The 497,261-nt window shown below is 51.5% G+C and overlaps 189 protein-coding genes and 1 non-coding gene across 190 annotated transcripts in view; 97 read left to right on the top strand and 93 right to left on the bottom strand.

Moving 5' to 3' along the window:
• Positions 1-819, bottom strand: part of BJX68DRAFT_234152 (uncharacterized protein) — a 1,461-nt gene extending 642 nt beyond the window's left edge. The window contains exons 1-2 of the mRNA XM_071039708.1: positions 561-819; positions 1-498 (exon numbers count right to left, since the gene is read on the bottom strand). The exon at positions 1-498 is cut by the window's left edge and continues 642 nt beyond it. Coding sequence (XP_070900819.1) covers positions 1-498; positions 561-639 — 577 coding nt within the window. The 5' untranslated portion in view covers positions 640-819. The remainder of the gene's footprint in view (positions 499-560) is intronic.
• Positions 820-1,942: 1,123 nt separating this feature from the next.
• On the bottom strand, positions 1,943-3,034 carry BJX68DRAFT_265400 (uncharacterized protein; the record flags this gene model as incomplete). Its single annotated transcript, XM_071045237.1, has 5 exons — positions 1,943-2,390; positions 2,471-2,559; positions 2,649-2,717; positions 2,786-2,883; positions 2,998-3,034. 5 exons carry the CDS (start codon positions 3,032-3,034, stop codon positions 1,943-1,945), a joined length of 741 nt encoding a protein of 246 aa, XP_070900818.1.
• A 106-nt stretch (positions 3,035-3,140) lies between these two features.
• Positions 3,141-3,465, bottom strand: BJX68DRAFT_265399 (uncharacterized protein; the record flags this gene model as incomplete). The annotated part of the gene is made up of 2 exons (XM_071045236.1): positions 3,141-3,282; positions 3,335-3,465. 2 exons carry the CDS (start codon positions 3,463-3,465, stop codon positions 3,141-3,143), a joined length of 273 nt encoding a protein of 90 aa, XP_070900817.1.
• A 405-nt stretch (positions 3,466-3,870) lies between these two features.
• Positions 3,871-5,717, top strand: BJX68DRAFT_254375 (general substrate transporter; the record flags this gene model as incomplete). The annotated part of the gene is made up of 6 exons (XM_071042876.1): positions 3,871-4,075; positions 4,133-4,528; positions 4,575-5,063; positions 5,113-5,334; positions 5,402-5,510; positions 5,561-5,717. The coding sequence occupies 6 exons, from the start codon at positions 3,871-3,873 to the stop codon at positions 5,715-5,717; spliced, it is 1,578 nt and encodes a 525-aa protein (XP_070900816.1).
• An 881-nt stretch (positions 5,718-6,598) lies between these two features.
• Positions 6,599-10,434, top strand: BJX68DRAFT_265397 (glycoside hydrolase superfamily; the record flags this gene model as incomplete). The annotated part of the gene is made up of 6 exons (XM_071045235.1): positions 6,599-6,780; positions 6,829-7,861; positions 7,921-8,556; positions 9,205-9,382; positions 9,449-9,813; positions 9,895-10,434. The coding sequence occupies 6 exons, from the start codon at positions 6,599-6,601 to the stop codon at positions 10,432-10,434; spliced, it is 2,934 nt and encodes a 977-aa protein (XP_070900815.1).
• A 1,050-nt stretch (positions 10,435-11,484) lies between these two features.
• Positions 11,485-12,934, top strand: BJX68DRAFT_52840 (uncharacterized protein). Its single transcript, XM_071049338.1, has 3 exons — positions 11,485-11,581; positions 11,658-11,936; positions 12,069-12,934. The coding sequence occupies exons 1-3, from the start codon at positions 11,506-11,508 to the stop codon at positions 12,689-12,691; spliced, it is 978 nt and encodes a 325-aa protein (XP_070900814.1). The 5' UTR covers positions 11,485-11,505; the 3' UTR covers positions 12,692-12,934.
• BJX68DRAFT_265395 (FAD-dependent oxidoreductase) lies at positions 12,836-14,249 on the bottom strand (the record flags this gene model as incomplete). Its single annotated transcript, XM_071045234.1, has 2 exons — positions 12,836-14,167; positions 14,232-14,249. The coding sequence occupies 2 exons, from the start codon at positions 14,247-14,249 to the stop codon at positions 12,836-12,838; spliced, it is 1,350 nt and encodes a 449-aa protein (XP_070900813.1).
• A 1,288-nt stretch (positions 14,250-15,537) lies between these two features.
• BJX68DRAFT_52814 (uncharacterized protein) lies at positions 15,538-16,870 on the bottom strand. Its single transcript, XM_071049337.1, has one exon. It carries the CDS (start codon positions 16,622-16,624, stop codon positions 15,848-15,850), a length of 777 nt encoding a protein of 258 aa, XP_070900812.1. The 5' UTR covers positions 16,625-16,870; the 3' UTR covers positions 15,538-15,847.
• Positions 16,871-18,414: 1,544 nt separating this feature from the next.
• Positions 18,415-19,421, top strand: BJX68DRAFT_52794 (uncharacterized protein). The gene has a single exon (XM_071049336.1). It carries the CDS (start codon positions 18,743-18,745, stop codon positions 19,262-19,264), a length of 522 nt encoding a protein of 173 aa, XP_070900811.1. The 5' UTR covers positions 18,415-18,742; the 3' UTR covers positions 19,265-19,421.
• Positions 19,422-22,058: 2,637 nt separating this feature from the next.
• Positions 22,059-22,565, bottom strand: BJX68DRAFT_265392 (uncharacterized protein; the record flags this gene model as incomplete). Its single annotated transcript, XM_071045233.1, has 1 exon — positions 22,059-22,565. The coding sequence occupies one exon, from the start codon at positions 22,563-22,565 to the stop codon at positions 22,059-22,061; it is 507 nt and encodes a 168-aa protein (XP_070900810.1).
• Positions 22,566-24,018: 1,453 nt separating this feature from the next.
• Positions 24,019-24,582, bottom strand: BJX68DRAFT_265391 (uncharacterized protein; the record flags this gene model as incomplete). Its single annotated transcript, XM_071045232.1, has 2 exons — positions 24,019-24,117; positions 24,199-24,582. The coding sequence occupies 2 exons, from the start codon at positions 24,580-24,582 to the stop codon at positions 24,019-24,021; spliced, it is 483 nt and encodes a 160-aa protein (XP_070900809.1).
• A 655-nt stretch (positions 24,583-25,237) lies between these two features.
• Positions 25,238-29,164, top strand: BJX68DRAFT_265390 (RNA dependent RNA polymerase-domain-containing protein; the record flags this gene model as incomplete). The annotated part of the gene is made up of 4 exons (XM_071045231.1): positions 25,238-26,734; positions 26,795-28,167; positions 28,221-28,541; positions 28,603-29,164. 4 exons carry the CDS (start codon positions 25,238-25,240, stop codon positions 29,162-29,164), a joined length of 3,753 nt encoding a protein of 1,250 aa, XP_070900808.1.
• A 670-nt stretch (positions 29,165-29,834) lies between these two features.
• Positions 29,835-33,221, bottom strand: BJX68DRAFT_52771 (SLC26/SulP family anion transporter). Its single transcript, XM_071049335.1, has 3 exons — positions 32,540-33,221; positions 32,329-32,474; positions 29,835-32,268 (listed from the first exon to the last, which is right to left on the bottom strand). The coding sequence occupies exons 1-3, from the start codon at positions 32,826-32,828 to the stop codon at positions 30,205-30,207; spliced, it is 2,499 nt and encodes an 832-aa protein (XP_070900807.1). The 5' UTR covers positions 32,829-33,221; the 3' UTR covers positions 29,835-30,204.
• A 3,554-nt stretch (positions 33,222-36,775) lies between these two features.
• BJX68DRAFT_265388 (uncharacterized protein) lies at positions 36,776-38,779 on the bottom strand (the record flags this gene model as incomplete). Its single annotated transcript, XM_071045230.1, has 2 exons — positions 36,776-37,805; positions 37,872-38,779. The coding sequence occupies 2 exons, from the start codon at positions 38,777-38,779 to the stop codon at positions 36,776-36,778; spliced, it is 1,938 nt and encodes a 645-aa protein (XP_070900806.1).
• An 898-nt stretch (positions 38,780-39,677) lies between these two features.
• On the bottom strand, positions 39,678-42,120 carry BJX68DRAFT_234140 (type I HSP40 co-chaperone YDJ1). Its single transcript, XM_071039707.1, has 4 exons — positions 41,523-42,120; positions 41,391-41,460; positions 40,505-41,323; positions 39,678-40,446 (listed from the first exon to the last, which is right to left on the bottom strand). The coding sequence occupies exons 1-4, from the start codon at positions 41,556-41,558 to the stop codon at positions 40,133-40,135; spliced, it is 1,239 nt and encodes a 412-aa protein (XP_070900805.1). The 5' UTR covers positions 41,559-42,120; the 3' UTR covers positions 39,678-40,132.
• A 930-nt stretch (positions 42,121-43,050) lies between these two features.
• Positions 43,051-43,642, top strand: BJX68DRAFT_265386 (cytosine deaminase; the record flags this gene model as incomplete). The annotated part of the gene is made up of 3 exons (XM_071045229.1): positions 43,051-43,209; positions 43,278-43,543; positions 43,621-43,642. 3 exons carry the CDS (start codon positions 43,051-43,053, stop codon positions 43,640-43,642), a joined length of 447 nt encoding a protein of 148 aa, XP_070900804.1.
• A 47-nt stretch (positions 43,643-43,689) lies between these two features.
• BJX68DRAFT_265385 (uroporphyrinogen decarboxylase HEM12) lies at positions 43,690-44,977 on the bottom strand (the record flags this gene model as incomplete). Its single annotated transcript, XM_071045228.1, has 4 exons — positions 43,690-43,763; positions 43,809-44,732; positions 44,826-44,867; positions 44,926-44,977. The coding sequence occupies 4 exons, from the start codon at positions 44,975-44,977 to the stop codon at positions 43,690-43,692; spliced, it is 1,092 nt and encodes a 363-aa protein (XP_070900803.1).
• A 688-nt stretch (positions 44,978-45,665) lies between these two features.
• On the bottom strand, positions 45,666-46,716 carry BJX68DRAFT_265384 (60S ribosomal protein uL10; the record flags this gene model as incomplete). Its single annotated transcript, XM_071045227.1, has 3 exons — positions 45,666-46,366; positions 46,420-46,489; positions 46,543-46,716. 3 exons carry the CDS (start codon positions 46,714-46,716, stop codon positions 45,666-45,668), a joined length of 945 nt encoding a protein of 314 aa, XP_070900802.1.
• A 334-nt stretch (positions 46,717-47,050) lies between these two features.
• trm82 (putative tRNA methyltransferase) lies at positions 47,051-48,667 on the top strand (the record flags this gene model as incomplete). The annotated part of the gene is made up of 3 exons (XM_071045226.1): positions 47,051-47,463; positions 47,515-48,210; positions 48,259-48,667. 3 exons carry the CDS (start codon positions 47,051-47,053, stop codon positions 48,665-48,667), a joined length of 1,518 nt encoding a protein of 505 aa, XP_070900801.1.
• A 286-nt stretch (positions 48,668-48,953) lies between these two features.
• On the bottom strand, positions 48,954-51,670 carry BJX68DRAFT_265382 (putative GARP complex subunit Vps53; the record flags this gene model as incomplete). Its single annotated transcript, XM_071045225.1, has 3 exons — positions 48,954-49,676; positions 49,731-51,526; positions 51,592-51,670. 3 exons carry the CDS (start codon positions 51,668-51,670, stop codon positions 48,954-48,956), a joined length of 2,598 nt encoding a protein of 865 aa, XP_070900800.1.
• A 250-nt stretch (positions 51,671-51,920) lies between these two features.
• BJX68DRAFT_234123 (mRNA export factor mexA) lies at positions 51,921-54,679 on the bottom strand. The gene is made up of 3 exons (XM_071039706.1): positions 53,961-54,679; positions 52,256-53,773; positions 51,921-52,206 (listed from the first exon to the last, which is right to left on the bottom strand). The coding sequence occupies exons 1-3, from the start codon at positions 54,402-54,404 to the stop codon at positions 52,156-52,158; spliced, it is 2,013 nt and encodes a 670-aa protein (XP_070900799.1). The 5' UTR covers positions 54,405-54,679; the 3' UTR covers positions 51,921-52,155.
• A 242-nt stretch (positions 54,680-54,921) lies between these two features.
• Positions 54,922-56,748, top strand: BJX68DRAFT_52579 (retrograde cargo receptor ERV46). Its single transcript, XM_071049333.1, has 4 exons — positions 54,922-55,059; positions 55,165-55,437; positions 55,517-55,697; positions 55,748-56,748. Exons 2-4 carry the CDS (start codon positions 55,245-55,247, stop codon positions 56,682-56,684), a joined length of 1,311 nt encoding a protein of 436 aa, XP_070900798.1. The 5' UTR covers positions 54,922-55,059; positions 55,165-55,244; the 3' UTR covers positions 56,685-56,748.
• Positions 56,749-57,455: 707 nt separating this feature from the next.
• Positions 57,456-61,512, bottom strand: BJX68DRAFT_52525 (PH domain protein). Its single transcript, XM_071049331.1, has 4 exons — positions 61,368-61,512; positions 60,981-61,295; positions 60,777-60,934; positions 57,456-60,729 (listed from the first exon to the last, which is right to left on the bottom strand). The coding sequence occupies exons 1-4, from the start codon at positions 61,381-61,383 to the stop codon at positions 57,682-57,684; spliced, it is 3,537 nt and encodes a 1,178-aa protein (XP_070900797.1). The 5' UTR covers positions 61,384-61,512; the 3' UTR covers positions 57,456-57,681.
• A 1,494-nt stretch (positions 61,513-63,006) lies between these two features.
• BJX68DRAFT_52556 (uncharacterized protein) lies at positions 63,007-63,988 on the top strand. The gene is made up of 2 exons (XM_071049332.1): positions 63,007-63,568; positions 63,635-63,988. The coding sequence occupies exons 1-2, from the start codon at positions 63,210-63,212 to the stop codon at positions 63,840-63,842; spliced, it is 567 nt and encodes a 188-aa protein (XP_070900796.1). The 5' UTR covers positions 63,007-63,209; the 3' UTR covers positions 63,843-63,988.
• Positions 63,989-67,176: 3,188 nt separating this feature from the next.
• On the bottom strand, positions 67,177-68,483 carry BJX68DRAFT_234116 (aldo/keto reductase family protein). The gene is made up of 3 exons (XM_071039705.1): positions 68,267-68,483; positions 67,788-68,193; positions 67,177-67,736 (listed from the first exon to the last, which is right to left on the bottom strand). Exons 1-3 carry the CDS (start codon positions 68,391-68,393, stop codon positions 67,277-67,279), a joined length of 993 nt encoding a protein of 330 aa, XP_070900795.1. The 5' UTR covers positions 68,394-68,483; the 3' UTR covers positions 67,177-67,276.
• A 2,111-nt stretch (positions 68,484-70,594) lies between these two features.
• On the top strand, positions 70,595-72,133 carry BJX68DRAFT_265377 (uncharacterized protein; the record flags this gene model as incomplete). The annotated part of the gene is made up of 3 exons (XM_071045224.1): positions 70,595-71,180; positions 71,232-71,994; positions 72,058-72,133. The coding sequence occupies 3 exons, from the start codon at positions 70,595-70,597 to the stop codon at positions 72,131-72,133; spliced, it is 1,425 nt and encodes a 474-aa protein (XP_070900794.1).
• A 1,201-nt stretch (positions 72,134-73,334) lies between these two features.
• On the bottom strand, positions 73,335-75,341 carry BJX68DRAFT_52506 (C2H2-type zinc finger protein). Its single transcript, XM_071049330.1, has 2 exons — positions 75,199-75,341; positions 73,335-75,138 (listed from the first exon to the last, which is right to left on the bottom strand). The coding sequence occupies exons 1-2, from the start codon at positions 75,275-75,277 to the stop codon at positions 73,514-73,516; spliced, it is 1,704 nt and encodes a 567-aa protein (XP_070900793.1). The 5' UTR covers positions 75,278-75,341; the 3' UTR covers positions 73,335-73,513.
• Positions 75,342-75,626: 285 nt separating this feature from the next.
• Positions 75,627-76,347, top strand: BJX68DRAFT_265375 (DNA-directed RNA polymerase core subunit RPO26; the record flags this gene model as incomplete). The annotated part of the gene is made up of 4 exons (XM_071045223.1): positions 75,627-75,661; positions 75,779-76,069; positions 76,141-76,260; positions 76,314-76,347. 4 exons carry the CDS (start codon positions 75,627-75,629, stop codon positions 76,345-76,347), a joined length of 480 nt encoding a protein of 159 aa, XP_070900792.1.
• Positions 76,348-77,359: 1,012 nt separating this feature from the next.
• Positions 77,360-79,573, top strand: BJX68DRAFT_52283 (MCT family MFS transporter). The gene is made up of 2 exons (XM_071049325.1): positions 77,360-78,197; positions 78,259-79,573. Exons 1-2 carry the CDS (start codon positions 78,016-78,018, stop codon positions 79,385-79,387), a joined length of 1,311 nt encoding a protein of 436 aa, XP_070900791.1. The 5' UTR covers positions 77,360-78,015; the 3' UTR covers positions 79,388-79,573.
• A 5-nt stretch (positions 79,574-79,578) lies between these two features.
• On the bottom strand, positions 79,579-80,688 carry BJX68DRAFT_234108 (peptide alpha-N-acetyltransferase complex B subunit NAT3). The gene is made up of 3 exons (XM_071039704.1): positions 80,315-80,688; positions 80,000-80,231; positions 79,579-79,913 (listed from the first exon to the last, which is right to left on the bottom strand). Exons 1-3 carry the CDS (start codon positions 80,481-80,483, stop codon positions 79,742-79,744), a joined length of 573 nt encoding a protein of 190 aa, XP_070900790.1. The 5' UTR covers positions 80,484-80,688; the 3' UTR covers positions 79,579-79,741.
• BJX68DRAFT_52285 (uncharacterized protein) lies at positions 80,679-82,948 on the top strand. The gene is made up of 2 exons (XM_071049326.1): positions 80,679-81,694; positions 81,743-82,948. The coding sequence occupies exons 1-2, from the start codon at positions 81,003-81,005 to the stop codon at positions 82,311-82,313; spliced, it is 1,263 nt and encodes a 420-aa protein (XP_070900789.1). The 5' UTR covers positions 80,679-81,002; the 3' UTR covers positions 82,314-82,948.
• Positions 82,949-83,378: 430 nt separating this feature from the next.
• On the bottom strand, positions 83,379-86,728 carry tif32 (putative eukaryotic translation initiation factor 3 subunit EifCa; the record flags this gene model as incomplete). The annotated part of the gene is made up of 4 exons (XM_071045222.1): positions 83,379-83,883; positions 83,941-86,315; positions 86,382-86,606; positions 86,687-86,728. 4 exons carry the CDS (start codon positions 86,726-86,728, stop codon positions 83,379-83,381), a joined length of 3,147 nt encoding a protein of 1,048 aa, XP_070900788.1.
• A 1,152-nt stretch (positions 86,729-87,880) lies between these two features.
• Positions 87,881-89,071, top strand: BJX68DRAFT_234103 (guanine nucleotide-binding protein subunit gamma). Its single transcript, XM_071039703.1, has 3 exons — positions 87,881-88,415; positions 88,483-88,540; positions 88,599-89,071. Exons 1-3 carry the CDS (start codon positions 88,264-88,266, stop codon positions 88,659-88,661), a joined length of 273 nt encoding a protein of 90 aa, XP_070900787.1. The 5' UTR covers positions 87,881-88,263; the 3' UTR covers positions 88,662-89,071.
• Positions 89,072-89,459: 388 nt separating this feature from the next.
• Positions 89,460-90,605, top strand: BJX68DRAFT_234097 (SelT/SelW/SelH family protein). Its single transcript, XM_071039702.1, has 3 exons — positions 89,460-89,889; positions 90,013-90,196; positions 90,288-90,605. The coding sequence occupies exons 1-3, from the start codon at positions 89,722-89,724 to the stop codon at positions 90,470-90,472; spliced, it is 537 nt and encodes a 178-aa protein (XP_070900786.1). The 5' UTR covers positions 89,460-89,721; the 3' UTR covers positions 90,473-90,605.
• A 351-nt stretch (positions 90,606-90,956) lies between these two features.
• pdeB (3',5'-cyclic-nucleotide phosphodiesterase PDE2) lies at positions 90,957-94,689 on the bottom strand. Its single transcript, XM_071049328.1, has 5 exons — positions 94,231-94,689; positions 93,573-94,167; positions 93,445-93,507; positions 93,223-93,389; positions 90,957-93,171 (listed from the first exon to the last, which is right to left on the bottom strand). The coding sequence occupies exons 1-5, from the start codon at positions 94,421-94,423 to the stop codon at positions 91,208-91,210; spliced, it is 2,982 nt and encodes a 993-aa protein (XP_070900785.1). The 5' UTR covers positions 94,424-94,689; the 3' UTR covers positions 90,957-91,207.
• On the top strand, positions 94,563-95,250 carry BJX68DRAFT_52267 (uncharacterized protein). The gene has a single exon (XM_071049324.1). The coding sequence runs from the start codon at positions 94,702-94,704 to the stop codon at positions 95,155-95,157; it is 456 nt and encodes a 151-aa protein (XP_070900784.1). The 5' UTR covers positions 94,563-94,701; the 3' UTR covers positions 95,158-95,250.
• Positions 95,251-96,147, bottom strand: BJX68DRAFT_52304 (uncharacterized protein). The gene has a single exon (XM_071049327.1). The coding sequence runs from the start codon at positions 95,872-95,874 to the stop codon at positions 95,344-95,346; it is 531 nt and encodes a 176-aa protein (XP_070900783.1). The 5' UTR covers positions 95,875-96,147; the 3' UTR covers positions 95,251-95,343.
• A 1,048-nt stretch (positions 96,148-97,195) lies between these two features.
• On the bottom strand, positions 97,196-102,641 carry BJX68DRAFT_52133 (DNA-binding E3 ubiquitin-protein ligase SNT2). Its single transcript, XM_071049322.1, has 3 exons — positions 101,773-102,641; positions 101,248-101,725; positions 97,196-101,198 (listed from the first exon to the last, which is right to left on the bottom strand). The coding sequence occupies exons 1-3, from the start codon at positions 102,521-102,523 to the stop codon at positions 97,421-97,423; spliced, it is 5,007 nt and encodes a 1,668-aa protein (XP_070900782.1). The 5' UTR covers positions 102,524-102,641; the 3' UTR covers positions 97,196-97,420.
• Positions 102,642-104,014: 1,373 nt separating this feature from the next.
• BJX68DRAFT_52069 (uncharacterized protein) lies at positions 104,015-104,790 on the top strand. Its single transcript, XM_071049321.1, has one exon. The coding sequence runs from the start codon at positions 104,125-104,127 to the stop codon at positions 104,578-104,580; it is 456 nt and encodes a 151-aa protein (XP_070900781.1). The 5' UTR covers positions 104,015-104,124; the 3' UTR covers positions 104,581-104,790.
• A 2,211-nt stretch (positions 104,791-107,001) lies between these two features.
• Positions 107,002-111,039, top strand: BJX68DRAFT_234077 (DEAD/DEAH box helicase). The gene is made up of 9 exons (XM_071039701.1): positions 107,002-108,311; positions 108,368-108,550; positions 108,605-109,088; positions 109,136-109,307; positions 109,360-109,521; positions 109,574-110,020; positions 110,078-110,498; positions 110,544-110,652; positions 110,719-111,039. The coding sequence occupies exons 1-9, from the start codon at positions 107,466-107,468 to the stop codon at positions 110,748-110,750; spliced, it is 2,856 nt and encodes a 951-aa protein (XP_070900780.1). The 5' UTR covers positions 107,002-107,465; the 3' UTR covers positions 110,751-111,039.
• Positions 111,040-111,379: 340 nt separating this feature from the next.
• Positions 111,380-116,697, top strand: BJX68DRAFT_52045 (CORVET complex membrane-binding subunit VPS8). The gene is made up of 3 exons (XM_071049318.1): positions 111,380-112,012; positions 112,073-112,508; positions 112,564-116,697. The coding sequence occupies exons 1-3, from the start codon at positions 111,716-111,718 to the stop codon at positions 116,583-116,585; spliced, it is 4,755 nt and encodes a 1,584-aa protein (XP_070900779.1). The 5' UTR covers positions 111,380-111,715; the 3' UTR covers positions 116,586-116,697.
• A 1,120-nt stretch (positions 116,698-117,817) lies between these two features.
• On the top strand, positions 117,818-119,234 carry BJX68DRAFT_52048 (glycoside hydrolase family 16 protein). The gene is made up of 3 exons (XM_071049319.1): positions 117,818-118,286; positions 118,359-118,782; positions 118,872-119,234. The coding sequence occupies exons 1-3, from the start codon at positions 117,937-117,939 to the stop codon at positions 119,127-119,129; spliced, it is 1,032 nt and encodes a 343-aa protein (XP_070900778.1). The 5' UTR covers positions 117,818-117,936; the 3' UTR covers positions 119,130-119,234.
• Positions 119,235-119,471: 237 nt separating this feature from the next.
• Positions 119,472-123,375, bottom strand: BJX68DRAFT_52034 (putative capsular associated protein). Its single transcript, XM_071049317.1, has 7 exons — positions 123,052-123,375; positions 122,736-122,794; positions 122,359-122,675; positions 121,898-122,302; positions 121,698-121,841; positions 121,213-121,634; positions 119,472-121,165 (listed from the first exon to the last, which is right to left on the bottom strand). Exons 1-7 carry the CDS (start codon positions 123,093-123,095, stop codon positions 119,599-119,601), a joined length of 2,958 nt encoding a protein of 985 aa, XP_070900777.1. The 5' UTR covers positions 123,096-123,375; the 3' UTR covers positions 119,472-119,598.
• Positions 123,376-123,941: 566 nt separating this feature from the next.
• Positions 123,942-127,555, top strand: BJX68DRAFT_234068 (ribosome biosynthesis protein KRE33). Its single transcript, XM_071039700.1, has 2 exons — positions 123,942-126,994; positions 127,102-127,555. The coding sequence occupies exons 1-2, from the start codon at positions 123,990-123,992 to the stop codon at positions 127,304-127,306; spliced, it is 3,210 nt and encodes a 1,069-aa protein (XP_070900776.1). The 5' UTR covers positions 123,942-123,989; the 3' UTR covers positions 127,307-127,555.
• Positions 127,496-129,162, bottom strand: BJX68DRAFT_234065 (putative disulfide isomerase). Its single transcript, XM_071039699.1, has 3 exons — positions 128,898-129,162; positions 128,829-128,836; positions 127,496-128,762 (listed from the first exon to the last, which is right to left on the bottom strand). The coding sequence occupies exons 1-3, from the start codon at positions 129,048-129,050 to the stop codon at positions 127,559-127,561; spliced, it is 1,365 nt and encodes a 454-aa protein (XP_070900775.1). The 5' UTR covers positions 129,051-129,162; the 3' UTR covers positions 127,496-127,558.
• A 275-nt stretch (positions 129,163-129,437) lies between these two features.
• On the top strand, positions 129,438-130,958 carry BJX68DRAFT_254351 (F-box protein; the record flags this gene model as incomplete). The annotated part of the gene is made up of 1 exon (XM_071042875.1): positions 129,438-130,958. One exon carries the CDS (start codon positions 129,438-129,440, stop codon positions 130,956-130,958), a length of 1,521 nt encoding a protein of 506 aa, XP_070900774.1.
• Positions 130,959-131,628: 670 nt separating this feature from the next.
• BJX68DRAFT_51979 (DnaJ domain protein) lies at positions 131,629-133,928 on the bottom strand. The gene is made up of 2 exons (XM_071049316.1): positions 133,474-133,928; positions 131,629-133,398 (listed from the first exon to the last, which is right to left on the bottom strand). Exons 1-2 carry the CDS (start codon positions 133,636-133,638, stop codon positions 131,809-131,811), a joined length of 1,755 nt encoding a protein of 584 aa, XP_070900773.1. The 5' UTR covers positions 133,639-133,928; the 3' UTR covers positions 131,629-131,808.
• Positions 133,929-133,932: 4 nt separating this feature from the next.
• Positions 133,933-135,431, bottom strand: BJX68DRAFT_234059 (F1F0 ATP synthase subunit gamma). The gene is made up of 6 exons (XM_071039698.1): positions 135,251-135,431; positions 134,554-135,128; positions 134,382-134,494; positions 134,307-134,327; positions 134,214-134,248; positions 133,933-134,162 (listed from the first exon to the last, which is right to left on the bottom strand). The coding sequence occupies exons 1-6, from the start codon at positions 135,304-135,306 to the stop codon at positions 134,072-134,074; spliced, it is 891 nt and encodes a 296-aa protein (XP_070900772.1). The 5' UTR covers positions 135,307-135,431; the 3' UTR covers positions 133,933-134,071.
• A 302-nt stretch (positions 135,432-135,733) lies between these two features.
• BJX68DRAFT_234054 (DNA topoisomerase 1) lies at positions 135,734-139,295 on the top strand. Its single transcript, XM_071039697.1, has 6 exons — positions 135,734-136,129; positions 136,258-136,475; positions 136,552-138,054; positions 138,108-138,347; positions 138,407-138,856; positions 138,904-139,295. The coding sequence occupies exons 1-6, from the start codon at positions 136,075-136,077 to the stop codon at positions 139,036-139,038; spliced, it is 2,601 nt and encodes an 866-aa protein (XP_070900771.1). The 5' UTR covers positions 135,734-136,074; the 3' UTR covers positions 139,039-139,295.
• Positions 139,296-139,873: 578 nt separating this feature from the next.
• BJX68DRAFT_51747 (NAD-dependent epimerase/dehydratase family protein) lies at positions 139,874-141,333 on the bottom strand. Its single transcript, XM_071049314.1, has 3 exons — positions 141,119-141,333; positions 140,890-141,051; positions 139,874-140,815 (listed from the first exon to the last, which is right to left on the bottom strand). The coding sequence occupies exons 1-3, from the start codon at positions 141,159-141,161 to the stop codon at positions 139,905-139,907; spliced, it is 1,116 nt and encodes a 371-aa protein (XP_070900770.1). The 5' UTR covers positions 141,162-141,333; the 3' UTR covers positions 139,874-139,904.
• Positions 141,334-141,389: 56 nt separating this feature from the next.
• Positions 141,390-142,234, top strand: BJX68DRAFT_51772 (uncharacterized protein). The gene is made up of 2 exons (XM_071049315.1): positions 141,390-141,750; positions 141,816-142,234. Exons 1-2 carry the CDS (start codon positions 141,506-141,508, stop codon positions 142,186-142,188), a joined length of 618 nt encoding a protein of 205 aa, XP_070900769.1. The 5' UTR covers positions 141,390-141,505; the 3' UTR covers positions 142,189-142,234.
• A 1,799-nt stretch (positions 142,235-144,033) lies between these two features.
• On the bottom strand, positions 144,034-145,436 carry BJX68DRAFT_265356 (uncharacterized protein; the record flags this gene model as incomplete). Its single annotated transcript, XM_071045221.1, has 2 exons — positions 144,034-144,787; positions 145,090-145,436. The coding sequence occupies 2 exons, from the start codon at positions 145,434-145,436 to the stop codon at positions 144,034-144,036; spliced, it is 1,101 nt and encodes a 366-aa protein (XP_070900768.1).
• A 279-nt stretch (positions 145,437-145,715) lies between these two features.
• On the bottom strand, positions 145,716-147,655 carry BJX68DRAFT_234044 (uncharacterized protein). The gene is made up of 4 exons (XM_071039696.1): positions 147,456-147,655; positions 147,291-147,391; positions 147,084-147,211; positions 145,716-147,028 (listed from the first exon to the last, which is right to left on the bottom strand). Exons 1-4 carry the CDS (start codon positions 147,556-147,558, stop codon positions 146,149-146,151), a joined length of 1,212 nt encoding a protein of 403 aa, XP_070900767.1. The 5' UTR covers positions 147,559-147,655; the 3' UTR covers positions 145,716-146,148.
• BJX68DRAFT_234037 (calpain-like protease PalBory) lies at positions 147,652-150,857 on the bottom strand. Its single transcript, XM_071039695.1, has 4 exons — positions 150,462-150,857; positions 150,025-150,401; positions 149,735-149,960; positions 147,652-149,682 (listed from the first exon to the last, which is right to left on the bottom strand). Exons 1-4 carry the CDS (start codon positions 150,519-150,521, stop codon positions 147,787-147,789), a joined length of 2,559 nt encoding a protein of 852 aa, XP_070900766.1. The 5' UTR covers positions 150,522-150,857; the 3' UTR covers positions 147,652-147,786.
• Positions 150,858-150,942: 85 nt separating this feature from the next.
• On the top strand, positions 150,943-152,717 carry BJX68DRAFT_51729 (putative peroxisomal carrier protein). Its single transcript, XM_071049313.1, has 4 exons — positions 150,943-151,380; positions 151,447-151,997; positions 152,054-152,291; positions 152,342-152,717. Exons 1-4 carry the CDS (start codon positions 151,280-151,282, stop codon positions 152,463-152,465), a joined length of 1,014 nt encoding a protein of 337 aa, XP_070900765.1. The 5' UTR covers positions 150,943-151,279; the 3' UTR covers positions 152,466-152,717.
• Positions 152,718-152,897: 180 nt separating this feature from the next.
• On the top strand, positions 152,898-154,097 carry BJX68DRAFT_51724 (thermonuclease family protein). Its single transcript, XM_071049312.1, has 2 exons — positions 152,898-153,415; positions 153,522-154,097. Exons 1-2 carry the CDS (start codon positions 152,996-152,998, stop codon positions 153,975-153,977), a joined length of 876 nt encoding a protein of 291 aa, XP_070900764.1. The 5' UTR covers positions 152,898-152,995; the 3' UTR covers positions 153,978-154,097.
• Position 154,098: 1 nt separating this feature from the next.
• BJX68DRAFT_51709 (adenylate kinase ADK2) lies at positions 154,099-155,196 on the bottom strand. The gene is made up of 2 exons (XM_071049311.1): positions 154,849-155,196; positions 154,099-154,777 (listed from the first exon to the last, which is right to left on the bottom strand). Exons 1-2 carry the CDS (start codon positions 155,015-155,017, stop codon positions 154,245-154,247), a joined length of 702 nt encoding a protein of 233 aa, XP_070900763.1. The 5' UTR covers positions 155,018-155,196; the 3' UTR covers positions 154,099-154,244.
• A 494-nt stretch (positions 155,197-155,690) lies between these two features.
• Positions 155,691-157,530, top strand: BJX68DRAFT_234030 (DNA primase subunit PRI2). Its single transcript, XM_071039694.1, has 3 exons — positions 155,691-155,951; positions 156,002-156,552; positions 156,602-157,530. The coding sequence occupies exons 1-3, from the start codon at positions 155,762-155,764 to the stop codon at positions 157,361-157,363; spliced, it is 1,503 nt and encodes a 500-aa protein (XP_070900762.1). The 5' UTR covers positions 155,691-155,761; the 3' UTR covers positions 157,364-157,530.
• Positions 157,531-157,768: 238 nt separating this feature from the next.
• Positions 157,769-161,017, top strand: sec23 (GTPase-activating protein SEC23). Its single transcript, XM_071039693.1, has 7 exons — positions 157,769-158,167; positions 158,224-158,354; positions 158,405-158,699; positions 158,762-159,241; positions 159,294-160,391; positions 160,441-160,634; positions 160,683-161,017. Exons 1-7 carry the CDS (start codon positions 158,075-158,077, stop codon positions 160,705-160,707), a joined length of 2,316 nt encoding a protein of 771 aa, XP_070900761.1. The 5' UTR covers positions 157,769-158,074; the 3' UTR covers positions 160,708-161,017.
• Positions 161,018-161,250: 233 nt separating this feature from the next.
• BJX68DRAFT_254343 (60S ribosomal protein uL11) lies at positions 161,251-161,962 on the top strand (the record flags this gene model as incomplete). Its single annotated transcript, XM_071042874.1, has 4 exons — positions 161,251-161,254; positions 161,315-161,348; positions 161,406-161,526; positions 161,597-161,962. The coding sequence occupies 4 exons, from the start codon at positions 161,251-161,253 to the stop codon at positions 161,960-161,962; spliced, it is 525 nt and encodes a 174-aa protein (XP_070900760.1).
• Positions 161,766-162,702, top strand: BJX68DRAFT_51652 (uncharacterized protein). The gene has a single exon (XM_071049310.1). The coding sequence runs from the start codon at positions 162,019-162,021 to the stop codon at positions 162,601-162,603; it is 585 nt and encodes a 194-aa protein (XP_070900759.1). The 5' UTR covers positions 161,766-162,018; the 3' UTR covers positions 162,604-162,702.
• Positions 162,703-165,271: 2,569 nt separating this feature from the next.
• Positions 165,272-170,914, top strand: BJX68DRAFT_51536 (UDP-N-acetylglucosaminyltransferase). Its single transcript, XM_071049308.1, has 4 exons — positions 165,272-167,057; positions 167,109-167,417; positions 167,464-170,074; positions 170,126-170,914. The coding sequence occupies exons 1-4, from the start codon at positions 165,724-165,726 to the stop codon at positions 170,753-170,755; spliced, it is 4,884 nt and encodes a 1,627-aa protein (XP_070900758.1). The 5' UTR covers positions 165,272-165,723; the 3' UTR covers positions 170,756-170,914.
• A 241-nt stretch (positions 170,915-171,155) lies between these two features.
• BJX68DRAFT_234021 (NCBP3 domain-containing protein) lies at positions 171,156-173,090 on the top strand. The gene is made up of 2 exons (XM_071039692.1): positions 171,156-171,460; positions 171,514-173,090. The coding sequence occupies exons 1-2, from the start codon at positions 171,389-171,391 to the stop codon at positions 172,849-172,851; spliced, it is 1,410 nt and encodes a 469-aa protein (XP_070900757.1). The 5' UTR covers positions 171,156-171,388; the 3' UTR covers positions 172,852-173,090.
• Positions 173,091-173,378: 288 nt separating this feature from the next.
• On the bottom strand, positions 173,379-176,870 carry BJX68DRAFT_234020 (uncharacterized protein). The gene has a single exon (XM_071039691.1). The coding sequence runs from the start codon at positions 176,098-176,100 to the stop codon at positions 175,618-175,620; it is 483 nt and encodes a 160-aa protein (XP_070900756.1). The 5' UTR covers positions 176,101-176,870; the 3' UTR covers positions 173,379-175,617.
• Positions 176,871-180,098: 3,228 nt separating this feature from the next.
• Positions 180,099-180,681, top strand: BJX68DRAFT_51433 (uncharacterized protein). The gene has a single exon (XM_071049307.1). The coding sequence runs from the start codon at positions 180,291-180,293 to the stop codon at positions 180,585-180,587; it is 297 nt and encodes a 98-aa protein (XP_070900755.1). The 5' UTR covers positions 180,099-180,290; the 3' UTR covers positions 180,588-180,681.
• flbD (putative MYB family conidiophore development protein FlbD) lies at positions 180,629-182,535 on the bottom strand. The gene is made up of 2 exons (XM_071039690.1): positions 182,107-182,535; positions 180,629-182,013 (listed from the first exon to the last, which is right to left on the bottom strand). Exon 2 carries the CDS (start codon positions 181,967-181,969, stop codon positions 181,076-181,078), a length of 894 nt encoding a protein of 297 aa, XP_070900754.1. The 5' UTR covers positions 181,970-182,013; positions 182,107-182,535; the 3' UTR covers positions 180,629-181,075.
• A 6,869-nt stretch (positions 182,536-189,404) lies between these two features.
• Positions 189,405-191,923, bottom strand: BJX68DRAFT_51381 (putative glycosyl hydrolase). Its single transcript, XM_071049306.1, has 2 exons — positions 190,865-191,923; positions 189,405-190,808 (listed from the first exon to the last, which is right to left on the bottom strand). The coding sequence occupies exons 1-2, from the start codon at positions 191,775-191,777 to the stop codon at positions 189,706-189,708; spliced, it is 2,016 nt and encodes a 671-aa protein (XP_070900753.1). The 5' UTR covers positions 191,778-191,923; the 3' UTR covers positions 189,405-189,705.
• A 295-nt stretch (positions 191,924-192,218) lies between these two features.
• On the bottom strand, positions 192,219-193,570 carry BJX68DRAFT_234008 (60S ribosomal protein eL29). The gene is made up of 4 exons (XM_071039689.1): positions 193,496-193,570; positions 193,341-193,392; positions 193,051-193,153; positions 192,219-192,983 (listed from the first exon to the last, which is right to left on the bottom strand). The coding sequence occupies exons 1-4, from the start codon at positions 193,500-193,502 to the stop codon at positions 192,948-192,950; spliced, it is 198 nt and encodes a 65-aa protein (XP_070900752.1). The 5' UTR covers positions 193,503-193,570; the 3' UTR covers positions 192,219-192,947.
• A 745-nt stretch (positions 193,571-194,315) lies between these two features.
• Positions 194,316-195,194, top strand: BJX68DRAFT_254340 (F1F0 ATP synthase subunit delta; the record flags this gene model as incomplete). Its single annotated transcript, XM_071042873.1, has 6 exons — positions 194,316-194,447; positions 194,520-194,542; positions 194,633-194,763; positions 194,867-194,955; positions 195,018-195,107; positions 195,162-195,194. 6 exons carry the CDS (start codon positions 194,316-194,318, stop codon positions 195,192-195,194), a joined length of 498 nt encoding a protein of 165 aa, XP_070900751.1.
• Positions 195,195-195,549: 355 nt separating this feature from the next.
• Positions 195,550-196,944, top strand: BJX68DRAFT_265342 (uncharacterized protein; the record flags this gene model as incomplete). Its single annotated transcript, XM_071045219.1, has 1 exon — positions 195,550-196,944. The coding sequence occupies one exon, from the start codon at positions 195,550-195,552 to the stop codon at positions 196,942-196,944; it is 1,395 nt and encodes a 464-aa protein (XP_070900750.1).
• Positions 196,945-197,458: 514 nt separating this feature from the next.
• On the bottom strand, positions 197,459-200,156 carry BJX68DRAFT_51318 (uncharacterized protein). Its single transcript, XM_071049304.1, has 3 exons — positions 199,866-200,156; positions 199,449-199,816; positions 197,459-199,402 (listed from the first exon to the last, which is right to left on the bottom strand). The coding sequence occupies exons 1-3, from the start codon at positions 200,014-200,016 to the stop codon at positions 197,609-197,611; spliced, it is 2,313 nt and encodes a 770-aa protein (XP_070900749.1). The 5' UTR covers positions 200,017-200,156; the 3' UTR covers positions 197,459-197,608.
• Positions 200,157-200,656: 500 nt separating this feature from the next.
• Positions 200,657-201,723, top strand: BJX68DRAFT_265340 (putative L-cystine transporter; the record flags this gene model as incomplete). The annotated part of the gene is made up of 4 exons (XM_071045218.1): positions 200,657-200,697; positions 200,783-200,800; positions 200,860-201,298; positions 201,367-201,723. The coding sequence occupies 4 exons, from the start codon at positions 200,657-200,659 to the stop codon at positions 201,721-201,723; spliced, it is 855 nt and encodes a 284-aa protein (XP_070900748.1).
• Positions 201,724-204,249: 2,526 nt separating this feature from the next.
• On the top strand, positions 204,250-205,708 carry BJX68DRAFT_51206 (putative C2H2 transcription factor). Its single transcript, XM_071049303.1, has 2 exons — positions 204,250-204,428; positions 204,478-205,708. Exons 1-2 carry the CDS (start codon positions 204,339-204,341, stop codon positions 205,369-205,371), a joined length of 984 nt encoding a protein of 327 aa, XP_070900747.1. The 5' UTR covers positions 204,250-204,338; the 3' UTR covers positions 205,372-205,708.
• Positions 205,709-205,749: 41 nt separating this feature from the next.
• On the bottom strand, positions 205,750-207,780 carry BJX68DRAFT_51116 (uncharacterized protein). Its single transcript, XM_071049302.1, has 3 exons — positions 206,550-207,780; positions 206,295-206,492; positions 205,750-206,246 (listed from the first exon to the last, which is right to left on the bottom strand). Exons 1-3 carry the CDS (start codon positions 207,671-207,673, stop codon positions 206,129-206,131), a joined length of 1,440 nt encoding a protein of 479 aa, XP_070900746.1. The 5' UTR covers positions 207,674-207,780; the 3' UTR covers positions 205,750-206,128.
• Positions 207,781-211,572: 3,792 nt separating this feature from the next.
• BJX68DRAFT_51084 (phosphotransferase family protein) lies at positions 211,573-213,112 on the bottom strand. The gene is made up of 3 exons (XM_071049301.1): positions 212,851-213,112; positions 212,504-212,799; positions 211,573-212,451 (listed from the first exon to the last, which is right to left on the bottom strand). The coding sequence occupies exons 1-3, from the start codon at positions 212,947-212,949 to the stop codon at positions 211,752-211,754; spliced, it is 1,095 nt and encodes a 364-aa protein (XP_070900745.1). The 5' UTR covers positions 212,950-213,112; the 3' UTR covers positions 211,573-211,751.
• A 403-nt stretch (positions 213,113-213,515) lies between these two features.
• BJX68DRAFT_254337 (dUTPase-like protein) lies at positions 213,516-214,117 on the top strand (the record flags this gene model as incomplete). The annotated part of the gene is made up of 3 exons (XM_071042872.1): positions 213,516-213,726; positions 213,791-213,963; positions 214,031-214,117. 3 exons carry the CDS (start codon positions 213,516-213,518, stop codon positions 214,115-214,117), a joined length of 471 nt encoding a protein of 156 aa, XP_070900744.1.
• Positions 214,118-214,272: 155 nt separating this feature from the next.
• Positions 214,273-216,126, bottom strand: BJX68DRAFT_233968 (pyridoxal kinase). The gene is made up of 6 exons (XM_071039688.1): positions 215,728-216,126; positions 215,652-215,662; positions 215,520-215,599; positions 215,252-215,464; positions 215,074-215,191; positions 214,273-215,022 (listed from the first exon to the last, which is right to left on the bottom strand). Exons 1-6 carry the CDS (start codon positions 215,776-215,778, stop codon positions 214,377-214,379), a joined length of 1,119 nt encoding a protein of 372 aa, XP_070900743.1. The 5' UTR covers positions 215,779-216,126; the 3' UTR covers positions 214,273-214,376.
• A 405-nt stretch (positions 216,127-216,531) lies between these two features.
• On the top strand, positions 216,532-218,080 carry BJX68DRAFT_51040 (uncharacterized protein). The gene has a single exon (XM_071049300.1). The coding sequence runs from the start codon at positions 216,653-216,655 to the stop codon at positions 217,697-217,699; it is 1,047 nt and encodes a 348-aa protein (XP_070900742.1). The 5' UTR covers positions 216,532-216,652; the 3' UTR covers positions 217,700-218,080.
• A 1-nt stretch (position 218,081) lies between these two features.
• BJX68DRAFT_51039 (AFI1/MesA family protein) lies at positions 218,082-220,904 on the bottom strand. The gene is made up of 3 exons (XM_071049299.1): positions 220,164-220,904; positions 220,052-220,112; positions 218,082-219,998 (listed from the first exon to the last, which is right to left on the bottom strand). Exons 1-3 carry the CDS (start codon positions 220,799-220,801, stop codon positions 218,322-218,324), a joined length of 2,376 nt encoding a protein of 791 aa, XP_070900741.1. The 5' UTR covers positions 220,802-220,904; the 3' UTR covers positions 218,082-218,321.
• A 468-nt stretch (positions 220,905-221,372) lies between these two features.
• Positions 221,373-222,563, top strand: BJX68DRAFT_233964 (putative calmodulin). Its single transcript, XM_071039687.1, has 3 exons — positions 221,373-221,426; positions 221,475-221,940; positions 222,017-222,563. The coding sequence occupies exons 1-3, from the start codon at positions 221,424-221,426 to the stop codon at positions 222,415-222,417; spliced, it is 870 nt and encodes a 289-aa protein (XP_070900740.1). The 5' UTR covers positions 221,373-221,423; the 3' UTR covers positions 222,418-222,563.
• A 121-nt stretch (positions 222,564-222,684) lies between these two features.
• Positions 222,685-225,161, top strand: BJX68DRAFT_51030 (rab-GTPase-TBC domain-containing protein). Its single transcript, XM_071049298.1, has 3 exons — positions 222,685-223,387; positions 223,450-224,246; positions 224,486-225,161. Exons 1-3 carry the CDS (start codon positions 222,947-222,949, stop codon positions 224,607-224,609), a joined length of 1,362 nt encoding a protein of 453 aa, XP_070900739.1. The 5' UTR covers positions 222,685-222,946; the 3' UTR covers positions 224,610-225,161.
• A 909-nt stretch (positions 225,162-226,070) lies between these two features.
• Positions 226,071-228,096, bottom strand: BJX68DRAFT_51001 (RNA-binding protein). Its single transcript, XM_071049297.1, has 4 exons — positions 227,639-228,096; positions 227,423-227,579; positions 227,169-227,364; positions 226,071-227,115 (listed from the first exon to the last, which is right to left on the bottom strand). The coding sequence occupies exons 1-4, from the start codon at positions 227,714-227,716 to the stop codon at positions 226,257-226,259; spliced, it is 1,290 nt and encodes a 429-aa protein (XP_070900738.1). The 5' UTR covers positions 227,717-228,096; the 3' UTR covers positions 226,071-226,256.
• Positions 228,097-230,675: 2,579 nt separating this feature from the next.
• Positions 230,676-231,283, bottom strand: BJX68DRAFT_50962 (uncharacterized protein). Its single transcript, XM_071049296.1, has one exon. It carries the CDS (start codon positions 231,101-231,103, stop codon positions 230,792-230,794), a length of 312 nt encoding a protein of 103 aa, XP_070900737.1. The 5' UTR covers positions 231,104-231,283; the 3' UTR covers positions 230,676-230,791.
• Positions 231,284-235,314: 4,031 nt separating this feature from the next.
• BJX68DRAFT_50912 (6-phosphogluconolactonase) lies at positions 235,315-237,076 on the top strand. Its single transcript, XM_071049295.1, has one exon. The coding sequence runs from the start codon at positions 235,736-235,738 to the stop codon at positions 236,534-236,536; it is 801 nt and encodes a 266-aa protein (XP_070900736.1). The 5' UTR covers positions 235,315-235,735; the 3' UTR covers positions 236,537-237,076.
• Positions 237,077-237,197: 121 nt separating this feature from the next.
• BJX68DRAFT_265328 (uncharacterized protein) lies at positions 237,198-238,655 on the top strand (the record flags this gene model as incomplete). The annotated part of the gene is made up of 2 exons (XM_071045217.1): positions 237,198-237,245; positions 237,333-238,655. 2 exons carry the CDS (start codon positions 237,198-237,200, stop codon positions 238,653-238,655), a joined length of 1,371 nt encoding a protein of 456 aa, XP_070900735.1.
• Positions 238,656-239,562: 907 nt separating this feature from the next.
• On the bottom strand, positions 239,563-240,708 carry BJX68DRAFT_50838 (uncharacterized protein). Its single transcript, XM_071049294.1, has one exon. The coding sequence runs from the start codon at positions 240,441-240,443 to the stop codon at positions 239,835-239,837; it is 609 nt and encodes a 202-aa protein (XP_070900734.1). The 5' UTR covers positions 240,444-240,708; the 3' UTR covers positions 239,563-239,834.
• BJX68DRAFT_50665 (WD repeat-containing protein) lies at positions 240,546-244,464 on the top strand. Its single transcript, XM_071049293.1, has 5 exons — positions 240,546-240,805; positions 240,881-243,639; positions 243,702-243,949; positions 244,038-244,136; positions 244,256-244,464. The coding sequence occupies exons 1-5, from the start codon at positions 240,648-240,650 to the stop codon at positions 244,262-244,264; spliced, it is 3,273 nt and encodes a 1,090-aa protein (XP_070900733.1). The 5' UTR covers positions 240,546-240,647; the 3' UTR covers positions 244,265-244,464.
• A 1,357-nt stretch (positions 244,465-245,821) lies between these two features.
• On the bottom strand, positions 245,822-246,108 carry BJX68DRAFT_50651 (uncharacterized protein). The gene has a single exon (XM_071049292.1). It carries the CDS (start codon positions 246,046-246,048, stop codon positions 245,863-245,865), a length of 186 nt encoding a protein of 61 aa, XP_070900732.1. The 5' UTR covers positions 246,049-246,108; the 3' UTR covers positions 245,822-245,862.
• Positions 246,109-247,866: 1,758 nt separating this feature from the next.
• BJX68DRAFT_265326 (major facilitator superfamily domain-containing protein) lies at positions 247,867-249,495 on the bottom strand (the record flags this gene model as incomplete). Its single annotated transcript, XM_071045216.1, has 4 exons — positions 247,867-248,037; positions 248,097-248,350; positions 248,404-249,093; positions 249,156-249,495. The coding sequence occupies 4 exons, from the start codon at positions 249,493-249,495 to the stop codon at positions 247,867-247,869; spliced, it is 1,455 nt and encodes a 484-aa protein (XP_070900731.1).
• Positions 249,496-250,807: 1,312 nt separating this feature from the next.
• On the top strand, positions 250,808-252,550 carry BJX68DRAFT_265325 (putative MYND domain protein; the record flags this gene model as incomplete). Its single annotated transcript, XM_071045215.1, has 1 exon — positions 250,808-252,550. The coding sequence occupies one exon, from the start codon at positions 250,808-250,810 to the stop codon at positions 252,548-252,550; it is 1,743 nt and encodes a 580-aa protein (XP_070900730.1).
• Positions 252,551-252,596: 46 nt separating this feature from the next.
• BJX68DRAFT_233953 (uncharacterized protein) lies at positions 252,597-255,493 on the bottom strand. The gene has a single exon (XM_071039686.1). The coding sequence runs from the start codon at positions 255,302-255,304 to the stop codon at positions 252,719-252,721; it is 2,586 nt and encodes an 861-aa protein (XP_070900729.1). The 5' UTR covers positions 255,305-255,493; the 3' UTR covers positions 252,597-252,718.
• Positions 255,494-255,635: 142 nt separating this feature from the next.
• On the top strand, positions 255,636-255,933 carry BJX68DRAFT_265323 (dolichol phosphate-mannose biosynthesis regulatory protein; the record flags this gene model as incomplete). Its single annotated transcript, XM_071045214.1, has 2 exons — positions 255,636-255,692; positions 255,748-255,933. 2 exons carry the CDS (start codon positions 255,636-255,638, stop codon positions 255,931-255,933), a joined length of 243 nt encoding a protein of 80 aa, XP_070900728.1.
• Positions 255,934-256,730: 797 nt separating this feature from the next.
• BJX68DRAFT_233947 (uncharacterized protein) lies at positions 256,731-261,066 on the top strand. The gene is made up of 3 exons (XM_071039685.1): positions 256,731-257,177; positions 257,253-257,595; positions 257,661-261,066. Exons 2-3 carry the CDS (start codon positions 257,405-257,407, stop codon positions 260,767-260,769), a joined length of 3,300 nt encoding a protein of 1,099 aa, XP_070900727.1. The 5' UTR covers positions 256,731-257,177; positions 257,253-257,404; the 3' UTR covers positions 260,770-261,066.
• On the bottom strand, positions 260,930-262,390 carry BJX68DRAFT_50427 (HD domain-containing protein). Its single transcript, XM_071049290.1, has one exon. It carries the CDS (start codon positions 261,843-261,845, stop codon positions 261,090-261,092), a length of 756 nt encoding a protein of 251 aa, XP_070900726.1. The 5' UTR covers positions 261,846-262,390; the 3' UTR covers positions 260,930-261,089.
• A 656-nt stretch (positions 262,391-263,046) lies between these two features.
• On the bottom strand, positions 263,047-263,745 carry BJX68DRAFT_265320 (uncharacterized protein; the record flags this gene model as incomplete). Its single annotated transcript, XM_071045213.1, has 3 exons — positions 263,047-263,204; positions 263,264-263,566; positions 263,619-263,745. The coding sequence occupies 3 exons, from the start codon at positions 263,743-263,745 to the stop codon at positions 263,047-263,049; spliced, it is 588 nt and encodes a 195-aa protein (XP_070900725.1).
• An 812-nt stretch (positions 263,746-264,557) lies between these two features.
• Positions 264,558-269,229, top strand: mph1 (3'-5' DNA helicase; the record flags this gene model as incomplete). Its single annotated transcript, XM_071042871.1, has 8 exons — positions 264,558-265,589; positions 265,629-267,432; positions 267,466-267,689; positions 268,069-268,133; positions 268,277-268,656; positions 268,728-268,997; positions 269,056-269,103; positions 269,156-269,229. 8 exons carry the CDS (start codon positions 264,558-264,560, stop codon positions 269,227-269,229), a joined length of 3,897 nt encoding a protein of 1,298 aa, XP_070900724.1.
• A 172-nt stretch (positions 269,230-269,401) lies between these two features.
• BJX68DRAFT_233942 (mediator of RNA polymerase II transcription subunit 11) lies at positions 269,402-270,234 on the bottom strand. The gene is made up of 2 exons (XM_071039684.1): positions 270,116-270,234; positions 269,402-270,027 (listed from the first exon to the last, which is right to left on the bottom strand). Exons 1-2 carry the CDS (start codon positions 270,197-270,199, stop codon positions 269,581-269,583), a joined length of 531 nt encoding a protein of 176 aa, XP_070900723.1. The 5' UTR covers positions 270,200-270,234; the 3' UTR covers positions 269,402-269,580.
• Positions 270,235-270,375: 141 nt separating this feature from the next.
• Positions 270,376-273,167, top strand: BJX68DRAFT_233939 (putative transcription initiation factor TFIID subunit). Its single transcript, XM_071039683.1, has 5 exons — positions 270,376-270,685; positions 270,804-270,942; positions 271,008-271,051; positions 271,102-271,916; positions 271,966-273,167. The coding sequence occupies exons 1-5, from the start codon at positions 270,506-270,508 to the stop codon at positions 273,020-273,022; spliced, it is 2,235 nt and encodes a 744-aa protein (XP_070900722.1). The 5' UTR covers positions 270,376-270,505; the 3' UTR covers positions 273,023-273,167.
• Positions 273,138-274,941, bottom strand: ppe1 (putative ribosomal protein/carboxylic ester hydrolase (Ppe1)). Its single transcript, XM_071049288.1, has 5 exons — positions 274,666-274,941; positions 274,096-274,592; positions 273,955-274,045; positions 273,643-273,896; positions 273,138-273,562 (listed from the first exon to the last, which is right to left on the bottom strand). Exons 1-5 carry the CDS (start codon positions 274,848-274,850, stop codon positions 273,330-273,332), a joined length of 1,260 nt encoding a protein of 419 aa, XP_070900721.1. The 5' UTR covers positions 274,851-274,941; the 3' UTR covers positions 273,138-273,329.
• Positions 274,942-275,051: 110 nt separating this feature from the next.
• BJX68DRAFT_50356 (uncharacterized protein) lies at positions 275,052-277,053 on the top strand. Its single transcript, XM_071049289.1, has 2 exons — positions 275,052-275,390; positions 275,439-277,053. The coding sequence occupies exons 1-2, from the start codon at positions 275,253-275,255 to the stop codon at positions 276,849-276,851; spliced, it is 1,551 nt and encodes a 516-aa protein (XP_070900720.1). The 5' UTR covers positions 275,052-275,252; the 3' UTR covers positions 276,852-277,053.
• Positions 277,054-279,532, bottom strand: npl4 (nuclear protein localization protein 4; the record flags this gene model as incomplete). Its single annotated transcript, XM_071047744.1, has 4 exons — positions 277,054-277,629; positions 277,701-279,153; positions 279,218-279,348; positions 279,434-279,532. The coding sequence occupies 4 exons, from the start codon at positions 279,530-279,532 to the stop codon at positions 277,366-277,368; spliced, it is 1,947 nt and encodes a 648-aa protein (XP_070900719.1). The 3' UTR covers positions 277,054-277,365.
• A 446-nt stretch (positions 279,533-279,978) lies between these two features.
• Positions 279,979-280,049, top strand: BJX68DRAFT_t64. The gene has a single exon. It is a non-coding gene; the product is annotated as a tRNA-Gly (tRNA).
• Positions 280,050-280,505: 456 nt separating this feature from the next.
• Positions 280,506-281,434, top strand: BJX68DRAFT_233907 (GPALPP motifs-containing protein 1). Its single transcript, XM_071039682.1, has one exon. The coding sequence runs from the start codon at positions 280,521-280,523 to the stop codon at positions 281,328-281,330; it is 810 nt and encodes a 269-aa protein (XP_070900718.1). The 5' UTR covers positions 280,506-280,520; the 3' UTR covers positions 281,331-281,434.
• A 7-nt stretch (positions 281,435-281,441) lies between these two features.
• On the bottom strand, positions 281,442-282,789 carry pst2 (putative NADH-quinone oxidoreductase Pst2). Its single transcript, XM_071039681.1, has 4 exons — positions 282,505-282,789; positions 282,354-282,439; positions 281,889-282,288; positions 281,442-281,829 (listed from the first exon to the last, which is right to left on the bottom strand). Exons 1-4 carry the CDS (start codon positions 282,529-282,531, stop codon positions 281,728-281,730), a joined length of 615 nt encoding a protein of 204 aa, XP_070900717.1. The 5' UTR covers positions 282,532-282,789; the 3' UTR covers positions 281,442-281,727.
• A 23-nt stretch (positions 282,790-282,812) lies between these two features.
• Positions 282,813-284,587, bottom strand: yth1 (cleavage polyadenylation factor RNA-binding subunit YTH1). The gene has a single exon (XM_071049287.1). The coding sequence runs from the start codon at positions 284,260-284,262 to the stop codon at positions 283,498-283,500; it is 765 nt and encodes a 254-aa protein (XP_070900716.1). The 5' UTR covers positions 284,263-284,587; the 3' UTR covers positions 282,813-283,497.
• Positions 284,588-286,161: 1,574 nt separating this feature from the next.
• On the top strand, positions 286,162-287,954 carry BJX68DRAFT_274878 (glycoside hydrolase family 18 protein; the record flags this gene model as incomplete). Its single annotated transcript, XM_071047743.1, has 4 exons — positions 286,162-286,817; positions 286,858-286,921; positions 287,008-287,242; positions 287,296-287,954. Exons 1-4 carry the CDS (start codon positions 286,600-286,602, stop codon positions 287,952-287,954), a joined length of 1,176 nt encoding a protein of 391 aa, XP_070900715.1. The 5' UTR covers positions 286,162-286,599.
• Positions 287,955-288,904: 950 nt separating this feature from the next.
• On the bottom strand, positions 288,905-290,576 carry BJX68DRAFT_49747 (asparaginase ahrA). The gene is made up of 3 exons (XM_071049283.1): positions 290,045-290,576; positions 289,291-289,991; positions 288,905-289,218 (listed from the first exon to the last, which is right to left on the bottom strand). The coding sequence occupies exons 1-3, from the start codon at positions 290,223-290,225 to the stop codon at positions 288,961-288,963; spliced, it is 1,140 nt and encodes a 379-aa protein (XP_070900714.1). The 5' UTR covers positions 290,226-290,576; the 3' UTR covers positions 288,905-288,960.
• Position 290,577: 1 nt separating this feature from the next.
• On the bottom strand, positions 290,578-292,380 carry BJX68DRAFT_50077 (DUF3712 domain-containing protein). Its single transcript, XM_071049284.1, has 5 exons — positions 292,186-292,380; positions 291,849-292,117; positions 291,368-291,786; positions 291,189-291,310; positions 290,578-291,133 (listed from the first exon to the last, which is right to left on the bottom strand). The coding sequence occupies exons 2-5, from the start codon at positions 291,995-291,997 to the stop codon at positions 290,855-290,857; spliced, it is 969 nt and encodes a 322-aa protein (XP_070900713.1). The 5' UTR covers positions 291,998-292,117; positions 292,186-292,380; the 3' UTR covers positions 290,578-290,854.
• Positions 292,381-294,602: 2,222 nt separating this feature from the next.
• On the bottom strand, positions 294,603-296,896 carry BJX68DRAFT_233877 (uncharacterized protein). The gene has a single exon (XM_071039680.1). It carries the CDS (start codon positions 296,728-296,730, stop codon positions 294,676-294,678), a length of 2,055 nt encoding a protein of 684 aa, XP_070900712.1. The 5' UTR covers positions 296,731-296,896; the 3' UTR covers positions 294,603-294,675.
• Positions 296,897-298,080: 1,184 nt separating this feature from the next.
• Positions 298,081-300,304, bottom strand: BJX68DRAFT_50261 (DUF1776 domain-containing protein). Its single transcript, XM_071049286.1, has 4 exons — positions 300,111-300,304; positions 299,715-300,057; positions 299,500-299,663; positions 298,081-299,442 (listed from the first exon to the last, which is right to left on the bottom strand). The coding sequence occupies exons 1-4, from the start codon at positions 300,141-300,143 to the stop codon at positions 298,585-298,587; spliced, it is 1,398 nt and encodes a 465-aa protein (XP_070900711.1). The 5' UTR covers positions 300,144-300,304; the 3' UTR covers positions 298,081-298,584.
• On the bottom strand, positions 300,305-301,140 carry BJX68DRAFT_50260 (uncharacterized protein). The gene is made up of 3 exons (XM_071049285.1): positions 301,036-301,140; positions 300,422-300,986; positions 300,305-300,369 (listed from the first exon to the last, which is right to left on the bottom strand). The coding sequence occupies exons 1-2, from the start codon at positions 301,039-301,041 to the stop codon at positions 300,519-300,521; spliced, it is 474 nt and encodes a 157-aa protein (XP_070900710.1). The 5' UTR covers positions 301,042-301,140; the 3' UTR covers positions 300,305-300,369; positions 300,422-300,518.
• On the top strand, positions 301,110-303,340 carry BJX68DRAFT_233862 (uncharacterized protein). Its single transcript, XM_071039679.1, has 5 exons — positions 301,110-301,132; positions 301,188-301,654; positions 301,706-301,945; positions 301,998-302,986; positions 303,043-303,340. Exons 2-5 carry the CDS (start codon positions 301,324-301,326, stop codon positions 303,094-303,096), a joined length of 1,614 nt encoding a protein of 537 aa, XP_070900709.1. The 5' UTR covers positions 301,110-301,132; positions 301,188-301,323; the 3' UTR covers positions 303,097-303,340.
• Positions 303,341-303,716: 376 nt separating this feature from the next.
• BJX68DRAFT_265303 (metalloendopeptidase WSS1) lies at positions 303,717-305,025 on the top strand (the record flags this gene model as incomplete). Its single annotated transcript, XM_071045212.1, has 2 exons — positions 303,717-304,000; positions 304,056-305,025. The coding sequence occupies 2 exons, from the start codon at positions 303,717-303,719 to the stop codon at positions 305,023-305,025; spliced, it is 1,254 nt and encodes a 417-aa protein (XP_070900708.1).
• An 832-nt stretch (positions 305,026-305,857) lies between these two features.
• BJX68DRAFT_233858 (snoRNA-binding rRNA-processing protein DIP2) lies at positions 305,858-309,038 on the bottom strand. Its single transcript, XM_071039678.1, has 3 exons — positions 309,007-309,038; positions 308,687-308,941; positions 305,858-308,630 (listed from the first exon to the last, which is right to left on the bottom strand). The coding sequence occupies exons 1-3, from the start codon at positions 309,021-309,023 to the stop codon at positions 306,017-306,019; spliced, it is 2,886 nt and encodes a 961-aa protein (XP_070900707.1). The 5' UTR covers positions 309,024-309,038; the 3' UTR covers positions 305,858-306,016.
• Positions 309,039-309,182: 144 nt separating this feature from the next.
• BJX68DRAFT_233856 (actin-related protein 2/3 complex subunit 2) lies at positions 309,183-310,697 on the top strand. The gene is made up of 5 exons (XM_071039677.1): positions 309,183-309,307; positions 309,391-310,061; positions 310,111-310,211; positions 310,270-310,318; positions 310,371-310,697. Exons 1-5 carry the CDS (start codon positions 309,246-309,248, stop codon positions 310,445-310,447), a joined length of 960 nt encoding a protein of 319 aa, XP_070900706.1. The 5' UTR covers positions 309,183-309,245; the 3' UTR covers positions 310,448-310,697.
• Positions 310,698-312,134: 1,437 nt separating this feature from the next.
• BJX68DRAFT_265300 (F-box protein) lies at positions 312,135-313,349 on the top strand (the record flags this gene model as incomplete). Its single annotated transcript, XM_071045211.1, has 2 exons — positions 312,135-313,136; positions 313,203-313,349. The coding sequence occupies 2 exons, from the start codon at positions 312,135-312,137 to the stop codon at positions 313,347-313,349; spliced, it is 1,149 nt and encodes a 382-aa protein (XP_070900705.1).
• A 609-nt stretch (positions 313,350-313,958) lies between these two features.
• Positions 313,959-320,643, top strand: BJX68DRAFT_254317 (uncharacterized protein; the record flags this gene model as incomplete). The annotated part of the gene is made up of 9 exons (XM_071042870.1): positions 313,959-314,213; positions 314,278-314,481; positions 314,536-315,536; positions 316,216-316,749; positions 316,822-317,489; positions 317,553-317,584; positions 319,529-319,628; positions 319,720-319,809; positions 319,868-320,643. The coding sequence occupies 9 exons, from the start codon at positions 313,959-313,961 to the stop codon at positions 320,641-320,643; spliced, it is 3,660 nt and encodes a 1,219-aa protein (XP_070900704.1).
• Positions 320,644-320,765: 122 nt separating this feature from the next.
• On the bottom strand, positions 320,766-321,437 carry BJX68DRAFT_49633 (COX assembly mitochondrial protein). The gene is made up of 2 exons (XM_071049282.1): positions 321,235-321,437; positions 320,766-321,166 (listed from the first exon to the last, which is right to left on the bottom strand). The coding sequence occupies exons 1-2, from the start codon at positions 321,266-321,268 to the stop codon at positions 320,889-320,891; spliced, it is 312 nt and encodes a 103-aa protein (XP_070900703.1). The 5' UTR covers positions 321,269-321,437; the 3' UTR covers positions 320,766-320,888.
• A 36-nt stretch (positions 321,438-321,473) lies between these two features.
• BJX68DRAFT_49593 (rRNA-processing protein PWP1) lies at positions 321,474-323,355 on the top strand. The gene is made up of 2 exons (XM_071049277.1): positions 321,474-321,878; positions 321,945-323,355. The coding sequence occupies exons 1-2, from the start codon at positions 321,631-321,633 to the stop codon at positions 323,311-323,313; spliced, it is 1,617 nt and encodes a 538-aa protein (XP_070900702.1). The 5' UTR covers positions 321,474-321,630; the 3' UTR covers positions 323,314-323,355.
• BJX68DRAFT_49594 (uncharacterized protein) lies at positions 323,356-323,748 on the bottom strand. The gene has a single exon (XM_071049278.1). The coding sequence runs from the start codon at positions 323,622-323,624 to the stop codon at positions 323,397-323,399; it is 228 nt and encodes a 75-aa protein (XP_070900701.1). The 5' UTR covers positions 323,625-323,748; the 3' UTR covers positions 323,356-323,396.
• A 1,201-nt stretch (positions 323,749-324,949) lies between these two features.
• Positions 324,950-325,488, bottom strand: BJX68DRAFT_49621 (uncharacterized protein). Its single transcript, XM_071049281.1, has one exon. The coding sequence runs from the start codon at positions 325,390-325,392 to the stop codon at positions 325,105-325,107; it is 288 nt and encodes a 95-aa protein (XP_070900700.1). The 5' UTR covers positions 325,393-325,488; the 3' UTR covers positions 324,950-325,104.
• Positions 325,324-326,832, top strand: BJX68DRAFT_49614 (uncharacterized protein). Its single transcript, XM_071049280.1, has 2 exons — positions 325,324-325,525; positions 325,591-326,832. The coding sequence occupies exon 2, from the start codon at positions 325,648-325,650 to the stop codon at positions 326,404-326,406; it is 759 nt and encodes a 252-aa protein (XP_070900699.1). The 5' UTR covers positions 325,324-325,525; positions 325,591-325,647; the 3' UTR covers positions 326,407-326,832.
• On the top strand, positions 326,798-329,464 carry BJX68DRAFT_49599 (rDNA-binding RNA polymerase I transcriptional factor). The gene has a single exon (XM_071049279.1). The coding sequence runs from the start codon at positions 327,188-327,190 to the stop codon at positions 329,327-329,329; it is 2,142 nt and encodes a 713-aa protein (XP_070900698.1). The 5' UTR covers positions 326,798-327,187; the 3' UTR covers positions 329,330-329,464.
• A 24-nt stretch (positions 329,465-329,488) lies between these two features.
• Positions 329,489-331,573, bottom strand: BJX68DRAFT_254314 (beta-lactamase/transpeptidase-like protein; the record flags this gene model as incomplete). Its single annotated transcript, XM_071042869.1, has 8 exons — positions 329,489-329,529; positions 329,677-329,861; positions 329,958-330,352; positions 330,404-330,545; positions 330,593-330,848; positions 330,909-331,028; positions 331,078-331,287; positions 331,336-331,573. 8 exons carry the CDS (start codon positions 331,571-331,573, stop codon positions 329,489-329,491), a joined length of 1,587 nt encoding a protein of 528 aa, XP_070900697.1.
• A 458-nt stretch (positions 331,574-332,031) lies between these two features.
• BJX68DRAFT_233839 (alpha/beta hydrolase) lies at positions 332,032-333,592 on the bottom strand. The gene has a single exon (XM_071039676.1). The coding sequence runs from the start codon at positions 333,238-333,240 to the stop codon at positions 332,224-332,226; it is 1,017 nt and encodes a 338-aa protein (XP_070900696.1). The 5' UTR covers positions 333,241-333,592; the 3' UTR covers positions 332,032-332,223.
• Positions 333,577-337,275, top strand: erdS (aspartyl-tRNA synthetase, cytoplasmic). Its single transcript, XM_071049276.1, has one exon. The coding sequence runs from the start codon at positions 334,098-334,100 to the stop codon at positions 336,972-336,974; it is 2,877 nt and encodes a 958-aa protein (XP_070900695.1). The 5' UTR covers positions 333,577-334,097; the 3' UTR covers positions 336,975-337,275.
• BJX68DRAFT_49574 (uncharacterized protein) lies at positions 337,191-338,368 on the bottom strand. Its single transcript, XM_071049275.1, has 2 exons — positions 337,920-338,368; positions 337,191-337,857 (listed from the first exon to the last, which is right to left on the bottom strand). The coding sequence occupies exons 1-2, from the start codon at positions 338,205-338,207 to the stop codon at positions 337,408-337,410; spliced, it is 738 nt and encodes a 245-aa protein (XP_070900694.1). The 5' UTR covers positions 338,208-338,368; the 3' UTR covers positions 337,191-337,407.
• A 158-nt stretch (positions 338,369-338,526) lies between these two features.
• BJX68DRAFT_233836 (tubulin alpha chain) lies at positions 338,527-340,851 on the top strand. The gene is made up of 7 exons (XM_071039675.1): positions 338,527-338,665; positions 338,776-338,920; positions 338,998-339,038; positions 339,146-339,172; positions 339,282-339,357; positions 339,430-340,384; positions 340,447-340,851. Exons 2-7 carry the CDS (start codon positions 338,896-338,898, stop codon positions 340,667-340,669), a joined length of 1,347 nt encoding a protein of 448 aa, XP_070900693.1. The 5' UTR covers positions 338,527-338,665; positions 338,776-338,895; the 3' UTR covers positions 340,670-340,851.
• Positions 340,852-341,092: 241 nt separating this feature from the next.
• BJX68DRAFT_49481 (EF hand domain protein) lies at positions 341,093-345,911 on the top strand. The gene is made up of 5 exons (XM_071049273.1): positions 341,093-341,777; positions 341,862-341,985; positions 342,074-342,265; positions 342,325-345,581; positions 345,650-345,911. The coding sequence occupies exons 1-5, from the start codon at positions 341,484-341,486 to the stop codon at positions 345,674-345,676; spliced, it is 3,894 nt and encodes a 1,297-aa protein (XP_070900692.1). The 5' UTR covers positions 341,093-341,483; the 3' UTR covers positions 345,677-345,911.
• Positions 345,912-346,141: 230 nt separating this feature from the next.
• Positions 346,142-349,574, bottom strand: BJX68DRAFT_49554 (plasma-membrane proton-efflux P-type ATPase). The gene is made up of 4 exons (XM_071049274.1): positions 348,977-349,574; positions 348,680-348,910; positions 346,521-348,621; positions 346,142-346,470 (listed from the first exon to the last, which is right to left on the bottom strand). Exons 1-4 carry the CDS (start codon positions 349,415-349,417, stop codon positions 346,313-346,315), a joined length of 2,931 nt encoding a protein of 976 aa, XP_070900691.1. The 5' UTR covers positions 349,418-349,574; the 3' UTR covers positions 346,142-346,312.
• Positions 349,575-350,060: 486 nt separating this feature from the next.
• On the top strand, positions 350,061-352,347 carry BJX68DRAFT_49451 (uncharacterized protein). Its single transcript, XM_071049272.1, has 11 exons — positions 350,061-350,199; positions 350,254-350,346; positions 350,408-350,511; positions 350,570-350,831; positions 350,889-350,919; positions 350,977-351,058; positions 351,117-351,154; positions 351,213-351,310; positions 351,382-351,764; positions 351,816-351,981; positions 352,058-352,347. Exons 2-11 carry the CDS (start codon positions 350,316-350,318, stop codon positions 352,249-352,251), a joined length of 1,389 nt encoding a protein of 462 aa, XP_070900690.1. The 5' UTR covers positions 350,061-350,199; positions 350,254-350,315; the 3' UTR covers positions 352,252-352,347.
• A 2,541-nt stretch (positions 352,348-354,888) lies between these two features.
• On the bottom strand, positions 354,889-359,960 carry BJX68DRAFT_233825 (putative RNA-binding protein). The gene is made up of 5 exons (XM_071039674.1): positions 359,039-359,960; positions 358,287-358,717; positions 357,788-358,031; positions 356,793-357,726; positions 354,889-356,724 (listed from the first exon to the last, which is right to left on the bottom strand). Exons 1-5 carry the CDS (start codon positions 359,309-359,311, stop codon positions 355,613-355,615), a joined length of 2,994 nt encoding a protein of 997 aa, XP_070900689.1. The 5' UTR covers positions 359,312-359,960; the 3' UTR covers positions 354,889-355,612.
• A 3,521-nt stretch (positions 359,961-363,481) lies between these two features.
• Positions 363,482-363,909, top strand: BJX68DRAFT_233818 (uncharacterized protein). Its single transcript, XM_071039673.1, has one exon. It carries the CDS (start codon positions 363,526-363,528, stop codon positions 363,742-363,744), a length of 219 nt encoding a protein of 72 aa, XP_070900688.1. The 5' UTR covers positions 363,482-363,525; the 3' UTR covers positions 363,745-363,909.
• Positions 363,910-364,737: 828 nt separating this feature from the next.
• On the top strand, positions 364,738-370,755 carry BJX68DRAFT_274870 (DNA-directed RNA polymerase III core subunit RET1; the record flags this gene model as incomplete). Its single annotated transcript, XM_071047742.1, has 6 exons — positions 364,738-365,039; positions 365,086-365,611; positions 365,668-366,178; positions 366,714-366,754; positions 366,811-367,613; positions 367,665-370,755. The coding sequence occupies 6 exons, from the start codon at positions 364,738-364,740 to the stop codon at positions 370,474-370,476; spliced, it is 4,995 nt and encodes a 1,664-aa protein (XP_070900687.1). The 3' UTR covers positions 370,477-370,755.
• Positions 370,756-370,781: 26 nt separating this feature from the next.
• Positions 370,782-371,838, top strand: BJX68DRAFT_265282 (uncharacterized protein; the record flags this gene model as incomplete). Its single annotated transcript, XM_071045210.1, has 2 exons — positions 370,782-370,848; positions 370,961-371,838. The coding sequence occupies 2 exons, from the start codon at positions 370,782-370,784 to the stop codon at positions 371,836-371,838; spliced, it is 945 nt and encodes a 314-aa protein (XP_070900686.1).
• A 283-nt stretch (positions 371,839-372,121) lies between these two features.
• BJX68DRAFT_49319 (uncharacterized protein) lies at positions 372,122-373,385 on the bottom strand. Its single transcript, XM_071049271.1, has 3 exons — positions 373,273-373,385; positions 372,588-373,203; positions 372,122-372,400 (listed from the first exon to the last, which is right to left on the bottom strand). The coding sequence occupies exons 1-2, from the start codon at positions 373,285-373,287 to the stop codon at positions 372,592-372,594; spliced, it is 627 nt and encodes a 208-aa protein (XP_070900685.1). The 5' UTR covers positions 373,288-373,385; the 3' UTR covers positions 372,122-372,400; positions 372,588-372,591.
• An 824-nt stretch (positions 373,386-374,209) lies between these two features.
• On the top strand, positions 374,210-375,921 carry BJX68DRAFT_49290 (TMEM53 family protein). The gene has a single exon (XM_071049270.1). It carries the CDS (start codon positions 374,876-374,878, stop codon positions 375,779-375,781), a length of 906 nt encoding a protein of 301 aa, XP_070900684.1. The 5' UTR covers positions 374,210-374,875; the 3' UTR covers positions 375,782-375,921.
• Positions 375,922-376,601: 680 nt separating this feature from the next.
• On the top strand, positions 376,602-379,082 carry BJX68DRAFT_265279 (uncharacterized protein; the record flags this gene model as incomplete). The annotated part of the gene is made up of 1 exon (XM_071045209.1): positions 376,602-379,082. One exon carries the CDS (start codon positions 376,602-376,604, stop codon positions 379,080-379,082), a length of 2,481 nt encoding a protein of 826 aa, XP_070900683.1.
• Positions 379,083-379,693: 611 nt separating this feature from the next.
• Positions 379,694-380,910, top strand: BJX68DRAFT_265278 (putative alpha/beta hydrolase; the record flags this gene model as incomplete). The annotated part of the gene is made up of 6 exons (XM_071045208.1): positions 379,694-379,884; positions 379,935-379,974; positions 380,031-380,155; positions 380,229-380,424; positions 380,500-380,803; positions 380,879-380,910. The coding sequence occupies 6 exons, from the start codon at positions 379,694-379,696 to the stop codon at positions 380,908-380,910; spliced, it is 888 nt and encodes a 295-aa protein (XP_070900682.1).
• A 211-nt stretch (positions 380,911-381,121) lies between these two features.
• On the bottom strand, positions 381,122-383,860 carry BJX68DRAFT_49277 (uncharacterized protein). The gene is made up of 2 exons (XM_071049269.1): positions 383,697-383,860; positions 381,122-383,624 (listed from the first exon to the last, which is right to left on the bottom strand). The coding sequence occupies exon 2, from the start codon at positions 383,594-383,596 to the stop codon at positions 381,290-381,292; it is 2,307 nt and encodes a 768-aa protein (XP_070900681.1). The 5' UTR covers positions 383,597-383,624; positions 383,697-383,860; the 3' UTR covers positions 381,122-381,289.
• Positions 383,861-383,980: 120 nt separating this feature from the next.
• On the top strand, positions 383,981-385,842 carry rvb2 (RuvB family ATP-dependent DNA helicase reptin). Its single transcript, XM_071039672.1, has 3 exons — positions 383,981-384,039; positions 384,097-384,543; positions 384,603-385,842. The coding sequence occupies exons 1-3, from the start codon at positions 384,031-384,033 to the stop codon at positions 385,551-385,553; spliced, it is 1,407 nt and encodes a 468-aa protein (XP_070900680.1). The 5' UTR covers positions 383,981-384,030; the 3' UTR covers positions 385,554-385,842.
• On the bottom strand, positions 385,832-387,322 carry BJX68DRAFT_233802 (GYF domain-containing protein). Its single transcript, XM_071039671.1, has one exon. The coding sequence runs from the start codon at positions 387,232-387,234 to the stop codon at positions 385,891-385,893; it is 1,344 nt and encodes a 447-aa protein (XP_070900679.1). The 5' UTR covers positions 387,235-387,322; the 3' UTR covers positions 385,832-385,890.
• A 52-nt stretch (positions 387,323-387,374) lies between these two features.
• BJX68DRAFT_49203 (polyubiquitin-binding protein UFD1) lies at positions 387,375-388,850 on the top strand. Its single transcript, XM_071049267.1, has 3 exons — positions 387,375-387,547; positions 387,616-387,933; positions 387,996-388,850. The coding sequence occupies exons 1-3, from the start codon at positions 387,545-387,547 to the stop codon at positions 388,770-388,772; spliced, it is 1,098 nt and encodes a 365-aa protein (XP_070900678.1). The 5' UTR covers positions 387,375-387,544; the 3' UTR covers positions 388,773-388,850.
• On the bottom strand, positions 388,851-390,680 carry BJX68DRAFT_49234 (NADH:flavin oxidoreductase/NADH oxidase). The gene is made up of 2 exons (XM_071049268.1): positions 390,378-390,680; positions 388,851-390,316 (listed from the first exon to the last, which is right to left on the bottom strand). The coding sequence occupies exon 2, from the start codon at positions 390,276-390,278 to the stop codon at positions 388,929-388,931; it is 1,350 nt and encodes a 449-aa protein (XP_070900677.1). The 5' UTR covers positions 390,279-390,316; positions 390,378-390,680; the 3' UTR covers positions 388,851-388,928.
• Positions 390,336-391,667, bottom strand: BJX68DRAFT_233797 (uncharacterized protein). Its single transcript, XM_071039670.1, has 3 exons — positions 391,210-391,667; positions 391,103-391,152; positions 390,336-391,050 (listed from the first exon to the last, which is right to left on the bottom strand). The coding sequence occupies exons 1-3, from the start codon at positions 391,340-391,342 to the stop codon at positions 390,874-390,876; spliced, it is 360 nt and encodes a 119-aa protein (XP_070900676.1). The 5' UTR covers positions 391,343-391,667; the 3' UTR covers positions 390,336-390,873.
• Positions 391,668-392,123: 456 nt separating this feature from the next.
• BJX68DRAFT_274868 (putative MFS transporter) lies at positions 392,124-394,128 on the bottom strand (the record flags this gene model as incomplete). The annotated part of the gene is made up of 6 exons (XM_071047741.1): positions 392,124-392,427; positions 392,480-393,156; positions 393,207-393,373; positions 393,434-393,678; positions 393,731-393,813; positions 393,871-394,128. 6 exons carry the CDS (start codon positions 394,126-394,128, stop codon positions 392,292-392,294), a joined length of 1,566 nt encoding a protein of 521 aa, XP_070900675.1. The 3' UTR covers positions 392,124-392,291.
• Positions 394,129-394,379: 251 nt separating this feature from the next.
• Positions 394,380-395,066, bottom strand: BJX68DRAFT_49166 (uncharacterized protein). Its single transcript, XM_071049265.1, has one exon. It carries the CDS (start codon positions 395,006-395,008, stop codon positions 394,631-394,633), a length of 378 nt encoding a protein of 125 aa, XP_070900674.1. The 5' UTR covers positions 395,009-395,066; the 3' UTR covers positions 394,380-394,630.
• Positions 395,067-395,161: 95 nt separating this feature from the next.
• Positions 395,162-398,219, top strand: BJX68DRAFT_49130 (C2H2 type zinc finger domain protein). Its single transcript, XM_071049263.1, has 7 exons — positions 395,162-395,372; positions 395,444-395,459; positions 395,538-396,064; positions 396,111-396,289; positions 396,372-396,447; positions 396,499-396,600; positions 396,660-398,219. The coding sequence occupies exons 1-7, from the start codon at positions 395,295-395,297 to the stop codon at positions 397,842-397,844; spliced, it is 2,163 nt and encodes a 720-aa protein (XP_070900673.1). The 5' UTR covers positions 395,162-395,294; the 3' UTR covers positions 397,845-398,219.
• Positions 398,200-399,899, bottom strand: BJX68DRAFT_49153 (uncharacterized protein). The gene has a single exon (XM_071049264.1). It carries the CDS (start codon positions 399,675-399,677, stop codon positions 398,595-398,597), a length of 1,083 nt encoding a protein of 360 aa, XP_070900672.1. The 5' UTR covers positions 399,678-399,899; the 3' UTR covers positions 398,200-398,594.
• Positions 399,900-400,121: 222 nt separating this feature from the next.
• BJX68DRAFT_265268 (uncharacterized protein) lies at positions 400,122-401,612 on the bottom strand (the record flags this gene model as incomplete). Its single annotated transcript, XM_071045207.1, has 3 exons — positions 400,122-401,261; positions 401,317-401,425; positions 401,476-401,612. The coding sequence occupies 3 exons, from the start codon at positions 401,610-401,612 to the stop codon at positions 400,122-400,124; spliced, it is 1,386 nt and encodes a 461-aa protein (XP_070900671.1).
• Positions 401,613-403,132: 1,520 nt separating this feature from the next.
• Positions 403,133-404,226, top strand: BJX68DRAFT_233790 (uncharacterized protein). The gene is made up of 3 exons (XM_071039669.1): positions 403,133-403,390; positions 403,456-403,903; positions 403,965-404,226. Exons 1-2 carry the CDS (start codon positions 403,292-403,294, stop codon positions 403,765-403,767), a joined length of 411 nt encoding a protein of 136 aa, XP_070900670.1. The 5' UTR covers positions 403,133-403,291; the 3' UTR covers positions 403,768-403,903; positions 403,965-404,226.
• A 904-nt stretch (positions 404,227-405,130) lies between these two features.
• Positions 405,131-405,821, top strand: BJX68DRAFT_265266 (uncharacterized protein; the record flags this gene model as incomplete). Its single annotated transcript, XM_071045206.1, has 3 exons — positions 405,131-405,202; positions 405,356-405,569; positions 405,640-405,821. 3 exons carry the CDS (start codon positions 405,131-405,133, stop codon positions 405,819-405,821), a joined length of 468 nt encoding a protein of 155 aa, XP_070900669.1.
• On the bottom strand, positions 405,689-409,084 carry abp2 (putative ARS binding protein Abp2). Its single transcript, XM_071039668.1, has 2 exons — positions 408,102-409,084; positions 405,689-408,032 (listed from the first exon to the last, which is right to left on the bottom strand). The coding sequence occupies exons 1-2, from the start codon at positions 408,726-408,728 to the stop codon at positions 406,356-406,358; spliced, it is 2,304 nt and encodes a 767-aa protein (XP_070900668.1). The 5' UTR covers positions 408,729-409,084; the 3' UTR covers positions 405,689-406,355.
• A 179-nt stretch (positions 409,085-409,263) lies between these two features.
• BJX68DRAFT_233787 (uncharacterized protein) lies at positions 409,264-412,062 on the top strand. The gene has a single exon (XM_071039667.1). It carries the CDS (start codon positions 409,476-409,478, stop codon positions 411,579-411,581), a length of 2,106 nt encoding a protein of 701 aa, XP_070900667.1. The 5' UTR covers positions 409,264-409,475; the 3' UTR covers positions 411,582-412,062.
• BJX68DRAFT_49025 (uncharacterized protein) lies at positions 411,708-412,097 on the top strand. The gene has a single exon (XM_071049262.1). It carries the CDS (start codon positions 411,833-411,835, stop codon positions 412,049-412,051), a length of 219 nt encoding a protein of 72 aa, XP_070900666.1. The 5' UTR covers positions 411,708-411,832; the 3' UTR covers positions 412,052-412,097.
• A 129-nt stretch (positions 412,098-412,226) lies between these two features.
• On the top strand, positions 412,227-414,241 carry BJX68DRAFT_233781 (class I SAM-dependent methyltransferase). Its single transcript, XM_071039666.1, has 10 exons — positions 412,227-412,584; positions 412,641-412,675; positions 412,750-412,842; positions 412,899-412,940; positions 412,990-413,056; positions 413,106-413,146; positions 413,198-413,404; positions 413,464-413,800; positions 413,858-413,940; positions 414,008-414,241. The coding sequence occupies exons 1-10, from the start codon at positions 412,501-412,503 to the stop codon at positions 414,039-414,041; spliced, it is 1,023 nt and encodes a 340-aa protein (XP_070900665.1). The 5' UTR covers positions 412,227-412,500; the 3' UTR covers positions 414,042-414,241.
• Positions 414,242-414,843: 602 nt separating this feature from the next.
• Positions 414,844-415,329, top strand: BJX68DRAFT_265262 (uncharacterized protein; the record flags this gene model as incomplete). Its single annotated transcript, XM_071045205.1, has 3 exons — positions 414,844-414,879; positions 414,944-415,016; positions 415,139-415,329. The coding sequence occupies 3 exons, from the start codon at positions 414,844-414,846 to the stop codon at positions 415,327-415,329; spliced, it is 300 nt and encodes a 99-aa protein (XP_070900664.1).
• Positions 415,330-415,772: 443 nt separating this feature from the next.
• Positions 415,773-416,747, bottom strand: BJX68DRAFT_265261 (uncharacterized protein; the record flags this gene model as incomplete). Its single annotated transcript, XM_071045204.1, has 3 exons — positions 415,773-416,509; positions 416,585-416,651; positions 416,712-416,747. 3 exons carry the CDS (start codon positions 416,745-416,747, stop codon positions 415,773-415,775), a joined length of 840 nt encoding a protein of 279 aa, XP_070900663.1.
• A 602-nt stretch (positions 416,748-417,349) lies between these two features.
• Positions 417,350-418,205, top strand: BJX68DRAFT_265260 (uncharacterized protein; the record flags this gene model as incomplete). Its single annotated transcript, XM_071045203.1, has 2 exons — positions 417,350-417,424; positions 417,480-418,205. 2 exons carry the CDS (start codon positions 417,350-417,352, stop codon positions 418,203-418,205), a joined length of 801 nt encoding a protein of 266 aa, XP_070900662.1.
• Positions 418,206-418,637: 432 nt separating this feature from the next.
• Positions 418,638-419,429, bottom strand: BJX68DRAFT_265259 (uncharacterized protein; the record flags this gene model as incomplete). The annotated part of the gene is made up of 2 exons (XM_071045202.1): positions 418,638-419,258; positions 419,307-419,429. 2 exons carry the CDS (start codon positions 419,427-419,429, stop codon positions 418,638-418,640), a joined length of 744 nt encoding a protein of 247 aa, XP_070900661.1.
• Positions 419,430-420,697: 1,268 nt separating this feature from the next.
• On the top strand, positions 420,698-421,585 carry BJX68DRAFT_265258 (uncharacterized protein; the record flags this gene model as incomplete). The annotated part of the gene is made up of 2 exons (XM_071045201.1): positions 420,698-420,906; positions 420,976-421,585. The coding sequence occupies 2 exons, from the start codon at positions 420,698-420,700 to the stop codon at positions 421,583-421,585; spliced, it is 819 nt and encodes a 272-aa protein (XP_070900660.1).
• A 796-nt stretch (positions 421,586-422,381) lies between these two features.
• On the top strand, positions 422,382-424,038 carry BJX68DRAFT_233780 (ketohexokinase). The gene is made up of 6 exons (XM_071039665.1): positions 422,382-422,499; positions 422,556-422,952; positions 423,019-423,177; positions 423,226-423,287; positions 423,337-423,447; positions 423,505-424,038. The coding sequence occupies exons 1-6, from the start codon at positions 422,453-422,455 to the stop codon at positions 423,674-423,676; spliced, it is 948 nt and encodes a 315-aa protein (XP_070900659.1). The 5' UTR covers positions 422,382-422,452; the 3' UTR covers positions 423,677-424,038.
• A 122-nt stretch (positions 424,039-424,160) lies between these two features.
• On the top strand, positions 424,161-425,637 carry BJX68DRAFT_48974 (putative mitochondrial carrier protein (Rim2)). The gene is made up of 3 exons (XM_071049261.1): positions 424,161-424,403; positions 424,459-425,185; positions 425,259-425,637. The coding sequence occupies exons 1-3, from the start codon at positions 424,285-424,287 to the stop codon at positions 425,472-425,474; spliced, it is 1,062 nt and encodes a 353-aa protein (XP_070900658.1). The 5' UTR covers positions 424,161-424,284; the 3' UTR covers positions 425,475-425,637.
• BJX68DRAFT_274864 (Brix domain-containing protein) lies at positions 425,620-428,654 on the bottom strand (the record flags this gene model as incomplete). The annotated part of the gene is made up of 4 exons (XM_071047740.1): positions 425,620-426,916; positions 427,099-427,267; positions 427,514-428,359; positions 428,419-428,654. The coding sequence occupies 4 exons, from the start codon at positions 428,652-428,654 to the stop codon at positions 425,801-425,803; spliced, it is 2,367 nt and encodes a 788-aa protein (XP_070900657.1). The 3' UTR covers positions 425,620-425,800.
• A 911-nt stretch (positions 428,655-429,565) lies between these two features.
• Positions 429,566-432,100, top strand: BJX68DRAFT_274862 (GH92 family glycosyl hydrolase; the record flags this gene model as incomplete). Its single annotated transcript, XM_071047739.1, has 3 exons — positions 429,566-430,663; positions 430,722-431,396; positions 431,461-432,100. Exons 1-3 carry the CDS (start codon positions 429,570-429,572, stop codon positions 432,098-432,100), a joined length of 2,409 nt encoding a protein of 802 aa, XP_070900656.1. The 5' UTR covers positions 429,566-429,569.
• Positions 432,101-433,331: 1,231 nt separating this feature from the next.
• Positions 433,332-433,790, bottom strand: BJX68DRAFT_233772 (uncharacterized protein). Its single transcript, XM_071039664.1, has one exon. The coding sequence runs from the start codon at positions 433,772-433,774 to the stop codon at positions 433,445-433,447; it is 330 nt and encodes a 109-aa protein (XP_070900655.1). The 5' UTR covers positions 433,775-433,790; the 3' UTR covers positions 433,332-433,444.
• On the top strand, positions 433,775-434,144 carry BJX68DRAFT_233771 (uncharacterized protein; the record flags this gene model as incomplete). Its single annotated transcript, XM_071039663.1, has 1 exon — positions 433,775-434,144. A coding segment is annotated over exon 1 (221 nt), but the record flags the coding sequence as incomplete, so codon positions are not given.
• A 442-nt stretch (positions 434,145-434,586) lies between these two features.
• On the top strand, positions 434,587-435,257 carry BJX68DRAFT_265252 (uncharacterized protein; the record flags this gene model as incomplete). Its single annotated transcript, XM_071045200.1, has 3 exons — positions 434,587-434,670; positions 434,734-435,087; positions 435,153-435,257. 3 exons carry the CDS (start codon positions 434,587-434,589, stop codon positions 435,255-435,257), a joined length of 543 nt encoding a protein of 180 aa, XP_070900653.1.
• On the bottom strand, positions 435,177-437,014 carry BJX68DRAFT_233765 (Rab family GTPase). The gene is made up of 6 exons (XM_071039662.1): positions 436,964-437,014; positions 436,709-436,861; positions 436,630-436,642; positions 436,133-436,522; positions 435,992-436,072; positions 435,177-435,929 (listed from the first exon to the last, which is right to left on the bottom strand). The coding sequence occupies exons 2-6, from the start codon at positions 436,727-436,729 to the stop codon at positions 435,802-435,804; spliced, it is 633 nt and encodes a 210-aa protein (XP_070900652.1). The 5' UTR covers positions 436,730-436,861; positions 436,964-437,014; the 3' UTR covers positions 435,177-435,801.
• A 386-nt stretch (positions 437,015-437,400) lies between these two features.
• On the top strand, positions 437,401-440,569 carry BJX68DRAFT_265250 (putative Chromo domain protein Chp1p; the record flags this gene model as incomplete). Its single annotated transcript, XM_071045199.1, has 4 exons — positions 437,401-438,630; positions 438,695-439,582; positions 439,633-439,967; positions 440,032-440,569. 4 exons carry the CDS (start codon positions 437,401-437,403, stop codon positions 440,567-440,569), a joined length of 2,991 nt encoding a protein of 996 aa, XP_070900651.1.
• Positions 440,570-440,743: 174 nt separating this feature from the next.
• Positions 440,744-442,952, bottom strand: BJX68DRAFT_48888 (putative ATP-dependent Clp protease). The gene is made up of 2 exons (XM_071049260.1): positions 442,397-442,952; positions 440,744-442,329 (listed from the first exon to the last, which is right to left on the bottom strand). The coding sequence occupies exons 1-2, from the start codon at positions 442,839-442,841 to the stop codon at positions 440,918-440,920; spliced, it is 1,857 nt and encodes a 618-aa protein (XP_070900650.1). The 5' UTR covers positions 442,842-442,952; the 3' UTR covers positions 440,744-440,917.
• Positions 442,953-442,999: 47 nt separating this feature from the next.
• On the bottom strand, positions 443,000-444,350 carry BJX68DRAFT_233757 (FAM207/SLX9 family protein). Its single transcript, XM_071039661.1, has 2 exons — positions 444,141-444,350; positions 443,000-444,086 (listed from the first exon to the last, which is right to left on the bottom strand). Exons 1-2 carry the CDS (start codon positions 444,141-444,143, stop codon positions 443,577-443,579), a joined length of 513 nt encoding a protein of 170 aa, XP_070900649.1. The 5' UTR covers positions 444,144-444,350; the 3' UTR covers positions 443,000-443,576.
• A 511-nt stretch (positions 444,351-444,861) lies between these two features.
• On the top strand, positions 444,862-446,216 carry BJX68DRAFT_265248 (glycerol-3-phosphate dehydrogenase family protein; the record flags this gene model as incomplete). The annotated part of the gene is made up of 3 exons (XM_071045198.1): positions 444,862-444,923; positions 444,976-446,108; positions 446,161-446,216. 3 exons carry the CDS (start codon positions 444,862-444,864, stop codon positions 446,214-446,216), a joined length of 1,251 nt encoding a protein of 416 aa, XP_070900648.1.
• A 354-nt stretch (positions 446,217-446,570) lies between these two features.
• On the top strand, positions 446,571-451,760 carry BJX68DRAFT_233754 (putative glycogen debranching enzyme Gdb1). The gene is made up of 3 exons (XM_071039660.1): positions 446,571-447,117; positions 447,176-451,505; positions 451,579-451,760. The coding sequence occupies exons 1-3, from the start codon at positions 446,903-446,905 to the stop codon at positions 451,645-451,647; spliced, it is 4,614 nt and encodes a 1,537-aa protein (XP_070900647.1). The 5' UTR covers positions 446,571-446,902; the 3' UTR covers positions 451,648-451,760.
• Positions 451,761-451,898: 138 nt separating this feature from the next.
• BJX68DRAFT_233750 (putative DUF221 domain protein) lies at positions 451,899-454,926 on the top strand (the record flags this gene model as incomplete). Its single annotated transcript, XM_071039659.1, has 3 exons — positions 451,899-452,332; positions 452,398-452,562; positions 452,630-454,926. Coding segments are annotated over exons 1-3 (2,054 nt in total), but the record flags the coding sequence as incomplete, so codon positions are not given.
• A 192-nt stretch (positions 454,927-455,118) lies between these two features.
• Positions 455,119-456,176, bottom strand: BJX68DRAFT_233749 (uncharacterized protein). Its single transcript, XM_071039658.1, has one exon. It carries the CDS (start codon positions 456,041-456,043, stop codon positions 455,435-455,437), a length of 609 nt encoding a protein of 202 aa, XP_070900645.1. The 5' UTR covers positions 456,044-456,176; the 3' UTR covers positions 455,119-455,434.
• Positions 456,177-458,770: 2,594 nt separating this feature from the next.
• Positions 458,771-460,428, bottom strand: BJX68DRAFT_48751 (3-deoxy-7-phosphoheptulonate synthase). The gene is made up of 4 exons (XM_071049257.1): positions 460,295-460,428; positions 460,184-460,238; positions 459,216-460,118; positions 458,771-459,164 (listed from the first exon to the last, which is right to left on the bottom strand). Exons 1-4 carry the CDS (start codon positions 460,298-460,300, stop codon positions 459,016-459,018), a joined length of 1,113 nt encoding a protein of 370 aa, XP_070900644.1. The 5' UTR covers positions 460,301-460,428; the 3' UTR covers positions 458,771-459,015.
• Positions 460,429-460,525: 97 nt separating this feature from the next.
• On the bottom strand, positions 460,526-462,069 carry BJX68DRAFT_48799 (uncharacterized protein). Its single transcript, XM_071049258.1, has 2 exons — positions 461,072-462,069; positions 460,526-461,015 (listed from the first exon to the last, which is right to left on the bottom strand). The coding sequence occupies exons 1-2, from the start codon at positions 461,981-461,983 to the stop codon at positions 460,812-460,814; spliced, it is 1,116 nt and encodes a 371-aa protein (XP_070900643.1). The 5' UTR covers positions 461,984-462,069; the 3' UTR covers positions 460,526-460,811.
• Positions 462,070-464,817, bottom strand: BJX68DRAFT_48803 (uncharacterized protein). Its single transcript, XM_071049259.1, has 4 exons — positions 464,398-464,817; positions 464,188-464,343; positions 464,054-464,139; positions 462,070-463,999 (listed from the first exon to the last, which is right to left on the bottom strand). Exons 1-4 carry the CDS (start codon positions 464,758-464,760, stop codon positions 462,157-462,159), a joined length of 2,448 nt encoding a protein of 815 aa, XP_070900642.1. The 5' UTR covers positions 464,761-464,817; the 3' UTR covers positions 462,070-462,156.
• Positions 464,818-465,452: 635 nt separating this feature from the next.
• BJX68DRAFT_48712 (uncharacterized protein) lies at positions 465,453-467,037 on the top strand. Its single transcript, XM_071049256.1, has one exon. The coding sequence runs from the start codon at positions 465,675-465,677 to the stop codon at positions 466,815-466,817; it is 1,143 nt and encodes a 380-aa protein (XP_070900641.1). The 5' UTR covers positions 465,453-465,674; the 3' UTR covers positions 466,818-467,037.
• Positions 466,889-468,680, bottom strand: BJX68DRAFT_233730 (ubiquinol--cytochrome-c reductase catalytic subunit CYT1). The gene is made up of 5 exons (XM_071039657.1): positions 468,480-468,680; positions 468,221-468,369; positions 468,041-468,103; positions 467,575-467,972; positions 466,889-467,523 (listed from the first exon to the last, which is right to left on the bottom strand). Exons 1-5 carry the CDS (start codon positions 468,552-468,554, stop codon positions 467,258-467,260), a joined length of 951 nt encoding a protein of 316 aa, XP_070900640.1. The 5' UTR covers positions 468,555-468,680; the 3' UTR covers positions 466,889-467,257.
• Positions 468,681-469,490: 810 nt separating this feature from the next.
• Positions 469,491-472,517, top strand: BJX68DRAFT_48700 (exocyst complex component Sec10 family protein). The gene is made up of 2 exons (XM_071049255.1): positions 469,491-472,120; positions 472,168-472,517. Exons 1-2 carry the CDS (start codon positions 469,872-469,874, stop codon positions 472,436-472,438), a joined length of 2,520 nt encoding a protein of 839 aa, XP_070900639.1. The 5' UTR covers positions 469,491-469,871; the 3' UTR covers positions 472,439-472,517.
• Positions 472,518-472,742: 225 nt separating this feature from the next.
• Positions 472,743-473,849, top strand: BJX68DRAFT_233721 (putative extracellular SCP domain protein Pry1). The gene has a single exon (XM_071039656.1). The coding sequence runs from the start codon at positions 473,085-473,087 to the stop codon at positions 473,505-473,507; it is 423 nt and encodes a 140-aa protein (XP_070900638.1). The 5' UTR covers positions 472,743-473,084; the 3' UTR covers positions 473,508-473,849.
• A 209-nt stretch (positions 473,850-474,058) lies between these two features.
• Positions 474,059-476,903, bottom strand: EifCb (translation initiation factor eIF3 core subunit b). Its single transcript, XM_071039655.1, has 4 exons — positions 476,695-476,903; positions 476,432-476,624; positions 474,837-476,361; positions 474,059-474,788 (listed from the first exon to the last, which is right to left on the bottom strand). Exons 1-4 carry the CDS (start codon positions 476,765-476,767, stop codon positions 474,360-474,362), a joined length of 2,220 nt encoding a protein of 739 aa, XP_070900637.1. The 5' UTR covers positions 476,768-476,903; the 3' UTR covers positions 474,059-474,359.
• Position 476,904: 1 nt separating this feature from the next.
• Positions 476,905-479,036, top strand: BJX68DRAFT_233717 (SWIB/MDM2 domain protein). Its single transcript, XM_071039654.1, has 5 exons — positions 476,905-477,441; positions 477,526-477,662; positions 477,746-478,201; positions 478,258-478,311; positions 478,367-479,036. Exons 1-5 carry the CDS (start codon positions 477,435-477,437, stop codon positions 478,550-478,552), a joined length of 840 nt encoding a protein of 279 aa, XP_070900636.1. The 5' UTR covers positions 476,905-477,434; the 3' UTR covers positions 478,553-479,036.
• Positions 479,037-479,107: 71 nt separating this feature from the next.
• BJX68DRAFT_233714 (E3 ubiquitin-protein ligase HEL2) lies at positions 479,108-482,467 on the top strand. Its single transcript, XM_071039653.1, has 3 exons — positions 479,108-479,823; positions 479,884-480,122; positions 480,187-482,467. Exons 1-3 carry the CDS (start codon positions 479,374-479,376, stop codon positions 481,796-481,798), a joined length of 2,301 nt encoding a protein of 766 aa, XP_070900635.1. The 5' UTR covers positions 479,108-479,373; the 3' UTR covers positions 481,799-482,467.
• On the bottom strand, positions 481,960-484,966 carry BJX68DRAFT_265237 (MutS family protein MSH4; the record flags this gene model as incomplete). The annotated part of the gene is made up of 7 exons (XM_071045197.1): positions 481,960-483,539; positions 483,590-483,677; positions 483,736-483,855; positions 483,904-484,053; positions 484,097-484,137; positions 484,194-484,512; positions 484,562-484,966. The coding sequence occupies 7 exons, from the start codon at positions 484,964-484,966 to the stop codon at positions 481,960-481,962; spliced, it is 2,703 nt and encodes a 900-aa protein (XP_070900634.1).
• A 300-nt stretch (positions 484,967-485,266) lies between these two features.
• BJX68DRAFT_265236 (WD40 repeat domain-containing protein) lies at positions 485,267-486,948 on the top strand (the record flags this gene model as incomplete). Its single annotated transcript, XM_071045196.1, has 3 exons — positions 485,267-485,491; positions 485,553-486,637; positions 486,705-486,948. 3 exons carry the CDS (start codon positions 485,267-485,269, stop codon positions 486,946-486,948), a joined length of 1,554 nt encoding a protein of 517 aa, XP_070900633.1.
• Positions 486,949-487,007: 59 nt separating this feature from the next.
• BJX68DRAFT_48648 (putative IgE binding protein) lies at positions 487,008-488,072 on the bottom strand. Its single transcript, XM_071049254.1, has 2 exons — positions 487,611-488,072; positions 487,008-487,542 (listed from the first exon to the last, which is right to left on the bottom strand). Exons 1-2 carry the CDS (start codon positions 487,860-487,862, stop codon positions 487,210-487,212), a joined length of 585 nt encoding a protein of 194 aa, XP_070900632.1. The 5' UTR covers positions 487,863-488,072; the 3' UTR covers positions 487,008-487,209.
• Positions 488,073-488,534: 462 nt separating this feature from the next.
• Positions 488,535-490,547, bottom strand: BJX68DRAFT_48034 (velvet factor family protein). The gene is made up of 4 exons (XM_071049252.1): positions 489,948-490,547; positions 489,814-489,893; positions 489,270-489,758; positions 488,535-489,219 (listed from the first exon to the last, which is right to left on the bottom strand). The coding sequence occupies exons 1-4, from the start codon at positions 490,185-490,187 to the stop codon at positions 488,928-488,930; spliced, it is 1,101 nt and encodes a 366-aa protein (XP_070900631.1). The 5' UTR covers positions 490,188-490,547; the 3' UTR covers positions 488,535-488,927.
• Positions 490,548-497,261: the final 6,714 nt, after the last annotated feature.

Below are 497,261 nucleotides of genomic sequence, written 5' to 3'. Positions count from 1 at the left end.
ATGTATGCTTAAGGCTGAGGTCGGAATAGTCGAGTTTCCCGGATCCGCCAAGGCGTACTGCGACGTGTGGATCGAGCACTGAGACGACGCGGGATAGTCGGTTCCTCTTTGGCTCCGTATCTTTTGCAGCAGCAGTTAACAGCGGAAGCAAGTTGGAAACAAAGCGCATCCGCGCATAATAATGCAGTACGAATTTCCGATCGAGTCCCTCGGCCGTCTCGTCTCGTCCCTTCCAGGTCATATAACCCGGCGTCATAAACAGTAAATTCACTTTCTGTTCTCTGGCGGCGATATCTGCGCAGACGCTGTCGACATTCTTTAGTAGGGAGATGTCACTCTTTAGGAATGTCGGTGTTGCAGATGGATTGATGGATTTGATTGTGCTGATTGCGTCGTCGGCTGCTGGTTGGCTGCGCCCGATCAGGTAGATTTTCGGGGAGACGGTGTGTCGTGCAAGGGCGAGGGCTGTGCTGAGGGCTATGCCGGATGTGCCGCCGACTGTTGATGTATTCGTTAGTCTTGAATAGCTGAGTTTTTGTTTTATAGAGAGTTAGTCGTACCAAACACTGCGACGAGGCCTGGCGCGAGGGTGGATTTTAGCGTCGCGTTGTGCGCTTTGACGGCGTTGAGCGTGACCATTTTGTCTTCTCGGGATGAAGTATTGATGCGACTCTTAGGTAGATCAGCCAGATAATATCGATCCGCGATGTGGGAGGTTGACTTTGATGGAAGTAAGTAGAAAGTATTCCAAAGGAAGAGCCGGGAATGGAAGATTAAAAGCTTGTGGTGAGATAATGTACAATATCTGTGAAATAAAAGATAAGAAAAGAGGATTAAACCCACGTTCACGCTGGCAATGCGCTCTTTATAAGGGGCCCACATTCTTAACGCCGCAAACAGCTTAACCCCGCAAGGGTCCGAGCTTAATGCAATCTGGCCAATCATATGTGCACCATCTGTGGCTGACAGGCCCCACTGCTTACAGCTGACGAGGCCCACATGGATGGATTTAAGAAGCCGACAGGGACATTGTGAGGTCATAACACCATATATCCTTGATTGTGATCACTGCACCCCTCTCACAAATAGAGGTAATCCTAGACTATTTATCCAATACCCATCGAGATTGTTAGACTCGGCCTTAGAGCAGAGCAAGGAAATGTACATAGTATCGACAACAACACACTGCGATTGTATACATAATATCGCCCGCAATTCATATAGTATAGACTAAGTAATATGCCCATCCAGTGGTATGCTAGTCCCTAGTCTTCATTGATATGATACGAATCACGATCGAGATTATTCCAAACATGGTAGCCAGGCCGCCAACAGAGGGCCTTCGCTGCTATCTCCGCAGCGAACGCCGGCGGGATGACGTCCGTCCCCTCTAACAGCCACGAAGGATCCCAAAATACGTCCACATATCGACAAGCATCGTGCAGATAGGCGCACCCTCCGCTGTGTGCTGGTACACATAGTCAACCACGCTGACCGTGGGGCAAAATCTTCTCGCGCTCCAGCTGTCAATAAGTGTTCCAGTTCTTATTATCATAGTGCCGAGGACTGTGTTCTGAAACTTTGCATCCAATGCTTCATCACCGAAGACGTAGGCCTTTGCTAGATCAAGATACCGGCAGGCATTGTTTTGTAGTAGAACCAATGAACATATACTCCAATAGCCGCGTGTCCGTAAGCGAGACCACTGAGCATACGTTGTACAATCAAAGGTAGGGTCCTTGCGGAGTTAGTATGTCCCCATAGATTCCTCCCGTGCGAGGCCTGCATTGATTACCTTCATAAAGCCCATGTCTCACTCTAGCCTGTATACTTCGTTTCAATGTTCCTCCGTCCCCAGGTAATGAAACTTGACTTATCACTCGCTCGGCCGCGTCAATTATCACTCAGCACAACGCCATTAACCTCTTCGAAACAATCCCCTTCATCGGTCTCTTAATGGAGACCTCGTAAGATCCCTCATCCGCCTGGACCTGTACACCCCGATTCTCGAAGGAAAGTACTTGAATGGCTGCGGCGGGTCCACGTCTCGCGAGATCACTGTCCCGTCTCGGGAGAAGGATACTGCTAGGACGTGTGTCTCGTTTGTCCGATTGTCAATTTGACCAGTAATTGCGGTAACGGAGCCGTTGTCAGGCATGGTCAGACCGGCTTTTGTGATGGCCGGCTTGATATCCTCCCCCGAGTCGATGGATACAAAGCGCAGCCCAACATCAAGCGTCGAGCCCCGTCTCAGCGAGCTAGTAACACAAACACTATATTTCGATACCTTAGCCGGCCGCGCATGGCAGACACTCCAATCATGGTGCTCGCGCTGCACACCAGCCACAAGCGGCTGCGGCGCCCTTTTGACAGTGTAGAAGGCGGGTTTCCTGCGCGGGTGGTAGTCGACTATTACCCACGAACTCGTGGGCCAGTAGTCATTCATCTGCCAGACGAGTGCGCCCCGCACCGCCGCTCCTCGCCCCATTGGCGGCGCCAGCCGCGGTATGCGTAGAGCATGGCTTCGCTTTGGGAGAGTTGGGTTAGGTAGACCCAAGACTGTCATAATCGTGGAATCGTTAGCTTAGCCTCACCAAAGGCACATCATAATCTGTATACGGATGGGGATGGAGAAGGACAATACTAACCCCAAGCCCCGGCACGATCCGAAGCTTCTCTGCAATATACGTCGCAGTCCGCCTCTCATGTCCATCAGCCTTGTTTTGTAAGTCGAGAACGCGCGACTGCGGATAGGGATCTTGCGATCTGTCACCATTGCCCGTACGGTTTCGAGGACGGGGAACGAGGCGAGGCCAAACTCCCTGTTGAACTGGCCGCCGATTTGGCCGTAGCGTTGGTATTTCTCTTGCGTGCCGTGCCATACTAGCCATCAAAGATAAATATCGGTTGGGTGGTGAGAGGCTATGCAGGTAGGGACAGAGTAGGTCACGTACCATTTCACTGGTGACGTATTCCTTCCTCCAGCAAAAGGCGAACTAGCCCAGTATGCCACTGAAGGTGATTCCTCCTTCATGACTGCCGGTAGTAGATGTTCATAGTAATATCTAGCGGGGAAACGACCCCTTGAGCCACGACTCCGGATTCTTGTTCTCATAGTCGTAATCGAGCTTATACTCCTCCTATATCTGATGGTCCTCATTATTCCCAGCCCACAGGATAATCGAGGGATGGTGGCGGATGAAGGTCGTCTGGTATGTCCATGAGTGCTCGCAGATCCATTCGATGTCGAGTTCGTTGGTGTCGATGAACGGGTCAGGAATCCTGTAGGTTTCCCAGGTTAGGGGCTGAACTATTGGGGAGAGGGGGCGCTAACTTCTTGTTGTCCAGCAGGTCCATGTGTACAACGGTTGGGACACAAGCTACTGGCGCCCAAGAATCGTCTCCCTCCTCGTTTCGCTTGAAGCTCCATCCGGTCTCGAGCGTCGTTCTTTGAGCAGCGGCCATTGTGCAAATCTGGAACTGTAGTTGAAGACGACTCTAGGATGCTCCATTGCCACGAAAGGGCCGTAAGAGGGGTGCGTTAAATACATCACAAGTGATATCCCCACAGGAAGACATAATACTGGTCGCAGATGTCGCTCTTTTGGAATCCCGCATCAAATGCGATTGTCCTCACGAGTTGTCGCCGGAAGTGGCCAGTCTGCCTGTTCCTTCACGCTAAGACGGGATTACAAGGGACCGTCTTAGCGGCCCCCAGATTGGACTTCTCGCCTCTTCTCGTCGCACTTTCTCCACAATACTGAGCGTACGGCCTCAATTGGATGCAAAGTATAAATATGGAGCCGTTTCCCAGCTTGGATCGGCACTGTGATAGTCCATCCATCGTTCCGCTTGAACCCCCGCATCATCATGTCTAACAAAGTTCAGTCCGAGTCCCATCCTGGTTTTCGCCATGACGAAGAAATCAACATGGAAAAGAATAAGCAGGATATCCGACCAGGTGCTATTGTGCATACTTTTGATGCTCTAGGTGGTACCCCAAGCCCCTGGGGTCGGGGTCATCTGGAGCTCTACGCAGCCTGTTTGGTTATTTATCTGTGCTCTACAATGAATGGTACGCCGGAATCCTGCAATGACGGACAAGATCTATCACTAAAACCTGAATCTGTAGGATACGACGGCTCCTTGATGGGCTCAATCAATGTCCTCCCAGAGTACCAATCCTACTACAACACCAGCGGTGCATCCGCGACGGGCCTCGTATTTTCAATCTTCAACATCGGCCAGATGGCAGGTGCACTCTTCGTCTGGGTAAACGACGTGTGTGGACGAAGAATGACTCTGCGTGTCACAGCGTTCCTCATCTGCTGCTCTGCTGTCTTTACCGCACTCGCGCCAACATTGCCGGCATTCATTGCAGCCAGATTCCTTCTGAGCTTCTTTTCCACCATTTGTTGCGTGGCGGCCCCAATGCTTCTCGTTGAGATTGCGCCGCCTCTTCACCGGGCCACTGTTGCTGGGATATACAATACCCTGTACTATGTTGGGAGCATTATTGCCACATTCAGTAAGCCATTTTGCCCTGGATGACTACCTCAACTAACTATTGCCAGCGATGTACGGAGCCAACATCCACCTCACAGGAAACATCAAATGGCGACTCCCCCTGTGGCTGCAAATCCTCTGCCCCGGCCTCGCCTGCCTCGGAAGCTGGTTCCTCCTCGAAAGCCCCCGCTGGCAAATCGCGCAGGGAAAACAAGAAGAAGCTCGGGAATTTATCGTCAAGCACCACGCCAATGGAGACGCAGACCATCCCATTGTTGCAATCGAAATGCAGGAAATCGAAGAGTCCCTCGCAGAAGTCCGTTCCCGATCTGCCTGGGCGTGCTTCGACCTGCGCAGCCTGTTCAAGTCTCGAGCTCGACTGTACCGTGTCATGCTGGTTATCACCATGGGATGGTTTGGTCAGTTCTCTGGAAATAATGTGGTTAGCTACTATCTACCTATCATGGTGGAGAATGTCGGGATTACAGAGACGAATATGGTTCTGCTGCTCAATGCGATCTATGCGGTTACGGGGTGGATTGCCGCGACTGCTGGAGGTAAGACACCCTTGGCCTATACTGCATATTTTCTAACTTGGGATATCAGCCCGCCTGCACGATATCGTCGGCCGCCGCAAAATGCTCATGGGCTCCTGCCTCGGCATGTCTGTCGCACTGGCGGTCGTCGCTGGTACGGCTGCAGCATACGAACAAACCGGTAGTGTTTCGTCAAGCTCAGCCAGCATTGCGTTCATCTTCATCTTTGGTGTCGTCTTCGCGGTCGCATTTACGCCAATGCAGCCGATATATCCTGCAGAGGTTCTATCTAGTAAGACTCTTCTCATTTGAACTATCCTTCTCGCTACGAGTTACCATACTAAAACTAACTGCGTTAGATGACATGCGCGCAAACGGTATGATGGTCTTCCAAATCACAGCGGGGTGCGCCAGCTTCGTGAATACGTTTGCTGCGCCGATTGCCATGGAGAATATTCGGTATTGGTTGTAAGTCAAGCCCCCCCTATGGCATTTATATATATACTAACGGTACACAGCTACGTCTTCTTCGTCTTCTGGGATCTGTTCGAGTGCGTATTCATTTACTTCTTCTTTGTGGAGACAAAGGGGCGCACACTGGAAGAGCTAGATGCTGTTTTCGAAACGAAGAACCCAAGGAAGGCCAGTATTCGTAAGCTCGCTGCAAATGACTAGACTATTTCTGCCTCAGCGTAGGGCATATACGACCATACAAAGAGTCCTAGGATCACCTCAATGATCGTATTATATAGCAGACTCAGAGAGCCGGGTATTACAGTGGTCGAACGTGCCCTAAGCGCCACTCGTACATGTTTCATTGTAACCGAAATTGAAGATAGATGCTTTTTCATGAGGTTAATACCCATCTGCACCATGCATATATCAACCTTTCCAAGGATACGCACTTCTCCCGCGTGACCTTGGACAGGGCAGCGGACGTAAACTGACTTGATTTCCCACTATTGCGCACGTAGCTGATCATAACCTCTTCGAGAACGGAGGAGAATTCGGATGCACGTCACTTTGATCAAGTCATCGTGCGATCCTCATACTAGGGCGGGACATCGAAACCCCGTGCTAGCCTCGGTTATACTATGGCCTAGTACTGTCACCTATCAACAGTCTCTGGGGTAAATTGCTTGTTTACCAACCCCCATTATTGTTACTGGCTCCCCCACGGTAGTATCATGGATGGCCGTTTCCGTGCCCCATTCCATAGGGCTGTCTCGGAAGGAGCGGGGCACTGCTCAGTGCAGGTGCCGGTGTCCCACCCACATTCGCTCGTATGTCGCAGAGCTCCGCCTCTCCATCAACCTTTTGGGCCATCGAAACCGTCGGCTTTGCACACAGGAACTTCACACAGGCCTCTTGGTCTAGACATCAACACCACCAGCCTCTTTCAGAGGTTTTGCTATGACGGCGGCGATGCGACATCTAGATCGGGGTTGTCGGAGGTCTCTCCACTTTTGGCCATTACCCCGCCAGCCGCCTCTCTCCCATTTTCCCCTGCGTAGGAACCTCAATGCTCCGGACGCAGACTCTTGCCTGCAACCGAGATGGAGCAACCAACGCGGACTAACCGGACTTCTGGGCGGGCTACTTCATCCTGTGCAGAGTGTCGTCGCCGTCGTATTCGATGCGATGGCTTCACGACTCCTTGTCGGCAATGCGTCTATTACCAAGTGCCCCATCTGTGCAATTATCCTCCTCGCAAGGCCAGGCGTAATGCCGCGTTGAGGTACACTATAATATCATGTGAAGCTTATCTAGTGACTAATAAATGCAGGTCTCACGCCGAGCTCTCGGACGCCCAGATCAAGTCGCAGAAAATCATCGAGACGCTTTTCCCATCAGTGTCGCTCGACGAGCTTGCGATGATGTCTCGCCCTGCTCTTGTTGCGAAGGCTCAAGCAATGTTACGGTCATCATTCGCCACAAGTGTAGACGAGCGACCCGACAACGACCTTCAAGATCTGGAGGCCCCACCTGAGCGAGACTTTACCTGGGATGAAGTCTCCAATGCAGACAGTGACGGTTCCCGCGTGGCCGACGATATCAATGGTATTGCGGTGTCGCTGGATTCGCTCACCCCGGCGAATGCCTCGTATCTTGGTTTTTCATCTGTACCGACAATATTACGTGTCATTGCGCATTTGTCGCCTCGCGTCCGCCAGGCAGTTCCTACAAGTCCCGAGGCGTGGAAAATATTGAGTGTCCATGAGCATGAGAGCCCCGGGTCGTCAGATATCGACGAACTGGCCATGATCAACGCCTACTTTACGCACGTGCACCCTATAACGCCCATGGTCGATGAGGTCGATTTTCGACAGCGGTATACCGAGGGAGGTGTGTCGGGTACCTATGCGAGTTCGTGGCTCGCATTGTTTAACATGGTCCTTGCCATGGGATGTTTTGCTTCAGATACCCAGTTTAACAAGCGCCACACACTATACAAGCGGGCTTTATCCCATCTCAGTCTGTCCTCTCTGGGCTCTGGTCATCTGTACACAGTCCAGGCTCTAGCACTCTACGGCGGGTATTTGCTCCATTATCTCAACAAGCCGAACACAGCTAGTGCGATTATTGGTGCGACGATTCGGATGGCGGTTGCAATGGGTCTGCATAGAGCTCGGATACCCAAGTATAATGACTGCGAAATCTCGCAGGAAGCGCGAAGCTCGATCATGACCCGTGTCCGGACATGGTGGTCGATCTTCTGCTTAGACACATGGGCTGCAGCAACACTAGGTCGGCCAGGTCTAGGGTACTGGAGCCCAGAAACTGTGCTGACATCGCCGACATTAGCCTTGGCTAGTTTGGTATGTCCTCCAATGCCCCGTCATATTTCACTTGACCCGTAACTGACACTGTCCTATAGGACTACGGAACAATCTCACTCACCGCGAGCGAACACTTTTGCAAAATCGCCGCGCGCATCCAGGAAAGACTCGCTCAAACGCCGTTGATAACCACCGATGAAATCACTGCATTCGACCACGAACTCCTAGAGTGGCAGAGTTCATTACACATGTTCCTCGCTCACGAGGATCACTGTCCGCCGAATCTCCGCGTTGCGCGAGGGCTACTCCGGTGCCGCTACATAACAACCCGGCTGGCACTCTACCGTCCGTACCTTCTAAGCACAGCACTTCACCGCAGACAATGGTCCGATGGCAGTCGAAACCCACAAATGAGCGAAGCATTCAAGTGTGTGCAAATTGCCCGCGAAGGCATCGACATGATCTCGCAAGACTGGTTTCCGAACCACCTCCTAACCTGGAATGATGCCTGGCATCTCTTTCAGATTTGCCTTGTATTGGTCCTTGCCCTTGTATCCGATAGAGCTGGGGCAGAGAGGGAACTGTGTGAGGAGTATATCAACAAGTCGCTGGAGCTCTTCTCGCGCATGGGGCCATATGACGCCGGTGCTATACGGAGTGGCTGGAGGATTGAGATTCTGTACCATCATATTCGGAACCAGGATAGTGCGGACCATGTTGCCTCGCTTGATGCTGTAGGCTCGTCGGTTCTTGACTTTCTAGACTTGGATATGCCGGAGGGTGATGCGGACTGGTTGGGTTACTTGTTCAACTATAATGAGTGATATATGTGGAGGGTCTGAGTGTCTATATCATAGATAGTGGAGCTGCCATCAAGATATAAACACAAGATGCACATTGTGAGGTCTGAACATCCAAGACGCTGTCAGATACTCGAAAGTCGGACGCTCACGTTGGCCGACAGCCTTGGGTGACTGTAGATTTGGTCAAGGTCTTGTTTGATCTAAAGTGTCACATCAAAGTAGACCCCCTAGACATCAAAATATTACAGCCAGTCACATGTAAATACCTGTTAGGCCGATCGGCGATGCCGAATCTCCGGCGGCGCGCCAGACCCTGAACTGGAAGGCGGAGTCACTCCCAGACACGGGTTTTGGAATCTCCGTCCTAGCGCGCATTGAATGTGGGGTTGAGATGGGATGGACTACATTCAATGGCTGGAACACGAAAAGAGATCGAGTAGTCCGTTTCATATTGTGCTGAGGTTACATGTAGAGCATTCATGGACGGAGTCCGGTAAGGAGGGGTCGCAGTATAAAGGTTGAGTTGGGCATAGCAGCAGACATCGCGACAATCAACGCAGATAGATACTAAAGATGAAGCTGTTTTCGCTTGCCTCTATCCTCGTTGGCTTGTCATACGTGACATCAAGCCTGGCTGCCAACTCCTTCTCCGCATCAAACCTCTACTACGCCGCTGGCCTCACCGATGCGCAATCCACGACCCTGCTTGAAGGCCTTCACAGCGCCGGTGTAAAGGTCCTGCGCGTCTGGCTCGATGGTATGCACTCCTTTTCCAGATCCCAACCCTGTTACCGAACTATCAAGGAGAAACTAACCATCACAGGCCAATCCCGAACCGTCAAAGGAACGCCCATCAACGCCTTCAACAGCCTCCAAGGCTCGAGCCCCGACGACTGGGACGACACCGTGTTGAACCGCCTCGACGGCTTCATGGCCAAAGCACACGGGTACGGAATCAAGCTTCTCATCTCAATCCACAGCTACAATGCCCTCGAGGCCGCGAACGACTTTTACGGCCAGTGGTATGGCACGGGGGATTTCTATACCAACGCACAGGCGAAGGGGTACTTCAAGGATCGCATCGCGCATGTCCTTGCGCACGTGAATCCGGCGAATGGGAAGACGTGGGCGCAGAGCGAGGAGTATATTTTTGCGTTTGAGGCGCAGAATGAGGCGATGCATCCTCAGGTAGGTACCTCCAGCCGCTGCATCAGTTCCAACCCTACTACCCCGAGACGGCAGAGCAAGGCTAATGTCTTGTTTGACAAGGGAAACCCCACGGCCCTAACAACATGGCAATGCGAAATGGCCACGGCGATAAAAGACAACATGTCGCACAACCCGGCCATCCTCGTCTCAACCGGCGGCGGCGCCTACCTCGACAACTCGCTGCTGAACGGGTACTTTACCTGTGCAGCCCTAGACGTATTAGCAATTCACGCATACGGCGTCGCGGATTTCGCGACGGACAAACTAACCCCCTACGTTGACCGCGCCCTGGCCAGTGGTAAAAAGCTTATCATGCAAGAATGGGGCGCGTGCTATACGACGGCCTCGAACCACAATTGCAACGGCGGGGGCCCGCTCGATGTGAATGTCCGCGATGCGAATATCAGGACCTGGGCAGCGAATATTGATGCAGCGGGGATCCCGTGGTTCTATTGGCAGATTCTGCCGAATGCTGATCCGCATCAGGGGTGGGATTATGAGGTGGGCATTGGGGATGTTAACTGGGAGAGTCTCAAGGAGGCGGGGCTGGCTGCGGGGAGGGCGCAGTCGAGGTTTGATTTTGATGCGTTTCTCCTTTGAGTGGCTGGTACTGTCATTCTGGATAGCTGTTGGGGTTTTGACTCTGTGCGTGGGCGATGAGGCCTATACGGGTGTAGATCTTCTATTCGCGCATTCTACTTACCAGTTTTGGCGCGAACTAGTAAGAAAGGAATCGTTGAGAAAGTCTCTGGGGGAGCAATGAGGAAGGCTGAAGGTCTAATTTCATTGGATATCTAAGCAATGACTGCGCTGAATGGTCGAACGACCAAGCTCGTAAAAGGCAGCAGAGGTCTGTGAGCAGGGACTGCAGAGGATATCACTGTATTACAGCAGAAGCTCGATGTGACACTATTTGCATCAGCGAGTAATATGAAGAAATGTCAAGCAGTCGCTGTATGCAGGTTCCTGGTGATACCAGAGGTATGCATGAAGATAGGGGTTGTACGACCCTGGACGAAGATGACTCCAAGCGCTTTGACAAGTATGTGTATACATACATCCAGTAAGGGTGATGCCAGATATGACAAGGATAACATATGAATTGGGCTCTGTTCTCTATGCATATAGGAAGACCCGATCTTCATCTGTCCAAGTAAGTTCACGCTCTTACGTGTGCCACTTTGTGAGTGGTTAGAAGGCGATTCGGGGTGAACGCCTTGACAATGGGCTCCTCTAGACAATTTCGATGGATTTTACTTGCAATCTGCGTACTCTGATCCTTTCAGACAAAAGAGAGTAGCTGGGGTGGTGGGCGAGGGATGTAGGTGCGGTTGGGTTGGGGCTGCCAAGGTGGTGAGCACGGGGATGACAGATTTAGGGCTGGTCCGGCCGAAGGCACGACTTCAAAATCCCTCTGAGCAACAGATTAGGGCTTCAGAGTTCGTACCAAGTATTCCATCCGGAGATATCAGCGACCCCCGCGCCCCCGGTTCTCCGATCTGTCATGTCCAGCTAGAAAGGATCGGCAGCGACCTTTTCCCAAAGCAGCGACGTGCAGCAAACCAGTTGGAGCGCCGATCCCATTCGCCCACGCGCCGACACGACCCAACCTTCTCGCCTCGGATTTCTGACGAATTCCCCACATCAACCACCAAAACCTGCACCGCGACGATGGTCTCGCTCGACGCCGTCAAGCAGAGCAACGCCGACCTGAAAGATTACGGGCCGGGTCTCGTCGGCGTTTTTGGTGCGCTCCGCTCCGCTCCCAGATTCCCCAAGTTTATCCTCGAGAGAGGGAGGTGAAAGCTAACAGTCGTGGACAGTCGGCGGAACAAGCGGCATCGGCGAAGCGACCGCGCGCTCGTTTGTGAAATATGCCATTGCTCCGATCGTGTATCTCATCGGACGGAATGAGACGCAGGCAGCGGAGATTATCGAGGATCTCCAGACGCTGAATCCGGAGAGTAGAGTGAGTTTTGTGCAATGCGACGTGTCGCTTCTTCGCCGCGTCGACGAGGCGTGCAGGACGATCCAGGAGAAGGAGGACAAAGTCAATGTCCTCGTGCTGAGTTCGGGGATTTTTACGACCAAGGGAAGAGATGGTATGTTTATGGTTTGCATTTTACATTTGATAGATTGGATGTTGTGCATTTTGCTGTGTTTATTTTTGTTTTTGTTTTTTTTTTTTTCGATCTGCCATCGCGACTATCGACCGTTGGACTAATAGTCGCCAGAAACCTCCGAGGGCCTCGATAAGAAGCTCACCCTCCACTACTACGCGCGCATGCGCTTCATCTCAAATCTCCTGCCGCAGCTAATCTCCGCCGGAACATGGCTCAACGGCCTCGTCGCGGGCAAAAGCCGCGGCCTCGCATCCGTCGTGTCCGTGCTGGAAGCCGGCGGCGAAGGCCCGCTGATCCTCGAAGACCTCGCGCTAAAGGAAAACTACTCGCTAAAAAACTGCGCGAAACACGCCATCACCATGACCTCGCTGTCGCTGGAAGAACTCGCAAAAGCGAATCCGGCCATCTCCTTCGTCCACACGTACCCCGGTGTTGTCAGGACCGGCCTCTTGCGGGACTTTAATCCCGTCACGCAGTTCCTTATGAATGTGCTGCTCTTCATCGCGAAGCCGTGGACCGTTCCGCTGGAGGATTGCGGCGAGAGACACCTGTTTGCTGCGACGGGTGTGCCCAGGGCCCGCACGATCGGCGAGGGGTCGGGCAGGCCGTACCTTGTTAGCTGGGACGGGGAGCCGAGGGGGAATCAGAATGTGCTTGGCTTGTATCGGGAGAAGAAAATCGGTCCTGTTGTGTGGAAGCACACGCAGGATGTCTTTAGGCGGATTTGCAGTTGATTTTTGGACTTGCTATGCTTTCATGTTGGGTTGGGTTTGTCATTTCGGGTTTCCCACTCTTTACTAACCTCCTTTCCTTCCCTTGCTCATTTCCTTGTGTCTCTATGTCTCTACTCTCTCTCTCTCCACCCTCTTTCGGTCTCTCTATATTTCCTTCTCAATATCATATACAATATACCCCTGTCCGAACCCCCAGCTCCCCAACCCAAGTAGCCAATACACCCACATCCCTACCATAATGCCCATCTCCTTGACCCAAAGCCCCCACCGCCCAGTCTTGTTGCGCACCTTGCGATTGGTCTCTGATTTGCCCGCAATCGCCTCAACCCTCGGCCGTCGCACCGCTTCATACCTGTCCCACACTCCTTCCAACGTTGTCTCTCGGGCAAGCAGACCCGATAGTGCAAACGCATCCTCCAACGCCATCGAAACCCCCTGCCCCGCATGCGGCGGCATAGCATGCGCGGCGTCACCAAGGAGAATGCATCTCCCTCGTGTCCAGCGCCCGCCAGAAGGGAGGCGGTGCACGGGGTAGAACTGGATTGAGTCCGTCGCGTTGATTATGGCGCGGAGAGTGGCGCCCCAGTGGCCCTGGACTTCGGAGACGGTGTCGAGGAGGATGGTTTTGAACGAGGAGACTTCGTTGCGGCGGCGCATTTCCCAGCCGTCGCGGGAGTCAGACCCGGATTGCGGTTCGGACTCGGACTCGGATGTGGCGGAGGATGTTGCGGTGGCTATGGCATTGGCAGGAAGCGGCGTCTCGCGCGAGAAGAACCAGAAGAGTTCGTTGCCGGAGGGTGTGCAGGGTATGACCGCGAAAAGGCCCTGCGTGGTGAGGACGCTGTGCATAGCGAGATCCTTTGGACATAGATCCGGCGGTAGAGACTCTGTCTTTACACTCGAAAACGTCGCCGCGATCCCCGTGTACTCCTCCCTCACCTCAGGATCCACATACAGATTCCGCACGGCGGAATGAATCCCGTCGGCGCCGATGAGTATGTCCGCGGTATCTTCTGTCCCGTCGTCGAAGCGTACAGTGATTTTGCCCTCGGGAATCCCCTCTTCATCGTCGTGGATCGATACGACCTTCTTCCCGAAATGGACATCGATATCGCTCTCGCGGACAGCATCGAGCAAAACATCCATAAGATCCGTCCGTTTGACACGCATATACCCGAACCCGGTCTCGCGCTCGGTATAGACAGTCCAATCCGCTTCGCCCAGAACGGACCCCTTACTCGCAGAGTGCAACACGAGTTTCGGGACAATGGGTGCCTTCTCTGCTAGGGCGGCGTAGATCCTCCCATCAGCGTTGAGCCGACTGAGTAGGCGCGTCCCGTTACTCGGGATGCCGATTGCGCCGCCGATTGTGGCTGGTGCAGGGCGGACCTCGTAGATTGATACGGAGATGTTGTTGCGGTTGGCTAGCAGGAGGGCCGTTGCGAGGCCCGTTGGGCCTGCGCCGAGGATTATTGCCTGTGATGTGGAGCGTTAGATGTAAAGCGGAATGTGGGATGGTAGACCTGGCTGCGTTGCGTACCTTTTTTATACCGGGCATGGTTGGATTGGTTCTTGCTGTCCTGATATTGCGTGAGTGCCAGTTGACACGTAAAAGTACATTCCGCAGATGATCTCAGCGAGGGGGTTACCGCATTATATACACGGGGTAGCCAAGCAAGCTAAGCTTTTCGGACCGGGTACCTCGTGCGTGTTTGTCTTACAGTATCAGTAGGCAGCACTTTATTCGGCCTCGGGGGCTCGGATAAGCGTCCATGGTGCGTCCATGCCAGTCAATGCGATCAGATCCCTGCGTGGCGCGAGTCGGGGTTTTCCTTGTTCGGGTTATCTCCGAGCGGCGTCTCTGGCCGCTAGACCGCTCATACCCTGGCAGTCTGAGTAAGAGTTTGCTGATCGGAGCTGAGATGGCGTAGTTGGGATGAAGGATTACCGTTAGGATATATAGCAACCTGGCTGGGAGCTTGAGAATCATGGCTCTGAGGTCCAAGTATGGAGGATATGAATCACCACGAGGTTGCAAATTGTTAGTATCTTGTTGAAAGGAGAGAAATGGAGCAGGTTAGGGGCTGATTTATTAAGTATCCTAGTAAGCAAGCAAGTTAAAACTATAGCGAGAAACGGAATCTCTCAACTAAAACAGAAAGTAATGGTCCATAGGCAGTAACTCTAATACTCATAGATCTTGCTGTATTTAGCAGAACAGAGGCAAACATAATTAGGGCAGCTGAGAGAGGACTACACTGGCACTACCGACTACCCAGCGGTTGGCTCGACATGTTGATCCTGGGACATGTAGCTGGAGGGCTCCCTGAGTCCTCCCGAACCCTGCTCGGCTGCGTATGATGGGGGTGTTGTGGCAGGGGGTCCCTGTGACCTTACTATTGCGTGGGCATGACCATACTCAACTAGTTCTTGTCTAGCCGGGCGTGCGGCCGGTGCGAGGATCTGAGTGAACCATTTTCTATTGCGGTTCTGGTAGGTTTGATAATGGAGTGTCCCGGGGCGCTTTTCTGCAGGGTCATAACTCGTCATTAAGCTCCAGTCTTTGCTACATGATCTCAGAATTACCCTTGCTTTTTTAGAAGGAGATTCCAGATTGATTGTACAGATACTTGCTATATCATATTCCGCTCGACTATATATTGGCCATCTTCCGGGGAACCCTGTTCTCATGGATGCCCCGCATGTCTGGGGCATTCGGCCAGTAATACCTATTTAGCGCTGCGCCAACCCCAATGCGAACAACTTTGCATCCTTGATTCCCAGGCATGCCCCTCACAGCAAGTGGTTAGAGAGTGGAAGACGCATTGTGCGTGGTTTCTCAAGCCGGTGGATTTCAGGCGTAGGGTGAAGCGACGGGGGTACATGGGATAGGAGGGTACGCAAGATTCGTCACTCGATGAGTCAGTGTCCGACACGTCATGGAGCTGCTCGATGGCGATTCAGGGACACCCGCATCAGAGCTCTAGCGTCATATAGAGAGCTGATAGCATGCTTGGCTATTTGTCTCGGCTCGAGGAGAGCATACCCATTCTACAAATCAGGTCCTTGTAACCGCAATTAAGGAAAGCATTTCATTATTACCACATACACCGCACACCCAAAACACCAACTAGGATTCTCTCTCAGACATCGGCCCTAACGAAGAAGTAGCATCCCACCTCCAATCACAGCAAGAACCCAGACAGCCAAAACTCCGTTTGGAGAAACGATACCAGCACCATCCTCGTTGTTATCACCCGTAATCTCATCCGACGCCTCATTGAGCATATCGTTGATATCGTCCAGATTGAGATCCGAGCCTCCGGTCGCAGTCGGCTCGCTGGTACCAGTCTGATCATCGACGTCGTCCTCGTCGCCAAAGTCGAAGCCGGCCGTTGAAGTGGGAGCCTCGGTTGTCGTCTCGTCATCATCCAGGGCAGTCGTGTCGGTGTCTTCATCATCGCTTGTAGGAGACGCGGTCAGAGACCTCGTCGAGGTAGTCTCGTCGTCAAGTGTCAGAGTCGGGAAGTCAGAGGTAAGGGCATCCGTATCGGTAAAGTCATCGAGATCGGTGGTGAAATCATCGAAATCGAGCCCAGGAGTAGTGTGCAGGCAAATGTACCCACCCGCCGAGCTCGTGCAGAGCGCGTCACAGCACAGACCCGCCTCGCCGCAGGGGACGCCATTGCACTCGCCCGTGTCGCAGGCGGCCTCGCCGCGGATCGTTGTGCAGGGGGCGCCAATCTCGCAGCAGCCATAGCCGTCGTCGCACATGGTGTAGGGGCCTGGTGGGCATTCGTCGATTTGGCGGCGGAAGAGCTTGGGGATCGGGGCCGCGGTTATGCGGGCGCCGGCCGGGTGGGCAGGTTCTGGAGCTGCGGCTGCCAGGTGCAGGCTCGCGAGGGCGAGGAGGGATGTAGAGAGGATGTACATCGTGCGTATTTTTTTCAGGTGTGGTATTTCAGATGATAGACTGAAGATGGGTTGAAATGAGCAGCGAGGTGCTGGGGATTAAGGGTCCTTTTAAAAGATTTTGCTGAACATGAGAAGTCTCTCCCTCTCTTCAGCTTCAAAACGCCTGAATGTGAAGCTCTGCTTTGCCAAGATGCCCAGACAACTTTGCGCCCCAACTATTGAGATGGTTTTGTGGAGCGATTGGCGGAGTCCGATGTGGCTCTTCAGCCGAGGAATCCTGAGACAGCTCCGGGCCAATCGATAGCGAATGTGTAAATTGCCCATCTTGCTTCGGTCAATATAGACGAGGGCACTTTACTTGGCAACAGCCCAGAGAGCCGCATTTCTTTTGCTGCTGAACCCTACCCTCGTGTTGGAAATCCTGTCAAGTCACTTGTGCAGACGACAAAGCGTCAAACAAACGATTGGTCGTCCGCAAGAGTTGATTCTCGTCTTCTCCAGACTGAGCACCTCAAGGAACACAATGGTATAGTGTGACGCAGGGTCTAAGGAGCGGTGTAACCAGATGTTTGTTGGCCGGTACCAATCTTCTCTGTGCAACCCAACCAAAGCGAAACCAAGCCACCGCCACCGCAGCCATACTTTGCTGTGTAAGAGGACGGTAGACCCTGCGGCTGAGCGTTTTCCAGGGAAATTGACTTCTGCGAACCTTAACTTCAGGCACTCCGCCCTGCTGTTTCCCGCGGCTCTGGGGCTGAATACGAGGGTTCTGCACCGTGTTGCTATTCCTGTCGTTCGGTTGACTTTGAATTCCAGGAGGTCTCAGGAAGCTGCCCAAACCTCGGCGAGAGATTGCCTGACTCTTAAAGGGTGATCTCATGCTCGCTGACATTTTGATTGGGGTCATAAGCATCTGACTTGAGCGGGGCTCTTGAGGCTAAGCGACGATCGGTCAGCAATCCCACGGCCCACATAATAAGCAGTCTGTGTGATCTCCTTTATCCGATCAAGCAGTGCCGTTGACAGAGTCTGAAGTATGAAGGGCGTGAATCATCTTTTTACACGACTCAAAACGCGCCTGTTGGGCCCGTTTCCGCTCGTGGTCCGCACTGAACCCCGGCCCAGGAGATGACTGAGCCAGCACAAGCGAATGCACAGAATTTCTCGTCCGGTTTCACAAAAGCGCGATAGAAACATTATGCCCACGCCGGGAGATGGTACGCAGCAGTCGTTGAGCCCTGCGACTCTCAGGATTTCGAGACCTGCTTGTCGCGCGAAACTGACAGCCAAGATGTCTCAGTGCTCACGGAATCCTGCGCGCAAACGCTGCAGCACGAGTGGCTCCAAGCGAACCAAAATCTTGGTTTCGAACAGGATAAATATCTCGGCAGCCCTTCGCGCTCCTTTTATGTTTCATGACCTGGGGTGAGTTCTGTTGTCCTGCTTCGAGATGTCTACTGTCAGTCCTTTCTGTATTTCTCCTGAGACAGGGTTATGTACTTCGTACAGTGCGCTTTAGTTGCTTTCTCGAGAGTGCGAGAGGCTTGACACTGGATAGTCACTATGTTCCCAGGCTGGGCTTGGACGATCAGGGCTAGGCGCAATCAATCTCGCCCCATCGGCAAAGGATTCTGCTGTAACCGCCGTAAAGGGAAGCAAGGACCCTTTTCTTCTCCTCCCCCGCGACCCCCTCTTCTCGAAAGAAAATTCCTCATTCTTAAGGTCAGGTGTAGAATATACACCCTCTCGCAAGCATGAGCTCATCGACGACAGTCTTACCGACTCTGTACTACCAGTTCCAGGGGTATACAACCTTGATCTCCGCGAGCGTTATCGGTCGATAACGAGCCCGATTTGACGACAGTCGTTTTGCATTGCGCGATCCCTGAGACCGCGTCCGATTTCACTCGATGCACGACATTAGGTATCCCCTTCGTCATAACAGCTGGCCCTTCGACAATGGAGTATGTCTACACCGCGGCCGTGATTATACCAGGCACTTCGACCTTCTAGCGGCATGCGACGGTCGATTGCGATCTCGGATCAGGAGAAACGATTCGGTGCGACGAGACAACCAGCGACCTTTTCGGAGAAGTTCCGACATACACGAATTACACATGGACGACGGCACGGACGATGACAGATCGGACGTGGCTTGGATCGACGGTTACGGGTGGGTTGGATAAGTTGCCGGATCCGACGAGTGTTATCACGACCACAACCACGGACGAGGAATGCGATCCTGCGACAGTCACAATAACCCTAACATCAACTGAGACCGTAACGAATGCGTTGCCGTCGGAAACAGGATCCGATGGAGTGAGCCCGTCGGAGACAACAGGGTCCGACAAGGGCGGGAAAGACTCGGGCGGAGGGTCGTCAAGAGCGTGGGTGGCCGGTCCCGTACTTGGAGGCTTAACCGGAGTCCTCTTGGTAGTCTTTGCGGTGTTCTGGACTCGGCGGCGTCGGCGCAGCCAGAAACCAGCAGGTTCAAAAGTCTTCAGTAACGCCCAACACGCCGACCTTGAGGCGAGAAGTAAAGCGGAGAAGCACGAGCTCGAAGCGAGAAGTAAGCCGGAGATGGAGGCAAACGAAGCTGCGACGGCCGAGTTAGCTCCCCCTGGTAGGAGTCGCGATAGCGTACATGAAATGCTATGATCCTAACCGTGGCTTTGCGTGACATATTATACGGGCTTGCGGTATAATAGGGTAATTGTGCCGTTCTCGTGGCTTAAGCGCCTGGATACTCAAAGAGCCACATAGAAGCTGCTTCTCAGTGGCAGCGTTCCCAAGTCCTATATGTACTACGAGACAGTGACCGCGGGCCAGTCAGATGCGGGCTGGCCGGCTGACATGCTCCGTGCCCATGTTCCTTGCGGGGATCTTGTCCCTTCCGGATCTGTGAAGATGCGAAGCTGAGCCGAAGTGAGACTTCTGTACTTGACCAGTAGGCACAGCCTTGGCCTGTCTCATTAGAGAACGATGTGTTTAGTGGAGCAAAATAGGCACGCCGTTTGATGGCTATTTGGTCGCTGTTTCCTTTGCAACATTCGATTGTGCATCATTCGATTAAAAAGCTTCTTAGAAAGTTCAGAAAGGTCAGCGAATATTTGACTCTGGTGTAGAGCAAGTCTCTCCAGCTTGCCTGTAATTTGGGGATGCCGAGGCTGGGCTGACATACCAGGTTACACGGTGAATGTATACGGATCCCCTCGGACTAATCTGAGGCCGCAACAAGATGTCCATGTGATAGATACTTGAGCGGGAAATTGCCGGATCAAGCGGGTCCAACCCTGCGACTCCTCTACTTGGCCGCCAAGTGTAGAAGCAAAAGCGGAGAACATGTTGGTGTCAAAGCCCGCCAGCGCGACATCGCGACGCATGTAAGCACTTGGCTCTCGCTATCCACAGGTAGCCTTGTAGAACACTCCGTCGATGGTGAATGATTTCTTCTGAATCAAGTTTAATTCACCTCCACATCTGGGAGCTTGACGAATGCCGGCGTTGAGTCGACTGAAGAGGATTCCAGTAGTAGTAGTAAGGTTGTTGGCAAAGAGTCTGGGGCTGAACTGTAGAGCTGCGGGCCATAGGGCCTGTCTAGATGAAGCAATCTCCGCTCAGGGTCTTGGTGCTTTTTCCGCTGTTTCCGGTGACCAGACCTAATCCTGTGGAAACCCCTCGTTCAAGGTCTGCAAGGCTCAAACACTTGCTGCGAGTTCGCACATTTCTGTAACGCAAGCGAGCAATAAATGATTGGGCCAAGAATTAGGTTTGCAACAAGATGAGTGATGGAAAGGCTGTGTGTCGCAAAGAGGCTCAGAACACTTAGTGCTCAGTGATCAGCGGTGGATCTGTGCTTCACAGAGGTCAATAATGGCGCTTCTGTATGTGATGGCTTGTCAAATATGTAGAACGAGTTATCGACGTGGTAAGACAACTCATGAAGAAGATCAGACACACAGGTCGCAGAGGAGTCTGTGTTGTCCAGACATACACAACGCGGCAGAATTGCCGTCGCTTTTCATTGCAGAGCATGAAGCTCAATCACTCAGGTCTAATAGTCCATTCATTAGCAGGCCGAAGTCAGTAAGGGTTCAGCATCCGGCAGCGTTGTTCCGGTATACCTACCCAGGGCTTATGGCCTCACGCCCTACCACTTACCGAGCTCCACCAAAAGATCCCTCACTTCTCAGTCGTAGATAGTTGCTGATTGTAAGTACTGTCTGGTGTAACTTTGTAGGGCCCAAGTAATATTCTGTGTGAAACCCAATGCGTGATGCATTTTCAATGACCATTTGACCCCTCGTCTCACTTGTCAGCTTACTCGAGAATGAAATGCATCGCTGCGCCCGAAAGAAGCCCCCAACCGAGGGGGAGAGGGATATAAAAAAGCGATATCTTTGATGGATGATCCTGATTAGCACGACAATCATCAGAATCCGAAACTTTCCACATACCTCATCTCCATACTACCATTACTACCACCGACATCAACACTCGCCGTCAAAATGATCTTCTCCAAGGCGACCACTCTTCTCACCCTCCTCGCTACCTCCACTGCCGTCTTGGCCTCTCCCTTCGACAAGCGTTATCCTCTAACATGCAATGGTGTCAACCGCCACGTCCCTGTCAGCGAAGCCCAGGCTTACGTTGACTTCCTCCGCAACAAGCACAACAGCCTGCACGGTCTCAGGCGAGAACGTCGTCTTCTGCACCTCCGGTTCGACCAAGATCTATGGAAGTAACCCCAACAGAAAGCCTAACCCGACCTCGCAGTGGTATGTCTTTTGTTGCTCCGCTTGAAGCCGTGGATCGGATATGTGCAGCGGCTAACCATGTCATTTCGTGCAGCTCGGATGTTGCAGCAGGTGCTCAGGCCATCATTGATAGTTGCAGGCAGGGAAGTACTGTTGGAGGCTGGTCTTTCTTTTCTCTCGTTGTTCTTCCATATAAGCGGAGATGCTGGTAAACATACAGGCTCCAATGCTGCCAGGGGAAACGGTGACATCGTTATCATCATCGCGCGCTAATTTTTAGAGAAGTGAGATATGTACGGCTGGAACATGGTCGAGACAACCGTTTGTGGAATTGGAATTTTGTACCTAGTACATGATGAATGGTTATAACCTGGTGTTTATGCCGAGTTGTCGATCACGCGATCTCATTCCGAGATTATAATCATGGCTCTTTCCGCGAACCTTTTAAGACTGGTCGAGGTGCGATCCAGATCCATTGGTTCCTTTTATATAAATGCAGTGGTGTATGGAGCACGTGCGACCCATGGAACAACAGATGGCGGGCCCTCTGTGGATCATGACGTTCCTCGGTGATCGGCGATCTTGCGAGTTATCGGAGGCAGCTGCTTAGCCCAAGATGCATTAAAGTTCGTTTGCGATAGAGAGCGTGATGCTGCCCACATCCGGAATTGAAGTCCCATCACCGTCTCTTCCCATTACCCGTCAGTACTCTTCGCTTCGGTCGCTTTATCGTCGAGGCCGACTCCGGAATCTTCATGCTGCCCCATCCGAACCCCGTTCGGGGTTTTGGTCGACGCCGCCGTCCGAAGCAGTACCAAGCCGTCTATCGTTCGCAGAAGTCTCGATGTAATATTCCGGACCTCTCTATCATGTTTAATTCCTGATATCGCGCGTCGAACTCGATTGCGCTTTGAATTTGCCTGGTTTGTTGTTTGGGCGAGAACATCTTCAAGCTTGCAAATGTCGGCCGTGGATTCATCAATCAGTTTTTTCAAGGCAGTGGAGGTTTGTTCGCTGTACAGTTCGCTTTCAATATCGAGCCTGGTTTGTTGCAACGTCGCTATTAATAACGGTAAGTGAAGGTGGATTTCGCGGAGATGCTCTGGTACTTCGCCGGTGTTGCTCACGGAGTTCTTCACGCGACGAGCGACCCGAGTGGTGAAATCGACAAGCTGGATCACGGCAACTGCGCTGTCCGCCATTATGAGAGGCAGTGGAAGATGTAAATAAGAACGAGAGCCGTAAACCGATAGAAATGGTGCATTGAGGTAATAGGAGATTGCGGTGGAAGTCAAAGTCAGAGGTAGCCTTGCCCCGCGTCTCGACATTTGGGAGCTGACCAAGACAAACGGGCATCGTCATCCAAACTCAACACCTTTCCTCCCATCGTCCAACAATTTGTCTGGCATACGCTGTTTTGTGCTAATTTCTAGTTGCTCTGGGTAATTCCTCTCTAAAAATCTTGCTTCTGCAGAGCGCACCACTTTGCAAGGCTTTTCTATATATTGTCGCACTACCCCAAGCCGCCAAACACCAAACCACTGTTTGCCTTCACAGCATCCAAAAACAGCAAGCGAACGCCGTCTCCAAGCAGAACGTATACCGAATAGACATCATGCGAAACATAGAAAGGATTCTCAAAGCCCTGTTTAGCATTACTCCTTCCTTAAAGCATGCTTGGCCCAGAACTCCCCGGATCCGTTCCGCATCTAAGCTCAATGGCTTTAAGATATGCCGATACTCGTCCCCATCCCCGTGAGGCAGTCTACCTTGGGCTCCTGAGACCCCTTCTGAGTTCTTTGCTAACGATGCTACGACTCCGTAGGGCTGTGAGTGATAAACGATCCCTCCTTCCCTCTCGCCAAATACTTCCTACCATACTATGCTCTCTACGGCTCGTTGCTAAAACGATATACTACGAGGTCCTGGTGGTATCCTATTGGGTGCAAGAACAAACGTTGCATGTAGCAAGCCTTTGGCTCATCTACCGCAAACTACACGTTGAATGCTGAAGCTACACTGTCCATATCTCGTTGGAAATTTCGAGCATTCCACATGCAATGTCTAAATTCGAGTGCAGTTAAAACTAACTGCACATTACTTCCCAATCACTTAATACAATACTCAGAATAGAAAGCGTTAAAACCCCAACCATGCAGCATGCCATCGCCCTCGATTTTAGCCTCCGCTGAAAGCAGAAAGCAAATTTCTACACTAGATCCTAAGAACAAACCACTGCATCATTCCTCGGAAGAGGGAGATAGTCGCATCAGGTCATACTTTCCAATTGACCTCCTCGAAGAAGACTTAACTCGCCTTGGGCCCCTATCGAACCTTGCGATCGAACACGCGTCGTTTTCCAGGTGGTTGAACATTCCATCCAGGCTAGAAAACTCTTTTGCGCAGTTCTCGTTAGAGCAGTGATAAATTCGCTGGCCATGCGCCGACGAGTTCAGATGATTTCCCAAACCCGCACGCCTCGGAAACTCCCTGTGGCACACGTAGCATTCCCACCCATATCCATTCCAGGCTTTGTAAGTCGCTAGGTACTGTCTATTCTCGTCGTCTCGCCAATGGCTTTGATGTGTGAGCAGCCTCTGGGTATCAATGTAACTGGCCACGCGTTGGGTGGTTTGCCGATTAATCCTCGTAGCGTCAATGCTGGATCCGGTCTCGAGATGATGTATTGAGCCAGTCGTGATGGTGTTGTCGTTTTGGGAATGGCGCCAGGCCCTGTTCGAGCCCTGATGGGTCCTAGACGACTTAAAGTGCTAAGAATCGCGTTGTCAGCCGTGGTACTCAAGATGATCACTCCAGGTATAAAGTATAGTATACCTTTCTCAGATTGTTCTCGTTGTCAAAGAATCGATCGCAGCTCCTGCAGTAGTTCCCGTAGTGTCCAAGCGTTCTCATATGCTGCTCGGCGAGGGGTTGGGTATGGAATTTTTCGTCGCAGGTTTCGCATAGGACAGTTGGCGGCCAATGGCCCAGATCGTTAATGTGTTCCTCACAGGCGCTCCATGTCCCAAAGAGACGCTTGCAGATTTCGCATATTGGCCAGTGCCCGAGATCATGCATGTGCTGTTCGCAAGCGCTTAAGGTCTGGAACGTCTCATCGCATGTATCACATCTCGGCCAGTGCTCTTCATCGTTCATGTGGTTGTCACGCGCCCATTGGGTGTAGAAGCCGTCCGTACAGGTCTCGCACTTGAAAAACATTGTGGCCCGTTGCTGATCAATGTAGGTTAATATGTTGACTGAAAGTGCAAGAAAGACTGAAGGAGTAGTAAACACTGTAGTATAAGAGAAAGAAGGAACTGTAGGAGAGAGTAGGGGAAGGAGAAAGGATTAAAAGACGTCTGATGCAGGAATGTGTTGGAGAAAAGGTCAAAGAGCAGAAGGAAGACATCAGGAGGGTGAAAGGACCCGTGGACATTGCGGGGCGGCAGTTGGCAGAGGAAGAGGTCATAGGAGGATGAGGAAGTTGATCAAGTTGATTTGCTGTGAGCCAAATCTGGTGCATATTGACTCTGATACTTTGTTCCCCAGCATCCACACCCCTGGTAGCTTCCATGACTGCGCCAATTGCTGTGCCTGTGCCTGAGCCCCGCTCAGGCTGTTTGCTTCCTTCAACTTGGGCTCCATCTCAACCACCACCTCTCTTTCAACTTCTCAGTAACACACCACTCATTCATGTAAGCTCCAGTAGCTCTCTATTAGGGAAAGGCCCTGATTGTCTTTTTTTTTTCTCGCTGAGCCCATTACCCACTTTACTCGTCTTTGTTTTTGATTTCATGATACCCATCCAGCCATCCAGCCACACCGTTATTATCTCAAGTCAGCTACTCAGACAACTTCATCTCTATTTATCATAATGGAGGTTTTCCTTCATAATCTCCCTATTGATCTCACCGAAGATGGATTGAAGCAGCAGCTCTCGGAATTCATGAAGGCGCTCGGGATTCAAGACTACTCCTGCGACAAGCCAAGGAAGAAGCGCTTCGGTAACATCACTTTTCTCAATATCTCTGATGGCAGGAGGTTTCTGTCTACCCATGGCGAGACTTTTCCGCAAGGCCAAAGGCGCCCAATCTCAAATCTGAGGCTTCTGGGCACACCCGTCTTTTGCAAGGTCAGCAAACGAGAGCCACTGGACTACGCCCTGAGGAGCCTTGCGCACAATGCCAACGAGCGACATCACCCCACTCATGTTGTCGAAGAGCGAGGTAATCCGATAACCTTCACAATGTTGAGATCTAGCTGTGGCTACACTACCTTCTTTAACGACAAATTCCTGTACGTCCCCGAAGTCCAGTGGGAAAAACCGGGAATTGTCACCTTTAAGAAGCGCATGCTCGAGGTGAGTATGGAAAATACTCGTCTGATCAAGATCCCCTTCAATACGATCTTTGAGATTGTGTGGACCAGCTCCGGCTCGTTACTTGTCACCTTGATGTCCGTTCCGCTTTTCTTTCATAACAACCCGGGTGATGTAACTCTAGGTTTGGATCTCAAGGCCGCCACTTGGGCATCACGTTCACGTCCAACTCGCTCTCGTCTCTCTTCACTTGGAAACGTTCACTCTGAAATAGTGGGCCAATGTTTGGTCTATAACTTCCAAATCATCCCTTCCAATCTGCAGCCGAAAATAGATCTACTCAAGGAGTGTGGTTTGACAATGAACCCGTACAATTTTGAGTCCATGTATGAGGGAACCTTCCGGGATCAGCTTACTTTACTCAAGGCAGACCTGGCACAGCATACAAGGAACGGCTCACTCCCATTTGCGATCTCTTTCCAACTACAAGCGCTCGCCTACAACGCATATCTCTCGCCCGTCAAGATTTGTGCCCTTGCCAAGGAATTGGCAGGCATCTTCAAGAGCAGGAAACAGGCAGGGAAGAGACAGATCTCTGTCAATTCGATGAAGAAGCTTTTCAATCTAATTGACTGGCCATCCCCGCAATGCGACCCGAAGGACTTCAGTGTCGACAGCTTGATCGATGCTGTGCTCGAGAGTGAGCAGGATCTTCATGACGGGATTATTCAAGCCGATGGACTCTCCCGCCCTAGTCCGAACCTAGCCCAGATCTTCAGGATACTGGTTACCCCATCGCGGATAACTTTGCACGGTCCAGAGGTGGAGCCCATGAATCGGATTCTACGAAGGTTTCCCAATCATCACGAGTACTTTGTGCGGGTGCAGTTCGCCGACGAGAATGGACAGGACATACATTTCAGTCCTCAGGTCAACAACGATGAGGTGTTTGCTCGGTTCAAAGATGTTCTGAAAAAGGGATTTCAGATTGCCGGTCGGCAATACACATTCCTGGGCTTCTCGCATTCGTCGTTGAGATCCCATTCGGCTTGGGTACGTACATCACACTTCCTAATGAACAGGGTGTCAACTAACCTGCGTTTGCATTCTTAGTTCTCGGCCCCATTCATCGACGATCAACAGAAACTCCAGACTAACCTCACCATCATCGACGGGATTGGCAGCTTTAAGAATATAACGTGCCCTGCAAAGTGTGCAGTTAGAGTTGGACAGGCATTTTCCGAAACGCCTTTTGCAGTCAATCTGAAGGAAAGCGGTCTTTCGGTCTGGAAGATAAAGGATGTCGAATCTGACGATCACACTCGGGTGTTCAGTGACGGCGTCGGGACTCTTTCTTGGGATGCCGTCAAGGCTATACGCACCGTCCTACCAATGAAGAAAGGGCTTCCCACCTGTTTTCAGATCCGTATAGGAGGAGTCAAAGGTATGCTGGCCCTCGACAGTAAACTGAAGGGCTCGCAGATTCGCGTCAGGCCATCGATGATCAAGTTCGAGAGCAAAGACATGGCGAATCTCGAGATTTGCGACGTCGCGTCAAAGCCAATTCCCCTTGTGCTGAATCGGCAGGTGATCAAAATCTTAGAGGATATGGGGGTACCCGATCAATGGTTTTCGAAACTGCAAGGCCTTCGTGTTGACGAGCTGCGGAAGGCCACCGCGACCACCAAGAATACGGCAAAGTTTATCAGAGGGCAGGATGTCGCTGAGTGCATCAAGCTCTACCGCTTCTTCCTTCTTATCAACCGCCTCCAGCTTAATTACAAGGAAGACCCTTTTCTCCGCGGAGTGGTTGAGGCCATGGTTCTACGCGAATTACGACTCCTGAAACACAAGGCACGAATCCCAGTACGGAAGGGTATAACTCTCTTTGGCATCATGGACGAAACCGGCTTCTTAGAGGAAAAAGAGGTCTATGTGACCTACGATACAATGGAAAACAGATTCGCTCCTCCCCCAGGATACTGCCGACTGTTCGTGACCCGTTCCCCGGCTCTGCACGATGGCGACATCCAATACGTCTACAATAGGCGCCCTCCAAGTGACCATCCTCTGACCAATCACAAGAACTGTATTGTCTTTAGCCAAAAGGGCCAACGAGACCTACCGAGTCAGCTTAGCGGAGGTGACCTTGATGGTGATCTCTACAACATCATATGGGATCCCGAAGCCACTCCAGAACGAGTCTTTGCTCCCGCTGACTATCCAAGAGTGGACCCTGTTGATATCAAACGAGAAGTGACAAAGAATGACATGGCCGAGTTTTTCGTCGACTTTATGCAGTCGGATCGTCTCGGTGTCATCGCAACGAAGCATATGATCCTTGCAGACCAAATGGATCTTGGAACTTCACACTCCGACTGCAAGGAGCTCGCCGAGCTCCATTCAACAGCTGTTGACTTTTCGAAGACGGGTGTTCCGGTCAAGCTTGAAGATATGCCCTCGATGAGCAAGTACCGACCTGATTTGTAAGTTGAATTCGTCGTCGATTATCCAACAAGCGATACTAACAAACGCATAGCCTAGCACCCGGTCCCTTAGCCTACGTCCACGACAAGCAAGAAATCAAACTCGAACCCTACTACATACGACCCAATCCAGAAGATGACGAGGATTCAGGACCCGTACACAAATACTACCGCTCCGAGAAGATCCTCGGTAAACTCTACAGGGCAATCGACGAACACAAGATCTGGAGCCAGGAAATCCACACGACAACGCCACCGAATCCGAAAGCATTCTGGAAGAAAGTTATCGACTCCCTAACGGCGAGATGCGTTGCCCTCGGCACCTCGCCCATCTGGCAACATCACGCAGAAACTGCAAGGCAGATCCGCGCAAGGTACGTTCTTGACTACCTACTTCTAGCTTCCATTACGCTAACTTGTTACTCTCCAATATAGTTACGAATATGCAATCTACGGTGCGATGAAAGACTTCTCTGAACACCCCATAAACCTCATCACAGAACTTGAAGTTTTCATCGGCCACATTCTCAACAAAACCGGCGTCCAAACCCACCGTCAGCGCGAACGCTCCATAAAACTAAAGGACGAATTCGACCGCATTGCCTCTTGGGTCCTAACCCAGATGCGTCCCGCGGGCCCTATAACCGGGTACGCAAGCGAATTCGATAACCTCGAACGCTGTCTCGCCTGCGTTCATATCGCTGGAGAACCTGATACAAGGGACCCGGGACATCGACGCGGTAGGTGGACGGGGCTAGACAGCTTCCGGGTCGTCGCTGCTTGTGCCCTTCTGATGGAACTTGAGGAACACGAGAGGCTTGTACAGGGCTTTTACAATGATTTTGAGATGTCACTAGGTTTAGAAGATGAGATTGTACCGTTACCCAAGATCCGAAATGGGCTGGTGATGAGACGGCCGGACGGAAGCGATGTCGCTGACCATTTTTCGGTCGTGGAGCTTTTGGAGGCACTAGCAAACGCGGGAGCGGGATTTTGAGCAGAGACTATATCCAGGATTTCGGCGACTTTATGGTGACATACTCCTGCCATGTACGGACATGATAAGACACTTTCGGTTCTCTCACTTTTGCTCAATGCGAGACGTGCTGCAGGCAAAATATAGACAGAAAATCTGCAGGCAGATGGCTGCGTGAGATTCCGTCAAATCTAGATCTTGAAACATGCACTCCAAGGTATGTTCACGAGGATATAGAGATCGCCAGTATAAACGTGAATGCCAATGACGATAATTTTCTAGTCCGGAGACGACGCCGAAGCCCTCCCTTTAGCAGAACAAGATATCCAAGAAAGTGAGAAGCCCGAGTTAGCAATAATAACAGTCCAAATTTATAAGGAAAAGCTCATGAGACGAGGCAATGTGTGCCTGATATGGCCCAATCCATCCCCCGTACCGTGGCAGGCCACTGCGGTCGCGCCGGGAAGATCTTCCCATGCATAATGCACGATCAGCTCCTACGATCGGAGATCATCGGCCGCGCATGTGGCAACAAGGGTACGAAGTTCGGAACTCGCAGGCCATGTGCGTGCCACGAGGGGTAGGTAGATCATTTCGATTCAATCGGTGAGATCTCGGAAATGGTCGAATCGGGGATATCATTGCACCCTTCTAGCTCGATCTCAAAGTTAGATCCGGATAGATTCCGAATGCGCTGGTGAGATGCAGCGAAGCCAGATGAGACCATGAGCTATTTCATACGGAGAAAAATAAGGAGGAAGCTTTGTGCAGGAAGAATGCAGTAGGATGCATTAGCATCAATCTAACAATCAATCTATATACATCGGCTGAGACTGCAGGGGGTATTTGTAGCGACGGTCCGATCCGAATTCGACCATGAGAATTATAATAAAGATCCAAGAGTAGAAAAAACCAACAGGTGACTCGCTTCAAGGGAAATCCAACAGATAGTGTGCGAGTCAGGTAGAACGTGCAACAAAAATAAGTGTAGATGGTGGGATTAAGATCTTAAGACGCTCCATCCAGGGAGTTTAGGTATAGCGATGCTGCAGACGCTAAAATCACGCATTCTGGTTTGGGTTTTCATGGATAGGCTCCTCTTCCGGCGAGTTTGCCAACGCACTCTCCAAGGCACTCGTGATGTCGATGTGGAAAAATGGCCGGTTGACACCCTGCACCACAGCCACCTTTCGGCGATTCCGGTACGCCTTGCTATCCTTCAGGTCACGGTTGAGCTTGTCGTCATCGCCGATGCTCGAGTTGGATGATTCTTCGATGCCGTGCGTCTCGCGTTCGACCGTATGTGAGTCGCGCTTGAGACCGCTTTCGATGTCCGTACCGTGGGCGCTTGCCTGGCGTGTTTGCTCGTTTGTGACGATTTGAGCATGAGCCGCGGCCGATGCTTGTCCTTCAATCTCGGTGACGCTGTAGATGGGCTTCCATCGCTGGAACCCATCTTCGGATGTGGGAGTAGCATTGCCGAAGCCAGCGGCGGCAAGAGCACGCTTGGTCCAGCGGTTCTTGACGTGAGCAAAATGCCATTGCACGGTGCGAGGTGAAGCATAGATATCGAGCTGATTGCGGACATCGATCAGGTTCTGAACTGATGTGACATCGACATTGTTGACAGACGAGAAATCAAGGATGACAGCTCTAAGGATGGGAAGATGCGATTTGTCCTCCTCCTGCTGGCCCTTGCGGGGTCCAGGGTTGTTCCACGGGCGGTCGCCAGGTCGGCCGTACGAGAAGGGATTCGTGCGGCGAGTCTTCTTGAAGATGGTAGCAACAAGAGGGTCGGTGTAGTGATTGGCGTTCGGGTAGTTGAATCCCTCGGAGAAGCGGTAAATGAAGATACCAGGGAAAGGCTGCTCGACCTCAATTTCGGGGTTCGATCCATCGGTGTGGTCAATGGGAAGGAAGATGGACCGCTTGTTGTCGGTATCGCCACCAAGTGCTGGTCGGGCCTCTTCCAGGTGGTGATCACCAACAACCGAGTGGATAGTAACACGGCCGAGGAACTCACCGCGAGCTTTCGCAACGCGGAACAGAAGAATTGCAGCTGAGATGGAGACTGTGCAGTAAACGCCAATCTCAATCGATGTGAAAATCGTGACAATGACACCAACGAAGAAGATTAGGCAGTCAAAGGGCGACACGAGCCAGAATTGGTAGACGACGTTGGGAGGAGTGATCAAGTCACCGACAGCGTGTATAATGACACCAGCCAGAGAGGCATCGGGGATGTACCAGAAAAGAGCAGGCAAGGCGTAGATGGCGAGAAGGACGACAATGGCTGTAATAACACCGGCCAACGGGGTACGGACACCAGCCTTGGACTTGATAGCCGTTCGCGAAAATGAGCCAGTAGCGGGATAACCACCCAGGAACGGGCCTAGCAAGTTCGTCACACCAATAGCTACCAATTCCTGCGACGGGTCAATGGTGTAGTTGTTGACTCTTCCGAACGACTTGGAAATGGCGATATGCTCGATGAGGAGAACAATCACAGCAGCCGGTAATTCGCCCGCAAAGGTCTTGATGACTTCGGCATTGACAGTCGGAACAGCAGCGTGTTGGAAACCCCGAGGTACGTTTCCGAGGACGCTAAATGCAGGGTTGTCTCTCCGGTGCAGGTTTACAGCCGCGCTGATCATGGTGTAGAATAGAATGACAAAGGCAGTGCGCAGAGTAGAGATGAAAAACCACATCTTGGCGCGGTGCGGCTGCTTCTTCGCGGCGAAGTTGCATGCAGCACGGATGATGTACAGCATTGCACAAGCGGTAACACCCATGGCAGCGTCAAGTGTGGCAGTGGGAAGGTACTTGAGAGTGTTGATGATCGTCAGGTAGGTAGCTCCTCTGGTGCTGAAATCACCAGTCTCGCCAAGCATCTTTTTGCACTGGCCGGCAATGATGTTGATGGCGGACCCCGTCATGAAGGCTGTAATCGCGGGGAGGGGGATGAAGTCGACGATGAATCCGAGACGGGCAAGACCCATGAAGGTAACGATACCACCGCAGATGATTGCAAGGGCCGAGGCGATAACATGACCTTCAACTCCTGGAAGCTTGTCCTGAGCGTCGCTAACGATATTTCCGACAAGAGTGGACATGACAGCGACAGGCTAATAAAATCGTGGCTCAGTGGACTGCAGGGAAGACTAAGACTTGAGACTGCTACTCACACCAATAGTGATATCTTTCGAGGTGGCGAAAAACCAGTAAATGAGGACTCCCATAAAGGAAGAGTAGAGACCGTACTCGACAGGAAGTTGAGCCAGCTGGGCATAGGCCATTCCTTGAGGAACGACGACAGCACCAACGGTGATACCTGATTTTCTCGTCAGCAATGTTCCACGAACCAGGTCAAAAAAAGTGTGCAAATCGGCAGCATACCAGCAACAAGATCTCCAATCAGCCATTGCACGTTGTAACGCGTGATCCAAGCGAGGAAAGGGAAAAGCCTGTAGAAGTAGAGGCCGACTTCTTGCCAGGAAGGCAAAATCTCTCCGAGCCATTCAGCTGCAGTGGGTTCGGGTTCGACATAAGAGTATGTCTCGTAAGTCCCAACAGAGAAAGTCGACTCTCCCCGGGTAACAGGGTCGTGTTGCTCTTTTGCAGGCACTTTTAGGCGCAGCACCTTGGCCACGCCGTGGCCGACTTTTGAGCTGAGATCGCCAGACATGATGGGTTGCTGAGAGGGCGGTAACTTGCGGGCGAAACAGTAGGCAGCGCGCGGTACTTGTATGGTGAGCACCGGCAAGGACCCTACTTTGCTCGACTTTCAAAGAGTCTAGCGACGAGAACGCAATCAGGCGATAGATGGCGGAATGCAAGGACGGAGAACAGGATGAATCCGGACAAAGTGCGAATGGGCTAATATATATCCACGAGTCGGTCTAAGCGAACTGACTTGCCATGCCTGAAGGATGAATAAGAGGTGATGAGGTTGCAAAGACGGGCTCTTAAATGAACCAAGAGCGGCCAAGGCGATGTCGTGATTGAGAGCTGTGAGTGCGAAATCAAAATCAGGGTTCCCCCACGAAGTATCACCTAGGGCCAAGTATCCGAGAGTTGATCAAGCCACCGTGCTAGGAGATTAAAGAAGCGAAGAAGATGGGATGGAAGGATGGACCGGCGCAACCTAAGAGGATGAGAGGAATTCGAACACGGTTTGTGGCGCACAGCGTGGTGAGGGATGACAGAAAGTACCAAAGCGGAGGCTCAGGCGCAAGAGGAGAGCAATGAAGGGCCAAATGTCAAAGGGAATTGAGTTGGAAAAAGAAAAGAGAGGAAGAGATGAAGCTACGAGGAGAGTTTGATGTATTATTTTAGCGTTGGTAGAGGGGATCTTGCGAGATGCGAGACGGCAGTCTGTGGGGTGGGAGGAGCTATAGGCAGGCCGATCAAATCAGCGCGAAGGATGAGGCGAATGCATTTGATAACGGGAGAATCCTGATCGAAGCAGCCCTTGCGCCCACTCGTCAGCAGAGCAAAATCGACCGGTGGAGGGCGCCGCACAATGTGGTTGATGGAAGCATCTGCGCGGATGACCCACTGGGATAAACCTGGCAAGAAACGCACAGTTCCGCGCCACGCAGGCGTAAAAAAAGCAAGGCCTGAAGAGGGAAGAGAAACAGAAAGGATCAGCTGCGGTCTGCAACCGAGCGTTGGCACTGGCCACAGGTGGTTTAAGCTTGACGGAGGACGCTGGCGTAATAGGGCCCAGTACGCTCATTTTTAGTGGGATTTTCGCCGCTGGTCTGGAAGGCCGCTCAACCCATGGTTCCGTGCCCTGTGGCTCCTAAATCTCGGCCAGGAACTCGGCTTGCCTCTCGCATGAGCACTGCAAAAGGTTGAGAAAAGGGCAAACAACTCATGGTAGCAAAACTAATGCAATCGTGGTGGAAACTGCGGATTCCGAGGACAAGGGAATGAAAACACAGCTTGATACTGATGGGCATTCTCTGATACTGCCCTGGACGACCGCCAACCCAGAGCATCGGGCCTGAAGTCCACTGGGGCCAGAGCCGATGGCTGCAGCCAATAAAATTGGTGAAATACACGCCATTTTTGAGCCAGATGGTGAAAGACGCTCGGCTCCACATGTGGATCGCTACTTTTATTTTTCGAATTATCAATCGCTGCCGATGAGATAATCCGCAGTATAATGAGGCTATCCCCCGGATGCTATCAAGCCATACTGGCTATTTGCTGGGGATGGAACAATACAGCTTGGTAATGTCGACTCTACCCTTTTCGAGGCAAAAATGCGACCAGACACGGTTTTTTGAGTGTTGCGATAGTCTTCAAGCTAACGAGGCTCCTGCGTGCCGCGGGGCTTGGCAGCTGCAGCTGTGACTCTGGGGTTCTTCCTGCAACGCGGCATCCGAACACGACGCAGGCCATCGCAATAATGAAACGGCCGTCGTCACTCGAATGGAGCCATCTGTACTTTTTTCTTTTTCACGATGCTGATACCTCTCGTGCCCGGCCAAGATGCAGGCCTTCAGCCAAGTCAACAAACCCTGCAGGATTCTCCACCATTTGGGATAACATCATCAAGGTTAAAATCGCGTCATCAATCTTATCCTTCCTGCTCTCGGGTTGACTGCCCCAGTTGGCGCTGCAAAAAAAAATAGAAATAAAATTCCCAAGACTTCAGCGACAATCAGTCCATCGGTACACCGTATGACAGTGTCTTGGACGTCTTCTGGAACTCTTCTCCGGTGTCGCTCATAAGCAGAGGCTGCAAGATGTGCGACTGTCATGCATCTCGTCCCAAGGGACCACCACTGTGATCAACATCCTGGGAGCTGCAGCCACACGAGGTCTTGTCGACTCCTCCCAGTCTCTTACCTAAAGCCATCGCTTCCACGAACCTATCAGCTCTCAATCTCAGCCTCCCTCAACCCGACGGCCAAGAACGAGCAAGACAAACAAGAGACTCAAGACAATTCGCAGCGCAACACGCGGATGCGCCACACATAGCAACTCCATCGGACATCCCTGTCCCATCTAAGAAAATGCCCGACATGCAAGCTGCTGCAACTAGTCCCCCACGAAGGAGTCCACTGCTGCGTCCTTCTAGAAGGGTTCGAATTTAACCTCGATCTCGTCATTTTAGTCACATATGAGCCATCGCAGGCCGCCAGCCACGCACCCTCTCACATCGCCTTATTTTGCCCAGTGCTGTGGGTAGATCAGCAGTCAAGAACGCCCTGGAAACGCAAGCACCAGGGAGGAGTTTATTGGCATGCTTCGCAACCTTGGACAAGGAGGCTTATCTCAATGACCGTTCTTGGTGGTGAGGTTCGAGACGGAATCCTTGCCTTCTGATGCCTCGTACAGACCTGTCCATAAAGGTTCACAACAGCGTGGGTAGCGGGCTTCATTCTTCAGCTGTTGGGCAGATCGCAGCGTGCCCCTGAATTGCCTGGGCGCCTTCCTTCTGGACCTCTTCGACCAAGGAATCTGTTTTTTCAGGTGGTCTCGTGCTTCGATCCATCGAGCAGCATCGAACGCCATCGTCCCTTGCGAACCGCTTGAGACTTCCCAGTTGAACCCGCTTGTTTATGGCAAGCGAGGAATCCTTCGAGTCCAATCTCAAGCACTTCGCCCACTCATTTCACTCATTCGTCCGGCTACACCTCTGTTCAATTCCTCCTCCAGCGGTGGCGATATCATGTCCCTCGCAGGCCCTCGAATGCTAATGTTACGCAGGTCTCACCAAAATCAACCCAATTCGTTGCCTGAACCCGAGATGCAGCGCAGCAGCGCAGCAGTGTAACGACACCTGCACGGGACTTGTGCCCCCTCGCAGCACAGCACTTCGTCTACCCTTGAGGAATTACCCTTCCTTCTTCCTCCGCGACTAACGGACGGACGGCTCGAACCTCGATGTCTCCCGGCGCCTGCTGACACACCCATGCACATACGCCCCTTGCGGCATGCCGATGGTCTAGCCCGAACACTCTGGTCCAGAACCAGGTCACTTTCGGCTTCTCAATCTCCCCGGGGCATCCTGTGTACCACCTCGTGACCTCGGTGCTATCTAGGGGCAGGTTACAGAGGGCAACGGCCAGCCAGTGTAGCCTGTGCATGTCACAGATATGCAATGCAGTACTCAGCATGATTGACCTGGTACAGGAGTCGAGAGAAAACATACCCAGGGTATAGCTTCTATTTGCTAGTGCCTGGCCAGATTCTCGGTCGGGGCACCTGGTATGGTTCAGGTGAAGTAGGATAGACGGCGGAACATTCCTATACTTCGGTCACTTTGCTACGGCTCAATTGACATGCCTAGGATGGGATTCTCTTGGTTGCATTCGCTCAGCTGATTCTCACTCTTGCCCGTAGACTACTAGGGTCAATGACCAAGTATCCCTGCAGGTATCCCGATAGAGGCATCGGCGTTCCTCAAATATGATCATGTGCTGTGATGACTGCCTTGGTCTGACGACTGCATGAAGCCCAGATAACGTTCTGCGTTGTTTTTCGCAGCTACCCAGAACTAAACTCACATGCTACTTAAAGCAAAGCAAGAAATCATCTTATTCCAATAACAAATCCCATCACACAAACCAAACAGCAACAGCCCTGACAGCCCTGACATTCTGTAATTCCCACCAGTCACCAACGCGGATCGACTGCCACACTCTCGAGGTACGTGTTGCAAGAGTGGCAGCTCTCATCGGAAAAGTGCTCTCGCCATTTGGGGCAGTGCATAGGGTAAATCTTGTCCGAAGAATCATATGAAGCCGGGTCGGGCTTCCAGCTATCCTTCTCATTCTCATCAGAGGTCATCTCAGCACCCGAGGATAGTGTCAGCTTGGCTTCCTCGGATGGCTCTTGCTCTTCTGTCTCTGGCTTTTGTTCGGCCTCCTGGTCATTGTTGTCCTGTTCGTCCTTCTTATCCTCGCTACTGTCGTTCTCGTCCTCGTCCTCGTTCTCGTAGGCCGAGAGCTCCTCCCAATCTCGCCAGACGTCTTCTCTCGACTGGGCTTCCACGATTGCCGAGTGCGCCTCGTCTCGAATCGAATCTAGTTTCGTCTCATATGCCTTGGCCATAACCTGGGCAAGGAACTTGTCAAACTCAACGGCCTGCCCAAACATTTCCAAGAACTTCTTGTCCATGAAAATCCCCTCGTCTTCCTCGGATCTTTCGATGATCCTGTCAGTGAGGTAGTTGGAGAACCACGCGTCGTCGATTGTGGCGAGGGTCCTCCGACCCAGCGAGAGGATGTCGAAGATGGGGATATGATCATAGAGAAGGTACATGCGATCCTTGGCATGTTCGGCGAGTCCCTCAAGCCCCGAGCCGCAGCTTATCGCAGCCTGGTACGCCAGGACACTCCGGTTGTATTCGGTTTGGGCGTCGGTGGTGTCGTCTGGGGCTGTAGCTGATGCTGTAGCTGATGCTGTAGCTGATGCTGTAGCTGATGCTGTAGCCGAGGGTGATTTGGCGGTCTCGTACTCGCCCGAGTAGAGGAAATGCATGAATGTGTGTCCAACATCTTCGTTGACATTGGGCAGGTGCACTATCCCATTGAATTCACAGCCGGGTCTGAGGCAGGGAATCTGGCGGGCTAGGTTGCTGGGAACGATATATCGCTCCCGTTTGCGTCCAATCAGGACTTCGATTGCTCTGCCGCCGTAGGGGCTGTGGATTCCACGGTTAGCTGCTCTGTTGGGTATATAGCCGGTGTGGACATTTGTTCTCACGTACCTGGTAGCTGCCTGGCAGGGTTCTTCTCTAGGCTCGAGGGTAGCGGGTCTGTTGGTAGCCTCAGTCTGTGCGGATGCAACGGGCTCAGTAACCTCGCTTGAGGCTTCTTCTCGAGCAGTAACCGCCTCGGCCTTTCGAGGCGTCCATTTACTAGCGGAAGTCCATGACTGCATTTGGGTATCATGTTCTCTCGCGGCCGCCCTAGATCTCCACGAAGGATAAGGCTGATAACTGGGGTTCTCGAACTCCGCCCACCCGCTGAGACTTCCCTCTTGGTCTGAAGAAGGCAGTACAGGTAATCCAAAGGAATCATAAATCATCGCAACGTGCTCTTTATCCTTTTGGCACCTCACACGACCCGTGTCAGGGCTGTAAGGAGGCTCGTACTCTCGAAGAGCACGAACATAACCGCTAGGTAAAGGTCTCTGGTACGGATAGAGTGGTGGACTTTGTGCAAAAGAATCAGTATCCGCGGCGTTCTCTTTATCTTTGCGAGCAGGAGCAGGAGGGTCACATCTCTGGCTCGGAGACTGTGACGGACTTGACTCAAATCGATCACGAATCTCCGCAGCAAGCTCTTTATCCCTTTGGTTCCTCAGGTGAGGAGGGATGTACCCGCCACGAGCAGGAGCAGGAGACTCGCACTTCTGGCTTATAGACTGTGGCGGATTCGATGAAAAGGAATCATCAATCTCCGCAACGAACTCTTCACCCTTTTCCTTTGGGTTTCTCCTCCCGCGAGGTATCCATTTGTCACGACCAGGAGCGATAGGCGCAAAGGATGCCGAACCGGATACCACAGGACGGGGCTCGCTAGGCTTGGGCTCTTGATGTTTGAAGAAACCAGGGTGGTAACCGGGAGGGAATTTAGGAAAGCCAGAGTGACGGGGAGTGTTGGTGTCCTGCATTGTAGAGTCGGTTTTCTTTCCGCGCCTTCCACGGCCTCTTCTCGGCATTGCTTGTTGATCCCGATGGGGATGGGTTGAAGATGAAAGGGCGAGTGTAGGGTAGGGTGGGCTGAACGGGAGATGAATGAAGTGTCATGGGAGAGGCCTGGGCAGCAAAGAGACTTGGAATATATGGCTCTATCATGACAAATGCCGGAGGTTACTTTACTCGCATGACTTGAAGTGTGTAGGTTATAGGAGGCGTTGGCAAAGTCTAAAGGCGCAATCAACCCTGGATGTCCAGAACGGCTGACGTGCCCTAACCTTGCTTTATTTGGTGAAGAAACCACTGCTATCAAGTGAAATAGTATCAAAAATCCTTATTCGCTTCTATGATGAACCCCAATCAAACATAGTCTTTGGGAATCCTGTTTAGCTTTCTTTTTTGGGTTGCATGGCGAAGGTATATATCACTGGACGATGAACCGTCTTTCAAGCCAAGACAGCAGCAGATACTTCTTAATGGACAACATTAGATTCAATGACCAATAATGCTGGCTAGAGGTATTCTAATGGCAATAAGATTGACGATGGAGATTTTTGTTGTTTCCCGGAGACTCGGAGCTCTTCGAAAGTTGATGAGAGGTTCCTGACAATACCGTAAACCGAGCAGGAGGAATCAACTTCTTACTTCCATCAACGTGTGTGGTTAGACCGTTGGGTGGATGTCATGCCACAGTCCATGTTAGCTTCAAAGGTTTGCTGCTGCGCGCCGGAACCGAGGCATTGAATGTATAGTCATCAGAATGCTCCAGGCCTGATCTTCGTCCGGTCCTCAAGGTGCTTGCAGAGGCTTCCAGGGTCCTCAGCAGACTACAAAGGTAGATCGACCGCACTTTATAAAGCACTAAGGACCGTAGCCAAGGACATGCTACAAAATTATCAGGCGAATCCGATCACGATCAGAAATCAGTACCCAAAGTTCATGCAAAGTCTATAATATTGGTAACCACCCGGGAACAACTACCCCCTCCAGCCAACCAAACCGAGCATTCGAGGTTGACCCGCGTCACAACGCTCCGCTGCCCTAGATCCCCTTTGACAAAAGGAAGAGAAAACTGAAGGAGATTATGTATACGAATCAAGCGGGTGGTGAGGTACCGCAGCAGAAAAGGTGAAAGAGAAGCAAAAAAATCTCCCGTCATCATCCGTGTCTTCGGTGCAAAACGCCATCGCAAAGCATGTATCGAAATAACAAAAACGAAACCGAATAGTACCAAGGGCTAAACCTTCAACATGGTATCATAAGCGAAGTTCATGAGGCCCTGGCACGTCAAACAAGATAAAAGTCCACAGTCATAACTCCCTCATGGCTTACTGAGAAGCGCACTGCACCCTCTCAGCTCCAGGAGGAACATCGTCATCATCTTCGTCCAGGCCGGCAGCGCCGTGAGCGCGCGCTTGTGAGCGCTCGTTCTGTTCAACATCTTCCAGCTCATAGTCTTCAACCATGGCATCTGAAGGAGGCTGGGTCTGCTCCTTCCTGGGGGGTAGAACCTGCTCCAACAGGTGCAGGTTCTGAAGCTCGTCCTTCTCGGGGAACTTGACATCGAATTGGATGTAGAGATTGCCATAAATGTGGTGGCGGAAAGAGGGCATACCCTGGCCCTTGATCACCTTGATAGCACCTATCATACCAGGTTAGCTTTATTCTTCCTCAACAGACATCGCTCAAGCTTAACGTACCAGGAGTGATAACCTCGCCAGGAGCGATTTTTACAGACAACCACCGGTCATCCAGGTGCTCAATGTTGATGGATCCACCGGCGAGCGCAGTGAGAAGGTCAATCTCGGCTTGGTAGAAGAGGTCGTCGTCCTTGCGCTGGAATCGGGGGTGGGGCTTCTGCTCAATTTCGAACACGACATCACCAGGCATGACACCAGGCAACTGATCACCCTCACCGCGGAACTCAATCTTGTGGCCGTTCTTGACACCCTTATCGACGTGAACGTGGAGGACCTTGCGCTCGACAACGGTCTTCTTTCCTTGGCATTGTCGGCAGCGGTCGCGCTCGCGGATAATCTCTCCTTCACCATTGCAGTCGGGGCAGACAGTCTGGAAGCGCTGGATCATAGGACCCATCTGGCGCATCATGGTCTTCATACCGCTACCATTGCAGCCGGTACAAGACTTGACGGCGCCTTCCTTACCACCACGGCCATCGCAAGCCGGGCAAATGACGGACTTTTGAAGAGCCAGTTTCGAAACCTTTCCACGGTAGATATCTTCGAGATTGACCTTGTGAACGTGGTGGATGGTCCTGGCCTTCTTCGGGCCCTGGTCGCGCATGCCACCGCCGAACATTCCACCAAAGCCGCCTCCGCCGCCGAAGAACTGAGCAAAGAGATCCTCAGCGCCCATTCCGCCGGCGCCGCCGCCACCCTCAAGACCCTCCTCACCAAGCTGATCATAGATACCGCGTCTTTGGGGGTCGGAGAGAACTTCGTACGCTTTGGAAATCTCCTTGAATGTCTCGGCGGCCTCTGGGTTGTTGGGGTTCTTATCTGTACGAATAAAAGGTCAGATAAGTGGTCGCGCACTTGTATCCAAGCTTGCCAGAGTATCACATACCAGGGTGATACTTGAGGGCACCTTTCTTGTAGGCCGTCTTCAGTTGAGCCTCAGTGGCCGTCGGGGCAACCTATGAGTGACACCGTTAGTTTCAATGCGGATGAAAATTCAGAATTCTGCGTGTGCACTAACCCCGAGGATGTCGTAAAACTTCGTCTCCTTGACCATTGTGATCTAACTCTAGCGAAAACTAAAAGGAGGGGTGACAAGGAAGGATTCGCGGGGAATAGCGAAAGAGAAGATTCGTAAACAAGAACTTTTGAACAGAAAAGAAAAGCGGTGTTCAAGCTCGGATTTCAAGGAGAGGAAGGAGAGGAAGAGAGGTGAGAGAGGTAGAATCGCCGGACCTGGGTGTAGGAGCAGTCTCAAGAGAAAGTCGGCGGTGCCTTCAGTGAGGAGGAGGAAATTATCGGTGTTGAAGGGAGGGTTTAAGAAGGATGTGGAAGGCGGCTTGAAGGAAGAGATGGGGATGATGGTAAAGGGCTGGTAACTTTGGTAATTGGAGGTATTTTGATACACAGACCAGGCACCGACACACCTGCTTTCCCACAGTGGAATCTGTCAATCCTTCAGCGATCGAGGTATCAGCTTTACCGGAGATACGTTCCAGGAGCGGGTTTAAAGCTGAGAAGCTGGCGCAGCAACAAGAAGATGATAAATTTGAGAGGATTTTGAAACAGGAGATCAATGTCACTTTTCAAAGAGAGGACGCTCCGCCCGGCAGCCTCAGCCTGTCATGGAATTCTATCTTTGTCTTTCTCGTCGTTTCGACAGCACCGGCCGCCCGCTGGTTTCGCCGCCAAGCGGATTCGATCTGCTTCTGTGCTCTTCCATGGACTTCTTGGAATTTCTCTTCTGACGTCGGTAATTGCATGACAAAGACCCGGCTTTTCCTCACACGAACTGCGGTATTTTATGTATCATTCTTAGCTTCCAGTATAGTTTGCATTCCCAGTCCTTGGTTCAAACAAAAAGTCTTCCATCAAAGGATTGAAATTTCCAGCAAGTGGAGCCTACTTTTTGCCTCAGGCGGCGCCTGGGATTACCAATGTCTTATCGATAAGGATTCTGCCCAAACAGGAAGGATGGGGTTATCGAGCCTCCTTTGTTCTTCCCTTGCAAACAGCAGTTGGTTTATAATTAGAGGATGCAGGGGGGTTTCTCCCTGAGATTCTTCGTTCCAGAAGCCAAGCGGTCGGCGACATGCACCGCTTCTGTCTGACCTTTTTCTCAATTGCATTTCTGATGAAGAAAATGAAGCACCAGTGCCTTACTCTAAGCCTCTTAAGGCTCTCGAGGCTCAGCTTACTGCGTATCAATTGATCAGCAATGCTGATGCAGTCTCACTTCTCCAATCTCACTTGGTCATTCCAGGCTTAGAGCCTTAGCTAGCCATTCGATCTCCGATACTCGCCCGACCCCAACCTGTTTCGATACCTCGCTATCATCCTACGTAGCTGGAACCGCTTGGACCCAACAGCTATTCTCCAAAATGCGGGTCAAGCTAGAGCCAGAACGGCAGTCAACCACACATCCGTCCTGATTTTCAAGCTCTGCACAGAAGCTCTTATCGCAGTCTCGTATACATATAATCAGCGTCTTCTCCAATTCGTTTCAATTGGATTACTTTGCCTCGCCTCCGGCTTACTATTAATACGCCATGGAAAGCGATCCTGGATTCGTCGCGGCTGTTGAGGAGGCGAGAAAAGGCGCGGCCGAGGGTGGTGTGCCTATCGGCGCGGCGCTGGTAAGCAAAGACGGCACTATCCTTGGCCGTGGTCATAATATGCGTGTGCAGAACGGGAGTGCAACATTACATGTTAGTTTAACGTTTCCCATGTTGTGCACTGCAAGAAGATGCACTGACTCGCTTGTCTAATTTCATAGGCCGAAATGTCGGCTCTCGAGAATTCTGGCCGACTCCCGGCCTCGGCTTACGCGGGCGCTACGATGTACACCACACTATCGCCCTGCGATATGTGCACTGGCGCCTGCATCTTGTACAAGATCAAGCGCGTGGTTATCGGCGAGAACAAGAACTTCCTAGGCGGAGAGGAATACTTGAAGAACCGCGGCAAGGAAGTGGTGGTCTTGGACCACAAGGAGTGCAAACAGATGATGGAGAAGTTTATCAAAGAGAAGCCTGAGCTTTGGTAAGTGGCGTTGTCTTTTTACTCTTGCTTTTGGGCTTCTTCCATAGGAACATCTTGCGCTGACCGGAATGTCACAGGAATGAGGATATCGGCGTCTAGTGCCCGAACATATGTATGAATATAACTTTATATCACCTCGAACACCTTTAATCGGCTGTCAACCGGTGAATTTCCTCAAAGAAGAATTTGAGATCATCGGGTTTCACAAATGGAGTTACACCTATACCGTTAGCACGTGTATTGCGTAAAGAGCGAGAATACTTACCATGACCCAAGTTCGCAATCCACCCTTGCTTGCCCTTCTTGAACCCTTCAGCCATAGTCTCGACAGCCTGCGTAATGGCCTCACGCCCTCCGTAAAGAACGCCAGGGTCAGCATTACCCTGGATCGTCACCCGTCCATTGGCAATCCGGAAGGCCTCGGCGGGATCATGCAGCCAGTCCAATCCAACAACGTTATATCCGGACTCGCACAGATCCTCAAGAGCATACCAAGCACCCTTGGCAAAGACAGTCATAGGGACCACTTCAAGGCCCATCTCCTTCAACCTCCGCGGCAGATTCGCCGAGATATACCGCAGGTACGGCAGGGAGAATGACTTGAACGAAGCCGGACTCAACTCCCCAGCCCAAGAATCAAACACCTGAACCAACTGCGCACCCGCCGCAACCTGCAACGCCAGATACTCGACACAGATCTCCGCAATCTTCTGCAACAGAGCCTGCGACTCCTTTCCGTATTTATACACCCACGTCTTCGACTGCACAAACATCTTACTGCCACCACCCTCAACCATATAGCACAGCAGCGTCCACGGCGCACCGCAGAACCCAATAAGCGGAACCCGGCCCTCAAGCTTCTGCCTCGTCAGCGTAATCGCCTTGTACACGTAGTCCAGCTCGCTCTTCACATCCACATCCCGCTTCATGATCTCGGCGTATTGCCCGTCGTCCGGGGAGCACAGGGGGTTGGGGAAGTGGGGGCCCTTCTTGTCGACCATTTCGACGGTCATACCCATCGCTTGCGGGATGACGAGGATGTCGGAGAAGATGATGGCGGCGTCAATTAGGCCGGCGTACCGTTCGACGGGCTGGATAGTGATGACGCTGGCGATTTCGGGGTTCCGGCAGCATTCGAAGAAGTCCCGGTTGCCCTTAGCTTCGTGGTATTCGGGGAGGTAGCGGCCGGCTATTGAGGAAATGAGTTAGCATCAGGTATATGCTGCAATCAAGCGGGTAAGAACATATTGCAGGGGAATTGGGGACATGGAGGTTTCGTTACCCTGTCGCATAACCCAGATCGGCGGGCGCGGGACCTTTTCGCCTGGTAATGTTGTTAGCCTGAAGCAATTCAAGACTGAAAGAACGGAACTAGAAAATACCCCGAGCGGCCCTCAGCAGCAAATCATTCTTCAATGGCGCGAATTGTGTCATTTTGCAGGCAGGTAGATAGTTGTCAGAGGGGGAACTTGGTCGCCGGAGTCTACGATGATATTCTTGCTCGCAGGGTGCCTCGGGCCGTCCATCTGCCCCGCGCTCCACTCTTATATTTTCCTCTGCAGTGCACATGAGCTTTCCGCCTTGAGAGCTACGATTACAGGTTGTTTCAAGTAGGATGAAGAGACGTTCAAAGTTGTCTGTATTTGATTCATAGCTAATGTCTGCAACGAGGCTTATCGTAGATAACCCTGAAACCAATCCCGATATTCTGACAACTACGAAGGCCGATCCAGATCAGTCTACAAACAGAAACCTATGCAAGCAGTTAGCATATGAAAGCCACATCGCAGGAGTGATAATCAAGTGAGATGATGGATGTGGCGTCAGCAAAAAATTAGAGTGTTGTTGTTGCGATTTTAATCTTCAGCACACCGAAGTGTTACGAGTTAAAAATGGGATCATCCTCCGCCAGGATATGAGTGGTAAGAGAAAAAGAGAGAAAAGAAAGCAGAATCCAACGTACCTTGATGGTTCATAAGAATATGAAACGTGACTACGTTCATATCTTACTACAAGAACCACTTGTTCACCATGATATCCATTTCATTACCCAACCAGCAGGATCGGTCATAAAGAGTATCTAATACATGGCATTCATATCCCGTGCGGCAACACGAGACGCTTAGTCGAAGAGGCCGAAGCCCATGTCCTCGTCGGACTGTTCCTCCTCCTCAGCGGGAGCAGCCTCGGCAGCGGCGGCAGGGGCAGCACCACCGGCGGCAGCACCAGCAGCGGGAGCGGCGGCAGCGTAAGCCTCGGGGTTGGCGATACGGTCCTTGAGCTCCTCAATCTCGGGCCAGCTGTACTCGGTCTCAACAGCAACGGACAGAACGTTCTTGTAGCTGTTGAGAACGGAGTGGATGACCGAGGGGAGGGTGGGGTAGTTGACGGCCAGAGAGATGGTGGTGATGGCGTTGATAGCGCTGCTGAAGGCGTCGAGGAGCTGCTTCTCCTCGATGTCGAGAACGCTAGCGGGGAAGGTCTGGCCGTTGTCGTACACCTGGGCGATGGTCATACCGTAGGTGAAGGGAGAGATGTTAAGCATGTTGAGCAAGGTGGCCTCGGAAGGACCAACCTTGGAGCCCTCCTCAACGAGCTTGAGATCGGTGGTAATTTCAATGGTACCACGAGCAATCTTGGTGGGGACACCGAGAGCCTGGAAGAAAGAGGTCTTACCGGGTTCCATACCAGTGTTTCCGGCAGGAATCCAGACGTCGAGGGGCGCGATGGCACCAGCACGAGCAGGAGCAGCCACGCGGTTAGCGAGGATGGTCTCCTTGGTCTTCTTGAGGTCGCCGTTGGTGAAAATGAAACCAACGTTGCCTGAAATCAAGTCAGCACAAACTCCGTCATCGTCTTCTCATTATTGTACGCACCCTTGACGTGAGGAAGGAGACGTTCGTACTCGGGGTTGTCGTTGATGAAGCCCTTGAGAGCACGGCGAACCTGGAAACGAGTCAATTGCAATTCACAGCCATATCAAAGGACTCAGAACGTACCATGGTGTTCTTGCCCATCAGGACAACACCCTCACCACGGAGGGCGATACGGATCTCGTGCATCTGCTGAGAGCTGACATTGTCGACACCCACGATGAACACAGTCTTGTAGTCATCGAGAAGGGTCTTGAGCTTCTCGAAGTAAGCGGCCTTGGTAGCTGACTTGCCCCCCATTTCTCCTTATTTCACTGAAGATAGGATGTTTAAGGGCAAGGGAAAATTCGTGGATGTTGTTGTGTCGAATGCGACTGTTGGAAGAAACTTCGGATTTGTGCGTTTGGCGATTTTTGTTTCTTGTGTTCTGCTCGCTAGCCGATCACGTGCGCCCCGCTCAAGCTCCGCCCATACCAGCGCAAAGCTCACGACAATGATACGGCCATGGAGGCTTGAAGATCCGGGGATTTATCATCTAATAGGAGTCGGAGGTCTTGTTGGTCTCGTTAACGCTTTCTTCCCTTTTTTGGTCACTCCTGTTGCGCTACAACGTGTTCCGCGCTCGACCATCGCAATGGCGCAAAACTTCGAACATCCATTCCAAGGCCTTCAATTCGTCCAGAGGGTATCCGGAGGTCCTAGGGATGTACTCGTAGCATCTTCCGGCGCGAAGCTTTATACCTTCTCCGTGGACTCTGGACAGCGCCTCTCCGTCTGGCCGCAAGACGGTGCGGACACTTCTACCGCCAACGAGACTGGATCTAACCCGGAGAATGAAGGTCCTCCTGAAAAGAAGCGAAAGGTTGACCCCGAGGAGAAGAAGGTCACTGCAGCACCTGAGAAGAAGAAACCCGCTGCATGGTCGCATATCCCTATCCTAACTTCCACGCCTGACGGCGAGTATGTGGTTGCGTTGACCGCTGAAGACAAATGCATTCGTGTATTCCAGATCGAGGCAGAGGGCACCTTCCTGGAACTCAGCTCGAGGTAAGTGCTCGCCTAGAATGCCAATCGGATGAAGACTTACGCGTGCCTCAGACCAATGCCCAAGCGGCCATGCTCCATCACATTCATGGACAACAACGAGATCCTGCTTGGAGACAAGTTCGGAGACGTTTACTCCATGCCATTAATACCTAGCGCTGAGCCGCGGGTCTCGAAAGCAGCAAGGGAGCACCAGAAACGAATTGCAGCAACAAATCTCACCGTGCACACCCAGCGGAACCTCAAATCACTAGAGATGCAAAAGCAGCAAGCCGCCAAGAAGGCCGCCGCAAAGGCCGACAAGGCCCCAGAAGACGGGCCCTCTTTCCAACACCAGCTGCTCCTTGGCCACGTTTCTCTGCTTACGGATGTAGCGTTCGTTTCTCTCCCCTCGCCTGACCCCTCATCAAACCGGAAGCGAGGCTACATCCTGAGCGCCGATAGGGACGAGCATATCCGCGTCTCTCGCGGCCCACCGCAGGCGCACGTCATTGAGAACTACTGCCTCGGGCATAGCTCGTTCATCAGCAGCCTCTGCATTCCACAATGGGCACCCGAGATTCTGATATCGGGCGGCGGCGACCCATACCTTCTCGTATGGAACTGGACAGCCGCTCATGTCCTGCACAAGGTGCCTCTCGTGGAAGAGACAGGTGAAGGCAAAGACGTCGCGGTTCGCAGTATTTGGGCTTCATCATTCAATTTGGATTCCTCAGACCCCACCCGACTCATCCTTGTCGCTCTCGAGGGGTACGTACCTACCCTCGATTCCGAAGAATACTCATCTAACAATTCCAGCTCTCCCACCCTTCTATCGTTCACCCTCTCCTCAGACAGCAAACTCATCACGCAAAAACCCCTAACAACAACCGGCAACGTCCTCGACGTTCAGCCCCACCCATTGGACAACACCCTCCTCGTCTCCGTCGACAGCATCCGCGAACCCGGCTCAACGCAGGACTGGCGATCTGCACCTGCGTCCTCTCAGACTCTTCTCGAGGCATTCACGCTCAAGCAAGGAGGCCAGATGCTGGAATGGGAGTCCGCCCCGAGTGCGTTTACTGATAGTATAAATGCCGCGGGGACATCGATTGTTTCCGCCGGTGCGGACAAGAAGGCGCAGACGGTGTTGAATACCTCGCTTTATGGGTTGGAGAATCTGAGGAAGAAGACGTATGGGGATGATGATGTGGGGAGTGTATTGTAGACCTCTTATCTCTAAAAAGTGAGAATTTCGTGTATATAGATGTATAGATTGGGTGGGAACAGTGGGGTAATAAAGCTGTATGGTTCTCTTTTTTCCTCATGTGTGTGATATATATATGCCACTTGCATTCCCTAAATAACCCCATAATGCTCATGCTCTCTAACAAATGAGAATAATAATGAAGAAATGGTATAATAATAAAAACGCAAACCACTCGAAATCATAAATAATCGAGTAGAGAAACCCCATTGTTGTCGTGCTAGGATATGTAGCCCTTCAACTCAGATCACCCATCATCCCCACCCCTCCCGAACCTCCCCCCAAACCCCAAATCCCTACGGAAGAACTTTCCAAGGTTTTTCAAATTCTCATTTAAATTCGAGCCGACGTCGCCGACTTGACTTTGCGTGTGCACAGAAGGCCCTGGTGTCGTTACCGGAGACAATGAAGTACCCGCGCCACCGGCAGTGGGGTTGACCGGTGTAGTCGACGAATTCATGGGCGTACCGAGTCTATCAACGCCATCTCTCGCAGCAGAGATGAGTGCTGATCCGAGCGTAGATGCGTCGAATCGGCTAGGTAGATTCGACGCGGAGACAGCTGAGGTGCTCAGATTCGCGAGCCCGAGACCCTGTGAGACAGATGCTGAGGAGGAAGTGGATGATGTCTGGAAGGCGGCGAGTATAGGATTACTCTCCTGGATATTAGACGCGTAGCGGTCAGAGGTGCGGTGGACCTGGAACAATTCGACGAGGTGGTTCTGTTCCTGCCGGCTGCGGATTCCCTTGAGGTCGAGGATTTTGCGAAAGTTTACGTTGCTGCGATCGGCGATGTGGATGAGGTAGGCTTGTACAAGGGCTTCGGGGGGTGAGGGTTGGACTTGCAGAGTTTTCAGAAGGGTCTCGATCTTTGCGAAGCTGTTGTTTACGCGTTTGACGAAGCTGGCAGGGGCAGGGGCAGGTAAGAGGGATGAAAGGCCGGTTTTGAGGGTGTATGTGTCTAGAAGCATCTGTTTCTCCAAGTTAGATCTCGTACTTCATCGACATTTCCTTTGTGGTCTTACCTGCTCAGCGCCCGTCTCCGAGACGGGTTTGCATTGGAAGATGTTTTGCAGGAAGATGTTCGAGACGAACTCCACGATGTGGTCTGCGAAAGCTCTGGCGTATTGTTGTTTATGGATCAATTGCAGAATTTCGCCCGATTTCGTGCTAGTCTTCGACAATACTTCGCCGACATAGGGACTCTGGTCGCTCACGCTTTCTAGCCTGCTCCACGGCATGTTGCGCATCTCCCGCCAGCAGGGTTCCAGCTCGGTTTCGACTTTGCGGACAAGACCGCGAACAGCAGCAGATGCAATTCCCATGAACGAGTCCGCTTGGCTTTGCAGGTCGACTGACTGCTTCAAATTCTTGTCGATGCGGCCCTTTATCTTCTCCTCCAGCTGGTTACACGTGGTGTAGCAGTAATCCGCGGTATTGAGTACGGCGATGTAGTCCTCTAGCGAAGGTACACCTAGCGGGCTATGCATAGTCGGTTGGTCACTGATATAATAGAGTAGGACTTGTTGTGCGTATTGATCGAGGTACTTTGCAAAGACTTTTGACAAGTCTGCAAGGCTTACACCCGTAGAGAGTTTCGCACATTGCTGTAGTGAGTGTCTGTAAAATGTGAAAAGCTCCATGGAGGAGGAAATAACCGAATTGGAGTCGAACTCCTCCCCAGGAGGTTTTAACGGCTGTTGACGGTATTTCGGTATGAGCGCGGCTAGCTGCTTGTCCTGAGCATTTACCCATACACTGAGATAAGGCTCAAAGGCTTCGGAGATGGCTTGACCGAATACAGGCGTTTCCGCTGAGGCAAACGTATCCGTAGACGGCCGAGAGGGGATTGAGAAACGTCGTTCAAGTGAATGCTCAAAGTCAAGCGTCTCCTGTAGGCATGAGAGCAACAGGTTGACATCGATTGTCTGACCACTGCGCGCGGAGCGGGATAGGATCCCTTTGAAGTCATCTCTCGTCCCCTCGCAGAACACATTTGCGAGCGTCTCATCCACTCTCCAAGAGGTCGGGAAGATGGCCGCATACTCCTCGTCGTATATTCGCAGTATCCGCCGAAACCATGAGTATCTGCGCGAGATGTTGTCCAGCGAGCCTGCCTCTTCATTATTACGGAAAACCTGTCGATATTCGCGCAATTGGAAGTTGCAGTACCAATTCACGACCCTTGTCTTTGCATGCTCTCCAAGCGCATCCATGACCGAACACCCCTCCGCAAGAGCAGTCTTCCGTTGGCCAACTTCACCCTTGGCGAATGCCAGCTCAAAGTCCTCACATATCTGCTCCAACAGGTCCCTTTGTATATCCGCCACATTCCTGCTCAGAAGAGCGATCTGATCAATCGACCGATATGACTTGAAGTGCGCCACGAGCTGAATCACAGCCTGCAGCAGCTGGGCACAGTCCCGGTACTGCCGCGTGCGGCTCAGGACACGCAGCTGGTCGTACGCGGTAGTCAGCATCTGAAGCCTCTTCAATGCCGTCATGGACTGTGTAAGGTTCTTCTTCGCATTGTCCAGCTGTTTGATATCGGCCGTCATCTCCGTGATGGACTGCTCCGTCTTGGATGCACGGTCGCGCACATCGTCAATCTTCTTGAATAGCTCTGTCAAATCGGCCTTAGCGGTCTGAATGCGCTCGACGCTTTCCGCATTGGATGTAACCTGGTCCTCGACCAGGGCGCCAATCTCGGTGTCGAGCTCGGCTTCATATTCCCGCAATTGGAGGGATACGTCGGAGACAGAGGAGAGGGTGGAGGGGTGCGAGAAGATGGCGTTCAGGTGATCGATCGGGTCGTAGTCCGCTGGTTAATTCAAAACTCTATCAGCAAGCTGTGCCGCAATTGCAATGGTAAACTAGCTAACCCACCTGCGTCCAAAGGGTCGGGGGGCGCGGTTCCGTTCGAAGCCATCTGGCCAGTGTTGTGTGTGGTAATCGTTGCGGGCATTCCATTAGCTCTCAGGCATTAATGCAAGGCTCATGCTGCGGGCCATGCGCCGGGAGAAGTTAGCAATAGGGGAAGCTGTCCACACGAACTGGAGTAAGAGAGTTGGCGGGAACCTGGCCTGGACCAGCTCCGGAGCGCGGTGGGCTTACAGTGCCAAGTCATCGCCCTTGTCCTTGCTGGTGGATCAGCACAACAGATCTATTTTTAATTTATCTAGATATCGAGACTTGATGAAGCAACAAATTCAATGTGTTGTTTCGTCTTCTCTATAGGACGTTTCTTCGTGATCTTTGTCTTTATAGTACATGTAGTGGGATATTGGTAGTAATATAAAAAGAATCCTGTAGCAACCATTCGCCTAAGCCATGCATCAATCAATCAATCAAATACCCAGTCAAAATAAAAAGGTGTGAATAAGTTGTCTTCTGTCGCGATCCAAGAAGGTTGTAGCGTGAGGGATTCGTGTGTATGTGTGAAGTCTGAAACTAAACGGTAGCTCCTGGAAGGAAGGCATCTGGGGGTAACGTTCCCTGGGTCTTTGAGTAATTAGTAGGAGTCCGATAAAAGCGAGCATACAAAGCATACCTTTAACTCTGCAAAGTTCTTCAGGGCAGCATCCATATTCCAACCGTTTCCTGAAAGCGCCAGTTCCGAATATTGGAAAGTCATCATAGTTTTGGCGCTCAGCTGCATGATGAGCTGCTCCTGTTGCACCTGGGTGTCGGACTTTCCTGGAGCTGGATTGCCGTATCCAGGAGGGCCAGTCGGGGCCGCCGCTGGAATTGCAACGGGGGCGCCGGCGAGTTGAGGGACTGCGGGTTGAGCCTCCGGCTGCCATGCGTCGTGGCCACCATATGCGCGCAGACAAAGTACATCGTTGATGACTCTGATTCCTCCAACGCCCGCACCGGGTCCGAGAATGAACGTGCGGTCGAAGCTTCGTGTTTCTACCTTTCCTGCATTACTCTCTTCAAACTTTCCGTGTACCATGATAAGGAAACCTCCCACACCGGTCGGACTCTGGCCCGAGATATCAGGAAGTCCAGGTATCGGGAAACATTCAATCAGCCATTGCTCGGGTTGCGTTGCGATGTCGGGGTGCCGCGTCTGCGGAAGTGTTGTCCAGAGTTCACGAATCTTCTCCGCACCGGTGGATGTGCGGGACATTCTCGCAGGGAGGTGGCTGATTTTTAGCAAATTCCTGCTTTTCTTGATATATGGATCCCAAGGGGCGGTTTCGGCTTGTGTTGCTTTCGGGGCGGATGTGTTGACATTGAGGGAGAATGTGGAGTTGTTATCGTAGAAGCCGTTGATAAGTTCGGCACGGTTGTTGTCATAGCCAGAGAAGAAGGATCGGATGAAATTCTCAGCAATCTGAGATTCATCGTGGAAATGAGGGCCTTGGACGGGAATCGGAGTTTTCTTTTGCGCAGCGATTTCTTCTTCGGTGCGCACCTGTGTGTTGTTCAGGGTTCGGAGTTCCGGATACCATTTGAGCATAGTGTCTTTGAATGTAGGATCAGCGCTGAAGGGATTCCCCGTGAGATCGAGGAATTGCAACTTTCGGAACTTCCACCGCCAAGCAATAAGAGCCTGAGCGTCTTTGAAATTGTTGTTTGAAAGGTCGAGATTCTTCAGATCAGGAAACGTTTGTGAAAGCGTCGTAACGAAAGCGACGTTAGGAAGTTGGTTGTCTGCAAGGCTAACGCTTTCGACAGCCTCGCGCCGCGCCGTTGGGTTGTCGAAATTCAAATCCCACACTTTCATGAGGGCGGGGAAGAATTTGGATTCGGTAGAAGTTGAGCCGAAGATTCCCATTGACATCAAGTCTGGATCGGTCGCCAGCTTGGACAGGTCGAGCAGTTTCGATTGCTGGTAATAGCGCCGTCCCAGTATCGCGGTCATCTTCGCTTTTGTGTCTGCAGTTGACATCGGTGCGCCGTTCTGTGTCGACATAGCCGCGTCCAGCAGAGGGGCGGAGGATTGATCGTATCTCTCAATCGCGAGAGGGGCTCCAGCAAAACTGAAGCCATCAAGTTTAAGCATTCTTTCTAGTAATTCCGGTCGGATGGACGCGATTAGAGCATCGCCTTCGACCCGCGACTAAGCAAAGTTAGCAAGGCATAAGAGACCTTGAAATCCGCAGTCATCCAAAGGAACAAGCGCCTATTGAGCTTAGGCATCCGCCGATCGTCGTTTTGTAGGTACCATCCCTGGAAACGAGAGCACATCGGAGAGGACGACGGTGGTATTTCATGTCGATGACCGCCAGTTGTAGTGTTGCACATACCTTGGATATTCTTGCGCGCGCGCCAGCTTTCGAATCGGGTGCGGTGAGTTTTTTCTCGAGAAAAGTGACCAGGCTTTCGACGCCGCCGTCGCGGTTGGAGGCTGCCTTGCTCTGCTTCCACCCAGTGACGGAGACCTGTTCTAATCCACCTCCGCGACCACCTTGTCGAATGTTCGCTTGTGAACTAGAGCCGCTAGTTATCGCCTTTTGAATAGCGTCCATGGTCTTGTCGATGGTGTGCGTTCGGGATCCAGAGAGGGCCGAGCGACCAGGGGCACCCCGCGTCTTCTGCCCACGAATGGCGCCTGCGCCTGCCCCCATCGCCAAATCACCATCCCGATCAATTTTTGTCGGTGCACCCCGCTTGCGAATGCCTCCACGATCCGAAGATCCACCACCGCGGCCTCGTGTGGTTCCGCGAGAAGCCCTGCCTCTCTTCATCATGGTTTCGGTAAAGCGACGTAGTATGTGATAAAATATGGTAGGAGGAGAGAGGAGGAAGGTCGAGGGGTAGGAGCAGGTCGGATTTCGTGTTGGGCTGCTCTCAGGCGAAACAAAGCGCTGAGCGCCTCAGTGACTCGCAGTAGTTTTATGGCATGTATCAAAGAGAAAAAGTGGACACAAGGAGTCGTCAAAGAAGACCTGAGGGTTCTTTTAGATCAACAAAGCGATGACGCGCCTCCGGTTTGCGGCTTTGGCAAGCAAAGAAAGTCCAAGGCGGGAACCAGCGCAGAAAAAGTGCCAGTGACGTTGGAATTTCTGCAGGCAGCTGTGTCACGTGCTTAGGTGGCAGCGGATAGGGCTCAAAGCACGTGACTGTGCTTCAGGAACAGAGCGGATCCCTCACTCGACCAATCGGCGACTGCGGTTTGTCCTTTGGCAGCTCGGTGTAATTACCTTACATACAACGCATTCTTCTGTGTGGAATAGATTACGAGTTACGTGTTGAGCAAAGGAATCGAAACAGCCACTCCTCCCTCGCTCTCTCCAGTTTGCGCAACACCAGGACACCTCATTTCGCAGGGTCACATCTGCGGACGAGACTGGAGACTCGCACTTGACTCCTCGCGCTGTCTCTCTTCCGGCCTCTCCAGCTCAGGTGAGTTCTCTTGCGGCGATATCTGGCCTGCATACTAGAACCTGCTGGTGCACCTCTTTCTTTGTGTACCACGTCGAGCCTAGCTGACAGTTACTTGCACGCTAGAAGCCGTCGCCCTTTGGGCCTAGCTGGTCCTAGGATCCATTCGAAACGCACAACCGTATGATCGTCGATCGATTGTAGCCATGCCGGCCAAATCACGGTTCACAAGGCTAGACGCCTTCGCCAAAACAGTCGACGAGGCACGCATCCGCACATCCTCCGGTGGTGTCATTACGATTGCCTCTCTGCTTATCGTTCTGTGGCTTGTCTGGGGAGAATGGGTAGACTACAGACGGGTGGTGGTTCTGCCGGAGCTGGTCGTCGATAAGTCAAGAGGTACCATACACCACACTGGAATCTGGCACAAGCCATGCGGGGGCTCGGTTGGCTGATCACAATGGCTGCGCTATTACAGGAGAGAAGATGGAGATCCATCTGAACATTACATTTCCCCGTCTGCCTTGCGAGCTTACGACACTGGACGTGATGGATGTCTCCGGCGAACAACAAGTTGGGGTCGCGCACGGCGTGAACAAGGTCCGCCTCTCACCTGCCTCGGAGGGAGGTCGCGTACTGGATATCCAGGCATTGGAACTGTGAGAATTGCTGCGCCCCATCCTACAGCACCAGCTAACTCATCCTATAGCCACCAAGAAGTAGCCAAGCACATGGACCCCGACTATTGTGGTGAATGCGGCGGCGCACCAGCTCCCCCCAACGCCATCAAACAAGGCTGCTGCAACACCTGCGACGAAGTCCGCGATGCCTATGCGCAACAGCAGTGGGCCTTCGGCAAGGGCGCAAACATTGAGCAGTGTGAGCGCGAAGGCTACGCACAGCGCATCGACGCCCAGCGCCGCGAAGGTTGCCGCCTCGAGGGCGTCATCCGCGTCAACAAAGTCGTTGGCAACTTCCACATCGCTCCCGGCCGCAGCTTCTCAAGCGGGAACCTCCACGTCCACGACATCCAGAACTACCTCGAAATCGACCTCCCCGCAAACGAGCAGCACACCATGACGCACACCATCCACCAGCTGCGCTTCGGCCCCCAGCTCCCAGACGAGCTCTCCGACCGCTGGCAATGGACTGACCACCACCACACCAACCCGCTCGACAGCACAAAGCAGGAGTCCACCGAGCCGGGCTTCAGCTTCATGTACTTCATCAAGGTCGTCTCAACCTCCTACCTCCCACTCGGCTGGGACCCCCTCGAATCAGCCGCCATCCACGGCTCGGCCGATTCCGCCCCGCTCGGTGCCCAAGGTCTCGGCCTCGGGCCCCAGGGAAGCATCGAAACACACCAATACTCGGTAACATCGCACAAGCGCTCGCTGCGCGGCGGTGATGCCTCGGACGAGGGCCACAAGGAGCGTATCCACGCTGCAAACGGTATCCCCGGTGTCTTCTTTAACTACGACATCTCCCCAATGAAGGTCATCAACCGCGAGGCGAGACCAAAGACCTTCACGGGCTTCTTGACTGGTGTCTGCGCCATCGTTGGTGGTACACTTACTGTTGCGGCTGCGATCGACCGAACTCTCTATGAGGGTGTCAACCGAGTCAAGAAGCTGCACTCGAATTAAACCAACTTAACAAAATCAATGCGCCTCTGTCCTTGCCCAAGTGGATAACCTCGAATCAGCGGACACACCTGTACAGAGGCTCGCGCGAAGCGAAATGAGGCGTAAAGTACTAACCGAAGTATGAAAATTAAGAAACACGGAGGTAGAAGGGGCTGTCGACTGGACGATTGATATTTTGGAAGAGGAATAAAGGATCATTGGCAATTAAGGCGTTTCGGATTTCTGTTTCATGTATATTCAGATTCGGATTCGCTTTGCTTCTTACGCATGTACTCTGGATTTTGGGATAAAGTTCTATATCAATCAATAAATGAAATAAATCATTGCTGCTTAATTACAGTGTTGAAAGAAATTCTTAAGAGCAGTAGAAAAACATGGCACAGTTCTATGGGATTAGAAGAGGCCAGACTTGAGACTTGTCCTCCAAGTCTCCAACAGCATTCATGGCTGACACAAAATCGGTTGGCAGCTACATTTACAATTTCGCAGCGATCGACGACCCAGATTCAGAACGAAAAGCAAGTATATATATTCCACTCGGGCTAGACAAAAATGTTATGCAACTGATCCGGAGAGGTTTAAATAAAACACTAATTTTTGCATCCGTCCAAAGTTTCAAAGAAGACAAGTAGATGATGATGGCAGTAATGCACAAGGATGACGGTAATCAATCTGAAAAAAAGAGAATCCTCAGCGCCGGACCCAAATCTCACAACTCCACTAATGTGCGAAGCATTTGCTATGAGGCTGAATATAAGTGAAAAAAAAAAAAGAAATGTAAACAAATGAGAGCAACCAACGATGGTAAACCTGGGATGGAAAATGAGAGATCTAGGTCTAATATGCAAAAGTTTCCTGTATGCAGACAGTCGAGAGGGTAAGGAAATGATGAATCACAGGCAGATCATAAATTGAAGAGAAAGTGGTGCAGTGTTGGTGTGAATATGTAGGAAACGGTCGGTAGAAAGGGACGGAAGGAGAGGATGAGAATGATGGCTTAGTAGTACGACGGATGGGTGGTGTTGAAATATCCAGGCTGAGGACTAGGTTGGGTTGTGGGATGCATAGATGGTGCTGTCTGCGGTGGTTGTAGCTGGTTGTACCAAGACTGGCGACGCGGCTCTTCAGGCCGGTATGACTGGTTCAAGGCGTCCCACGTGCGGCTTGCGGTAGGCATATTGTAAATGCTGTTGGCGCCTGTTTGAACTGCATAGGATTGAGGCGGGGTCGTGGGGGCAAACTGCTGATGCTGCAACTGTGGCTGCGGCTGGTGTTGCCAGTGATGCTGGCGTTGAGCAATCGCATGCTGCACCATCTGATTTGACATGCCTTCCTTCATCAGCCTCTTCTCCTGCTCACGGGCATCAATAGCTCCAACCAAACCCATGGGATTGACAGGAGGAGGTGTCTTCTTTGTTTCACTAGATAGATTGAAAAAGGACGAGCCTGTCATACGAGCAACATGCTCTTGCTCGCGGGCCGAAAGGTGAGACGCAATGTCAGTGTGGTTGATCATACTGCTAGCGCCACGAGACTTCGGCCGCGGGTGATTATCGCGGTTCAGACTCATCTGAGACGGAGACCTTGCGTGAGCCATCCAATCCCCAGACACGGGCCGAGGAGGTGGAGTTGCTGTTGAGGTTGAAGGGGATCGGTGGTGGACATGGATCGGTGGACTAGCAGCTGATCGTTGTTGCACAAATTGCTCTGGTGTGAGACCATTCCCTGGGGTTACCGGTCGTGGTACAGCCATTCCTGGCTGCCACAGCACGCTCCGACGGTACTCGTCCCGGCTTGGCGACCTTGAATGGTTACCGTCCATGTGACGAGAATACCGCTGCTTTTCCGTAGCATCGGAGCCAGTTCTGTGATGCTCAAACTTCTTCAGCGTGTCTGATGTATTGGGCCGGCCGGTAGTGGGTAGATAGGTCAAAGTCGGCCCAAAGTCGATAGCGGGGATATCCGGGTTGACCTCTGGCTTAGTGTCGAGCGAATATTGTGCATCACCGATAACCAAGTTCTTGGGCTCTTCCGTTCCCACTGTCTTCATCACACCCATTCGCTTGGGGATTGACTTCACCGAGTTCTTGCTATACAAAGATCCGTGGGTGCTGGCATAATCAGGAGACGCTGTGGACGCGTCGTCTTCGTAGACACTCCCTGTTTCTTGGCGCATCGGCGGCCGCGGTGGAGGTGAGAAGATGGCTGGACGATCAACGATACCGACTAGGTTCAATGCATCTTCATCAACAGTATGACGGAGATCGTCGAAACTCGGCTCGCTAACGGAATCTTGAGGGCTGGCGATCTGGCTTACAGGCTTCCGCTTCACAGCCTTCTCCGTATCAACGCGTATACTTTGAGTGCTCATTCTGTTCGGTCTGGGTGATGACGGGCTGACAGACCCGAAGCTATGCTCAGGCACGGGCGGACCCTGCTCTTGTGGCTCAGTCCGCGGGGTACTATAGCTAGCAAATGCAGGGCTAAGTTGTGGTGCACCTGATACTCCGTGTGATGAAAGTGACGGCGCAGAAGTGTTATTCGCGCGGTCGCTGCTGCCATGACTTGCTGACGTGGTAGGTCTGTCTGCAAAGTTCATATTGCCGGAGGCAGCGACAAGCTGAGCAAGAGTGGCATCAGACATGCGCACATTCGCTCTTCGCGCATCGGGTGACGGCTCTGGCCTAGTAGAAGGCCTCTCCCTGGGGTTATGGGTGAAGGCGGGAGGTGGAGCGACATCGGACGGAGGTGTTCGAACCGCAAATTGCTGCGTGGGTACGGGTGCTGAAGGAAGTTGTTGTTCAGAATACCGTTTCCAGTCGTCTTCGGAGCTACTCCGGTCCGGAGAAGTGCCGACGATAGGGCTCTCTGTCAAATCATGGGCCGAGGATGTCGCAGAGTCTTCCATGGCAGAGCTCTGGAGATGTTTGGGAGCAAATCCTGCAGTATCGGACATGCTTCGGGAGTGCTGAGCTTGCGGATATGATCCTTCCTTGGGAACTTGCTGAACTATAGCGTCTACAGATTGGTTGAAAGCAGGCATATATTCTGGGAAGGGGCCCTTGCGTCTGGAGGGGTCGGTGGGAACATTGCTGTATCGGCTTGGGACACTCGTGCGGAAGCGCGGCCTCGTCGCCGAGATGCTGCTTGTTCGACTGCTCGTGTTTGCCATGCGGCGTGCGGTTGCATCTTTGAGCTGCTTCCTCCACTCTGCCTCGCTCCAGTTGCGGGATTCGGGAGTCTGCATTAGATTTGCGACATCCACCAGGTCGATGTAGTCGTAGCGCTCTTGATCAGGGAAGGCGAACATTATGCTTTTGATGTGGTTTACCGCGGCAATGAGTCGCGTGGGCCGTCCATAAAGATTGAAAGTGTCGAAGGTCGGAATTAGGAAGCGAAGCATGATCTCAAAGCCACTCACAGCGGGATGAACCTCTGGCATTACGAAAACGAAGCCCTCGTTCTTTGCCTCCGACTGCGAGTGCAGGACAAAATTTCCTTCGATTTTAATCAGCGTTGACTGGTCAATCAAAGCCTTTGACTGGGGATAGATGGCATAGGCGCAGTAGGCGTCGGTGATGGTCGCAATAGGTTTCACTTTTTTTGTCTTCTTCGTCTCGTAGAACTTGATGTTGCCTATTACCAGCCTCGGCGCGCGATCGTAGGCGGATTTCTTCTTCATAGTTTTCCGCGCTTTCTGAAGCTCTTTCTCATCTGGCGGAGTAATCACAAACCAACAACGCCTCCAAGGGGTTCCGGCTCCAAACCTGACTCGGGCCCAATCCTCATGCTTGAACCGGTTGCGCTCCAAGATTGCGCTGATACCGTTGAGCTCTCTTCCCTTTGCCGCGATAATAGAACCGGTATACGCCTCGTACAGGCAAGTATGCTCATAAATCGCTAAGCGGATCGCCGCTGCCCATTGAATCAGGGTGTCCGGCGAGTCGAAATGCAAGAGGTATCGATTTTGGCCCGCCGAGCAGACGCTCAAGACGTTCTGGAGGGACTGTGCACCTGCTTGGTTTTGTGTAGGGAGGCTATCAATCTGCTTCAATCAGCATGTGTCCATTATTCTTCGAGAATAAAGCTCACCAGTTTCACGGATGCATCTGCGAGGTTGATGAATGTTGGAGGAACTTCGTCCGCATTGCCTGTTGCGTCCAGCGCAGTAGCATCCCACATAGATAAGACAGTTCCAACCAGTTGAGCATAGCATTCCACCCACTGTCGATCAGCACACGGCCGGCCATCTACCGAAGTCAGTCACGAAACTTTGGTGCAAGAAGTGGTACCCACTGTTGTCCAGATCATTTAGTTTCAGGAAATATCCCTCGTAAAACAGCTTGTTCGTATGACTGTTGAGATAGGAGAATATGCGCTGGAGTTCGGCGGGAGTGTCCTCTGCTAGGTGCATGAACGGGGGATTGTGCGAAAAGACCGTTGAGCCAGGCCGCGACATGCGACGCTCAGCTTTTGACGGGGAGCCATCGTGTGGAGATGGTGTGTCTGGAGACGGTGTATCGAATCTCGATGGAGGATTAGATGCTCGATTACTTCTGTCAGGACTTGCTTTGCGCGAAGATCCACCAAACGAAGATAAGAACGACCGCACTAGAAACGCAAGGGACGTCAGCGATTTGCCGGGAATGTCAAGGTTGATCCAATCGGAGGTGCGGGACTCACCGCGTGAGCGAACCATGCTTGCGATAACTGATCTGGTTCACACGGGGACAGAAGGCCAGCTTCTCTAGGACTTTAAAAACGAAGGACTAGCGAGCGAGTGGAAGAAAAGGAAGAAACAGAGGGGGAGGGGAACAATTGACGATGGTGTTTTGGCTTTTGGGCTCCGGCTCCTCCGCACGGAGATAGCGACAGAGTGTCAAGACCCGCCAAGGTTAAATCTGGCCGACTGAGTCCATAGATGTGGCCAAAGAATAAGCGTGTGGGGAGACGAGCGAATGACACGGAGGCAACGTAAAGATGGACGGGCGGCCAAGTTGAATTGGTCCTTGGTTCGGATGGCGCAAGACCGCGGGAGTCGTCAGCGCCTGACCAGACGAGTCAGTTGGACACTACCAAGGTCGATTGAGGGGGCAGGAGTCGGGATACCCAGCGAGGAGACTGAAGGAGAAAGAAAAGAAGAGCAGCGAGGGTGAATGAAAGAGAAGTGAGTGGCACAGGAGGCAGCGAAGAAAAAAGACAAGCAGCTTGAGGTGAGACGGGGATCCGGCGGAGGTTGAGATGATGCTCCGTGGGTCCTGAAGTGTGGAAAGTGTAACCGTTTTCCAACCGCCCAGACCGCAGTCTCAGCCACACCGTCTTGACTCGCCTGACTCTTTCTTTTGACTTTTTGAGGGGAGTTGGGCAGATCTTTGACTGAAACTTTGAATTGGAATGCAACAGAGCCCCAGTTCAAGCAGCTGAACGAAGAGCAGGAGGAACACTGAGGGCGGTAGCACAGTGGCCGGTGACTGGCGTCATCACCTGTGGCTCAACCAGACACTGCAGCAGGATCATGTACGTACGTGACTTTTAGGTGCGATTCCAAGATCGACGTTGGATCAGAGGCTTTCTGGCTTGCAGCTCTCCACCGATTCCAGATAGGGCGCCTGTTGCTTTTTTGATCTTGTCGTGTCCAACTCGCTTGCAGTCGGGTATATAATAATAGGCTATTGCGACTTAATGCCAAGCTGCCAAATTAATCCGCGCGTTCAACAGCCCTGAGCTCTTTATAATCTGGCCTTGCCAAAACTCTCGTCTGCTGGGCATCGTTGACAAGCTGACCAGGACATGTGAACACTGAGAAATTCTTCATCCCCCAACAAAGGCGAAAAGCATAACGGCAAAATACCGCCCGCAGCCAAATATAGTAACACAGGCCCTGCATGTCTTAGATGGCTTCCATCCCCTTTTTTCGAATCCATTCTTCTCCCCACGAGGCGAACCGAGACATTCAGCCAAATGGTTGTCCAGCCAAGCGTTCATCAGACGTGGTTATTAGCTTATTAATTCATCCAGACTCCATAATTCCATTTCAAGCTCGCTGCTATGGAGTGGTTAGCCTGTTATTGCAGACTAGGCGCAATAGTCTGTTTCCCGCAGAAACAGTCAGCTCTTAGCTAACAAATCATCACCACATCACCTCCTTTTCATGTTGGCCCTGCCAGCCTTACGGTGGCTGCATGGTGCCTGAGATCAATCTCACCGAAAGTGACTCTGCCAGTCATATTCTTGGTCTCTCCTGACAGAGCGCAATACTAATGCTCATTGTCTGTTCAAGTGGGAACTATCCTCTTGTGGATTTTCGCAGACATACGGAGTAGTTCACCGTCCTTTCGAAAGCATCAACCTCGAACAATTCGATAGTTGTCACTCAGCCCGATGGCCTGAGCTCTCAGCCTGATGAGCGCTCCCTGACGCGTCCTAGCAGCGATCCCTACCGGGCGAGGAACGGCAGCGGCGGGTATGACCTCAACGATTGGCGGGCCGAGTCAACCAGACAATTGATCCCAAACCGTAGCGGTGATGAGCTTGAGAGGTTCAAGCTGTGCGCTACCTTCGCTAAAGGACCCACTCCGCCTTTACTTCGACCAAGGTCAACGTCGGCAACGGTTTACTACTGTTCAATGCAGCGCTTCTCTTTGCTGTATCGACGAATCTAGGCTCCAGCCCTGCTGTTCGAGTATGCATACGATGTACACTAGAGATTTGATCTGCATTAGTGCGCAACGCCCGCATGGTCCCGAGATCTATTTTCAATTTCTCGAGCACCTTCAGTATCAGGCTGACAGCCAAGATAATGGAGAACATCCGAATGGAGTGCTCGTCAGGACCCTATACTCTGGTCTTGAGGTCCTAACCCAGATCTGGTCAAGTGATGGCCAGTATGTGAGCTGAGCTTTTCCACTCAGCCCAAGCTCTTGCAGGCACTGACCAGGAACCCCCGGCAGCATAACCTTGCTCTCCCAACTATTCAACGAAAGCACGGCCTTTCCCCAATTGACAATCCCAGCATCTGAAAGACACCGCCCAATGAACGAGCCTCTCAATGCCCGAGGCGGAACCGATCAAGCAGGTGAAACCACCATCCCCGACGTCGCCGGGCAGCATTCACCCACTCACTTTCGCCGGCCTTCACTTTTCCTTTCCCCTCTCTAAACACAGACAGAAAATTTGAAACTCTCTTAGGTTTCTTGTTGATACTGTGTGGCAATTGCAAATGCCTCGCCAACTGAAAAGGATCTGTCATCGCCGACTCCATAGCAAACATTTGGACCCGGCTTTCCGGGTCAATTTGTGCACACTGGGCTGGCATGCGCGCTATCCAGCTGAGCATCCATGCTAGACATCCGCTTTCTCCAACCCCATTAATCCAATGTATTGATGTGCCTTCCATTCAGGCATGTACTGCCCTGCAGCTGAAAATAGTGTTTCGAAGCTCGCGACCGAATGGCTTTGCGTTGTTCACGGTGCTTAGTAGGTCAAGACAGTGGGATCCAGTCATGTCCTGCATTATCCTTTGATAACAACCCTCGAGATGTTCCGGCGAGCGTGACATGGAAGAGTCTAGGCGCTATGTTCGGTACAAGGGTCCGCATGTCGGAGAGAAAACCTATATCCCGGTGTCGAGCGTCTAGCCTCCTCTGCACTGACCTGCCCGGCGAGGGATGACCAGCCACATTCCCCCTCCCTCGCGCCAAGGATACCCTCAGCCCAGATCAGAATATCTGCGCTATACTCCGTACTGTGCCTCGTTCGTGCAAACCACCATTTTACCGCCATCTTAGCCTTCCGTTAAAATGCCATTGTCTCCGCGGGACCTCGCTTACAGTCAACCAGTAGCGAGTATTCGGAATGCGAGGCATTGTGTATGAGGAGTATATCATCAACCCAAATAACTACACATCGCACAGCTAACCAAGAACACGACTAACACCAACCACCTTATCTCCAGGATGTCTAATAATCCCTTCCACATCTTCTCCTGTGCCTTCGCCCCGTTCGCACTGCGCACAAACGGAGATAATGCAAACCTTAGGTAGTTCCATTAGCTGGATACCCGACAATAACAGAAGAAAGACATACTCATCAGTTTCACTATCATTCATAGACTTCCCATGACTCTCCGCGCCCATCGAAACAGCCGCAGCAAGAGCCCTAGACCCCACCTCTGTTTTGCGCGCTATAGTCTTTGCAGGCAACGCACCTGCTGACGCCGTAACCCCGTACGCATTGTTCATGAGACTCGAGTGCGTATACCCTGACGTGAACGAGTTGACTACGACCGTTGGCTTGCCATCTGCATCCACGAGTCTCTTCGCCATGGCTCTGGCGAGCAAGATCTGCAGAAGCTTGGAGACGGGGTACCTAATCGACACCAGTGGGAGCAAGGCCATCCTTATTGGTACTGAAGGGTACGGAAGACATATCTCTGGCTCATCGTTGCCCGTTTCGGATCGTTCAGTACCCGGGCCGTATTCTCCTCCTTCCACTCGGGCAGATTGTTCATGACATGGCGATCAGACGCCACGATGCTCAGACGAGGAAGGATGCCATGGGCCTCCGCAGGCCAGCGTAGAACCGCCACGAGCAGAGCCGCTAGCAGAAACGTATTAGTCTCATTCACAGTCAGTGTACTCTCGTACCCATCCTAGGGCACGAAGTCCTAAGTGAAGATCCCAGCATTAAGCAACACGGCATCAATCCTATCAACTGCCTTCCTCCCCGTCACAGTTGCACAGAGGTATGGCTCGCCATGCCGAGCTCGTATAAATCAACTGCACCGCGTCGCCCTGTATCTCTCTCAAGAGTATCCTTTACCGCTCGACCGCTGGATACCGAGGGGACGGAGCGGCTTCATAGCCTAGACCGCGGTTCCCGCCGGTTATGGTGATTGTTTGGCCTGTAAAGTCGTGGGCTGGGAATGGCGGAGTCACGAAGAGCTGCGAGTGGAGGAAGTGTAGAGCTGCCATGTTGCCATGTCTGCTGGTGTCTCAGAAGTTCTCGATAGATATCATATCGAATCAACTGGACGTCAATCGCGTGCCTTAGATATATCTGTAGGCTCTACACACGCTGCATATTGTAGTATGTTGTTGTGATTGCTCGTATACTACCAGCGATATCTCCAGCGGTCCCTAAGCCCGTAGTACACTTGTGCCCGAACTCTAGCCTCTGCCTAGCCCCCACCTAAAGTCCTAAACCCGGTGGCTTCGATCGTTGATCATCCAATTTGAACTGAAGAATTACCCTACGCCCCATCAAGCTACGGACTGATCAAAACTGGTTTGTGGTGTGTGAGAGAATGGCCGACGCCTTGACGAACCTGAATGTGTTACATGTTCACATGGCCATTTTTGATGCGCCTATCAATCTCGAAGTCGGGGTAGTCTGGGGCACGATATAATACCCCATCAAAACGAGTGCTTACGCGAGAGATCTAATCCGTAGCGCCTCTCCAATATCTACCAGAACCATGCATATCGGAGACTCGGAAACAACTTAGCAGACTGGCTAAGCGGAGTCGATTTAGGAGCGGAGAATCATAGGGATCAGTATATGAAGAGAGCGCACTGATATTCAAGTGTTGGGCGGCTTGCAAGCCACTATGGCCCCATGATAGAATTATCTCTGAGGACCCTTCGCGATATCTCTATTGGCTTTGGCCGCGACGATATATCGCACCTAGCTTGTGAGTAGAAACAGACTCGGTCTATGTCTTATGATAACCGAATTGATCGCTTCTTTTCTGTTTGACTAAGAAACTATCAAAGAAGAAACGAGCACCTTGGGCCTCGGCGGTGCATCGTCCCTTTCTAATCCATCATAGGAAAGTGCATGGCAGGGTCGCGCCTTCCGTATCAACTTGATTTGGTATAGAAGGAAGGAGCCACCGCGATCGTTCCTTCCCTAATAAGTTGACCACTTATGAGGGAAAGAACGTCCAGCACCTTGGCCCCTGGTTCCTTCCTATTCTGATCTAGGAAGGTACATGGCAGGATCGCACCTTCCTTTTCAATATCATGTGGCGTACAAGGAAAGACGACCCATGCTTGTGCTCCTTCCCTTGCTCAGCCAGCCAATTATAGAAGGAAGGAACGAATGGCGGTTGGAAACCGTTCCTTTCTGCTTCAAGATAGGAAGGTGCGTCCACGAGTCTTACGTAGGCGGTCCCTGATTACCAGTACCTAAGCTCCGCTTGTCTGCGAGCCTATTCTGTTTGGCTTAGATCTGGATATTCACATTAGTTCTGCGCCATCGGGCGACCTCAGGCTGGTGGCTGATGCTTACTAGGATTTGCGGCTTGCGGGTCGGACTTAGGGTTAGCACCGATGCGGGAAGTTCCGAAGTGGACCCTCCAACGCATCGATTCTACATGGAGCGGTTACGAGGTGTATTTTGTTGATGATCGATTCCGGTTCACTATAGAAAGCGCTGGACTCTGTTATATCTGTTGCGCAGGGCTTGGGTGTCTGGTTGTTGTAAGCTTTTAGAGGAGAGATAGAATTATATTGCAGGTTTAAACAAGATTCGAGTAACTAAAAACCAGACGTGTAAATGCGTTGCAATTGTTGACCACTTAATGAGGTGAGCTAAGTGTTGGTCTGGATGGCAGCAGGATAACGCTCCCCCGCAGTCGTGAATCCCTTCAGAACCTCATCAATCTGCGCCAACTCCTCGTCCGAGACCTCAACAAACTTGCTATTCTCCTCAACTCTTGCAGCCGTCGACGCTCCCGGAATTGGGACAATGGTGGTGTTCAATCTCCGCGACAGCGCGATCGTCCACCCGATCGCCAACTGCGCAGGAGTGCAGCCTTTTTGCGTGGCGATCTCCTCGACTTTGTTAACCAGCTGCAAGTTCTTCTCAAAGTTTTCCTGCTGAAATCTCGGGAATCCGAATTGCAGTAGCAGTGAGTCCTTGGGCAAGTCCTCGTGTTTTTTGAATTGGCCTGTCAACAAGCCCCGTCCCATGGGCGAGTAAGCGACGATCGGGATTCCGTATTGCGCGCAGGCATCTGCGATGCCGTTGTTCAGGATATCGGGGGTGAACCTAATCAGTCAATAAGGCGCACAGATTAAGTTCGAGTTGAAAGGAACATACATGGAAAGCTCCACCTCAGCCGCAACGATCTTGGTGTATTTCACGGCCTCGTGAATCGTCTCCGCGCGAACCTCGCTCAGCGCAATACCTCCAATCTTGCCCGTCTGGACATATTCGCGCTCAACCACACCAAATGTAACCTCGAGGGGTACGTTTGGATCGCGACGCCCGAACTCAAACATGTCAATCTTCTTGCGGCCCTTGAGCTGCGCGATGCAGTTGTCGAGCGTGCGTCGGGTGTTCTCAGGCGAGCCATCGAGCTGGTGGGTATCGGGGTTCATTCCGCCCTTGATGCTGAGGACAACCTTGTCCGCGTCTTCGGGGTACTTTTCGAAATACCGCTCTAAAAGGACAAGACTGTTGTATTCGGGGGTACCATAGAATTCGGCGCCATTCCAGGAGGTGCCTAGATTCGTTTTATTGTCAGGTCTCTTGACTGTGGATGCAATGTGGAGAAATTGAGCAAGGAGTAGACTTACAGCCGTTAGCGATAGCGGCGCGGAGAGTCGCAAAGGCTTGTTCTTGGGAAGGAGGGGTTGCGCGCCAAGTGAGGCCCATCAGGCCTAGGCCGATGGGGCCGACTTCTTTACCAACGAGTTGAGGCATGTTCACAGTGGTATGTATTTGAATAGTAGCGGACGTAGTGGATTTGAGATGATGGATAATAGTTGTCGATATGGCGAATCTGAAGGTCCTTTTATAGTAGTGGACGTTGCAATGAGTTGTACAAATTGTTGTAAAATCCGTCCATTATCCCCGGGTCAGCTCCAAGTCAGCCCTGCCGCCCGGAGCAAGGCCTTAGAGGATAACGTTGTATTTTCAGCGAATCTCAGCACAGGAGTGGTTAAAATCGACCTAGTACTTTCGGAGTTCCGCTGTTATGTACGGATAATAGCCATCAGCGCCACGTTCACCTCTTGGCTCTTCCAGATGCATAAGGTGTCCGGCCACTGGTTGTTCCCACGGCCAGGTTATTACCCACTCCGCTTCAGCTCGACCTTCAGGACCAGGCCCTGTGGCCCGGCTTCCGCGCTGGTTACCCCCGGGGTCGGCTGATAGCGGGTCATAATCAGGGCCCGAGGAGATGGTGCACGTGGGTCAGGGCCGCAAACCGAAGTACGAATACCCAGGCGGCCAAGTGTATTGCGCAGTGCCAATGGAGTCTCAAAGAAACAGAGTCCTTCGACGAAAAGGATGGAAGTTCATGAACCGATCGGGCAAGGCCAGCATTCGCACCTCTAACCCGCCAGTTGCGTCGTCGAGGAACCATTATTGAAAGTGACTCTTCATGCCTTGGGACATATTGCACTCGCTGGCGTTGGACCAAAGCTTGCAAGGGTATAACGTCGCCGAGATAGAGACAAAATCGTTAGAACACCCAAGGATACCAGGTTATATTTGGGCCACAACTGCAGATGCAAATTAGCATAATTTGACATACGTGTAAGAGTTGGAACGGTGGTTTAACGTCTTACAACGTTCCAGGGCTGTAGCAAAGCTTGATACAATACCACCTGCTAGGGCTGGAATCTGTTCATGTTTGTCCAAGACGGTCGCCACAACAGCCGGCTCCGATTCTGTGATCCAGCAGGGCCAACGGTTCGTTCTAGAAGGTCTTTGAACCGTGGAGGCTAGGCCTAGGCGGATTCATTGACCTCAGGACCTTTCCTACTCCCGGACCCAATTAGAACTTCGGCATCATCACGCTTATAACAAACGATATGTATCTATGGAGGGGCAATGTCGATGTCATATCTGCAAGCTTTAGTATCCCCGCGTCGGCCGATGCATCCAGCTTCGATATATCTTCGGTGTTTCAGGGAACCGTTCTCGCTCTTTAGCATCTCGATCATAAGGAATAGCAAACCGGTGGCTGGAGTATGGATTGTCGATGTTGGGGTATAAACGATTAAGTTCAGGGAACGGGGATAAAACTGGGCCTCTGCAATCGAGATTTCATCAACTTCTCCGCCAATCATTAGGACATTGCTGCGACAACTCAGGGCATGGAAATGCAAACCAAGATTACTCGCATGGTAAAAGGTCAACAAGCGCAAACTCACCTCCGTCGTCTAGCATAAATCTTCTCAGATATTGGATGATCGACTCGCAGAGAACCCAGGAAGGGACGTTGTAACGTCGAGAGAGGAGTGTTAGGCTCACAAGCTATTCTGGAATTGCTAACAGGGCCGCGGTTTATTCCTGGCCCAAATAGGTTGAGAAATGGAGGAATACCCTTCAACTGAGGGTTCAATAGCAATGAAGGAATGGTAAGGAAGACAGCCTGTGCTGTTTCTGCGGAGGTGGGTATGATGTCTGGCTTGGCTATCACGGTAGGGTAGTCAGTGGAGGGGGCAGGGTTAATATTCCATCCGATATAATCATTCAATATCGAATAATGAGGGACAGAAGTAAACTTCGTGCCTGGGAGTCCTATTCTTCCAAATCCGGTATTGAGGGAGTTCTGAGTTGGTGTGGTGAGCCTTCCAGGTTGCTGCTGGCGATTCAATGGAAATGTTTGCTTTCACCATCCACCTGAAATGTGCTCTTTGACGCCATTGTTATTCCCAGTCATAGCCTCTCCCTCTTTTTCCTCTTCTGCTACTTTGTGTTATGCTTCTTTCACCCTTCATAGCCCTTAACCTCTATTACAACAAGGTCTTGAGGCTGAGCCTTCTGTGAGGCTCATACTCGTAACCTACTTAACCTTTCGTTCTGTCACTCCTTTTTGTTTTCTCCTATCTGTATTGTCACTTGTTTTGCTGCATTCTTCAAGTGGAACCGTCCTCGAGCTTCAACCATCCACTATGGAGGTGCTTCCCACTATTCCCGAGCCCGAAGACGGCCCTACCAAGTCGGTTGATATCCCGTTCGATGCTCAGGGCAGTCCTTATGCGCTAGTCGACGAGAAAGCCACTCAAATTGTCGAAGCTGAAAACCAGAAGCTGGATGACCTGATGGGCAAGTTCACCAAGGGCTTCGATCCCGGCTCCTTTCGCAGCGTCGTCCTCGCATCTCTTCCCAAGCTGGCAACCAACCTCTTCCCGGGCACCTACGCTCATTTTTTGCTGCTTTTGCTCCAGAGCTTTGAGCTCCTTCAGAGGATTCAACTGGACATGGAACATTGGCTTCTTGGCTGCTATAACGGCAATCAGTTTGTCTCTCCCACCGAAACGAACCTCGTCGATGAAAACTTCTTTGGCACCGAGCTGGAGATGCTGAGACAACTGCTAGAGCCCATTCGTGAAGGAACCAAAAAGTCAATCTTCTGGATGAACACTAGACGTGCGGATGCCTCCTGGACCTGTGACCAACTCGAAGCATCAATCAGTGTGATCGAGTCTTTCAAGAGCGATATTTGCGCGGCAATGACCAAATCAAGCTGCGTAGGTAGTAAGTTGAGAGCGGCTCCAAGATCTTGAATTGACGGCTAACACATCATAGAAACATTCTACAGCACTCTTCCTGTTTCGGTCGAACGAGACAGCATGCTTAGCTTGAGACAACATCGCCTAGACGCATGCAGGGCATCTTTGTACTGGGACAGCTACGGCGGCTCCGACATAGAGCTCACCTCCTTCTTCCGCTTCTACAAAGAGCATGTCTCTAAGAACGAACCTGCCAAGGCACGTGCGTCTGGATGGCTGCCTCCCAAGTCGCCCCAGACGCCTCGCCTATCGGAACAGCCAGCACTCGAAGGAGATCTAGCAAGCTGGGCTGCATTCGGCGTTGACAACGAAGTCATCGATCTCATGCTCAAAACTGCATTGTGGCTCAGTGTTGCCCGGGGTCTAGCAGCCGTGCATCTGTTCTGTGAGATTGCCCGCCTGTTTGTCTTGGACAAGCCGTCGCCAGATCTGAAGGACGAACGCCTGAAGTTTTTGTATTGTGTTACCCGCCACAGATACTCTACCGGAGGAGCCCAGTTCTCGCCATCCTTGTGTGTCCCTCAGGAAAGCAGTACTTTCCCCAGCCGCAATGTCGACTACTTCCAGGACGTTTGGAAAACTAGTTACGGGCTTGCCGATGGGCTTTACGATAACAAGACCCTGTTTGTCCAGCACAATGTTGCCAACTTTCGCCTTCATAGGGCTCCTTCGCGCCGCCGCTCTGGCCACGGAGACATGCAGCTAGTTGTTCATGCTCCTGTTCGTGAACCTTTGGCTTCCCTGCCTTGCACTCCAGATGGGAGCCTTTCAGAGACTGCGTAAGCATTCCTATCTTATTCATTCTACAGTTCAAGCTAACCCTTGTATCACTTTCTTCACAGAACATCTGACGAGTACGACTTTATCTCACTTTCCCCCGAGAGGAAGCCCGCATGCTCTCGCAGCAAGACCATCTAACTGTTCCATACCTCCTCAGCTTGATCGACACTTTCATCACTCGGGAAAAAAAAAGATCTAATGAAACGAGGTCTTACTACATGTGCGATTTACTCGAGTACCACGGTCACGAAGCATATGAATGACGATACCAAAAACTCATGAAAAACGCAAAAAAGATACTCAGCTTACATTGGGAATCTTAGACCAGATATCTATCACCTTCAGACAGACAGGATTTTTACTTCGGCTTTGGCCGGTTGGTACGAGATCTTTCTTTTTTCTCTTTTTTTCCTGTTTACGTTCCCTTACTTTCCCCTCACTCCCTCTCCGTTGATCCTTGGGTTGCAGACCTCATCGACTCAATCGTGGTTTCTCTCCTTGTAGCCTTCGAAGAATCGAAGAGCGAGCAATCGGTCAACCGAGCGGCGAGCTGGGGGTCGAATCTCAGCGCATTGCACTGCATCTGCCCAGTTACTATAAAAGAAAAAGACAAAAAGACAAAAAGACAAAAAGACAAAAAGACAAAAAGACAAAAAGACAAAAAGACAAAAAGACAAACAAAACATACTACTATCTACAAACACCTGCCTGTCCCATAATCTCCAGTCTACACTTCTTTTTGTGATTTTTTTTTGTTTGGCCTTTGTGAAGCAGAGCCCTGATAATTTTTTTTTCATTATAGAATGTTCCGGGCCTTTATAGACTTTTTCTTACATTTGCACTGAAACACAGGCTGATGTCGCCATGCAGGTCATGACTCACTTCCCTTAGCATCCTTCACTATTTCTTACTGACTTGTTATCTACCTACCATTACCTGGTAAGTTTAGGCTTGGGCATGTGCCATGGAGTGAGTTGCTTCATAGGCCCTTTCCCTGTTGAGTCATAACAGGTAGGCTCTGTGTATACATACTGGTCTCAGCTGTTCGAGTCCTGCATACCTTCTGGACCTGACCTTGCACAGTTGAGGGCTTCCCTGACGTGACCGAGCTGTGGTGGTTTGAGGCCTCGACTGAGGGGCGACGGAAACGATGGTTGTGACTGAGATTGTGTATGTGCTCTTGCCCTGATCCTCCTACTTCTCACTCTATGTCCGAGCTTCGCTCCTAAGATACGATAGTCTACATCGCACCAACCAAGGATCTAGATTCCTCCAGACTTGAAGATTTCGTAGCAATTCCTTTGTTGATATATGTAATTTAGTACGCGACGAGAAAACCATATGTTCGACATGTTCATTACTTCGTTGGCTGATTAGTGAGACTTGTCTTCGGTTCCTAGATAATATTTGAAAAGAGCAGACATGATCCAGCTAGAAAAGAGAAAGAACAGAAACAGAGAATATACGCAAACGCCATACTCAGTCAAAGCTAAGAGGATATATGAAAGCAAGCGCACGCTACGAATTAACCATGCTCATACTGTAGTCTAGGAACGGATCGATCATCATCATGTCCTCGGGGTTGGGTATTTTGGTGTCGGCAACGGAGGCAGAGGTAGACGTAGGAGCGGCCTCTTGCATCAGAAGATCAGCGTCATAGTACCCGGTAGTGGCTTGAGAAGGGTAGGTTGGGAAATCTGTGCTAATCTCCGGCAGCAGCATGGTTGGGTCCGTATGAGTCTCTGCAGGCATAGGATCACATGAAGGAGTGCCGGTATCGAATTCAAGGCCGTAAATCCCAAACACATCGCCGGGGACGGGTTCAGGGTCGTCCCCGAGCAGAGCCCGCTGGAGAAATAAGTCGCGGATGTCATCCTCCGCGTAATTATGTTTGCTGCCCATATGGACCCAAAGATCATAATTGCGGTGGAAGCGGTGTGGACACGCGTTGACGAAGCATGTAATTTGGCGGCCAGTTTCCTCGTCGTAGCCTTCGCCTGTCAAAGAAGCCAACGCGGAGAGGTTGCTGCTTTCTTGGCGTTTCTTCGCGAGACCGAGGCGCTGGCGTCGTTCAGCTTTGGAGTTCTGGAAGCCCAGATGAGCTGTGCGAATGTGTTCTTCGAGGGCGAGCTTGCTGCCATATCGCTTTCCGCACCCGCCGCCGGACCAGCCGGTAACTCGCTTTGAGGCGGAGACGTCTGTCTCGCCGCAGACGAAACGCTTCTCTCCCTCGTGGACAGTCCGGATGTGCACTGTTAGGTTTCCCTTTTTCGTGAAGCTACGGTCGCAGCCGGGTACTGTGCAGGGGAATATCCGGCGGTCTTCGAGGCTGATGTTTCCGTGGGCAACTTCCAAGTGGCGGCGGAGTTCACGCGGTGTCGAGCAGGCCACAGAACAATTAGGACATTGTGGAGGGTGTGCAGTTCGAATATGGCTCTGCAGTAGGGAGTATGTGGGAAATGTAACAGGCGGGGCCATCAATGACGGGTCCTCTTCTGCGCGCTGAGTACACTCCGCACAGCTAAATCGCTTCTGCGAGTGGACTCTGCTTTCATGCGTACGCAGATGGCCCGCCGTTTCAAACGCCATTATGCATTTCTCACCGGTTTCTGGGTCATTGTGTGTGCATTGGAAGGGCTTTTGTTTCAGATGAGCGGACAGAACATGCTTCTGGAGTGTCGAGTGCTTGCGGAAGGTCTCGTTACAAGGTGGATACCCGGTGCACCGGTATTTGTCCTGGCCATCATGTGCAGCCAAATGCCGTCGAAGCCGCGAGCCTGTCACGAAGCTCTTTCCACAACCCGGACGATCACAGACATAGTCTCGGACTCCGGTATGGGCGCTTTTGACGTGGTGATTCAAGTGCGAGGCTCGAAGGAAGGTCTTGTCACAGCCGTCGAAAGTGCAGCTAAATAGCCTTTCATTATTGTGTGAGCGCAAGTGTTCCTGTAATCGTGCGGGTCGATTAAACGCTTTGTCGCAGCCTTCGAACGGACAGCGGTGAGTTTTCAATTCCGATGGGTATCTGACCGAGGTCGTGGAAATTGGTGTGGCCGGGGTATCATTGAGGCTTCCGCTGGTGACGCTGGCATCATCGTGCAAGGAGTAATCAACGTCGGAATGTGCCTCCTCGTGGATTGGATCTGGTAGAGAGCAAAGCGATTAGCTTTGGGCCTGCCTTTGAAATTGCGACGAAGCTTTACCAGTGGAGTCCAGGGCTAAATGTTTTTGTAGTCGTTTAGGGCTTGGATAACCCCCGGACGCTTTTCTTTTTTGACCCATGCTTAAGCAAGCATACGGGCACCTCCCTCATATGTTGATCGACATGTACAGGACAAGAAACACCAGATACTCGATGAACGAGAATCCGATGATTTGGATAAATTTCTTGAGAGGTCAAGATTTTGCCGATAGGCGGTGAGAGCGGCTATGCCCAAACGAGTTAGCGGCATCAGGAACTTTTCCGCCGCCCTTTTGGTGTCGCGACAATGAAGAATTCAACAAAGCACCCCTGCCGCCTGGTCTGTCGCTCCATCCACCAAGTCCTGAGATAGAGCGCTCAGTGACCTTCATTCTCGCCTGTCCTTTGGTCTTTCGATTTGTCACATTCACCCTCCCTAACCCCGCCACAATGTCTGACTACGGCGACCACGAAGCTGAGGAAAAGTGAGAACACCATACCTTGCGACCGAACCCTCCCAATACGTCAATGGCTGGACTTTATGTCTTGATCTTGCTAGTCACTGAGGAAATCCGAGTGTTCTAACATTGTCTCCACCACAGCTACGACTACGAGCCCGAGCAGAACTACGACGATAATGAGCCCGAAGATTTCCTCGACCCGGAAGACGTTGAAGGCGAAGGTGGCGCCGATGGATACGAAGACGGCTCGTATGCGCCTGCCGTGAACGGAGATCGTGTTGTGGTTTCGGGCGACCCAAACGCAGGGTATGCGGGCAAGGTGGTCGAACAGGCACGAGCCAAGAAGATTCCCAATGACCAGCGCACGACAACCCCATACATGACCAAGTATGAGAGGGCCCGTGTTCTCGGCACAAGAGCTTTGCAGATCAGGTTAGTGCCTCCAGGGCTTGACTTGAGCACAAATGGAGAGTTCGATTGAACTTGTATTGACGTTGTCGCAGTCTGAACGCGCCGGTGCTTGTGGACCTGGAAGGGGAGACGGATCCTTTGCAAATCGCTCTCAAGGAGCTAGCCCAAAAGAAGATCCCTCTCATTGTGAGGAGGTATCTGCCGGACGGAACGTAAGCGTTTCACCATATTTCTCGAATGGACCGAAGCTAAAACTATGCATCAGCTACGAGGACTGGACGTGCGAGGAACTGCTATAAATCTAATGATGAGTTTGTATCTTACAATGGGCTTTCTATTTCTTTTCTTCTGGTCGAACTCTTCGAGTTCCCGCATAGCGTTTGGAGTTCAGGAATAGCATGGGCACCGGCTTGCGAGCCGGGCCCTGCAAAGGGAAAATACCAAAAAGATGTCAGTATTGCAGTGAATATTTGGACGCCAAAAAAATCCAAAAGAGAAAGTTTGATGTTGACTCCGCTATCCTGTAACCCAGGTAGCATTCCTAACTCGAGAGAGCTTTCTATATTAGATTCTGATTAACGATTGACCTGTCATAACTTGATATCTCTCAATCGTTCTTGGGCTGGTCTACCAAAGTAGCCTAGAAACACGGACATTTTCGTCTTTATGGCGCGATGCAGAGCTCCAATACTAGCTTGATAGATCAAACAATCGGGTCAAACCCAGCTTCTAGAATATGCACGGACTGCTGCAATCTCTTGTTTAAATCACTTAGACCTCTCGCGCTAGTCCCAGATGCTATGTATGGACATGCGTATGCGTATTCGTAGGTTATACTGGGTGTATTCCTGTCTCAACACAACCGTTGCGAAGACATATCATACGTTTTTGTCCCAAGAAATGCGCTAGATGTCTGACCCTAGAATCATCCTCTCGTCTCCGTATTCGAGGTTCCCATTTGCTTGATAATCTGAATGTAAACACCATAGCCTATGGATCTATATCCAGGTCACATGACTTGTAGTTCGGGATCGGAGTTAACGCCACCGATCTTCATCTCCGACGCTTCTCCGAAAGCTTTGAACTTGTTCCCATGCATCAACACTGTTCAAGCTTCGCGAACTCTTTCCGATAATGCGCTTCTAGCGAAAAGCCCACAGAGAAGTAGCTTGCGACAGCTGTTACATATCATGGAATTACGCTTCAAGCCGACTTCAACCTCAGGCCTAGGCTGTAATCGGGTAAGCTTCTGATTCCTTTTTCCCCGCTGGATAAGTCGGCACGCCAGGCCCGAATCCACTCCAGTGACCGCACTCTTTTTCGTCTTCCACCAATCTTTGCGTCCAAACCATCACATCAACTGTTGGTCCAGAGCTCTTATGCTGTCTCAGGAACGTATTAGCGAGTTTAGCGAGAATGGCTCATGAAACCATGACGCCTCCTGACGGTTACGGCTCTTCCACATCAGAGCAATGCCGTAGGATCAGACCCTCATACTCCCAGGCCGGTGCTGCTGGTCAGATATGATTGAATATCCACCGGTTGAGTGGCTTCTATACGGAGCAGAGACAGTATTCCGAACAGCGAATGGACCAGTCCCTGGTTCCAAATTTTCGCTTCAATATGGAATCCAGAGGCAAATCAGGCTCTATCATGTGGGCCACCCCGGCTACTGAGCTTTGCCGTTGCTCTTATTCCCAAGCTTAGCGGCTTAGTGCGCCCCGCGCAACCCAAGGATAAGGATTGCTTGCGTAAATTGAAAGAGAAATCCTTTCAACTATAAATTTTGAGGCGTCTCCATGAGGACCTGCTCGGCTTCTTTCATTTGTTCCAGGTTTTCCCAGGCTTTTCCTCTACATGCTGTGGCTTGTCTCTTGATAGCGCATTCTCCATTCATCAGACAGGAGCGCTGTAGATAGAGCTCGGCTTTCTCACTTCAGGCCCCTCAACGCAGCTGACGTCTGGAAATGGGTATGGATGTTGACACGGTAGAACGATCTGAGGCAGCATCAGCCGATGGTCAAGATGTTGAGAAAACCACGCCTCCGCCAGCTCAAACCGTCGAGAAAGTTCCCGAACCGACCTTTGATACTGGCCTTACAGCATGGCTGCAGGTCTTTGGCTCGTTCTTCCTCTTCTTCAACTCATGGTGCGTCCCATCTTAGATCCTCTTTTGATCCATTGACATACTTGACTGACCATACGTATAGGGGTGTGGTAAATACATGGGGTGTTTACCAGACATACTATGAACAAACTCTCCTGTCCGACATGTCCTCGTCAACAATAGCCTGGGTCGGTTCGTTGCAGTCCTTCCTTCTCATGCTCTTCGGCGTTGTGACCGGTCCATTATTCGACGCTGGATATTTTCGCGCTCTTCTTGGTTTCGGAACTTTCATGCTTCCTTTCGGATTGATGATGACCAGCCTATCATCTCAGTTTTGGCATTTTATTCTAGCTCAAGGTATCTGCATTGGATTAGCCTGTGGCTGCCTCTTCGTTCCAGCGATTGCTATCTTGCCTCAATATTTCCGACAGCGCAGAGGTCTCGCCAACGGAATTGCCGCCACAGGAAGTAGCATTGGCGGTGTCATATATCCGATCATGTTCAACGAGCTGCAGAAGAAGATCGGCTTCCCTTGGGCAACTCGAGCAATAGGATTCCTTGCCCTTGGAACATGCTTAATCTCCTTTGCAGTCATGCGCATGCGTTTCGTACCTACGGAGAAGCGCAAGTTGATTCAGCTCGGAGCTTTCAAAGAGCCCATCTTCGTGCTCTTCTCCATTGGCATGTTCATGGGCTTTTTAGGTTTTTACAACTTCCTCTTTTACGTCCAGTCCTACGCCATCGAAACCGGCATCGTCGACGACAACCTCGGCTTCTACTTGCTTTCAATGTTAAACGCAGGATCTACCTTTGGTCGAATCTTGCCCAACTTCATCGCCGATCATACCGGCCCGCTGAACATGCTCATACCCGCCTCGGCCATCACCGCCATCCTTTCCTACGTCTGGATTGGCGTCCATACCGTCCCCGGAATAATCATCCTCTCTGTCTTATACGGCGTCTTCTCCGGCGGTTTCGTCTCCCTCCCTCCCGTGGTAATGGCTTCATTAACCAAGGACATGCGCGAACTCGGCACGCGGATGGGCATGGTGTTTGCGATTACATCTGTGGGATTGTTGATTGGAACCCCGATTGGAGGTGCTATCTTGAGCGACTCGCACAAGTATCTTGGGGTTCAGCTGTTCACGGCCTGCGCCTTGACAGTATCAGTTGCCATCTTTTTGGGCGTTCGGCTTTCTCGCACGGGTCTCAAGGTCGCGGTTCGAGCCTGAGCTGACGTTTGTCTGACTGCTCCTTGCAGAAACCCTTGGCGTTGTGTCTCTAGCAGCGAAAAGGATATTCTATATCCCACTCATGGACACCGCGGTATGACAAAAAACTGCATCTGTTTGGTGAAAGTGCATTTACGGCGCAAATGGGCATTGAATATAGAAGGGACGTAGCGTTTAATGCATATATATTTGTACATCTCATATTTTCATCGTTGATGTATCTAGTCTAAACATCCTCTCCTAGAAGAGATCAAGGATAGCACAACGCAATCTAGGCCGCTGTAACTCCAGGGCGTTATCCCAACTCCAAACACCCATAACGCAAACGCACATTCACCCAAAACCACAATTACCTCAAGAAACATCCGTCGGACTTACCGGGAAATTCTCCCCATTCTCTCTTATATGCTCCAGCTTCTTATCCCGACTGCACGGCTTGCGCATATCAAACGCATCCTCTCCAGATTCCGACATTCCCGTCGGGTCATCGCTGTAGTAATTGACGACTCGCCGAAAGACCGAGTACCTGGAACATTGATCACACCGTTAGCACCGTCGCTCGCGGGAAGCAACCGCAAAAAAGTTATTGGTAAGTAGAAGAAGATAACGCACCCCATTCCCTTGTACATATCCACCGCTATCTTATTCCCCGCCCGCACATACAAATCCACGAACCACGCATTGTTGATATCGGACCCTTGCTCGAGACGCTCGGTGAGTCGGCGGGCGTGGCCGAGGCGGCGCCAGGCCGGCGCAACGGTTAGAACTGTGATGTGGCCGTGCCATGGGGTATAGTGTTCTGAATGGCGCATGGAGGGGTGCTGTTCTTCGAGCTTGCCCATGACTGGGATGAAGTAGTCAGTGGTTACCCGAGGTAATTGGTTTCGAATGGAGGATGATAGTGTATTCCGAGGGAAGTTCACGTACTGTATCCGACAATTCCCTCTTTGCGGTCCTTGACGCTGCTAAAGAGCGAGGGCCATCGCATCATGTAATTGAGGTAGAAGCCCAGGTCATAGTTCTCGGTGAGGGGGTCGAGGTTCGTGAGATTCAAAGACAGGAGGTCCGTCGGGGACATTCGGCGGATTGAACTCATTGTTGCGAATGACTTGGGATGATTAATTGAGGGTAATAAAGGTAAAGAAAATGTCTTGGGCACGAGCAGCTCCAAAGCGGGGAGAAAGTTGAGCAGCGCGGGACGCTCTCGTTTGGGGCTCCTGGCGGTCACGGGAATTCAGGGCTCAGGTTAACTCAAGCCAGCCCAACGGCTTTCTTCTCTTCTATGTTCATTCATCGTCCTAGACACAGGCTTTGCTTTGATACCGGTGTGACTTTCACTCTCCTTTGATTGTCTCATGGCCTTGTTTGACCCTTAGTAATGCCGTGATCTCCGCTGTTTGCAACTCCGCCGCCTGCCCAACCCCTGTCAATCACGATCTCCATTCCCCAATTTTACGACTCCGCTCGCCTTTCAGCCAGTTTACTTCTCATAACGCGTCCATTTGCGGGCAGAGGAAGAGGACGAGATACCGCGACATATTTGCAACGAGTCCCAAGTCGATCGGAGTTGACTTGGTCGGAAGCCACTCGTTCGGATCTTCTCAACCCCTGCAACATGCCGTCCAGTCCACCCTCACCCTTACGACTTTCTCACCGCTACAGTCGGAGTCGCTCATCAAACGCCGATATAGATCCCATGTCGCCAGTGACTTTCGCGCCCAATGGCTACTCCCACAGCTCTCCCAGATCCCCTCGCAGCCCTCGCCTATCCGCCCCGCCATCCCCTGTTACCCCCCGACAACATTACGCGCAGAGCATGAACGGGTCCGCGAGGATTTCGGGCGACTTTGGAGCAGCAGCAGAAGGGGGTGGAGGGCTGGGAAACCTCGCAGACGAATTAGCGGACGCGTGGGAGGAAGACGACGGTGGTTATGGATATGCATCGGGGCAGGACGCCGCCCCATCGGATTCGCAACCGCTCGAACGCATGACGACGAGAACACCTTCGCCTGGTTATTTATCAGACCGCGATTCGCTACAGCCGCCCCGGCCGAGGTTAAGAAATGGTACGAATCGGCACCGGAGGCACGAGTCGCAATATGATGGCTCTGACTATGGGAATGATTCGGATTTTGAGGAGGCCGCCGATATGTCTCCGGGGCTTGAGAACCAGATGGCGGAGATTGAGAGTCTCGCTCGGCGAGGTCTGGAAAACAATGGAAGTGAAAGTGACCATGTCATTGACCGTGCGGTTTTGGCGCTGCAAGATCTCGGGGGGCAGAGTGGGATTGAGAACAACGCTATGAGGTTCGTTTGCCCACTTCACAAAAGCATGCAGTATACTGACCTTGACAGGCTCATCACCGCGCATTCCTCCATCACATCGCATCTAACTCACCAAACACGGACCCTTCAAAACCTCACCCACCCTCTTCTCTTCGCGCCATACCCTCTCCTCTCCGAGGAAGCTATCGACGCTCTTATTCCCCTCATCGACGAGGGCCTCCTACCAAGCCTCCCTTACCCTTTCCCAGACCAACAACACCACTCCTCGCGACCAAGTACTCCCTCACAATCCGCCTCTAACCCTCTCACCTCCCTTCAAACCCTCATCTCACAAACCTCCGACATCACCATGTCTCTCCGCAGCTTGAGCGACACACTCTACGAATCCCGACAACTTACCGCAACCGCATCGCGGCGACTGCGCTCCGCACGAGAACTCGTTGCCGAGCTCCGCCGCGAAGAAGAAAGCCGCGAAGAGGGACACCGCTGGATAGAGAAGGGCGACTGGGATCGTCGGTTACAGGACCGCGAAGCAGGGCGCGAGTGCCGAGATGTCGTGGACGGCTTCGAGGCTTTCTGCGGAGAGTGGAGGGAGAAGCTCTTTGGTGCTGCTGTCGGTTCAGAAGCCGTTGCTGCTTAATCTGGCTCTCTCTTCCACGGCTCCGTTCCGCGCGCCTATTTCCTGTCTGGCGTTTCACGAAAATATCTATGGGCCATTTATCATTCATGTTCTCTCCATCACCCATACCCCCATACTCGCTTTCTTTTATTACATTTCCTTCTCGTATATAGATTTGTTATCTGGCTGTGACTTTCCTTTCTTTTTGCCATCTTTCATTCTCACAGACACTTGCATACTTCCGTGTGAATGTGTCGATCTCTGACGTCTCCTATTCCGTACCTCCACTGGTATCTCATATCATTAGACTGCGATTTTGCACTTTTTTTTTTGCTCTTGTCTACCTAGTGTTCCTCCGGGTTTATTTGGTATCTTTGTTCGCGGGTCGAGCTAGAAAAACATACAGACAGACGTATCAGGTACATTTCTCTTGCTACGATTTAGTTGGGTCCAATTGGTGTCATGAAATAAATGAGGAATTGATGGTGCAGATTACGGAGGATCCTTAGGACTCTGACAAAAGTTCTATCTGGATAGAGATATACCTCTTGTCATATCATGCCTATCCATATACCACATGTTCGGGTGACTTCGCATTAATAAACCAACTACTGTACTGCCGTTGTAACCTACCAAGCATGATGAGATAGAAGAGAAAACTGAAAGTAACGAAGTAGATCAAGTTCATTTATGACAAGAGAGACATAATGCATTTCAAACAAGAAACCATCGTGTCATGAGATGAGGGGCCGAACTACCCAGGCAGAGACACTAGCTAAAAACAACTCATCTGTACAGCCTGCCCTGGCTCGTGACCCATGGCTCATGCGTGTCGTAGCAAAAAGAGGTAGAGGGAAGGGTGAACTGTATAGAAAGATGGATAGATAGAAGAACAATGCGAAGAGAGAGAGAGAGAGAGGTTCATAGCATGAGGAAGATAGAGGGTGATGCATGGAGAGGTAGATGGGTATGGAAATGGAAGAAGACAAAAGAAGAGAATAGATTTCACACGCCCATTTGTTCTTTCAGATACAGGAAACTTTTGATAGAGAACAGGAGCTAGGTCGGATACTGATGGTGTCTACCTTACTGCTGCTGTTGCCTCCATCTGGGTACCCACTTGCCGCCGCTGCTCTTGGGTTCTTCAGGCTTGTCGGACGAGGACTGCGGCGTTTCTGTGCGAGAGGGGGGTTGGGAGGAGCGCGAGGGGGGAACGTAGCGGTCGGCAGGAGGCGCAGCAGGGGCAGCACCGGAGGAGCCACGCATATGAGGGGGGACGTAGCCGCCGGTCTTGCGCAGAGGCTGGGGTTCTTCTCTTGGAGCAGCAGCTGCGGGGGGAGCGGAAGCTTCGGGGGCGGCGGGGGCGGAGACGGGAGCGCCAGAGGCAGCAGCAGCTTCTTTGGCAGCTGCACGCTCTCTCCAGCTAGAAGCACCACCACCAGTGCGAGGAGCAAGGTTGAGACGGGGAGCGGTACGTTCAGGCTCTGCAGCGCGAGGAGCGGGTTCTGGGGCGCCTGTTCGTTTGGCGAGGCGGCGGGCCTCGGCTTCTTCTTCGCGCTGCTTCTGCTTGGCAGCCATCTCGTCGAGTTTCCTGGGTAGTGGGTCAGTAGGTGAATAATCGGAGCTAGAGAGATTTAGGGGTACTAACTTCCTCTCCTCCTCGCGCTTAGCCTTCTCCTCGGCGAGGGCGCGGCGGCGTTCCTCCTCTCTGGCGACTCTCTCTTCCTCCTCGCGAGCAGCGCGTTCCTCTTCCTCCCTGCGGGCACGCTCGGCGTTCTCGCGCTCAATTCTCTCACGGCGACGGCGTTCCTGTACTTCCTTGATGCGCTGCTTCTTCTTGGCCTCGAAGTCTCTCTCGGCGGCCTTGCGGCGCTTCTCAAATTCCTCGTGACGCTTCTCTGAGACATCCTTGCGGAAGTTGCTGAACTGGGGAACCAGACGGCTAAGGCGATGCTTGAGAGCAACAGCTTCCTTGTGCTTGACCTCGGCCTCAGCAAGAGTCTCGGCCTTTTGGCGCTCGTACAGTTCCATATCACGCTTCTTCTGGGCCTCGTAGTCTTCCGGAACGTGTTTCAATTCCTCCCGGCGGAAGGCACGCTCCAAGTGGTCGATGCGCTTGCCAGTGGTGCGAATGCGGTCATTGAGTTCGTTCTTCTCCTTCTCCAACTGGGCGAGCTTCATAGCACGGAGGCGGTTGGCATCGAGATCCTCGAGGTCAATCTCGCTGATATCAATACCCTTGACGCCACTCTTCAGTTCTTCAATCTGCTTCTTAAGCTCTGCCTGGCGGATCTTCTCCTGCTCGTCCTTGATGCGCTTCTTCTCACGCTCGCGCTGCTCCTCAGCAAGACGCTGCTTCTCAGCCTCCTGGATCTGCTGGGTGCGGAGACGCTTCCGGGTTTCCTCCTCGCGCTGCTTGCGCTGGAGAGCGTCTGTGGCAGCTTCCTTCTTCTTCTCGATGACGACGCGGCGCTCGAGAGTCTCCTCGTGCTCCTTGGCAGCACCGGCCTCGGCGCGTGCGAGAGCAGTCTGCTTGGCCTGGAGACGGGCCTCTGCGTATGAAGGGTCGACATACATGCATGAGATGTGCAGAGTCTTGGCCAGGCGGGTGAGCTGCAGACGGGCGATCTCAGCAGGGGTGTTTTGCAGACGCTGCACGGAGCCCAGCTCGCTCTCCGCAGAACCAGCAGCGCTTCCGGAGTGAAGAGCCTTGGCAGAGGAGAACACATCGGTGTCGAATGTGAGAACACCAGAGATGTGGTCCACACGGATGGCAAGGTCACCCTTCTTGCAGCCGTTCATGATGAACTTTTCGATCATGGCAGGGGTGATCTGGAAAGGATCGGGGAACTGAGCCAGCTCGTACACGAATTTGAGCTCAACAGACTCGTAAACCTGCGAGAGCTGCTGGAAAAGACGGGTGAGAATGACCTGCTGGAGAGGCACGACGTACTTCTCCATGTCGGGGTCGGCACCAATCTGCTTGAGAATGGGAGTGACCTTCTTGCAGATGGACAGAGGGTGGAAGTCAACTTCGAGAATGTTGTAGAGGTCGCGAATTTCAGGGCGAGCACGCTTGAGGAGACCCTTGTTGAGAGCATCACGGAACAAAACAGCACGAGTGGGACCCTGGGCCATGCCAAGCAAATTGGTAAGGCGGGTGTTCTTGTTCTTGCGGACCTCATCGACATCGATCAAAGCGCCACGGGAGCGAGAAGTGCTGATCACAGGAATGGAGAGAGCAGAAAGAAGCACAAAGGAGGCGGTCTTGGTCATCTCAGCCTCGGTAACTGACGGGTGTTCCTTCTTGTTGCCCTGGTTGGCGGCAAGGGTGACAGCGGACTGGCGAAGCAAGTTGTAGTAACGGCTCCAAGCCGCAGCGTGGAAGAGGTAGTTCTCGCTGACAAGGAAGATACGGGCCAGCTTCTCATAGTAGTTGGCCATCATGACGTTCTTCGCAGGGCGCTTGCTGAGGCTGAGAAGAGTGTGAATATCTTCAATGCTGCGGAAGGCCTCCTGCCAGAGTTCAAGTTCCACGGCAACATTCAGCTGCTGGAAACGGGTGTCCAAGTGGCGCTGAAGGGTGTCCGGATCACTAAGGTTGATCGCGTGCATCTGGGCGGAATACTTGGCGGCGTTCTGAACATGGTTGCGGAGAAGTTCGCAGAGTCTGCGGAACTCAGTCTTGCGGGTGTACTTTAGGCAAAACTGGAAGGCCTGCAGGGCAGTTGTCTGGTACATGACTTCCAGGCGGGCATTGTTCTTCAAGATCTCGAGAACTGTACGGTAGGTTTCCCACAAGAACTTGAGCCACGGGGTAACAACTGCACGGTCGGTTCGGTCGCGGGACTGTTCGCCAGAGACGGTAGCGAGGAGAATGGTCTCGGGGGTCTCGATGGCCTCGAGATCGTCAACATTTGATGAGGGAGCGGCGGACTCTAGGGACGATTGAATCTCGTCCGCCTTGGCTTGTGCTTCCGTCACTTTCTTCTCCGCGAGTTCGATGAACTTCTTCAGAACGACCTATGAAAAAAGACTTCCATTAGCATCATCGACCACTGCATCTATGGTGCCATGCTCCCAACATACCTCGATGGTTCCAACGTTGGTGTTCTGGGCGATGTTCTTGTACTGGTACAGGCCATCCTTGGCAGCCTTGCCTTTGCGGAGTTCGACGGAGAGCTCGACAAACAAAAGCATAACCGGTTCGAGGGAAGCGATCGGGCTGCTGCGCGTCCGTTTCGAGGTGACATGTTCGTGGAGGACGTTAAGGGCGGCCGGAGCCTGGCCCACGGCGATAAGTTCCTGAGCCCTCTGCAGGCAGGCTTTGCGTTAGTACACGCCCCAAATTTTATGTTTCCCTTTTCCATCTCGACCTCGAATTCACGACCTACCTTCAGGACATTTTCGGGTTTGATATGCGGTGGAGGCGGCATGGTGGGCGATGTGTTGCGAGGGATAAACGATGATTATTTGTATAGGGCACGGCGTGCACACAAGCGTTGAGTCGAGTCTCGACAAGGGATAGGCGCAGAGCGAGTCAAAACTGCGCACAACAGGCGGGCAGCAAGAGTCGACAGCCAAAAGTCCCTATTGAAATGAATGCTGCCACGCGACGGTCGGCGAAGACAGGTGGGAGGGGAGGCGTCGGTGGTTGTGCGAGAGCCAGAAAAAAACCCAACCCACCGCAGTTTGGCTCAGTTCCCAGTTTGGCTTAAGCGATGCGATCACGTGAGAGAACAATGAAGACCAGCTCTAGAATCCGGATTCTGCGACATTATTCACGAAACCAGATTCTGGCGTCTCTTGTCAGGCTCCGTGTCCGTGAAGAGTATCCGTGCTTCTATTCTTCAGCGGGATTTGTATGCCAGACTGCAATCCGTGCTGAAGAAGCGCTGTTGAGAAAGGCTTTCTGCGCGACAATTACGGGCTGAGGTCCTCTGTGACCACGACGGAACCATGTCCATATCCAATTGATCTGCAAGAAACTCCAGCGACATATCATCTGCGCGTCTCTCATCTCAACACCATTCAACATGCGTCTCAAGAACTTGAGATCTGTCGGAGAAGTGGTGAGGTCAATTGAGAAATGATCCATACTGGGTTGGATGAAACGCCGGGTCACTGTACGGTAAACTCTGGAAGACGGGGGACCCCACAGTACCTTCCTTGCTCCAGAGTACTATCAGAGAACGGTTCAATAGCACTTGTTGGATCATTGATGGTGCTAAAGCACAGTAAGTGTATATACTAGCGGGCTAATATTATTGTTCAATAACTGTCTATCAGAAGAGGGGAAAATACGATCGTCGACCGTTGAATATGTATCATCCTTCCGAACTTGAGCCGGCTTGGGCAGGAGAGTCTGATTCAGGGGTGGAATTAACTCTGGCTAAGACCCTAGAGCAAGTTGTTCTCCATTTTATTTCCTTTTTGAATGCTCCGTACCGAGTTTATTACTCTGCGCCCCCAAATATTGCCTGATTGCTGACCCCCCTCTGTAATTGCGCGTAACCGTACGGGGCGCCCTCCCGGGCCTCTCATAATAGCTGCGCATGGTCTGTTCGTACTCCCGGCTCTCTGGTCAGAGTCGCTTCTCTCGCTGCTCACTCGTCGCTCGCTTTCTTCATCCTGATCTTCCTTCGATTCTTCTTTTCGGATTCTAGTCGCTTTCCTTCTGACCTTCCCTCCTTCTCCTCCTTCAGTATCCCAATTCAACCTCACATTCGCTCCCTCTCTGACGCCAAAATCCCTCCCTCCACAACCGCACAGTCAACACTCTCTCTGGCTCCTTTTCCCGCCCAGCCTCGCCTTCGCCCTCCGACCAACTCTTCCCCCCTACTCTTGTCCACCCAGAACGCGCAAAATCAACTCGGAACCCCCTCTCGACCTCGCCTCTCTCCCGCACGGTCGCATACCCAGGTATAATCGAACTCCGATCATAATATCATACATCGTCGTCTGCAAAAAAATGCCTACCTACGAGCTCCGATCTGGTGGGGATGCAAGAAACAAGAAGCAGAGTGTGGCCGATCTCAAGTATCGCCGGTTGACAGAGCTCAATGCTCGGCTGAAGGAGGATCTCGACCGGCCCCGAGTCAAGGTGTCAGAAGCGGCCATGTCGTAAGTCTCGGTTATAAACAATTGGTTGTCGCAGCTCGCTGATCGCTGATCGCATTGCTTTTCCTAGGCTGATTAATTACTGCAACAACACCCGTGACTTTATGGTACCATCTGTATGGGGACAGGTATGTGTTGGTATCTGGAGGAACAGCGAGAGCACACCCAGCTAAATTCCCATCGCAGGTTGACAAGCGTGAAGACCCATACGCCCCTCAGCAACAGGGAGGTTGCTGCACAGTCATGTAATGGCCGTTATGACACTTTTCGATCCCCTCGATCCCGACAGGCTGATTTCTAATCCAAACCACGCTACTGTCGCGAGTTGGCATTTCCTATCGCTACGACCTCTACCTTCTATTCTCTAATTCCGTGCCTTCGGATTCTTTGGCTCCCTTCGAAAGCGCGTCGCTCCCCCCTCTCACGGCTTATATCAACCCGAACAACCTACCCGACAGCCGTCTCGATTGCCGCTTGCGAAGCTTCTATGGCCAACCGAAAAGCGCGCGCTGGACTTGCACGTACTTCGGTTATATCGCATTCACCTGTTGGAATTACTGTCGATGATTATTTGTCCCGCAAGATAGCCCTGATATTTTCTATTTTCGATTCCCTCTTCAAAATCTCCTTCTTCCTCTTCTTCTTCTTCTTCTTCTTCTTCATGTTGAAATTTCCCTCCATCTTGCTGGCTTTTCTTTTTCTTCTCATTTCCTTTTCTCAATGTCGAACGGTGTGGATGGGTTCTACGGGTTCCAGAACGAAACGTATAGCAAGCAAGCCTGCAACCTGGTGCGGCTGTTGATTGATTCCAGCGTCTTGATCCTTGATTTTGTTTGCGGCCCGCTTTTTGTAAATTAGATTCACTGGGTTTACTTGATAATAGCTGCTAGCTTACATGGCTGAGGCTACAGAAACCATCTAATGCAGGTACGCACACCCACTGTACTAGTAGTCAGTAGTGGCACATACGTGTCAACGGCAGAGACTCGGGAGGAGTATGAACGGAATAATAATACCTCAGGTACACACACCGTGCCCTCTCGGGCAAAATAGCAGAGCCTCGATCAACATATCTCACGACAGGCCAAAAACGACTCCCCTCTCAGCTGACATCATCCCCCTCATCCAATGGACCCCATCGTCACCCCACCTTGACAACCACAAACCAACCAGCCAGTCTACACCTCACCAAGCTCGTAACTATATTCGTCTTTTTGTATCTCATGCGGAATTATTGATACGGGGCCTTGAAACCCAAAACCGGCAGAGGAGATCTCAAAAGAAAGGAAGGGAAGAAAAGAGGGAGAAAATGACGGAACCAGTCGCACCCATCGAGTCACACCCGCCAGTATCATCAACAAATCCAGCCCCAACATCACAAGGGGAAATAGCCCCAACGCCCGAAGAATCCATTTCCGGACCTAGGATAACAATTCAATACTGCACGCAGTGTAAATGGATGCTCAGGGCTGCTTATGTACGTCCCCCCTTCACCTACCGTTCTTCATACATATATATAACTATGCGTCTCTCTCCACTTCACTTCCTGATATGCGACACAATAGTGCTCCGCTAGGCTAACACATCTAATGGAGCAAAGTTCGCCCAAGAACTCCTCTCCACATTCAGCACTGATATTGGCGAGATCGCGCTGGTGCCGAGGACGGGGGGTGTTTTCCGGGTTACGATTTTCCCATCTGCTTGGACATCTTCGACTTTACCCAGTGGTGAGGGTGAGGAGGGGGAGGTTCTCTGGGATCGAAAGAGGGATGGCGGGTTTCCTGGTGTGTATCTTCTTCTCTCTGAGGTTGGGGGTCTTGATCCCGAAGCGGGGTCGCTATGGATTTTGATGTGTGTGTATTAACCGGGTTCTAGAGGTGAAAGTGCTCAAGTCCCTTGTTAGGAATGTGATTGATCCGTCGAGGGATCTGGGGCATACGGATCGGGCGTTGAGGAAGGGGTCTACTGTCGCTACCTCTGCTCCCAAGACTGCTGCTGCTCCTACACCTTCCGCACAGACGACGGCTCCAGTAGACAAGACCTGCGAAGACTGTCGGTAAGGGTACCGCTCACGTCTCGAACGAAATCAATGTATAGATAAGGAGGAGACCATCCATGGTCTTCAATTGAATCATGTGATATTGAACAGATATAGTACGAGTGGATAGATATCTGGAAATGGCAATTACAATGACGATGAATGGCGAATGCAAGGCAGAATGGAGCGCAGCATTTGCTACACGAAGAATAAAATAAATAAACATACAGTCCGGCCGGTCAGAGCCAGAGACCATCTCAACTGAGAAAATAGAAAAACGCCAATCCACACGCCCCGACTCTAAGTTGCCCCTATAATCATAACGAAGCCCCGTAGTAGAAAGTTGTATAAAAAATGAGGTTCAAAAGAAGAAATGGAACGAAATGAAGCAAAGATGAACAAACTGCCTCCCACATCCCCTAATATCAGCGCCAGCCGCCATCTTGCATAGGAAAAAAGACCAGCATATAACTACTGCTGTGCTCATGTAATAAAAAAAAAGTGGTCCAGGGGTAGATCGTCATAGATTTCTCGTTTCGTGTCCCAAACAAGAAGCTTTTATCCAAAACCTTGCCGGCCAGGGTATCCAAGGCCTAAAGCTCGGCTTTTGTCTATCAATCGAGATCATGAAATCGTACAGTCCGTCGTATATCCAAAGGTGCCGTGAGCGGCCATCCATGAAGAATCTGTGGCCGCTCCGGGTCAGTAGAAAGTGGGCAGGTAAAAACGGTCCACTCCAAACGATCGGAGAATATGTCTATCGCGTTTCTCCATGCACTTCGTGGTGGTTGTTGTGATAGCTCTTGCGTTTCCAAAAGGCGAGGCGGAGACGGCTTCTGCGCTTCGGCAGTTTTCGCTGGCCTTGGTCAGGCCCCGAAAGGTCATCCCAATGGGGGCTGTGACCGTCGTTTTTGCTGCTCCCAGTGTTTATAGACTGGGTCGAGCTTCCAGTTCCGTTTCGCACCGTCGGGGGCATGTGGTTCTTGTCAAGGCCGTCATGGAACACATGGCTATCACCAGAACGAAGTGTGTTCTCGGACCCTCGATCTCCAGCAGGGCCATGTTTGGGCGACCCTGTTCGCGGGCTGCGGTTGTCCCAATCCGCGTAGTCGCTCCGTGGAATTTCGCGAGTGTACCCCTGTTCATCGCTGCTCGCGGAAAGGAGGCTCGTCGCGTTGGTCGAAGGTGAGATGGGCGACATGGCATTGCTGTGTGTTCGAGTACAGCTATTGCGCTGGGAGTTAGTTGGCGCGGACGTGCATCCAGAAGAAGCAGTGTTGGCATGGTGGCGACGGTACGCTCCATTGTTTCGCGGCCCGTTTGTCTTTTCAGTACCACCCCCTTCTACCGAGGCGTCATAGGCAACCGAGGTCGTCGTAGGTTCCGAGTGAATGGCGCGATCGCCGCCACTTAGATGGAGTTCAAGTGAGCCATTGTTGTCAGGCAAAGGTGGAGGCACGGGCACGGAACTGATTTCAGGGACAGCGCAGGACGACTTTCGAGACGGCTCGTCGGGCGGGAACGAGCACCCGGTGATGTCCATCGATGGACCGGGTGTGTCTGGAGAGACGACCGGGCTGATCTGGTTCTCATTGTATTCGCTGCCCACCGAAGTACGTGCCGACCTTGAAAAGTAGTCAGCCGGTTCGTCTTCTTCTTTTCGTTGTTGCCGGGGCTCCTTTGGTGGGAAAGTCTTGATGGAGGTATTGCGGTGGCCGTTTTGAGTCGGAGTAGGAGTCGAGGTCGGCGGTGTAGGCTGCGGCTCCTGGAAGCTGGCAGCAGGACTTCGGGAGCGAGGGGAAACAAGACCATCAGGGCCAGCCTCGGCCATCAGAAAGGGCTTTTTCCGCTCAAGGTCTGCAAGATAGTGCCACCTAGTATGGTTGCTGCGGATGTGCTCGACGGTGAATCGTAGACCGGGAAGAAGATCCGAGACACCTTCGAAAAGGGGCAATGCAAAAATCGACATGAAGCCCATCTGCCCGGTGGCAAGCTTGTACACGTTGCCAATCTCTGGGGGCCCACCGAAGAGGGCAGTCTCCATTCCAACCTCCTTTTCCATCTCACCTTGGTTGGCAAACTCTTCCTGTAGTATCTTGGTCCACTTCTCTGCAACCTCCCAAGGGCGCGCCACATTGCTGATATCGGCACACTTGATCAGCAAACCGCAAACCAGTGTTTTGTACAGGTCAATATCTTGAGGCTTCCAGCCATCTGTCGTCCGCTTGTTCTCGGAGTACTTTTCCTGCAGAGACCCGAGCCGTTCCATGAACTTTTGATGAACGCCCATGTCGGTTGCCAAGATGGAGCTAATGAGCAGTTTCCGGAGCTGCTTGTCTTTGAACGCGGCGGGCCAGTAGCGGCGGAGTATTTGTGAAAAAGCTGCACAGTGGAAGGCTTCGAGAACCGAGTTGTCATTGTACAGCTGAGCCAGGGGCGCGTTCAGCTTGACCAGGAAGAAGTTGTTGACACCAGGGTGGCCGACATCGTGACCGATGGCTGCGATTAGTAGAGTAAGAGCATCAAACGGTTTGAGCATAGCCGTGATTGGGCATTTCGTGTCAACCTCGAGCCCGATAGATCGATATCTCGGCAGGGCGCCAATATGGAGTAAGAAGGAGAAGAGGGATTGAAGGACGTCGATGGCATGTCGGAAATTATGGTAGAGGACGAATGAGTTGTAGGAAGCGCGACAAGCCACTAAGAATGTTCGAAGCTCGCCTATAAATCTCGTCAGAGAGACCATTATTGGCCAGATATAATTTCACTCACCTGACGTTAACCGCCACTCTTCCAACTCAGGGATCGTAAACGCATGCTGGAGCATCTCATGGGCCGCAAAAACGAGCTCGTCATCAGAAAACTCATGGGCAGCAAAGTCCCACCGCGCCAATCGCTCTCTAACAAACTCTTCGCGCTCTTCGCTGACGTAGAATTCTCTGTGACCCGTAAGCATGTAATACGCACGTACTCGTTTGTGCTTAGCTGACTTACCCGTCATACAGTTCATCAACCACATCCTCGGGATTGCAGATGCCTTTCATAAGCTTGGAGACCCTGGAGACAAACGAGGTCAGTACCTGCTACCAATCATGAACCAGCATACGGAGCGTAAGGCTTACATGGCTTCTCTTAGGTAAGAATACGGCTGCTCATCATGCACTCCCACCCACGAGTGCTTCCGCAGCTTCCTCCGCGAGAGAAACCGTGACTGTTCCTTGAGAGCCGATTTCCGTACGCGATAGGCATGGACGACCAAACCCTGAATTCTGGCCTTGTCCAAAGGCGAAGGTATAACATCCACAGCACCCGCATCCAGGCATTTCGAAAGGTGCAGAGGTTGAGGAATATTCGGGGGTTGTCGTTGGTCGAGAGCAGCAGAAGTAGGATCGCGAGGAGGAGCACGTAAGATTGCGACCGGTATGACGAGATTAGGGGCATCTTGAACCTTGATGTCGGCAGAGAGACCCGACAGTAGCCTCAAGTCTGACGAGCCGTCATTTTGAGACAAGAATGTAAATCCGCGATGCAACGGTGAAGGAGACGGCGGTTCTTGCCAAGAGCCACGACTGGTACTGCGACGGGATAACGATGGGGGGTCGTCTGTGTTGAGATCAATGTCGAAAAACGCAAAAATCGGGGTGCAGCTATTCGCAGCTGTATCACTGAGTTCTGCCAGTTTTGACACAAGAGAAGCTCCGGCTTGGCAAAGGTAGACTATAATGGGGGAAAATGGTGTTAGCGACGGCAAAATCGTGGGGAAATCATTGACAGGCATACTTCGTCTGCAGACGTCAAACAGAACCTGGACATCTGATCGGAGCGATTCCGGCTCATCGGCAAGTATCAAAGGCCCCGATGGTGTATCAGATGCACCTTGAAATACCCAACGTTCCGACTGAATGCGGGGATCAATATAGACTGCAGAGCAATCAATGTGATCCATCATGTCGACCGGATTCGGGACACCCATGGCTGGGTATCTCTGCGATCCGAACCCAAATCACGCGACAGCGATATATACGAAAAGAAACGGGGCGAAAGAGCACGCTATCCGATCTAGACCTGCCCTCATAGGTCGAGATTTCCAGATAATGCGGGTTGTCGTTTGGAGAGAGAAAAAGAGATCCGAGACAGAACGAACTGATATGGCCGGTATTAAGAGCGAAGAATGAGACAGGGGAGAGAAAGACCGAGAGAAAGAGAGAGCGGCTTCAAGGAAATAACGGGGCGAAGTGAGCGAGGTGACAGATGTGGATCTATTCAAAGTTTTGCTGGCTTTGCGTCAGTGACGATATTCATAGGGCTTGTGTCTTGAATATATGCAGGCGGCGCAAGCAAAGGACGAGGCAGGGGAGGGGGGGGGATTGTTGTTTCTGCAGGCTGGAAGGAGGCATTGGCGATGGATGGACTGCAAGTCGTCGAAGGCGCAAACTTAAAACAATGAGTTTGTTCGCTGCAGTCGCCCACGACGATGAACAGAGCCGATTGACTGTTCCTTGCGGGAAGAAAACGGCGGCCGACGCAAAAGTCCCTTTTTTTCTGAGACAAGATTCCCAAGGGTTCTTTGTACGTATGTACTCCGTACCGCCGCCCTCAAGTCTCTCCTCCGGACGGGATCGCGGGCGCGAGGCACAACGGGTGGCAGGGTGCAGTCTCACTCACACGGATAAGCCGAGAGTAGGTGGCTTCGAGAATGACAGGTAAGAAATAGAGGGTATTCGGCGAGAGAAAGGCAGAGAAGCGAATTCAATTGGTAGCGTTTCGTTTATTGCTCTGTGAGAGTAGTGTCCCACGGGGCGAGATGCGCCCGGTCAAACTCCCACCTCGAGAAGCTCTCAAAGTCGCAAGACAACCGATGGGGAAAGAGTCGAGGACGACAAAATCCAGATGTCAGAAGACAAAGCGAGGGCCTAGGGCGTCATGGTGGGCCAGCGACAGGGCCAGACGGAGAAAAAAAAAAGCCACGAGACTGAAGAGCGAGAAAGAAGGTGGAGAGGATGATGAAGATCGATCGGGAGAAGAGTCGACGGAAGTTGCACGGGTGGATGATCGGGAAGGGAGAGACGTGGAGAAGGTGACTAAAGGTTGAAAAGGACGAGGGCGCAGAATAGTGCCGGTTGAGGTAGTATTATTAGAAGCAGAGGGCGGAATAAATGGAAGGCAGAGAGAGAGGAGAAGAGGAGAAGTGAGAGCGGGAACCACAGAGAAAGGCAGAAGGGGGAAAGGCGAGATGATGCTCAGATAATGCAGGCAAGAGGGGAATGGCTTCAGCGTCAACTTGACAAGGGTCGTGGGAAGATCAGAGGCCGAAGAAGGATAAGAAGGATAATGATAATCAATGAAGAGTGTCTTCTTCAACGCGGCTTCTGCAGCGCTTCTGTGCTTCTGCCAGCCTTCCAGAAGGGCAGTCAATCTCACCATTCAAAATGCACCATGAACGTGGTCTCATATCACTGTTATTATTGCAACCTCTTTTACTCCAGAAATTAAGGCGTGGATCTGCTTAGATTACACTGTGCCCAACCGGTCGCGCGGTCGAATCGAAACCGCGACAAATTTTCTAGAACAGCGTGGGCTGAAATTAGCCTCTTGTCCTCCACTTAATTAATCTCATTCTAGGCGGATTCTGGAAGACTCTGTTGCCTGCGCCCGACTCCCGAGCGCAAGTGCAGCCGGTGCTCCTATCAAGACCTGGCGCATCCGACATCGTCGGCACCTCTGGCTTGGGGACTCGAGGTATCAGCTGCAGATGATAATCCTTTTGGCGCACGTGAAGTGGCAAGCTTTTTTTTTTTTTTAGCCCTTCCCCTATGATGTTATCGTGATAACTTTATGGCAGTGTCAGTGTGGCAACCACCCAGACGATGATCGGTCCGTCTCGCCACTTTCTCCGCCAACATTTCGTAATCCGTTACCTCAGGCTCCAACCGCGACCTTCCACGCTATAATACTCCAAAGTTTACATTTAAGCATATCTTTCTGCAGCGACAGGTGTCCAGGACAGGCCCAGAGAAACTTGAACAGCGACTCAATTTGTAATCGCATGCTGCCCCTCGAGTCAGATGCGCAGTTGCCTTGAAGGGGTCCGCGGTACCTGGTGGATTAGTAGCTCCTACGTAAGCACGCAAGGGATCATGCAGGTGGTGTTTGCACATTCCACTGGCATACTCCGTGCGTCTCCATACCTAATATACACACAAGTGACAAGATACGCATAAATATCGGGAATTAACGTTGTACCCCCTAATCAACAACGCACGAGAGACGCCTTTGTACTAGTCTTCAGCATGACCTTTAACTCCTTCCCTGGATGTTCGAACCTCCGAGTTTTGGATTTGGAAACGCTCGCCCTGGCCCAGGATCATCTTGGCGATCCTCTTGATCCTTCTTTTGAACTGCGATTTGCGCCAGGAGGTCTTGACCACATCATTCCTGAGGAACAGATATTGAGTGCCGTCCGTTATCCGGGCGCTTATCATTTAGATTCCCATGCCGAACCGCGATGCTCATTGCTGACAAGTGCCGCTGGTTTCTTTATATTTTGCTGCCGCGACAACTACATATTTACATATTCAGAGGTACTGATAGGCTCCAATCTTGTGTAAGATTGCTCCGGCCAAGGCTGGAGTTGCTTGCATCACCAAATCATTCGTATGTGAACTCCAATATCTCATGCACCTTCGGTGTCCGAAGCCAAACCACAAAAGAACCATAAGAAAACAAAAAAAAAAAAAAAAAAGATGAAAAGAAAGAGTAATCTCTAAGTCTCATGCTGAACGATATTCCAAACCCCGCTTTTCCCCATGCCAGAAAAAAAGGAAAACCCCCCGGGTGAGCACGAAAAGACGGAGGCAGATAACAACGAAACAAGAGAGAGTACAACATGGTAGAAAGAAGCTATATCATACATGCCCTTTTTTTGATGTTCTATAAGGAGTAATAAGTGTAAAGCCAGTTTGCTCAGCCTTTAGGAAAGGAGGTTCTTCAATGACGGGCTGGCACTGGCTCCAGATCCGCTGTTGGCTCCGTTCAAGGTTGCCGTGTGTCGACCGCTGCTCAGTGACATTGCGCCTGCGATTGTGTTGTCGTCCAGCTTGTTGGGCGGTGTTCGGCCCCGAGGATCCACGTGTGCTTGAGAAACAGGGGGCGAACGCGTCGATGCGCTCAAAACGCGGTCGGCGGAGAACACTCGTGGCGGCGGCGGTCCACCGTTCAACGCGCTCAGTGAATGCGGCGGGGAGTGGTGCCGTACCATCGTAGCCGGTACATCCGGCGGTGATGCGGACGCATAAGGACGTGGTCCTGGCGCTGTCGGTGGGTGCGGTGAAGACAAGGACACTGGGCCATATGGGCTTTGGTGCGCCGCATATGCCTGAGGGCCAGGAGGAGGAGGAGGAGGATGCGCCCCCGTGGAATAATGAGACTGAGCACCGAGAGCTGGAGGAGGCTGGTAGCCGTTTAATTGGCGAATCGTTGGTGGTGGGGGTTGGCTGCTGCGATATCCGGCACCGTGTATGCCATTGCGCAACTTGCTTTCGCCGTAATCCCCTGGTCTTTCATACCCCGGGTATCGTTCCGGGCTGCTGGCAGCGGAGAGACCAACAGGGCGGGATAGTCCGGTTGGTGGTGGTTGTTGTGTAGGATGACTATGAGGGGAGCCATACGGATGGCTGTGGTAGTCCGAAAGTCGAGCCGTGGGTAAGGCCGGTCGCGGGGTTTGATACGGCGATCGTCGGGGTTCTGGAGACGGCTGAGCCTTTGATTTCTTGAGATGGCACTTGTGACAGTCGAACAGCGATTTCGAATCTTCCGAGCCGTGATCTCCATTGAGCGCAGGAACGGAAGACTGCGGATGCCGATAGGGGAATGGCGGGCTCGCAGAGGATCCATTTCCATGGAACGTTTGGCCGGCAGTCGTTGGCCGCCGAGCGTTGTCGATAGGCCACCATTTCGGTGTGTACGCAGTCGAGCATGTGGCGCATTTTCTGTCATCGCTGCTGGCCTGATGACGGGTGTCGGAGTCGACCTGCATCTCATCCGCGGCGTCTTCAGATGCTGCCGGTTTGTCTTTTGTCATCACCGGCAGAGTAGTAGTACCGTTGACAGTAGACGTCCGTCGATTGACGGTAGAGTTGCCAGTTTGATTCGTGGCGGGTGTCTGATTGTAGGCGGCCCTCCGAACAGTTCCGGTTATACTGAGGTCCGCCTGCTTGTAGGTACGAGCATATAGTTGAATCGCATTGAGTCCGTCTTCTGTAAGTTGACCTGTCTCGTGGATGACGCCTGAAACCGAGTGGTGAGGACACCAGATTGCCGGAGTTGCTGCCCCAACTTCATCTCCAAGCCGAACACTAGGGGTAGTATCTCTTCGGGAGCTTTTGACGGGAGTAATGTCAAATCCAGTTTTATACCTTGCCTGGAACGCGCATCCAACGTGGAAGTGGGCGTTGCAACCGCTGAAATGACACGGGACGCATGCGCCTTTGTTGGACTTGCAGATCTTGCACGTCTCGCGGAATCGTTCAGCTGGGATGAGCCCGAATCCCTCTGCGGGCTCGAGTTCTTTTGCGTTTCCAAACTTGATTTCCGGCGTCCATATTGCGCAACCAACGTGGATCCAGTTGTTGCCGGCGGTTCGCTTGAGTGGTTCTCGAGGGCCGATCGGCTTGCCAACAGCCTCTTGTCTTTCTCGATAAAGCTTGATGGCGTCGGCAACCAGACCGCGCTCAAGCCTTTCCTTTTCGCGGTCTCTATCCGTCTTCTTCTTGTGCGTTGTTGACTTGGGCGCTTCCATCAGCTCATGTTCCGTCCAGGTCACTGGGCACAAAACGCATTCATAGGTCGTGGAGATTAGCGGACTCCGGTCGTTGGAGCAGGTATCGCATAACCATTTGACACAGTTCCGCGACGGGCTCACTCCATAGCAGTTGCGATGAACGGTAAGGCGGCAGTCTCGACAAGATAGATAGTCGTCACCCATCGGCTCAATCTTGTCGCAAATGGCGCACGGAAGTGTTTTGGCCACTGGAGGTTCCGGCTCAATTGGCGGCGGCTGTTCAGCGTTTGTATTCTTTTTCTTCGCAACGGGCTCCACCGAGGTCGCTGTTGAGGTCGCCGTACTCTCTTTCTCGTTTCGATTTCTCTTCTTCGAGTCCTGCTGCAGCGTATTTGTGGGAGTAGCAGCAGCAGCAGGAGCAGCATCAGCAGTCACTGTAGGATCCTCCACGAGAAGTTGGGTCAAAAGTTCCTCGTCCACACGGCGGCGCCACGATTTGTTGCCACTTTGACCAATCTTCTTTGCGACTTCCTCCACGTTCTCCCACTGGATTCCATACTTTCTCCAGAGAAGGGCACAGCGTAAGCAGAGGGCCAACGTAAGCTGAGGACCTTTATCTCGTTGCCGCCCGGTCGGCTCAGCGGGGACTGTGGTGCCGGGGGTCACGCCAGGAGCACGCCGCCATTGTCGCGAAGACCGTGTCGAGCAGAATTTGCACTGGAAACCACGCTTCTTCTCCATGGCTTTATCATTGTCAAAGGCCGAGTCGTCGTGGTCGTCTGCCACATCATCCACCAGCTTCGCAGAGCTGCTGCGTCTCGCCTCCTTCTTGCCCTTTCTACCTCCGTAAGAACCCCAGATTTGACGGCCACGGGGCGTCTTTTTCCACATGTAGTAGTACCGCACAATCTGGAAATGCGGGACCGTACCAACGTGTTTGGTGATGTTGCGCCATTCAGACCCATACTTTGCCACTGCTTGCTCAAAGGCCTTGACCTCGTCGGGGCGCAAACGCGGTACATCGAGATCGTCGTGTTTATTGATCCGCTTCAGCTTCGCGAGCGCGGCTTCAACGTCGAAGCTCTGTGCATACAGGAGCTCTAGGGCCTTGTCGAGGAAGTCAGTAGAGTGCTTTTCGACACCTACCTCTGGGGCTATTTGTTTTGCTCGCTCCATATATTCATCAATAAACTTTTCTCGATCTTCGGGGGTAAAACGCGGACCATCATCTTCTCCCCGAGCTGGCATCTGTTCTGCAGTAGGCATTTTGAAGAGCAGCTCTGCTGTTCGAACCTGCTTTCCTGCCAGTCCAGTTACGGGTACTGGCTCGTCTTCACCTCTGCGCATAAAGCCGGGAGGCTCTTCCATGACCCAAATCGGTCGGTTTGCCCTTTCCTTCTTCGCAGCTTCGAGGGCAGCCACGGTCTCTTTTGTGAGCCGCGAGTCTCGACGACCCCCAGAGCCCTTGAGATATTTCTTTTTGATGTCAATTGGCTTGACATATTCGATCGGGCGTCCGGGCCACTGATTCACCACTGCCTGGTGCCGAGGCCCCAGTCGCGAGCTGGCTCGAGGATATATGCGGTCATCGTAGTCCAAAGCGTCCTCCACTCGACAATGGATACCTAGATATCGGTAGGGCCATAGCTTGGCTTGCGCGATTTGTTCTTGCGTAGCCGGTCGAACGGCCTCCTCCTCGATCGGTGCCGGGGTGCTGACTGTAGTGCCGTTGGGAGCAGCGTTTGGGTCTTCTTCCTCCTCTTCGACCATTTCTTCATCCACTTCTGGAGCATCTGAAGTAGCTTCTCCAAGCATTGGGGTGTTTCGGGCCTCGAGTTTCCGCTCCTGCGCTCGGCTACATGCTGCACAGGCCCAGGCAAAACCTCGGGCTGGTTTTTTTGTCAATACTGGCTTCACACAGTGCATATGATACGTATTGTGGCAAACAGCGCAATCCACGGAGTCGGTACTATGAAGGTTAGTTCGTTATTTTTTGGAAAGGGATATTTCGATCATACTTGGCAGCGTACAGACCACATCGCTTACAGGTCTTGACCGCACTGGTCAACTCTTTTCGCTTTCCGACTTCAACAAGGACGTAGCGCCACCGTTCATCAAGAACCTTTTTGACATTGGCAGGAACATTGATTACTTTGCTCGTGGGAATCACGTCGTAGTAGCGGTGAATATATCTGTCAAACATCTTGTCATACCAGAAACAATCCCGGGTCTTCCTGTACTCGTCGAGATTCGCGATTTCCGAAGAATGCTTGATCTGGCATTTTCCACGCAGCGAAGTAAGCGGGCATGTGTCAGAGTGCATCGAAGCAAATACCAGTCGCGTATCGGCCGCGTTGCGCTGGATGTCACGTGGTCTATAATACCAGTTGACCCGGATCGCCTCGATCGGGCCAGATGTCTTATTTGGGAGGAACTCCATAATTCGCGCCAAATAGTACGGCTCGCCTGGTGGTTCACAAATAAGATAGACGTGTTCTTGATGGTGTTAGTAAGCGAAACGATCGTTTTCTTCGGTGACTGACCATTGACTGCAAAAGTAGTGCCATCATCGGCCGTAATTTTGCCATTCTTCAGGTAGGCCCCCCGGTCGTCAAAGGTGACCATATTTGAGTCACCACCAGAGTTGGCACCCGGAGCTGAAGTGAACAATTTCTTTGATGCATTTTCAGTTCCAAAAGTCGGTGTGGTAGCACTCGCGGGTTGCTTTCGTTTTCTTGATGAACCTGACGAGGAGCTGACCTCATCTGGCTTTGCTAGAAATGATGAGGTGCCGGGGATACCGTCTTTGGCGGCTGCTGTGGAGTTGGATCCGTTCGCTGCAGTTGTGCTTTTTCGAGAGTTTGATTTTTCGCCATCAATTCTGGGGGCGCCATTAGATGTGGGGGCAGCGCTACTTCGTTTGGTGGATTTCGCGTGTGGTTGCTGGACTTCCAAGTCGACATCAAGGTCACGATCCTCGGCGTAGTTGGGCCGGGGAGCATTTCGACCTCTTGACCGCGTACCGTAGGGCGCCGGGGTGGCGGATGTGCTGGGCGGCTCTGTAGCCGTAGCTTCAAAGGGGGAAGCGCTACCCGTCATGAGCTGCGGTGGGAGGGAGTCATTAACGTTGGCGGATTCCAGGAGTGTGGAGGAATCCGCGGACCCCCTCCGAGAAGACTGGCCAGGGGTAGGCATGCGGCGGTTGCCTGCGGAGGGAGTTGTATTGTTGGAAGAAGAGTCAGGCCTCACGTGGTGTAGGTGAGACTTTTGGGGCGGTGACCTATCCGAGGCCATGGCCAGCCTTCAGACGCGACAAATAAAAGAGGCGAGGCGGGCTGGGGCTGCAATGCGCCGCTGCACGAGACTGGGGGAACACCAAACTTCCTCGGGAGCGAGACGCAGATTTCAGCAACGGGCCGTGACGGGGAGGCGATCCCTCATGAGAAGTGAGTGCACGGATGGGTCGAGGTATTATTGCACGGCATCTGCCGAGTATCAAGGGGGCAAAGACGAGCGAAGACGGAAAAATGAATGCAAAGCAAGAGTAAAAAGAAGAATGGGCGGAAAACAGAAAATCACCGCTGCGCGACGGTCTACCCAAGGACCGGAGATGGGGGAGGTAGATATTCGACAAAAAGGGTTAATAAAGAAAGACGGCTTTCTAATCTCGTCAAGATTCGTGTTGCCCCTTCAGTTTTGGGGTCCCCTGTGTCCCAGCAAGGGCGTTGCAGGAATCAATGCCCTGGTGGTTATTGGAAACTTGAAAAGACTGGATATCAAGATGGCAACCTTCCAACAACCACCTTAGATACGAGGGACGTGACTCCTTGTGGCGAGGTTTATGGAGAATGCGGTGGGAAGCTTCGACGGACGCGACTTGGAATATGGGGAGCAATGCAATAGAGAGGAAGCGAAAGAAGAAAAGCAGACGGTAGATAGATGCAGGAGGGAAGAAGAAGGTCTAGGTCAGTCGGAGAAGTGAAATGAAAGTCAAGTAGCCTAGCGGCGGTGGAAAACCAACAAGAAGGCCGCCAGACCGTCGGGGGCAGTCGTGGGCGAAGGGCAATAATTAGCAGGAACAAGAGCCCGATAAGAATGTAAGTCACCCGGGGTTCAACCTGATGCACTTCCAGTGGCCGTGATCGTCGCAAGTACAAGCGATAGTAGTAGCAGCAGCCGGTAGGAGTAGTAAATGCCCTCTATCAAGCAGTCAATCCAACCCAAACGAACGGTATTGGGGGAGGGGGGGTGATTGTGTAGAGTCTGATGAAGAGGAGGAAAGGAAGAGACTACCCGAGTATCCGACAAAGGCAGACACGATGAGACAACAAAAAGTCAAGAGAATCAACCCCGAGCGGAAGCACAGAAGAATAGAAAGAGGACGAGGGAGGAAAAGCAGAAAGATTCAGTAGTCAGGAAAGCCGTCCAGGATCCCGACCAGTCCACGTCCCTCGCCCCTAGTCCCGATGTGTTAATATGACGGATCCCTCCATCCACCAAGAACCAGAGGGCAGAGGCCAGGAAAAAAGCACGATGCCTCTCTCCCCTTCCTTTTTGCCAATATCCATTATGAATATCTATCTAGCCCCAGCGTTCCGGCAGTCTGGGAACGGTCCCATCCGCCGTCGCACCCTAGTATCCCGTTTGTCTGATCCTCCTACTAGATTACAATAAGGTCGAGGTACATATAACAGTCAGATTTAGTTTGTCAATTTCTGTCCTATTCAACTTTCGATGGCAACTCTTTTGCTTGCTGAGGCGGCCTGTGGGGGATCTACGCGTGGTGACCAGATTGAGCGGCAGCAAATTGTGTGTTGTAACTTGTTGGTGCAGCGAGGGAGGGAGTGGGCCGAGCCACCCGATGTGAAGAATGGTGATGATATCGAGGAGGGGCCATGATCCTCCCCATGCTTCGACGGGAGAACGGGGCCAAGGGGCAGAAACAGACGGACGCGGGAGTTTTGAAGGAGGGAAGATCTCACGGGCCTGATCTTCTTCATGAGATTCAGACAAGCGCGACAAGGATAATGGGAAGTCCAGAGTCTTTAAGATGGTTGGTTGCCCACTCCCGCTGTGGTAAGCTGTGGTCAGGAATGCCCATGAGTGGCGCATCATGTTCTTGGGGCCCAGCGAGTCGCATCTTTCGAATGCCAAGTCTATACATCTGCTGGAAAGGGTCGCGCACCAGGACTAGCTGTGCTAATGCGGAGATCATCGGCGCCCGCCTTTCAGGTTATTCTCCAACGGAGCTCCCCATCCTGGCTCCATTCTCGCGATATTTACCTTGTCTGCTCCAGGCCACAGTGACGATGTACGGGGTCCGAGGTCGGTCCAGCCTTCTGTCTGTCTGAGGCGACTCAGGAGAGTTCGACCAGCACTTCCAGCCTAAGTGGTTGTCGGGACAAGGGATTGCTCCGCCGGGCTATTTGGGACCACCAAGTAACGCTGTGAGATTCAGTACCCGAGTGTTGGATTCGGAGAAGATTATATGCCTCGTGTGCCCGCTCATCTTTTGGTATTCAGAGCCCTGGCCAGTGCAGGGCTGAGATCGTGGTTCTGTGATATGGTTGGAAAGGAGATCACTTGGCGGGGCATATCGAGACAGTTCGGTCGTCAATATCCATCCCGAGGTAAGCGCTGAGGGCGCTTCACAGTGATGTATCGTCATGGGCACAGTGTAGTAGCAACGGAGGGGAAATTGTATGATAAAATGTAGGTAATCCATGGGCGGGGAGGACATGTGCAAACTCAAGACTGGGTTGTACGACAATTCAACCGACAAGATTTAGAGCTCCAAGTTCTTCGTCACGGTAATGGCAAGCAACGCAACGATACACTGGGGAGAAACTGGATATATTGTCACTTGAGCCACTGGCGCCCTTCGAACTGTCGATGAACTTTGAAGTATCCTGTACAAGGTGACATATATGGGGCGCGAGAAATATAAACGGTTGGAGGCGCCCGCGGATATGGAATCGCTTGCCAACCAAGGTTACCAGGCGCGGCACCATTGATAAACCGCCCTAAAAAGAGATGTACGTCCCCGCAGGTGAAATTAGTTATCGACCTTCAAGCAAGGGTTGATTTGAAAGGCGACTCAAGCGAGGAAATGTTGCACAGTGATCATTGATTGACCGTCAGTAGTAGCGGCAGACCATAAATTGGAGAATACGTTCCCCACGAAGCTGGAATTGGCTTAGGCTCGGATCTCTTGGCCTGGGCTTTTAGCGAGAGTTTGATTCTCAATACCGAGACTTTGCCGAATGGGACTGAGGTAGTACCATTGACGAGCACTCCGTCAAAGAATTATCCGATTCCCCTGTCGGTGCTCAATATCGCCCCCTGCTTACGATTTGATTCAGTATGTCGTACTCTGTAGGATCGGTACAGAAGCCTGGCAATCGTGAACGCTGCAGAAACGTTCCTCGGGATTCTGACCCCTTGGGCCTATGGTCCAATAAGCGGAGGAGACGCCTCAAAAGCATGGCCCCACAGCAGCTGGTTTGGTGGGCTTTTTAAGTTGCCAGATTAAGAGGTATCGCCACGTCTGTGTTGCCACATAATGATATACGTACGTCAATGCCGGGACACATTGATATCTAGTCCTGCCCAAAGAAATAGTTGAAGTCGAGCTCACCAGAATTCATGACAAAGGCTCCCCTCACGTTTGTCGCTCTGGGTTGGCCACGGAGCAGGTATACCTCGAACAACATCTGACCACGACAAGACACGCTCGAGAAGGCTGACAGCATAAGCGGGTGAACCTGGGCTTAACACTTAATGCAGAAATGTGTATGGAATTCAACATTCGCCAGGCAGATACTTCGTACGTATATCCGATATATGTATTATTCCCATAACCGGCAGACGAGACGAAAGTGGCGGCAAAGTACGGAATACCAATGATATTGTATGGTTGAGCAAACTTCATGGGATCCGCTGCGGTTTCCTGGGTTTAAGTTGGTGGAGGAAGACCATAAAGTTTCTGTGCTGTCCGTGATTATTCCGGATCGAATGGAATATTCGCGCACCGGCAGATCGTGGCTGATCTCCGTGAGAGGCGCGTTACCCGTGGCTGGGAGCTCGTCATTTAATTCGCGCGTAGGAACAATGGAAAGCCCAAACATCTGCGCCGGAAAGCAATCTGGAAGCGAGGGAAGACAACATTGGCTTTCTGCAACTAGGGGCATGCTGTATTGCCAATTACTCGTAGCGCACTAGAAAACTCGGAAGAACCGCTTGAGGGCAAGTCGCGGAATTTTATGTTTGAGGCTTCCTCAAACATCTATGGAAAAGAAGCAAATAATGAACGTCGAGTCACATTGATCATGGGTAAGCTTGACTGACTCGTTAGTCCTCTCGGACGCGCTCTGAAGATCAAGCACCCTTGCTCGGGCTTGCAGATGATATGATATGGGTGTTGGAAGCATGGCGTGGAACAGCGAATGCAGGTAAGGTAAATGCTTCCGATTCGAGTTGAAGTTGAGGAACTGCTCTCACGGCCAGATCTCTGGCTGTTGCCTTCATTCAGCTGTTCTCACGCGAGCAAGTTGCAGCAGGCCGTCTTTTGCGACTTGAATGGTCGTTGATGGTGGTGGAGATTGATCCCCAAAAGCAACGGTCAACGCCGCGCGATCATGGCTCCATGGCCCCTGCTCATCCTTGATCCATGTTAGGTAAGCCATCACTCGGCCAATGTGGATCCTCAAAGCCGCCAGGCAGGGCTTTATTATTGAGCAGATGATCCAGGAACGTTCCCGCACTGCGCACGGAAGCAGAGAAAAAGCAAAAAAAAACAACATTTTTCATTTGCAAGCTTCCACATTACGTATTATTAATCTTTTCGGTCGAGCTGGCTTGGATCGGCTCACTTCACTGGTTGGTCGGCTGTGGTCCACCTTTCTCGGAACCTCAGGCAACAATAAACAGAAGCCGCTGCCTCAGGCCCTAACTGGAGTCACGTCGTTCTGTGGATGGATGCATGCCCGATTTCGCGCTTCTGCTGGCTCATCAATGAGAAAGGCACGATCAGACGCAGTCATAGGGCCAGGGCCGCTCTTGCCTGATTTGCTTACTTGTTACCGACAGGTCGCGGTGATAGAGTTGATCTCGCTTTTTTTCGGTTTCTGGGAAATACGCCCGCCGGTTGATTCAACCCGACCACGAATGAGCCTTTTCCCGCCGCATCACCAATGAGCGTTCCTTAAACCCTAGTCAAATTGGACCAAGGGTCGAGATGTCTGCCCACTCTGGTCAAGGCTTCCAGACCAGTGGCTTTCAGACTTCCGTCGATATCGCCCGCAAGCAGCCTTATGTTGTAGCACCATTGGCCGGTCAGAAGCGACCCCCAAGCTGGCATGTTGATAATAATTATGGCCCTTTGCTTGGTAATGCAAAGTATCAGGCTCCCCCCCAAATAATCGATGATGATAACGCCAAAAAATCCGATCCAACCAATGCCCAACGGCTGGGCTTCATCCGTCCGCAGGTGGCACTTCCGAAAAGCCGCCTGATTGCGAGTGAGATCCGTTTTGCTGCGGGCAGCGTCCCAAGGGGAAGCGATAAGCAGCCGCGAGCAGCTTCTTTGTTGCAAGAGGCTGCACAAGGGACCCTGCCATCTTTGAGTGATCCGGCATTTGGCCTACCGGCTTCTCTTGTTGCCAACTTCGTCTCTGCTGGTGTCTGTAATATTTACCCATGGCAGGCTTCGTGCTTATCTGGCCAAGGTCTTCTCGAGGGGAAGCGGCATTTGATCTATACCGCGCCTACCGGTGGCGGAAAGTCCCTGGTGGCTGATGTTCTCATGCTGAAGCGCATCATTGAGAATCCCTCGTGCAAGGCAATTCTTGTGCTTCCCTACGTGGCGTTGGTCCAAGAGAAACTCAAATGGCTCCGACGCATCGTTCAGGATGTTGAAAAATGTCAAGATCAAGAAATCAATCACAATGACGACGACGGCTTCGGGAGCAATCATCGCTGGAGAAGAGCGCAGAGAACGATCCGTGTTTCTGGCTTCTTTGGTGGAAGCAAAATGACCGCGTCCTGGGCGGACACGGATATTGCTGTTTGCACTATCGAGAAGGTACGTTTTTTTTCGCAGGATGCTCCTGAGATCTGGGTCTGCATCTGACTAGCTAGGCGAATTCCTTGATCAACACTGCTATTGAGGAGTGCACTATTGGAGAGTTGGGAGCGGTTGTCTTGGATGAGCTGCACATGCTCGACGACGAGCACCGAGGCTACCTTTTGGAGTTGATGGTCACCAAATTATTATTACTACATCAGGATATTCAGATCATTGGAATGAGCGCTACCATATCGGTGAGTGTTTTTCGCTGAACCCAAAACAAAAGGATTTCCTGGCTAACAAAGAAGAACACGGAGCTGTTAGCAGAGTGGACAAATGCTAGATACTTTATTTCGACCTATCGGCCTGTCCCTGTAGACGAACATCTCGTCTTTGAGAACGCAATCTACCCGGCGGCAACGTCGAGGCAACTTTTTCAGACCATTTCAAAACTGGCATCCACACCAGGGCTGTCCTTTAGTGAGGCTGTGCCACCCCAGCGTATAATCCAGACTTCCACATTTAGAGAGCTTTCCAACCCCATGACGAACGCGGTGGTAGCTCTCTCAATTGACACGGTTACCGCAGGATTCGGTGTCTTGGTGTTTTGTGGTAGCAGACAAGCTTGCCAACTCCAAGCTGCATTAATAAGTGAGGCAATGCCCGACCCGTCTACCTTGGACGTAGATGATATGAATAAACGGCTCGATCTCCTCGCGGATCTCCGTAGTCTCCCTAGTGGTCTAGATCCGGCTTTGGAAACGACGCTCATCAAAGGAGTTGGCTTTCACCGTGAGTTCAGATTCAACCATAACATAACTAGACTGACCATTATCCAGATGCGGGAATGACTACCGAAGAGCGCGAGGCAATTGCACAAGCGTATGATCAGGGTGTGCTAAAGGTGCTTGTGGCCACCTGCAGTCTCGCTGCTGGTGTCAATCTCCCCGCAAGGAGGGTTATCATCAATGGTGCTCGTATGGGACGAGAGCTCGTTGGCCCGGCAATGCTGTAAGTATTCGACAACTAGAATTGAGCTGCAAACCCTACTAAAAAGTCAAAGACGACAGATGTGCGGACGGGCAGGGCGCAAAGGCAAAGATGAGGCGGGCGAGACATATCTTATTTGCGGAAAGCCCGACCTTCAAGCTGTGTGCGACCTATTGGAGGCAGATATGCCAGCTATTGAAAGCTGCTTAGCGCCGGAGAAGCGTGGACTCAAGAGGTAAGTGAGGGTGTCAACTTTTGAATTACAGCGAGTTCTCACGTGTGAGTAGAGCACTCCTGGAGGCCATCGCTACTGGTCTCGTTTCAGGTCAAGAAGCTATCAAAGAATACGTCAAGTGCACACTGCTTTATCGGACCGTTGATAAAAAGCTATCTTACAGTATCATGAGTTCTGCACTCGAAGAATTGGCAGCGGAGAAACTCATAGTCAAGACTGACGACGAATCGTTTGTGGCCACTCAGCTTGGACAAGCTGTGGTCTCTTCTGCTTTTGCGCCAGAAGATGGCCTTTTTGTCCATGAAGAATTGAAACGGGCGCTTCAGGCCTTTGTGATGGACGGTGAGATGCATATCTTTTATATGTTCACGCCTCTCCAGGTCGCGGCCACAGCCCAGATCGACTGGTCTATCTTTCGCGATCAATTAGATGAACTTGACGACAGTGGCTTGCGCGCTCTTCAATTTGTCGGGGTTCAGCCGGGTTTCGTAAACACCATGTATGGCTCTCTTTGGCTGTTGAACATCCCACGGTGCTGACTCTGTTGCTGTTGTAGGGTGCAAAGTGGCGCGGCGATGAAAGAAAACACACCAGAACAGGTGACTCTGGCCAGGATATATCGGCGCGCTTACACAGCCTTTCAGCTCCGCGATCTGAGCAATGAGGTCCCATTGCCGGTGATTGCCAACCGCTATCGGATTCCCCGGGGCGGAGTTCAGACATTGGCCCAACAGTGCCACGGATTCGCGGCAGGAATAGTCAAGTTTTGCCAACGCATGGGTTGGGGGATGCTCGCGGCCGTTCTTGATCATATGCGCGATCGATTGGAAGCGGGCGCCCGTGCGGATCTTCTCGAAATGGCCCAGGTGACCTACGTCAAGGGCTGGACAGCCAGATTATTGCGCGATAACGGATTCCGCAACCTGAGAGCATTAGCTGAGGCTAACCCGAAAGACGTCGTACCCGTGTTGATGATGGTAAGTAAATCATGAGAAAAGAGTTCAACTCTGATCTCATAATAGGTAAACCCACGCAAGAGAAACCAGCTTCCTCCCTCCGAAGTTGAACGATATACGAAAAAATTGCTCGCAAAAGCAGAGGTCATTGTTGCCTCTGCTAACAAAATCTGGGGTGAGGCTGCTCTGATGCTTAATACATACAGTGCTTGATACTAATGCCTGGCTTTGATATATGTAGAACGAGAGATGCAGCTCGATTTGGACGAGTAATGTCAAAGCTTTGAAGAGCTTTTTGTTTGTAACATGGTCGGAATATCGGTGATTGGAAGAGCGTTGGGCAGATGCATTACCTCGAATTTATATGTGATGTGCGATTCTACATCAGATTTGGCTGAATTGCAGAAAAGACATATCACGAATCGAGCAGGATTAGCCTAGATATGTTGAACACACTTCGATATCAAGACAGAAGCGGTATACATACATTGGAAGGTGATACCCTTTCCACCTGTCTTGGTGTCTGAGCATCATTAGCTTGAATAGTAGTAATATAGGATTTGTCTTTGATGTTATAGATAGATACCTCTTGCACCATCACTGCAATAGCGCAGGGGGATCAACAGCAGCAGGGGTTACCTGATGCCTTAGGCAGCAAACAGACAACTATAAGCACTGTTGAGATAGAATCTCGTGGCTACAAAATAGTAATAGTATATAAGTAAATTGTTGCCACACTGGACACATCAGTATCTCTCAATTACCAGCTCATCGGGACATTATTGTGTCCAGGTGAAATGCGATTGTTCGCCGAGACGTGGGAGAAGTTGTGGGCCCCCAGACAAACCACGGAAGTGAGACTGGAAGCAGCCGCACAGCCTCCATCCAGTGGCATCACTCTACTCCTCCGTAGACTATCTCTCCGGAGTAATCAATCTCACTCCAAACGTGGTTCTTCCTCGGTTTCGTGCGGTCATTTGTGCCTGGCGGCCGACGCCTTATTTTGATGTTCTTTCCTGCTCTGAGACTCTGACACTAGGCACTCACAGACTTTGGCTGTCCAGCACCCTCCCTCCTTCTGTGGCGCTAGTTGTCCGACATCTCGCCAACCTCCCACTCCGCCGCCCGCTCGTTCCCTTGAGACCAAGCACACATCTCGGCCCGACTGCGCACGCACGTATCAAGATACCCCTAATTTTGCGCTGGTGTGGAGAAATGAGCATTCAAACATACCGCTGATGAGCTCCACGATCGAGGGCCGTGATGATCGGGCCCGAGAGGACGACCCCGATTTGGGTCCAGCAGACGACGACGAGCAGCTCCCCGAGGCAAGCAATGGCGTCAACGGAGACGGAACGCGAGAGGAAGGCTTGGAGGACAACTCAATGGCACATATAGAGGAGGACATACCGGACTTGGCCGGCCAAAATCATGCTTCAATTGAGCTTCCAGAGTCACCGCGTGCCGCGCAGTTGGGTCCGTCGGATAGTGTCGACGAGATAGGGTCTAACCCGGATGATACGCCATCTTTGCGTGTTGGTTGATGAGAAAATACCGCTCTTAAAACAGGAGACTTGCTGATGCTTCGTCTTTAGGGGTCGATTCTGTCCACACCGAGTAGTAGCGCCCTGGCGTTTCGTGGCTCACCGCGACCAAGCCCCAGTCCGTCGCACCGTCCTTTTGACCTTCGGTTCCAATCTAGATTGTCTTCTTCATCGCCTGGCAGCATCCGACCGTCCTCGCCTTTTCTCACAAAGTTCCACTCACGCAAGTCGTCGCTCACAAGCCGGTTATCCCCGGCTACCATCGAGTCCGACCCCGACCTTCAGCAGGAGCCATGGGAAGTTGTGCGCTGGACAAAACTGAGAAAGATCACTGGTCAGGCGTTCTCAGAAGTTGGCAAGCGGAATTTTGGCTCTCCGACGTGTATGGTGGTATCTACCTCCATCGTCATTGGAACCTCTAGAGGAATCATTTTGGTTTTTGATTATCAACAGAGCCTGAGGGCTGTCATCGGGCCGGGTACAAAGGGTAAATTCAAAATTGAGGCTTTTGCGCCCGTAATTATGCTAATTCTATCATGCAGCTGTCGAATGCGGCGCCATTCAGTCGCTGGCGCTTTCTGCGGATCACTCGACTGTTGCCGGAGGCCATGATTCTGGCGACATATTCACGTGGGAGATATCAAGACCGGCGCGACCATTTCTTCATATCCAACCGATACCCGCAAACCAGATTGAGACGAGAACATCAGATGGTCATATTGCTAGATCGCCAGTCATACATTTGGGCTTTTTGGGGACGAGACGCACTGCACTTGTATCCGCCGACAAGCGTGGAATGGCCTTTTCTCACTTGGCGACTCGCGGCATGGGTGCCATGGGACGTACTGTAAAGACGACGAGGGTGTTAGGTCGCTATCCACAGCCTACAGTGGAGGCGGCCGCTCGACCGCGGAAGCCAAGCTCTGTGCTTGCCTTTGCGCCTCTCCCCTTGGGGAATGTTGAGCAGACATATGACTCTTTGGGCCTGGTCGCTATGCTTACGCCTTATCTCCTAGTCATCGTCTCTACGACTCCTGTCGCCCAGACACAGCACAAATCGGCGCGCCCGAAAGAGGTTGCCGCTCATGGAGCAATGACCGGCGCTCTAGCATGGTTCCCAGCGATAAAGCTCAAGGGAAAGGACTCGGAAACCTCAAAGACAAAGCTCGTTTATTGCTGGTCGAATGTGCTAACCGTGATGGATGTTTCTGAAGTGGAAACAGACGACGAGCCATCCAGAGATCGGCCTCCGAGTCTGGAATTCCGTCCGCGGTGTAGATGGAGGGCTGACGAGGCTATTGTTGCTGTGCAATGGTTGAGCCGATCGGTATTGGCCGTCCTTACCATTACGCAGCAGATGCTCATTCTCGAGGACCACACAATGCGCGTGACGAATGCTGTTGACTTATTAAACAGACATATTTATCATGTTGACTTATTCTCAGCACAACTCCACTCCCTGGTCGAGCAGTTCAATGAGCAAGATACCTCGATGCATGGTGTCGTGGCTGATGCTTTCTATATGAGCTTCCGCTCCTACAAGGGACGGCTGTTTATGCTCGGTCACAACGAGATGCAGATCGGTAGCCTATCAAATTGGGCAGATCGATTACTTGCACTGATGGAGGCCGGGGACTTTATTGGAGCCATCCGGCAGGCGACCGCGTACTACAGTGGGAACTCGGAGAAACTCACCGTTGGGTTGCCCGATGAGGATGCCTTGCGACAGCCGATAGTCCGTGAGAAGCTCTTGGAAATGGTGTCCGCTTCACTGAAATATGCCTTTGGACGAAATACCGAAGCATCCAACGATCGACTCGATCGACAACAATTAGAGGAGCTGGCCGAGGTTTCCCTCTCGGCCTGCGTCTGCATGGCTGAGGAGGACTTCCTTTGGGACGAGGTTTTCAACTGGTACGAAGAACATGACTCGCAGGGTATCTTCATCGACGCTCTAGAGCCTTTTATCCACGAGGGAACAGTTCTCTCGCTCCCTCCGACAGCCGTCAAAGCTCTCATCAACCACTTCATCCTTACCCATACTGCTAGCCAGTTGGAGGAGATTATCTGCCTTTTAGACACCAGCACGATGGATATCGATCAAGTGACGACACTGTGCAAACAGCACAACCTTTACGATGCATTTATATACGTCTGGAATCGCTGCCTCGGAGATTATATTGGACCACTCCAGGAGTTGATGAGGCTCATCCCTTCTCAGCACGCCGTCACCAATGGCGACTCGGTGAATGAGCTCAAGCAATACACCAACGCCATGAAAGTATTTCCGTATCTTTCCTTCATTCTAACTTCCCGTTCCTACCCCACTGGAAACGATATGGCGGAGGACGAGGCATTCCGGGCCAAAGCAACTGTTTACGATTATCTATTCTCCGGGAACCAGGCGAGTAATACGACGCATTCCCAGGCGAATGGAACTTTCTCTGCCCTCGAGGTACTCTTGCAGTTTGACACGTCTAGCTTTATGAGTATGCTCAACGAAGCGTTTGAGGATAGCTTCCTCAATGAGCAAGATCCGGACGAGGTTGTTGTTCCTCACCAGGGCGTTTCTATCAACCGACAGTATTTGATCAGCATCTTGCTCCAGACTCTGACTCCACCGACTTTTGATCCCTCTGATACCATTTACCTGGATATTTTCATTGCACGAAACCTTCCCAAATACCCGCAATACATTCTTCTTTCTGGCAGCACCCTTCACCAAGTTCTCCAGCGGCTATGTCAATACCCAAACGAAGAGATGGCAGAAGACTGTCAACTAAGTGCCGAATACCTGCTCTCCATTTACCATCCGCCAGACGTCCAGCAAATGATTCCTCTCTTCCGAAAGGCCCGCTTTTTCCGAATCCTCAAGTCTACATACAAGTCTGAGAAACAATATCCGGAGCTGATACTCACCTTTTTGGAAGACCCGAGCGAGAAAGATCGAATTTTCACCTGTCTTCAAGACTGCCTGCGCCCTGGCTCTAACCTGGGCAAGAAGCAAAGACAGGCTGTTATCAGCGTGATCGAGACCCACGCCCGTGAAATTGCAACAATAGATGTCCAAAGAGCAGCAAAGTCAATGCGGGACTTTGCGCCAGAGACCCATGGCACTTTCATCAAGGCACTGCAGGACGATACCTACGGCCAGTATGAGTATCTGACTGTGGTCGTCGAGCGAATGCAGTTTCCAACAACCGAAACACGTGAGCTCCAACCGATTGGCAATTGGATGGTAGAACGTTACGTGCAGCTACTTTGCAAGTATGAGCCTGCCCAGGTTGCAAATTTTGTGGATGCCCTCCGAGAAGGTGACATCCGCCTTGAAGAGTTGCTCCCCTCCATGGAGGAAAGTGGGGTAGTTGATGCTGCTGTTGTTCTCCTGGCCAGACAAGGCCAAGTGCGAGCCGCTATGGATCGACTCATTGCGCATCTAAAAACTCTAGAGTCAGGACTGGTGGGGATTCTGCAGAGTGTGCAGGAGACACCAGACTCGGCTAGTACGGCCGAAGCAATCGACGATCTTATGGAATCCTTGAACAAATACGCCAAAGTCGGAACATGGCTTTGCCAAGGCCAGAGCAAGACGCCCAAGACTGCACGTAACATCATCATTCAGCGAAACGGCAAGGCCGCCAAAAACAATGCTCTGGAGCAGCCGTTGTCGTTTGACGAAGAGCTTTGGCTTGACTTACTCGAGGGTGTGGTCCGCATTGCGAGCAGTGTCTTTGGGCAGATTCAGCGAGGCATTATTGCAAATGGAGAGGCGGCAGAGTCGGTGTCGCCGTTAGGAAACAACGCTTCTCAACTAGTGTCATCGTTTCGGACCCTGGTGCAACAGGTCTTCACTATACTCCTTTCGAGCACGGTTCGAACTAGCGGGCCGGCGGGTCCACCGACAGGGGGGGAACGCAACGATGTTGCATTTCTCCGCATACTACGCGCCTTTTTAACTCGGGCAGTGCGTTGGTCTCCATCACTACTTGAGCTCCGAGCTGTGTTGGCTTCTGTATTCTCTGCCTACACTTATGAAAAGTCACTGCTGTCGCTCGCCAATGGAATGCTAGATCGAGATCTGTTTGTGCATGTTGAACAAGTGACACGACTCCGGCAGCGGGGATGGCGGCCTCGTGGTCAAGTCTGCGAAGTGTGCCGGCAGCGCATTTGGGGCCCCGGAGTCGGCCCCCAACATTGGCATGCCTGGGAGACAAGGCAAAACGAACTAGAGCAGCACCGCCTCGCGCGCCAGATGGAAAGCCGAGTCGACCCTGCGTCCGCCAGAGGAAAAGGTAAAGCAGCAGCTGTTGCGCCGATCGGTCAGCCGCCGCACCATCTCGACGGGCACGTGGATCCGAGCACAAGTGATCATGGGCTGAAACCTGCAAACGAAGAACAGGCTGGCGCGACACCGGGACCCGTGGTGGTGTTCTCCTGCCGACATCTGTATCATCGCCAATGTCTGCTGGATCTTGGTCAGTCGCAGCCGCCGCGACGCCGGCAACATCACGTTGGAGAATGGGAGATGTTGGCATGCGCTGTTTGTCCTGTACATAGCGAATGAGCGATTCTGCATGATGATTTTTTGAGCCCGCTTTTCGATTCCTTGTTACATTACCATTGCCACTACTACTATATAGGCTTTACTCATTACCGGTCAGGCCGAATTTCCTCCAACCGTGCTTCTACTCCGTGCTCCTGAAGGCCATTCGGCCGGGCTCAGAAAGGCAGGTAGGTGTCTAGACTCACGGAGGAAATCATCAAGCCCTAGCAGAGTCTTCCGAGAGATGAAGAGTACATCGACTTTGATAGATCAGAAACGCCGGCGCCGGGAAAGAAGCGCCAAAGAGGAAAAGCCAGTCGAGGAGGGACGATCAGCAGGCCGAATCAGGCACACAGGCCGCCTTTTGTCGCGATCGCATGCAAAGCTTGACGCTTGCGCTTCCTCTCATCTCCCCACGCGCCAATCATTGTTGTCGCTTGCATTCTGGCGCCCTGGATCGTCGTTGAATATTTCCCCGAGTCACATTGGCCGATCTGCAGTCATTTGCAGCTCCCCACGTTACATGTCTTCTTCAAAGGTTCAAACTTCTCTGCCCTTGCAGACTCATCATTGTATCCCCGAGTATACGGAGTACCTCGAGCCAAAGTAACGCTCCACGGACAAGAGTGTTAGAGCTGGCGAGGTCAACATGAATCCGCGAATCCGCGAGTGCGCCTTGCCGGCTGAAACGCACTCATTCCCATACTGCTTCCAGACAGTTTAGAGATGATCACTCGGTTGAGCACGCTCATTGGAAGTTGGCGCTTACCTTCATCTACCGCTTCCGCTGTACGGAGTACCGGATTCTTGAAGCCTTTGCTGTCACATTGCTCTCGGCAGGCGGACCTTTCATAGAACCTTATCCCTCTGTTCTATACCCTTCTTTTCCAGAGCCAGACTCAGCCTACACCCTCGAGCCAGACTTTTCGGCCCCCGGCCGTGCTTGGGGTATGGATTCGATGGGTTCCTCCAATCACTGCTTGTTCCCCGATGGAGGATGCCTTGATTCCGTCTTTTAGATGGTTAGTCTCGCTCGCGTTCGGGCATGCCAATGCCATCCAAGAGACACTTTTTCTCGAGTCCCGAGACCGGGTCTGGTGCATGAATCGTGGCCGATGATACCTTTTGAGCATTATGGTTTATCCAAGAATTTCTCGCCAAGGGCTGCGCTGAGGTTTATATAACCTCAGGAAGCGCCCTAGATGCTATGCGCTATTCATCCGCAGGTCTTCAGTCTTCATTCCCTCCTTGAAGAGCAACGGTGTTGTGCTGTCACTCCTTTTCTCTCCCCACGCTCCTTTCTTGAATATTGCTTCTGCTGCCTCTCACGTTGTGTTACACTCTCCATAAATCTCGTCATTGATAAGTGAAAATGCGCGTTACGTCGACTTTGCTCCCTGTCCTAGGCCTAGCAGCTGGATCTGCTAGCGCTGCCTACGTGCTGCGGGATGATTACAGCCCAGATTCATTCTTCGACAGATTCTCCTTCTTCACCGACCGCGACCCGACTAACGGCTTCGTTGACTACGTGGACCGGGGAACCGCGCAAAACGCAGGCTTGATATCAGCCGGGTCATCCGTCTACATGGGCGTGGACCACACCAACATCGCCAGCTCTGGGCGCCAAAGCGTGCGCCTGTCAAGCACCCAAACATACCACCATGGTCTCTTCATCATCGACCTCGGCCATATGCCCACGGGCTGCGGTACCTGGCCGGCCTTGTAAGTTCAACCATTGATACTCCTCGACCCGAAAGTTTAAAAAAGTGTATCACATTTAACGGCACCCGTCAGCTGGATCCTCGGCCCTGACTGGCCCAACGGCGGTGAAATCGATATCATTGAGAACGTCAATGAGGCCACAAACAACCATATGACCCTCCACACCAGCGACGGCTGCTCCATCGACCCCACTGGCTTCTCGGGCTCCCTCCTCACAAGCAACTGCTATGTTCAGGCATCAGGACAAGACAACAACGCAGGCTGCGGCATCCAAGCTACGTCCTCAAACTCCTATGGCGCAGGCTTCAACGGCGCAGGCGGTGGCGTCTATGCGACCGAGTGGACCGGCAACGCAATCAGCATCTGGTTCTTCCCGCGCTCTAGCATCCCAGGCGATATCTCCTCGGGGAACCCTAACCCTTCCTCCTGGGGTATACCCGCCGCTCGGTTCGCCGGAAACTGCGATATTGACTCTCACTTTACTGATATGCAAATCGTACTCCTCCCATCCCTGCTCTCTTCCTTAAACCGTCCCTTCTCTTTCCTTCACAAACGTAGAAAAAAGACTAATACATCATCTCTTAGATCTTCGACATAACCTTCTGCGGCGACTGGGCCGGCAACGTCTGGGGCAGCGGCTCATGCTCTGCCCACGGCTCCTGCCAGAACTATGTCGCCAACAACCCCTCTGCGTTCTCCGAGGCATACTGGGACATTAACTCTCTGCGCGTGTACGAGGACTCGGCTTCCGCTAAGAAGCGTGCGTCCGAAGTAGGTAACACACCTCAAGCTCGTGAATTCCCGCGAAGATCAATGAGGACCCGCTCGGCTTCTATTGAATAGACTTCGTGACGGTGGCATTTGGAATAAAGGAGGTGGTGACCTCTTTTGTTCAGTACCTGTCTTTCAAACTCCTCATTTGAAACCTTTCTATTCCTTTTCTTTTTCTTGGATATATGCACACCATATACCCTCTTCCCATACCCATCTGCCGCTGTGTTTCGCGTGAATGTTTGGCTTCTGCCTCGGGCTGTTCGTGTTGGTATGTATATATCAGGCCTGGGACGACGATAGGTCTATGAATGAGTTGATGAATGGTACTGTAGGAGCTTCAAGTTGATTATAAAAAACGGGCATAAAAAGGGCGTAAACAGGGCGTAAAAAGGGCATGAGCAAAAGAATAAATAAAAATGAAAAATAGTGATATTCAATCCATAAACAAAATGCGTCAGCTTTGATGAAACCAGACGCCAACTATCTTCACCTGAGAAAACCAGAAAAAGAGAAAAACGCCATTGACCTGAAACAGCAATTAGGAATCAAGTGTAAAGCCTAATGAATCCCTCCTATCATCAGTCAACCTCCCCCACTCAAGCAGAAGCCGGAAGAAGTAAATCTCCATATCTTCCTTACGCAGGGCGGTCTCCGCCCATTTGCGTCCCTGCTCGGCGATCCACTGACCCTGGATATCATGGCGTCTCATCTCGATCCTGCGATTGCCATCAACTGTCGCGTCCACGCCACTAAAGTAGGCGAGTGTGCTCCATAGGCCGTGGAGACGAATATCGATGGGTGCGTAATGAAGCCAGGGGGTGACGCGGGAGTCGAACCACTGTCTGAACAGACCGGTTTTAAAGGGCAGACTGCGGCTCTGTAGGAAGGGGAGAAAGCGGCCGCTGAAGCCTGCACCGTCAGAGTCGAAGAGGTAGCGGTATTTCCAGTGGTCTTGGAACTCGACGCGGCCACCTGGGCTGAACTCGTCCTTTTGGTCGGTGCAGTCATTGTCTCGGCAGCGGACGATGGGATCTGTGATGCTGACGGAGGCGCTGAGACCAAGATCTTGGATTGGGGCTCGTCCGTTGAATACCTGGTAGGAGTATGTTTTCGGTTCTTCCGTGGGGAGAAGGACGGAGACGTAGTTGTATGTGTTGTTGTTGACGAGGTGTGCAAGACGCTGCCGGGGCATTCCTTTCCATTTGCCCTGATTGCTGACGCCTTCTGTTGTGCTTCCGATCCAGAAGAGAGTGTTCTCTTTGTCGGAATATTTGGCATCCGGGTGCTCAGGGGAAGGCCCGTAGCTTATTTTATCGACGTAATTCCAAGGGCTCGGAAAGATGATGTCGTTGAAAACAGAGACAGAACTCTGGCTAAAAACTGGTACTAGTTCCTGTGTAACTTTGAATGACGCGGGAGATAGGAGGAGACCATGCAGGTCAGCAAGATCAGGCTGATGGCAGATGTCGGTTGAAACTCCCCAATCCGTGGGAAACTGACCCATTGAGTGTGGGCGAAGACATCCGAGACACAGGTTTCGTCTGTCCCATATCCGTTGGGATCGCGCTTTTGATCCGGGTGGGCAAGCTGGAACGACATACGGGTCAAATATTCTTTGAAAAGACTTATCCGCGAACATGGTCTCGGGGGTTTGATCTGCTGGCTCCAAGGGGTCCCATCCTGTTTCACGATCTGTCGACCACTCGTTTGCGAGCTTGTCACTAGATAAAAGTGGTGGCAATTTAGCCCGGATCTGTAGTTCAGCCATTCTCTCCCAAGGCACTACAACACGAGGCTCATCGTTCAAATTGAAGGCCAAATCCATATCGGGAAGGTGCTCAGAGAACTTTTCAATCATTTTAGCCGCACTTTGAACCATCCATGCGTGTGTTGGTTTAATACCCTCCTGCACCCTGACGGTGCCATTGCGGATGCTCAGCGCGCCGATATCATTGAATGGGTTTGTGGCCAGCTTCTGGGTCAATTCTCGTATGTGTGCTGGGGCCAAGGCGCGATAGGGTAGAAGATTGCGGTGTATTTCATCAAATTCGTCTATCGTGACTGAAGACCTGCTTACGGCGTAGTCATACCATTTGTCAAAATTTCTAACGTAATTAGCACGAAACCCGTAAAGGATGACGAAAAGACATACGGTGGAGGGTGTTGTCCGTATTTGACTTGATAGTGCTGAACAGCTTCTGCCAAACCAATACTCTCTTTGGCCGTTCTCAACCATGTATCGTGATTCTCCCCGGCCTCATGGATGAGCAACTCTATTGGATGAAGATGGCTAATACTAGGCTGACTGAAGATCCAGAACAGCCCTATTCCGAACAAGGTGACAATCACGAACCGCAAAACCCAGTTAAGTCGAGTCAAGAACTGTGGCTCGTCGTCCGAGGCCGTCCTGGAGAATAGAAAAATCAAGCCTCCGATGGAACAGAATAAAAGCGCAGCAAAGGCATGAGACGGGTGTATCAGCGGGAAGGGCTCCTGCCCATTGACTATCGTCGAGAGTAAATTGAAGTAACTCGCAATGAAGCCACCCAACACACAGAGCCCAACCATGCCATACTGTGGGAGCTGCTTATCATTAGTCCTTTTGACTGTATGGGCATCAAAGTAACTAAAACTCACCATCTGAGATGCAGAAGTGATCGCAATTGCAACCAGAGCCGCCTGTCCCCACGCACTTCGGAGGTAATGGGATGTCACAAAAGTGCCACCTCCATTCTTTACGGTCAAGTAAACTGCCCAAGGTATCCAAAAAAGAGCAACGCCCTGTGTGATGCCATGGTTAGGTGCAAGTTCCAAAACGACGCTGCCACACAACTCACGAGAAGACCATAACCCCAGGAAATTAGGCCCTGCTTTCTGTTTCCGTCTCCGGGGCGGCCTCCTTCACTGGAAAGCTCGGCGGAGCCGGTTATTATTAAAAAATCCAGGAGAAGTGATAGATATCCAAAGGTTTGCTGTCGTGTATGCTCCCCGGATACTATGGGACAAATATAAGTTGATTGATCACCCTTGAATGACGCGAGAATAAGGCCGCTAAAGACCAGAAAAGTGGCTGATATGACGTATCGTAAACGACTCTGCAGAGTCAAGTAGCGAACTCGGCTGGCCAAGGAGATGAAAGCGTGTACAAGGGCATTCTGCGGGCCGCTTGGACGTACCCAACAAATGGCGGCTCTCTGATTGCGCCAACTGTCGTAGACTGCAACTAGAAATGGAACCAGATACTAGAGCAAAGTCCTTGGTCATGATACGTCTATCCAGTGCTCGTCAAAAGACTTACGGTATATCCAGTGGGAGCGCACTCAATGTTTTCGGTACTGCTGCGAAAAAGCGCAATCCGCGCGCAGGCAATTCCGGAGAGAACTCCGACCTTCAGCCACCATCTTAAAGATAGTCTATCATGCGTAGAGGGTCCATGGTTGTCGAGTCCATTAGCTGGTAGGGCTCCAGATGTGGTGTCAAGCTCCGAGAGTGGGACTGCAGAGTACTTGTCTGTAGGAAGTGAAACGTTCGATATTCGATCAGCAAATCTGCTCAGGATCAAAATCGAGACCCCGGAGAGAAAGCAGGCCAGTACAGCGGTGTGGAAGGGTTGATCTAGGATAGGAACTCTTTAGCGGAAATGCCATTACAGTTCCATATATTAGTGGTACTTACCAAAGGCAAATGTGGTGCTGTAAGAAGTAACGATAAACGTGCAACTAAGAAAAAAGGCCCTGTCACACGACAACACAACGGTTAGCGCATTGACTAGTTGTTGAGCTCGGTAAATTCCTGTTGCTGAAGCTCAATACCATGAAGTGTATGGTGATGCCTCGCGTGAAAGGTGTTTCTCATCGAGCTTCAAAATATTTGATGAAGTCACCATTGCGAGTTTCAAGCGGGCAACGCAGAGAAGGCCGTCGTCGTCCGGTAGTTGTGGAGAGCGCAGCTTCACATTGGACGTTGAAAAAAGACTATGAGATGTACTTACCCTACTACAGCTCGCAGCGCATTTTCTGTAGATAATCGAATCATTTTAACACCATTCAGGATCCTGATAACGCCAAATCCATCATCGAGAAGCTGACTCCCGGATTCCTTTGATGCATGCGATGGGAAGGCTGCGCAAGAGCGTTGAGGTGTGACAAAGTCAGATACCACGGGACTGCGGAGAGTTCAAACAGTGGAGACAAGGGAGGCATATAACGGCTGGATAACATGAGATTTGAAGCAGGGAAAGGGGGGTAGCAAGAGCCTTGAAATGCAATAGACTATCGGACCTATAATTAGGAAGCGAAAGGTTTTCTCTTGAAAAGCAGTGATTGCGTCAACCAAAAGGGAGTTTTGATGGAACCAGACCTTCCAGACCCGCGATTAAGGACGGTTGACGGGCATGATCAACGGCTAGAGGGGCTAAATCCTCCACTAAAATCCTGCCTCAGCACCTTAGCCTGACTTGCGATAAGGAATACACGCGAAAGTGGGTAACGCCAGGTCAATCCTCATCAACAAAACAGGCAGGACGGGGTCTGCTCCTGCTCGATGACGACTCACGAGCCACGACTCGGTCCCGTCTCCTGAAGACTGCCGCTGCAATGATCCGGAGTTTTCTTCAACGTTACTGCGGACTCCGTGCCAGGCTCTCAGTGGTATACTCCTACTACCTAGGTACTACTCTGAGTACCACCCTACTAGTAGTCCACAGTTGTCCTCGTCTTCTGAAAGAGGGTCTTTTGAGCGAAAGCGAAGCTGTCCAATCATGCACCCCAAGATTAGCTTGGCATATCACGTGACAGTTAGGCGGTATCTTCCTGCAGGCGGTAAACACCGGCAATTTGAACACCGCCAAAACTTTTTTTCCGTTTTGCCAAAGTGCAGAGACTTCCCCGACCAGGATCTTTGGTGAGGTACGCCTGCATCCCCGTGAAGATGCCTCGAAAAGCGATCGACTCGCGTATTCCGGCACTCATCCAGAATGGCATCCAGGAGAAGAAACGCAGCTTCTTTGTCGTTGTGGGTGACCGTGCCAAGGACATCATCGTCAATCTCCATCATATCAAGTCACAATTCGATGTCAAACAGCAGAACAAGTCCGTCTTGTGGGCCTACAAGAAAGATCTTCTGGGTTTCACCAGTCATCGGAAGAAGCGAGAGGCAAAGATCAAGAGAGAGGTGAAGCAGGGTATTCGGGAGGTGAATGATCAGGATCCTTTCGAACTGTTCGTCACTATCAACCAGATTCGCTATGTGTACTACAAGGAAACCGAGAAAATTCTCGGAAACACCTACAGCATGTGTATCCTCCAGGACTTTGAAGCCATTACACCCAACTTACTCGCACGGACCATCGAAACTGTCGAAGGAGGTGGTATGGTGGTGCTCTTGCTCAAGGGCATGAGCAGTCTGAAGCAACTGTACACATTGTCCATGGATATTCACTCGAGATACAGGACGGAAGCGCATGACGATGTGGTTGCTCGATTCAACGAACGTTTCATCCTATCCCTCGGTAGCTGCGACTCCTGCTTGGTCATCGACGACGAGATGAACGTCTTGCCAATTTCTGGTGGAAAGAACGTGAAGCCACTCCCGAAACTCGAGACGACTGATGAGAGCAATACCGGCACGCGGAAGGAGCTGAACAAAATCAAGGATGACCTGGCAGAGAATCAGATCGTCGGACCGTTGATTAGTCTTGCGCGGACGGTCGACCAAGCCAAGGCACTTCTTACTTTTGTTGACGCGATTGATGAAAAAACGCTCCGGAGTACTGTCACGCTTACGGCTGGAAGAGGTCGTGGAAAGTCAGCAGCCCTAGGTGTCGCTATCGCGACCGCAATTGCCCATGGCTACAGCAACATCTTCATCACCTCTCCCAGCCCCGAGAACTTGAAGACCCTATTCGAGTTTGTCTTCAAGGGATTCGACGCCCTCGGCTATCAGGACCACACCGACTACACCATTCTCCAGTCCACCAACCCTGATTTCAACAAGGCTATTGTCCGAGTCAACGTTCATCGTCAGCACCGCCAAACAATCCAGTACATCCAACCTCAAGATGCGCACGTGCTAGGACAAGCGGAACTTCTTGTCATCGATGAAGCTGCCGCCATCCCTCTACCCCTGGTCCGCAAGTTGATGGGCCCATACCTCGTTTTCATGGCTTCGACAATCAACGGTTATGAAGGAACCGGCAGGTCCCTATCCCTGAAGCTGATCCAACAGCTCCGCGAACAATCAAGAGGCGGCGTAAAGGTTTTGGGCCAGGATGACACTGATGTTGCTGATCGCAAAACTGGTAAAATTTCCAAGGACTCGGATAGGGGCTTGGGTGGCCGGTCCCTAAGGGAAATCACTCTCGCGGAGCCGATTCGATATGCCCCCGGCGACGCGGTAGAGAAATGGCTGAACAAGGTATTGTGTCTTGACGCCACTCTGCCCAAGTCCAAGATGAACACACAAGGCTGCCCACACCCATCACAATGCCAGCTACTTCAAGTCAACCGTGACACCCTGTTCTCCTTCCACCCTGTCTCCGAAAAGTTCCTGCAACAGATGATGGCGCTCTATGTCGCCAGTCACTACAAAAACACCCCGAACGACCTCCAGTTGATGAGTGACGCCCCGGCACATCAGTTGTTCGTCCTTGTGCCACCGATTGACGAGAATGCGGCAAAGCTACCGGAGCCGCTGTGCGTGATACAGGTTGCCTTGGAAGGTCGCATCAGCCGACAGAGTGTTCTTAACAGCTTGAGCCGTGGGCAGCGTGCAGGAGGTGACCTGATCCCATGGCTCGTCAGTCAACAATTCCAGGATGAAGACTTTGCCGGTCTTTCTGGAGCTAGAGTTGTCCGTATCGCCACAAACCCAGAATATCTGAGCATGGGTTACGGATCTCGCGCTCTGGAGCTCCTGGTGGACTTCTTCGAGGGTAAATTCACGGATCTGTCAGAGAACCTACCAGGCGCCCAAGAGGAAATGGTCAGGGTCACCGATGAGGAACTAGCCAACTCCAACCTCCTCGACGACAACATCCAAGTCCGTGATATTCGGTCCATGCCGCCACTCTTCGGCAAGCTATCAGAACGGCGACCGGATGAACTCGACTACCTCGGTGTCAGCTACGGCCTCACACCATCTCTGCACAAATTCTGGAAGCGCGCCTCCTTCTCGCCCGTCTACCTGCGCCAGACACCCAACGATCTTACCGGCGAACATTCGTGCGTGATGCTCCGCACATTAGCCACAGGCTCCAACGACGCGAGCTGGCTCGGTGCCTTCTCCCGCGATTTCCACCGCCGCTTCGTCTCCCTCCTCTCCTACCAATTCCGAGCCTTCCCGACCATCCTATCCCTCAGTATCGGCGAATCCGCAACAGCAGGCGCAAAACTTGACCCCTCCCTCACACCACCCCCTCTCCGCAAATCCGACCTCGACGCAGCCTTCTCCCCCTTTGACCTCAAACGCCTCGACAGCTACGCAAACAACCTCCTTGATTACCATGTCATCCTCGATCTCGTTCCCACCATCGCAACCTGGTACTTCTCCGGCCGTATAAGCGGCAGCGTCACCCTCTCTGGTGTACAGCAGTCTATCCTGCTCGCCATCGGTCTCCAGCGCAAGACATTTGACGATCTAGAGAAGGAACACACCACCGTCCAGTCCTCCCAACTGCTCGCCATGTTCCTCAAGATCATCCGCAAGGTCTCCACTCACCTCCGCTCCCTTGTCGAGGGTGCTGTCGCGGATACCCTCCCCGCAGAGCAAATCGCCTCGGCACAAACTGCTGGCGACGCCCACGACGAAGTCGTCGAGGAGCGCTTCAAGCCTCTCGAAACAAGTCTCGACGATGAACTGCGCGAAGGAGGCGAGGAAGTCAACGCCGAGCTCCGTGAGAAGCAGCGCGCCCTGATCGATTCTCTGCCCTTGGATAAGTGAGTTCCCCTTTTTGTCCTTTCATCTCTTCCTTTATACTCTATATACCATAATCAAGAAGACCCAGATCACGCTGAGCGAACAATAACTGATTTATAGCCTCCAGATACGAGATAACAAACGGTAACGCCGGATGGGAAGAAGCCGAGAAGCAGATCCGCACCGGTGGCGCCGCAACTGTCAGCGTCAAGTCCTCGAAGCAGAGCAAGCGCAAGAAGGGTGAGACGGCGCGCGAGTTGTACGATCAGGAGGTTGAGTCGAAGCGTCAGAAGATTATTAAGAAGGGGACGGAGGGGAGAAAGAAGAGGTAGTTAGTTAGACCACTCTGACTAACTGTGATGATATACCATGTTGGAAATGGAATCGCCCTAGAATGCATGAACCGCTGGTGTTTGTGTGTCCGGCCTATGCGTGTTTAATGTGATGTATATATGGTTGGATTTTCTTTAATCTAGGTATATCCCGCAAAAGTTCGAATATAGATTACGGATCGAATAGTGTGATGATACAAAGCGATTTCTCACATTTATTACATGATCGATAGCTAAAGTGACAGTGGCATATTACAGCTCATCGTGGTCAACCTTCTTCTCGGGCTCGTCCTTGGTGACGATGACGCCCTCGGGCAGCTTGTTCCTCGACCCCTCGCCCAATCGAATGGCGTCAATCCACGCTTCCACCCGCACAACTCCATAGTCTGCACTCTCAGAGGGGTCATATTGTCTCCACCATCTTCGTCGTGCATTTAGAGCAACGATCTCAACTGTCTCCGCGACTTCGGACAAACCAAGTCCAGCTCTGAGGGCCTTCGACGCGGTGTTATCCGCGGGGATGCTGTACAGAGGAAAGAGCTTGGTCTTCCTTTGAGCGTGTTTATGCGCAACTTCAGCTAAGCTCTCGAGGGCGTCCTTTGCGCGGCCAGTGAGTTCTACATCGGGCTCGTCGGACTGTGGCAGGAAAGCAAGCACGCAAGTACCAGACTTTGGTGCTAGACAGGCGGCTTCCAGGGCTTCCGCGGTAGCAAGAGTGTCGATAGCAGGCGCAGATGTAGGTACCTTGATTGGGATTGAAGGCTTGGATTCTTCGGTGGTTTCTTCGGATGCTATAGGTTCGCTTGGTTTCGGCCGCTCGCTTGGCTTGGACGCCTTATCCTTTGCTTTTGTGGGTGCGGGTGCAGGATCAGGGTTAGGAGACGCGGCCTGGCTGAGGAACTCGACCATGGGGCCCTTTTTCAGTTCTCCGTGGTAGATTATAGGATCTTGACCATTTCCAGGAAGCAAGACCAAGCTCGGGAAGTCTGTGATACCGAACTTTTCCACTGCGTCCGTTTCCTTGTTTCGAATTTGTGCAACCTTGATACTGCCCAGAAACTCAATCGCGAGAGACCGGATCAGAGCGCTTGTCGTCCCTTTCTCGGTGAAGAGAATGGCCTTGGGTGAGCCCTCATCTTCGGCAAGCCACTCGTCCAAGTTCTTGTCCGTAGCTCTCTTCACGTGGTTGGGAATCTTGTCAACCACTGCGTCGACGATTCCCTTAGCGGTTCTAGGTCCCTGATAATCCTCAACCCGGGGCTTGCCGGGTTTCTTGGACGGAGTCACGATCTTCAATGTCGGAAAGCCCTGGATTCCCATTTGTCCACAGAATGGTTTGTTCGCTTCGTCATCGCAGTTCACAGCGGCTACCTTGGCGAGACCGTCGAGGTTTTTCGCCGCTTTCTCGTAGGCAGGTTTGAGGTTTTGGCAGTGTCCACACCATGGGGCGTAGAACCTGGAAGAAGGAGAGGTTGCTTAGGAGCTGTTCGAAGCTTGTACAGAAGTTGGGGTTGGAGCTTACTCTACAATCTAGCTCAAGAGTCGTTAGCTCTGGTTTCGAGACGCTGGGAGCCTGAATATAAGTACTTACAGATGAGTAGTTAGAGTTAGCAATCAGCTTGTTGTATCCTTTCTGGTCCACTTGAAGGACAGGGGATTTATTAGTATAGAGGCCATCTGCGTTGACTGGCAGAGCTGCCAGAAGCGACGCGACAAGCAAAAGCGCTGAAGTCGACTGCAGCATGACGGAGTTAGTGAAAATCAGATTTGATGGGCAGCAGAAATCCCTGAAGTTAGAGAACAAAGGTCATTGCAGTCAGCAGAAATAAACTGCGCATTGACAAGGTGTTAAAAACTTGAAGCAAGGTGTCCTAAAGCTCTTGCTTGGCATGTGACTTTGGCGGGCTGGTTCCGGTTCCGCCCCCGCTTTCTCCTCCCAACTCCTGCTTGTCGTCGTACCTGACATGACCCACCAGTTTGACAGCTCCAATAGCTACCATTTCCTCTTCTGACTAGTCACGTTCTTGCTTGATTATGAGCTTTCGGCACTAAATAATATGATCTTATCCAAGTAAGATGAGCCAGTTCGGAATTGCTTTACCCCGCAATCTTCACTATGGAAGAAACTGCCATGTCTCAGTCTTCCGAGGAGCACTTGGATCTTCCTTTGCTACCACGTGAGCTCTTCTGGATGGTTGCGGACTTGCTCAGTCCCAGGGATATAGTCCGTTGCCGGCGCGTCTCGCGGTTGTGGAACGAAGCCTTCGGAGACCCAGCAAATCTCATCCCGCTTCTAAAGAAGCTGTTTCCACTAGCGAGCGAGGCCAGAGATCAATTTGCGGACCCCGCACATGCTCAACAGGACTCGAGAGACGACAAATATTGGCGTTCGCTATTTGACCAAGTCGCAGCTAGATATGACCATCTCAATCGGGGCAAACCTAGATCGATTCAACGCCACAAGTTGTGCGAGGAATTTGGTCTCAACGGAGACCGGGAATGGTTTCAGGTGCAACCCTGGGACATGCATGCCAGTCATCTGATGCAGAAGGTGGATTTGCCCTTCTCAGAGCCTTTCTGGTCGTATGAGGATGGTCTGTTGGTGTACCCAAGCGCAGACCATTCCTGCTTGACTCTTATGGATCTGAACAGCGACAGACGATTCATGGTCCCATTTATCATCACAGGAAAGGTGATTCGCAGAATTCGGCTTCAACAACGAGTACTCCTTGTGGAATGGGCCGAACCGAAAGCGTTCCATTGGTTGAATGACAGCGATGGCGTTCATCGACATTTTGCTTCCTCCTTTGATGTCACCAAGACTTCCAGTGGATGGAGCATATCCTTTCGAAATGAATGGAAGATTATGTTTCTGGGACATCCGCTCAGCGAGAGAGACAGATTCTTCTCAACTCATAGCCAAACCCACTATGCTATATACATCTGGCAACCCAATCGCAGTCTGTACACTGCAGACGACGATGCTCCGATAGAGTCGCTCTCTGTGTGGGATATCTCCAAGCCATCTTCTTACAGACCCTCGTTGGATCCAACAGGACGCCTACAGGAGGAAGGGCAAGATCTGGGACCTCACATTGTTTCGCGCTTTGGCTTCAGAGAGTTGGGATTCTACTCTGTTAGACAGCGAGGTCTCCCCGGCATACAATGGTTGAACATCGTGGATGATGATCAGGCTATTGAGATCTACGAAAACATATGCACAGGCCCCGTTGATCGGTTTGTTGGACCGGCTGAATGGACCTCGCAAGTTCGTGTGATCAGCATTCCAATCAGTGGGCTCGGTCCCTGTTGGAGGCGAAATCTTGATCTTGTACTGCCTCCTTATCGTGGAAACAGTAGCCTACAAGCCGATCCCCTTACACTTGGCGTTTGCGATGAGCCATGGTACACCATAATCTCCGAGGCAGTTGATGAAAAAGCTCAAGTGGGCTTTTGTCTCCATCTACTCCAATCCACATGGCCGTTCAACCTAAAAGCTTCATTGAGCATCCGGACGCCTTCTTCGGCTATCACCTTGAAGAACTACGAGATTTTTGAGCTCACGGGCAAAGGAAGGATATATGGAACCGAACGGTATCTGCTCGGCGAGAACAGCAACCGCGAATTGGTTATTTACCGGTTCGATAAGTGATTTTAGCATAAATCCGGTAGTGCGCTCAAGCCATGGCATGGGCATGTTCTATGTTGGCCCTGAGATACTCCCAGAAAGGCAGAAACTAGTTTCAGACGGACTCCAAGGAAGACCAAGCAATATAGTCAAACAAATCGGTCATTAGATTGGACCAGCTTTATGGCGAGTAGACCTATTCGCCTCGCTAGGTTGGGGCAGAAGGCTTCTTCTTAAACTCAGTCACGGGTCTTTCCGGATATCTTGTATGATCTTCGACCTACTGGGCATTCCTTATCAAGGTCAATGCTTACTTGGGGATCGAGCTAGATTGGCCTCCCGCAAACTTACCGAGTATGGTGGCGAAAAATGTCAGCTTAATCTCCAATCCGCTCGCCGCATTCATCCAACCCTACAGCACGCTGCAGGCGAGGTACATATCCCGGGAGAACAAGCGCTACATGATGTATTTACGACGTTGGGTCGAAGCTGGGTAATAAGAAGTGAAGGCTGAGAAGGGAAGTGAGTGTAATGGTACCGGTTAAGAACGACATGAATGGTTTATAGTTGGTTGAGGATACTGCATATGTATTGTTGGAGGGCTTAATACCCATGAGGAAGCCAGCGGAAGTGTCATGAAGCATATTATATTCTCACCTTTATCGCGCTATACCAGGAAGCTAACGAACCACTCCTCGTCTTTCGGAAGTGAGATCGAGCAATCAAGTGGACCTCTCACCAGTCTCAAACTAGTGCAAATCAAATACAAACCACGCCCTGGAAACCGGGAAAGCACTTTAGCATACATCAAACAAGCGTGCCCATTCGCGGAAATAACAACAAAAGAGAGCCAGAATACACCGTGACGCATCGCTCAAGCACCAGCATCATCAAATTTACACCCCACGCACTTCCTAATTCCGCAGCCGGGACAGACGAGAGTATATATCGGCCTCCAGAGATGGCATTCCTCGCACTCATCACGCCCATATACCTTCTCCCAGTATCCCAGATGCAGACAGTCCTGCGGAATGAGATCAAGGGTTGCCTCTCGGGACTCCGCGCCCGGGATCGTAGCACGCACTGTCTCGACCCAACCGCAGTATGTCTCCATTACCATGCCTCGGAGTTCGGTCTGGAAATCGTCCCTTGTGTAGCGGCCGTCGGTGTAGGCGAGCTTCGCGGCGAAGTAGGGAATGAAAGGGGTTAGGTGTGGGTAGACGTTTGTGGCGTTGAATTTGAAGTTGTAGGTTTGACTTTGGGGGATTGGTGGTGGGTTGAGGATTTGGCTCTCGGCGTCTTTTGGTATAGACGGGGCTTCTGGTTCGCTAAAGTCGTAGTATATCGATGATTCGCTCCCGTATTCGGCATGTGTGAGAAATGTTTTCTCTGCGTCGATTGGGGACCCGGGACTTGGGTAGCCAAGGCCGCCGCTCATCACGTAGGGGCTAGCGGATAGGTCTTGTGGGCTTCCGGAGGATGCAGTGTGATATTCTGTTGTGAGTTTCTCGGGCAATTTGGTATCAAATTCCGTGACTGTAGGCTTAACATTAGTGGAATCTTCTGCGTTCCCCTCAGCCTCGGCGATAATAGCTTCGATATCAAATTCGGCGTGGAACTCGGGCCCGAGTTCGAATCTGATCACTACTGATCCGTCTTCGGAGGTAGACTTGATAGAGCTCTTTGCTGAATCCGGGAGGGCGTGACCGTCGACATCAGCAGGGAGTCCCGTAGTGGGATCGCCTTCTTTGGTATCAGAGTGGCTGTCAAGCTCGACTTCGCCGTCACTGACAAGATCGTTTCCGGCTTCATAAGTGTTAGCACTGCCTTTGTCCTCTCCATCATCAGCATGGTTGCCATTTTCGATCTCATGATCCGGTTCAACTCCGATATCAACGTCCCTTTCTTCGTCGTAAGCAAGGTCACTGACTGCACCAGAGTCTGCTTCGGACTTGGCGCCCTTCATCTCCTTGGGTTTGGCTCCCGCCCACCATTCAGCCTCGACGTGATCCTCCTCTTCGTCTTCTTCATAGATATCACCCTCTGAAGGCCTAAACGAACGTGACCAGGCAGCGGGATTAGGCCTTCTGTTCTCAACCTCAGCCTCAAATCTAGCCCTTCTTTCCTCGGCCTCAGCCTCAAGCCTGGCTCTATTTTCTGCGTTGCGTGTCGCCAAATCCTGAAGACGCTGTCTCCACATCTCGTCCTCCTCTTCTCGAGCCCGCGCCCAACGAGCCTTCTCTTCCTGCGACTCCTTTGAATGCGGATCCATGTGAACACTATTCCCGTAGCTGTACATATATCGAGCGCTACGAGTGAGATCCCGCACATGCAGACCTGTCGATACCCAGCCATTGTAATCTGGGCTCGCGAAAAGCCGCTCATCTTCGGGTGGTGGGCCGAGATGCTTGTCGTGGGATTTGCGGGCGATTGGATCCCGGAGAATTTCGACGGCTTGTTGGATCTGTGGTTGGAATTGTTAGCGTTCCGTGTTTGAAGGAATGGAGAATGGGGTAGGCATGTAGCAAGTACTGAGTACCCTTTGAAACTGAAGGATAGCATGATCGTCTCCTCCTGTCTTGTCGGGGTGGTGTTTTAGAGCGAGAGTTTTGTAGGCGCTGTTGATGTCCTTGAGGTTGGCGTCTCGGGCGATGCCGAGGATTTTATAGCAATCCATTGTTTTGTGTCTGGATGAGTAGGACATTTTCAGACAAAGGTGAGGTTTGTCCTGATGGTGTTTTGGGCCTTTGCTGAGGAATCTATGAAGAAAAGTGTTGCTCCACAAGTGAGGGGGAAGTGAGGAGGATGTAAAGGTAAACAAATCAGCAAGTGGAGGTCTGTTGGTGTGAAGGCTCTTAGGGAAGGAAGCTGGGGAGTGGGTGAATAATGGCCTCGTTGTACCTAATTGTGTGTAAGCCGGATTGGCAACACAGACCTCGCTGAATGATTCGAGAGTCCTAGAGAGTCAATATCAAAAACAAACGTGTAACACGCATATTGCTGCTATTCTCAAACGAAGAGGAAACACATTACAAACGAAATGTATAGAGATAGATTTTACAGGTTGGTGAGAATCTAGGTATGTTCGAGTTAGTCTACATATGGCGACTCCCTCCCAAGAAATATCATAACAGCGTCTATTCAGCGCTGGCGGCGGCACCGGTAATAATTTCAACCAGTTCACCGGTAATGGCGGCTTGACGCTGACGGTTGTACAGAATCTGGAACCTAGAATAATGTCAGATAAAGCATATGTGCCAGGACACTCGCGATACTCACTTGTCGATCATTTCACCAGCGTTCTTGGAGGCGTTCTGAAGGATTGGGTTAGTCTGGCGCTACTTCTACGACACGGTCAACGAGGATACTAACCTCCATAGCGTTACGACGGGCCTAAGAAATGTTATTAGCACTAGTCGACCGAAGGTATCAAAGGACAAAGCTTACCGAAATCTCACAGGCGTGGCCTTCAGCCATAGCCCAGAACAAGCTGTTGGCAAGAGCATACTCGCGGAGGTTGGAGAGAGTCTCCTCATCGGCCTCGTAAGCGGAGAAATTGGCTGCAAGGTAATATTATCAGCATTGGCTGCGTTTTGCAGGTATTAAACGGAAGACTAACGGGACTGGGTGATGGCCTCCTCGGAGTAAGCCTCGACAGTGCCGGGCTCGTAGCTTTGGGCGTTGATGAACTTGTTGTAGATGATCTTAACGCTGGCGTAATCAGTAGGCAGCAGAGCGATCTGGTCGGCCACGGCCTGAGCGTCGGCGAAGGTAGGGATGTCCTTGCAGACGTTGGCAAAGCTCAGGACGATAGCCTCAGGGTTGGAACGAGACAATTGAGCCTTGGCCTTCTCGCCGAGAACCACGATATCGGAGTTGGGATATTCGGCAAGAACGCGACGAGTAGCCTTGCTGAGACCGGAGTGAATACCACCACAAAGACCCTTGTCGGAGCTGGCGACGACGAGCAGAGTCTTCTTGTCCTCGAGGGCCTTGGTCTCGGCCTGCTCGAAAAGCGTGTTGGAGGTCTGACCGTAGGCACGAGAGTCGGACATGGCCTTCTGAGCGCGAGTCAGACGGGTGGAGGCGATGACCTTCATCGTGTTGGTGATCTTCTTGATGTTCTTGATGGACTTGAGACGTCCTTCGATTTCACGGAGGGTCGCGAAGTTGGCGGCATTGGGAGGAGCAGTGCTTTGATATAGTCAGTAGCCATCACCAATCCTCCCAGTCAAGCAGATTTCAATCCTAATCTCTGAGCCGGAAGCATAACGTCGCGAAAGTGGTGAGCTGGCTGGGTAACCGGAAGGACTTACCGGGTGACCGCAACAGCGCCAGCCCTCACGGCCGGGCGAACAGCGCGAGAAAGCATGGTAAGATCGGACCGTAGGACTGAGGAGAGGGTATCACCGAAGATAGAAACCACAGGACGGCGGAAGGGGAGCACCACGGGGGGGGTTTCAATCGCCGGCGGAGGTGGTCAGTAGTGGATGATGGGAGGTCGACGAATTCAACTCCTGTGTCTGTTCTTCCGACAGCCGGAACACTAAACCCAGGCGGGAAGGTCCTACGGCGGGACACGGAAGACCACAGCTGCAAGTTGGCCAGTTCACGTGACATTCACTCTTGAAAATTGCCTTTCCGACTCAAAGAGGAAGCCGCCGCTCAGATGAATTCAGGCAGGGAGAAGGAAACTAAGGCACCAAGGTAAATGCTGCAACGGGAGTGGCTGGACGGTCCGGAGAAACATCCAGAGGCTCGGATCGCCTCAGGCCCCGAACCAAGACAGCATCGCTTTCCATTCCTTTCCTTTCCTCTTCTCTCCTCGACGCTCGCTTTTGCTTAACGTTCTTCTTGCGCGTGCTCTTTCCGCTTTCCTCCTAAACCACGCTCCCCTGTCAATGCCTCCCCTTTTCTAACTCTCACCCCCTTCTCGTTCACTTCGTTCCATTGAATACTCGGTTCTCTTTCCTCTCGCTTCATTGGTCAGACAATTATTGACCTCATCCTTCGTCGAGCGCCAGCTCTGTTCTGCAGACTTGGCAGGTCAACCTCGAGTCGCTCTTATCCTGCGCCTCGAGCCTATCTTTACTCAACCTTTACTCCACGATACAGTCCTATAACCCAGGACATTGCAACCATGAGCTCCTCCGAAGACGATACCCCACTCGTTAAAATGAACGGTAGATCTTCTGGTAAGTCACCGTCTGTTGTTATCGCCCTCAAACGCTCCTTGCTCGCCTCACTTCGTCTTTGACTGTGATTACTTGTCGTTCTTACTTGACAATCCTAATTCTAATCGCTGTTTTCACAATCAACACAGTGGGTCAACCCAACGGCATCACGAACGGCGCATCCAAAACCAACGGCCATGTCGACCCTGGCGTATCCATCCGATTTGGGCCCGTACAAAACGATGGCGACACCGAGATGAGAGATGCAGACGGCATCAACGGCCTTAGCAAAAGAAAGGCGCGAACCAGTGTTGGCAATGCAAAGTCGTATGCGGAGCCTGAGAGCAGCGAGGAGGACGAGCCACTAGTACGCCATCCCTCGCTTCTTAGTCTTGTGTCATTATTATCGTCGCTCTTTGTTTCAACGACTGACTGTCCGACAGAGCAAACGTCGCCGCACCTCGGTGAAACACGAGGATCCAGAGACGGACGAAGACGTGCCGCTCGCGCTCAATGGGAGAAAACTCCCCAAGGCTTCCGAAACAGCAATCGGCAACGAATCCGACTCCGATGTTCCGATTGAAAGAAAGTTGGCCGCCGAGAAGAAGAAGATTCAGATCAAGGCCGAAAAGGGCGCAGAATCAAACCGGAAAACCGCCAAACCAGCGGCAGCTCCCAAGAAAGTGGCGAACGGGGTAAAGAAGGAGCAGCCACTTAAGCAAATCAAAGCCGAGCCAAAGTCGACAACTCCGGCCAAGAAGAATGGAAAGGCGGCATCGATCAAGAAAGAAGAAAGTGCGGATGCTGAGGATGCTGAGGAAGAGGAAGAGTACCGATGGTGGGACGACCCGACAAAGAGTGATGGTACGATCAAGTGGAAGACACTCGAACACAATGGTGTTGTCTTCCCTCCTCCATATGAACCGCTCCCAAAGAATGTGAAATTGAAGTATGATGGTGTCCCTGTCAACCTTCACCCTGACGCCGAAGAAGTCGCGACCTTTTTTGGTACCATGCTAAATTCAACGCAACATGTGGAGAATCCCACTTTCCAAAAGAACTTCTTCATGGACTTCAAGGAGATCTTGAAGAAAACTGGCGGTGCCAAGGATCAAAAGGGCAACAAGGTCGACATTAAGGAATTCTCAAAGTGTGATTTCCGGCCGATTTTCGAGTTTTTTGATGCGCAACGCCAGGAGAAGAAAGCTCTTCCACCCGCCGAGAAGAAACGCTTAAAGGCTGAAAAGGATGAACAGGAGGCACCTTATATGTACTGTATGTGGGATGGCCGCAAGCAGAAAGTTGGCAATTTCAGAGTTGAACCTCCCTCGCTCTTCCGTGGCCGTGGTGAACATCCCAAGACGGGTCGTGTGAAGTCGCGAGTTCAGCCAGAGCAAATCACCATCAACATTGGCAAAGATGCCCGCGTTCCGCCTCCACCGGAAGGTCATAAGTGGAAGGAGGTGAAGCATGATCAAGAAGGTACATGGCTCGCCATGTGGCAGGAAAATATCAATGGCAACTACAAGTATGTCATGCTTGCAGCCAATTCTGATGTCAAGGGTCAAAGCGATTACAAGAAGTTTGAGAAGGCCCGAGAACTCAAGAAGCACATCGCCAGGATCCGAAAAGACTATCAGAAGAATTTGAGGAACGAGTTGATGGTTGAGCGGCAGAAAGCCACGGCTGTTTATCTCATTGACCAGTTCGCCCTTCGTGCGGGTAATGAAAAGGGTGAGGACGAGGCGGACACCGTCGGCTGTTGCTCTCTGAAATATGAGAACGTCACACTCAAGCCCCCTAATAAGGTGATATTTGACTTCCTGGGTAAGGATAGTATCCGGTTCTACGATGAGGTTGAGGTGGATGCCCAGGTTTTCAAGAATCTGAAAATCTTCAAGAAGGCGCCCAAGAAGGAAGGTGACGAGATCTTTGATCGTCTAACAGTAAGCTGGGCTTTCCATTGAGACGTATACGGACCCACTGACTTCTACTATAGACCTCTGCCCTCAATAAGCATCTCTCGCAATACATGCAAGGCCTTACAGCAAAGGTGTTCCGTACCTACAACGCCTCGTACACAATGTCCGAACTACTCAAGGACATGAACGCCACTGGTACCAACGCAGAGAAGGTCAAGGCATACAACGACGCAAACCGCAAGGTTGCCATTCTGTGTAACCATAAGCGAACAGTTACCGCTTCACATGCTAACCAGATGGAGAAAATGAGCGAGCGAGTACGTCAGCATTCTTTGAAAATTTTAGTAATGCCGGAAGCACTAATCTTCGCGTATAGATCAAGGGCCAACGGTATCAGAAATGGCGCCTTAAACAGATGATGCTCGATTTGGATTCCAGCTTGAAGAAGAAAAAGGGCGCCCAATTCTTCGAGCTAGATGAGGACATCGACAAGGACTGGATCAAAGAACATCAAGCTTTCTTGATTGAAGAGCAGCGGCTGAAGATCAAGAAGAAGTTCGAAAAAGACAACGAGAAGCTTGCAGCAGAGGGTGAGAAGGAAATGAAGGCCAGTGAACTCGAAACCCGCTTGGAAGTTGTCAAGGAAATGGAGAAGAAGTTTGCCAAGGAGAATAAAACTGGCAAGGTCGAGGTTGAAGGTCGAGGCCCGACTGTCGAGAAACTGGAAGCCGCCGTCACCAAGATCCAGCAACGCATCGATAACATGGAGCTCCAGGCTCAGGACAAAGAGGACAACAAGGAAGTGGCCCTTGGTACCTCGAAGATTGTGAGTCGTCTATCCTCGTCTCATTAGCTGTTGCTAACCTATAGCAGAACTATATAGATCCTCGACTCACAGTCGTCTTCAGCAAGAAGTTCGACGTCCCTATCGAGAAGTTTTTCTCGAAATCCTTGCGCGAGAAGTTCGAGTGGGCCATCAAGTCCGTTGATCAGGATTGGGAGTTTTAAACGAACCCGAGCAGGTTATCTTTTTGGCTTTATGGTTATTGACTTCTTCATACTCCTTTTTATTACGGTTTCAAACGTCTACGGCCGTTTTCAAAACTCTGTCATCACTATTTTTCTTGCATTTTGAGCAACCCTTGTTTGCCTTATATCGCTGCCAATTTCGCACTCCGAGCGACTAAAGAGCAGGTACACCGTGACATCATAGCATATACTATAGTACACTAAGAGAGGAATGCACCTTAGCTGTTTTACACGAGGAGAAATGATATTTTCTTCACTCTAGCTCATAGTTGTAGATGCTACATGGGGGCGGTAATTAAACGTGAGGAAGCCAGTATGTAGGCAGGTGTGTAAGTGCGTCAAAACAATGCTAATACAATTCAAATACATCGATTGAAAAGGAACATAAGAGACATGGAGCGAAAGATGTCATCCATGTATGCACTCCATTCAACCAGCCAACTCTAACATGAATCAACAATACATCAGAATCAGGATGAAATGCTTACAGAGAAGTAGAAGGGGAAAAAAACCAGAACAGGCCAGTGTTCCAAGGTGAGAAGAGAAACAAACAAAATCGACATGCAAAAAGGTATAGCTATTATAGATTACAGAAAGGGTGCCAGAGATCTGGTAGCTCGAGCAACAAACGAATGGGGTAGCGGAGAGAGAATGCGGTCTATATGTGAAAGGTTGCTTTTGATCGAGAGATGCAAAATGTCGCGTGGTTCATGCGCGGTTCCGAGTACCACGGTTTCTCGTTATCGGGAGGTCATTAACGGTTTCCACCGTACTTTGCTCTGAAGGATCGCTAAGTCGGCAATGGGGTATAGGAAAACTTGAGAGGCGGAATGGTGTGGAATCATCTATGGCCACCAGCCCATTCGCTTGTAGCTTTCAACCATATCGCGCATGCAATCAGGCGTGAAGCGCTCCCTGGACGGTTTCCAACCGGTTGTTTTCTCGAAAAGAGTGCCGTCAATCGACATATCCTGGTCACGGAGTGTGTCCTTCTCGAGGAAGGGACTAATGGGTCCAGGGCGTTCAATGCCTTTTTCTTCAATCAAGTCAGACCAGACTTGCAATGATACCTCGTTCATGTCGTCAACCACATCATCCAAGTTCAGTTTGGCGAATTGCGATGCGAGAGAGCCCAGAAAAGAGCATTTTAGCCCGAATACCTCCGTAAGAGCCTCAGCTATGTGGGCCTGTCGCGTATCATTGTGATCGACGACGTTGAAAATATTAGGAGCCGATCCATCTGTAGGGGCACTATATCTCCACTCCGCTGCTTTCCATAAGGCGCTGGCAGCATCTTTCACGTAGAGAGTGTTCACCTTAAGGTCTTTGCTGTAAAGAAGTTCAAGGTCCTTTTGCATATCCACGTACACTCGCGCAAGGCAAATTCCCGTAGAGAAGTACCCGGATTCGTATTCACCATATACGTTCGGCAGTCGCAGAGCAACATAGTGGAGATTTGGAATCTTCATCAACTCCTCGTTCGCCTTCATCCTCCATTTCGCTAATTTGTGCCATGGCTGGAGTTTATCGCTTTCTTTTCGCGGGGAAGAGCCGGATTTGTAGACGTGGGCAGTGGAGCATTCAACAAAGGAGCGAATTCCTCGACGGGCGACCTCGCGGCCCAGGGCCAAAGTCAGGTTGTAGCTTCGAACCTCGTATACATCGTCGGGTTGGGAGTACCTCGTCTCGCCTCCGCAATTGAACACGTAGTCGAATTGTTTGCCATTTGCGCGATCGAAGATGCGGGAAAAGTGCTCTATGTAAGAAATGATCGGATCAGCTCCGGGACCTCTAATGAATTCATCGAGCGCAAGTTGAGGGGATACTTACGCTCCCTGCTAGCATCAGCCTGAACAAACTTCTCTTTGGAGCAAGCTTCTTCGAATTCAGGCGACAGCCAAGCAAGCTGCGGGAGGACCTTATCAACAAGTCGAACTTCCGAGGCTAGATCGTTTTCGTGGATGTAAAGAGCTAAGTGGCGGCCGATGAATCCTACACCATGACAGTACTGTTAGTCACTGCGTGTCATCACTCATATCAAAAAGGTGCATGCACTTACCCAAGCCTCCAACAATGAGAACAGCCGGCTTTTGGTCGGCCATGGTGAAGGAGGGGTTGAAAGGTATCAAATGTAGTAGAACCGTTCTTTTTGACGAGTATATGATTTTGAGCGGCGGTTCAGAAGCAAACGACGGGACTTTAGACCTAAAATGAGGTTCAGATATGTGGAGGATCGGAAGAAGCAAGACAGGAGTGCAGTGGTGCGTGTGGTGGTGTGTGTGGTAAGAGCGCCGCGGAGGTTGTAGCGGAGACACGACGGCAGAAGGCAGAGGCTAGTATCGGCGGCCTTTCTTGAAGTCTTCCTGCGAGGTAAATCTTTCGTGCGAAATGCGAAAGGCGAAAGGTGAGGATTACTGGGGAGACGCAAGGAGAAAGAGGAGGGAAGATGGGAGAAGAAGAGAGTCGAGGAAGAGGAGAAAGTTTGGGAGTAAACCGCTTTGGGGAGACGACGATTCAGAACTCCCACAAGTCGAAACTCGAGCCCTCCCCGGACGTTCGGAGGAAAATCACTTATCGACTGAAACCTGTTATTATTATCCTCGAAAAGACATGCATAAGCAATCCCCAACGCAGTGTGGGTTGGTTTAATACCCTTGTCAGGCCAGGATCCTCAGGAATGCAATCTACTCCGTATAGTCCTGCCCCTTCGCCCCGCTGACTATGCGAAAATGGCACAGTCTAACTACGTGCACAAGGGCAAATCCTATCTATGTCCTCTCAGGCATCTATCTATTTGCCTTCAATGGCCTGCTGCCAATGCGCCTCCGATTGACTCGATTCAGCCGAAGCCTGGGCGACAAATTGCTGGGGGTGAACCGGAAAAAGCAACTCCACGACGAATATGGGGTTGACGCCCCTCCAAGCCAGCGCCGAGCGAACGCCGTTAGTGCTGCATCTAGAAATTTCGGCAGCATCTTGAAGTCTGGTCATGAGGACAGGTCAAAATGTCGTTCCCCTGCCAAGCGACGCTGTGTGGGACGTCTGCACCAACGCTCCACCCCAGGAAATTTGAGTCGGAATATCTCAGTCTCTGCTTCTCGAGAGAGGATCTCGCTTCGGATGAGCTGAAGCACTTTTTGAGCGCATGTCTAGAACGTCTAGAAAGGCAGGCCGCGCAGCACATCCCTGTTCCTTCATCCTCTGAGGAGTATGCAAAGTCTCAGCCGAGTATCTGGTCTTTCAACTCGTCAAGGGTGCGATTGTGTCGACCATCTACGACAACTCCACATACTAGAGGACACGGACGCACGAAGGGCGGCGCAATTGGGTTGACTACTGTCGATGATCTCGGCAGAGGAGCTCCTTTCGCTTGGACCTCGCGCTTATTCTTCAAAGTTTGGCGAACCCTTCTCCGCCAAAGGAGCGAACACAGCCGCAAGATTGAAAAGAAATTGTTTGTTGACTCAGATCCTCCGTGCTCTTCCTTCTTTCGTGTCATGAAATGTGCCTCTCCAAGTAGTGTGAGATTCAGCTGTCACGCAAGGCATTCGAGCGCCGGGACCAAGTGGATAAGGCAACACAACAGACTGCATATGGGAAGCTGATCATGGAAAATAATGCAATAGATGTGGTCCCCGGGAGCCCGCGCATCCCTGCAAGCGTCACTGCATAAAAAATGAGAAGTCTGGGGAGACAATCACAATAACGGGGAAAGCGTCGCTCACGTCAAGATGATCAAAAGTCAGACAGGCTGTGCTCCAGATATGTTGCTCGCAGCTGTCTATCCAGTGCACAGCTTTATCACTTACAAGTCGCCTTGATTGAACTACAGTATGTTGCACGTATTCGCAATTTCCCCTTTCCCCTGCATCTTTCTTCCCGTTTGATCATCTGCAGGGAATAAACTGGGATCTGCGGCTCGGTGGGGACTTTTAATCTAAAGTCTCCTCTACCATTTGCCTACACCTATGGCGAATTTCAGTATCAACATTTGACAAATTCCTCGAGTCCTTAGCAGCGGGAACTTCGCTTCTTTTGTGAGGCACAGACCCAAGGCTCCAGAATTGGAACCACAAAGTCATTTTACTGGAAGTTCAGTTGACGTCAGTGTTCCAGAAAATTTCCGGAGTCCGATCCCCATGAGCTTCGCATTCATAGTTCCATGGTTCGCGCTACGCCAAAAGTCCCGAACCACTTTTCTGGAGCACCTCCAACTTCGATGTCTCAGGTAATATATCATTAATACGAGCACATGTCGAGATTACTCTCTAATCTTTGTCGCGATACTCTACATAGCAGCTCTCGGTTTCGAGCCAACATATAATATTTAAGAAGGACTTCCTGTTGCTAACTTCATGACGATCGAAGATGCGGCTGAATCTGAATCTTGTACAGTAACTCGTTGAGGGTCCCGTTGAGCACCTCATTAAGGGCCTTATCGAGCCGGTGGTCCTAGTTGATATGCTCATGCAGGGCATGTTAAGGCTCCCGACGAGTTGCCTGATGAGATTCTTGATGCGCTCTCCATAGTCACCGTTGACGCGTCAACTAATCAAGTATTGATGACGGTTGAGGGGTGAGGCTACGACATTGGTTGCAGAACAAAACTAATCTCATACTCTTCAACATCTCTATTAGGCATTTTCTTAGGGTCACTAGCTTAATGTGCATTGTACTGACTAACTATCTCCTTAGGACATCCAGTGGAATCGTGTCCAAGTTTTCCCAATCAATCCGATCTCAAATTGTCCCCGTGGTCAATGCATAATTCTCATGACAAGTCCCAAGTCCAGTCCATCGGGTGCTGGAGGTACATAAGTAAAGTACATAAATGATCAGAAGATCCAACGAGCAGCGAGGTCAATCAAACCAAGCTAATAGTTATTTTCCAAAGAAGCAAGACCTTGACCTTGAAGACATCAATCATCTGGAAACCAAACTCACGGCTCATCCAGGCCGTTTGAGTTATCTGCCTCACAACTTTCCAGTCGTCTTGTTGTCCCAGCGCACAAGGACCTCTTCGCCAGACCATTCGAGCGTGACCGAGGCTTCGGAAATGACATCTTTGGCGGCGAGAACGTAGTCAGCTTCAATAGGTCCGCTCTCTCCATCGATCATCATTTGAGCTTCGGCGGTCCACCAGCGGTTCTCGAGGCCACGGGCGCGACCCATGTCTAGGAGGAACGAAGAGGCGGGGCCAAAATCCTTGTATTTATGCCAGGCTGCGGCAGTGATGTGGGGTCCGTCGGTGGTTATGAGGAAGAAGGTGTCACGACGATATTTGGCGTAAAGGGCACGGGCGAGATTGGCATCCACGAGGCTCCCGGTGGAGACGTTGGAGGAGCCACCGCAGGAAGGATTGGTAATAGGTACCGAAATAGAAGACGCCGAGCTTTCGTCGCTGGGAGGAGTCATGCGGTGCTCTATGGTGTTGCGCCTTCTGACACGGCAGGTGGCAGTGGGAATGTTGGCTGACGCAACCGGCATGAAAGCAGGCTCAGTCATGGCCATGTCCTGAGACATGGAAACTGGAAGCTGGGAAGCGGTTGCTTCTACCCCAATCTCTTCTTCGGCATCATCAATGTTGACTTCGGCCTCGGTGTCAAGTTCGGTTTCGGTTTCGGTTTCACCTTCGCCGGAACTCTCACGCTCTTCAGGGATAAAATCAAAGTCCTCGGAGGGAGGTCTCTTCTCAGGAGTGGGCTTCTTGGGAGCGGAGTATCTAGAACTGTACTTTTTCTTAGAAGTGGGCTGGGAGAGCTCGGACTGACAGGCTTCAATCTGAGACTGAGACTGCTAAGAACTGTCGCCTTTCTTGAGGATGTCGTCTGCCTTCTTCTTGAGAAGGAGAACTAGGGTCTGCTTAAGTCTGGGCCCGGATTAGTATGAGGCAAAAGGAAGGACCAGCACAAGCAACAGAAGGGAGAGAAGAGAGTAGCAATGAAGAAAAGTGAGAAGAGGATGATAAAAATGAAATCGCAGAGCAAGGCAAGGCAAGAAAAGACGAAAAGACCAGACGAGGGCACTCACTCAGTACGATTCTCAGGATACTTGACCACATCTCCGCGAGCAATGGAGTCAGGCATGAGGTACCTCCCACGCCTCTCCCTGTCACCCCAGTACTCCATTCCGTAGATATCCAGGAAGCTGTCAATACACTCTGATCTCGCGTCCTCAGACTCTTGAAGCTGCTTCCAGAGAAAACAGCTTCTATAGCCGTGCTCTCGAAGCCTTTTGAGGAAACTAGTATGCCAACAGTTCCGGAGGTCAAGGATGTTGGTAAAGTCACGATCCCTCCTGCATTGTACGAGATCCTCAGAACTTATAGCCATCACCTCAGTGGCTGGGGCACGAGCCCTTGTTTGGTGCCTGCTCATGGTGGAGTTCAGAGATGAATATGACAAAGAACGCTCATTGGGTGGGAAAGAGGTTTGAAAAGGGGGATGACGTTGAGGGGCATGGAGGGGTATTAATAAGTGAAAGGCCAAACAAGTGTCTGCTGGTAAGAGCGGGTTCTCATGCAAGAGCTTTTGAGGCAATATCAGAATGTTTACTAGGAGCCCGTGGTCGAGCCAATGAGACGGGCGAAAAGCCAAGACACAGCCTGCTCAGCTGCCGGCCAGAGTCATTCTACCTGCAGCTGGACTTTCTCAAGTGCAGGTTGGATTTCGGCGGATGCCTTTTTCTCTTCGCATCTTTGCCCATGCGGTGCCTGTCTGAGGGGGTGGCTGGGAAGGGCTCAAGTGTCATGCAAGCCGGCGAGAGAGCCTGCGATGTCAATGACATCCGAAGAGAATTGGTAGACCCTGTGTTACTGCCAGACCGCCGTCTGAGCTGTCTTTTTGAAAGTAGTCTGGAGGCTCTGGGCGTAGGTTTGAGCTCCTCCGATCGTCTTCGAATACGAACAAGTGCAGCAGCTCGTGGTATCGTGGTAGTCATTACTAGAGTAGGATAGGGAGGCAACGTTAGGATACATACACGCTTTCAAAGCACCATTACTATCTGAACCGGTTTTCAATGCAGACGCCTCCTCTACTCTTATTCCTCCATGTTCCATTAGCATCGTTCAGCTTCAGGCCTCTCTCTGGATCATTCGGCACCGAGGAGTTTCAGCGCGTTTCGCAGCTCCTTGATAGCCGTATTGACATCATCAAACGACAAGGCCGAAACAGCCCACCGCGCATGCTTCTGAGCCTGGGAAATAGCTTGATCGTCGATGTTCTCTGGGTTTGTCTGTGCAGATGGTGGGGGTGCTGCGGCGACCGGAGCAGAATGGGTTATAGGAACGGAATGCTGTGTTGAATACGACGCTACACGCCCAGGCCCGGCTGGGGGCGCAAACCCCGCGGGACCAGTTGCGCTAGGCGTATTATAAAACGAGCTTACATCATGAGAAGAAGTCGGTGGGCTTGCGGGGGGTAGAGCGGATGGCGGAGGGAAAGACTGGAATTCATTCGAGGGCGCATGGCGGTGGTGGCGCACTCCGATGTTGGTGGGTGTATCAGGGAGGTGAGGCGGTGCTGTTGATGACGAGGCGAAGGTATCCGGTGCTGAAGGAAGGTTTAGGGGTGAGTCTTGCTCATGACTTGGCGTGGTTGACGCAGCACCTTGCGGAGCGGAGGGCAGTTCGGTAAAGGTACGTGGAGTCTGTGGAATGGTAGGTTGCGATCTTGAGTACGGGGATTCATCTGGAACGTCTTCAATAGTCGGTTGCAGTGCCGCTTGCGAGGGAGCTTCGGCAGAGGGCTCGATCTCAGAAGGCTGTACCGTTGGTAGCTCTTCGGCTTCTTCCTCTTCAATCTTTGGGTTCGTTGCGTTGGGATCCTCCCCTGCCTTGATCGCTTTGACGATTCTCACAGCATGATACTTTGCGAATTTCACCTTGGCCGCAGCTTCAGGTTCGAGCGGGTTCCAGATCTGGCACAGTTCGAGGAATGTTGCTGCAGCCTGAAAGGTGTCTGCTGTTTGCCTGTGCCATCGTCAACCACAGTCCAGCTCGTGGTCGGGGAGGAAAACGCAAGTACTTTGTCACCTTGTCGGCCCGCATGGCGGCTTCTGCACGACCGAAAACTTCCAAAGCAAATTGCTCGACGTAGGCACTTGCAGCCATGGAATCCAGAATCGCATCATTGTCAGGGTTCTCGACCTTGAACTGTAGAAGGGTCGGGGTCGTCAGCATTTCAGGGGCCTTCTCCGCAGGTGTTCAACAAGGTATCATCATGTGTGCGTACTTGTTCCAGCTTTTCCATCAAGTCCACGGTGTACAGCTTGACTTCATCGTCGGCGGTATGTAATCCTTTCTCAATAATCTGGTTCGCAATCCAATAATTACCTATCATAAATAAGTGGTCTCCATCAGTCTAAAGGTCTTCCATGGGGGTATTTGCGCGACTCACACCAGTAGGCAATGATAGGCTTCGCCTTCTCGAGTTGGGCCGCTCGCACGGCGAATCGCCCAATGTCCGCTGACTTTAGGGCGGCAGGAATGTTGCTTGCCATATTTTGATGACGACCAGAGATCTCAGAGTCGCAATTGATGGACAATAGTAGAGGGAAGGGGAACACGAAATGGCGGGGATGACGTTGGAGGTTCTGCAGGTCCTCACAGGGCGCTAAACTGCGGCTCCCCGCACATTGAACGACCACTCTGTATTTACTAACGGCGCTACTATCAACAACAAACAACACCTGGTTAGGCGGACACATATAGAGTACTCCAACATTATATCATGCGTCTTCCACGATCCATTCTCCGATCTCGACTCTTTCTTCACCCAGAGCCTCGACTTCAAAGTGATCCTCCACCTGACCGCCAGGTCCTCCAATCCTCTCAAGTACAATCCAAACCCCGCCTCTTTCTTCCAAGCCTGGGCGCAGGTCGAAATCATCCACGCGTACCCCAGCTAAAGAATCACTGTGATATCCATCTTCGGAGGTTGCCAAGATCTCCTTGTAGGGTCCTTGTCCGAGCTCAATGGTCACCAGAACGGGAGAAGGCCCAACAGACCGGTTACCGATGGTAGATTGCCTGCTCCTCGCTATGAGCTTGACTCGAGTCAGTCTAGGTGTCTGCAAAGGCGCAAGCATCCTGTCCTGGCCTGGGAGTAAGACGCCAACATCAGACAATACTGCGCGCCGCCCAGCGGATTCTGAGGGGAGTTGCTTCGCTTCACACGGGATATTTGCCGACACCCAGAGAGTAAATGAGCCGAGCTGGTCTGGCGCAAATGTGGACACCACGATCGTATATTTCCCTGGCTCTAGTTCTTTCTTTTCTGCAAGAGCACCCCCACGCCGGTAGTCACCGCTATTCGCGACAATGTCGCGACTGCGGACTCGCGTTATGCGCTTTCCGTCAGAGTAAAAAAGTTTAACATGGGTAGCGAGTTCTGGGTCAGACGGCTCCAGAACAAGTGATACATCCGTAGGGTCCATGATCTCAAGGCTGAACTGCGGGTTGAGCGAGTATCGTGCCGATTCCGCGTTGCCTCCAGCTGTGGACGGTGTCCAGGAGCTCTGGATCTTGTTCACGCACATATATTTGCTTGGAGCGTGTAATATCTGCACAGGTGACGTAGAGAACGCAGAAATTGTAAAGTTCTGGCTGACAGGAGGCAAGGACTCCTCAGACACGACGACGGTATATGCCGTTTTTGGCGGCATATCCAGGCGCATCAGAGTATTGGGTGAGTCGACATATGGACCTCGATGGATCGCGCCATCACTAAGTGATACGCGTTTCCCTCCTTTGAACACGTACAAGCTTATAAACCCATTTTGTCCCATGCGGGTGTCCGAGGCGGCACAAGAGTCAATTGACCTGAAATGTTTGCCCAACAATATCCATACAGTACCACCTGTTTCACTAACAACAGCAAATTGCGGGCTTTTGACAAAGCATCCTGCCATTCCTTTACCAGTTTCCAGGTCCCAGGTAAAATGGATGTCTTCCTGGTACTTGAAGAGTGCTGGGTTCCAGTTGAGGTATAGATTCTCGAAATTCTGGAGCACCTTACCACAGTCCATCCAGAACGAGCCAGGTGAAAGGGAAGGCGAGTTGAGATGAGGCTCTGGTTCTGTGAAATAGGCTGGGTATACGACATCAGCCCCAGCCCAGGGGTTTTTCACGAGGATTTGTCGGCGTCCTTTGGTTTCCTTCATATCCAGTATGGCATAGTCATGCTCACTGACAAGTCCCTGTTCTCTCTGTTCTCTCTCTGTGAGTTTTCCTGTTCCAATCGTCAAGAGAACATCCCCGTTATGAAAGGACTTGAAAAGGCGCGACCAGATCCGGTCGGCAGTCACATCATCATTGTGAAGAAAGACTTGTTCAGGAATCCAGCCTGTCAGTACCCACAGGTCCGTCCCAGAGTTACTGCCAGGAAACTCGTATCCACCACGAAGCTTCAGATATGCCTTTTCGACCAGCGCAGGCCAGATGAAGTTTGCGCGGTTTCGATCGATCATATACAATGATCTCGAGGTTTTTGACGACGGGAGGCGGTCATCGATGACTACCTTGCGGAAACACCCGTTGAAGTAGAAGCGAAATATGTACTTTCCCGACGGCGACAGTTCGGATCTGGGTCCGTAGATGCAGGGATATACAACGGGAAGTAAATTCTATGATGTTTGAGCCATACAGAAACTTGGGCGTAGGGCTATGTCTTCTTACCTCGTCTAAGCCACGTTCTGTCCTTGAAGTGGTCGCGCAGAGGCTAGCAACAACAGAACAATCTGTCAAAACGTCTTGTACAAGGTCTGTCTTTCCAGCTATAGCCATAACTGGCGCTAACGGGGCTCCTGTCTCATCTGTATGGTGCGCGAGAAGCTCATGGGGCCGTTTCCAACCAGCAAAAATGTCTCTTTGTAGGAAAGACAAATGAAGGTCAGGTTTATCACTAAAGAACCGTTAGACGATGAGCCAGCAGCTTCCCCAAGTAACAAAGTAGGCATTGTGCATACGTAAAAAGCCCACCTCCGTCAACTGTCTTTTCAAATTCTCCCATTGCTGGGTCTGTTTTCCATGGAGGAAAAATGAAGCCATTCAGCTTTGCTCCTTCCAGGATGATGATCTCCTCGCGCGTAGTAAGTTTGCGCGCAGAGGCCAGAGGTCGAGAAACAGAGCCCTTATCTCGTGATTGTGCCGCGGATCGCCAATCATCAGCCTCCTTGATCTTTTCTGCTCTTGCGAGCCATTCTTTGCACTTTGCGTCGAGCAGAATTCTGTCTTTCGATGAGGTTGCCAGAGTCAGGGCCTTCATGTAGTGCTCAACAGCATCAATAGCGGCCTCCAGGGCCTGTGGCTGAGAGACAGCAGTAGACACATCTTGTTCAGCTTTCTAGACTACGGGTCAGTCCACTATGTAAATGACCCAGAATAAACAAAGGCAGTTGGATACCAAGGCTTGGGTTATTAGGGTCTTTTGTGTTTGTGTGGCTGCTGCACTAGGCCTGGACATCCTGACCCAGAAGCGGGACTGTCGTTTGATGAACAGCCAGGGTCTTCAAAGCGGAACTCAGCTTGTGGCCTTTCCGGAAGCCTCCGCAGATCACCCCGGATAGTGTCGGTCACACATCCGAGGTCAAGTTGAAGCCCAAAGACGACTGTTGTTTCCTCGGATCCACACAAGGTAACGGGGATCGAAACAACAATAATCCGAGAGCGAGATATATCAAAAGAAGCTAGAAAACTTGACGGTAGGGTCAGAAGGAAAATAGCGCCAGCCAAGCAAGTAATGACCTGCACTATTATTCCGGACAGGCATGAATGCAATCTGTGTTGTGTTGCTCGGCGGGGAGGGACGGGAGTGATCGCAGACCGATAAGCTGGAAAGGTCCAGGAATCGCGCACTGGACCTCGGCTCGTTTCGTCATGCGCAGAGCACCCGCGCCGAGGTGCGAAGCAGAGGAAATCCCATCTTCGCCGGATCGTCAACCGGTTTTCTTTCTGGTTGTTTGTCCCTTGTCTCTTTTCTCAGTCGCTTCTCTTCTCCGTCCTTTTTACTGGTGGCGCTCCTCTTCGACTGAGTTTTTTTGGGTATCACTTACTCTCGCCAGTGATTCTTCCTCCGTTGTCGGCCCTCAGTCTAAGCGGAGTAGAAAGTCAGACCCGGACTGCACTCAAGACAGATACTTGCGGATTCCTGCCTGTTCATCTGTCTACTTGATATAACGTCGGTCTCTACCTGTCAACCGTAGGAGTACAATATTGGGTAAAATGGCCGGTCAATCGAAGCCTGCCCTCTCTCCGTGGGGGAGCGCCGTTGCGGGTGCAGCTGGTGCCGTTCTTGCAAATACAATCGTCTACCCACTTGACTTGTATGCTGTTTTTTCTTTATCAGTGAATGGGAACTCCCTTGCTGATTGATTTCTTCTTCTTATTAGGGTCAAAACCAAGCTCCAGGTACAAGTAAGAAAGACGGCCGAGTCGGAGAAGGAAGAGTCGGATGATGCGGTCCACTACACGTCGACATGGGATGCGATTACGAAGATTGTGGATAAGGAGGGAATTGAGGGTCTCTACTCGGGAATGACTGGGTCTTTGATCGGTGTTGCCTCGACCAATTTCGCCTACTTCTACTGGTACAGCGTTGTGCGAACATTGTACATGACATCGAAGAATGTACCCAAGCCCCCGGGAACGGCTATCGAGCTCAGTCTCGGCGCAGTGGCCGGTGCTGTTGCCCAGGTGTTTACAATTCCCGTTGCGGTCATTACGACGCGCCAACAGACGCAGCCCAGGGACGAACGGAAGGGCCTAATTGAAACCGGCAAGGAGGTGGTGAACAGTGAAGACGGCTGGTCAGGTCTGTGGAGAGGTCTCAAAGCGAGCTTGATTCTTGTTGTAAATCCAGCCATTACATACGGTGCCTATCAACGCCTGAAGGACGTCATCTTCCCTGGAAAGACCAGTCTCAAGCCCTGGGAGGCATTCCGTGAGTTGGAAGAAGTCGGTGGTTGCAGGCACGTTTAAGCTAATGATCATTTATAGTCCTCGGTGCTCTTTCCAAGGCCATGGCCACCATTGCAACCCAACCACTGATCGTTGCCAAGGTCGGCCTTCAGTCACGCCCACCGCCAGAGCGCAAGGGCAAGCCCTTCAAGACTTTTGGTGAGGTCATGCAATTCATTATTCAAAATGAAGGGCCGCTCTCTCTATTCAAGGGCATTGGTCCCCAGATCCTAAAGGGACTTTTAGTTCAGGGTCTTCTTATGATGACGAAAGAGAGGTATGTCCTTTTCAGGTGCCACTTCCATGATTATATGCTGACAGTTTTAGAATGGAACTCATATTCATTGTCTTCTTCGCGTACCTTAAGAACATCAGAGATAAGAAGCTTCGCAAGGTCGCTGACGCAGCGGCAGAGACGGCAAAGACCAGCCTTCCAGTGACATTGAAGTAGAGGTGGATATACCATGAATAAGCTGGCTTGTTGCATTCTTTCCCCCTTCTGTCTCTTTCTTACACGGCGCATGGGTGTAGATCTGTCCATTTCTTTTCTATAAACCGAGGGAACAGGGTTTCCGCTTACTCCTGTACATTTTATCCTGATGTATAGACATTGTTCATTTTGCCAATGTTAATATGGTAAGGCGGGGAATTAAGTATACACCGTATAAGGCGCATCCTTCTATATAACCTTTGACAGTTGATACTTACATGGTAAGTTGCTCCTTCAAACGTTACTAGTAGTGACAACGCGGAAGACAATGTCAAGGTCTCCAGCCAACGAATCCGCAAACGTTGTAGTAATTCGGGTTAAGAGGCGAGAGCCCGCGTGACAAAAATATATATCTTGACCGCTTATCCCCACTCCGAGGCAACCAACACCTTCGCAACCCAAATAATTCGACAAAAGCCCAACTTCAACCTCGATACGCTCTTCTCCCTTCCTCATCACCATTTGAAATACACACAAGAGCATGAGCCGCCATGCGATGGCCGCCATGGTCCCCAGAATTGCAACTCCCCGGCGGCAACAATGACGATTCCAAAGACCACAACCACCACCAACAGCAACGAAGCGCTTTTACCACCACAATAACCAATGCACTGAACTCACTCACCTGGTCCTCCTTTACAAGCCCACAGACTCTCATCCCAACCGCAATTCTCACATCAGCGATCTTATCCGCTGCACGCTTCCATCGGCGCTACCTCCGCCGCTTCCCCGATGCGACGAGCATCCCGACAGCCTACTTTCGACGCCGGAGTATATTCGGAAAGGTGACGAGCGTCGGTGATGGAGATAACTTTCGGGTCTTTCATACTCCTGGTGGGAGACTTGCGGGGTGGGGGTGGATGCCCTGGAAGAGGGTGCCACGGGGGAAGAAGGAGTTGAGGGATAATACTGTGCGGACACGCCTTTCTCTCTCGTTGTTCTCTGATCGGGCTGGTGGTGGCTATACTTTGAGATTTGATGGGCTGGTAATGGCTAACGACTAGCTATGAACTACAGATTCACATTCGCCTAGCTGGCGTTGACGCGCCGGAACTCGCACACTTTGGACGCCCCGAGCAGCCGTTTGCCCGTGACGCGCACGAATGGCTTACGTCGTACCTTTTGAACAAGCGCGTGCGCGCTTATGTGCACCGACCGGATCAGTATCAACGTGCTGTAGCAACAGTGTACATCCGACGAGCGTTTGATTTCCCAATACCGTTTCGTCGGCGGGATGTTTCCTATGAGATGCTGCGGCGGGGGCTGGCGACGGTCTATGAGGCCAAGTCGGGCGCCGAATTTGGTGGTAAGACGACGGAAGAGAAATACAAAAGCGCAGAATGGTGGGCGAAGATGCGGGGCAATGGGATGTGGAAGGGATTCCGTCGAAATAAGGAGTGGGAGAGCCCCAGGGAGTATAAAACTCGAATGGGAGCGACGGAGCTGGTGAATGGTAAAGATGCTAAGAAGTAGAGTCGGCTTATGTCCGGTGATACTTTTGGATCTTTCCTATTGGGTATTGCCTTTGTTTTGAATCATGTTGTATACTTGTCTGTTTACGATATCCCGAGTTGATTTTTTTTTATTTTTTTTAAACGCCAATAGAGCGCTTTGAATGAGAGATGGCATATGATTTATATATATATGTATATAAGCCCTAGCTTCCGTGGCGATACATAAATCGCGTGTTTCATAGTAGTACATGAAGATATCTGTGGTATATCTGAAGCCACGATTGGCCTAGCAAAACTTCCGCTCGAACTCGGCGAAAAGCTTCGGTGTAATCTCGTCACTCGAGTTGCCTTCAACACGCCATAAACAGCCCTTGCGCTGATAGTGCTGGAGGAGAGCCTTGCTTGTTTCTTCGAATTTGTGAAGTCGCTGCTTCCATGTGTCGACTGAATCGTCTTCTCTCTGAGTCAAGGGCTCACCGGTCAAATCGTCCTTTCCCGGGACCTTTGGAGCGTTGAAATCTGTGTTATAAACCCTGCCGGATGGCTCGTGCACCCAACGCGATGCTATCCGCGACAGGATTATGGAAGGCGGCGTGACTAGGTGAACGACAAAGTTTATTGGAACGAGGGAATCCAAGCTCGAGGCCTGGGTAGCGGTGCGAGGGAAGCCATCTAAGATGAAGGAAGCGGAAGGGGATACCGACGGGCGTTGTGACTGTGAGAGCCAGCCTCTTGTGTTGAATTCGGAGGAGATGAGGTTGAGAATCATGGAATCGGGGACGAGGTTGCCTGCTTGGATTGTGGCTTCTGCTTCCAAGCCTGTCGCAAGTGGAACAATACATTGTTAGCGGAGCGCACACAAGACAACAAAAAAATCAAGATCGACGTACCTAACGGTGTCTTCTTTCGAACATTTTCTCGCAAAAGATCGCCTGAGCTTATCGAGGCTAGTTCGGGAAACTTGGAGAGCAGTCGTTCGGATTGCGTTCCCTTGCCCACCCCCGGCGCGCCGATGAGGATGATCCGTGCAGCCTTCTTGAGCTGCCTAGTGCGGGCCATTGCGCCCACTACCGCGTGGTTGGTGATGAATTGAATTGAGAGAAGAGCTTAGGGTGGACTTGACGGCGCTTGATGCTGTGAAGAACAGTGGGTGGTTCTCGAGTCGACTCGGCTATAAGGCCTCCATCATGTCTTCAGCAGATGTGTAGTAATGAGAAACTGAGAATGTGAAGATGAGGAAAAGGAGAGCGTGGCTGCTTTTCCGGAGCAAACCGTCAAGATCAAAATAATGGTTCCTGTTGATTGCCGAGGGGGTGTACTCCGTATCAGCGCACGAACCCGGGGAAAGCACCGCGATATACCTATACCTGCTTGTTTAGGAAGTCGGTGAGTGGATCGCTTTTCTGACTCGATGGCCTGAGGGAGACCACAAGGCTCGGAGCAGAGATCTGGCACTCGTATTGGATTATGCCGTACGTAGAGTTATTTAACAGCTCGCACTCGTGGAGTATACACCTCCAGACTTTCTCACATGCTCACCAACGACCCTTGTCGTCGCCTGACGTACGGTGCCTGGCCTCGATGGCAATCAAGCCATGGATCCCTCGGCTGGCCGTCGCCAAGCGTTTTTGGTCGGATATATTCACGTGACTTTAATCGTTCCAATGGCGCGTGGCCGTCGCGTGTCGCGTCCCCGCGTGAAATTGGTGATAACAGATGAAAAGCGGAGTGAGGCATCTTTTTTTGAACCACAAACATTACACCAACGATCGATCATATAGAAAGCGTCCGTCAAGGTCAAAAATGATTCGGCAAGAGTTCCAGCGAATTGATCCTAAGCGGAGGGCCATTCTCAGTCACAAAAAGAAGCAGTTTGCGACCCCAGCTTTCAAGCAACAGGACTATCCTCATAGATTGAACTTTTACGAGACGCCACCCACTGCAGAGATAACACTCGAGCAATTTGAGCAATGGGCTATCGATAGACTGAAGAGTATGGACTTTTTATAGCCTGGCCGTGTCATGCTATTGACTTTTTGACAGTCCTTGCCGAGATCGAGGCATGTTCTTATCGAAACAAGACTCCCGCAGAGACCACGGCGCACATCACACCCCTCCTCCAGAAATTCCTTCCTTTGTCTTCAAACACATCGTCTCGCGACGGCGCCGAGGATCCCCGGCTTAAAAATGAACGACAGAAAGATCACTATTCGCACTTTATCCTCCGTCTCGCCTTCTCGGCTACGGAAGACCTCCGTCGACGGTTCGCCAGGGCGGAGACTATGCTATTTAGATTCCGATTTCAAGCGGACGACTCCAGAGAACGACGAGCCTTTATTGACAGCCTGAGCCTTGATTGGGAAAGCGTGAGTGATGAGGAAAGGCGGGAGGTCGCCGAGCATTTGGTTGCTGCGACACCGGGCCTGCGCCGCTCGGATGAGGAAGCCTGGTATAAAGTGGATTGGGAAAAAGTGCCGGAACTCATTGAAAGACGGACCGTATTCCTGTCGAGGGGCAAAGCTTACGTACCGGAGAGGGAGCAGCTCAGTATGATTATTGCTGAATTCACGACTCGACTGGAGCGTGCTTTGGAGGTATGTGAAGTCAAATTCGAGGATTGATCGAAACTGACTCTAGAATTAGCTCACGAGTAGGGCTCTACCCCGACTTGATGAAGATGACCGCCTCTCCCCGATCCTAAACCACCTGTCGAAGAATTTTGGAAGCGCCGAGTCCGTCTACTCCGAGGGAGAAGGGTTTGTGGATGGAGCTCCAATCACTGCCAGCAGCATCGATCCTCTCTCGCAACACTTTCCGCTGTGCATGCGCAGCTTACACATGACATTGCGCAAGAACAATCATCTGAAGCATTTCGGCCGACTTCAGTATAGTCTGTTCCTCAAGGGCATTGGACTGTCTCTCGAGGAGTGTATTCTATTCTGGCGCCAGTCGTTCAAGGGCTTCACTGACGATGAATTCAATTCCCGATACAAGTATAATATCCGCCACGTCTATGGAGATGTGGGCGGTGATGTCAACCGAAGGGGCCGTGGCTACCCACCCTACTCGTGTCAGAAGATCCTCCAGGACTCAAACCCCGGGGTTGGACAGACTCATGGGTGTCCATACCGTCACTTTTCAGCTGACAACCTAATTGGGCTGCTTCAGTCGACGGGCGTCAATGACCGGGACTTGTTGCGTGGGGTACGAGAGGATGTCGAAAAAACTCGGTATCACATTGCCTGCAACCGAGTGTTTGAGTACACTCATAAAGCTGAGATCAAAAGAGCCAAAGAAGACGGTTCGGCAAGTGAAATCGACCTCGACACCATTGTTCACCCCAACACTTACTTCAAGCGCAGCTACCTGTTGAAGCAGGCTGGAAAGTCGCAGAGAAACGCATGAAAATCGCTTCAAGTTTTGCAACACAAAGATAAGCCCAAGTTTCTCACGGTATCCATGTTCTACACACAAAGGCACATGGCGTTTTGGGAGTTTGATACGGCGGGCTTGACAGTTGTTTTGGTATAATCCGGTTTGCAGCACGTATATTCAATTCAATAACATTTTTTTATCCTTGATTCGATTCTTTTATAACGAGCATAATATAATAATGCGTCGCGCAAAAGGAAGTTTTTGTGACCACAGCTGATTCCCAATTCATCCGAAAGGATCAGAATGACCTTTCAAAACCAGGTGCCCAGCAACGGGCCGTAATCGTTCTTCGCTCGACAGAAAAACAACCCCGTCACTGAGAGAGATCGAAGCTGAGTGTTGAGTCGGCGGTAGAAGAAATTTGTTAAGAAGGAAAAAAAAAGAGAAAAATACTGGTGGAGGCTGGCCTTTTTAAACAACACTAGCGTGGTTTGGTACGGTTGCCCAGAACCACCCACGGCGCTGCAACCTGGCCTCAAACAGTTCCAAACGCCCACAACACCTGCTGGAACATCCCCCGCATTAGCTTCCGGACAGCTACAGTCGTCGGCAATTCACCCTTGAAGGAAAGGACATGCTTCGAGGGGCTTCTTCTATTGCATAGTTTGGTTATCGAAGGCAGATCTTGATTCGGTTCATCGACTCGGCCAGTTCCAGCTTCTTCTCCGATTTGCCGGCAACATGGACTACGAGGCCCTCAAGGACCAGTGGAGCGACGTCGAGGATCGCGATGGAATCAGGTTGAGCTGGAATACGTTTCCAAGCTCTCGCATGGTAGGTTTGCGAAACCGGACTAATGATCAATGTCCGCATGCTAAATCTCTCGACAGGAAGCGTCCCGTCTCGTCGTCCCCATCGGTGCTATCTACACTCCTCTCAAGGAAAGGCCAGATGCTCCTCTTTTACAATATGAGCCAGTGACCTGCAAAGCCCCCTGTCGGGCGGTCTTGAATCCCTACGCGTATGGTTTCTAAGAATCAAGTATGCTGCCTTTTTGGCTAACGTACGTAGCAATGTTGACGTCCGCGCTCGCATTTGGATCTGTCCCTTCTGCCTCATGCGCAACCCCCTTCCTCCGCATTACAAGGATATCACAGAGAGCACGATACCTCCGGAGCTCCACCCCATGAGCACAACCATTGAGTACCAACTGGCTCGCCCCGCCCCCGCCCCTCCCATCTTTGTGTTTGTTGTCGACACATGCCAGGACGAGGACAGCCTGAAGGCTGTAAAGGACTCTTTGATTATGAGCTTGTCTCTGCTGCCTCCCAACGCTCTGGTCGGGTTGGTTACCTTTGGCACTATGGTAGGAATCTTACTTTCGATACAGCTCTAATTCGTTCGGGCTGTTGTTAACCCATTCTTCAGGCACAAGTTCACGAGCTCGGATACGCCGAGTGCGCCAAATCCTACGTCTTTAGGGGTAGCAAGGACTACAACGCGAAGCAAGTGCAGGAAATGCTTGGGCTGGCCTCTGGGGTCCGTCCGAATGTGCCGAACATGCCCCAACAGCCTGCTCGCCCACCACTTGGCGCTGCGGCACGATTCCTCCTCCCCGTTCAACAAGCGGAGTTCCAAATCACAAACATGCTCGAGCAGCTGCAGCGTGACCCATGGCCTGTAGCCAACGACAAACGCCCCCTGAGGTGCACTGGCGTTGCCCTCAGTGTCGCCGTCGGTCTTCTCGAATCATCCTTTCAGAATGCGGGAGCTCACATCATGCTCTTTACAAGCGGACCGGCCACTGAGGGCCCAGGTCTAGTCGTTAGCCCTGAACTGAAGGAGCCCATTCGCTCCCATCACGACATTGACCGCGATAATATCAAGTACTATAAAAAGGCATTGAAGGTGCGTGTCCTTCTCTATACCTAGATATTGTCTTGTGCTGATTTTTTTGCAGTACTACGATGCCTTGGCCAAGCGCGCTGCCAACAATGGCCACGTAATCGACGTATTTGCAGGATGCCTTGACCAAGTCGGTCTTTTGGAAATGAAGAACCTTGCTAACTACACTGGAGGTCATATGCTGCTCACTGACAGCTTCACTTCATCTCAGTTCAAGCAATCTTTCGTCCGGGTCTTTGACAAGGACGCAAACGACAACCTTCTCATGGGATTCAATGCATCCCTCGAGGTTCTTACAACAAAGGAGCTCAAGGTTACTGGGCTTATTGGCCATGCTGTTTCTCTCAACAAGAAATCGAGCTCCGTGGGTGAGACAGAGTGCGGTATTGGCAACACTTGTGCTTGGAAGATGTGTGGCATTGACCCATCATCAAGCTACGGTATCTATTTCGAAATCGCCAACCAAGGCGGACCTGCAGCTGTGCAACAAGGACCTCAGCGGGGCATGATGCAGTTCTTGACTTACTACCAACATTCGTCCGGACATTTCCACCTCCGTGTCACAACTGTCGCACGAAACCTGAGCGGTCCCGCTGGAGATCCTACCCTTGCACAGTCCTTTGACCAGGAGGCTGCCGCGGTCCTCATGGCGCGTATTGGTGTCTTCAAGGCTGAGGTTGATGACGGCCCAGATGTTCTTCGATGGGTTGATCGCATGCTCATCCGACTTTGCTCGCGCTTTGCGGATTACCGCAAGGATGACCCGACTTCATTCAGACTCGAGAAGAACTTTACCCTGTACCCTCAATTCATGTTCCACCTCCGTCGCAGCCAGTTCCTGCAGGTCTTTAACAACTCACCCGATGAGACCGCTTTCTACCGCCACGTCCTGAACCATGAGGACGTCGGCAACTCCCTTATCATGATTCAACCGACACTAGATTCATACTCCTTGGAGCACGAAGGGAGTCAACCAGTCTTGCTGGATTCGGCTTCCATCCAACCCTCACACATCCTCCTTTTGGACACATTTTTCCACATTCTTATCTTCCATGGAGAGACCATTGCCGAGTGGCGAAAGGCAGGATACCAAGATCAGGAGGGATACGAGAACCTCAAGACCCTTCTTGAGACACCAAAGGAAGACGCGAGGGTGAGCAATCCCCCTGTCTCGTTCCGAAATGACGCTAATATGAACATAGGAACTTATTTCTGATCGTTTCCCGCTGCCCCGATTCATCGTTTGCGATGCCGGTGGCTCCCAAGCGCGTTTCCTTTTGTCCAAGCTCAACCCATCCACGACACATACGACAGGAGGTTATGGTGGAGGTGTGACATCGCAGACAATCTTCACCGACGATGTTTCTCTGCAGACCTTTATGGACCACCTTATGAAGTGAGTCTTGCTACCAAAATGTTACTATCTATATCTGACTTTGAACAGGCTTGCGGTCACTGGAACGAACTAAGTGACACGAGGTAATGGCGATTACGAGAGCAATGGGCGGCCCTACGTCAGTCCTCGGATCGTGTGTATCTTTAGCGGTGATTTCTTTCGCTTTGTTACCCGAAATATATCAACTACGTACTCTTTAGATTTGAGCTCTGTGTAATATCTACTGTTGAGGAAGGAGCGAAGGGCTTTCTGAGATTTCCACAAGAGCCTCATCTTCGAAATGCTTCGTCGACCTTGAACATCCTTTTTACCGTGAATTGCCACAGTATTAGCATTTTAGTTCGATATAGAATTACCATCATTCCTTTAAGCTCGATTATGCCACTGATTGCATATCACGTGATAATGGGCTATGCCCTATGCACTTTCCAAATCGGGATGCTCGAAATTCGGCGGGATGGTCAAAATTTGGCGGGCGGCTCGCTTAGTCCCTTAGCTCCGTCCTGTCCAAACCGTTAAACTTCTGCGCCGCCGGGGAGCTTTTCTTCTTCTTCTTCTCCGTGTCAACCCCTTCAACAACAGAACCAAGGCAGATCGACAACCTTTCGCACTCGCCATGCGTAAGTATCATCTCCTTGGGTTTATTCGCCATGGCGACTAACATATTTCCCATTGGGTAGCTCCTAAGTTCGACCCCAATGAGGTGAAGATCATGTAAGTTTTGAACCCATTTTGCAAGAATTGCGATTTCGAGACTGACAACTTTGATAGCCACCTCCGTGTGACCGGTGGTGAGGTCGGTGCCCAGTCTGCTCTGGCTCCCAAGATCGGTCCCCTTGGTCTGTCTCCCAAGAAGATTGGTGAAGATATTGCCAAGAACACTGGTGACTGGGTAAGAAGCTATCCTGATGATGGATGCGCGCGAAACAGTTTGCTAATGCATGGTCTTTCAAACAATACAGAAGGGTCTCCGTGTCACTGTCAAGCTCACCATCCAGAACCGTCAGGCTCAGGTTTCGGTTGTGCCCTCCGCTTCCTCCCTTGTCATCAAGGCCCTCAAGGAGCCTCCTCGTGACCGCAAGAAGGAGAAGAACATCAAGCACACCAAGTCCATTGCCTTTGACGAGATTGTTGAGATCGCTCGCCAGATGCGCGCTCGCTCTCTTGCCAAGGAGCTCAAGGGTACCGTCCTTGAGATCCTCGGTACTGCTTTCTCCGTTGGCTGCAAGGTCGATGGCCGCAGCCCCAAGGACGTCAGCGACGACGTCAAGGCTGGCGAGATTGACGGTGAGTTTGATGCTCTTCTTGCTTGGATGGCCGCATGCTAATTCAGATACAGTCCCCTCCGAGTAAACAATGATCACGATTCGTATGGCGTTCGTCTATGTGTATTGGAAAGAATGCTAGATACAGATTAAGATCCGTTGCCCTCGGCATAAAAAAAACCTTTACGACTCATGATTTAGGATTCCCACTTGTGTTCAATTCGAGATTTTTCACTATAGTTCAATCCACGCTGCTAGTCCTCGTGTCTTGCAGCTTCATGTGGCCTGCTTCCCATGGAGCAAATTATCCCCCTCTGACCTTTGCAACACTCTGGCTCTTACCGTTCCTTCCCGCCTTCGGGCCTGGATTGAACTCTACATCGTGGTATAGGCTTATTTTGCGCAAAGAAGATCAACCGACCCTCTACTCACCGCGGTATCCTGGGAGAGGCTCTGCCTCGATCTATGGATACAGTGGTCCATTTATTTGGTCAACATCTCGTAAACCATATCCTCTGGTTTGTCCAGCAGGCTCCGTAGAAGCTCAGCTTTCATCTTATTTCCAGAAAAATGAACCAATCAAATTCCTTCTCTTCCAATATTTTCCCTTCCTTTTTTTTTGCTGTTCCTTCTCGCCCATCGCGTTCCAACTTTCACCGTCAGTGTGGCTTAGATCGCAACTGTCTGCATTTGTTCTGCATTAGTGCCGTTGGCAAGACCAGGGTTCGATGCACGCAGTGCAAGGTATGGAGAGGCTTGCATCGAATCAACGACGACATCCGGTTGGTGATGCGCCTGGGCCTCGTGCGCTTTGCCGTGGCTAACACCGGGCAACGACATGAAGATCAAGACTGACAGACATTTTAAGGATATTAGTGACAAGCTGGCAGTAGTGGTGGTGGTGAGAGTCCAAGCAAGCACACACCAAAGGCTGTAGATCCCGCGCTCTCTCCCCACGGTGATCATCATCGACGGGTTCCTGGTACGACGCGCCGAGACGCAAGTCTCCAGTCCCTACCACTCTTGCAGCCTAGCACCACTATTCTTGTTGAGAGATGAGAGAGCGCGGGGAGCATGAGACATCGTTTGAACAGAAAGCCAAGTTCCAAGTCAACGTGCTCTATCAACTCTGTTTTCGAGGCTCGTACTGATTCTCGAATCACCCTCAAAGCTAATTTCAGAGAAAGCAACGAGATGCCTTCAAACAAGCAAAGTTTGCTGATCCTTATTGATAGACCGCTCATGACGTCCACGGGTAAGCCTGATTTCCGCCTGACATGCGGGTTGATATGTTGTCTATTCACGGGGAAACTGTACGTATTGATCATATTTAAGTTGGACGCCAGTTCCCATCTTACCAAGTCGCTTAAGACTCAGGATAATAATAGCCGGAGTTGAAGGGTCACTGCTCAGTTGCTCGGCGCAGGCTCGGCCGATGCTATAAAGCTAATCTGACGTGGAGAGTGAAAGCATGGGTGGCCATCTGGTCCTTGGATGTGATGATGGATGAAAGTTGAAACTATTTTGATCCTCCCCACTTAGATTACGTGACGTGTGTCTGAGCGAGCAAGAGATACTCATCAGTTAGTCTGGAGCACTCGCAATCAGAGGATTACTCCACGTTTGTCAATTGATGATAACGCTGACTAAGTGTATACACCCTGGTTAACCACACTCTGGCTGAAGGATTTGGCACCTCCATGTTTCTTTTTTTTTTTTTTCTCGTGTCGCACTGAACGCTTACTACAGAGAAGATCACTCCTGGGCGCTCGGAACTGCGCGAGGTCGCGATGATCAGCCCGGGAGCAGCGGTCCACTGGCGTCTCTGCTCCTCCAGTTCAGCCGTTGGATCGCCGCTGACTTTGTCTTCAGTCTCTCACTCTCTTTACATACCTCGTTCGATTGCGAGACTCCTGAATATGTGGTACTATTAATCTTCCAGAGTCCAGAGTCAAAGAACAGCCGGCTAGGTAATATCCTGGTACATACGTACACTGGATCCTGGCGCCTCAGCCTCCCTCCCAAACGTCCAAATGCGGCCAGCTTGCTCGCTGGCTCCACTCCCGCTGCTGAATGGGAGCGCCAATAGCGAGCCACAGCAGGCCAGTTTCCGCAGCTGAATGGATGCTCGATCAAAAAGGTGATGGATTAAGTGGTGGATAAGAGGAGCACTGGTCACCATCCATATTTGTCCCCCCACCACCCCCCCTCCTAGGGGATCCGCCGCAGCAACTAGTCGATGCGAGCTAAGAAGCCCTGCCGGCGCCCACGCTCCAAAGTCTGGCCGCCGTCGTCTGGGAGGCTCCGCTTTGACCGAAATCTCCAAGTTCTCGACTTGGAAGTTGAGTCAACTCATCATCGTCTCTCTCTGATGAGCAGAGATAACCCAGGCTCAACGTCTCAGGCAATGGCTCAAACCCTGGCTTCGCATCCGAGACTTCCCCCGGTTCAGCTCCGGCAATCGATACTGCTTTATACCTAGGCTCGTTCTACCCCAGACTTCGCATCCTTTCCCTTTTAATCTATCAGACTTTTTTAGAGTTGCACCCCTCCCCCTTTCCTCTCCTCTCCGCTGACCGTTGGGATCATCTCCGCCCCAAAGCAGCTCCTTGCGTCCGCCTGAGCCCATCCAATGTTTGGATCCATCTTTGGATCCATAACTCTCGTCAGAAGTGTACTGCAGAAGCTTTCGAACGCAATTCGATTTCCTCCCATTTGAAATCGCTGCGACGGTAGATAGAACAAAAAGGAAAAGAGTGGAAAACAAGAAACCAGAAAAAAGTAAAAAAGAGAAAATACTAAAACAGCCTTGACGATCAGCTACTGGTGCCATGTTCAGCCTTTTCCTCCACTTTCTGAGCGTAGTCAGTCCACTTTCCTTCCTCCGATCTTCATCTTTTTTGTTTGATTTGGTTGGCATCTGGTCCTTGGTCTCTATGATTTTAGATTATATTTCTTCGTATTATATTCATCCTGGTCCTTATTGTGATTCTCCCTCTCTTTTCTCTCTTTCTTCCGATTCCTCGCCCTCTGCCTCTCTTGCCTCTGGCCTTTGAGCATTTCAGCATTCAACATTCAGCATCCACCACCATCAGCATTGCTGCCAAGCGCCTCCTGTCTTTGTTGCTGATCGTGTCTCGCGGACACCTGCGTCACTGTCTCCGACTTGGGCTGTGGCTCTGTGGCTCTTGAATCCCTTTCCACTCCCTTGCATCGCCGCTGCTCCCCATCACAGCAAATAGCGCTTCTTTGAGCGGAGCGCCTGCGTGTCTTCTCGTCGAGCTCTGGAATCCGGCGCTTACCTACAATACTACTTACTTTTCTCGCTCCGCTCCTCCACCACTCTTTCGCCTCCTCCTGACGAGTCCCTCCACCACCACTCTTTTTCCCTCCATCGCTTTTCCGCAGCTCCCTCGTACCCGCCCGCGTTCATGTCGAGCCCTGAGACGACTCGTGGGGGGCGTCATTGAGTATCCCCAGCGAGTCGGCCCGGCCCAGGATGAGGTGTAAGAAGCGTTTCAAGAAGGATGCTCGCTGTCGATAACTCCGAACTGGATGTCTCTCGACCTTTTGACCGCTATCTCTGTCTTGGGTCGTTGCCTGAATCCGAATTCAGAACGCCATTAACCCCTCCCCTTCTCTCCGCAGTGCCTCATTATTATTCCCATTATTAACCTTTTCTTACTCTCCGTCACTCTTTCACTCGCGCTGTCACCCTCCCTATCTTTATCACACTATTAGATCCCTGCGTTTGGCCTCGGGCTGCGTAAACACGGCGGATATCGCCCCGGGAACAAGGTACAGCGCCGCCGGGCGAGATCACCATGTTGCCCTCCGTGGCGCCATTTCCGCCAGTCCAACCGCATCATCACCTAAATCGTTATCATGGCACCGGACCCCTCAACGCGCCCTACGGCTTGGATTCGTCATTCGCTGCGACCCTACCTCCTTACGACCTCCCCAACAATTCGTTCCAACCCGCTCACCGCACTCGACTACAATATCCCCAGCCCGTCCAGCGCCCTGACGGTAATGATCCCGGACCGTCAAATGGAATCGGAGAGCATGCATTGAGGAGGAAAACACCGAATGGAACGCTCGCGGCGGGTTACGATGGTACACCAGGAGATATGACGATACAACCGCCGGCGACGAAACATATCCTAGTTTCCCAGCTGGAACCAGGCCAGCTGATTCCACCGCAGGCTGGCTTTCTCACAGACCCGTGGCAACAGTCCACGATGATCTTTCCGCCGATGCACAAACCAGATTCAAGTCGCGTCAATGCTACACTGGATGAGATGACGCAAGGGTTCAATGGGATCAGCTGGATACGCTCGCTGAACAATGCGCCCGGAATGGATTCGGTACTCAATCAGTCACTGCCAATGCAAGCATCTCAGCAACGTTTCTACTTGCATAACGGTGCATACGTGCCAACTGTTTTGCCAGCAACATTGCAACCGTGTGTTGGTCCAACGGCTTCAGCAGGGACTGGACCCTACGGACCGTATTGGCCAGACGGCGCATATATTCCTTATCGACCTGCCGCATTTCGTGAACCTCGTCTGAATACTCAGGCGCCCTTTCAATACTTTGATGCGGGCCATCAGCAATTCAACGCTGGGCCGACACCTACTTATCCCGAGTTGACTCCTACTCATCCCGAACTCGGGGAATGGACCCAGAGTACTGAGGGCTCAGTGAAGCCCAACTTTCCACCGCGGCATTCAGACCAGAAGCCCTTTGATTCATCAAATAACCAGCGTGTCCTCCCTTTTCATACGCGGAATAGCAGCAATTCTGGGTCTGGAGCTAGCTTTGCTTCACGCCCGCTAGCGCCTGGACACCATTCGTCATGGTCGGGCACATCTGGCAGCAACGGGTTTCAGACTACCGTATCAGCCACTACTAATTCCCGCGTCAATAATGCAGAGTTCAAGGAAAAGGTGTTGTCATGGGCGCACGGCGTTTATGTGGACTTGCTCGCATCTATCCATCGGGCGCGTCGAAACAGTGCTTCTAATGCTACTCAAGACGGCCAAAATCATCTCGTGAAACCTAGCATATACCCTAAACCACCACGCCAACCTGGGCTCGATTTCTCCAATACAAGCCCACCCGAAGTTACTCGGCACAATAGCTATCCGTCCGGCCAGTATGACTTCCTGCTTTTAGTGTAAGAAAAGACGAATGCTAACATACACAGCAATGGCCGCTACGAGCGACATTCCATGTCTCAGTCTCAACAGGTTTCGCCTGGCAACCATTTCGTCGAAAGACTACGATACTCGGGCCGTTTAAACTCCATTTCCAACTCTTTCTCCAATTCGCCAGTGAACGAGAATACGACATTAGTCAATGCAGCGTCGTCCCTAGAGTTGCTGTCGCATCTTTGCATGGAAAGTGGATGGGAATGGATCGACGGAATGCTCCTCGGCGGTTGCCTAGCCTATGGACTAGGCGACTACAACAAGGCAATGAGATGGTATTCTAGGATTATTGCTCGTGATTCATCGTAAGTACACGGAGAATTTGAGGTCCAAATATCTAACACAATCTAGTCACGTCGAAGCGATCTCGAATTTGGCGGCCACGCTTCTGGCTTTGGAACGACGGGAGGAAGCGCTGCAGCATTGGCTTCGTGCCGTTAAGCTACGTCCAAGTTATTTTGAAGCCGTTGAGCACCTCATAGGTCTTTTATGCAGCAGCCAGCGTGGCAAGGAAGCGGTGAACATCATCGACTTTGTTCAAAACTCATTGCGGTTATCCAAGAATGGCGACTGCTTCAAGGGCGACGAACATGCGAGTGAAACAGAGAGCGACGCGGAAAGTCGGATCTCTGGTGCGTCTGACCTGAGTTCATATGACAAGGCCGCTTTTGACTACGACGACGATTATGGCCAGTCCAGCTTCGCTCGTCGTCAGTCAGGGGAGAGCGCTGCTGCTGCTGGGTACGGTTCGAGTGGCTATGCTGTCCCGGGCAGCGATAACGGCCGGATGTTGGCGCTGGTCCACGCCAAGGGCAATATGCTCTATGCATTGGGTGACTACGTGGCAGCGGCTACAGCATTTGAGGATGCGATTCTGATAAGTGCAGGAAGAAGGCGGCACGGTATCCAGAGCCTGATCAAGCAGGTCTTTGCTGCCTTTTCGCAAGGGTCACACAGTGACCGCTTTGATCCGCAGGAAACGATTCTTCTGTACCCGGACAAGGCTCTGCAGACGTCAAAGCTTGTCTTTGCGCCTTGCGGAACGCCTCCAGGCATCAAGTATGTCCCTGAAGGGTTGGCAAGAAAGGCAGCTCTGTCTACAACGAGCAACTCGCTACTTTCGTTGGCCAAGATATACCAAGATGGCATGTCAAGCAGTCCTAATGGTGGGCCTCGATCTGCTGCACCAGGCGTTCGGGACATCCTCGCCCTCTACTATCTGTCTCTTTCCCTTCAGCCGAGCCCATCCACGGCGAACAATGTTGGGATCTTGCTTGCTGGCATCCATAACAATGCAACACCTGGAAAAGGTCTCGCCCGGTCGAGCGGTGAGATGCAGCACCCAGAGATCCCTGGTGTCCTTCCTGGCACCGGAGTATCTCTCGCCCTGGCTTATTACAACTATGGTCTGCATCTCGACTCGCGACACGCACACCTCTATACTAATTTGGGTAGTCTGCTAAAGGATATCGGCCAGCTACAGGCAGCTATTCGAATGTATGAGCAGGCTGTTTCGTGCGACGGCAATTTTGACATCGCACTGGCCAACCTAGCGAATGCGGTCAAAGATGCAGGCCGAGTTAACGACGCCATCTCGTACTACAAGCGCGCCGTGAAAGTGAACCCAGAGTTTGCAGAAGCAGTATGTGGCTTGGCCAATGCTCTCAACTCCGTCTGCAATTGGATGGGCCGCGGAGGTGTCGCTAATGCATTCGGCTTCCGGGACCGCTGGCATGTGGATGACCAAGGCATGCTTCGTGACTCGTACGGCGTCGGCGCAGGCTCCGGTTGGATCAAACGTGTGGTCGATATTGTCGATCGACAGCTCAAAGAAGGGGAGACTTGGGGCCGTGGCGTCCTGACCCCAAATACCATAGAGCAGTTGTGCGCGCAGCTGCTTCCTGCAATGGACGGCGGTCGCCGCCGCCAGTCCGCAGCTGGGACTTTGCTCGCGATGCTTCAGTCGTGGGCGGGACAAAAGTGGGAAGGCTCTCGCATTGTCAAACTCGTGGAACGCGTAATCAGGTCGATTACCTGGCAATGGTACCAGGACCGATACATCTATGGAAGGGACTATCCTCCAACAAAGTATCGACGCCCACAGCTCCCTCCTGGTCTCTCGGCACCAAACGCGCCCACTGTCCTCCCATTCCACACGTTCACCTGCCCTCTCTCAGCAAAGCAGATTCGGCAAATATCGCAACGAAACGGCCTTCGCATATCTTGTTCAACCCTGCGGTCTCCTTGGCTCCCACAGACGGTCTATCCTCCCCCTGCACCCCCAAAACCATACCTCAAAGTCGGATATGTTTCGTCTGATTTCAACAACCATCCCCTTGCTCATCTCATGCAGTCGGTATTCGGGCTACATAATCCGGCCAAAGTCAAAGCATACTGTTATGCCACAACAGCAAGTGACAAGTCGATCCATCGAGCACAGATTGAAAAAGAGGCCCCTGTGTTCCATGATGCCAGCGGATGGCCTGTTGAACGGCTTGTGAGGCAGATAGTTGAGGATGGGATACACATTCTCATCAATCTTAACGGGTACACTCGCGGTGCGCGTAACGAGGTCTTTGCTGCGAGACCCGCCCCTATACACATGTCTTTTATGGGATTTGCGGGGACATTGGGTGCGGAGTGGTGTGACTACATTCTTGCCGACAAATTGTCCATTCCTATGGACACACTCTCACCAGGAAACCGCAATACGCGGATCGAGGATCGCCTTTTCGAAGAGGACCACGGCGAAGATGTCGAGGACTGGGTCTACGGAGAGAAAATAGTCTTTACCCGAGACACGTTCTTCTGCTGTGACCACCGACAAAGCGCCCCAGATGCGAGAGACCCGTACATCGCTTGGGAACAAGAGCAGGCGAGACGCTGGCGGATGCGAAAGGAGTTGTTCCCCAGCCTCAGCGATGATACAATTATTCTTGGGAACTTTAATCAGCTTTACAAGGTAATTTTTTCTCCATTCAACACTGACACACAGGACTGACAAACCTTGCAGATTGAGCCTACTACCTTCCGGACGTGGCTGCGGATACTCGCGAAAATTCCGAATGCTGTTCTTTGGCTCCTTCGCTTTCCCGAGCTGGGCGAACAAAACCTAAGGGAGACCGCGGTTGCCTGGGCCGGTGAGGAAACGGCGTCAAGAATAATCTTTACCGATGTTGCTCCGAAGAATGCGCATATCGCGCGAGCAAAAATCCTAGACCTTTTCCTTGATACACCAGAGTGTAACGCTCATACAACTGCGACTGACGTTCTGTGGAGTGGCACTCCCCTCTTGACCCTCCCGCGGTACAGATACAAAATGTGTTCTCGTATGGCGAGCAGCATCCTCAGCAGCGCATTGCCGAACAACGAAAACGGTCGACAGGCGCGAGAGGAACTGATTGCCACGTCAGACGAGGATTACGAAAATAAAGCAGCCCACCTCTGCCGGGGCCTGCATTACGAAATCGGTGGACAAGGTCGAGGCATTGGCCGGCTGTTTGAGCTCCGCAGAATGCTATTCGAAGAGCGTTGGAGAAGCTCACTATTTGACACGAACCGGTGGGTTCGCGATCTGGAAGACGCCTACGAGCGAGTCTGGAATCATTGGGTGAATGGCGAAGAAGGCGATATATGGTTGTGATGCGCGCATCTTGAAATATACCCCATGAGCGTTTGATTTGATTTGGATTTCTTTCCATACCTGTGTTTCTGATAAAACCCTCATCTATGGTTTTGGTTTACGGTACTGCCTCACTTATAACTGCCCTCTGCTCTGCTCGAGGGACTGTTTTTGCATACTGGCGTTGGGAAGTCGCCGGTGATGGCTGACTGTTGGTTCTTGTTTGAGACGACGATCATGATTGAGATATTGGTATTGAATTGGATATGATAGGCGTTTGGATGGACTAGATTGTATCTCACCCAGATTACTCGGCGATGAATTAGCAACTTTCACTTGATGTCAGTAAGCACGGACTTGAGTTCAAAGTCTAAACGGCGTGAGGCGGTCTGCGCCTCTGCCGCGGAAGTTTCAGACGCTTTGTTCAAGCCGATCTACCTCAAGCTTTACCTCTCAAACTCGCTCACTTCTGCTCAACTTTATCTTTTACTCGCTCATATCTCCTACCGGTCGCTGCAATCCTATATATCTGCCTTATCTTATACCCGCCTAGTCTCACTCCGTTTTACGTCAGTAACCAGCCCACCGCAACACCAACCGTTCCACCAACCTTTCTACCCTTTCCTCTCGACCTCTCCACGATTCACCCACAACATGGACGCGTCCATGGATATTGATATGGATCTGGACCTCGGTCCTCTCCCAGAATCTGAAGTCATTGAAACGGTAAATTCGGTCCCTCACAAGTGTCAACAATGACGCAATCTAACTGATCGCAGGAACAAACCCTCCACACTTTCACGACCACAACAGACGGCTCGGTCATCGATCCACAAACAGCAGAGGCTCAATACGAAAAAGTCCACATTCGCGGTGTCGACGAGTTAGCAACGGACAATATCAAAGAATTTGTAATCTCGCACTTTCCCCTCGAGCAACCCTCTCGAATCGAGTGGATAGATGATACCTCAGCGAACATTGTCTACTCGACACCCGAGATCGGACTACAGGCCCTGGCGGCGCTTACACACGATGGCGAGCTGGAAACAAATGGCGACGGGGCGACGCCGACCGCGGCTGGGGAGATTCCAGCCCTTCGACTCCGGTCGGCCAAGGTGCTTGCTTCGCACCCGGACTCCGTACTGCAGGTGCGGTCGGCTGTAAAGACCGACAAAAAGAAGCCGCGCGCCCACGAGGCGAGCCGGTTTTACATGATGCATCCCGAGCATGATCCTCGGGAACGGGTGCGGAACGAGTTCGCGTCGGACAGGCGGCGAAGCAGCCGCTCGGGGGAAAGTGATGGGGATTATCGGCGCAGAAGATTCGACGATCGGGAACTGCGCCGGCGCCGCGACCGCGACCATGAAGACAATAATAGATTCTCGGCCAACATGTATGATGACTCGGGGCCAGCAAGTGCTGCTGACCAGTCGGACGGGGATCGTGGGCGGAGAAGAGGGAGAAGTGGGCGCCGCGAGCGCAAGCCGGACCTGTTCTCCAAAGATTCCAGCGCATCAGGGCGGTTGCGCAACCGTAGCGGGTCGCCCGGTCGCGATACACTGATGCAAGAAGGCGGATATATCGACGAAAAGCAAGAGTCGCGACGACGATTCCGCGAGCGCACACCGCGGCCGGCCCGGCGCAATCAAGGTCGCGAGCTCTTTGCTTCGGACAGTGACTCGCGCGAACTCTTCCCGAACAAGACCGCAGACACCTATCTCAAGAAAGAGCTGTTCCCTGGCAAAGTCAGCAACCACCGCCGGTCCGACGCTATCGACGCCGCCGACGAAACGGCCGACCTCTTCGCCCGGCGTATTTCTATCCCGCTTGTCGACGGCGCACACGACACCGACTCCGGACGTAACCGCAATGTCGAGCTCTTCCCCGGTTCCAAGTCTTCTGGCGTCAACATCCGCGGCTCAGCCCGCAATGAAGATCAGGGTTATGCGATCCGCGGCGCCGCAGACAACGGAATCTCCATCAAGGGACGGGGTGGCGCAGCTGTTCGCGAGCTGTTCCCGTCAAAATTCAACTCAAATGCTGGCAAGGAGCTGTTTACCGATAAGCTCGAGGGGAGGGGCGGACCGCGCAGGAGGGCGGAGGATATGTTCACTTGATGCAGCGCTTTTTCTTTTGCATACTACGGCAACGTTACTGACGCACATGCTTGAAGTATGTGGACTCGCTTCACATTTTCTATTCACATTATACATAACTAGGTCATCCTGGCGTCGCTGATGCCAGTGGTGACTGGATAATCTAATACTGATATCTGATCTTCAATACTTGATTAGATCTAGTGAAGACAATACACCTCGACTCTCTATCTGCATTATAAAGAAACGTTTCCCTTGCCTCTCTCTTCTTGCCCTTTTTTGCATTCTCAACATTCATCCTCGTCTCATGAGACCCAGAGGCCTAAAGTACCTGATCAAATCCAGACGTCAAGCGCTGTCCAGATGCAAAGAAGCGTCGATTTACCAATCCTCTCAACCACCTCGCCAAATACCCCATGCCCCAATATGGTCCTCAAAGGGAGAGGACAGCAGCAGCCCAATTCCCAATCTACACACACATAGTGTTGCGAGACGAAGTCTTCGAGCTTCGACTAGCTCAACCGACTATCGTCAGGGCATCATCTTGTCCATCACATGTCTCGACAACGGGTACCAGAATTCAGTCGGGCAACCTGTTAGACGCGGCCTATATTTTTGCTTGTCTTTGATTTCTTCTATACCCTGCCATCCTACCCCACACCTTGGCCACAAGATCAGTGACAACCTTCCTTCATGCCCCCATCGCGCCTGGCATCCGGGAAGTCCAGTCCAATGGCTGTGGGTTATCACGACAGGCGCACTCAACAGAGGCGCCACGATACTGCAAGCGGCCGGCCAAGCGTCCACCTTGTCACCTCACCTTACGCAAGCTGGAACAATACAACTTGGGCCGTAAGTGGTCTGGAAGGGATGAACACGGGAATCCCACATTTCGAAGCAGCAGCGGCATGGAGCGGTGTCCTGGCGCAGTGAACCAAAGTCCTTGGGTATTACCTAGCAATCGGCTTTCTATACCCTACGAAACAGGCCTATTCGAATACGGGAGGTACGCCGGACGTCCGACCTCAGTCGCTGATTCCTCGAGTAAGGAACTTGGTTAGCGAGGAAGGTGCAGTGCCAAAGGAAGGAACGACCATGCCCTCGCTCGTATAAGGAAGGCACAACGGGGGCCCGAACAGGGTCGTTCCTTCGTCAACCGGATTTATGAGGGATGTTACTGGGGAAGGAGCGACCCTGCTCCGCTGCGAAGCGTTCCTGCCTTGTAAAGGTGGCTACAGGTGTACCGGAAAGGAAGGAGCGACCCGTCCCCTAACGTCCCGATGCGGAAACTACGGTTGTTTCTACTCCGTGCATCCATGCAGTCGGTATATAGCACCATGCCAGGCTTTGGTGCGACATGCGGTGCTGGCTGAGAGTCTCTGAGGGCGATGTGATGTGGACGCCTCGTTGCAATGAGCCCCCATTTTATCACCACTGAGAAACGGGAGAATGAGATCAGTTGTTGCTGACGTCTTCAACGGCCCATTACTGCCGCGAAAGTGGCCTTTTTGACCAGAACGTGCTGAGAGGGCCAATCTATCGTGAGCATGCTGGGGTGACCGGTAGTGAGAGCGATGAAATCTGACGAGCTGGGCTTTTCGCGAGGTACTGGTGGTGCTGATCTAGATTGTCTGGGATGTAGGTGTGCGGACTTGCTACCTCGATCCCAGCTCAAGCACGACGAGGTTACACGTTTTGTTTTGCGAAAATGGGTTAGTATAGACTAGGTGAGACTTGGAATCGCGGGGGATAGACTTTCTTACTCTGTGCTCTTTCTCTTTGGAGTCCAGGTGAATAAGGCCAGATGAGGTCGTGAGAACGGTTAGGGCCAGTGAGCAGAGAGGTATCAGCCTGGGTTGACCAACCCGTAACGAAGTCAGAAGTAAAATACAGAGCAAATCCTATTCTATTACCCAGCAATACTCAGCAATACTCCAAGATGAGATGAAACTATAGATTCCAAACCGGCCTGGTAGAAACACCCGCATAGGGTAAGCAATAGCAACTCGTGCTTGAGCCTTGGTGGTATCCTCCAATCATCGACCTGACATACGATCTGCAATATAAAGCTCGCCTTTATGCATCGGATAGTGATTGCGGCCAGATGCAGCCCCGTTATGTACGATAGTGCGTGGTAAGACCTCGAATGCGTCGGTTGGGGCCGACGGTGAATGGAGTATGGTAGTATGACTGCGTCAAGATGCATAGGATACGCCATCAAACGCAAAACCAAGAGAGAGACGGAGGTACTCCGTAAGCATTCCGATGCCAGACTTTTCTATTCAGTGTAGAACCGAGGATATGGATGTGGGGTTGTGGGTTTTGGTGATCATCTTTAGAGTCAATTCGTACGTAGCACAAGACAGACAGGGATAGATGTGCTCTCGGATCATCCACTGCTTGGACGGGTTATTCGACTCGGGTACTGAGTACAGTTGTTGAGCTCTCCAGTGTACCCTGCAGGAGGAAAGTGCAATAGCTCCAGCTTCCACTGGCAGCTTCCAGCGGTTGCTGCGCTGCGCTCCTTCATGCGATGCGGATGGCGATAGCTGAAGCATTGGTAGGTAGGAGAGCCAGCTCAAGATGATGTGGCCTAGTGAGCCTTTGCAGCTTGCGCATCGCACGAAACGCAGGGGTTTGCATCCTGCCCCAAGGGCCAAATCCAACGGTCAGATTGCTGTAACGTAACCTCGAGGTGTTTGCTTGCTCAACTTCTTTTCTCAACTGGCTGCGTCAGCCTTATCGAACAGAGCAGAGGAAAGGGGAACTCCTCTCAGGCAATGTGCATCACACCCCTGTCCAGCGTCCGGCACGATACTCACTGGTTACAGACTCGCCTTGCTGCTGGTAGAGGAATAGAAACCCTGCGCGCGACCCTCGACAAGAGCCAAGGTACTGGCCAGGAGAGTCTGAGGCAGAAGAGCCCCGAGCGCTACGAATAAGCAAGGAGCTGTGATCGGCCATTCCTGCTGTCATGGGTTTTCCGGCCGGAGCTAGCCCGAGCGATGGCTCTTTGTTCTGGCGCATGCATGCAGCACAAGTGCGTGGCGACCCGCGAGGAGAGGGCGAAAACAGCCGGATGGTTATTCGGACAGAGAAATCATTGAGTAATTGGCAGTTGCCAAACGAAGAATGCCTCGTGAGCGTGAGTTCTTTCGGTGGATCAGTTTCGAAGAGGGAGATGCAGATGCGAGAGCATCTCCCTTGCCCCCCTTCTGACTGGGTCCTTGAATGCCGGCAGAGCGGGTACAGGGAGCGACTGATTTGCATTCGAGCTGGAGATCATGGCGTCTAACGAGCTTCTTGCATCACCACGTCCGACATCAATGGCAGCCTAGTGGTGTGCTTGTTCAGGGGCTGGCTGAGTGCCGGATTGAGGCGCTGCTGAACTAGCAAGTGACAAGCTCCAGCTGCCCTTGTCGAACCTTGCAAGCGAGTTGAGAGACCTCAACGCTTTCTCGAGGCGAGAACCGAGATGGAGGAAAAAGAAAAGAAAGCACCTTGACACCAGTGGCCAGTCTGACATCACAACCACTCCATTGAATGACTCCCAATCACCCACTAACGGTTTAGTGAGACGCACGACATCATTGGCACTCGACCTCCTTCGAACAGATCGAGTAAGTACATATGCTCCATGTGATTCACGTACAGCCTTATGCTGTATTTGAGATGATCCTCTGACTCTTGTTGCTGTGTGTTACGATTCACTGCACCCACTGTGCAGCACGTGGTCACGTTTAACAAACAAGAAATGGTTCTCCTGAGCTTAAGGATAGTTCATGCTGTATTCTCTAGTCCAAGAAACATGTCGCAAACCTGACCGGCGGACAGGCCATAAGCATGGAGACGGATATCTTCGTTTGGCGTGATGTTTAGGGACGGTGGTTTGTACAACGTGATGTACCGGTCAGTGATTAGTGACTGATTGGGAGGAGAGTCAGAGAGGGGTCTGTGCTGCGATGTAACACTAAAGTCAGTTATTGAATCCAATCCTCGCAAGACTTCTCCGGTCAAAAGCATCTCTCCAAAGATGAGGGAAAGACATCTCATATTGTGTTGCTCCTTGCCCGAGACTCGGAAAACTGCATGTACTTTCAATACAGTATCTGTATCATACCGTTTGAAATAAAAATACCTACATCCGAGACGCAAATCCAACTCTAATTACCAGTTCTTGAGCTCCAGCATTCGTGGATCGCTCGGCGGGTACGCTAGTCCCATCTCGTACTAGCTTTATCTTGACCGAGATTCTCCGTGAACCAATCAACATGCTCAATCATTGATCTGAATTTTCCTTCAAAGCTCACCGTGAGCGTTTGGTGTGGGCTCTGTGGAGGGGGGCACTGCAGGGTCCACTGGTCTGTTAGGAGATGCGAATGCACGGTTCAGACGGGTGACGACTGAAGTTGGGGTAGAATTGGTCTCTCGATCAGTAAACCATACGATGTATGGAAGAAGAGTCCTCCCGCTGCTCTGGATTGAAGGACCAGACTGATGGGATTCTGTGAAGAACCCTGGTCAGTCTGCCACTCAGCCGAGAGTCTCCAGCTGGTCGGGTCCGCCGCTGTCGAATGTGACGAGTTCTCCGGCGTTCTTTTCCAGAAAGTCGACAGGTCTCATCAACCTGGGAATCGAGAAACATCGAATTCGCTAGTGCCGCACGGATTTCGATATCTCGTGACAGGTGGGCACGAGATTGGCTTCGCGGACATCTATGTCAGACTACTGTGAGTATACGATTGGGTTTAAGACCAACACAGCATAAATTAACGACTCTTTGTACGAGTTATACTCTTTTCAGAGAATGAGGTACTCTACGTAAAACAGAACCACGGAACCAGCCTCAGGCGACCGTTTCATATCCGAGACGGGAGACTAGACCTAGACTGGACTCGACGGATTCGGAATCCTAGGCTAACCCCGCTGCTGACCTTGGTTCTGGGCCGCAAGGACCACCCGCAACCAACCGCAGGATCAAAGAGCTGTCGTCCCTTTGCTGGCCTCTGAAAGGTCCAGTGCGTTTTCCTGAAAGGGTATCGTCAACGGTGCCGTGAGCTCAAGTGGAGAGCCGGGGGCCAGATCCTTGGAAGGCCATTCTAAATCTCGCTTTTGTTTTTCTGGATCGAAACGGCGTAAACGCCCGTCATCGATCGAGTTTGATAATGATCTCGATATCAAAATCTCCTGGTAGACTGGAACCCGGCTGCTTCATTGACTGCTCAAGAGCATGCGAGGAGTTGATAGTAATGAAGACGTAACGATTATCCATACTTCAAATTTGGGTCGTTGCATTGCGGCTCCACCGCTGCACACCGTACCTACCTTCTTAAGCAAGTCAACAACTGCCAAGCGATAGATCAGAGAGTCGCAGCGGATGATGCATTGGTGAACCTCAAATTTCGCCACGCGTGTTTGGATATGCCATAGCACCGTCAACGCTAAAGTGCAGTATTTCAAATCAGATTGGGAACTTTGAAAGAAAGGAAGATGATCAGCAGCCGGGGATTGATTTTGGACGGTTGGACTTTGACATTTGTGCAACGAGATCCTGCATAGCGATGGATACGAGCGAAGACGTTTTGCTGCACCTGGAGAAAATGTAACTTGATAAGAAAATGTGAGCTCCGATTATCTCGTAGCAGTTCAAGAACCGGACCTGCTGCGATAGGTTCGAGCGTAAGTGGCGAGACTCACAAAGACTGTTCCTTGTGTTATGGCACAGCGGCATCGCAAGAGCGAGCAAGAGCAGTCTGGACCACTGTTGCGCCTATTCTTGACTCGAGCAGGATCCAGATCGCAAGGTAAAAAACGGCCTGGCGTGAGAACCAAACGCCCGATGGACAATGTTGAGCGTTGAGGGACGGATGGACGATCGGAGCATCTCCTTGATCTGGAACGTTTCCCTTGTTCCTCCGTGAACCGTGGGTCCCCGCTCGCACCGGCGCCGCCTCTCGTTGGAAGGCTGGTACCAAGCGAGGGAATGGTTGTTCAGAACCTCGTCTTCGTCATTTTTCTTTGTTCTTGTCCCCAGCAACCCAGCTGTCCCAGACCGAGCCCCGTGGCTTTGTCCCGCCCCGCGCAAAAGTTCCAACTTGCGAACTGAGCAGGGCCAGACAAAGGAAAGACGATCCTTGACTCCTGCATCCTTCAACTAAAGGGATCACTTGCGCGACATGACTCGCCGCCGTCCGGAGTAGTCCCCAGACCAGCAGTCGGTCCGTGCTCGATCCATCATTCTTAGTGTAGTATCGACTGCGAGGCTGCGAGCTTGACTCCCAGCTTACTCCTCCATGACACGAGGGGCCAACAGGGATCGATCGGACTTGAGAATCCGAGCATGAAAAATGAGAGCTTAATCGACTGGACAATACGAAACGGCTGGCACCGCAACGGCCCATCGATCGGCGCTGATGCAAGCCAGCTTGACTATCGCTGGAGAGACGTGGTGCAAGTGTGTGTGTGTGTGTGTGTGTGTCGAGCCATCGCTGTGGCGAGTCAGGCAGAAATGAATGGGCCTAAAGGATTCCCTGGGCTCCCTCAGGCTCAGGCTCAGACTTTCCGAGCCTTTTCCGCGGGGGAACAAGAGGGGCGACTACTGAGGCTATCTCCTTGTGTCGACTCCGGGAATACCGTCGAACAACGGCCAGGAGGCAGGCCAGTCGTTTTCGGAAGAAACTCGGGCAGACGTTGCGTTGACAATGAGAAATGGTAATCGAATGACTGACATATTACGTCTTCTCAGGTTCCTGCTGTGGCCTGTGGCTGCAAATTCTGTTTGCAGTCTCGCCTTGTTCTGTAGTTTCTTTTTCCTGCTCCCTGCTCAGGGTTCGAACTCCAGGATTCGCATCGCTTCCACTCGCTTGACTGGTGGATTCGCAGACTGAAACCGGTCGAACGGTCTGGATGTACATCATCGGTTGCTGGAGACACTCCATACTCTCCAGCGAGCACGTCGACAGCGTCAATAATAGCAGCAGTCGAAACTTGTCGCAGTAGGCAACTGATCTGTACTGGCCCAAGACATGGAATCGAATCCTTCCTCCCCTCACACTCTCGTCAGTCTCAAACCCCATCTATCATTCCCATCTGCCAGTCCAGGCCAATCCAATCCAGTCCAGCCTGATTCAAAGTTCGCCCAAGCAGCGAGCGGTAGCACCCCGATCTCAACCCGTCCTGCATGAACCGCCCAGTGATCACCACCCGTCAATATCATCGCCATCCACCAGCCTGGATCGAATCCCAGCCAGATTGAAAATCGACCTATCGATCCCAAGCCTTTTTCCCCTCAGTTCCCAACTCAAGAGCACGAACAGTAGCACATACTAGTAGTCGATACCCTGTACATACCTTTGTATGTACGTATGTACTAATGTTCATGCATATATGAATAATGGAGTAATTTAGTAACTCGTTACTCAACTCGCAAGAACTGGTCCGCGCTGCAAGACGCAAGTCTCATGCACGCTCTCTCTCTCCACTTTTTCGCTTTTTGCCGCCACTCACTGACGCTCGTCGGCCACTCCCCTTGCACTCGTTTACTAGCTGTTCGAAGCTCGAACGTCCCTCGTGAGCTGCAACTGGTTGTCCAGAAATGGTGGGTGGACTTGGAGGAGGGTGATGACAGCCAGCCACCAGGTCCGGTCCGTCCGGGACTAGAACGAGATCCCCTCGTATATGCACTGTTTGTGTTACCATACTACCATTATTTGGAAGTGCTGAAAGCCAGCGGAGTACTCCGTTGTGGGATAATGTAGCTGCTACTACTATGGAGGGATTTGAAGAGATGGATGGATTGGTTAGTTCATGATATTCGATGCCATTAAAGAGATGGGTATTAGGAGTATAACATAAAATAATGAAACAGCAGAAACCATGGGGTATTATTAAATCCAAGCCCAATGCAACCCAAGATCCCGGACAAAACGAATAGAGAGTATCATCATCGCTCCTTTGCTCTCTTCTCTAAAAAACACTCCAGCGCCTCGAAAGAACCAAGAAATTCAAACCATGCTTTTGCCATCCAAAATAAGAGAAAAGTAGAGATACATAAGGAAATTCTTCTGGAGTGAATGAGTGACAAGGGGTCAGACCTAGACATGTACAAGATGGACGCTGCCAGAACATCATAATAATAAGATAATACACGGCATTAAGGTATAATATAAGTGTGGTGCGGTATAGTGGTGGTATAATGGTAGGACAGAGGAGATTCGTGTGATCGTTCCGTGCAGCTCATGACGGTTCAATTGAGAAGGTTGTCGAGCCCCATTCGCGAGTCTCTTCGCGGCTCGGTCGAGTGTGATGCCTCAGTGAGCCAGTATGGCTGGTCGGCCCATCGTGGCTTTGAGGCTCCGTAGTTGAAGTACAGATCATCCGAGGTGTGTGGCCGGGGTAGCTCGTATTGTGGGCGGGAGTCCACTGGGAGGGGTAGAAGCTGCGGTGAGGCGACAGTTCGTGGCGATGCGGAAGAAATAGAGTTGTGATCCGAGATCATAGAAGGTGGGTCGAGTGACGGAGCGTTGGATGTATCCGAGAATGCAGGCGACGTCAAGGGCGCTTCGACGGGTCGGTTCAGAGAAGAAAGAGTGTAGATGGGAGTGAGGTGCCGGGAGTAGTCTGTTGAAGCTGTGGAGCAGGATTCTCTGCGGGAAGAAGCGGGCGATTTCGTCCAAGAACTCAGAGGCCTGTCGTGGGAGATGGAGTACCGAGGGCGAAGGATAGGGCTGCTGGCGACCGAGGCGCGAGCATAAGGCGCCTCGATGCGGCCGTTGGATGTGCGGGAGTGAGATGAGCCTGAACTGTGCAGGCCTCTGCGCTTGCGGTTCATGCTTCCGTTCCACCAGTTCTTGACGGCGTTGTCGCTGCGGTTCCCTAGTCGGCGTGCAATTTCGGCCCAACACTTGCCCATTTCGCTCACCATGCGCTCGATCATCAGGCCCTCTTCAGCGGAGATGGGCTCGCGGTTCAATGACGGTTTAAGGTTTTGGTGGAAGCGCTCTCGGCATTGCTTGGGAGAGCGGTAGTGCATGTGTTGTGAGATGCGGACCCAGTTGTTAGGGCCTTGTTCGCGGACCAACTGGAGGAGCAACTGGTCCTCTTCAGGTACCCAGGGTCCTCGACGGTGAGTGGGAGCCATTGCAGCTTGATTTGGATGTGACGAGAGTGAGAGAGTCAGACTGTCTATAAGACTAAGTCAGACTGTGTGAAACAAGAAGAAAGTTGGCGCTGTCAGGTGGGGGTGAAGAATGAGACAAGTCTGAGAGGAATGCTTACTGTGGGGGAGTGCCGTTAGCGCACGCAGGCTTAAAACACTGGCCGAGTAGAATGGAATTGGTAGTGTGTGAGGATTGTTGGTTGTGTTGACTATGTGGTGAGGTATAGATTGTTTGTGTTGGTGATATAGAAAAGAGCGACCCGAGAATGAGGTTCGCCCAGGGTAGATATACGGAGGGGAGAGAACGGGGCTAAGGGTGGCCGAGAATGATAGGCACGTATAGTGTTGCAGACACCAGAGCAGGAAAGGACAATAAGTAATGATGACCAGGGAGACGAGTCAGAGAGCAATGGATCCAGCTCCACACTTCGAGCACGCTATGAGAGAAGATCTGATCCAAGATCTCGGAGCTGACAGTTGTCGGAGGAATAAATAAGAGGAATGGCAGGCTCAAGTAGGAAAGGGACAATAACTCCATAGAAGTGATGGGCTAATTTCTAATTCTCTATTTTTTGATTTTTATTTTCAATTAATTCGGGGTTTATTTATTTCTTTGGGATTTACGGCTCGGTACTGAATCGGTATGTAATGTATCGCTGGACCCCACTCCTCGCGAGCACAACGCTTTCGAGGCTACCCTGGGGAGGCTGCTGCTTCAACATGCAATAGCACCATGAAATCATGACTGAAGAAAGCCATCTTGATCTTGCACTCTCTATCTCATCACCAGGCTCTCTCAACTTTTACGGTCTCTCTGTTTCAAGTGGAGTTGCCGAAAGACCCAGAAGAGCGCCAGCCTGAGGCTTTGCAGTCTCTCTTTCAGGACAGTCGGACCCATCGGTGCCGAAAAAGCAATCCTCCGACCCTGCTACGTACCAAGAAAATAGTGCTCTTGAAGACGATTCCAGAGTGTCGCCGGAATAGCTCAATGCTCATACTTGAAGAAAAAGAAAAGAAAAAGAAAGCTCCTCATACCAGCTGTCTGAGGCGCTGGCCGTCCAGATCGTGGGGAGATTTGCCACTACGCAGAAAACGGCTAGATCAGAGGATCATGTTGCACCGAAAAGGCTTTCGGTTTCCACTCTCCGTTCGGATGTGAAACGAAACTGTGCATATCTACTGTGCCAGAATGTCTTTGATCGCAAGGTTAACCTGGCTACGACAGTGCGAAAGGGATGAGAATACCTGCACACTTGACATGACAAGCGCGCGCTCGGCTCGATTGCCTCCGACCGAAGCTGAAGCCTGAGAAGTCGGCCATCCAGAGTCCACCTGGGAGGAATCCCATCAACTTGGGTGATCAACGGCCGCTTGAAAGGATTGGTGGATACATATCCAGGGGAAACCAAGGAAGAAAGCAATTGTCAAATCATGCTGCAAGACCAAGGACCAGGAACAGTGTGTGGCTTTCCACAGCGATATTAGGTGACCAGAAATGACCGACATCAGATTCAGAGAGCGAACAGCTCCGAAGGGGGTCTGCCAATTAAGGTCCAAACGTCTTCCCTTGAAGGCTCTTCTCCACCCATCATTCAGCGATCCTCAGACTAGCCATGGAGGGGATTGGCCAATGCTTTCCCAAAGTTCAAGCCCTGACAGAAACCTGGAGCGGCAGAAACGGCCTGGGTAAACCTAATGGGGAATGTGGTCGTCGTGGAGGAGCTAGGCTAGCCTTAGGGTCATTCTGGTTGAGGAGGGGCTATAATTCTGATGATATAAAGCATTACTCGGAATTAGAAATCCTGTGTAGTGCCCAGACGCGGGAAAGGAGACCTGTCAATTCAAATCATCAGAGTTGAGCACTGACCGTGGGGGCTGCGGACTCCGGAGGATTATTCTTGTTCTGCACCCAGCAGGAAGGATGAGGGTGCCATTTCAGGCTGTGCGGCTACTTTAGACAAAGAGCTCCACAGTGTCACTCAACATGACAGATGACGAGACAGGGGCTCAGCCAGCCATGTCTGAGGGGAAGCTGTCCTCGGTTGAACTGGGAGTTGTGGCAGAATGAACCATTCAGGCGGCGATACTGATGGTGCAGCTAGCGCCTCTGATGATTTGGAATTTGAATTCCAACGTCTTAACCCGAAACAGCTGCGATCGCCCTCCCCGATCGTCTGCATCTTGCACATCCACCCTCATGCGTTACCCTGTGGCTTCTCAACGCCGACGTCTTGTCAGGTACGAGATGATATATGGGGTACATAGTGGGCTCTGCAGAGTGGAGAGCATGGCGAGGCGAGGCGATGTTGATGGAGCTTCAGAGCCTCGCATAACCTTGGAACGACTTCAATCATGTACTTGGTGTGTATCAACTGATTATTACGCACAGCTGGGTTTAAATCAGATAGGCGAGAGGGACCTTCGATCATTGGCCCATAGCACTTCGGCGTTCATCCATCTCTCGCCCAGGAAGAATCCTGGATAGATTGAAGCCTCGTGTGACCTTCGATCATCAACGCACTGCAGCCGGACGACGTGGCGAGGAAGCAACAAGGAAACCGAACAGAAACATACGCGTCCAATCGTCCATTGACAATCCTATGTTCTCACACTGATTCTGCAGGGACTAGGCATGGCGGATATCTGATAGATCTCATTGTGGCTATCCCCCTTTCGTGCAATCTTCTCGAATCTAGATTTTGATCTCCTTCTTCAACTGGCAAAAAGGTTGCAGACACGCAACATTGCCCTCTTTTGCGCTGTGCACTATTGACATGTAGGAAGCCTCCCTTATCACGTGACCGCCTCATCGCATACGGAGTACATACGCCGTCTGATCACGATATCAATCACTCGGCTTGGGTTGTTCAAGGTTACCTCTTGTGCGGCGACGGCGACTCGGGGACATCGGGCACCTCTCCAGGTTCGGCTTCCCCAGTGAGGTTGCACACTGACAGGCACGACTATCATCCACCAACTGAAATGGCCCGTATCTACCTCCTCAAGCGGCGAGCCACAGCCTCGACGGCTATTAGCGTCTGATCTGATCGTATACACCTGATGGGCTAATCGACTTCTATCGTTCTGGGGCAGGCCCATAGTCTCTCCACCATTTGCGTAGTGCATATCGCTTATGCATATTTGGACCATAATGCCCAAAATTCTTCCAGAACCAGTGGGACTATCGATAGACTGCGATTTTAGAATCAAACGAACTCAAGAAATAATCTGAAGAAATCCACCGTTACGAGTTCAGCTTTCGCAAAGCAAAGTAGTATATCGAGGATGCGCTGATCAGCGCCGAGATTGTGCATGAGACTCTGAGTGGAGACTCCTGCCAAACTGTCATCTTCTGGTACCTGACAGTTTACCCCTTCCACGCCCAATTACGCGGCATATTCCTTCGCTGAAGACCGACGCGGCAGGACTCAACTTTCAAGGACATCGCCGCCGCGAGCTAGACGCCGTTGGCCCGTCGCCAAGTCGAAGCTCGAAAAGGGGAAACATGAGAGGATGAAAGAACGATCCGATCGATACAACATAAAGCCTTTCTTTTTTTTCTGGTGGATGGCGCTAAAATAGTGGAAGCACGAACCTCCATCTGCATGACGCGAGAAACGGTCGTCTCGATCCTGAATACTGATTGGCTGCCATTTTAAGGTATTTGTCATGATGAAATGAGGCTAAGCAGCTTTTGGCAAAGATAAACGGGAGATCAGAGGAGAAGTCTTGGATTTGATATTGCTTTCTCCCCACGACAACCAGTCCAAGAAGCCACGGGATATTAATGACGAAATCCTTAGTTGACTGGTAACATCTCGATATTGGTCTTGACGAGGACTCGCCCGTTCTACTCCGTACGCTATTGAGATCTCCCGCTTGTGGTTGCATGATTCCAGCGGCCAGCCGCCAGCTGAGCCCCCGGAGATGATCGGTTCACGAAGGAGGCGGCTCGCCTGCAGCATTGAGATCTCGCCAGGCACCGCATTCGGAAAAAGGGCAGTTTGTGGCAGATAACGTTGGAAAGCCTAAAAGCACTCCTTTGATGGAGTAATGCCGCTTGGCCTGGTTCCTTGACTCGTGAGGCTAAGCTGACAGCTCAAGTTTACACTTCCAGGATAGGAACGACCATCTGAAGAGGACTCTCGGGCACTACAATGTCAGAGTCATCTGTTATTGTTTGTGCGACCATGCCATGCGACGGGTACTCACGATCCAGCCTCGTGGAACGAGGCAAACCTACGGGGTACACCTACGGAGAACCCCGAGAAACGTGATTTCATATGCAGGCGTATACTTCTCTTGATTTCGGGATACCCGTACATCCACCGTTGGGTGGAACTCACTCTCCGTTGGAACTTTGAGAGCAGCGCTCCAAATGCTCTCGACCTCATCCATCATCCATGCTTCAGGTAGCGAAAACAGCAACATGATTGGATCCAGACAGGCGGAAGTCAAGACAACTATTGATTCATCACGAAGCGCCAGTGGAGTCTAGCCGAAACCTGAGCAGGGATGTTGCGGTGCGACATCTGGCCTTCGGCAGGGCACCAGGACCAAGCTGTACCTTAAGGCCAAGACCCAATCAGCGACACGGGAAGTATTTGAGATAAACCCTTGTAGTTTTGCCCTTAGCGCGCACTGTGCACGCCATGGATTGATCATCGATCATCCCATTCTCCACCGCCGCCAAAAGGGGAACACGGCTTCTGCCCCAGGCATCATGATCCGGCGCCGGAGAATTTATTTGCTTTTGGCGTTAATAACAAATTGTCGCTCGTCTGATCCTCAACCGGTGTACAGCGACCGCGTTTCTTTCCGCCTCGAGGAGAGCGTATGGTTATCCGTAGAATGATCTTTTCAAGTTCTGTACAACATCAAGAAGCGATTAGACCAGGAATCCCTGCTTGAGGTACCGAGGATGAGAACAGAGTGGAGCGAACGGCGCTTTTGCATCCGCACGTTTCCTGAGTGTCGGGCCTGCGAACTCACGCACCAGCTGTCAGCTCTGAAACTCGTATGTACAGAGTTCAAAATCGAAATTTGCGATTCATCGATTTCCAAGTCCCCACCTAAATTACCAGACACCTCCTTCTCCCCACTCAAAAGATCCCGCTCGTATGTGGTCATTCTTCATCTATTTCGGTGTTCACATTTGGCGTGTTGGTTCAACCACCAAATAAAAAAAGGGACTGTACAACCCAGCACAACACCCTTGGCTCGAACCAGGCCGTCAGAATTGAAATCCAGCTCGCCAGAAGCTCGAGAAACAAAACGGTCGTCAGCACACAAGATCTACTCCGTATGGAGCCCGTCAGCAAAGCACCTCAATCGGGGCATGACGTAGGGAGAGGAACGCCAGAGTGCAAGATTTAATTGGATGCCCTTCCATCGGGCTTCAGGAAATCCCCCTCGGGGACTTGGCCATCTGTAGTTCCCGACCAGAGAGAGCCTCTCATATTGCCTTTCTAGGCTTAGTTCTGTATTCCTTAATACCCTTGGTATCTGCGGTATGCGGTATTTCCCGTATGTTTGGCGGAAAACATTACCGCAGAACCTCACCTCGACGGCACTCCGAGCTCTGGTCATCTCCAGTTGTTGAATGAACCCCGATTCCATCATGGATGGTTCAGGTCCTTGAGTAGGACGCATCCCGCTCGTGCTACTTGTTGCGGGGTCTATCATATCCGCAGGTCGTCCACCTGAACGAGCCATCAGATGTCTCCAGACCCCCAGGTAAGTGGACCAACAAGCAGAACTATTGCTTTTTCTCTGCAGCTTTCAACCAAGTCGAACGAGACTGACAAATCGTCCCGATAGATCAATGGAAATATCTTCCTCCGTGGTTTTGGGATAATCATTTCTGGACGCGCCAATACCACGGCCCTGGATGTGCCTTTTCAATATAATTAGGCAAACTCTCCAGACTTCCGGAAACTGCAAGAGGAGGCCCTCCGGGTTTCTTTGTTGAAACTTGAAGCTTAATTGCCAGTCCACATCTCCCCTGACAAATCAGCGTGTTTTGACTTAACCAGCCATGCTGACAAGGTGTGCCACGAAACAAGGCGATCCATCCACCTCGTTCACGGAAACGTTAACCGTTCAGCCTACGGTAGCTGTCCCAAGATCTCGAGGGCGATCATGTACGGGCTACGCCGCTAGTCTCCCTCGTTGTCGGATCCATTCTCGATCAGAAGACAAAGAACCAGCGGAATGACAAAAGCCTTGAAGGCCAGTGCTCGACTATCGCCTTTCCCATGGCACAACCGAGACCCAATCACTTGGTTCGTAACGTGGAAAGCTAATCTTGCGGGCTCTTCACCCCCCTCGTTATACCTTATGCGGCCGCGTGTTGAGGATCCAAAGCTCAGATCACAGTAAGGTTGAGTTCCATCCATGGAACCAAGTTCCGGGAATCGATAATGGGTCGGGCTCATCCTAGACTGGCCTCCGCAGGCGCAGAGACTGGGGAAAAGCTATTTGAGATTCATGACCATGGCTATCGCTTCAATCGAACCTCGAGCTATTTGGTCCGATCTTACAGAGCCAGCTTTGGTTCTACAGCCTGAATCTCGGCCCTTCCGCCGCGTCTTCTACGAGATCATCATTGAGCAGTCCTGATTTCTGGGCCATCTCTCTGTCGATATTGGGGATTCTCCTGCCTAATTCTCCTAGTATTTGGAGGTGGATCCGGGGCCACATGGCTTGCATGAGTGACAAAATAGTCAAGGGTTTAGGTCGCATATACTCTACCTACGGAGAGCAGCAAAATCTGAACCAATTTGATGCCACCCGGACACAGGTAAGCCCACAGGAATCTTGAAGCTTCTCTCCACACTTTGTAGCAAATACAGTAGATACGCATACGCTCCCCTCAGTGGATTGATGTTCACCGGCCGGATTAGGCAACAGTGCAACTTTGTTCCTCAGTTCCTCAGTGGCCATTTTCGAAGGATGCCAACGGCACCAATTCAAGCTTGGTCGACGGAGTACCTCGTAGTAGTTGACCCGTACCGTGGTATTATTGACCTTGTGCAGGGCTTTGCGTTCTTCCTGTTCCATGGATCCATGGATCCATGGGTGATTCAGGTTACATCTCAGCCTGGCTAGACTAGCCCTCGACAACAATTCTTCTTAAAGAATATTCAAATCAGTAATGTCATCAATGGTATCGGTAACCGACATACAGAGTACAGAATACACACGATCATCTGGATATCCATCGCCATCATGGTGCTTGCAGTGGGGTACGTACATACGTACTCGGCCATCACATCGACGCGAGCTGCACAAGATCTTGGAACAACACCCATCACACAGACTGGAACGTGATGAGTTCCGGGATTAAGCAAGTAAGACCATGCCAATGCCAATAGAGTTTCCATCAGGACTTCCTGCCAGGTTTCCAACTGATATCATTCTTACCGGGTGGAGTTATATATGCAGGTGAGTATATATTGCTTCTTCAACGTGGTCTGATCGTGAGGATCTACACAAAGAACCATTCGTGGTCTAGAGCACGAGAGAAACCAGGCAGTGTTGCATTTGATCGTTGCATTCTATGGTTTCGAAGCAAGATATACTTGGAAGTGGTGATCTTCAGGCTAAGGTACGTGATTTTCTTCTCTGCACCAGTACAATGATCTCCCGTCGATCATGGACCTGCCAGGGAAATCATGACTTCACTCCATCCATCTACGCGCATATGTACGGACCTCCTACACCCTGACAAAAACCGGCATCGACTCAATAGGACAGTCGACCTCGATCTCCTGGCCTCCATGGTGTGTCACACCTCCGCCCTCGCCCTCTCGATCACCATTCCAGAGTCTCCAGCTCGCACCCTTGGGCAAATACACACAGATTTTCCGCTGCCCTGCCTCGAGCACCGGCGCAACAAGGTACCGTGACCCGTACAGATACTCCGAGTCAACCTCCCAGGCCCTCTGGTCATCCGGAAATTCATAGAACAGAGTTCTAATTACGGGTGATCCGCGCTCATGCGCCTCCTTCATCAGCGAACGGGTGTACTCTCTCAACACCTCTCGAATCGTGATATACCGCTTGCAGATCTCATACACTTCCTCGCCGTATGACCATATCTCATTATCGGCTCCCGGGGCAGTCGGCTGCCCCTCTGGTTTGGGCTCCCGGTCCCCGTGGAGTCTCATGACAGGACAGAACGTGCCCCATTGGAACCAGCGTGTGAAGAGTTCACGGAATGCAGGGTCATCGGGGTTTCCACCGTGAAAGCCGCCGATGTCCGTTGTCCACCACGGAATCCCTGCGATACCCATGTTCAGGCCGGCTGAGAGCTGGTTCCGGAAGGAAGACCACGAGCTCGCGATGTCGCCGCTCCAGACGAGCGCTCCGTATTTCTGGCTACCCGCCCATGCACAGCGGAGCAGGTTGACGATGTTCCCTTGTCCCTCCCCTTGCATTCCTTCGTAGAACGCCCGGGCATATTCCTTAGGATAGATGTTTCCAATCTGCACGTTGCTCCCCGAGTGGTAGCGGTAGATGTCAAAGTCGTAGATAGAGTATTCCGGTTCTGCCTCGTCGAGCCAGAAGATCTTGATGCCCTTGGCGTAGTAGTTTTTCTTTGCGGTCTCCCAAACGAACTTGCGTGCGGCAGGGTTCGTTGCGTCAAAGTGCGTGATGTCGCCGTCACATTGCATCGCGATGCGGAGCCCACGGTCGTGTCGGATTAGAAGGCCGTTTTCAAGCATGGTTGGGTAGTTACTTGAGGCTGTTTCGACAGTAGGCCAGATGGAGACCATTAGTTCGATTTTGAGGGATTGGAGTTCCTTTACCATGGTGTCTGCATTTGTTAGTTTCGTTTCGGTGTTGATGAAGTAGCGATTCGTGGTGGCATACCAGGATCAGGCCAGAACTCAGGGTCAAACGACCACTCCCCCTGATGCTTCCAGTGGAAGAAATCAACCACAATAACATCGATAGGGACATTCCTTCGCTTATACTCCCTCGCCACATTGAGCAGCTGTTCCTGATTCCAGTACCGCAGCTTGCACTGCCAGAAGCCAAGCCCGTACTCTGGCATCATGGGCACATACCCAGTCACGCTGGCATACGCTTCCTCAATCTCCGCAGGCGTATCGCCCGCAACCACCCAGTAGTCCAACGCCTTGGTCGAGTACGCCTCGAAGCTCATCGTATTTGTTCCCAGCACCGCACGTCCAATACCCGGGTTATTCCACAAGAGTCCATACCCACGGGATGATAACGCAAAGGGCACACTCGCCTGGGAGTTACGATGCGCCAGCTCAATATCGCTCCCCTTCAGGTTCAACCCGGGCTGCTGGTACTGCCCCATTCCAAAGATCTTCTCGCGCGGATCCAGCGACTCGAAGCGCAGCGTAAGATGGTAGTCACTGCTCCCAGGGATCGGACGGAGCTCGCGCGCTTCGATTTCCAGAGCACTGCATTTGGGATCTGTGGGGTCGCGTCGGTGCCGAGCGTACTCTTCAAGGAGGACCTTGCCCGCAGCGTTGTAGATTGTAATCTTGCCGCGCCTGGTAACGACGGCTTTGATGCCGTTGTTTGTGATGCTTGCTTCGCTATCTTTGGCTTTGCCGGATGGGGATGAATTGGTGGGAAGTGAGATCGTTGCGTTGGTGCCCAACGGTTTGGAGGATAGGGCCCAGTCATCTGTTGGCATGTTGGCGAGCTTTGTTGCTCGGACGCGGAGGGCGTTGGGTCCCCATGGTTCGATCCAGAGGGTGTGGTCGTCGAAGCGGAAGATGAGCTTGTCGTCTTCGGCGTACAGCATCTTTGCGAGCGGCAATCAGGGGTTGGAACACAGTCTGAGGTGTCAACACGAGACAGTAGAGCAATGTCTAAAAACAAAAAAGAAATAAGAACCTGAAGTTGACAGAAGCCAGGAGCTCAATTCCTTAAGCACCTCATGCCACTCCCTACCCCACGTTGCACTGGACAGCAGGACACCAGTCCGAACAACAACCCGAGCAGCTTACTTCCAGTGAGATCATTTTCACAGCTGTCCGTTGCATCACATCCAATTACAGCAGTCGATCGGAGAACCGCAGCGGCTTTGGCGGAATTCTATTTGGCGGATGAATTGTGGACTGTGGAGGGGCTGGGTTGGAGAACGTCTGCTATATAGCCTAAAGTCGGGGAGTTGAAGGGAGTGAGACCCCGTGGGGGTGGACAAAGCAGAGCTGACAGCTTCCAGCATTTGGTACAATCAGCGACGTCGTATCTTGAATAGAACATTAAAGTCACCTGTTATTAAGGAAGAACAGGTTCTCTGCTAGATACGACGTCGCTGCTAGGTACGTGGGTGGTAGCTTTAGTATTAGGGTATATCAGATCTTGTACATGCCCTGACTGAAATGCCTCAATATAGATATCCATCGGCGTATATATATTTGCTGCAGTTTTCTCCACCCTTAGCCAGCATCTTCCGCTAAGACACTTGTGCCCCAAGCAACCAAGGGCACTATTTCCAAGAAATGCAAGACGAGTCAAATTGTGAAGACTATTTAAATTCAACTATCAAATCCAGCCTATACATATCGGAGCTTACGAAGTATGTAGCCCTCCGTCCATGCACCCCCTCGCCACGAGGAAAGATGAAGGGTGTTTGGTAGTTGGAGGGCATGGGATCTTATCTCGGCACGTTGAAAAATCCTTCAGCAAGCGCGCATTAGAAAGAAGCACGAAGCTGTACACACATATGCCTGGAGTTGATACTCCGTGTACTATCCGAAGACAACTGGAACCAGAAGAGGACAGAGAGAAAGAGAAGAGCGCCACGAATTCATTCTGAATCCATTTGGTTATTGGTTTATTTGACAACCAGGCCAGCCGTTCGATTCGATTCGATGGACGTTTCTTGGGGAATTGAGGTCATTGCACGTAAGGAAATCACCAGCTCAAATCGCTTTCATTTTTCGTTCTGAGTTCTATATTAGATGACTTAGGCGATCTCGCGCTTGCCCTCCTTGCGCTCCTTCTGTAGAGACGTTAGCATATGGTCGGTCGGAGTCTGCGGTGCGAAATCGAGTATAAGGAGCACGTACGAGAGCCTTAGCGGTACCGTGGAGAGCGTGTCTGTGGTTGCGACGGAACTTGGGGTCGACACCCTTGAGGGAGGGGTAACGGTTGGTCTTGGGCTTCTTGATACTGTAGGCGAAGGAGGATTAGCGATGTGTTTCTTTTTTCGACATTGGTTCCTAAATGCTTCGTCGCTGAAGAGGTTGTCGCTTGATTGCAAGCAGATCTGAGTATCCCAGCAAAGGCCGACAAAGCAATAGAGAACCTCCATCGACGAAAAAATCAGGCGAATGAATAGGGCTCGGATCGGACTCACCCGTTACGGTGAGCCTTCTGGCTGCGGTGGTGCTGAGAGGCGTTCTTTGACTCTGTGGAAAAGGAAACGTCAGTTATTGACTCGAGGCCGCGATTTTGGCTGCTTTTGACAGCTGATCGAATTCATCAGCAGCATAGAGATGCAGAGTAACGTACTGGCCATCTTGACAGATTCGTCGCGACTGAAAGACGGTTGACGTGAGTTGGCGGGTGAGGTTATCCAGCGATCAGGAAAAGCAGAGAGAGACCCAAGGCCAGTTCCGCTAGGGCTCGGCGGGCCGTTTGTGTGGGATTTCGCTTACCGAGCCTGGGCTAGCGTGCTTCTCTATTTCCTTAACTTGCGCGACGACTACGTTGCAGGGAGTGAGTTTTAAGGATTTGTTGCGTTAGAAAGACAGTTATAGAATGTATTTCCTCAATATTAACCGTTTAATCTAGGATTGGCGACGTTGTTGTGCTGCAAAAGAGGTGATGGGAGGTGTTTCTTGGATAAAATCACATGATATTTAATCACGTGACATGGGTATTGAGTCTGGCTTCTTGACCTCTCGGTCCAAATACTTCGAGTCGAGAAGGATGGAGAAAGCTTATGGGATGAAAGGAATACCTTGCTGTCAGTATCATGAGTCTCAGGTGCGCACTGTATTTATCTAAAACCGCCGAGTCCCCAGTGATGTACCCATCATACAGGTGCGGAACGCCTGGTGGAAAACCTTGGAGTACCTGTAGGAAGATAGAACAATTGAGAAGAAGGCTACCTTATACAGAGATTAGTATTCTTTCCAATCTCAGTAGATGCCGACTGCCCAAGACAGTGTGAGTGAGTTGCGCTGAACTCTTGGTAAAAGACGTATTGACTCACGTGACTCGGCGCTAGGGAACAACCGGCATCCGACGTCGACCTTTGCAACTCGCAACTCCAGGCCAAAGCGGGAGACTGACCCATCATCACCTTTCCTCAACCCCCAATTGCAAGATGAGCTCCCTCCGTTTCGCTCGCTCTGCCCTCAGGGCTCGCCCTGCTGCTTTCCGCGTACCTCTCCAGCGCCGCGGTTACGCTGAGGCCGTCTCCGACAAGATCAAGCTCTCCCTGGTTCTCCCTCACCAGGTACGACTTCCGCCCGGTGAACCCGTTCGATATCCCTTAGACTTTAATACTGACCCCTTCCGCTATGTATAGACCATCTTCCGATCGACCGGCGTGTATGTCACCTTCTCCCTCCGACGCGGCCGCGCATGACCGGCCATCATTGTTCCCATGTCGCGCGGTTACTGACGAGTCTTCCGATCCAGTGTCCAGGTTAACATCCCCGCCGAGTCCGGAGAGATGGGTGTCCTCGCCAACCACGTTCCCTCCATTGAGCAGCTCAAGCCCGGTCTTGTTGAGATCGTTGAGGAGGGTGGTGCCAACAAGAAGTTCTTCCGTATGTCCGACCCGGCATCCACTCCGACACATTGCGCCGCGTTTACTGTGTTTTGCCGGCCATAATCAACAAAGCAGCAACAAGGCTAACCGGATTTGTACAGTCTCTGGCGGTTTCGCTGTTGTCCAGCCGAACTCTGAGCTCAGCATCAACGCCGTTGAGGGTTTCCCTCTTGAGGACTTCAGCGCCGAGGTGGGTTTAGGACATTTGATTCCAGAAACCGATTTCAGTACTAACAATCTTTCTTCCTGAAGAACGTCCGCGCCCAGATCGCCGAGGCCCAGAAGATTGCCAGCGGCAGCGGCAGCGAGCAGGACATCGCTGAGGCCAAGATTGAGCTGGAGGTAAGTTCAGTCATCCGGGGACTATATCATTTGGCCAGACTAACTCTGTGATAGGTGCTCGAGACCCTGCAGGCTTCTCTGAAATAGATACCTGATGTACATATCCACTCGCGCTTTCCAACTCTGAACATGTAAAATTATAGCAATTCGTTATGACTTGCTGGTCATATGGTGCTAGACTACCAATCTCTTATACTTACTCGAGATACCAAATGGGTGAACTGTGCTTGCCTTTTAGAGCTGGGCCGCTCCTTCCTCAATGTCTTACACTCCGCAGTTTAGAACCCGGCCCCGTGAAGTTGCATTTTTTTCCTCGACCCACCTCCATTACATTGATTTGCAATTGAGACTGACATTGACCACGGCGTATTCAGCTTCTAGGCGCCTAATATCTCACATCGACTACATCGCTTTGCGGAGCGCAAAAGCGCCAATTACCGACATGACCCAGGAGTTTCCAATGAATTTGACTCTCTCCTTCCCCCATGAACCTGCCTTTGTACAGGAAAATGAGGTTCCTGGTGGCTATCGTCTCGAAACCCCCCAGGCACGGAATGCAAAAGTCACCGGATCCGAACAAGAGGGTTCTGCCTCGCCTCTCTTCAACCAGCGCGATTCGCACCCATTCGACACACTCGACGGCGATGACGAGTACAAAGATCTACTTTTCACCGTTCCAAGACTGTATTCCGACATGGCCGTCGACAAAGACCCGTTTCTCGATCGCGCAATGCCATTGAATCCGCATAATACACCGATATCGTTGAGCGGCAATCAGTCTGAGCTTGGATCCTGGCGAAAAGACAAGCAGAATGTCCTCTTTCCTGCAAAATCTGACAAGAACACCATCAATCGAGTGCACAAGGCAGCGCCTTCCAGCGATGACCTTCTTGGTTCTCTGTTCAACAGTCGCAGAGCAGGACCGCCAAGACCAACAAAGCCTTCTTTCCTTTCCGATATTGGCATTCCGTTCCACGGCAGAGCGGAGAATATTCCACCTTTTCTTGAATCCGGACCAATTGAACAATCCGTGGCCAGGGACCCGCGCCCAGTAACCCCTTCCCTATCCCTACCACTACGAACCGGTAGAAATGTGAGCCAATACGCTGAGCGACCCATTATTGAACAATACCTTGAGCCTCGCCCGTCACGACCAAAGCAATCCTGGGAAACGCGGAGCATCATTCCTTGTCGATACTTTTCTCGACCTTTTTCAACTCGCGAACTGGAGATTTTGGGTATACCTCTGAACAATCCCGATATGCCATTTCCGGCGCCCATTCCGACGGTGGACAAACTTCCTCTGCGCCGAGGCATAATTGACTTTGATTGTGAACAGATAGATCAGGGCCCATCAGATTGCGAGGAATCCACGATAAAGCAAACAACATCTGCGAGTTCGTTACCAATACGGCAGCTCCCACAACATGGTTTCTCACTCGGAAAATTTGCGACAAATATGCTGCGCATCTTCCCATGGAGGAGGGGAATCTCAGCTACAAAAGAGAACCAATCAGCTCCAACTACTATGATTGTTCCGTGCCTGTCGAGATGTGAGACACTTCCTATTGGGCCCGAGCCGGTGTCGGTTGTCGGTACCATTGATGGTGCGTGCATTCTTCAAATCAACATCGTTTTCCCGGTAGTCTACCTCCAACGTATTGCGGCAATTGTAGCCGCCATTCGTGGTTACATGCCTTCGCGGATCGGCCAGAAGGTACTTTCCCTGACGCGGTTACTATTTGAGCTCACGTTCCGGTGGTTGCTTGTTTTGTTGCGAATCGAAGTAGCTGCTGGGATGAAGCGCCTTCAAGATTACGAAGGCGGCCTGATGTGAATGTATTTGGACGGTACCGTTGTTTGAACAGAGAGAGGCTGTCATGAGCGAAGACTTTGGCTGAGATAATATTTTACTTTGCATTGCTGTCTGATGGATACTGATTGACGCACAAACATTAGTCTGCATTATGTATCGAAGCAAGACGAGTATAGCCAACCAGTGAAGTACATAATACACGAAACATAAGGCGTTCAGAGTAAGCCGAATAAGAGCCCCCAAAGTATGAACCGACATCACATATCGACATGACGAATGGTATCCATGATTCAGATACATACATGTAAATCCAGATTTTTACATTCAAGTTCATAGCATTGCATACCGTGTCCAAACACAGCAGTCGCAGTTTAATCATGGACATGACCAGGCTACTAACCAGAGAAGAGCCGATATCATTCAAGTCATTTCATTCCATCACGATCGAAACCAACATAAGAAAGAAAGAGGCAAAAAGGGAGCAACCCGTGGGAAACCAACGCTAGTGTCATTACCTTAAATGTTCATTCAGGAATATGTTGGCGATGTGTGCATTCATGGGTAGGAGAGAGAATAAGCAGGGAGGAGAGAAAAGGTCAAGCAAGATACACAGCGAAGAAAGATGTTGTCTATACAAGGCGGTAGGGGTAGAGTAAAAAGGAACCATGGCGGTGCGGTGTGCTTATCATGTGAATTCCACGCTGGGATGCTGCTGTCTTTCCTGTCTAGCTCGCGCTCTCTCTGCGCGTCTCCGTCGGCGATTGCTCGCGTATTCGCTTGCGTTGGTGTCTGTGTATGTCGGAGACGTGATGCTTCCATAGGGATTTGTGGATGGCGCCCGCGGCGGAGGGAGATGACTTGTGCTCTGTGGCGGGAGGAATGATGAAGCGGCGGTGGGTATAGTTCCTGACGCAGTCGGACCTGTTGCCAGGGGAGGTTGTGCAAGTGGCGGCGGAGAGGCCGTAGCAGCAGCAGCTCCTGCAGCCGCAGCGGAAGCAGCGGCTTGTTCTCGCAGCATCTGCTCGTGTTGCTGGCGTTCTAGTTCCTCGACGCGGCGCCAGCGGTCACGGCTGCCTGTGCCTTCGTTGCCGGAGAGGGAGCTAACGCTTCCGTTTCGGCGACGCGAGTTGCGGCGCTCTCTTCGGCGGGCATCTCGGCTGGCGGCCGCTTCTTCTTCCGTCAAGCGGCGGAGGGTGATATGGCGGCCGTCGTCGTGCATTTTCATCTTTAATGAGACGGGAGGAGACTCGACGTGGTCTTCTCGTTGCCAGGTGCCGCTGCCAGGAGGTGGCAGGTGGTCGGTTGAGGGGCCTGCGGCTGCCATGGGGGCAGTTGCAATCGCGGATTCGATATGGGGTTGTGGTGGTGGGGGTGCGGATGCTGGTGTGGGTGTCATTGTCGAAGCAGGGTCGTAATGAATCGGAGGAGCTGGAGGCATGGTTCCGTGTGCTCCGTCAACGGCACCTGAGGCGACAGGCAACGCGGAAAGACCCGACTCTGGTGCATAGGGGTGACGGTGAGGACGTGGTGTCAGGTCAGTGGAGACATCGGTTGCTGTTTGCGAAGCTGGACGTTTGCGTTGTGGTAGATATCCATCACCAGGGTAGCGTCGCTTGCTATTCGCTCGGGCAAGTTTTTCATTCTCAAGGTCGTGCCGTCGCATCTCCTCCACATGGCGCTGTTCATCTTTCTTCTTTCGCGAGAAGAGACCTTTTACAGCTGCAAACGCCCCGGCTCCGAGAAACGCGTTTCGAACGGGATGAGAAGACCGGCCTTCGTCCTCCCGTGAGAGGTATGAGTAATCGTAGTAAGACGAGCCCGGACTTTGGGGTCTGCTTGGAGGACCACCAGACGGTCTATTGAGAGGAGCTGGATAGCTTGGCCCAGGCCCAGAGCCAGGCCCAGGCGGAGGGCGGTCGTCCAGGCGGCTCAAGCTTTCCTCCGTCATGCTGTCAGTTCGACGATGGGCAGGTCGATATCTTCCGGACTCGGCGTCGCTTTCTCGTTCACGTCTCCTATCAAAGAACCTCTTAGCTAGCAGCGCGCCACCTCCAAGAGCTCCTATCTTTAGGAATCTGCCTCCCCAGCCACCACCACGACGAGACCCTTCATCCGAGTACTTTTCGTCCATGTACGATGTATGGGAGCCGTCAGAAACATGGTCCCGATTACGCCGTCGGAAGATGGCCGCCAGTCCGGCTCCTGCTGCACCGGCTGCTGCCATCCGTCCAAAGCCACCATGTCCATGATCATCGTCTGGTGGGCGGGATACATAGCTGTAGCGACTATCATCTCCGTCCGGACCGGAGCCCCTGTCGGAATCATATCGGTACGATAGTATGAAGAATGTCAAAAGGAGAATAAAAGCAGCGACGGCGTATAGGATGAATAGAGACTTGGGTGAGCCATAAAGGGTGAGCCCGAGTGGGATTTGGACGATGCCAAGAATCGCTAGTCCACGGCCAATCCATCGATGAATCTATCGCCTGTTAATACTGCTAGTGCGAGCACGGCCAGAAACTTACCACTAGCTTCAGAGGTACATGGAATCGTTTCTTATTCCGCTCAATCTTGTGGACGAACCAACCCCAGAACACTTGGAAGACAATCATAACGTAGATGGCGAGGCCGATTCCATGGTGAGGATTTGTGAGGCTCCTGGCTGGGCCGACAGCGAACCAACCAAGAACAAATATGACAGTGCTCAAAAATAATGTCAGGACCTGGCACCAGACATGATACCTAAATGCCGAGTAGGGATTTCGCAGCGAGTAGTATCGAACGAGGAAAATCGACAGGGGAACCAGCCCTAAGAACACGATTGCGGCTATGACACCATGCGCGATAATCAGGGTGTGGTAATGGGGCATATCTCGAAATCGGTTTCCCATTCCTACGTACGTCAGAAGATGCTAAACTAACGCATGGAATATTCTGCCTACCATTGTATCGCATCGTCTCAAAGTTTACTCCCATGAGATTGGGCAGAAGAAACGTATCCCGGTCGAGATCCCATGTTCCATCCCCAACATGCAGTGTATTGGAGGTATATGAGGCGCCTCCAGCGGCCGTAAGCCCCGAACTGTCTGACATGGCTCGAGAGCCGTTTGCGACTTGTCCCGGCGATTTGAACGATGAATGAAGCAGCAGACAGTATAATCAAAGGAGATCTATCGAGATCCCCCGCTTCGAGGAATGCACCATGCGACGATGGAGAGCAGGGCTTATCGGTGGAACGTGGATGCCTGTCAATGTGCGGCCAGAAGAATGTGCCGATACTTGGTATGCGATCGGAACAGCGGTGGAGAAGTCAAGAGCGATATAAGTAGTCGTCGAGTATAGAAGCGGGGAAGAGAATGAAGTACGGACGATTTCACCACGCAAATATGAAGACTTTCCCAGCACAGAGCTGAAATAATAACGATGGGCAAGGGAGATGGCGAGATGCAAGAAAAGAAAGGTGACTGGCAGAGCGAAAAGCCCAGCTGCATGAACCGAGATAGACAGAGCTCGCTGGAGGAAGTGAGAGGCTGGGAGAGCGACAGCCAATAATAGTCTGCCATTTGCGGTTTAGCGTGCGATCGCCCAGAGCAACCGCTGCTCAGCTGCTGACCCATAACCCGGGTCTTACCGCCTTGTGTTTCTGCCCGATCGATGACCATCTTATCTCCTGCTATCACGCGAGCCTCTGAAGCGGTCCAACCTCCAAAGCCCCTCATGGACTGGCATCAAGATGTCCTCGCAGCTTGAAATCTTTGCAAGGGCGCTCTCGCGGTAGGTGATACTTTCTTGAGCCCTCGTCAGGTCATTGAACGATCGGTAAGCGCTATACTAACTTGCCGATCTTATTACGCAACAGTCTTCTTGGGTGGATCTAGTAAGTAGACCCTCTCTGGGGTATATCCAGCGCAGATAGCGAAGCTGACCGGCATCAAGCACGTTCTGCTGGTCCGCATCCTTTTACCCTCAACCGATCGACAACTTCCGCCGAAAGGCCACTACGGGGCTAGCCATCGATTTCCCTACGATCAACGTCCTCGGGTTTGTCTGCTACACCGTATATACCAGCGCGTTCCTTTACTCCCCCGTAATCCGCGGCCAGTATGCGGCTCGCCATCCGCAGTCCGAGGAGCCCACTGTGCGGTTCAACGATTTCGCATTCGCTCTACATGCCGTTGTCCTCAGCTTCCTAGTCTACACGCAGTTCTGGCCGAGCATATGGGGGTTCAAGGTGTCGCGCTTCCAGAGAGTGAGCTGGCCGATCCTTGGCCTTTTTTGGGGGTCATTCGTTGCGGTTGCTGTGGTCATCTTCATTGTCTTAGCCAAAAGCCCTGACAATGGCTATGAACCCTTGAGTTGGGCTTGGATCGACGTTGTAAGTACAGCCAATGAGACCGCTATCCCGCCTGAATCCTATTTTTAGATATCTGACAGAAGGCTCAGATTTATGCTCTTTCATACGTGAAACTAGTGATTACGGTGGTAAAATACGTTCCGCAGGCCTGGGTCAACTACAAGCGTAAATCGACACGTGGCTGGAGCATCGTCCAGATCCTGCTGGATCTGACTGGCGGCGTGCTCTCGCTTGTCCAGTTGATCATTGACTCGGCCTTTCAGGACGACTGGAGTGGTGTGACGGGGAACCCTATCAAATTCCTCTTGTCAAACGTCACCATCTTTTTCGACCTGATCTTCGTCATCCAGCATTATGTCTTGTATCGGAATGCTGAGGACAAAGACAAGACGAGCCCCGACGTGTACAGTCCGCTCCTGCGCTCAGATGCCGAAACTAACGCTTGATTCGCTGAGTGGAAATGACTCGAGTGTCTGCTTTGGTACCTCTTTTTTTTGGAATGACCTGCAATCTGTTGAATATCCTGTTAGACAATGTTTTGAACGCTCATACCCGAGCAAACTGGTTACACAAGATGTGCCTGGTGGATATAACCACAACATCGTGACAAATAATGATACCTGAATATTCTCCTCATCAGCTTCAGAGTCTGGTGGAGGCAGGATCGTGATCTGCGCCGATTTACAGCCGCCAACAGATGTCAATCATTCCCCACTGTACTCCATACTCCGGAGTAGACAGCATTTTGATATGAACTAGAAAAATCAGTCGAATCAGAGATAGTATCGCACACCCGCCACGTACCGAGAACCCGAGACACATACTCTGTACTTTTCTAGACAGTGAGTACTGAAAAACAGTGGATGGACGAGAACGAAAGGAAATCCTGGCCCCAATTCGCAAGCTATCCCAGCCATTGCATCGCCGCAGCGCAACAGCCAGGAACATACCATACCCTAGCCGGGAGGAGGTCCTCAGCCAGGACTCGCGACACTCAAGTGTTTCTCAAGGTTGATCCAAGAAAAACCACTGCCCTCGGACAAGGATTCTAATCTCCAAAATACCAGGTCCAGGTCCAGCTCCAGCTCCCGCCCCCCGGGCTCCGGCGCAATGGCATGTTTGCAGTGCATGCATTACCTTGTTCAGAAAAAGAAAAGTGATTATCAATCTCTTGCGCCGCGCAAGCGCAGCACTTATCAATCATGCATCTAGATAAAATGGCTTAGCAATCGAAAGGAGACAATTACTATTGTCATCATGGCGGTGGCCACGGGGCTCGGCGGATCTGACGACGGAGCCTTTTTGAGCGGAGCGCAACGCGGAGCCGCCTTGTTTTTTAGGGGGCTGTTAGAACAATGTTGACTAAACATGATTTTGTAGGCTTTCCACGGATGGATGGCTGGGTGGCCATGCAAGGCAGTAACCTAGACTCGGAGTTAATCATAGTAAGAGCTAAACCCTGGCTCCATCAACAGATACGAGGTCAAATCGAGGAAAATCAGTCTGTCGCGTGGGCCCTGGGTCCGGATATGAGACACGTTCGCGTCCGAGCGGATCGGGGAACCAGGGGCAGGGGCAGGGGCAGGGGCAGGGGCAAGCTGGGAAGGGGCGCGGAGGTCCGGCAGAGAGGAAAAAGTAAAGAGAGACAAGACTCGAGACAAGACGACTTGGGACTTGAAGACAGGGACCAACGACAGTGTGCGTATCGACCAAGAAATGACATTGAGGGGGTTATTTCGTAGTAGTATACTAATTTTGGGAGGTGCTGCGCATTTTTCAGGTTAATGAGGAGCTGTTGTCTGTTGTTGTTGGCTCGCAACCTTGGTAGGACTCAGCCACGTGATTTAAGTCAGATTGGCGGTTGTGAGAAAGCGACTCGAGACCACATTCGACACGGTCATCTCCAACACCGACTCATCACAATGACTCAATTCTAATGCAAGATAGACTCTCGCGCACCCCGATACCCGCTTCCCGAATCTCGGGGAGAGCGCTCGACACCGCTCCTCATCTCCTGATGACAATATCGAAAGCACCCTGAGGCAGGGTCTTCAACGGCTTTCCAGTCGCGATGATGGACCGCCAGTTCGACCCATCGAGAGAGCCCTGCAGCCAATGACGATTGAGCCAACCCGCGAGCCTGGCGGTAAGAGACTCGTGGTGGATCTGCGTCTGCGCCTTGGCTCTGAGGCATCAGCCACGCGGGGGGCCTGATTCCGATCCGGGTAGGCTTACGATAGGACAAATGGCCGGTTTACAGTGGGGACAGAGGATTTTGGGTCGGTTGGGTTATTATTAACATGGCGGTTTGCGATTTGGAATACTTGGAAGATTCTGGATATGAGAGAGTGGTGACGGTGTGGTGAGTGGTGAGGAATGACGGTGAGATTGGACATCTGGAGTTCCGGAGCTACTACTGGCACTCGCCGGCCAAGTCAGCTTCCAAGGATCTTGGAGTTGGCAAGTGCGCATAATGTGTCCGTTTAGAGTGAAGCTTTGGCATGCAGATTGAAGCGGTAACGGTCGGTGATTCCGTCGCAAGTTTCAGGTTCAGGTTTTGGACCGGTCCTGAGGAACTGGGATTTCGTTCAGCCCTATGGGCAGAGCACGAATAGGAAGCGGCAGGGCTCTGCATGACTCCTGCTGCCCGTACTAGGTAGTATGCGTATGTACTCAGCTAGCACGGTGGATTCCCGGGCTGGGGATCGCCCTCATCCCACGAATAGCAACCGGCAGTTGTGCTGCGCTCGAGCTGAGACTGGCCCGGTTACTGGTTCGACCGTCTGCACTCGTGCAGCAGGGGCCATTTTCCGTCAGAGACATTCTCCCGGGTCTGGGGTTCTCTTCAGCTATCCCGTTGGCTGGCAACTGATGCTTGCATAGCCACGTCTGACTGATGAGGGCCAAGTCATGACTTACTTTGAACTGTCTAGTATCGCTGCTAATATTAAAACAGCTTCCGTGCACTCTGGGGGCTTAAATTGATCTGGACACTGCACTTCTTTTCGAGAATAGACCTGATATCACCACAACGCAATATCTTGTCCATCTATATAAAGTCATGCTGGTAGCTACACCTCGATCCAACGGTCTCCACGGGCACCACGATATAAGAGAGCAACGGGCATGGAAGATGGAAGACGACAGAGCTGTAGGTTATCCCCTCCTATCCCCTCACCACCCCACTAACAACATCACAGAGACGAAACCGCTACTCGACCTATTCTATTCCCACAAGTACTTCACCAGTACCACCATCAGCAACCGCAAACATGGACAATCTCCTCCTCGCAGACTCAGACCCCAACTCGCTCCTCTACGCCTCCCCGGCTTCCTTTGCCCCGATGCACAACCACCCCCATCATCACCACCACCAGCAACAAGACATCCAGATGCCAGACTACCTCTCTGTATACCCTCAGCTCGACCCAACAGGCTACTACGGCGCCAGCGCAGGTGTCCAACCTTACCTCTCGACCCCAAACTACTACGCCACCACCACCCCCAACCCACAGAGTACATGGCTCCAACACCCCTCGCAAGCCTCCTCCTCGCGCATCAACTCCCAACCTCAGCTCTACCAATCCTCCTCCTCCCTCCCCGCAGGAGGAACAGGTCACACCTCGCCGGCCCCATCAACATTCGACTACGATCTTGACTATGACCCGCCCTCCCCCTCACACACCTCCTCAATCCCCACCCGCCACCCCTCAACCTCCAGCACGCACTCGCAGTCCAACACAAACTCAAAAGACCTCTCACTCTACGGCACCCCACACCCAACCCAACCGAACACCTGGTCCTGCGCCTACCCGGGCTGCACGTCGCCTGCGCTATTCCGGCGCGGCTGCGACCTGAGGAAGCACTACAATCGACACAGGAAGCACCTCTTCTGTCGCGTCGAGGGGTGCCCGCAGGCCAATTCTTCGAACCCCGGTGCAGGGTTTAGTTCGAAGAAGGATCGCGATAGGCATGAGGCAAAACACAACCCTGGGATTCGCTGTGAGTGGGCGGAAGAAGGGTGCACGCGGGTGTTTTCGCGTGTGGATAATATGAAGGATCATGTGAGGAGGATCCACGCTAGGGTTAATTAATCCTTCTCTCTTGAGCCTTTTGTGGCTTGGAAAGGAGGAGGAAGTCTGGGGCTGGCTCTCCGGATGAGATACATGGTCAGACTAGACTGTACTATGGAATGGGTAGACGGCGCAACGGCTCCAGGGAAGTTTTATGAGTTACGGATACGCGATGCGATACGGGACAGCGAGCGACAGTGCAGGGACGTATTTGTTGAAAATATTGTTGAATAGTTGATTGCTAGCAGGCTAGCTTATGTACCTATCTTTTTTTTCCCCTGCTTAATCCATTCTGTTCTTCCACTTGACTTCACTCCCATCTCAGTTCAGTTCAGTTCAGTTCATTCCTCAACGCCGAGTAGTAAGCCCGCAAGCTTCAAGCCACGCCCTGCGAAGAAAGAAGACGCCGCGCTTCCGTGGATGCAGAACACCGCAGAAAACTGGAAACGCTAGATGTTCCTCAAAAAATCGTTGGAACGGTAAATATCGAGTCGAAAAGTGAATAAACCCGAGTCGAATAAATAAACCAAACACGCGAGTAAGTAATCAATCAATCAATTAACCAACGCCGGACCAGATTTACACCCCACGCTCCATCTCCGCCGGGGCAGAGAATGCAAAAACGAATGACCGAGCACGCAAATGTCTAACATCTGGTATCGCTGAAGTCGAAACAGAAAGCAGGGTCGTAATGCATGTGCTGTGAACCAATGAGAGGGCCGCGTTATTCCAGGTGGAAAGCCATCTCTTCAGGTGCTTTATTTGCAATGCCGTATAGTTATTGGGCGTTGATCCGGCGGCGTCGTCCCCGTCCGCTGCCCTCTGGCCGCTGGGCTAAGACATGGCGGAGGGCCGCGTCGTCTTTGCTCTTATCCACATGGTGAACTCTCACATGTCTATACAATTAGCGTTTGCCGGAACCTGTCTAAACAAGTGAAACATACCGCTGGAGATTATCAGGCCGCGGATACTTATGTTGCTGGTCTGGACAAAACGGGCAGACATATCCCGGGGAATTGTGCACTAGTCCATGGCGAATCATCTCGTTCTTCCGTTTGAAACCTTTCCCTCCCGGACCACGTGAACAGCCTTCAATTGGACAAAAGTGAGGTCGATCTTGCGAGTGGACATTTGCATGTGAACTGCATCTGTCAGTCTTGGCTACGGCTCTTTTTGTATATCACGGCCTAGAAACTTACTTTAACAAGTACTGTGTCTGGAATGGAGCCGCGTTGCATCCAGGGTGGTCGCACTTGAAGGTACCTGGCGCAGCGGGTGGCACGTTGCCCTGAGGAGAGACATAGTTGACCGGTTCACAAGATCCTGGCGGTACATGCTCGGTCGGCGTCGGATAATTAGTCGCTGGGCTTCTGGAGGACATGGAAGACGACTCGTAATAAGGCCCGGCCGACTTTGGGCCGCCTCGCCAATATGTCGGCTGCGATACCGGAGACGAGACGGCGGATATAGCCTGCGAGCTTGCAGGTGAAAGATGACTATACGGACTGGGCGGTATCTTGGCCGGCAACCGATTCCCGCGATGAGGATCCCACGGGCTGGGTTCTGCCCGGATCATGGGAGGAGAAACAGCCGATACGGGAGGCAAGGGGAATGACGAGGTGCTGCCTACAACCCGTGGGGGAGGTGCATTCGACAACGGCGGTGGCAGCGTTCCGAGTCCGCTCAGCTGCGTTTTTAGCGGCGGTAGTCTAGTGCCGGCATTGTCTGGCGGGCGGGATGCCGACGTGTTGACAAGCGCAGGAAGTGAGTCTTGGCTTCCCGGATCGTGAATGATAAACTGGCTTATAGAGAGTGCGGAGCGCTCTCTGTCCGGTTGGCTTGGCTCTCTGCTATCAACATCTTTTAGCGGAGGTAGTTTGAGGCTGGGTTCGGGAACAGGGGCCAGATCCAGTGCGGCATTTGCCTTTTGTTTCAGGTCCGACTCGGCAAGCTTGGGTCTCTGCTCCTCAGGAGTATGCTTCCTGCCTATTGTCAAGCCGGGTGGTGGTCTGAAGAACCTATGGTCGACTGGATGAGGGTCTCTAGCAATCGGGTTCTGGGTTTCAGCCCATACAACATCAGGGAGGCCAGACGCAAGTGTACCGCGGAGCAGAGCTGCCCCGGACTCGGCCTGTCCATAAGTAAATGCCCCGGCGTGCTTAGACTTGGAGAATTCCTTGTCCGGATGGCTGCCGCCACTCCTTACTGGTGATGTGCTTTGGACAAACGGCGGCGGCGTCGGTTCTCTTGGTTTAAAGTCCGGCTGGATGGCCTTGAGCCCTCCGGGCGAGTCCTGATCGTCATATCCATATGGTTCGTTCATGGAGGCGGAGGTTTTTGGCGCATCAGGAGCGCCACTCTCTTAAACCCAAGCGGTAGAGCTTTTCTATTTGGCCCTCTTGGGCTTTGAAATCTGAGCCTCTTTCTTTTCTTCTTCCGTTTCCTTTTTTTCCCTAGCGGGCAATCCACAACGGCACCCGGGTTGAGAACAAGAGGGAGTACTTAGACTTTGTTCAAGAAGTTAGACTAGTCCGCATTTTAGACCTGAGGCGATGTTAGTACGTGTAAGTATTTACTAACGGCGAGTTGATTGAGTATAGGACGGGTTAATAGCATGGCGACAACAGAGGTTACACAGGCACGACGGGAGATGTTGACAGCCACCAGCGACACCCAGCCGGGAAAGTAATGTATGGACAGCAGCATATGCGAGACGAGTTGGATGTTGGGACACAGGTGCAAGGCGAGAAGAAGTGTTATTCCGAAGCAGTTGGGGTGAGGAGGAAGCGGAGGCAAAATAAGCTCACCAGTTTTTCCAGGAACGGATGAGGCTCAATCGGAGACAGTCACGCACCGGTTGAGGCTCAAGGAAGAGGCTCGAGGAGAGATCAGACGAGAACTTCCTCCGCTCGACAAAAGTAATTTCTAAGTTATGCACTTCAGATGAGATGAAGAGAGTACTTGAGAGACCGGGATGACGCCAGCGTCGATCGCGCGCAGGTGGTGAGCTGGTAGTTTTTCTGGCTTGAAGCGCCCGTCAAGGCGGAGGGGCTCGGGGTTCTCGGATTCGAGAAATAATGACCTCAGAGGGGAAAAGCGGCAAAGATATGCGATATGCAAAAAAACGAAAAGAGGAATACGAGGGGGAAGTTACGGAGCAGGAAAGAAAATTGAAAAGAATGCTCGAAGAGATGCGAATACAGGCGCGCGTAGTTCGGGGAAGAAATCGGCTGGGATGCAACGCAGTTTGCCTATTCGAGGGCGCGCCGCTTGGCAAGGTGGACACGGCGCAGAGCTCCCAGAGCCTCTGAAGCGGTCAAGTGTCTGAGCAGAAGAGTCTGGACAAAAAAAGGTGGGAGAAAATAATGACGAAGGTGATATCAAACCGGGGCGTGAAGAATAAGAGAAGCGCCGCACCTTTCGTCCGGGTTAGCAAGTGGACACAAGTGTGGTTGGGGTGGAGAACTGCTGAGTGGCAGCAGTGCTTCCGTCAGGTCCCCGAACGCGATGCTAATTTCCTGGGTGTGTCTGTCGACCGTCTCCGCACCTCGCGAGCGTTTTCCTTTTTCCTGGGCCTCTTCACGATTTGCAACGCAACTGATCAACGGGGGCTCAACTGATCAACACTGCTGTCGGGTCTGATGATGCTTGCCATCAGCGGAGAAAAAAGCAACAAGGTGGAAGAATGAGGGGAGGCTGACTTGAGAGTTCAGACGCGCCACCCAGGCAAACATAAAATAATATGTTCGAGCCTTCGAGGGCGAGCAAGGTGGGGTGCGGGCAAAATAATGATTGAATGATCATGTAATTGGAGGGAAAAGGGGCTTAAAAAGAGTTTTGACGGACAGCCTCAAGCCTCGACGTGGAAGGGAAGGTGGTGATGGACGATTCCAAGGTTCTTGGTCTTGTTCTGCGTAATGCCACGCCCCCGTCCCACGAGCCTGAGCCTTTTCACGAGACTAGAGCCAAATCAGGTTCCACCCACGCCGATGAGGCTCTGCATCTGCGCTGTCCATTGGCTGCCAGTGACAAGGAGGCTGAAATGTTCGCCCGCCATCCTCCTGCACCGAACCGTCATCGAAACTTGCCTGAGCTTTTCCAGCTCCTTTGACACAATTTATTTACACGAGGTGGCCCTCCACCTTTGCGAGCAGCTCGTATTCGCATCTCACCATACGTGACTTATATCGAAGCTTGGCCTTTGCTGTTTTGTTTGAGTTTGCCATCTGCGGTGTGGAGATAACAGAAGTCTGGGCTGTCAGCAGGTTGGTACCTAAGGCTGCAATGCGCCCTTGCAAATGCTGACCGCCACGAAAATTGAATCCACCGTGAACCCCAACATCAGTCTGTCAACTTTGTCAAGGGAGGGGAAAGAGAGAAAAAAAAAAAAGAAAGAAATGAAACAAAACGAAAGCACACCAGAGACCAGAGAAGGCAGGAAAAGACAAAAAAAAGAAAAGAAAAGAAAAGAAAAGAAAAACCTAGAGCTAGGACTCAAATCAACCTAGGCTCTTGGGCGGGACGTGGAATACGGGCTGTCCGGGTAGAACAAGGACCACGGGAACTGAAGCGCCTTGACTCCTCAGGCTCGCAAATTGACAAATTGACATCCATGATTCTGCAGACCAGAGATCCGTGGCTAGCGCCCTTGCTTCCCGCTGGCCTTCGAGTTTGACGACATCCTCCAGATCCCTCTTGGGAATGCAATTGATTTCAGCGAATGCCGCACTGTGGTCAGGATGCGAGCTTTCCAGAGTCAGCAGGAATCGTGCTATCTCGCTTGGCGGCCGATGGTTGGATGGTTGCTGCCAGCAACTGTCACTCTGCAGTGAATGATCGGCCACGTTTCCCTGCCTTTCCCCTCTCCCCACTGAGTCCACTCAGCGTTGCGCGACGCTGCGGAGGACGAAACACCCTCAGACTCGACAGCAGCAATCTGCGACCAACAGAGCCGCTGTCTGATCATGGATCACACCTCCAAGTCTCATGGATCCATGGGATATTAGCGCCCCTCGTAGATTTTTTTGACGCTCAGGGCGCTTCCTTGAAGTTCGAACGGAATCTTACGGGTCCTCTCCAAACTTTCTTCAAACCACCACGATGATGAGCAGGTTGGGATGTGCCAGTGCCAGTCCTCCCAGATTCATCGGACGAGGCACAGAACTCATTGGAAATGCTACTCCGCTGACCAAATTGAGGCCTCGCATCTGACAAGGAGCGATTCCAGACTGCCGACTTGACCACAGCCAGCGTATGTTGTATTGTGCCGATGACTTGTGCTTCACGGGAAAGACCACAATCTCACTAGTGTCATCAATGAGCCGCTCACTGCTTCAAATTAATCATGTTGTGATCGGCACCAAAGCTCTCTCTGTGTTGCCCAAGTTTCTCATCCCAACTGGCCTCGCGCCAAATCCGGATCATAAGTGCAGCCTCGACGTTCGGGAACCTGCAAGAATTGATTCTCACTGGTCGCGCCACCTGTGCGTGCGCCTTGCACTGCGTGGACATACTGGAAAACCATCTTGGGTAGATGATCGAATCTAGTTTCAATTGGCCGAGACATCCTATATTTGCTGCGAAATATAGCTCAGAGGCGGGTTAAGGCGGATCACTCGTCTCACAAGGCGCAAGACCAACGACGAACAGACCAGGAAAAGAAAAAAAAAAGCACCGAATGAGCCGCACCCAATTAGTTTCCACCCAGAATCGCCTCTTTGCTGACGATGCGTTGGTAAAGCCTCACTGGTTCGGGTCTTCCCCTCTTGGCGTGCATTATACGAGTTTCTCCAACATTCTCATCACCAGTCCCAGACTTCCAGAGAGCACGCCTCCAGTTTCTTCGTCTGAATCTGCCTGCCACTTTCCCATCAGGTTTCCAATTACAGAGCATCCGAGATCGCTCGCAGGTTCGTCATTCATGGGGCTTATCCTGATACAATCTTACCTGCATGGACACCTGTGCTTGAATGCAGCAAGCAGTCCCTCGAGTCCTTGACCCCTCCCTTCTGCACGATGCTGGGAGGCTGTTGGACAGCTGGCAAGCTTACAGAGGGGGCATGCCACTAGTTAGCTGGTGGAGAAACAGTAAGACATGAACCAGAACGCGCCTGATGGGCTCCGCTGCCGCTGCGTAGTCCAGTATCTCATGTCATATGATCTCTCAAGGTTAAACGATAAATCGGCTGAATTATTGTCTACCGCTACCAAACCAGACTGACCGCGAGATTCAGATTGTCCAAAAAAAAAAAAAAACAAAGGGCCACGCACCCTTTGCCTTCGCCGTGGATGAGTAAATAGATGGCCAGGCAAACCTATTATTTGTGGCTCTCACGCCACACAAGGCGCCTTCCGTAGTCTCTAAGCTAAAGATCCTGGTTCGATTGAAAGGCCAAACTACTTTACAGCTTGCCCTTTTGTCGAAGGGACTTCTGCACCTTTTCCACTCGCTCCCACGCAGACAATGCAAAGGGCACCATCTTTTGGGCGTACTCTGCGGCTCGCGCGCTGCTGGCCTGTCTCAGCGCATATCGGGCTTTGATTCCCTGCATGATGACCGAACTCCTCCAAGAAAAGAACGCATCTCCCCAAATGACTTCTGGAGTTGGATCCCATCCGGCGTATTCGCTATACCACCGCAAGCAGTCCTCGCGTGCGGGTAGCCCTGGAACGACTCCGGGCTTGAAACTGTCCGCCTGGTACTCTGTGCCTTCGAGGAAGTACGGACTAGTAAGATTGCTAAAGTCCGAGAGAGGATGTCCCACCGTCGCCATCTCCCAGTCTAGGATACCGATGACACGGGGTTCGGTTTTATGGAAAACCATATTGTCGATCTTGTAGTCACCATGGACAAGAGTACCTCGGTCCTTGGGTTGGGCGGCCTTGTCTTGGAAGAAGCGCACCATCTCCATGAAATGGGGGAGATCTCCGACCGGCTCCTTGGTTTCGACATCGACAGCTTGAGCTTGGGCCTTGGATATCGTTGTAAACGTGGCGATCTGCCGATCATAAAACCCTGTCGGTTTTCCAAAGCTTTCCAACCCGACGGCCTTGGGATCAACGCGGTGGAACTTGGCCAAGGTGCGAACGGCATCTTTCCACCTGTACACACATTAGCGACTAATCATGACATTGAAGGCCTTGTATCCCATACAGAAGAGTCCTCTCCTCCGGAGAAACTTCTGGTATGGCCGGGTTGGTGAATATCCTCCCGTCCAGAAACTCCATGATGTAAAAGGGTGTCCCAATGACACTGCTATCCTCGCAGAGACAGTATGCCTTGGGGACAGGCACATCCGTGTTCTCCAAGGCATGGATTATCTTATATTCCCGTTCCACCTTGTGTGCAGTTTTCGACAGCAGTTTGCCTGGTGGCTTCTTGCGCATGACGAATTTATGTCCATCAGCGGCGATAAGCTGGTACGTCGGGTTCGACTGGCCAAAGCCAAACTGCGATGCGTGAGCGCGGATCTATTCTAGAAACCCAAAGTTGGTGCATACCTGCTTCACCTCCAACGGTGTCTTGATCACAGGCACATTCTGGTCAATGTACCGCTCGAGGGCTGGGATATCGATCGGTTGACGAATGGCTCCAGCCATGATGGGCGACGAATAAAAATCAAAACAGGATCAGCCTTTCTGCAGTTCAAAGAAGAGGCCAGTCGGGGACGCATCTCCAGCCAGGAACATCCCCAGTAATAAGATGGGCTCGGGGAGCACAGCGACCCCAGCTTACCTCCCGGACCGAGGTTCATTGCTGGACAGCAATTGGTTTTTGCGGGGCGTCGGCAGAGAGCAGTAGGGAACGTCGGACTGACCAGCAGCGCAACTTTGACTCGCAGACAAACGCAGCAAACATCCACTTTACGCGTTGCGCGCCTCACCGCCAGACGCGTTCCGATCGATCAAGAGCTGCATCCACAGACTCAAGAATTGCATCTTAAATGCACTTGATCCATCGCACTTTCCCTCTCTCCCATATTCGTGCTTTCTCCCGCTTCAATTCCTCCTTCAGACCAGTTTACCTCTACCATACCATGACCAAAGAGACCACACCACCACCTCAGGAATCCACGACTAGCACTCACGAACCCCCGTCCCTCCCCGCCTCTCCCCTCGCCAAGCGAACGAAGCCCAACACAACAGAAACCACAATCACCTCCACCATGGGCTCCAACGGAACATCCATCCCGGGCGCCGCTCCCCCAGCTCAATCCCTCCTCGTCAAGAAGCTCGCCCCCTCTGCCCGCGCACCAACTCGCGGGTCCGCATTCGCAGCTGGATACGACCTCTACGCTGCGAAGGAAGTTGTTATCCCCGCCAAGGGCAAGGCGCTTGTTGACACTGGGCTGGCAATTGCTGTTCCCGAGGGAACCTGTACGACCCTCTTTTTTCATATTACCTATTGATCGAAGCATCAGGCTAATTAAATTGTTCCTAGACGGCCGGGTCGCACCCCGCAGCGGTCTTGCCTCAAAGCACTTTATCGATACCGGCGCCGGCGTGATCGACGCAGACTACAGAGGCGAGGTCAAGGTCCTGCTCTTCAACTTTTCCGACGTCGATTTCACGGTCCAGGAGGGGGACCGTGTTGCGCAGTTGGTTTTGGAGAGGGTACGTCGCATCAATACGACCTTGTTATCTTCGAGAGCTTTTGCGAGTAGAGTGCTGACTTGCTTAGATCTTCACCCCGGAGGTCGTAGTCGTGGAGGAATTGGCCGAGAGTGTCCGCGGAGCTGGTGGATTTGGAAGCACGGGTACTAACTAAACTAGAGGCTGGATCTACTAGTAGGGAAAGATATGGTATTGGGGGGGATGACTAGGCTTTTGTAAAAGAAGTCGTCTCGTAAGAAGAGATGGGAACATATCTAGACAAATACGCTCTCTGCGCTCATGAAATGATCTAGAATCAATACAATGATGATAATGATGATACTTTATAAATGTCTGTCTATAATGATATATGACATCCTCCTATCCCAACTCTACGTATGCATGGGCACGAATACCCTCCTGTGGGTCTCCAGTCATTCCACCCACTCGACAGCCTTAAACTCGACAGTCGGCTCCCTCAAAAGCCTCACATTCCTCACCAGCCTCACTTCCGCCGCCTTGGTCCGCCTCAAATGTTCCTTCTTGAGCTCTGTCTCCTCCGTCCCAACACCCGCCTCCCCCGCCGTCGCTTTCAGCTGCGCATCCCGCGCTTCAATCGTCCTCTCAAGAACATCATGCATACTAGCAAGGACCTTCTCCGTAGCCTTTGCAAGCGGCAACTCCGTCGCGCGCACATCGTCCTTTGAAACCCATGATTTTGTATCCCGCAGCCCGGCATCGGAATCGTTGAAGACGGCTTCGCGTAGCCGCGCGACAGTCAGTGCCGCGAACATGTCACCTGTTCCGCTGAAGAAGCAGTCGAGAGCTGGCACGTCGATGCGGAAGAGGCGGGGTTCGCCGGTGGAGAGGGTTGTTGAGCCGATTACTGTAAGTAGGTTTTGGTTTGTGTTGTTAGATGTTGCTGTGGATGGGGTCGGGGTGGGGAGTGTTGCTGGGGTGGTGAGTTTGGAGAGCTGCACCGAGGTGATTATAACGTGTGGGACGGAGTATTTTGAGTGTATGGTGGTTATTGCCTCTGCTAGGGTTGAGAGAGATGTTATCTTGATGCCAGAGAGGACCCTGATTTGTTAGTCGTGCTGATCACGGACAGAAGTAGGTAGAGAGAGCTACTCGGCCTCGAATTGATTGGGGAGAATCAGGTCCGCGTGTTGGATGGTGTTCTTATATGCTGGGACTACGTCGTCGTTGACATATAGACGGCCCTGGTCACCCATGACTGGGTCGAGGACTGGTACATAAAAGTCGTTAGCTATCTCGTAGACTAGAAGACCAAGCAGGGAGGATGCACCCCAAAAGAATGACCCCGGCCGGTCAGCCGCTTTGCGCTGGAGATCCTGGCCGATTGCCCCGACAGCCTCAACAGCTGCGGCGCTGGGAGCGTACCCGGAGAGCATTACGTCGAAGTCAGTGAGGTTGTTCTGGCAGAGACCCTCATAGAGGTTGGTTATTTCCTCAGCGGTGGCCCTTGTGCCTTTGAACTGGCGGTAGCCGGTGTGATTGCCTAGAAAAATACGTTAATATATGTCAATATATATATGTAGGCGGAGGGGACGAACTGAAATGGACAGTGTTCAGGGCAGCGACATCACAGCCCATGGATTGCATAACAAGAGTCGCCATTTTGTTGCCGACATGGCTTTTCAAAATTAGTTCAATTGAACTACATGGGATGGTAAAAGGTGACGTACCCATAGACGACCTGAGCATGTCAGTTCAGATTCTGATGAGTGGTGGGGGTGGGCAAAAGTGGGGGAATCGGCATACATGGCTGGCAACGGCAAGGACCCTTGTCTCGGGGACAAGATCTGCAGACATGGTTGAGCGGAGAGGTTCTGGGGAGCGGAGGGTCTCTGGCCGTCTAGGTGTCTAGAGATGAATTGGGAGGGAAGAGTCATCGCTGCTGACTGCGATAGACTTGGAGAGAGAATTGTGGAGGGCGAATCTCACATTCTGATTGGGTGTACCCGCCGCTTCTCCTCGCCTCGACAAGTGCTCGTAAAGAGCCCAAGTCGAGATTTCCGAGGCCGAGTCTCTGATTAGATCACAGATATTGATCGGTTGCATTGGCATGCCCGTTAGGGCTAATATCAGCAAAGTCGAAAGGAGGGAGGCAGGGGGCCTCAGTTTGTGGTTCCTTCAGGTTTCCTCAATCTGACTCGCCGGCAGTTGAATTAGAAGTCTGTCGTGCACCAAATGGAATGCCTGTCAGCCCTAAATAGCAGCGCCGTTTCTTGTGCTATTTGGTGCTATTGGAGCATTGACTCCGGGCACAACGTGGCTGTCGCGAGGCCGAGAGTCCAGACGCATCTATTGAGGCCGCTAAAGTAGCTGCCTCTGTGCCTCCTCCACGCCCCTATCCTGCTCCTCTTCCTCTTGTCTATTTCTCTTCTTGCCCTCTCCATCCCTTTGCTGTCGGTCATTTGTTTTCTGCATCGCATCTTCATGTGATTTGGACTTTTCAGTCCGTCCACTCGCTCTGCCACTCTCCGGAGTCCTGCTCTATACCATACCATGTCTTGTCCATAACATCCCGGGCCGACTTACGCTCTTTTATCCCCTTTGCCCGTCTTGCGTATCTCTCCTTAATATTCTTACCACTCTCCCTAATTGTAATCGTTCTTGTCACTCGTTCATGTCGCCAGTCATCCTGCATCAAAACCGACCGTAACGAATCCACGCCCTGAACAGAATGCACCACCGAACGCCCACCAGCCTCCTCAAACTCTCGAGGACGCTCTTCCTCGCAACCCTGGCCCTCCCAGCAGCCCTTGCCCAGGAGAAACCAGCAGATTCTGCGCTCGAGTCACGATTCTCGCGACCTGGTCCAGACCAAGGGATCGTCGACATAGTGCCCGTTGCGGATGCTCCACCCGTCTCCGTCCATATCAATGCTCCTGTCGCGATCATCTATGAGCATGACGAAAACAAAGATAGCGTAGCGCTCCTCCCAAGAGCCTCATCGCCATCTCCTGCTTCGTCAACAAGCTTCCCCACAACATTCGACACTAGCCTCTCCACCAACTTCACCACCGACTCCTGCAGCGACTTCATAACAGAAACCCTCGCATCCTCGTCCTTTACAGACTGCCACGCCATCTCCACCCTCCTCCGCGACTCAACAGGCTTCTTCCACACCCTCACCTCCGCCGCCTCAACATCGCACGTCCTCGACATCGCCTGCGCCGCCGATGTCTCCTCCTGTGCCGACACAATGTCCGACCTGGCCGCCGACCTCCTCGACGACAACAACTGCGGCATCGATTACGCAGACGGCAACCCGCTCGTCTCAAACGCCTACGTCAACATGATCACCTACGAGCCCATATACCGTGCAACATGTCTCCAGAGCCCGGACACAACGAACTACTGCTTCGTCGACGCCGTCACGAACACCTCGAATCCAGAGGACTACGACGTCTATCTCATCCCCTACGGCAGTGTGATCGATACCTCGCCGTATCCGACGTGCAATGCATGTCTCCAGGCTACGCTCGATGTGTTCAGCCAATGGGCGCAAGTTGACGGCCAGCCGCTGGCAGGGTCGTATTTGCCTTCGGCGAAAGCAGTTAATCGACGGTGCGGGTCGGACTTTGCGAATGTTAACATTACAGTCGGGGAGACGAGCAGCACTAGCGAGGACAACGTACCGCATACTGATGCATCGGTCAAGCTATCCGTCTCTCTACCTCTCTACATCTGTCTATCGGCCGTCGTTGGGTCGCTGCTAAGTATATAATCACTAATCACAGAGGGATCGTTTATACCAGGTTGACTTTGTCACCTTTTTATTCTGAATTCTCTGTTTCAAAACTCCGCAAGCGCTTCTAGATCTCGCCCACTTTTTATCTTCTTTCATTTTCTCTTCTATATATTGCTGCTTGAGCGTTGTCAGTTTGTATTCATGTATGGATGACGACAGCGACTTGTTTGGACCGGGACTGTGACGTATATGTAGACCACCGTATATGCTGGTTAGATGTAATAATATGTCTACTTATGTTTACTTTTTCTATCGAGAGTTGATGTAAGATGGCCGTAAACTACGTCGGATACACCTTGAAGCAGAGATGCGGCCGTTAGCAGCTCGAAGAAAATAGACCAGGGTAGTTCCGTATACTAGGTTGAGGCTCTCATTAATGTTCAATTCCTTTTTTTCCACCCCAAATGCAGTAAATACAGTGATTCTAACATGTACTGAGGTATATCCAACTCGGTGTATGAAATGTATCATGTGAGACAAGAGAAAGCATCAGATACGCGTATAAACGGAAAATAGGAAGATAAACGGAAACAAAACTGCCATCGCTCAAACGAAAAAGTCGTTTACCATAGACATAGATTGGACGGTGCAAGAGAGATCAACTCCCATGAGACCGCACCCCACTCATCGCAACCCCGACTAGGCTCTGTGGCGGACCAAAGCTATCACTAGCCGACTTCAATGATCCCGCGTCACGAGCATCTCTTTCCCGCTTGATGCGGAAATACGCCGTCTTTGCGAACCGGTTGAGCTGCGCCCAGAAGTGCCGGCCTGCTGGGTGGAGCGCGATTCGCTCAAGGAGATCGGCGGTTGCCTCGCGGACCGTCTGATTCGGGTGGAGAAGTCCCATGGCGAGATAAAACAGGCCAGCCTGACTCTCGGGGGTGACGGTGAGGAGCTGGCAGATGCCGGCGTCGTCTTTGATGGCGTGGGAGAAAGAGAGGTAGATGGCACCTGCGTCGGCAGGGGGAAGCTTCAGAGTGCGGAGGCGGTCGTGGTGGTGGTGGAGGTCGGGTTTGAGGATGGGGCGCGCAGGGTAGTACATCGCTGCAATGTCTTGTATGAAGGAGTAGTAGGATCGGGTGGTGCGCCAGCCTTCGATCCGGGAGACGGAGGCCATCAGTTCGCGTTGTTTGGCGGCTTCGTCTGGCCATACGTAGCCGTGGCCGCGAAGGGTTGTCGGGTCGGCCGGGTCCGCCTGTAGGCCGCTAGGGCTCTCTGGAGTAAGCTCTTCGTTGGGACCGATAATGTATATATTCGATGCGCCGTAGACCGTCTCTTCAAAGGCGGCGGCAACACGTGTAAATTTCGTAATATACGCTCGCCATTTGGCTCTGATTGCGTTCTCACCATAGCGGTTCGCGATGCTGCGTAGCACGTCTTCCATGAACAGATTGTCTCCGGTAGGATCCGAATTTGGGCCAACCACGCTAACTGGGCTCTGCTGCTGGAAATACAACAGGCCGTCTGTGACTGGTGCCGGTTCGATGTGGTTGCTAATTTTGATTCGGCCCGTAGGCAGATCGCATAGCACATCCCACCACTCGGGGTGGTTGGCAAACGTAGGATTCGTTACTCCGGCAATAAACCCCGGTACTCGTAATAAGTCATCGATCTTGGTCAAGTCTGTGTAAGGGAAGGCATGACGAGTGAACCCTCGCAGGATTCCGCCTGATGCCAGCGCGCAGGCAGCTAGTACCGCCTCTGCAACCTCTCCTGACGGACGGTTATGGCCGAGAAATATCACTCGCTTTTGCGTTAACATGGCATTAACGAGGACAATAATTGGATGTGTATACGCGCCGCTAGTGGTCAAGTGGGAGTGGAGTGGGAACGGTTGTGGTGTTGCAGCATGCGGCGCGGAGAAGATCTGGATGAGCTTGACAAGCGAGAAATCCCCAACAATCTCCGGCCAGATGACTGTCGGTACCTTGACCGGAATGGGGATGTCGTGATAGATAATCTTGGACTCGAACTCGTGTGTATCTCGGGGAAGTATGTAGCGTGGGGAAGCGGAGGGTTTCTTGGGGGATGGAGGGTTGTCTTCATCTGTTTCGGTGAGCTCGTCGTCCTCTGCCCGCCGCTGTTCAATCATCTGTTCGAACTTTTCAATGAACATGTCCTTGCTGTTGCTGGCCTGTAGGATTTGGCGTTCGAGGAGGTTTAGTCTGGGCATCAACGACAAGTCCATGGCATTTACAGCATTATATAAGGTTTCGAGGGTTTCGGGATACGGCGACTTGAAATAGTCCTCTAGGGCTAATAGAAGAATGGGCTTCTCTCGTTAGTTGACATTGCATTTGTCAAGGAGTGATCTGAGCGGCGTACTTTGTAAATATGAAGAAAAGAATGCCGAGTGCAAATAGCCATTGCCTTGACCACAGCGCCTCTATATCAAGTTAGTCATTTCGTACACCAGCAGTTATAACGGTGAACATACCGTTTGACCGTATTATCCTGCTTTGTATTGACCAGGTTGAGGACATACATCAACGGAGGGCCTTCACCGCCGTCTTCCTCATCGCTGCTCTGTTCGTCTTCTGTTATCTCCTCAGACGCTCCACCCAAGTCGTTCTCGCCCTCTCCATCGTCGGAGGTTGCATCTGCTAGATCATCCTTCCTCTTCTTCTTTTTTTTCTTCTTCTTGGTCCCGGCCCGTTCCTCTTCCTCTCCTTCTGCACCGCTATCCTTGTGCAGGAAGAACATTGTCCAATCCTGACTTCGGACGTGCGTTTGGTCTGGCAGCATAAGTTCCGCCAACATGCTCTCATCACTGCTAATAGGACCTGGGTACTGATGCTCCATGATTGGACCGCGGTCAATATGGAAGGAGGCAACGAGGATGAACTCGACATGACGCTCGGGAGAGTCGCGGGGATACTGTGATTTGCACCGTCGGCGTTTCGTTTTCGGTAGCGAAGCGCGCTGGTCTCCAGAACGTCGCGCCGATGTCTGGGAGCTTCTTGGGGACGGTTTCTGGGAGATTGACGGAGCAGGCGATAAGTGGGGGAGTCCATTGGATTTTGGTGGACTCGAGGACGCATCACCAGACGTCCGAATGGGTAGCGTGACACTCATATTTGTTGGTGGAAGGCGAATGGGTTTTGCGGAGGAGGGGAATTTCGGGGTCGAGAATAGGCGATACTAATTGAGGTGGGAGAGCTCCAGGACGCCGGCGAAGAGTAGAAGCGGCATAGCTCAATTAATGCGCCAATCGATAAGAAGTTGATAGTCGAGACATTTGCTAGTTTGTGCGAGTGACTGATGTCAGAGAGATAGGAGGGAATGGAAATAACGGCTTGCGATCGTCGGACTGAAGCATTGTCTTTGTGTCGATGGTCACTCAGGGGGAAAAGGAAAGGGGACGACTCAACTTGGTCCGATCTCCACAGCGGGGAAGCCGCATGCTCTCGGTCGGAGGGCGGCTTGACCACAGCTCTTCAATTGCTATTCTGTGTACATTCAACTGATTCATTCCCTAAACTAGCCATATCTACTCTATATTCTCTCTTACACACAAAGCTGTTCGTGTGCACATACTTGTCAGAACGCCTCGCACGTGCTCAGGCCGGACCGACTGAACTGCCGAATCTCCGATGTTTGTTTTGTTTGGCCCAGAGAGGAAGTATAACCTCACCCTCTTTGTTTTCAACACGCTGTTTCTGACTGGAACATAGCTCGAATCGCCCAATCTTCGATCATGGTAGGTCTATTTGAATTGATCAATTTTGCATCTACTAACTCTCTCTAGATGCCCTCTAGCAATGCGCCCTTTCGACCCTCCCCGCTGTCATTCAACTCCCCTCGTGCGTCACCATTCCGGCGCCCGTCCACTCCCAGTTCCCCTCCCCAAGCACGTCCAGTCACGCCAGGGAGCTCGCCAGGCCGGGGATATACCCCCGTCGTATCTCCCAGCAAATTGAACCAGTCCTATACCGTTGAAGATGATGCCTCGTCTAGGAACAAAGAGCCAATTCCCCAGCCGCGATTCACCAGAGACCCTCCTTCGTCCCCGAGTCGAGGCGCCAGCGCGCTCCAATCTTCTCCGTCGAGTATGGAGGCGACAGCCACCAGCATGATGGCTGCCACTTCCGACGCAGCAGCACGGCTGGCTCCGGCACAATTACGAGAGATACGGGAGGCTTTCCAGGTTCTGGATAGGGATAATGATGGGTTTGTTGACAAAGATGACGTAGCAGATGTACTTGCAAACATTGGTGCGTGGACTCCAGACCTTCTTCAAAACGCCTGAATTGTTTACTACGAATTGATCGCTAAAATAATCTTGAATAGGCCAGGACCCTTCAACTCTGTCCCAGTTCTTCCCTCCTGGAGGTGCCGCGACGATCAACTTTCCTACCTTTCTAAATACCCTATCGCAACTACTATCACCACTGTCCTCGCGACAGGAGCTGATGAATGCTTTATCTGCATTTGATGAAGACGATAGCGGCCAGATCGATGTGGATGAATTACGAGACGCTCTTCTACACACCGCTCCAGACGACGGAGAGCGCCCGTTGACGGAGCGCGAAGTTAATGAGGTTCTCAATGGGTTTACCGGCCGCAGGGCATTTGGAGGGAATGTTGGGAAGACAGGCAGCGGAAAGAGAGGGGAAGTGCTCAAATACCAGGAGTTTGTCAACACGGTGATAGGTGGAGTTGAGAATGGACAGGGCAAACGGGACACTTGACGTGAGGTGTTGCGGGTCGTTTGTTTTACTTTGCTTTTTGCTAGACAGGGCGTTGTGGATGGGGGGATTGAAATGTCTATGGTAAATAATGTCCGAGAGCTCTGGTAGCTATGTCAATATGAAATCCAACTGTCGGTTTTTCGAAATTGGACATCAGATTCGATAGTTTGCGCATCCATGGAAATTAAATTCTTAGATTATTAGCAGCGCCCTGGCAACAGCAAACGCCCCGATCGTGCTAGTGCTGCAAATTAACCGTGCCGTCGCGTGGGAACAGCAAGTCTCCGCATTCCTTGGTCATTGGCGAAAAAAGGCCCGCCACCGAAATATCCTGGCAGCTGGAACTTGAACATCGTCCAGACTCCATTATTTCCTGCTCGAGGCCACAGCTCCCAGATTCATTCATGGACCATCTCTCCGGTGCTGGCTGACCGGAGGATGGTGTGTTTCCCACCGCACTCCGCTCCGCGACCATCTTCCCTGCCACCCTCCCCATTCACCTCGCGCCTTCGGTGCTCGGTGTGCCGCCATGAGTTCCCAACCACCCACCCAGGCTCAGCTGAATCTAGCTGCCCTCGCCGGATCACCATCACCTCGGACAATGCGAGGTCTGCGTAAGATCCAATCTCATCACAACCTCTCGTCCGGTCCTCCTCTGTCTCAGATTTCGTCCGCCCGTTCCTCCACAGGACCCGACGAGCTTTCCAAACCAACTCAACTAGACTCCCCTGTCCGGCTCCGAACCCATCGGCGCGCGCGATCGAACAGCGATGCCTCTTCGCGCGAAGCTCCAGCGATTCCAACCGTACGGCGGCCGGGGAGAAAGACAGGGTCTGGCTTTGGGGTAAAACGATCGCTCCTGGAGACGCTACTGCGAGACGGGCCTCAGCAGGGCAACGTTCAGGAGGCGCTTCAGGAACTGAGATATCTAGTTTTGTCTACACGAGTCGAAGCAGACGGCGATGGCATGGTCAGTACTCCATTTATACAAGAACCATTTATTTCGTACTATCGCTAACTCCTTACATCCAGTCAACGTATAGAGTCTACTTATGGCTGATCCTGCTCGATATCCCTCCCTTTCCTACTGATCACTATCTATCCCTCATCCATCGCGGCCGCTCTCCCGCGTATGCCAAAATCCGCAATGATACGTTCCGCACACTAGCCACAGATCCACTCTTCAAACGCCGGGTCACAGAAGCTAGTCTCATTCGGCTTCTGAATGCAGTCGCATGGAAAATTCACGATGCGAAGAACAAGCACAAGCCCAAGTCCCGGCCCTCGTCCCGCAGACGGGAGATGGAAATGCTCATCAATACGCCCCCGAGTATCGCAGAGGAAGAGCCATCTGCAGACGACATGACACCCAACAGCCTCATCAGCAGCAATAGCAGCGCAGCTCCAATCAGTCCGGGAATCACCAGCGAGACAGCAGTCTACGTGCAAGGCATGAACGTATTATGCGCGCCTTTTCTCTACTCAGCGCGCAGCGAAGTCGAAGCCTTTGCCCTCTTCCACAACTTCATCACGCGCGAGTGTCCCGGGTATATCCGCGGCGCCATGGACGGCGTCCATCGAGGTCTTGTCCTTGTAGACCGATGCCTTGAGATCGTGGAGCCGAAACTCGCAGCCTATCTCTTCTCCAAGGGACTCCAGGCGAAACTATACGCCTTCCCCTCTGTCCTGACGCTTTGTGCCTGCACGCCTCCGCTCCCCGAAGTCCTCCACCTCTGGGACTTCCTCTTCGCCTACGGCCCACATCTAAACATTCTTTGCATCGTGGCGCAACTAATCCAGATGCGAGACACCCTCCTCAACAGTCCAAGGTACGTCACTTATCATTGCATGTTTTCTTTTTTTCTCCCTCAACCTGTTTCCCAGCCAGTCATGCGAACCTCTCTCGCGTCACCAAGCAACCAAGGGTCCAGAAAATGAGTCGACCAGTCACATCTGCGCCCCATACTCTAAATGACTTGCGTTTACTGTACCTCTACATTTGTTTTTCTCCGCACTCGATTGATCTATCAACTTTGCTTCTCAATCTAACTTTTGATGTCACGAACAGCCCAAACAAAATCCTCCGATCCTTCCCGCCCCTCGACGCAAAAGAGATCATTGCCCTGACTGTTCTGATCGTCCGCAAGATTCCCGAACCACTCTATGCCGAACTGATTGACCATGCCAAATAGTGCATGCGCGATTAATCACAGATTCACAGTACTTTTACCCGCACTCTATCGGTTCGAACGCTAATTCCTCATCCTTACACGTATTGTATTATTTTATCCTTATTTCCGGCCTACCTCTTATGCTTTATCTGATCCTTCAGTTAGCAGTGTTTCGGTCTTCCTGCATGGCGTTATTGTTCTGTTTTGCTTATTCTTCTCCATTCTTTTTTTTTTTTCGTGATTTGGTATGCATCGAGGGATTGGTTGACTGTACGAGGTACTGCACTGATGAGATGAGCCCATGATACATAACAACGACTGGTCTGGTTATGGGATATATTGCCGGCCTATTGATTGGAGAAGGACCCGGAGGAACGATTAATGATTGTGTGGATGGATCATGATGTACTCTGTTTGTGAGGTACTTGACTTATGTATTAGGTGCGATGACTGATGAATGATATGATATGATTTCGTTGCTTTAGGTTGCATTCTCGTGTCATTGCTCTATGAAATTAAGTCGAGAACTGGACTCGTGGACTCGAATCTCCCACGAGAGCATCCTGCATAGCATCCGCCCACTCACTCCTCTCCCCTCTTTAGCTATCTTACCATCAGCATATCCGCTATCGACAACCGAAATCGATTAGAAGACACCAGTATTGCTCAAGGTACATAGTTCAGTTTTACTAGAGTAGTGCTAGCAGCAGCCAAGGAAGCTATTCATATACAAGCCAAGTACGGAGTACATATCCTTCCTCCGTCCCATCCCCTCCTCCATCCTCATCCTGTCACCAACCCGACATACGTGAAATACTCCAAGTGCATAATTGTATAGTTTATAAGTAGTTTGAAAACACTGTATTCCCTCTGATAGCAGGTCCTGTACCGCTGCACCTTCAATTCACAATAGACCTTGAATATGGCCCCTTCATCCAAGCCCGAACTCCCCAAAGAACCCCTTATTTACGTCCTTTGCCCGCCCAGAATCAAGGCAGGACACAGAACGGGGTGATCGATTCGGCCCCTCCCCGTACCGCAAGGCAGGGCAAGATGAGGCACGCTAGCCGCCTCACCTCACCTATCTTGAGGTCTCGCGGGGCGCCTTCCACCATTTGATCCGCAGACGGGCGGGTGGCAAGAACTGATCAGCTTACGCAATGCAACGATGGAGGCAGTTGTGCACATTACAGACGTTGAGGCTGTGTGTATGGTCCCCGCACCTGTCGATGGGGCTACTGAGGTGATGAAGGCATATACATACTGTGGACATTTGATGCCATGGAGTACTATCTAGGTACCAGACACATTATGCTGAAGGCAATTTCGTTGATTCTGGATTTTGATTTTAAGGGTTCTTCTTTGTTCTTGTTTATCCGGGTGATATCGTGCGTAATTACGTTGAGGTAGAGACTCCTTATACCAACGATCCGGAGCTTCATGGCCTGGATGATCTAAATCCGTAATCCAAAGGAACAGGTTGACCCATCTCCTTGCTATATCGTTCCTCATGCCATATCCTAGTTAGCCCACAATATTTAGTATATAACACCTTGCGTAGATAAAGAGTTATGGAAAGCTCCAAGCATAAAAAGCCGACCAAGAATCACCTCGTCCTCCATAGACGAAAATAACACTAAGCGTCACGGTGAATGGCAAATAAATGCATCAAATAGCCATAGCAGCTGTTGGCCCGATCCCAGACCCGTTGACAACCAACGGCCCACATCTATCGATAGGTTTTGACTTTGGACTGAGAGGCGGTATGACTTGTTCGCATTGCATGTCTTTGTGGATCTGGCTGAACTCATCCGAATCGGAGCTCGAGCCCTCGCTTGTGGGTGGGGTGGGCTGTAGCTGGCTTGTCTCACATACGGCAAAGTCGCTCTGACTGGTGGTGGTGGTATGAATGGGCGCTACAGTATACGGCGCTGCGGGCGTGATGCTTCTGTCAATCTTCACCCGCAACCTAAAGCCCTTGAAAAACGCGTTGTTGTACAGAGCCACAGCGCGCCTGGCCTCGTCTGCTGAGCGTGTCGTAACGCGAGCAGATGCCCTGTATCGAGCGGCGTGCGCGTTGTTGCAGCAGCCGTCCGCATGCAGTATCTCGCAACTCTCGATTGTGACGTCCCGCTGTAGGAAAGCGTGCAGCTCTTGTGGGGTGGTTGTCGGGTCGAGGTTATGCAGCAGGATCGTGCGGCGGGTATGGTGGCGCGGATAACTTGGAGGATTACTGTAGTTGTACTGGTCTTTGCGCGGAGTGGACGAGCTCAGAGGGGTCGAGTTGATGTTGTTTGCTATGCTGGGTGGGTGCATCTGGTGGGGCACGGCATATGTAGGAATGAAACCGACGCCCATTGGATCGTAAAAGGACCGCTGGAGAGCAGGTGAGTTGGGCAAAGCTGGGACCGTTTGACACAACGGGTCCACATATATTTGCACAAACGGCTGATGAGCGACAGCCATTGGACTTATGACAGGGACATACTCCGGGCTGTGGTAGGTTGGGCTCGGCGGGAGAACGGACCTTGTCTTGACTCAATTCGAGATGCTCAACTAATAGTATAGGAACCGACTTACTCTGCGGACATGGGCGAAGGTGGTATGGCCAAGTTTTGGTAAACCTTTGGAGGCGTTGAATATCCGGCCACATAGGCAGGCGGAATAACGCGCTGTGGGCTTTTGGTCGGCCCTGCAATGGGCTGAGTAGGCGAGCTGGTCCGAGCAAGAGTTACCACCAGGCTTTGTCCTTCCCACCCGTTTGTGGATAGCCTGTCTAAAAACCCGGCTTGAGATTAGTATCTTCCTGCAACGAAGAGGGGGTTCTTGCGTACGGTATGTCCGCCAGGCTTCCTCCTCATTCTTCACTATAATCTGACCGAGCCCTGTGGGGAATCCATGATGGTCATCGTACACAACAGCTTGGCGAATGTGCAGAGCGGTTTGGCGGACCAAGTCCTTCAGTTCTTGCCAGCGGCAGCGGGATGGGATCTGCGCTCCTAGTAAGGTATTGCCTAGGAGGATTCCATGAGGAGGGGTATGAGACTCACCCCCTGGAGAAACAGCACGAATTCTTCCTCGGAACCTCGAGGTCGGGTCGGTCGGCCGCGTTCACGATGGGGGGACATTGTTTCTCGTCTCACAAATGTCTTCGTAGAGGGTAGATTCTAGAATGATTGAATGCGACAATCGCAGATTCTTTGACAATCAGAGTATGACGGACTTTCCGCCCGAACAAGCACTTGATATCACAACCCCGGAGAAGAGGTAAAACGAGGACAAGGACTCCGGAAAAACGGCCGGTCACGTCAATCAAACAAAAACGGGAATAGTCAAAGCTTAGGCAGTTGACTGTTGACAGAACGCCCGACGCTGCTATTCCGATGTTCTGATATCGCCAACGTTTCGCAAACGCTGTGTTGGACAACTTTTGTGCGGTGTAGAAACGGTAGATCGCAGATGACAGGGACTAGGAAAGCCAGATAATAAAGTTTTTGATCTTTGGCCCGACAAGAAGAAGGAATGAGCAATGACGTGAGCCGTGGTATCAGAACGGGGCCCTTCTACATCGGGGGCAGTTCAGCGGCTTCAAGATACAAGAACCTGGAGGGGGGGGGAAGGGCAACAGTAATGGTAGCAAGATCGGCGGTTCTGGGTTAACCCAATAACAAGTCAGAGAAACAGGTGAAGCAGCAGAGGATTAGAGGAAACGAGTGTGCTAAGAGGGTAAGAGCGCGGCTTCATCATCGAGGGGCGGATGGCAAAGGGCGAGAGGGTGCTGACGAATAGCAAGGCGCAGTCTGAGCAGAGCAAGAGGATGGAGATGTGTCAACTCGACTGGGATCTGGGAATCGAGGGAGTCGGGACGAGCCTGATATGTCGTGCATGATCAACTGTGGTGGAGGAGGATGAAGAAGAGGAAGGAAGACGAGGAGAGAGCAGGAGCAGAATTAGAGGCAACAGGCAGAAAGCCTGGATTTTCTTTTTCTTCCCCTCTTTGGCCACAGCTGGAAGCAGAGAACGATCTATGTACTGTACTTTCTTTTCTTGCATCGCACCTGTTTTGGGCGCGGAACCGGATATCAAATCTTATCCTACATGTGAGAGATTCGCCCAACTCTACAGAACCAGATCCAGCCAGATCCAGATCCGGAGCCCATACAACAATCACATTGACGCATCCCAGTCGTCGACATCTGTCCGAGTAAGAGTCACCACCAGGCTTTGTCATTCCCAGGAGTAATCTTGGCGTCGTGCAAGTTACACCGCTAGATTGAGCTCAGGACCGTTCGATAGCAGAGGATGCTGAAGTTACAGTAGTAGGGATGGCAAAGGCCACTGTGAGTGGTGGGCTTCCGACCTTGCATATACTCCTTGTGCGCAGGTGAAAAGTGAACATTCCTGCATCAAGAATGAGGCAATGTCAAATCAAGCGAGGGATGAATGCTATGGCAGGAGCTTGAATGCGTTTGAAACGAGACATCCAGTCAGATGCAAACTCGCTTGCAAAGGGAGCTCAATGTGAAAATCAAATCTTCGAGATGATGCGAGTCCAAGATCTGATTGGGCGGCGCGATCGAAAAGTCTTGCTTTTTTGATCACTTCAAAAAATAGATTGATGTGGGACAACTTGTGATGTATCATGTCTGATGACACGCACAAATCCATAACAAGAAATCCCTCCTGCGAAGCACGGTGGTACCAGGAATCCCACAGGGCGAACAAGCGCCGCGATGTGCCATTCAGGTCATCTGCGAAACATGGCCGCCCTTTCGAGGCACAGGCAACGCGAGTTCCCTGTTGAGATTCAGGACCGGTGCGGTTCTTCTTCCAGGATGATCCCTGGATAGAGCTTTTGCATATGAGGGGTCCAGTAGCCCAGTTCAGCAGCTTCGTCCATATCTGAATTTCAGCGCCAGCTTGACTCAAATGTCCGCGGGTGCGTGCATGATTGCCCCTCGTAACTGCACGCTGGAGCGAGCGGTCCAGCGTGCATCTTCCCCCGGTCTTCACCAACAAACCGAAATATACTCCGAGCAGGCGATGATCAACCTCGAGATGAGCATTTCACTGCATCATGATCGTACTGCAAAACACGAGTCATGAGTCATGCTGGTAGCGTCGCGTGGACGTCTAAGGACGGCCTACTCCAGGTTTCAATCTCTGAACCTTACATGAGGCTGATTGTGAGACTATCGAATTGGTGCGGGCGGACCGGCAGACTCCAGGCGGAGGGGAACGGTGGTCGAGCCTCTCGAGGGCGATGTGAGGCGACGCCATTCCGTTTCCGGAGCGTGACAAGGCTGAGGCTGTGTTTGATGACCGTCAGGACTGTGGCGCAAGGGCCACGAGTCCCAGAATGATCTCGAAGATTATTCGTGACAGCAAGGATGCTCGAGAGCGAACTTTACTGGACGCACGGGAGAGGATGCATGCTTGAGCCCAGCCTCTAGAGACTTGAGTTACCGGTCGGGTGGGTGAGAGGCTGAGACTAAAGTCTGTACATACTCTGTGTCAGGAGACGCCGAACGAGGCCGATAGACTCTGACGAGAAAGTTTGCAGTACCGAGAATTCATCACATGGGTCGGAAGCACCGTCACGTTACACCTCTGAACATGGTCTTGAAAATAGCATTGAACATACCTGGGTAATGTAGAGCGATCCTTCGACTGTGCCCTCAAGGACAATCACCGCGAATAATGGCTCCTGTGTTTACTATCCTGCGCTCCCCTGTGGCGAACAACATGAAACAAGCACATTCTGAGAACAAAATGAAGCTGCTCCAGTTCAACATCGTCGATCCACTGATCAGCGGACTCTCCACCGGGCCGGAATTCCAAAAGCTCAAGACGAGAAAAAGAAAGGGGGCTCTGCCGCACAGCCGCACAGCCGCACAGCGAGCTCTCGGTCTCTCTTTTCTTTTTCGTGGCTGTGATGGCTTTGTTGTCCAGTGACCGTCGAGCAAGGTCATCCTCGATCAGCGACCCAGAGCCAACTCGCCAAACAGGCACGGTGTTACGGTCCCTCGGCGTTCTCCGAGAGTCCGAGACGGCTAGCTGTGGCTGGGCTGACCTCCTAGGCACGAACCACCCTGTCAGTCGATGAACCCGACCAGTCCATTGAAATCCCGCGCACAGCTTTCAGCTCGCCCTGCAATCCCGTGCTCCACCCCGAGGATATCCAGAAGTCCATAATCTCATTATTATTTACGACGGGCCAGCAAGGGGTGAAGGGAGCGATACGAGGCAAGGTGGACCGAGGACAAGTCCCATTCGCACTTCAAAGGGAGGCAATATCGGGCTGAACTTGCAATCCCGACCAGGCGAGATTGAACGGGAACCCCGACTAACCTGACCTCCATGCCCATCTGGCCCAGTCGCAAAATTGCATATCCCCTTGACCTCTCCTGGACCAGAAAATCCCACGCCGAACATGAAATAGCACAACGCAGGCGACAGACCCAGCATCTAGCTACAAACGATTGTAGCCTGGGTGGTAGTGTCTGGGGCGACATGTGCTAGGACATTTTGGCGTCCCCAGATTTGAGTCACACGGAGAAAATTGGACCAAGTAGTTCCTCTCCACTGCGGGGTGCATGAAGACTTTTTTTATCGAATTTTGGAAAGGGGTAGATTCAAGCGAAGAGTGGACAATTCTCACGAAAGGGGCAGATGGTCTTTGGTTGGTCCGGCTTGGTTTAAGGGAGGGAAGGCCATTCGTCGCAGGTTTGCGATACCTCTTACCGTCTGCTGAGTAGAGTTCACGATCATGTCAGGTACAATTTGTGACAGACGCAGCACCAGCACACCTATTCGCCCGAGTCCCACGCAGCCCGTGCTAGCAGCTAATGCTATTGAAGAATGATCGACGGGTGTTCATGGCACAGTAGCAGCATGGTGCCGTGTTGATCGTGGGTGTGTGCGTTTTGCGAGCGAGGATCTCTGGGGTTGGCGCCGATTGACATTATGATAGACAGTTTGCATTCCCGGTTGGGTAAATCTGCAAATCTGCCATGTTAAAAAGCGTACTGATTTTCGCCCTGGCATGGGGTATTGGGTTAGACTACTAGAAACTGAAACCTTGAGGGTTGCTGTGGATATAGGTATTCTTTGCATTATGTAGTCTATCCCACTATTGGGGAGGTGATTTGCTCTTGAAACTCTAGGTAGAAGAAAACATGGTCATGTGGAGGAGAAAACCTCCGAATTCGCTCGGATCATAAAGTCGTGGGTATTGCGCTGAGAAATTGGTAAAGAGATGAATGCCAGAAGGGTACATGAGGTAGGAGTAATAAGTACAGGTCCGGAATTAAAGAAGATAGAGAACCAAAATCTATAGTGACGAATAAGAGTGAAGGGAAAACTCCATGCGATGCAAAATCCAAAACGTTATGTTGTATCATGGCAGAGCAAGACTAAGATCTTGCGGGCGTGGAGTTGTAGATTTGCGAGGGCGATAAGCCACCGATGAAGCGCGCTGCATTTTGATAACGCGATGTCGGTTCCCTTATTGTTGAGGGTTTATCGCATCGCAATCTCGGTCGCGTTTTAGGGAGTGGAGTGTTCAAAACAGTGACTCAGGGCTGGACCAGCCAATGCGATCGCTGCAACCAAGTATCGCCATCCAAGTTTCTGGAGGCTAACCTGCGCCAGCACAGTGAGAATGTCCCGAGAAACATTGTCAGAGTGAGTGGTGTAGTGTGTCGAGGTGTGGTATGGTGTGGTGCGGGGAAGGACCATCCGCAAACCATCTAGGCGTGAGGGGCCTGTTGTATTGCTATTCCCAGTAACCACTGTGGTAGCGAGTGCGTAGTTCGTGTACGTTTGTCTCTCGCAGAGATTTTATGTGGGTAGAGATGTGTTTGTATCGTAACAATGTCGAATTCGCTCTTCAGCGGCCGAAGCCTACCATCGAGGCGCAGCGACTGCAGTAGTAGGAGTTCATGCCGAAGCGGACGACGCCGGGTGTGGACTCGCTCTCGAGGCTCATGGAGCGCTGGCACCGGGAGCAGCGGACGATGTCGAAACTATTGAAGGAGCCTGGAGTTGACCCGGCGGAGGTGTGTGCGCCCATGTCTTTTCCAGTGCCGGAGGGTGGCCGCGGTACTTGGACGGAGGAGGAGCTCATGATGGTGTGTATGGTGGTGGTGGGGGGCGATAGCAGTGTTGGCGATGGAAGCCGAGAAGGGGAGACAATGTTTATATCGAGTGTTGGGTGCGTACAAGTCCGAATGAGGTGTAAGGACAGAGGCAGTGCCCAAGCAGCAGTGGTGAGAGTCAACGTGGTTGAAGAGGACTCGGATGATCGCGCAGGGCGAGGCTGTGTATATGTACTACAGGGCTACAGACCAGCAAAGTTTAGATCGACCCACTTACCCTCAGGCTCCCTTTTTTTTTCTGCATTTTTCTTCCTCCCAGTCCCTGTTTTAGTCCCCACCCCGGCTCAGCCCAAGGAAGTCTCAAGGAATTAGTCTTCTTTTTATTCAAAAAAAATAAAATAAAGATTTATTAATAAAAACAAATATCTTACGGACAAAGAAGCGAAAAGCAGTCAACTTGTAAGTCTCCGGATTCAGGTCAACCTTGGGGGGTTACTTGGGGACGATGGAGACCACGGCTCGATCTAAAGTGTCCAGCTGTTAACCATGGAAAGCATATTGGAAAATGAACCCCATGGACATAATCTTTGGTTCTTGCGTGCAAATCAGCTAAATGTGGGTAGCTGCTTATCTTCCTTGGGATGCTGCTGGGATGTTCTTGGGAGGTGTGAATAAGCTGGATATTGTCATTGTGATTACAACGTCTCCCTTGGCTTTGACTTAATGTCCGTTGACAGGCGCGTATCATCACAGGGATTAACCATGGCTTGCAGAGTGAGATAATTGTGCATATCGGCCATTCTGAAGAGGTATCGTCCTCTACATGTCGGTGGTCGCGATCGTGTCGTCATGACTAACAAGTGATCGCCCACGCTGCATACAACGATGCTCAAGCCCAATCTTCACCTCGCACTCTTGCCTCTGGGGAAAGACGTATCCATGGTTATCTTCTCGTTTCAGTATTCGGACTGCCAGCCCGCCCCTTGGATGAATGCGATTTCGACTGCCCCGTATCTCGCTTTCCACGGTTGCTTTACGATGGGCGAGTCAGCTTGCGCGTTGGCGATAGGAATTGCTTTTCTTTTCCGCGTCGCGATCTCCTCTCCTCGTAAACGGAATTTCGTGACATTGGATGAGGCCGCTTTATTGATTATTGATGGCCTCATCATCACGTCGGGCTGACAGAGGGTATACGTCCCGGACTGCATGGCCGGTGGCTGTGGTTCCTGGTAATAGCCACGTCTTACCTCACTCATGATGGCCTAAGAGACCTGACCTAAGATCCGGGTAATCCATAATGCTCACTCACTGCGTGATGCCGCCTTGGGCGTCAGACTTGACGGCTGTGCTCCGCTGATGCTTGCGAGCGGTCGTGAGGATCCACCTCGGGCGTTTCAAATATCAAGTCAGAATCCCGCTGTCCGACTGTCGTGCTCAACGTTTGCCCAACCTGGTTCTCGTTATTATTTGCGGACCACTACCCGCGATCGCGCGGCCTGAAGGTGTGATTGTGTTTATATCGTCTGCGACTCCTATAAGTCCGTGTCCTGCTTGATTGGTCGGGCATGCTACCCGCTTCAATTCTCTGGTGGCTTTCGATTCATGCACCCCAGGCAAGCATACCAGACTCATGTTGGTGCGATGGCTTGACTTGCTGTGCCTCCAAGTGCTCTGCGTCGGAGATGCGGGGTCGTCGAGACTTCAACGACGCGCGGACACATCAAATGTCACAGCACTTTGACCACTATACTCAATTTAGGAAACATATTATCCCACTCTGAATATTGCAGCTTGACAATGAGGCATTTTCGATGGCGCCAGCCGGTCGGTCCATCCGCAATCTACCGAGTTCGCCGACATCTTTCGATGCCATATCGGTCAATCCTCTCGACACTGATAACGACTTTTGCCAATAATGCCATCTCTCGCGCGCACGTGAAATTAGCTATCATCAGGAGTCCTTTTGCCGGTACCATTGTCGCGGTTTATCAACAGCCACAGTGCGTTCTATGATCGCGCACCAAGGTTTGTGTTTCTCCCAGTTGGATTGCGGGGATCCCCCTCTCTTCAGCCGTATCGATGACACATTCATCGTAACCAAGAGACGGAATGGCCCGTACTGATGCATGAACCCCGCATACTGACGCCTGGAGCGCATTTTGGTTATGGTCCGGGCTGTTCTCCCCATTCCGTCAGTCAATATCATTCTCGTCCTGCATTAACTCGGGGCTGCCCGAGAAGGTATAGTATGACTGCCTCGAGGCGCCTGCAAAATGCTGTAATTGTGCATAAAGGTGCGGTCCGCAATCGATAGTGGTAATGTACGTGGACCAAAACGTTCGTAGCGTCGACCTGGTGCGGTTGCAAAATCCCTCTCTTGTTTCGTGATTTGATACTCGCGACGCTCAATCCCTCTGTTTCGCAGGAGAACTAGGGGGACGAGCCTCTGACATCATCGCAGATGCCCTCCTCAGTTGCCTGAGGAGGAAGTTGATCTAGACTTTGCCCTTGTACATAAGAGACACGATTCAAGACAGGCGAACCAGGTCCCTATCGGTCATTGCGTGAGCATGGCTCGCCCATTGCTCTTATCGCGGAACACTCAGTCCACTACCGTCATGGGAGATGGATGCTGCGCAGTGGTTGTTGCTCCAGGCTTCTTCACATATGGTCGCAGGATCGACGTCATAGTGCTGTGACGACAGACGAAGTGATCGCGACCACTCCAGCTCAATCCATCGCGGAAAGACAACTGACAGATTACTATCTGCCTTACAGACCTCTTCCTCGGTGCTGACAGCTTTGCAGGTCAAGCTTTAACCGGCTCCCTTCATCGTTACATTTCCAGATTTTAACGTTCTTCGCTTCCGGCAAGAACGGGCATACATAATCACAGCGTCCCTCTTGCCCCGCCGCCCCCACTACTTGAAGGTGTTGACCGAGACACAGCGGCAATCATTCCTCCGTCAACTTGATCCTCGTCTTTCATCTTCCGTTGCGCTCAAGTCACTTCACATTGAACTTTCTTCTGCAACTCGACCCTTCACCATGCCTGGCCCAGCACCCAATCTCTACAGCTTCTCAGACACCGAGGCCTTGGCCAAGCAATTACGGTCGTATGTCCTCCGCAATCAGAACTCGGCGCTGAGCCGCCACGATACGTTCCGCGTCGCAGTCTCCGGAGGTTCTCTCCCTGCCGTGCTCGCCAAAGCGCTCCTCGCCCCGGGTGACGGGTCTCCAGAAGATACAGCTCAGTTCTCCAAGTGGGAGATCTTCTTCGCTGATGAGCGCGCCGTTCCTCTCGACCACGAGGACAGCAACTATCGCCTTTTGAAGGATGAGCTTCTCAACAAGATTCCCTCAGAACTAGGCACCCCCCGAGTCCACCCAATCGATGAGAGCCATGTCAACGACGATGACCCTCAAGAGCTCGCGGACTTGTACCAGGAGGACTTGATGCGCTCTTTTGCGGCCAAGGACAGCGTGAAGCTGCCCGTGTTTGACCTCATCCTTCTCGGTTGCGGACCAGACGGCCACACATGCAGTCTGTTCCCTGGCCATGAGTTACTGCGGGAGAAGGACGCATGGGTGTCCGCGATCAGCGACTCCCCCAAGCCGCCACCAAAGCGCATCACCCTCACGCTACCAGTCGTTACTCACGCCGTGAGCGTCGCCTTTGTTGCCACGGGAGGCGGGAAGAAGGATATTATGAAGCAGATTTTCGATGCTGAAGAGGGCAAGGACCTTCCGTCAGCTCTGGTCAACCAAGGTGCGGGGGAGAAAGTGAGCTGGTTCACTGATTATGCGGCTGTTGACGGTGTTGCCTTCCCGCGACGGGGCAGCTTGTGATTCAAGCGACCTTATCTGACCGAACGAAATATGAAATTGGTCTCTTCGTTGTCGGAGGCATTCATCCACCTGTATTCGTTACACTTAATAGAGTAGGGTTATGGCATCATAACGAAAAGAATGTTATCGCGGTCTGGTGATGATGCACTCATGGCGTTTAGCTGCCATCTAGCCTTTTCCAGGTCTACAGTTTCCTCGGCTCAGGCCTATGATTTTGTTGTCCTGCACTAGAAGAGGGTTTATAAGGATGACAGGGAATATATAAATGATGAGTAAGATTATTTGGGACTAACTAACTAATCCCTTGTTGCTCATCACCATTGATTTGGTGGCATTTCTGATGCTTACAACATGCCAAGTAAAGGCTCCAATCTTTACTCAACTCCATAGTTTCCCAACGTTGTACATACTATACTATCTACGTTGTACTTATTTTCCTTGATCGAGGATCGCCAATGTGCCTTCCTGGTTGGCGCATCTGGCTGTGCCAAGCTTTGCTTTGTTGACGGCGGAATCTCACCGCAGCTTCTTCCAACAGCCTTTGAACTCGATTTCAACAATAGAAAGGGATCCGCTGGTTTGCTATATGTTCCTCCCCTCTTCAACTCACTGACACCGGACTTCGGAGCGATAACCGTCTCAACGCCCGCCTAATGAGACCATGCCAATCCCCACGCGCTCGGTTCCAACACGCGATCCCCGCAAGCAGGTAAGATTGGGCCTAATTTCCGTCAATGTCTCAACGGGTCTTTTGCCTTGCGTCTAATCAAACTTTTGACTGACACATGTACCCAAGCCGGCCACCGTCCGACGCACAGTCGCGAACCTGAAGCCTTCCTCCGCTGCCGCACAACTGACGGAGGAAACCGCATCAAAATCCACTCCTTCCACCCCTTCCACTCTGCCGACTCGTCGCCAAAGCCTCGTCCGACCGAGTCAATTAAGGGTTCCGTCATCTGTCAAACCTGGCGGGATTCCTACCAGTGCAAGGACACTTGGTCGAGGGCCAACATCCACAGTCAAGCAGGATGACATCGTCAAGCGGCAACCCGGACGGCCACCGTCGCCGAAGAAGACGGACATGCCTCCTCCCCCTCGGCCGACTCGGTCATCCTCTCTAAGGCAGCCGCCGACTCTGAGCGCGGGAACTGCTGTGGCAACTAGAGGACATACACGACACCGGAGCCAGGTTGTTGCGCCGAGCACGCCCATGACTCCTCAAACTCCGTCTGCGACAGCTACACCAAAGCAAAGAACTCACTTTAATACTTATCAGCAGCACTTCAGTCCGAAGAAGACAGCAAAACCGCCTACGCCAACTCCCTCGACTCCTGCGGTACCCGATGCGGCTTCGTCATTGATCCCTTCGTCCTGGCCGGAGATTGCGGCGTTACAGACTGAGCTTCTGCAACTGAGCCTGCTACACAAATCTACATGGCAGCAGAGCATACAATGGGAAACTGATGCCGAGGCTCAACTACGCGGTAAATACGACTCAGTCGCGAAAGATTACAGAGCAATCCTGGACAAGGAGAAAGAGTCACAAAGGAGATTCAATGGGCAGGCGTTGTTTTACTGGCTGAAAAATTCGCGCGAACATAATGGACAGCAAGGATTTGCGGAACAAGTGCAGGTTCTATCACAAGTGGCCCAGGAAGTGTATGATATTGCGGACGACGGCAGAGGTCGTTATACAGTGGCCATTCTAGAGTTTGAGGACTGGCTTCACAAAGTCGACGGAATCAAGAAGACTCAACTCCCACACGTAGGGGCCAATGAATCTATGATATTCATTGACCCTATTGACCGCAAATGGAAGGAAGATATCAATGATTTGGCGATGAGGCTCGAGTTGGCATCGAGGCAGCTCCAGAGCCTTGATATACTCGGCTACGGGGAAGTGGAGCATCTTGAGAGCTCTGCCTTGCTTCGAATAGCCAAAAATCTTGATGAGCTACTCACTTTGATGGTCGAGGAGTTGAGCTCCATTCGCAGAATCGAGGCAAACATCGTGCAATCCGAGACAAGACGGGTTAGTCAGCTGGCCCAGCATTTGATCGAGACGCAACCACGCGAGAATCCTACGAGTGCAGTCCCAAGAACTGGTGTCTGGAGATGATCATCCATCAGGCAATGTCAGTCATTCGATGTCGGCCCCTTCGGTTAGATCAACAAGAAAGATCCTGTTTTCTCGTTTTTTTTTCTTTTGCGGTACCACCCCAAAGGACATTTCTTGCACCTTACTGGGCAGACGCCCTGGGCAGGCGTGACTTCGAAGGGGCCGTGACCAGAGGGGACAAAACCTGTTTTTGCAGAATATCTTTCCCGTTTAGGTGTTGATTCTTCCATCACTCCCGCTTCATGGCACGAGGAGTCCGCTTGTCGGATGGATTGATTGCTGGTTCTACGCAGTTTAAATCCTGCAACGCAATCCTGAACGAGTCGTCTCAAGCCGGGTAATACCCCTGATTTCTCCAATCAACTTCCTATGCGGAATCGACGCGCGGTCTCTAGATTTTATCACTGGATTGATGCGAACGGCCGGTCGCGGATGTCACATGTCTTTGAATACTCGAAATCGACGAAAGTCGGACTCTGATTGCTATGATATCGGGAACATGAGAACGACAGGTCTTGTGCCTGAGTACTGGACAGTTTCTCGCGCAAACTTATTCGCTTGTCGTTTGAGTGGGTGATAATGCGGTTGAGGCGTCGCGTGTTAGAAGAGCAGAGCGGAGCGCAAAGTTCATTCATCCGCTGAAGTGGGAATCAGTAGTGAGAGGTGCATTTCCGAATTGGAGCAAGGAGGGTTCTGCCAGTTGTCGAACTTTTGCGCACGTCGAGACCAATTTTAGCCGAATCTGCGGCGATATCAATTAGTGCCTTGAGAACCAGAGAGGAGTCGAGAGAGGAGTGAGGAGGCATTCAGGTTTTGAGCGTAAACAAAGGCCTCCAGGGAACTTTTCAGCTGCGCATTCGATGGCCTGACAACTCCCAGGATTTCGAAGGAATAAAAGCAGTTTGGTAAACATTTCCGAGTCTATCGGCATTATTTATTCGAATTAACGTGTACTTCGAGTCTGCGCATGACAAGCCAATCGTGGCGTCTTCTTGCAACCCCTAGGATGAATTTAGTGGGCCTAGACTGGAGACTATGGCCTGACTAAGCACCCCTCTGGGGTTCGCGCGCTGTCAACTGCGTCATGAGCGGTTGAGACGCTGCAACTCGTCGCGCAGTTGGGCCAACCTTGAGGGTGCAAAAATCGCAAAATCAGAGACACCTCTGACAGACCTTGCCTTAGCTTACCCCTCTTCGCGATGGAGGGTGAGCGAGGCCGTCCAGACCGCGATGGAACCGTCGAGAAAGCCTGGGAAGCAGGCTACGGACAGTAGGGTGTGACATCATGGTCCAATCTTTGGCCTCCCCCAAAGTACGGCTAGGCCACGACCGTACCATCATCCATTGATGCTCGACTCGCCGCTCTTTTTCATCTCCTACTGGAGCCAGCTGCGCGGTGTCGGACCGTCTTTTCGGTGGTGTGGTATCGACTCCTTCGATATCGAGCCTCCTTCCTGGGGTCACATTAGCCTTTCCGCCTGGTCTAATCTGGTACAAACCTGGTTGACTATTGTCCATGTATCGAGCAGCTCTGGACTTGGTGGATCTCCCCGTCCGACATTTCTTCTCCCAGTCGCTCGTTTTCTGTCGTGCGCACCCTGCCTTAGCCTCTTGCTGGCACTTTGCCTCCCCTCCTTCGTAACGTCCAACCAACACGCCTCTTCGCCTAGGAAATCCAAACTGTGACCTCCCCCTGATCTCATTCTTTTCCCCGCTGCTACCACTCTCGGCTCCGTTAGTAAGGACCTCGATCGATAACTCTTGCTCGGCCTGTATCGTTCCTACCATATTTTTTTCCCTTCCCTGTCGCTCTTCCTGCCATCTTCATCTTGCTGCTTTATTGATGTCTCCGTAATCCTCTCGCACCTCGCCACCTCCTTCGCCTGACATCACTTTGGTGTATCGGCGGGCGCAGTTTGCGCTGCACGCAATGTTTCAAGCCCGAGCGGCCTAGAAAGCAGCCTTTCCTCATTCCCACCGCCTAACTGAAAAATGACCAGGTCTCTGTATGATCGCATCTGGCGTCGGGAAGCTGGCGGGTTTTCGACTGCGGCTAACATTCGCGGCCTTTATGGTTCAAAGGAATGGGTCGGGGATCTGGACATTGTTAACGAACTTGGAGGCCATACTGGCTGCGTCAATGCTTTGAGGTACGTGCTCACACATTCCCACTGCATATTCGGCATCGTAGTTACCCGTCGATTGGGAAACTGATCTTCCATTAGCTGGTCGCGATCCGGCCGACTTCTTGCGTCCGGCTCAGATGACTTTCACTTGAACATTTATTCTTACCAGCCGGAGTCATCAACGACGCCTTTTGCCCTGAATACTAGCGTTTTCACCGGCCACACGGGGAATATCTTCTCTGTCGCCTTTATGCCGCATTCGAACGATAGGACACTTGTAACAGCCGCGGGAGATTCTCAGGTCCGGGTTTTCGATATCGAACATTCTAGCCGGAATAGCTCCCAAAGTGCGCCGTTGCCTTTCTCATCCCAGGCTAGAAGCCAATCGCTAAACCAGTTCTTCGGCAATGCGCGCTCCCTCGGAGTGGGAAACACCAATGCGCGAATTTATCGGAGCCATGCGGATCGGGTCAAGCGTATCGTGACGGAATCATCGCCCCATCTCTTCCTGACGTGTTCCGAAGACGGCGAAGTTCGTCAATGGGATTTGCGTATGCCTTCGTCTGCGTACCCTAAACCTCGAGGTGGATTGCTGTACATGACCAACCGCGCGGGACAAGGGCATGATGACACCAATGTGCCCCCGCCGCTGATCTCGTATAAACGACACCGGCTCGATCTGAACACGATATCTTGCTCGCCAAGTCAGCCACATTATATTGCATTGGGTGGCGCTCACTTACACTGCTTCCTCCACGACAGACGTATGTTGGGGAGAGACATCTCAGTCGAGCGAGGTGATCCTGGTGCGTCACCCGTCTTGAGAGACGGGCATGGTGATGAGTTGATGGGCAAGGCAACACGGTGTGTGCGGAGATTTGCGCCCAACGGCAAGGAACGGACCAAGTCGCGTTATAAAGGCCACATCACAGCGTGTAAAATCAGTAATGCCAACCCCAATGAGATGATTGTGAGCTGGTCCGGCGACCACATATACAGTTTCGACCTGATCCGGGGCCCCGACGCACTAGACGCACCAGAAAATCAAACCTCTCTCCGCGGCAAATCTGGGTCACGTAAGAGGCGGACCTCCAAAGCCAGGAAGCGTAAGCGCCAAAATGCAACTTCATTGTCTTCCCAATCTAGCGGTGACGGTAGACGGAGATCGCGGCGAAACGAAGCAGCAGCATCACAAGAAGAAGACGGGAATCTGGCACTCCGCGTCCGATATGGAAATGGAGAGACAGAAAACATTTCTTTTCCTGAGCTGTTACATGAGGCGGGTTCCACTGCATCAGGTGCTGCGACTTCGGCGGAACTGATGGAACGCGCGAGGTATTCTGTGTTGAATGGTGCGCAGAGACAGAGCTTGCGTATAGCCAAGGGCCTTGTCAAACTTCGAAAGGCCATGTTTTCGCTAGAACCGGCTGTTCGTGAAGCCGGAGCCGCCATGCCTTTCCGAGATGCCTTCTCTTCTGTGCTTATGGTTGCATCTACTTTTTTGCCCCAGATGGAGCAAGTGATGCGAACTTGGGGATACCCAATTAATCCGACCCCAGAAGTTGTGCGCTTTCAGCAAACCCTTCGACGCCACCGGGAATCGGCGTATAGATTCGTGCAAGCTACTGGTACACTTGCTAGGGCTCTTGGCGGCGACATCCAGGATTTCGGGATAGACGATGCCCTCGAAAAATTCGAGCGAATTGGACCCGCACCGGGAGAGGATAACGTGATTGTTGAGAAGGAGCAATTTGGTTACGACTTCTTAAAGGCGATAATCTTGTTCACCGAAGGAGGTCGAAGTGCTGTCCTTTCTGGCTTCAAGGGCAGCTCCGCCAGTCGTCGCAACCGTGATCGATTTCCCTTGCCACAGAATGCTCTTGACGGCGCTATCGAAACGATTCTGGTTCCGTATTTGAGCGACCTTGCTGGTGATGCGCCAGTTGTGAATGTTGATAGTTCCAGGTTCGAATACGATTCGACTCGTATACTCTTTCCCACGCAGCGGGCCGCAGTCGCTGCTTTCGGGGAGGCTCTAAAGGTTGATATGTCCTCCGGGAGCGATGGGCGCCACAATGACGGCCCTAACGGAGCTGCTAACGGAAATTCCAACGGAACCCCCAACGTGACAAATCCTCGAGCTACCGACCCTTCAACGTTAACGCGCTTCTGGCTGCTGGAGGTCGGCCGTGGAATCTTGATGGAAGTCGGAACCGGGGTAAATTTCGAGTACGTCAACCGCGCTTTTGGGGGTCTCAATGCGACCATTGAGGATAGCCCGGACGATGACGGGGACATGGAAATAGAGAGGTCCCAGGATGACTCGGAAGCAAATATTGAAGAAGCTGCCATCCACGATATCAGCTTCACTTTCAACCGAGATCCGAGCCACCAGCGCCATCCGGCATTTATGGAATCGTGGACACCCAACTTAAGTACCCAGACTGCGAGCGAGGATGGGGACTATAACGGCGCGTCAGTTATGAACTCTGGCGCGACGGACGAAACGGATGAGACTGACGACACCGAGGACGATGAGGGCGCCGAGGATGATGATGACGACGATGATGATGACAGCTCCGACTCAGATGCCGCGGAACGCTTGTTCCGCAGTTACGGTTTCGAGAGGAGCGCAAGAGAAGACGAGGTCGAGAAGGATGTTCCGTGCTCGTCGCATACCAGGGTCTATCGCGGACACTGCAATGTCAAAACAGTCAAGGACTGTAACTTTTTCGGTCTGAACGACGAGTATGTAGTGAGCGGCAGTGACTCGGGTCACCTGTTCATCTGGGAGCGTGACACCTGCAAGCTAGTCAACATCCTCAAGGGGGACGATGAGGTTGTGAACGTGGTGCAAGGCAAGTTCAGTCTGCTGTGTTAATTGCATATTTCTCCCTCCTAACAGGTTATCTCATCACAGGCCACCCCTACGAGCCCATCATTGCCGCCTCCGGTATCGACGACACGATCAAAATCTTCTCCCCCGATCAACGCGCACAGGACGACGCCCGCCGCGGTATCAACATCCTCGACCCCAACAATCCGGCCAACACACTTGGCCCGAGTGCTGGCGGCCTCAAGAGCGCAAAGTGCATGCACGACAGCTACCGGATCATGAGCGAGAACGACGTCCAGCGACAGGGAGGGATGAGCGATGCCTTTGTGACTGTATGTTTTCCCTTCCCATCTTTCCTATCATGGTCAGTGGCTGTGTTTGTTGTCAGTTGACCATCTGATCTGATCTGGTTTGAAACAGCGACACATGCTCGCCCAATTTGCAGCAACAGTACGCGACCAACAGGGCGGGGTCGTACCTGGCGAACACGCCAGGATTGTACTAGACGAGAACTGCAATGTGAGTTTGTCTCCATCCCTTTTGTTTTCTTTTGCTATCTTCATTCCATGTTTTGCCCCCTGAACAAGAGGAGTCGATCAGGGGAAAGGTTTTATTGACAGATTTGGCGGGGTTTGTAGATGATGTGAGTGACGTCAACCAAGATCGGAGCAATCATCAGAAGATTCGGAAGGTGCGAGGGGCGACTTAGGTACAAATACAGATTGCGATGGAAGATGAGCAGTTTTATAATTGCAGTGCCCACTGCCTATCATTCATGCCACGTCACCTAGGGTCATATAGCTTTCAATTCCTCTTGAGGATTAATTTTCGGCCGGAGCCTCGAAGCGAAGCTGCGGGAAAAATAAGACTATCTATAAGCCATAGTGGTTGTGCCCCTTGAATATTGCATCATATCCAAAGGGGATCTTCAGCCTACGACGTCAGCGGCTTACTTTCCCGATCACCGGCCGCGTGCCACTAATTATCTTGTGCCCAATGGCGTTTCTTTGGCTTGATTGACTGGGTCAGTATCCCAGCCAGTGGGATTTATTGGAAGTTAGATACTCGGCTCCCCACTAGCCCTAAAGTCCGTGCGGAGCTTGTGGATTCGTACTTTATGCCAGCTTTCTTCGAGTAGATATAAATGCAGAATTCTTCATTGTTTTGTAAGGTGGGCGGTGGTGTATCACTACCAGGGTAGCAGGTAAGCTAGCAACAGATATGAACTCAAGGGTTCGGCGGTTCTGGCAGCTTTTCCTGAACAATCAAAGCTGGGAGGATACATGCTAACCCATCCAGAACAAGAGAGCCTAGGCCATTATCAGTAAAGGCATTTTGGATCTGGGTAATGGTGCTGTTGGCCAATCCATCTCCGAGCCGAGTTGTCGTGCCGCCCACGTCGCGGACAATGTGGAGAAGCGAAGCAAAAACAATAGAGAAGATCTCTTGCGCGACGCGAATAGGAAGACTCGTTTAGAGAGAGAGTGTGACTGTTTCTTCTGCGACGGACTCTCCAGGTAAAATATTGTAGGAACCGAACAGCGGAAGGTCGAAGTGATCCAATCCAGAACTTCCACGCTCACAAAAGGATTTTATGCCCCAAGCTTTGAGCTTGGCGGTTTGTGGGGATGAGCTGAGAATGCGCTCGCATGGTAAGCGACTGAAAGAGTAATATAACCATGTCCAGAGCCCAATGATTGCTTCGAGCTCGTATGCGCTTCTCCCACCATCATGCGTGTCCGAGTCAATGGTGTCTTTTATGCTCCAGGGGCAAATCGAGTTCGAGTCTAGCATCAAGTCCGGCAAGCGTGGGAAGGCAACACAGATGGGCCTTTTGGTTTGACCCTCAAAGCGACGAGGATTGGTCTCTATCAATCCTATCAATTGACACGGGACGGCGCAGTATGTGAGAAACGACGAGGTCCAAGCGCAGAACTTGTAAGATGAGGAAGGAGCAACCCAGCGCACCTGCCTCTTGCAGAGCAAGCATGGCAGGGAAGGAGCAATCCACACATTTACACAGACACGGAAGGCACGAAGACGCGTCGCTCCTTCGAATGTGATGTTGCGGGCTTTTCCTTCTTCCACCATTCGAGTCTGTTCGACTCGTTTCCGCGCCATGTCTAGGAGATACGTACTCTGATCGACGCCGAGAAACCCAACAGACGGAAACTGCCCCGCGAGATTGATTGTATGTCGGCCTTGTCCGCAGCATAGGTCTAACACTTGTATCGACGGGCTAGAGTTAAGAAGAGCTTGCACAGGAGGAAATTGGAGCAGAGCATTGCACCTCTGCGTCGGTGACGACGGGACTCTCGACGCAGTCTCCATCCGTCCAGAGGTAAATGTGGTTATACGCTTCTTTCCACCAGTCTGGCTCGACGTGTGGGAAAAGGGAAGGGACTTGGCCTAGGGCCCCTGGGAGAGTCATATTGTGAGAATAAGATTGTTGATGGGTTGATGTAGGCTCCAACTGCGATGACTAGATAAGTTATATCGATAGTCACCTGTGCCATGCAACTCCAGCAGATTATATGGCTGTACAGCATGCTGACGGTCTGGCTACTGTAGGGCCTGTTGACGGGTGTCACTAGCTGCATAATTCGTCAGCATTTTCTGTGAGCATAGTAAGTGTCTTGAAGCGTAAGGTCACACTCAATGTAGAACCGGCGCTCCTCGAGCGCTCCTTGCGATCTCCAGTGGTTTAACAAGACATGGAGTAATATGTGGCCGCGGCCCAACGACAGGCATACAAAGACGGAATCCAACCATACTTGTGAAATAGTCCAGGCATTTTTCAGTCGTCCAGTATTCTGCTTGGCCCGAGTCTCACAATGTCCGACTTGGAAGCCAAAGCAGCCTTGCGACAAGACGCACTCAGCCAGAGGATTCCAGTAGCATGGCTGGTCGGAGTCCCTCCTGCGCACGAAATTGCCTGCGTGCAAGACCATAGCCACATCTCTTCCTTTCTTACACCCACGAACTCGAGGTAACCATAACTCCGGCCCCATAGATCTTTCGCCGGCTGCAGAGTGGGACATACACCGACAGTCCACGGCCTTCTGCAAGCGCGCCGCTCTGGCACAGCAAGCCCTAAGTGCAACAGACAACTCCTTCAACAAGGCAATCATCGCAGCTAGAAGTTTTGACGAGTACTTTTGACGAGTACTTTCGGTCCACTGTAGGAAATGTGAAGGACCACTTCACGGGCTTCCGATCTCGATCAAAGATCTTTTGGATGTCATAGGCCACTACACCATTTCTGGCCTGGTTTCGTGCATCAGCAATGTAGCAAATAAAGCACATTCGTGGTGTCAATTCTGCGAATGCTGGGGCCATTCCGTTTATTAAGATGAATATCTCTCAAGCTTGCCTTGAGTCGACAAACAATATCTATAACACGACATTGAACCCATGGAGTCGATCTTTGAGCGCAGGGGGCAGCTCCGGTGGCGAAGGCGCTTCTGTCACCCTCAGAGACTCTTCTCTAGGCCTTGGGACAGACGGTGGCGGATCCCTTCGGATGCCTGCAATGTAAAGTGGATTATACACACTCAAGCGAACTGCAGCACGGATCCCAGGGTTTCCCAGCGGCACGGCGCCCTCTGACAGCAATTTTGCAAACAACAGACCCTTCGCGAATGACATTGCTTCTCTTCTTTTTTTTTTTTTCGCGAAGTCGTTCTCACTGCAAATCCCTGGCTCAGCAACCCGGCTGTCATCCCTATTCCCTAGAACACTTCCATCACCACGGCCGCGAGACCCAGACTAGGCTTCTTCTTCGATGATAGCATAAATCACTTTAGTCCGCCGGTTTCCCGCACACTCCACGAAGTCGCCTCCGCATCAGGCCGGTCACGAAATAATCGACCTCTCGGGTCCTCAATGGCGCACGGTCTACCGTAAAGCCGCCACCATCGCATTCAGAATGTACACCAAAGAAGGTGTGACGGGTCTCTGCACCGAATTCAACGAGTCTGGTGAGCCCCTCGTGCTACGAGTCTGCGACCAGGCGCTACAGTCGGATGGCATGACCAGTTCTCTGGCTCTGGCTAGAACTGCAACAAACGGTGGGCTCGAGAATTTATGCCTTTTGCACAAATCCTTTTCCAAATGAATACAGTCGAAGAGTTGGTCCTCATAAATGCCTCTTAAAGACGGGTACCATGCCAATGAGACGTTATTGCGTGTTATGTAACTTCATATCCATGCTTTCATCTCCCTAATAACATATTTGATTGCCATCCCATCAGTAGGCATAAAACATCGTCTGCTCATCATGCGATCTCCGAATTATGCGATTCTCCTTGACAAGCATTGCTTTGAGTACCCACGCAAGAATCGCCGAGATGGCCGAGAAGGCGGCACTCGTCCCCATTGCGATCGGATAGCGGGGAGCATCAGAGTCCGGCCATAGATACTAGAGCAACAGTGAGTTCACACAGGCCATACCGGCTGCAGATGAGGATGATAACATACCGCAGTGTAAATCATTGATATTGCCGCTACGGTATTGACGATCGCAATTGAAGACGCTTTCTTCTCCTTGGTCTGCCCACACGTTGAGGCCACCCAGCCCAGAATGATCGAGTTACAGCAGTACACCCCGGTAGCAAAGAGACACATGGAGAAGTACCGTGCTCCCACGTTGAGGGTGGTACAAGCGACGACGAAGCCAGTCACGGCAAGGACTTTAGCAGCAGTGATGTGCCATGTACGTTCGTTGACGCGACCTGTGTCATCTCTGTTAGCACCGTCTTTCAATGCCCGTGTAAAGAAGACGAACCTGAATTCCACGCCCACCCAATCGAAATAATTCCGGCAACCAGATACGGCGGGCAAGTCAGTGCAAGAGTAACATTTTGACTAAACCCGAGCGTCTCCACGATTGTTGGGAAGAAGTTTTTATAATTGCTGGCGGCCATATGGAAGTGCTGCATGAAGGTCAACACCCACAGCTTAGGGTCCTTGGCCGCCTCCTTCAGCCCCGTCCAAGCCGCCGTATTCTCCCTCACTTCCACCGTATCCCTCTGCATACGGTTATGTGCCAGCTCTCGTTGCGCGGGTGTCAACCATTTGGTATTCCGTGGCTCATCAGGCAGCACGAACGCACCGATGATCGAGATCACAAATGTGATTATGCCCTGCAGAATGAAGAGCCATCTCCAGCCCGATAGCCCAGCAACGCCACCCATCTTGAAGACGCCAATGGCGATAAGACCGGCAAAGGCTGTGCCACAGATGTTGCCGGTGAAGAGGATGGAAATGCGGGTCGCGATTTCCTTCTTCGTGTAGAAGATAGATAGCATGTACAGAGCGCCCGGATAGAAAGGCGCTTCAGTTATGCCGAGGAAGAAGCGGGTCAGAAGGAGGCCCTTAAAGTCGTGGCATATTCCGGTCAGTGTGCTGACGACAGCCCATAGGCACATTGCACCGGACATGAAGAGGGAGGGACGGACGCGGGTCAACAACATATCTAACTTGTCAGTACTTCCAGCACCCAAGTTGGGTCAGAGAAAAGGTGATTGGAGAACCCACTACTAGGAATCTGTCCCAAGATATATCCGACAAACAGTATCGAAACACAGGTCTGATACTGTGTCGAAGAAAGGTTCAACTCGTCCTCTAGGTCATCCAGTCTCGCAACGGTAATCGCATTTCGATCGAGATAGTTGAACCAATACATGATCCACAGAATAGGCATCATGATGAAATCAATCTTGCGCACGAGCCGGATCTCCTCTGGATCGGTCTTCTTCTGCGATCCCGAGTAGTCTGCATTTGGCTCTTGTGGCGGCGGCTTAAGGGCCTCATCGTCGGGAATTGACTCTTGGTGATTTATCTTGGGCTTTTCTTCTTCGACATGGGCTGATGGCATCGTCGCGGTTGTGTATAAAGTGGAGGGATAGGGTGTTTCTGAAGTGGATATCTGGTTGACAGAATGGGGATGTTATATATGGTTCAGGGTTGGTACCATATACTTGACTCTTGGCTCCCCCACATTACCCCAGATTCCCGAGCTACTCCTGGAGTATCCGGCCAGAGAGTGAAAGTGTATTTCTAAGTTTGAGGCGGTGTTTTGGAGGCTTCTCCAACTGTGGAGTTGATAGGCATGGCATCTTCATTCGAGGTTTGTGGTTGGCACACAATGGGCCCTTTTCACCGAATTCAGTAGGTATAAGATAGCCATCCCTTAGAAAAGCATTAAACATATACAGGATAATTCTCTTTTGTATTCTCTAGATACTTCATCCGTCAACATAGTAGCGATCAAGAAAGACTATATAATAAGGAACATCGTATGTTTCTCCAAGCCTCCCAATTGCGTTCTCCACAAGGTGTCCTAGAGCTAAAGCATATTTCAACTTCCCCGCTTACTAGTAGCTGTCAGCTTTGAGGAATGCCAATAACGGTCCATCCCAGGCCTCGTGCCAGAAAGCTTTGGTTCCTCCCCGGCCCGCGTATTACCGAAATGTTTGAGCCCGCTACTATCCGTGATGGTTTGATGTTCATGTAGATGCAGACACATGTTTACCCTCTCTCACTCTCTTTCTCATAGTAAAATATCCGCGACTCGGGTATTCTGTATGTCTTGACGTAGTATTTCGGCCGATAAATGTAAAAAATGATGCTGGTGTCACTTTAGGGATTCGAGAGAGGGAAAATAGCCCTAAGTCAACAGTTAGAACCGGCTTTCCAGCATACGTACTCAAATAAACCATTTAAGCAAAGCCGCACAATACTATTCTGCTTCAGTAATTGAAATCTTCCTGGCTTGCCTACAAAACCGTCTGGTTGATCTAAATCTAAGCATTCCTCTACCGCAGTGGAGGGTAGGGTTACCGAGACGCATAACTTGAATTTCTGCACAAAGCGCTAGATAAGCATGCATAAAGCTTGACTAAGCCGCCACCATCCCACCATGAAATTTTCCAGCTTCAAGAGCACGATTCAAACTCCAGATGAATTGGATGTGAGCAATAATATACAGACTGAATTAATCCGACTGAAACATTCGGTAGCAAGAATCTACCAACCAGCCACTTTTCGCCCGAAACACCCGATTTTCGCCACTGCCCATTCAATCTGGGGATTCTTATAGATCCGCGGAGCGAGTGCATCTCTACAACTTCAAAGGGAGGACCTTGGGAAGAACACAGCACCTCACAGAGCTATCGCACACTCCCAACATGCAAGAGGCACTAGCGCAACGCGCTTCAGTTACATCACAGCTCCAAAATGACCCGCACAACCCGCATCTACATCTAGAGCGCGGCCTAGTCCATGAACGCTTGAGGTTCCCGGATCTTGCATCTGCGGATGCTTATCGGGCACTATCCTTGCTGGATTCTGTGGTTAATCCGGATGAGTGTGAGTTTCATGCGCGGCGGAGGGTAGAGGTACCTTCTGCTGATGAGGAGGGGAAGGAGGAGAAGGAGGAAGGGGAGGACGCGGAGGAGGATGAGGGCTTCGCGCCGATCACAACGGACGAATACAACACGTTGATCGGTCCCGTATATGCGCTTCTTGTACGCAGTCTCGTCCGGTGTGGGTGTCTACGAGATGGGTACGAGTTCGCGCTGCGCGGGTTAACTGTGTTGGATGAGTTATCGAGCACCACGGACAACGAGGGCTCATCCGCAGCCCCCGCGCGAAAAGAACTCGAAGATCAAATCTCCCTGATCAAGCAATACCACTACGTCTCCAAGGGCCTCGATCCCGACACACAGTCTGGAGAAATCTCCCCAAGTGCCCTAAAAGCGCAAGGCTCCGCGCGCCGAATCCTCTACCCATGGAACACTCATGAACCAGATCGCAAGTCACCCGAGACGCTATCTCTGCTCAATGAGCGCCTCAAGTCTGTCGCGCCAAAGTGCGAAGTCCGCGCTGTGGCACTACCCGTCCTCCACCCCTCCTCAGCATCTGCGGGAGAAGCAAGTCCCGAGGAGGAAATCTCGATTCAACTCGGTCTCTTCGCGAAAGAAGACCTTCATCCTGGCGAAACAATCCTGCACGAATCCTCCTTGTTAACAGCGACAAACCGCCTTCATGACGACCTCTGCGACGCATGCAACGGGCCCCTCCCGGATCTCTCCGCCTCAAATCCTGCAGTTCCCTGCGCAGAATGCTCTGACACGATCTTCTGCTCGGAGACCTGCCATGATCGCGCGCAAGAGGTCTACCACGGCGCTGTGTGCGGCCTCATGGAGAACCTCGAGGCCATTGGGAAGGATATCCCCGATCCCAAGGATAAGGCGGATTATCTGTACCTGCTGCTCCTGGGCCGTGCACTAGCAATGGCTACTACACAAGACGTCCACCCGCTCGAACTCCCTGAGATCAAATATATCTGGGGCGATTTCGTCCCCGAGGCTCCTGGAGATGTAAGTCAGGGCTCGCTGCCGTTCAGCTTCCAGCTCAACATCCTGCAGCCGATGCGATTTGTTGAGGAGATGGAGCTTGACCCGTATGCTACACTGAGTAAATACGATACGTGGGTGTTCAACACGCTGTATGCGAAGTTCCGGGGTACGGCGTCGGGCAGACTTTCGACGTGGGATGGCGGTCCCGAATTGTGTGCTGTGCATCCACTGTGGTGTTTGGCGAATCACTCATGTGATCCGAATGTGAGGTGGGAGTGGGGTGGTGAGATTTGTTTTGTGGTTAGAAGTGAGGAGGAAAGGGTCAAGTGGGGGAGGGCGAGGAGGGTGAAGGCTGAGGCGGAGAAAGAAGGCAAAGTGGAATGGGAGGAGAGGGAGGAAAAGGGGCGCGGTGAGGGGATTAAGAAGGATGCGGAGATCCTTAACCATTATTGTGATGTGGGCCTGGGGGTAAAGGAGAGGAGAGAGTGGGCAGCGGGGGCATTGGGAGGAGCGTGCTTGTGTCGAAGGTGTGTTTGGGAGGCAGGTGAGGTGGAGGAGGATGATTTATAACGAAGAAAGCTACCAAACATAGAGCAATAGAAGTGAAAAATGGTAATGAACAGCGCTCAACTGGATCGTGTTATAGTTAATGGTAATAGAATACATCATTACGATTAAGATACCTCCATTTCCATGGCGCTTGCAGTCTGCCTAACCTATAATAACCCAAGACTATACTCAACGACGGGGCGGTGGTGTAGAAGATGGAGCCCTCCGTCTCGTCGGTGGGGACGGCGAACGAGATATTGAACTGGAGTTCCGTCGCCGCTGGTTCCTTGCGTAGCGTGGCGGGCTGCGCGATCGAGAGACTGAGTGATCCCGGCCACGACGGGTAGTAGGCGGGCGGCGAGGCGAACGGGAGCGGGATATGCTTCTCTCGGCACGTTGCCGAGGTGGTGAGAGAGACTCTGATGAGTAGCGTCTGGCCGTGCGGCGGGGCGGAGGGGAGACGGAACGCGATGGCGATCGGGAGTAGCTGCGGGCTCTGCCGATTCGTCGGGGAGGGCTAACAGATCGAGAAAGACTGCGGCTTGGGCTCCGGCGGGGAGAGCGGGAGTCGGCTCGTCCACGGCCACCTCGGCGAGGAGGACTGCGGGATGGCGAGCGGCTGTAAGAAACGGAGCGTCGACGACTCCGTGGAGCTGGTGATCTGGATCGAGATGCGGTGTAGGAGCTTGGGGTGTAGCTGCGGCGGGAACCGGACAGGGATCGCGAGTAGGACCTGCCCCGGCTGATCGAACGTCTGCGGTCACGTTGCGGCGATGGCGAGCGCGAGTATGAACGGGAGCGAGAGCGGGAATAAGAGCGGGAGCGTGACGAAAAAGACGAACGGGAGCTGACAGACTCCGAGTCCGACTCGCGAGCTGGAGGTAAGGCAGGGGGCGCGGGCTTGGGCATGTTCTTCAGGTGCTCGCGCATCTCTTCCGTCAGTGCACCAAAACCGATACTGGTGAAGTAGTTGATGGAGAAGCGGGTGTTGCGAGGGTTGTCTAGTGGGAACAGCCCGTCGAAGCTGGGACGCAAAATCTCGTCTGTCATGCGTTCGCGTAGCTTGGGAATACCAAGATGCTCTGCGAGGTCCTGGAAGAGGATCTTGATAAAGATACGGCTGCTTGACGTCGTTTCTTCTTCGTTAAGATGGATGATGGATAGAACATGCCAGCCAATTGCGTCGTTGCCTAGCATGTGCCCAAAGAAACGAGCAATGTTGCGTAGCTTGTTGGTTTCATATCGATGAATAGTATCGTAATACTTGGCGAACGAATTCTCAAAGAGATCCGACCACAGTCTGTTTATCTTTGCGAACCGCTCACCAATGAGACCATAAAACTTCGAGAACGTACGCTCCTGGGAACAACATTCAATGATCATCGATGGAAGCTCGGGCTCCAGTCCAGCTGGCAGCGAGATCTTCATCAGCTTGTGACAACATTCTTCAAAGTCGATACTGGACATGATCGTCAGATAAATGGTTCGACGCAGGTTCACAAGGTCCGTATTGCTCTGGTCCTTGATGTCCATTTGCCGCTCTTCTTCGGATTCCTCGTCCGAACTCTCGTCGCCCCCGTCACTCTCGTCCTCATCATCGCTTCCCTCGCCTAGAATCTCTGCCTTGAGTTTCTTATACGCCTCCTCATGTTCCTCCCATTGCGCATCAAACTTGAAAATGTTTAAGCTGTCTTGTGTCTCGATTTCGTCATCAAGCCCGATTCGGTGTGTAATCTGATCTTCCTCTTCCACCAGGTCGAGCTCCTCCTTGACAGCCGGATTATCTTTATATCGGTCTTTGCGTACTTGAAATAGCACCTCAATCATATATTGTACACGCTTGTCAATGTCGGCTTCGTGCAGGATGTTTCGGAACTGGTCAAACACTGCCAAGGCAATAGGACCGCTCATTTCTTCCAAATGCTGACCGACTTCTCGCGTCAGTCCAACTGCAATCTCAACACTGTCGTCGGTGGGTTTGTGAAGCAAGAGGAGCAGTATTTGCGCGGCGAGCATTTCGTGCACGACTTGCTGATTACACAAATGAGCGATAAATGTCGTGGATGATATGCACACTGCCTTATCGTTTCTCTTGAAAGCCTTCCGAAACTGAATAATCAAGCGGCTCAGTAGCAGCTCTCCTACCTGTGGTAGCTTGGTGTTGACAATTGCCGCCATTGCCGCATAGATTGGTGTGAATGGCAAACTGGCTGCCTGAGCTTTCATGATGCTTCTGCAAAACAGACCCCGTCCTCGTACCAGGTTCTCACCAAATAGCTCGGGTACGATGAATTTGATATTGGAAACGTTGACCTTGTTGATCAAACCGTTGATCGACTTCTTTAATGCCTCCCACGCCATCCGCTGGTACTCCTTGCTGGTCTTATCTGTAATTTGTGCCTGTAGGGCACGAAGTCGCGCAGGGGGGATATAAGTACCGCCCGACCGCATGTTCAGAAGCTTTTCGTATTCTGCTTTAGCGGCGGCCTGCTTTTCCTCCTCCGTCATCGGTTTTCGAGCAGCTTCCTGTTGCTCATGTTGGCGGAGCCGCTCCGCTAGCTGGCGCTCGCGCTCAATCGCACGTTCCGAATCGACATGCGGCACATCGCCATCAGCTCCTTGTGAGTCACCAGGAGGTGAAGGTCGCCGGTTCGGGGAAGGTGAGCGAGAGGGAGGCGATCGCTTGCGTGACCCGGACGGTTGAGGGGAGTAGGAAGCGCCGGGGGGCGGCGTGGGCACTCGCACTGCCGACTGCAAGACAACTGGGTCAGACATCTTCCTTGCGCCCTCGGTGCGATGTGAAAAGTTTGTGGTTGGCCCGAGATTTCGAGCTGTTAAGGTTCTTCGGACGGAGTGTGAGGCGGCGAAGTCGCGAAGGATAAAAGACTTAGCGCGACTGCTCACGTGACTCTTCAGGAGCCAGGCTGGCCGAGTCTCCTGTCGCGTATACACGAAACTCTTCAAGACCCGTCTTTGCCTGTTGTTTGGTCTGAGATTATTGTCACTATGGTGAGGATCTTACTTTACTTCTGATCGTTTGATGAGAATGACCGACCTCAATTTGCTGACTTGCGCTGTCTAGCTGGGCCAACTCGTTGGATCCGCCATGCTTTTGGCCGCTACCGCGATCTTTCTCTACTACACGGCGTGGACTCTTCTGATGGTATCTGCCTCTTTAGCCTTGCTACTCCGTCAAGAATTCGCTAACAGTTTACAAGCCATTTGTCGACCCTGGCCATCCCCTCCATGCCTTCTTCCTCCCCCGCGTATGGGCGATCCGCATTCCCGTCTTCCTTACTCTCCTGGGCTCAGCTGTTGTTGGGACATTCATCGGAATCGTCATGATCAATAGCAACAAGAAGAAGGCCGCCAAGGCGAAGGCTGCTGCGAAGAAGAAGACTTGAGTGTCGTCATACCGGATAGCCGGGCATTCACCGGTGTATGGGGGAGTCCGAGCCCCAGGGTTGGTGGCCTAATGTTTTACCTGTACCAATACTTTTCATCACTTTTATAATGCTGTACCTTCGGAGGCAACAATCCTGGGGCGTTTGTTGTACGAGAAGCTTCTTTATATAATATCCCCTAGGACGCAATCCTGAAGACGAAGAATCACACGTGTTAGCTTGCATACTTGGAAGGGAACAGGAGGAGAATGAAACACCCGGAGGACCACCTGGGCATAAGCGTCACTGTGCAGTTGACCCCTTGGGATGATCTCTCAGCTGCACAGCTGATGACATTGAAGCGCTCGTGATCTAGGTCACGGGACACGCGAGTGCTTGCCAAATGGCGGCTAGAAACGGTCATGCTTGAAATGAACCATAGAAGAGACGGTCAGGAACCCTGGTATATAGATGTGTCTGCCATGTTTGGTTCTAGGCAGTCTGACCGGATTACCCCTCATGTGTCCTGCGTAAGGGGCTGTATTGTTTTGTACTCGGTAAGCATAGTAGTATTGTGCGCCCAAACAGGTGATGGGAGGTACATCATCAAGATTTCCTAAAGTTATGGCTTCTTTAGATTCCCGTATATCCCTTACCTAGCTCTATGGATGCTGTCCGGTGTGAGATGCTGGGATAAGGGTATTGTTATTGTCTGCGTCATGTTACAAGAGTCATGGCTCTGTCTCCCCACCAGCCAATCGTCACCCCGCTCCTCGTCATGAGCATTAGGTAGAGGGAGGCGCAAGACCAAACTTGAAGGAGGGGTTACTAGTATTAACATGATTAGTTCGTTACCTGAAAATGATCGGAAAGTCATGGATAAATTACAGTCCTGAATCGTTGTCAGTCTACCAAAACGGTATTCCCAGGCTGCTAGTATTCCCCTGACCCCTCACCATCATCACCCCCTCTACTATCGCCTATCTACCCCCAACCTCCTTACAACTTACCAACTTACTGCTCTGCCGCTGAACTCTGATCCTCGGTTCGACTTGCGCATTTCGTACCTATTCACCATTGCTATCCTTGGCCCCTTCCGAAGCTCCGGTCAACCCAAAGCTGAGCGTCCCCATTCTCCGGATCGACGCGTATCGCCGAGTTACCCCGTCGAGATACCCTGTTGTCTCGACTCCTTCACCAACTACCAGCTCGCTTGCCGTGTCATCTTCTTGATCTTATATTCTACTCTATATCCGGAGAATAGTGTGAGCACCCGCGCAGCAATAAGTTAACAACGTCTGTTTGATGAGTCACACTGACAGCTCTCTTTTGATCTACAGGTACACATCGACTCGAGCGCATCGTCGACGCGGACTGCGAACAGAGCTCTACTTACACCGCCGACCTTCCGTTCTCAGACCTTCTTGAAGGGTCCTGAGGGCGGCTGTTCTTCCCTGATCGTCCTGCCTCATAGAGGCAGTCCACCATTTGAATGCCCCCGGCAGCTTCGGACGACTTGTTTCGCCAGCAGAGCCGGTTCCCAGGTGATAATATCTCCGCGGACGATACGAATATCCTCAAGCCAGATAATGATACTGGGGGAAAGAGCAAGAAAAAGAGCAAAAGCGGGTCCAAGGGGAAGAATAAGGGCAAGGTGGCTTCGAAGGCGCCAGTGGAAGACTTGTGAGTCTACCTCACTAAGTGTATTATGTTCTTAGGTGTGGATGGAGATTAACCCATGCTCGTAGACTAGAAGGATCCCCGCCGTCAGTGTCTCAGGTCGAACCATCCTCCTTCCCCGAACCTGATCCGCCTGTGGAGCCTCCGGATAACAATATCAACATCGTTTCGCCGGTTCTCGATGCCCTAGAGTCACTCAGGGACACAACCGAGCAGGACTTTGCGTCACGAACGAATACATGGGCGAAGTCTATTCCATTTGGGAAAAGCCCCCCAAACGATGGTTTCGAGGACGATCTCACCAGCGGTTCGCCCTTTGGCGGTTTCCTAACAACCCAAGACAAGGGCGGGTTCAGCAACCCCTCTTCTGCCTCCCCCCCTCCAAGGACAAGGCCCCTGAGCTACGGAAATGGCTACTCTAGCAGCGCCTTTTCTCGGCAGCAGTCTGTGGACAGGCATAAGAGCCATTCCGTCAACAGCCCATTCAGCGACCGAATACCCCCTCCTCATTTACCGCAGGCCCATTTCTACCGAGCCCCCGAGGTTGATATCCCGTCTCTATCAGGCCAAACACGGTCGCCCGTTGACGGGCAGTATTCATTTTGCGCGTTTGACACAATCTCCAGCCCTTCGTTCAAACCATCCAGGACAGGCGGTAGCGTTCTTTTGGTTGGTACGGACGGTGCGTTGGAGGTACTGGCCGTCGAGGACCGGAAGACTCGCCTGCTTGGGAAATTAAATGGTTTGAATGGAAGGGTTGTTGAGGCAAAGGTGTTACCAGGCGTTGACTCCACTCCTGCCTCCGTCTCCCGACCTCATGTTGCTGTCATAGTTCACGGACCATGCAACCCAGCTGAAGATGATGGTCGCGCGTCGTCCACTGGTTCTGATGCAAATGATATATCTGTAGCCACCGGGCGATATCCGGGTGCTGAGAAGCGCCAGAACAGGGATGACACCCGCTTCTATCAAACGAGAGTTGAGGTGTATTCTCTCCGAACCGGAGGACACATCACGACCCTGTTCGCAACGAACCCTACCCCGTGCTTTGAGAACCTGCCTGGACTAGCGAACTATGCCCCCTCACCATCCGGAAATCTGAAGCTCCTCGCCAGTGGTAGCTATCTTGTGCTAGCGTCTGGTATCAGTGGAGAGGTGTATATTTATAGTATGAGTACGTACCAGTGCCTAGGCAAAACCTGGACAGGAATTCAGTCACGAGAGGCGAGACGGTACTCAACCTCGTCGAGCTCGACTGATCCGGATGGATCTCGAAATGGCTCACCCCATGGGGCCACCAGAGCCGATACCCCAATACTTGCACTCAAGGGAAGGTGGCTCGCGATAGCGCCCCCATTGGCAACATACCGTGCATCCATCAATGGGTTGGTGCCGGCCCCTTTAGTGCAGGGGAAAGTCTATGGGCTTGAGACTCGTAGTCCGCCGTCTCGACCGGCAACTACCTGTGTAACCGACGTTGGTGAGGGAGAGAGCCTTCTCGACAAGGTAGCCAGGGGTGTTGCACAGGAGTTTGTACGAGGCGCTCGCTGGATGAGTGATCAAGGCTTACAGGCGTGGAACAATTACTGGAATAAGGACCAGCAGCAGAATTCCCAACAACGTCGTTCTCAAGTCATGGACTTTCCGCCGCAGGGATTCAACGCTTTCCCACCAACGCATGCTCAGGAAACCCAAACCGCTTCGCCAGCTGAGCCAGATCTTGTCTCAATCCTGGATCTCAAGAGACTCGAGGACGGCGGAGATACAAAGAGCGCGATTCTCTTCAATCCTGTCGCCACGTTCCAAGTGCCGAATGGCTGTAGCTTTCTCTCCTTCTCGCCTAGTGGCTTGTTGCTCTTGACTGCCAGCAAGAAAGGCGATGTTCAATACGTATGGGATCTCATGCAAGCCAAGTTTTGCCGTGCAGGGGTCTTTCTCGCTGAGGACTCGGCTGGGGTCTCTGCGAATGTGCGCCAGGTTGCACGGTATTCTCGTTTGACAGAGTCACATATTGTGGATGTGATCTGGTGTCCACCTTCTGGAGAACGCCTCGCCGTTATCACTCTCAAGGGCACAGTGCATGTCTTTGACCTTCCGCGCAATGCTTTCCAGTGGCCTCCTTTCCGCAGAGCTCGATCTTCGCGCAGCAGGCAGCCGCCGGCTGAACACCCCGCGGAAGAGTTAACTGTGCGAACGACGAATACGAGTGCTCTTTCCTCAGCGATCAAGCTTGTTGGGGGGAAGACGCAGCCTATCCTCGAGGCCGTCAGGGGCCGCGCACCGTCTGCTGGCTCTGCATTCCCCGCCATGAATGGATTTGCCATCCCTGCTGCTGCCGGGATGGGTGGCAAGGCGGTTGCTGCCGGACTTAGCAAGTCAATGGGAGCTGCCGCGAGTGGCACTGTCAATACTTTGCGGCATGTGGGTGAAAACAGGTTACACATCTCTGGTTTCACTCGCGAACCTGCCGCGTCTCGTGTCACTTGGATCATCTACAAGGGTCAGCCTTTCTTAGCTCTGGTGGCCAACGGTTATTTCCGGCTGTACCGAATCAAGAGATCCGTGCTGTCAAACAAATCACGACAGCCGCAGTCAGTGATTGGTTCGAAAGAGCTCGAGTTCCGGCTACCTTCGAATTTGTCAAGCCCTTGTGGGCCTATGGGTATCAGCAACTTTAACCCGGAACTGACTGTTCACGCATCCCTGGCGCTACCATCGAACAATTCACGGCCGTCCGCGTCAACAAAGCTCAAATGCCAGCCACTTTCGCAAGCTGAGCTCGAAACCAATGCCCCATACCAACCATTCCATACGGACCAGAGGGTCAACCTGTTTACCTACTCTGAAAAGGGAGAGGCAGGTGGCTCTACAGCCCCAGTCCCTACGGGTCAGTGGGTCTTTGGTGATAGCATCCCGATGTCCAAATTACACGTCCGTCGAATTAGTACCGGAAGTGAGGATGACGGCCTTGATGTGGCACATGAGCATCAGCAGGGATTTAGCGGAGGAATCGAGAACTTGATCAGCCTGGGCAACAGTACTAACAACGTTGAAGAGGTGGTCATCACTACAAGAAGGAAGAAGAAACACTCACTATCGCAGCATCAAGCTAGCGGCGAGGACGGGTTCTTCGAAGATGACTGTGAGGTGCTAGATTTTGCCGTTGATCGGGTCTGATCTTGAACTTCAAGTCAGTACATCACATATGATATCTATCGAGAAGACATCGATGCTACGCAAACCTTAGACATTATATTGGTCAGGCGTTAGGGTTTGCTTGTTGAACTATCATTTACTCCTGTTCGCCGCTACATTCGGAGACACATACCCTTTTTAATATGAGCGGTGTTGCAATTGCATGTTTCGTTCAACACTGGCTTCTCAAGCCCTGCATTCTTTTGGCTGGTTTGGTACCAGTGTGTTGCATACCCAGTGAATCAATAGACAGAAAACCCCGGAATTCTCTTCTTATATTCTATAAGGAAACTATCTCTGGACTAAATCATATTTTCCATCTCGTCCTCCCACCACTCCCGAAAAGCCACTAACCTCTCCGTTCTCACCTTCGCAGCCCTCCTCCCCGTCCTTGTCTTCATCATCCCCTCAAGCCTCTCTAACTTCTCTCCGAAATGCCGAATCGAATTCTCCATCTCCCAAGTCTCACCCTCTTTAAGCATATCCCGTCCCTTGGCCCCTAGGAACGTAAAGCACCGCCCAATCCCCACAGCCCCCAAGGCATCCAGCCGATCCGCATCCTGCACGATCGCAAGCTCAACATAGCCGTCCTCTTCGATCAAGCGACGTACACGCTCGGGGTCTTTCTTCTCAGTCGTATATGAAACGTGCGAGACGATCGTCTGCACCCGCTGCGCGAGCGTCGCGTCCGCGCCGTGCTCGAGGAGAACATGCTCCACAAGCTTGTCCGCCGGGATCGACGAATCCGAGTCCTTTGGCAGGTATTTCCGGTCACTGATATCGTGTAGCAGCGCGGCGAGGTGCACGGTCAGGTCATCGTACACCGTCGCCGTCTCCGTCTCGGCGCTTTCTCTTTCTGCTTGCAGTATCCGCAGTGCAAGCGACACGACGCGTCGAATATGCGCGGGGTTATGGCTGGGATCGTAATCCTTCATGCACTCAACCACGAAGGCCTCAATGGACGCGATCAGCGCAGCTGCAGACGTCTCCGTGTGCTTCTTTGCGCTGTCTGATCCTCCGTCGTGAGTGTTTCCTCGGGTGTTTGCGGCAGACTCCATTTTCGCTTTCTCTGGATTGCTTCCCCAGTTGATCTTGCTAACTTAGATGCGACCGGAGTCGGGCTTTCGAATGCTTGTGCGTAGACGCGTCGAGGGGCACGGTTAATGCGTTGTTGTTGTACGGGCAGTTGCGGTTGTGGGACGTGCTGCCGCGTCGAGTCTCTGGAGTACTCCGTCGGTTCTTCGTCTTCCGTGTCTTTATTCTCCTCCTCTTTCAGGCCATCTAAAAGAATGATTACACCTAATGTCAGATGGCGCTCAGATTTCCAGCGTCCTATTCTTTTGTCCTTCGAGTTGTCCTGCTTCTCGAGGTCTCTTATTACAGAAAGACCAAGAACTGCAACGCCATGAATCTTCTCAAAAAAGGGCTTCGATTTTTGCTTGATAACGTCTAGGACAAGTCTCCTCTTTTCTGTCGGAGATCACTGCGTAGAATCTCTCACGATCGAGGGCGAGAACGGAAAACTGTGTCTGTGACTATGACTCGAAATTTGACTTGGGATTGGAGTCAGAGTGAGATTTCGATTGAAAGAGTAACATGACGCGTGAATTATTTTTGCATTCGGTGAAAAACGCGTCGGGGTTAGCGACGTGGTATTGGAACGATGGATTTATTATGGGGTCTGGTGGCCTCGCGAGATGGGAGTTTCCCTCTTGCAGCGGGTGCTTCCGTTCAATTGAACGAATGATTGCAGATTCCCCTCTTCAGCTTCGAGGAACTAAAAGAGGAGGGAACTGTATTGGGATTGGGGCATGAATGCTCCACCAAGTTAGTCAAGAAAGGGTCTGGTTAGATGACCATTTTTTATGGGTCTGATGGGTCAGGCGCTCAGAAGATCAGAAGGTGACTGTGATGCCACTAAGTACTAACGGGGATCGGCGTGGCATGCTGAATTCCATGAGTCGGAGATACTCGACAACATACGTGCAGTAGTGCTGGGCAAAGAGTTGGAGTAACCGGTCAGGTGTGATAAGTTACAAGAGGTATTGTTCAAATCCAGAATCTCCAGTGACAAAATATGGTATCCTCAAATCGAAAGATTATTAGAACAGTGGAGAAAGTAAAGACTATGTAGACAACCATTAGATTATGTTCCGTGCAACCCATCCCATCCATGCCTCGCTTGACGCCATGACCCTCGTACGGACACGCCCGAAGATTCACATCACGAGCGCGCCTTCATTCACTGGTTTCCACCGCTTACAGAGCCCAGGCAACCAGAAGGAAGCCAGCCAGACCAGCGGCAGAGGCGCCGAGCTTGATCTGAGCGAGGGAGGCAGCGTTGGTGTCCTCTGGGTCTTCAGCGTCGGAGGTCGAGCTGGGAGAGTCGGAATCGGAAGAGGAAGAAGACTCGGAGTCTTTTGCGAGGCTGTTAGTGCAAGTGCGCAGGACAACGCCCAAGTGCGGGGAAACTCACCAGAGTTAGAGTCATCCGAGTTGGAGTCGTTGGAGTCATCAGAGTTGTCAGACGAGCTGCCGGTCGTGGTAGCGGAGGAGCCACTGCTGGTGTTGGAGGCGCCTGCACCACCGGTGGCAGTGGCAGGGAAGAAGTGAGTGGTGTAGCAGCGGGCCTGGCACTGAGCATAGGCCGCAATGTCAGCCTCAGAGCCATCACCCTGGTCGCACTCGGCAACACAGTCGTTGGTGTCGTTAGCCTGCTCGTCGCTGGGGCAAGGAACCCCAACGCATTCGGCCTTGCAGCAAATGTCGTCGTCGGGGCCTAGTGGTGTCAGTCCAAGGCACAAGCTTTGGGGTAAGGATTGCTCGCATACAATCGAGAACGCATTGCTGAGCAGCAGACAAGCTGGTGGTGGCAGGGGGGCTAGAAGTGGTGCTGGACGACTCCTGGGCAGCAACCAGGGCGAGGACCGAGGAAAGAGCAACAAGAGAGAGCTTCATATTGATGAGGCAGAAACGACAGACGTTGGTAATGGGTGAGATCGAGAATTGGAAAGGAACGAGGTTGGAAGTGAGACCAAACGAGAGACGATGGAGAGGAAGGGAAAAGAAGAGAAGAAAAGAGAAGCGAAGAAATAAAGATAACAAGACAAACGAGGGCGAAAAAGCAAAACAGGACCAAGTACAGGTGAAATTAGCTGCTGGTGCAACACGAGAGGCCAGCGTCGGCAATTCGACCGTGAATCAGAACCTTGGAAAGCTTCAGGCACCTTGCTCTGATGCTATTATTGAAACCCCCGTCGGGCTTGTCGCGCATGGCGGCCTTCTATTAGCTGAGTTTCACTGCTCCTCGCCGTGGCACCGATCAATTCCCTGGTTCGGGCGACAGGGCCGACCAGATCAGATCATCTGAACGGCCCTTTCAAATTAAACCCGACTCTTTGCTTCAGCATTTTCAGTTCGGAGGCGGAGGCAATAGGCTGGTCGTGATTAGGGCCACTTGGGCGAGGCGCCAATGCAATGTGATGTGTCGGTGGCTGCTGTGTAGCGCTCATTCTTGTTTGGGCCAGAAGATTCCAAAGTCGAGAGGGAGGGAAATCCGGGGTCTAGGACGAGGCCATTATGGGTCCCGGTTGGCCGCGAGAAAGCCCACCAATCTCGCTCAGTGCGGTCATGCAATTGGCCAAGCGAGAAGGATTTTCTCGAGTCTGGCCTAAGGCAACACAAGTCATGTCACCTGATTTCGTGATACCTCGCGTCGCGCCTCGAGTCCGTCATTCCGCGTTATCCCCACAAGCATTGTCCACCTCGATATGTCGGGCATCGATGACGGTGTATCTGACTATTTGGATGATGACTTGGACGACTTTGTGGCCCATGATGACGACTCTCCGAGATCGCCCAAACGACGCCGTTTGAGCGACCAAAAAACAGCAGGGGGCGCGCGTCGCGAGAGTGTGGGAGATGACGATAACAGCGACGACTATGGGCCTGGCTTCGACTCAGACGGCGAGAACAATGTGGATGAGCCTTTATCAGCTGAAGAGGCGCCATACCTCTTTCCCGATCAGCAAAAGTCCAAGTACAAGGTGTTTGTTCCAAAGCAGACCACCATCCGAGAGAACATGTTCGTCACACAATTAACACAACCTGCTTCACCTCCTGAACGAATCCGTGGACCGCGATGGAAGAAGCCTGATTCGAACCCTCCTGTCATTCACTCAGCGACTGGGATGGTCGCCGGGCATCGAACTTGCGAACAGCCACAAGTGCAAAACCATGGGGATGGCAGTGATGAAGACCTGAAAGCCGCAATAGAAGCCTCATTGCAGTCTTTTGAGGAAGAGTCGTCAAAGCCCATGGTTTCTCTTGCTCGAGAAGACTCAAACGTCTCCTCCCTTCCTACCTCTGACACAACTGATCTTTTCGACGACATCCCAGACGATGCCTTCGACTCAGATCTGTCTCTATCGCCGCCTGCGAACACTGCCCCGCAGGTACCTTGGAAAACTTCCCAGTCTCGAAGTCTCCCACTAGGCGTCCGCCAAACAACATTGTATGATATGGCCCCTCGGAACCCAGCAACGCAACCTGTGCGTGGTGAGCAGGTATTCTTTCCTCCAGAGAAGGTCGAACGGCCCACCCACCACAAATTGAACCAGGATAAGTTGGAAACGTGGGTTTTTCCTACGAATCTAGGCAGGACCCGAGACTACCAGTTCAACATTTCCCAGAGAGGCCTATTTCATAATACTCTTGTTGCACTACCCACCGGCTTGGGGAAAACCTTCATTGCGGCCACCATTATGCTCAATTGGTTTCGCTGGACCCAAGACGCTCAGATAGTATTCGTTGCTCCAACAAAACCGCTGGTATCTCAGCAGATATCTGCATGTTACCAAATCGCAGGTATTCCACGATCTCAAACCACAATGCTCACGGGTGATGCTCCTCCAGGAGTACGAGCAGAAGAATGGAGAACCAGACGCGTCTTCTTCATGACACCCCAGACTCTCACTAACGACCTCAAGTCCGGGATAGCTGATCCCAAGCGGATCGTGCTACTAGTGGTGGATGAGGCTCACCGCGCTACGGGCCGCTATGCCTATGTGGAGGTTGTGAAATTCCTCCGACGATTCAACCAAAGCTTTCGGGTCCTCGCTTTGACAGCCACACCAGGGTCAACTGTTGAGTCTGTTCAAGCTGTTATCGATGGCCTTGAGATTTCCAAAGTGGAGATACGTACCGAACAGTCTCTTGATATCAGAGAATACGTGCATGCGAGGCACACGGACGTTCAGACTTTCCAAAACTCTGACGAGATGATCGTGTGCATGGATCTCTTATCCAGCACCTTAAATCCCCTTGTCGATCAGCTTCGGGAGCTGAATGCTTTTTGGGGCAGGGATGCCATGTCATTGACCCCCTTCGGTCTGACAAAGGCTAGACAGCAATGGATGGCGTCTGATGCTGGGAGAAATGCAAATCTAGGCTTGAAGGGAAAGGTCATGGCAATATTCACGGTTCTCGCGAGCATGGCACATGGTATCGACTTACTCAAATACCATGGAATAACTCCACTGTACCGTCACCTCACACACTTTCAATCGGGCTCCGACGGACAGAAAAAGGGCAAGTACCATCGCCAAATTGTACAAGACGAGCATTTTGTGAAACTTTTGAACTACCTTGGCCCGTGGTCTAAGAACCCCGAGTTTATCGGACATCCAAAGTTGGGATATCTGAAGCAGGTTGTCTTGAACCACTTCTTGGATGCTGGCGAACAATCGGCTACTAGGGTGATGATTTTTGTGCACTTCCGTGACAGTGCTGAAGAGGTAACAAGAGTTCTGAAAAGACACGAACCGATGATTCGACCGCATGTTTTTGTTGGGCAGAGCAGCGCCAAAGGCTCTGAAGGAATGGGCCAGAAGACTCAACTCGATATTATACAAAAGTTCAAGAACGGGACCTACAACACCATCGTGGCAACCTCCATCGGCGAGGAAGGACTGGACATAGGAGAAGTTGACCTGATTGTGTGTTATGATGCCTCCGCTTCTCCGATTCGCATGCTCCAACGCATGGGACGAACTGGCCGCAAGCGAGCAGGAAACATCGTCCTCCTCTTGATGCAAGGCAAGGAGGAGGAGAATTACCTTAAGGCAAGAGATAACTATGAGAAAATGCAGGAACTGATAGCAAGCGGCACGCAATTCTCCTTCCATGACGAGATATCCCCACGAATACTACCCGCTGGAATAAAGCCAATACCCGACAAACGTCAAATTGAAATTCCAGAGGAGAACACAACTGGTGATCTGCCGGAGCCGAAGAAAAGGAAAGGTCGGCTCCCTAAGAGACCCCCGAAACAGTTTCATATGCCCGATAATGTTGAGACAGGCTTCACCAAGGCATCACGCCTAGGAGAAACAGCAAAGCCGAAGGCGAAGGCAAAGGCAAAGTCAAAGCCTAAACCCCGGGCACCGACTCCAGAGCCTGTCCCAGTTCCAGACCTTGCAGAAGTCTTGCTCACTTCAGCTCAGCAAAATGATCTTGAGCGTCATTATCAGGATATAGGAGGCACAACTCCACAATTCATTCGCTATCCCCGAAGCGATGCTTTCCCGCGTCTCCAGCTGGTCCAACGTCCAACCAAGTTAGTGAAGCATGGTTCCCTCACGCGACGTGTCATCGGCGCCTTGCAGAGGATGAATCAAGTCACACCAGATTGTGAAGAGCGGTTCAAGGAAGTTCTAGCTCGAGAAACCGAATTTCTATATGAGGACTCTGCCGTCTTTTCAATGCCGCGAACTAGCGAAGACAGCCAAACCTCACAATACCCCAGACCGAAAACTATCAGGCCCGATCGTTTGCAAGAAACCGAGAATCTCGTGGAGAGCGATAGTGATGCTGAACCGCCATCTCCAAGCAAACTGTTCTCGGTACTCAATAGTCCTCGGCGATCAAAGCCTTTTCATCCTCCACGTCGAGTTAGCCAGATTGTCACTGCTGTTGATGACTTTTTAGACCTGCCTGACCCAGAAACTTTCATCACGCCGGGTCGGACGCAAACACTATCCCGGAAGAGGAGGAGAATTGTGATTGATGACGATGGTGACGAATAATGTTAGAACGACTAAAGCCCGCTTGGAACTAGTTACCTGTATTTTATTCATTTTGAGCGATATTTCTGTACAGAGAGCTTATCGTCATTGGGGTCGATGGTGGAGAATCTAATTCCACCTCATGGGCTGCTGCGTCCACGCACCTTCTGGCCGCCTTTCAGGGACACCTCGAAACCAAGCAAGTAAACAGCATCAGAACACAGCTACATCATATTCCAAAAACTCCATAATCATGGCCGACGCTCAATTCGATAGTGCGCTGTTAGTATCACCACTTTCTCTACCTGTGCCAATGCTCCCAGGATCTCCCTTCCTCCCAAGAACAGCGAGAGAGGCACTCGTACCCCGAATCCCATTCAACCCCGCGTGTAGCTCCCGCTGACTGACCATAATGCCTACTACAGCGACCTCCTCCGGCGGCTGAACCCCCGCGATACAAAGCAGAATCTGCAGGCTATTACCTCCATCGTCCCTGACCTCACCGAAGATCTTCTCTCCTCTGTCGACCAGCCGCTCGAGATCCGCCGATGCCCCAAGACAAAGCGCGATTACCTGCTCTGCGACTATAACCGCGATGGCGATAGCTACAGGTCTCCCTGGAGCAACGAGTTCGACCCCCCTCTCGATGACGGGACAGTACCGAGTGAGAGAGTACGGAAGCTAGAGGTCGCCGCTAACGATGCGTTTGATGTCTACCGGGAGCTCTACTACGAGGGCGGCGTTGGGAGTGTGTACTTTTGGGATTTGGACGATGGATTCGCCGGTGTTATCCTCTTGAAAAAGGGTAAGCTACTCGATAAAGTGGGCAGCTTGCTGGGATCTCTCCTCTGATACTAATCCGCAACCGGCAAACAGGAACATCGCCCGGCGGAAAACAGTCCGGTGAATGGGACAGCATCCACGTATTCGAAGCTACCGACCGAGGACGAGCAGCCCACTACAAGCTCACCAGCACGGTAATCCTGCATCTTGCCAACGAAACCGAGGCTCTTGGCGAGATGGATCTGAGCGGAAATATGACTAGGCAGATTGAGCTTGATCTTCCTGTTGAGTCGGACGTCAGCCATGTTGCTAACGTTGGGCGATTGGTGGAGGATATGGAGTTGAAGATGAGGAACTTGCTACGTACGTAATTCATGGTATTCTTATGATTCGGGGCTTGCTTGCTAATTTGTACTTATAGAGGAGGTTTACTTTGGGAAAGCCAAGGATGTTGTTGGCGAGCTTAGGAGTAAGTTATTGTTTTTGCCTGGCTGCGACTCGATTGCTGATTGACACTACAGGCCTCGCTCCGCTATCGGAAACAAACAGAGACAGAGCTACCCAGCAAGAGATGATCCGATCTTTGCAGCGGTAGACTGCATCTTCGTTTCCGTGGTAGTAGCGTTTTTCGTTCAGTATCAATGGCATCTTTGTACTTTTAGAGACGCCAATTCATTATTTATTGTACATTCGGAGGTTACTGTTCAGTTTGGTCCTTGGAAATAACAAACGAAAACGCCTCGCAGTACATGTCAGAATTATTCACAATGCATTAGTGTGTGGGTATCATAAATGCTTCCTTCTGTATTGGACGCAACATAGTCATCCTAAACAGAGGACAAAAGTCAAAAGAATTCATGCCTGAGAAATGCAGAGAAGGCGACTCCAATCACGGTGACTCTCTTCGAGACATAACAAAGAGTGGATTGTACCCCTGGCTGGGGGGTTAATCGACCTCCATGTTCTCCTGCCCTCCCTCTACCTTTACTCTGTCCTTATCCCCGGAACGTACCTGTTCCATCTGCTGAACAAATTCCCTAGCAGCGGCCCAAAGCTCTGCCTCTTTCTCCTTGCCCACAGTATCCTTCCGACTGTTCAACCAACTCACATCCAATGGGTTTGACACATTCGAGGCCCCCGCGACCGCGCCCGCAAGATCGCCGCCCCGTGAAGATGAATCCGGCGCAAGTATCGAAGCTTCCTCTAACGCGTAGACCTGACGGCGTAACCGGACATCGATAGACGAGAGCAGGGCAAAGTACTGTGACGTAGCTTCTTTGAATCGAGCTTTGTGTGAATCGAGAGAGGTATCGGTTGCAGACAAATCGCCCGCTCGTGCGTTTGTGAGTGCTTGTATTGCGAGGCCGGCGGAGTGGATAAGTTTGGCGACATCCTACATAAGCAGAGAGAAGGTTAGAGGCAGGCTCTAAGACCATTGTTGAATGGATATGCTGTTGGAGACTTGTTTGCGGTGATCGTACCTTGTCGATTTCGTTCAATTGGCGGATGCGGTCTGCAGAGGTAAAGACTTTGACTTGTCCGTTGGAGTCATTTCCGTCTGCCATCTTGTTTCTGTAAATCTTGGTTTGTTGAGGTATACTTAGGGACTTCAAGTGAAGCATTGTTTCCCCGACCTCAAATGACCAAAAGTCACGTGTGAGCTGTGGGGAGAGCTGGATTGACCGCTTACCTAAGCCCAGGGCGACGTCCTCAACTTCTATCAAATCAAAAAGATGCATGAATAGAATCCATCTCCGTCTCTCACGTCTTCATTGCCGCGCGTCGGCAAATCGACCTCAAGTTCCCACGCGTTAAACTCTCCTCACCCCCAACAGGATAGGCAGACTGAGAGCGTCTTAGGAGAAGAGAACATGTCTGCGCCTGGCGGGGCCCCGAGCCCTGCTCCCCGAACTGGGAGTATGGGCTCCGGTGCTGGCGGCTCAATGCCTCCTCAGCAGCAGATGGCTACGACGCCTGTTGGCGCGCCTACACCGGGGCCTCCTCCACCGCCGCCCAGTGGCGCGATGTCTCAGCAAAACCTGAATCAGATTGTGAGTGTTTGCATCTCAGCTCGGTCCACTGCGGAATTTGAGTTCATGCATCCCGCATGGCCTGTTCGCGGTGTTTGTCGTTTGTTTCTATATCTCTCTCTCTCTAACATATAAGTAGGTCATCGACTATCTGGCCAAAAAGGGCTATAGTCGCACGGAAGCTATGCTTCGGATGGAGTCTGCAAACCAGGAGATTGACGGCCGGCCTTTACCTCCCCTGGGGGAGGATGCGCGCCCGAAGTACAGGATGGGTTTCGGTAGGGCGCCAGGCTGCTTATGCCGTTAAGCTCTCTCTGTGAGCACAGCTGATGCGCCTCGTTAGATTTGATCAAGGTCTGGGTTGAAGACAATCTGGACTTGTACAAGGTGCGCCTTTTATGTGCCTACTGCTCCTGCGGATACTAATATATCTCTAGCCTGAGCTCAGACGTGTCTTATGGCCGCTCTTTGTCTATTCATTTCTCAATATGGTGACCTCTTTCTATGCTCCAGAGGCTCGCCAGTTCTTTGATGTCAACAAAAATCTTTTTTTACCCGAACACACCGAGGATGTACGAGCCTTGGAGCCTATCAGCCTACCAGAGCATGTGCAAGAAAACTCAATTGCCAAAGTCTACCGTGGCAACAAGTATCGCCTGGTGCTTAGCAACCCCGCATTTGCCAATCTAATGCAGTTCCTTGAGAGCAAACAGAAGGAAGGCGGGTCCGTCATGTCGGCTATTCTTAGCAGTTTTTGCACCATCGTTACCAAGGAACGTGCCGTTGATGATAGGTTCAGCTTTGCGGCAATGCTTGCCCAGGCTGGTATGGGCCAGAGCTTTCCCACAGAAGACGAGGGTATTCCAGGGCACCACCCCGGCTCTGCATACACGGGTGATAACCCTGCTATGGCTGGAGCCTTGACCCGGCTGAAACTGGGGAGGCTTCCTATGGAGCAGGCTCTTGAGGGTGATGTCCGTGCCGAGTTAGCGGATGAGGACATGAAGAACCCACCGGGGCCTGGTCAAAATACGTTGGTCCAGGAATTTGACCAGATCATCAAGAAAGAGGATGACGATGAAGCCCCCACGCGCGCGGATATCCCGTACCCTCCATCTACCGCGCGGGATGTGGCTATGGAAGTTCAAAAGGTCAAGGAGAACCGTGACCGGTTTCGCATCGAATCGAGAACAGGTGGTGTTGGTCCTGCCGTTAGTGTCTGCATGTTTACTTTTCATAACACTTTCGATGGGTTTGTCTGGCCTTTGACTTCTTAAAATGAGCTTACTGACCAAGTCTAGGGTCAACTGTCTGGACTTCTCGGATGATAATATGCTCGTTGCAGCTGGCATGCAAGAGTCATACATCCGAGTTTGGAGCCTAGACGGAAAGAAGATCACCTCACAATACGATAACGCGGATGACCACCCGTCGAATTCGCGCCGTCTTATCGGACACTCCGGGCCAATCTATGCAGTCGCATTCGCCCCATCAGCTACCAGCACCGACAGCGCCGTCGCTCCCACAAATGCCCGCTGGCTCCTTTCCTCCTCCGCTGACAAAACCATCAGACTCTGGTCCCTCGACCTCTGGCAGTGCATGGTCGTATACAAAGGCCATGACCAACCCGTCTGGGATCTCCAATGGGGTCCATTTGGGCATTACTTTGTATCTGGCGGCCACGATAAGACCGCCCGTCTCTGGGTGACTGATCACATCCGACAACAACGCATCTTCGTCGGCCACGATCAGGACGTCGACTGCGTCTGCTTCCACCCTAACTCCGCATACGTCTTCACCGGCAGCTCCGACCACACCGTCCGCATGTGGTCCGTCACCACAGGTAACGCAGTGCGCCTGTTCACAGGTCACACAGGCAACATCACAGCCCTCGCCTGCAGCCGCGACGGCAAAACCCTCGCATCCGCCGACGACCACGGCTCCATCCTTCTCTGGGACCTCGGGCCCGGTCGATTGCTCAAGCGCATGCGCGGCCACGGGAAGGGCGGCATCTGGTCGCTTAGCTGGAGCGTCGAGTCCAATGTCCTTGTATCCGGCGGCGCAGATGGCACAGTTCGTGTCTGGGACGTCACTGGTCCCTCGCAGGACTCATCACAGGGTCGCGTCGTTGGTGAAGGCGGCGCCGGGACAAAGATCGACGGCACCGCTACGACAACAACCAGCACGCAAACCTCCAGCGCTGTCGGTCCAGGCATGGGCAAGAAAAAGGGCAAAGACGTCGTCGTTACCCCAGATCAAATCAGCGCGTTCCCGACGAAGAAGAGCCCCGTGTACAAGGTCAAGTTCACTAACATGAACTTGATTATTGCTGGTGGCGCTTATCTACCCCTTACCTGATGAAAAGAATCATCATCCATCTACTAAAAGAAACACATCTACGGATAGCGTAGACTGGCGCGAGGCTGGGCGGATGGGATACCCATATTGGATATGTATTATCATTATCACTACAAGCTATACGGTTAATGCAAAAAGGATCATAATCTTGGTATAAATATATGTGTGTGTGGCTTTCGTCATGTGTAGCGTAGCGCATCCTTCGTCTTCCTGTGTATACCGTTTCCAAGGATCCCAGCGTCTCTCGCGCTCTATATCATTGTGGATATCATTAAAGCGCATTTATTCATGAATGCGCTCTATCCGTTCACCTCTTCAAATATCCTGTCCTCCCGCCCTCGGGCTTGGCTATAGGACCACCAGCCCCTGGCCCTTTCTTCATCGCCGCGAATGCTTGCATATCAGCGACCTTGGGTGGCAGAACCAGCGCGCTGCGGTCATTTCGCTTATAGAAATCAACTAAGATCTGGGCCGTTCGCGCGGGTTGGTCCTCTTGTATAAAGTGACCTGCGTCAGGGAAGACTTGCAGTTGGTATTTTCCTGCGCATTGAAACATCATTAGAGGCATGATACTTTCCCATCGGGTATAGAGGAAGGGATGTTGGGGAAATTGAACAAACCTTGCATCTGCCCAATCATTAACTCCTTATCCAGCCTATCCGTCCCAGCTAGGAGAAGTAGTTTTCCCCCGCGCGCTTCTAGGAATTTTCGACTTAGGCCAACGAACCAGCCTTCCCAGAAGGGCTTTGTTTCCGCGAGGTTGGTTCGCCAGACCCAGGGTTTGGAAGGGTCAACGGCGTCGTCTTCGTGGTAGAGGAGGGATGGGACAGAGACACGGGCTGAGGTTCTGTTGCGGATAGTGCGCGAGCGTGTGCTGTGGGGTGTATTGTAAGAAGGTGTGAAGGGTGAAGGGGAGAAGGGGCAAACCATACTGCCATTCTATTCCAGAGGCTAGGGAAGGGAATCGAGACGGGCGAGTGGAAAGATATGTCTCCATGCTTTGTAGGGCATCCATGGCGGATCCTATGCTGTGGTCAGGAGCAGGATGAGCAGGAGAACGAACTAGTACTTACCCTCTACAACATCTAAAACGGCATATGCCAGTAATTTCGCACCCAATTCCCCCTTCTTCGCTACATCCGTAATCACAGCGCCTCCTAAACTGTGCCCGACCAGAACAATATCCGGCAACGTTTCCCAGCCCATCTTCGTCTGCGTTTCTCGAATAACGAAGAGCAGGTCTTGGTTCAAGGTCTCCAAGCTCAGATCAAGCTCAACCTTTCCATCAACCGCGTTCCCATCCACATCTGTCCTTATTATGGATGTACTACCATGATCTCGAGCATCTGCAGACAGGAATCCAGCATCAGGGAGAATCTTGCGGATCTCTGCGGCGCATGTTGCAAAGGAGAGACCCGAGGAACCAGCGCCGTGATGCATAACGAAAAGGGGTCCTGATCGCATCGGAGGACTGAAGTATACATGGTGGATGATTTTGAGGCTGTTGACCTGACGCGTGAGGTAGAGTTCTTGGGTGAAGAAGTCAGTCCATTCCAGAGTCGTTGTCGGTCTATCTTGCTTGTACCCCGCATTAGCCTCATTCTCTAATCATAACTTGAAATAGACACGGCTTATTAACGTACCCTCGAGCCCCCCCCGGTCTAGCAAACAGTTGCTTTGTAATCGACGGAGTCACTGTCTCTGTTGACGAATTCGAATCGCCGTCATCGCGGTCATCCTCCTCTGCGGGGTATTCGGGAATAGGTGGGGGTTCTGGAGGTAGTTTGGCGAGTTTCGATTTGGCGAAGGACTTTTGCAGGTCGCTCATCGTCTTTATTGCGAAATCAAGGGGATTAAGTTGGAAAGAGCTATGCTCGGAATTCGGGAGAGGAAGCAGAGTTAAGGTTAAAAGGGTGTCGGAAGCTTCACTTCAGCTTGTTCAACCCCACCCGTTCTCAACGACTCTTAATTCAGATAGACTGGGGTCATGACCCGCAACCCACAACCGTAATGACGGATCGACGAGGGTATCACCGTTGCCCAAGGCTCAAGCGCTTGAGAAAGCCGACCAGCAGAGGACGAGCTTCCATGATTCGTGGGTTGATCGCCGTGGAGCTGCGTACAATGACGTCAACATCGTCATTCCAGATTCTTGCTTCTAAAAAACTGAGATCGCGGCGTTTTGGTTTTTGTTTGTCGATTCCAACAAACAGAGAAAGATACCGATACCATGGTCAATCTCTTCCAGAGGCAGAAGCACGACAATAGAGGGGTTGAGGGGGAGGACCATGAGCAGCAACCGGCAAATGAGCGGACTCGCCTTCTCCCGCGCGAGAACGAGGGTTACTTGAGTCCTGATGACCCTGCTGTATGTGCCCAGTCTTCTTTCGTCGAGCTATGTTTAACAGCTGTATAGGTCTCGCCCTACAATCTCTGGAGCGTCCGAGCCCTACGGGGCCTCTCCTCGACTTTCCTCGCCATCAGCTTCGTCTGGTGGACATTCCTCCTAGTCTCCCTCTTCGTCAGTGCACCAGCACTGCATACTCGAGGATCCGGATTCTTCGCCTTCGCCTACACAACCCTAACAGTCGGCTACCTTCTCTTTGGGATAATTTTCTTCGCCGTACCCTCCAAGCCAATGACAATATGGGGCGTAGTGCTCGCCATCTTCCTCTTCATCGACATGATCATCACAATTGCTGTCCCACGCATTCGAGTTGAAGAAGGCTGGGTCGGAATAGCCACCGTGGTCTGGGCAACCATTATCGCAATCTATAACATTGTTCAGAACCGCTACGTCGCATGGGGAAAGCGAGAGGAGGAGGAACGCCTTACAGGCCGCGAGGAGACCCGCCGTTCTCTGCGTGAATGGCTCGCTGTATTCGCTGAAACTCTGTTCATGGCTGTCATTGCTATCATATCCATTCTGTTCATGATCACTTTGATCCTGCGCGCGCGTGACGCGAGCCTCAAAGCCCCGGGACATAAATACTACGTCAGCGCGCGCAGCTACCAAGTCCACCTCAACTGTGTAGGTAACAACACAAGCAACAAAGACACCCCAACCGTCCTTCTTGAAGCTGGTGACGGCCCTGTCGAACACACGCTTCAGCCCTTTATCGACGAACTGCACCAGAAGGGCGCCATAACCCGCTACTGCTACTGGGACCGACCGGGCATGGCCTGGTCCGACAACGCACCCTCTCCCTTCTCCGCTGGCATGGCTTCAGACGCCCTTTCCGAAGCCCTCGCCCTCGCTGATGAAGAGGGTCCATGGGTCCTTGTTTCCGCAGGAATAGGCAGCATTTACAACCGCATCTTCGCAAGCCGCCACCTCCTTGAGGTCGAGGGCATCTTCCTCATCGACCCGCTCCATGAAGATTACCTAGCCGACATCGCACAACCAGGTCGCGGCTTTGCCCTCTGGCTTCGTGGTATCTTCTCCCCGCTCGGCCTCGACCGTATCTTCGGCGCAATCTTCCGGGGTCGCACACGCGAGGACCGCGTCTTCGGTCGCAGCGCTTACCAAACGGGTAAATATATTCGCGCGAAGCTACAGGAGAACCTCGTTGCGGGGTCCATGACGAGGTCGGAGATCGAGGCTGCGAGGCACGTCCAGATGGCTGATACGCCACTTACCGTTGTGAGTTCGGGTGTTAAGGTCGACGGGGATAAGAAGTGGGCGAGCAAGCAGGAGGATCTGACAGGGATCACGAAGAACCTGAAGAACTGGGATATTGTCAAGGATGCGCCACATGAGGTTTGGAGGACGACGGAGGGGAGGAGGGTGCTTGAGAAGAGGTTGAGGGAGATGGTGTCGGAGGAATGATTTATTCCATGACTGGACGTTGCGTTTGGTGCTTTGGGATCTCACCTATTTCTTGATTTGGTTCTTTCTTTCTTTCTTTTTCTTTTTTTTTTCATTCTCCGAAATTGTATTCATAACCATGTGTGATACGCAAGCTGCGAATTTCCTTTCTGAATCATCACGAATATACGAAAGTTATGTTATGCTCACAAGTTACGTTCTTCATTCGCGCTGCTTATGTTCTAGTACAAATACACCTTTGATATCCCAAGTCCCTTAGTTCCCTTAGACTATCCGCTAACAGGAGGCGACTGGGCTCGAGTGATATTTTCCGGTAGGAGACGAGCAAAGGCGATCGATTTTGTGGAGGTAGTCCGTATACCGGCGGGATTCGAGCAGAACTGAACAAATTTGTCCAGTCAAGTATGTGCAAGAAAACAGTTCCGTCAAATCACATTGTCTTGTCTAAAAGCGGACAGGACAGCATACGTAGGAGCGGATTGAATGGCATCGGCGACTCGAGAAATATGGCCAGTCATCTCAGACTAGCTCGCTTGAACCTCTTAGCAAGTTGTTCACTTTCAGATTTGGGAGACGAAGGGCCCGAGAGAGGGTAACGGGATCCGGAATGGGGCTTGGGCACAGGACGTGGAGTTTCCAGCCAGGGACGCTTGGGGGGCCTCTCACCGGTTTCCTGAAGAATAGTGACCAATGTTGCCCAGCCGGGGGTGTTGATGAGCTGTAGGCCGTCTGAGGGGCTTCGGGTTGTTGCTACGCGGCAGAGGAGGGCTTCTTCCTCCTGTAATACCAGAAGGTGGTGTGAGTGTGTATCCCCATGGTGATAAGCCCATGTTAGGTTAGTCGACTTACCTTGGTGAACGTGGATAATGTGCGAAGGAAGCACAGGAGGTGGAAGTCGGACACCGCCCGGATTGCTTTATCAGGGTCGCCATGCGAGACAAGTTTTCGAGCGAGGGAGCGAAGTTCCTGGCTTTCGCCGATGACCTCACGATTCTCAATGGGATATGTGCTGTCAACGAAGACCGGATTGGGTACAGTCGGGAACCCGTGGGTTAGGGTAACGAAGAGATATTCGACTGGAAAGCTGGGCTTCGCGTTCACCTGTGCAGATACTCCGTATTCGTTGATTTTGCGATAGAAAACTTCCGGGATATATCGCGCTTTGCTGTCTGTATCCTCCTCAGACTGCACCAGCATCACAGACGGCTCCGCCGATGGCTCGACTATATCGGCTCTAATCATCTCAACTGCCGCAACCGAGGCCTGGTAAGAGCTCACGGTGATTGCGCCCTCTTCGTCTCCACTAAGAACGCAGGTCACGAAGTTGGAACCGAACTGGCCAGTCCGGCTCCATTGCGTTGCCTTTGGGTATCCTGCCTGCAATCTTGCCGCAAAGGCAATTTCCAACGACGAGAGATAGTATGAATCAATATGCCGTTTACAGATCACTGATCCATCTCCTTGACCAGCATCAAGCAAGTCAGTAAAGATAACGCCAACCTTCTCGAGACCGCAAAGGCGTGCAACTTCGTCTATGTCCTTTTCATTCTCCCATTCATGCAGGGTAACTCCATCAACTTCATCTACCTGGGGGGGTTCGTATATCGCCTGTACCACTGCCTTGACACCTAACGGCACTTCCGTATACTCTTCGTAGGTGCCGTAAAGGAACCCTAAGCGCTGCGAACCGGACTTGCGCCAGAAGTCGAGCAATGAGTTTATAAGGTCTGGTGTAGCAAATTCCACATGGTCAACCATGCGGTATTCTTGCGGCTGCAGACTGATCGCACTCGGCTGGCACTTGGTGCAGATCCCCTCCGGCCATGGCGGGTGGCCAGAAGGACAATCCGGCCGTACCCGATAGTAAGGCTCATTAAGTGGTGGCATGAAGGAGCTCTTGAGCTCCGGTTTATTCGTGGCAGCGTTTATTTTGCGCAGATAAGAATGAAATGAGAGGTGTTTGATCTTCTTCTCCGCCAGGTACTTCGGATCGTAAGGTTCGAGCGGCATGCAATAGTCGCACATGCCTTTTGCGCTGTGTTTGCACATCTTCAGATCCCGACTCCGCCGGATCTTCCCATCTTTCCTCTCCAAGCGGTTATCAAGGGCTGATTGTCTGACCGTTTCCCACGGACTCTTGCCACCAGTATTACTCGATCGAGACTGGGGTATTGGTGTGCTCGCTTGCGATACAGGTGCTCCGTTCAACCGTCGTGCGGTCGTGTCAGTAGTGAATCCATTCTTGGCGCCATCCTGGAGATCCTGCTTGAGTTGATAACTAAGATAGAGCTTATCTCCGTGCCTAGATTCTCACTATCAGCAGCTATGCTAGACAATGTTGAAGCGTTGTTTCCATTGCAACTGACTTTAATCCAACCTGCTCAAAAGAGACGCCCTCGAGTGTATTCAGAAGCCGCTCTTCGCCGCTAGCGCCAATAGGTTTGTTGGAGAGGTTAATCGAGGAAGGTTCGACGCCTGGAGGAAGGTGTTCTAAGATCTACGGTTCGTAGGTCAGCGCTGTTTGGCCGTCGTCTAGCTATTCACGCCCCGACACAGGGGGAAATGCAGACGGAGTGCTATACCTTTGCCTGAAGAGAAGGAAACTGATCTTGCGGGCTAACGTTTAGTCGAAACTGGCCGTTACGACTTTCAAATCTGAGAATTATCGTACGAGACGCCATGTTAGGCAGCTCGGGGAGGGAGAGGGGATGGAGAGAAGGAAATGGAGAAGCAAAGGTGAAAGGCAAAGAAAGAGTAACGGTCGAGGTAACTCTCGTCAGCGACCAGTTCATGTCGTAATGCCCACTGTACTCTGCCACATTATCAGACCGCCCTTTTATCCGCCTTACGAGGCTGGATTCAGATGACAGCAATCACCGCACAACAGACGGCGATTTCCTCGATCCTCATAAATATGGCCCAATGTTCTCATTTAATGTTATTGTTTCTGAAGTGGCATCATTCTTACATCCCATACGGGTGAACTCAGTCGACTCACGACTAGACTTACCGCCGTTCCCGTAGCGCCAAATCTCACGCCACAATCCATACGATCCACCCAAATAAAAAAGCACACTATCTTGGCTTGGCCTCTTAGAGCCTTTCAGGACGGACAACTCTAACAACCGCGCCGGTGGTGTACCGGTAACATAGTTGCCTTCCAAGCAACTGCACGGGGTTCGACTCCCCGTCGGCGCAATTTCGCAATTCTTTTTTTTTCCTGGCCAGGTTATCATCAAATGTGTACTTATCTCCTGGGATAGCACAACAATGCATGCATGTCTCTTGAACCATGATCTCCTGGACAAGCTGCTCACTTTGGACTGTCCCTGCAGGCAGGACAATTTACATATTTCAATGTCTGGGTGGCAGCAGGCAAATCCCTCTAAACGTCATGACTTCGACATTACCACTCTTCAGCAGTTGGTTCACTCTTCAATGTGGCTCCTCTAGCTATTGCCAACATTACTATACCAAGCCGATCACAGGAATACCTAACTAAATACACTAATTCCAATAGCAGCGCTTATAATTTCCGCTTCCTCCAGGTATGCTCTGCGGAGTAGGTAACTAGCGTATATGGGTTTGTCTTGTTTGCAGTAAACCTAGAACCAGAAACAGTGTGCAACCTCTCAACTCTCACACACATCACAACCCCAAGATTACACAATGGACAACCCCTCGAAACGAAAACACAGCGTGGCAGCCGGCCCCTCACCCCAAGCTCCCACGGCAAGCCCAGATCCCGACAAGCGGCGCAAAGTAATCGGCCCCTCCCTCCCACCACCCACCGAACCCTCCAACAAAAGCGACGACTACTCCGACTCCGACTACTCAGACGACGATGACTTCGGCCCCAGTCTTCCCCCGCCTGCAGGCTCCGCGCCTCTCCCACAGCCTACACAGCAAGCCAGCATAAGCACATCAACAGACAAAAAAGCTGCTGAGAAATCGGCCCCGCAACGAGACGCGTGGATGCTCGCGCCACCGACGGGAGACACACGCTCGTCACGGGTCGATCCGACGAAGCTGCGGAATCGCAAGTTCCAGAGCGGGCCGCGTGTCGGTGGCGCGGCTTCGTCTGGCGGTGGTGGTGGGGTTGATAGCTCGTGGACGGAGACGCCAGAGGAGAAGATACGGCGGTTGCAGAATGAGGCGATGGGTATTGTTTCGTCGGGGTCTTCTGGTAGTGCGGGTGGTGCTGGTGCTGGTGCGGGAACCGAGGCGGAGGAGCGGAAGGCGCAAGCTATGAGGGAACAGGTGCAGAAGTATAATGAGCGGGTGCGGAAGGAGGATGCGGCGGCTTTTGAGGAGAGGAAGAAGAAGGGGAAGGAGGAGGAGGATGACCCGAGTAAGAGGGCCTTTGATAAGGAGAAGGATATGGGGCTGGGTGGGAGGATATCGCATGCGCAGCGGAGGGAGATGATGAATAAGGCGGCCGATTTTGGGTCGAGGTTTTCAAAAGGCAAGTTCTTATGAAGACGAGGTTTTCTGTGTACGATATTGATGGAGGTTATACTACATACAATAATACCACTGCTGCGGCATCAATTGATCAGGGAGCTGGAGTGAGATGTTCAAGGAAAATTATTCGATTTTTATATCATTATTTATCTATATATAATCCCGAATCATAAATCATCAAGTCTGGTCAACAGAAGCGACAAATAAAACAGCCATTTAAGACGAAAAAAAAAAAAAAATGGGTATGGAGCCGAACCGATCAGAGAATGTTGCACTTCTTGGGAAGCCCGCAAGGGCCGCCCTCGCTATCTTCTTCTGGCTTGGTCTCTTTGGCACCCTGCTTCTCCGACTTGGTTGCCGCTGATGTATCCTTCTGTTTCTCCTCAGACTTATCCTCCGCGCTACCATGCAGTCAAGCAAAGTTGACACGGGCAACGTGCTCGTAGAAGGACTTGCCCTGAGTCTCGGCAAGCTGGAGCTCGAGCTCAGTGGGCTGGCGGGAGCCGTCGGCGCCCTATTAAGGCAACATTAGGAATGACCCACGTATGGAGCAAGATTCAGACCATAACTTACAGCGAAAGTACCGGCACCCCAGGGGGATCCACCATGGATCTCGTTGAGGTTGGAGAGGAGAGGGAAAGCGGTCTTGTAGCCAAGAGGGGTGTAGATGAAACCGTGGTGGGTGAGGGTGCTCATGGCAGCGATAGCAGTGGACTCCTGGCCACCACCGAGGGTACCGGTGGAGATGAAGAGACCAGCATACTTGCCGTAGAAACCACCGGTTGCCCAGATAGCACCAGTGCGGTCCCAGAAGGCCTTCCACTGGGCAGGAAAGTTACCGTAACGGGTGGGGATACCGAAGAGAACGGCATCGTACTCGAGGAGCTGGTCGGGCTTCTCAAGGACGGGCACAGAGGACTTGGGGGGAGCGTGCATCTTGGCGAGGACATCTTCGGACAGGGTCTCCTCAATCCTGTGCGTTTCATTGTAAGCTGGGTTGTTCTGATTGTAAGCCCATTTGTGCGGGGTATATCTTACTGGAAGATGTCGGCGGTACCGCCGGCAGCCTGGATACCCTTGAGCTCGGCCTGGGCCAGCTTCTCAACGTGGCCGTAGAGGGAGTACTATTGTAAGGAGTTAGCTGACGTGCTGTGCATGCGTGTGGACAATTGTGAGGGGTAGTACGTACGAAGACGATAGCGATCTTGGGGGCCATTGCGACGGTTAGACTCTCGAATGAGGATAAGAAAAGAGAGAATTGTATAGGATGAGTTTCCGGAGAATTGGTCCAGTAGAGGGGCAGTCATCTTTTTATAGCAGCTCGATCAGGCGGGGCTCTCTGGGTTGTACCAACCTTCGAGGTGGATTTACGGCTTGGGAGCTCTAGATTTTGTCATCGATTACAGATGCAGAAGGGAGCTTATGATTGGCTAAGGTAATCTGGTCGTGGGTCTTCCCCATCAATTAGTCCAGCCTGACTGATACTTGACAAATACTGCAGCGGAAAGGAATGCTTGGGTGCTTGCTAATATGTTGCAAATCATGTTCGGAATTACGGATTTGTTGACCTTGATGAAGCGATTTGCGATTCAAGTGATGCCATCTACTACCAATTGGCACACCCCCTCTTCTTCAATATACCCCGGGTCTTCCAAGTATTGATATACACATGGCGACCTTGCCGCCAGAGGTCCCAGAGTAGCCTAGATACTAGCCTAACAGGATATTGGAATAAATTATATGTGTCATAGTGATTGATACATTTTCTTGGGTCCTATCTAGATACACATCGAGTGGTTAGGCGGACGTATGTCATCATGCTTCGGATATCTATATAGTATCGAGATACCAATGGTAAATAGCTTAAGCTCGGACTGGCGGCTGGAGCGGAGGCTGATATGGAGCGGAGTCCGCTTTGGCGCTACTTTGTAAAGCTCCAGCCTCCCTTGAGCCCAGGCTCCTATGTGCCTGAAGATCCGTCGTTACCTAAGCTGATTCAGCTTCCGAGCCGGGCTCGATAAAGTCGGCTGGAGACTGGAACGGACAGCAGGGATCTGCAAGCAGGCTAAGCCGAGCGTCCCTTGAAAGGGCCGTGGTCATCGATCGGGCAGAATTCGACGCTGTCGACTCTGAGAAGTGGTCAAGAGTGTGAAATGTGTCGGTTCAATCTCAAGTCTGTCGCCTAGCCACGCCCTCTACCACGGTATCGGCCGCGCGACATGAAACCTCCGCGGCCACGTTCACTCCTCCATTCGCGTTCCCTCTCCCTCTCCCTCTCCTGCTCCTCGCGAATCAGGTTCCTTTCATATTCGAGCTCCTCTTCCGTCTTTTCGACACGGACCGTAGGTTTAGGTAGATTCTCCGACCATCGAGGATGGGCATCGGTACAGGAAGGACCCTCAGGACAGAATCCAGCAAGATAGTACTGGCATAGACGCCGACGGACATGTCGCTTCGCGCATATAGGGCCGAGGTAGCAGAATCCCTGATCGTAGTGCTCGCACGGAGGTAACCGGGCCTGCTCACGCACATGTTGATATAAACAATCGTCCCCGTTGGGGCAATATCCGGACCGAGAAAATGACTGGCATTCCGGCATGCGGCGGAGGTTGTATTCATGGAGATACTCGCACTTCATGCCCTTTTTGCAAAGACCCTTCAAGAAGTGCTTGCAGACGAGTGACCCGTGAGTGGTAGAAGGCGCCAATCCGGAGGCGGTGGTTGTGGAGGTAGTTACCCGCGAGGGAGTCGGATGCCGGTCGGGGCAGGCAGGGCCCAGTGGGCAGTGGCCCTCACTGTAGGCTTTGCAGACGGGAACATCGGACGCGAGGCCAAAGCCATAGCTCTTGCGGAGGAAGGGGATGAAGGAAAACTGGTTGTAATTCAAGTCACGGGTGCGGTCTGTAGATACAATTTGAGATGCAGCGTGCCTGATGTCTGCAGCCATGGCGCTTCCAGTCAAACAGCTAGATAATAAAAGTGAGACAAGCAGTTATTAAGGAGCAGGCGATTAAAGCTACCGTAGCAACAGAGATGGAGGAAATAGTCTTCCAGACGGTCGATTGCAGGGGATACATGGACTTCTAGCAAAGAACGCCACGGAAGGAAAAACGAAGAAGGAAAGCGGTGGCAAAATTATCATTAGTCATTTAGCTCGGATCAACTAATCGCCGCTGTGGCTGGTGTCCTCATCCAGACTCCAGATGCACGGTAAGGCCCTGTGCTGCTAGTAGTCGAGCGTCAAGCGAATTCCACCACGTAATCGAATGCAACTTCAGAGCATTTACTCTTCATTCTGGTCAGCCTGAGCAACTCCAGTTATTTCAACAATTCCAAGCTCCCTACAAGCGCTACATTTTTGAGCGGTGACAACCCCTGCATGCAATGGAGGTTTGTTCGCAAGGGCATGTCCGGAGGACAATGATCACATGGGTGCCACTCACCAACGCGACTGATGTTGCAGATGCAGCATGGCTGGCAGAGGATGCCGGATGGGGTATTTATTTGATAAGGGAAGAGTAACGACTGACGAGTCGATTCAAGCCGAAATTCGTACTTCTCGCCGACTTCTATACTACAAGAAAGCGTTACAGAACTTTGAGACCTAACCTCAGAGGAGGTACTTTCCGCGAGGTTGCCGGAACCTAAAATGGATGTTTGCAAACCATGCATCCGAATCCGAAGGAAGCGTTAGGAGAGCGCATGTCTGGGCCAACCAGATTGTCCGAGGAAACTACCTCATACCATGCGGGGATGGCATTGCTCGATGTCGCTCCCCACAAAATGGGAAGCACCACGCAACGCCATGGCCCATCCGCAGCGAGCATCACAGTGAGCACATGCCCAAGAGTCCCAGACTCCAAGAGCCTAAGAGCCCAAGGAGGAAAAAAGCAACGAGCAGAAAACCTTGAGAGGCGAGAAAAAGCAATGTGCACAAAAGTCAAAAGGAATAACGACGGACAAGGGGGCAAGGCGATCCCCCAGCTTCCTCCGGACAGGTCGCTTTCCTCTGGCCCAATCGACATGAGCGAGGCTCAAGATTTCGTGATCCTTCGGATCCCCATGCTTGCAATGTTTGGCTGTTTGCTGTCAATATTCCCTGTCGCGGGACTCGTTCCCCTTTTGCTGTTCCTTCCGCGAATCCGTTCAAGCCCAGCTCGGCCCCTCTCCTGAGGTTAAACTTGGAAGAGAAGGCGATAAATCTCGATCGTGATCCACCTGGCGTCTTGGAACGAGGCTAAGTCGAAAGCTACTCTGCTGTACTATTATTGCCACCACTGAGCACTCTCAGGCTTTCACCGGCGGGTCAGAACGGTGCTGTCGACCGACCAGGCTCTGCCGGTTTGCGAGCCCGTGCAGTCGCGCAGCCAGTTGAGTATGGACGAAGCTTCCAGGGCACCCAATGGCCCGCACCTCGGCTGGTATCCCGGTCACTGGATTTGAGGTCAATTAAAAGGAAACCTGGCCATGAAAGTTGCAACAAAAATAGCAGTACAGCATACAGAAGCCCGAGCAAACCAAAGGTGGGGTGCTGTACAGAGCCCAGTTGCGTTTGGGCCTTCTCCTTACCAGTAATATTAACGCTCGTACCTCGACAATATCCAACACGTTCATCAGCATGACTATGGGGCAAGAAAGCGGATGACACCCTCGCGCTTCTGCCTACATCACTGGTTGCAGTAGTCAGCATATGCGGAGACAGGAGATTTCCGCAGATCGACTGGCTGGAGCGATGCATTTGTATGTGTGTGGGCCGGTAAAAGCGGGGGAGGCCGTATTAATGACATGGGTGAGGCGCATGTTGAAGAGAGAAAAAATCTGCAGGTGCAGCGCCTCGATCGAAGTAAGGATACCAGCGGATGTCATGGCCATTCTTGTAGAGCAGCAGACGATCAGACTCAGAGCCCCGGTTGCCTTGTCCCGATGCTCTTCGTCGAGGGTCCCGATTGAGGGGTATGTTTTTCTATTATAGTTTCTCCAGCTGGCCTGCAAAACAAAAGCAAATCAGAATCAAAAGCGCTCCAATTCGCCCATCGCAGACTCTCCTCCCACCCTGCTGGCCCTGTTCACGTCGACTTCACGATTTATTTCTTCGCCCACACGTGACGCTCTGCTGAATCGAGCAACTGCTCTTGCTCATCTAAGTTCTGTCCCTCTTCGTCGGCGTTGCTTTTCTTTTTCTCCCTCTCGTGGGTTTTGGTTCCCTATGTATAGCGCCTCTCTTATTATTCCTATCTGTTAGCATTCACCCACACCCCTTGCCTGTATCGCCGCCGCTATAGCCATGTTCTCCGGCTCTGGCTTCCCCCGCTGGGACCGCAAAACCGCAGAACGCTCCAGTGGCAGCTCTTATGAAATCCCCTTCTTCCTCAACGCAGCATACTATCCGAATTGGCGCATATATCGCAAGCAGCCACCCTCGTCGCTCAGATTGGGATTCATCTCTCACATCTTCTACGCGTTTGCCTGGTACATACTAGTCATGCACCACCACCCGGGGAGGTGGGAGGGTTGTGTCGAGCCCGCCTGCCCACGATTGTAGAATCAGATTTGTTAACCTACCTTGTTTTGTTTCTTTTAGGGTCAAAGAAGACGGCACGGTTTATGTAACCTATCCCTTTCTGCCATAGTCTGGCTACACCCCAAAGTAAAACACTTTGTGCTGACCTGTGTCTCTTGGGGACTGGAATAGTTGAGCGATGAGTGGGCAGACACGCAGATGCCCGTGGATGGCACAACGGGTTGCCTCCGGGCATTCGCACAGCTCAAGCCGCAGTATTCCCAGATGAAGCTCATCCTCTCGATCGGAGGCGGGGGCAAGGGCAGCGAGAACTTCGCAGCAGTGGCTCGGAGCCAATCTCGCACAGAAACGTTCGCTCAGTCTGCTCGGCAATTGGTGGACGAATTCGGTCTCGATGGAATCGACGGTGCGTCATTGTCTCTTCAACACATTGACCTATACTGATGGCTGTCGATAAAGTGGACTGGGAGCACCCGTCAGATCCGCAGCAAGGACAGGACTACGTCCGTCTCCTCGCCCGGCTGCGGGAATACCTCCCGTCGCCTTATGTAGTGGCAACCTGCCTCCCAGCGGGCCAATGGGCGCTGCAACATATCGATCTCGATAAGGCCCAGAATTATGTCGACTTGATCAACATAATGGGGTACGACTTTGCGGGACCCTGGGGTGGGCAGACAGGCCACCACGCCCAGCTGTATAGCCCTTCACATGCAACGTCCGCAACATCGTGCCACTCCGCCGTGTCATATATCCTCGCCCAAGGCGTGCATCCAAAGAAACTCCTCCTCGGGATCCCCACATACGGCCGGTCCTTCCTCGGCTGCGACGGGATCGGGCAACCGTACGAGGGCTGTGGTGGTGAGGACGGCGTCTTCGATTATAGCGAGCTCCCGCGCCCCGAGGCAACAGAGTATCACGACGAAGAGGTCGGAGCAGCGTACTGTGTCGGTGGGGACGGCGGGTTCGTGACATATGACACGCCGCAGACGGTAGAGCAGAAGGCGAAATTCGTGACGCGGGAACAGCTGGGTGGGCTATTTTATTGGCATATTGGTGGGGACGCAAGAGGACCGCGCAGCCTCATTGAGACGGGATATAATACACTGCATGATATGTAGACAGACTGGGTTGGGTAATCGTCTTCGAGTCATCGGCATCGCATCGGGGAGAGGGGAGAAACGGTGAACACAAAACGGGCGGCTCTCTGCTTCATTCTTGTTAAACAATCCATATTTATACTGATATCAATCAGAAAAAGGATCAGCATCATTAACAGGAAGAAATCATTCTTCCCAGACATAAGTAAACAAACCACCCGGTCCCCGCGGGGCAAACGGGGAAACGGGGAAACTTAAGGCCACAAAAAAACACGCGACCAAGCCCCAAGGTCCCAATCCTGAAAGGAATGATAAGCCTGCAGGGCGCTGGATCACACAAGCGATAAAAAAGACCACAAGATCGCACTCTGCGCGCTCTTATAGGGGACGGCAGATCCTGGGGGACTGCAAGGTTACTTATCTTCCCCCATTGAGCAACGTCCTGGGCGTTTCCCCTATCAGTGCAATGGCCTCTCGTAGCTGGGCACCCAATAATAAGTCCCAGGTCGAATGCAAAGCAAAGCCCGAGAGTGCGCTCGCTCGCTTTATCTCTCAATTTCCCTCCAAATGTCGTACTACGATGGACGCGGGTCACCTCATTCCTGCAGCGGTGTCGTTATCGGCAGCGTAGCCGTCGGTCGCCTTCTGGGGCATCGAGCGTCGCGCTTCCGTGGCTCGCTCTGAGAGAAAATAGCAAAAATTAAATAAGTCCTCGTAGTATTACTTGATTCTGTCAGGGACAGCTGCTGTGCAATATTGTGGGATTCTGGTGTCATATTTCTCATACATGATACTTGCGCATGGCTCCATGCCGGTCATCGATCTTAGAAGTACAAATGGTAATATCTACCGAAGAGATCCGGTGTATTTATTTTTCTTTTATTTATAGTTATGTACAGCTCATTATATCATGATTGTCCTTCAATTTGTCAGAATTATCTATCTATCTTCATATTACATACATACATGATCATTATATATACTCATATCGTATCATATCCTACCCCACCTTCTCCGGTCTCGAGATCTAAACAGCAACCTTTCCAAACGCCTCCAAGATATCCGCAAAGCTCTTCCCCTTGGCAAGCAACAGCCCGAGAAGCACACGTGCCTTTTGTGGGTTCAGATATCCACTCGAGATACCATCATCACCGGACTCGGAGAAGGGAACCTCGCCGCTGGGCGAGCGCGTGCTGCGTACGATGGGAAATTCCTTCTCCTCGATGAGTTCGGCAATCGCGGAGCTGTAGGTGCTTGAGACGGAGCCGGCGCCTGTTCCTGCGATCTATACAAATGATTGTTAGTATTGTGGGTGATTTGTGTTGAGGGGAGTTGGGGAAATGTATGGCGAACGTACAACAACGCCCTTGGCACCGTTCTCGACAGCGGAAAAGAGAGTATCGTTCGTCATGTCCTGGTACGAGTAGAGGATGTCGACACGCGGGATATCAGTCACGTTCGTCACGTCGATGGCGGTCTTGCCCGTCGGCTCGACAGGGGGGTAAAAGAAGTACGGGGTGTTCGAGACGATGGCGCCCAGGAACCCGGCCTCGAGCGCCTTAAACGTATCCATGGTGTTCGAGTTCGTCTTGGTGACATAGTAAGCGGACGCGATGCGGTCGTTCATGACCACAAGCGCACCGCGCTTCCTGGCCTCTTTGCTCGCAGCGACAGTCACGGACTGGAGGAGGTTATACGGGCCATCAGCGGAGATGGCTGTTGCGGGCCGCATGGCGCCGACAATGACGATTGGCTTTTCGCAGTTGACCGTTGCGTCGAGGAAAAATGCGGTTTCTTCGAGGGTGTCTGTGCCGTGGGTGATGACTGCGCCGGCCATAGTAGGGTCCTTGCAGACGACTGTGTTGAGGCGGTGCGCGATCTCGAGGAGAATGGGGGAGGAAACGTCAGGGCTGCCGACGTTGGCGATCTGGACGCCGGCCACGTTGGCAACGTCGAGCATTTCGGGGACGGCATCGATGAGGGTTTGGATCCCCAATGCGCCGGCTTGGTAGCCGGTTGTTGCGGTGTTGTCATCGGCGGAGCCGGCGATTGTGCCTCCTGTATGGTGTTAGGGTTTGGACGTTATGACTGAAGTAGGTATGGGTAGGTACCTGTTGCAAAGATGGTCACATTGGGCAGGGTTGTGTTCATCTGGGTAAAGTTCAGGCCGTTCGAGTTTGTGAAGGCATAGGTAACATTCGTCGGCGAGTCATCGCGAGCGTATACAAGGGGCGAGGCCTGGCTGATGGTGGCCAGGGCAGCCAGCGCGAGAGCTCTAACTTGGAGACCCATGATGTAACACGGCAGCGGCAGCAACGAGGATATGAAAGGAAGAGATGATTCTGTTTAGACTCCCCATGTTGCACACCGACAATGGGCCCTTTTATACCTGCGCAATTGAGCTACTAGTCAGCGGACTCGACCGGATGAGTGACTTGGAAGTTGGGGTAAACAAAGCGTTATCATCACCAAGACGACCAAAAGAGGAAGCTGGCGGGAGGTGACAGGAGCTAGAGCTACGATAAGCTGCAGGGAAGCACGATGAATGGAGGTGTTCTTTGTTCGAGAATGATGGAGAAGACCCAAGTGGAGGCGCCAAGCAGAAACACTCTCTCTTATCAGGAAACGGAGGCCCACACGAGTTTTCTGAGATAACAGTCAACGGTGGGCATCGGAGATAGACCGCAATTGTATTCATTTGTAGTAGTCACGACTAGTGGTCACAGCGACTGTCGCCGAAAAGATTATAGTCACAAGAATGAGTAAATAAAACCCCATAACAGAATCGCGATCTCGTAGTGGTATTGGTATCTGATCCATCTGGTCATGTCGAAGCATTACAACGGAGGAAATGTGGAGAAAATTGAAAAAAAAGGATATCGAGAAAAAAAAAATTACCCATACAAACGAGTCATCAATAACTAGCCAAGCACCTCGAGAAGGTTAAGGTCGACTGTGAGCTCGTTTGCCGCCAGCGCGGCGGTGAAATATGGGATCTCTTGCCCGTTGTACACGCTCGAGTTCCCGACAATCGTCAGGGGGATCGTGGTTGAGCCTCCTCGCAAAGCTGCAAGAAGCCTAGTGTTGTTCAGACTGGAGAGCATTGGCACGCGGTTGTCACCGGGGACGAGCACCAGATCATTCAAGAACGACTGGCCAAGGTAGGTTCCATTTGATGAAACATCCAGGGTGAGGTTGCCCTAGACACAGCACGTTAGCAGACGCGACACACATATGATGCGAGGCTGATCGTACCATGCTCAGTTGCAAGACGGAAGGGTTGGGAATGAAGACCGTGCCGTTGGCATTGTTCCCATCCTCTCGGCCGGGATCGAGGTTCAAGCTTTCAATCTTGAACCCGGAAAGCTTGTTGAGCCCTAAATGGGTTGTCAGTGGACTTTCCCAATCTCGCAAACAGAAAATCCTTAGCTCACCCTTCATAGTGACCGTCTTGTTGTATTTCACATCAATCTTTGGCAGGGCACCTAGCTTCAAGTCTGGTCTGCCATATACACCGAGGTTGAACTCCTCGTTCATCATGACTGCGGTCGAGAAAGCGGCGAATTGGTCGGGGTCCGTCAAATCGAGGCGCTGCTGGATGTGCACAGGTGTGTTATCCTTGGCTGAGACGACCTCTGGAACAGTCGCAGTGGCAAAAGGCGGCGATCCCTGGAGGCTGACCTCGGCCTCGAATTCATAAATCTTGGGGTGAAAGACGCTGCCAGAGCCGATGGTCTGTTTCTGATCGAGCTGGAAGCTCTCTGGTTTTGGGTCGCTGATGACCATGGACTCGACCCTCAAGGTCGAGTCGTTGATATCGTCTTGGGCGATATTAGGGTAGCCGACATAGACGCTTTGAGAGCGGGTTGTCAATTTGGCCGCTCATTGGAGTTACCCAACCCAGGGAAGACTTACAGTGGGAGCGCAATAATGAGGAAACATGCGCAGAAGATGATGAGATGAACCCACCACCACTTCTTAAAGTGAGCCTTGACCTTGGCGAAGAACGTGGGCTTCGCGGCGCCAGGCACGGCGACTTCTTCAACGGCTGCTTTGTCGGACATCTTGTACTGCGGCTGTACTTATTCTAGGGCAAGGCCAATGAGGTCAGTTTGTGTGCCGCTTGACGGGTGCGAGGATGCCTCGTGCAGTCGCGGGACATACATGTGTAATAAGGTGCGTCCCTAAAAACTGAAAAGATTGTCAATAACTGCAGATCTACAGAGATGCGCGTGGTAGGGCGCACACATACTAGATCCACCACTAATTGTCCCTTCGGAGAAGTCAAGAAGAGACGAAAAGAAAACGAAGGAAATAGGAAAGAGAGAAAGCAAGAAAGAATGGCGAGGTGAAGAAAAGATGACCTTTGAATAATCCCTCGGCGAGCTCGTGAAAGCACTGAAAGGTCGCTAACACCAAACTGGGATAAAAAATTGGCTAGGTAAAACGTACCTAGCCAGATGGTATCAGCACCTTAACTATCCTTCCAGAGGGCGCCCGGCGATCACAAGACTCATCAAACACCGCGGTCTTTGCCAGTGGAGCAAGGGTCAAGGGATTGCCCAAGAAATGTCATGATATGATGACCGGCGACTCGGCGACAAGTACGTTTACGGGGAAAGCCTCAGAAAGGGGGAGATTGGGCTGGGCCTACGCTTCGGCCACAGGATCCAGATCCGGGATATAAAGCCTCGGTGCCAGCAGTCGGTGGTTCTCTTTCCCATGAAACCAGCCAGGGTGGGATCTACACCAGGAGGGCTTACATGCATCCATGTCTCCCTGCGAGTCCGACGCACATCATGAAACAGCCTTCATGGACCAAGTGCTCAAGGGAATGAAATTCGAACTATACCGTGGAATGCGGCTTTCTGACCAGCAAGCAGGCCACTATAGGTCCCAGAGACAGCACTAAGGTAGCGCAACAAAGAGAAAGCTCTGCAAGGTCGAGCCGAATATTGGAGCATTGTAGGAGAAAACCCTCTCTCGTAATTTGTGAGTCCGAGCCGAGTCCCCAAATTATCTACCCCATGTCCATTAAGCTTGCCCCCCAGGTCGTTCCGCTGTTACCTACCATTGGAGTGTGGGAGACTGAGACAGCCCACTCGAGCCACTAGCCCACAGGTACTCGCCAGGCGAGCCCGTGCTAACCAAGAGGCCGATAGAGACGAAGCATGATCTGGCCCGGGGAAGCGAATAGGAACCGCCGCCCACAAGTGGCGACTTGGCGACTCATACGCTTCCTTGACGGTTGGCTTGCTGGTCGCGACGTCGACCGTCGGCTGTCGTACAGCAGGCCCAGGAGTCAGCAGCCCATCATGGCCCATGGCGGATGGTACTTAACCTTTTCTGGACAGTGCCTCCGTGCGCTTATCCCAAACTACCCTGGCTCCAACGGAGAAAACATTGCGATACTACCCACCAAGGTTGAAAGTTGACTCCCTGCAGGGTGGGGTGGTTAATTCCAGCCCGCTGTGCTGCATCGATGGCTCGTTGGATCAACAAAAATAAACCCATTCGTTCAGGAACGCTTGGTGATCGCTCGGCGAACCATGCAGCAACAAATACGGTGCCCGTGGACTGGCGAAAATTGCTCGAAAGGAGAGATAAACCTCATGACTTATCTCAGCAGTACCTCCGACCACCCCGGATTATTCGGTTCCTCACGCTTAACCACCAAACTCGAAAGAGTTCCGAAATTTCCGCCTCCGCAATCAGAGAGCAAGCGAGCTGTGCCAAGAAAAGGCTCCTCCCGTCATACTGTAAAGGATGACTGAAGATCATGAAGTTAAATATACATCTAAAATGCGTTCGTGTCGATAGTAATGCCATTGAAAGGAGGATGTTGGTTCTTGGAGAGTTTGAAAGACGTGCAGCCTTCAAGCGAAAGACTAAGGGTCATTCACGCCTTCCCTGACAATATCACCTCCACCACTATATGCGCCGATGCTAGTACAGCAGCTGTAATTAGAACCCTGCAATACGAGATTCTTTTAGTACTAAAGTTCGATTTCGTTAGTTTCATTAGCTACCTAAGGAAGACAACGAACGATTCCGCCACAGAAAAATTGACCCGATAAAAAAAAGAAGATGAAAGAATGAAAGGACAGGGATATCCTGTGAAAGGAAAATAAAAAAGAAAAGAAGACATGACTTCAACCAGCCACTGATTAGAATGAAGGGTATCCAAGAAATGAACTTTGGCGCCTGCAAAGGAAAAACTGCTCAACAGCAAGGAAATTCTCGGGATCAGTCAAGTAGGTGGTAAAAAATGGAAGAAAAACAATGATCTCGAAGGTGAATGCAAAATAATTGCATATCGCGACGCTCAACCCCCAGTAGTGCTCAAGTATGCTCTTGAATGTGCGGGAGACGAATGAAAGCGAAGTAAGAAGTGACTCAGTCCTCCAAAAGCTGAGAAAAAGAAAGATGAAGAAGTGACGGTGATATGCAAAAAAGCAACCATACTTCTGCCGCAGGGCCGGGATTGCCGATGATGTAGCCTGTTCTCCATGCAAGATGCAAACATTCCAAGGGAAACTCCGTCTATGGTTCATGGGCGTTGGACTTTTTGCGCTGGAAAAGACTGCGCGTTCGAGACTTGCTGCGTTGTTTCTTCTCGGGGGTACTGGCTTGCCGGCCTCGAGACCGGGTGTTGGGCTCATCATCTGTCATATACTTGTCTTTGTATATCCTGTAGCGAAAAAGTCAGCACCAGCGGCGAATAAATCACTCGTGCGCAAGCTTACCAGCTGTTTCCAACCATGCTCATCCCTTTTGATTCAGCCTCTCGATAGAACTTTGCTGCCTTCTTCAAGTCTTTCTTGCACCCAACCCCTTCGGCGTAACAGTAACCTGCCTCGGCGAGCGCATCGACATCCCCCCAGCGGCCAGCGGTTTCAAAGCAGCGCAACGCGAGCGTTTTGTCCTGTTCAATACCCCACCCATTCAAATGGCTTACACCAAGCTCATAGACGCTGAGAGCGAACTGGGCCCTATATGCTTTTTGCAATTCCCGCGATTTAGCTGGTACAGATGGGTCAGCGTCGCTGTTCAGTTCGAGACCGACAGAGTCCATAGCTCTGCGCAGCCATCGTACACCTTCCTGCTGGTTTGGTCGCATACCCCAACCATGCCGACAAGCTAGCGCATACAGTAACATGCCCACCGGATGATCCTGTTTGGCTGCAATCCGTAAATGGTAAGTTGACTCATTCAGTGATCCTTTCTCGTGAAGCTCAATGCCCTTTGCGACGTGGTCCTCTGTAGAAATTATAGCGGAGGGCACTGCTGCCTTGGCGGTCTGCGGGCGTATTGTTGATGCTGAATCTGCAGAAGATGTAGTTTCCGAGACATCATCGGTCCTAAATGTTTCCGAGCTGGGTGCTCGTGGTGCACTTTGAGGTTCACTCTTTTCGGGAGGGGGCGCCGTCTTGATAGATGATCCGGAAGCCACTGGAGTGAGTAGCTTATCATCCTCTGCTGGCGATTCATAGACCGAGTGTGCTTTCTGGGGAGCAGCTGTTTCCTGACGAGACGGGGAAGGAGAAGGCGTTCTCGCAGTTCTTTGGGGCTCGGCTGTTTTTGGTCGCTGCTCAGGGCTCTCGAACAACGGCTCCTGCCATTCGAAATGGGGTGTCTGTAAGCCGGAGAATATGACCGAGTCCCTTCCCAGTCCACGTCCACGTGGGAGAGAGTACTTCGCATATATATACGAAGACACCGCCGACGACGGCTCATCAAGCGGTGTAGTAGGCATATCGGAAGGTCTTGGGACAACAATGGGTCCAGGTCTGTTGCTGCGATGCATTGCGCTCTGCGCGTCGTTGGGTGCCTGCTCTGACACCCCAAGGCCGATCGGCGCAGAAAGACTGGTGCTAGATCTACTCAAAGGACGGGAGAAGTTGAACGACGGACGAGGCAGATGGCTACTATTCGAGGCGTCGGAACTTATAGATGGCGATCGAGGATGCGAGCGAGCCATGGTAGCCATCGGAGATTGTGGCATTGACATTGCGCTTCCTGAAGACAGTTTGCGCGGCTTCGAAAAGGTTGACCCGGCGTTTGAGCTGCTGTAATCATCATCCGAACTTTCTGGCTGGGGCGCACGAGAGCTGCTGGTCGGTCGCGATAGTGGTGAGGCAGGAGGTGCCAGACTGCGAGGAATGTTCAGGCGAGACGAAACCGAGTCAGTTGATGAAGCATTAGACGGATCATGGCCAGGTATCGCATATCCGATTGGTGCTGCAGCGTAAAACCGGCGGGACGAAGTTTGTAGTGTATTGTCTTCCTCCGGAGATTCAGCGCGCGCCGCGTCAAACCTGAAACCGTAGTTGTCGACGACGGGGGATTCATTCTTTGGTGTTGCGTCTTCATCGTCGAGGAAACTGCGCTCACTGGCTAGATGGGATACGCCACTTAGGCGAGGGTGTTCTGACTGAGGGCGAAACCGTGGCTCTTCCAACTCCGGGCGACTCTTCTGGGTCGGTTGTCTTGCCAATCCCCCACCTCCTATGCTCTGCGCGGAATCGCCAGACGACGCGGATCGAAAATAGCCCGGCCGAGGCTGGGATAAAGATCGTGCGACACTAGCAGGGGGCAAACGACTCATTCGTCGATCCCTCCGCGCCGATTCTTCCAACTGGCGCGCCAGGAGCCGACCTTGAGCCGCAAAAGCATCCAGCGGGGACAGTGCGGGAGGGACTTCGCCATCGAAATGCTCAACGCGCGGCGAGGCGGCACCACTTCGGTTTGGCTCAAGGGAGGGCGAGCGAGTTGTGAACTGCGACCGGAATGCCATAATGAGATTCCGATTGTAAGGTGACGTTTTTCGGGTGTTCGAAGCGGGCAATTATAGGTGCGCGGGGACCAATAAGTTCATATCAGGGTCGTATTCGGGGTGAACCTAGCTCACGCGCATTGAGTAGAAATGGTGATGATCGCAGCAGACAGCTATAGTGTAGATTCTGGCAGATGGTGAGTTGTGGCGACTCGAGACCGGCGGACTTCGAAGCCAGATAGGGGCGGCGCAAGCGATGGACAGTAAAAATATCACAAAGGGGCGGAATTACTAAAAGGAGTGACAGCCCCAAAGTGATATGGGGAGAAAAAGAGAAGGGGTTGGTTAACAGCGTCGGACAACGGCCCAGGGTTGAATAGTCAAAGTTGAAGATGATTAGTCGTCTGGTAGGAAGGAGCGATGAGAGAGATAGTAGTCGACTGTAGGAGCAATAGAGACGGAAGGTTAAATGCCAGGGAACTGTGTCTGGGCCGGCATTTCGTAACGCCAGAGAACAGATGCAGGGAAGCAGATCATGCAGAGAACCATGAGAAGGTATCAGGATCGAGGAATGGTTCAGGGAAGAAGAAGACAGAGAAGGGCGATGGAAGGTGCTTGGGTGCCAGTGAAAGGTGGATTGAATTGTTGACGCGGGAAGTCTGCATGTTCTGTGGAGGAGCGTATCCATTGTGTACTAAGCTGCCAAGCATAACGGTATTACATGCAGAACCCCAACAGATCCCGGCGCTTCTGCAGGAACAGGATTGGTACTGTCGCAGTATAACGAGTACATTAGGCTACGTACTAGTACTAGTGGACTGGACTTGGGAGGACCCATTGCAAGACGAGTCAAACAAGAGAGGATGACAGCAACTTAGTCAGGGGCTGTTTAATATAAAAGCAAATAATGCGATGAATGTGGTAGTCCAGATCCATGACGTACTATTGGCGCCTGTGGTCAGGGTTCATGGCTTCTTCAAGTTCAGCCCATCCCCTTATCTGCCGTTTCTGAAGACCAAGCAACTGATGTTGTCAACTCAGGCCGAGTCTTGTGCTTCAGTGTCTGAAGAAAATCAGAAAATCCAGACCGATTGATGGACATGAGCTGTCGCGTAGCCATGGATAGCCTACCACTCAGATCGCCAGGAGACGCAAGACTCCTGAGGATGAAACTGTCAAACCACGGGCGACTCGAGTTTGGTTCGTTGCTAGACAGTAAACTACTGGACGGTGGGGAAGAACCAGGACGCTATTTTTATTCTTCGAATTTCTTCCGACAGCCGACTCCTTAGATTTGTGGGTGTGACTTCGACCGACGAATTCTCCGACTCACACGCGGAACGGCATTTGTACTCCTTTGTCGCCAGGCACGGACAAACCTGGCAAAATCAGAGTCGCAAGGGCATCTCTCGATGTTGCTGATTTACCCATGACGTGGAAACAGTGGAGGGAGATCATATTTATGATTGCGATAAACTTCCAGTTGCCCAATGTGTCCTAGGAGTCGGACGCCAGAACAAAGCCTCCCCACCAATGTTTGTGAAACAGTGTCTCAGTCAACATAAGTCAGCTGTGAGCATCTCTATCCATATATCTACTCAGGACGCCTTTCGTAACCCCGTGGAACTGGGATCAAAGACCGACGCGGTATAGAAGCTGTCTAGGCTAGCTGGCACAGGATGAAGTCTGGAAAGCAGTACTGCCTTTTGCGTATCCAGCGCACTTCTAGAGAGAGTGGATCATCGCCAACGGTAGAGCGTAGATTGTGAATATATTACGTAGATCATCCAAGACCAACTATTCCTTTTCCAATGAGCAGAGAATGCTTGACTGAAGACGATGTCGTTTCATCCTGACGGACACGAAGGTATAGATTTAGCGGTCGACCCTTTCCCAACCAGTCTCACTACCGCTACCGCTGGAGCTCTCAGCAGACGGCAGATATCCTGAATGAAGACTTTGAAGACCCAACATCCATCCTACTAAACCGGGGGGTGTCCATTGGCCGATGAAATGATAAGACCTAGCCCCTCGCCCGGCGTACCTTACCGGTTTTTTTGCGGCTCGTTTTCCAAAAATGGTTCTCGATGTCGGCTCCAATGCATCCAGCACAGCGTTATGAAGAGCTCTAGCAGGCGATCCTCGCACCGTGCCAGGCCCGGCGGATGCAACAGGCCGCTGTTCAATGCTGTTAAGGTACTGAGGCCCATACAGTGCCCGTTGTTGGACGCTCCATGTGAGAACCTCGGTTCCTGCAATATGACTGTTCGGTGCTCGGTATTGCGGCCCAAGATCAATATTTCCAAGCCTCAACTCCACCAAGTCAACATTGTTGTGACGCAGGAGACCTAGCTCCCTTCGGAGCGATGTCGCAAATCCTGACAGGGCGCGAGCTGTAGCCACTTCAGGCCCAGCAAAAGGTGCTGAAAGAGAAGATGATATCGAGGGGTAGACAAGGATAATAGTACTGTTGGTGTTGCGGAGTGTGAGGAGGGGCAGGAAGAGCTGAGTGGTTAGAATAGGAGATAGAAGACGGGTGTTAATGGTGTCGACCCATGAAGAGGGTGGGATTGTAGCCACCGGACCAGCTACAAAGTTGGGCGAGGGTACTAGGATAAGACCGCTCAGCTGGCATATGTGCGGCGGTACGCCAGGCATGGGAGAGTGTGGCTGCGTGATCATGGTATGCAGCTCATTTAATGATGAGTGCACATCTTGCGGCGACGAAGACAGCTAAAATTTGAGCGATATTGTGAGCATTGTTACCACCTTAGGATAAGCTACACTTACTGTCGATAAATCAAGCCACAAAGGGCGTATATCAGGTCGATGCTCCGACCGAACAAGCTGTTCTTCTTCTGCAGATGACACGGTGATGTAAACAATATAGCCTCTTCGGTCTAAATCCGCTGCTATCGACCGAGTCATCGGCTCATGCGGCGATCCAGCAACAACTATGTCAATTGTGAGCCATCAGGAAACCAGAAACGCTCAACCTCGCCTACCTATTATTTCCTTCCGCCCACCATTTGCAGCTCTTCTCGCTTTCCGTCGCTTTGCCCTCAGTTTCTTACTGCCGAGATACAGGATAGAGCTCGTCCCGACGAAAGCCAGTATAGCGGCAGTCCATGCTCGATTCCGAGCTGTCCAGCTGTGCACACGATCATACAAAGACTGCGAAGGCGGGGCGAAGGACCGGATATTCGATCTCGGCCGAACACTTGAGGGCAGCCACGATTGATGAGCGAGAGTTTCCCGAACTGCGAGAGCTGCTGCGTCGATATGCCGGTCTATCGTATCAGCGACGTCTAAGGAGTATCTCCTTATGTCGTGCGGAATAGAGGCAAGCTGAAAATTAGAGCCCGATCAAAAATCAAATATGAAGGATAGAGGATACTCACATAATCGAAGAAAAACTGGTCGTCACTAGTCATTTCGGTGATAGTCGTGCGAGTCGAGTTGCTTGATGGTCAAAACTCCAAAAGTCTGATAAGGTGAGGTCATACTAGTACTATCGATAAGTGACCACCGTCACATGACCACGAAACAACCCCAACAACCAGCCATCTTTTGTTAATTCTCTCACTCCTCGCTAGTATTCTTTACGCACTTCCATACACATACCTAGAGAGCTTATGTTCGCGCGATGGATGACATTTCCTGCCCAAACCCAATAAGTCAGCGTCACTTTGGTGCCCCGCAAGATGCTCACGCTGCACCTCATTCCCAACTCAGCTAAAGGCCGAAAATATTGGGATACCTATGTCTTCTTCAAGACTTCGCCGCAAAGCAACTAGAGACATCCTTCTTCATTCGATTGGGACCGCCAGCCTTCCAACTAAGAGGGCAACTCCAGATCTCCCTTCGGTTTCGCTTTTCCTCATGGTCGGAAAATTGCCAAATTTCTTGTGTAAAATGTCCAACTCGCCCGTTCCCCGACCGGAAGCGAGCCCCCAGAATGGCAAGGGACTGAAAGATATTCTCCTCGTATTGCATGTGGTTGAGTACTGGATTACGGTCTGCACGCATCTGGCAATGGCCTGCCTATCTTGGTGACAGAACCGGCGACTGTCCAGATGTTGTCGGCAGCAAACGCGTACTTCCTGAGCAGCTCGGATGAGGATTACCTTTTCATTTTCACTGCACGCCTCTGCTGTAACCATCGCAAAACCATACTTTTCGGTCTTCAACCAAAGAGTACACGACAACCCTGAATTCCGCCAGAGTGGCCCCCTTAGAGCTCCTATCTTTTGCGGTAATCCCACAAGCGCGGGAGACTAAACCCATCAACAGCATTCCCTCATCATTCAGTGCCAGCATGCTTACCCGCATTTAGCAGAAATACAGGTGACCTGAATGACGTGAGAAACCGTGCTAGTGGTGGCGTTGTTATCTGAGTATCTCCTCAATCTGGGGTGAAAAAGTATTAAGACCTCCTGCTCATTATTGCCGTGACAGGTCTAATCGAATGTGCTTAGCCATCCTTCGTCTTGGAGGGCGAAGTCGCTTTTATCAGCTCGACCCAGCAGCATCATGTTGTTGACTGATTGGCCCCACGTAGTGTCAATGCAGGATGTAGCATGTTATACATAGTTGAGCAGAGTCTAACCTTTGATGTGTCATACGATGGAGTCGTATGAACTGCAAAATAACTCCGGTAGCAATGAAGGTGAGATTCAAACCCAAAAGCATATTGAAGGTTTGGTGGCTTGGAAAGTACTCCCGAGGATACGTCAACGAACACCATTGACCCTCCCCATGATATACTGGCGCACTGATTATAGGCAAAGCTTCATCTTCACACAGTTATCACTTACTGATCGACACAAGATGGCAAGCCTTTACCAGATTAGCATCAATCCGAATCGACACGTCGCGAGATGCGTTCTATGTGGGTGCAACACCGCGTTACCGTATCCCACATGGGTTGATATTGTCAGAGTCAGTCAGTTTTCCCCGCAATCAAATCTTAAAGTCATCTGCTTATTGGTGATAGTCTATTCAAAGAAAGGAGTCGCCAGAATCTCTGGCTTGACCTCCAGATATCACCCGTCTGCCCTAAAAGAACCAGCTGATCAGAGAGTTCACTGGGGAGAGAATGCTCACTTGCACGGGATAGATCTCGCTTTGACTATCCACGAAAGTTGCTGGCAATATCTACAAAGACATATTGGGGAGGACAACGTTAATTTGGACAGACTTTGGGAGATATTTGCGAGCATGCCACACCCTAGAGGTTTGCATCAGCCATCTTCAGTCCTTCCATTTGTTGATCCTGACTTTTCCAGAGCTCAAGCATTATGGTCAATGTGACCCAGCCCACAGCTTACCCAACTTGAGGCACTGGCTCAAGGGTGCGGATGAATGTCCTATGCCATCTGCCAATTCGGCTAATTGCAGGAAACTCCGGAAAAGGAGTACCGATACTAGCGACTGCTTTGCAAACCTTCCTTTTGAGCTCCGCGAGAGCATTGCAGTGCTGCTTCCCACTCGCGACTACTTTAGTCTTCGACAGGCGTCGCGCGCTATGCTACCGATATTCCACGACAATATTTTTTGGAAATCACGATTCTGGCAAGACGGAGAGCGCGGCTTTTTCGAGGACTCGACCCTGGATCTTGCAAGCGCCTCGGTCGTCAACTGGCGCCTTGCGTACCGGATGTCGTCAAAGCACGAAGTCGCACCTGAAATGGGCATCAAACTATGGGAAATCAGCCGCTGGATCCAAGAAACTCTCATCACAAAGACAGGATCAAGTCCGCCTCCACTGGATTACGCCGGTAGGGCGTTGCAGGATTATCACAACGATAGCTGTTTGGCTGGGAGACGGGTCGAAAGAGCTGAAATTTTGCCATCGCTGGTCAAGATTGGGATAACATTTGCTTCCAGCGAAGGATTCTACCGCATTATTGGGCCGGTGACAGACATCCTTTCGTTGGAGTTTGTATATGACAACGGCCGCAGCACAATTCTAGGAACGAAATACCCCAAAGCGAAGAGAAGGAGCCCAAGAACCATCAAAAAGGAGCTGGAAAGATACGAGAATGAAAACACGTCCAAGCCATCTCCATTCGATGGCCATGGTGTCCGGGTATTTTTCGATGCGCAATTGTTCTCAGGTTTTAGGTTCCTATATAATCGAGATGGCATATATAGAATGGGCGTACTACAGAAGTACACGGAAGCCCCATTGGGACTTATTGGCATCCAACCACTAGGTTGCGATTATCTTGACTTGTGCATGAATGAGGTGGCACAGGTGGTTGCTACTTTCGAGGTAAGTTCTAACCCCATTTCTCTGTTTCCGCCGCATAAGACTGAGCCTCTGGTTAGGGTCGTAGATTGGTAGATCTAGGGCTAAGGGGACGCCAGAATATGGCAGCGTGATTCCTTAGTACGTTGCTTTCATCAACGTTTCAGATTGCTCAAGTGGTTACAGATCTTTTTATCATTGCGAATAATTTTCTACCGAGACACAGAAATGCTTTTTTGCTGCTACTTTAACGCTGTTGGGGTGCACTGTTCTCCTTGCGGGCGTTGCAGGGTTCAAAATTCCACCCTACTCATCTTCAATGTTTTTACGATCGAGGATTGCGGCACTGATTTGATATGAATAGAGAGCATATTTCAACATATAAAAATAGTTTAACAGTCTTTGGGCAAAAAGAAGACAGTGGCTGTCAGTCACGTGAGCTGCGGCAGTCGCACGCCAGTTGATGCCTGGGGACTCATTAATAATTCTCGCCCTCACCAGGAACTCATCCTGCTTATCTGAGTACCCAGCATTTTCTGGCAGCTTCTCTCGAGAAAAGTCCTCTCACTCACTGCCGGATTTTTGCGTATCCACGTGGTCCCCTGGAAGAGTCCCTGGCCTCAGAAGCCTGAGACTGACTATACAACATCACTCTCTCTCCCTCTCAGACCTCGTCCCGCTCTTCCCCAGACGTGCATCTGAAGAGTCCCTAATTACATTGACTTTGGCCTGACTATTTGACCAATCCTTTATCATGCGCGAGCAAGACCCTTTGGTGCTGGAGTATCAGCACGAGAGGCATCGCCCGAGGGAGACCGAAGCCCTTCTGATGCTCCGAAAGATCGCCTCTCTAGTCAAACCGATCATGCGACAGCGCTCATGGAAAGTTGGAATCCTCTGCGAGTTTTATCCGCAAACTCGGAATCTCCTCGGCCTTAATGTCAATGCTGGGGCAAAGATCTGCCTCCGCTTGCGGTACCCATCCGACCAGAACCAGTTTCTACCACTTAATGAGGTAGTCGATACTATGCTCCATGAGTAAGTCACCAAGAGTCTGACCCGAAAATTATCGTGCTGTGCTGATCTGAATCAGACTCTGCCACATTGTCCATGGGCCGCATGATCGCCACTTCCATGCTCTCTGGGATCAGTTACGTGATGAGCATATGGAGCTTTCTATTAAAGGATATACCGGCGAAGGATTCTTGTCTCATGGTAGGCGTCTCGGTGGACGGAATGTGCCCATTGATGAAGCCCGCAGACTCGCGAGAGCCGCTGCGGAGGCAAGACAGACGCAACTCGCGGGGTCGGGGCGCCGAGTAGGAGGCACAATCTATCAGCGAGGTTCCGACATGCGAAGAGTCATCGCCGATGCTGCACAACGGCGTATCGACGTAACTCAAGGCTGTGCCTCTGGTGCATCGAACTCTACTGAGCTGGTAGAAGAAGCATCTAGGAACGGCTTCCGAACAATAGCCGAGGAGGACGACGCCAACGAGCGAGCCATTATGCAAGCGTACATTGACCTGATTGAAGAGGAAGAGAGAGAGAAATATGGCCCGTCATATATCCCACCTAGCCAGGAAAACCCGGCAGGGCCACGGACGATTCTTTCTCCGCCACCTGTCCCAGAAAGCAGCAGACCAACGTTGCAACTCTCACAGCAGGGACAGGCCGATCTCACATTAGACGACAGCTCATTTGCTGACTCCTGGACTTGTTCTACATGCACACTTGTTAACCCGCCTACCTTTCTATGTTGTGACGTCTGTGCAGCTGAGCGTCCACGGCCAGCCAATACCCGATCTATATCTGTCCCGCTATCCGCCCCAAGCTCTGGCACCACGTCGAAGAGCTCACAGGGCAAAGGCAAGAGTCAAATAAATCGCACTGTCGGCCATAGATCTTTCAAGAACCGGAGAAACGCAGTTGAATCGCTCGCTAGGCTGGAGAAGAATACCCAGGATCGGCCCCTTGGTTGGTTATGTCACTCTTGTGGCGCGTTTATGGAATCAGAGTGGTGGACGTGCTCAGCTTGTGGGACTATGAAGCACGCCTCTTGAGTATGGACAGAGATAAAGAGGGGACCATCAAAGAACTCAACAAACACAAGACATGTGTCCATTTCTTTTGAGGATCTGGACAATGTGTGCTCAATTTTGGCAATTGCATAGCGAATGGTTTATGGGATTTCACTGGATACACATTCATACATGTAGCCCTTGATAGCGTTTTATTTTTTTTCTCGAGTCAGAAGCAATATTATCCCTTCTTATAATCTCTAAAAACAAAACGTCCTACAACCTGGCGAAGTATAACACGCGCTGACTAAGCCGCTAAGCGACAAAAGCTATGTCCCCAAAAAAGTTTCTTCCGCTCCACCTCACTTTCAACTTTCCCTTCGCAAAACTCGAAGCTTTGAACACAGACTGCCATCGTCTTGCTAGCCCACGCACTCTATACATGCAATCTACGACGTACTAATTATACGATAGGTATGCTACTGATTTACTCCCTTCGGATTTTCCTCGCAACGCGCGACCCAAACACCACAATGATGAGAACATTGTTTCAAGAACCGGTATTATTAGGAAGAGCCGGAAGAGGTATGCCGAGGTTATCCCAAATTAAGGGAGGCCTTGTCGTCGATGCTTATAATGGTTCTGCTGAAATGGTGTTTTGGGTCTGCAATGCGGAGGTTCGATCCTTTGTTTGGACCTTGATGTCCTGTTTGCATTTGATTGAAGCTTGTGCTAATGGGATTTTGATATAGGTTTCTATCTTGAATTTCTCTGAGACCATGGAATGGAAGGAGGATTGCTCACGGTATGGATGGAGCACTCAGTGGATTCTGGAGTTTATTTGTAGGGCTAGTTTTCAATCAAGATGGACTGATACTTTTGAAGATATAATCATGCGTACATTTGTCTCATTTAACTCCAAGGATATATAACTTTTCTGTAGCCCCAAGACCGAAGCGAATCTAGATAAACGCCATACACATGCATGTATACAAATGTGAAATGTACAGTATGGTAGCCAAAGGCTGTCCGATCAAGCAATGCTGGAAAACACGCGCTTCTTGCCAGTTCCCGTCGACCGCTCCTGCTCCTCCCAAACCTCCTCATCAATGTAATCCTTCGTACCATGCGCCTTGATCTGCTGGCCGACGAACTGCAAGGCGGAAAGATTGAATCCCATCTCGTCTTTCTGGCGCTTGAGGACCCGACGCAAAGACGAGCGAATGCTGTCGAGCATGGGGCGCATCATCTTGCTAGCGACGATCTGGCGGTGGTGCGTCTTGAGCATGAAGAAAAGAACACGGCAGGTGAGTGGGACGTTCCATTCGCGGCTTGCCCAGATGTTGAGGAAGGTGAAGAGGGCGGGGACCTTGGAGAAGGGAAGGACGAGGAGGGCATCCTGGAGTGCAGCGGGGGGGATCTTCTGCACGATGTTGAGCAAGTGTTGCTCGGCGGAGACGTTGCCGAGGGCGATGTAGAGAGGATTGCGGGCTGGCGGTGCGGCATTCGGTTGTCGCGCCTTGACTGCACGCCATTCGCGCATGACTTCGAGATCCTCCATGCCTAGGTCGAGGGCTTCCATAATCTTTTCTCCAGCCATGAGGGTGTCCGTTGTTTGCTTTCCGGCGTCGACAGCTTCGGCCTTTTCTCCATCAGCGTTGTCTTCTTCGTCTTCAAGAGAAGCGGCGAGGTTGTTGTCGTAAATCTCTTCTAGTTCCTTTTCTCGCTCTTCTTCGAGGAAGAGGGGTTCGTCTGTTTGCTCCCAGGTGCGGATGCTCTTGTCGTGGCTGGCGGTGACGATGAACTCGCCAGAGTGACTGATTGCCATTGCCCAGATTTCGCCGTGGTGGCCGGCTAGCTTCTGGATGTGCTCGAATTTGTCGCCGTCCCAGTACTTGATGACGCGGTCTTTGCTGACGCTGAAGAAGTTATGGCCATTACCGTCCTTGTTGTTTGGCACAAAGGCAACTGCCATAATACTGTCTTCGTGGGCAAGAAAGGACTTGTGACAATCACCAAAGTCCAGACCCCAAACGCGCACCGTCTTGTCCGCCGAGCAGGTGACAATGAGTTTGCTGTCCCATGAAATGTCCATGTTCAGGACAGGGAGCTTGTGACCGTAGAGGTTGAGGAACAGTTTCAAAGAGTCGACGAAAAACACCTTGACTGTATTGTCCAAAAGCGCCACTGCAAGCAAGCGGGCGTCGGGCGAGAAACGAAGACTCAAAATGTCGTCTGCAACCTTTAACGTCCTTGAATGAATCAACTTGAAACGGGGCGTTGTTCTCTTGGTACCCGGGATTTCCTCCTGCACAACCTTGAAATCCCAGAATTTTGCAGATTTGTCCGCGCTACCACTGACCAAGGATTTGCCGTCGGGATGTACCTGGAGGGACCAGACCGGCCCTTCATGTGCTTTGATTGTATCAAGAAGAGTAGAGGAGGCAATGTCGAAAACCTCCAACTCACCATCCTTATTTCCCACGACCACAATCTTATCACCCGGAAGGAATGCAGAGCATAGAGCATAACCACATTCCAAGGTTCGCAGAGGGTTCTGCGTCTTGACGTTCCAGATTTTCAGACTTCCGTTGGAGGCAGAAGCTAGCATTCGGTCGTCGGAACTCAGGGCCACAGACCTGATATCGGTGCGGTGACCGGGCATATCAACGGCCAGGGTTCGGTTGTAGTCTAACTCATCCTCGCTCTTGCTCTTCTTATTATGCATCGCGACACTGTAGGCTTCCACCTGATTGTTTGTCGTAGCAGCCAGCAGTTGAATCTTTCCGCTTGACTTTGTCCGGATCCAGTCGCAAGACCTGACTTTGCCGCCCGTCCGGACGATAATATGAGACACAAAGACTTCGGTAACTGGTGCAGCGGAAACATCTTCTTCCACCTTCTCCACGGCCTTTTCAAGCTCGCCGTTTTCCGTCGCTCGCTGGCCCTCCTTTTCCTTTCTTCGCTTGCGCTTTCTAGCCAGGCTCTTCTGCACTTCTGTCTCGGAACGGATACGCCAAATCTCAACAGCCTTCTCTGAACCGTGCAATGCGATATAGTCCGCTCGCGGGTGAAAGGTAATCCCCGTTGTTCGGTCCTTTCCGTTGCGATAGAATACTCCCCTATCAACGAGAATCTTGCGCTTTTCCGAGCCGGCCTTCTCCTTGGAAATTTCGAGCATAGCGGCCTCGTCAAGGGACCAAGCTTTGAGCTCACCGTCGTTTCCTCCGGTGATACAACCACTCTGATCGGGAGCAAGACCTAAACTCCAGCACTCTCCGTTTGACTGTGCCACATGTGTCTCGATACAGTGTTGCGACGCTAGATCCCATACTTTGATTAGCGAGTCTTTGCCAGTCGTGATGAGAAATCCGGCGTGGTCGCTCAGTCCGGCTTGATTCAGTAATTCGGGAGAGGGAACGAGGAAGTTGAGAGAGGTGATTTGATCGGTGTGCCCGCGTAGCTTGAACAGTCCGACTTCTGATATCAAGTCCCAGACAATGATATCTGTATCCCGTGAGCCACTGGCAAGACGTACTCCAGCGCTGTCGAATGCAAGTTGGGTGATGGCGGACTTGTGGCCGTTGAACGAGATGATCACTGATTCGGTTCTTGAGTCCCATAAGCGAATGCTTCCGTCCTCGTAACTAGGTAACAAATACAGTCAGTCACTACCGTATTCCAGAATATGTCTCGACCTTACCCAACAGCGAAAATATCCTCATCCGTCTTGCTCTGAGTGATCACAGTGACTTGCGCCCGGCATGCGGAATCATTCCATCTCCCTAGCAATTCCGCTTTCTTCACATCCCAGCACAAAACCTCTTCGCCGGCGCCTACCACTGCCCGACCAGCCCCTGTTTGACGTGCAACTCCGGCAAGCGCATCGTCTCGGACCCAGATTGCATTGGAGGATGCCGAAGTGACGAGCCCGAAAGTTTTCGAATGCTCGAATTTTCTGAAGAGATTGAGACGTTAGCAAATGCAATATGCTTTATCAAAATCCTCCAACCTTGAACTTACAGATATGACTTCACCATGGTGAACCGTCCGACCTGCGAGAAAAATTCTGGAGAGCAACCGCTGGCGCAGAAAACCGGCCATAGAATTATTTACGGCAACCTGCAGCAGCCAGAGCCGCACTCCGGCTCACCGCCTTGCGAGTCTCCCAGACGCTGCGCCAACACCAACAAACGTCACTCCAACTAGGCAGAAGAAAGGAGAAGGAAACTCAAGATCAATTGATCAGTGTGACAGTCAGGATGCTTTTGCTTGATTACGAAAATGTTCTTATCCGGTCTCTGCTAACCGAGCGGTTTTCTGGGTACATCCTCCCTGCTTCCCCGCCTTTACCCCCTCAATGCATACACATGGTATTGGGAACTGACAGCTTGCTTGCTTATCCAGAGCCCCGCCGGCGTCCGTCGACCAGATCGTCTCTGACTTTGACGGCGTGACTTTCCATCTATCTACTCCGGAAACCAAGACCAAAATTCTTATTTCTATCAACGTCAAATGCTTCCGCGAATTGGTTCAGTATGGCGCCCAGCAGGTCCTGGAGAGGGAGTACGGTCCCTACATTGTCGCCCCCGAGCCGGGCTACGACTTCTCCGTACAAATCGATCTGGAAGAGCTCCCCGATGATCAGGCAGCGAGAGAAGATCTCATTATGCGACTTGCTTTGCTGAAGCGCAATGCAATGGCCGCGCCGTTCGAGAAGGCTTTTGACGAGTTCGCACAGCTGGCGGAGGAAGCATCACGGTATACATCGGAGTCAGCGCCTGCCGGAGTTGCGGAGGGAGGAGAGGTCATGGCAGTCCACTACCGGGAAGAAGAGGCAATCTATATCAAGGCGAGTCACGACCGAGTGACTGTGATCTTCAGCACAATCTTCCGAGAGGAAACAGACCGTATCTTTGGCAAGGTCTTTTTACAGGAATTCGTCGATGCTCGGCGACGTGTTTTGACGTTGCAGAATGCGCCCCAAGTTCTTTTCCGAAACGACCGCCCGCTGGAATTGGCAGGCGTCCCTGGACTTGAGGATGCGGGTGACGGCCAGATTAGTTATATCACTTTTGGTAAGATCGTAACTCACTTCTTGGCAAGTCTCAGACTGACCTGGCGCAGTGCTTTTTCCTCGCCATTTGACGCCACAGCGGCGCCATGAAAACATCTCTCACATTCAGACCTTCCGAGACTATTTCCACTACCACATTAAAGCATCCAAGGTGATTCCAAGTGCTACCCGCATGCAGCATTGAAACGGCTTGCTGACAGTTGATTAAGGCATACATCCACACCAGGATGCGCAAGCGGACAGCCGATTTCCTCCAGGGTACGTGTCAATTCCATCTCTGATGGCTGTGATCAGAACTAACCAAACATAGTGCTCAACCGTGCAAGACCGGAGAACGAGGAGAGAGAGAGGAAGACTGCTAGCGGACGTAGTTTTCGAGTCCAATAGATGGAGGACTGCATGGATCGTCTGATTATTTGTACATGACATATAGCTTGCGATAGCCCGCGTGTATGTAGGGTTTCGGCTGGACTAACAAACCTAGCTCAGGAATCGAGAACTTTCTGTAGCACAGCACGAAGAATGAGATCTGGTGCTCAGGCTTGCCGACTATTCGTGCCTTGAACCTTTCTCCAAGAATAGCCTAGCTTTTATGTCAAATTCGTGGTGTCCTCCACAGATGGGCGGCTACCTAGTACTTTCTTTGTCCTGGAACTCACACTTGTCTGGATTCCCGGGCCCTCCTTCCCAGTCAGCTCCTTCCGTCTCAGGCTCTTAACTATCTCTTCCCTGCAAAATCGCGCATGTGGCCCCAACTTCGCCTAAAGACAATAGATCCATGCAAGGCAAGAGCTGGATGCAGTCGATGGACAGGCCGAGCAGGGGCTTCCTTGGCTCGCAAAAAGGAATGCCCACACGCCCAAGTTCCGACATCGAGCGTCCAGCGGTGTTGACACTTCAAGTTTGTTCGACAGCTCACTTTAGCAAATTGGCATCGAGCTCGGCAGCGGTCTCTGTTGGTGATCAGCGCTTTTGTGATTCGAATCTCCCGTGTCGACCGAGCGCACGAACGAAGAGCGTGCCGCAGAGCGTAGCGCCTGCCTCTTCCCTGGGCGACAACTCAACACGACACGGCCGATGCCTATGCTCTCAATCCCTGTCAGCATCTACTATCGGTCGGCCTGGAATGTGGTATCCGTGCAGGGTCAGCGCGCAAACGATACCTAGATCAAGGATCGCTCCAGCAACCTTGGACCATTCTGGTTCGCGATACAGATGTTGGGGCTGAGCACATCTCATAAGACTACTGCATGATTGCTTTTAGGCGAACAGCATGCTCCCTCAGCAAGTGCACTAACATTTGAATTACACTAAATTGCCCCCTACTCTCCTGCTTCCTCCAGATGGGACTGGATGTGGCTGAAGTCACACTACGTGCCAGATGACGCACCCTGGTCCATGACTTGTTTGCGCATATGGGCCATACCAGGCTACCAGGCCTACCTTGCAGGCTGTCCATAGATACTCCACGGGATAACCACTCAGCGAGCTGGCCTCAGAGACGAAATTGAGATGATCAACTCTTGTTGGTCTCTGGTCCCCGCTTGTTTTGGGGGTTTTCAGCCTGGGTAGATCACCCCAAGGTCTCGCGCCTTTAGACAGCCTGCGATATAAACGGCGAGGTACTGATATCGTGGCCAAGAAAGTAGGTGGTACCAGTACCCCATATCAAAATTAACAAGGGTTGCCTAGCTTTTCCCTTTTCTTCTCCTTCATCGACTACACATTTAGCAGGACTCCCCATTGCTGGAATCTCTTCAGATTCCTAATTGTCTCGTGCTGTCTCTGTTCCTGGAGTGTAAAGTGACTTATACGACGGTCTCTTTTATACACTGACACCGTCCAACCCTCGATTGTCAACTGCACCTTCGAGATACAATTATGATTCTGATGATCCCCTAGATTTGTGCAACTTATCAAGAAATCTCTTGTGCAACATTACTCAACTCCCATCTCGATTTTCTTGGCAGTTCTTGAAGGCCCAGCTTTAGGTCACCATCCGCGTGTATCAGGTTGGAGTACAGTTGAGCTCGCCACTGTACTGAAGCAGATTTGAACCGGAATCTCGGTAGAGATGCCGGGACAAAGCGAACTCACAATTGAGCACCAGTGGTACAACCCAGCCATGAAAGGTGGCATACGAACCCTACCACCCGAAATAGTTCTCCAGATTCTATCCTATCTATCCATTCAAGATTTGCTTGCTTTTGGCACAACTTGCCGCCCATATCATGCCTACCATCTCGTTAGCCTCAAGCGTCTACGACTAGCTGTCTTCGAGAAGCGCGTGCACTCGATCATAGCCTCCTTACAGGCTGGGTGGTCAAGGCCCGACCAACTGGTCACTTTCTGGGACAATGGCGACCAGGAATCTAGCTACACAATCTCAGTGGTCCGCCCACAGAGCAGGGCTTCAAAGGGCGATTCAGGACGACGAGCCTCAGCACAGGACAAACCACGCTCACAAGAGCAGATGGTACGACTACAGAACCAAATCTTCACACGGGTAGTCCGGCGATACGGACCGTCATTACGATACCTTGAATTCATGGCCTATGACCTGAACCTAGACGGTGCGGCAGCGCTAGGTTCGAAGTGTCAGCATACCCTGCGCCATCTTGCTCTGCAGTTCGAGCATCCAGTGAGAGGGTCTACGACATGGCATCAGCCTGCGCCGCCGAGCGAGGCGTGGAATTCGCTCATCGGCATCGGAAGTCGATGTATGAGCGCTGGCCTGCATAACCTCGAGACCCTTATTCTCCGGCGGGCGGGGATTACCCCGTGGCAGTTGATGATGCTTGTGAAACGGAATCCACGCCTGCAGACCTTGAAACTGAGAACCTGTCGAGGGGCTCGCCCCGCGTTCTTGTTCTGGCTTGGCGGAGCCAAGAATGAATTTGAAGAGGTTGAGCGTTCTGATGAGCAGACAGCCGCGCCTGGTGCAAAGCTCGAGGTCTTCTGGTTGGAACACTGCCATAGACTTCTAGCGCACCCTATCGACCAGGGCGGAAACCCACTGGATGATGAGCAGTGTGACGCGGGTTTCGAATGGGTGCGAGGACTGAAAAGCTTACAGGTACGTCCATAAATGGAGGCTCCTCAGGCTTTGCTGGAGTAGAGCTATGCTGAGGTTTCTTCCGAGTCCTTATCATTTAGCGAAAGCGCAAACATGCCGTCTAAACTAATCGACCGAGCAAACAAGACAATCTGGAAAATTCCAGATGTCGTCTTACCATACTGTCTCTACGACGAAAACACTAGCATAGCAGTGGATCCTCGCTGGAAGTAGGGCAGGTCGTGAAATGTGCTGTTTCTTTCTTGAAAGCGTCCGTCGACGAGGTTATGACCGGTTATGTATGGGATATCAACCGAAATGATTTGGCACTGTAAATAATGCTTCATAAATGGTACTGGATCCATGACCTTCCTCGTTTTAGGTTTGAATGTCATCTGGCTGGTCGTGGGATTGCAGTGCGCCGCTCCTGGCGTTGTGTTGTTCTTCAATGAGCAAAATATCATCTAATGCAGACTTGAGACATCCAACTTGGTGAATCCCACCAGAGGCTTCGTCATTTCTTGACCTTCCAGGCCCGGAGAGCCCCGCCATGTCTGCTGGGGCAGGAAAGAGAGAGTCTGTTTTGTGCTCCTGCCTTGGTCATAAGTTAGAGGCAAAAGACATGGAGTCAAGCTCAAATTCACGCAACTTAGGTTATATCTACCTCTTTTACAGTGAACAGACCAGCAACACACTTCTGGCATATTTATCTTCTGTTACTCTTTCTTTCAATCCCTCTTTTCCTGCTGCATGTTCACTCACTCTCTTTCTTGAAACACCACAGTCGCCAGCTACTTACCAACGTGTTACCAACTAAGCATTCCCCGCTGCACATGTTGCATCATGGGTTCTAGTCGCGGCTCCTCGGTCTCTCATCTGTGGGATCTCGCGATAAGCAAGCTGTTCCCCAGACGCGCATCCTCGTCGAAGCGGACCGACTCTCAGTCGAGTTGGTGTGGCGTTAACACTGAGCACTGCGATATCGAAGATTGCACCGATGGGTTCTACAAGTTTTCGCAGGAGCTGCTTGAGCAGGAGAAGCTTGAGGAGCTCAGGATGCGCTCGTCGAATAGTACCGGTGGTTCGTATACATCTGCAGTAAGTGCAGTAACACATCCAATGAATATTTCGTCCAATATGCAGCGCTGACTGGTCTGATTAGCTCACGGCGCCTACCGAACGTCCTGCCCTACCCTATACCGTGAGCGCACCCGACTGGAACATTTATTCCTCCTACCTCAAGTACCTGGATGAGCTTAAAGACGAGAGCGCAGATGAGTGGCTGGGCAGTGTTTTGTTCGTTTGGGCAAAGGTCTATACTATGGCAAAAGTCATTGTCATGATCTTTATCCATTATGGCGTCGAGGTGTGTAGCCAATGCGCTCCTATTTGCAGACAGGTTGCTAATGGCGCGGATCAGTTGGACGGCACCCCGGACAGCATCCTCGCCCATATCAAACACGCAGAAGAGCTGGTAAACTCCAACTCGATAACAGACCTTGTCGAGAACACAGAGAATCTGTACTATGCGCTGTACGCCAGACTCATCATGGAGATTGCCGCCGTGCATTTGTGTGCCTCTTTCACCTTGGGATTCCGACGTCCGGAAGGCGACAGGTCGTTCCAGCTCCCAGAGCCGCGGGAGATATGCAAAACCTTTCTCCTCTGTAAACAGATGCTGGACGAGGAAGACGTGTGCAATCACCTCAACAAAGAGCTTGTCAAGGAACATCAGGTGGGGTTCATTCGTTACAAGTCGGACAAAATCCAAACCGACGGTTTCCTGCTCGACGACCTTCTTGGGTACCGCCGCCGCGCTCTTGATGTCATTGAAGATGAAACGTCTGAATTCCGTCAAGAATGGCGCAAGGCGACTCCAATGTACGAGATGCCGCCACCAGAGATTCTGGCACTTCAGTCTGAGAAGTACCTCGTTTGGACGCCACGCTGGGACGCAGTTCACAAGGCGGTGCCCGCGGTGAGCCTCCCTTTTATTGATCCAAAAGCCATACCCAAAGAGATCTGGGACCGCGAGATGATTTTGGACCAACGTCAGGCCACTCTAGCCAAGCTAGAAAGCAAATGCGTTGGCGACATCCGTCGCATCGATGATCGACGTCGACTCATTGATTTCGTCCGTGAGAGAAAGTGTATTTGTCGGTCTACCTGCAGTTGTGCGTGGGACTGCACCCAAGACGTGGAGCATCCCTGTCCTTGCTCGGAGCGGACTCTGAGTCTTATGGTAGCAAAGCGTCGAAAGAGTGTCGGCCCGCTACCTTTTGGCCCTCGATGCAATGTGCTTGCGAAAGCTATCTTTGAGGGTATCGCCTCTGTTCGGCCCAGCGATGCCAATGACATGGAGCTTTCCGTGGAAATCAATCGCGCGTTCTCAGTCTTCGCAGAGGAGATACGGAAGCAGCGGTCAACCGGGGTTATCACCAGCCCGACGATGCTATCTGTATCTGAAGAAAAGCAGAGCTACTGGTGATAAGGGCACAGATATGAGATTGATAAGGTCGGGGAATTGGCGTTGTTTTCCGTGGGGAACCATAGATCTGGCCGATTGTCGGTCAGCAATGACATCGGGTAAGATTGAGCAGTCTGTCATTTACAAACACGAGTTCATCTGCAAATACTTTGTCCCTGATCCCATGTTGTTAGTTAAGGCAGCTTCAAGCAGGAAAAGGTTTCACCGATGCATCCATGTAATTCCGTCATTGTCGATGGAAATGCAACGATCGGGGCTCGGAGGAGGGTCCGTGTGTGTAAGAGCTGACAAGCCATGCAAAAAAAGACGCCCCCTATGTCGTAGTCTCGAAACTACAGAGTAGAACCTAGACTATCTAACGAGCGAGCGAGTTTAGCATTTAGGGCGCCACTGACTGGCTTAACAAAGCTGGTGATGGAGTAGGTTAAAAAAAGCCGTCAGCGTGAACTCTTCATTCCCCATGCCAGTCAAAAAAAAGGCGCATTCCCACTGCAACTAATCTCAAGGGTCTCGCGGATAAAGAATCAACCTCCTCCCACTCCTTCGACCGTTAGCCCATCTCCAGCTTTTTGTGGAGAGCGCGCTTCGGCTTTACACTCGGTTTATCAACAGATACTCTCTTCTTGCGGGCATGGTGCCTAGGCTTCCTAGGACTCCCTCCGCAGCATCGTCCTGGGCCAGCACCTCGTCCCCGTCGTCCTCGTCGCTATTCTTGCGGCGCTGCCCACCAGCCTCATCCCCATTCTTCCTCCCACTCCGCCCGCGGTGGAGCTGGGGTTCCAAGAAGACCGACGTGCGGCACTATCATCGCGCCGTCTGGCCTTCCTACGGAATCACCACCCCCGTCCCCGATCGCTGCCCACAGTGCCCCATCTTCAGATCGCCCTTCTACTTCCAGACGGGCTACGCTCTGTGCGCGAAACGGACGTCAAGACCATTTCCACCGCCGTTTCTCTCTCCGCCTTCTTCATCTTTCTCGGATCCGCTCACGACACACTATCATAGCCAGGATAAGAGAATATCCGTGGAAGGGGAGCTGGTGCGCGGGCTGAATAATGGCGATGATGCGGTGCTGGTCACGGAGAATTTTCTCGGGGTGAATGATGGGGTTGGGGCATGGGCGACGAGGCCGAGGGGTCATGCTGCGTATGCCTACATCCTTATTTGATTTCTCCCTGCATTCTCCCTTTTGTTTCTGCGAACTAACGTGAGCGACAGGCTCTGGTCTAGACTCATACTACATTTCTGGGCGCTGGAAGTTGAACGAATACCCGACCCAGACGCGACGGTGGATCCAATCGCGTACCTTCAAAAAGCATACGAAGAAACAATTCGAGCTACAACCTCTCCGAGCGAATGGTTCGGCACAACAACGTCCGTAACGGCGCTCCTGCACAAAACTCATGACGCCACTACGGGCACCGAGAAACCCCTCCTCTACGTAACAAACATTGGCGACTGCAAAGTCCTTGTCATCCGACCTCGCGAAGAAAAAGTCCTCTTTCGTACAGAGGAACAATGGCACTGGTTCGACTGTCCCGTGCAGCTCGGCACCAACAGCGTCGATACCCCCGGGAACAACGCCGTGCTTTCGCGTGTTGATTTGGAGGAGGACGATATTGTCCTTGCGCTCTCGGATGGGGTCCTCGATAACCTATGGGAACACGAGGTTCTCTCGATTACGCTAGAGGGATTGAAGAAGTGGGAGCATGGGCGGTATGATGATAAGGAGCTTGATTGGGCGCCGCCGGCTGTGCTCTCCGAGGGGAAGATGGTGTTCCTGGCGAGGGAGTTGCTCAAGGCTGCATTGGCGGTTGCGCAGGATCCATTTGCGGAGAGCCCGTATATGGAGAAGGCGGTTGAGGAGGGCCTTGCTATCCAGGGTGGTAAGACTACCTCTTCTTGTTATGTTGACCACTGCCGAGTATTCCAGCTAACTCGCTGAACAGGAAAAATGGACGATATTAGCGTGGTTGTTGGTGTCTGCAAGAAGAGACAGCATGACACAGAGCCGAATTGCACGAAATTAATACCCGATCAACCGGCGAGCTGACCAGGACTCTTTCTTTCGACCTCCGAACAATCTATTTTTCCAGAACTGCGTATAGAGCTTTTCAACATGACGTGATACGACATTGCATTAGTGGATATACGCGCAACGCGAGTACAATAATTAAGTTTCAGTATAACACGGTTGAAATTCGCATTTGCATGGATCGGCGATTCGGCTTTGACTTTGGCCTTTGTGGTGTTGACTATGATCTAATATCTATATATAACTATCAGCATTCGATGTTCTCTCAGCATGGCCTTCATCTGTATATTCGTGATCCTTTGTAATACTGCATCGTTGAGACTGGGGAGTTAAACTGAGCTAGGCTCGGATCTTGTTGGTAGGGTAAAGCACTCTTCTCTTATAGCAGCCTAGGAAGTCATACGGTAAACTGCCATATAGGCAACTCCAAGTAAGCGGCACATTTCCCACTCCGTGCCGCACCAATAGCTGTATATATCTGGCTATCCAATATGATCAACACGGCTTCTTCTGCAGGCGCGGTACCTGTGCTAGATCTCGTGTGGTTTGAAGGGATTGAAGAAGCAGGAAGGCGCACGGCTACCTTTCCCTGTTAGGGGGTCAATGTCTTGGTAAAGGTTATCAAGAGCAGGAGACGAGGAAGCTGATCAAGCCCAGGAAATTTCGCAGCCCCAGAACATAGCAGATCCGGTTGAAGGTATTGTAGACTGCAATGGGATTGTCCCTGACTCATGGTCATTCTAGACCGGTCGGCCATGCAAGATTCGATATAAGGCGCTTGTTTTAGATCTCTGTATACCTTCTGAGAAAAATCTTTCTGTGAAGTCGGGTCCAGGCATCAATGAAACTCTGCATCCCAAAAGTAGGAAGGGCGAGACTTAATGGTACGGAGGAAGGCGTTTATCACAATGTCATCATCGTAGAACAGCTCGCATTTGCAATTCTTCCCTTTGCCGTAGACATGTTCCCATTTAATGAGCCATGAATAGAGCTTATCACTACTAGTAGTATCCAGCTTCGGCGGCGGCGTTGTGCTCACTGTTATCCATTGCTTGCGCGTTGCCTTTCGCCGGCCTGGATACGCCAGTATATCCTTCTTTATAATCAGAAGCACCATCCACAGATCATTCTCAAAGATTAAAAAGACGCCGCGTTGGGACGAGATTTTGATGCCTCCGGCGTGATCCATGTATGTCGACTCGGACTTTCGTTGAGCATCATCTCTCGCTTTCCGTTCTTCATCCGTGAGATCTTCCCTTCATAAGGAGGAGCTTCGCCATCTGAATTTCTTCTTCTACTGAAGATTCCGTCACGATCCATGGAGGAAGACTGGATACTTTGTGACGATACGGGTTGATATATTTCCGGAATCCAGCTTTCTGTGAAACCTTTTTGACCTCCGCGAGCCAGTTCGACCACTCGCCGTCATGTGTAAGCTTAGCATGATCTTGTCCTCGGATACCGGGCTGTTAGGTTCCCCCATCTCTAGTATTGTGGACTGACAATTCATCTGAATCAGTAGGATAAAAAGCTTTGGAGGCTACAACTAGGAATCATGAAAATAGCTGTCGAATTGACAGGGCAGGGATATCAGCCGTGCAGAGCAGAGAATTGCCAGAGAAACCGGGTTAATGCTTTCAAAGGAGCAGGTTAGAAAGAAGATGTTCGTCGAGCGAGGCCTCGCCACCTCAACAACGAGAGATTAGGGGTGGGCCGCGGGGGCGATGGATGCCATACTCAAGATACTCCGTACTCCGGAGATTGTTTAGACGGAAGACGCACGGGCCATCTGGTGGTATCTCAGACATATTCACCGCCCGGCAGAAAATAAAGACCGGACAAAAATTTCGGGAAAAGAGCGAAGCTCGACTGAACACCAGACCAACATAGCAAACCGCCAAGATGAGGGCTAAGCGCTCAAAGAAGTATCGCAAGCTCATGCACCAATATGAGCTGGCTTTTGGTTTCCGCGAGCCATATCAAGTTCTGGGTACGAACCCTTTTCTATCTCTTCCCGGGCGTTATGCGCTTGGTTCGGAGATCTCGAAAGGGATTCGATTGCTAACATATGGATCTTGCAGTCGACTCGAATCTACTTCGTGCAGTACATTCGTTCAAGATGGATTTGTTACCGGCGCTTGAACGGACATTACAAGGTCAAGTCAAGCCATGTATGTCAAAACCCCTCGCATCGCAGCAGCAACGCCCAAAACTGACTGAACGGACCAGTATTAACCAAATGCTCACTGGCCGAGATAATGAAAAACCAACCCACAAACCCACGAACAAACAATCAAGTCCGTCCTGACTTCCTTCCACCGCCCACAACCCTCCCCCTCCGCCACTGCTCCCACAACGAAGACTCTACCCCGATCGACGAAGCAAGCTGCCTCCTATCCCTCCTCTCCCCTCTAGCCGACGTGAAACGAAACAAAGAACATTACATCCTTGCGACATCAGACCCGCCAACGCCGAAAGAGTCCAATTCCGGACAAGAAGCGGGGAAGAAGCGGAAGCGGGGCCCCGCTGCGGAAGAGGGGTTTCAGGCGATCAGACGTGCGCAGGCGCTAAGACGTGGTGCGCGATCAATCCCGGGCGTGCCGATTGTCTATGTCAAGCGGTCAGTTATGATTTTGGAGCCGATGAGTTCGCCGTCCGAGGGGGTGCGCGAGGGGGTTGAGCAGGATAAGTTCCGGGTCGGATTGAATAAGGATGCGGGTAAGAAGACGGAAGGGGAGAGAAAGAAGAAGAAAGAAGTCAAGAAGAAAGAGCCAAATCCGTTGAGTGTGAGGAAGCCGAAGAAGAGGACTGACGATGACCCTGGGGCGAAGCGGAAGGATGTCAGTCGTGGTGAAGCTCGGGATCAGAAAAGAGATGAGCCTGAGAAAGCAACGGAGGACGGAGATGCTGCACCCAAGGCGAAGAGGCGACGGCGGCATCATAAGAGTGCGAAGCCGGCGGAAGGCGGCGATGAGGCCGCTCCGGTTGACGTTTCAGAAGACTAGTCTGCTGATCATGAAAAGAACTGTTTGTTATCCGTTGGGTATGGCGTTATGGAATCAAATACAGCAGATTTTGTACATCACGAATCATACTCATCCAATGTTGAAGCATCGATAGAACATGCCGTTGCCTCATACAGACAATAAACCCAAAGCATGAGAAGAGAGCCCATACATAAACGCCTCAGCACCCAGAATATGCAGATAATATCCACTTGATACAATCCTAGAAGGAAGACCACATCATCTCATTGCTTCTCCCCTCCCACAGCCGCAGCTGCAGCCGTCGTCGTAGCTAAATCCGCCGCCGATACACCAGTCGCAGCTGCCCTCTCATCAGCCCAGATCTTCTCAATGCGCTTCCTCTTCTCGCGCGCATCGTCCCGATTGCGCTTCGCACGGGCGTACCGCTCTCCGGCCAAGCATCGGTTCACATCGCGCTTAATGTCGTTACAGTTTCCGAGGGCCTTGTGAATGAAACCTCGGGCGTGGCATTCGTCGAGGGCGGTCATGATCTCCTCGCAGTCTGTGTGGGATGGGTTAGTTGGTTGGCTCTTTCATTGCGGGGAATGAAGTGCTTAGAGGGGGACTGACTGATGTTGTACGGAGTGTGTAGGTGGGAATGCATTTTGAGGGTGCTCTCTCAGGTCCAACCCGCTTCAATCCGTCGGTTTCTCGCTGAGGCTTTTCAATTGATGGACGACAAAGACTCGGGGAAAGCTAAGGATACTTCCGAAAGGCCTGATCGGCCATGAGGGCGGTAAATATATCGGTAAGGTATTCTGCCCATTTTAAACAACCCTCGCCGAAAAAAAAAAATCTACAATCGCTGTCTTCAAAGTTGCGGCGGGGTGAATTGAAGAGAACAAGGTTTCTCCAATTTCCCACATTTTTTAAAACTTTTATTGACTCGATATATCGACTTCGTTTTGAGTACATCTTACCGTCGCTTTTTTCATTTACGAACTTTGGGTTTTTTTTTTTTTTACGATGTCTATGATCACTACATCCGCCTGGGTGCGACGCGGGGTCGCAGCCCAATTCCCGACGAAATATGAGATTGATGAGGAGGAAATGAACCGCATATCGAAGCTTGCGCGGATGCAGCTCGAAGATGCTCGAGAAGATCTGACCGAGGCACAAGAGCGGGCGAAAGATGATGATGTGAAGGAAGACGATGCGATGGACGAGGATGATAAGGAGAAGGACGACAAGAAAACTACGGAAGCAAAGAAGGCGTGAGTCGCTGAAATTTTTGGAGCATTTATGACTGCTGTGTCGGCCGAGACTAATGCATTGTTTAGCGAGGAAGATGATGACCTGAAAGAATACGACCTCGATCATTATGATAGTGACGAAGTGGATGAGGATGGCGAAAAGGTTACCATGTTCGGCAACGTGAAGTCTTTAGCGTACCACGAGCCCAATGAGGAGGATCCGTATCTGGTTGTGCCGGAGGAGGAGGATGATGAGGAGCGCGAGGAGTTGCAGGTTCTTCCGACAGATAACTTGCTGCTGGCAGGTAAACTCGAGGACGAGGTCGCTCACCTGGAAGTCTACGTATACGAAGATGCGGCGGATAACCTCTACGTGCACCATGATATCATGTTGCCCGCGATCCCGCTGTGCTTGGAATGGCTCGATTTCCCTGTTGGCAAGGCCGCCGAGGAGGGCCGTACGACCGGAAACTTTGTTGCCGTTGGAACGATGGAGCCCGATATTGAGATTTGGGATCTTGATGTCGTTGACAGCATGTACCCGAACGCGATCCTTGGTCAAGGCGGCTCGGAGACCGAGGCCAAAAAGTCGAAGAAGAAGTCAAAGAAGAACAAGGCCAACGACGAGTACCACGTTGACTCGGTCCTCGCCCTTGCTGCCAACCGTCAACATCGCAACCTCTTGGCTTCAGGCTCCGCCGACCGGACCGTCAAGCTCTGGGACCTGAACACCACCAAGGCCGCCAAGTCATACTCGCACCACACCGACAAGGTGTGCTCTCTGGACTGGCACCCCAAGGAATCAACCGTTCTTCTCAGCGGCAGTTACGACCGCACGATCGTCGCCGCTGACATGAGGGCCCCCGATTCCAAGGCCCGATGGGGCGTTGACAGCGACGTTGAGACGGTGCGCTGGGATATTCACGACCCGAACTACTTCTACGCCACCACCGACGGCGGCATGGTTTACAAATACGACGTGCGCAACGTCCCCGCCACTCCCAAGGACTCTAAGCCTGTCTGGTCCCTCCAGGCGCACGACTCCTCCGTCTCCTCCTTCGACATCAACCCCGCCATCCCCGGATTCCTCGCAACCGGATCCACAGATAAGCAGGTTAAGCTGTGGAACATTGAAAACGACAAGCCCAGCATGGTTGTCTCGCGGAAACTCGAGGTCGGTAAGGTTTTCTCGACAACCTTTGCGCCGGATCCTGAAGTCGGCTTCCGGCTTGCAGTGGCTGGAAGCAAGGGCGTTGTGCAGATCTGGGACACTTCCACTAATGGTGCGGTGCGTCGGGCTTTTGTCTCGCGCATGCCTTCTCTTGAGGGTGATGTTCAGGAACGTATGATTGGTATGCAAGCTGATCAGGATGAGTCGGACGACGACGATGTGGGTGCTACAGAGAATGGTGCCCCAGCGGGTGCCGATGGCTGGGAGTCGATGGATGAGGATTGAATTCGGTAAAGGTGATGCATGGTAGGGTTATGTTAGATTATTGGATGGTTTCTATAAAGCGCAGTTCTAGTCCTCAAGGTGCATTAAAAGTTAAGATACCCGTCAATTCGGAGATGAGGCTTTGTTCGATGCCAATGAGCTCCTTCCCAAGTCATCAGTACTACAAACCCCGGAACGCATAGTATACCTAAAATGTACCAGTAGGGTTCGTCCGAGACGACAGTACTCTGGAGTACTACCTTAGTACTATAGCTGAATGTACTAGTATATACATAGTACAGAGTCCAGATTCTGGAGCAGCTCCCTATCATGCGCAAGCCTCGAGTTCTAGTCAAATGCTCAGGAGAATTCGTTTCACATTTTGAGAAATTCGGGATTTGAAAGAGACACGTCAAGGTGTCCCGAGTCTTGTCTCTAAACTAGATACTGCAATGCTGATAGATTATTATCAAAGAGCGAGATAGTATCATCCGAACAGCCGATGGACTAACGAAGCACGGCCTCTGGTCTATGCGCCGGACGTATCATCGGCAGTTCTTCGAGCTGCATGAACTATTTGCTAGTATATGTTGTACCTACGGCTATTCCGACATATCAGGCTTCCAAAACAGGTTCCCGCGAAATACAAATGAATTTCGTTGTCAAACTGCCTGGTGACCAAATGTATCAATCCAGGCCAGGGACTGAGGGGACCCGAAGTTGAGGACAGCCCACAGTCCACGGGTTCTTGGGGCCCACCGGGTGGGGTGCGAGTTCTTCGCCCAAAGTCCAAAAGTATTCTGATTCGTCTTGAAGAAACAACACAGCAGATGACACCCATTATTACATGTTCTCATCATGAGTTTGTTGCGTCCACAGCTGCAGATATCTCCGAAAGCGCAGTATGACCACTGCCTCTCGCATGACGACGAGACCGATTATTTCCCCTTCTCGCCGAGACAGATGCCACGCTCAAGGGCCTTGGGTTGATCATTTCGAAACGAGATGGCGGGAGTTGGCTGTTTCATCTCCACCACTTGAAGCAGCTGGGCGTTTCTAGAGGCCGCTCACTTTCCCGTTCCTGGCGCCAAAACGAACCGGCGCGATTGCAAGCATGACTTGGGCTGAGCTGGGAGACGGCGACTGGTCCATATTGATTGATTCTTATTATCGTCCGGCAGCGGCCCTCCAATCAGAGTGCCAGATCCACGTTGGCTTTCACGATGTCACTTTCTCCTCAGTTGACCCCTCGAGTCGACGTCGCGAAGATCTGTCCTTGATGTGTGACGAGTTGCTTGATGACCGGAAGAGGCATTCCAACCTTGACTGTATCAGCTGGGTGTGTCGCCTGGCCTGCCCTGTTGATACTCCAGTATCTGTAAAAGTTCGATGTTGGGAAGGGTCTGGATTTCAGCCTTAAAGCAGTTCGTGTGTTAACAGAGCAAACCGCGGTTCATCACTGTTTGGGACTGAAAGTGGAAAATTCCCTCAGCAGACGAACACTTGAATAAAGTTTGTCCCTCTTTGAGCCGTACAATTTTTTCGCTGGAACGGGAAAAGAACCAAAAACGAACGTGGTTGACCCAAGGATAGGCGGTTCAGCAGGCACCGTGAGTGGCCCGACCAGAGGCGAACTGTGAGAGCAACCACTGCCGCTGCCCACTGCCCAGACCCTTCTCAGGTCGCAACGCTGTCCGTCGCCTCCTCCCTCCTCTTCCTTCCTTTTCCCTCCAGCTTTATCTCCTAGATTCCGGTCTTCTCTCCTTTCCATTCTACAGTCCTTGATCAGACTGTCCTGGATTCTCTCCTTCTCTAGGCTCTGATCCTCGGATCTATAACTTCATTTCTCTTCTTTCCTTCGGCGAGTCCTGGTTGTCCGCCTTGATCTTCCCTGTACAATCTTGCGCTGCTGCAGCAACTCGACACCCCTTGAGTCAGGCAGCCCACAATCTTTGAGACGACTTTTAAAACCGCCCATCGGTTCTCTTCTGCTGTGCAAAAGAGAAATAAAAAACCGCACTCATTCACAAAGTGCTCTCGAAAGCGATCGAGTCTATACAGCCAAGTCTGATAACGGATAGCCGTTGACTGATCTTCCATTCCTTACTATTCTCCACATCCGCGATCGGCCGCCATACATTCTTCCCTCCCCGCGAAACGAACGAGTATCGCCTCTGAGAACGGTTCTTTGAAGGTTAAAAATAGATCTGTTAACAAGTCTCGAGCAACCACGGTCCGCAAGCTACAAAGAAAAAAACGTAGTTCCGCTTGGCTGTCAGATATTGATGTGTTAAAGAGCCCAGGGCCTCTCCACCTGGTCAGCCCATTCCGCTAGCTGATCTATTATTGTTCACCATGTCGAGCCTTACTCGTGCTTTCACCAAGCGCAACAAGCGCATTGAGGTCTCCGCACCCATGCCCTATCGCGAGGGTCAACCCAAGTTTTCTGCTGGTACAATCAAGAGAGGCAAGATCTCTGCGCCGGTGGAACTATTGTCGACAACGAACATGCTCGCATACAATGCTCCCGACCTTCATTCGGCATCTTCTTCTTCGTCTTCTACCTCGTCCTTGCAATCTCCAGATGAATCCGAACTCTCCTTCAAACCTCACGAATATCCGTCTCCGATGACGACTCCCGAGGACTCGCCAATCGAGCCGAATCCTCTGACTGGGTATTTTCCCAAGCGTTCGGCGACTGTGACGAGTCATCCCCGGTCTTCGACATCAACCACCTCTTCTACCGATGCGCCGATGGTACCTAGACGTGCGCTGTCCCACACTAAGCGCACACATCAAGAGCTAGCTCGCCAGCGTTCCCTATCACGCATGTCTCCGCCACCTCTACATGCAAACCGCAGCAACACTCCGGCTCGACCAGCGTACGACAACTACAACGCAGAGCCTCATCCGTTTGGGAAAGAGTTGGAACAAGTCAATGAAGTGGTTGAGGAGTTTGGCGGTGCGCCGTTGTTTGACGAGGAAGAACGGATCTTGCGCAATAAAGGATTGAAGAAATACACAGTAGACGACTACCTTGTGGAGATTGAAGACCTCTATGGCAGTATCTTCAACGATCGGCTGGGGCCGATAGCTTCCACCTCTTGGCTATGAATTCAAAAGCCTAAACTGCTCCCGGCTGAGGAATGCAACTCGATGTTTCGCTTCTTCGCTGGTGTTCTATCACGACCAACTAGTTTCACTCATTTACGACCCTCGCTTACCCTTGTCGATTATTGCCCGCTATATACCACGGAGAATATTGCTACGATACGATGTTTCCCTCCCGTTCTTCTGTTTTTTTTATGGCCTCTATACACTATAGCATATCGGGAAACATTCGAGTATCAGGTTAGATTTCGAATCGGCTAGTCTAGGAGATATGAATCAAAAAAGACCTGAATAGTTAAACCAGCTCTTAGTCAAAACACTTGATCAATATAACCTGTTTAGGAAAATTGTAGGTAGGGCTCTTGGGAAGCACGGTCGCGTCTGCGATCACGCGCAGTCACGAGTCTCAGGCTCCACTGCCCCACAGAAAAATTCTAGTTGCGCCCACTTCTCTTCTCCGCTTCAAGATTCTGAGGTCAACACAGCGTCGTTCTCTTTTCTTCTGATTTATATTCTCTTCACAAACAGCTATCATCCTCGGAGCCCACACATGAGAGCAGATTCGACAGAATCCTCGAGTGTGATGGACGGACAGCTGAGGCTTCTTTCGATGCATTTCCCCTTTCACCGTGTCTATTCTTTGTAGCCTACAGTGTCGTGTGCTTGCTTTCTATTTTCTTGGTTTGGCTTCCAGAAGGCTATTGGAAGTCCGTCAAATGACACATTATCGAAACTTGCATTTGCCCGTTAAAAAGTTTAGCTGTGAATACTCGTGTTAATCCTGATGGTCTCCCTCACGAACGCCTCGCGCGGCCCAGTGACGGGACCACACACGCCTTCGAAGATGCTAGCAACATCTTCACCAGTACCGATACTGAAGACCTCTAAAACACCCAGCTCAACTGCCGGGATAAAACACAGGATGGAAGAAATGGACCTCTCCCTGTCGCCCGCATCCTCCAACGTCTCCGATCCAGACACACTGCCCAGTCCTCGAAAAAAGACTCGGGTGCAGTTCGACGACGACGTGGAGATGCGTGAGATTCCATACAGCGATAAGCCGCAGAGTGGGAACAATGGGACAACAGACAAGAGCGCAGCTGTGGTGCGGGAGGAAGTGCGACGGGCCATCCAACGGCATGTCTCCGGCGGCGATAGCGAGGCCTATGACCGCGTCAAGGAGATATTTGCCATTGACCCTCGGCGCCAGGATGCAAACGGCCGGGCCTCATTAAATGTACCTACACACAATACACTGAAGCATCATCTTCTGGGTCTTCTTTCAAACGTGGCGGCGTTGGATCGCAGCTGCAACGGGCTGGTTCAAGCAGTGCTGCGCAGCGAATGGCTTGGGCGGGACGAGTCATACGTCAAGCTTTATATCAGATTTCTGGGCAACCTTGCTGCCGCTCAGGGCAGTTATCTGGGAGCCGTGCTGACGATGTTGACCAACTACATGGGGGCGCTTCCGAAAGGCACAGGCAAGCTACCAGGGTATCCGCATGTTCATCCCGCTTTGGCGTACGGCCGCGTCCACATGGCCCTGCGCCACGTCATGCAGCTGATTCCATCTGGAAGCGGCTCTCTTTCGCCTATTCTATCTTCTCAGTTTCCGTTTGATACCGATTCGGCCAAGGCCAACATTGCCTACACCAAGAACATTATCAGAGTCATCAGCTATGCACCGGAATTGCAAGCCGACATTCTTGCTCTTATCACCGAGAAACTCGTCAAGATCGACGTACAGATCCAGGTGGATATGGAGGACCTCGAGGATGAAGAGGGCGAAGACGTCCTGCACGATATCTCTCCAGAATCAGTGATGTTCGCCGAAGAAGGAGATGAAGACGAAGACGAGGATGATGATAACGCCTCTGTACTCAGCGATGAGTCCATCGAGCAGGACTCTGGAAGACTGAAGACTATCAAAGAGAACATCCTCAAATTGGATGGGATGATTGACATCCTCTTTGAGTACTACGCACCACCCTTTACATCAGGCACCCTTGACGACAAGGAGAACGCTCTTGACCTCCTCCTCAGCCATTTTCAAACCATCATTCTTCCAACCTACCGCTCCCGCCACTCTCAATTCCTCCTCTTCCACTTCTCCCAATCCTCCCCTCTCCTCGTGGATCGCTTCGCCGCCACGTGCGTTCAAATCATCTTCAACAAAGCGCATCCTGCCATCATGCGCCAATCAGCCGCCGCCTACCTTGCCAGCTTCGTTGCCCGGGGCGCTCACATCTCCGGCGAAGTCGTCCGTGATGTCTTCGACCTCCTCGGCACACACCTTAATAACCTCCGACTCGACTACGAACCCTCCTGCCGCGGCCCCGACCTCCGCCGCTTCGGCCCCTTCTACTCCACTGCGCAGGCCCTCCTTTACATCTTCTGCTTCCGCTGGCGTGACCTCACAACAGCCGCAATAGACGGCGACACCCACGACCAAATAGACGACCTCGAGCCAGAAGACATCACTTTCCCCCCAGCCGTCAAGGATGTCCTGCACAAGGCCATCCACTCCAAACTCAACCCGCTCAAAGTCTGCTCACCCGCCATCGTCTCCCAATTCGCCCGCATGTCCCAACACCTCAACCTCATTTACGTTTTCACCATCCTCGAGACGAACAAGCGGCTCCGTATGACGACATACCGGAACCTGTCGGCCCTGGCAGATCCGCGATTTAGCCAGGTGGAGCGAGAGATTCGGGCAGGAGATGATCTGGGATATCAGCTTGACGCTTATTTCCCATTTGATCCGTACCAGCTGCCAAGGAGCCGACGGTGGCTCGAGGGCGACTATGTGCATTGGCGTGGGATTCCGGGTCTTGATGATCCGGAAGATGACGATGATAGTGATGCTGATGAGCCGTCTGACGACGACGCTGATTTGAGTGATGAGACGGAGACGGATCATGAATGAACATATATTGTAGGCGTACCATATTCATTTGATATTCAAAATATGAAAAACATCGGAAATATATCAATAATATACTATGAACTATCATGTTGTTAAGGTCCACTTGTGTGTCCAGTCCAAATTTATACAGAGAACCAAAGGATAGGAAGGGAAGGATGGCTAATTGTACCTCGACCGAGTATTTTCGGTAGACCCATCAACTACACAAAGGAAGTAGACCCGGAAAGAAAGGAAGATTAGTATGAGTTGGGCTAATCTCGTCAACAACCCCCCTCCCAACGCCGGAACTCCAACCCCAAGCACATCCCCACTCCTCTTATCAACCACAAACACAATTTTGTCAAGACTGGTCCCGCCATATGCCATCCAGTCCACCGTCTGCCACGAGCCACAATACTGTGTCGCCGTATTCTGGTCGGGAAGGTCAGACATGAGGCTTCTGCCGAGAGGAACGATGTCGAGGTTGATGCGCCATTCCTGGCGGACGAGTTGGATGTCTCCCTCTTCATTATTGTCGTCTTCATCGTCGCGGCTTCGAGCGCCGAGGTGGTGATGGTGATGGTGGGTTTCTGCGAGGAGAGCTTAGGCTTCAGAGGCTGAGACTGGGGTTTCGAGGTCTGTAGCGTACACGCGCAATTCATCGGGGAGAATTCCAAATCCCAGGGCTAGGTATTGCGCTGTCCATATTGATTGGATAGCCTCGATCATTGAAGCGTTTGCTCGGGTGAAGGAGGCGAGTCTGAAGCCCGTGCCGTCATCCAGGTCAAGTATAAGTCTGATACGCTCTGCTCCATGAGTTCTGTTACCTGGCTTCGACGTCCAGGTCCCTGCGAGTTGGCGTGCCTCCTCGTCGATGGCCGGGACGAATGTACCCAAGACGGCACGGTAGAGGATACCCATTGCATCTACAGGGCCGGCGGTTAGGACTGCGAGACCGACGCCGTACTGGTCAGTAACCGCAATTTGAGCCATATACCCCATGGCGCCGCCAGATTTGGCACAGATGTCCACAGTGTGGACGTGCTTGCCAGGGAGGAGGTCTGTTGTGCGGAGGATCTACCAGGGTCGTCCAACGAGGGTGTTAAGGGGGCTGATTGTGGACAAGGGCTTGAGCCCTTTGCGGATGTCAGCTGGAGTGTCGAGGATCTCGTGGTTTAGGACGGAGCTGAAGATGCTCATAACGTTAATGGTAGAGTAAAGGCCGCCGCCAATCACGCTGTAGTATGATCCTTCGCCCATGCGTAGGGGCAAGGAGGTGCTTACGGAGCATTGAAACCGTAGTCGCTTCCCCATCCAGATACGCCTGGAGGAATGGCTGCTTTCTCTATATCTCCAGGAGAGACGCCGGAGTTGACGAGGCTCAGGGGTTCGTAGATTGTTTCCTCGAGATTTTGGGAATAGTTCTTGCCGGTGTATTCTCCGAGGCAGAGAGTGTATAGGGTGCACGAGAGCTGGGAGTAGAGAGGGCTGGAGTTGATTGGAACAACTTGTTCTTTCGTGAGGAAGCTCTCAATCATTTCTAGCATTCATCAGCATCGATAGTCCGCACTCTATATGCTTTGGAGAAAGGAGAGCCCACCTTCTCTAGTACTGCCCGCATTCGGCCCCAAAACTCCGCATCTGGGATACTCGGAATCCTTGAGGTGCGGCAACCCAAGGCTTTCGTGGAAGGAGTTGGGGAAGTAGAACTCAAAGAAAGCTAAATATTGTGAGCACATATCCCAGCTTGAGAATGGAAGTGACCCTACCAGTAGGAGCTATACCAGCCAAGTGGTCAGCCAGCATTTCCAGCGTGATGTCCTCCCAAAGAATCCTCGACCTGGGGGAGCTCAATTGCGGCAGGAAGTCCGTAACAGGCGCCTGCAGGTCAAGCCCAGATTCGAGCAGCATCAAATCCGAAAACACCTTTGATACCGAGCCGATCGGATACTGCGTATCGCCATTGACCTCCGTCACGCCTAGGTCGTTATTGTTCCCACGATGGTGATATTCTCAGAATGGCGCACCATTATCGTCTGACCCCGATGGACCGTAGGGAGAAACAAGAGCTAAAGAGAACGAGACATTCTCAACGATCCAACCGGCTTCAATCTCACCTTTGACGGTGGAGTTGAGCCTTGCGTTAAGGTCCTTTGCTACATCTAGGGTGTACTTGGAGTTCACTAGGTCTGTTAGACGAGGGATGAGAGGGCCATCTGGAGGACAACCTTTATAGGGTGAGACGGGGACGAGATCAGGTGCCATCGGCAGCTGAGCAGATGTTATGGCAAAGAGGCCAGGAGGTTCACTAATGTGAGTTTCTGCATTTTCAGGGTAGACCTTTGAAAGATCCTTCGTGTTGATCACGCAGAAAGGCGCGCTCATCAGATATATATATATCTATACTTCCGGCAGCATCCATTTGCCGATCCGGACAGTGGGTCGTGGGGAGCATGATATGTGCCCCAAGCGCATACCAACCTCCTATTGGAGACTTTGCAGGCCGTATGGGCCAGGAGTACTTTAGGAGAGGGCGGCATCAAGATATTCAGAACGAGGCAAGTGTCGTATTCAATGGGGCCAAATTGTACGCCAAGCACAACCAAACCTGGGGATTGCCACATTTTTACGGCAGTCTTCGAGCGAATACGAACCTGCAATGCGACGACTATTCAGTATTGTGAGGATCGACAGACAGTGGAATCTTCTAAGAACGTTGCCGTATCGCGAATTTCGACTTGGACACGACGCCGAGGCACGACCGAAGCTTTTTAGGGATAGATTCAATTCAGCCCTAATGTACAAATGTAGAAGAACCTTTGAAAATTCAAGAGAAGACCCCACCACAACGCCATGCCAATCATGCCTGCACGAATTCTATAATGATAAAGAAATCACGATTGAGATAAAACGATTCAGAGCTCCCCAAAGATGGCCTTCATAGAGGCGCAAGCGTCTCTATAGTGATTATCCACGTCTGTAGTGTCCCGGAACGGATTGGGAGACTTGTCCCAGGCATGGCACACCTTCTCGATCATCATTCCGCGTACATGTTTCTTGAGGTCTAGCAGTCGACGGACAAATAGCTGGCCCTCGTTCAGGAGCATATCCCATTCACAAAAGTAGAAAAATATATCGTGCGGTAGGGCTTGGCGCAATGCCTCATCAGTAGCGTATACAGGCGAGGCAAATGGCGACCGGCGCTCTTCCGCATTGGGGAGATAAGACTGATCGAAGAGGTTGGTGAAAAAGGGTGGGAGAGTCTTGTCTGGCATAATGCTCATTGCACGACGATGCTCACGGGACTCGTCAAAATCCAGGATGGGATACCAGGAGAAGATAGCGACAATGTGTAAATCGATGGCAGATGCAGTGATCAGCTGTGAGGTCGACTCAGCCCTGCTTAACCAGCGTTCCGGCGATGCCTGCACCAAAAGGTCTCGGAGTCGGAGCGGCACCGTGACGGCCAAATTCCCCCCAGCGGAAAAGCCGCTAAGCGCAATACGAGAAATATCGAGTCCGAGCTCTCCGGCGTGGGCAGCGAGGTATTGAAGAGTTTGGACGCCGTCTTCAACAGCCGCGGGAAACGGATGTTCGGGCGCTCGACGATAGCCAACGCTAACTACGACGGCACCAACTTGGGTTAGAACGGCTTGAGCCCAACGGGCATCGTCCGTTGGAGCCCCGAGGGTGAAACCGCCTCCGTGGAAGTTAACAAGAACCGGGAGCCGACGGCCCTCCTTGCGATAGCGTTGATACTCTGCCGGACAGTAGAAGCGTAAGACGACTTTGGAGGAGCCAGACGGGAAGGAGCGGGAGAATGTAGGGCTCGGAGACCGCGGAGGCGGAATGTGATGGAATATCATTCCCAGTCGCATGAGAAAGCGCCAGAAAATGGCTTGCACATAGAGCCACCAGCGTGAAGAAGCCATGACAACGAGTGACCATGGAACAAAGGGAAGGCTTATGCAGCTTCGGACTCTCCCGGAGTAATATGAAGGTCACACTGGACTTAGGAGTCGGTGTTTACAGATCCCTGCAGGGGGAGAGTGAACCTAGGAGGCGACGGATCTGGTCCCCGGGAGTTGAGGGTTATTAACAATAATAATTGTAGGATAGGAAATGAGCGAAAAAGGCGAGAGAGCGCAGGATGGAACGAGACCAGTGACGGAGATAAGAGAGAGGCAGAAGCTGAGGCAACAGAGGGAATGCACAAGCCAAGAAGGCCCAGACTGCTACGATGGGCTAAAGCCGAAGAGGGACCGTTGACAGGATTCGCGGAGTATACAAGCGGAAGATCAAATAATATCAGTCATGGCTTAGCAAGGATGATTCACGTGGGAGTCAGAACCGCAAACGAGGGGCAGTCTATTTTTTCTCGAAGAGCGGTCCGGCGCGGTCGCGATGATGTCGAATTGTCGCAACTGATTTGTCTGAAGCCCATCCCGGATTCTCCCAGATTCCCTATGTATGACATCACATAATCAGAGGAGAAACCTGGAATAAGGCTGAAGTCAGGGTCATATAGCTTGTCTCTTTATAAGCCTTTGGCATCTTCTTTTCGCAATTGAAGCATTTTTGAACTCTTTTCCCCTGAGTGCCCACGGTTCTTGAAGAATAGTGGCTGACAGAGATACGCGCTGCGCTCACTAATCGGCTGGTCAGGGACTGGACCTTTCAGCCCCTCCTTCTCCCAACACCCAAATTCTCCTGCCTCCCCCCGTTTTACCTTGTGTTCCTCTCAGCTCTCTCATGGTCTCTCGCATTCTTTCATCTGCTACCAGTCACCATGTCCATCAAACGGGCATTGTCCAAGATCAAGCCGAAGCTAGACGAGGCCTCTCTTCCCTCTTTACCCCACTCCAAGGGTTCCTCTCCTTCCGGGACCTCCTCCCCCCGTCGCAATATCTTGAGCGGCTTCCTTCGTGATAAGGATTATGTCTCCTCGTCCGAAGACGTCTCCGACGATTCCCTCCCCTCAGGGGCTGGGACTATCAGCAAGAACCAGCAGAAACGGCTCGCTCGACGCCAGAGAAAGAGCGAACAGCGCTCTCGTATGAGTGAGGACCTCGGCTCGTCAGAGTCTGAGCGTCGCCACAAGGAAGAGGTTGCCCAGGCGGTTCGTGAAGAGACCCCGGAAATGCGGGCGCGCTATGGCGACCTGCCGTTGGTGCAATCGGGGTCTCGGAAACGCGAACAGCGCCTCAAATTCGACGACATTACTTCGGACATGGTTGGACAGGATGTCCTCTTCACGGCACGATTGCACATCATACGTCGGATGAGCGCGAAGCTCGTCTTCCTTGTTTTCCGACAGCAGTTGACAACCTTCCAGGGTGTCCTCCATGAGGAGCCTGGTGTCAAGTCCATCGCTATGGTCCAATGGGCTGAACATCTCAAGACAGGATGTATTGTCCGCATTCGCGGCAAGATCCAGGCCCCCGATGTCCCCGTCCTGGGATGTACAATCCACGATGTCGAGTTGTCTATCGATGAGGTCCACCTTGTCGTGCGGCGCGAAGATCCTGTTCCTTTCAGCGTCTACGAGGCAGAAATCCGTACCGCCGAAGAGGATCTTGTGGAAGGCCGCCGTAGCCACATCTCTGACCGAACGCGACTGACAAACCGACTCCTTGATCTGCGCACGCCCACCTCCCAGTCCGTCTTCCGAATTCAGTCCGCAATTAGCAATCTGTTCCGGACTGCTCTAGATGAACGCGAGTTCATTGAAATTCACACACCGAAACTTCAAGGCGCCGCCACCGAGTCTGGTGCTAGTGTCTTCGAGGTGAACTACTTTGGACGCAACGCTTTCCTTGCCCAGAGTCCCCAGCTCGCAAAGCAGATGGCCATTGCAGCAGATTTTGGTCGTGTGTACGAAATTGGTGCTGTCTTCCGCGCCGAAAACTCAAATACACACCGTCACCTTACAGAATATACCGGCCTCGATCTCGAGATGTCGATTGAAGAGCACTACCATGAGATGCTCGAGGTATTGGACGGAACTATCAAGACCATCTTGAAGGGCATCTACACCCGCTACCGTCGCGAGGTCGAGATTATCAAGCATCAGTTTCCCTCCGAAGACCTTGTTTGGCTCGACGAGACGCCAATAATTCGCTTCACCGACGGTATCAAATTGCTCAATGAGTCAGGCTGGCGGGACGACGAAGGCAATCCGCTGCCCGAGGACCAGGATCTCGGTACCCGTGACGAAATTCGTCTCGGAGAACTGGTCAAGGAGAAGTATGGAACCGACTACTACATTCTCGACAAGTTCCCCGTTGATGCTCGTCCTTTCTACGCCATGCCTGACCCGGATGACCACCGCTTCACAAACTCCTTTGATATGTTTATTCGAGGTCAAGAAATCGTCTCTGGTGGCCAACGTATCCACGATCCGCACATGTTGGAAGAAAACATGCGTCGGGTGGGGATCAACCCGGATACGATGGAGGAGTATATGGAAGGTTTCCGATGGGGAGCTCCACCGCACGCAGGTGCTGGTATCGGATTGGAACGATTGCTGATGCTCATCCTTAAGCTGGGCAATATTCGTCTCGCCTCCCTCTTCCATCGTGACCCCAAGAGCTTCCCCGCCAAACCCCCTGTACTCCAGCTGCGCCACCCTGAATCTTCCACCATCGAGCCGCCTTGGGTCCGGGAGAAGAGGGGCGCCGTGGCACAGAGTGAGAGTGAGCTGCAGCCAATGGAGCACATGATTGCCAATTATGGTGATGCCACCTCTACATCATGGGGTGATGAGCGCTTCAAGATCTGGCGCGACATGGCTACTGGTGCTGCTGTCTCATACGTCGTCAGCACCAATAACTACGTGGTGATTCCAGGCAACCCATTGTGTGATGAGAGACAATTTACTCGGGTCATCACCCAGTTCCTCCAATGGTTGCGCCGTGAAACCAAATACAAGCCCATTTGGCTTTTATGCTCTCCACAAGTAGAGACTATTTTGGGCGAGAGACTTGGTTGGCGCAGTTTGTCCTGCATTGCTGAAGAACGAATTGAACCTTCTCGAAACCAGGCTGCCATGGACGGCGAACTGGCCAAGAAGCTCCGACGGACGGAGAACGAGGGTGTCAAGATCGTTGCTCAGAACCAGGGCGAGATGGTACCGGACAGTATCCGCGAACAGATAGACAAGCGAATCGAGGACTGGAAGGCGAACCGCAAGGGTACGCAAGTACATCTGTCCGAGATTCACCCATGGCGCGACCCCGAACATCGCTGGTACTTCTATGCCGTCGACAAAGAAGGAACCATCTGTGCCTTTGTCACCCTCGTTACCATTTCGCCTACATACGGCATGCAGGTCAAGTACACCCTTGACTTCCCAGGCTCGCCAAACGGCGTCATCGAATCCCTCATCACACACGCCATTCAAGCGGCTGGTCGAACCGGTGTGAAGTCACTTACCTTCGGTGCTGGTGCAACCAACACCTTGAAACCGGGCCACAACATGCATGGCACTAAGATGAAGATGCTGTCGCACACATACGACGCCCTCGCTAAACAGTTCCACCTTGTCCGCAAGAGTGAGTTCCGCGCCAAACTCGGAGCTGTGGACGAGCCTCTCTACATCGCATACCCACCCCATGGTCTTGGCCAAAGGGGCATCCGGGCCATTCTCCATTTCTTTGAAGACTAAACCGAAGCGTAATTTCATGAGCTTTGACCGTTTAATACCATGTTATCATTTCCTTTGTACCGTCTTTCCTGGCTTTAGTGATAGAGCGGCTGACTGATCTATCCGTCTCCTTCTCATTTCTTGCCATTTACTTCCCAATTTATTCCCCCTGTGTTAGTCGTCTATGATGTCTTTTTTTTTGCTACTGGTTGGAAATCAAGGCCTTCCTTCCTTTCAATTGTATATGCCGTTATGAACAATCGATACACTGCGATGCCTCACATACACGCGTGGCTTTTAATGGATCTCTCAAAAGACTAGAACGAGATTAGCTCCTGACTAGACTAAACTCATCCTGGAAACAGAGCAGTTGACCCCGAGTATCGATCAATAGCAACATAGCGCGTAGCTCATTCAGACCTCTAGGATGACCTCTGTGTGAATCAGAAGCAGACTATAGTTCCTTCTTTTCACCCGCAAATAACATCATATCAACAGAATCCACCAGTCTCCCGAATTGCCCAGCTACCCACCGAGCCACAAAAACGGCCAGAAGAGCAACAATAGTCGCCCAGCACGCCGTCGGCACCAGACTCCTAGGAAAGACATTGCCCAAAAAAGGATCAATAATGATATCCGCCAGTACTGAGGGTACATTCTCCATCAACGCCTGGTCTACAGAGAAGTAATCCGCCGCGGCGACGATTTGTAGGAATAGGACCGAGTCTGAGGTTGTTGCGTCTTGCGGCGTGCCGCGCCGGTTGCGGGTGAGTATCTTCTGTGACTGCGATTGGGGCACCGCGGAAAGACGTGAGGATGAGTAGGCGCTTATAGAGGAGAGGAGAGAACGGTTTTCGAGAACTTGCGGGAGGGTGTATGTCCGCAAGGTGAAGTCTGTCGGTTGCTAAATGCGCTCTCATGTTAGGTCCCCTGCTGAAAGGAATAACAACGAGTGATGGAACATACAGTAGCCAACCAACAGATCCGCACTTCATACCGCTGTCCTGGATTCAGATTTTCGAGGAAGTACCAGGAATCTGCGCCAGGCTCGTCTGCCGTTGGGAAAGAGGCGTTGAGGTTCGTTCGCAGCATGCCATTTTCGGGTGAGAGGCGCTCGAGGCCTAGGTCGTCTAGAGCTGGATTGAGCGCCGGAATGGCGAGTGGTGATGGGCCGAGGAAAATTGTTTTCTCGACGTTGGCGACGGCGAGGAGGGTGAGGATTGCCGTGGTGATGTAGATGTATAGGAGGAGCATTGTGAAGGTTACATGGTTTGATCGGTTGTGGAAAGAGCGAGGTATATGGTGAAGATCAGTCAACCATTCAAGGAGCTCAAGAAATAGTCCTTTTCTCCAAGGCACCGTATACCACTAGGGTTCTCGGTTGAGCCTCATGTTATCGCTTATCCAAGACGGAGAGCTCCCGAGGTCCCGAATAGCTTCATCTTGCGACGCTACACGTGATTGGATTCTGCTGATTCAGCTTGCTCACCGCCAGGAGCGGCGCGCGGGTCCGTGGCAGCCAATAAAAGCGACTCAACCCCAACGCGACCCAAAATGGATGGATCAACAACTGCACCAAGCACAGCAAAAGCGGTTAAGTTGACAGCGCATCAGAAAAGACAACAAAAAAATTGTCCTCAGCAAATCGAATTGACTGTTTGTCCGAAATCTTGGGCAATTGCTTTTGCAGCTAAGTGTCGCCGTTGCCAATAGTAAGTTCCCGGCGCGCCCACCGGTTCCCTCAGCGTTTTCTTTCTGTTGCCCCCGTATCTCTTCTCTCTTTTTGTGGTTCCCGTCTATTTACCCAAACTTACCCCTGAAGCAGTCCGTCCAGAACTCCAGATCGTCCGCTGGGCCTTGTCTTGATTTTCGCCCTCTTCTTCAATCCTATCCTTTTCATCCATCTCCTCCTCCAAACGCACTCTAACCCCACCTCGACAATATGAGAGAAGTCATCAGTTTGAACGGTGCGTTTTGTGACCCGTGCCCCTCGCTTGTTGGTTTAGCTGGGTAACGTGTTACTGACATGGACCTTGCTCTCCAGTCGGCCAGGCTGGTTGCCAGATCGCCAATTCCTGCTGGGAGGTAAATCACACCGCTGCTATATTTTCTTGGGAGAACAAGATGGATAAATATCGGGCATTTGAACGTGTGAGAGAGGTGAATGAGCTAACTGGCGGCTTTTTTCCCAGCTTTACTGCCTTGAGCACGGTATCCAGGTACGTGATAATGAACTTTGAAGAAGGGGTCAACATTCTGGACCTATCGTCGAATATCTCTCGTGTTTTTCTTTTGACAACATGGGCAACTCTCTGACTGACCGACTAGCCCGATGGATACTTGACCGAAGAACGCAAGCAAGAAGACCCTGACCACGGATTCAGCACTTTCTTCTCCGAGACTGGTACGCGTTATCATCAATTTATTCTTGTCGTTTGATGGCAATGCTTGTCTAACACGCGTTGTGCGCTCTTAGGCCAAGGAAAATACGTTCCCCGTACCATCTACGCCGATCTTGAGCCCAATGTTGTCGATGAGGTCCGCACTGGCGCCTACCGCAGCCTTTTCCACCCTGAGAACTTGATCACTGGCAAGGAGGATGCCTCAAACAACTATGCCCGTGGTCACTACACCGTTGGCAAGGAGATGATCGATGGCGTTCTCGACAAGGTCCGCCGCATGGCAGACTCTTGCTCTGGTCTCCAGGGCTTCCTCGTTTTCCACTCCTTCGGTGGTGGTACTGGTTCCGGTTTCGGTGCTCTCCTGATGGAGCGTCTCTCCGTTGACTACGGCAAGAAGTCTAAGCTCGAGTTCTGTGTCTACCCTGCTCCCCAGAACGCCACATCGGTTGTCGAGCCCTACAACTCCATCCTCACCACTCACACCACCCTCGAGCACTCCGACTGCAGTTTCATGGTCGACAACGAGGCCATCTACGACATTTGCCGTCGCAACCTCAACATTGAGCGCCCCAGCTACGAGAACCTCAACCGCCTGATCGCTCAGGTTGTCTCTTCCATCACTGCCTCTCTCCGTTTCGACGGCTCTCTCAACGTTGATCTCAACGAGTTCCAGACCAACCTGGTCCCCTACCCCCGTATCCACTTCCCTCTCGTTGCCTACGCTCCCGTCATCTCCGCCGACAAGGCTTCCCACGAGGCCAACTCCGTCCAGGAGATCACCATGTCCTGCTTCGAGCCCAACAACCAGATGGTCAAGTGTGACCCCCGCAACGGCAAGTACATGGCCACCTGCTTGCTGTACCGTGGTGATGTCGTCACCAAGCAGACCCACGCCGCCGTCGCTACCCTCAAGACCAAGCGTACCATCCAGTTCGTCGACTGGTGCCCCACTGGGTTTAAGATTGGTATCTGCTATCAGCCCCCTCAACAGGTCCCCAACGGAGACCTCGCCAAGGTCAACCGTGCTGTGTAAGTTTTCATCCATCAATCTCTTTTAATACAATCCGGAAAGATGCTAATCAAATGACTAGCTGCATGTTGTCCAACACCACCGCTATCTCCGAGGCCTGGTCCGCTCTCGACCACAAGTTCGACCTCATGTACTCCAAGCGTGCCTTCGTTCACTGGTACGTTGGTGAGGGTATGGAGGAGGGTGAGTTCTCCGAGGCCCGTGAGGACTTGGCCGCTCTGGAGCGCGATTACGAGGAAGTTGCTAGCGACTCCTTGGAGGAGGACGTCGAGGCTGAGTACTAAGTGTTTTGATGCTGCTGTAATGATTCCTTTGGAAGCCAGGAGTTAGCCCAAGTCATAATCTGGTTGGTTGCAAATAGGAGACATTGGCTTGGTGCAGACTACTTACGGATTTCTGTCTGATATAACTTTAATATCCCCCAAGCATCGAAAATTTATCTCTCGTTGACTATTTAATACTTGCTGGTCATTTTGAGTATGAGGATGAATCATAGAACGTGCATTTCGATGTAATAATTTCAACAGTCGAGCGCGTAATGGTGGCGGGTGAGGAACGATATACGCAACTAAGCTTGGCTAACGGCAATCTAGAGGCAAAGCACCCAGCAAAGAGGTTAAATGCACGTGTACTGGAGATAAATAAGCTTGAAAAGAAGGCACAGCCAACCCTGAATCTTGAAGGCGAATGAGGAACCCCGGGAGAGCAGAACTTTAGCGGCACTGACCGCCCAGCCAACGTGGACGGCCGTCCGACCCCCTCAGTCCAGTCGTCAAGCCTCCAGGCGCTTGCTCACTCCAACTAAGCGTCCTAATAATAATACTAAGACAACCTCTCCTTCTCACTCTCAGTCGCGAGTTTCTCCTTATCCGTCCCCTTATCCTCCCTCGTTGACTTTAGTAATTCCTCTCCCTCGCGTCTCCTCCCTTTCACGATCGTCACCTTTGCTTCCCGAACCCCCGAGACAACTGTCGCCTTGGCCGCCCGTCCATCTATGCTCTTCGAGTGCTCTGCACTGACGGTTCACCATCACACAAGCGCTCGGAGAATTACACTGGAATCCAAGGCGGAGGACCATACTCCTCGTCAGCTATCAATATGGCTGACAATGGTAAGTTTGCGCTACCAATTCCTCTTCCGTCATCGCGGGGGAGCTCCCAGGCTCAGGAGACATTGGGGGTTGCCTGGATAGCGACAGTTACCAACGGAACTGACGGATGCTTACGTTCTTGTGCAGCACGCCAACAGAACCTCAATTTAACCGCTGAGGAGAAACGAGTCTTCTACCAGCTTTTCCAAGCTGCCGACACAACAAATCTCGGTGTCATCACAGGCGAGATTGCCGTCCCGTTCTTCGAGAAGACCAAGCTCTCTCCGGAAACCCTCGGATTGGTATGTCGAGCTTCCCGCTCTATACGGTGATTACTTTGAAGCGAAGCGTACATTCTAATTACATGTTCTTTCCGACAATATTAGATATGGCAAATTGCCGACAAGGAGAACAGGGGGCTCCTGACCCCGTCCGGGTTCGGAATCGTGTTGCGCTTGATTGGACACGCCCAGGCTGGTCGTGCGCCAACGGATGAATTGGCTTCACAACGTATGTAGTCTAAGGGCGCGAGACTCGCGCCTTTCGCCTATCGTTCTGCAATAACCGCAATGTTTTGCCTGAAACTGACCAACTCCAGCCGGTCCATTACCTAGGTTTGACGGCCTGCCTATTGATACTACAAGCCCTACCCCACGCGATGCGGGCGCAAGTAGTCCCCAACCTGCCCCTGGAGCTGGCATTCGAGTTCCACCCTTAAACCCCGATGATGTCAACAAGTTTGTTTCGCTTTTTGAGAAGTCAGATGTTACTAGAAGCGGGAGTATCTCTGGTAAGTGCGGTCTCTCTCAATATTCCTTCAATGGCTGAGTATTTATTTACCTCTACTAGGCGATGCCGCGAAACAAATCTTTGAGCGCGCGAGGCTTCCGAACGAAATTCTTGGCCGGATATGGAACTTGGCCGACACCAACAAAAGAGGCGCGTTGGATTCCACTGAGTTCATTATTGCTATGCACTTACTCACGTCGTATAAATCTGGTGTCATGAGAGGGATTCCCCAGACGCTACCTCCAGGACTGTATGATGCAGCCGCCCGACGAGGCGGTGGGCGCGCCTCGATGAGTGGTTCCAGGGCCGGACTCGATGTCCCTCCTGTACCCGCTATCCCTAGACAATTTACTGGACCCCAGCGTACGCAGAGCCCGATCAACAGACAACAGTTTGGCTCTCCCCTCTCGGCGCAGTCGACGGGCGGTGACTGGCTTGTCACCCCTGCGGAGAAGCTCCAGTTTGACAACTACTTCAACACTGTCGATACCACGAGGTCCGGAGTCATAAGCGGCGACCAAGCAGTTGCTTTTTTCACAAAAGCTCAGCTCCCTGAAGAGACCCTCGCTGTGATCTGGGATCTCGCCGATATTGACGCTGACGGTCAACTGACAAGGGATGAATTCGCTGTTGCCATGTATCTGATTCGCCAGCAGTTCACCGGCAAAGCGCCCCTGCCACAGACCTTGCCTCCGGCACTGATCCCCCCGGGTATGCGTCGACCAGGCTCTGCGCAGGCCGTAGCACCCGCCCCGGTACCTGTTCCCCCGCCTCCTGCTCCCGTTCGTACCGCCGCAGACGATCTATTCGGCTTGGATCCGTTTGCAACTGCGCCAGCAGCTCCTATCCCTGCGCCTGCGCAGATACCGCAGTCCACTGGCAACTCAAATGCTCCTTTCGCAACCCCGAGCTCGCCAGGCCCTCAGACGTCACCACCGGGAAGTGCAACAACCTTCAAACCGTTCATTCCCACATCATCCTTCGGCCAAAGCCTTCAGCCGCAAACAACTGGCGCCTCTTCGGTCCCATCAACGGCTCGATCTCCACCTCAGCCTTCCGACGACCTTCTCGGGGACAATGATCCTGAGGAGTCTAGCAAGCTGACGCAGGAAACCACCGAGCTAGCCAACCTTTCGAATCAGATCGGCTCTCTCGCGAACGAGATGCAGAATGTCCAGACAAAGCGAACGGCTACCGAGCAGGAATTGTCCCAAACCTCTCAGCAAAAGCGCGACTTCGAGACTCGCCTCGCTCAGGCCAGAGTAATGTACGAGCAGGAAGTGAAGAATTTCAAGGCTTTGGAGGAGCGTCTGAGGGCATCAAAAGCTGAGACGAGTAAGCTCCAGCAAGAATACGCTTTGCTCGATGGAAGCAGACAGGATCTCCAGAACCAATACAATCAAATCTCTGCCGCTCTCGCAGCCGATCAACAGGAAAACGCGAGCCTGAAGGAGAAGATTCGGGAGGCTAACGCAGCTGTGGCGCAGCTGAAACCCGCATTAGAGAAAGCTCGCTCGGACGCCCGTCAGCAGAAGGGCCTCGTTGCCATCAATAAAAAGCAACTAGCAACTGTGGAAGGGGAGCGTGACAAGATCCAAGACGAGATTAACACTGTGTCCGCTGAGCAGCCCACGGAGTTTGAAGAAGTCTCTGCTCCTGTCAGCAATCCACCTGCTATCACAAGCCCTGCTGCTTCTACTACTAGCCAGAACACGAACCCGTTCTTCAAGCGTACAATGACTGGTTCAAGTGATAACAACGCCACGTCCCCGCAGATCACCAACGACCAGCAGCGTACTTTTGACAGTCTCTTTGGCCCTTCCTTTGGCGCACCTCCAGCCACAGCCGTGACTCCTCCACCACCTACATCCTTCCGTGCTGATTCACAGGCGGATTCGGCGAGATCTCTGGGTGGCTCGGGTATACCAACGCCTTCCGTATCCCCTCCTCCCTCGTCTGCTGGTGCATTTGGCTCGGAGCCACCAGCTGTTACTATTTCCAGGCAGATGACGCCCAATGCTCTTCCTTTGACTGACGCACACTCAGAAACCACGTCAACCAAGGTTTCTCCGCCTGGTAGTCGATTTGGTACGCGCGATGTTTCTAGTATTGGATCTCCTTCTCAGGCCGGTGGCAGCGAGAGTCGTGCTGCCTCTGCATCGCCTTTCGACGAATCTGAGGACCGGTTCCCGGCCATCCCTGGAGCATTTGAAACTCCCTCGCGCACTGCCACATCGCTTGGTAGCGAAGAGAAACCAGCTGACACGAAGGATCCGAGTTTCGATGAGCTGTTTGGTGGCCCCGCACATCAACGGTCTAAATCACAACAGAACAATGATTTCGAAGAAGCTTTTGCCGCTATGAAGGGACCAGGCACAGACAAAACCAACGGTGCTCCCGAGTCAGAATTCCCTCCAATCCGTGAGATTGATGACGATGACGACGATGATGACGAGAGCACGGACAGTGAGGCGCAGCTTGGCTTTGATGATAACTTTGCTCCTGTTCACCCTCAAGGTCAGGGAGTGCCCAAATCTGATGCTATTGAGCCAGCGCAACTTGCCGCATTCCCAACCCCAGGTTCGTCTACTAGTTCGCCTCTTCCTCCGCCTCCAGCCGAGTCGCAACCTAGCCCCCCGAAATACGATGAGAGCACAAATAAACAGTCCGGTGATCTCCCCCCCGAGTTTAGTGGATTGCTTCCAAACAGAGCCGACCCAACCGTTGCTCCGGATGCTCCTCATTCTGTTGAGACTGGCACTGGGGCGCCTATTGTCGGGGGTGAAGCTCAGCACAAGGCCTCCCCCCCTGCAGAGGCTCAAGCTGGGAGTAAGGCCCCTGACTTCGAGGCAGCCTTTTCCGGATTGAACCTGGCGCCTGCAAAAGAAGCGGATGACGATGACGATGATGATCTCGAGAAATCAGACAGCCAGAATAACAACAATGGCAACATGGATTTCGACTTCTCGTTTGACTCTTCCCCAGCTCAACAGCAGAAGCCGGCCGCCACTGGTGCTGATTTCTTCTCTTTCGACCAAAATGTTAACACCTCGTCTCCGGGCCAAGCCAACCCCGCTGGAAAGCCAGACAACCACGACTGGGACGCACTCTTCGCCCCGCTGGATAATGTTAAATCACCCGCTGGTGAGGGCACAAACGGAACCCTCTCTACCGAGATTTCCGCGCCCAAGCAGCCTGGCTGGGCCCTCCAGAATGAGACTCAGGACGATCCCAATCTTCAGCGACTGACGGGCATGGGATTCCCGCGAGATGCCTCTCTTGCCGCTCTAGAGAAGTTCGACTATAATATCGACAAGGTATGCTTTCTTCCACTTGTGTGTAAATCTCTGAAGCGAGAAGCAAGTGCTAATCCGTGCCAATATAGGCCATTGATCATCTCACAAAGTCATAAGATCTCGCGTCTCCAACTACTACCGAATATCCAATCCTCGTCCTCATCAATCGCTCATCATGCACATAGTCTAGTCCATCATTTTTCCCTTTCCTTTTCTTTCATATTTAGCCTTGTCTTCATCTGGCTTTGATTCATATGTTTCTCTTGTATCTTGTTCCTCTGGGGTTCAGTTTGCATATCCTGTTCCTACTGCTGCTGCTATGTATATCCCTACCTCAGTCCCTTTTCGACCTGTCACGATCATGTGGTTGATTCTCGCTATAAACTTTTCTTGTATGGCTACCAGATGTAATTTAGGACCGGGCTACGAGACCGCAAAGACGCCGGAGTGACCGGCTGTTAGTTATAATCAAGCTAATTTTTAAATGTCCCGCTTTGAGAAACGGGGTATGGTGCCGCTGTGGATGCTAAGTGAATAGCGCTATGTCTGTTAAACAAGTCTCGCAACGCAGACAAGACACTGAGCATGGAAAGACACGGTCAGGTTCCAGTCCAAACGTGTTCATTGGCTAGAAAACTACCATCCGATTATTCTATATTGCAAAGCCTCAGCTTAGTTTTAGGAATTCTTACCCTAATAAGTTCCATGAAAGCCTCGAAGAATGGCGCAAGTAACCATACAAAACCCCCAAATCACCTCTCTGTAGGCGGATCATCGGATATCGGCCTCGTCAATGTGAGTCGCGGGCAGCTGTTCCTCTTGATGGTAGTTCCGGTCTCAAACTCGTGCAAGCCCTTTTCTCGTTGTTCATGCTGTTCATGTTGGCACGAGACCCTTTGCATAGCCACTACTATGTATGTATTAGTCGAGCGCTGATCCAGGCACAAAGGCCACACTTACAGAAGTCTTCCAGTGGGCGTTGAGCCACGATTTCGCGTCTTCTCGGGAATCTCCCATGCATGATATCATCAAAGGCCCTAGAACGTTGCAACAGGAAGTACAACCCTCCCATGATACAAAACACCCCAAATGAAAATACCCAGATTCGAACGATGGCAACAATGGAAGTCTGGCCACCCACGAACCAACCAAAGTAGCAGAAGAAGCTTGCAACCAGATCCACGACGAGAATTGCTGCTGCCAGCTGCCATGAAGGCAGGGAGGACCAGAAGGGGCCATTGGCTCGGGTAATGAAAATCAACCAGTTCTCGGTGAGAGATATTTCGAGAAAGAGAACCTCGTCGCGTTTGCCGTAATTCTGCACGATTCCCGCATGCTCACCAGCATTGATCATGGTGGTAAGCGCAATCCACGTCCCCACAGCGAGGACAATACCCAGAACCACGGACAAGCCCCAAAGCTTCGGAAGATTCCATTTTACTGGAGACTGCGAGTACGGAGCGTTGTCATAGGCTATTGCCAGAGTAGCGATATCTGCGAATATGGCGATGAAAACCACTAGCTGTAGGTTCAGACTCTCGTTCATTATCGCGATCCACAAGCCGAGGAATATCTCAAGATGTAGGGAGAGTGCAATGCGGTAGATCACATACGCATGCATACGATGAAAGATTTGACGAGAAGTCTTCAAAGCGTCAACGATGGCCGATAAGCCTGGAGCAAGAAAGACAATATCAGCCGCGGATCGAGCAGCGTCGGAAGACCCTTCCACAGCGATTCCTGTATCAGCTTTCTTGAGGGACGGTGCATCATTGACACCATCTCCTGTCATTGCGACCAGATATCCGCGCTGCTGCAGAATTTCCACAACATTGTATTTATGTTCAGGCCAGACCTCCGCAAATCCGTCGGCGCCTTCAACAAAGTCGTAAACCTCCGACCCAGACATAGTACCGCCACCTCCCAAGCCTAGCCCCTCGGCGTTGTAGACGTTAGTGCCTAGTCCTAGTTGACGGGAAGTCTCCCGAGCAATTCCAACAGCGTCGCCGGTAAGCATTTTAATTGACAAGCCCAGTGTCTTCGCCTCGTTGATAGTTGCCGCAGTGTCGTCTCGCGGAGGGTCTGAGCATGGCACTATTCCAAGAATCTCCCAATGCCCATCTCGATACTTCCGAGCAACGCCGAGAGAGCGAAAGCCGCGATGTGCGAAACCATTCATCCTGCTGGTATATTCCTCTTCAACACTCTCGGGGATCCGCTGGTCCTCTTTCACAGTCTTCAAAACCCAGAGAGGGGCGCCCTTCACGCAGATTATTTCCTGGCCTTCCGGAGACAGAACTACCGCGGTAACCTTCTTGGAAACTGGGTCAAAGGGGTGGAATTCTTGCACTTTGTACTGCGTAAGGGCCTCTTTGGCGCGAGGATAATTGGGAAGAGCCTTGATGAACGCTCTGTCGATGGGGTCCATGCCCTTCAACTTTCTTGACGCCGCTAAGCAAGCAGTCAGCATAAGATCATTAGGGTCCACTCCAGTGACGGTGTATGGATCTGAAAGTGTTAATTTGTTCTTCGTCAAGGTCCCAGTCTTGTCGGTGCAGAGTATTTCGACCCCTGCGAGAGACTCAATGGCGGATAGTCTTTGCACGATGGCCTCTCTTCGCGCTAGGAAAGCAGCCCCTACAGCCATCGTTGTGGTTACCACAGCGGGCAGACCAACTGGGACACCAATCATGGTAATGGCCAGTGTGAATTCGAGAATGGTGATGATATTATTCGAACGGTAGAAGGACGAAACCCAAACAATGATAAGGGTGAACACAACTAGAACGAGGAGAACGGCGCCGATTCGGTTAAGGACTTCGGTAAAGTGACCAGTGCTCGCGGACGCAGTATTGACCAGCGCCGCTGTTTTGCCCATGAAGGTATCGTCACCCGTGGCGGTAATGACCAAGAGCGCATCGCCACGCTTGACTACAGAAGATGCAAAGCAGATTTCATCCTTGAGTTTATTGACGGCCAGTGATTCTCCCGTGACTGATGACTGGTCCACTTGAAGTAGTCGGTTCGTTTTGACTCGGCCATCGGCGGAAACAATAGTTCCCTATAAGTAAAGGAGGTAAGCTTTGGCCATGTCATTGTTTTGGAAGCACAGGCAGTACCTCTTCAATCTTTAAAACATCTCCCGGCACTACTTCCGTTGCATCAATCTCGACAACTTGCTTGTCTCGTACCACAATGGCTTTGAGAGCCAAGGACTTTTTCAGTTCCTCCACAATCGATCCAGCCTGATATTCCTGTACAAAACCCACTGTCGCGTTGAGTAAAAGAAGAGCGCAAATAACACCGAAATCGACCCAGTCTCTGAGACCAATTGCCAAGATTGCCGCGCCCTATGCTTGATTAGCATTATTGAGATGCCCTGGATAACGCGAAAAACAGTGACCCTATATACTAACCTCCATAACGAACTGAACAGGACCGACAAAGAAACTCAGGAATTTTAGGTAAAGATTCTCTTTTGCTTCCTTCAATTGGTTGGGTCCATACTTCTTGCGACGGATGGTAGCCTCTTCAGAACTCAGACCAGTCGTAATGTCCGTATCAAACCCGGGATTGGGGTTGCAAGTTTTCGCTGATTCGATGCTCTTTCGATTGGTGTGAGTAGGATGTCCGCCATCTAAAAACGCCAATTCCTCGATCAGGTCGTCAATATTCTCTTCTCGGTCGTCATCGCCGGCGTCAGTCATAGAGGACATCTTCTCCTGCGCGTTGGTAATAAGGGTAGCTTTTGCTTCATAAGTCACATTCGCCTCATTTGGCCCAGTCGGCTCGTTGGGCGCCACCGTAGTTTGGCGGGCTCTGAAAGGGTTTGTAGGGGTGATCTTTGCGGCCTCCATTGATCGATGCAGGGCCAAGGTAATGATGGCGGCGTAGGCGATATAATCGGTACCGAAACAGCGCGAAAAAGCTAAGAAAACAGCTGAGGGTTGATGATAGGAAGCGGAATGACAGCCTTGACAGAGCAAAGGTACGTATGGATTGTGAAGCCATGGCGGAAAGAGCCCTGAGGATGGGGCAACCAAGAAGGAAGGCTATGGCAACCGGAGATATCTCCATCGAGACTTCCTCAGTTGTGAGTGCCCCAGTCGTTCGACGGACATAAGTCCGGCTTAACCCAGAATAAAGCCGTCCATAGATCCCACTAAGCAACATGAACTGTCATGTGTTAATTGGGATGTTGTTGTTGTTCAGGTTTGAGATCCCAAGACAGGCAGAGATATATAGTGAACAACAGCTTCCGTCTGTACTTTTCGCGGGTTCCTTTTTGGCATCAGTCCTACCCTGCGTATTTCTGAAGGGCCTCCAGTCAAGTGCAAGAAGATCCCTTACTCCGTACATAGAGCCATCAGCTTCTTGAGAGAGAGATTGAGTTCAATTAAATTTAGGTCTTTGTACAAGAAGAGCACAGACCAGACAAGAAACGCTGACATAAGCAAGAATCGACGTCACGGGAAGAACGTGCAGACTTTCCTAAATCGAGGAATAGAACGCTTTCAACGTCGCTCGAGGATGCTTCAAACATGACCCCTGGACAATGCGAGCTGCTGAAATATTGATCATAAATTCTGTTAAAATAAAGGCAAGCATGTTGTGGCTCTGCGGACCGGAAACACAGCTGGTTTGTACTCGCGCGAACCCTACTAAAGTGGCACTGTTCTGATGGCAAAAGTAGCACTCCCACATATCTAGCTTTTAGCTTGCCCACCATCAAAGGGGAAATATCTATTCATCATCATGAATCGAGAGATTCCAGGGTTCTATTTTGGTACGTCGTTGCTTGAATTCATAAATACTACGAGTTGACTGTGACTGACATGCTGCTCTAGATCCGGAGAAGAAAAAGTACTTCAAGATCCAGGCCAATCACAAATCCACCCCAGGATCCCAGTACTCAAAAGATGCTGTCAAGCGAAAAAGAGCTGATCAGGAGGTTGTATTCTATCTTCCATTTGCAGGTTACGTCTCCGGGCTTGCTGACTATCTCACAGAAGCGACAACGGAAAGCGCGCTTTATCCAGAGAGCTGAGACGGAAAAGATCAAGAGATCAGCTAGCTTACGACATCCTCTCTTCCAAATCCAAAGGGAGACGGGCGTACTCCCATCTTCGAGGTCTCTTGACCACGAACAACAAGGACTGGCGTATGCAAGTCAATTATGCCGAGCCCAGCTACATGAGTTCGAACCGTGGCCGGACCAGTATACCATCAAACACGTTGTGCGCAATCCGCGGTCTGGAATCTTGATTGCTAGTGAGTACTCTGCTAGGCAACTCCGCATATGCCGAACCAAGCTGATCACTTTCGCAGGCGGACATCGTGGCGGCGAGTCGTCAGTGTCGTAAGTGAACCTTGCACTCTTGCGAGGACTTGACACTGACAGCTGGCTCTGCATCAGAGTGTGTTTTCCTGATTTCGATCAGGAAAAGTGGACTTATAATCGGACTATGGAACGACTTCTTTTCAAAGAGCAATATAGGGTACTTTCAGTTTGACAAACATGCTCCTCTTAGAAGATGCTAACACTAGGGCTTTTAGCTCTCATCGCTCTCTCTGAGCCATACTGGATATCTCTTGTGAGGATGAGCCTTTCCGTGCATCCGTACGTCTGCTCTTTATGGCTAATATAACCAGAGCGACGATGGACAGCGGCCCAAACGGCGACTCCTTTCTTGCGCCACGGATGCTCCCTGATCCCGATGAAGGGGGCGACTACCGGTGGCCTCCGTTCTGTATGAAGCAGTACCCTCCAAGCAGACCTGCCTTCGAATGGAAGCAATAGTGAATGCTGATCCTGAGCTAGTTTCACATCCCATCCGTATCCATACAACCTCTTCACTATGGTGCTCTTCGTCATCTCCAACAGGTGACGTGCCCCGTTTCGCAGTCGGGACCTCCGACGGACTGTACACGCTGGAGGGATTCGGAAGCTACTGGGCACTTTCCAAGAAAGGCTTTCCTGCCTCAGGAAATCCCAAGCACCGTCGCGTGGATTCATCCCACGCTCTTATCACCGCGGTCGAATGGCTTTCATCAGATGTGATAGCAGCTGGACTGAAAGACTCGACCATCTTCCTCCATGATATTCGTAGCGGTGGGAGCGCAGCACGACTTCAGCACCCTCATGCGGTCACAAAAATTCGGAATATTGATCCTTACCGGATCGTCGTGGCCGGTATAAATTCGGTATGCAGGATATTATCTCTCCGGCGCAATCGTCATGTCTAACACACCTAGCTCCAAATGTACGACATCCGCTACCCACCAAATGGCCTCCAACGAAATCCCAACCCAAACCATAAACACCACACTTCCACCAGACCCTACCTCAGCTTTCTCAACGACGCTCCAGAGTTTATCCCGGACTTCGACGTGAGCCCAGAGCTAGGGCTTCTGGCCAGCGGTTAGTTCTGCTCATCTGCTCCTTTCCTCATAACTAGCAATACCCGCAATGTCTCATCACTGATACCTATGTATAGCCTCTGATGACCATAAAATTCAACTCTTCTCACTGCGCACTGGAGAGGGCGTGATTTCACCGCTGACAAAATACCAATATCGAGACCCGATAACATCTGTCTGTTTTGAGTCTGGCGGCCTGTCATCGCACGCACCGCAGACGCCCAGTTTGCTAGTCTGCTCTGAGGCGACAGTTGATGAATGGATCTGGTGAATCCGATGGCGGCGCTGCTACCATAGGGTCAAATGTGGGCTATCTATGGAGATTTTTTTTCTTCTGGAGTTATTCTATTGTTACTCACTCTAATGCCTTGCCGATATGTTATGATTATACGACTCTCAAAATATGAGACCGAGAAACTCCACACAAAAGCCCCCGAGAAGAAGGAAAAAAGAGAACACGGTATCAATCCAACCCACCGGCTAACCATTCTCCGACCTCAACTCCAATCCCCTTGGCCATCTCCCCGATCCAATCACCAGATACATTCACGCACCATTTCTCACCCACATCAGCCGTCGTATTCCCGCTGTTGACACCTCCAGAACCAAGACCCATGCGACTCCCACTTGCACGTCCTGCAGCGGGTACGACCAGCCGTAGCCGACGCAGAGTAGCAAGCTCCGCGTAGATCGTATCGGCTATTGCAGTGAGCCGTGATGCGTTCGCGGGCGGATTTGGGTCAATAGCGTGATAGATTGCGATAAGCCGCTCGAGGGGAAAGGGACGCGCAGTGAGAATAGTTGACGGGCCCATGATACCAGGTCCGCCGCCGGGAGCGGAGGTTGTTGCGGACGAGGTAGCGAAGGCGGAGTCAAGGATGGATTTGGTGATGCGGGTCTTTGTTCTCGAGCCCTTGCCTCTTCTCTTTGGCGTTGACGGATCTTGGGCCTTTTGATCTGATGCTTGGGCCTGGGAGAGGACTTTTAGTCGCCTTCTATGGTGTGCGCGTTTGTTTCGAGCGGATAAGGATGAAGAGGAGAATTTGGAGAAGAAGATTGTGTCAAGTCTTTGCGGGGTATGTGAGGCTAGGTAGGCGGAGGTTAAGACGAGTGTAGCGAAGTAGGGTAGTGATGGGAGGGGTGAAGGGGCCGAGACAGCTAATGAGGATGTTGACTTTAGGAGCGAGCCATTTGCGGGAGGCGTGTCTTCGGTGACAATGTGATGGACGAGAGCTGCCTCGCCTTGCCGTCTGAACAAGGCACGGTTTTTGACTAGAAGTCGAGAGAAATCCCAATCCTCGTTGCCACCCGGCGGAGCTTCACCGTTGGTGATGGGCGACACGAACTGCGGCCATAGCTTTTCACAAATGGTCTTAAACACCGGTATGGAACTTGCAGTGGGACCGACAAGAGAGTCGTAGACTGCGGAGACGAAGTGGGGATATAGTTGGGACGAAGTTTCGGCCGTAAGGCCAAGCACTGCCGGTGCGCCTGCATTCAAGATGATGGTGGTGGCTTCCTTGCGGGTATAGGGAGGGAAACTGATATGAGGGACACCTGTCGCCTGCAGGAATAGTGGTCGCGGAGTAGAGCTTAGGATTAAGACAACAGACAGGGACGGTATCTTGTGAATGACAGGATGATTAGTGCGCTATCTTCGAATCGATAGGGACAGTATCTGACTCACCACTTCCCCTAGACGCGCCAGCGCCGACAGTAACGTAGGGGGTGCCTCTCGTTGTTTATCGATGCCATCCAAAACCAGTATAAACTTTTCAACCGGCTTCCCAGGGGTTGAACCCAGACATTCCCCGAGAAGCACCGTGAGGGAACTGACGTGCTCACACCTGCCTTTTCCAAAGCGCTCCCACTCATCTCTTCGGCCGAGGGCGTCTAGTATCGCCCATAGTATCTTGGTCAAGAGATGGCGGCCTGTGATGCACTCCGGACTCCGAACTATAGCATGCGGCACTTGGATAGTTGAGAGAACATTGCTCACGATGGTCGATTTGCAAGTGGCAGATATACCGTGGACTACGACAGTAGGTGGGCTAGATAGTCCGGGCTAAGTTGATATGGTGAATTGTTAACGATATGACGCGTTGCGAGCATTTTAATACTCGAGATGAAATGGATTGAGAGGAACCTACAGCAAACAGGCTCGCGAGTTGTCGCGATTGCAATTCCCGACAAGGCCATTGCGGGCTCAGGGACTGGGCGACATCAATTGGTAGCATAGGAAGGAATCTCTTGGATCAAGAGGATACTTGGGTCTGGGCATGAAGCTTTCCTAAGACCCTTTGGATCGTTATCTAATCAGCGAAGGTATCCCACGTGACGAGTAGTGGGTCTAGCGTACCTACAACGTAGCATGAGCAATGTAAACATCGTCGAGTATAGTATGCTGGTAATTTGATTCCTGCCTGCTCTATTGGAATTGCCTGTATTTTTTACGAATGGATAGTTTATATTTAGTGTACCGTGCCCACTTGGGGTAAGACGCTGCATACCTTAGGCAGTGGCCAGTTACAGAATCAAATCCAGACCAAGCAAACGGGCTGCATGCTCTGAGCAGAAGGGGCCCACTTCTACCTAATCTTCAGATGGTTTTACGTCTGCTGAGGCCATAAGTTCCCATAATCTGTTTCGCCACGGAGATAGCTTTGTGGAAGCCGGGCGGTTGTGGGTTTAGAAGGAGGGAATGATCGCGGGAAGCAGGCAGAGACTTTGGCCCCCTGCCCTCGAGTCTTCATCCATGAAGTTATCCCAGCTGGGCGACAGCGAGCTCTAACCCGGTCAATTCATCTCAAGCAGCTACTATGAGAGGCCAGATAGGGGCTAGATTTTGGAGGGACTATCAAAAAGACATGTCCTACATTTAACTAGTTGTTACCTCGAAAAAGATGAGTCATCGTGGAGCAACGATTGATTCTACCGTTAGTTATGGCTAGATGGTACAGAAATCAGAAAAGACAGAAAAGTAAACGGTAAAAAAATACAACAAAAGATCAGAAAAGAAAGAAAGACGTCTTCGCTGCCTGTAGATATGGATACATCTATTCTACCGCATGTGTTGGTATCAAACCGGGAAAGATGGCATCAGAAATGGTAGGCAGTTCATCCCCATATGCATAGGATAAGATGTGAAGAGCTGACGCAGAAGGTGGTGACTCGGTTCAACCTGCAGGAAGAAACTCGAGGCCAATCTTCGAGGTGAAGAGCAACGCAGCATATCCTGAAAAGAGGACAGGCAGAAATCGACAAAGCAAAGCACGAGCCCGGGACAGCGGATGAGGCGCGTGCCGTGCATTAACTTGCCAAAGGCAAGGAAGAATCAGTTTCCGACAGATAACGAAAAAAGAATATCCCAAGCATTGTCGTCATCGGTAGACTGTCAACAGCCAATTGCAAAAGTACAAGACAGGATACATTGATACTTCCGTGAAAGGTTGCATCATGTCCGTCAAGAAAAAGGCCAGAAAATGCAATACAAATTGCATCGAAGATAGAGATCTCGGAAGTGGTATCAATCCCCATACTGTGACATTGTGTCGATGGGTGGCCGTGAAATCGTCAAAGATCGTAGCATCGTCATTTCAGTAAGAGTACAGAGGCGCTGGGAGCGAAAGGGATCAAAAGTATGTGTACATTTGACCCTGTGGACCAAAGTTACCTGTTTGCTGCTGCATTGCAGAGTTGTAGATAACAGAGGAATTTTCACTGGCACCGGAAGGCGTGTTCGAAGTGGAGCCAGTGCCCGAAGCAGGAACGAAGCTTTGGTTCCCGAACTGCGCACCTCCAGCTGAGATAGGGAAAGTGTTCTGTTGATACATATAGTTGCTCTGAGGTGCCTGCAAGGGACCGGGAAGTTGTGCGGAGTTCAATTCATTAGGGGTAACCTGGCCACTGGTGGCAGCACTGCTCCGACCGGAGCCCTCCAAAGCCATTATCTTGCTGGCGATGCGACGCCCATGAGGCGTTTGGCGAATGGAGGGAAGAATGGGACGCACGTGCTCAACGATCCGGTTCCGGGTCAGGTCATCGGCGAAATCCATGGCAGTTTGCACGACATAATTGGCAAAGGAGTCACGAAGCATCTTCTCGAGCTCGGGACCAGACAGCATCTCTTCTATCATTTGGCGCCGGATCGGCGGTTCGGCCGTGCGTAGACACTTCTCGATAACATTGCTGCTGAACTTCTGTTTGGACAGTGCTGGAATGTTGCCACGGAATGCGTGGCATAGAGGCTCAGTGAAATGCGCTTCCGCAAGGTCAAGGATGTACTGCACAACGTAGTTACCGAAAGGGTCTTGAACCAATGAGAAAGCGTTGGATGTGATCTGTGCGATAAGGCGAGCTCTTTGCTCTCCCGATGCGTGGTCAATGCATCGTTGCAAGACGCAGCAGCCATGGCGATGAGTACCAACGACAACGCAGTTAGCGCCCACGGCGTCGTAGATAAACTGGGAGTCCTCCGCTGAGAGGCGGTTGAGACACTTCTGAATGACGTGATTGCCGTTAAGGTCTTGAACCAGTTCAACAACATGGTCTTGCAGAGATTGAATTACAGTACGAGTCTGTTCGGAGGTCGAGATGAATTCGATCATCTTCTGCAATGCTCGGGTACCATGCTGATTGAGCGCGATCTTCACAAGTTGAGGCGCAGCACTGTTGATGAGCGCTGTACGTTGATCATCGTTGGAGTACTCGAGTAATTTCTGGCATAGGTAGTTGCCGAATGGGTCTGGGAAGAGGGGGTTCAGTCAGTATGATGAAGTAACCGGCAGCTTTGTTGTGTGAGGGACTACATACCCGTCATCAGTTCTACAACATGCAGGTGCGTCTCGTCGAAAATCATTTGAACGTGTTCTGGGGTTCGCTCCTCTAACTTTCGCTGGAGGTATCTGCAGCCATGCTGATCCTTGCAAAGTCCGTAAATTTCGCCGCGGTAGTGATCAATAGGATAGTTTGTGAAGCGGGACAACTGGGCTGATTCCCCATCGGCATTTCGGCGAGATGCAACCGGTTTAGTAGAGCTATCTCCGAGGCGATAGTTTCCGTATGATGGGTATCCTGTAAACGACGGCGAGGGGTTGTAAGGCTGCATTTGGCCGTTGACCTGCATTGGAGCTCCCATGTACGCCTGTAGCCCGTAATTGTAGAAGGGCGGTTGGAAGTTGGGGACCGCCCCCTGTGGCGCAGTTGTGCTACTAGAGACATTGCCATTAAGCTGGGGACCAAAGGGGGTTGCGTTGGCCTGCAGCGTGGTGGTCTGGGCTCTAGAATTATGTGGGCGAGCCTCCTCTCGCTCAGGCGAGTCCTTCTGCTGGCGTGGGGTAACAGAGTTGGCAAGGGTTCGGCCTAGGATCGCGTGCTGTTCTGCATGAGTTCGGGGCGGGGTTATTGCGGGGTTGAAACCTTCGCCCTTTACGGTAGGCAGGTCATTAGTTGAATATGACGACTGGAGAGGTACCGGGCGGCCTGAGGTAGTAGAAGGCATTGAGTCATGGTTTCCCTCTGCAGAAAAGAGAACGTTGGCTTCTAAGGAGTGCCTGGCCGCATGTCGAGAGGAGCCATGACCGGAAACGCGGGTGTCATCGGCCCCAATTTGTCCTAGACGGAACATATTAAGGGCGTTTTGAGGCATGCTCTGGTGTGAGGAACGATGACGACTGTGAGAATTCCAGGACTCAGGATTCGGAGTCTTGGAGTTTGCCAAGTCTAGGGCGTCTGAATTTGCAGATAGCTATATATCTTGATCAGCAATGTATTCCTCTGTGGGCGGAAAGGAATATTAATCCACTTACCAGGCTCGAGCCGTCACGGCGGGATAGAGTGGGAAACTTATCGTCTGGCTCGGTCAATTTGAGATAGCTTTTGATGTCTGGGGTGGGTATCCGGTCTTCGTCTTTAAGAGTTGACCGATCGTCGTCGTTGTGGAGTAGATATTTGGCAGTGTTGAAGGTCTCTAGAGAAGGATTGTTGAAGCTTGAAATATTTGGACGGATTTGAGAGCCCAGCCCGGTTGTCGGCATTGAATAGCGGTGAATACTAGCAAGAAACAATGGTCAGTAACACAGGTCATTGACAACAATAAGGGTCATGTGAGGTAAAATAAATGTAGAGGAAAGGAGCAAGTGAATGTCATCCAAAGACTAACAGTTGACCAAATAAAGGTTGCTGTGTTATATGGGTGAACACGGAGACATTTGGCCTAAGGTGAATAAGACAAGGGTGAAGGGGATGGCAAGGGTACGGTATTGCTGGAGAGATGGTGTTTTGAGGATTGCACATCTGACTACTTACGATGGTCCCGGGCGAAATGGAGAAGTGGGCTCGTTCCCAAAGTCCTCCTTTTCAGAGTTTCTGCGCGAACCAGGAACGGAGTGTACGGCGAAGCGGTTTGTTGGAGTTTGAGCTGACTCGTGGTTAATCTGGCTTGGGGGACTTGTAACTGAAGAAGCGAAGACGTTGAAGAAGCCGGGAGATGAGGTAACACTGGAAGTTGAAAAGCGAGTGGGACGAGAAAAGGCGCCTGGAAAACCGTGCTCACGATACTCTGGGGGTGTTGTCGGTTCGCTGACTGGGCCGGAAATACCTGCTTTAGCAAGATCCTTTGCAAGCTGGTTCATCTCATGCTGTTCCTTCTCATGTTGCAGGTCCAGAAGCTTCATGTCCTCCTCAAATCTCCGTTTTTGCTCTCGCATGTATTCGATATGCTGACGCTTCTTTTCGAACTGAGAAATAATAAGCAACAATTCGATTATCGAGTTTCAAGGGCGTGGAACAATAGGTTATTGATGGATTATGGAGACGACGCAACAATAGAAGTGAGAAACGAGTGAGTTTCAGAGTAACACAAAAAAGCAACCTGGTTTCATAACGCAATAATGAATAGAATAAAAAGAACAATAGGACTGGGCAAGGCTTATTGAGGATGCAAAAATAAAAATGTAAAATACGTGGTAAAATGAAGCAAAGAGCGTTATGTGGTATCGGGGGAGGGGGGTGCGGAGTACGGGGTATGCGACGCAATCTGGGGTTGGGACGGAGCTTACCGATGAGAGGAGATCTAGCGCATCTGGGGCCTGAGGAGCGGGTCCGACTTGATTTATATAGTTCCAAGAGGATAACTTGCTTGCGTCTGTCGTAAAACGACGCTGCAGATGTGCACGAACGTCGCCCGAAGGCCGCGAAAACGCCGAAACGAAGGTCGAATGGCCCGGCGAAAGTGAGCTGTAACCAGGGAAAGGTGTCTCTGACGGCGGCGAGCGGGGAGAAGGGAAACGGAGTTCATCGAGACGTTCACTTAGTCCGTTTTTGAATGCCATGGTGGGCAAGAGTTATTGGAGGGGGAGCTATCAGGACTAATACCGTCAAGGGGCAAAGGCGAGACAGAGGTTAGCTACACCATATTCAGGATGGATGTTGATGAAGTGTGGGAGGAAGAAATATGAGATATTAAAAACAACAGCAAGCAAATCGGGGGATCTGGAATTAAAGTACACAGGAACCAAAGGGTAGTGTGTCATTGTTGGCGGTGTGGTTCTCCGATAGCAACTCATGTAAGGAGTAAAGACAGCAAGAGGGGCTGAGGGGTGATCTGGCGAAGCGAATCTCGAAAAAGAACAGCGACTCACCCACAATGAACGCCTCGATAGTTTGAGTTCCAGGAGCTGAAAGCAACTTCGATGGCTAGTGATCGCTTGAGTGCAAGAGTAAGGATCGTGGCCGTTCACACTGTTCTCAGTGCTCTTTGAAAAAGGGTGCGGAGATCTTGATGCAGTGGGAAATCACAGGCGTCCGTTTCGTCCCAGGCGCGCGCTCTCTCGCGTCGAGAGGAGCGGAGCGGGGTGAACAATAACGAGTGAACGATACAAGGGAAGGAAGGATAGCTTGTACTATATGACAAGAAGAAAAGAAAGATATGTTATACAGTCGCAAAAAGATGGTGGGAAAAGTGGGAGGAGGAGAGGAGGCCACGGCTGGGAAGAAACCTTAGCATTGAAGCGGGGAGTCGCTGGCGTTCCTGGAAGCAGTGACTCGAAGCCCGCTCGTTTAGGCTCATCATTATCAAATCTTAGGGGTCGCGCTGAGCTTTAGCGGCCTGTTCTCTCACCAAGTATTTCATCTACCCATATTCTTCTCTTTTTCTTTTTTTCATTCCCCTTTCCTTTCCAGTTCCTGTTTGTTTGATTCGCGAATGCTCTTTTGTCATGTCTTGAGCAGGTCCTTTCCTACCGAGTACCGCCACGAAGCTGCCCCAATGACGAGTTTCCTTATTGCCAACACCAGCCTATCTGTACATGCAGAACCCCCTGTTCTATCGCTAGTTGAAGAACGCTTGCCGCTTGCTGAAAACACAACTCTCTATATTTCCCAGCTTTGAAGCTCACGACTTAATGCGTCTCGTCGCACATCAACCTGTTGAAAATGAGGACAAAACTTAGGTACTACCTACCTACCAGGAATGACACCCCTAGAGCTGTGATCAGTGCGTTTGCAGCGCCTTGACCGTTGTATGTATCGTGACCTCGGGCCCAAGCTGATGAGCTGTCTCCCACCGAGACCAACCCCAGCCGATCATACGGAGTACGCTTTTTTGATGGATCAAGAAGAGCGAGTACTGGATCTATCCTCCCTCGAATCCTCGATTATGATTCGGCCAGGGAACTATGAGTTTCGGGGCTAATGCATTGCTCTATTGGGAATAGGTGAGGCAGTCCGGCCTTCAGGGATTCAGGACCAGGATTCGCCGAAAGTACCTGACAGGGATTCTGGAGTAAATCTCCCAATAGCTTGTTCCATTGGAGAGAAGATCCGACGATAGCAAGCGTCGCGCTTTCATAACTCTGGATGCTTGATTTGGTGAGGTTCACGATGACATCTTGCTAGAAAGGGCTGAGCCGGGGGGAAGAGGAAAGGTTGTTTTCGACATTTGCTGGGTGCGCTGGTCGAGAGCGTGGTCGCTGGGACTCGCTGCTAGTATTGCTGCAGCGAGTGGAGACCCCAAATTGATTGCGCAGAAAGATGTGACGGCGGATCAGGCCCTAGCGACGGCAGGTGATGATGGATGGAGGATCTGGGTCGGAAGGATCCAAGCAATGGGGCAACGTATCAGTCTTTGTCCCTTTGGACTACTGACAACTGCGAGAACCACAAGAGGTAATCGGCGAAGAGAATACCCAACGACGCTTTTACGGAGAGGTCTGTGGTTGTTGAATGCTGTGATCCTGCTTATTAAACGATGATCACAGCCAACCAAACAACGCCTCAACATATGTACGACAATAAAATCAGCAATTACGGATTGCCACGCGCGACCCAAAGGTTCGCGACCAACAGCCCCAAGCCAACCAGGTGTGGCAGAATAAGGGCGCGCGCCGTCTTAGTCACCCTGAACATTCCCGCTGCGCTGACCTACTCCCGAGTAGATACTCAAAAGACTGTATGGCACGAATACTACGTCAGACGAAGACGTAGTCTCCTGGAGCTTCAAAACCTTTGAAGGCAATAATGATGATTGAACGGGAGCTTGATGATTGTCTCATCACAAACTGATGCAATGGCTTGCCACTTTGGACGAAGGCGATTGGAGGTTGAAACCAGTTGAAGGATTGTGTGATGCTGATTGGTGATATGAAGGAGCGGTGTACAGGACCCAGAACATCGGCAGACACGCTTTGCATCCTCCCCCGCTAAGTCCCTCATTGTGAATCGTGCTGACAGAGCCTTGTTGTCTGAACAGCCCGTTGAAAATAGAAAAGTGACCGCTGTCGTGCTGTTGGTCCTGAGTCCTGGAAAGATTCAGTTTCTGGCTCTTGTCAGCAGTGCCGGCGGACTTATCGATAACATGGAGATCATCACCTTATCGATATACGCAGCTAGTTGGCTTGGCCTATCAAGTCTGGTGACGAGAACCGTCGGAGGATCATCGTTCATATGCGATGCCACCAAGCGATGGTTCAAATTTTGACTAGAATTGAACTAACGGAAAGGCGGCGGGAGCCTTGACTGTAGACCCAGGGAAAGCACCCGCCCGTATGGTTCCAAATCACCTTGTCGACGAACTTTTTTGGTTCAGGGGTTTTTACACTGAAACCGCCCAATCACTGGAGGCCACTTTTCTCTGAACTGTCCTCGCCGTTGGTCTCTGTACCACGAGGGAACCAAGATAGCAGGTTGGCGAATCCATGGTCACCAACGTACAACAAGATGAAGGGCACAACCTCGAGAACCACAGGTGCCGAGGTTTGCACCTTCTGATGGGCGCGCCTCAAAGTTCTCAACAGCTTTCTAAGAGACCCCAGACACTCCCTCAACGATTCGAGTTGCCCTTTCTGTTCGCCACTGATGCATGCCACCTACTCCATTGCAGAGCGGCCCAGGCCCAGGCTGTATGTATTGCCCGCAGTCGAGGATTCTGGGTGGCTCAAGCACCCTCGGGCCCGGAGGCTTTACCCGATGAAACCAACCTTAATCAACTCCTAAATCTTATCGAGGAGTAAAGAAGGTTAAGGTTCTTCTATGGACCTTCTTCATCATGAGCGTATTCCTGGCTGCTTTCAACTCAGGCGACACGATCTCTGCCAGAACTCTTTCTTGAACAAAACGGGAGGTTTCGCCAGTATTCACGGCCTCCATGGTCATCCCGTAATTCCTGTCATGCTCATCATGTTAATCTGGTTTCTGGTCGGAGCTCACACTTGGTATTGACTTAAAACTCTGCTTAAGTGTTTCGCTTTGTTCCTCACTGAGGTCCTTGCTCAGTTGCTTGCTTAGTTGCTCACTGAGTTTCTCATTGAATCGCTTACTGAAATGCTCATTCGAAAGGCATGATGTCCGCCTCGATGCCAGACCAGCGAGTTTAAAACTAGCGGTCAAAGAATGTCCACCGCTAGATACCTTATACAGGCATCTTAGTTGGTTATGTGTGGACAACATCCCCACATTTCGTGCTATCAATCGCACGAACCTGGGACGTCAACTTCTGTCTCGCGCTTACAGCCCTCTCAGCTTCTCGCCCCAGATATTCCATGCGAGCCATGTGTTCCTCGGGCAGTAACAAGCCATGCAGTGAAGTGTCGAATGGTTGCCCAACCCCGCAAGCTAGTGGGTATGAACGAACTACTGCTGATTTCCTGATCAGCCCTGATAATGGGTGTTTTCAAAACATCGGCGTCAGAGATTTCGAGTTGGTGATCGCTCTGGACTAAGGAAAAGTAACCACTCAGCACGTACCTAATTACTCGCCATATGAATTCCAGGCCGGACCCCTTGAAGTGCCACCACGGTCCAAGAAAACCGAAAGTCGCGCCGTGCAGATTCTCGCCTTCACCTGCTAAAGGGAGTTCTCGATTGACGTTTGACACCATGAGCAGATATCCTCTCACCCAGGCGCTGTTGGCAAGCTGCCAAAGTAGGCCACGAATGGGAGATGAGCTATCGTTGCCAGAGTTTGCTCGTAGTTGCATAGTGACATTTGAAGGTACCCCCATGAACACGATCTCTAGCGCGAAATGGGCACTTTATCCCGTCGGGCATCATGGCTAGACGTGTACAAGTGAGGCGCCTGGGAAGTTCAACTCTGCAGCTTTTATCAGCAGATAATATGCTGTCATTTACGCCGGCAGATGCGGGGAAACCGGGGGGGACCTGCATTGCATGCTACTTGCTGGACTCGATGCGAAATCTCCTTGCATGCACAGACATTGGCCACCGTCTTAACTCCTTCATCTTAGTCCATGAAGTATCACGCTTATAGGAAAACAATATGACATGTATTGAAGTCTTCTATTTGCATCGGGCCTGAGATCGCGCGTCCGACAGAAATAGCGACGCGCCTTGTTGCTTGCTCAGCTGCTTGCTCTGAAGGAGTTCTCCATCTCATAGTCAATACTCACTCAGGTCCTCACTTAGGTCCTTGCTCAGTTGCCCATGTATTGACTTACCCATATCAGTTGCTTATTTAAGGCAAACCTCGGAAGTCCAAACATGCAAATGGTAGCATATCCACACTTGTGTAAGGACATTGAGGGTAGAGTCGCGACTGATCGCCCAGGCGTTGAGTCGAGATAAGAATGAGCCTTGAGCAACCTAGGACAAAAGAAACGATCGAATCTGCGCCCAAGTTGAACGCAAAACAAATGACCACCTGGAGGAAATCCTTCGGTCGATTCGGCGCCTTCTATACGACTTACCCCAAGAAGAACCGCATCCTACGAAGCCACCAGCACAAGACAGATAAACCCCGCGACCACCACACCACAACTCATGGCGGTAGTATCAAACAGCACTGGGTCTAACCGCGGGGGATGGAATTGCCTTAACAGGCGGAAAATGTCGTTAGACTATGATTGGCGCTTTGTTTGAATTCGAAAAGAGCAGCTGGGGGCTATTATGACTCAAAATCGAAGACCCTTTGTGTTGTCTTAGGGCCCGTCCGGACCGCTCGAAAAGATGGATTTTTAATCCAGGTGGGGAGGGGAGAAGGTGGTGTGGATACTAACTCATGCGAAGGGTCGGAGTTGGAGCGAAGCTTATCAGTATAAATTTCAGATCAAGGGTGAGTGCCCCGCCATCCTTCTTGGAGCTGGAGTACGACCTTTCTATCCTCGGTGCTATCAAGATGGTGTTGCCTCACAGGCCTCCTCGATATGTTACGGCTAGCGTACTGTGTTCATGCGGTGGCCTCCTTTTTGGGTGAGGTCTTATCCGCAATCATTTTCAAGCTCAGTTGCTGACCTATGCCTGCAGTATGGACACCGGAATTATTGGTCCAGTCACGGTCATGAATAGCTTCGTGGAGCAATTTGGCAACCAATCTGCAACGGTGCACGGTCTGCTGGTCTCTTCCATCCTGATTCCGGCAGCTATATCTTCGTTCTTTGCTGGATATCTTGCGGATAAACTGGGTCGCCCTAAGGGAATAAGCATTGGTGTCTTGATATTTGCAATCGGTGCAGCTCTGGAGGCAGCGGCTGTTCATGTCGCTATGTTTGTGGTCGGCCGCTGCATCGAAGGAATCGGAGAGGGCCTTTATTTGGGTACATTGGTTGTGTATGTGGACCGCGCAGATTAAGGGGCTGTCACTAACAGCTCGCAGGTATATCTGCGAGATCTCGCCACCCAGTGTTCGAGGAGCTCTGACAACCGGTCCTCAGTTGTTAATTACATTGGGCCTGGTTGTTGGATTCTTTACGTGCTATGGAACCGCTCGAATCCAATCCTCAATGTCATGGCGAACGCCGTTTCTTATCCTCGCCTGTCTCTCGGCCCTATACTCTGCTGCTGCGTTCATGTGGCTTGTACCGTCTCCAAGATGGCTCACCATCCATGGTCGCAGAGACGAAGCAAATGCTATATGGGACCTACTTGGTGTCAGCCACGCAGAGCGAGAAAAAAGCGAAATCGAGCAGGATAGAGGCGTGATTGTTCAAGGGTCTGTTTCGCAAGACGTCCCCGCGACGAACGTTCCCAGTGTGAATACTGCCGTATTAGAACTACAAGGCACTCGATCCACGAAGCACAAACTGCTCGATATCTTCTCCAAGGATGTTCGTGCACGTACCGCCCTGGCTGTGTTCCTAATGGCAATGCAACAACTCAGTGGGATAGACGGTGTACTTTATGTGAGTGATGATGCCCTCCTGCAACCTGTGATAAGTCAAAATCTCATGTGGCAAAGTATGCGCCCTTGCTCTTTGAACAGGCTGGTCTTGGATCCGCAGACGCCAGTTTCTTTGCGTCCGGTGTTTCAGCTCTGGTGATCTTTGCGGTGACAATACCCGCCTTGATGTGGGCAGACAAATGGGGCCGTCGTCACAGCGTCATCTACGGCGGAATTGGTATTGCCCTCACCATGTTTTTGATAGGCGCCCTATATGCAGGTAATGTAGTGCATGCCACAACCGGCGTAGGTCGCTGGGTCGTCATTGTTAGCATCTATATCTTCGCAGTGATATTCTCCCTGAGCTGGGCCGTCGGCATCAAGATTTATGCTTCCGAGATTCAGCCTCAACGCACTCGTGCGGCGGCCACAGGGGCCGCCTACATGGGCAACTGGATTTCGAACTTCTTAGTCGCGCTGATAACGCCAATCTTGCTGTCCAAGAGCAGTTTCGGGGCTTATTTCCTGTTCGGTGGATGCTCAGTAACCACAGCTGTGGTCTGTGCTTTCTTTATGCCGGAGACGAAGGGTCGATCATTGGATGAAATCGAGGACGCGTTTAAATCCAGATCATCTTTTATGAAGACTTTTCGGCCCATCACTCGAAGGGCACCTGAGGATATCCGGATGCCTGTAATGTGACCTAGTTCGACCTTCGAGTGCCGCTTGGAAATGGTAATGGGCTTATTTGTGTGAGATTCTCTGGAACTAGGTTATGGCAAAGAAATAGATACTGAAGGAATGAAGAAAACGTGAAAGTATGTATGTTGTGATTGCAGCTCTAAGGTTGTTGAGCTTGGGATGTTGATGCTTTTGATAGCGGATCCGAAGCTAGCCGTATCGCGGCTGCTTGCTTACATAATTGTTCCTCTTCATTGGGTCCGGGTGGAAAATCATTCGGGATTTTGGGTCTTTCCCCTCGCGGGTCGCCGATAAGAAAGAAATTACGCTCACACAACCTGGCTGGCATGGACCTTTTCTGACCCTGGATTGTACATTGGTCAAGACCGCTGCTTTCAACTTTTGAAAGAGACCTACCCGGACGATGCCGCCCAGGAGAAGAGCTGTGGCTCCTGCCAGCGCGCGGGCTGCGCAACCTTCAGAGGTAACGAGTATCCAATATATTTTTTGTCCGTCATGCTAAGACCTTCCCTTTCGTAGGCTGCACCAGGCTCCAAGACCGCAGAAGCCTCCCGCCGAAAGCGTCCTTCTCAGTCGCAACCAAAGGAAACGTCGAATCCCGATCGGCCACCCAACAACGAAGATGCAGCAGCCGACATAGAGATGCAAGAGCCAGTACCGGAGCCGCTATACCCATACCGCCACCGAGATCCATTCGACGCGCTTCTGGAACCCTTTTACTACAATAAATCACTTACCGATCCCATAAATACGGCCAGGGATAAATGGAATTTGTTGCCTGCGTTCTTGAAAGTCAAGGGTCTAGTGAAGCAGCACATTGACTCATACAACTATCTTGTCGAGGTTCAGTTGAAGAAGATCGTCGAGGCGAGCTCTACTATCCGTAGCGATGTGGACCACAACTTTTACATCAAATTCACGGACATCTACCTAGGCTTCCCTCGACGCGCGGACGAGCCTCAGGATGTGCGTGCTGAATTCGGCGAATCTTCGGTGACCCCGCAGGAATGCCGACTACGTGACACAACCTATGCAGCTCCGATTCAAGTCGACTTTGAGTACATCCGTGGCCGTCAGCGAGTGAGAAGAAAAGGTGTGGCTATCGGTAGAATGCCAGTTATGCTTCGCAGCTCGAAATGCGTCTTGGCGAACAAGAGTCCAGCAGAGATGACCGTGCTCAATGAGTGTCCTCTTGATCCCGGTGGCTACTTCATCGTCAACGGGACGGAGAAGGTGATCCTTGTCCAGGAGCAGTTGAGCAAGAACAGAATTATCGTTGAAACGGACCCAAAGAAGGAGATTGTCCAGGCCTCCGTTACCAGGTGAGCGCGTATGCCCTTTGCTCATTCGGTTCAACTAACGTATCATCTTAGTTCTTCCAACGAGCGAAAGTCTAAGAGTTATATCATCTTGAAGAAGGACAAGCTTTATGTCAAACATAACGTGCTCAGCGAGGAGATCCCCATTGTCATTCTGCTCAAAGCAATGGGAATTCATACAGACAAGGAGATGATGCTCTTGGTTGCCGGTGTGGATAAGGTGTACCAAGAGGACTTTGCGATCAACTTTGAGGAGGCGATCAAAGTTGGTATCTACACACAGCAGCAGGCTCTCGACTGGATTGGCTCTCGGATCAAGATAAACCGCAAGCAGATGTCATATCGCCGGACTCACGTGCAAGAAGCTGTCGAGGCGATTGCATCCGTCATCATATCTCATATTGAAGTGAAAGACATGAATTTCCGACCGAAGGCTATCTATGTTGCCAACATGGCACGTCGTGTTCTCATGGCAAAGAACGATGCCTCCATGGTTGACGACCGTGATTATCTTGGAAACAAGCGATTGGAATTGGCTGGTCAGCTCCTGGCTCTGCTTTTCGAAGATCTTTTCAAGAAATTCTGCTTCGATATCAAGATGAATATTGATAAAGTTCTGAACAAGCGCAACCGAGTTGAAGCGTTTGACGCTTGGAGTGTTATCAGCATGCATAGCAACCATATCACGCAGGGAATGAACCGAGCCATTTCGACAGGGAACTGGAGTTTGAAGCGTTTCCGTATGGAACGTGCTGGTGTTACACACGTGCTCAGCCGGCTGAGCTACATCGCTGCTCTGGGAATGATGACACGTATTAGCAGTCAGTTCGAAAAGACGAGGAAAGTCAGCGGTCCCAGAGCTCTGCAACCCTCTCAGTTTGGAATGCTTTGCCCCGCCGATACCCCAGAAGGAGAAGCCTGTGGTCTTGTGAAGAACCTTGCCCTTATGACACATATCACAACCAACGACGAAGAAGGTCCGATCAGAAATCTGATATTCATGCTCGGCGCCGAAGACATACAGACCGTGGGAGGAAAGGAGATTTATGCTCCTGGAAGCTACACGATTTCAATCAACGGTACCCCTATGGCCCTCACCCGCCGGCCAAAATACTTCCTGAATGCTTTCCGAAGACTTCGGCGCATGGGGAGAATCTCCGAATTCGTCAGCATCTACATCAACCACCACCAGCGTGCTGTCCATGTTGCAACTGACGATGGACGAATTTGCCGGCCGCTTATTGTTGTTGAGAACGGCAAATCTCGTGTCAAAAAGCATCATCTCCAGAAGCTGCGTGATGGAACAATGCAGTTTGACGACTTCTTGGCCCAAGGTTTAGTTGAGTATTTGGACGTCAACGAGGAGAACGATTCGTTGATTGCTATCTATGGAAAGGACATCACCGACACTACCACCCACATGGAGATTGAGCCTTTTACCGTTCTCGGTGCTGTCGCCGGCTTGATTCCCTATCCTCACCACAATCAGTCCCCGCGTAACACCTATCAGTGCGCTATGGGTAAACAAGCGATTGGGGCTATCGCATCAAACCAGTTCCTTCGGATTGACTCAATTCTTTACCTCATGGTTTACCCACAAAAACCCATGGTCAAGTCTCGCACTATTGAGTTGACCAAATATGATCAGCTGCCGGCTGGTCAAAACGCCACAGTTGCCGTTATGAGTTACTCTGGTTACGATATTGAGGATGCCCTGGTTTTGAACAAGGGTTCGGTCGACCGAGGCTTCGGACGTTGCCAGGTTTTCCGCAAGTATGTCACGAACCTCAAGAGTTATTCGAACGGGTCAAAGGACATCCTGAACCCGCCTTCGTACGAGAATGGCGCGCCAATCAGGAAGCATGCCCTTCTGGAAGGCGACGGCTTGGCTGCCGTAGGAGAACAAGTTAATGCTGGCGAGGTATACATCAACAAGTCTACGCCTGATCAGTCTATGTCCTCGGGCTTCAATGGATCCGATGCAGGCCAGCCGATCAGCTACAGCCCCACTCCTATGACATACAAACTTCCCGACCATGCGTATATCGACAAGGTTATGGTTTCCGTCACTGAGAATGAGAACCAAATCGTCAAAGTCCTCACGCGTCAGACTCGAAGACCCGAGGTCGGCGACAAGTTTTCCTCTCGCCACGGACAGAAGGGTGTTGTCGGTATCATCGCTGACCAAGCGGACATGCCATTCACTGACCAGGGTATCAATCCTGACATTATCATGAACCCCCACGGTTTCCCGTCCCGTATGACAGTCGGAAAGATGCTGGAACTTGTTGCCGGTAAAGCCGGTGTTCTTTCAGGACAGCACGGGTATGGGACGTGCTTCGGCGGTAGCCCTGTTCAGGAGATGTCCCAGATTCTGATCGACAAAGGATTCAGCTACGGTGGCAAGGACTACCTTACTTCTGGAATCACCGGAGAAGCCCTTCCATTCTACGTCTTCACCGGCCCTATTTACTACCAAAAACTGAAGCACATGGTCCAAGACAAGATGCACTCGCGTGCTCGAGGACCACGCGCTATTCTCACCCGCCAACCAACGGAAGGTCGTTCCCGCGACGGTGGTCTCCGTCTCGGAGAGATGGAACGTGATTGTTTGATCGCCTACGGAACTAGTCAGCTCCTTCTGGAGCGACTGATGATCTCCTCCGATCGTCACGAGGTCGACGTATGCGAGCAGTGTGGCTTCATGGGGTACTTGAACTGGTGCCAACGCTGCAAGTCCTCCAGGAGCGTGGTGAAGATGGTTATCCCATACGCCGCGAAGCTTCTCATCCAGGAGTTGATGAGTATGAATGTTACGGCAAGGCTGAAGCTGGATGACGAGTTCCCTGAATCGAAGGGGCGATAGAATGTCGCCTCCACTCTAGTCTTGGAAAAAGTGCTGCAAATCTGGCGTTGGTCTAATTGTATTTTACCTGCATGCATAGCGAGTGTGACAGAACGCATGAGTAGAGCGTTAAGCTCATTTGGCTACGAATATATATGTATTTCCTTCTACCATTCGGTTATTCATGGTTTTTTCTCAACTGTCTTTTCTTGTTCCCCGCATTTTGACCTCGGCCATTGCCTCATAAAAACGCATTTGCGAAGAACCTCTCCGAGCAATCAGCGCATGTTCAGGAACAACGATTATCTCTAGTCCCAAGTGTAACAATGCCAGAATTTCAGATCCATGACGATGCCCTCACCTCCCTCAAGGACAAAGTTGTCCTTATAACAGGTATCTACTTGCTTCCCGCCACTCACTCCACCTTTATTTCGAAGTTCCATCGGCCAACCATCTACCCTAGTACAGCATAGTCACCCAACAAGCTAACACCCACCGATCACAGGAAGCACCTCTGGTATAGGCCTTGCAACCACAAAATTATGCCTCGATCTCGGCGCAAAAGTCATCGCGGGCGACATGAACCCCTTGTCCGACCAGTTCCTCCTCCAACAGCAAGCCGAAGAGCAGGACCAGCCGTCACAATCACAACTTCTATTCCAGCAGACGGACGTCACAGACTGGCCTAGTATCCGCAACCTCTTCATCCGCGGATTCAGTCACTTCGGACGGATTGATCATGTCTTTGCGAATGCGGGGATTGGACCGAGGACTAATTTTCTCGAGGAGAGATTTGAGGAGGGTGCAACAGATGATGGCGAAAAACTCCTCGCGCCACCTGATCTCCGGACCGTCAATGTCAATCTTCTGGGCGTGATCAATACGGTTCGCTTGGGGATTTACTACCTCTGCCGTGAAACATCCGATCGCACCTCCGCCTCAGTCTTACGAAGTATAGTACTCACTGCATCGGCATCCTCGTTCCAGAACTTCAGCGCGGCGGATTATACTGTGGCGAAGCATGGCGTTCTCGGGATTCTTCGAGGCCTTGTAAACGATCTACAAGCTGATAGCCTCAAGGCTGGTGAAGGTCGCTGTCCTCGCGTGCGCCTAAATGCGATAGCGCCCTCGTGGACGGCGACAGGCATGGTTCCTCGCGATGTATTGGCGGAAATGGGAATTGAGGTTCAGGAGCCGGAGGTTGTGGCGCGGAGTGTGGTTATGCTGTGGAATGATGAGAAGCGGCACGGGGAGGTGATTTATAGCTGGGGCGGGAGGTATGTGGAGATTAATCGGCGGGAGGGGGGTTTGCTTGATGGGGCGATCAGGGCGGTGCCGAATAAAATACTCGAGGAAGATGTTCTGGCGAGATTGAAGAGATAATGCATGTTAGCATGGCCATAAGTAGTATAGACATCGACCAGCTTTGTCGTTAAGATGGTTAGGTGTCGGTAGAACGGGTGGTATGTAATAGTCATTCTTTCGGCCAGCGGCTTCTATCTCCTCTGCCATAGACCATACGCAAGCCTAATCACAAAATGTCCAGGGAAAAAATGCCCAGTGGCAGATTTGACCATATACACGTCATCCAGCAATTACCAGAGGCGGATTCACCTCAAAAAGGCTATCAGGGGATATCTTTGCTCCAACCCGTGCTTCATGCTCTCATGCCTAGCCGAGGCGGCATTCCTTGTTGCGGTTTATGGTGTCGCGGGTGCTCTGATAGTTCAGGTCATCTGGAGGTTGGGTCTGCAATGGTCCGTCACACTTGCGCATGGAGAATAATAAAAAACAGGGCTCTATTGGAGGCGAGTGCTGGAGTGGAGGGGCCACGGCCACTGAGGTCTGGGTCGTGATGTGGTCATGTTGTACTCATTCAAGGTCGTGAAACAAAGCTGGTCTATGCCAGACTCCATTGATAATGCTTTCTTTAGAGTCCTGGGTTCTGTTATCAGATTAGATGTTAGTTAGCATCATATTGTTGGTGTGATAGCTTTCACTTGATCAAGACTGCTGCCCATTCATAAAGGGAGCAGGAACAAAAGATGACATGATACACAGAAATCGAGTGGGCAGGCTGATCACCTGCTAGATTAAGGAGGAGAAACATGGGGATTTCGGCATCGACCTACACTGTCAGGCAAAAATCTCCTCTCTATATCTTTCCCGGTAGGCAGCGGCAATCTGCTCCATCCCCGCTGCATCAGGGACAACGTCGAATGAGTTGACGCTTTGTGTACGGAGGTGCTCTCGGTTCAACAAGCCGCCCTTTCGATCTCGAATCCACTTCAACATTGCAAGAAGATCGCCCATGTCTACCTCGACCATGCGATTGCGGCCCGGTGCAAACATCCACCGTATCTTGCGCTTCAGAGCCCACTTTATTGGTGCAGCGAGGATGATGAGATGATCACCCCTAAACAGAATAATGTTCTGCTTCTGAGCCTTTCTGAACAAATGTATCCTTGTCTCCTTGGTTACGTAGAGTGACATGTCCTCAGTCGCCCACTGCTCGCTGATCTGAAGTCTTTTCGATACCCTCAGGATCGCTTGTTCCAGGGGCTTCTTTATGTCCTCGTCCGTCGCCCATTCCGGGTCAAGAAGATAGTTCATATCCTTCGTTGTATCTCGATTTTTGAGGTAGTTGACGGCCAGAAACCCGCCGGCGGTTATCAGCTTGATAGGAGCGAAGGCAACGATGAATTCAAATTTTCCTAATTCCTCATCGAGGGTCTTGAGAGCTGTCGTCTGTCAGACAAAGAGAAACGGAACGGAATGCTCAGGGTCGTCCTAGAGAGACGGACGCAACTGACTTACCTTTTTGAAAGGCATTGAAGTCCAGGGGCTCCGAGGCAGGCTCGGACATTTTGGAGGTAGAACCCAGCAGGTTCCTCGCCTGGCCGCTCGGCAACAGAGGTAGCAATCAACCTCGAGGAGGTCAAATCGGGTAAAGGTAGGATCGCGGTGGCTCTAAAAGGCGAGACAAAATAGAACCATGGACCAGAGAGGGTAAGTGACAAAAGGTACCATGTTTGGTCTGTTCGTTTCTAGGTCCAGTGGTTTGGATTGTACCCCGCACAAGACCTTCACTCCACCATCCATTGGAAGCCCAGTCTCTCACCCCACCACACCCACCGCATCTTCCTGCCACGCCATGACTCGCATTTTCAATGAACCAGCAGCCACTCACTGGGCTCCTCTCCTGCCTTCACTGACCTCTTGACTTCCTTCAACCTCCAATTGTCCGATCTGCTGCTGCGTCGCGCCTGTCCGGCCCGTACCGCAAGGGGTTCATATTTTCCCACAGAGACCTGAACCGAGCCATCCGGGATCCACAGTCAAAGTCTTTCCTATCAGACTCAGGCAGCAGAATTTTGCTCAGAGCCCAGGCGCCTCATATCCTTCGCTTGCCAGTGGATTCAGGCACAACCCAACAATATCTGGTTCATGTGGAGAATCAGCCGCACTTGTTTTGCTACCCCAGGAGTTGACCAATTATTCGAGACCGCAAATCTCGAAGAGTCTGGACTGTCTGCCTGGGAAGCGGCAGCTCTTCAAGAAGAGCATTATGGAGCAAAGAATTGCTTTATGGTTTGTTGACTGGGGACGAAATGCAGATCGCCGAGTCGGTGACGCAAAAGCCCTGAGAAGTTAGAACCTCCGTACGTTGTACCTTAGGCAATACAGAGAGAGCCGTGGCGTTCGACTCAAGGGATACGGGGTAACACTTGTGCTGATTTTATCAATTCCGCTACAGAAATTCGCCGTTGCATTGGCCAAGTTCGTTGGGTGCGTTTCGAATGTTGTCCCATCCTCAACCCGGATTGAAAGGCGCAGCGACCGTTCACTGAGCAACCATATCCTTCGTTAAGATTTCTTTTTACGCGTCTAACCTCCCATCATCCAATTATTGGTAACGGGCCTGTATGTTTGACTGCCGAGAACTCAAATTTCGCTCTCTCCGAGCAGGGATCCCTTGGTTTGAGCCTCCTCCACAGCCCATATTCCGGACTCGGGGGGCTTTTCGGCCATGTGCTAAGAACGCCGGAGCATTTAGCTACTTCGAAGCCCCATGACCAGGTACTGGTAATGCTGAGAATTGCTGCTTGCTATCAAAATAAAAGGGTGAATCAATGATGGTTTTTGTGCAAGCTTTCAAGTCCTACCTTTCACCTTTTCCCCAGACATGTGGAGCCTCGGCGAGGGCGGGTCAACAACCCGAGTTGGGGCATTTTTATTTTGGAAATCGACCACCCTCCAGGCTCTTCCACCTATCTTTCACTATCAATACCTGACCCTTGTCGCTCTCTTCAAAATCCAGCTACTCACCTCGCTCTTTTATCTACTCTGATTTCTGTATGCTTCAGATTAGAGGATTCTTGCTTTGTATATTGAACTAGAGGACCCCACACATTCAACAATGGCATCAGCTGTCCAGAAGGCGAACCATCTCTCTCCATTCAAACAACTTTCCTCCTGTATTTATGTCCAAGAGCCAGATGCATCCGTCGAGAACACGGGGAACTACCCAAACACAATTGTTCTCGCCTTCTGGATGAATGCCTTCTCTCGATCACTGGTCAAATATGTCGCCGAATACCAGCGCTTAGCCCCTCATGCCCAGATAATATTCATTCGAACCTCTTCGTCTGAATTCATGCTCCGTCCTACGAAGCGATCCCAGTACGCCCGACTTGCACCAGCTGTCGAAGTATTGCGGACCCTCCACTCCGACAGCCCTGTCTTCATTCATATGTTCTCTAACGGTGGGGTATTCGCCGTCACCCATCTCCTTGAAGGCTACCAAAAGGCAACCGGTCACCCGCTTCGCGTCTCTTCAACCGTCATTGACAGTGCACCCGGCACAGCTACCCTCTCTGCCACAATCAAGGCCTTTTCTTACGTCCTTCCCAAGCGCTGGATCCTGCGCCTTCTGAGCAAGGTCCTGCTGTACGCCTATCTAACGTCTATGTTTGTCCTCGGCAAGGCTGTTGGAAAGGTGCTGGGGGTAAGAGATGCAGTTAGCGTTGCCCGGCAGGCCATAAACGATGGCCGGCTCATGCGTGGCCTTGATAATGTTCGCCCTCCGCCGAGGTGCTATATCTATTCCGATGCCGATGAGCTGGTCGACTGGAAGGACGTGGAGAGGCATGCAGCTGATGCGGAGTCGAAGGGCTTTGAGGTCCGGCGGGAGAAGTTTCTAGGTTCAGAGCATGTGGCGCATATGAAGGCTGATCCGGAGAGATACTGGAGCACGGTGAAGCTCTACCTGGAGGATGTCGAGTCAGAGCAGGCCGCTTCCTCGACTCGAGTTGTTGACAGCTAGGTGTTGGTTCTCTTTGAATCTTCTTCTTGCCTTCTGGGAAAATCGAAGGCCCTTTATCTCACATCATTCCGTGCCTTACATGCTAACACATATATAGACCTAGAACAGAATAGGCCCGATTTGTTGGAGGCATTCTAGAACTTAATATAATTAAGTGCTCTTAGGACATTCAGGAACCATCTTCTTAATCGCCTTGTTTGTGCCCTCATTGCCTATCTCATTGACAGCCTTGTTACTGACCTCGTTACTGATTGTTGACTGCAGCCCAAGGACGCATATATGATCACTATCTAGGCATATCACTGCAGGTTGTAGATTGCTAGGCGATACGATTACCTAGGGTACTTTCCTCTAGGACCAAGCCCTCAGTGATTTTTTATAGCTTTAACGATTCACTCCACCCGAATTATCTGGGTTGATGTACAAAACTAATTGCGGCAGATTTGGGACTGGTAGACAAACGCCGTGCCGCCTGCAATTGAATTTTCCGAATCTCCCTAAGCTCACTGAGTTGTTTGCCTGAGAACATTTACTGTCATGAGACACGTGATACTACCCAGGAACAAAACAGGAAACTGGTCTCATCTCTGTCTCCCTTCTCTCTCTCACCCCTGGGCCTGAGAGCTGGCTGCTATCAGCTTACTCGGTCGGTAGCACTGGGGCATTACATTCCCAGTGAGTCAATTCATTGCTTCCTTCACGGCCTAGTCTTCCTTCAATGCATGCCATCTTGACTAACACGCACATCTCAGCAACTAGACTACTCAACCTTACCCTCCCTACCGCAACACAAGACCCATAACAGGGCATTATCGCCACCATGGGCAACGAACAATCTAATGCTCGTATAGCATCCGACATAGCTGAAAGGCTTGAGGACATAGTCAAGGACGTGGCCCTCCGGGCTGATTTTGGCGGAGCCTACCCTTCCTCTGAGAATTTAATTGGTGAAGGCCCATTGCCAGAGGTCAAGTCTCTGGAGGACGTTCGTCGAGAGATCAGGTCGAGATCCGGGAGTATCTATGAACATTATGAGTCTCTCCAGGCAATCCTGCAGCGTCACGAAAACACTATTCAGAGACGTTGGCTCATGAAATCCCGTCAAGAGAGACTCGCAATCCTGCTCAGTGCTTGGCCGAATATGACATCCTCTCATCGTCCTGACTTCGATGTGTTCTGGAAAGGTTCATATGTCATTCATGACTACGACGGCGGTCCTCGAGAACGGTTTTTATGTCCGTACATCAACCAAGAAGACCTTCTTGTTCCCAAAGCATTGCTGTTGCTGGCTAACTCCCGAGGCCGCAACCCTCCTTCGCTATTTGCTGCCACCGACATTGACGCCATGAAACTGGGTCGTGCTACCCGAAGATTTCCTGAACTGCACATCAAGCTATCAAGTGGCAAACCCGCCCTTCTAGAGAATTATTTCATGAGAGTCAACGGTTTGACGGAGAATACCCGCGAGTATGGAAAGCTAGTGGCCAGGAAATACCAACCTGAAGCTTTTGACGGTCATGTCAACAAGATGCAATGCGGGATTGAAGAAGGACTGCTTTTGCTGGAAGCACAGGATCGACTTTTGAAGTTTCTCGTCGACTCCTGCCACCAGGTTCTCCACGATATCCCGCAGGATGCCTTGATCGGTGATTCCTTCCCTGTACTTCCGGAACCCCAATTCAAGAGCGAAGTAACCGGCTATGCGTCTCTGGCAGCAATGGCTGCAGAAGCTCCGTATCGCTCTCCCGCGCAACTAGACATTTCTCTTGTACAGTCGATGCTGTCAGCCAGGGTTTCTGCTCTTGAGGACCATCTTTGGGCCCTAAGAGAAGACCCTGACTACTTTGTCACGCAGCTACTCGAGGCCAAGGAACATCTAATGCAGAATCTGAAAGACGGAAATGGCAAAGCCAATCATCCGTTGCTCTCTGACGGTCAACAGCCTACGATGTGGGCCCAGGTTATGTGCAGCTCTGTGGGAGAGACGTACTGGAACCTGGAAATCCTGTCCGAAGCTAGCAGGCTGGCTGAGAAGGTGGCCGTATTGCAGAAGAAGTATGCGACGGATATCAGCTCGTCGAAGGACTTACCTGGAGACTATCTAGAAGCATTGCTCCTTTTCCATCACTTTCTTGACCGTGCCCCCGCTCTACTACAAGGCACCCTTTGGCATGCGGCCCCAGGCTCACCACCCCTTCGCCGAATGTTTCGCCGTCAGCCGTCACGCAGTTTGATGGAGGAGATTCACGTGTTTTGCTTGATGAAAGATGTAGGAAAGGGAGATAAGATCGAGCATAAACTTCTGTGGTTGCTCACGTACCTATGGAGAGACAATGATGTGTTATCTCTCATCACGATGCCAGTACTCGTTGATGAGCTAGAACGACTACTCCAAGCTGAGCCAAGCGCACGGGCGATGTTAACTCCCACGGTTTCAGCAATGGTGGGCGACTTGTCCATTCTCTCACAATGCTGGCGTCAAATCAATTCATACCAGCCATGGGCTTGGACCTGGGAGTCTACTTTGATCAAGCGCAGAGACGAGTTGGAAAGCCAGTACATCAAGAGATTCCATGCGAATTCCCGCTATGTCAGCGTTCTCGAACCTAGCAACTTTATCAAAATCGGGGCCCTTTGTGACTTTTCTAGTGGCAAGTTCGCCTACCCGTTTGAGGCACCCCGCACCAAAGCAAAAGTGGGCACCCTGCGGAGCGCTGAACTCCGTCTGAATGCTGTTTGGGCTGCCTTTGATCAAGTGTTGCTCAAGGCCGGTGATCTGCGTGGAACAGCTGCAGACAAATTCCTCTCACAGCAAAGCATCTTGCGCCGCACTCGGGACTGGGTCGAGTCTGAGAATAGCCCACCGGGCACATCCATCGGATCTGATTCATATCATTCATATCGGTCCATGTCAGAAGTCTACACCCTTTTCCGCAGTTCATCAGCGCAGCAGACCAAGAAATCATCGGGGCTTTCCGCTAAGGCTCAGCCCTCATTCAGCGTTGATGCCCGCGCTCTGAAAGTATTCCGGGCTCTATTTTTCTGCCCTGCCATCACCAATATGCCTCATGAGATACCATGGAAAGACTTTCTGCATGCGATGCGTTCTGTTGGACTCACTGTCCTCAAGCTGTACAATTCGACTTGGCAGTTTGCACCAACTAAGGAGGGCGTTAAAAAAAGCATTCAATTCAGCGAGCCAAAAGGCAAAATATCAATCACCATGGCTCGTGTGTTTGGCCGAAGACTCAACCGCGCGTATGGATGGAATGGCGAGATGTTTTCTCTGAAGGAGCAGTAAGAAGCAAATGTGTGTCAACCCAAACAACACAGAACTCATTGCTAATACCTCACTTTTGACTTGATGTTTGTTCTCATTTTCGTTTCACTTCGGTTCGTGCTGGAGACTCGATCATATCTCTGCCATCATGTATGAGTGCAACATCCTGTTCCATGACCCTAACCAAGAAAAAAGAGCAAAAACAAATGCGATCTCCAGCAGCTAGAGCGAGTCGCCGATGTATGTGTTATGACTTTACGATGTCCAGATACTTGAATGACAATCTCTACCCATGATTTCAGAAATACCGAGTACTCCCCGTCCTTTCGCTTCGTTGTCTAATGCAGCATTCAGTCGTCTGACACCCAATAGTGATGCTACAGAGAGCCCAAGGGATTTTTGCGTAGAAACAGACTTATTCAGAGCCATGCCGCAACCCGTCTCCTGGGAGGAATGTCGAATACTTCTCAGGTTAGGACAAATTCGGAATCGTCTTATACCTCCCTAATCACGTGCCAGGGTTTGCTGGTGTGGAGATTTCCACCCACGCGCGTCATCGTTCCAATTCCTTCCTCGAAATCTATAAATCATTACAACCAATCCATTTCCAGCTTTCCAACTCTCACCACACTATGCCATTCTCACCACGGATAGCCCTTCGCGGCGTTCCAAGTAGCCGAGCCTTTTCAACCAGAGGTCGACTCCTCCGATCCGATCTCTCCTTCCAGGTCTTTGGCCCGGAAAAGGAGCAACCGACCCGGAATCCAATTGTCTTCTTGCATGGACTGTTTGGATCAAAGCAGAACAATAGGAGCATCAGCCGGTATGCCTATCCTTGCTATGTTGTCGAGTAACGAACCTAACAGGATGCAGGGCTTTGGCACGTGACCTCAAACGCCAGGTGTATATAGTGGTTAGTCCACACACATACACTAGTGTTGAAATCTCTTTGATAATAACACTTAATAGGACCTCCGAAACCATGGGAACTCCTTCCATGACCCGGAACACAACTACCCCGTCATGGCAGACGACGTGGCAGAGTTCATCCATGAGCAGAACTTGAGCAAGTGTGCCCTGATCGGACACTCCATGTATGTCCTGACCCATACTAAACGCTCAATAATGGAAATATCCTGTCTAATATGGTCTGATTTTCCGATGAAGGGGCGCCAAAGCCGCCATGACCGTTGCCCTAAACGCCCCCGAGCTGGTCTCTGCCCTGGTACCCGTGGACAACGCACCAGTGAGCGCCGTGCTCCGCACTGACTTTGGCAAATACATTCGCGGAATGCAGCAAGTTGAATCTGCGAATGTAAACAAACAATCAGATGCTGATAAGATTCTTCAAGATTATGAAGAGGTAAGTTCCTCGTACTCTTGCTTCAAGGGCTACAAGCAAGCACGCATGCAAATGCTGTACTAAACCTTGATCTAGTCTCTTCCAATCCGACAATTCCTCCTAACGAACCTTGTTCGCTCACCTGAAGACCAAACGATGAAGTTCCGGGTGCCTCTCTCGACCTTACACGAGTCCCTGAAGGCCCTGGGTGAGTTCCCGTTCGGTGAGCCTGGCTCCGTCCAATATAAGGGGCCGACTATGGTTGTTCGAGGAACGAAGAGTCCCTATGTCTCTGACGAGACAATTCCCGCGATCAAAGGGTTCTTCCCTAACTCGAAAGTTGTGGACGTGGAGGCTGGTCACTGGGTTATTTCTGAAAACCCGGAGGCCTTCAGAAAAGGTAAGTTGCTCCAAACTACTGGTTTCGACTAGATTGGAGGGCTTTGCAGAGGCTGACTGTGATGTGTTCCTATAGTTGTTGTTGAGTTTCTGCAAGATACACCATAGATTGGAATAAACTGGAAAGCATGAAGCTGGAGGAGCCGTGGCATTACCAGATTAGATTATGTTGTTTTAATGTCTTACATAAGAGTGTGTAATAGACAGGTCCTGAAGCCTCCAAAAGATAGAGAAAGGGACATAGAAAGAGTGTATATACAGTAACGGATACTGCATGATACAGTCAAGAAAAAAGAATCATGAGCTTCATCACCGAAACAACGCCAATGCTTGATATTCAATTGCCATCAACTGAAACTCACGGATGGCGAGAAAGAATAGGGTATCTAAACAGAAAGATAAATACGAGCAGAAGAAGCAGAGAAGTAAGCAACTGCGCCATTTTTCACTTTGCAAGTTCGAACAAAATGTTAGGACGAATCCGCACCTAGTCATCGATCTCTATGGGACCTTCGGCTTCGACATTTCTTCTCTTTCTCTTTTTCTTCTTTTTCCTCGAATCACCATGGGCAACAGTGGGTGAGACGAGGGTGTCCGGCGAAAATGGGCTGTGCGCTGGAGATCTTTCGTCGTCTGAAACTGTGGAGGGATATCGGCGCTTCAATTTAAGAGCTGCAGCAGTGTCCAGAAGGTCGGGTTTGTTAGGCCGAGGTGGTGCTTGCATTTTTGGCGTGGGTTCTCGAGTCGAGCCTCCGTTCTCTGGAAACAGTTCACGCGGTGGCGCTGGTTTTGACAATGCATCAAGCTGCTCTTTTATTTTCTGCGAACTCTTTTCAAGGCCCCCAATGCGAAGCTCTAGGGACCGCATATCCGTTTTGTCATTGTCAGTGCTTGTTTTGGCTTGTGCGCATTCTGATTTCAGCGCTTTAACATCTTCGGACAAGACTGATACTCGACCGTTTAGCAGCTCACGCTCATGTTCGACCTGTTGGAGTAACGCCTGGTCTGCTGTTTTCTTCGAAGTGAGGTCGCCGTCCATGTCGCTTTGCTTTGCGGAGAGGGCATCCACGCGTGTCTGTACCTGCCGAAACTCTTCCTGGCTTAGCCACTCATATCGCTCTAACATGCCTGCCCATTGCTGTGATAATGTGGCACATTCAGCTTTCAGGTGATTTAACTCGTCTGTGGAAATTGTTGAGTTTCTCGCATGCTCCTCCAGCTGATCTACCTTTCTGGTCAACATTTTGTATGTTGGGTCCCACTGTGGATACATTTCTTGGAATGCCCCAAGCATATGTTGAACAATATAGTCTGTTGATAGATTGTTGTACCTCATTTCAAGGGACTGCAGACCGACACCCACATTTGTGATACCCTCGTGTTGTCGCACGAGACTTTGATGCAGGCGTTGGACATCACCACCCAGAGTGGCAAGTTTCGGTTCAAGCGGTTCAGTTGGGACCTTGGCTGACAATTGTTCCACGTCTCGGGTTAAACGTTCAAGATTCGGTTCAAGATCCGTCTTGAGACGAGTCAAAGTGCCTCCAAGTTCTTCAAACTGGGCCATCACCAAATCATCCTTTATGCTCTGGTTTTCTTGCAGATTCCCCAGTTGACCGTCAAGTTTTGTGACTGTAGCATTCAATTTCGCAACAGTTTGGCTGTCGACAAGCCGATCTAGCTTTTCCTGTTGAAGCTGTAGCGTTCGATTGACTTGGTCGGGTAGTGCTGAAATGCGCTGATAAGACGAGGACAAGAAGCCGGTCTTTTCGCCCCACACTGCTGCGTCTTTTTCCAATTTCATTACTTGAACCTCAAGATTTTGCAGGGCTTTGTTGGTCTCAGCTGCTGTACCCTGTCCTGGTTCCGCTGTGCCTTGTCGCAATGGTACTGCGCCCTGCTCCAATTGTTCCAATTGTTCAAGGCGCGAGGAGACACTAGCCAGGCTGTTATTCAGTACACTAAGAGAGTTTGTGTAATCTGCGAAGCTCTTCTGCTGGTTGCGCACAATCTCCTGAAGACTTTGTACATCCTTATCCAAGCTTGTATAGTCTGCGAGGACCTTTTGCTGTTGGCGCGTAGTGTCTTGGAGTCCCTTCACACTTCGGTCCAGGTCTCTTAATTGATCATCTTGTGCCCTGTTGTGGCGCGCAGTGTCTTGAAGCGCTTTTAAGCTCCTGTCAAAATCTCTTAATTGGTCATCTTGCGACCTAATGCGGCCACTCAGATCCTTGAAATCATCTCGCAGATCTAAGATGGTATTTTTGGCTGTTTTATTAGCTCTTTCCAACTGTGATATGACTTCCTGAGTGTCAGGAGACCGCGAAGAGTTTGTCGTGGCCGCCCAATTGTTTTTCAAATCGGCTTGCAAACGCTTGTAGTTGGTTTCGTTCTCCTTGATTTTCTGGTCGATCTTCGCTAGAACTTGGTCCTCTTCGTTCTTGGCATTTTGAAAGAACTCAACAGTGGATGGAAATCCCTGATGGTTTCTCGCCTTCCGAAGCAGTTCGGCTGTAGTATCACGCTTCTTCTGCAGCTTTTCTTTTTCAGATTGATTCGCAGCTGCAGCGGCGGCGGCGTGTACTAATTCGGAGATGCCACGAACGAATATATCGGCAGGCGTATCATTTTGGTTTTCCGGCACTGATTGCTGGGCTTGAGGAACTGAAGGTATTCGCTGTTGTGCTTCATGTTGACTCAGTTGACTAGTTCTCTGCTGTAATTGCGGCCGGTTCACAAGGCGGGGATCGCGAGCATTCTGAGGGTTCTGTGACATCGAGAAGTCGACGTCCATTTCAGTGTGTGGGTGAAAAGGCCTCAGTCTACAAAGAGAAAGAGAAAGAAATGTTAGAGAAAAAGCGAACGGGGAGATTGGCGCGTAGTGAAAGACTTACTTTTAATTCGTCGCCGAGCAAACATCCCACTATAAGTAGGAAGGATATGGGGAGGCGACGCGGACCCGCCAACGAGCGAGGCATCAGTGGGTTGTGAAATGTATCGCGAGGCTTGAGTGAGGAAAAGTGATGAGTAAATCCGGCTCGAGTTGTCTCTATTGTCTTCACGGTTTGATTGATCAGTTGCCATGGCGGACGCGTTGGCGCGAAAAGGTTCTGCCGGGCGGTGAGATCCAGCTCCAGCTCTTGCGGCGCGGATTTCAAGCAAGGCTTGATTGCGACCAAATCCAGATCAGATTACTGAGAGCAGCTGTTCTTAAAGCGGTATTTCATAATGGCTGCGGTGAGTGTCTCCGATGAAATGTTATTGCTCTTCACTTGTCGCTCACTTTTTGATCAGCAAATTTCCACCGTCGCGGAGACCAAGGAGCTCCGGGGTCTGAATCTCATCGCTGCCCATTCACACATTCGAGGACTCGGTGTGGATGCCGATTCTTTGCAACCGCGATCGGCCTCTCAAGGCCTTGTGGGGCAGGAAAAGGCCCGTAAGGCTGCTGCGGTCATTCTTCAGATGGTCAAGGAAGGAAAGATTGCCGGGCGTGCTGTCCTGATTGCAGGTCCACCCAGCACAGGTAAAACCGCCATAGCCATGGGTATGGCGCAGTCCCTTGGGCCAGACGTCCCATTTACTATGCTTGCGGCTTCCGAGATTTTCTCAATGGAGATGTCAAAGACCGAGGCTCTTACACAAGCTTTCCGAAAGTCGATCGGGGTTCGAATTAAAGAGGAGAGTGAGATCATAGAAGGCGAAGTTGTCGAAATTCAGATTGATCGGAGTGTGACTGGCGTAAGTGATGACTGAAAGCAATTTGAATGATGAATGCTGCAGGGTACTGATTCTTCTAGGGCAACAAACAAGGGAAGCTCACGATCAAGACCACCGATATGGAGACGATCTACGATATGGGAACGAAGATGATCGATTCGATGACAAAGGAGAGGGTCATGGCAGGAGATATTATTTCGATTGACAAGTCGTCGGGCAAAATCACCAAGCTCGGACGATCCTATGCCCGTTCCCGCGATTACGATGCAATGGGCGCCGATGTGAAATTCGTTCAATGCCCGGAGGGGGAGCTCCAAGTCCGAAAAGAAATAGTACACACTGTCAGTCTTCATGAGATCGATGTCATCAACTCGCGCTCGCAGGGATTCTTGGCGCTCTTCTCTGGAGATACTGGTGAGATCAGAAGTGAGGTCAGAGACCAAATCAACACCAAGGTCGCAGAATGGAAGGAAGAGGGCAAGGCAGAGATAATCCCGGGCGTTCTATTCATTGATGAAGTACACATGCTCGACATTGAGTGCTACTCCTATATCAACCGGGCTCTGGAGGCGGAGCTTGCTCCGATTGTTATAATGGCCAGCAATCGTGGCCATTCGCGGATTCGAGGCACCACATACAATTCCCCACATGGTCTCCCTCTTGACTTCCTCGATCGTGTAGTCATTGTGAGCACGCAGCCTTACTCTGCTGATGAGATCAGACAGATTCTGGCAATCCGAGCCCAAGAGGAGGAAATCGACCTGTCCCCCGATGCCCTGGCTCTTTTGACAAAGATCGGTCAGGAATCTAACCTGAGATATGCCAGCAATATCATCACCACATCTCATCTCCTCAGCCAAAAACGCAAAGCTAAGGAAGTTAGTGTTGACGATGTACAACGAAGCTTCCGGTTGTTCTATGATCCGGCTCGCAGTGTCAAATTCGTCAACCAGTACGAGCAGCGTTTCATTGGCGATCAAGGAAACGTCACCTTCTCTGTTGCTAACGGGGACGCCATGGAAATCTCATAGACTGTTCTGGAATCTGGTTTAGATCTGTTTAGGTGTTAAGGAACGGAGTCTTCGAAGGGCATTGCGGCCTCTGCTCAAAGCTGTGAGGGAACAGGGAAAGCATTTCCCCCTGACGCCCTGACGCCAGTTGTTAGTTTGATCATATCTGAAAACCTGTCCTCCTATGTTTCTGCTATCCGCATCGATCAATTGATGTACGATAATGCTGGCGCTGGTTTGCAGCTCACTATGATATTTTGAGGGTTGGGTTTAGGTCTACATGATAATGAAAATAGTAATATCATTTAAAGCTGGAATCTCCATTTATGCTTCATATTATACCCGCTCGTGGCCGTTACTATACAAAGTTGACTGTGCTACTCCACTCGCCGGTGTCTGTCGTCTTTCTGAACTCAACCCCTTCGCCAAAGTAACCGGCATACCGCCACGACTGCATGGTTGGACCATCGTAAGGTCCATGCACTGCACCCCCGTCACGGGCATCGGACCAGCGATATTCCCACATCGCTGGCCCAGAGTCGGCAGCCACTGCATCTTCTTTTTGTGGAGGGTCAAACCAGTCTTCACCTGTCTCGCGGCGGTACTGTCTGGTTAACACCTCTCGCTCAGTATCGTAGATTTCGGCTTGCCCTCGCGCCATCAGAATATCAGCCGCAGCAGTAATAGCTTCAATTGTTTCTTTCCTGACCGTCTCTTTGGGATCGTCTTCTGCCATTTCTGTGTCCTCGTTTTTTGATCGATTGTGATTTCGTTTCGTCCGCCACTTCGGTTTCTTCGGAGCACCCTTGCCTATCCTCGCCAAAGCATCTAGCGCTGTCTCTCCGCGCTGTAAATTTGTAATGAGCGTTTTAAGGGCATCTGAAGTTAAAACACTATCGTCTTTGCGATCCTTTTCCTTTCTCGCAGATTCTCGCTTCTCAGCCGCCTCTTTGGCGAGTCGAATGTCCTTCTTCGATACGCCCTCCAGCCATGTATCGTGTACAGCATCCGGATCCGCCGCCTTTCGGACATAATTCCCCTGCTCATCAAAGCGACCCTCTTCTTGTTCGGAGCGCATATTAAACGCATCCAGTAAGGGTGCGTGTTTCTTCTTTGAACCCGCCCCAAGTTCCTCGTCCATGCCAGTGTCTACTTTGGCGCGATCTTCCTCGGCCACATCGCTCTCGCTATCATCTTCGTCGATATGGACATCGTCCGCACCTTGGCTCAAGTCCACGCGCAACGTCCGCCCACTCTTTGACGACGCAACCTGTCCCTCGATCTCGTCGTCCCGTAAAAACCGCACATTCTTCTTGTTCTTCCGTAGCGCTTCGTCACCATCTATTTCCTCGGCACCGAAGTCTTCCTGTAATTCAGCAAACATATCATCGTCCTCCTCCTCTTGTTTCGCATCTTTCTGTCGTGCTTTGGCCGAGGCGCGCCCGTCGAAACCTTCATTGTCGCTGTCGGATTCATAGCCATCGAGATTGACGGCCTTGCGGCGCACTTGTTGCCCGCGCCGTCCGATCTCATCTGCATCTAGGATTGCATCGTCGTCAAGCGCGTCGGGGGCGAGTGTTGAGGGATTACGGAGGTCGAAACGGGGCTTCTTTGATGGACCGTCTTCGTCACCTTCGTCTAGGTGGTGAGTGCGGGTGTAGTCTTCGCCTGCCCGTCTTGGGCGCGGGAGTGAGGAGGACATGTGTATTGAATTAACTTTGTGAATAACACTGAAAGAGACAAGGGCAACGAGAGGGGGGAGAAATTTCTGGCTGCTCCTTGCGGTGCATGTCTGGGGTCGGGTCGGAAAATCATTGTGGAGCCTCTTTGCGTCACTACTACGGCGGGTGATCAAAGAACTCCGAGCTCACTTCCGCAACTCACCATCTTTCTATCTCGAGGCAACCAACGAAAATTCCGAGCTCATTCTAGTCCCTTGCTTGGTAAGAAAGTGAGCATCAGCATTTTGACCTCTGAAGACAACCGAGAAGACGCGCCGTTGCTCACTGACCATGGTATGTTTAAGCTGTGTTCAGCCTGCTCACCATCGGTTGGGAGATGGTGTACTTACTGACTGATATAGTTTCGAGGTGGCTATTGGGAGGATGATGCCATGGAAGGAGTCATGGGTACCTCCATGCTCAGACCTGGAGGTGCTACACGTCGATTCGATGAATACTACCGGTGTTATCCTGTTGCTATGATGCCTGGACCGGAACGAGAGAATGTCAACCATGGCGGAAAAGTCATCATGCCCCCCAGCGCTCTAGACAAGTTAACTCGACTACACATCACATACCCTATGCTTTTCGAATTACACAACGGTGCAAAGGAGAAGATGTCTCATGCTGGTGTTTTGGAGTTTATCGCCGAGGAGGGGAAGATCTATCTGCCATTCTGGGTAAGCACGGCAACCTGACATAGCTCTTTGTGGTGTTTCTCTCTGACGTATCACTGCTTCAGCTCATGCAAACGCTACTTCTCGAGCCCGGTGACCTTGTGCAGGTCAAGTCGACCGACCTTCCACCCGGCCGGTTCATCAAACTCCAAGCCCAATCCACCTCTTTCCTCGACATCAGCGACCCCAAGGCGGTCCTCGAAAACGCTTTCCGCAACTTCTCTTGCCTCACGAAAGATGACATTTTCACATTTGCATATAATGACCAAGTTTATGAGATGGCCGTGCTGGAAACGAAGCCTGTGAACGAGACAAGTGCTATATCTGTCCTGGAGACCGATCTTGAAGTCGACTTTGCGCCACCCGTGGGATACGAGGAGCCGCAGCGCCCAAGTGGCACTAGCACTCCAGGCAGCGTTGTCAGCGGGAGGTTGCCAGCTGGCGGACTTCTTCATCCACACGGTACCATGGCACAGGCGATCAATTATGGAGCCATTGCCCCAGAGTCAACTGATGCCGCCGCGGGTGCACGGGCGGTCTCGTCAAACTTCCTATCAAGTGGTCATCGCTTGAATGCAAAGAAGGGCAGCAAGTCTCCAACACCAACAGCATCGACTCCTACTCCTGGAGCGACGAATCCTCAGCACCCACCTCCAGCCAGAAGAACAAATGGGCCGCAGCCGTTGCGCTTACCTCCCAACCAATTATTCTTTGGATACGCCATCAAGCCGGTTCAAAAGCGGGACGAGAGCGGAAAAGCCGTCGACGAGGAGAAGCCCCGTTTCCAGGGAACCGGTCAATCGCTGCGAGGGAAAAAGAAAGGCGTGGACACACCCACATAAGGCAAAAATAGAAGAACAAATGCTCTAGGCATACAGCCATGCATTGCGCGGTTTACTGTACTTTCAGGATTAGGAACTCAGCGTCTAGAATGGTATGCTATTCACATTAAACAAGTTATCAAAACAAGTCGTCTATGGCTCTAATCCTCTCACCATTTATCGCAGATATGCTCTACCAAATTGAACAGGAGGGGTAAGATGAACACCCAGCTTCTTCGCGGCGTTCATCACCCAGTCGGGCTCCCGCAGAAACTGGCGAGCCATTAGCACAGCATCAGCCCTTGGCTCTGCCCCGGCCAGCATTGTCTCTGCACGGTGCGCCTCGTCGTTATCCGCACCTTGCACAATCTCCGAGGCCGCCTCAGCCTGCGTGATGAGCCCGACAGCACCGACCAGCGTTGTCCCGCCAGCTGCCCGAATTTCCTTGCGCAGCTGTGCAGCCAGTTTGACCTGGTAGTCTCCATGAGGGTCAAACTTTTGGTCCTTGTGGTTCCCACCAGAGCTCACATCGAGGAAGTCAACACCAAGCTCCGGCAGAATCTTGAGCAATTCAATACTCGAGTTGATGTCCCAAGAGCCGCGCTCAGCAGCGATCGGCTGTCCTTCCAGCCACTCTGAAGCGCTAATTCGTAAGAACAACGGCATACCCTCGGGAATCACCGCCCGAATCGCGGACGCAATCTCGCGAAGGAACCTTGTCCGATTTTCGAAGCTCCCACCGTACTTATCCGTCCGCCGGTTCGTCACAGGGCTCAGGAATTGGTTGACCAAATACCCATGCGCACCGTGGATCTCGATAACATCCACCCCGGCCTTGACCGCGAGCTCTGCACTTCTCGCAAATGCCCTCACAACCTCCTCCACCTCCTCCGTACTCAGCTCCCTTGGAGCCCAATACGACACTCCACCCTCTACCCAGATATTCTCCTCACCTCCACTGGGCCCAACCACGTTCTTCGGCCACCCAAACACACCCTCATCAGCCTTGAGACTCCGCACCCCCTTGGCACTCGCCAACCACGGCGCAACGACACTCGCCTTTCGCCCCGCATGCGCAAGCTGAATACCAATCTTGCCGCCCTGCGAATGCACAAAGTCGACAACGCGCTTCAAACCCTTGAACTGCTCGGAGGCCGTGCCCTCCTGCCAGAGCCCGGAGTCATTAGGTGAAATACGCCCGTTGGGCTGGACAGATGTTGCCTCGATTATGACAAGGCCTGCACCCTTGAGGGCGAGATGACCCAGGTGCGCGACGTGGAAGTCTGTCAAGGCGCCAATGGAGGGGGATGCGGGGTCGGGGTTTGTCGAGTACATGCACATCGGCGCGACAATAACGCGGTTCTTGAGTGTAACATCGCGGATCTTCAAGGGGCGGAAAAGAGTCGGCGTTTCCTTTTCTGTCGGGTCGGCCTCTGCGCCGGGGTTCGCGGCGGGCGTGTAGTATGGGATTCCCTCCGCTGGGACTACGGCCGGGGAGGGAGCGGTTGCGAGGTCTGTCGTTGACATCGTGGGCGTAGAAACTGTCTTGAATGTTATGCCGGGGTCTAACAATCTTCAATGAGTTGTTGTATGTTCTTAATAAACTGATTGTGTTGCACCTCGTACTTATACTCCAAAACTGCAGCCAACCTATGCTTACAAATCACTCGATGAGGTCACTGGCTTTTCTGGATGGCAGGGAAAACATCACGAACGGCTTAATAAGGAAGGGCAATGTGAATGCAGAGTAATCAACATTGCCTCGTTCGAATGTCTTCTATTGCTTGTCTCATCCTCGACAACAGGATAAACGGCAGCGGAGGAGGGTGCACTTATTCTCAGGACCTATCGGGGATCTCGCCGATTTCACCGAAATATCCCCGACCGGGTCACAAACCTTTAGTGAGCAGCTTTCCTAAGACTTACAACAGCCATGAACCTTGGTGGTCATCATCAATCATCAATTCCGCAGTCTGAATGTCGCATAGTAAAGTATATACAGGAGTTAAGAAACCCTAACACAGAATTCTCGAGTGGCGGAAAAAACGTCGAGGGACAAACTCCGGAATTGGATGCGTTCTATACATAGCAAATCGGCCAACTCAATTTTGAATATGAGGCTTTACTCAGCATCGAGCAATGCTGGCACGTTCTCAAGCAGATACTCCACCACGGCATCGGGCCCCCGCTCAACCTGCAACCCAGCAGGGATCGCATGGAGCTTGATATCGGGGCGGATCGAGCGTGCAATGGCCTGGATCTCGGCGGCTTGCTCGGCTGTCCACATTGAGGCGCTGAACTGCGTGATGTCAGTACAGTTGAACAAGAGTGTTGCTGGGAAGGAAAGATACCAAAACGTCAGGGTTATGCTCTGTAACCTTCGGCGCGACTTCTTCGATTGCTGTATCGTGTCAGTCCTTATCTCTTCGATAATACTTGTAGAAATCCAGTAACGTACTCTCACAGTTATCGATGTGAATGATCGTATACCGATCCTTGAGGGCTTCGGCCATACGCCCGATGAGACGCTTTGCCCGCTCCGGGGCAGTGTTGACGGTTACGAGGCGGAAGGGACCTTTTGGTGTGGACATTTTGGCTGGTGTGTTTGAATTCTTCGCAAATAGATAGGCAAAAGAATAGGTGGAAGTGACTAGTACGTTGGTTTTATTTGCAGTCTCGTGGTCAAAGATATTGGGGTACTACATCCCCCTCACTCCCACAATCTCTCCCCACACCCCAAGTCCGTCATCGATGTCCCCACATTTTGGTGGCTGGCACTGATTGCAGTGTGGGGAGAAAGACTGTCGCGGTGAAGCGCGAGAGCAGCTGTGGTTGTTGAATTGGTTTGGCAAGTTGGGAGAATATGCGGACTGTTTAGATACTGTATGTTCGAAATAAAGGATGGAATAGATGTGCATTCTAGTGGAGTATAATGTGCACATTTTATGCATATTGCTACCCCCTCTGGTTAAAAGATGGCACCGTTGTCCGGGATATGAATTTATCCCCATCGGAAAAGCACATCCACTGCCAATCTTGCCGCATCTCTAAAGCTTCGTGTTTAACATCAATGATTCTCAGAATTTAGTATCATGGGATCAGAAAACAAGTTCCCTCTCGATCCTCCCATGACAAGAAAACTGCCCACTCATTATTATCCAGACTGTTGGGAGTTTGGTGAGCCAAGGCGTCAGTAACAATAAGCTCCCCCGCCAAGGTTCCAAGATTCCTTCCTTTGGACTTCTCTCGGGGAGCCGATCGGAATCCCGAGTTGCCTGATTGTGTGGTCTGATTTTTACCGCGTCCCGATGGTCTACGGACTAGATATCTACAGAAACTAGTCATATAGTAAGTGTTTTCCCGTTTCCGTGAAGCTCTTCAAGCTCGAAATCCTTTCTTGTTCCTTACTATCGACTATCCCTCTATTCCATTCTAACCCGACTAGCAATCTAACAGTGCGATCTATACCGTATACCGAGACCCAAATCCCAACATGTTCACCTGTTGCCATGTCAACAGGGAACAAATTCCTGATACTGACTATTCTGTTGCAGGCCGGAACGAGCGTCCCTTAATCTGCAACACGATGGTCGGGAAGACGCTGACTCCAACCATGAGTGCCACGCAGACACCTGCGCTTGCAGCGACTCCGACATTCTCGAACATACCCGGAAACCTAAGTTCAGTCAGTTGATGCGAATCACAGCACTTCAACGCGAACAACATACCAAAACGGACCGAGGAAACCCCAGATCTGACGGACAAACGTGATACAAACACCCACACTAGAAGCATCCTCAGGATGGCAATCCACCGCATACGTGATAAGAACCGTGGTCACGATCTGGTTACCAGCAGCGCCGATCGCGATGCCGATAATGGGAGCTACGTTCCACTGGCCCTGCTTGGCATGTTCGGTGCACACAAGGAAAACGATGATACCGACAATGGAGCAAGTATAACCCAGGTAGCTAAGCCAGAGTCGAAACTCGGGCTCTGGCTTCCGGTTCATCCTTTTCGCGCGCATGTTCATCCAGAGATCGGACATGTGGCCTCCCAGCTGCTCGCCGATGAGGGATCCGATGATCGGGCCCAAGAATTGCAAACCGAGCTGCTCTGCGTTGAGTTCAAACTTTCCTTGGAGCAGCTGGGGCACTTCAACGGTGGCCAAGACGTTGCTCAAGAGAAAGATCATCGCGTACGCAGCAGCAGGAACCATGACGCAGGGTTTCATACACAGTCCTAACGGCTTGATGAACTCAATCCATTGGATAGGTGTTGGGTCAATCCGTCGAATCTGAACATACTCTCTCTTCCACGCAGGCTCTTTAGGATCCGCGGTGTTCCCGATATAACGAGTTTCCGGGCCGAGGAAGAGATACAGGATGAACTGAACACCATTGATCTAATCTTGTGATCAGAAAGTAGGTCTCACGCAGAGATCGAGACACTTACAATGGCCAGAACCCAATAGATCCAGATATAACTCGCACGGTAAGTCACGAAGCCGAAAATGAAGGGCCCACAAGGGATACCCAGCGTAAGTAGCAGGGTCCAGACACCCATATACTTCGCACGATCTTTCTTGAAGAATGTTTCCATCACAACACCGCTTCCAATCGCTGCGAAACGTGGTTAGCATGACTTCCTTGATTGGACCACTTGGGAAAAGTCAGTCATACCTGAAGCCGGAGATATGAAGAATGCTTGCAGTGCCCGACACGCCGCAGTAGAGGCATAATCTGTGGATTTTGCGCACCCGACATTGCAAACTAAACTACAGAGCAGGGACAGAAGGAAGATCGGGCGTCGGCCATATCGATTGGAAAGAGGCTTCCAGAACAAGGGTGCACCACCAAGAATGGCGATTTGAAGCGATGTAAGATATGTGACCTGGTGGAGTGTAACGCCAAATTCTTCGGCAATCCTGGTTATCACTTAGCAGACGGGAACACTCAAATATCGTACAGCATTCTCACGTTTCATAAGCGGGGATGATACCGGCTGCGGCAAATGTTCCCATGCAGGCGTGGAAGGCTACTAGAACGAGGTTTGCAATTTTCTGCAACCGCCAGAATGTCAGCTAAGTCACGTTTATTTGAACAACTTGATCATTCACCTTCCAGGACGGCCAGTTATAAGGATCCGCAGGGTCCATGCTGGGGACAGGATCCAGCTCCAAGGTACCGTGACGTTCCATGAGGAAATCACGGTGTGCCTTTGAAAGACGGTTTGCCATTATGTCGGAGTACTTGGAAGGAATTCCAGCCTCTGTGCTCTCCACGAGGTCAACACCATTCTTTGACGCCTGCTGAGACTCCATATCTGGAGAGTCTTCAGCAGCGGAGGTTGGTTGCATCTCCATGGAGTTAGGCATATCAAGAGAGGATAGCGAAGGTCACTGAAATCGTGTCTTCAGGGTATCCTCCGTGATGAAGGTCAAGGTAGTTGTTGTCTCAACGATTGCGTGATGGGGGGATATAGGAAGGACTAGAGACGGAGTGCCTGTGACGTGCCAGACAACGAGTCAGCTCTCTCAAATCCCCTGGCCGGATGCTGAAAAATAGGAAGTCCCGGATCCGCGGACTCTGCTGGGGTTTGATAAGATCAGCTGGCCTATCACGGGGTTCAGGTTACATGTTTTCTCCCCGGGGAAAGTTGACACTGTGGACCTGGACATCCTCGGTGACTGACCTGGGCACCGCTGGGGAAAACCTCGCGGAGAGCGTGACACGATGGGGTTTCTCCAGAGTCCCCACGGCGTGACCGAGTCAGATGGAAAAAACCAGCAATAATTGTGGATGCCGTGTGTCCAAAATGATCAATACCGCCGACGCTGACGAGGCTATGGATCAGGTTGGAACGAAATCCGAGCAATTCTACGCAGGCCAGTGGCCAACAAATGTCAACGATTGATTCGAAACGCGGTTCATTGGCTCCAAGAGTTCGGTTAGATGGCTTCTAGCCACGGTTGGAAAGGCCATGAGCCAGAAGATGGATCCCACCCCATCCGATTTCCAACAGTAAACAGGGGGCGTCAATGCCGATGGGGGAGCGACTATCGATGCCACAGTGGCCAATATGGTGCTTAGAAGCAAGAAGCAAGTTGAAATCAAACGCAAGATAGGCAATGGCAGGTGCCACCCACATTCGAACTTGAACGTCACTTGTAGGGTTACAGTGAACACCGTGAGAATCACTAGATAGTGAAAACCATACAACGGAATCCGGGATCGATCCCGACGGAATGGAAGCATAAAATCCTCTTCCGGAGCCCGAATCTCGTAGCCGATACTGCCAAGCAGCCATTCCAAGACCTGGCTTGAGGCTTGATCTCGGCAGGTGTTTCGGATATCTCGTCGGCAGATATCGCCACTGCCGCCCCACAAAATCTCCCACACTCACCCACACTCGCTTCTAGTAGTACCTGCTCTGCACTGCCCTCCACACCCCCCGGACTCCTCATTTTCAGCAAGGTTCTGGTCTGGAATGGCTATGGATTAATTGATGGGTTGCCTCTTTTCTTCTTGATAGACACCCAATATGCCACAATCGACGCCATCAAAGCCTCTTATATGTGGTGCGTGCCAAAAGGCTTTCACCAAAGCGGAACACTTGAGGGTCAGTAATATCTAATCGCTTCGGCGCATCTTCCCCCGTCAGTGGAGACATCTATTAACGCCGGCACTTAGAGACATGAACGCTGCCGTAAGGACTCCCTAGTCGCTTCGAGGCGATCGATATGCCAAGAGATACAGGAGCTGATGGATGACTGATATGACGAAGATACCGGATCCAAGCCATTTGTTTGCAAAGAATGTCGCAGGCCATTTGCGCGCCAAGATGCTTTGACCCGCCATGAGAAATTGCACAGCCGTGCAGCAGCCACCAAGCAGACACAGTCACAGCAATCACTGCCTGTGTCCCGAGTGGCTTCATTTGACACGCTACCTTGGGACGCTCCTCGAGCACCAGCAGAAGATGTGGTCACAGCTTGCCCTCCAGGCCAAACCTGGGAGGCATCTGGTACTCATCAGGCGTCAGGCCTGCAGGCTACGGCTTCAGACCTTGATTTTGCCCTGATATGGCCCGACTCAGAGAACCTGTTCCAGAGTATCATGTCATCAGATACCTCGGATCAGTGGCAGATACCTCTCGGTGCCCTACCTGTCCCTCCTGTAGTGCAGGACATCAGTGGCATGAATTTTGGGTCTCCCAACTCCTTCGATGATAGAGCGTCATCGATTGGCACTATTCCATCTGGTGGGAGTCATCAGGCCGTGCGAGACGTGTCAGATATGGTCACCAGTTCGGTATGCACTACATCTTCGTCCTTGAGGGTGGCTAACGGGCCGTTAGTCCTCCAGCGTTACAGCCGCGATCAAGGCTACTTCGATTACATCCGTCTTTCTAGACGAATGCCTGCATATGTTCTTCGTGCGGTTTATCCCTACGTTTCCCATTCTCCATCGGGCTACTTTCGTTTTTCGTGACTGCACACACCCATTGCTCCTCGTGGCGATGGCCCTGGGTTCCTTGTAAGGCATCCACCTAGCTTATCCACTTGCTAAGTATGCCTCATGAGTTAACTCATAGCTAATACACATGGCCTGCGTCTAGGTATTTGGGACCCAAAGACTCCGTTTCCACGGGAGAAGCCTTGTTTCGTCTGGCACATACTGCAATCTCGACATCAGTGAGTTCCATGTCTTCACTCATAAGTCGCAAGGATTGCTGATTTGCATAGTGGCAATCGTTAATTACTCACCGCGGGCCGTACGATGCTTGTAACGGTGTTCAGCTTCTGCTAACAGCGTTACTGGGGCAGATATATGGTGCATTGTCCAAGGTAGGTTGACTCCTCTATATCCATGGGCACATTCTAATCGCTGTCTTCTCTGCATGCAGAACCGAGCCATTCGTACCACAAGTCAGGTGTTTCGTCCACTCGGCTTCTTCTGGGCAAGACATTGCGGCATGCTGGACAGCGAACCCTTTTCAATGGAAGATGTGCCATTCCCTAACGCATCTAGCTCCGAAAAGGATCACAAATGGCGGACATGGGCCGCAAGAGAGATTCAGCAACGTGCTCTGCTGGCATACTATATCCTAGATGGACTCGTTGCTCAGATGTCTGGCGATGGAGCCTCCACTCGCCACGTCGCTAACCCGCTTACCCTTCCTAGCAGTGAAGCGGCGTTTGATGCAAACACCGCAGACGAGTGGTTGACACATATGCGCTCTCAGAAACCAGATCAGCCTTCCTTCCGCTTGATCTTCCGCTCCCTCTTCCCTCCCATCGGCAGTTTCCGACCTCTCGACTACCAATTATCTGCCTTTTCCCTTCGGGTAATCTTGGAGGGCCTGCAATCCCTTGTTTCCGACTCAGATGAGTACGATCTTGCGGCCGTAGGTGTCCCAGGTCGCTCGGACGTCCGCCGGGCCCTAGCCCAAGTCCACGAAACCATCACAATGAGCATTCATCTCTCCGCCGCCGAGCGCCTCGAGGTTCTCCTGCGCTGGCATACAATTTGCCTTGACACCATGATCAACTCCACCGTCCTCTGCCGGCACGTTTGCACCCGCCATGAAATTTCACAGCACGTCTCTGGAGGCACCCGCACCCTGCGCTCCAACTTCGACATGCTAAACTGGGTCCACACCGAAGATGCTCGGCGCGCCCTTCTCCACGCCATTGCCATCCAGGACATAGTTGAGCAACTTCCCCGCGGCCGTGCACACGTAATCCACATGCCAAGTTCTCTCTTCGCTGCAGCAACAGTCTACGTCGTCTTCGCTCTGGCCGGTGTCGCAAACATCCATCTCCCCCGCACCATCGTATGGCAAGATGCATTACTCTCCCGCGCAGATCTCAATCTAGGCTGTGAGAACATCCGACCCTCAACTGGGTCCGAGACGAGCCGTTTCGTCGTAGAGGGAAGGACGGATTCGCCGCCTGGTGTTGCGGCTACTCGAAATCTACTGTATGAGATGAATTCGATGCAGAAACTGTTCCGATGTTTGATTTCGCAGTGGGGGATCGCGCATGACATGGAGGAGATCGTTAATGAGTGGATTACCCTGTGTCATTAGTTCTCTTGGCACTACTTACTGGTTTGGTAAAATTGTGAGGTTCCGGCGTTGTTGAGTTAGGGTACATGGCGAATTGAGAACTGCTTGTATATATCATCAACCAACTACATTACAATACACACATTTCATAAACTGCGTCTAGTCACTCTTCTTTGCTAGTATCATTCAAGGCCTATTTAACATTAAGCAGTTGTTTTGATTTTTGATGCTTATCTGGAAGGCAGTAGTTACTCTGACGTTCGCTTCAGGATTACTCAAGTTGAAGCAGACCCTAGGTTCTCAGTAGGCAGTTGTTACAACCGCCCCAAGACTACTAAAGTGCTTGGCGTGACAGCGTGACAGCCCACCTAGATGCTCCTACGTATTTCATAGGTACTTGCTTTGACCTAAGCCAATTACTCAATATCGTATCGCTAGCTCTTCAATGTTCGAGAAGACTCCAAGGTCGCTCAATGTATGTACAAAGGTAAGAAAAAGATATAGACGAGGAACACGTATGCAAGATTCGCAATGCAATTTGAAACAACCCAGAAAGCAGGGGTATCGACTCTATGCAGTCTAGAAAACAGAAGAGATAGACATCAGGACGGTGAAGAGTAATGCAAATAACCTCCGTAAGATGAAAGACAAAACGAAGCTGGAAAATGATGTCGGGAATAAGGAAGACAGCTCGTAATACCGGAAAGAAAATGACATGATGCTTGGATATAATCGAGACGAAATGCGCAGCTGAACATGCGAGAAAAAGTGCTAGACAGCAGGTGCGGCTCGAGTGCTTTGTTCGAGTTTCATGAACGCTCGCGTCATGGCGGATCCGACTTCTTTGAATAGCTCGTGCATGATGGATTCAGACTTCGTAAGGCTTAGGCCCTCTTTTAATGCCCGCTCCTTGAAGTACGGCAGCATGCTGTCCCAGAATTTGACAAACACCGTTTCGATCGGAGGCTGGGTTTGAACGTTTTCCGAGCGCAATAGGACGTGGGAGTTGCCGGGGCTCTGTTTTATGATGGGCTTGCTTGTATCAGGGTCGGTGAACTGGTTGCGAGGACGTTGTGTAGGTCGATCAAGCAGGGACTCGTCTTCCCGCTGTCTCTTCACGCCTGTAAGCACTTGCATATGGTGCGGATCTTGGAGCGTCGAAGATAATTGATATTTGATGTTTGATAGAAGTTGTCGACTGTTGGATAACTCAAAGTTCATGTTTCGAAGTTGAGTGCACCTCACGAATCGGTCCTCCTCGGCCTTTCGGTAGCGAGCTGCCCAAAGAGATGCTTCATCCTTGACAGCGAGCGACGGCGATGATTCGGTGGTCGGAGGTGTAAATATTGATTGTGGTTCCACGTCTGGGAGGCTTTTCACCCAGTCGGCCACTCGTTGAAGCTTGCTGCTTTGAGGCACCTCGGGATTACGGACCAGCTGGCTGAGAGCCCGTTCCTTCTCCAACTGCTCCTTGAACTCGTCCATCTCCTTCCATGCATCCAGCAACGACATAATCTCAGGTTCCAGCAGCTGAGGAGGTGCTGAGTGCCCGTCTCTGATAGCGTCCCGGCAAATGGCCCGTTGTGAGATGTACTCGGTTATACGGCGGCGGCAGGAGTAGTGAGAGTAACGGCGACCGATTTCCCGCTCAAGTGCGACTTCAATTTCGATCCAAAACTTGGCGGAAGTGAACTCCGATATTTCTTTGTACTTCGCTCGCTTCTCGCAGACTTTAATCAGGGCAATTTGTTCGTTGATATCGAGGGGACCGCGTTTGGGCTTGCGGAGGGCGGCGTCCTTGGGCTTCTGGAGAGTCTCATCTTTGTGAAAGACTGTAATTCCCTGTTCCATCATGGCCCCTTCCCTCCTTTATCCCTCTTGTCCCGGTCGGAAATTGCGAATTCGAACCCGAAGCAAGAAAGAAAAGAGGAGAGGAGGAGGGCAGGTGGAGGGTCAGATGTTGGGTCGCAGATGGGCTGAGAAAAGCGAGCGCCGCCCACTCTGAGTGGCACGGTGGCACCTGATTGTCTTGGAGGCTGGACTCGGAAGTCACGGGCGTCGGCGGCGAAAACCGCAGTGCTAACTGTAAAAGGGGAAGGCGGGCTTCTTGGCTCACCGTAGCCGTACAGAGAGGACTTTCCTCGGTTCTCGACGGCGTAAGCTGACCTGATTTGACTCTGTACCTCTTGAAAGCACAGAGTAAGCACGAAAATGCCTCAAGGCTTCTCCTTGCCTCTGATGACTTGTCACCGGGCACCGAGTCAAATCCGAACGCCGTCAAGTCGCGCAGACGCGTCTTTAGTCTACCGCGCGGTTCTCCGTATTTTTCGGCCGCTCCGGAATTGCCCTCCGCTCTGTCACGCCCTTGTCAGTCGATTTCCGCCGAAACTGAGCTTCGTCTGAGTTTCCTGATTCGGTTCCAGCATTGCTTTTGGGATATCCTTTCACATTGCTCATAGACTGTTTGCGCACGTTGCTCGCTTGGCTTGGTGGAGGTTTATGGACCGACTGCCTTTTATTTGCGGCTGCAACAGCCTCGTCTCGCTTCTTCCTGGCCCAATCTCGAGCATTTCGATACGCAGTCAGCCCTTGCTGGAAGCTCTCCATATTTGCATGAATGGTCCATTCCCCAAGGCGTGTCATCACATACTCGGGGACGCCGAGATTCCGACCTGAACTGGCAATGTGTGTTGCGTATAGCTCCAGGAGTCCGCGACAATATGTTGCTGATATGGTATAAGCATTGTTGTCAAACACAGGCTTCTCTTGCTTGTGTGAGTGGAGGGCATGGATGGCTCGAGCCCCAAGAGCGCCATAATAACAAGCTTGTCGTTCAGCCTCAACAGCACTGACTTGAGCACCTTTGACCTTCAAGAAAAAATTCGGAGCAACAAGTCCATCAGTTTGCGATGGAACTATCAAGTCGTTGAGCTTGTTGAGGATTGCAGAGTCCAATTTTGCCGCACGTGCACCATGATATATGTCCGGTTTGGCGTGGATTTGGATGCCATCAGTCAGATGGGCTAGGTTGGCAAAGTGGCGATTTTTACCAGCATGCCCGGACGTTCTGCCCTCAAGTATCGATATCACAGAATCCTTGGCTTCCTGTTCGGTACGTACTTTCCAATACGTGATTGCGAATTCCTCAAAATCGTCCTTTGAATACGTTGATACAGAAGCCCGTGGAGCTGTTATCATCTCCTTGACCTCCTCCAAGTTTTTTGGAGGCGCGGGCTCCCTACCATCCGGGTACTTATACCCAGGAGGATATATTAAATGGTTGATCAGGTGGTCTTCAAAGTTATCGCTATACGCTGTGGTGTTTGCGGGACCAGCCGCTTGTTCCTTTAACCCATAGTCCCAAAACTTCAACCCCTCGCCCGAGGAGGTATTCGTTGGTTCGATGGAGTTATCGCGGTTTACTTGCGGCTCCGGAAACTAAGAAATCTATGTCAGCTATGGTCCTCGAGAGAATGTTTGCAAGGCAACATACGCCTCTTAGGCCAGCAAAGTCTGGGCCTCCATGCCGCGAAAATTTCGAGATTTCCCTCAACCGTTTCTTGTCAAAACCTTGGAGAATAACCTCGGCCCTTTGGGCAGGTCTATGACTTCGTCAGTAGCGAAATCGCCGGGGCGCTCGATATTCACATACGTTGGGGGTCCGTAGACTGGCTTAGCGACTCTCTGCTGTACTTCCCTCAAAGCGTTTCTGGTCAACCGAGGCCGGTTCAAGGTATGCCAGTAGTTTGTCTTTCTCTTCAACCAGCTCGGAGGTTGGATGGGCGCCATGGGAGCAATTTATGCCACTGCACAGCTTGAGCCTTAAATAAAGTAAATGATTATATAGTATGAGTGCAAGTATAGATGTGGAACAATCCACAGTGGACGAGCCAAACCGAGTCCGATATATACATTCGCAACAAAGACTCGCTGCCGCCCATTTTTGGAACAAAAGACCCTACGCTACCGTGTCAGAAGTTGAAAGCACGGCAAAAGCGCTTGATGGTGACAATGAACCAACATCCCAAGGCCAAAGAAAGGCCAAGGTCGCCGAGTCCCGTATAATTAGCCTCCCTCCTTGCAAAAGCATTGACGGATGCGCGTTTTTGTTAAAGCACACCATAGTCGCCGAGGTCCCAAATGCCTATACCATGAATATACGTTGAAACTTCAAAATACCTCGAGATTCCATTATCTATAAGTTCATTCATCCAAGATCCTTTTCATTATCTATACGTTATTCCTCCGCCATCTTTTGCATCTTCGCAATAAGAGTGACAACTACACCTCCCCTGTCAGGCAGGATATTCGGTGTCATCCATGACGCCCGAAGGGAACCTAGGAATTGCTAGCGATTATGACTCCGAATTGGTGCACACAACGAGATACTGGTCCTCATTCCCCTATAGAACCGAACTACAAAGTCATGCCGACGTCCAATATTTGCCCTTCGAGAATACCTCAAAGCCTGAATGCATACGTAGCTGCAGTATTCATTCGCACGCCCACCGAGAGCGTGGCCTACTCGGGCTCCGTCCACATCTACACATTTTTTCTGCGTCGTACAACAAGGCAAAGCCATAATCTCGTGTACAACTCTTCGTATGACCTCGTGCATCTACGTTGTCCAGATATAAAAACACACAGAAAAAAAAATCAAGCACGCATAGCAATCGCCACTCGCCGACCTCGATGAAAGGGCTAGGCTTAGGTAGACGCCTGTTAACCATGTACTAACCCCCCGCCCTTTGCAACCTGCGAAACAGGCATCACAATTCCGGGTATATGACCTAGCACCGCCCCTGTGACTGAACGGGGTCGACCCGCCCTCCGTGGACAGACAAGTGGGTGCTTATAAGGCTGGATTCGCAGGGTTCTTCAAAAAGAGGTCCTGGAGTCTGAGTATCGAGATAGTGATAATAAGAGGATTTGCCTGCATTAAGCCATTATGTAGGCTTTATTTCAGCATTGGAAAGGGGAAATCTCGACTGTTACAGGTACGGACTTTGGACCAGGTAGCTTTTCCAAGAGACATACTTGATGCCTCACTTAGGCACATACCTACACACTAAGTGCCTGGTGAAGTGACAACTCCTGGCTTCACAGGACTCTTGGCTCTATGTAAAGAAAAGGACAAACGAGGGATACAATCACAGTAGGGGGAAATAGTAATAAGGTCAATGAAGTGTGCTCAGTCTGAGGGCAGTATTGAGAGTCATGCAAGCTGCATCAAACCATCCCTCGCTCTTGATATATAAGCCTGTGTTATCCTCATTCTACTTGAGTCTCTCTCCTCACCTTCCTTTATAATCTCTGCATCTCTCCTCTCCCACACCTCTCACTACAACACTTCTTACCTCAACACTTCCATCTTCTCAACCATCCTCAAGATCTCTAGCATCCATCAACACAACCTTCAATTATCCACGTACTCCTTAACCTATTCGCCCACCTCTTAAGAAGCCACAATGACATCCAAGACCGAAAACAGCTCTATCAACGACGTGCCCGCTGGAGATGTCCAGTTCGGCTTTGAATGCCTGCGCAACATTGACAGTGATGGCAAGGTAAGACACACATGTTCAAGCCATTCAAACAGGAAGTTCCATGCTAACCGTCTACAAACATCCAGGTCGACCTTGCCGGAGTCGCCGCTGCCATGGGGCACACGAACACCGCTTCTACTGGGAACCGTTTCCGACAACTTGCTCAGCGCTATGGATTCCAGGGCCTCAAGTCCAAGACCACAGGCACCGCTGCAAAGGCAAAGGCTGGTGGAAAAGCAGCAAAGAAGTCCGCTGCGCGCAAAGGCGCGAAGAAGTCGTCTGCAGAGCCCATTCCGGCTAAGAAGGGGGTTGCCAAGGGTAAAGGTAAAGAGAAGGATAGCAGTGCTGAGGAGACCGAGGGGGAGGAGGCCAATATCGCCGTTGTGAGTATGTCATGACCGCCTTCTCTGCCGTTCATGAGGATCTTTACGGGAAGGATGTGTCCCTACGCGGAATGATTGCTAACGATTGTTATAGTAGAAAACAGTTCCTCGAAGTAGATCGCCACCTTCGTCTTCTGACTATTGGACATACGTACGGTACCCTGAGCCCTTGGCCTGCGTTACTCGATGATAACTGACCTCTTGCTACGCAGTTTCGTTGGTGTTCGCTCATTCCCCTGTGCGGATCCTGGCAGGTCATCCTTCGTGGCAAGGAGGTCCCAAAAAAATGAGGGGTTCAAGGCGCAAAGACGCAAGCCTTGTGGATAGTTGGAACGAGGATATCAATCTGGGAAATATTTTTTTTTATGCCGTCTGTGGCATCGTGCCCTAAATCGGAATCAATTGCGTGACGCCGTCATATTGAGGCAGATCTGTTATTTTGCGAGCATTAGGATAAGGTCATCTAAAAGAAACTGCTTGAAGATTCGTATACGCCCTCGGTCTCTGGAGTGATTATGGTACATCGTAGCTTGCTGCCCACCGAACCCCCCACAGCCCCAGTTGTTTTGCCCAACCCCGCATGGAAAGTGCGATGGGTGCTCGTAATTATTGCTCCTGCCGATGGCGCCCTTCGTACCTCTCGAGAGCTTGGCCTCCTTCGGGCAGGTACAGGCGCCTCATCGCAACTTCCCGTAGCGGTCCATGGGTTTGAAGACAATCATCGTTCTTGCCTGACTTCGGTTCTGCTAAACTACTGTAGAATGGAGAGGAGTATATAGCACCAGTACTCGTGGACCGGAGATAAAGCTATAGTGAGGATAGTTACACGGCCTAAATAAGCAGCTAGATAGCGCGCCTGAACTTAATCTGGAGCTCAGAGTGGTACTTAGATACTTGGTTCAGTAAGTGTGCAATTCGAAATACTCTTGCTGCTCTCCCTACCGCTCATATGCTCTTCCATCGTCCTCTGGACAGTAGATCTGACCAGGGCTTCTTCAACCTTCTGATAAACAGACTGAGGACCAGAGACTCCTAAGTATTTATCATCATCAGCAGCTCCAGACGCTCTCCATTGACCAACCTCTCATTCATCCCCAGCTCGCGAACCATGTTCACACCCCCAGTCTAGACGCATTCTACCCACTTCACTTCCAGCAACAGGTGTCCTGTTTTAACTGAACTCCGGCTCACAGACCTGTCTCTCTTTTTCTCCCTATCCTCTCTGACTTCTCAAACTCTTCTTCCCTACATCCTCTCTCAACTCCCACACTGCGTCTACCCAAACCGTCTACAGATTCCTCAAGTCCATCACACCTACAAGCCTACTTTTCCCCCTTCAAACCATTTAACAGATACAATCATCTCCAAAATAATCACCATGTCGACCAGCGTGACTCCTGAGGAGCACATCGCGCTCCTAGTGAGCTGCATCAAGACCCTGACTGGGAAGGTAAGCAACCTCTAACTCTGGATCCGGCTCTCACCACACTCCCATCCTAATCCTAACCCACTGCCGCTCCTTCTCGTTGAAGACTCATCCAAGACTGAGCTTACATTATTACATCTCAACCCAAACGAAGCAAAGCTGACCTCACTCGTCTAGATTGACTTCGCTGCCGTCGCACGCGACTGCAACATCATCACCGCCGCTGCAGCGCAAAAGCGGTACTCCCGCCTCCTCAAGGCAAACGAAACTGCAATGCAGACTGCGAATGCGAATGCGAGCGGAAACACCAACGCCAACGGCGAGCCAGCGGCATCGAGCACTACGGACCAGGACCAGGCTCCGGCCAATGGATCGCCGGCGAAGGCCAGCCGTAAGCGTGAGACTTCATCCTCATCTTTTCCACAACTACGATTATATATTGACTAAAACTTTCTATACAGGGCCCGCCGGGAACAAGGCGAAGCGAAAGGCAAAGACCACTTCCACCGAGTCTAAGCCTCCCCGCAAAAAGGCTAGAGCCCAGAAGAAGAAGAAGACGGGTCAGCAGGAAGAGAGCGAAGAAGAGCAGGTGGATGATGATATCTATGAGGACGCGGAGACTGGCGAGGAGGACGTGTGCTAAAGCGGTTGGTTGTCGGATCCAGAAGACAAGGCCCAGGATCTTTGAACACGAGGTTGTGGATGGTGAGATCCCTTAACCTAGATTCAAGGGTGCGTTGGGAATGAGCATGATGGCTCCAAGATTTGAGTTTGCGTTGCGTTGGTTATCGAACCCTTGGGCAGATGCACCTCTGGGAATGGTCTTTGGCTTTTCTGCTTTTCGTTGTTTGATGCTCTCCTCTGGGGTATGCAAATGGTTTATTCCCGCTAGATACAGTCGTCGCTACTGAGAATCTACACACGGATTTAAGCGCTTGAAACAATCCATCATATTATTCGTACCTGGACATGACCATCAAAAGACATTGCTCACTGGGTATCTGTAGCGAAATAAGCCAATAATAAAAAACAGTCGTAGCACCGAGTCCTTCATAAACTCGCAAAAGCAAAACAGGGGTATTGGTAGATATTAGAAAACAACAGCAAAGTGCTGGCAATATACAAGTATATAGCGCATGTTTAGATGCAATTATCAGGACGCTGGCCAAGGGGTTCGTTATATGTCTGCCATGACAGACTCAAGAATCTTGCGTTTATATTGCGATAGAGACCGCTCCCTCTTTTGCATCTGCGCGCGGAGCTTCATATATCGCTGCTTCCACGTTGTCTCCGCGACTGGGCTGTCCGCAGTGTCGAGTTCGAATTCGGCGTCGGTCAGGCTGTCTAACTCAGCGACGCTAGTGTCCAATTCATCAGCCTGCTTCGGGAGGCTGTCGAATTTACCGGGAGGGATCGGGACGTTGCCAATAGCTAGCTCGTCAAACGAGACATTTATTGAGGATCCGGAGCCGGGTTTGTATTGGAGGGAGATACTATAAACCGGAATTGTCGCATCGCCAGCAGCTGTGGGTCTCGCTTCGACATGCACAGCCAGTGTGCTATCTGTGATCCCTGAGTATCCGAAATATGGCCCGAGTCCCAGGTGCAGAGCGGACGTCAGAGCGGCGGCGCCGAAAGGTAACTTGGAGTACAAAGCAGTCAGATTCGCCACGACGATTGACGCTAGAGCGCGTGCTTCGTCTGCGATGAGAGGGCCCTCGCGACCGGTGAGTTTTGCTCGGAGCAGCTCGCCGGACAGTATTCGCACCACACCGTCGGGAGTAACAATCGTGTTGGTGGCGCCGCTACGAGTGTCGTTCAATGACGAGCTGACTATAGGTGCGGTGGTCGACATTGTAGCTTGATTATCTGTAGTTCCGTTCCGGTTGTTGCCTTCAAAGTTCATGGAGCCCGAGGGATTGCTTACCCCATTGAGCAGCAACGTAGGCGGCGTTGCTAGCCGTACTGGAGCACCTGAGTGCTGTGGAACTTGAAGCTGGAGCTTACTGGGCTTGCCGGGTGCATTAGCCGGCGTGGGGGATTGGTGGTACTGCGGGTTCACGGGATCTTGCTCCAATACAATCGTGGGTGATGGTCTGATCGCAGTGCGGTGGAGATGTGATGGATCAGAGCGGTTAGGGTTCACGGGGAAAGATGAGAAAGGCCCCGACACTGTTCCTCTGTTTGGTGGTCGGCCACGCATCTTCCCTGTTGAGGAAGTATTGGTATTTGGCCAAGCAGATGAGACAGCAGGGCCGTGCCGCCGTTTGGAACGTGATTTCTCTCCTGAGGATGGAGTGACAGCGGACCGGGGTTCAGTGGAAGCAGTGGAAGAAGGAAAGACGTCTGAAGGATGATGACCTCTTGGAAGTATGGCCGACTGTGGGTAGCCGGCAGGGGACGCCTCTCGATCAAGGCTTTTCCAGCGAAGGTCTTGCCCCTGTTGCGCATTGGAAACATCGGACGGGGCATCCGTGGGAAAGGAAGATGCTGTAATCCATGGGGTTTCCGACTCCATATCGTCCGGAAAAGCGCTAAAGGGAATGGCACTGTGCGGGAAAGTTGCGGAGTGTGTGGGGAATGATCCAGCCGGGAAGACGCCGACGGAAGTATCCAGTTGTGGTCTTTTGAGTGCCCTGTCGCCCGGATTATCCTTTTCTTCCGCCCTCTTTCTCCCACGTTTAGGTTTCCATTGCGGAACAAGGGCACGCAAAGCAAGGTCTTCATCCAGGGGCACTCCGTCACGACTATCGCTGACGACAGCATTACTCGCAGGAAGTTGCGTATAGTACGGATGTTGGTGACCGAGACAATACTCGAAAAACGCATCGACATGCATCGCTCGCATCCAGCGCTACACGCATGCTTTGTCAACAAATCTAGACCTAGACTTATTGTAGTGAGATATCAAGGGAAAGCGTACCTTGAGGCGAACGGCATACTGCTGGACCTTTTGGGTGCTTTGCTTCTTCTCCATATCAGGAGGTTCAACTCCTAACTCAATAGCCAACTGGATCCACGTTTTCAACTCCTTGTTGTCAAGCTTCCTTATTAATTCCCATAATGTGAATATACTAAAGCTTTTGCCGTCGCTGCGGGGGGGACACCGAAATGTTTTGCGTAGTTCAGTTGAATCAGCGGATAGAGGAACGTTAGGGTTGCAGTAGAAAATGAACATGACGTAGGCATCATCAATACTGTCGTCCGTGATGTCGCGGGATGGGAGCGATCGACTTTCGACCTGGTCGACCGAGTCGCGCGGCCGTCTTTGAGTCAGGGTATCGAATACTGGAGGAGACATCGACGGGCCGGAGCGCACGGACGGTCCCGGTGGAGCAGCTGGACGCGGGACAGTGGGCGACGATTGCAAACTGCGCGGAGTTGCTTTGCGATGCAAGGGCGGAGAACGAGCACTGCCTATAGAGGAGCCACTCTGGAGGCCAGGATCGAGAGAAGGAGGGTGATATCTTGCATATTGCTGGATCACCACAGGCGGACCAGAGAGCTCAGTATGATCCGCCTGGTTGATCATCGGGAACGTACCCTGCATCGCGAACCAGGAGCGGGCCGACCAAGGAAACCTTGCTATCGAATATGTGGAATATATATTGTGGTCTCAAAGAATGGATCGGAGAGGCGCATGAGGAACTGCGGAGGGTCTGCTCTTGAACCTGGGCAAGCGAATCACGGAAAACAGCACTAGCATCAGCGAGAGGCAGCACAGCTGGACCAGGGACCAGCCTGGGCTCGGCGCATGGGCCAGACTGAGGGTAAATATAAACAAAGACAAGCTCTCACTCGGGAGCAGTTGCGGTAGAGGCAAGGGTGCAAAAACACATGATCATTCGGATTCGAAGAAAGCACAGCGCCATTATCACGAATCGCAAGGTGAAGAGGGGGCTGGACTTGGAGGGCGCTTTAAACCCGCCCACAGCGGCGGCGGTCTATTGCTGCTATTTTGAGACAGCCTGGGGCGTTTCGTCTAGGCTTTTCTGGGACTAGTAAATCTGTAGCACATGACTCCCTAGCCGCGTTAGTTTAGCCCCAGTTCCCTATCAGCACGTCCCTTATCGCGGCGATGACCTCAACTTGGCACGTCCCCGGTACCATCAAGTCTCAAGCAACAGTTACTCGTCAGTGTTCATCTGCTCGTCGCCAAAACGATGTCTACATCGTTACCCCGGATTTTGTAGCGCGCTCTCCTTCTTTAACCGCACCGAGCTTCTTGCGGCCATGAACTCGCGTTCCACCACCTTCCACTCACCTGATTCCGGAATACTACAGTAGGGCTGCCTACATGTCCTCCACGAGACAATCCCCTCGTGGCCGCTCCACAATGCGATCTCGCCCAGTCCGATCGAACCGTACCCATGTTCAGTCATATAACGAAGAAAGCGGCCCGGATGAGCCGCTGGCCAACGAGCTTGAATCAGAACCGAGTCCCAGGCGCCTTTCGCTCTCCCTGCGACCCCGAGATTCGAGTCGCAATCCCGTATCTTATCGCGAAGACTCTAGTGACGATGACATAGATGATAGCCTGGATGGCTATCCGGACGTTGTGTTACCTACAGAAACTCCAGAGACTGCCGCACCTACCGAACAATCTACACCCACTCGTACCCGCCGTTCTCGAACCGTGAAGACAAGATCTCAGACACAGAAAACAAAAAGGACTCCAACTAAAAGACGACTGGAGCTTGGACGTCCCCTGAACAAGAGGAGGAAAGTCGAAGAAGAGAAAGACACACTTGTTGGTTCTGGAGTCGTCCCGCCGTGGCACACCCTCCCATACCACATCCTCTTTGATATATTCCTTCGCGCATCCTACCCTCTTATCAACGAAGGAGCAGCTAAGAGGAACTCTTCGGTGAGTTGGCTCGTCAATGTCGCTCTGTTGTGCCGCAGTTTCCACGAGCCTGCCCTAGCTGCGCTCTACCACTCTCCACCATTGATACCTGCCACAAAATCACATGGCCTGTTGAACCTTCTCGCAAGGCCTCAAGACCAGCTTTCCAACAATTATATCAATAAGATTCAGGAGCTGCATGTTGATGTCGAAACCATTCTGGTTTACAAAAGCGGCCCCACCCTGGGATACTTCGACTTGCCTAAATTACTTGAGTATACTCCTCAGGTGAAGATCTTGCGGCTGTACCATAATAATGACTTCGTTGTTGGGATCCCTTCCTGGCAAATTCCGCGGTCTAAGTGGGTCTACCCAGACAGCCTGTTTACCTCTATCAACTCGAGCTCCATCCGACTCTATAGCTGGGACTGGAACGCTCGTTTTATGGACACGCAAGCGTTGCTTCCACTCATGCTAGAAAGACACCGTGATCCGTCTTTCAAGAGTATCCAAGAACTCAAAATTTTGCACATTGCCGCGGAAGATGCTGATGGCGACGAGGTTGTTGGCATGCCCGATGACAGAGAACATGTCTTGTCCATGGCTCTCAACGAGTTGCCTCATTTACGACGCTTAGAGTTCCAAGAGTCTTCGATTTTGAACGACCATCTTTTCCCAAAGCTACCGCTCAACCTAAAATCTCTCTCCATCAATAACTGTGACGATGTAACAACGGCCAACTTTACCCAGTTTCTGGCATCTCATGGTCGCAGCCTGCGCGAATTGAGCCTCAGTCACAACCGCCACTTGAGCCTCTCTTTCATCACTGACCTTAAAGGGGCCTGTCGAAATCTAGAAAAGTTTGTCATGGATATCTCGATCTTCGACCATTCAAGCTATCACGATCTGGAGCCTCATTTCGAGCAATTACTCGCCCCATCCCAAGTGCCCACATGGCCTACAACCCTACGACACCTGGAGTTGATTCAACTACGCAGGTGGGATGAGAAAACAGCAGAAGCGTTCTTTGCTTCTCTCATTGAGGCTGCCCCCGAGTTATCCGACCTGCGAAGACTAATCATCAGCGCAATCCTGAAAACTGGATGGCGTGACCGTGCGTCGTTTCGCGAAAAATGGATTGGAAATTTAGAGCGGGCTTTTCTGCGTCACAGCTCACCTCCAAACCCAAGGCTTCGCACCCTTAGCCGGCCGACGCAGGAACCAGGCTCATCTCGAGTCAGCGGAACCGCAATTCCTGATGATAGCGCATCCCCATCAAAACGGAAAAGCGCGCGGCTCGCCAGTCTTAAACATTCGGATAGTGAAGACGCCCATAGCCCATCTCCACGAAGATCTCGGGTACATGACGGTGACAGTGACCACGATATACCTGCTATACAGGGGATGTGCGACGTGGTAGTCATTCGAATTGACAACCAACGACCTAGAGAGACCCAGTACAATGAAGGGGACTTTCTTGATGATGAAGTGAGTGGCGACGAAGACTGGAATGGTTACGATGACATTGGTGACGCAGGCCATTCGTATGCTTGGTGACAAGCTGATCCAAAAATTCTTTGCCCTCATATTCTTGGATTTTCACGGTGTAGTGGGCGGCTGATTGTTTTCTCATGAGTTATTACATGGAATTGGTGTTCGGGGCTGTACAAGACTGGTAGTGGTCATGGCGTTTCCCAGAGTGTCGTGTCTTCTCATAAGTCCCTGGAGCTATTGGTTGTTTACTTTTTCTTCTTTTTTTCTGTTTTCTTTCAAGAACCCATTATCTGGAAATAATCGACAGCCTACAGATGTCTTTGATTCAGGTTGGCGCAAGTTGTGCGTTTTACACAATCTACCACTCCGCTTATCTAGTAGCTCCAACAGTTGCGTTATCATGCCCATGGCCATCGCGTATGGCATTGAGCAAAAGGCCGTGTCAGCGGGTGCGATGCACGGGAGACCCGAGAGCCAGTCGTCAGACTATTGGATTTCGTCGACTAATCTTGCTGAGCGCCACAATAAATTAGTCTCAGACTACCAACTGGGAGTTGATGCCATTAGTCTCAATTTTCGAGGGAGGTTGCTGCTTGGCCATTCAGCTCACAACGCGGAATCCCATCAGCTCCACTGTTCTTCTGACATCCAACGACGATGTACCAGCAGGCTCTCCCAGTGGATTCTTACCCACCCGGCCCGCGTCCTGAACCGCATTGCTCCATAGCTGCATATTATTCCCGGCATTATCGCGGAACTGACGGCCTGCAGCTGTATAAATTGCGGCGGCCAACCCCGCATCGCATCCCATACCTTCAAGAGCTCGTGGTCTTTGGCAGAAAATCGCTTCCATCTCTGTTGAACACGTGGAAAACCAAGAAACTCACAGCCCGGAACCCTTTTCCGACTGTTATTCTTCTGCTAGGTCTATCGATTCTCCCTCACGTATACTAGACCACAAAGGTCAAGAAGCCTGATTGCGATGGCCGATTCTTCTCAACCGGCGCCAGCTTCGCCAGAGCCTACCAATGCGCCTCCAGCAGAAAGCGACGATCTGCTTGAGATTGTACAGCTCCGCTCTCTTTTCTCGCATCAAACCGGTCTGATCTTTCGTTGCCACAGGACTCAGATGTAAATTCGGATTATCAATCAGACTTGTAAGTGATGAGGCCCTTTCGCTGGCAAGTTATCAACAAAGCCTTGCATGCTAATGGATGCCATCTTTCTCTAGTGCGAGCGACACTACCTCCCTGAACTCGATGATAACCTCCTATCGATATGAGAACGGACGGCGATATCATGCCTACAAAGAGGGTGCATACTGGTATCTTTGGCCTTAAAAAATGGCCTTTCTCAGAACTGATACTGTTTACTCATTAGGGGCCCGAATGACGAGGAGCAGAATGAGCAGCTCGATATCGCGTATGCTAATTGCGGTCATCCCTTTTGGCTGACATTGACGACGATCCAGCCATCATATATTCACCCTACTCCTCGATAATCGGCTAGTGCTTGCACCGATTAAAAAGGGTATCCAGGTAAGACCGCCTGGTTTCTCAGCAAATGCGGCATATTAAGCCTGTGCAGAAAGTCCTCGATGTTGGAACAGGGACGGGTATCTGGGCCATGTGAGCAAAGACCTTCTTGCGCCCAGGGTCGCTACTAAAGAGACGTGTTAGAGACTTCGCAGATGAGTATCCTTCAGCAGAAGTTATCGGTACAGATCTATCGCCCATCCAGCCGAGCTTCGTGCCTCCCAACCTGCGATTCGAGATTGACGATGCGACGGAGACCTGGGTATATTCTCAAGAGTTCGACTTGGTGCACGTTCGATCTTTATACGGGGCTATTGCCGACTGGCCCGCTTTCTATCGCGAAGCTCTCAAGTACCTAGCCCTTCCTATGTCAACATATAAGTCCGTGCTACAAAGCTAATCCATGCCAGGACACTGCGGCCAGGTGGCTGGATCGATCAGTTAGAAATGTCCATACAGTTCCGCTCAGATGATGGCACGGTGACCGACGACCACATACTCTCTATTTGGTCAAAGACTTTCATTGAGGCCGGAGACAAGTTCGGCAAGACTTTTCAGATTGCGGAACGTGCCAAAGGCTACATGCAAGAAGCGGGATTTGCAAACGTCACTGAGCAGCGGTTCAAGCTACCCATCGGCTCGTGGAGCAAGGACAAGAAGCTCAAGAGACTCGGTATCTGGAATCAGGTGCATTGCGAAAGGTCCATTTCGGGTTGGGCAATGGCGCTGCTGACGAGAGTCATGGGGGTGAGTTATCAAGTGTTGCACAAAGAGGCACCGGCTGACGTTCTCTGATTGTTCCAGTGGAAATATGCGGAAGTGGAAGTGTTCCTGGCTAAGATGAGGAGTGGCCTGCGGGATCCAAATGTTCACGCTTATTTCAATGTGTAAGTGAGGGAGACGAGGTTATGGTGGGGTTTGGATCTGGTGACTGACAATTTCGTCTTGAAACAGAGTCGGTGTTTATGGGCAGAAGCCCACTGCATAGGGCCAATCTCTGGAAAGGAACTTTTCCAATATGATGGGTTCTCTTTGTATTTTTTAGGGGTTCACGATAGGTTCATTTCTAGGTTGTAGTAGGCGAGGATATTCATTTGACTGATGAGGATCATTCCTAGTACACCTGTGAGATGCAGGTCTACTACTACTTCACCAGCTGTGTAGGGTATGGTTTGGTCTTCCGGGGGCTGGAGAACAGAGGAAAGCAGCCTGAGGGACGCAGTATGTTCGTCTTTCATTGTGACCAAGCATCTTGGTACCACCAAGGACATTGCTCCCCATTCACCGTCTTCCTCCACACTTCGTATTCTTCCACGATCCTCTCTGTGGAGCGACTTCCAAACACTTCCATGGTTTTAACAGGCATTGTGGGATGAGCGAAGGATAGATATTCACCATTTTACTCTCTTCATTGAACTTGAGCCAGGCCTTATTGTTTCAGTTTTTGGTAAAGTTCTCTTTACCAAGACTATTGTCGAGTCTCATACCCAGTGTCACCAGGAACTGAGTGACGACTCGTCCCCTCGTCTGTGTTATTGCTCTTCTCTTTCCAACTTGGCTCTCGCTGTCCCTAATCCTCCACAAGGCCCTCCTACTCTCTTACTCTCTTACTTGCTTCCAACCCCTCTCCGCTACATCTCCCACTTGCTCTCACTCACTCTCAACTCCACTCCGCGCCATCTTACCTCCATACGCCAACGCTCAGAACCTCACTCATATAACTATCACACTCCGCCACAAGTTACACAACAAGACCACTCTCCAACCTACATCCAACAAGAACCGTCAGGATGCCTATGGTTTGGAATGATCAGGCGGATGCCAAGGTACATACACATTCTCTTCCCTCCTTCTTCATGGAACTGCAAAGCCCAAGCTAACCCTTCTCAGCTCCTCCTAGCAATCATCACCATGACCACTACCAAGCTCAATCATGCTGCTATAGCGGAATTCATGGGTCCTGGTACGTCAAGCCTCATTTAGACTCCCTTCCTTCCCCCTTCGCTGCTCTCAGTCCTGGAAACCGGCACATCTATCCCATAAATGATGATCTCATTGCTAACTTTGACTTCACCATATGTACAGAATGCACCGCCAGCGCAGTCCAGCATCGCATTCAGCGTGTCAAAGAGAAAGCCAAAAACGACCCTGCTCTCGGCAACAACGCGACAGAGGGGGGAACCCCAGAAAAAAAGAGGAGCAGGGTTAGGAAGAGCGCAGCCAGCACTGATGAGAATGCGCCTCCCGCTAACGACAACGAAGGCTCGGCCAAGTAGCCGAAGCGCACCCCGAAGAGAAATCGTAAGACGAAGGCTGGGAAGGAGTGTGTCAAGATGGAGGAGAACTTCAAAGTGGAAGACGACTTCAAAGTGGAAGAGAACGTCCTAAATGAGGATGGTTTAGATGATCCTTTTGCTTGAACCCGCCTTAGTTTTGGGCTTGGGCGCTTGTTGCTATCCCTCGCATGGCTGCTATTGGATGTCGTTGTCTTTTTACTGGATGTTACTTGCATTTGGCTTGGGTTCTCACATTCTCATCTGCTAGTCGTCTGATGAGCTGCGGGTTGATTTGCATCCATCAATAAGGAACACAAGCTGTTTTTAGGGGCAAGTATCCAGTTTGGAACCCTATTAGATCATATTATGCAGCCACTATCTCTTCTCAAAGCATATTAGAGTACAAATTGAACTATCCTGGGGTTGAAAACACAATCTCCCAACTATGCAAAGTCTTCATCCATATCAAAAGCCTGATCAGGAACATAACTCGAGGCGGAACTCTCCATATCATCATCACCTCCACCGGCCATATCCTCATCGTCAAGCGTATCCTCATAATTGACCATACCATAACGCATAGCACTCGGGCGACGAGCACGAGACTCGCGCTTGACAGGACTAGCCGCTAGATCAAGGGTACTACCAGCACGAACTTCAACAGCAAAATCAGTAGTAGCAGTGGTGCCGTCACCACCAACACCACCAGCCGGCACGCTGCCAGACCCAGCAGCCGAGGCAGCCTTCATGGCGTTGGGAAAAAGTACCCTGGCCACCTTCTTCTTCCCTTCCTTATTGATTGGAGGTGTAAATTCTTCGTCAAGCTCATACTCTCCATCCGCATCCTGATCAACATCCATCTTAGTCTTCATGGGGTCACCCTCCTCTTCGCCGTCACTTTCAACCTTTGTCTCTACCCGCTTTCTCTTGGCAGAGGGAGGAGTTGAGAACGGGGAGGCGGGCGCAGACACAGACTGGGCCTTGGCTCGTGGGTTGGCATGAGACGCACGAGGTGTAGATGCAGGACTACCCCGACCAACTCCCTTGCCGATACTGAAATGACCGCCGGTCTTCTCGCCTCCGGGGCTACCGCTTGCCGACGCAGTAGACTTGACCATGGCACGCATGCGGACTAGACGTTCTGTTATGGCGCGTGGGGTTGGTTTATCTTCGCCGGCGGCTGCTTATGTTAGTACAACCATGTTGGAAAGGGCAGGATATAGGGTTTTCGGAGAACTTGGATGGGAGAACTCACGCCATGCTTCAGCAATTCTCTTGGTGTCAACAGCGAGCTGGTGGGTTTCAAGAATTTTGAGGAGAAGCTGATTGCTAGGGTTAGATTGAACCTCTATAAAAGTGGATGGGGAGAATGGAGAACTTACGAGCTGGTCCTTCTCTGGTGTCCATCTCATGGGCATTGTTGCGGTTGTTTCGATATGGTTGGATAACAGTAGACAAAGAGGATTTTGTGTCTATGTGCTAAGATAGGAAGAACAGGTTTAAGGAAAAGTAAGGAGATCAAAGGAGAGTTAAGAGAGGAGGTTGCCTGGGGAAGGTGTCTTGGGAGACGTGTTACTGCCTTAAATATCCCCTCAACCCAATTCACCCTCTAATGCTCGCTCCGCGCGCGGTCACATTCACTAGCCTAGGCCAGGGAACAAGTAGCTGTCAAGGCTTTTAAGTGCCTAGTGGACGTATCTTTCCTTTTCCTTCCCTTCTCCCCTACGAGGACAGCCTTCTGAATTGGTTCGTCTTTCACTATCTTCTTCCACATCCTGGGCTGTTGGGATACAGCATCGCCTCTTCCTTTATCAAGCCCATTACCTTCTTTCCTGCAAGGCTCAAGTCTCAAGTCTGACTCTGCTGGTGTCTCTTAAAGCCAGGTGAACACGTCCTATCGGATCCAAGGATCCATAACATCATCCATCTCGAACCCCAAATCTCTAACCCGTCTACTTAGAACGAGACTTAGCCTAGGTTCTGTCTTACAACACCCATATACTACCGTCCGTTGCCCAGAATGGTCAACTGGAAATCTATTGAAAACCAACAACGCCTCGTGGCAACCCTTCTGGCAGCAAATCCAGGCCTAAAGGTACACATCTTTCCGGTCCCCAAGCCTCAGCACAATAATCTAACCCGGGACTCAGCTCGATTATCCCTGGATGGCTGCCATTTTTGGCCAGGGCGCGACGTATGATACCATTGAATATCAGTTCAGAAAATACCGCAGACAGGCAGAGGAGCTTAAAAGAGAGGCTGCAAGACAAGGAGTATCTTTGTCAGAAATTCCACGTGGACGTGCCTCTGCGCCTGTATCTACCTCGACCACTCCAAGGACTCCTAGGACTGGTGGCCGCGGTGGGGTTATTAAGCCTTCTTCATCAACTGGAAAAGGCAAGGGCTTGGGTCTGGCGAGCACTCCAACCAAGCGCCGATCTAAGAAGGATACGAGTGGAAGCTTGATTGAGGCAATATATGTCGATGACGACGATGACGACGATGATGATGACTGCTGTGGAGAAGAGGATTCTTCTGGCGTTAAGATCAAGAGCGAGGATACCAGTGGTTCGGTGCTTTCCAGCATTGAGCCATCGGTGTTTGGCCTGGCTGACCGTATCAAGACTGATCGCCAGAGCGAGGACCGCGACTTCAAAGTACACAGCGACAATTGTTCTACAGCGGCTTCTCGAGTTACTTCTCGTACTGTGAGTGAACAAATTAGGGCCCTTCAAAGGGACGTTGATGGAGATGAGGAGGTGGCAGCGACTCCAGTTTTCGACAGAACCACAAGGGAGGGTGCCCCAACCCGTTCGCTAAGTTTATCTCATGGAGTTGCCGGGTACGAGACTGATACTACCGATGGGGTTGCATAGGCTTGGTTAACTGGCGCTTCTGGTGAAGATCTCCTTTATGTTTGGTTGATTTCTGTGAAGAGATTTAAGAAAGCTTGATACAGGGCTTGGAGTGATATTTGGCATATAGCGGGATATTGGAGCTTTAAGCAGGCCTGTCGTTCCTCTCAAAGAGCCTCTAATCTGCTATATGGACTAACAAGCTTTTGTCTTTGTCATGTACCTAGAGAGGGCGTATAGTCTCTAACAAGTGGCTGACTCGGTTAAGTAGGCGAAGACCACTACCAAAGGACTAAAAAATCGCACCATTTCTCTTTCGCTCAGTATGAGCTCATTTAACGACAAATATCCAAGCCAGCCTCTATAAACAATCTAATCCAGAACACCGCCATTGAAAGCACAAACACTCTAGAACTAAACAGTATCGCACCCACAAATCAAGACACGGACCATCTATTCGACAGGCTTGATCGGCTCATGGACGATTTCCTCCTTCACGGTATCCACATCCATACCCTGCTTCCCAAAGATATTATCCTCCTCCTCAATCTTCACAGGCGTCCACGCAACGGGCGAGCAGCGTCCCTGGGTATACCCCATCGCCATCGGAGCGTGCATAGACATAGGCATAGACGAAGGCCCATACATGGCCAGCTTCGGAACAAGCTCCATCCTCCGATATGGCATCGGCGCCGGAAGCGGAGAGCCACAAGCACGCGAAACCGCCTGCATGGACATGGGCATAATCCGAGGTGACGGAACGTGTTGTGGGATATCCGCCAAGTTCGGAACATGCTGCGGGTATTGATCGGTCTCGATCTTCATGTATGGCTTCATCTCGCAGGGGCTAGGAGGCCGTTCCGTCTTGATCATTTGCAGAGGCTGCGGCGAGATTTCCTTCTGGAAGCAGCCCTTGCTACTAGATCCGGTGATGGTCTTTGACGTTTTGTTTGCGGCTCGCTTGCGAGGCGTGGAGGTTGTGCCTTCCATCTGGTTTTTGAAGCGGTGGTAACGCATGCGGGCCGCGTGGCCGTTGGAGATTTCGAGCTGCGAGGCGACGAGGCTCCAGTCAATCTGCTTTATTAGCAAGGTACAAGATGCTCAAGGCAGTGGTAAACTTACACCTTTGAGGTCGAGCTGTTTAAGGATGGTGTAGAGGAATTTGGCCGTCGGACTGTCTATCGGCATCGTCTTGCTGCGTCGGACGACAGTCGGCGTCGAGGTAGGAGGTTTTTCAGTCGACATCGTGGTGGAACTCTTCTACGGTGTCTGTAGGTATAGAGTTGGGTAGATAAAGTAACTGTAAGTGCTTGGGTAGATGGCAGGGTAATCTGGATTCATAAGATTGAAGAATTCCACACCTGGGTGCACAGCTCCCTATATATGCCATCTTCCGCAATGATGGCTGCCAATGAAGTGGTGAGTCAATAAGAGGAAATTATACTCTTAACAAAGGATGGAATAGAAAGTTCATGCCTGGAAATTCTTAATCCAATAAGAAAAAAGCTGGGAATGATGAAATACCACTACTAGTAGTGGTGGCAGCTGCTGGAAGCCTGCATGTCTTTGGACAACTCAAAGAATTTAGCACAGACCCACCATCATTATGAGTCCACTGCAATGAAGCTTCCTACTTAGTTAGTTTTTGAGACAGAGAAGATGATTTTTCTGGAAATTGTGGAAGATTCGCAAGAAGAGTAGGAAGCCGAACAGGTCACGTGGATATGCTTGACCTAATGGATGTTCAGCAGAAGTCTATGTTGCAGCAAGAGAATAAACCCAAGAAAAACTATCGTTCGTCTCTTCAGTAGATACCTAGGTAGTTCCGTCGTTCTGGTCTCAAGGAAACTGGCTACCCACATAGGTAGACTGCCGAACTTCTATCCCAGTCAGAAAAGAGACTTGGACAACTTCCATGAACTGAATGGCACAGATTATATCCTCCAAAGTCAGTCAATTTACCAGGCCTCCACCCCTTAATCTGAGATACATAACCTGAGTGCTGTATGTTGGCAACTTTGGAAGGCCTATCCAAACGAGAGTGCATGCAGGCTGAAGCCGATTGCTCAGAAATGTCTCACCCACCCACCCAAGACTCCATCTTCTTGAGGGACTGCGACCAGCTCATAAGACACCTTCACCGACGAAATGAGACGGCCTTTCCGGGGTGTAAGTTTATGGGTTGAACAAAAGTCTGATTACGTCTTTCTCTCCTACACTTTTCAGCGAGATGAAGAAGGCGGCCGAAAGAGCCCGTCCGGAAGATGCAAAGGCCGTTTTCGATGAGTCGACAGTTGGAAATTGCCTCACAAGAATTTTTCTTCTCTTTTTTATAAGTCGAGTTGATGTCTTAAGCCCAGCGCGCGTCCTCAGGTGACGCGGCATACGCAGAAATTCTGATAGCCACCCTGGACACGGATTAGCATGGTTTTCCTTCAACCATCTCGTCAGCCCTCTCCCCATCCCCGTCATGCATCGTCTTGCCACCCAACTAGCAGGCTTCCTAATATATTATGGCAAGACACAAGAAACAGTCAGCCGCCGCTGCCCCGGACGAGCAGACAGTCGCCTCAAAGCTTCGGCGCCCTGCAATCAAATGGGACCATCGAAAAGATAAATACCTGCTTCTTGCAGTCTTTGCACAGCAGAACACTCCAGCCCCCGATTACAAGCAGCTTGCAAATGCCCTAGGGAGCGAGACATATTCTCCGGTCGCCGTGAAGTATACGCACTCTCCCGCTCCCGGAGATTTTGCAAGCAACGTACTAACACTGATTTGTCTATCATGTAGGCGACGCCTCCTTACCCTCAAAGAAATGGCCGCGGCAGTCATAGAAGACCGCCACGATTGCAACGAAGAGACAGCGGCGGAGCAGAGTGCCACCGAGGACGATGATATTATTCTCGTAAAAGAGACAGCAGTGCAGGCTCCAAAAACCACAATAAACGGTCCGCCCACTCCCTCTTCCTCGCAGCGTCAAGCCCAGCCTCGAGTTCAACAAGTTGCCCCAAAAGCCAACACACGCCCTCCTCCTACCCAGCCCACAAACCAGAAGAATGGTCAGAACAGCCAGAACACTGCACCATTCAACAGGCAGATAATCAATCAGATGAACCACCCGCATAGCAGGACGCGGAGGTCGAGACGGAATCGAAAGACTGCAAATCAGCCTTCTCAGGTGAATACTACGCCAGTTCGGATACCTAGGACGTCTATCCCAACAGGTCCTGCGCATCGTTGGTCAGAGCAGCGTGTTCAGGGCATGAGTTGGGGTGCCGAAATCTTTGGAAGAACCCAAAGCAGCAGCTATTCCTCGGGTCGGGTTTCGAAAGTATATGCCGCCGGTCAACCACATACCAACATTGTGGTTAAACATGAAGGATTCCACAGGCGGCTTTAAGGTTATGCTTGGTGTGAGTAATGTATGTATGATCACAAGCATCTTTTTAGCTTGGATACTGGGGTCAACTCTGGGAGGAGGTGAGGAATCAAGAACCTATAATGTTCAGTCTAGTGAGTCCCTCGATGTATCAGTTTCGTCAGTGCTTAGGAGGTTCAGAAAGCCATTATGACCCAAATAAAATTGAGTGCTAGTCTTCCAGAACTATCGCGTAAGGTCCTACTAGCAATCCCATTCCATTTCCATCCTTTCCCCTAAAAGCGTTCTCGCTATCAAGAGGCTTCAAAAGACACACTTAGCCAAGCCGCTCTTATAAAGAAGAAGCTTTCCAGCTCGAAACTTAGGCTAGTTCCACCGACAACCCCCCTTTAAGAAGATATAACAGGTAGCGAAGAGTCGGGCAATGGACTCTGAAAGCATACTAGATCTTCTAAACACCTCTGGCCTATTGAGCATCAGTCTGTGATATGACTGGCGGACGGGGGATAGATAAACAGAAACGGTTGGGCTGAGTGACAAGATTGTTTGGTGTTTGGGATATTAGTCCGTGGAATAGTCCAATTATATATAGACCCTTTTTCAGACGAGAGCACATGAAGTTTATGTACCAATCAGACAATCACCTTGAGCTTTAGAATATTGGGACATATTTCACTTGATTACTGGAAGACTATAATCTTAATATCAATCAAGATCATTGTCGCCGGAGCCCTAGGCTCGGCGAGTATGGAAATGGTGGGTCAATCTACCCCACCACAGCCAGAATGATGCAACTCTTTTCTGACATGTGAGCCAAGCCCAACAGCTACCTCTCTATAGAAGATCTGAGCCTCAACATACCTCAACTTTCCGGATTCTACAAGCGCAATGTCTTTAGTTGCGGTAGGAGCATGTTATGTCGATACAATCCTAACGTGAATCAACTCCTTCACTGATGATCAAAACTAGTCCGCTAACAGCACCTGTGCAGCACACCTTATTACCCAGGCGAAGATGACAAACTACGTGCAACAAGCATCTCACGTCGACGGGGCGGCAACTGTCCAAACAGCCTAGAGGTTCTCCAGCAAATTATGGCCGAAAGTCCCTCAGACATACAAGTTCCTCTCAACCTTGTTGCCATTCTACCTGCGCGGACATCTGTCGCATCTCGGCAAATAAGAAGCGCGTTCGAGCCTCATGTATCTCTCGAGCATTGTATATATCGAGAGGAGTTTGAGGAGCCGGCTTCGAGTTATATCATCAAGAGTCAGGCATCTGGGAGTAGGACAATTGTCAATTACAATGAGCTTCCTGAGATGGCCCTAGAGGAGTTCGAAAGCATTGTTGATGGGCTGAGGAGTCCGGTCGGGTGGTTTCATTTTGAGGTTCGTTCCTCCCATCGTGCTATTGGCAGCTTTCTTGTTCATATGGCTCAAGAAACCGATTTCTAGGGCCGTATACCAGACGTGACCCTTGCATGTATACGTCATCTTCGAGATCGCTTCCCTAATACCAGGATTAGCGTGGAAGTCGAGAAACCTGGGCGTGACGGCCTTCAGGAACTTGCAATGGAGGCCGATATAGTTTTCTACTCAAAGACTTGGGCTCAGGTAAGCTCTTACCTCTCTATCTTGTGGCAGCTCACTAAGCTACGACAGAATAGTGGGTATAATTCTGCCGAAGAATGTCTTCAAGAACAGTCATCGCTGACGCGAAATGCGTATAACTCCCCTTCTTCCTCAAATAAATATAGATTAACCACTCGCTAGCTCACTGCTTTGCTGTACCTGGGGGCAAGATGGTGCTGTGGCCCTGGAGACCAGTACTGGAAACGTTGTACACAGTTCAGCATATACCCCACCCGGCTTTGAAGTGGTTGAGTATGTCACTGAATGAGACTGGGGACTACTCTTGATATCTGACTGACATCTCTTTAGTACTATTGGTGCCGGGGACACCTTTATCGCTGGCATGATGTACGGACTGATCTGCAAAGGAGATACCTGGGACCTTTCAAAGAAGTTGGGAATGGCAAATCGCCTCGCAGGAACGAAAGTTGCCCAAGAAGGGTTTTCAGGTCTTGGACGGGTGCTCAGAGAGTACTGCTAGGTTTGGAGCCACAACATATCATTGGTTCGCAGATTAGAGTACCTAGGTAGTTTATGTGCTCCAGAGTCCGCTGACCCGTGTTACTGCCACTCACGATCCAGGGCTCCAGGGCAGTACTGATTTTGTCCCTGGGTGGATCCATCCTCCGATAGAGTGTGCTCCAACTCCGATATAGTTTATCCATCTCGTCAGAATCTCAGCGGTCAGCGATCCTGGTTGTATGATCCAGAGCGGTGTGCTCCACTTGAAGGTGTAACATCGAGTTCGAGTTTAATCCGAGCACTTTGATTCCATAGGTAAATTGCATGTCTCAGAAATAATCCTCCCTTTGAATCCTTGTAAAACTCAAAAAGCGGAGAAAAGTAGACGTCGGGAATTTGGGACCGGACCAGACGCGCCAGGCAGGCTGATAATCGCCGGAGCTTATCGCCGCAACTTACATAATCACCGCCCAGCTCCGTAAAAAAAATTCTGGACCTCTTCCGCCCAACTAGAGTCCTCCAGATTATTTCACATGGCTTGACATTGCTTAAATCCACCTTTTTCTGTCTCTAATCGTCTTGCGCTCTTCGATATAGGTAGCTTATATTCGGGCTAGCTCTTCAGTCATGCAGGCTATACGCGACGACTCGAAAGACGCGGCGTTCAACGCCGTGTCTGAGAAGCCGATCGCTCCTCCGCAGATTCAACAAACGAACAGTTCATGGACACATTTGGTAGCTGGCGCGTGAGTACACCACTAATTTATTCATCGTTTTAGTCTACAAACTGACGGATCCCAGCGCTGGCGGCATGGCAACCGCCCTTCTCACATCCCCCCTCGACGTCCTCCGAACTCGTCTTCAATCTGACTTCTACCGCTCTCACCTCAAATCTACTGCCACCCTGCAACGAACTCGCCCCTCTCTTGCCCGTTCCTTCATTTTACACTTTAGCGAAACTTTCGAAATTCTCTTCTCCATTCACCGCGTTGAGGGCTGGCGCAGCCTCTTCCGCGGCCTCGGCCCCAGCCTTACAGGAGTTGTCCCGGCGACAGCAATCAAATTCTACGCATACGGGAATTGCAAGAGGCTATATCCAGAGTTACTGGGGATGGACAAGGATGCGACGAGCACTCATGCGCTGTCGGCCGCCACCGCGGGCGTTGTGACGGGGACAGCGACGAATCCGATTTGGCTGGTCAAGACGAGATTGCAGCTCGACCGGTCGCATGTCAATGCGGATGGATCGATTCGGCCGCAAATGTATCGGAATAGTCTCGACTGCGTGAAGCAGGTTATTCAGCAGGAGGGGGTCAAGGGGTTATATCGGGGGCTTATGGCGAGTTATCTCGGAGTTATTGAGACGACGCTGCATCTGGCCGCGTATGAGCGGATAAAGGTTATGGTTGCTCGGCATAATGAGAAGAAGGGCAAGGCCCAGTCGAGCGAGGTGACGCAGGGGCTCATTCTGAGCGGTGCCGCTGGAGTCTCGAAGCTGATTGCTGTTCTGATTGCTTACCCTCACGAGGTACGTCGCTTTTTCCTCCATTTCTGTCGCCTCCCTGAACACGAATTCAGGTTGCTAACTGATTCCTCAACAGGTCCTCCGAACCCGCCTCCGACAAGCTCCCATGGCCGACGGCCGTCAGAAATACACCGGCGTGATGCAATGTCTGCGATTAATGGTCAAGGAAGAGGGCTTCGTCGCGCTATACGGAGGATTGACCGCTCATATGATCCGCACGGTTCCTTCGGCGGCAATCACACTGGGAACGTATGAGCTGGTGTTGAAGCTGCTAAGTGGCCATTCCTCATGATAGATCATGATAAGGGCGGCGAGCAGAAAACGATAAACTGTATATTATGACTGTAACATTATTATGTACTTATAGACGGGGCAATAATTAGATGGGCTAGTAATAATAGATACCCTTTTGGATAATCTGCGTGCGCTCTCGGTTTTGTGCCAGTGGTTTCGAATGGTCGTTCCGTATCTAGTCCTCGTCCACGAGTGTTGAGATAACGTGAAAAATAGCGGGAACAAATTGTAAGCCCTTTATTACGCCCGAGAAATCGTTTAACATGCGTACTACTACTACGTAGCTATGTATCAACTCCACAATATAACGATAAGATAACTCAGTTACTCCGCAATCCCAAGTTCCCGCTCCGAGATTGCAGCTCGAAACTCTCCTATGTCATCGCCTCTCTCATTCATCACCCACTCCAGTGTATCGCCAAACGTCTCGCCATTATCCCGGAACCAGTCCCCTAGCGAAAGCACAAATGTCTCGACCTGCTCCTTGAGCAGGCAGTGTTCGCGTAACCACAGAACCTGGCCGGGATCAAGCTTCATCATATCCTGTACAATGTAGTAGTGCGGTATTTCATCGCCCCACCCTTCCGAGCCAGGCTCGTGGAATATGTCGTTCCGGAAACGCGATCGATATTTTGCAGAGTTGGAGAAATTGGTAGAGTGGGTTGTATGGAAGTATTGTTCTGTCGAATTAGGGTTCGGATCGATGAACCCATATGGGGTGAGACCGCTCTGGGCCATAGGGTAATTTAGATGGATGTTGAAGGTTAGCTGGTGGTTGCTCTCAGGGTACCGATTCCGGAACTTTCGCTGGATGGTCCCATTGCTTGGACAAATGTGGTTTTGGACGATATCGCCAATGACCAAGCGGACGTCTTCAATCTCTGCCAACTCAGCGGTCGACCAGTTATGCAGGAGCTGCGCGCGTTCCGCGACCGTATTCCGCAGATGACGACTATAGCGATCGTAGTCTCGCGTGTGAAAAGCGCGATGATAAAGCCAAAGGCGAAAAATCGCACGGCGGAGACGGAAGCGCTCCTTGTCGCTGAGCGAACGCCTATTCTCAAAGTCGAGCTTCCACTTCTTGACAGGGTAGATCGTCTCCCACTTCTGGGCGACTCTGCCAATCTGTACGACTTGTCTGAGGAGAGGTGCTGTGAGTGGTGCTGTGCGGAAAATATGGGCTGGCTGGCTTGTATTATGCGTCACGATTTGTATAATGTCGTCAACGGGACCGAACTCCATTTCCGAAACGTCCATCATGATCTGGAGCTTGTTCGATCGATTGAAGACGTCGCGAAACCGGCGACACGCTGACGCGAGGTTTAGAATATCGGTAATCGTATCGCATGACTGGAAGATATGAAGCAAAAGCTCCGTAGCTAGATAGTGGAAGGACATGTTTTCAGGAGTGCTGTATCCGTCAGTTATCGCAATCAGACACTTTGCTTGATCATCCGCAACTTACCTAGTAGCTTGTTTAGTTATGGGATTGTTTAATCTTTGGGTGCAAAGAACAGGGCGTCGGATTTTGATTAGATATAAGAATGAGCAATCGCTCAAGCAATGTTGTGATGGCAGTAAGCTCTCTGCGGTCGCGAGAGGTATGACTCTTAAGTTGCAACCCCACCCTTGGGGCTGTTCACATCGAGAAGGGACTGAATCATGATACGTGTGTTGGATGTGATAATAGAAAGGTGAGCAAAAGCTCCCTGTAGCCGCATAGGGCTCGATGGTGAAGAGAATGCCATGGTGGCTGGATCAGTTGAGGTCAGGAGCTTTGACTCGTTCAAGCTTCTTATACTTGGACGCGACCGCTTATCTAATCGACAGCGCAATTGGCTAGAGCAAGTACTACCAGGACCGGCAGGGAAAATAGATGTAGGATGTATGCACTATATGCATCAGAACTTTTTATTATGTATACCACTCCAGACGCCGCTGACAAGACCGTAGATGAAAATCCTTCACAAATGCATCCTTCGAGGATATCAAGTCTAAGAGTACACCAAGCATGAAAGATGGAAAAGTCATAATCACCCGAAAAGCGTCCGGGTATCGAGTGCACCGGGTTTCCGCTCACCCAAGCCCATCTCCAAATTCGACCGTTTCGAGATACGCTCTGTCTGTACGTCTCTCCGCTTGGCATACCGCGCAGCCTTGTTGATCCGGATATCGCGACGGACCTGGTTCGGGCTCACATACTCCTTGTTCTCGTAGATGACAGGACCGCCGAAGCTTCCTTCCAGAATGACGATGGGTGTCAGGACAAATCGAGGGCCAATTTCGACGAGGGACAGCTCCGGTCCGTCCTTGCTCTTGTGCGCAGGCTTGGCCTCTTCCTCTTCCCCGTCGCCCTTCTTCTTTCCTCCGTTCTCCGACTCACGGATTTCGTAGACCCGAATCCAAATCTTGCCGTCGACGCCATAAATTCCAATAACACGATCAATGAAAGGCTTCATTCCCTTAACGCCACGCTTAGGTACGCAGAAAACATTTCGAAGCATCTCCCTGATCAATCCGCGGTACTCGTTTCCTGGCTTGGCCATGACTGGGCCTTGTTCATCAAACGACTTGTCGAAGACCACAATACCCCGACCGCCCTTCAGGCAGTTGCCGGCAAAACCAGTGTTCAGCTCGGCCATTGTGTGAAGGTTGCTCACGTGGAACTTGACGGTAGGGCCGTTCGGTGGCCGCGAAAGCCACAGGTACAAATCTTGACCGTTCTTCTTGGCCTCGAGGAAGAAAATCACGTTGCACGAGTGGAGGTCGGCGAGAGAGTTCAGGAGCAGATTGTAACCGGCGGCCTTCTTCTTTGAGTCCAACTTGCTTTCCTTGTGAGTGTGAGGGAGCAATGAGGTAAGATCGGCGAGGAGGTGTCGGTGTCTAGAAATCAGATAGTCAGCTACCCTGAACTTCTATCGTCGCAACAGGAGCGCACATACCGAGATGTGATGCCTCGCGACGTAAGCATAAGAACACGAGTCTTGGGCATGAGTCCAGCAGCGAGCTGTTTCTTCGCGGTTTCCACGGCATCTTCATCTTCGTCCTCATCACTATCGCTTGTATCGTCGGCGTCGGCTAGAAGCTCCTCCATCATAACATCTTCCTCATCCTGATCCTGCTGCTTCGCGAGCTCGCGCGCTTGCTTCTTTGAGACTGTCTTGTAAACGGAAGCCATGTTGAGTTAAACTCCGAAAGTCGTAGAATGATTCCGTATTGTTGCTCGTCGGCGAAAATAAAAAGTTGGCTTGCCGGCAGAACGAGATTTTTTAGTGGTTCACCGCCTCCCCAACTTTATCTGGCAGGTGGGTCCACCTTCCTAATCGGGAACACATCTATATGCCAGGTTCTGGCTTATACCATACCCAAGGTAGAGAACCAACACCAATTGAGGATGCTTGATGAGACTATAGCCTGGAGGTATGGTGAGAGCACGCCTGGCCTGTTTCCGTGGGTATATGTACGATAGGCAGGCGCGACCGCGTCCCTCGCTCCTTCCTCCGATGAGGGCTGGCACTCAGACTCAAATAAAGAAGGAACGACCCAGCCTTGAAAGGGTGCTTTCCTATCTGGAGAAAGAAGAGAAATAGGATGGTATGACCCATAGCCTTGGGGTTCCATTGATATGGCAGGAGCGATTGGCACGCTGTCCCTTATCCGCATGGATAAGTTAGGGCTCGCCACTTTCCCAATGACTTATCCGCCTTAACAAGCAGACCTGTCTTAGAAGATGATGCGGATTAGTTATTTTCGCTTAGCTATCAGGTCGTCAACATAATTCGCATCGCGACTTTCCTGGACAGGGGGTCAAATTGACCAAAATATATTGTTAAAAACCGATTGCCAAGTTCAGGTTAGGACACAGGAATGCGCCCTTCGGAGCACCTAAAATCAATCAACCCCGCTAGCTAGGATGGTCATCTCTCAATCATCAATAATGCGAGTGCAACACTCTCTCCTCTTTTCTCCTCACTGGAATGCTGATCTTGACTCGATTATCCTTGCACGTGCCCCGCGTCTCACAACATAGACTGGGATACTCCAGATCTTCCTTAGCACTTTGTAAGTCGCAACTGACAATGTTCTTTCAATAATGCTTCTTTCCAGGCTTCTTCTGATTACCTTTTTCTTAGGAGTTGGAGCTCAGGAAACTCCCAACTCAGATAACCTCGACTACATAAACCCCCTCATTGGCTCTACGAGCGGTGGAAACGTCTTCGCCGGGGCCTCTCTCCCATACGGTCTAGCAAAAGCCGTCGCAGACGTAGATGGCCAGAACACGGGCGGGTTTTCAACAGATGGAAGCCGCGTGACGGGGTTCTCAGCTCTTCATGACTCTGGCACGGGAGGGAATCCATCCCTAGGAAACTTTCCTCTCTTTCCACAAGTCTGTCCCGATAGTGAGGATGTCAATACTTGTGACTTCCCAAAGAGTGCTCGGGCAACAGGCTACATCAATGACTCGGTCGTTGCGAGGCCGGGGTATTTTGGCCTGACTCTAGAAAGCGGGATAGAAGCGGACATGACCGTTTCTGAAAGAGCGGCCTTGTTCCGATTTACTTTCCCTTCGAGTGCCGGCTCGGGAAATGCAAGTCCGCTGATACTGCTCGATCTGACGGATCTCTGGGATAGTCGGCAAAATGCCTCTATCGCCATTGACCCGGAAAACGGGAGGATACTGGCCAACGGGACGTTCCTCCCCTCATTTGGTTCTGGGTCATACAGATCATACACCTGTGTGGACTTCTACGGAGCAGATATTCGCGATGGTGGAGTGTGGGTGAACGACCGTGCAGGTACAGAGACGCAAGATTTGTATGTGAAGAGGGGGTTCAACCTGTTTTACCTGCAGGCTGGTGGATTCTTAAGGTTTAGAAGGTTATTCGATGAGGATATGACAGTGGCTGCGAGAGTTGGCGTTAGCTACATAAGCAGCCAACAGGCCTGTGAGAACGCAGAGAGGGGGATTCCGAACCCCTTGAATGATTTTGAACGATTGCGGACTGGCGCGGAGGGTGCATGGAGAGAAAGGTTAAGCCCTATCTCTATCAAATCTGGTGGAGCTGATGTGGAGCTGGAGAGGAGCTTCTGGAGTGGTATCTATCGAAACATGCTGAGCCCGCAGGATATGACAGGAGAGAATCCACTTTGGGAGAGCAAAGAGCCGTATTTTGATTCCTTCTATTGGTGAGCTTGAACTTGGGTTGTGACTATGAGTCGAGGATGATCTACTAATAGTGTCTAGCATATGGGACTCATTCCGTGTACAGCACCCACTTCTAACCATCATTGACCCCGAGACTCAGTCCCAAATGGTTCGCAGTCTTCTAGATACGTACAGGCATGAAGGCTGGCTGCCAGACTGCCGTATGAGTCTATGTAAAGGCTGGACTCAGGGCGGCTCAAACGCTGACGTTGTTCTCGCGGATGCGTATGTTAAGAACCTCACGGGGATTGACTGGGGTCTCGCCTACGAAGCCATGGTCAATGATGCTGAGAACGAGCCATTGGAATGGTCATATGAGGGCCGTGGCGGGCTTCAGAGCTGGAAGCGTCTGAACTATATCCCATATCTCGACTTTGATTATCTAGGCTTTGGAACAAACTCCCGAAGTATCTCGCGAACGGTCGAGTACTCATACAACGACTTCTGCGTATCAACTGTCGGAAGAGGACTGAAGAAAGACGGGTACACAACCTACCTCTCCCGCGCAGATAACTGGAAGAACCTGTTCAGGAACGACCAGACATCTTTCATCAACGGTACAGATACAGGATTTGTCGGTTTCTTCCAGCCGAGATACCTGAACGGAACATGGGGCTACCAGGACCCCATCGCCTGCAGCGCCCTTGCTTCGTGGTGCTCACTTACAAGCAACCCATCAGAAACATTTGAGTCGAGCGTCTGGGAGTACCAATTGTCTGTCCCCAACAACCTGCCTAAATTCTTTGTCGTCTCTACCAATTACTAACAATAAAACTAGCTACGTCCCCCACGACATGTCCTCCCTAATCACCACACTCGGCGGCGACGATGCCTTCATCTCCCGCCTCGACTTCTTCCACGACTCCGGCCTCGCAGACCTAGGCAACGAGCCTGTATTCCTAACAGTATACCAGTACCATTACGCGGGCCGCCCAGGCCTATCCTCAAAGCGCGTTCATGGCTACATTCCTTCACGCTTCAATACATCAACCTCGGGGCTTCCAGGTAACGACGACTCCGGCGCAATGGGTGCATTTACCGCGTTCTCAATGATGGGACTGTTCCCCAACCCGGGGCAGAATGTATATCTTATCACAGCGCCATTTTTCGAAGAGATTTCTATCACGCATCCGCAGACGAATCAGACGGCCGTGATTAGGAGCGTTAACTTCGATCCGGCTTATAACCGGATATATATCCAGAGTGTCACGCTGAATGGCCAGGCCTATACAAGGAATTGGATTAGCCATGAGTTCTTTACGGAGGGCTGGACGTTGGAGTTGGTTCTCGGTGAGGAGGAAAGTGGATGGGGAAGAGCTGTAGAGGATAGGCCGCCGAGCTTGTCGACGGATCTGGGGAGGGATTTGATGATAGATAGGGGTGGCTATGGTGAGGCTGGTGCCAATATTCTGTCATAGAGGTATATTTTGCGCAGTAAAGAGGATACATACGACCCTCTGTCCTCAAGCTGAAAGGTGTAGAAACAGGGTTGAATACCACATGCACTTGAATCCCATCTATGCCTTCGTGCAAGAACTTATGGACTGATGAAGCACCTTATCAGGTGCCTGCTCTGAGACATTAATCACACGTTGAACAAGATAATTAATGAAGAGTTTTGTAAAGTATATGACAAAGTATATAGAGTTTCAATCCAGATGAGAACTGATTTCAACATATCAGTCATAGATATCATGAAAAGGCCGACCTGTACTAGTACTCCAGGTATCTAGTCATGCATTTGCTCTGGAATTTTTCTCAACATACATTAAGATTGAAATAACAAGGGCAACAAGGACACGGGTGATCGCACGCAGCCGTAGAGACTCCAATTCCTTCTTGTTCTTTTGAGCGTACCCCCGACCAACCTGAAACAACCAAGCTATAATAGTCAATCCCCACTGGAGATATAACAGCACAACGAGGACCGTCTTCAAGGATGACCGCTCTTCATTCTCACTCGCTAGGCTCGGTGAGCCCACACGGCTAAAAAGAAGCATGGGCCCAACCAGCAAACCAGCGCGGCGAAAGCAGAATTGACGCCCGTAGGCTGTTGATGTGCCATATGTGATTCCCTTGAGCATGTGGTCGAAGTGTATGATTCCCAGCATGCCACGAAGCAGCCCAGAGATTGTGGTGCAATTGCTAAAGGGGTCAAAGTCGGTGAACAGCGAGAATATCATTGGTATCAGAAGACCATTTGGGTGCTCGTATGACCAGTCTGTTCGCGGGACTTTGCTAGTATTATCATCTAGGATTCTTCGAAAGAGATTGAAGCGCAGGGCTTGGCAGTTATAGGTTATTAAATCATAGTTCGGGGATATTTGTATCAGTTCATCGCCTGGCGGGAGAAAATCAGTGAGCTACCATGAGTACTATGGAGATTGATTAGGCTCACCACATTGGACAATTTCGTCATGGTTGAAAAACGTCGATCCGACTTGGGTACGAGACAAAACCATTTTCCCTCTATCTTTAGAACCGTTGAGCTTTCGAGGGGGTCTCTGAAGCTCAATGGAATCGTCCAGCCCTCCTGATCGCTTGAGTTCATAAAGGACCCCGTCGACCTCTAATGCATGGTGGCATACAAGGTCCCATGGAGTCCAAAGAAGAGCCGTCTGCATGTTTCGGCCCATGATAATCAAGAGTAGACTGTAGCGTTTTCCCAACGGTAGTGAAAGCAGACTTGAAGGTGATTTGAGCCCGTGTAATAGTATCGGAATGGCTAAAAGACACCCTGATGCCTCTATAAACCTGGCCATTTATGCTGGATCCGACAACAACTTCTTTTTTTCTTTATCGCTCAACTTCCTTCCAGCGATTTTAGTGACGTACTCGACATAGCCTCTCGCAAGCAGTGCGTTTCCACGATCCAGCAAGCGTTTTATGCGTCTATTCGAAGCGGGGAGCCAAAGGCCGGCGTTGAAACAAAATATACAGGCCGAGAGTTTCTTGCCTCTCCGGTAACATCGGCCAAGGAGAACCGCTTCCGTGAGCATATTGAACATGCGGAGTTCTCGACTTTGAGGGCAAAGAAGACGGTCACACAAGTTTGGACGATCGCGAGACAGAAGCAGCACTCGCGGTACCATGGGGATACTTGTGGATGGTTCAGTTGGACATCAAAGTCGTTGACAACAAATACCATAAATAGCAGCCATAAGTAAAACAATGAGTTAAGTTTCTTGGTTTGAGTGACGATTATCGTAAGCGAGACCGAGATGACAGCATTGACTCTGGGATCGAGGGTTTCGCGTGGCTGCCATATATTCTTCAGGATCTGTTTCAGAGAGCCACTCTTGCATGCTAGTGCGAGGCATGGCAGCATGAGGAAGCGCAGGAGTAAACGATTCTTGGTGACCCGCCATAGAGATACGGGTGTGTGGGGAGGCATTTTCGCTGTAAGATTCTTGAAAGCGTTCATTGTCGTCCTCGCATTTAAGTGAGATCACAAGGCATAAGACTGAAAAAAATTCTCAATGAACACGTCATTCCAGCGGTCCGCTGTGAGGCTGACAAAAACAGCAACTTACTACAGAGGTTGATTGGGTTTTGTGAGTGACATGCATGAGATGTAGGCGCCGGTGGTTGCAAGGCACAGCACAGAGCCCAATACCATAGCGCGAAAGGCAGACCCGGACTAGGAGAGGAGAGCAGGAGCTGGCAGCCTTGAATTATAAGTAGCAAAATAATTCCAATCCACATACACTGTTAGTGAAAAAAAATGGATTCAAACATTCATCTATTGATTGAGGGATACCAACAACCATTGGTTCATTTAACGACATGATCTCGGCACTGACAGCAATGTTGCAGACCATATTCAAGGCAATACTGGCCGGGATTCGGGTCGTTTTTTTGGCCATGGAGCTTGAACCAGACTACCTTCAAGAATGCAGTCAGCATGGATGATAGCAAGACTGTGAAAGAGCGAGTTGAGGGCTGGTGCGAGTCAAAAGCAACAGAGCTCACCCATGTTAGCATATCCGTGAGTGCAATACTACCACCACATCGATTATAATGAGCATCGCTAATCGCACGGATTCTCCAGGGCGGGCTCACAGCCGCAGTTCTAACCCAACTGTTCGCCTGGCCACAGACCCAAGATGCAATCCCCGAGTTCTCCAGAATATGCTGGTACAGCGGGCTGGTTCTTGTTATCACGGCGGTCACTTTAGCTACACAGCAGAACATCGCCCTGACTCGCGCCAGAGCCAGCCCGAGAGGATGGGCCTATCTCCGGAGCATACTAAGCGCAGACGGAGAGAAGATCGACTCGACCGATCAAAGCCCGTCTCAGATCCAGCTATACATGTGGCAGGTGCCAGTGATGATGTTGAATTTTAGCAACATGTTGCTTGTGTTGGGAATTTTGGTTTTGGTCTTGCGCAATGAGAGCACCAGTGTAAGTGGTTATGATGCGGAAACTCGGAAGAGATTCGCGCGCTAATCTTGGATGCCTACTTATAGACCAAGTTCTCGGTAGGCGCGGTGGCTGTAATTGCTGGGGTCAATTACCTAGGATCGATGCTCGCTTTGTATCACAATGCAGTGTATGCGGATAAATCTGACTGAAGGGCTCATCACAATCACCATGAATCTTACTAAAGCGGGGGCTGTTGGGGACACCTGGAAAGGCCAGCTATTTTTTTGGTCTTCTTTTCAGCTGCCTGTCAATACGAGGCAAACATCAAGACATAATTTCTCATATATCTTCCTAAACAGTGTTTCTGCATGGCCTCGACTTTCCTAGACCATCTTAACTGCCACTTCATGGACGCCAGGGTCGAGAATCATATAAGGTAATGGAACACCAACTGATAACTGGGGGGTTTAACGGGATGTCATGAATTAGACAAAGAATGAATAAAAAAAAAGGGTCAAAAGAAGAAGAAAAGTGAAGCAGAAACAAAAGTGTAGGGTGGAGATAAGGAGGAAAAGAATAAGGCTGGGTAAGTACCATATATTCGTATGTCGTTCCCAAAAGTCCCACTTCAACTGTGTAGAGGCCAATCGACGGGCAAAAAGAAACATCAAGACCATTCAATTATCTCATTCCAAATATAGGCTCGTTGCGGTTGGCGTATCTTGTTTCGAAATGAAACATCATGTAACTTGTTTAACAGCATCCTGGCTTGCTCTCGGTGTCCTGGGAATGTTGAATGTCGATAACTTGGCGGCGCTCTCCAACGGAGGTCTGTCCAGACTCGCCCTCAAGCGCCTTGCTGGAGACGATGCGGTAGATTTCTAGAAAAGAGAAGGGATATCAGAAAAGCCGCTGCGAGAATAAATCACAAGAGAGTCCGTACCTGTGAGAATGTTCTGGAAAGCAAGCTCAACGTTGCTAGCGTCCAGAGCAGAAGTCTCAATGAAGGAAAGGTTGTTCTCGCCTACTGTTGTTAGCTGATCATTCCGGCCATCGGATGACTGTGAAATTGGGAAAGACGTACTCGCAAACTGCTTTGCCTCCTCTGTGGGTACAGCCCGGAGATGTCTCAAATCGCTCTTGTTTCCCACCAGCATGATGACGATGTTGGAGTCAGCATGATCGCGAAGCTCCTTCAACCACCGGTTGACATTGTCGTAAGTCTGGTGCTTGCTGATATCGTATACGAGGAGGGCACCGACGGCGCCTCGATAGTAGGCGGATGTGATGGCACGATAACGTTCCTGACCAGCAGTATCCCAAATCTGAGCCTTGATTGTCTTGGAGTCGACCTGAATAGAGCGAGTTGCGAACTCGACACCAATGGTTGACTTGGAGTCTAGATTGAACTCGTTTCGGGTAAAACGACTCAAGAGGTTGGATTTTCCAACACCGGAGTCTCCAATAAGCACCACTGTATGAACGCGAAGAATCGTCCATGTTAGTTGTGTTGTCCGAGTGAAGGGAATGCGCCAGGCGAATGGCGGTTTGGGCAGGCGCGGACGGGCAGTGGCAACGTACCTTTGAAGAGGAACTATCAGGCAGTCGAGTTAGTGCTGCTCATGGCGGAGGCGGACTGAAGAGGGACAGGAAAACTTACATCATACTCGTCGTTAGCCATGATTAACGGTTAGAAGAGCTCGAGAAGCTCCGATTTATAGATATGTAAAGCTTGCGGGTAAAGGAAGATTTGACGTGGCTGGATCCGTAGGCAGCTGGTGAGCGGAAACCGACAACACAGCGAAACTCAGATCTGGAGGGGCACAGAAAACGTCAGTTGCGGATCTGAGGCAGCGATGAGTCGAGACACGAGGAACAGAATCGAGTGCCCAAATGGGACGGAACGGGAACTCACACACGACTTTGTTTGCAAGGGGGAAGCGGAAGATAGGAGGCTCTCCAGACGTTTGCTCGTCGCTCCTTATGAAATCCGGCCTCCGTCGCAGGAGCCGAGTGGCCGCCCTCCCCCTTGGGGCCTAGCCTGGTGGGTCACGTGCCCCGCTTGTTTCATATCCTTCTCTTCTGTGAAGAAAGACTCATTCACAATCGTATGCACGGCGTTTCAAAGGAAGCGATTCAAGGCTGGAGAAATACAGCGCTAGCGACGGAGCATCTGCTCCAAGCCACGTGGTTGTCCGTGTACTCCCACTGCATGGAGCTGCGACTTTATCTTGAAATACTTTGAACAGCCTTCAGATACTCCACACATGCCCCAGTTCCGGCACTCGAATTGGCCGAACCTAGGTATATAGCAGGTGCATTCGTCTACTTTAATTCAATGGTTGGTTGAACATGGCGATGGGTACCGTCAGCGATGATGAGATCTCTCTTACCTCCACCATTGAAAGTGACCAACAGTCTGAGTATGAAGTCAACACAATCCTGTCGGAAGATCTATTTGAAGATGGCACGAGATATCTCGTTGAGTGGGCGGGTTATCCGATTGAGAGATGTACTTGGGAGCCCGCCGATGCCTTTGGTGATGATGAGACTTTGCGCGACTGGAAGAGAAAGAAGCGACTTATTGAGGACGGGAAACTCGAAGCGTTCGATGTGGCTTCTTGGGAGGCCAGGATAATTCAGCTGAACGAAGAACGGGAACAGAGAAGGCAGAGAAGAGCAGCTAAGCGAGAGCGCAACATCGCTTTGTCTGGGTCAAGCCACGGCAGCCAAGCTGTTCCAAGCAGGCAAAGGCCTGAAGCCTCGAGTGCTTCGATCCACCCTCTGAACACAACCGCCAACTCTGCTGCACCCCGTCCGGTAAACCCTCCCAGACATGGGCCGGCAGCTCGGAAGCTGCCACCTGTGCTATTCGGAACAAGCCAAAAGGCTCCAATGACGTCTCGCCCTAAGAAGACCCCTTCAACTGACACTCACAAAACTTACACGTTGTCTTGGAAGCATAAATTTGAGAAGAGGGCTCAGAGGGATCGCGTTCCAGACATAAATCAACTTGAACTCAGGCGGCCATCCGACTGGGCAACTGCTCCGTCTGCCGACGCAATTCAGTTTAGCAGTTCTCGTCGAGGTCCAGTTCAAGTCGAGACTAGCAACGCCAGTCCCACGGACACAGACAGGCCGGGCTCATTGCTGAATTCACCCATATTACCCCAGCATATCCAAGAGTCTCCGGCCTCTTCACCCCGGTCAAACGACGCCACTCGAGAAAACTCCAAGCCTGGATCAAGCGACCAAATCCACCCATCTCGCAGGGCATTTGTACCCACGGCTCCAAGTGACTCGCGGATCATGGACCATGGGGCTTTGCCAGAAATGCCCCCCAGGATACCGGGTTCGAAGGCGAGATTCGTAAAATCAACCCATGGTCGCTTCTGGAACTTTGGGGAATTCTACGTTTCCCTGTATTTTGGCCAAGATAAGCAGGACATTGGAAATGCGAGGCTATGTGGCATTGACACTCGTTATGCGAAAAAGATCCTTTCAACAAAGGTCGGTGACAAGATCGAGATTTGGTTTCGCTATCTGTGTACCCTAGATGAGTACCAACAACTTTGTGAACGGGTAAGCAGCTGACTTTGGCTTTCACCCTTGTTGTCCCTCACTAACATAGAGACCTTCCTGCCAGTCAAGAAATCTCAAGTTCTCCAATGGATGGATTGAGGGCTTTGATGACACAGAGCCAAGGATTCGCACAATAGCCGAGACACTCCAACAGAACAGTCTGCTTGCGATAGCTGAGATCAATAACAGGACAGACGACGTGCTGCTTGCATACCTACCCAGATCTCCTGTCTTCAGCTTTCTGGATGAGACTCCTGCCGGATATGGACAGAGTTATCTTAGACTTGCTCTAAGGAGCTATCTCGGACCCTTGGACAGGCTGAATTCACATCCGATAATAAATCGCCCGCAGCTGACAAGCCCTGTTATCAGCTCCCCTACTGGTTATTTTGAGTCAATAAAAGGAAAGGCATCAATAGGCGCCAAACAACTAGATAAACCCGACGTTGCACAGGGGATCACTGGAAAATTGCCTCTCGATCCGCCCACTCTCGGTGTACAACACTCCACCAGTTCAGTACCATCCCCTGCTTCCACCAGACCCGGTGCATATGATATACCGACACAGCTGAAATCTCACATACCCGAAAACTCTGACCACCTGATGAGCGAGCCTATGGACCTCGACACACGGAGTGCTCAAGCCCCGGGACAGCCGGACAATGCCGAAGCACCTTCGAATGCGATGGCGAATTGGGACGATGAATTCTCAAAGAGGTTCAATATCACCTTTGACGATTTAGCAACGCTTGGCGCTGCTGTAAAGGGTCAAAAGGCGGATATGTTTTACGTCTGGTTTCCAGACGACTCAGAAATGGTCAGGAGGGAAAGGGATGCGATGGAGTCATTTTTGAAACTACACACTCGTCTTTTATATTCCAATCGGGTTGAAGGAGACTGGGAAAAGTTTGTTGCTACCAGCAGGAAAGCCAATATGCCCGGCGCTATCCTTGTAAGTGTGATTCGCTCTGTTTGAAGGTTGTCTTACTAACACCTGACCAGTTTCATGAATCTTTTATCGACTATCACAAAGTTCCTTTGCTTAGAGACCTGCTCCGTAGATCCGTGACGGTTTGCTGGAATATCTCGCTTTCACAGCCACTTCAATACGTCGGCCATGAAGTTCATAAACAGCGGTTATTCCCTCATGGTGGCATTTTCCTAATCACTGAGGATTTCATGGTCAGTCGGCTGGACGCCACTTTAACCATCCTAGCGTGGTTTCACGACTGGTTGCAGAAGAAGTTTCCTGGACACTGGAAGCTAATGCTTCGCCCTGGCGTTCAACAATGGGTTTTGAGACAAGCAGAGCTTAGCGATGAATCGCAAAAGCCCAAGTGAGTTTTGCCTCTTACCTGGCGTCCTGCATCACCTTCTCATTCAAATGCTAACGAGAACCAGGTGGCTGGCAGTGTATCATCTGCTAAGCCAACTCGGTGTTTCGGCATCTGATGACCCGAACTTCGAAGCCGACTACATCAAAACATTCGTTATCTCCCCCCCAACTCTTCCCATGTACGGTTCACGAACTACTGAAGAGTCTCCCGATGTTCCCCGTGATGCTAGCCAAGAATGCCGCGACACCGATCACCTAGCAGAGTTCTTTGCGGGCTGGGGCTTGGTCTATGCTCACCGATTTCGACGATTCATCATGCTCACAGGTCTCGAACCTCTCCCAAGATGGACACAGTGGCAACATGTTGAGATTAAACGCGGGTCTGGAGACTTCTTTACAGCGTTCTCAATCGACTCTAGTGCCGTTTGGTCAAAGTTGACAAAAGGCGTTCCAAAACCAGCTTCACATAGTGAACCTCTCCCAGCCTACACACCTCGAACACCGAGACAACCCGGCACCTCCGCCTCTGAACAGCGACTTGCGTCGTCGGCATCTCATTCGCAGGCTTTATTGAAACATAAATACGCCCAGCCGTATCAGTGAAGGTCGGCGATTCCACAACTTCGATGCATATATAAGCGATGAAGTATCCTTTTTTTTATTCAATACGTTCCATGGGATTCAATGATGCTGCAAGTTCCAAGCAGGATACCAGGTAGATACGGGATCGTTTGATACGGGATGGTTTATGGCATTTCTTCGTCAGTACCAAGAAAAGGGACAGAAATAATCAAATTCCCAAATAAATTGCCATGCCATCATCCAAGAGAGGGTCAGACGGCTGCGATCGCTCAGAAACATAATAAAAGCGCAGTAGAATGTACAAGACATGCACCAGGACAAATGATGCAACAGAGTAGGGTTGTCTGCATATAGCCAGCCAAGAGCCAGTCATGACCCAGCTGCCCTGCTCCGGTACTCCCTAAATGTTGAGATGGAAGGATGCTGCTCCCCCAATCCAGCGGCCTGCGCTGTTTCCTTGCCCTTCGAATTCTTCTGCCGCATTTTCTCCTCCCACCGATCCTCCTCTGCCGCGATCATAGAGTGGAATCGCCCTCCCTGACCACGGCCAAGGTATACGGGCTTTTCGTTGCGGCCAGCAACAGACTCTGTCACAAGGACAAATTTCACACTCGATCCAGGCGTCTCAAACATCGCATCACTGAGGATTGTTTCCATTTCGGTGCGGAGCGCACGTGCGCCTGTGCCCATCGTGAAGGCATTCGCGGCAATCTTGTGAAGGGCGGGTGTGGTGAAGCGGAGTTCGATTCCGGACAGGGAGAAGAGCGTTGCGTACTGGGCGACGAGAGAGTTGCGTGGTTCGGTGAGAATTCGGACGAGAAGAGATCGGCTCAGTGCAGACAGGGCGGCGGTGACAGGAATGCGGCCAATGAGTTCGGGGATGAAGCCAAAGTTTTGGAGGTCGGCTTGGTTGACAAGGTCTAAGGGGTTGAAATAGGTGGGCTCGGCGTGGAAAGGCGAGACTGAGGGCGGTGTGAAGAATGGGAGGTGTTTTTTGTATAGGGTTTCCTCTTCTGAGCCTGGTAGGATGGGTATCGGTTCGTTGGCTGAAGTATCTGAGGCGCGTGGGTGTTCCGTGGATGCGTGAGGTCTCCGGACTGGTTGGCCGAAGCCCATAGATCCTCGTGATATTCGGTCCATCACTACCTTGTGCAGTCCTCCAAAGGCGCCGGAACATATGAAGAGGATATTGTCGGTGCGGACATTGTAGGTCTCCCCTTTGTGCGGCATGCCACCATTGGGTGGAGTGAAGGGTGGGTTGCCTAGTGGGTTGTTCGACGGATATGCTGATGAACTCGGCGTGCCGGTACTGCGGGGAGCACTCCGCTCCTGCTTTGCCTGCACCTGTACCGTTGTCCCCTCGATGATCTTAAGGAGGGCTTGCTGTACTCCTTCACCGCTCACATCCTTGCCATGGCTAACCTTTGCCGCCGCGATCTTGTCAATCTCGTCGAGTACAATTATTCCGCGCTCCGCTTCCTCGACATCGTAGTTCGCAGCAGCTAGTAGTCGGTGCACGCATACTTCTGCATCCTCGCCGATATAGCCCGCCTGTGTGAAGGGGGTACAATCTGAGATGCTGAATGGAACGGATAATACCCTAGCTAGGGTTTTCGCCATCAACGTCTTTCCAACTCCAGATGGTCCGAGAAGAAGAACATTGGATTTCTCAAGCTCTAGTTGCGCCCCCGACTCATCCAATTCCGGATTATTCGCGTCGAGGGCGAAGCGTGTTGATTCCGGGGACGAATAGGAGGTGCGTTGTTGGCCTGGGTACTCGTCTACTCATTAGATCAGTTACCGGTCTCGCAAAAACGGATATGTAACTCAGACGGCAAGAAGTCATACCCTCAACAGGATGATGCTCAACGGAATCCCTCCGCGCACGCTTGGCAAGTAACTCCTCGGCTTCGTCCTGGCGTCTCTGCAGCTCCTGTACCCGTTGATAGTGGTTATATACCGCGACACTCAATATCTTTTTTGCGCGATCCTGTCCAACGACAAATTGGTCTAGGTACTGCTTCAGTGTCTTTGGGGTGATTTTTGGAGCTCCGAAGGCTGGGGTGGATCCTAACGGGCCGGCCGTGGGCAGCCCGGACTCGTAGACACCGGAAAATGGTTGGTTTGTAAAGTCGGATCTGTCGAATTGAGACCGGGTAGGGAAGGAGGCAGACGAGCTCGAGAATGGGCGACGCTCGTAAAATGAAGGTCGAGCGAGCGCAGGCCGATAGCGGCGAAGGGCGCAATTACGGGGCACCTGAGGCCGATATGGCCATGACGCCAGCCGCAGCATGAGGGGCGCTGCAGTCGCAATATGAAGTGGGTGATGAAGCAAGTGTTGTTCAAACTAACAAATGATAAGTCATAGAGCGGAACGAGCAGATGCTGAAGGATTAGTGAGGAGGTGGGAAGCCGGAGAGAGTGAGTCGTGCATGGTGCGATAAGATGCTCGTGATGATCTCCGCCTTCCCCGCAGTTAGCCGCCGTTGGAGACGCTGGCGGGGCCTTAGTCTCATCAACTTCCCAGACGCTTCGCGACTCTGTGAGTCTCCCAACATGCATATAGAGGTTTCGAAACACCTAAATGCTACTACTCTGCAGAATGAGTTTGTCTAATTTTCCGCTAGTTCATTTCATGACCTTCGTGTATTGATACAGTATATCACGCATAGTGTTCCTAGACACAACATGAAGCGCATCTAAGCTTTTCATGAGAACAACATGTCCAAGACCGAAGAATCGCTGCTAACCCATGCGCTGCATTCTCATCAAAGCCTACGGATATGGCAGAGTCGGCCAGGTGAGTAGTCCTGTCACCTTGGACTATTTCGGTCATGGGCCATATTTGGGCTCATGCTTTGGGAACAACTGTAATTCACTCATATTGAGTGACGAAGCCGCGCCTGAAGGTGTATTGGGATGGCGACATTATCGGATGAATGTTGTCCAGTGCAGCTGACTGTGTCACCCAAGCTCACTAGTTCCAAAATAGGCTGAAGTCGATGCTTTTTTTTTGGCACCAGTATATTCACTTGTTTGTCTTAAAAGCGGCCTGTTGTTCCATAGTCTGCGATATGAAGCCACGGAGCGCCGCCCAGCGATTTGATACCGAGTTCCCAGCGTCGGGCTCGGAATTCGGCTGAGTCGCTGCGGGAATACTCGACATTTGTGCCATATTCTTCGCGAAACGATCACGCTCTGATTTCTCCAACTTTTCCTTGCGCTTTAGCGCGCCTGGTTTGTGTTTAAGCGTCTTCTGTTTGATTATATTGACTTGACTCGGATCATTCAGCTCTATCTCGGCGTCAGGCAAGGCATCGGCTAGTGATTCAAGGCTCGCGACGAGTTTCTTGGACGCTCGGCGCCGCTTGGTTGATTTTGCCGAACTCTTTTCAATTTTCGACACGAAACTGGCGTGTTTGATGGTGCGCTTGTCTTTCTTGCTAGTCCGAAAATCGTCGTCAAAAAGTGACTTTGTGGAAAGGGAGCCGTTTCCGGCGGCGGGCCTTGCACGGGTTTTCTGTTTCTTGACCGGTGCCTAGACAAAATTGTTAAAGAATTTACCTCTAATTGCCAATGTTGGGTAACTTACCATCGCGGTTCAACGTTTGATATCAAGTCAAGACAGCCCAGAGAGTTCGAGGACAAAAAGAAAATTATGTAGTCAAACCATCTACTTGTCACCGCCTCATCTTCGGCCACTCCGCAAAAAGTATCGAATTTTGCCGGCAGATCATGAAAAGAGCACTCACATGATGCTCCCCACACCACGTGAGCATCTTATACTTTTTGGTGTTTTGTGGTTGCCAGCGTGCATTTACCCCTCCTTTAAAGCCTAGCCAGAAGAGTTATTATTGACTCAACGGACAAGACCGAGAACCACTAATCTCGCCTGACACCCACTCCTTCAAACCCAACATAGATCGCTCGTCTTGTTCTGCCGCCCTTCCCTGTTTCCGGACTAGGCTGTTGGGGCAAAGAAGATCCACAGTTTGCCAATAATAATCGCAGCGCCGCCGAATCGTCCAAAATCCAGGCTTGTTTGTACCCTGTACATCTCTGTTATCGCCACCAAACTGCATTCCGCCAAATCCTCGTGAATGCGTCTGTCTCCCCAGTCCTGTTTTTCCAGCTCGTGTGCCATTCCAGTCCTGCCTCGGCTTCGGATCCCTCAACATTTTTTATCCATTCAAATATACCGCCAGTCCCTGTGCAAGCCAACGCCATTACAACACACTCCTTATACCTTCTTTCGACTCCTTTCAACCGCACATCCTCCCCCTTCGTCCCTGCCATTGACAAGTCCGATCAATATGGGCTCTCTCGGACCATATAAGCAGAAGCACAAGGTGACTGTGGTCGGTTCAGGAAACTGGTACGTCCTGAGGCACTCTTTCTTTCACAATTTCATGCGCTGATGGCTTAAGGGGCACTGCTATTGCCAAAATAGTTGCCGAGAATGCCGCCAGCAATCCCGCCGTTTTCGAGGAGGACGTCCAGATGTGGGTTTTTGAAGAACAAGTTGAAATTCCGGAGTCGTCCAAGCACTACGATCCTGCCTCTCCTCTCTGCCAAGGAAAGCAGAACCTCACCGATGTGATCAACAAAACCCACGAGAATATCAAATACCTTCCTGGAATTGCCCTCCCAAGGAACCTGCACGCCAATCCGTCACTGGTGGATGCTGTCAAAGACAGCACCATTCTCGTTTTCAACCTTCCGCATCAGTTTATCATCAACATCTGTGGGCAGATCAAGGGCAAGATTCTTCCATATGCGCGCGGTGTTTCCTGCATCAAGGGTGTGGATGTAAATGAAGAGGGGATCAGTTTGTTTTCCGAAACCATCGGCAAGATCCTTGGAATTTACTGCGGTGCTCTCTCTGGGGCCAACATCGCCAATGAAGTCGCTCAGGAGAAGTGGTCCGAGTCCAGCATTGGTTATGATCCTCCGCACTTTGATTCCAAGGCCCCTACTCCGAATCGCTCTCCGTCCGCATCCACCGACGACATTGTGCACTTTGAGCACAAGGATGTTTCCGGACAGTTCTCACGCGTGAAGCTGCAAGCCTTGCCTTCGGAATTCCCTCCTATCGATCATGGCCTTCTTAAGTCACTCTTCCACCGCCCCTACTTCCACATTCGGGTGGTCAACGATGTCGCCGGCGTCTCATTGGGCGGCGCCCTTAAGAACGTTGTGGCTGTCGCTGCGGGCTGGGTCGAAGGTATGGGCTGGGGAGACAATGCCAAGGCCGCGATCATGCGTGTTGGCCTTTTGGAAATGGTCAAGTTCGGCGAGCAGTTTTTTGGAGCCACGATCAACACCAGAACGTTCACGGAAGAGAGTGCCGGTGTTGCGGATTTGATTACAAGCTGCAGCGGCGGACGAAACTTTCGTTGCGCAAAGCTGAGCATTGAGAGAAACCTGCCAATCGAGAAAATTGAGGAAACGGAGCTGAACGGCCAAAAGCTGCAAGGCACACTAACGGCAGTTGAGGTTAATCAGTTCTTGAAAAAGCAAGGTCTTGAGGATGAGTTTCCACTGTTTACGGCAGTTTATCGTAAGCATTACCCATACCCCCTCAACCGAACATAGACTGACCGTTCTCACAGGTGTTCTCCAAGGCACAATGACTGTTGAGGAAATTCCTTCTTATATTGAGCGGTAATTACGGCCTAACATTACCACCCCTCCGATTCGTGTCGATTATTAATTCTCGGAACTCCTTTCCTTCATTTCTTGCAGTAAGCCGATTTTCCATGGTTCTTCTCAATTGGAAATGCAAGAAGGCGACGACGCGAAGGTGACTCTGGGTGCGAAACTGTGATGCCCATAATTGACGAGTATACCTATTTGTTGTATATTCCCCTGTTTCTGCATTGACGGATTTAAGGTCGTGGGTTCTCTGCATGCGGGTATAGATTCGGACTGTGATAGACTTATACTAATAATATCCATAATAATTGTCAGAGAGGCCTCGCTCAATCTGTATTGCGTGTCACAAAATCCTGGACTCGTTGAGATGCCAAGCCGTGAGTTGGAGTTGGCATACTCCAAGCGTGCAGCCTCCAAAGCTGCTTATCCCCACCTGGAGATCACGAGATTCAAGCGGCAGAATCTAGACCGCAATGACGTCAACCTCCGGCGGGGCCAGCCAGGCACAGTCGAGCTGGCGTCTTTCTCTTATATATCCTGTGCCCTGTTTTCTCGAAGCGAGGCCTGCCAGGGTCTGCGAGAAGTGCCAATTTCAAATTCGCAGTCGAATCTGCGTCTCAGTAACGGCACTTGCCCGCTACCCATTGTTTAGTTGGCTCGCATTCACCAACGCGACAGCAAAGTGCCACATCGCTTGCAATGGCTCACGATACTATTTATTTGCTGCCTCTGAATGATGATGGTTCTCCAGATGTGCCCGGGGGATACATCTATCTTCCGCCTCCGGACAACCCTGAGTATTCGCTCCGCTTCGTGATTGAGGGAAGCAGCTCGATTTGCAGGGATGGCACGCTTTGGGTCAACATGCCTGAGATCGGGAAACCGTTTGATCGCTCGGCCTATCGAGGCTTCAAGTGAGGCCCGGACTCCCCTCCCTTGGGAGCGCATTAGTTGCTAATACATCCTTGGTAGATTATCTCCAGACTTCAGCAGGAATATCCAGATTGATGTACCCGTTACGTGCCCCGGATCTTTCGCTTACTACGTGACATATTCTCCTCTTCCCGATTTCACCATTTCTCCTGGCCAGGCTGTGGAGCCAAGAAGGACACCCACGCACTATATCGATGTTTCTCCTCGGTTGAGCCTCGGTGGCCGAGGCATCCCACTCAATGCCCTATCCATATTCTCAGTGAATTCCAAGTTCATGGGCAAGTATCCCGAGGACTGGGACAAACATCTCAGCAGCATATCCCGTCGCAAGTATAACATGGTCCATTTCACACCGCTGATGAAGCGAGGTGCTTCGAACTCTCCCTACAGCATTTTCGATCAGCTTCAATTTGATGATGTCGCGTTTCCGAATGGAGAAGAAGATGTTCGCCAGCTCATCCAAACCATGGAGGGGGAGCACTCGCTCCTATCTCTCGCTGATGTCGTCTGGAATCATACTGCGAATAACAGCAAGTGGCTCGAGGAACACCCAGAAGCCGGGTACAGCGTTGAGACCGCCCCTTGGCTTGAAGCCGCATTGGATCTGGATACTGCATTGCTGCAATTCAGTCAGGATTTGCAAAAGCATTCCTTGCCAACAGATATTAATACAGTTGACGACTTGACAACTGTGATGGACGGAATGAAGGAGCATGTGCTCAAAGATCTTCGGCTATGGGAGTTCTATATCCTTGATGTAAAGGCAAACACACAAAATATTCTGGATGAGTGGAAATTATCCAAGGATATTGATTTACAGAGTGGGCAATGGGCCGAACTCGGCCTAAATAGCTTCAAAAAATTAACCTTGGAGCAACAGACCACCCTCATCCGTGAAAAGGCGATTCCAACTGCCAACCAGATTCTCGGACGGTTCAGCCGAGCCATTGACGTCCAATTCGGTGTTGCCATTGCTACTGCTCTCTTCGGCCAGTTTGACTCGGCCAGCTCAGATCTTCCCAGCGTGTATGATGCTCTGCGCAAGCTACTCGACGTAGTCAACGTCCCGTTCTACAAGGAATATGATATAGACCTGTCCGCGATAACAGATCAACTCTTCAATCGTATCAAGTACATGAGGATCGACGACCACGGGCCAAAGCTCGGGCCTGTGACTGAAGATAATCCTCTTATAGAGTCATACTTTACCCGGCTGCCTTTGAACGACATCACGAAAAAGCACAACCCAAAGGCATTAGCTCTAGCAAACAATGGTTGGATTTGGAATGCTGATGCTATGCGTGATAATGCTGGTCCAGACTCTAGGGCCTACCTACGACGAGAAGTGATCGTCTGGGGCGATTGTGTTAAACTACGGTATGGAAGTTCGCCCAAGGACAGCCCGTTCTTGTGGGACTTCATGGCAAAGTACACGCGCTTGATGGCCAAGTACTTTTCCAGCTTCCGAATTGACAACTGCCATTCAACTCCACTGGTAGTTGCGGAGTATCTTATTGATGAGGCACGGAAAGTCCGCCCTGATCTTGCCATTTTCGCCGAACTCTTCACCGGCTCTGAGGAGGCCGATTATGTCTTCGTCAAGCGGCTTGGTATCAATGCCCTCATCCGTGAAGCCATGCAAGCCTGGAGTCCGGGGGAGCTCAGCAGGTTGGTGCACCGTCATGGCGGTCGTCCTATTGGCAGTTTTGAGCTTGATCTACCCTCACCAGGTTTAGCTTTCAGTAAGTCCAATTCCGACGGCGGTGAAAAAGAGAACATCCGCAACATCCGTCCCATACCTGTCCCAGCATTGTTCATGGACTGTACGCATGATAACGAAATGCCGGCTCAAAAGCGAAGTGGGAAGGACACCTTACCAAACGCCGCACTCGTTGCCATGTGCGACTCTGCGGTGGGAAGTGCCATGGGCTATGATGAAATCTATCCAAAGATTGTGGATCTAGTGCACGAGACTCGTTCATATTCCGTGTCTGAACTGCCCGAGTCTCCCACGATTGACGCGCTAGCCAGTCTCCCGGGGATCTGCGGTCTCAAACGGCTGCTCAACGAGCTTCATACTATGATGGGCGCGGGGGGCTATAACGAGACGTTCATACATCACGATGGTGAATATATCACCGTGCATAGGGTCCATCCTCAAAGTCGAAAGGGCATATTCTTGATCGCCCACACGGCTTTCCCAGGCCAAAGCAGCGGGGCCCTTCTCCCGGCTACCCATCTTGCCTCTACTCGTGTTAACCCTATCGGAACTTGGCAGCTCACAGTTCAGGAAGAAAACAGTGACAAAGAGCAAGCTCTAGCAGATCCATCCTACCTTCGGGGCTTGCCAAGCCAAGTTCACAAGATCGAGGGTACTAGGATTGAGGAGAAAGATAACAACACTATCATCTCGGTCTTGGACACCTTTGTTCCTGGCTCCATCGCTTTGTTCGAAACATCGATCCCTGGTTTTGAAGATGCAGCTGCACTCACCAACGACAGCATCACTCAAGGTGCAGGTGATGCATTCTCAGAGCTAAGCTTGATTGATCTCAACTTTGTGCTATATCGCTGTGAGGCTGAAGAGAGGGACTCGAGTGGCGGCCAAGATGGAGTGTATAGCATTCCAAACTATGGACCATTAGTCTATGCAGGTCTACAAGGGTGGTGGAGTGTTCTCGAAAACATCATTAGGTATAATGATCTAGGACATGCCTTGTGTGATCACCTTAGGCAAGGCCAATGGGCACTTGATTACATCGTCAGGCGCCTGGCAAAGGCAGCACAAAAGCCGGAGTATGGCTCTCTCCAGCGTCCTGCTAAGTGGCTGGAGGAGAAATTCCAGGCAGTCCGCGGCTTGCCAAGTTTCCTCTTGCCCCGTTACTTTGCTATTATTGTCCAGACCGCCTATGTGTCTGCCTGGAACAGGGGTATACAGCTCCTGGGAAACGACGTGCGGGTCGGCCAAGTCTTTATCCAACAACTCGCCATGGTCAGTGTTCAGCAAACAGGGCTTGTCAACTCAGCGTCCCTATGGCCTACAAAACAAGTTCCCTCCCTTGCTGCCGGTCTGCCTCACTTTGCGACTGACTGGGCAAGATGCTGGGGTCGAGATGTCTTCATCTCCCTCAGAGGTCTTCTTCTTTGCACTGGCAGATTCGACGATGCCAAGGAGCATATTCTGGCCTTTGCTAGTGTGCTCAAGCACGGTATGATCCCGAATCTTCTCGGTAGTGGCAAACTACCACGGTACAATTCCCGCGACTCGATTTGGTTTTTGTTGCAGGCAATCAAGGATTACACAATCATGGCCCCCCGTGGCCTAGAGATCCTGAACGAGAAGGTTCCCAGGCGCTTCCTTCCGTATGATGATACATGGTTCCCGTTCGATGATCCCAGAGCCTATTCGAAGAGTTCGACTGTATTGGAGGTAATTCAGGAAGTCTTCCAACGACACGCTTCAGGTCTCTCGTTCCGTGAGTACAATGCCGGTCCTGAACTTGATATGCAAATGAAACCAGAAGGGTTCCAGATTGACATCAAGGTTGATTGGGAGACGGGGCTTATCTTCGGCGGAAACCAATTCAACTGCGGCACGTGGCAGGACAAAATGGGTGAGAGCGAAAAGGCTGGCAACAAGGGAGTTCCAGGAACACCACGGGATGGTGCGGCAATCGAAATCACCGGTTTGGTTTACAGTGCTTTGACGTGGGTCATAACCCTTAGAGAACAAGGGCTCTATCCGCATGACAAGGTGGATATCGGTAACAGCGAATCCGTCACGTTCAAAGACTGGGCTGCAAAGATCAAAAGCAATTTCGAGCGTTGCTATTATATCCCATTGGATTCAAAGGAAGACGATCAACACGATGTTGACCCAGGGATCGTTAATCGCCGAGGAATCTACAAAGATTTATATCGATCCGGCAAGCCGTATGAGGATTATCAGCTCCGCTCAAACTTCCCCATCGCAATGGTCGTTGCTCCCGATCTCTTCACACCATCTAAAGCGTTGGCCGCGCTTGCTCTTGCCGACTCGGTTCTTGTCGGTCCAATTGGAATGGCCACACTGGATCCCTCCGATCTAAACTACCGTCCCAACTATCACAACTCTGAAGACTCGACCGACTTCGCGACCTCCAAGGGTCGGAACTATCATCAAGGCCCAGAGTGGGTATGGCAACGGGGATACTACCTTCGTGCCCTGCTCCACTTTGATCTTGCCCGCAGGCAGACAGAACATGAGCGAACGGAAGCATTCCAGCAGGTAACCAGGCGCCTGGAAGGCTGTAAGCGGGCACTCAGAGAAAGTCCTTGGAAGGGCCTCACGGAGCTCACGAACAAGGATGGTAGCCATTGTGCTGATTCGGTATGTATATTCCCCGCGTCCTGCAGCGCGTTTATTCTCTGGAAGGCTTGTGCTAACTAGGTTGCTTTTATAGTCTCCGACCCAAGCTTGGTCTGCTGGTTGTCTACTTGATCTGTATTATGATGCGTCACGATATGCATAGCGCCTGGGCGCTGCGTGCAGCCGGAAGTATATTTCGGCCTTGTCAATATTCATACAAAGTAGCTTTTTTTGAGTACCTAATGTTTTACATGCCTACGTTACCCATCTATATGATACCGTCCAAATCTCAGAAGTTGAGCGGCCTGCATAAAATATCCATAATTAAACTGAAGCTGGGCATAATCTATTAGCTGACTCAGCATGTACAACTTCCGCAACGATCAACAAATGTCTACAGGAATCGGCGCTCTTGCTAGCTCGAACGCCAAAAGATCGCAAAACGAACTGAACAGCGAGCAGAGGGACGCAAATCGCGCTTATTACCTTGATTCGCGGCATAATCTTCTCTGATCATCGAATCCATCTCCAGCTTGCGACACAGTGTAACCCGATCTTCTACCCCTGACGTCAGCTGTTGTCGAGAATCCGAGCACCCAATTTGAGCGAGACCAGACACTCAGCTCCCCCGATGCATCCATGAAAATCCAGTCGGCGCAGAATCTCTGATAAATATGTCGTTCACCCAAGCCGCTATGGCGGCAGCGGTAACTGCTGCCGTTACCGCCGCCGACAACGGGACTCATGATGAACCGAACCCCTCTGATCCGCGCAAATCAACACGGAACATATACACACAGCTTGTGATTAGTTCGGCCTTGGGGATAACTGCTTTTTTAGCGTTCTGTGTATGCTCATACCTATCTTATGGAAACCGGTGGGCTCGAGGCTAACACTCAAATTTCGCGAGTAGCTTCTGCGGCCGAAATGGACGGAGTTATACGCGGCTCGAAGGCGACAGCGCCGTGCGGCCCTACACCTACCGGAGCTCCCTGATAGTTTCTTCGGATGGATCCCGGTGCTGTATCACATAACTGAAGAGCAGGTCTTGCAATCTGCGGGGTTGGATGCGTTTGTTGTACGTGTGGATCTTTCGTTTGTTCAAGCAGATCGTTAAAGCTAAGCACTAACGAGGCAACTGGCAGTTCCTCTCCTTCTTAAGATTTGCGATCCGATTCCTATCTACCGTTTTTGTTTTTGCCGTGGTTGTCCTTCTTCCAATTCATCACAGCTACACGGGGAAGTGGGGCCTTTTGGACTGGGACAAAGATCTTGATAATAGCAAGGATAAGAAGAAGGACTTTTCCAAGGATCCGAAGTATCTATCGGCATATGTGGTCTTCGCCTATATTTTCAGCGGCCTTGCTGTATACATGCTTCTTCAAGAAACCAAGAAGATTATCAACATCAGGCAGAAATACCTCGGTGGCCAAACAAGCACCACTGACCGGACAATCCGGCTGTCAGGAATTCCTCCTGAAATGGGCACTGAGGAAAGTATCAGAAAGTTTATTGAAGGGTTGCATATCGGAAAAGTGGAAAGCATCACCCTTTGTCGAAACTGGAGTTCTCTGGATCATTTGATTGAGGAGCGCGTCAAGGTCTTGCGGAATTTGGAAAAGTCTTGGGTCAAATATCTGGGCTACAAACGGGTCAGGAAAGCTGGCGACACGTTACCATTAAGGCATCAGCAGCCGCCTAACTCAACCTTATTTTCGGAGGACGACCCCCTTCTCTCGAATGAGCAGGAAGACTCATATGATCATGCTGGAAATCGACCGACGGTTCGCATCTGGTACGGCCGGTTCAGATTACAGTACCGGAATGTTGATGCCATCGACTACTACGAGGAGAGGCTCCGCAGGCTCGACGAGCAGATTCAGGACGCGCGTCAGAAGGAGTACCCGCCCACTGAGCTTGCATTTGTGACCATGAAATCTATCGCTGCTGCGCAAATGCTGGTCCAGGCTATTCTCGATCCCCATCCTATGCAGCTTCTCGCCCGGCTGGCTCCTTCGCCAGCGGATGTTGTTTGGAAGAACACATACATGCCACGGTCAAGACGAATGCTGCAGTCATGGTCTGTCACTATAGCTATCGGCTTTCTGACTGTTTTCTGGTCAGCACTACTATTTCCTATCGGAACTCTTCTGCAACCGGAAACCCTCGGAAAGGTGTTCCCTCGGTTAGTTGAAATTCTGAAAGAGCACCCTCTGGCAATGTCACTTGTCCAGACTGGTCTTCCCACTCTGGCTTTCTCGCTGTTGACAGTTGCTGTGCCCTATATTTATAATTGGCTCGCAAACCACCAGGGGATGATATCTCGCGGGGATATTGAACTGTCTGTGATCTCGAAGAGTTTCTTCTTTTCATTCTTCAACCTGTTCGTCATCTTTACGGTCATCGGGACTGCTACCAACTTCTACGGCCTTTGGGAGCACCTTCGAGACAGGCTGAAAGATGCGAACACCATTGCGCTTGCTCTCGCCAAATCCCTAGAGGGCCTTGCTCCATTCTATACAAACCTTCTCATTCTCCAAGGCGTGGGTTTGTCACCACTCCGGCTCTTGGAATTCGGCAGTGTGCTCATGTACCCCATCAATTTCTTGACCGCTAGGACGCCGCGGGATTTTGCCGAGCTCTCTGCGGCACCCACATTCAGCTACGGTTACTCAATCCCACAGACGATTTTGATCTTGGTGATCTGTGTGGTTTACAGTGTATTCCCAAGCTCGTGGCTGATCAGCTTTTTTGGTCTGATCTACTTTGTACTTGGCCACTTCATCTACAAGTATCAACTGCTCTATGCTATGGACCACCGACAGCACTCTACAGGGCGAGCATGGCCGATGATCTGTAGCCGAGTCCTCGTGGGCTTGGTAGTCTTTCAGCTAGCTGTAGCTGGAACACTTGCTCTTCGCGCCGCTATCACCCTGTCATTGTTGACCGTTCCCTTGCTGGCTTCGACCGTGTGGTGTTCATACTACTTCACGCAATTTTACGAACCCTTGACGAAGTTTATAGCTTTGAAAAGTATTTACAATGATGCTGTTGCGTCGTCTTCCGGGGACCTTTCGCCTGTTGGAGAGATTGGAGGAAATAACTCGGAGTCAGCGTCCTCCACCTTCTCCCCGCCACTGGGACTCGACAGAGATTCATTGCCCGTACGAGTTGGAAATCAAGTGCTGGGTCTGAAGCTCAAAAGGTTTGAAAACCCTAGCCTCATATTGCCCCTCGACAGTGCGTGGCTTCCCGGGCGTAATCCTATGCCTGAGCTTCAGGAAGGGTTCGAATATTTTCATGTCCCTTCCCACGGATATAGAGAGGCCAGAAGGGACGATGAGGACCCGAACAATGTTGCTGTCTAAGCTTATCCCTAAGCTGATTGGAGTGTTCTATCATTATCCAACTTCTTGTCATTGTTATTTTAGCTTTTGTACATAGTAGCTTGTATATAGATATACACATCTTTCACATGCTTCGATGTAGTAGGGTATAGCTCCCTATGCTCACACGAGTTGTCAACGCAGCTACCTGAAGTTTCAAATAGTGGTCTTGCCGGTATTGATAAAAAAGGTTAAAGCATTGAAGGTCAGTGAGTAGGTAAGCAACGAAGGGCCTAAGTAAAAAGGGTGGAAGCCCTTGTCAGCGCCATAGAAGCTACTACTTACGGAGGAGAAGGAGCCGCGAGGCCCGTGACTGTACGTACGGATTCTTGAAGCTCGATAACAAAGTACGCTCTGCGGGGGCCGTGGAGCCATTCTGACGATAGGAAACGGGCTACACCCGGCGTCACCTAGGGTAGTTGGATCTGGACTCTGACGCTCAGGCTTCAGCTCGCCTTGTCTCATCCTTGGAGTCAAAAGTCCAGACCGTCCAGACCCATATGTCACTATCTACATCAAAGGTGGAATTGACAACTCCCAACAATCCTGAAAGCTCCAATCCGCTTAGAGCGACACGTTTATTCTGCCACCAGCGTCAAGAAGCTTTTTGAACGCCTTTGCCGGGAGCCACTGTTCAAGCGGTTTCTGCGCTAAGGTGGTATCGTTAAAAAAAGCTAGTTCAAGCCGGAGGAGTAATGTCTCTCCTGCCTTGGTCCAGCGCCAATCTGACTGTGAAGCCAGTGAAAGCAAGGACCAAGGGTAACCCCAAGGATGCTCCTTGGTGTCGATGTTGATCTTGATCTTATAGTGTAGGTGCCGTAGGCCCTTGGGCCACTTGTCGTATTCATCCGTGTCGAGCGGTCCAGTCGGCTTTGCCTCCAGCTGACTTTCGATTCTCCTAGTCACTTTGACCTTGCACCAGTGGAGGTGGCGGGACTGCGCCCAGTCAGCATACCCCTCGAGATCTCCTGGTACGTCGGGCTCGTCGTCTGCTATGGCCAGCGTGGGAAGCTCAGGCAGCTCTTCTGGGTCTGAGTCGTCGGGCTTTTTGGCTGGGCCCATCTTGACCTTCTTTGTCCATTTCTTGTTGGCCTCGGTGGCTTTTCGTTTCTTGAGCTCTGCCTGCTCAAGTTTGATCAACTTATCCAGGCCAGCTACTGTCTTCTCAATCATTTTGTCCGCCTTGGAAAGCGTTTCAACGAGATCAATCACAACCGGTTTCTTGAAGCGGCCGGATTTTAGGACCGAATCGTAAATAGGTCTGCAGTTAGGACCACTATGCCCCCACGTACCAAATGCGTTATAGTCCTCGAGTTTTGAGTAGCGGTCCTCCTGGCTTACCCAGTTTGTGTGTGCCCCATCGTCCCGTATGTTCTCCATGTCAACCCATTTCCGGTAGTCAGCCCACTCTTGGCAGTGAGTGGCACAAACCAGCTTTCGTCGTGTTTGTACAACTGGTCGGCCAAGTTGTAGTTGTGCATACGGGTATCACAGCGCCAATGGAGTAGCTGTATTGTGAATTGATCCGCAGCATCGAGTAGTGCTTCTTTGTGTGCTTTGGCTTGCTTGACCGCCGCTTTGGCAAGGTCAAGCTTCGTGATGTAGCCGTCGTACGGGATCCATTCATGTGGCTTGGGGTGCGTTCCCATGATATCCCGAACATCGACCCTTCACCGTCCGAACGGATGTGTTGTCGGACCGGAGTCCCCTCGGAGGCCCAAACGCCGTCCAGAAAGTCTTCACTGGTATCTAGCACGATTGGTCTGGGCACCATACCCTTGAGCATGCCAACCGCGGGTGCCTCAGCGTCTGGTTGTGACCAGGTTGGGAGTTCGGGTGCGGGAGGGATGGAAATATCAACCACTACTTCGCTGTCGACTCTAGGTTGGAACTTCGGTGGTGCGAACCTCAAGAGACTGGCATCCGCCCAATCAGCGCATTCAGCATTTCGTTTTTCTCTTTCTGCTTTTCTCTCTGCTGCTTTCCGCACCTTCGAATCCGCGGCTGATTCGGACCTCCTAGGGACGTTCGTACGGGGTCCAGCCAGGGTGTCGGCGGTGTTACTCGATAGTGTGGGGGCGGGGGCGGTTTGAGTCGTGTTGGCAGGAGCGGTCGATTCAGTTTCCACTGTTGTAAGCGTTGATTGCACTGTATTTGAAGCTGTTTGTGTGGGCGCTGTCTCTGGTGCTACAGGTGTCTCTGTATTTGCCGGGTTTGGCAGATAGTCTTCCAGCCAAATCAGCTCTCTGCCGCTGATCGGGTGGTAAACGACTTCGTCTCGTCCAAGTACCAGGCGATGGCCGTCCGGTGTAAGTCCAGCGTTGATCGGGCCACCCTCTTGGTAATTGCGGAATTGGCTGTTTGTGAGAAGGAGGCTATCCCAGACGCTTATCTGCGGCCGTTGCTGCCCTCTGTTGCGTCGACTCATGAAACGCGTCACCAGGGGGTTAAGGTGGGGGTAGGGATTAAGGTAAAGTTGAGAGGTGGTGAGCTCGGAGATGTGTGAGCTCAGAGAATTAAAATATGGTAGAGGCGAGGGTTGATAATATGAGTTGAGATGTGGGATGTGTTGGCAAGGTCAGGTTGGCTGGCAAGGTGAAAGGTGATGAGTTAAGGGGGTCGCCGAAGTGAGGTGGGGAGGTCGTAGGGGTGAGATGGAGGGTTGGTGACTTCAGGTGGTGGTGTTAGAGAAGTAATCTGAGTGAAGCTGTCCAATGTCGCTGAAGTGAGGGCATCCTGAAACTGCATTGTTATCATTTTGCTACGGCGCCTTAGGATCAGGCACACTCAGGGTTCTTAGTTTGGTCACTTCAGGGCGTTCACGTTCTGCTTCACTTTCATAGTCACTCCACTTCACTTCACTTCTTTTGTCACTTCCGCTGGTGGCTTTGGCTTTGGCTTTGGCGGTTGGCCTCTTCTTCACTTCGGGTTTGGTACTGGCTGAAATTACCGCCAGTCAAATAGAGCCGTTATTATGAAGTAGACCGTAGATTCAGGGTAATCATGGAGTAGAGTCGTCGTTTATAGGGCTTTATTCCAGTGATAATGGGGGAGTCTTTGGTTGGTGGTCCATTTTCTCCGTTGCACTGATGTCCAGTGTGGTGAACAGCGTTAAAAGCGTCGTCTCCTTTTCTTGTTGGAAGTGCGGCGTCCCTCACCCTTGCTGCGGCAGCATTTCTGACATGCCCTCCAGGTGGCGCGTTAAAGCATTGAAGTTTCGTACAACCCAGTTTTGAGAAACAAATGCGGCTTTAGCTCCAAGCTTGCGCGCGTTGTCCGGGTACCGGGCTGTGGTTGCAGGTTCCTAGAAGTCTGCTGATTGACTGCGTGTAGCTTATTTTGACGGGTCTTAAGGGTTCCTGTTAGTAATAATATGAGTTTGCAGTTTGTTACAAGGAAGTGGTGAATCTGCACGAGACACATACGGAGTCGAGTTGTGCCTCATACTCTAGTAAAGATATTAACCAGTCTTATTAATATCACGGCGGACAAGGTTTGCATTCCTCGCCCCCGCAACCTGCAAGCCATGTAGTATCATCTGCAGCCACCGCCGACCTGCCTGCTTGGACTCCAGGATGCTCCCGGCTATATTGCCCGTATAGTGTACTTTGTTGTCTAGCCTCAGGAATCCGTGCCTTCAGTCGCAACCCCTTCTCGGATCTCCTCCGTAGATAGTACTGTAGAAGAAGAATACGATGATAGATCAAATGTTATTCGACTAGAGCTACCCCGTATTTGGTAGACTGACAGTAAGAGATTCTTGTAAAGGTCAGAGAGGTCCGGGATCAATTGAAAGGTCTTGTGGGGGTTGTTGGTCGTCCATCGCTCCTTCCCCAACAGTACCCATTATGGCGCTCACAAGGGCTTCCACCTTTTGACTTAGGTCTTCGTTGCTTACCTCCCTTACTAACTCACTTACTAATTCTTTAACCTTTCATCAATAGTAGCAAGACCACTATTCGAAACTTTTAGGTGCGTCTCCAAGAGATTACTAGTAGTAAGGCTTATAGATGTCCACGGCTTGAAGCGCCGTTGAATGAATTGATATGCACTATCCTACTTTTATTGCAAATCCGCTAACAAAACCATTTTAGATACCCGAGATGTAACAAGTCTTAAGCAGATTGTACCATTTACCTAGAAGCTCAATTTGCGAGCTTCTGTTGCCGCGAGCGAACGGCCTGCGCAAGCGTCTCGAGTGTCGTCTCGGTATCTTCCCAGTTGATGCAAGCATCCGTGATACTGACACCGTATTTGAGGCCGGACTTGCCCTCAGGTGGGACCTTTTGGGTACCTATACCGTTAGGTTAGAAGTGCGGCAAACTCGGTTTGAAAAAGCACTCACCTTCATTGATATTGCTTTCAATCATCACTCCAGCTATGGCTTCCTCCCCTTCTGCTATCTGGGCGGCTAGAACTTCCGCAACCTTGGGCTGGTTCTTGTGGTTCTTCTGCGAGTTTCCGTGGCTGCAATCGACCATCAGGCGAGGAGTCAAGCCCTTGGCAATCAGCTTCTCCTTGGCCTCTTTGATGCTGGCGGCATCATAATTGGGACCCTTCTTGCCACCACGCAAAATGACAAAGCAATCAGGGTTTCCCACGGTGCCAACGATAGCGACAACACCGGGCTTTGTGACAGACAAGAAATGATGAGGATGTTGAACGGAACCGATAGCATCAACAGCCACGTCAAGCGAGCCGTCGGTACCGTTCTTGAAACCAACAGGGAAGGACAGACCGGAGGCCAGCTCCCGATGGACCTGCGATTCCGTTGTTCGTGCTCCAACCGCTCCGACGGAGAGACAATCTGCTAGGAACTGTGGCGAAATTGTATCCAGCATTTCACTAGCAATGGGCATACCCTTGTTTGTCAGATCAACGAAGAGCTGGCGCGAGATCCGCAAGCCCTTGTTGATGTTGAAGCTGTTGTCAATATCTGGGTCGTTGATGAGACCTTTCCAGCCGACAGTCGTTCTAGGCTTCTCAAGGTACGAGCGCATAACAATGAGAAGCTCGTCCTGGTATTTCTCCTTCATCTTCAATAATCGGTCGCAGTATTCTAGAGCCATCTCGGGATCGTGAATTGAACAGGGTCCGATGACGACTAGGAGACGGTGCTTCTTGTCTTTGCCATGAACGACAGCAATGGCTTCGTCACGTCCCTGGAGGACGGTTTGTCTTGATTTCTCGGTCAAGGCAATCTCATGTTGTAGGAGGTTGGGGGGTGTGAGAGGGTTGTAGCCGCGGACTATTGATGGTCAACAAAGAGCTCCATTGCGAGCCGCAATGGCAACAATTCCTGCAAGAGCTTACTTCTTGAATCTTCTAGATGAGTGGTATCCCCAACATTGGGGTTTTTCTGGAAGAACTGTGATTTTAAGTAAGCTGTTGTGCGTTGAAGAGCTGGAAAACTATTTGACTCACCGTCATAGTTTCGCGGGGTAGCCGTAGATCAGTAACTATGAGGGGAGAGCTGTGGAAATCGAGACGGGTGTGTGGGCTGGCCTGAGGAACGCTCCAGGGGTTGCAATTGGCGATGAAAGTCTGCAAGCTGGCTCTCTCCTACTTGCACAAAGGGTATCTTGCTTTCTGGGGTAAAAAAAAGTTTGAAGCTCAGTCCCTCAAAATCGAATACGGGCGGAGGTGGACAGGACTACCCGATACCGGGCGCACGTGATATCGGTGAGTCAGAGCAAATCAATTGGAAATTCTTCACACATTCGTTCCTGATTCGCTGCTTGCTTTGAAAGTACTGATGTACAAGCGTCCAGGGGTCCCTTTGCGCTCAACATTCCGGCCTGAATAGCTGAAATAGCAAGAAAACAAGAACATCGCGATATTACGTCGTACAAGCTTACAGAGTACTTCAACAACCCCATCATGGAACTTAGCCAGATCTCCTCGAGAAACGTACCCAATGGTCTTCATCAGCCGACAGCGTTCAGACCCCCTTCCCGAGGTCCTCTTGTAGACGAGGACCCGGACCCTGGCAAACTGCATATTTCTGCATAATGGATGCCTTCTCTTGCTGGCATAGCGCTATGCGTTTTGTTTGCGCTTCGATAACTCGGTTGATTGTGTTACGATATTCCTCTAGAACTTCGTTGACTGCTTTTCGTTCGGCTTCAATATAACGATATAATTGCTGGAGAGCTTCTTAGTCGGGTTAGAACGCGTGTTAGGGCCTTTGAGCTGGCTTACCTCGTCGGTGTTGACCAGCGTCCTTTCCACCTCCCTGTGAAGTTCCTGGAGTAATGTTTGCCTGTGAGATGTATCTGATGTCAGCCCAAACACCCGCTTCGAGTCCGGCGCAGCCATTCTTGAAAGCAATTCGCTAGCCGAGGAGCCTCGCAAATCCTCCCCCTGGCCGTCGTCTCCATCAGTCAGACGTTGTTCTTGCGGCATTTTTGACAACTCAATCCGACAGGGTACAGCAACCTTTGAGACACCCTCTCTGTCGAACGATGACTGCTTCTCTGTCCGAGACGTGCTCACTTGTGGCGCGCTGCTGACAGCACTGGGCTCTGCAACGGCCCTGGCAACCGTTTGTGTGGAGGACGGCGCTCGCTGCGGTGCAGTGAACTGTTCGCTTTTCCCCTGTGAGCGCCGAGGGCTTCCATTTTTATCGATGGTGATCTTGAAGTTTCGCTCGAGAGAAATACTGGCGTGGTTGTGGCCCCTTTGTTGCGTTGAGTGTAGAGGCTTGACAGGAGTCAGACAGCGATTCTCAGGTTCGTTGCCAGCGGATATAATGTCCGACGAATTTGCGTCTGAGAGACCAGGCATCTGGGGGCCTACGCTGGCATTCCCCGAAATCTCGTGGAAGGGAAAGGCTGTACGATTATCCTCTTTAGGCTGGGTTCGTGGTCTCGTTTGACAGAATTGGACGGTCGACTGCGTCGACTGCGGCTCAATAGATGAGGTTGTAATAAGAGACGAGATCTTCCTGGCTCTTTTCGGCTCATAACCCGTTCTCCCAAATATACCAGCTCTCTTTCTGAGGCTTGTCTTTGACGGGTCTCGATCAGTGCCAGTTTGCAGAGAACTGTTTTGCGTTCCAGCGAGTGATACAGTGGAACGTGGCTCGACCACAGTAGTGCCCTGCAGGCTCATACCTGCTTCTTGGGGGCTAGACGTGCCCTGCGTTCCATTGCTGCTGAACAATGAGCTGTACGTATGTGGTTCCTCTGGGATAAGGACATCCTCGGCATTATTCTCGATATTCTCCTTGTCCCGGTTCTCGTCGAAGTGCTCCGGGAGTATGCCACTTTCTTCAAGGACGGCAATTAGCTTCTCTCAACCGTTTGGCCACTGCTCTGTTGCTTGTCACTGTTAGATTTGGTATGGGCCGAGCTACTGAGAGTCCTATTTAGGTCGCACAAGGTCTCAAGCTGCGCCAAAGATCGAGATGCTTCAACAATCGAACCATTGGGGTAATCCTGTTTGCGGAGTGCAGAAGCACCAAAGGCCTTACGGCGCGTATGCTTAGGAAAATTGCGGGCATCGATGCTATCTTTGAGCTGGTCTGACATTTCCGGAAGGGGGCTACTGTCGCATTCATGGTCGTTTGCTGCAGCATTTCGTTGTGGAGCTTCCACAAAAACCTCCGGTTGCTGCCCATTCAGAGGCTTGTCATTCCCAGTGCTAGCCGTTGTCGGGGACAAAGTCTCAGCACGTTCTTTAGGGTTTGCTTTTCCTCTTCTTTTATTCCCCCCCTTGGACTGCCCCTTGGGCCTCGGAGCGGCTCTCTGGTTTGTGCATCCAGCGTTGTCGCGCTTCTTAGACTTTTTATGTAAAGTCAAGCCAGTGCGCCCCGGCAAAGGAGAAGGAACGGACGTCAGCTCCGTATCCACTTGATGCCCTTGTTCGCCAAAGCCCTCGCTTGTGTCGTGGTCTTCAGTATGACCCACCACGGTCTTGGACAGCGCTGTATACAGCTTTCCCTTAGGTCGATGCGTAGTGAATACTAGAGACTCTTGAGTGTTCGATCGCCCATATTTCGGTCCTGTACTTGCGGACACATCTGTTCTACTTTGAGAGGCCCTTGACCGAGTGTTGTGCGCGGGCCCGCTCACACTTGTCTGCCCTTCATTTGGTTTCGTCTCTTGCATATCGTTCACATCATTCTGGTGATTAGCCTTTGCTTGCCGTGTTCTAGGGTTCTTGGGAGGTACAATGAGCTCGCTAACTGCAGACTTTTTCGTCACTCCATCGCCCCGAGAAAGTCCAGGACTAATAGGTTGAGAGACACGCTGTTTCCTCGGCGATGAAAGTATGTAATCGGTGGGAGTTCGAGAGAGCTCTGTCAGAGGGCTCTGGGGGGAACTATCATGGCTTGTCTCTGACACGTGGTCTAGTTCATCAACGGGATTTGATGCCTCTTTGAGCGATGGGACAGCAGATGTGGCCTGGTCTGTCGTTGATCTGGCCGATGATGAGTAGGAAGACTGGGAGAACTTTCGATCGATCTGGTCGATATGGTCAAGGTCATCCAGAGGTATCACAAGGGATGATGATCTTCGGGGACGCTGTCGTTGGCTTAATACTCCCGTGGCCTCGAGGCCTCTCTTCAAATTCGTCAGGTCATTCTCAATCGCTATACCGAAACAGACAACTTGCAAGCGCCGCTTTTGGTTGTTTATCATCACTGAGTCCCGTGCATCAATGTGCAGAGATAGAAAAAGCTTCCCTCCTTCCTGGCCACCAGCTACAACGCATCGGCTGTTGGACACCTTTGTTGGTTGAAGTACCATGTAGGTAAAAACACGACCCTCCGCGTCCTTGTCGCAGTGTAGAAAGTCCAGTCGGCCCTCATCCAGCCCTAACAGGACGGAGCCTTGTGGAAGGCCGCTTTTATTTTCTCCATCCGATTCCAGTAAACAGTACATGGGCAGCGCCACTCTTTCCCCGCTTGACGGCTGTCTCTTGGCGCGTACGTAGGAGTAATGCTGTTTGATGGCGTTCTCTTCAAGTTGTAGGTCGTTCATTATCTTCGAGTATGAATTGTCCTGTCCCCACGGTCCCCAGGGTGAGGCGTTGCCTACCCTAGAGGAGTAAAGCCTTGCAAGTATAGCGCTTGCGAGAAAGGAGAGTACGGTGTCTGGACATTCTAGAGTGTTGATGATGGGCCTAAGGCGGTCACCATTAGCACACATCTCGACGTCCGGATAGTGAGAATGATACCTTGCTGAATCCTTGTTCGCCATTTCCCCGACTAATTGGCAATTCCCTTCGGAGTCGTAGAGTAGTTCCGCTAACGCTTTACCAGACTGCTTTTCGTGAGTGTGATTGTCATTCAATCGAGTTTCAAAACTTACTATCCTCCTAAGCTGAGCAGTAGATGATTCATTGGTGAATATCGTGTAAATCTTCAGGATTAGGCTTTTCTGGGCTAGCTGCAAGAGGTTGTCCAGTTGAGGAACGTTTATCTGAGAACTCATTGACGCAGTATCTAAGAGGCACTTTGGCTCGCCCTATGGAGCAGAGTTAGACAAGCAGTATCAGAATTCTGATAACAGACAGCGAACCACTAAGAGGGATAACCCCAGTTCGCAGCAATCATCTGTAGGTGATTTGAGCAAGTACTCAGCAAGGCTTCGTAGTGAGACTCTCTCCAAGGCATGGGTTATCTTATCTCTCTGTTGGTGCACAACGGAGAGAAGCCCGTTTAAACTGGAAACGCTCGGGGATTCTGTCAAAAGGGCCTTGAGCAGCTGGGTCGAAAAGACAAACAGCGTATGGTCAGTGTTCAAGCTAAAGCAATGAGGTTTCTTGAGAGGCTTTGGGGGGGCTCTGGTTTCCCCGATTGCATTTGCGAGGCGTAAGGAGAGCTCTGCTATGCAATCTGACGCATGGCCTCCTCGAGCTGTTTCTGAACGCGAGGATGACATTGTGTGTTAATGGGAATAGTGCTCATAGATTCATGGGGAAAACATGCATGTTGAGGGAAAGATCTCAACCATGCTCAGCATCCTGTTGCAAAGTAGAGAACACGCTGCCATCATGTGATAGTAATACCCTCAGATTCAGGCACCCAACTGACGCCCATTCAGAATTCACTTATCAATTACCGCACCTTCTTCTCCTGAAGAGAAAAAAAAAAAGCAGTTAAGGTGAGGCTAGTAATGCCTTTTTGAGGATAAGCTAAGATGAGCTCCGACGTATGTTTGTTCTTCGAGCCAAAGCCTAAGAAGAAGCCATCTGGATGTATGCTTCTAGGTAAGACTTGAAAATCTGGGGTGAGTGAGGGTCTGGTATTTGCTTGCCAAATTTATGCCCTTACTCGAGATCGCGCTATCCAAGGATGACCCCTTGGGCTGGCGGGATCGCGCCATAGCAAACCTGTGGGGGATCGAGCGCTGTGATTGGCATTTTCGATCAGGAACAGCCAGTCCCCACAAGATCAGATCTGCTGCATATTCCGCAGTAGATATTCTTCTACCATAGGTTGTTCTCGACCAGACAGGACACTCGCGCATATTTTACATCGATGTACTGTCTCAATCTGCCAGTGTCATGCCTTCTCCACAAGAACTTCAGCCTAGTCCGCCCGCGGTTAGCTTCGCTCGGTCACCAATTGCTCCGACACCCGTGTTGTTCCATCCCCCGACTTCAGGCAAACCAGTGACGTTGGCGCTTGATTTCTAAGGTACCGTTGAATAATGGATCTGGATTGGTTCCGTGCCAGTCCGTATACGGGTGAACATGCTAGCCCGTCCAGAGTATATCAGAGGCCCCATCCCTTGATGGCTTCCTGCTCCGTTTGTCTTCCATAAGTCCCGGCTCCCACCTGATCACAGCCAAAATGCACAGAGCCCAATCTGAGGACTCATGGCCGGAGGAGGTCCTCGAGGCCCCTACGATGTCAATGTCCCAGTCATTTACCCTCGAGCAGCTAAGAGAAGATCTTATCCCGCCCAGTTACAGCGATTTCTCGACCGCCCGCGAGCTCCCACAGACGACGCCTAGCCGGCAACGAGCCTCTATTTCAACGCAATCCCTCGATCAAGATGAATATCTCCCAGGGAAGCTATCCCACGTCTCTCAAGAGGAACTCCCTGAGAAGACCGTCCTATACTTAGCCTACGGCTCGAATCTCGCTTCAAAGACATTCCTAGGCATGCGCGGCATCAAGCCGCTCTCACAAATCAGCGTCCTCGTTCCAGAACTTCGATTGACTTTTGACCTTCCGGGATTACCGTACATGGAACCTTGCTTCGCAGGAACACACTTTCGGAAACCCCATGCAACAGAAGCCGACCATACTTTTGACGATCCCTCAATATCAGAAAAAGACGCCCTCCTCGATGGTCAACACCAAAAATGTGATCAAGGCCGCTACAAGGGCCCTCTCATTGGCGTTGTCTACGAAGTAACACTATCTGACTATGCCAAAATAATAGCCACAGAAGGCGGCGGCCGTGGCTACAAGGACATAGTCGTGACTTGTTACCCATTTCCCAGCTCCTATGATCCGCACGACCCGGTTCCTGAGCGCCCAGAAACTCAGCCGATGAAGGCCCATACCCTACTCTCTCCGGCGGGAATGGAAGAGCTCAGACAGCTCCAAACAGGATCCGATCCTCATGTGCGGCCAAACCCGCGCCACGCCCAGCCATCAGCTCGTTACCTGAATTTGATCACCACTGGCGCAGAAGAACATAACCTCCCCCTGGTATATCGGGAGTATCTTTCTCAGATCCAACCATATCGCATTACGTCGTTGCGGCAAAAGGTCGGCAAGGGAGTGTTTGTCGCCATCTGGGGGCCTATGCTGCTACTCACGCTTGCGCTCTCGCGAATATTTGCCGGTCCGGATGGACGCAGTCCTGGGTGGGTCGTATGGTTTGCAGATTCAGTGTTGAGCTCGATGTGGTGGTGTTATGACCATGTAATGAGACCTCTATTTGGCGATGGCGAAAGGACGATAGAGCGCTTGGGTAGCTGATGATTCGGCGAGGCATGCGATGCTAACACTATCACCTTTCAAGGTAGCACCAATTGTAGATAGTTGAGTGGTGATAAATATAATACACTCTAGCTTATACCTCATAACTATCCCTGTTCTAGGACACCCGCTATCAGAGTACGTGCCGAGCAAATATCACTAAATCAAACACACAACAAAAAAAACAAAGGAAATAGTGACATTGATCTTCACACAAAGTTTTAGACGGAAAATGAATATCTAGGGTACAGATACAGGTGTCCTGAAAAAACATCTAACAAAACATGGAGTGGGCCATCGCATCCAGAGAAGACCGAGTGAAAGATTCGGGTAAACGACATGGGCTAACGAGAAGATTGAAGGTTCGAATTAATCACGGCTCGCTATTCGTCGCCAGATCCTTCACTTTTCATACTTTATACAGTCCGTTTGCAACCTCTCTAGCGCCGGGAAACGGGAGGGCCGTACACGATCTTTCGTGTCTTGATCGGAGCCCACTTGTAGCGCTTGACCCAGACGCTGAGGGCGAAGAGACCAGTGAGGAGCGTGATGGCCTTGAATCCCATCTTCTTGCGGTCGTCCATCTCAGGCTCGGCGGCCCAGTTGAGGAACTCGACAACGTCCTTTGCCATCTGGGAGGTGGTAGCCGGGGTGCCATCCTCGTACTCGACGACACCATCGAAAAGAACACGGGCCATAGCAATGGCTACACACAGTTAGTCAAGGGCTAATTGCAACACTAAATGTAGAAGCGTACCGGTTCCGGGGAAGTAGGGGTTGAAGTTCATGCCCTCCTGGACGGTGGCACCAGCTGGGGGCTCATCGGGGTAGCCAGTCAGCAGAGAGAAGATGTAGTTGCAGCCACCGTGACGGCCCTTGACGATCAAGCTGAGATCCGGGGGCAGAGCACCACCGTTGGCGAAACGAGCAGCCTCCTCGTTGGGGTAGGGAGCGGGGATGTAATCCGAGAGCTTTCCGGGGCGCTTCTCGATCTCGCCCTGGTCGTTGGGCTCGGTATCGTACTCGTTCTCTTCGGCGAAGGCCTTCATCTCATCAACGGTGTGTGTGACACCGACGAATGAGCGCCAAGGGACACGGGTCAGGGAGTGGCAGCTGGCGCAAACTTCGCGGTAGACCTGGAAACCACGGCGGAGACTGGAGAAGAAATTCGTAAGTTACGCTGTCTCCAGTTGTTAGGGTGAGGGCTGCAGAGATAGACTCACGCCTGGTGATCGAAGGTCTTGTTCCACTTGGCGTGCTCCCAAGGGTACTGAGTAGCGTGCAACCTGGAATATCATATATCAGCTTTTTCGTCATCTTTTGGACCCCAGGTTGTGGTTCGGTCGGGGGAGCGGAAACAGCCGAGATCAGAAGCCATTCCATAGGACAGTTTGTTGACTCACCCCTCCTCAGCAGGTGTCATCGCAAAAGCTTCCTGTCCATAGAGATACGTAGCCGAACCGAGGGCGATGGCGGTAGCGACGGACGCAGTGACTGTGAGGTGGAAGGGGGAGCTGGCGGATTCGGGACCGGCAGCCGAGGAAGACGCACGCTGGGCAGAGTGTCAGTGATCGATCATCGTAGGCATATCTAGGACATGTTGTAGAGCGATTGTCCTCGTCCATTGAGGCCAATGGAGCCGGAGGCCGGGGTGGTGCGTACCGAGGAGGTCTTGTTCAAAGACTGACGTGCGACACCCCGGAAGGGCACGCCGCGCAGGACAGTACGTGCCAGCATACTGAAGATATGAAGGACCCTTCCGATCAACAGATAAACTGGAAGGTACGATAGCCGGTGACGGGGAGGGGGGAGGGGGAGAGGGGAGGCCGGATGAGCGCACAGGAGATTGCTTTGGAGTGAAGTCGACGAGGTTGTCCAACGGTCAAGGTTTCTCGGTGGTTTCCAATCAGGTTCGTTCTGTTGGCCGCTGGCGGTTGTGGCGCTAGCCGTCTTCGGTGAAAAACTCGCGACTTATCGGAATAACAGATTTCGAGCTGAAGCCGCAGCAATTGCATGGCACCATCGTCTTTTAACTACCTCTTCTACTCCGTATTGTCAATCCACCAAATTAGAGATCAGGTTGTTAAGTCTAAATTATCAATGGCACCTAATGGAGATGCTTCCATGTCTGTTCTAGGGGTAAACTCGATATCGAGCTCGACAGTGTCCTCGCTTCGGCTAGATCCCGAATCATCCCCGTGCATACTGCATCGGCGACAGTTGAACTATGTCAACAGCTCGGTAATCATCACTAGGGCCTTTCTATGGCATATCATGGATAGCAAGGAATAGTCTCTACTGTAAACTGTGTGTCCGGTTGGTACTAATTCTGCCAATGTATCCGATGCTTACTGCCTACCACGACAGTCGGATTATATAAATCATCTCCAGAGACAACTCAACATTGGCATCTGGAGAGGCTCTAAAACTTGATTGGCCTACCAGTGACGGTGCTGATAGGGGCTGCTTTCTCCATTGAAAGAAATTGCATGCTCAAGTATATTCCGACGAGATAAAGGTACATAGATACCCTGGAGCATCTTGACTTGGGGTCGGGAAGGGAAAACGCCCCGCCGATCCAGCCGTACTTCTCCCCAGGCCAACAAGAGCTCCAACCGTGGTCAATACATCGAGGTCCGAAAGCTGGACCTCCAGCAACACCAGATTGGAAGATGCGATTACTCCTTATATAAATCACGTTACGGTTGCTCGATGCTTCAACTCTGGTCTTTCCCAGCAATCGCCCCCACGTCTCCGGAAGCGTAACACACGTTATTGAATCAGACGCGAAGCTCAGCCACACACCTGGACCCTGACGATCCCGGACGACACCGAGAGAGCTATACTTTTGGCTGTCCTCCAAATGCAGGATACGAGAAAACAGCATGTCTACAGCGAGGAATGGGCCAGGCAAAGGCGTGAAGCCTCGCCGCGATGTACTGGCATCGCTCAAAATGGCCTCTATGGAGGAGATCTCCAGGGCCTCCCTCCCCGCTGGTAAGGTTCTGGAAAGAACAAAAGTGGCTCTGACATATCTGACTGGGAATAGAAATAATGTCTGTTATTCTTGATCACCTTCCTCCGGTCGACCTTATCCGAGCCGCCCGGGCGTCCAAACTTTTGCGCGAAATGGCATACGATGATTCAAGATGGGTCCAAAAACTCAAAAGGATAGGCTGCTGGGACGAAGCGGATGCTCGCAGACGTGCAGAGGAGAGACTAGGAACAATTGCCAACAGGGAAAGTGTTGAAATCCAACAGTCGGCGACACCGGAGCCGGAGCCGAGCCAGCCTGCCATCGAAGTGACAACGGTCTCGGACGGTTTCGACAAGATTAACATATCGACCACGACGGCGGAGAATATCGGTGACTTGGATGTTGATCCAGTTTTGGGAGCGCTAAAACTGGCCAAGTCTATACGAGGAGAAGCCCGACAGGAGTATGGAAGGATACATGCGGCGTTGGCACCGTTCTACGACGACATTACCACACTCCGAGCCTCTCCGGACAACTTGGTGTTCAAAAAGTACACGGACCCTCAACAACAGGCACAGATATTGCACCAGCTGCAAGCCTTTGCCAAGTGCGACATGACAGAGGGTTGGGAGAACCGGCATGAACACCTGCGGAGCGCTGTATCAATATTTGAAACGGCTGCGTTAAAGGAGTTCAGACACGGATATGAAACGGATGATATTGACGATCGGATGAAGAAATATGCCCATGTCTTATATACGCTTAATGGCGGAGGCTCTGCCGTTGAGCTGTTTATTCACCATAACCATATCATCACGAAAAAGTCGGAGCTCGGAAGACTAAATGACTGCATTGACGCCTCAACTCAGAAGGTGAAGCTTCACCAGACGCAAGTATTCTTCACCCGGTTTAGTGTGGCCTTCAACGAAGAGGTCTCTGTTATCAACCGCGCCTTTCCACCAGCGTTACAAGTGGCCTCACCGTTTATTGAAAAGGTGGGCCATGATGTGCTTTACCCATTTCTGACTGCCATATTTGATGAACTGCATCGCTCAAATCTGGAGTCGTACCTCACGGCAGTCTCAGGTACATTCGCGCAATGCTTGAATCTTAGTGATGTTCTTTTGCCCATTCAGAACTCGCTGGACATCTTCAAAGAGTGCTTGTATCAGGCCATCACTCAAGTGTATGAGCCACATATGGATTTATATCTCGCGGAAGAGTTGGACTTCTTCCGGAAGGGTTCAGAAGCTGCTGTTGGGGAATGGGATAGGGCCCTTTCGGAGCAGGCTGCCTCGACGGAATCATTCCTCATGTCAAATGTTAATAGACAGGCGGACAAGCGCGACTTCCTAACCTCCTTCAAGAAAGTGATTATGGCGCCCGTCAACATTCTACCAGGGTTCTCGAAATCAAGCGAACAGAAAGCGGACCGTGACTCTGTTAGCGGCGACTCGGTCTTGTCACCGAAAACCAACAGATTCTCGACGATGTCCTCGCCCGGGACCCCTCCAGTGGCGGAAGCGCCCACGACTGAGCTGGCTGCAAAGGCGGCGGTCATGAAATCGAAAATGGAGGGTATTCGATCCCTGTTCAGTATTGAGGTCGCATTAGGGCTGGTCCATGCGGCTAAATCCAGCCTGGAACGCGCCGCACAATTCGTGAAGATTGGTGGTGAGACAGGCGTAGCTGTCAAACAACAGTGCGAAGCAATCTTCGTTACGTTGCTCCGCATCCTTGGCCATCGCCATCTTATCCTGGGATTTGACAAGGCGGTTGACCACCTCTCCAACTACCGACCACGCGAGCAAGGTGATCGTGATCAGTCCGGTGTTGAGCCCTTGGTAACATTCCTCGAGCTCGTGAATGTCGGAGATCTCATCCTCCAAATGATTGACGTTTTCTACGAGCAGGAACTGATCGGATCTAAGCTCACTGACCGGAATGACTTTTTAGATCCCGCGGTGAAGGAGAAAAAGAAATTCGAGCAGAATCTGGACGAACGGGTCGCCGCAGGGCTGAACAAGGGAATTGATGTGCTAATGGAGGAAGTGGACTACATCCTGGCAACAAGGCAGCTGGCGACCGATTTCAATCCTGGCGTTTCTACCGACCCTTACCGAAAGACCATGGATGTAGATATCACAGAAGCGGCAGCAGCCGTCGTGGATGTGGTCTCATCACATACAGGGATGCTCGTAGGAAGTACAGACAAGAGCACCTTGGACGTCTTCAACCAGGAGGTTGGATTGCGACTCTTCACAGCCCTCTGCAAGCACCTCAAACGTCAGAGGATCAGCACCGAGGGCTCTCTGAAGCTGATCAGGTACGATCCCTCCACTCTCCTCAGTCTGGCATTGCTAATAAGACCAGTGACATGAACCACTACTTTAAATTCGTCCAAACGCTTAAAAACAATGAGCTCCTGATTTACTTCAAGGCCTTTCGAGAACTCGCGCAAATATACCTCATCGACGCCTCAGATGCAAAAGAGCTGGCAGCACTCATTGCTGACGCCAGCCGGTTCTCCGGCATATGGCGAGTAGAAGAAGTCTACGAGTTTGCTGAACGGCGCGCAGATTGGTTCCAGGTTAAGCGAGATGTTGAACGCGCTATGTATGGAATTGGGTGTAATGTTATGTAGATGTTAGCGGAGAGCTGTGATGTATATACAATATACCCTTGAAATTCTGAGAGAATATTAGATTTCGTTATCTCCATGATTTCAACAATTACATGTGCCACTGCATACAACAAGTATTTCCTAGCAGGAGCAACTTATGCACGGATGTGCTTATACCTTAAAAAGCCCTTTGGAGAGATGAACTATCAACGCAACTTCATAGTGTCTTCTACGGCCTAGATCAGACTTCGTGGATGTCTAAAGCTTTAGCTAAATTTAGAACGGACATCACTGAGGGTAGGGCGGCGCCTACTGCAACACCCCAAAGAAGCACCCACATCCATACAACAAAGCGCCTTTATGTTTCTCTGCAGGACTCCAAAACAAGCCATGTTTTGGATGATGCCAATGTCCGCGTTCTTTCAGGCTGGGATTGTCTTCGGACAAAGTCCATTGGTTCTTGGTGTTATCTATCCATCGCAAACACCTCACAAGGTAGATATAGCAAATGTTCGCCATCCAGAATGCTCTGGAGAACTGACTTTTTCAACATGACGCATTACTAGGTCTTTCTTTTTCACTATTACCTCTGAACTGATTTCATAAACTGACACTAAACGTACAGCCTAGAAGGCTGCACTACACATTTCCAATTCAGACCCTCATAATGCGGCTTCTCCTACCATCAACATCGACATCGCCATTAGCACTTATTTTACTCATCCTCTCCTCGATTTTGAGACCTATATCAGCCAATGAGGTAGTAACAATCACCATAACTGCAGTCCAAACGGCTACAGCTACCGCAACCGCAACAACGTCTCCCGAAATCCCGCAAGATCCCTCATATACCTCCTCATCACTTTTTAAATCCTCAGTCCTCTCAACTACAAACCATTACCGCGCACAGCACAACGCTTCGGCGCTCACATGGAACGATACACTAGCGGATTATGCGAAGCACTGGGCGGAAGGTTGTATTTGGGAGCATTCTGTATGCAATCCCCTTCCTGAGTATCCCCAGGCTTACTACTGTATCGGGATATTGGCTAACCGGATGATAATCACCACAGCACGGCCCCTACGGTGAAAACCTCGCATACGGCTACAGCAACGCCACGAGCGCCGTGCAAGTATGGGGCGACGAAAGGGAAATGTATGATTTTGACAAGCCGACGGGGTTCACGAAGGGGACGGGACATTTTACGCAGCTTGTCTGGAGGGGGACGACGCAAGTTGGGTGTGCGGCTGTTGATTGTGGCTTGAGTGATCCTGATGATGATGAGGAGGAGGAGGAGCAAGGAGTCCAGAGGGCGCAGGGGTGGTATCTTGTATGTGAATATGCGCCTTCGGGAAATGTGGTTGGGGTTCGGGGAGATGGGAAGGAGTATTATCGGCTGAATGTGCTCGCGGCGGTGGATGATGATTATGGGGAGGATAATGGGAGTGGGGATGAGGTCGAGGGTGAGGCTGACCATGAGGGGCAGGTGTGGATAGAGATTGAGCCGGGGGTTTGGTTATGGAGACTGGGAGATACTGGGGTGGTTCTGGAGTCTATTGGCTGGAGGATTGGGGTGTGGTGGGTTGGGATGGTGGTGTTTATATCATCTTCTGTATACTAGTTGATTATGGGAATGTATTGTAAGATTCAAGAAGGGAGGTATATCCGAGTTGCGCAGTATTTGCCGGCTCGTTATTGTCTGTCATCACTCATGCTACCAACATCACGCATATAGAATTCCCACACCGGGGAAAAATGCAATACAGATATCTATTCACTTTTGAACAGTCCCAGACAACCTTCTCCAAACTGGAACCACGCCAACCAAATTGCACGAAGGGACATGCAGGGAGAAGGCGCAGGAAGGGATATCGACAGGATGACACGGAGGAAAATGAAGTTAAAATAGAATTAAATACGGAAAGAAGAGGAATGGATAAATCAACCAATGATCTCTTCGGTTTCCTCCACAATCTCCTCCACGATCTCCTCGACCACCGTCTCGCCCTGGTCTTGTGTGACAGCAGGGGCATCTCTGGCGTTCTTGGGCTCGTCGGCGTCCTCGGGCAAGCCATATGCGTCCTTCTCCTCGGAGAGGAGCTCCTTTTCCCGGCGGAGCCAAGCCACCCACTCGTTGAGAACGCGCTTGCGCTTCTCGACCACGGCAGTGTTGGCAATGTCGACGGCGTACTTGTCCTCTTCTTCGAACTCCTTTGAGTATTCACGCAGGTTCTTTCGTACTTGCTTCTGCTCCTCCTTGCTGAGCAGAGTGGCAGGGCGAGGTCGCCAGATAAACTGCTTGAACTTGTCTGTGGGGTTCTCGGATAGCGTCTCTCCGGCGAAGGTGTGAAGGTTCCATCCGTTTTCCATCTGAGGTCAAGTTAGCAAGATACGACATAGAGTAGAGAGATGACATACGGAGTGCGTCCATGCGCTAGCACTGCTGACGACGTAGCGACCAGTAGGGTCCCAGTCGATGTCCGTGACACCGTAATGCTCGGCCGTCTTCATTAATTGCAGGTTGGCTGCAAGATCCTTCTCGCTTTCATTCTTCTCACCCTCAAAGTCCATGTCCCAAAAGTCCATCTCGTAGCTCGACTGAGAGTGCACTGTGGCAACAACCACAAAGCGGCCCTTGGGAGACCAGTAGATAGCGTTGCTGTTCTTCTTCTCCACTGTGCGAACAAGCTTGAAGTTGCCGGCCTGCACACCCTTCTTCTCGGGGGCGAAGAATGAGACGGCGGTCTTCGGGGGAGCACCGGCTCCAGATGGCGCATCGCCGGTTGTGATAAGAACGAAGCGTCCACCGTTGGGCTCCCAGGCGAAGTTGATCACTGTATCCTTGAGACTGTCAACAACTTCGACAGGAACACCCTTTTCACGCACTCGGAAAATTTCGAGGTTGGTGGCCATGGACTTCTTGGACTTGGAGTGGCGATCGACCTTGACGCAGACGTAGGTACCCTGGGACTGCCAGTGCAGCTTAACGTCGGAGACGTTGAAGAGATTACGGGTTCGGACAATTTCCTTGGAGGGAACGCTCATTAGACCGACTCGGGCGGGGTTGCTGCCGATTTCGGGGGTCCAGAAGCAAAGTAGTTGTTCGTATTGCTTGACGCCGTCACGGCTCACAGTTGCTGGCGACCACTCGAAATCCATGATTCCTTCAACCTTGACGGACGTCTTTCCAAGCAAGTTCATCCGCGGCGCCTCGTAAATGGAGAGCGACTGGCCCTGGAGCATTCTCGCGACGTATTTCTCATCGGCAGACCATTTGAAAGCGGGCCACTGAACCTTCTTTTTAGGCTGTGCATCGCTCTCGGGACCTGCAAGATCATGAGAAACGAAAGACCGCAGGGGCTTTCCAGTGACAATATCCCAAATGATGATGTTCTTTCCGTCCTCTTCGTAGGTCAACACGGGCTGGCCTTCTTCTACCTGGATCGGCCGGGAGGACCAGGTGGTAAGGTAACCTTCGGCAGGTGAGAATTCGATGAGTTGCACGAACGGATGGGGGAATTGTTTTTGCTTGGAGAAAGCTGGGCCACCCCACAGTTGCACACCCTGGGGGTGAACTGATGCGAGGTAGGTGCCCTTGGGAGACCACTGGACGAAAAGCTGTGTCCAGTGGGCGCGATCCACGACATTCTCCGGTGGGTTGTTCTTGTTGTTCCAGAAAACTCCGACCTTGTCATTGCGGTAAAGGGCGAACTGGTCACGAGCGTTGGGGTCTCCAATCCACGATCGCAGGTGCTCCTTCTCTGTGAATGGTTCGATGGCTGGGGGCTTGTATTCTTCGTCGATGCGTCCTTCCCGGCCATATCGTTCAATATCCATCAGCTTGTTGACGAGGAGAGTGTGTTTTTTATCGAGGGGGGTTCCATGGAGCTGCTTAACGGCGGCGACGGCTTGTTCGGGCGTTTCGTATTCAACAAAGGCAAATCTAATATCGCCTGTTAACCCTCCTCCGCTGACCTCGACGGCTTTATCGGCCAGATTTTCTCGGTACGTACCCTTCAGACATGTTCTCCGCGTTGATGGGCATAAAGACGGCATCTTCGGAGGTGTGGCCGACCGTGTTGAGTTTCCTCAACAAAAATTTAATGAGCTTCTGTCTGTTTGCTTCCGGCACAACGGGGAGTCCATCGATAACGATAAATGTGTCTAATCCTTCCTCGAGTTTCACTTCGTACTGGGCCTTGAGATCTAGACAACAAAATCGCGATGGTTAGCGAGGAGGGTCCCGCAAACTCGAAGGGTCGGAGTCTCAACTCACCGGAGAAGTCAATCTCCTCCTCCTCCTCTTCATGGAGGTCCTGCTCGGACAGAGTATCAAAACTGGGAGCCATGATTGCGGGACGCAGATGGCGCTGTGAAGGCGAGGGTGGCCGCGGTGTATCTCGAGATGGAAGACGCTGCGATCTCTGGAGGGGATGGAAATCTGCTGGCGGACCCCGTTTTGGCTGATTTTAGGGCAAAAAGCACAAATCACAACCCACTCTCACTTGTGTGCGAGTACCTGACTCAGAGCTGAGTCAGTTATTGCCTTAGGCATAAGTATTACACGTGACTATCTGTTAAAGTGGTTCTGACAAGGAAAGTTCCCGCAGCCGCTGCCGGTCATACTGTGGTGCTGCTTGCTGCGCTGCGGAGTTCACAACAAGCGCAACCATCACGCATCTTTTGGGTTTCACTTCATACTTCTGGTGAAGCTGCTGGCTGTTGTGGGCCGGCTGTTGTGCTCTTCTCTTTGTTCCTCTTCCTTTATATTTTGTACATCAGCTTCCGCCCTTCTTTAGAGCTTCTCCATCCATGCCCCGCCGGTCCTAAGCGCCAGCGCTACACCCATATTCGGACGATCCTCCCCAGTTGCACCCTTGTCACCTCTTCCTCCAACTGACCGCCGCGTGTCTACGACATAGCAATAGGCCGTTGCACTCGTCAATTGGCACAATCGCATTCGTCTGCTCGTCTTCTTCTGCAAGAGGGAAAGCCATATCTGAAGCTTTAGACAGGATGTCGCGTAAGTCCGCCTCTATATGGTCCCCGTTTAGCCGCGGCCCAGTTAGCTGTCAACTGACATCATATCTCTTTTTTCCCCGTGCAGTCTCCCCGGATGCTCGCGACGAATACATTCCAATCATTGATTCGATCTTGTCCAAGAGCGATTTGAACACAATTTCAGAGAAGCGCATTCGCAAGGGACTCCAGGAAGCAGTCGGCTATGACCTTACCCCGCAGAAGGTCTGTTGCGCTCTTGTTGCACACTGTTCCTCACTATCTCCTTCTTTTGTCAACGATCATGCTGACGCCTTTCGCTCGGTTAGGCTGCTGTCAAGCAGCTTATCATGGCTAGGTTCGACCTCTTCGCTGAGAGGAAGGGGATAGGTGCTTCTTCCCCGACAAATGGCGATGAGCAGCGCCCTGACTCTGCAACACCTGTGGAACCATCTTCTCCCTCTCAATCCTCGACGGCACACAAGCGACAGGCGGACAGCGTTGAACAGTCTGACGGCCGCTCGAGCAAGACCCCGCCGCCTTCGAAGAAACAGAAGTCAAACCCCGATATCGACGCTGATGCGCTCTTCGCTGCAAAGTTGCAGGCCGAGGAAAACATGCGTGCCCGTACCACGCGTGGTGCCGGCTCGCGCAAAGCGGCCCCAGCTAAGAAGAAGAAGACCACTACTGCGAAGACGGCGAAACGCGTGAAGGCAGAGGACGACTCAGACATTGGATCCGGTTCCGATTCAGGAAAGAAGGTCAACCGTTCTGGCGGGTTTCACGTATGTGGACATTGATGTAGCTTCTGGCCAACAGCATTATACTAATATCCTTATAGAAGCCGTTAAACCTCTCACCGGCGCTTTCGGCGCTGCTGGATGGCGCTGTAACGGTTCGTGCTGTCCCAATTTCTGTCGATAATGGATCAAATCTGACACACTCACTAGCTTTCACGACCACAGACAGTCAAGAAGCTGTGGCAGTACATTCATGAGCACGATCTTCAGGACCCCAGTGATAGACGACAAATTCGATGCGACGAACCGATGCGCGCGGTGTTTAAGCAAGATCGCATACATATGTTCACGATGACCAAAATTCTCAGCCAAAATCTATATAGTCCGGACGAATAGCCCGCCGAAGGCTTTCACGGCTAAGCTACTTGTTACGACTTTTTGCTCGTTCTAGCGAGGCAACTTGAAGTGATCGCGTCACTTTCGTGATCCTTCTTTTTTGTTACGAATCTCTGGCTTTACTACACGCACCGCATTTGGCAACCAGGCGCTGATCATCTCGGTCTATCCTTTTTATCAACCTGTCGAGAATCCAGGTTATGTACTTTTTGCATTCCATATTATCTCATCGTTGGGCGAACTGGTTTCTTTTGTTTCATTTCTGTTTCCCTACTATCCCCTACAGCGGGAGTTGGTGTTGGCTTGCAGACAGGCGCGATTGAAATACCACCTAGACCCTATTTATCTTGGAAGATCACATACTTTTGCTTATGACTGAACAGTTGAGGACCCAGGAGTAGTCACAGCCTCAGCCTCAATCATGACTCTACGCCAAGCGTTCCAGGAATGAGTCGAACTGAGTAATTATGAGCCATGAATCAGCAAGAATTCAATAATCTGTAAAACTAGAATATAGTAATTCTTCAGGCCTTTTTTGATAGCCAAGGCCGGCTAGTAGGCACTAGAAGCTACAAGTTCATAATTTCATATGTATGCTCACTGGGCACCGTTCTCGATGCGGTCTTCCTGACACCACCCAAGTTTTTTTTGCCGCCCTCATTTCATTTCCCCACTGCTCCAGACGTTCTCCTCATTCAACCCCCTGGCCACAAGACCTTTGAAGGGAGCCTATAGCTCTCTGTTTTCCTTAGCCTGTTATCTGGGACTTCTCCCTTCTCCAGCCCTCTATTCGCAGCTCCTCTCCTAACCCCACCTATTCAATGTCGGAATTGCAACCCTCCCAAACCCCCGCTCCACAAAACCGTGGCGGCGGTCGTCGGCGCGGCCGCGGCGGAGCCCGCCAATTCGATCAGTCCGATATCCCAGATGGCCCCGGACGGGGATCGAGAGCAAGAGGTGGTGGTCCGCGTCGCGGAGGTGGAGGCCGAGGAGGTCGTGGCGGGCAAAATCGCGTCGTTGGTAAGCTAGACGGTGCTGCAGAGGATCCTGGAGCTGCCACGGGCCAGACCCTATCAGACTCTACTACGCAAGAATTGAAGGCAAAGGCAGCAGAGGAGGCCGAGGATGATGGCGACGATGCCGAGATCTGCTTTATCTGCGCTTCGAAGGTTGAACACAACTCGGTATCACCATGCAACCACCGCACATGTCACATCTGTGCGCTGAGACTGCGCGCGCTGTACAAAAACAAGGCCTGCGCACACTGTCGGGTATGTCTCCGCACTTCTTACGGTTGAGATCTGTGTCTAACTCGCTCTGCCCTGAAATAGACTGAGGCCAGCTATGTCATTTTCACAGACGACCCCGCAAAGCGATACGAGGATTTTACGGACGGCGATTTTTCTCAGAAAGATGAGAATCTGGGTATCAAGTACGAGCAGGATGAGATCTTCGAGGACACAGTCTTGTTATTACGGTACAACTGCCCGGAACGAACCTGCGATGTGGCTTGCTTGGGATGGCCGGATTTACATCGGCATGTCAAGAGTAAGCATGGCAAAGTAATGTGGTATGTATTATGCCCACTGTCTGTCTGGTTGGTCAGAAGCTTACCACTTGCCGCGGCATCTCAGCGATCTGTGTACTCGAAACAAGAAAGTCTTCACCCATGAGCACGAGCTCTTTACTGTTTCTGAACTACGCAAGCACGAAAGATACGGCGATGATGTTCCTGGAGCTCTTGATCAGAGTGGTTTCAAGGGTCACCCCGAGTGTGGTTTCTGTCGTCAAAGATTCTATGGAGACGATGAGCTATACGCTCACTGCCGTGACCGCCACGAAAGGTGTCACATTTGCGATCGTCGATCCATAAACCGACAACAGCAATACTATATTGACTACAATGCACTAGAACATCATTTCGGAAAGGACCACTTTCTTTGTCTGGACAAGGAGTGCTTGGAGAAGAAGTTTGTAGTCTTCGAGTCGCAGATGGATTTGAAGGCTCATCAGCTTGAGTCTCATCCCAATGGACTTTCGGGACGTGATGCGCGCGTGGATATGACCGCTTTTGACTACAGAACACCATATCAACCTCCGCGACAGCGCCGTGGTGCTGGCCGTGGACGTGACCCGAACGCAGACACGGCTCCGTTATCAACTGTGCAACCGCTGACGCGAGCCGAGGTTGCATATCAGCGACAGATGGCTATTCAAAGTGCCCAGTCAGTCTCGACGCGAAGTTTCGGTGGCCAGCTCTCTCGCGACGAAACACAGGCTGTGCGTGCTCCTCCACGGTCTGCCGGGCCTACTCCTACTCGAACACCACCTGCCCCCGCTACACCGGTGAACGAGATGGAAGATCTGAACATCACCTCTGCTACTCCTGAAGACCGAGCCCGCCGCCTTCGACACACTGCCGTTATTGAGCGAGCATCAAACCTCCTCGGAAACGATCAAACAAAGCTTAGCGAATTTCGCTCACGAGTGTCAAGTTACCGCACCTCTCAAATATCCGCCACCGAACTCATTGATGCTTTCTTCTCTCTCTTCGACACATCCAGTTCCGAACTTGGCAAGCTCATCAAGGAGCTCGCAGAGATCTACGAGGAAGACGCGAAGAAAAGCTCGTTGCTGAAAGCCTGGAATGATTGGCGCGCAATCAACGAGGATTACCCAGCTCTTCCAGGTCCTGGCGGTGTAATTCCAGGCATGGCTCCTGGCACAGTCAACACCAGTGGCACCGGTGCTCGGCGCGTTCTTCGATTGAAATCCTCAACAGCTCAGTCCTCTCGTGCCGCTGCTGGCCGAAGTGGCTCAGCGTCCTCTGCAAGCAACCCTTTCCCTCCCCTCTCGTCCTCATCACGTCCTACACCTCGAGCTACCGCTACCGCCGCTGCTTGGGGCGGCACTACAATTGCAGCACCTCCTCCCACATCGCGATCCTACGCCAATCCATCATCTCGTTCGAATGCTTCATCTAGGCCTTCAGGTTCGGTCAACACCCGAGACTCCGAAGCGTTCCCGTCCTTACCGGCCGCACCTAAACCAAATGTCCTCATGGCGGGACTTACACGCGGTACCGTCCGCTGGGACGACCGTCGGCCACAACCAGCTAATGCCTGGGCTTCGTCGGCAGACCCAGGTCCTGGATCTTCTGCGGAAGATTTTCCGGATCTCTCTGCTGGCACGGGGAAGAAAGGAAAAGGAAAGAAGGGCAAACAAACACTCTTCCATTTCGGCTGATTGTCTGTCAAATCTTTATTTTCCATATTATAGCTGAATGTTGTTAAGCGAGGTGTTACTAGTAGAAGTGGTGTGTTGACAGTAAAGAAATAGACAGAAGAAAAGCATCCGAGTTAAGTCAAACATACCATATATACGCCGTAATGTCCTTGCGAAGCCAGCTATTCCGTCTCTAAGTCGTCGTCGACACCACCGGCATTCGAATGGCTACGAATGACCAAATTTGGGCCCGCGAGACTCCCTCTGAAAGAAAACTCAGTCGTGGGCCACTCTGTAGTTGATAAGAAGGCTGTAGGCGGCTCTATGATTTCTGAGTCCGACTCCGTCTCATGGAGGAGGTGCGTTTTGGAGTTGTGCTCGTTCACCTCTTCACTATCCATAGGCTCGTCCTCATCGATATACTCCTGAGTATCACTCCCATCCGCCTCGGTAGCCCGATCACCATCGATAGGCTCAACATCATTGGCAGCCTCCCCAGTTTCCTCTTCACTTGCAGTACCCGAACCCTCATCCATCCCAGCAATATCCTCATTCGCAGCTGCCATCTGCAGCGCAAACTCATCCTGCAACCGCTCCAACCACCCTCTCAGAGCTTCTCCCTGCATATTCCCGTCGCTCGCCTGGATAAGCTGTTCTCTCAGCGACAAGAGCAGTTTCCGCTTGCGAGCAATCGCCCTTGCTTTCGTTTGATCACCATGCCGACGAAGCGAGATGCGGCCTAGATCCTCGGAAACGGTCTGCGCCTTGTCAAGAACGCTCGGCGGGAACTCGACTAGACTCGCCAGCGCGAGACCGTAGAACGGTGTCTGGTTGGGTCCCTCGGTAATCTTGTAGTGCATTGTCATTTTCGAAGCATCGGGTGCGATATCTGCTGCGAGGTGTAGCGATGCAACGCCCGGCCGCTCGGCCATAATCACGGCTAGATCTTGAAAGTGGGTGACGAACCATACGAGAGCGTTGCTTTGGACTAGGGCTTCGGCGATGGCGAGAGCTATGGCAAGGCCGTCTATTGTGCTTGTGCCGCGGCCGAGTTCGTCGATGATAACTAAACTCCGAGGTTCGAGGTTATGAAGGATGAAAGCCATTTCGCGCATCTCGGCGGCGAAGGTTGAGACGTTTGCTTCCATGTCGTCGGCTGTAGAGACGCGGGCGAACAGTTGGTGGAATATGGGGAAGGAGGCGTACTCTGCAGGAACAAAGGAGCCAATTTGGGCCATGATGGACACGAGGGCGAGGGAGCGGATGTATGTTGATTTCCCGCTCATATTGCAGCCGGTTATTATTTGAAAGCGGGTCTGGTGTGTTGCGTAGGCGTCGTTGGGAACGAATTTCTTGGTGTGGATTTTCTCGCGGATGGGGTGTCGTCCGGATTTGATGGCCAGGACATCGATCTTGAGCTCTGGGCGAATGTATTCGTTCATTGTGGCAAGTTGGGCAAAGGCAGTGAGCATGTCGAGCATAGCGATGGCCTCACTGATTTTGAACAACACGGATACTTGGGGGAGTACACTTTCGATGAGGTCTAGAGTTGCTTTGTCGCTTAGGTTGATGACTTCGGCATGAGCGTCGGCGATCTTCTGGTTGAGTTTGACGAGATCAAGGGTCTGACACTCTATACGGTTCTTTTTGCGATAAACGTTTATAAATATGTCGGGGGCTGCTCGCATCTCTGTAGCTGGGAGGCTGATATAGTATTGGCGTGCAGAGTCATACTTTAGGTCTAGTCCTAGGTCATGAGTCTCTGCGAGACATGTCAGATGCCAGAAGTATTCAAAGCGAACCAGGTGGTACCTGATAGCTGTGCAACAAGCTCGGCAGCATCTGAGTTGGCCTCCTTGTAAGTCTGTCTAGCGACGTCGAGCAGGCTATTGACACCGGCCTGCCAATGGGACAAAATGTGGTTAGCGGAATCATGAAGATAGCGGGAAGAGTGTCACCTTGATACAATATATCCTTTGATTGCGAAGGTCAAGAGGCTTGGTTTGGTATGTTATATCGTCGTTCAAGCTTGCTTCTATCAACTGCGCAACTGTACTGTGACCAGCCGGAGCACAGATCTATCAAGAGTAAGAGGCCTCATAGCTGTATAGGCGGACAAGGCATACCTCTCTGATTGCTAACAGAAGGCTACTTTGAGCCGTTGCAAGTGCTCTATATACCCAGTCAACGGCAGATACATACGTCTTGAGCATTATAACGTGGTTGACGGACTGCTCTACATATTGGAAGGTTCGTTTTGTAGGGACAAGGACGAGCTTGATCGTTAGCTGCGAGCACTAGGGCGCGATGTGGTCTTACTGCTGATAAGACCTTGTCTGCATCGACGAACCCCTTCAGAGCTGTGCATCAACTGCTTTAATAGGTTTCCTCCACAAGTAAGATTGCATAGACTCACCTTGCCGGACAGAGACAAACATCTCTTCCTTTGTCGACAAGTCCTCCACCGCTTCATATCGTCCAACAAGAATCGATTCCTCCGTTGACGGCTGAAGTATATTTGCCCTAAGAAGCCTCGGCCCCATTGGTGTTAGGGTTTCATTCAAAAGCCCAAAAAGACTATCCTTTGACTTGGTGTCGTTAAGGTTCTGAATCAGCTCCAACGAGACTATTGTCGACAGGTCAATTGACATTGACCCCTGTGAGGGCTCGAACCGGATCCGAAGAGAATGCGATGTGAATATCCGACTAAGCTCAAGCTCTACATACTTGAGCACCTAAGCCATGTCAGCGCGTGTCTTTGTTTCCAGCATTACCCCTACTTACCGCAGCAAAACAGCAAGCGGCATAGTAGTTTCCTCCTAGCGTAATCTTGATCGAATCGGCGTCTTCAACAAACGCTAACCGCTCCACATAATCGTGTCCAGTTTTCTCAGCCCAGTATCTGCGGTCGAGAAAGGTAAGCAAAGTACCCGTAAAATTTGCCAGAATAATCTGGTGAAGTTTTGAGTCTTTGGCTGTACTCATGAACAGGATTTCCGTGGGCTCGAAGACGCTGATCTTGGTAAGCGTTTTGGCGTAGGATTGGCTATCGCATATTTGGCATAAGACAACTTCTGCGGTTGATAGATTCACAAAGGCAAGCCCGACAGTCGATGAGACTCCCCGTGACTCACTGATGGCGCAGACAATGTCCTGAGACGCTACGCTCGTAGCGGTTGTAGTCGGCATACCAGTCCTGTTCAGGGTACTGCTTTGCCTTGACAAAGGGGCGAAAGAGCGGGAGGGTGCGATGGAAGACGCTCTAGAAGATAGACGAGACATCTCAAAGCAGAGAGAATAGTTAGTCGGATGCTAATGATGCGCGGACCATATCCATTGAGAATACTTAAAGAGGACGAAAGACGAGGTGATGAGGGAGCTTCTTCTATACATGCTTCCGGAACGGGCTTAGCGCCCTCCGCGATAAGGCATCGGCGGGTCAAACTTTTTTTATGGCGGAGATTTCACATTTTCTTCAACGAGCGCAAAATGGCTACCCTCCTTCCTCCCCCGAGTAAACGTCAAAAGACGGAGATCGCTGAGAAGGCGCGTCTCCAGCAGGAAATTGAGAGCATTCCGAGCGACCTAGGGAGCATTCGAGTGCAGTTCTTCGACCAAGCGACCGGCTCAGCAACAGGTCCCGCTGTGTCCGTCCCAGTGGGCGATGCTACCGTGAAAAACCTCGAGACACTTCTCAACACATTACAAGGCAATGTAGGTATGCGCGCTGGTTGCTCGAATCTGTTAGCCAATGCTCATTTTATGTGTGAATTAGGACGATGATGAGCGGGTACCATACCGGTTTACCTACCAGTCCGACAACAAGGACAAGGACAGCCAGGCGATCGATATTTTAGCGGACCTTTACCACTCTCTCTTGAAGCCGGGATTGAAGACCACCGAAGATACGGTTCACCTCTACTTCACACCGCAAGCTGTCTTCCGCGTCAAGGCCGTTTCACGATGCTCTGCCTCGATCGCCGGACACGGAGAGGCCATCCTCGCAACTTCGTTCTCACCTATCAATTCCTCCACAATGGTCACCGGCAGCGGTGACTCAACAGCTCGGATATGGGACTGTGACACGGGGACACCGCTGCACACTCTGAAGGGACACACGAGCTGGGTATTGGCCGTCAGCTACTCCCCAAACGGATTGATGATCGCGACAGGAAGCATGGACAACACTGTACGGATATGGGACGCAAAGAAGGGGCAAGCGCTAGGCGCTCCATTGAAGGGACACTCCAAATGGATCACCAGTCTGGCTTGGGAACCGTACCATCTACAGCAGTCGGGGCACCCTCGTTTGGCCTCCGCGTCAAAAGATTCGACAGTGCGCATATGGGACGTCATTTCAAAACGAGCCGATATCGTCCTATCCGGTCATAAGGGGTCAGTGAACTGTGTGCGATGGGGCGGGACAGGAAAGATCTACACATCCTCTCACGACCGGTCGATCAAAGTATGGAACTCGCAAACCGGCACTCTCATCCAGACATTGTCCGCTCATGCGCACCGCGTCAACCACCTTGCACTCTCCACCGATTTCGTCCTCAGAACAGCCTACCACGACCATACAGGGAAGATCCCGGAGTCCGATTCTGAGAAAGTTGCCGCGGCCAAGAAACGCTTCGAGCAAGCGGCCACGATAAACAACAAAATTGTCGAGAAACTCGTCTCCGCCAGTGACGATTTCACAATGTACCTTTGGGACCCAGAGAGTTCCAACAAACCCGTCGCACGGCTCCTAGGCCATCAAAAGGAGGTCAACCATGTGACATTCTCGCCAGACATGGCGTACATCGCCTCGGCTGGTTTCGACAACCACGTCAAGCTGTGGAACGGCCGTGATGGGAAGTAAGTCACATCTCTTATAATTCCTTAACCCGCTTTGTATGAAGTTGCTAATCACAAGTCTGTATAGATTCATTACAACTCTGCGGGGACACGTCGGCGCAGTCTACCAATGCTGTTTCTCGGCTGATTCACGTCTGCTGGTTTCCTCCTCAAAGGACACAACACTGAAGGTGTGGAATGTCCGGACAGGGAAGCTTTCTATGGATCTTCCCGGACACAAGGATGAGGTATTTGCTGTGGACTGGAGTCCCGATGGACAGAAGGTCGGCAGTGGTGGAAAGGATAAGGCTGTCCGTATATGGAGAAATTAGGTACGAAATATATATATAATGTCTGCATTACGACTTCTTGAATCAGGTCTCTTTCGAATACAATGCGCGGTAGACGTCTTTCTTTGGTCTTCTCTACATCGAACAAGAGCTAGACCTTACTCCATGAAGAAAACTTTGTGAAAATGCCGTATGTATTCGCTTGGACAAACAGTTATATACATGCAACAATATCCCCTGAACCAACCAGCTGCTTTTCAAAAGCAACCGTGTACCCATTTCATCTAACTCATCGCACAAACCTTAGGTGTACTGCCACGCGTTGCCGGTCTCGTTGGTCGGCGTCGCAATAGCCGAGAAGCCCAAGCAATCCTTGACATTCCCACTGGGCACAGTGGCGTTCTGCAGCGCGGCAAAGACCTGCCACTTGCTATCCTCGGTAGGGCAAGCCATGAAGCCCGACGCGCCCCAGCCAGAGTACACGTAGTGGCCGAAGGGCTGGTTGGCCGCACCAGGGACGTACTCGAATGGGCCGCGGGAAGAGCCGGCGGGGATGCTCGCGGAGTGGGCTTGGGTGAACTTGAGGGCGCCCTCGGGGGAGACATAGATCTGTTGGCCGCCAGGGACGGTGACGCTCTGCGGATGTTTGTTAGTGGGTGGTTGTGGTGGTTGAGGAGGAGAGACATGGATATGCAGGGACATACAAGGGACCCGCCGTTGCCGGCGAGGACGGTCAGGTCGCCTGGAGGGCATCCGGAGGGGAGCGGGCAGTATGTTGCTGGAGACCCACCGAGCCAGAATGACTGGCCTGCGGCGTTCATAGGGAGGAAGTGGATGGGGGAAGCGGAGCGAGAGGCCATCACGGTGAAGGCCGCTGGCTGTTCAGCAGCGGGCGCTGTTGCTGGAGCGGCGGCCACCATGAGAGGGAGGAGAGAAGAGATGAGTTCGAGCTTCATAGTTGGTGTGTTGATTGATCAATTGAGGATTGAGGATTGAGAAATAGAGAAGGTTGATCTGATGAGGATAACCATGTTTACATGGGGAGTATGGAGGATTTTTATACTTGATCATGCAAACGTCAAACAAACGATCGGCATGTTGCCTCCGCTGATAGGCATGGCTCAGGAATCGCTGTCTGAGACTCTTGAGTACCGCATGAGAGCTATCCTGGACTAAATGCGACGCTGCTAATCCACCATGATGTATGGTTAACGCAGTAAAAAGGAGTGCGATGCGGCCGCGGTAACGATGAGAGGTTGACGAAGCGAGACATGACGTCGATCTCGGACAGGAGAAGGCAAATGTCTCAGAGTTAGTGAGACATTGTTGACTCCCCCAGGTAATTCCGGTGGGCTCCCCGTGGATTCCTCCAAGAATTAGTGCACTGTGAGCCGTGGGAAAGCAGGAAATAAGCCGGGTAAGAATAGTAGCAGCGCGAACGATCCTAATCTAAGCCGCCAGGTGCCCTTCTCGTTGGTCAACCAAAGTTGAAGCAGTGTCTGCAGAACCGAGGTTTCCCTCCCCCATATCACCGCCATCACCGCCACATTTTAGGACCAAGTACGCCAAGCATAATAAGCAAAGCACCTGAGGAACCTAAATTGTAGCCCAAAGAACACGCTTACTCTACAACCGATCTCCTCTGGCCGACACAGAAGCTGTGGCAAACTGTGTCTCTGTCTACTCTAGAGTACGCATGCAGTTGACAGCTGCAACGGGGTGTTATTTCTTCACCTATTTGGGAGTACCCGCTTGGTCAATTCTTTCGATTGATCTTCTGGCCAACTTTTTTGCTCCGTAACTTCAACAAGCCCTGAACAAACCAATCCGAACTCGAGTAATGAGACAGCCTACCGATAATGACCAAGAACACCTGAAACGAAAGCAGCCTAACGCACCTGCGTCATGAGAGAACCTGATAACACCAGAACCGAACGCCGTGCCCTCGCATAGATAACCGTAACAGAATCAATGGAAAGGTTCCGTCTTTTGAAAAATAACCAACCCAGGGGATTCATCCTTTAGAATTCTCCGCCTCCCTCTTCGTCGTCCTCGCTGTGGCGCCCGCGGGACCCTTGACCTCGGACACCGTCCTTCCGGATCGGAATCTTGATTCCTTGCAGTGCAAAGCATTTGCTCAGTGCTGTGCTTTCGATGACGCCTGGGAATTTCTTTGCAGAGAACACCTGGAATGGCTCTGAAAAGACGGTGGCAAGGATTGGTGCTGCACCCTTGTTGATCACCTCCATGACCTTGTGGGGATCATTCATGTCGTTAATAGCCCTGCCCACGTTGGCAAAGCTGAATTTCAGGCTAATCTAGGTTAGTGACATATTACTCAAATGGTGGCAGTCAAATCTCACCGGAAGATGCCTTCTGTGCGCACACTGAGGTCCTGCAGAATGAACCACACGCCAATCTTGTTATCCGGATCACATAGGCGGAAAGCACTGGCGCTCAGACAACCAATGAGGTTACGTGTGAACATGCCGCCAGGGCCTGAGGCGACAGGTTGAGCGCCGGCCACATTTACTGGTTGAGCCATGCCACCGCTTGCATAGTACTGCGGTTGGTAGTATTGTGCTTGCGGATTGGGGTAAGAGTATGGCATTTGAGGGTTGCCGCCGTAGTAGCTGCTGTTCACCGGGTAGCCAGTGGCTTGGTTATACGCATTCTGTGGATATGATGATGGATACTCGGGAGAAGTAGGATGCGGAGGCGGCGGGTATGAAGAAGACATTGCCGTGGAGATGGAAGGGGATGTGGCAGAGTGCTTCACTAGATTTACTTCGTGTGAACCGTCTTGACTCCACAGGTCCGCCATGATAACGTAGTAGGTGATGTCCATTTCGCTAACATGCGATTAGCAACCTGATACTTGCCCAGTGGAGGAAGAGGAGAAAATACTTGATGTCAATCTCTTTTTCGGTTTGTGCATCTCGGACAATCAAGCGGATGCACGGGGGAGGTGTGATCGGCCGTCGATCCTGAAGAATATCAGCTTTGAACATCGACGACTATTTGGAGAGCATGCCACTAACCTTGTCGCCGAATCCACACATCCGGGCACGAATAGGCTGCTGCACAACTTGCAACGACCAGATGCGGCTGTCATGAATGGTCGAGACGGGTTCCGCATGGTTAGTCGGGGAAACCATACTGCCAGGTACTGGTCCTGCGGAACCAGGATACACGTTAGGCGAGGGGTGAATTCGGTCCATGGAAAGCGGTGGTGGTTGGGGAGGATGAGCTGCGTGCGATCGATCATCGACGGCGTACATAGCTATACGCGGTTGAGATGAGCTTGATTTGACGATACTGCTGTTTAACCGTGGAATATGTTTGCTGGTACGTAGTGAGGCGCCAAGAGTTTAACCTCCAAAGTTCGACCGTTGTTCGAGTATAGGTACGTGCCGTTTCTCAATTTTTTCGCAAGAGGTCGAGTTGAATGCTCGCGGACCGCTCGAAAATAAGGAATAGCGCGGGCTCACTTGACGAGTTGTTCGGTCGTTGACAGCTTGTCTGGATTTGCAGATTCCTGCGATTCGGGAGCGAAAAAATTTTGAGGTGATAAAGGTGGCGAGTGAGGGGGGTGACGTGCCGCAGCGAGGTACTTATCGCGACGAAGATCTAATGAATTGAAGATTAGACACCGCGACAACTACAATCTTCCGCGGGTTGAGCATTCTTACATCGCAAATTGCCGATATCAAGTGCAATTCTAGCTCTAAAGAGCTACCGGGGATCGTCCTCCAAAGTGAGCCGCGGGAGCTGTCAAGTGCGGGAGATTCCCTCAATCCACGGGTCCAGGACCAAAGGTTCACAACGTCCAGACCAGGTGAAATTCGGGGTGACACGAGGAGGCCACATGCAGATTCAGGCGGGAACTGCGCGTTGACGAACAGTTTCGCGACTTGCACGGCGGTAAAGTTGATGGAGAGAGCTGGTGAGAGAAGAAGGCGAAATCGGCGAGGATGGGTGGTGTTGAAAGAGTTGTCGGGGAGAGGAGAAGAGCAAGCGACTAAAGTCACGGGCGGGCTCTCGTCTGAGGGACGGATGAGCTCATCTACTGAACATCAAGTCTCTGGCCCCTCTACTTTGTCGACTTCGGCGAAAAGACTTTACGATTGAGGATCCTCTACGACTCTGCAAGCTCTTCAATTCCGTTCTTTTTCTGCAGCCTTTGTTTTCGTCGTGCTGTGGTGTCTCTTCAATTCCAGCCATCCGAATTATCTCCGGCCGCCATATTCATAGTTTCGATCGCATTATCGATAAAGCGCTATCTCTCAAGATTATGATACTGCTCACTCGATGTCTCAATTATCTCCTTTGAATCCTTGATCAGAAAGACGCCCAGAAAGCCCCTATTTTGAGATTCCAAATTCTGCATCCAGTCCTCTGGCTCTTCCGGCGCAGGAACCTCGCGACCCAGACTGTCGGGATCAGACTCCAGCCGAGAACGGAAGACACCCCGCGGGACACAGTGCGCTCAGGCGCTGGCGTTGCAGTCCCGAAGGATCGCCCCTACCGCAAAGGGAATGGTCTGTTCAGCCAAAGGCTCTTGAATGTGATGGATAAATTTCCGCAAACACACAGCTCACGTCGCTCGAGGGTCTATCAGACTCTCAGTGAAGAAGACTCTGCTCTGTTCTAGACGACTACATAGTCCTGATTTCTGTTCGCGCGATAGTGTATCTGACGTCACCAGGTAGAGCGGAAACGGGGGCGGAAGCTTTGAGGAATTGCATCACGTGATATACATCTCTCAATGCCACGGTCCTTTTTCGAACGATCTTGAAAACCTGGGGACCTGGTAATTGTGTATATACTTGCTGGCAATACGGGACTTTTGGAGCAGAAATGGGTATCTCAAACGACATATGCGGTCGATTGACATCATTGGACGATGGATCATGCTGCGGATACAGGCGCCAGTACATAGACTTGAGCTCGAGACGCCTCTCCGGAGTTGCGATTTGGACTGGGCCACTGTGCCAGAAAATCCGCTCCGGGCGACACTTTTGGTGCCTACCGTTTTTCAGATTCTGCGGGCATCTTGAGCTTCGTGAATTTACTGATTGAGAATATCGTTGCAGCGCCTCAGAACATTTGAGAGTCAGAGACATATAGTGGAGTGCTCGTAAACCGGCTATCGTTATAGGCCACTCGACGGCCCAAGTTCATTCCAAGTCAAACAAACTCAGCCCTACACACGAAACACCCCTGTCGAGACCAACCAGAGCTTATATCAAGCAATCACTGCCAAGTCAGGCTGATATCCCCGACAAAGACTAATTAATGGGTGCCTCTGGGAAAAACCCTGGGAATACGGGGTAATCTTGACGTGACAGCAAGATATATCTGAAGCACTTGCTCTCCCTCTACCCATCCTTGTTGGCAGCTAACCTCACTCCCCATCAGCTAACGCCCGGTGACTCTAGTTGTATTTTGCACCATTGCAGGCGTTCTCGTGTGCAACTCTCCTTGCCCTAACATAACCACCTTTCACCTACGCCTACAGCCTGCGCCCACCATCATGTCACTCACCCATCTCGCACCCTGGATCCCACCGCCTGACCGTCTGAGCATCGTCCTTGCTCACTACTGAGAATCCCACGGCCCATGGATCAACCTAACCGCAAGCACCTACCTTTACGCCAGATACGACACGCCCCAAGTCATTGATACGAGCCAACAGTCCTCCTTCCGCACCTACGAGCTCCTCCCCAACATTAGCCGTGAGGGCCAGACCTACTGCCACCACATTCACGCACACTACGCCGACCTCCAACCAATGATGATCTTCACCAAGCGGGTCCGTTCGACCTCAATGCCCCGGAAAGAACAATCACACAGGAGCTGGTCGAGCAGACCCCCCCCCCACTGCCAGATCTAGTTTATAGCCATGTGGTGATCTTCAATGCGGATCTTGTCCTTAACCTCTCAGACTGGGAGACGATCGACGGGATAGACCCCGCGCGGGCAATACTGGATGACACCCTCTCAACTTGCAACGCTAACATATTCACCGTATTCGATGCGTGTATTCTGGAAGCATTTGTTTCAGGAGGGACACCCGGATGTTGCGACGGCGTTGCATTGGGTGGGGGGGACGTTTGCGGTGAGGCGTAAGCGATCCTAGCACATTGGAAAGAGTTCTATCGGCGGTGTTTGGAAGAGTTTGCGCATGCGGGGCAGAATGTGTCGGATCCGGAGATTAGCCACTTCATGGAGAGGTCGCGGTTGGTGGTCTGAAGTAGGAGGTTTGAGTGTGGGATGGGACGGACGTTGTTGAGAGTGCAGACGGGCATTGTCTGCTTTGCTATCACGACCGCTACCCATGGCAATCTTGGTTGCTGGATGTCGGTACAAGTAGGCGGAATACGGTAGACAACATTGCGGCGGCAAATTGAGTATAGTTACCTAGATATAGAAAGATAAGTAGTAAATAGATCATATGGCGGGAGAAGACCAGGTTGGCAGTATATGTAGATGTCCCAACGACTCATAATAATGCCGCTGGTAAGTATGTGCCGAATTCCGATAAGCGTCCAAATTATACATAAAGGCGACTTCTTATAATCTCCCTTGATCAAGGAAAGGAAAATGCCATTGTGCCCACAGCTCTGGGGACGAAGAGACACTGTAGGGAAGGCAGCCCTGCTCTCGTGATGCTCTGCAAGCACAAAAGAAGTGTACTGGTATACGAAAAGGGGAGCTTTGAGAACGAAATGCCGATGATATGAGCCGACCTTCCCCTGCCCGAAAGCGAGAGACCCTCAAGAAGAAGTAGAAGCATCGCGCGGACCGGAACAGTTGGAGGTAGGCAACTGCTAGCTCTCCGAACCCCAAAATATCGCAAGTACTGGACCGAGCAGCCACATAGTGATCATGATGCTTCAAAGAATGAAGGCCACGGCAACGTACACATTCCCTTGAAACGGCAATGCAGGCCCCGAATGAGGGAAAACTATTACGGCACGAGCCGCGAGTAACGGCGATCCTCTGTTGAAGAAGCAAAAGGAGAAGCAGCAGGAGAAACACCAAAAGATCACAGTACCACGGGAGCACAGGAGTAGTCTCGTGCAGTAAAGCAAAAATCGCGCGAGAATGGTGTGCTTCCTAATATAGCAGTCCGCGACCGACGTCGCTCTCAGCGTCCCCAGGGGGAAAGATCGTGGACGGCAACCTTATCCCGAGAGTCCAGGAAAATCCCGCGACGACAGAAGACGAAAACAATCGAGTCTCGAACCCCGCCGATCATCCCGAATTCGATTGACATGACAGGAACCGCAGTTCCCTAAAGAGTTCGCAATCTCCGTTCGTGGCCCCAATGATCTGCACTAGTGGACGCCATTTCCCTTTTTGGTGTTTCTCCCACCCGATGTGGGAGATCGCTCAGAGTCAAGATTGTTCAGGGTTTGACGTGCTCCTCATTCGGATCTAGTAGCCTAGTCCACCGTTTACTCTATGGGGACTGTGGGCTTTGCTTCGTGCTTCAAATCATGCTTGAGGGAATCATCCATTGCGGAGACTATTACCGTCGATCGTGTCAAGTAGTGTCAGACTGTCATTCCTCAGGCTTCAATGAGTCAATGCTGGGAGAAGTGGAATCTCTCGTTTGTGGACTTGACAGATTGTCCAACGTAGACCTCTGCACTGTCGATCATTGATACGTTTATTTCAGTGGCGGGGCTTGGCTTTTGAACTGGTCCAGGACTGTGTGCATGTAAGTAGTAAAAGCAAATCTGGACGCGGACATAATCACACACATACAAGCAAAATCACAGGCCAGATGTGTCGTCCATTGCTCCGATTGTGAACCTGCAAGGCATCATTGGGCCTTACATAGCATCGGTTGCAAATCGCCAGCTCTTCGAGTTGGGATAGACGCTTCTGCCATCGACGCTTATGGAACAATATTTGACAACAGATCGACAATATTGACTCGTCGATCGTTCTCGGTGGCCACGAACTGCTGGCCGAGGTGTCTCCAACTGGAGCAGCACGATATGGACCAACTCTTGAGTACCGGAATCAACAGATCGGCTGTTTGGCACAATGATCCAACATCAATGATTAACCGATCTCCGATGTATAGCCCAAATATTGGTAATGGTAAGCATCGGCTCCAAATAAGCATAAGCATTAGATCGTTGGACTATCGGACGGATAGCGGAGTTGGCGCCACAGATTAGTTTTTTCTCATCGTCCAGAACTGGAGAAAACGTACTATGGGGTAGGACAAGGCTATGTTTGCTTTTTTCTTTTCTTGCAATATTTTCTCTTTCGTCCTGCTGCATCTGGAATTCAGTATGTCGTGAGCAATAATGGAACATGGACGGTTCGCGGGCTGTTGAGAGGACGAGATAGGTTGCCTGAAGAGAATGAATCGAGGCCTGATATTCCTAAACAGGATAATGGTTGTAGGATCCAACGTAGTTTGATCTTTAACCAACAATTCCAGAAATGAGGGATTGGTTGGCTGATGGAGAATCACATGTCTCGTGTCTTGTCTCAGATGCCTGACGTGTGGGATGTGTTGTCCTGCTGAGGTGGGATCCGGCTTTAAGCGAGGTAGACTGCGCATACCAATACCATAGCATTGGAACTACATAGCGCGTGATAAAAACTAAGGCTGGTTGTGTGTTCAGGATTATGTGGCGGACGAGCCCTTGTTCATGTTGGCTGCAGCATCAATGCCATTGGAAGCTTGGACGAGTATAGCATTATGACAGGAATCTGATAGGGCCCAGGAAAAATGGCGTCAGTGGGCACGAGAACCATCGGAGAAATTCTGCCAACGAATGAAGGGCACTTGAGCCCCTGCATGTACATCGTGGGTCGGACCACGGCGGCTACATTTCCCTCCTTAGGACGCCCCACGATGCCCTTCCTAGCATAAACGGCACACAACTGCTGCAAATCCAAATGACTTAAGTCGGTGAGGTGGCCTCGACTAAATGGATAAGTTGATTCGGGCTGGGCGGAATAGTCATGAGAATCATGTAGTCTGACAGCGAAGATCAAGCTATATGGAAAATGTTTGTGCGATCAGCGGCAGTGGAGGCAGACATTCTGCGCTTCTGCATTTCCGACTTGTACTAGTGACGCAAGCTTGAGCCTGATTGCCGGAGATAGTAAGTTGATAATTGGCCAATAGTATCAGAGGCTGTCAAACGAAACATCTGAAGATGAGCCGAGATACTGCGATACTGCGACACTGTGAAAAGAGAGATGCTAGACGCCGAGTGTGCAACGGAAGAGGACGTGGATCAAACGGTGAGTGTGGGGCAACGTCTGGAAGGCTGAAAGAAGATTTTCAGCCCACCATTCTTGACCTTTACTCCGTACGGTATCGGAGTACTCCGTGTCTTTCAAGGTTGATATTTGATACTCGGCCATGATCCATCCGCGTTCCAGGCTTCCGGCAGAGCGTTCAGTCTTCTGTCCCTGTTGATTGATCAGAGAGCAAGCCAATCAAGGAGCGTACGGCGTGCAGAGAATCCTTTTTCCCCGAAGCAGTAAAAGGAGGGCTGGCCACTAAGCCACGATAGGCAAAGCTCGCCCGCAGCAGTTTTGGGTTTTTAGGTTTGCCCCGGCGGCCAAACGCAAGCAGACGGGGCCAGATGGAGCCCCCGGCATGAGTTTGTCCCAAGATGGCATGACGAGGAAAAATCATGGATCCCTGCTTGGCAATGATATCGGTTCTTTTCTTTCTTCGGATTTGTATTTTTGCTCATTTTGTTTCCGCGCGCCAGCAGATCTGCCTCCACGAAGCTCCGTCAGGGGTGTTGATCGCCTCAGAGAGCCAGAAAATCAAAATGTGGGGATGTCGCTCAAACTCATTGTCCATTGGATGGTGGATTTTGTGATGTTCTGTTCCAAGTGTCTTGAACCTGCGGCACTGTGCTGGATCAGGAGAAGAGATGTGAGTCGTGAGCTGTGACGAGCAGAGAGGGACTCGTCAGGGGATGCCTTGCCAACCATTTTCCTAGTCCGGAGGAAGTCGGCAGCCCTTGGATCCTTCCTCTGGACAGTTTAAGCCAAATACCAATCCCAATGCAGCGCACTGCGCTTTGTCCACAGACTGCATAATGTATTGACCCTTCAAGTTCCGGCGCCGAGCCCTGTGGTCCAACAGCAAATTAAGCACCTGAGCACGGTCGTCTGGAAGGTCGGGACGACGCGCAGCATTTACTGATTTCGTTATGACGTTCGGCGCTGCTGTTGGCCTCCTGAACCAACTGTTTCTGGATTGAGAGACGAAGCACACAGTCAGTGATGTGCGCCCGCCCCACTGCAGCACTGATCCATCAATCGGTTAGCCCAGCTGGTCGCGCAGGTCAGTGTCC

The sequence above is a fragment of the Aspergillus pseudodeflectus genome, assembly GCF_044049435.1.
Source record: "Aspergillus pseudodeflectus strain CBS 756.74 chromosome Unknown BJX68scaffold_14, whole genome shotgun sequence".
Taxonomy (NCBI): Eukaryota; Fungi; Ascomycota; class Eurotiomycetes; order Eurotiales; family Aspergillaceae; genus Aspergillus; species Aspergillus pseudodeflectus.
Note: the sequence above shows the minus strand (reverse complement) of the source record. Positions and strands in the feature narration are given on the sequence as shown.

Bases quoted from the DNA above. Each gene is read 5' to 3' on its own strand.
- BJX68DRAFT_233907 (XM_071039682.1), top strand. From the start codon at position 280,521: ATGGACAACCCCTCGAAACGAAAACACAGCGTGGCAGCCGGCCCCTCA.
- pdeB (XM_071049328.1), bottom strand. From the start codon at position 94,423: ATGGGTGTCCCGAATCCGGTCGACATGATGGATCACATTGATTGCTCT. The intron at 94,168-94,230 runs GTATGCCTGTCA...CCCCCATTATAG, and splicing joins GTTTGACGTCTGCAGACGAA to TCTACCTTTGCCAAGCCGGA. The intron at 93,390-93,444 runs GTAAGTCAGCTA...TACGGGTCACAG, and splicing joins GTTGATGAACTGTATGACGG to AGAATTCTACGTCAGCGAAG.
- BJX68DRAFT_49153 (XM_071049264.1), bottom strand. From the start codon at position 399,677: ATGATGGAACAGGGAATTACAGTCTTTCACAAAGATGAGACTCTCCAG.
- BJX68DRAFT_233858 (XM_071039678.1), bottom strand. The intron at 308,631-308,686 runs GTAAGGTCGAGA...TTTGTTACCTAG, and splicing joins GAGGATATTTTCGCTGTTGG to TTACGAGGACGGAAGCATTC.
- BJX68DRAFT_49130 (XM_071049263.1), top strand. From the start codon at position 395,295: ATGCCACAATCGACGCCATCAAAGCCTCTTATATGTGGTGCGTGCCAA. The intron at 396,065-396,110 runs GTATGCACTACA...ACGGGCCGTTAG, and splicing joins CAGATATGGTCACCAGTTCG to TCCTCCAGCGTTACAGCCGC. The intron at 396,290-396,371 runs GTAAGGCATCCA...GCCTGCGTCTAG, and splicing joins GCGATGGCCCTGGGTTCCTT to GTATTTGGGACCCAAAGACT.
- BJX68DRAFT_50912 (XM_071049295.1), top strand. From the start codon at position 235,736: ATGCCTGGCCCAGCACCCAATCTCTACAGCTTCTCAGACACCGAGGCC.
- BJX68DRAFT_233781 (XM_071039666.1), top strand. From the start codon at position 412,501: ATGGCCGATTCTTCTCAACCGGCGCCAGCTTCGCCAGAGCCTACCAAT. The intron at 413,147-413,197 runs GTGAGCAAAGAC...GAGACGTGTTAG, and splicing joins GGGACGGGTATCTGGGCCAT to AGACTTCGCAGATGAGTATC. The intron at 413,801-413,857 runs GTGAGTTATCAA...TGATTGTTCCAG, and splicing joins TGCTGACGAGAGTCATGGGG to TGGAAATATGCGGAAGTGGA.
- BJX68DRAFT_233877 (XM_071039680.1), bottom strand. From the start codon at position 296,730: ATGGCATTCCGGTCGCAGTTCACAACTCGCTCGCCCTCCCTTGAGCCA.
- BJX68DRAFT_49633 (XM_071049282.1), bottom strand. From the start codon at position 321,268: ATGCATTCCCACCTACACACTCCGTACAACATCA. The intron at 321,167-321,234 runs GTCAGTCCCCCT...CATCCCACACAG, and splicing joins ACACACTCCGTACAACATCA to ACTGCGAGGAGATCATGACC.
- BJX68DRAFT_51652 (XM_071049310.1), top strand. From the start codon at position 162,019: ATGTGTATTGGAAAGAATGCTAGATACAGATTAAGATCCGTTGCCCTC.
- BJX68DRAFT_49599 (XM_071049279.1), top strand. From the start codon at position 327,188: ATGGTCTCCCTCACGAACGCCTCGCGCGGCCCAGTGACGGGACCACAC.
- BJX68DRAFT_51318 (XM_071049304.1), bottom strand. From the start codon at position 200,016: ATGTCAGACAGTTCGGGGCTTACGGCCGCTGGAGGCGCCTCATATACC. The intron at 199,817-199,865 runs GTAGGCAGAATA...TGACGTACGTAG, and splicing joins TGAGACGATGCGATACAATG to GAATGGGAAACCGATTTCGA. The intron at 199,403-199,448 runs GTAAGTTTCTGG...AACAGGCGATAG, and splicing joins ATGTACCTCTGAAGCTAGTG to ATTCATCGATGGATTGGCCG.
- BJX68DRAFT_233749 (XM_071039658.1), bottom strand. From the start codon at position 456,043: ATGATTGAGAAGACAGTAGCTGGCCTGGATAAGTTGATCAAACTTGAG.
- BJX68DRAFT_48888 (XM_071049260.1), bottom strand. From the start codon at position 442,841: ATGCTGCGGCTGGCGTCATGGCCATATCGGCCTCAGGTGCCCCGTAAT. The intron at 442,330-442,396 runs GTATGACTTCTT...TCTAATGAGTAG, and splicing joins TGAGCATCATCCTGTTGAGG to ACGAGTACCCAGGCCAACAA.
- BJX68DRAFT_233790 (XM_071039669.1), top strand. From the start codon at position 403,292: ATGACATCCAAGACCGAAAACAGCTCTATCAACGACGTGCCCGCTGGA. The intron at 403,391-403,455 runs GTAAGACACACA...ACAAACATCCAG, and splicing joins ACATTGACAGTGATGGCAAG to GTCGACCTTGCCGGAGTCGC.
- BJX68DRAFT_52034 (XM_071049317.1), bottom strand. From the start codon at position 123,095: ATGATTCGATTATCTACAGAAAATGCGCTGCGAGCTGTAGTAGG. The intron at 122,676-122,735 runs GTAAGTACCACT...TTCCTATCCTAG, and splicing joins CAGCACCACATTTGCCTTTG to ATCAACCCTTCCACACCGCT. The intron at 121,842-121,897 runs GTGAGTTGTGTG...GGCATCACACAG, and splicing joins CCTGGGGTTATGGTCTTCTC to GGCGTTGCTCTTTTTTGGAT.
- BJX68DRAFT_49025 (XM_071049262.1), top strand. From the start codon at position 411,833: ATGTCTTTGATTCAGGTTGGCGCAAGTTGTGCGTTTTACACAATCTAC.
- BJX68DRAFT_49621 (XM_071049281.1), bottom strand. From the start codon at position 325,392: ATGGAAGATCAGTCAACGGCTATCCGTTATCAGACTTGGCTGTATAGA.
- BJX68DRAFT_233856 (XM_071039677.1), top strand. From the start codon at position 309,246: ATGCTTTTGCTTGATTACGAAAATGTTCTTATCCGGTCTCTGCTAACC. The intron at 309,308-309,390 runs GTACATCCTCCC...TTGCTTATCCAG, and splicing joins CTAACCGAGCGGTTTTCTGG to AGCCCCGCCGGCGTCCGTCG. The intron at 310,062-310,110 runs GTAAGATCGTAA...GACCTGGCGCAG, and splicing joins GATTAGTTATATCACTTTTG to TGCTTTTTCCTCGCCATTTG.
- BJX68DRAFT_48799 (XM_071049258.1), bottom strand. From the start codon at position 461,983: ATGAGCCTGCAGGGCACTACTGTGGTCGAGCCACGTTCCACTGTATCA. The intron at 461,016-461,071 runs GTAAGCCAGCTC...GAAGCTCTCCAG, and splicing joins CGCTGGTCAACACCGACGAG to CAATTATATCGTTATATTGA.
- BJX68DRAFT_51979 (XM_071049316.1), bottom strand. From the start codon at position 133,638: ATGTCCTACTCATCCAGACACAAAACAATGGATTGCTATAAAATCCTC. The intron at 133,399-133,473 runs GTACTCAGTACT...TTCCAACCACAG, and splicing joins CTATCCTTCAGTTTCAAAGG to ATCCAACAAGCCGTCGAAAT.
- BJX68DRAFT_52525 (XM_071049331.1), bottom strand. The intron at 60,935-60,980 runs GTGGGTACCACT...TGACTTCGGTAG, and splicing joins ACTAAATGATCTGGACAACA to ATGGCCGGCCGTGTGCTGAT. The intron at 60,730-60,776 runs GTGAGCTTTATT...TGATTGAAGCAG, and splicing joins CAGATGCATCCGTGAAACTG to ATTGATAGCCTCCCTACACA.
- rvb2 (XM_071039672.1), top strand. The intron at 384,544-384,602 runs GTAAGTGATGAC...TGATTCTTCTAG, and splicing joins TTGATCGGAGTGTGACTGGC to GGCAACAAACAAGGGAAGCT.
- BJX68DRAFT_52285 (XM_071049326.1), top strand. From the start codon at position 81,003: ATGCCGTCCAGTCCACCCTCACCCTTACGACTTTCTCACCGCTACAGT. The intron at 81,695-81,742 runs GTTCGTTTGCCC...TGACCTTGACAG, and splicing joins ATTGAGAACAACGCTATGAG to GCTCATCACCGCGCATTCCT.
- BJX68DRAFT_48648 (XM_071049254.1), bottom strand. From the start codon at position 487,862: ATGAAGCTCGAACTCATCTCTTCTCTCCTCCCTCTCATGGTGGCCGCC. The intron at 487,543-487,610 runs GTATGTCCCTGC...AAACATCCGCAG, and splicing joins CCGGCAACGGCGGGTCCCTT to AGCGTCACCGTCCCTGGCGG.
- flbD (XM_071039690.1), bottom strand. From the start codon at position 181,969: ATGGCTCCCACTCACCGTCGAGGACCCTGGGTACCTGAAGAGGACCAG.
- BJX68DRAFT_233862 (XM_071039679.1), top strand. From the start codon at position 301,324: ATGTGTCATACGATGGAGTCGTATGAACTGCAAAATAACTCCGGTAGC. The intron at 301,946-301,997 runs GTTTGCATCAGC...TGACTTTTCCAG, and splicing joins GAGCATGCCACACCCTAGAG to AGCTCAAGCATTATGGTCAA. The intron at 302,987-303,042 runs GTAAGTTCTAAC...GCCTCTGGTTAG, and splicing joins AGGTGGTTGCTACTTTCGAG to GGTCGTAGATTGGTAGATCT.
- BJX68DRAFT_234065 (XM_071039699.1), bottom strand. From the start codon at position 129,050: ATGCTGCAGTCGACTTCAGCGCTTTTGCTTGTCGCGTCGCTTCTGGCA.
- EifCb (XM_071039655.1), bottom strand. From the start codon at position 476,767: ATGGCTCCCAGTTTTGATACTCTGTCCGAGCAGGACCTCCATGAAGAG. The intron at 476,362-476,431 runs GTACGTACCGAG...AGGCGATATTAG, and splicing joins GCGGAGAACATGTCTGAAGG to ATTTGCCTTTGTTGAATACG. The intron at 474,789-474,836 runs GTATGTCATCTC...ACTTGACCTCAG, and splicing joins CTAGCGCATGGACGCACTCC to ATGGAAAACGGATGGAACCT.
- yth1 (XM_071049287.1), bottom strand. From the start codon at position 284,262: ATGGCTGCAGACATCAGGCACGCTGCATCTCAAATTGTATCTACAGAC.
- BJX68DRAFT_233787 (XM_071039667.1), top strand. From the start codon at position 409,476: ATGTCCTCCACGAGACAATCCCCTCGTGGCCGCTCCACAATGCGATCT.
- BJX68DRAFT_49234 (XM_071049268.1), bottom strand. From the start codon at position 390,278: ATGTCAACGACAGACCTCGCAACCGCTCCCTCCCCGGCCGTAGTCCCA.
- BJX68DRAFT_233825 (XM_071039674.1), bottom strand. From the start codon at position 359,311: ATGGCATTCAAAAACGGACTAAGTGAACGTCTCGATGAACTCCGTTTC. The intron at 358,032-358,286 runs GTAAGTAGTCAG...GTTTCTTGCTAG, and splicing joins CCATTTCGCCCGGGACCATC to TATTCACCGCTATTCAATGC. The intron at 357,727-357,787 runs GTAAGTGGATTA...CAAGATATATAG, and splicing joins GCCGTGACGGCTCGAGCCTG to CTATCTGCAAATTCAGACGC.
- BJX68DRAFT_50356 (XM_071049289.1), top strand. From the start codon at position 275,253: ATGGTCAATCTCTTCCAGAGGCAGAAGCACGACAATAGAGGGGTTGAG. The intron at 275,391-275,438 runs GTATGTGCCCAG...ACAGCTGTATAG, and splicing joins TGAGTCCTGATGACCCTGCT to GTCTCGCCCTACAATCTCTG.
- BJX68DRAFT_233717 (XM_071039654.1), top strand. The intron at 477,663-477,745 runs GTCTGTTGCGCT...TCGCTCGGTTAG, and splicing joins ATGACCTTACCCCGCAGAAG to GCTGCTGTCAAGCAGCTTAT. The intron at 478,202-478,257 runs GTATGTGGACAT...ATATCCTTATAG, and splicing joins ACCGTTCTGGCGGGTTTCAC to AAGCCGTTAAACCTCTCACC.
- BJX68DRAFT_233802 (XM_071039671.1), bottom strand. From the start codon at position 387,234: ATGTCCTCCTCACTCCCGCGCCCAAGACGGGCAGGCGAAGACTACACC.
- BJX68DRAFT_51040 (XM_071049300.1), top strand. From the start codon at position 216,653: ATGCACCACCGAACGCCCACCAGCCTCCTCAAACTCTCGAGGACGCTC.
- BJX68DRAFT_51381 (XM_071049306.1), bottom strand. From the start codon at position 191,777: ATGCTGTACGCCGAAGACGACAAGCTCATCTTCCGCTTCGACGACCAC. The intron at 190,809-190,864 runs GTATGCCACCAC...TAACAAATGCAG, and splicing joins TGAGTTCTGGCCTGATCCTG to ACACCATGGTAAAGGAACTC.
- BJX68DRAFT_234108 (XM_071039704.1), bottom strand. From the start codon at position 80,483: ATGAGTTCAATCCGCCGAATGTCCCCGACGGACCTCCTGTCTTTGAAT. The intron at 80,232-80,314 runs GTACGTGAACTT...ACTTCATCCCAG, and splicing joins AGAGGGAATTGTCGGATACA to TCATGGGCAAGCTCGAAGAA. The intron at 79,914-79,999 runs GTGCGTTATCTT...TCAATGTTCCAG, and splicing joins GATATGTACAAGGGAATGGG to GTACTCGGTCTTTCGGCGAG.
- BJX68DRAFT_49451 (XM_071049272.1), top strand. From the start codon at position 350,316: ATGAATCGAGAGATTCCAGGGTTCTATTTTG. The intron at 350,512-350,569 runs GTTGTATTCTAT...ACTATCTCACAG, and splicing joins GAAAAAGAGCTGATCAGGAG to AAGCGACAACGGAAAGCGCG. The intron at 350,920-350,976 runs GTAAGTGAACCT...GCTCTGCATCAG, and splicing joins GGCGGCGAGTCGTCAGTGTC to AGTGTGTTTTCCTGATTTCG.
- BJX68DRAFT_233714 (XM_071039653.1), top strand. From the start codon at position 479,374: ATGTCGGAATTGCAACCCTCCCAAACCCCCGCTCCACAAAACCGTGGC. The intron at 479,824-479,883 runs GTATGTCTCCGC...GCCCTGAAATAG, and splicing joins AGGCCTGCGCACACTGTCGG to ACTGAGGCCAGCTATGTCAT. The intron at 480,123-480,186 runs GTATGTATTATG...GCGGCATCTCAG, and splicing joins AAGCATGGCAAAGTAATGTG to CGATCTGTGTACTCGAAACA.
- BJX68DRAFT_52794 (XM_071049336.1), top strand. From the start codon at position 18,743: ATGACAGATCGGACGTGGCTTGGATCGACGGTTACGGGTGGGTTGGAT.
- BJX68DRAFT_51729 (XM_071049313.1), top strand. From the start codon at position 151,280: ATGGCCGGTCAATCGAAGCCTGCCCTCTCTCCGTGGGGGAGCGCCGTT. The intron at 151,381-151,446 runs GTATGCTGTTTT...TCTTCTTATTAG, and splicing joins ATCGTCTACCCACTTGACTT to GGTCAAAACCAAGCTCCAGG. The intron at 152,292-152,341 runs GTATGTCCTTTT...TGACAGTTTTAG, and splicing joins CTTATGATGACGAAAGAGAG to AATGGAACTCATATTCATTG.
- BJX68DRAFT_48712 (XM_071049256.1), top strand. From the start codon at position 465,675: ATGCACAGAGCCCAATCTGAGGACTCATGGCCGGAGGAGGTCCTCGAG.
- BJX68DRAFT_234044 (XM_071039696.1), bottom strand. From the start codon at position 147,558: ATGGCAAGCAACATTCCTGCCGCCCTAAAGTCAGCGGACATTGGGCGA. The intron at 147,212-147,290 runs GTACGCACACAT...ACCCTTCTACAG, and splicing joins TGATGGAAAAGCTGGAACAA to TTCAAGGTCGAGAACCCTGA. The intron at 147,029-147,083 runs GTACTTGCGTTT...ACGATGGCACAG, and splicing joins CGGGCCGACAAGGTGACAAA to GCAAACAGCAGACACCTTTC.
- BJX68DRAFT_233942 (XM_071039684.1), bottom strand. From the start codon at position 270,199: ATGGCAGACGGAAATGACTCCAACGGACAAGTCAAAGTCTTTACCTCT. The intron at 270,028-270,115 runs GTACGATCACCG...CTGCTTATGTAG, and splicing joins AATTGAACGAAATCGACAAG to GATGTCGCCAAACTTATCCA.
- BJX68DRAFT_234020 (XM_071039691.1), bottom strand. From the start codon at position 176,100: ATGCAAATCAGTCGCTCCCTGTACCCGCTCTGCCGGCATTCAAGGACC.
- BJX68DRAFT_49290 (XM_071049270.1), top strand. From the start codon at position 374,876: ATGGCATCAGCTGTCCAGAAGGCGAACCATCTCTCTCCATTCAAACAA.
- BJX68DRAFT_233780 (XM_071039665.1), top strand. From the start codon at position 422,453: ATGTCTTTAGTTGCGGTAGGAGCATGTTATGTCGATACAATCCTAAC. The intron at 423,178-423,225 runs GTAAGCTCTTAC...AAGCTACGACAG, and splicing joins ACTCAAAGACTTGGGCTCAG to AATAGTGGGTATAATTCTGC. The intron at 423,448-423,504 runs GTATGTCACTGA...ACATCTCTTTAG, and splicing joins CCCGGCTTTGAAGTGGTTGA to TACTATTGGTGCCGGGGACA.
- BJX68DRAFT_234116 (XM_071039705.1), bottom strand. From the start codon at position 68,393: ATGCCTCAACTCGTTGGTAAAGAAGTCGGCCCCATCGGCCTAGGCCTG. The intron at 68,194-68,266 runs GTAAGTCTACTC...AAACGAATCTAG, and splicing joins CGCCGCTATCGCTAACGGCT to GCACCTCCTGGAATGGCGCC. The intron at 67,737-67,787 runs GTATGTTCCTTT...TTGACTGATTAG, and splicing joins GCTGAGGTGGAGCTTTCCAT to GTTCACCCCCGATATCCTGA.
- BJX68DRAFT_49277 (XM_071049269.1), bottom strand. From the start codon at position 383,596: ATGGACGTCGACTTCTCGATGTCACAGAACCCTCAGAATGCTCGCGAT.
- BJX68DRAFT_234097 (XM_071039702.1), top strand. From the start codon at position 89,722: ATGACGGAACCAGTCGCACCCATCGAGTCACACCCGCCAGTATCATCA. The intron at 89,890-90,012 runs GTACGTCCCCCC...AATGGAGCAAAG, and splicing joins GGATGCTCAGGGCTGCTTAT to TTCGCCCAAGAACTCCTCTC. The intron at 90,197-90,287 runs GTGTGTATCTTC...ACCGGGTTCTAG, and splicing joins GAGGGATGGCGGGTTTCCTG to AGGTGAAAGTGCTCAAGTCC.
- BJX68DRAFT_234021 (XM_071039692.1), top strand. From the start codon at position 171,389: ATGGACGCGTCCATGGATATTGATATGGATCTGGACCTCGGTCCTCTC. The intron at 171,461-171,513 runs GTAAATTCGGTC...AACTGATCGCAG, and splicing joins AATCTGAAGTCATTGAAACG to GAACAAACCCTCCACACTTT.
- BJX68DRAFT_50077 (XM_071049284.1), bottom strand. From the start codon at position 291,997: ATGTCCGACAAAGCAGCCGTTGAAGAAGTCGCCGTGCCTGGCGCCGCG. The intron at 291,787-291,848 runs GTAAGTCTTCCC...CCGCTCTCAAAG, and splicing joins CTCATTATTGCGCTCCCACT to CGTCTATGTCGGCTACCCTA. The intron at 291,311-291,367 runs GTGAGCTAAGGA...CAACCCATTTAG, and splicing joins CAAGACGGTCACTATGAAGG to GGCTCAACAAGCTTTCCGGG.
- BJX68DRAFT_234140 (XM_071039707.1), bottom strand. From the start codon at position 41,558: ATGGTCAAGGAGACGAAGTTTTACGACATCCTCGGG. The intron at 41,461-41,522 runs GTTAGTGCACAC...TGTCACTCATAG, and splicing joins AGTTTTACGACATCCTCGGG to GTTGCCCCGACGGCCACTGA. The intron at 41,324-41,390 runs GTATGTGATACT...TTATTCGTACAG, and splicing joins TGCCCTCAAGTATCACCCTG to ATAAGAACCCCAACAACCCA.
- BJX68DRAFT_234030 (XM_071039694.1), top strand. From the start codon at position 155,762: ATGATTCGGCAAGAGTTCCAGCGAATTGATCCTAAGCGGAGGGCCATT. The intron at 155,952-156,001 runs GTATGGACTTTT...ACTTTTTGACAG, and splicing joins GGCTATCGATAGACTGAAGA to TCCTTGCCGAGATCGAGGCA. The intron at 156,553-156,601 runs GTATGTGAAGTC...CTCTAGAATTAG, and splicing joins GACTGGAGCGTGCTTTGGAG to CTCACGAGTAGGGCTCTACC.
- BJX68DRAFT_234054 (XM_071039697.1), top strand. From the start codon at position 136,075: ATGAGCTCCTCCGAAGACGATACCCCACTCGTTAAAATGAACGGTAGA. The intron at 136,130-136,257 runs GTAAGTCACCGT...CAATCAACACAG, and splicing joins AATGAACGGTAGATCTTCTG to TGGGTCAACCCAACGGCATC. The intron at 138,857-138,903 runs GTGAGTCGTCTA...AACCTATAGCAG, and splicing joins CCCTTGGTACCTCGAAGATT to AACTATATAGATCCTCGACT.
- BJX68DRAFT_52283 (XM_071049325.1), top strand. From the start codon at position 78,016: ATGGGTATGGATGTTGACACGGTAGAACGATCTGAGGCAGCATCAGCC. The intron at 78,198-78,258 runs GTGCGTCCCATC...CCATACGTATAG, and splicing joins TTCCTCTTCTTCAACTCATG to GGGTGTGGTAAATACATGGG.
- BJX68DRAFT_49166 (XM_071049265.1), bottom strand. From the start codon at position 395,008: ATGCTTCCATTCCGTCGGGATCGATCCCGGATTCCGTTGTATGGTTTT.
- BJX68DRAFT_52814 (XM_071049337.1), bottom strand. From the start codon at position 16,624: ATGTACATCCTCTCTACATCCCTCCTCGCCCTCGCGAGCCTGCACCTG.
- BJX68DRAFT_51001 (XM_071049297.1), bottom strand. From the start codon at position 227,716: ATGTCCCCCCATCGTGAACGCGGCCGACCGACCCGACCTCGAGGTTCC. The intron at 227,365-227,422 runs GTACGCAAGAAC...CCGGGTTTTTAG, and splicing joins GGAAGCCTGGCGGACATACC to ACAGGCTATCCACAAACGGG. The intron at 227,116-227,168 runs GTAAGTCGGTTC...AGTCAAGACAAG, and splicing joins CCTTCGCCCATGTCCGCAGA to GTCCGTTCTCCCGCCGAGCC.
- BJX68DRAFT_50665 (XM_071049293.1), top strand. From the start codon at position 240,648: ATGACCAGGTCTCTGTATGATCGCATCTGGCGTCGGGAAGCTGGCGGG. The intron at 240,806-240,880 runs GTACGTGCTCAC...ATCTTCCATTAG, and splicing joins GGCTGCGTCAATGCTTTGAG to CTGGTCGCGATCCGGCCGAC. The intron at 243,640-243,701 runs GCAAGTTCAGTC...ATCTCATCACAG, and splicing joins GGTTGTGAACGTGGTGCAAG to GCCACCCCTACGAGCCCATC.
- BJX68DRAFT_52579 (XM_071049333.1), top strand. From the start codon at position 55,245: ATGCCGGCCAAATCACGGTTCACAAGGCTAGACGCCTTCGCCAAAACA. The intron at 55,438-55,516 runs GTACCATACACC...GCGCTATTACAG, and splicing joins GGTCGTCGATAAGTCAAGAG to GAGAGAAGATGGAGATCCAT. The intron at 55,698-55,747 runs GTGAGAATTGCT...CTCATCCTATAG, and splicing joins GATATCCAGGCATTGGAACT to CCACCAAGAAGTAGCCAAGC.
- pst2 (XM_071039681.1), bottom strand. From the start codon at position 282,531: ATGGCCCCCAAGATCGCTATCGTCTTC. The intron at 282,289-282,353 runs GTAAGATATACC...TGAAACGCACAG, and splicing joins GGTACCGCCGACATCTTCCA to GATTGAGGAGACCCTGTCCG. The intron at 281,830-281,888 runs GTAAGTTATGGT...TTGCCTTAATAG, and splicing joins GGGGTGCCGGTACTTTCGCT to GGCGCCGACGGCTCCCGCCA.
- BJX68DRAFT_51116 (XM_071049302.1), bottom strand. From the start codon at position 207,673: ATGAACGAACCATATGGATATGACGATCAGGACTCGCCCGGAGGGCTC. The intron at 206,493-206,549 runs GTAAGTTTCTAG...TGACAGATGCAG, and splicing joins CAGACACAGTACTTGTTAAA to TTCACATGCAAATGTCCACT. The intron at 206,247-206,294 runs GTATGTTTCACT...CTAATTGTATAG, and splicing joins CGGCCTGATAATCTCCAGCG to ACATGTGAGAGTTCACCATG.
- BJX68DRAFT_233797 (XM_071039670.1), bottom strand. From the start codon at position 391,342: ATGTCCACACCAAAAGGTCCCTTCCGCCTCGTAACCGTCAACACTGCC. The intron at 391,153-391,209 runs GTACGTTACTGG...GACACGATACAG, and splicing joins TCACATCGATAACTGTGAGA to CAATCGAAGAAGTCGCGCCG. The intron at 391,051-391,102 runs GTATCTTTCCTT...GACATCACGCAG, and splicing joins AGCATAACCCTGACGTTTTG to TTCAGCGCCTCAATGTGGAC.
- BJX68DRAFT_51709 (XM_071049311.1), bottom strand. From the start codon at position 155,017: ATGGCCCGCACTAGGCAGCTCAAGAAGGCTGCACGGATCATCCTCATC. The intron at 154,778-154,848 runs GTACGTCGATCT...CACTTGCGACAG, and splicing joins TCGAAAGAAGACACCGTTAG to GCTTGGAAGCAGAAGCCACA.
- BJX68DRAFT_233772 (XM_071039664.1), bottom strand. From the start codon at position 433,774: ATGGTACCGCGAGTGCTGCTTCTGTCTCGCGATCGTCCAAACTTGTGT.
- BJX68DRAFT_52045 (XM_071049318.1), top strand. From the start codon at position 111,716: ATGAGCTCCACGATCGAGGGCCGTGATGATCGGGCCCGAGAGGACGAC. The intron at 112,013-112,072 runs GTTGGTTGATGA...CTTCGTCTTTAG, and splicing joins ATGATACGCCATCTTTGCGT to GGGTCGATTCTGTCCACACC. The intron at 112,509-112,563 runs GTAAATTCAAAA...TCTATCATGCAG, and splicing joins CATCGGGCCGGGTACAAAGG to CTGTCGAATGCGGCGCCATT.
- BJX68DRAFT_233818 (XM_071039673.1), top strand. From the start codon at position 363,526: ATGGCTAGACGTGTACAAGTGAGGCGCCTGGGAAGTTCAACTCTGCAG.
- BJX68DRAFT_50427 (XM_071049290.1), bottom strand. From the start codon at position 261,845: ATGGAGTCTGCCGCAAACACCCGAGGAAACACTCACGACGGAGGATCA.
- BJX68DRAFT_233953 (XM_071039686.1), bottom strand. From the start codon at position 255,304: ATGTCTGACCCAGTTGTCTTGCAGTCGGCAGTGCGAGTGCCCACGCCG.
- BJX68DRAFT_233765 (XM_071039662.1), bottom strand. From the start codon at position 436,729: ATGGCTAACGACGAGTATGAT. The intron at 436,073-436,132 runs GTACGTCTTTCC...TAACAACAGTAG, and splicing joins GGAGGCAAAGCAGTTTGCGA to GCGAGAACAACCTTTCCTTC. The intron at 435,930-435,991 runs GTACGGACTCTC...TCTCTTTTCTAG, and splicing joins TTTCCAGAACATTCTCACAG to AAATCTACCGCATCGTCTCC.
- BJX68DRAFT_51030 (XM_071049298.1), top strand. From the start codon at position 222,947: ATGAGTTCCCAACCACCCACCCAGGCTCAGCTGAATCTAGCTGCCCTC. The intron at 223,388-223,449 runs GTCAGTACTCCA...CCTTACATCCAG, and splicing joins AAGCAGACGGCGATGGCATG to TCAACGTATAGAGTCTACTT. The intron at 224,247-224,485 runs GTACGTCACTTA...TGTCACGAACAG, and splicing joins ACCCTCCTCAACAGTCCAAG to CCCAAACAAAATCCTCCGAT.
- BJX68DRAFT_51433 (XM_071049307.1), top strand. From the start codon at position 180,291: ATGCACGCTCTCTCTCTCCACTTTTTCGCTTTTTGCCGCCACTCACTG.
- BJX68DRAFT_51206 (XM_071049303.1), top strand. From the start codon at position 204,339: ATGCTGGTAGCTACACCTCGATCCAACGGTCTCCACGGGCACCACGAT. The intron at 204,429-204,477 runs GTAGGTTATCCC...ACAACATCACAG, and splicing joins AGATGGAAGACGACAGAGCT to AGACGAAACCGCTACTCGAC.
- BJX68DRAFT_234123 (XM_071039706.1), bottom strand. From the start codon at position 54,404: ATGATGAAGAGAGGCAGGGCTTCTCGCGGAACCACACGAGGCCGCGGT. The intron at 53,774-53,960 runs GTATGTGCAACA...AACTTTGCTTAG, and splicing joins CGCGCGCAAGAATATCCAAG to TCGCGGGTCGAAGGCGATGC. The intron at 52,207-52,255 runs GTATGCTTTGTA...AATTACTCAAAG, and splicing joins AGAACTTTGCAGAGTTAAAG to ACCCAGGGAACGTTACCCCC.
- BJX68DRAFT_49203 (XM_071049267.1), top strand. The intron at 387,934-387,995 runs GTAAGCACGGCA...TCACTGCTTCAG, and splicing joins AGATCTATCTGCCATTCTGG to CTCATGCAAACGCTACTTCT.
- BJX68DRAFT_233968 (XM_071039688.1), bottom strand. From the start codon at position 215,778: ATGTCTGCAGATCTTGTCCCCGAGACAAGGGTCCTTGCCGTTGCCAGC. The intron at 215,192-215,251 runs GTGCATCCTCCC...TTTATGTACCAG, and splicing joins GCCGGGGTCATTCTTTTGGG to TCCTCGACCCAGTCATGGGT. The intron at 215,023-215,073 runs GTAGCTCTCTCT...CTAACAAATCAG, and splicing joins CCCAATCAATTCGAGGCCGA to GGTCCTCTCTGGCATCAAGA.
- BJX68DRAFT_52133 (XM_071049322.1), bottom strand. From the start codon at position 102,523: ATGGCCTCGGATAGGTCACCGCCCCAAAAGTCTCACCTACACCACGTG. The intron at 101,726-101,772 runs GTCAGTCACCGA...AACACCATCAAG, and splicing joins CACTACTTTTGCAGTCAATG to AACACGTCTATCTTATTTGT. The intron at 101,199-101,247 runs GTATGATCGAAA...TAACCTTCATAG, and splicing joins TGTGGTCTGTACGCTGCCAA to TACCGACTCCGTGGATTGCG.
- BJX68DRAFT_233730 (XM_071039657.1), bottom strand. From the start codon at position 468,554: ATGCTGGCACGTACTGTCCTGCGCGGCGTGCCCTTCCGGGGTGTCGCA. The intron at 468,370-468,479 runs GTACGCACCACC...CACTCTGCCCAG, and splicing joins CTTTGAACAAGACCTCCTCG to CGTGCGTCTTCCTCGGCTGC. The intron at 468,104-468,220 runs GTGAGTCAACAA...ATGATATTCCAG, and splicing joins ATGACACCTGCTGAGGAGGG to GTTGCACGCTACTCAGTACC.
- BJX68DRAFT_49481 (XM_071049273.1), top strand. From the start codon at position 341,484: ATGGCTGACAATGGTAAGTTTGCGCTACCAATTCCTCTTCCGTCATCG. The intron at 342,266-342,324 runs GTAAGTGCGGTC...TACCTCTACTAG, and splicing joins TAGAAGCGGGAGTATCTCTG to GCGATGCCGCGAAACAAATC. The intron at 345,582-345,649 runs GTATGCTTTCTT...GTGCCAATATAG, and splicing joins TCGACTATAATATCGACAAG to GCCATTGATCATCTCACAAA.
- BJX68DRAFT_233836 (XM_071039675.1), top strand. From the start codon at position 338,896: ATGAGAGAAGTCATCAGTTTGAACG. The intron at 339,173-339,281 runs GTACGTGATAAT...CTGACCGACTAG, and splicing joins GCCTTGAGCACGGTATCCAG to CCCGATGGATACTTGACCGA. The intron at 340,385-340,446 runs GTAAGTTTTCAT...TCAAATGACTAG, and splicing joins GCCAAGGTCAACCGTGCTGT to CTGCATGTTGTCCAACACCA.
- abp2 (XM_071039668.1), bottom strand. From the start codon at position 408,728: ATGCAGGGTACGTTCCCGATGATCAACCAGGCGGATCATACTGAGCTC. The intron at 408,033-408,101 runs GTACGCTTTCCC...GCATGCGTGTAG, and splicing joins AGTATGCCGTTCGCCTCAAG to CGCTGGATGCGAGCGATGCA.
- BJX68DRAFT_234037 (XM_071039695.1), bottom strand. From the start codon at position 150,521: ATGTCCAGGCCTAGTGCAGCAGCCACACAAACACAAAAGACCCTAATA. The intron at 150,402-150,461 runs GTATCCAACTGC...CCCGTAGTCTAG, and splicing joins CCCTAATAACCCAAGCCTTG to AAAGCTGAACAAGATGTGTC. The intron at 149,961-150,024 runs GTATGCACAATG...ACGGTTCTTTAG, and splicing joins GACGGAGGTGGGCTTTTTAC to TGATAAACCTGACCTTCATT.
- BJX68DRAFT_233939 (XM_071039683.1), top strand. From the start codon at position 270,506: ATGTCTGCGCCTGGCGGGGCCCCGAGCCCTGCTCCCCGAACTGGGAGT. The intron at 270,686-270,803 runs GTGAGTGTTTGC...ACATATAAGTAG, and splicing joins AGCAAAACCTGAATCAGATT to GTCATCGACTATCTGGCCAA. The intron at 270,943-271,007 runs GTAGGGCGCCAG...GCGCCTCGTTAG, and splicing joins GAAGTACAGGATGGGTTTCG to ATTTGATCAAGGTCTGGGTT.
- BJX68DRAFT_52506 (XM_071049330.1), bottom strand. From the start codon at position 75,277: ATGGGTCAAAAAAGAAAAGCGTCCGGGGGTTATCCAAGCCCTAAACGA. The intron at 75,139-75,198 runs GTAAAGCTTCGT...GCTCTCTACCAG, and splicing joins TTTAGCCCTGGACTCCACTG to ATCCAATCCACGAGGAGGCA.
- BJX68DRAFT_49593 (XM_071049277.1), top strand. From the start codon at position 321,631: ATGTCTATGATCACTACATCCGCCTGGGTGCGACGCGGGGTCGCAGCC. The intron at 321,879-321,944 runs GTGAGTCGCTGA...TGCATTGTTTAG, and splicing joins ACTACGGAAGCAAAGAAGGC to CGAGGAAGATGATGACCTGA.
- BJX68DRAFT_234008 (XM_071039689.1), bottom strand. The intron at 193,154-193,340 runs GTGAGTCCGATC...CTTCGCCTACAG, and splicing joins CAGAAGGCTCACCGTAACGG to TATCAAGAAGCCCAAGACCA. The intron at 192,984-193,050 runs GTACGTGCTCCT...ACGTCTCTACAG, and splicing joins ACGGTACCGCTAAGGCTCTC to AAGGAGCGCAAGGAGGGCAA.
- BJX68DRAFT_48034 (XM_071049252.1), bottom strand. From the start codon at position 490,187: ATGTACGCCGTCGATGATCGATCGCACGCAGCTCATCCTCCCCAACCA. The intron at 489,894-489,947 runs GTTAGTGGCATG...GATATTCTTCAG, and splicing joins TGTGTGGATTCGGCGACAAG to GATCGACGGCCGATCACACC. The intron at 489,220-489,269 runs GTGAGATTTGAC...AACCTAGATTAG, and splicing joins CGCACAGAAGGCATCTTCCG to CCTGAAATTCAGCTTTGCCA.
- BJX68DRAFT_51724 (XM_071049312.1), top strand. From the start codon at position 152,996: ATGCGATGGCCGCCATGGTCCCCAGAATTGCAACTCCCCGGCGGCAAC. The intron at 153,416-153,521 runs GTGCGGACACGC...TATGAACTACAG, and splicing joins AGGAGTTGAGGGATAATACT to ATTCACATTCGCCTAGCTGG.
- BJX68DRAFT_50261 (XM_071049286.1), bottom strand. From the start codon at position 300,143: ATGACTAGTGACGACCAGTTTTTCTTCGATTAT. The intron at 299,664-299,714 runs GTAGGCGAGGTT...CAATTGACATAG, and splicing joins TGGGCGGAAGGAAATAATAG to TTGTTGCTGGATCGCCGCAT. The intron at 299,443-299,499 runs GTAAGTGTAGCT...CTCAAATTTTAG, and splicing joins TGTGGCTTGATTTATCGACA to CTGTCTTCGTCGCCGCAAGA.
- BJX68DRAFT_52556 (XM_071049332.1), top strand. From the start codon at position 63,210: ATGAGCTTGAGAGGTTCAAGCTGTGCGCTACCTTCGCTAAAGGACCCA. The intron at 63,569-63,634 runs GTATGTGAGCTG...AACCCCCGGCAG, and splicing joins ATCTGGTCAAGTGATGGCCA to CATAACCTTGCTCTCCCAAC.
- BJX68DRAFT_51084 (XM_071049301.1), bottom strand. From the start codon at position 212,949: ATGGCTGGAGCCATTCGTCAACCGATCGATATCCCAGCCCTCGAGCGG. The intron at 212,800-212,850 runs GTATGCACCAAC...CACGCATCGCAG, and splicing joins CACCGTTGGAGGTGAAGCAG to TTTGGCTTTGGCCAGTCGAA. The intron at 212,452-212,503 runs GTATGGGATACA...ATGTGTGTACAG, and splicing joins CCGGAGGAGAGGACTCTTCT to GTGGAAAGATGCCGTTCGCA.
- BJX68DRAFT_52840 (XM_071049338.1), top strand. From the start codon at position 11,506: ATGGTCTCGCTCGACGCCGTCAAGCAGAGCAACGCCGACCTGAAAGAT. The intron at 11,582-11,657 runs GTGCGCTCCGCT...AGTCGTGGACAG, and splicing joins GGGTCTCGTCGGCGTTTTTG to TCGGCGGAACAAGCGGCATC. The intron at 11,937-12,068 runs GTATGTTTATGG...AATAGTCGCCAG, and splicing joins TACGACCAAGGGAAGAGATG to AAACCTCCGAGGGCCTCGAT.
- BJX68DRAFT_49594 (XM_071049278.1), bottom strand. From the start codon at position 323,624: ATGATAGGGAGCTGCTCCAGAATCTGGACTCTGTACTATGTATATACT.
- BJX68DRAFT_233721 (XM_071039656.1), top strand. From the start codon at position 473,085: ATGCGGCTTCTCCTACCATCAACATCGACATCGCCATTAGCACTTATT.
- BJX68DRAFT_49574 (XM_071049275.1), bottom strand. From the start codon at position 338,207: ATGCTCCTCCTATACATCTACATCACCACGGCAATCCTCACCCTCCTC. The intron at 337,858-337,919 runs GTATGTTCCATC...GAGCGCATTTAG, and splicing joins GGATCTGTTGGTTGGCTACT to CAACCGACAGACTTCACCTT.
- BJX68DRAFT_49747 (XM_071049283.1), bottom strand. From the start codon at position 290,225: ATGGGTCTCCAAGTTAGAGCTCTCGCGCTGGCTGCCCTGGCCACCATC. The intron at 289,992-290,044 runs GTACCTACCCAT...AACACCATACAG, and splicing joins TGTGACCATCTTTGCAACAG to GAGGCACAATCGCCGGCTCC. The intron at 289,219-289,290 runs GTACGTTCGCCA...TCATTTGTATAG, and splicing joins ACGGTGCCAAGGGCGTTGTT to ATCGCAGGAACAGGCGCCGG.
- BJX68DRAFT_51772 (XM_071049315.1), top strand. From the start codon at position 141,506: ATGGGAGAAGAAGAGAGTCGAGGAAGAGGAGAAAGTTTGGGAGTAAAC. The intron at 141,751-141,815 runs GTATAGTCCTGC...TACGTGCACAAG, and splicing joins TCAGGAATGCAATCTACTCC to GGCAAATCCTATCTATGTCC.
- BJX68DRAFT_52267 (XM_071049324.1), top strand. From the start codon at position 94,702: ATGTGGATCTATTCAAAGTTTTGCTGGCTTTGCGTCAGTGACGATATT.
- BJX68DRAFT_48700 (XM_071049255.1), top strand. From the start codon at position 469,872: ATGTCTGTTATTCTTGATCACCTTCCTCCGGTCGACCTTATCCGAGCC. The intron at 472,121-472,167 runs GTACGATCCCTC...TAATAAGACCAG, and splicing joins GGCTCTCTGAAGCTGATCAG to TGACATGAACCACTACTTTA.
- BJX68DRAFT_48803 (XM_071049259.1), bottom strand. From the start codon at position 464,760: ATGTCATCCTCGCGTTCAGAAACAGCTCGAGGAGGCCATGCGTCAGAT. The intron at 464,344-464,397 runs GTTCGCTGTCTG...TCTGCTCCATAG, and splicing joins TGGGGTTATCCCTCTTAGTG to GGCGAGCCAAAGTGCCTCTT. The intron at 464,140-464,187 runs GTAAGTTTTGAA...CACGAAAAGCAG, and splicing joins CTGCTCAGCTTAGGAGGATA to TCTGGTAAAGCGTTAGCGGA.
- BJX68DRAFT_48974 (XM_071049261.1), top strand. From the start codon at position 424,285: ATGCAGGCTATACGCGACGACTCGAAAGACGCGGCGTTCAACGCCGTG. The intron at 424,404-424,458 runs GTGAGTACACCA...GACGGATCCCAG, and splicing joins ACACATTTGGTAGCTGGCGC to CGCTGGCGGCATGGCAACCG. The intron at 425,186-425,258 runs GTACGTCGCTTT...ATTCCTCAACAG, and splicing joins TGATTGCTTACCCTCACGAG to GTCCTCCGAACCCGCCTCCG.
- BJX68DRAFT_49614 (XM_071049280.1), top strand. From the start codon at position 325,648: ATGTCGAGCCTTACTCGTGCTTTCACCAAGCGCAACAAGCGCATTGAG.
- BJX68DRAFT_234059 (XM_071039698.1), bottom strand. From the start codon at position 135,306: ATGCTTTCTCGCGCTGTTCGCCCGGCCGTGAGGGCTGGCGCTGTTGCG. The intron at 134,495-134,553 runs GTTAGTCTTCCG...ATTACCTTGCAG, and splicing joins GGAGGCCATCACCCAGTCCC to CCAATTTCTCCGCTTACGAG. The intron at 134,328-134,381 runs GTAAGCTTTGTC...AACATTTCTTAG, and splicing joins GCCACGCCTGTGAGATTTCG to GCCCGTCGTAACGCTATGGA.
- BJX68DRAFT_233754 (XM_071039660.1), top strand. From the start codon at position 446,903: ATGGCTCACGATACTATTTATTTGCTGCCTCTGAATGATGATGGTTCT. The intron at 447,118-447,175 runs GTGAGGCCCGGA...CATCCTTGGTAG, and splicing joins TCGGCCTATCGAGGCTTCAA to ATTATCTCCAGACTTCAGCA. The intron at 451,506-451,578 runs GTATGTATATTC...TTGCTTTTATAG, and splicing joins GTAGCCATTGTGCTGATTCG to TCTCCGACCCAAGCTTGGTC.
- BJX68DRAFT_52304 (XM_071049327.1), bottom strand. From the start codon at position 95,874: ATGGTGAGATTGACTGCCCTTCTGGAAGGCTGGCAGAAGCACAGAAGC.
- BJX68DRAFT_51747 (XM_071049314.1), bottom strand. From the start codon at position 141,161: ATGGCCGACCAAAAGCCGGCTGTTCTCATTGTTGGAGGCTTGG. The intron at 141,052-141,118 runs GTAAGTGCATGC...GTCATGGTGTAG, and splicing joins TCTCATTGTTGGAGGCTTGG to GATTCATCGGCCGCCACTTA. The intron at 140,816-140,889 runs GTAAGTATCCCC...TTTCTTACATAG, and splicing joins GGCTGATGCTAGCAGGGAGC to AGCACTTTTCCCGCATCTTC.
- BJX68DRAFT_52048 (XM_071049319.1), top strand. From the start codon at position 117,937: ATGCGCGTTACGTCGACTTTGCTCCCTGTCCTAGGCCTAGCAGCTGGA. The intron at 118,287-118,358 runs GTAAGTTCAACC...GGCACCCGTCAG, and splicing joins TGCGGTACCTGGCCGGCCTT to CTGGATCCTCGGCCCTGACT. The intron at 118,783-118,871 runs GTACTCCTCCCA...ATCATCTCTTAG, and splicing joins ACTTTACTGATATGCAAATC to ATCTTCGACATAACCTTCTG.
- BJX68DRAFT_50962 (XM_071049296.1), bottom strand. From the start codon at position 231,103: ATGTCGCCCCAGACACTACCACCCAGGCTACAATCGTTTGTAGCTAGA.
- ppe1 (XM_071049288.1), bottom strand. From the start codon at position 274,850: ATGAGCGACCTGCAAAAGTCCTTCGCCAAATCGAAACTCGCCAAACTA. The intron at 274,046-274,095 runs GTAAGTACTAGT...ACCACAGCATAG, and splicing joins CGTTTTAGATGTTGTAGAGG to GATCCGCCATGGATGCCCTA. The intron at 273,897-273,954 runs GTATGGTTTGCC...TACACCCCACAG, and splicing joins GCCTCTGGAATAGAATGGCA to CACACGCTCGCGCACTATCC.
- BJX68DRAFT_52069 (XM_071049321.1), top strand. From the start codon at position 104,125: ATGATCCTCCCCATGCTTCGACGGGAGAACGGGGCCAAGGGGCAGAAA.
- BJX68DRAFT_233964 (XM_071039687.1), top strand. The intron at 221,941-222,016 runs GTGCGTGGACTC...AATCTTGAATAG, and splicing joins AGATGTACTTGCAAACATTG to GCCAGGACCCTTCAACTCTG.
- erdS (XM_071049276.1), top strand. From the start codon at position 334,098: ATGTCCATCAAACGGGCATTGTCCAAGATCAAGCCGAAGCTAGACGAG.
- BJX68DRAFT_49554 (XM_071049274.1), bottom strand. From the start codon at position 349,417: ATGGAGGCCGCAAAGATCACCCCTACAAACCCTTTCAGAGCCCGCCAA. The intron at 348,622-348,679 runs GTACTGCCTGTG...CTTTACTTATAG, and splicing joins ATGTTTTAAAGATTGAAGAG to GGAACTATTGTTTCCGCCGA. The intron at 346,471-346,520 runs GTAAGTGTGGCC...ATACATACATAG, and splicing joins ACGCCCACTGGAAGACTTCT to TAGTGGCTATGCAAAGGGTC.
- BJX68DRAFT_234103 (XM_071039703.1), top strand. From the start codon at position 88,264: ATGCCTACCTACGAGCTCCGATCTGGTGGGGATGCAAGAAACAAGAAG. The intron at 88,416-88,482 runs GTAAGTCTCGGT...TGCTTTTCCTAG, and splicing joins GTGTCAGAAGCGGCCATGTC to GCTGATTAATTACTGCAACA. The intron at 88,541-88,598 runs GTATGTGTTGGT...TTCCCATCGCAG, and splicing joins TACCATCTGTATGGGGACAG to GTTGACAAGCGTGAAGACCC.
- sec23 (XM_071039693.1), top strand. From the start codon at position 158,075: ATGGACTACGAGGCCCTCAAGGACCAGTGGAGCGACGTCGAGGATCGC. The intron at 158,168-158,223 runs GTAGGTTTGCGA...ATCTCTCGACAG, and splicing joins CGTTTCCAAGCTCTCGCATG to GAAGCGTCCCGTCTCGTCGT. The intron at 158,355-158,404 runs GTATGGTTTCTA...TAACGTACGTAG, and splicing joins GCGGTCTTGAATCCCTACGC to CAATGTTGACGTCCGCGCTC.
- BJX68DRAFT_51536 (XM_071049308.1), top strand. From the start codon at position 165,724: ATGTTGCCCTCCGTGGCGCCATTTCCGCCAGTCCAACCGCATCATCAC. The intron at 167,418-167,463 runs GTAAGTACACGG...AACACAATCTAG, and splicing joins ATTATTGCTCGTGATTCATC to TCACGTCGAAGCGATCTCGA. The intron at 170,075-170,125 runs GTAATTTTTTCT...CAAACCTTGCAG, and splicing joins ACTTTAATCAGCTTTACAAG to ATTGAGCCTACTACCTTCCG.
- BJX68DRAFT_234068 (XM_071039700.1), top strand. From the start codon at position 123,990: ATGCCTCGAAAAGCGATCGACTCGCGTATTCCGGCACTCATCCAGAAT. The intron at 126,995-127,101 runs GTGAGTTCCCCT...TATAGCCTCCAG, and splicing joins GATTCTCTGCCCTTGGATAA to ATACGAGATAACAAACGGTA.
- BJX68DRAFT_51039 (XM_071049299.1), bottom strand. From the start codon at position 220,801: ATGAGTGTCACGCTACCCATTCGGACGTCTGGTGATGCGTCCTCGAGT. The intron at 220,113-220,163 runs GTATGTTCACCG...AACTTGATATAG, and splicing joins CAGGATAATACGGTCAAACG to AGGCGCTGTGGTCAAGGCAA. The intron at 219,999-220,051 runs GTACGCCGCTCA...TAACGAGAGAAG, and splicing joins CTTTTCTTCATATTTACAAA to CCCATTCTTCTATTAGCCCT.
- BJX68DRAFT_234077 (XM_071039701.1), top strand. From the start codon at position 107,466: ATGTCTGCCCACTCTGGTCAAGGCTTCCAGACCAGTGGCTTTCAGACT. The intron at 108,551-108,604 runs GTGAGTGTTTTT...CTAACAAAGAAG, and splicing joins GAATGAGCGCTACCATATCG to AACACGGAGCTGTTAGCAGA. The intron at 110,653-110,718 runs GTGAGGCTGCTC...TGATATATGTAG, and splicing joins CTCTGCTAACAAAATCTGGG to AACGAGAGATGCAGCTCGAT.
- BJX68DRAFT_50651 (XM_071049292.1), bottom strand. From the start codon at position 246,048: ATGACTCTCCCAGGGGCCCTAGGCCAAGTCCCTTCCCTTTTCCCACAC.
- BJX68DRAFT_52771 (XM_071049335.1), bottom strand. From the start codon at position 32,828: ATGTCTGGCGATCTCAGCTCAAAAGTCGGCCACGGCGTGGCCAAGGTG. The intron at 32,475-32,539 runs GTATGCTGCCGA...CGAGAAAATCAG, and splicing joins GATTGGAGATCTTGTTGCTG to GTATCACCGTTGGTGCTGTC. The intron at 32,269-32,328 runs GTGAGTAGCAGT...CGATTTTATTAG, and splicing joins CGAAAGATATCACTATTGGT to CCTGTCGCTGTCATGTCCAC.
- BJX68DRAFT_233839 (XM_071039676.1), bottom strand. From the start codon at position 333,240: ATGGCTTCTTCACGCTGGTGGCTCTATGTGCAAGCCATTTTCTGGCGC.
- BJX68DRAFT_50838 (XM_071049294.1), bottom strand. From the start codon at position 240,443: ATGGTAGGAACGATACAGGCCGAGCAAGAGTTATCGATCGAGGTCCTT.
- BJX68DRAFT_233947 (XM_071039685.1), top strand. From the start codon at position 257,405: ATGCCCCCGGCAGCTTCGGACGACTTGTTTCGCCAGCAGAGCCGGTTC. The intron at 257,596-257,660 runs GTGAGTCTACCT...CCATGCTCGTAG, and splicing joins AAGGCGCCAGTGGAAGACTT to ACTAGAAGGATCCCCGCCGT.
- BJX68DRAFT_48751 (XM_071049257.1), bottom strand. The intron at 460,119-460,183 runs GTAAGCTCTTGC...GACCATCAATAG, and splicing joins TCATCTAGAAGATTCAAGAA to TCCGCGGCTACAACCCTCTC. The intron at 459,165-459,215 runs GTGAGTGCTTTT...CTAACGGTATAG, and splicing joins TGAAAGCAATATCAATGAAG to GTACCCAAAAGGTCCCACCT.